We start from the raw sequence: 538,367 nt of genomic DNA on the forward strand, positions 1-538,367 counted from the left end.
AAAAAATCCATTTATTGAAAAGAAACACAACCGCTTGGGAAACAGAAAGGGCAAGGGGGTGGGGTGGGGAACGGTTCAATCACAGATTTGTGTATGTCCTGTTCTCATACTCAGCCTTCCTGCCTGGAGCGCCGTGCAACGAGTGCTGCACTTCGGGCTGGCTCTACCGCCTGGTGACGGGGGTTGAGTGCAGTGGGCAGTTTGCAGGGCTGGGTGGTGAAGCTACAGGTGTTGGAGGCAGCTGGTGGCGGTAAGAACCGAGATGTTGGGGAAAGTGGGTTGGAGGTGACATGGGGGCACAAGGGAAAGAGTTTTGGGACAAGGGCGGCGGGAGTGAGGGGAGTCGGTGCTCCGCCTGCATGGCTACGAGCGCCTGGATCGAGTCTGCTTGGTGCTCCATTATGCTTATCCGCCGATCCGTGCTTTGCTGCCGGAGCACCGCGCTTTTGTGCCGGCGTGCCGCATTCTGCTGGCGGATCCTCCTTTCACTGTCCCGCGACTCCGGGACTTTTCAATTTTCATGACTTGAATGCTGCATTACTTCAAGCAACATGTCTTCCTTGCTTCTACGTGGCCTCTTTCTGATTCTTTGGAGTCTTTCGGCTGGTGATAACACGGAGGGCTGAGATCTCAAGGTTGCGTCTGTAAAGGCAAAAGGCAACACTTGACAGAGGCAGCATTGTTCACACCAGACAGAGCAATGATTCCCCCGTACTTAAGGGCAAGCACAGTCTACACAATAGCATAATTTGCCCATCCCAAAGCGAGCGCACACAACCCACGGGAGCCCCCAAATGGTGAGTAAGCACAGGGGCAAGTGTGACGGACTGTTTCACGGCTGTACTGCCCTCTGGGTTTCTGTGCCTTGGGGAGAGCCCCTACACTGAACACGGTCCCCACATTTTCCACAGGAGTCTGTCCTGGAAGAGATCTCGCTGCTGAGGGTGACCTGGGAAGCAAGGGAGGGTCTTCTACTGCAATGCGGCTTCCGCCCGGGCCCATCTGCAGCTTGCCTGTGTGCAGCAATGGTCCCCCCGCTCCCCCCGGCACGGTGGCGTGGACAAGTTAGCCTGACTGGGACAGGAACACAGTGGCTCTCCCGAGAAATCTGCACAAGCACATTGCCCAAGTGCTGGCTGAGACCTTTGAGGAGATCACTGAGGCCGATTACCGCGATGTGAGAGAGCACGTCAACGCCCTATTCCGCATCTAGGCATGCATGCAGCCCGAACCCTCCTCGCCCCAAGAGCCCACACCGAATAACTTCCTTCCCAAAATAAAAGCCGCTTACCAGGAACCTCCTCTGGTGTTTGTCCTTCCCCAAGCACCGGCCGCCGCGACTGGCTACCCTCCTCCGGGCTTGAGAACAGCTCCTGGCTGCGTGCATCTAGGGATGCCGGGGTGTCTTCCTCTGCCTCAGCACCCTCGCTCCCGCTTTGCTGCTCCTCCTCCTCCTCCTGCCTTGTTGAACTGGGCTCTGAAGAGTCCAGGGTGGTCCCCGGAGTGGAAGTGGGGTCGGCCTCAAGTATCGCGTCCAGCTCTTTGTAGAAACGGCAGGTCGCGGGGCAGCACCGGAGCGGCTGTTTGCCTCGCGGGCTTTGCGGTAGGGATTCCGCAGCTCCTTCACTTTAACCCTGCACTGCAGAGTGTCCCGGTCATGGCCCCTTTCCAGCATGGCCCTTGACATCTGCTCAAAGTTATCGTAATTCCTACGGCTGGAGCGCAGCTGGGACTGGACAGCTTCCTCCCCCCAAACACTGATGAGGTCCAGCACCTCGCCGTGGCTCCATACTGGGGCTCGCCTGGCCCGTGGAGGCACGGTCACCTGGACAGATGCGCAGAGAGCACTCCACGCCTGGCTGAGCAAACAGGAAGGGGATTTTCAAAATTCCCAGAGAATTTAAAGGGCGGGTCTGACGGGTGGTCACCTGAGGCCAGGGCAGTAGAGTTCAAAGTGATGACCAGAGTGGCTAGCACAGGCATTGTGGGACACTTCTGGAGGCCGATCAGAGCGCACTATAGGACCAGGGCGTCCACACTGGCGCCGTGGCGCTCCAGCGGGGGAGCACAAAACGCTATTCCACTCACCGAGGTGGCGTACGAGCAGCGCTGTAGCTGTGGAGACAGAGCGCTCTACGTGCCTTGCCAGTGTGGACGGGGAGTGAGCTAGTGCGCCCGGGGCTCCTTTAATGCGCTGTAACTCGCAAGTGGAGCCAAGCCCCTAGTTTGCAGTCCGTGCTCTGCCTGATTGGGATCAGAGCCTTTAATCCAGGTCTCCTAGCCCCAGGGCATGCCTTGAGCTGCAGGCTGGTGGGTATTCATAGAATCATAGAAACTCAGGGGGTCATCTAGTCCAACCCCCTGCTCAAAGCAGGACCAATCCCCAAAAGGAATTCCTTCCCTGACTGGGAATCAAACCCAGGCCATGGTGGTGAGAGCGCCAAATCCTAACCACTAGACCACCAGGGAGGTGATATCCTGGGGCAGGGCTCCTGCTGAAGTCATTCCACTTTGTACAAATAATTAGTGAATCTTTGGAGCAGAGAGAGCGCAAATGAGGGGCTGTATCACCGGGGCTCAGGGCTGTGGCTGGAATGTGGGTTCCAGTCCCTGCTCCAAATCAGGCAAAGTGGGGTAGCACATGCCTGCTCCCAGCTGCCTTTTGTGGGGGCTGGATGCGCTCAGAGTCAGGCTCCACTGGCGAGATAGCCGGGGGACAGGACACCCAGTGTGAGAACCCTGCTCCCCTGGGGGCTCCAGGCAGCTCCTTCGCTGCGGGGTTGGCCAGCAGCTGAGCTTAAATGTTCGACGTAGGCAACTAAAGAGCGTTGCAGGTCTAGCCCCATGGGAGTTCGCTCTGAGCTGGGGAGGTGGCGGGTTGCGTGAAGCAGAGGGCTCCCAGAAGCGTGCAGGGGCCCTGTACAGCCGCAGGGGTCACCCACTCTGCTGTCGGGGCCTGGGGAGGCTGGTGGAGCCCGAGTGCGTTCCCCTCTGCTGCGGTCGGACCCTGCGCAGGAACCTGGGGCCTTGCGCCTGTTCCACGTCCAGCGGGAGTCTGCTGGGGACAAATATTTGCCGTATTTCCATGGCAACACGCTGGTGGGCCTGTTGCGGAGCACAGCCCCGTGGATTAACGTCCGCTACCTCGGGAACCCCCTTGTCAGCCCCTCCCCCACCCCGCCCCCGCACTGGCCGCCACAGAAGGATCGTCTGAAAAATAAACACCAGATAAGAGCAACAGTGGGAATTTTAGCAAGACAGCGGAGTCAGCTTTGAGGTTCAGGCCAAGGATTAGGCTGAGCGGCCATCGGGCGGTTTAGGCCAAAGGTCCGGTTGTTCTCAGCAGTGTTGTGCAAACCAACCCCGAGTCCTTGGGACATCCTTGCCCCTGCCCCACCGCACTCCCCCACCCCAGTGCAGAGACTCAGGTCTCCTCTCCTCTGAGCTGCTGCGGGGACTTCTCCAGGGTGAAGTGAGACAGGGCACCAGCCTCTAGAGCTCTAGCCGGGGGGGCTGAGTCCACTGGAGACAGATCCGCTACAGGCCCAGTGACAGCGGCTGCCAGCCTGCCCCACACTGGATGATGGAAGGGACCTGCAGATTCCTTTGGGGCTGGGAGGAAGTCAGTCACTCCTCATCCTTTACCAAGCTCCCTTGTCCTCGCACAAGCAACATCTGGGGTCAGGGAGGCAGGGAAGGGCATTCTCCCCTCTGTACAGAGCCGATGCCCAGTAGGGTACCAGTAGGGGGCACTGCAGTGACAGAGGGGCCATCTTTCAGATGAGAAATATGAAGCAAGGTGGTGCCCCCCTGCCATGCACGGGGGGGGAGGGGGGAGGGGTGTTCTGTTCCCAACTCTGTCATTGCCTGGTGAGTGACTTCCCCTCCTTCTAGCACAGGGAGGATGATCCCTATTACTCTCTATTAGGTGTATTAGGGTAGTGCCTTGGAGCCTCAGTCATGAACCGGGGCCCAATTGCGCTAGGTGCTGTACGAACATGGAACAGAACCCCAAAGAGCTTGTTCCCAAAGATGCAATGAAGCTTTGTTGATTCATGGCTCATGGGCCAGAGGCAGACACAGGGTTATTAGCTGCTGTTGTGTTACTCAGAACCCCAGTGGCTCTTTCCCTAATAACATGGGAGACCTGGCCAAATTCAAACAGACAGAATGACATCCTGAGCCCTGAATGCCCCCTACACTGCCATTTGGATAGGGTACTCTCCATTTCTTCATAGAGACAACACTGCTGGTAAGCAGCTGCAGCACCCCACCCCAGAGGAGGCTGCATTTCATTGGTGGGTGATGCAATCTGTATATATAGTGTGTATATCATATTTGCATACTCTGTTCTCCTTGTATGCTCCTGCAGTGCCCTGACACAATGTGAACTGTTTTAAACCAATCCTCATTAATAATGGTGTGGATTCCATTGGGATCCAGGGGAGCTGTAAATGTAAATTACGATGCAGACTGCAAGACTAATCCCATGGCTCAAGGAGGCTTGTGCGTCAAGGAGGCAGCCATGTAGGGTACCTTTATGTGACCACACAGCTCATGGCTGAATCCTGACTGATGCGTGCTGGGTTTGCCCTCCCCTCATCCCAGCCAGGGGTCTGGTCTGAGGCTCTTGCCATGGGGAGGGGGATGGTGAGTGGCAGCCTAGTCATAGAGTTTAAGGCCAGAAGGGAGCCCCAGCTCATCGGCTCCTCTGACGTTCTGTATGTCACAGGTCACCGGCAAACTCAGCAACAACACACACATCCCAACCCCCGAAATAAGACCAAAGTATCACAGTGCTCAGTGAACTAGTGTGTGCCACAGGCAGAGACCAGGAGGGACCAAGGGGCACCAGTGCCCAAGGCCCCCGCAATGGCAGGAAATTGATTAAGTGAGATACACCCAGATAATCCTGGCAAGTGACCCGCGCCCCATGCTGCCGAGGAGGTGGAAACCACCCCCCACCCCCACCGAAGGTTCCTGCCAAACTGACCTGGGAGAAATTCCTTCCGGCCCCCACCCCAACTCTACTCTGGAAAGCAGCGACTCTGAACGAGATTTGGGGGCTGTGGTGGATAATGAGCTGAACACAAGCTCCCAGTGCGACGCTGTGGCCAAAAGGGCTCATGTCATTCGTGGAGGCATAAACAGGGGAATCTCAAGGAGGAGCAGAGAGGTGATTTTACCTCTGGATTGGGCTCTGGTGCAGTCATGGCTGGAATCCTGTGTCCAGTTCTGGTGTCCGCAATTCCAGAAGGATGTTGATAAATTGGAGAGCATTCAGAGAAGAGCCATGAGAAAGATTAAAGGATTAGAAACCAGGTCTTAGTGACAGACTCAAACAGTTCAGTCTATTTAGCTTAACAAAGAGAAGGGTCAGGGTGACTTGAAGCTATACAAATTTAGACAGGAAACAAGGCATACATTTTTAACAGTGAAAGTAATTAACCATTGGGACAACTGACCAATTGTCGTGGGGATTCTCCATCACAGACAATTCATAAATCAAGCTAGGATGTTTTTCTAACAGACCTGCTCTAGGCATTACCTCGCCTGAGACAGGGTCTCATTTGCCTTTTTCACAGCAGCATCACATTGATGGCCATAGTCATCCTGTGATCGACCCACACTCAGGTCTCTCTCCTCTGTTGCTTCTGACTGATGAGTTCCCAGCTTATAACAAACATTTTTATTGTTAGACACTAAGACCTTGCACCTCGTACTGTTACATTTCATCCCATTTCTGTCATTCCAGTCTTCAAGGTCATCCCGATCTTCCGGTGTGATATTCTGATCATCTATGGTCACAGTTGCATGACATGCTGCACCCCCTGCTTCTGAATTCTCTCTCTATGGACCAGAAGGCAGCTCATGGACTGCCATATGGATCAGGGGGCTCTATATGGACCAGGTTAGGATGTGCATACCAGACCCTTCACCTAGCCCTGTGTTCTGCACCTGCCCTTACTTTTCCTTCGGCATCTGGAGTTGGCAATCCGAGCTGAGCTGGGGCAGGCGCTGTGGGTGGAATGGAAGGATTCCATGCCCCAGAGCACACCACAAAGCAGATGTGCAAAGCCCTACCCCAGGGGAAAACTCTCCCAGCAAAGCATCCACCCCAAGGCTGTGATCCAGCTGGGCTATTACTAATGTTGAGTTTATCCTTAGTCAATAAGCCCAGAGTGGGAGGCTCTCAAAGGGTTTGCTGGGTCTATCTCAGGCTGGATGAACCTCGCAGAGAGGAAGGGCAGGAGCAGAAAGGCCCCGCACGGGGAACGATGGCTGTGTTTCAGACAGCACCTCCCTGCCCGAGCCAGAAAAGCTGTTTCCAATTACCCAGGCTGCATGAGGAGCAACAGGAAATTCAGGATGGCGTGTGCCTGGCTGATGGGGACACTGGCCTCGGAATTCACTTCCGTGTGCTAACCAGACTCCCCTCCCAGCAAAACTGGCCGCCAGGCATGGGAGCAGGAGGGCAGGGCCAGGCCCACAGGGGAGGAGCAGAGGGTAGTAATGCAGGACTGGGCATAGGGTGCTTAAAGGGACGCCCTTTATTGTCCTTTGTTATTGTTTCAGTTAGTGAATTTGTGCTCTGTTGTTGCAACCTCTGCATGCAGCAGTTGGTGCCACGGGGAATGGGGCTTGGCTGTGGGGAACTCCCTTCTGGGGGCACTATGGGGAGTGGGGCAGGAGAGCTGGCTGTGGGGGGAGCTCCCAGCTACTCCAGTCCCAGCCTCTCTCGGCAGGGGGCATTGTAGGGATCCCATTCACCCTTAATTCCGCTCTCTTGTGCATATGCATTCTGATACTGATTTAATTACATGATTGCGTACTATTGATCCAGGGGACCCTGTCGCATTCTGTGCTCCGAGGGATGTATGTGCAGGTACTTGTCATTTTACAGCACTTCTATATTCCCACAAGGAGAGAGTTCTTGACAAGCCCACAGTCGTGGTGTGGAATATCATCCTGCAAGCCTGATGTAGAACAGCAGTTTGTGAAATGTTTACCCTAGAGTTAAATATTTGTTTGAAATAGTAAAGGCTGGAACAGCTGGCAAGGAACAGCTCACATGCGAAATCCGAGTGTGTTTGTGATCAACTTCCCCCCAAGCCAACCAAAGCCAGGGAAGTTGGACCTTGCAGATTTGGAAGGTGCACACAAAAGATACAAACAGATTTCACTTGGCAACAAAGAATGTCGAGCGAAGAAGGAAGCTGGCGTTCAAAGCAAATCAAAGGGAAACGGCTCATTAGGGTTGAGAAAAAGTTTTCAGTCCAGCCCCTTCCTTGGAGATTTCAGAGGTTAGGCAGGAGGGATGAAGTGAAGCAGGACTGGGGTGGGAGTGGGAGGAAGAACTGGAGTGCTGGCTTCAGCTTGTAGTCACAGATCCATTTGGAAAGAGACACAAAGAGCAACATCAAAAAATAACCCACGAGACAAGAGAATGGAAAATGCCTGGAATGCATTAAGGAACTCGGATCACAGAGGGGAAGGCAGGCCAAGCCGTTCGGATTGGAGATAGAAGAGGTGAACTGCAAGGGATGGAGGAAGCAGGCCAGGAGCTAGTGGCAGCTGGTGGCAATTACGGAAATAGGGACACACCTGGATTGCCCCTCCTACAGGCAAGAGGGAGGAAATCTCAGAGAGGGCCTCCCTCGTGGTCAACTGGGGAAGTGGAACAAGCCTCACCAACCCCACGGAGCCCAGGGATTCAGACTGCGGCTGGGGCTGCCTGCAATGCTGACTGGAAATAAGACTCATGTTTTCATCAGGGAGGGCAATTAACTACTGGACCAATTTCCCAAGGGTTATGGTGGATTCTCCATCTCTGGCCATTTTTAGGATTGGGTGAAGATCTGCTGTAGTTCCAGCAGAGCTTAATTCAGGGAAATCCTCTGACCTGTGCTGTACAGGAGGCCAGTCGATCACAGCGATTCCTTCTGGCCTTAGGATCTATGAGTCTAGGGAGGCACTGTGTCTCTGCAGCAGTTCAGCCTGCTCCTTGGCACCCTGGCACCAGAGCCATGCTCCCTGGGACTCCCCTGCCTGCACTTGCATCAAAGATCTCCTTTAAAGAGATCTCCACCATGGGGGGCAGGAGGGAGAGGCTCCTCTCTGCAGAGCCAGCAGGGGGCGATGCTTCCCACTTGCCCATCTCCTCTCAGAAGAACCCTCCACAGGGCCTGGTAGAAGTGGGGGATTGTGATGGGGAAGCAGCTGAGCCAAACAGGGAGATTGGGGTGTATGGGGATAGATAGATAGATTAGATAGATGATGGGAGGGGGTGTATGGGGATAGATAGATAGATAGATAGATAGATAGGAGGGGGTGTATGGGGTTAGATAGATAGATAGATAGATAGATAGATAGATAGATAGATAGATAGATAGATAGATGGGAGGGGGTGTATGGAGATAGATAGAGAGATAGATGGGAGGGGGTGTATGGGGATAGATATTACATTTCAACTCATAATTTGAAATCCAATGGGTTTCAAAGCCCCAAGTTTTCAGAACCTTTTTGAACATCTACTGAGGATGCCAAAAGGAGCCTTGGAAATTAAACCCAAATAAGGAAAGACATCTGCCTCCCCTTCCTTCGGGTCCCCCTAGGACTTTGCCTGCAGCACCCTCTGCTGCCCGTTTGGAGTCACAGCAACAGGTTGTAGCTCTAGCAGAAAGGTAAACAAACCCTAAGGCCAAAAGAAAAGTTTCCACAATAATAAAATAAGAATAATCGTAGTGGATGGATGAGGCGTTTCTAGAACAAATAACAGAAGTATTGAAAACAAAAGACCTGATGGTAATGGGGGACTGTAACGACCCAGCCATCTGTTAGAAAAGCGAATATGGTAAAACACAAAATCTCAAACAAGTTATTGGAATGTGTTTGGGACAACTTCTTGTTTCCGATGGTGGAGGCAGTAACCGGTGGGCAGCCATTTTAGATTTGGTTCTGACTTCTTCTTCTTTGTAAGGCTGATGTAGAGAAACAACTACAATTTTACATTCTGACTAAGAGGGAGGAATTAGTTGCAAATCTGAAGGTGGAAGGGAACTTGGGTGAAAGCGATAAGCCACCTATCTTCGATGGTTTAGACACAGTAAATCCTGCATCTTGACAGGCGGTTAGACTAGATGACCCTTGCGGTCCCTTCTTACCCTGTGATTCTATGATTCAGAGGAAAGGAAGGAGTGGGAGCAGAATAAGGACAATGGATTTCGAACAAGCAAAAACAGCGAGGAGTCCGGTGGCACCTTAAAGACTAACAGATTTATTTGGGCATAAGCTTTCAGGGGTAAAAACCCCACTTCTTCAGATGTTTTTTACCCACGAAAGCTTATGCCCCAATAAATCTGTTAGTCTTTAAGGTGCCACCGGACTCCTCGTCGTTTTTGTGGATAAGACTAACACAGCTACCCCCTGATACATTAACAAATTCAGAGACTTTAACAAATTCAGAGAAGTGGTAGGTAAGGTCCCATGGGAAGAAAATCTAAGGGAAAAAGGAGTTCAAAAAAGCTGGCAGTTTCTCAGAGACAGTATTAAAAGGCACAGCAGCAAACTGAAAGTCAAATGAAAACAGGAAGTCAAATCCTAGTGAGGTAAATAGAAAGGAGCATAAAGACTGCCAAATTAAATTTAAAAATGTAATAAGAAAAGCCAAAAAGGAGTTTGAAGAACAGCTAGCCGAAAACTCAAAAGGTAACAACAAAATGTTTTTTAAGGACATCAGAAGCAGGAAGCCTGCTAAACAACCAGTGGGGCCCCTGGACGATCGAGATACCAAAGGAGAACTTAAAGACGATAAAGTCATCGCAGAGAAACGAAATGAATTCTTTGCTTCAGTCTTCAAGGCTGAGGCTGTTAGGGAGATTCCCAAACCTGAGCTGTCTTTTGCAGGTGACAAATCTGAGGGATTGTCACAGATTGAAGTGTCACTAGAGGAGGTTTTGGAATTAATTGAGAAACTTAACAGTAACAAGTCACCAGGACCAGATGGCATTCACCAAGAGTTCTGAAAGAACTCAAATGTGAAATTGCAGAACTATTAACTATGGTTTGTAACCTGTCCTTTAAATCAGCTACTGTACCAAATGACTGGAAGATAGCTAATGTAACACCAATATTTAAGAAGGGCTCTAGAGAGGATCCTGGCAATTACAGACCGGTAAGTCTAGCATCAGTACGGGGCAAATTAGTTGAAACAATAGTAAAGAATAAAATTGTCAGACACATAGAAGAACATAAATTGTTGGGCAAAAGTCAAAAGTCATGGTTTCTGTAAAGGGAGATCATGTCTTACTAATCTATTAGAGTTCTTTGAGGGGGTCAACAAACATGTGGACAAGGGGGATCCAGTGGACATAATGTACTTAGATTTCCAGAAAGCCTTTGACAAGGTCCCTCACCGAAGGCTCTTATGTAAATTAAGTTGTCATGGGATAAGAGGGAATCATAGAATATCAGAGTTGGAAGGGACCGCAGGAGGTCATCTAGTCCAACCCCCTGCTCAAAGCAGGACCAATCCCCAATTAAATCATCCCAGCCAGGGCTTTGTCAAGCCTGACCTTAAAAACTTCTAAGGAAGGAGATTCCACCACCTCCCTAGGTAACGCATTCCAGTGTTTCACCACCCTCCTAGTGAAAAAGTTTTTCCTAATATCCAACCTAAACCTCCCCCACTGCAACTTGAGACCATTACTCCTTGTCCTGTCCTCTTCTACCACTGAGAATAGTCTAGAACCATCCTCTTGGGAACCACCTCTCAGGTAGTTGAAAGCAGCTATCAAATCCCCCCTCATTCTTCTCTTTTGCAGACTAAACAATCCCAGTTCCCTCAGCCTCTCCTCATAAGTCATGTGTTCCAGGCCCTAATCATTTTTGTTGCCCTTTGCTGGACTCTCTCCAATTTATCCACATCCTTCTTGTAGCGTGGGGCCCAAAACTGGACACAGGACTCCAGATGAGGCCTCACAAATGTCAAATAGAGGGGGACGATCACGTCCCTTGATCTGCTCGCTATGCCCCTACTTATACATTCCAAAATGCCATTGGCCTTCATGGCAACAAGGGCACACTGCTGACTCATATCCAGCTTCTCGTCCACTGTCACCCCTAGGTCCTTTTCCGCAGAACTGCTGCCTAGCCATTCGGTCCCTAGTCTGTAGCTGTGCACTGGGTTCTTCCGTCCTAAGTGCAGGACCCTGCACTTATCCTTATTGAACCTCATCAGATTTCTTTTGGCCCAATCCTCCAATTTGTCTAGGTCCCTCTGTATCCTATCCCTCCCCTCCAGCGTATCTACCACTCCTCCCAGTTTAGTATCATCCGCAAATTTGCTGAGAGTGCAATCCACACCATCCTCCAGATCATTTATGAAGATATTGAACAAAACCGGCCCCAGGACCGACCCCTGGGGCACTCCACTTGATACCGGCTGCCAACTAGACATGGAGCCATTGATCACTACCCGTTGAGCCCAACAATCTAGCCAACTTTCTACCCACCTTATAGTACATTCATCCAGCCCATACTACTTTAACTTGCTGACAAGAATACTGTGGGAGACCGTGTCAAAAGCTTTGCTAAAGTCAAGAAACAATACATCCACTGCTTTCCCTTCATCCACAGAACCAGTAATCTCATCATAGAAGGCGATTAGATTAGTCAGGCATGACCTACCCTTGGTGAATCCATGCTGACTGTTCCTGATCACTTTCCTCTCATGTAAGTGCTTCAGGATTGATTCTTTGAGGACCTGCTCCATGACTTTTCCAGGGACTGAGGTGAGGCTGACTGGCCTGTAGTTCCCAGGATCCTCCTTCTTCCCTTTTTTAAAGATTGGCACTACATTAGCCTTTTTCCAGTCATCTGGGACTTCCCCCGTTCGCCACGAGTTTTCAAAGATAATGGCCAATGGCTCTGCAATCACAGCCGCCAATTCCTTCAGCACTCTCGGATGCAACTTGTCCGGCCCCATGGACTTGTGCATGTCCAGCTTTTCTAAATAGTCCCTAACCACCTCTTTCTCCACAGAGGGCTGGCCATCTAGTCCCCATGTTGTGATGCCCAGCGCAGCAGTCTGGGAGCTGTCCTTGTTAGTGAAGACAGAGGCAAAAAAAGCATTGAGCACAAGATCCTTTCATGGATTGACAACTGGTTAAAAGACAGGGAACAAAGGGTAGGAATAAATGGTAAATTTTCAGAATGGAGAGGGGTAACTAGTGGTGTTCCCCAAAGGTCAGTCCTAGGACCAATCCTATTCAACTTATTCATAAATGATCTGGAGAAAGGGGTAAACAGCGAGGTGGCAAAGTCTGCAGATGATACTAAACTGCTCAAGATAGTTAAGACTAAAGCAGACTGTGAAGAACGTCAAAAAAGATCTCACAAAACTAAGTGATTGGGCAACAAAATGACAAATGAAATTTAATGTGGATAAATGTAAAGTAATGCACATTGGAAAAAATAACCTCAACTATACATACAATATGATGGGGGCTAATTTAGCTACGGCTAATCAGGAGAAAGATCTTGGAGTCACCATGGATAGTTCTCTGAAGACGTCCACGCACTGTGCAGCGGCAGTCAGAAAAGCAAACAGGATGTTAGGAATCATTACAAAAGGGATAGAGAATAAGATGGAGAATATCTTATTGCCCTTGTATAAATCCATGGTACGCCCACATCTTGAATACTGCATACAGATGTGGTCCCCTCATCTCAAAACAGATAGCCTGGCATTAGAAAAGGTTCAGAAAAGGGCAACTAAAATGATTAGGGGTTTGGAAAGGGTCCCATTGAGAAGAGATTAAAGAGTCTTGGACTTTTCAGCTTGGAAAAGAGGAGATTAAGGGGGGATATGATAGAGGTCTATAAAATCATGAGTGGTGTGGAGAAAGTGAATAAGGAAAAGTTATTTACTTGTTCCCATAATATAAGAACTAGGGGCCACCAAATAAAATTGATGGGCAGCAGGTTTAAAACAAACAAAAGGAAGTTCTTCTTCACTCAGCGCACAGTCAACCTGTGGAACTCCTTGCCTGAGGAGGTTGTGAAGGCTAGGACTATAACAGGGTTTAAAAGAGAACTGGATAAATTCATGGAGGTTAAGTCCATTCATGGCTATTAGCCAGGATGGGTAAGGAATGGTGTCCCTAGCCTCTGTTTGTCAGAGGGTGGAGATGGATGGCAGGAGGGAGATCATTGGATCATTACCTGTTCGGTTCACTCCCTCTGGGACACCTGGCATTGGCCACTGTCGGCAGACAGGATACTGGGCTGGATGGACCTTTTGTCTGACCCAGTATGGCCGGTCTTATGTTCTTATGTTAAACTACCCCAATATGAAGCAAAGAGAGGAAGAAAAGCAAGAGACCAATATGGCTCCCTCAGGACCTTGCTAATGAAATGAAAATCAAAAAGAAATCCTACAGAAAGCGGAAACACAGATAAGTTGCTAAGGGGGAGTAAAAAACAGCACCACAAGTATGTCGGGACAAAATCAGACAGGCTAAGGCTATGTCTACATTGGCACTGAATGACAAAACTTTCGTCTTTCAGAGGTGTTTAAAAAAAAAACCCTGGAAAGACTAAAGTTTTGCCACAGGTACCAGTGTGAACAGCGCACTGTCGGCAAGAGTGCTTTCCTGCTGACAACGCAAACGCCACTCGTGGGGGTGGAAGTTTTTTGTCGGCAGGAGAGCCGGCAAACAGCGGCTACACTGCGTGACTTTTAGCTGCACGACCGTAGCGACACAGACATGTTGCTAAAAGCTGTGTAGTGTAGACACAGCCTGAGGCTCAAAATGAGTTACACCTGGCAAGGGACGTAAAGGGTAGTAAGAAGAGGATCTATAAATACACTAGGGGCAAGAGTAAGAGAAAGGCATGTGTAGATCCACTGCTTAGCAGGGCAGGAGAGCTAATCACAGAGGACACCAAGAAGGTTGAGATGTTCAATGCCTATTTTGCTTCAGTCTTCTCTAAAAAGGTTAATTGTGACCAGATGCTTAACACAATTAATATTAATCAGGGCAAAAGACCACAAGCCAGACTAGGGGAAAAACAGATTAAAGAATAGTTAGTTAAGTCTGATGTATTCACGTCAGCAGGGCCTGATGAAATTCACCTGAGGGCACTTCAGGAACTAGCTGAAGCAGTATTGGAGCCATTAGCAACTATCTTTGAGCTGGGGAGCCACCTCTTTTCGTCAAGGATGCTCAAATAAATTTGTTAGTCTCTAACAAGGTGCCACAAGTCCTCCTTATCTTTAAAAGGAGGAACAAAAAGGACCTGGAGGGTTACAGACTAGTCAGCCTGACTTTGATACCTGGAAAGATCCTGGAACAAATCATCAATCAGTTTGTCAGCACTTAAAAGATAATAGGGTTATAAGGAATAGCCAGCATGGATTTGTCAGGAACAAATCATGCCAAACCAACCTGCCTTCTCTGACAGGGTTACTGGCTTAGTGGAGAGGGGAAGCAGTAGATGTGATACATCTTGATTTTATTAAAGTTTTGACACAATCCCAACAAGGTCAGCTCCCAGACTGCTGCGCTGGGCATCACAGAATGGGGAAGAGATGGCCAGCCCTCTGTGGAGATAGAGGTGGTTAGGGACTATTTAGAAAAGCTGGACGTGCACAAGTCCATGGGGCCGGACGAGTTGCATCCGAGAGTGCTGAAGGAATTGGCGGCTGTGATTGCAGAGCCCTTGGCCATTATCTTTGAAAACTCGTGGCGAATGGGGGAAGTCCCAGATGACTGGAAAAAGGCTAATGTAGTGCCAATCTTTAAAAAAGGGAAGAAGGAGGATCCTGGGAACTACAGGCCAGTCAGCCTCACCTCAGTCCCTGGAAAAATCATGGAGCAGGTCCTCAAAGAATCAATCCTGAAGCACTTACATGAGAGGAAAGTGATCAGGAACAGTCAGCATGGGTTCACCAAGGGAAGGTCATGCCTGACTAATCTAATCGCCTTTTATGATGAGATTACTGGTTCTGTGGATGAAGGGAAAGCAGTGGATGTATTGTTTCTTGACTTTAGCAAAGCTTTTGACACGGTCTCCCACAGTATTCTTGTCAGCAAGTTAAGGAAGTATGGGCTGGATGAATGCACTATAAGGTGGGTAGAAAGCTGGCTAGATTGTCGGGCTCAACGGGTAGTGATCAATGGCTCCATGTCTAGTTGGCAGCCGGTGTCAAGTGGTGTGCCCCAGGGGTCGGTCCTGGGGCCGGTTTTGTTCAATATCTTCATAAATGATCTGGAGGATGGTGTGGATTGCACTCTCAGCAAATTTGCGGATGATACTAAACTGGGAGGAGTGGTAGATACGCTGGAGGGGAGGGATAGGATACAGAAGGACCTAGACAAATTGGAGGATTGGGCCAAAAGAAATCTGATGAGGTTCAATAAGGATAAGTGCAGGGTCCTGCACTTAGGATGGAAGAATCCAATGCACCGCTACAGACTAGGGACCGAATGGCTAGGCAGCAGTTCTGCAGAAAAGGACCTAGGGGTGACAGTGGACGAGAAGCTGGATATGAGTCAACAGTGTGCCCTTGTTGCCAAGAAGGCCAATGGCATTTTGGGATGTATAAGTAGGGGCATAGCGAGCAGATCGAGGGACGTGATCGTTCCCCTCTATTCGACACTGGTGAGGCCTCATCTGGAGTCCTGTGTCCAGTTTTGGGCCCCACACTACAAGAAGGATGTGGATAAATTGGAGAGAGTCCAGCGAAGGGCAACAAAAATGATTAGGGGTCTAGAGCACATGACTTATGACGAGAGGCTGAGGGAGCTGGGATTGTTTAGTCTGCAGAAGAGAAGAATGAGGGGGGATTTGATAGCTGCTTTCAACTACCTGAAAGGGGGTTCCAAAGAGGATGGCTCTAGACTGTTCTCAATGGTAGCAGATGACAGAACGAGGAGTAATGGTCTCAAGTTGCAATGGGGGAGGTTTAGATTGGATATTAGGAAAAACTTTTTCACTAAGAGGGTGGTGAAACACTGGAATGCGTTACCTAGGGAGGTGGTAGAATCTCCTTCCTTAGAGGTTTTTAAGGTCAGGCTTGACAAAGCCCTGGCTGGGATGATTTAACTGGGAATTGGTCCTGCTTCGAGCAGGGGGTTGGACTAGATGACCTTCTGGGGTCCCTTCCAACCCTGATATTCTATGATTCTATGATTCTATGACATTCTCATGTGAAAACTAGGGAAAGGTGGTCTAGATGAAATTACTGTCAGGGCTTTGTCACAGTTCAGAGAACCACACCTATGTTTCCCCGCTGTGGCTCAGCAAGGGCACCCGCTCTCAAGCTTCTGTCTCCTACACCATCGCCTTTCTTGGGGGTGGAGACCTACATCTCTCTTCCTCCTGAGCGGGGTATCCCCAGGCTGAACAAGTCCCTGCTTCCACTGTCTAGTTACCAGCAAAAGACCGTCTGCCTTAGAGGGCCTGCTTGCTTTCTCTGCCGATCGTAAGAATAGAATAATTGCCAGCTGCTACACGTTACTGCACAGCACACTGATTCTGAAGGTAAACGTATTACGGAGAAAACATATTAAGAACAATAAAAGAATGACCCACATGCTAATAAGTTCACCAGAGATCCCCGCAAATGTCTCCAACCTTCACTCTGGCAGGTGAATCCTTCCATACCCCTGCTCCCCCCAGAGCATTCTCTTGTGTGGTGATGAGTTCACAACAGCCTCAGCTCAGAACTAGCATCCAGTTTTATGGGGCCTCAGCAGGCCAAATGCTTCCAACCCTTCCCTAAGGATCGGGGCCCTCCGTGGACCGGGGTCCTGTCCGTTTGCTGGATCAGGAAGAAGGCCCTGAGTCAGCTTCAACTCAGGCTATTTATCCAAAAGTCCTTTCTTTGTTTGTGAGTCCCTGGGGAATCCAGGCTCGGTCTTTGACCTGTCTGCTTATAACAGGGGAACAGCAGACAAACTGTCCCCACTCAGGGCGAAGCCTCAAAGGCTGAATCTCTAGGTGGGGTGCACAACCCTGTCCCTCAGGACATCCGAGGAATTCCACTTTGCACATATAGTCCCCAAAGGGCAGCCCTGTCTGCTGTAGTGTTCAGCATAGTCTTTCAAAGCTCCCACTGTAAGGATACAAACAGTCTATGATTCTACCAGGTAAACACTGGCTTGTAAACAAATACAACCCCCTGCTGGGTTTGAGCCCCAGTGACATCCAGGGCTGACAGTGAAAGTGACAATAAACGTGAAACTGACATGACTGATACTCTTTGTCTAAGATGAGCGGATAGCTCAGTGGTTTGAGCAGTGGCCTGCTAAACCCAGGGTTCTGAGTTCAATCCTTGAGGGGGCCATTTAGGGATTGGGGCAAAATTTGGGGATTGGTCCTGCTTTGAGCAGGGGGTTGGACTAGATACCTCCTGAAGTCCCTTCCAGCCCTGATATTCTATGAGTCTATGATAGAAACACAACCAGTTAAAAATGGGTCTAGTTAATAACAGGTAAACTGGATTTGTAAGTTTCCCACCTTAGCACTAATCTGAGATATTCTCAGCAGCAGGCATGAAGAAATGTGTTTGTTGATACTGTTTATTAATTCAGTCCCAGTGATCATCCCGGAACGCAGTACAATGGAACCATTACAGCCAGGGCTGTTCCCACGCACAGTGTATAAATCACCCTGGTTATCCCATGGAAGTGGCGAACCGACGCAGAGTTCATGCCCTCCCATATGCTCTTGTCACCCAATACTAACTGATTGGATGGGCACCAGGAGCGGTGCAGTCCCTGCAGGATGGGGCCAGGAATGGCAGTGCTGTGAGAAGTGCAGCCCCCATGCTGGGGTGATGTGAAATCTCCCCACTTCCCCCCGAGGCTTCCGCCCCCACCCCCTCAGATACCATTACATCATGACTGATCACCTGCAAAACATAGACCGGGTGGCCAAACGTACTGACCCTCTGAGCCGCATGCAACAACTCAGAAGTTTGAGAGCGGGGCATGCCTGCCAAGGCTGAAGCCCCGAGCCTCCTCTCCCTGGCAGAGGCGATGTGAGGGGCGGCACATGGGGCACGTGGGGCCGGCAAGCTGGGAGCTGCAGCCATGCGGAGGGACAGTGGTCAGAGCAGCTGCCCCCTCCCTGCAGCTCCCAGCTGTTTGCTGCTGCCTCTCCATGCAGAGCTAGGACCCTGGGAGCTGCAGCGAGGAGCTGCTGAGGGTAAGGGGCGGGGGGGCGAGACTCAAACTGTTGGGGGGCCGAACCTTTAAATTGTATCCCCCCACTCTCAGCAGGCACCAGTCATCTCTGGCAGAAGCTCCTAGCCCCACCACCCCACCACCGGGAAGCCCTGAGCTTGTGGCTCCCAGTCTGGTAGGTGGAGAATGGGGGGGGACATGGGGAGCTCTGCAAGCTGCACTTTAAATGTAAAAGAGCCGCCTGCGGCTCACAAGCCACAGTTTGGTCACCCCAACATAGACCGCATAGACTTACCACCCTGCCTTTCCCCACGCCCAGAGTGCTGACCCACAGCATTGTGCAGCCGTGCCTCAGTTTCCCCACTCCCGGCAGGAATTTTGACCACAGACACAGCCAGCACTGACTTAGTATCCCCAGACAGGGTAGAACTCACCCTTTGGCCACTGGGTCTGGTCTTGGCGTGTTTGCATCTGAGCTCTCTGCAGTTAACCTCCTTCCATCATTCCCCAAGAACACTTCAAACAGAACCCTCCAAGACCCTACCGCCAGCATCCCAGACCACCTTTGGTGTCTATTCTGGCTCAGGTTACAGGCAGACTGATGGGGCTCTGGCAGAAACTTTTACTCACATCTGTTTGCCTCCCAGAACCTGTTTGGGGTCCACCACATGGTCTGGTTGTTCTGGTGTCCTGCCACCCCAGGAAGGTCCTGCCATTGAGTCACAACTCTGGTTTCCAGTGGGGTCTGCTGTATTCGACACTCTAGGATACAGCATGACATATACACAGAGGGCTGGGGTGTGAATTCAGCAGCATGCACATTATAGCTGCCCCCATATACGTACTCATAGGATTAGCCTGCTATGCCTGTGGGGCAGCTTCCCAGCCCCCCTCTGGATGGACTACCACAAAGTTAATCTGCTGTGGGGCAAAGCCAGCCAGCCCTGGCCATGGGGAAGCTCTGTGAGATGAAGCTGCTGGGGACTCCAGGGCCAGGAAGAGCGTGGAGGAAGCAAGCCCTGGTCTCAGGAGACTGTGTGGAGGGCAGAGAACTATCCCTGAACCTTCACTGAGTAAAGTGGCCCGTATTGGAGAACTATCCCTGAACCTTCACTGAGTAAAGTGGCCCGCAGAGCCTCGATGATGGCCCCTGGCCCTGAAGGCTGCAGGGTGAATCTCAAAGCCATGCCAGGGCTCTCAGAGGCAGAATAAGGGGTTTCCCCTTTGCTGGCTGACACAGCAGAGCTGAGGGTGGCTTAGTCACTGAGGGGATGTCCCCAGACCGTTTCCTTGTGATACTTTTAGATGCGGTAACGTCGTATGTTCAGGGGATGGTTCCTGGGGCACTGGGGCCAGGCATGTCCCAAAAGGGAGGTGTGTGCAGCCCTGCCCCACGGCTCAGCAGCAGTGGGTGAATGCTGGAGCCCTGACTGGCATGGGGTGAGCACCTAGGAGAGACTGGTCTCCAGCCCCGTCCCTACCAATTATGGTGCCCTACGTAACCCGAGCACCTGCTCCCCCTACCCCCACCCCGTGGAGGGTCTGGGCTGTGCTCCAGGCCTGTGGGGCCGTGGAGGCAGGAGCTGTGGGTTAGGGTTGGGCCCCAGCCCGCTCCGCTGGGGCTGGGTTGCTGGGTTGCTCTTCCTCCTGCCACCACCACTGAGTGTGGGGGCAGGCCTGACCCCTGCTGCCAGCGCCAGGCCCCCCGGCTAATCCCCTGGGCCGTGTCCGTCGCCGGGGGAGCGGGCTTGGAAGAAGGGGTGGAAAATGGGGGCAGGGTGGGGGCAGGAAGAGGCAGGGCAGGGGCAGAGGGAGTTGTCCCGAGCACCGCGCCCCACTAGGAATGTCCCTGCCAGGGGGCCAGCTGGGGAATGGGGCTGGCCGCCGGCACTGCCACACATGAAGCACACAGCTGTGTAGGGCACTGTGTTGGGGCAGAGTGGCCCCGCACTGGTATCGCGGGGGTTAACCCTTCCTGCCTGGCAGAGGAAGCCCAGCTGGGCATGCGCCAACTGGGGAATCAGTATAAAAGCCTGCAAAGGTGCTCAGTCCGGGCTGGCCGCCGAGGAGAAGGAGGCGCACTGCCGGCTCCGGAGCAGGGACAGCCAAAGCTCCCGGATCCAGGGGCCAGCCAAGCCGGGACGCACCCGACATCCAAGACGGAGGTTTTGGCCAGAGGGGACGGACAGGAGGACCCCCCCCCCGGAGTGGAGAAGGCGACATTGAGGGTAGGAAGTGACCCCGGGGCATCTTAGAGACAGGCAGCGTCAAAGCTCAGGGCTGGCGCACAGGCCCTGGGAGCTGCCTGGACGTGTGGCCCCTGGCAGTGGGCCCCTGCCCTGCGTTGCATGTGAGGATGAGCCAGAGCCCACAAGGAAGGAGGGTGCTGGGGCTGGGTGTTGCTGATCAGGGCTGCTGCTGCTAATGCTGATTGGGCCTGATAACCATGTAGCAGGGACTTCCTCCTGCCCGCCCCGCTCCCCGCCAAGGGTGGAGGAGGGGTCGCCACCCCCAGGTAGAGGTGGCAGTTTGGAACTGAACTCGCTGCCAACCACCTCCCCATGCTGGTTATGAAGGAAGCTGGAGATCTCCTCCAGCAGTGGCTGAAAGACACCTATGGAGGCATCACCAAGCAATGCAGAGACTGTTGAGGGGTGCGCTACCCTCTTGTGAGCATCGGCCATGACCACCTCCGTGCCAGCCAGCCGTATTAGGACTTTTTAGTTAGCAGGGGAAACAAATTGTCCCAGTTCTCCTACTTTGTACCTCAATCCCAGGGCAGAATTAAAGCAGTAAGTTACTGAAGATGGTTTAGGGACATTCTTAATGCTGGTGAGTTTCAGAGTCACGATTTCTAGGCCTTATTTTTGTCCCTAGAATGTGCTCTTCATGTAACTGACGTGTACAAGTTTCTTCTGGTGGGTAGCAAGGGAAATGTTCTTATCCTACACCCTTGCAGAGCTATTTGCTTGGCTTTTATAGAGGCAGGATCCCTCACTGGTTCAGAGTAGCTAACTGCTACATCATTAAAGGAAAGCATCCACAAAAAGGAAGCTTACAAGAAGTGGAATTTTGGACAGAGACTAGGGAAGAGTATAAAGATTCTGGTCGAGCATGCAGGGGTGTAATCAGGAAGGCCAAAGCACAATTGAAGTTGCAATTACCAAGGGATGTGAAGGGTAACAAGAAGGGTTTCTACAGGTATGTTAGCAACAAGAAGGTGGTCAGGGAAAGTGTGGGACCCTTACTGAATGGGGGAGGCAACCTAATGACAGATGTGGAAAAAGCTGAAGTACTCAATGCTTTTTTTGCCTCCGTCTTCCCAGACAAGGCCAGCTCCCAGACTGTAGCACTAGGCAGCACAGCATGGGGAGCAGGTGAGCAGCCCTCAGTGGTGAAAGAACAGGTTAAGGACTATTTAGAAAAGCTGGACATGCACAAGTCCATGGGTCTGGATCTAATGCATCCGAGAGTGCTGAGGGAGTTGGCTGATGTGATTGCAGAGCCATTGGCCATTATCTTTGAAACTCAGGGGAGATCCAGGACAATTGGAAAAAGGCAAATATAGTGCCATCTTTAAAAACGGTAAGGAGGAGAATCTGGAGAACTACAGTCTGGGGAACTACAGCCTCACCTCAGTCCCCAGAAAAATCATGGAGCAGGTCCTCAAGGAATCCATTTTGAAGCACTTGGAGGAGAGGAAGGTGATCAGGAACAGTCCACATGAACTCACCAAGGGCAAGTGATGTTTGACCAACCTGATTGCCTTCTATGATGAGATAACGGACTCTGTGGACGTGGGGAAAGCAGTGGATGTGATATCTTGACTTTAGCAAAGCTTTTGACACGGTCTCCCACAGTATTCTTACCATCAAGTTAAAGACGTATGGATTGGATAAATGGACTATAAGATGGATAGAAAACTGGCTAGATCTTTGGGCTCAATGGGTAGTGATCGACTGCTCGATGTCTAGTTGGCAGCCGATATCAAGTGGAGTGTCCCAGGGGTCGGTCTTGAGGCTGGTTTTGTTCAACATCTTCATTAATGATCTGGATGATGGGATGGATTGCACCCTCAGCAAGTTCGCAGATGACACTTGTTAGGGAGTTTATTCCTTCACCCACTTAGTTCCCTGGTCCTTCTCGCATGAACAGAGAGCAACAATACCCGAAGTCCAAAGGTGCAAACAATTCGATGTTTATTGGGGTGAACTTCCAGCAAACATGATTCCAGTTTCCTTTCTTAGTGTCCCCCTTCCCAGCTCTGACACCACAGAGCCTTACACCTGTGTCCCTGTTCCCATTCCTGCCCTTAGCCAAACATGATTCCAATTTCCCCACCCCCATTCCCCCCCCCCCCACCACCACCACTTCCTGATTGACTGCAGACTATATAGTAAAACTTGAGTTCTGCTTGGCTACACCTTAACCAATCATTTTACTGACATTTAACTAACCAATCCTAATGTTGTAACATGATTATTTAACAAATTATATCCCACCACCTTAGTTTACACCCAGCAAAATTAATTATACAGCAGACAGAAACAATCACAGAACCAGACAGAGATTATACAGACCAACAATAGCAAAGTGGGAACTATAATGACAAAACAACACAGAAGTGAGGATTTCACATCCCAGCTATTAATAAGTGAGTTCTTGCCAGACAGGATGCTATCAAACTAAGTTTCCTTTTACATCTTCTAGGCACTTTCCTTTCTCTGGAGGCGATAGGCGTTATCAGGACAGGATTGTATCCTAACAGCCCAATAGCACCTTCTTTCCGTGCAACTAGTTTGGGATGTGAGGAGGTGACCGGTCGCTTCCCAGCTTATGGCTGCCTCTGCTGCTTAGCCAAAGGCCTTAGCCTAAGCACAGGGCCTCAGACTGTCACAGTAAAAGAAGGATCTTACACCTGCAGACAGTGATTTTGATTCTTTCTTTTATACCTCTATAACTAGCCAAGTGAAAAGAATACACGTAAATTCTTAGAGTATAGGCCTTTACAGACAGGCCTGACTATCTATATCCTAACAACACTAAGCTGTGGGGAGAGGTAGATATGCTGAAGGACAGGGATATGGTCCAGAGTGACCTAGACAAATTGGAGGATTTGGGCAAAATAAATCTGAGGTTCAACAAGGACAAGTGCAGAGACCTGTACCTAGGACAGAAGAACCCCATGCACCGCTACAGGCTGGGGACTGGCTGGCTAAGCGGCAGTTCTGCAGAAAAGGACCTGGGGATTACAGTGGACAAGAAGCTGGATATGAGTCAGCAGTGTGCCCTTATTGCCAAGAAGGCTAATGGCATATTGGGCTGTATTAGTAGGAGCATTGCCAGCAGTTCAAGGGAAGTGATTATTCCCCTCTATTCAGCACTGGTGAGGCCACATCTGGAGTATTGCGTCCAGTTTTGGTCCCTCCACTACGGAAGGGATGTGGATAAATTGGAGAGAGTCCAGCGGAGGGCAATGAAAATGATCAGGGAGCTGGGGCACATGACTTATGAGGAGAGGCTGAGGGAACTGGGCTTGTTTAGTCTGCAGAAGAGAAGAGTGAGGGGGGATTTGATAGCAGCCTTCAACTATCTGAAGGGGGATTCCAAAGAGGATGGAGCTCGGCTGTTCTCAGTGGTGGCAGATGACAGAACAAGGAGCAATGCGCTAGGTTGGATATTAGGAAACACCATTTCACTAGGAGGGTGGTGAAGCACTGGAATGCGTTACCTAGGGAGGTGGTGGAATCTCCTTCCTTAGAGGTTTTCAAGGCCCAGCTTGACAAAGCCCTGGCTGGGATGATTTAGTTGGGGTTGGTCCTGCTTTGAGCAAGGGGTTGGACTAGATGACCTCCTGAGGTCTCTTCCAACGCTGATCTTCTCTGATTCCATGATTAATAACCTGCATGTTCATAAAGTGCAGCTTTTCCACTTTCTTGTTGAATTTGAGCTCATATTGACCTTAGATTTGGTCACCCATTAGTTTAAGAAAAAGTGGTAGTTTAAGAAAAAACGGATTGTTTGGTGCCCCTTGGCTTTCTTTGGAAAAGCAAGAGGGGAGAAGAAAACATCCTTGTATTCTTTTTTTAAAAGAATAATAAACATGAGCTGTATTAAAAGCAAAGCCGACTAACTTCTTAATATCTCCAGCTAGCCCATGTTCTCAGCATAGGGCCAGCCCCCCTCTAGGGCTGACTCCTGGGGCCATCAGTGCAGGTACATGTGGCAGGAATTTGGCCTAGACTGCTTTATACCTACAGGAATCCTCCTCAGTGAATGGCTACGGCTATCCCTTCCCGAACAGTACGTTAGAGGCCTTGTTTTTAGTCTTCCTCCAGCCAGTGAAGAATAAGCACCCAGTGAAAAAGGAGGGCTTGAGTCCCCGGTTCGGCCAGGCCTGGCTAACTCTCTAGTGCAAGGGAGAGTTCAGTCTCTTTGGCCAATGTGGGGCCAGGTTTTCAAGGGCTCAGGATCCAATGTGCATCCAAGGGGCTGAGCAATTCTGATATCCTGGCCAGTAGTATCCAATCCTGTGGCAATGAAGCCAATGCAAGCTTTACTATTGACTGCAGTAGGCACAGGATTAAGCTCTTAATGAGGCCAGTCAGACCCCAGTCCTGCATGGGCACAGAGCTCCACCATGCCAAACCACTTGCAGAGTCGGAGTCCAAGTTAGTACCAACTGGGGTATTGGCTCCTTTTGTGATTGGGCACTTTTCCACTGGGAATTGAGCTGAGACTCCCCAAATTCAGTTCACTAATGCCAGCAGATGCTAACACACTTTGGACAATGTTGGTCTTTTCTGCACTAACTCCAATAGATCCTGCAGTGAAAGTGCCAAAAGGAAAAGTGAGTGTGGGATGAAATAAAATCCTTCTCAAAACTGTATCCCTTGTATAAATACATAAAATGAAAGCACACAGGTGCTTTATTCAGAAATGAAATACAATCCTGTGTCAGCCATATGCCTTATGGATTCTCTGAAATACCAGACTGGTTTCCTCTGACCTCATCAGACTTACAGCCTCAAATGACCTTTTCCAGCTCATATTTTCATGGAGAAAAATAACTATAAACCAGTCACACTCGCTTATTGAAACTGGACTTTGGAAATGGAGCTACTCAGTGGGATTTTTTCGAACATCCCAAGAGAAACATTTTGAGTTTCTTCAGGCCTTCAGCAGATCAACATGTGTTTTATACAAGCACCAGTGTGCTAAGGATGGAAGTCCAATGCTTTGTGCATCAAGCCATGTAGGAGACTTGGAATCATGTACAGCTTCATGTTATTATTAGCAAGATTCCTAGTTGGATAATAACCTGGACTCACAGGGTGAGCCCCAAGGGAGAACAGTCATTTCTTTAAAAGAAGTCTCCTCTGAGTGAAATATTCAATTGGAGTTGTATTTATATCTACTAGGAGAGTCATCTAGGCTAGTGACTCTCAGCCTTTCCAACTGGGGCCTAAAAACTAGCTGTGATGTCTTGCCATGACCTCAAATCCCACAATCTCTGGTGTCTGAAAAGGATTGTGGGATTGAAGTCATGGCAAGAAACTCTGGCGAGTTTGGGGCTGCTGGGAAGGGAGGTGCTGGGTAGGAATGTACTGGGTGGTGATGCTGGGAGAGGCTGGTGAAGTGTGCAGAGTGGAACGGTTGTTGGGTGTGTCTCATACTTCCCCCGACCACTCAGCTCCGGGGCATGAGCTGCTTCAGGGCGCTCTATGCGAGGGACATGGAGTTGAACGTAGGCACAGAGAGAAGTGGTTCCAAGATACTTTACTGAATACCCTATGACCTGGGAAGGCATTCTCATGACCCTTGCTGCAGTCTTGAAAGAAAACCCAGCTCTATTATTTTTATGGGTTTTGTTACAAATTAATAAAAAGCAAATTTAAAATTAAACACATTTCTAACTACTAAAAGTTTGACTAATAAACGAACCACAACTATGTTTTAAAATCCATCGGAAGCAGGAAGCCTGCCAAATAATCCGGGATGTCACTGGATGATCGAGGTGCTAAAGGGGAATTCTAGGAAGACAAGGCCATTACGGAGAAGCTACATGAATTCTTTGCATCGGTCTTCACTGCAGAGGATATGTGTCAATCTCACCCTTTTAGTCTCAAGAGAACAAACCTGCACACACGATACTACAATCCCCAGAGTCCAATTTCCTTACAGTGGTGTTAATACAAATATCTATTTCGTTTAGGAACAACAAGCACAGAATTCATGTCCCCCACAGATTCCCCGCAGAATAATTATTCTGCTGAGGAGGTGCTGCAATTACACCCTTTCCCCACCAGGGGCTGCTGTAGCACCAGAAGACAGGGCAGCTGACTCACTGCTGGAGTAGCCAGCCATGCCCCCACCCACTTGCTCCCAAGTTCCTTAATATACCTTCCTGCTGCCTACTCTGAACCCCTTCCCAAGGGGGGGAATGCTGGACCGTCGCCACCCTTGTCGCCCGCACCACCCAACTATAATGCCTGCCTCAGCCCTGACCTCACGAGGTCTGCAGCCAGGTGAAGAAGATGCTCAGGGATCCCATCGTGCTGTAGCACATCCCACAGATACTCATGCTGCACTCAGTCGATGGTCTTGTTTTGATCCAAGGAATATGCGTACCCTGGCCAGGCCCCTGCTGCCCTGCCTCAGACGTCTCCCAAAGATAGCACAGCAAGTCTGCTAGCAGCCAGCCCTTGCTGGCACTGGCTGGAGCCAGACGGATCAGCATTGGAGCCACCCCCACCAAGCCGCTTTGCCAAGGCCCTACAGTCTGTATTCAGTCGGGGCAGGGGTCTCCAGTTTTCTCACAACAACTGTCCTGCCCTTTACTCAGTAGGGTCAGCAAACCCTCATTAAATAATCTCGCCAACTCCCTCCTTTCCAATGCCTAAGCAAAAACCAGTGGGAAAGTCTGATATAATTCACTCGTCAGCCAGTCTCTACCTGGGAACGCCCCTTTCTTTAAAGCGTGAATTACTTCCAAAGCGTCCGGACATGGAATAGGGGTGCACAAGACTTTCTGCCTGGTCTATCGTGACTTCAGGGCCTACCCCGGAACCCAGAAATGCCTCCCACGCTCTCCTGTCCCTCTGCACTGAAGTCTGCTGTTGTTGCTCTTCTCATAGAATCATAGAATAACAGAGTTGGAAGGGAATCTGGAGGCCATCTAGTCCAACCCCCTGCCCAGAGCAGGACCAATCCCAACTAAATCATCCCAGCCAGGGCTTTGTCAAGCCTGACCTTAAAAACGTCCACCACCTCCCTAGGTAATGCATTCCAGTGTTTCACCACCCTCCTAGTGAAAAAGTTTTTCCTAATATCCAACCTGAATCTCCCCCACTGCAACTTGAGACCATTACTCCTTTTCCTGTCATCTGCTATCACCAAGAATAGTCTAGAGCCATCCTCTTTGGCTCCACCTTTCAGGTAGTTAAAAGCAGCTATCAAATTCCCCCTCATTCTTCTCTTCTGTAGACTAAACAATCCCAGTTCCCTCAGCCTCTCCTCATAAGTCATGTGTTCCAGACCCCTAATCATTTTTGTTGCCCTTTGCTGGACTCTCTCCAATTTCTCCACATCCTTCTTGTAGTGTGGGGTCCAAAACTGGACACAGTACTCCAGATGAGGCCTCACCAATGCCGAATAGAGGGGCACAATCACGTCCCTCGATCTGCTGGCAATGCCCCTACTTATACATCCCAAAATGACATTGGCCTTCTTGGCAACAAGGGCACACTGTTGACTCATATCCAGCTTCTCGTCCACTGTCACCCCTAGGTCCTTCTCTGCAGAACTGCTGCCTAGCCATTCGGTCCCTAGTCTGTAGCTGTGCATTGGATTCTTCCGTCCTAAGTGCAGGACTCTGCACTTGTCCTTGTTGAACCTCATCAGATTTCTTTTGGCCCAATCCTCCAATTTGTCTAGGTCCCTCTGTATCCTATCCCTACCCTCCAGCATATCTGCCACTCCTCCCAGTTTAGTGTCATCCGCAAACTTGCTGAGGGTGCAATCCATACCATCCTCCAGATCATTAATGAAGATATTGAACAAAACCGACCCAAGGACCGACCCTTGGGGCACTCCGCTAGATACCAGCTGCCAACTAGACATGGAGCCATTGATCACTACCCATTGAGCCCGACAATCTAGCCAACTTTCTACCCACCTTGTAGTGCATCCATCCAGCCCATACTTCTTTAACTTGCTGACAAGAATACTGTGGGAGACCGTGTCAAAAGCTTTGCTAAAGTCGAGGAATAACACATCCACTGCTTTCCCTTCATCCACAGAACCAGTTATCTCATCATAGAAGGCAATTAGATTAGTCAGGCATGACTTTCCCTTGGTGAATCCATGCTGACTGTTCCTGATCACTTTCCTGTCCTCTAAGTGCTTCAGAATTGATTCCTTGAGGACCTGCTCCAGGATTTTTCCGGGGACCGAGGTGAGGCTGACCGGCCTGTAGTTCCCAGGATCATCCTTCTTCCCTTTTTTAAAGATGGGCACTATATTAGCCTTTTTCCAGTCTTCCGGGACTTCCCCCGATCGCCATGAGTTTTCAAAGATAATGGCCAATGGCTCTGCAATCACATCCGCCAACTTCTTTAGTACTCTCGGATGCAACGCATCCGGCCCCATGGACTTGTGCATGTCCAGTTTTTCTAAATAGTCCCAAACCCCTTCTTTCTCCACAGAGGGCTGGCTACCTCCTCCCCAAGTTGTGCTGCCTAGTGCAGTAGTCTCGGAGCTGACCTTGTTCGTGAAGACAGAGGCAAAAAAAGCATTGAGTACATTAGCTTTTTCCACATCCTCTGTCACTAGGTTGCCTCCCTCATTTAGTAAGGGGCCCACACTTTCCTTGGTTTTCTTCTTATTGCCAACATACCTGAAGAAACCCTTCTTGTTACTCTTAACATCCCTCGCTAGCTGCAACTCCAGGTGTGATTTAGCCTTCCTGATTTCATTCCTACATGCCCGAGCAATATTTATATACTCATCCCTGGTCATTTGTCCAATCTTCCACTTCTTGTTAGCTTCTTTTTTGTGTTTAAGATCAGCAAGAATTTCACTGTTAAGCCAAGCTGGTCGCCTGCCATATTTACTATTCTTTCTACACATTGGGATGGTTCGTCCCTGTAACCTCAATAAGGCTTCTTTAAAATACAGCCAGCTCTCCTGGACTCCTTTCCCCCTCATGTCATTCTCCCAGGGGATCTTGCCCATCAGTTCCCTGAGGGAGTCAAAGTCTGCTTTTCTGAAGTCCAGGGTCCGTATTCTGCTGCTTTCCTTTCTTCCTTGTGCCAGGATCCTGAACTTGACCATCTCATGGTCACTGCCTCTAAGGTTCCCATCCACTTTTGCTTCCCCTACTAATTCTTCCCAGTTTGTGAGCAGCAGGTCAAGAAGAGCTCCGCCTCTAGTTCTCCCCAAGCAACTGGGCATAATAAACCTGGATCACATCCAGCATCTCCTCAAGGCTTCTGGTGTACCTCCCTTCTCCATTTCTCAAGCCACCGTGTCCCTGGCCTCCTCCCTCTCATTGGGATAGGCAGAAATCTGGTGCCAGTTGGTCTTTACTTTCACTCCGGCAGCGACTGCTTTCCCTTGACTATTAGTCTCCTCCCTCTTCCTGAGATGATCGCTCTTCCTCCCGACAGCTGCATCAGGAGGCTTCTGCTCCTTCCCTGCCATCTCCCACCCCACCCCACCCTGTGTCCCTGGTCAAGGCTGTGGCTCTGAAGGGTTCCCTCTCCTAGAGCATGGCTGCTCGAAGACTCTGCAGCTGCTTTTGATGACACAAGCTCGACACGTCTTTCTAACTCCCTCATTTCCCGCTGTCCCCATTTCCTTCTCCCCGGCCTTCCTGCCTCTTCTGTGCCAAAGCGTTCAGTTGCTGCCTCTCCGTTTTTGGAGTCCGCCTCTTCTTGGCCTGATACTTGAACGCCTGCTTCACTTCCTCTCTGCCTTCCAGCTTGCCACGGAGGGATAAACCCCCGTTACTGACTCTGAATCCTCAAACTGAGCAAGGAAGTGAAAAAACCCAGGCCTCTTTCCCCCGCCCACCCGACTGCCAGCACTCATTACTTCCAAGATCCTCGGATTCTACTTCCAAGCCCCCCACCCCCTTCACACCGAATGGCCATATCCAAATGCAAAGCGACCTGCCCCAATAAGTGACCCAATACCTCGAGCAGGATGGCCTGGAACCTACACACTTCACTCTCTTCTGCATGTACAGCTTGTGAATTCTACTCCTCCTTGCTCCTCTAAAAATATATGTCCACCACTCTTCCCATGCCCCTGCTTCCGAGTCATGCCCTCCAAATCCTCTTCCAAAAACCAGCTTTCAAGTCAGCTTTTCACACTAATGTAAATAGCATTTGAACATCTGCTCCCCTGGTCCATTAATGCCCCTTCCCACCCCCTCCCTGCTCACACGCTCCTGTACCTGACCACAAGAGTTAAAGTCACCTCCAGAAATAACAATCCAAGAGGTAAAAAGAAACGGAACAATTGTTCTCCCAGACACTACCTCCCAAAGCTGAGGCTGAGGGATCTTAAAGGTGTGAAGTAACAGCACCATACCTGGCCACAGGGGGCTCAGCAGGGTGACCTCCATGCCAGCCCTAAGCCCCTCATTGACCGGCCCCACCCCAAAGCCTGCACCCCCAGCCGGAGCCCTCACCCCCATGCATCCCAACCCTCGGCCCCAGCCCTGAGCCCCCTCCCACACTCTGAACGCCTCGGCCCCAGGCCCACCACATGAATTTTGTTATGTGCACCAATATGAAGGTAATGTGTCACACTTCACCTCCATATTGGTGCACATAACAAAATTTATTCCGTGCACGTGTGGAAAAAATTAGAGGGAACACTGGTGGTGGGATCACCTTCTTAACAGCCCGATATTACATTGTTTTAATTTAATATTATGTTGTTGTAATTTAGGTGGAACGTGAAGATGTAACTTTCTGCTTCTTGGATCATGGCTGCTGCTCTCCTAATATGGCCGCAGAAAAAGACCTCAGACATTATAGACCCCGCTATTTACCTCTCTCCACTGTGAAAATTGACCATTTATTCCTATCCTTTGTTTCCTATCTTTTAACCAGTTACTGATCCTTGATAGGCCTTTCCCTCTTATCTCATGACTACCTACTTTGCTTAAGAGTGTTTGGTGAGAGACCTCATCAAAAGCTTTCAAACATCCAAGTATACACGATATCCACATGCTCGTTGACACCCTCAAAGAATTCTACTACATTTCCCTTTACAAAAGGTGTGTTGACTCTTCCACAACTTATTGTATTTACCTATGTGTCTCACAATTCTGTTCTTTACTGTAGATTCAATCAGTTTGCCTGGTATTGAAGTTAGGCTTACAACCTGTAATTGCCAGGATCACCCCTTTTTTAAAAATCGGCATCACATTCGCTCTCTGTCAGTCACCTGGAACAAAGGCTGATTTAAGCACGAAATTAGAAATTCTTCAATTTCATATTTTAGTTCTTTCAGAACTCTTGGGTGAATCCCATCTGGTCCTTGTGACTTACTCGTTTATCAATGTATTCCAAACCCTCCTCTATTGACACCTCACTCTGGGACAGTTCCTCAGATTTGTCACCTAAAAAGAATGGCTCAGCTGTAGTGGGTTCTCCTCTTTTTACTCTGCAGTGAAGATCAATGCAAATAATTCATTTTTGCTTCTCCAAAACGGCCTTGACTTCTTGAGTGCTCTTTTAGTCCCTTGATCATCCAGGGGCCCCGCTGACTGTTTGGCAGGCTTCCTGCTTCTGATGTACTTATTTTTATTTTATTTTTTGTTTGCTGTTAGTTTTTGTTGCCTTAGCTAGCTGCTCTTCAAATTCTTTCTTGGCCTTCCTTATTATACTTTTACACTTGCCAGACTTTATGCTCTTATTTTCCTCACTAGAATTTGACTTCCAATTTTTAAAGGATGCCTTTTTGCCTCTAAATGCCTCTTTTACTCCACTGTTTAGCTACGGTGGCACTTTTTTTTGGTCCTCTTCCTGATTTTTTTTTTTATTTGGGGTATACATTTATAATAGTCTCCAGGCATTTTGCAGACATTTCACCCTTGTGACTGTTCCTTTTAATTTCCATTTACCTAATTTCCTCATTTTGAAAGTTAAATGCTACTGTAGTGGATTTCTTTGCCACTTTTCCCCTTTCAAGAATGTTACATTTAATTACATGATGGTTGCTGTCACCAAGCAGATCGGCTATGCCCAACTCCTAGTCTGGATCCTGTGCTCCATTTAGGACTACATTAAGAATTGCCTCTCCCCTTGTGGGTTCCAGGACAGCACTCAATTATGGTGTCTAGAAATTTTCTCTCTTCATCCCTTCCTGAAGCAATGTAAACCCAGACAACATGAGGATAGTTAAAATCCCATTATTATTGCATTTTCTGCCCTTGCAGCCTCTCTGATCTCCCTGAGCATTTCACAATCACCGTCACCACCCTGGTCAAGTGACTGGTGGCAGGGCGGGACCCAGTGGGGCTCGGGGCTGCTGCCCGGATAGCCCTGCATGGCGGAGTCCGGGGCTGCCCACCTGGACAGCCCCACAGAGGTTCCAGGGTCAGCGTCGGGGTTGCCAGCTGGCCCTAGGGTCAGGGTCCAGGCTGCCACCCAGCTGCCCTGCCAGCTGGCCCAGCGTGGCCAGGTCCAGTATTGGGGCTGCTGCCCAGTTCCATACAGCGGGGTCCAGGGTCCCTGATGCTGGGACCCGACCCAGGGCCCCACTTTGTGGAGCGGTCTCTGGGCAGGAGGCACTGGGCATAGGGGTCTTTGGGGGCATGCTTTGGTTCTCAACCTGTGGCCCAGGTAACCCATTGTGGGCTGATTGGTTGAAAACCACTGACATAGAGTCTTGTCTCATATAATCACAACTCTTCCTTCAAAGCCACCAAACACCTTCCCTTATCCCTTATAGACTCATAGACTTTAAGGCCAGAAGAGACCATCTAGTCTGATCTCCTGCACAACACAGGCCACAGATCCTCACCCATTCCCTCCTTTAACAGGCCCGTAATCTCTGACTGAGTTACTGAAGTCCTCAAATCCTGGTTTAAAGACTTCAAGTTACAGAGAATCCACCATTTATTCTGGTTTTAACCTGCAAGTGATCCATTCCCTATGCTGTAGCGGAAGATGAAAACCCCCCCAGGGTCTCCGCCAATCTGACCTGGGGGAAAATTCCTTCCTGACCCCAAATATGGTGATCAGTAGGATCCTGAGCACGTGGGCAAGACCCAGCAGCAAGACACCTGGGAAAGAATTCCCCATAGTAACTCAGAGGGAATCCACGGGAATTGAAACAATCGCTCAGTGGACCTCCAAAGAGATGGGATTCGTGTGAAGATTTTATCATGAAAAGGACTGGCCACATGTGGAGAAGGAAGGTCAGGATAAGCGAAGACTGGAAGATGTGTGTGATTGGCGCAATCTATACGAGGGCTGAAGGACGGATTGAACAACGTGATCAAACTGAACTCAGAACCCTCCACAACTAGTGCCCCATCTCCAGCTGTCGGAAAGATGGGCTACTAGCAGCCGTACATGGGCCACATGCCATTGCAGGCAGTCTCATCATAGCACCCCTTCATAAATGTATCACGCTCAGTCTTTCCAAGTCCCTCCCATAGCCCCATACCAGTGCCCCACAAAGCCCCTCTCACCCAGCCCCATACCAGTGCCCCACATAGCCCCTCCCCTGCCCCCACACCACCACCCCACGTGGCCCCAGCCCCACACCAGTGCCCCACAAAGCCCCTCCCCTGACCCCATACCACCGCCCCACATGGCCCCGGCCCCATACCAGCGCCCCACATGGCCCGTCTCACCCAGCCCCACACCAGTGCCCCACAAAGCCCCTCCCCTGACTCCATACCTCCGCCCCACACGGCCCCAGCCCCACACGAGCGCCTCACACGGCCCCAGCCCCACACGAGCGCCCCACACGGCCCCAGCCCCACACCAGTGCCCCACAAAGCCCCTCCCCTGACTCCATACCACCGCCCCACACGGTCCCAGCCCCATACGAGCGCCCCACGTGGCCCCTCTCTCCCATCAGACCCCTCCAGGCCGGCCCGCGCGCCCCTTCCGCCCGGCGCGGCCTCTTGGTCCCGGCATGCCCCGCGCGCCCCTTCCGCCCGGCGCGGCCTACAGGTCCCGGCATGCCCCACTACAGGAAGGGGCGGCGCGCCCGGCCGGCTCTTTCCGGCCTCGGCGTGAGGAGCGAGCGGCTAAGATGGCGGCTGCGGCGGTGTTGGAGTTCCAGCGAGCCCAGTCCCTGCTCTCCACCGACCGCGAGGCCTCCATCGGGATCCTGCACTCTATCGGTGAGCGGCCCGGGGCCGGCGGCGGGGCCGGCCCGCGGCCCGCGCTCCTCAGCCCGGCGGCGGCGCGGGGGACCGGCCGTGCCGGCTGCTGACTCACCGTGGGAGCCGGGGGGGGCGCAAGGCCGCAGCCCGCGGCGGGAGTGAGGCCCCCGGCCGCTGCTGACTCACGCTGGGCCCGGGAGGCAGGGCCGGGGCGCCGGCCCCGCTTCGCCCTCCCGGGCAGCGCGTGGAGCTCGGGCCTGGGGTCCCGGCTCGGCGGGGGCTTAAAGAGGCCCCGGTCCCTGCCGTCAGCGGGGGGGCGACCCCCCCCCCCGGGCGCGCTCTCCATGGCGGGCAGGGGCAGCCCCCCTCCGCTGCCGGCCGGGGCTGGCCTTTCTCCGCCCCCGGGCAAGCCAGCGAGGCTCTGGGAAGAGGGGGGGACCCGCTCTTTAGGTGCTTTCCCCCCGCAGCCCGCCGTGGTGTGGAGCCCGCGCAGTGTTTGTCCCGGTCCGGGGGGACTTGGGGGGTGACCCTGCTGTCAGCCCGCTCTCCCCGGGGCACGGCGCCGACCCTCTCCGGCTCCCTTCAGCTGGGGGTCTCTGAACAGCGTCTCCCTGCTGTGGGGCCTGCGGATCCGGTTTCTGCCGCTCTCCCCGTTGCGGGGTCTGGGGTTGAGCGTGACCCGGGGTCTGTTTCTGTCTCGCTTCCACCCACTGCTTGCTCGGGTAAGCGGCTCTGAAGTGCCACGGGCTTCAGAGGCCACGGTTGGTGGCGTGTAGTTGCTCTTGTGCGACAGTCCTGTTAGGGCGGCATGGCCGGATCTCGGGTTACCGTCCAGGCGGGAGGATGACCACCTCAGCTGACGAGTAACCTAGAGATCAGAGGGGTGTGCTTGTGAATGATTCCAAACAGCGCACTTGAACCCAGGGTGGGAAACTGCCCTTGCCTTGGAGTGCTGGCCAGACTTGCAGTTGGTTCTGTGAAGGGGGGAGAGAGAATACAATTTGTGGATTAAGCACTAATGGGTTACAGAGCATTTTTTTCATAGTTGTGCAAATTTAATTTGAGTTTGGGTGGGGGAGCAGATGCTGTTTTGCTGCATCTCTCCATGCTTGAAAGTTTTCTTTAATAGAAAGCGGGTAAGCTATTGCTTACCCCTTGGATGTTACTATTCAGCTCATGCTATGGTGAAATGCTGTAGAACTGGGAAAGCCATACAATTGTCAGATTGGAAAAATCCATGAACACTGCTTCACACTGAGTGTCATGAACAGTGCATCCCAATAGCAATCAGTGAGAGTCCACTTAGGATACGGTCTGTTTAGGGTTTCAGTAGTTTCCATGACTGTAGCATGTGAGTGCTATAGTAAGTTAGGTCAGCAGAGGGAGGTCTGTAGTAGTTGTCTAGTGTTTGCCACCCTTAAGGTCTCAGGAGTTCTGCTGAAAGTGTGTTTTTCTTGTATAGTATAAAACATAATGCTACTTGAATTGCCTTTTAGGGTACATGAATGTTTCGCAGTGCAAAAATAACCTCAGATGAAAGTGTTGGTAATGCTGAGTGCTAAACAAAGCATACATAAAAACAGTTGAACTGGAATCCTAGATTCTGGCTGAAGAAGTCCTACAGAAATCTTCAGTGTAACTTTTTTTGTTTCAGGAATCCACTTTGTTTTTATTTGTGCTACCTTCCTACACTACAAATGTCATGGGGGACTGTCTCAAGGATTTAGCAGTGTCGGGGACATGCAAAAACTACAAAATGGAGCAGTGGCCTAGTTATGTCAGGGGACAACCATGTTTAATTCAGGTCCTCAGAATGTATTTGTAATGTAGATCATGGGATGGGGAGAGAAGAAGCCCTAGAAATGAACAGCCAAATAAATCAGTAATTCTGGATGCTTTGTAATAGGTGACTTATTTCTGAGGATAGGCTTTGAACAAATACTGGTGCTGTGTTTGGCAGTTAAATGTCTCCTTGGCTACTGTATAATCTCAAAATAGACCTCTCAGATGGCTATTCTGCAGGTGGTGAACTACATATTAAAAAAAGAGACACTCTGGAAGGAAACACATGAAAACATAATATGTCTTGCTGTTGCATTGGTGGCCTGGGGCAAACAATGAGGTCCACGCTGTAAACTAAATAATATACACATTTGTGTGGTCTGATTTTTAGGGTTAGGGTTCCTGAGAAGCTTGCTTATCCTGTGATGTTAACTAGAGATGTGACACACTAGCTCAGGGGTCGGCAACCTTTCAGAAGTGGTGTGCTGAGTCTTCATTTATTCACTCTAAGGTTTCGCATGCCAGTAATACATTTCAATGTTTTTAGAAGGTCTCCTTCTATAAGTCTTTAATATATAACTAAACTATTGTATGTAAAGTAAATAAGGTTTTTAAAATGGTTAAGAAGCTTCATTTAAAATTAAATTAAAATGCAGAGCCCCCCGGACTGGTGGCCAGGACCCGGGCAGTGTGAGTGCCACTGAAAATCCGCTCGTGCGCTGCCTTTGGCACGCGTGCGATAGGTTGCCTACCCCTGCACTCGTTAAGGTACTGCTTGGCATCTTCCAGATCTGTTAAACATACCTATTACTTCTTGTCAAGTCAGTCGTAGTCAAAAGTAATAGTTTGTGGTACCATTGGTTATCAGCTGAGAGATGTGACAAGCTATAGTAGACTATTTTTTTTAAGGCAGTGGGTATTTCTTTTACTATAATTAGACCTTCTGTGGTGGGGAAAACAAAATTACTTTGCTTATGATACTGAGCATATTAAGTTACTGGGGCATAAGGTCTTGTTCTGTGGAGTGAGAAGTAGGAACTTCTGAATTATAATCCTAGCTGTAGTGCTGCACAAATAAGCAAGGAATCCCAGCTCTAGTCTCAGTCAAGTAAATTTCTTCATATTTCTGTTCTTCTGTTTCCTCATCTGAAAGATGGGGATACTTGCTTGTCTCACAGTTGTTGATTTAATATTTGTAAAGCACTAAGTAGTAGCAAAAGGTATGAAAACCTTTATGAGGAGAGACAGCTCCAACTTTTGCAGCTGAGAGCCTGTAATGCCTGCAGTATCTGACATGGAAGTGCAAACCGATTAATTTCACCGCTTCATACAGCCTTAGCGATATTTTTTTTGTGGAGCTTTGGCCAAGTGATTGCAACATTACACACAACAGCAGTAAAAACAAGGATCCTAACACCAAGCAATAAGGGAGTATTTTTTTACCCAGCTTGCAGGTTCTACGCTTGATGTCACCATTTAGAAGGTGTCATTTATTAGAGCACTCCTTATGGTGCAACAATAGATGCTTGTTTTAGAACAGTCCTTGTTGAACAGCTGGAAAGGTCTTAGTGATGCTTTATGAATCTGAAATCTGACCTGTTTTCAGGACATGAGAAACTTTGTCCGCTAGATGCAACTGTTTGTAAAGTCCAGATAATTAACTGTTTTTAAGCTTTCTAAACCTAACATTTCTATGTAATAAATATTCCAGCCAGATTGACTGCATTGTTACCTGACACACTAGTTAGTTTCTGGAAAGAAGTGAAAAACTTAACTAATTATGTAGATTCTGTGTTTTGATTGAAATGGTATTGTTCCACTTTCTTCTAGTGAAGCGCGATGTCCAGGAAAATGATGAGGAGGCAGTACAAGTTAAAGAGCAGAGCATCCTGGAACTGGGGGCGCTTCTTGCTAAAACCGGACAGGCAGAAGGTAAGCCCAAATTCTGACTAATTGGAATTCTTGTAACATGCATGTACACACAAGTTCATGGGTCTGTAGGGAGATGCAAACATAAGAGTAGAGCTGGGGTGGAGGGAGCTACTTCCTATCCCGTGAGTCTTTGAAATTTGGAAACTTTTTTTTCCTGTTCTGAAGTTAATCTGAAATTTTTGCAAACCAATAAATCTTTAAAAAAAACCTAGGGGGCCACCCCCCCACACACATACTCCCCTAGCTCCCCCTTTACACTGGGGACTTCAGCCTTTTTAAAAAGAAACCTGCACTTAGCAGAAATTAACCAGTTCAACATTAAAAGTTGATTTGAATAAAAAACCAAAACTTTTCATTGAGGAAAATGTTGAAACGGGACACCTCAAGAATTTAAATTATTTTTCAAAAGCTTTTGAATCGGGCGATTGTTTTGAAAAATTAACATTTACTGATGGAAAAATGTGTTGGGAAATTCCCAACCAGCTCTACATAAGAGAAGATGTGACAGTCTTTCTTTTGGAGATGTATGAAAGGAGAGGAATGGGTGAAACGTCTCTAATCGGTAATTGTTTGGTTCAGTTATATTCCTATCTTCTGTTTCCCTGGAAAGTTCTAAGATAGCATGCTTGTTACAGTGAAAGTTCAGCAGTTTTTTGCTGGAGAATAATGATCTTGCATTTATTGAGCACTTTTCATCCAAAAGGACTTCACAAATTGATGCACCAACTTCAGACAAAGCTCACTCCGTCCGCTGCAGATGTAGCCAGGCAGCAGTTTAGCCGTATGCAACCATAATTCAGGACATAATGTGGAACATGTACTTTTTAAAAACAAACTGAAGTTGTTTGGAAAGTGTAAGAGAACAGAATGTAACTAACCAATGGAGTTTAATTCTGCTGTCCTGGTCAACACCGCAGTCTCTCTTAAAAAGTGCTGAGGGGTCTTAAATAATTGATCAGTTTGAGGTCTGTTCTGAAAGTCAGATGCTTTATTCCCCACTTAACATAAATAAGTACATATTTTAGCTTTTTGGTTTATATGTGGGTACTAAATTAGGTATGTCTGAGTATTCTAGACATTCTGATTTGCAATCGAACATAGCTTGTGGCAGAGTGGATTGTTCCAGTGTTGCCCTAAATGCAAAGAAACTGTTCCTTTCTGAACTGGTAACTTAAGATGACACCAATACAAAATTAGTTCCCTCCTTTAAAAATAAATCAGTTAGTTGTAGAGAAAATGGAATAAACTGTTCTAGGTGGTGTTGATTCATAAAAGTTGAAGACCGGAGACTTTACAAACAACGTAATGCACTTTGGGTGACCTCCTAGGATCGCTGGTTAACAAGAGTACCACCAAACCAAAACACTTCTCAACTGAGACTAGTACAAATTTTATAAATTGGTGCTTGATTGAAAGTCGAGATTTTATGTACCAGATGCCCACTAGTGAGAACTGCAAGGATGCTCTGAAAGATTGGGAAGGAAGAGAGGATTTACTAGCACTCAGAGAAGCTCATTTAATGCATACACTGGATCAGGACAGGCTGAAGGTTTTGGGCTTCCCAGAGCTCTGCTGGGAGGCTGAGGTAGAAAGAAAGAGATGATGCCTCTTTCTACTCCTCAACCTGGTGGAAGTGACGCTGCCACTTTTTCTGTCATCCACTGTGTGAAGATAGCAAAATCGGAAGGGTGCGTGTAAATTACTCTTAGGCTAGATCAGGGGTCTCAAACTCAAATGACCATGAGGACTAGTGTATTGGACTGAGGGCTGCATCACTGACACCCTCCCCTTGCTGACCCTGGCCCTGTCCCCACTCCACCCCTTTCATGAGGCCCCGCCTCTTCCCACCCCTTCCCTGCCCCCATTCCAACCCCTTCCCCAAAGGGGCAGGGAGTTGGGATGTGGGGTGCAGGATGTGTGCGGGGTGCGGCAGGGCGCTCAGGGCAGGGAGTGCAGGAGGTGTGCAGGGTGCGGCAGGGGGCTCAGGGCAGGGAGTTGGGGTGCGGGGTTCAGGAGGGCTTTGGGGTGCGGGCTCCGGCCCAGTGCCGCTTACCTAGAGTGGCTCTGAGGTGGCAGTGGCACGCGCCAGGGCAGGCTCATTGCCTGCCTGCCCTGGCCCCGCACCGCTCTGCTCCGCTCCAGGAAGCAGCTGGAACCATGTCCCGGGGGGCCAAGGGCTCCAGGTGCTGCTCTTGCTGCTCCTCCAGGTACCTCCTCCGAAGCTCCCATTGGCCGTGGTTCCCCGTTCCCGGCCAATGGGAGCTGTGGAGGGCGGTGCCTGGAAGCAAGAGCAACACACGGAGCCCTCTTCCCCCACCTGGGGCCGCAGGGGCATGTTTCCTGCCCCTTCAGGGAGTGGCGCCGGGCTTGCAGCACCACAGGTAGGCAGAGGGGCGGTGGGGACGCGCGGCGGGGGGGTGCGGGGAGCTTGGCGGGCTTCACGAAAGAACCCTGCGGGCTGTGTGTATGAGACCCCTGGGCTAGATCCTAAATTGTCATATTTTGTGCCTTCTTTCAGGTCCTTTGTAAGTGAGTTACGCTCACTTTCACATCAGGCTGGGGTAAAATACTCCCTGCAGTCTAAGGGTCTACGCTTATACCTCTGAATTTGACCTCCACATTTCTGTTCTGCTGCCTAAAAATTGATGCGTTTTTCTTGAAAATTTCACTGTTTCATTGTGTTATAAACAGCAGGAATGAAACTGATTAAACTTATAAATTTTGCTCTGCTACTGGTATTTTCCAGAGGACATTTTCCTCTTGTCACTGGTATTGCTCTTTAGTCCTCCCAAAAGCCTTGGTGAAAAGAGGATTTTAAAAGCAGACAGGGAATTAGTTATAACTACTGCAAAACAAATTGAGTCAAAGATTTATAGCATTTCAGCCACACTGATTGACTCCCCTAAATCCCCTAAGGATCAAAGCTTCCTAGTTTCCGAGTGAGAACCCAACACTGTGCTGTAAAGTTTGTGGAGAGTCGCACTCAAAATGCCTCCAGTACTACAGCTGGGAGTGCTATGCAAAGTTTGCAGTATAGATTCTATCGAGTAGGATGTCTCCTGCAAATTCTGGACAATAATTAAAAATTCTAGGGTTGGAGTGAAGTGATCTTAATTTCCTAGAGAAGAAAGGTTCTGTAGATCAGACACAACAACAGTTTAGGAAAGGAAGATAAAGCCTGATTTGGTAGGGCTTGAAGGTTAAAAGTGTCCCTCATGCCACTAAACTGCTGTTAACATGAAATAAATTGGTAGTCTGTTCCTAATGGACAAATGTTCTTGTTACAAAAAGCAGTGCTGCAATTGATCCATTGTCATCTGTCTTGGCAGAGGCTAAGAAATAAACTGGCAAAGGGGCTAATTTACCCCTTCATCAATCCAGTCTTATACTGTTGCTCATCACCATAGGATTGGCATTGTTCCCTCAGGTCAGGGATTTGGTGAATGGCATTGTAGTGTGTGATTGCCTTTTTCCTGTGATGGAGCAGCAGACTTAATATTTCATGGCTGCTCTTCCAGTTATCTAGGGCTGTCAGTCAGTCCCTCCTTACCAACACTACACTTACTTAAAAAATACTAAAAATAGTTAGCAGTAATTCCAAGGGGAAAGAAATTTCTGTTGGAACTTGCAGTTTGTGGGCATGAATTTATAATCCCTCAGCCACAAATTAGTAAAATATATGGATTTATTGTCTTGCTCCCAGTGACTCAACATTCTAGGCCTCCTTTTGAGTCAGATCTCTAGTGAAATAAAACTCGATGAATTACCTGGCAGGGTTGGGCAAGGCTATTTAAATCAGGTGCAATATTTATGTTCTCTGAATGTTTAACCTGAAAATCCTGTTTTTTTAGGAATTTTGGCCTATTAGCATTCTGCATCTTTGTGCAGAAGACCTATGTTTGAGTTGGTCCTGACCAGCCAGGGGATGCTGCAGAGGCATTGTGCCCAGGAGATGAGGTAGTGCCTTGTGTTACTTGAGAAACTGATGGATTTTGAAAGGGGGGTGGGGGGGGGCTGAAGAAGACAAGAAATTACTAGCTAATTTAGTAATATGACCCAAAGCTAAGTATGCAGGATCATGTCTGGAGGGAAACAAGCCTTGCCCGATATGTTCAGTGGAAAAACAGGCTGCGTCAGGGAGCAAGGAAGAACATAGTGTCTTCATGTCATCATTGCATCTGCTGTGTCACTTCAGCCTATATGCTCCCTTCCTCCTAAGTCCAATGGGCCGATCCAGAGGCAGCCCTTTTAACTGCAGGAGGGAAGGTTGTTAGAGGTTTTATTCTATATTTGGCAAACTTCTTATTTGTTAAAAGAAAGAGTACTTGTGGCACCTTAGAGACTAACAAATTTATTTGAGCATAAGGTTTCGTGAGCTGTCTCTAAGGTGCCACGAGTACTCCTTTTCTTTTTGCGGATACAGACTAACACGGCTGCTACTCTGAAACCTGTTCTTATTTGTTGTGGCACTGGGAGAAAAGGCCATAGTCAGTTTGTTGCTGTCATGATGGGTTGCATTCGTTATGAGACAAGCCATTGAAGAGATGTCTTTGCCTTCTCCCTATAATGACAAGTACTTTTACCTCTCTTAGGTAGCTTATAAAGTTTAGGAGCTTTCAGTGGAATGAGTGTTTTAAGAATGAATGCCACCAAAATCATGGTCCGTTAAAGCTGTAATCTCTTGTTACTTCCACTGCTGGCCTGTGAAGTAGTAGTAACATTATTTGCTTTTATGAAAAGGTCAGGACACTAATGAAAGTTCCTGGTCACTGTACATTCAAACATAGGAGAAATACAGTCAATAATAACTCCTAAATTGGAAGGATCTTGAGCAAAGTGATCTCAGGCAGGGTGCGATTGAGATTAACTGCTGCTTTGTCATGTTTCCCATATAAATCCTAGCAGTGCGTTGTGAACATACTCATGACTTGTGGTGCCCAAGTATTATTACAAGATACAAAACAGCCTGCACTGAACTCAAAGGGACACAAGATTAATAGGTTTCATTTGTGCTAAAATGATTGCTTCCCATGCATGGAAATGGTAACACACCACCTTTACCAAGTGGGATAGAATACTTTTAAATTAAGCATGGGGTAGGATTCAAAATGTTAATCTGGTTTGTGATGTAATTATTGATTAAAGGTTTAAAAATAAACAAATGTGCACTCCTCCAAAAGTATGAGGAAACAATCTGCACATTCTTATAGAGCTGGGAGAATTTTTATGCAATAACACAATATGGTAATACATACAGTATTAAAGAATATTGTTTCTTGACTATCTTTATTGGACTCCCAAAAAAACTGAAATGTATGAGAAGCAACAAGAACTTAATGCATTTTGTATAGTAATTTCAATAAAGAGATTTAAAAAACCAAACCTTCATCCAATTCTTAGATTTCAGTTTTCTCCTTTTTTGGTTTAAAGTAAGAATTGTGAAGTGATTATCAGGTAACTTAAGCAAATTATGCAAACGTAGCATACTATTGATAGTCCATAGCTGTGTCATGTTGTACTGTCATCCTGTCGGATTGGGTAAGCTAAGCAGTGTCGGGTGTAGTCAATACCTGATGGGAGATTGTGCAGGAAATAAGGACACACTTCCTTAAGTGTTGAGCCAGTGCTTTAGCTTTCTGCTAGGGGGTGCTGTGCTGCTGGAAACGTCATCTTTCCGATGGAATGTAATCGGACACCAGGACAACTTGTCACTATAGATCCCATGGTGATTACCACAAGAGCAGTGCTGTTAACTCTGAGTCCTGGCAAAATTCTAATGGCTCTGCCTTCCTAAATCCTCCAGGTAGTTCAGTTGGGTACATCTTCTCTTCTGTTCCTGTGGTGGTGTGGGCAGCATTGAATGCTCTTGCTGCCACATTCCATCACAGTGTAGGATTAAGTGCTCTGTATTGTATAGCCCATAGAATCATAGAATTCATATCTGTTGGGGATTCACTACACTAAGCTGAGATGCACTACATAAGTGTAAATTAAGGTACAAACTAATAAGCAGAGCAGAAAATTAGTTTACTGGAAAATAAGTTAAGATCTAAAATAATGCACATAATGGAAAATGTATGCAAAATTTCATGTTCATAACTATTCTTCCTGTTGAGAATGTATATTATGTTGTGAATCTGACCTATCTCTTGTGAAGGTGGGTGAGGGAGGGTACATTAAAATATTAAACCAGAGCAGACAAAGAATACACGTGCATTACAAACTCCATTGCCCCTCTTATCCAAAAATCTCAAAGCACTTTTCAAACATTAAGAGCCTTAAAACACACTTGAGGTAAGTATTATTATTGTATGCTTTTATAAATAGGCAAATGGAGTGGTTTGCCAGAGGTCCCATAATTGGTCAGCATCAGAGCCACTAATAAAACCCAAAAGTCTTGGCTTCCAGTCTCTAATTTAACTACTATACACTCTTCCTTGGGAGTCATCATTTACTACTGACTTACAGGATATGCTGTTTTTCAAGTATTTGGTATAATAAATATTGCTGTATGTAGACCTAGTGAGTACCCAGATTGCAATATAACATTAGATTATTGTGTGTCTTGTAGTTTGAATGCCCAAATGTTGTTCTTTCATGGCTCATTTGTCCTGAATACAGAACTTGGAGGACTTCTGAAGTATGTTCGACCCTTCTTGAATTCCATCAGCAAAGCAAAGGCAGCCCGTTTAGTCCGATCTCTCCTTGATCTGTTCCTCGATATGGAGGCAGCTACAGGACAGGAGGTGAGACCCCTTGAATTCAGACACGAGCTCATTCCTCAAAGGCTTACAGCTTTGTTCTGCTGTACAGTGAAGAATAATTTGTAATGTGTCACAAGACATGCTCACTATGTAATGCATCTGATTATATTCTGGTAATAAAATATTGGCTACTCTCAATCTAATTCATGCATAACTATGTAAACTGAAAGAAATTACTTGATTTTCTAGAAACCTCAGTATGCTAGGAATGAAGTACTTCTTAGCTTGGACTTTCTAAACTTCTGAGAATCATGTTGCCTGCTATTAAATGTACAGTTTTAGTAATTTTATATAGTGTGATCAGGGTACAGAATGCTAGATGAGGTGCAATATACCTGCTCCAAAGAACTCAGTCTGTAGGTGCAATATGTCACAACACATGACCAGAGTGGTGAGTGTGTTAAGTCTGGAATGGTTCATAGAATAATTGGGTCTTATAAAATTAAGAAGGTGGATGGAACTTGGTGTATATTACTTACCATTTTTCAGCTTATGATCTCAAAGCACCCCGTATTGCAACACCTCTTTCAGGCAAGTATTACTCCATACTACAGATTGCTCAATTGAGGCACCGTGATTTGCCCACAGTGGCAGAGCAAGGAATGGAGCCCTGGAGTCCTGCCTTTGTTTCCTTCTCTAACCAATGGATGACTCCATCAAGCATAGTCAATTCTCTATTTAATGTAGCTTTCATCTTTTCCCTGAGGAGACTACCTCAGCCAAATAGATCTCACCAGTAGGAAAGGTTTCACAACATTCAGTCTAAATTAAGCCTTTGGTTAAGTTTCATCCCGTTTGCCTTAGCTCTGCAGGCTGGGTTTCTTGGGCAAAGTGGCTAACTCAGGCTGTTTTAGGGGGTGTGCACCACCAGCTTATGAGTATCCTCAAACTAGGTGACTGTAGATTTTGGTATAGCTGACACTTTCTGCTGATGTGGGATAGGAAGTGAGGATAAGGGACTCGGGGAAAAATCTGAGCAACTTTTATGGAAAGGCTAGTACATGTTCAAATAGTTGGAAAAATAAGTCCAGAAAGATGGACACACTGAAAGGCAGACATCACCCTGCTGATTAGGCTAGCACAGTACTGTATCCCAGCCATTACTCTGATGCTGGTACATCACCAAGTTCAGTCAAAAGATTCAGCTCCAGACATATTTGGAAGCCAGTGCTTAATTTGTAATGAGAGGTGCCAGAGCATAGGCAGTTAGGTGCCGGGGCTCAAGCGACTTTTTTTTTTTACTTTCATAACTGATGCAGCAAGCCCAGAGGTGCCGGGGCTATGAACTGCTGCACAAGCCACAAAAACTTAGTGAATTATTACTTCAGAGATCTTCAGTGCAACACCAGTAGATACATATGGCACCTTTTAAACACTCAGAGCCAGCACATCACTTCCACAGTATAACCTGTTTTCAGCTGGTGAGCAATGAGGAGAGAAGTTACTCCCGTACCAATTCTTCTGCTATTACAATGAAGTGAACTGCTGCCTCATGCTGACTTTAAATGAACTTTCTACCCTTGATCTGAAGTGACAACCAACTGTTCCTGCTCTTGTAGACGATTCCATTTGTGCAGTGTTGCTGTGCTCTCTTAGGCAGCTTCTCTTTTACTTCAGAGGTAGCTGCAGAGATCCTTGTGCATAGTTTATAAGTTCTGCATCCTTCGGGATAAGATGTGCTCCAATCAGAGATGCTAACTTCCCAATCTGTTCTGATTGGGATGGGACTCTAATGCTGGTGAGGGTGCCTTGGTGTAAACAATTGGTTCTCATGTTATTCCATCTTGAGATTGTAGGTACAATTTTCAAAAGTGCCTAAATGACTTAGGCTGCTAAGTGACCATCTCACTTGAAAATGCGACTTGGGCTTCTACATCTCTTACGCACTTTTGAAAATGTTACCCAGTGTTTAGATGAAGGCCTCACTTTATTATGCATAAACAGTTTGGTTAATGTTTGGGACCTAAAATGTACTTCATTTTCTTTTTTTAGTTCACTGTCTGAATGATCTAAAAGTTTTGGGATTTTTTTTTGCATATGCTTAATGGCAATTGGCGGTGTTAAATCTTATGTAACTCTTTTAAACATATCAAGTACCTTAATCATTATACACAGGATCACTTCACTCCCTTAGGTATAGTCAGTCACTTCTAGAGTGAAACATGCAACTGTTTAACAATGCACCACGACACTTAAGACAGGAAACTTGGGAACCTACAGATGAATTCAAGAGTCATGTCTCTCTACGGCCAAATAGTTCTCTACATCCAGACATTTTCATTTAAAATTAAAATAGCTCTGTATAGGGAAGAATACCACCAGGACTCCAACAATAAAAGTATTTTATTGGTGATTCTTTGCAAGCCAGAAGAACCATACTGTCTGACCCCAGGATGGTAGAGTCTGTGTGATTGGCAGTTAAAAAGTATTTATAAGCCAAATATGCTTGATAGGGAAGCATAGAGAAATGAAACCCTATGATGCCAGTTGCACAGTCATCTTAGAGATCAGGACAAGGAGTCAAGAAACCTAGATTCTGTTCCCAGCACCTCTACATAACTTGTGTGACTGACAAAATGTCACTTTTCTGCCTCTGCTTCCTTTATCTCTGACATAGGGATGTTTGTTTATGAAGTCCTCTTGGATGGAAGGAGCTGGAGCAGTGCAGATAACTGTGAAGCATTTTATTAGTGTGCTGTAGAGATCATTTCAGCACTACAGGAATCCTGCTACCTCTCTGATGGAATATGGTAGCTGCATTGCTGCTCCAGAGCTAATTGGCAGCGATTCTTAGTGGGAAAGTGATTCTTAGTTGAAGTTCTGGCTCTGATACTTTATCCTCCTCTGGTCTTGGGTAACTCCTATAACTAAGGGATTGAAAAACTTCAGACCTCTACAAGCCAGAGGCCCATATCATTTGGGGCACTACCAGAAATGGCCGTGGCAATGTCTCAGTGAGAAACCCAGTGATCCAGATCCCAACTGATAGGAAGGGCAGGGATTGCTGATCTTGGATACTGCTCAGGGGTGCCATCCTTTGTCTCAGCCACTGGCTCTATCTCTGTGTGATTAAACTGGGCTGTTGGAAAAGAGAGCTTGCTTTCTCATGTGCCAGAGCCTCTTGCCTGCTGAGGTGGCTTCTGCCCTCCTTTAGTCTCCATTTGTAATTGATCCTTGCCCCTGAATATCTCCCAGGCCTGTCTCTGCTACTGATCATAGCTTTCTCCAGCAGCAGATATGACACTGTTCTTGTCAGTTTCACAGCTGCTCCTGAGTAGCCGAGCTGAAACTGCCTAGAGTAGCCTTGATTTCATGCTACAGCTTTTTGAGAGAACTAGGAGCAACAGTAATAGCATTGGAGCCAGGAAGATATGTTAACACTTGATTTTCTTCATAACCATAAGATCTAGATGCTTAATTTTCTGCTCTGTCTGTGACAACACAGACCATGGGGAGTTCCTCCTCACTTATCTGACTGACAGGATGACACTTCAGCAGTTGACTGGCTGTTATTTTGTGTTCTCAAATTTTGTTTGAATCAATATAATTAAAGTCTAAAATCAAAGGAAAACCACCTCAACTGTGCCTTTCGCAGCAGTGGGCTTACCTGTGGGAACAAGTGCATGTTGCTCTCACTAGGAGAAACCGCCACTATTGCAGTGGAGTGAGGAGGTTCTGTTTCATTTCTGGTGTAGTCCTGTTGGGTCTACAAGAGACTTACGCTAGAGAGAAACTCTTGCTTATCCTCTGGGTTTTTAAAATACATGTAATATACAGTAACAGACAGTGATTAGCAATCACGACATGAGATTAAATTAGTAATATTAAGTAGTTTATATTCTAAACATAGCCCTTTTATCTCCATTCTTGTAACATTCCCATGAGGTTATAAGGTCAGGCTTAAATACATACCTTCTGCTTGGTACCTGCTGCAGTCCTCATTTTACAGAAGTCTCACAAGTTTGATACAACTTAATGAAAATCCCACCTCAAGGGTATCTAATGTGAGGCTATGTTTTAGCTGTATATGATCCCAAGGTCAAGATTGACTGAAACACAGAGGATAAGTATGTCATAATTGACTGTACTGTGAAATCTCTGCTTCTGAGGCCACTGACTTCAACCTGCGCCTCAGTCAGGTTAATATTTGTCTGTAATTGTTAAGGAAAAGTTAGCACATGTGACTCCATTTTGGTTGGGGCCCACCATTGTCTAAAAGCAAGCACATCATGCACCAGGAGGAGTGTTCCTTAGATACTGCATTCCTGTGAAAATCCTCCTCCTTGTCTCCAGCCTGCCTTGACTCCCGCTATCTGTTCTGTCAGTCCCTAAACTCCCTATCTCCTGGCCTTTGATGTGAGGCCTGCCATCCTGATAATAAAAGTTACTGATGCATGGCTTTAGGACCATGCTGTGTAATTAACATACTAGTTTAGCTGGAGGAATGCACCAAGCAGGGACAGGTGGTAGATAAGAAAAGGGTTTGTTTATTGGCTAAGGTTTCCGATGACGAGGGCAACATGCTTTGCTAAAAAGTATATAACCTTTGTATAGTCTGTATTCGGGGTCCCCTCCTGGCTAGCAGGGGGGCACCACGCTCGAACGTAATAAACTTGGTGTTTTTTGGGAACTCGGCAGTTGTGGACTTTGTTTATGTGCCTCAGCCTAGATTCGAACTGTGTGTGACCTACCAGGTGTAATTCGTAGCATTTGTGTGCGTGTCCTACCAGGTGTAATTCATAACATAATGGATAACTTGGTGTTTAGCACAGGCCTTTGGACCTATGTGGTAAGATTCGCCTTATAGGCCTAAACAGTGCAGTTGAAATCAGCACCACCTTCTCCCCATTTTATTTTGCTTGTCACTGCTGTGTATCGAACAGTGATTTCGTTGTTTGGGTTGGATCATCTTCCTGTAACAAAGAGAATGGAAGACTATTTTCTTTTTGTTCCCCCTAAGGTCGACCTGTGCTTAGAGTGTATTGAATGGGCCAAATCAGAGAAGAGGACTTTCCTACGCCAGGCTCTAGAGGTATGGGGGGGGGAGGGGGGGTGTGTGTGTGTGGTGGGGGAGTGTATTTTCCACTTGACTGTATTCAGTGTTTTGTAAATGCAGAGAGCTTTTTTTTATGTTCCCCAGAACTGCACAAGTGACAGGGCAACATGATAATGCTAAGATTTGTTGCACTTTTTGCGGCAACTTGGCCAGAGATTTTTCTTGGTGGGAGAGTATTTTCCCAGTTGTGTTTAGATCCAGCAGAGCTTCCTGACAGCATTTGGAATTAGACAGTACAAAGCAGAACACTAACATAGCCAATAAGTGCAAATTAATGAGAATACCAAGTTTCATTTTGCAAAATCTGTTACTTTTCTCTGACTTCCCTCTCAGCAATTCCTTTTCTCTTCTCCAGGCAAGGCTGGTGTCTTTGTACTTTGATACAAAGAGGTACCAAGAGGCATTGCAGCTAGGTAAGTTGCCACTTGGTGGCAATAGTTCACTGCTTCCAAATTAAAAATAAGGCTAATATGGGGAACGATGAGTTGCATTATGTACGAGGACACTTTGACCAGCCTAGTAGGGACCCAAAGACTTTACATTCTCAGTGCTGTATCAAGTCTGCCATCTTAATAACTGGTCTCCTGTCTGTAATGCAGAACTGTCCCTAGTTTTTTCATATCCCACTTTGATCCAAGACTACTGTACTCTGGATCCAGACTGAACTATTATGCTTCCCGTCCATTTTTTTTTTTTCTTTTTTCCTTAGAACCACAGAATGTGGGCATGAGCACCCTGGACTCTTCCAGGCACTGAATGCATGTCTGAAAAGCAGCATTACTTTGGGGAAGGAGGTGCTGTCCACAGTGATCTTGATTTGCTCCCACTGACCAAAGAGCGGTTTGGAGCAAGTTACAAATGCTATTGTTCATGTCTCTTGTCAGGATCTCAGCTCCTGCGGGAGTTGAAAAAGATGGATGACAAGGCTCTGTTGGTTGAAGTGCAGCTATTAGAAAGCAAGACATACCATGCCCTGAGCAATCTGCCAAAAGCAAGAGCAGCTTTAACCTCTGCACGAACTACAGCCAATGCAATCTACTGCCCACCCAAACTGCAGGCAGCACTGGACATGCAGTCAGGTAAAGCCCTTCAAGAGAAAGGGAGGGTCGAACATCAGTGGACTGTGATATGGCTCCTCTGTCCGTAGTGACAGATGTGGTACTTCATGTTACCACAATTGTAATGCTGTCAATGTGACCCAGTTTACAAACATTTGAGAGGTGCTCACAACTGATCTAGATAACTATTCCTCAACCCTCTGATCTCCTCAGTTTGTTCATGGAGACTCATGCTTGCTTTCTTTCTTAACCCACTTTCATTGCTGTGATGTTTTTGAGAGCGGCAACACTGCATACACATCAAACACCAAAATGAATGGTTTAAAAATCATTAGATTTTAAAAATTATGGGTTTTTTCTTTGCCTTCTGGCTCTCAAGCCTTCTGGGTGCACTTGGGTCATATTTTCAAGCTTTCCTCTGCAGCCATAAGGCCCAGAAACTCTTTAAAATGAAAGGTTAGAATCTTATGTACTCACTTGATTTCAGGAGGTGGAACTTTAAGTAAAACACAGAATATCATGAGTCATAATAAAATCTCACAAGTTGGCAACAGTGAAAGCACTAGCTCCGCTGCTATTCAGGGAAAAGCAAACAGCCATTTGTTGCAGCTGTAGATTTTCCCTATTTCAATCTGGTGGTAAATTTATGCAGCAGTTCAGTTGCTCACAATCTCTGACCAGGCAAAACTGATTAAGCGATCATTTGTACTAATGAGCTTGGGAAGATGCCTTTAACTTGCAGTTCCAGTGGTCCCATAACTTTTCTTATGTATGTCATTTGGAGAAGCTGGTACTGTAGACATTATCTGAACAGACAGAGGAGGTGCAACGTATGTTTCAGCACTTTATTGCTTTTATCTTGCTAGAGCCACACCTTTTGTGCGGGTTTTTCTGGGTTTACTATCTATCTGTTTTGCTCTACTTGGAAGAGAGAACGAGGGTTTAGAGGACTTCAGGACTAAGTGAGTTTAAAGGGAAAGTATCCCTTGCAGTAAAGTGCAACATACAGCATTAAGCAGCCACACTTTCCATCTGTCTCCAGCTGAATGCAGAACTGAGTTTGACTTCTGCCTGTTTTTCCCTCTCTCGACAGGCATTATCCATGCAGCAGAAGAAAAGGACTGGAAAACAGCCTACTCCTACTTTTATGAGGCATTTGAGGGATACGATTCAATTGACAGCCCAAAAGCCATCACTGCATTGAAATACATGTTGCTGTGCAAAATCATGCTCAACACGTAGGTGGCACGTAGGTTGTGGGACGAACACTTACATTGAAACAGGAATGGAATTGCCTATTCCAGTCTCACAGCTGACCACACTCGGCCAATGCTGTTTTTCTTTTTTTAAACTAATTCCGTGCTTCTATTTCTTTAATATTAGAGCCTTGGTAATCTCATGTCTCCTGGGAATGCCCAGGTTCTTATTAGAAATTAAGTCCAAGACATTTTAGTTTTATAATGGAAAACTTGAGTGAGATGATTTTGTTCAGCACTTATGTGGAGGCATGTGAGAGTCAGGAAGGTTGTGGCTCAGCTGGAAAAGGTAACTGTTAATACCTGTATTTAGAACCACAGTGACACTTGTTTCCTTCCCTTCTCTCTCCAGCCCAGAGGATGTGCAGGCATTAGTGAGTGGGAAGCTTGCTCTGCGGTATGCAGGAAGACAGGTATAGAAAACTCTCTCAGCCTTTCAGTCTTCCTTCATTGTCTCTCTCCATACTTCAGCTGAGGCCTGATCCTGTAATGGAAGCTAAGCACACTCAGCACATTGATGTAGCATCTTGCAGGCTTGGGCCCAGCATGTATGGCTGAATTGTGTCATGCTTTTGCTTGTGTTAGCTCACTTTGAAAGTCCCTCTGCATACAGAGATAGCTGAGCAGTTCTTGAGAGATCCAGAAGAGTGTAAGGTGAAGCCGAGCAACTAATATCTTAGAACAAACAGGATTTTTTTATTGAAATGAAACCGCTTGCAATTTCCATGTAATTCTTTAAATATGGAGGCCCTTTCTTCAAAGCAAATGATCTCCAGGGCGCTGGCTTAGTCTTAAAATAACTAACCTATCCTTGGTACACAGGAGTGATCCTGCAGTAACAAACCAGCTCGTGCTTTTAATGAGGTGTAGGCTGAACATGGGACTAAGCCAGGAAGTCCTAAAGACTGATCGAGGCTTAACCATTTACACCCTCTGTGGTCTTGATTAATCATGTAACTGTTCTGGCTCAGTTTCTCCATCAAAGCACAGGGGATTATGAGGTCTAGCTAATAAGAGGATTGTGGTAAGCACTGATTATTGATAAGATGGAGTACCCATTTCAGGAAGGATGAGTGAACAGTGAATGAATGAATGGTGTCTTGTCTGTACCATATTTCTAAATAAACCCTGGTCTTTCCTACCCAGCTATTGTATTGGGCTGGTCTATGTTCCATTGCGCATGATACTGCTGGATACTTGTATTTGTTGTTCCCTCTCTCTCTCCCCTCCTCCCCCAACAATCATGGTATCTGAGCACTTCAAATATTACTTCCCGACCTCACAGGGGGATGTTATCCCCATTTAATAGATGAGAAAATGAAGTGCCCAACACCGCACACTAAGTTAGCGGCATGTGAGAACACAACCCCATGTCCCCTGACTCCCAACCAGTGCCCTAACCACTAGACCACACTGCCTTTCTAATGCATCTACGCTGTTTGAGTAATGCTGATTAACTTGAAAAGTAGTGTATCCAGCTTTTCCCACAGTATAAAGTATCCATTTGTTTGGGAGAGTCTGCTGCAGTTAAGTGGGATTGGGAGGGAGCAAAGCACATTGTTAATCATGATGGGGTGATTGGAAAGTCTGAATCCTTGCAATATGCCAGGCCTAGCAAATCTTTACCAGAGCCATTTTAGCTCTTTATTAGTACTGATCCTCAACTCTAACATGCAAGGTAATGTTTCAGTCCTTGTTTCTGTGTACAGTTCTCCTTCTCTACAGTTATTAGGAAGATTAGACACAAAATTCTCTTTCATGCAGGAAATGCTTCCTGTAATACAGCCCATGTCACTAGTACATCTAGTGACACCCCTCTTCCCCCCCACCAACCTGAGACAGCGGAACTGAGGTGTGAAATGTGATTTTAATTGGCTAAAAATACCTAAATTTGCAGCTTCTGAAGGCAGTTCTGAAATATGCATGTTGCAGAACTGCAACTGAAGTTACTCCCTACATTCAACCTTGATAGGAACTGCATCCTTTTGCTGCAGCTCTCAAACATTACAGAACTCCAATTCTTTGTCAGCATGAAGCTGTTCTGATACTAGATGACCTGCAACTGTTGGGTTTTCGCCTTCCTTTGTGGTCAGCTGATGTTCTTGTTCTGTGTATATGGAATTAAACAGACATGAGACTTTGTTGCAAAGGGAACATTCCTTCTTTTTGTAGTTAAGAACTTTCTCCGTGCTCCATTCAACTGGCATAACATTTTTCTGGACACCACCAAATACTAACACTAGCTCCATTTTCTCTTTGCAGACAGAAGCTCTAAAGTGTGTGGCACAGGCCAGTAAGAATCGATCGCTGGCAGACTTTGAAAAGGTAAGTGAGCAGGAAGGCTCCAGGTGGGAAGAGGTTGCATTTTAAGTGTCCGGAGGACTGTGTGAAAAGATGGAAGTTTTAGTGCTCGTGATGGAGCCAAGCTATAGCAGAAAGAGTGTTCTTGGGGTATTTGCTTGAGTTTGAAAACTAATACCATTTTGACCAATCTGCTTTCCGTGAACAATTAAGTGGTCTAGTTCTTCTAGCACAGATTTGTGGGGAAAAAATGAAGCTGGAATATATGAATCTTTCACCTTTTACTGAAAGACCGTTTTAAATTGCTTAGTTGATTGTAGCATTTGTGCTGTTCTGGCTCAATACCACATGATTTGCATAACAACACGAAGTTTGAAGCCTGAATACTCTTAACAAACCATTTGCTATTAATATGAAAAGGGAGGAAATTTGGGAACACTTGAGAATTTTGCCACTACATGCATCCGACGAAGTAGGTATTCACCCACGAAAGCTTATGCTCCAATACGTCCGTTAGTCTATAAGGTGCCACAAGATACTCTGCCACTTTTTGAGAATTTTGCGTTATTCAGAATTTACCAACAGAAGTGAAACTTGACAAATTATCACATTAGAGCAGAACAGAGCAAATTCCTGTGCTGAGGGACAGAGCAGTGGCCCTGGTGCTCTGTAAACTTGTCCCCTTCTCCAGCCAAGAGAGGTACATCTTACCTGTGACCTTCAGTACCCTGCTACTATTCATGTAGTTGGCCTTTTTTGAGCAGGGAGCTACTAAATTATGGAAGATGGAACTTGTGTTCACTGCAGATTAGGCTGAAGCCTATAGACTCAAGTCACTAGTACTCTAAAAATGCCACTTTTTACTCTTCAGGGAATTCTGTGCAAAAAATTAAAAATTCTGTGCACAATGTTTTAAAATGCTACAAAATTTTGCATATTTTGTGTCAAAATAACACAATATAATCACACAACTCTTAATTATTTTGGTAATTTATTTCAAAATACCTGTCAGCAAGTATGTGATTAACAAAAAAAGATTTGGGAAATGTGGGTTTTTGTGGTTTTTTGACAAATTCCTTAGTAGACATATTAGCATATTTATATGGCTCCCCAGCAAGTGATAGGGACAGAATCTGCATGCCCAACGCTGCCCTCCTAATCCAAGTGTGGGGCTGGCAGGCTAAGCCCAGCAGGATCCAGGTGTGGAGCGCTCAGTGTGTGGGGATCCAGGTGTGGGGTGAGAAGGTTCTGTGTGGCGCAATCTGGGTGTGGGTGGCTCTGTGGGGAGTCTGGATGTGGGGGAGCAGATTTGGATGCACAGGGCCTTATCGGAGGGTTCGTTGTGGGGACTGGGACTCTGTGAATGGGGGTGGGCAGGCAGTTCAAGTGAAGGTGGCTTGTGCTCAGCAGAGGGCTTTGGGTTGCGGGGCTGGGGAATGGGGCTCAGCATGGGTCTGGGCGCAGGGGACTAAGGAAGGATGTCCATGGGGTGGGATGGTCTGGGTGTAGCTGGTTGGGGCTTGGTGGGGTAGGTGTCCAGGTGTGGGGGGGTTTGATGGGGTGGAGCTTGGCAGGGTGAGGGTTTGAATGCAGGGGGCTCAGCAGGGAGTGGTCTGGTTGCGAGAATGGGGGTTGGCAGGGAAGTCGGGGTCCAGATGCAGAGGCTGTGGCTCAGCAGGGGAGGTCTGGGTGTGGGGGGTTGGGCAGATCCCCCCACAGTGACTCTCCCCCTGCGGCTGGGGAGCGATGGGGGCAGGCAGCAGGGCTGCGGTACGGGTTTCCTGAAACTGGGGGAGCCTCCCGGGGGTGGGTTCCTTGCCCCCGCCTGCCCAGCCGGCCGCACCAGTCAAGGTATCCCCAGCTCCGGATGCACCATGAGAGGGACAGAGTCTTGTTTGCACACCCGCCCTGCCCCCCTGAGGTGGTGATTTACATCTCCCCCGGCTGCTCCTGATGTCCTAACCAGATATTCTCTCTTTTTCCACCTTCCCCCCCCCTAGCCCCCACTGCCTGGGTGGGATGCATGAATCAGTTTTTCTGCATGGAGAAAGTAAAATCTGCAGGGGGCATTAATTCTGCTCTTGCACAGTGGGGCAGAATTCCCCCAGGAGTAAATTCTGTGGCTAGTATCCCCTTCCTTTCTTCACTCTCCTCACTCCTGCATAAAATATTCCTCCTTGTAAGCCTGAAGAAATCCGCTGCCTGCTTAGATTTTCATTCGTTTGAAATGATTTCCCATTTGGAAACTTCCATTGCTTTTTAAACATTTTTATCTTCCTGGACTGAAGCCTTTTAAAAGATTCTTCAGGAAGAAAACGCAAATTGAAGGGAGAAACCCTATTATGCCAAACCTCTCAAAGAGGCGAACAAATGCATTTGCTTACCTAGGCCTCTGGGTCACATCATTATAAAGAATGTGAAGAAAGATACTAATCAGCAAAATCATTAGGCTGAGGTGCTGGACACTGACCTTCTGGCTACGTAATACGTAATAGCAGTTTAACATCTGATGCCATGCTGGGGGCAAGGGAGGCTATAGTCTGCCCTGACAGGAGACCTGCTGGGCCAAGTCCAACTACCTGTCTTCACTACCACCTCCAAGCTTAATTATTTTTTCCCGGCATGTCTTCTGTAGGCTCTGACAGATTATAAGGTGGAGCTCAGGGACGACCCCATCATCAACACTCATTTGGCTAAACTCTACGATAACTTATTGGAACAAAATCTGATCCGAGTCATTGAACCCTTTTCCAGAGTACAGGTAAGTGTTTCTTTACTTCTGGCAGCTTCCTCCCCACCCCCCATCCTTGGCGTGTGAGCTTCCTAGACATAAACAGGAGGCTGGTAGGTGAAGTAATCTGCCGTGGTAGGGAGTGTTTTGACTCCCTCAAATGAGTTCTGCTGACCACTGGGTGGACTGGCACTTGAGTCCATAAGTCGTCATCTTCAGCTCAAAACGACTGGCTGTCAAAGGGCTGATGGGGGAACCTCCAGAACTGTCAAAAGCATGCTCTTTCATTTTTTTCATTATGCTCTAGATAGGCATGTTTGTACCACGTTGATTGACAGTGCTTGGCTCTAAGGGGTCTTCCAAGGCAGGGGTGAGGCTGGACTAATACCAATCTTAAATCTGGACTGAAGCAGTGAAATGATGACTCAGCTGTTCAGTTTGTGGCCTGTCCACCTTTAATTAGAATTTTATTGTGGTCCGAATTCTAAATGAGATGAAGCAAAGGAACCCATCTGGGGTAGATGGCTGGAATATTGAGTTGTCATGTAGAAAGAACCCATACCTTCTTGTTCTCTAGTAAAGGCAAAACTAAAGCTTGACTTCCCGTATCTGTATTGGTTTTTCCTCTCCCTTTATAGATGGAACACATATCCAGCCTCATCAAGCTCTCAAAGGTAAGAACATTGCTAGAAATCTGTGGGTTGGTTTAGTAAAGAGGGCAAAGAAACCAAGCAGTCAGATGGCCACCATGAAATAACTCCGTGCATTGAATCTCCAGGTGTGGGCAGCTCCACGAGTAGAGCAGATCCACTGTTGGCGAATCCCTCCTGTGACGGTTGCACTCACCTCTTAATTTTCTCCTGGTGCCCATTGTAGGCTGCCGACCTCACTAGAACTCAGCCCACTGGCCCAGTCACACAGTCAGTAGGCATGAGTGAACCCCTTCTGGGGTAACAGAGGTCCAGCAAGGACTGTCGTTGTGCCCTTGGTAGTGTCTTCAGCCCCGTCTCTGGGCTCAGTTCTCAGGCTCTTCTGGGCTAACTTTAAGTTCTTCTGTGCTCTGTTATAGAGCACTGCCCCAGGACTTTCTTCCTGGAGACTGTCTTCACTGATTCTCACTGCCCCAGCTGTCCAGCCAGGTCATCTCTCAAGTTCAGCCCCCTTGGGGGGGCATAACAAAGAGCTCACCAGACAGTCAGTCTGCCTTTAGCAGAGCCCTGAGCCCTTTCAATTCCAGCCCTTTGCTTGGACTTCTGAATGAGCCGTATCCCCTTCTCAGGGCTTAGGCCACTTCCCCAGTGGCCGGTGGGGGAACCTGGGCCCATCCACTACTTCGGGTCCCAACCCAGGGACCCTATAGGTATCAGCCATGTACTGCTTCTTTCGCTTGGTTGCTGCTATGTTCCCTGGTTCCCTTCCCAACTGGCCTCTTCACCTCTGTCCGTTACCTTAGGGCTAGAGTCCTCAGGTCCTCCTGCTCCCAGGTTCAACTAATGCAGCCCATCAAGCTCCCATTGGCCAGAGTGGAGCATCCTTCCTTGCACCTTTTGGCCCCAGCCAGGAACTGACTTGCTCAGGCCTTGCAGCTGCATTTATTTGAGACTTCTGGGCTCTAGTTGGCTGCAAGGGGCCTCAAAGGGCCTGGTTCACCCTGTCACACACCCCCTTGAGGGCAAGGGTTCGTGTAAGATGCTTGCAGTGTACGTTTTTTGCTTAGGGAGAGATGGGCTTCCCTACAAAACCCTCCTCCTGTCCCCAGGTCCTGCCCCTGCTACTTCCACCACTTGCTAACTCTTCTACATTTGAAGAGTCTGAAGGAGCCTCCCTATAAAGTGCTGTAGAGTTTTCCATGCTCAGTAACCCCCTCACTGAATCCGTCTTAGCCCTTTTTAATCCAGGTGGGCAGCAAATGGCAGTCCAGGATATAAGTCATGAAACAGCTGGGACAAAGCCTTCTAGAAAGGTCCTTGACTTGACTTGAAAAGCTCTTAAAAGGTAGTGGGCCAAACTAGTTGCTCCCTTGGCTGGAGTTTCACCAGGGATGAACTTGGCACAGTGACTGTACAGACCCCCACTCTATCAACTTCCCGCAGTGCATACAGGAGACTCTCAGCTGGTGTAAGTCTTAATAAAAATACTCCTCTTGCTCTCAGGAGCACCCAGAAATGTCCTTGCCCCAAACTGTCGGAGAGGCTCTAAACCCAGAGCTGCCATGTCAGGTGATGGAGAGTATCTTACTCATGGCCATATGGTTGCTTCTACTATACAACCTCATTTCCAAATGGTGCGCTCTCTAAGTCAGCCCTTGGGCGCTAGCACACACTGGGAGCACAAACATTCCTTAATTGTGAGTTTTACCAACATAGCAGAGAGTGGAGAACAAAGGCCTGACTCCCAGTGGGTCACTTGGTAGCTGTAGCAGGTCATCAAAGACTGAGGCATGGTGAAGCTTAGCTACCTAGATGCTTGCTGAGTCAAGCAGGAATGCTCCAAATCCCCTGCTGATTCCAGTATGTATGAAATGAAGATTGTACTGTATTTCATGACGTGAAAAGACAACAGGTCACTTGAGAACTCTGATCGTTAAAAGCTGGTTCCTGGTCATGGCTGCTCTGACATCCTGCTTTGCCTAAAACTGACTGTAATTGTAAGCTAGTCTGTATGTGAGATCTGGCTTGCAAAGATATTCAATTACAAGTGCTGAAATGTTGCTTGGAAGCAGCTATCTTTATATCCTGTCAGGTCTGTGGGTTGAGGGCGGTAAAATCCACTGCTCTGCAGTTTGCTTCAAGAGATTATTTCAATTTCAGGCTGATGTGGAAAGGAAACTGTCACAGATGATCCTGGACAAGAAATTTCATGGTGAGTCTCTGTACCCTGTTGGATCTTTCCCCACCTTTCTCTCCATTTTCAGATGAACAAGTGAAAGAAGCTTGTGCACGTTCTCCTCTTAACTGCTGTCTCTCCAAGTCTTAAGCATATGCCCTAGAGTGTTGTCACTCTAACTCCAGATGATGCTGACAGGCCTAGAAAGCAAATAGAGGTACATGGGGAAAATACTGAAAGGATTATGGGCTGTACCCTGGAGGACCTGAGCATTTGCTATTTTGGGAGCTATGGCTGTTCAGCCTCTCTCTGACCCCACCTTCCTCTGACTTACCTTGTGACACCAACTGACCAATGGGAGCTTCCACTGGTGCCCTGCATGCTCAGTAACGGCTTCCACTTGAAACCAGAACTTCTTTGCCAGCTCCTAGCAAAGAGCTGAGGGTCATGCTTCCATCCACCTCATGCTGGAGGACTAGTGTCTAGTACAGGGGTGGGCAAACTTTTTGGCCTGAGGGCCACATCTGGGTGGGGAAATTGCATGCAGGGCCAAGAATGTAGGGCTGGGGCAGGAGGTTGGGGTGTGGGAGGGGGTGTGGTGTGCAGGAAGGGGCTCAGGACAAGGGGCAGGGGTGCAGGAAGGGGCTCAGGGCAGGAGGTTGGGCTGCAGGAGGGGTATGGCAGGGGGCTCAGGGCAGGAGGTTGGGCTGCAGGAGGGGTGCAGAGTGTGGGATGGGGCTCAGGGCAGGGAGTTGGGGGCTCAGGCTAGGGTGTCAGGGTGCAGGAGAGGTTTGGGGTGTGGGCTCCAGAAGTCCCTGTGGCTCCTGGGGGAGGGGGAGCAGAGGGTTCCATGCGCTGTTGTCTCCTGCAGGCACCACCCCCTGCAGCTTCCATTGGCCGGGAATGGGGAATTGCAGCCAATGGGAGCTTTGGGGGAGGGCAGCACGTGGAGCCCTCTGGTAAGCAGCTGTGCTCTCCTTTCCTGAGTGCCCAGCACAGAAATCCAGTCCTCCTAGCTTAGCTGGGCAGAATGAACATGAGAGAGGTCAGTGGGACAACCATGTTGATTAGAGAATGATTAAAGCATTGCAGAGACCCAATACAAAAGGGATAGAAAATACCTTTTATTGGTAATGGGATCAAGAAAATGAAAGGTAAATCTCCCAGCTGCTGGACTCGCCATCAGAGAATCCCACCCACTATACAGATGATTGGAGATGGGTTGAAGATCCCCCTGAGTAAGATTCCCCCCACCCCCCTTTTTGAAGGCTGCTCTCGCACAAAGCAGGTTTCCAAAGTGCTGCCTTCTGGCGCCCCTGTTCCACATCCCCTGCAGTGTTGGTTGCAAAGAGCATGTTAGCCAGGTGCCGGGGTTGTACTGGTAAGCCTGGGTCAGAGGAAGTCCTGACACCTTTCCTCCATACACGCTGTGATAGACTTACTGTTCTCTCAAGCATGTGCCTAGCTAAAACGCGGGAAACCATTTTTATAAATAAAATGTTTCCACCAAAGCACTTGTTTTGTGTTGTAGAAACACGCCCCAAACCCTAAAACCCCCCTTCTCTAATATGTGGCTCTAGGGGTGAGAGAGATGCTAGGGGAGCAGTGGTCACAGACCCCGGCTGGAGGGGCAAGGGCCAGATGTTTAATGTAGGGAGATAGCTGGATAAATGCTAATGGAAATGAATTCCACATGGCCAGCACAGCAAAGGCACAAGGTCCGACCTGGAACTTGATGGCTGGATCTGACAGAAGAAGGCCCTCGGAAGTCTGTCTAGCTCACACATGCACTGCTGGGTAACCAGAGCTTTGTGTTTGTAGGGATCCTTGACCAAGGGGAGGGAGTCCTGATTATCTTCGATGAACCGCCAGTAGACAAAACGTACGAAGCTGCCCTTGAGACTATTCAGAATATGAGTAAAGTAGTGGATTCGCTCTACAACAAAGCCAAGAAGCTAACATAGGTGAGTGGGTTTGAGGAACTGAAGCACACGACTGCTTGGATCCATTTCTTTTGGCTCCCAAGCCTAGGTACAGCATGTGCCTATGCTTCTCACTTCCTTCCCCTTGATTGACAGCGGCTCTTGTCTCTTGCAGAGTTGACTTTGGTAGCTGTCATTTGGAGAGTGTGTGTGACAGGAGAGTGAAACCTTTGGGAAAATGCTCGGAGACTTTTTTCTTTGTTCTACTTTTCGCTCGGAAAGTTTTTAAACGTCCTCATCCGGTGCATCTTGTATTCCATACAATGCGTGTTCCAGTTTCCATGTAACGTTTACTGGCCAAACTTTGTATCGGGGGGGGAAATATTGTTTAAAAAAAGAGGGATTCTAAATAAAAGGAAAAAGGCTTACACTACCTAAACATGTGCTTTCCACTTCCTGAGGGATGGCAGAGAGAGTAAAGCAGGGGCAAGGTTTTATCCTCAGTAGCTACCCAGCTGCCGAGGAAACAGTTCCATTTCTTCCCTCTACTCTGAAATCGGAGACTTACTGATAGTGTATAAGAAGCCACATTTTATTCCATTTGTACTGAACCAAAAAACCCTTATGTACAGACTGCTGGTTTATTTTTAAATCTTAACTAACCCCTTTAATACCCCCCCCCCCCCAAAGCAACTCCATATTGACTCCCAGAAGCCCACACATAGGGAACCCACTTCAGAATTGCCACTGTGCTAGATCAGCTCAAAGGATAGAAGTAACGGCGGCAACTGGCTAGATTGTGAGGCCAGTTTCTAGCAAAGGGAACAGCACAGGGCTCCCCGGGAGGCCTGTATTGCATGCTGGTGTTTTGAAATAGACTAGACTCTAAACGTTTTAAACCCCCCGCACCCCGCATTGTTGGGAAGAACAAGTGAGCAGGTGTTAGCTCTAAGTGTTCACCTCCCTGTGAGAGCCAAACGACCAAGTGGGAAGGCAGTCTGCTAGCATAGGCACTGATCCGATTGTTATTCACCTCTGCTGTTTGGTATATTTCCTTAAACATCTGATGTAAGACAAATCGGCCCCTCTGGAATGAGCTTGTGTAGCACTCGCTAGTTACTGTTTCAAAGTGATATACATAGGAGGTGGAGCACTGTGTATTCCAGCATGTTTCATTTTATGGTGAGATTACTAGCAAGGTTTTAATGCAATTTGGGCAGTGTAAGCTTCTGCATCTCTGTCGTGCTGATCTTTATTTTCCTTCCCCTCTGTCTCCCTTTCTCTCTCCTTCTCCATGTTTTCTTACTAAATTTATATTTTATAAAAGGATTCTGTTTTATCAAGAGATTTTGCCTTCACACTAAATCTTAGACTGGCAGATTTTTTTTTTTTCTTTTTTCCTGCTTTCTATCCACATTAACTTTTTCTGGTATTTTTTTAAACTCTCCATCTCATCCAGTCGGTCACTGTTTGGGTTTTTGGCACCATCAATATCAAATGTACAAACGGTTCATGCTAACCAACACCAGGTATATCTGATGTTCAGATGAGTTCCAATAAAGTAATTTTTTTTTTTCAAAACCTGTCTCCTGTCTTCAGCTGTTGAGGCAGAGAACATGCATATTTGGTGGTGGTTCTTTTGGCCAAGGGGAGTACAGCTTACAAAGCAAGCTGCATATCCATCCAAAGTGCACTACATTAGGTGATGGGATATTATTTATTTCTGAACACTAAAGCTTTAGAGAGCATGTTTTAAAAAGCATCACACAGGTCTGCAAAGCAAAATAACTTCGTTTACCTGGAATTGTTTGACCATGACCTTTTAACCTTCCTGGAAAATGTTCCAACACCTTGCAGCTTTAGAGAAATGGAGCCAAACTTTGGAAAGCATAGTTATGCAGTTCACAGGCTTTTTTAGAGCTCAGAAAAGATCTTTATTATGATCTCATGTGATCTGCATAACACAGCATGGATTTACAGGTCAAATACTTGCATCAGGCCCATCACATCTGGTTGAGCTAGAGCATCTCTTTTAGGAGGTGACATCCAGTCTTGATTTAAAGACTTCTGCTGATTGATTGGATCCACCATATCCATAGGTAAGTTGTTTAATTACCCTAATTGTTAAAAATCTGCTGCTTTTGTTTTGGCTGAATTTCAGCTTCCCATCGTTGGCTCCTGTTAGGCCTTTCTCTGCTTGATTAAAGAGTATTCCACTGCCATAACTTCTCATGTATGTATTTCTAGAGTGTGATCAAATATCTCATCTTTTTTTGCATACGCTAAATAGCTTGAGGTTCCCAAGTCTGTCACTGAGGCAAGCTTTCTGGACTTCAGATCGCTCTCGTGGCGCTTTTCTGAACCCTTTCCAATATTCATGCTTTAAAATAGATGTTGGTGCATCCAGAACTAGATACAGCATTCAAGTGATGGGCTAATCAGTGCCCCATAGTTAATACTACCTAGCATTCCCTTGCTTTTATACATCCAGGGATCACATTCGCTCACTTCGCCGTGCATCAGACTAAGAGCTTTGTTCAGGTAGTTTTAAGGCTTGCCAACCCTCCCGGGTTTTCCTGGAGTCTCCAGGTATTAAAGATGAATCTTTAATTAAAGATTAAGATGTGATGAAACCTCCAGGAACACGTCCCATCAAAACTGGCAGCCCTAGTTGGTTCCCCACCATGAGATTTTTAGAGTCCCTGCTTTCCAGAATATAGTTCTCCATGTGGAAGGTCATCCCACCAGCCTGAACTCTTACTTTACACACACACAGGTCTGCTCTACAACATTAGCGTAACTGCACCTCATCTGCAAGGTTTCAGTGGTTTTTTTTGAGTGAAACCTTGAATCTGTATTTCCAGGCTCTCCAAAGGAGTTTGTAGATTGTAACGTTCTCTTAAAGCATTTCCCAAAAAGCCCAGTGACCTGCCATCTACTGCACTGCCAGTTGCATGAAGCTTTTCCCCTGGGAATATTGTAGTTTTGATTTGCCGCAGGACACTCTTAAGCAGATAACCCACAAACTGGGGTGTCTTTGGAAAACTCAAACCTACCAATAGAAATTCATTTGTGAGAGGATCATAGAATATAGGGTTGGAAGGGACCTCAGGAGGTCATCTTGTCCACCCCCCTGCTCAAAGCAGGACTAACCCCAACTAAATCATCCCAGCCAGGGCTTTGTCAAGCCTGACCGTAAAAACCTCTAAGGAAGGAGATTCCACCACCTCCCTAGGTAACCCATTCCAGTGCTTCACCACCCTCCTAGTGAAAAAGTTTTTCCTAATATCCAACCTAAACCTCCCCCACTGCAACTTGAGACCATTACTCCTTGTTCTGTCAGCACCTCTGCTCAGTGTGCAGCAGCAATCAAAAACAACATTCAGATGTGTAAAGAATGGAATAGGAAACACTGAGGTGTTATAAAATCCATGGTCTGCCCTCACCTGGGTTACAGTATTCAATTCTAGTCATCCCATCGACTCATAGGACTGGAAGAGACATTGAGAGGTCATCTAGTCCCATCCTCTGAGTGCCTGGCAGGACTAAGTATTAGCTAGACCAGTGGTTCTCAAACTTTTGTACTGGTGACCCATTTCATAGTGCAACCCCCCCTATAAATTAAAAACACTTTTTAATGTATTTAACACAATTATAACTGCTGGAGGCTAAGCAGGGTTTGGGGTGGAGGTTGACAGCTCATGATCCCCATGTAATAACCTCCTGACCCCCCAACCCCCAGTTTGAGAACCCCTGAGCTAGACCATCCCTGACAGGTGTTTGTCTAACCTGCTCTTAAAAACCTCCAATGATGGAGATTCCACAACCTCCCTAGGCAATTTATTACAGTGCTTAACTTCCTCCCCGTCAGGGTGGTTTTTTCTAATGTCGAACCTAAACCTCCCTTGAAGCAATTAAAGCCCATTGCTTCTTGTCCTACCCTCAGAGGTTAAGAACAATTTTTCTCCCTCCTCCTTGTAACAACCTTATATGTACTTGAAAACTGTTACCATGTCCCCTCTGTCTTCTCTTCTCCAGACTAAACAAACCCAATTTTTTCAATCTTCCCTTATAGCTCATGTTTTCTAGACCTTGAATCAGTTTTGTTGCTCTTGTCCAGACTTTCTCCAGTTTGTCCACATCTTTCCTGAAATGTGGCGCCCAGAACTGGACACAATACTGCAGTTGAGACCTAATTAGTGCGGAGTAGAGCGGAAGAGTTACTTCTCGTGTCTTGCTTACAACGCTCCTGCTAATACATCCCAGAATGATGTTCGCTTTTTTTTTGCAACAGAGTTACACTGTTGACTCTCATTTAGCTTGTGGTCCTCTGTGACCCCCAGATCCATTTCCGCAGTACTTTTTGCTAGACAGTCATTTCCCATTTTGTATGCATACTGTTGGCAGTATTAACAACTGCAATTGATTGTTCCTTCCTAAATGGAGTACTTTGCATTTGTCCTTATTGAATTTCATCCTATTGACTTCAGACCATTTCTCCAGTTTGTCCAGATCCTTTTGAATTTTAATCCTGTCCTCCAAAGCACTTGCAACCCCTCCCAGCTTGATATCATCTGCAAACTTTATAAGTGTATTCTCGATGCCATTATCTAAAGGATAAAAAATAAAAGGGGTCCAGAGTTGACAAGTGATTAGAGGAACAGAAACACATCTGTGTGAAGAGGCTGAAAAAGTCAAGAGTCTCTTTAAGAGACAGAAATTCTGGTAGAGCCAGTGGGATGGCGTCGTTAAAGCGCCGTACTGTTTTGCACACACACAGGGGGAGTTGCTCTGCTGTGAGTGTGTAAAACCCTCACTGCATGTGCACCAATACCTGGGGCAGAATCTGGCGAACTCTTGAATTTTCTGAAGAGTTTCAAGAAGCCTGTTGGCTTCTCAGTTCCAATAAATAAAAATTAACCTCACAACTTAGCTTTCATTTTTCCCCTAGCTTCTTTGGCTAAACTACACACTATAGAAAGTAAAGGGACTGGCCAGCACAAGTGCAGTGCTTGCCTGGATTACATAATTTTGCTACACCGAAGAATCCTTTTTTCATTTATCTAATTTTCTGTGCTCTCATCCAGCCATTGAATGGCTTAAGAATGCTCGAATCAGCTGAAAGGCAGGTGTTTTTGAAAAAACATTTTTCATGTGTGGGGAAAAACTCTCTCCTTCCAAAAAATCCTGTTGCGAACTTGTTCAGAAAGAAGTTCATGTTTAGAGAACAATTTTTGACACCAGCTTTGTTCATCTTCTTCCAAGCCAGCTGCGTTCTGTGGGATCTTGGTCTGGGTGTAAATCGTTACTTAGTATTTTAGTCAATTTAAAAACGCAACAACCACAGTTCCCCAGCAAATGAACATACAAACACGGAGCTATGTCAGGTCCTGTTGCTCTCTCTCATACCTAACACAACTCCTAAAAATTGAGGAAATGAAAAGTTAATACTGCCAACAGTATGTTCCCTTTACTCCCCATCCCTAGATGTGCACTTCAACCTTAGTGTCGGTGCCATACACCACAACCTGGGCTCCCCCCTTCCAGCGCCATTCCTGTGCCCGGGGTGTTGGAGGCGAGAGGTGGAATTTAGGGAAGGGGCCTTTTACTGACGCACAGTGCAGTGTTTGTGTTTTAATTAATAGAGAATAAAGAAGGCACTCCTATTCTTCGAGTGCTTGTTTCATGTCCATTCCAATCAGGTGCGTGCATGTGCACGATGGCCAGAAGATTTTTCCCTTAGCCACATGCGTCGGGTCAGCCTGGGCGCCCCCGGAGTCGTGCCTTCATAGTGCTCTATATAGAGCCCTGCTGACCCGCCACCCCCTCAGTTCCTTCTTACCGCCAGTGACGGTTGGCTGGAACTTCCCGTAGCCCTTGCTTAGCAAGCGCGTTCTGTAGTCATTAGTGTCATCTTAATATTAGAGTTCTTAGAGTTGTTCCCCCCCACATCCAGCCTCCCCAGAGCCATGGTATGCCGCAGTCCCCGGGGTTTAAAAACTGTGGCCTGTGCAAAACACATGCCAAAGAGCGATCCACACTCGTGTTTACGGTGCCTAGAGGAGGGTCATCAAAAGGATTGTTGTAAGATCTGCTGCGAGTTCTGCCCTAGACCTCTTAAAGAAAGGGAACCGCGGCTTAAGGTGATCCTCATGGAGGCAGCAGAACTGACAGGACGGTTCTCGGAGGAGGGATAGGAGTGGCAGGAGGAGGCAACACCCATCCTCAGGCCAGGGCTCTGGCCAGCCCAAGGCGTCCTCTGGCCCTAAACCGGCCTTTTGAAGGTGCGGTCGAGGACGGTGCACCAGATCACAGACTGGATCTAACCAGCCTTACCTTTTCCTCCCACTGTCCCCTTTCTACCACGCATGGTCCCGTATCACTTCGGACCGCTAGGTGCTCCGCACAGTGGAGAGAGGATACTCCATCCAATTCTGTGCCCTTCCCCGTCCCTCTTCAGGGACTCTTCTCACAAGCATCTACTCATCCGGGAGGTGCAGTTGCTCCTATTGCTAGGGGCAGTGGAGGAGTTTCCTCTGGAGCACAGGGGCAAGGGATTCTATTCCTGGTATTTCCTAATACCGAAAGCCAAAGGCGGCCTCAGGTCTATCCTGGACCTGTGAGACCCCAACAAGTTTGTAAAGAAACTCAAGTTCTGCATGGACTCCTTGTTCTCCATCGTCCCCTCACTAGATTCAGCAGACTGGTATGCTGCCTTCGACTTGAAGGGTGCGTACTTTCACATCGCAATGACTCAGTCCCACAGGAAGTACCTCAAGTGTGTGGTCAACGGTACCCACTACCAATTTTCTGTCCTCCTGTTCGCCCTGTCAGCAGCACCTCGAGTATTCACCAAGTGCACAGCAGTCGTGGCTACGCTCGTGCGGAGATAGCAGGTACAGGTGTTCCCGTGCCTCAGTGACTAGCTGATCAAAGGCCGCTCCAGGACCCAAGTGGAATTTCAGGTCACATTTATCAGAGCCACCTTCAAGAGCCTGGGTCTACTCCTAAACGAAGCAAAATCTCCTGTCCAGATGATAGAGTTCATAGGGGCAGTACTGGACTCGACCGAAGCCAGGGCATACCTGCCACAGGCATGGTTTCGGGCCCTCAACATAATCGGGGTGTCATGCAGTTCCCCACCACTACAGCGAGAAACTGCCTGAAACTTCTCAGGCACATGGCTGCCTCTACCTACACACCAGACTCAGGCTTCGACCGCTCCAGTCGTGGCTTGCATCAGTATCGCCCAGCCTGGGACAGCTTGGACAGGATCGGGACCCTGCCTTGCCCGGTCCTCGACTCCCTCTGGTGGTGGATCAACGCTCAGCAGGTCCCCTTTGCTGCCCCACAGCCATCTCTGTCAGTGGTGATGGACGCATCAGACTTGGGCTGGGGAGCTCAGCTGGGAGACCGCGGAACTCAAGGCCTCTGGTCGCAAGGAGATCTATGCCTCCACATCAATGTCAGAGTGTGGAGAGCGGTGCGCCTAGCATGTCACGCATTGCCCGGTTAGATAAGGACGGAATGTCTATCAGTCATGACGGACAATATGACAGCAATGTTCTAAATCAACAAACAGGGGTGCACGCTCCTCTCCCCTGTGCCAAGAAGCCCTCATGGCGTGGGACTTCTGTGTAGAACATTCAATTCACCTGGAGGCTCATACCTCCCCGGGGTTCAGAACGAGTTGGCGGCGGACCACCTCAGCAGATCCTTCCACAGCCACAAGTGGTCCCTTCTCACGGAAGTTGCATTTTCAATCATCCAGAAGTGGGGGGTTTCCCCTGATAGACCTCTTTGCCACGTGATGCAACAGGAAGTGCCTGCCGTTCTGTTCCTTCCAGAATCACAGCCCGGGCTCCAGCGCGAATGCGGGCCGCCTCCGTTGGGGAAGTTCTCTCCTAGACGCCTTTCCACCGATACCGCTTGTTCACAAGGTGCTGTTCAAGTTCTGCAGAGATTGAACTCGGGTCATACTGATAGCACCGGCCTGGCCCCATCAGCACTGGTACACATCCCTCCTAGACATGTCCGTGGGAGCCCCCATTACCTTGCCGCTTTCCCCGGACCTTCTCACAGAAGATCACGAACGTCTCCAACATCCAAACCTCTAGTCACTCCATCTTACGGTGCACCATGGACGCTCCATGGTTAAATCCGTTGGAGCTTTCCTGTTCAGACCCAGTTAGACAGACAGGTTCTCCTGGGCAGTGGGAGAGCCACGTACCTTGCCAAGCGGAAGAGATTTTCAATCTGGTCGGTGCAGTGCCATTCGCCACCGATGCTGGCTTCAGTGCTGCACGTTCCGGACTACCTCCTCCATCTACAGTGCGGGGTCTCTTGTTGTCTTCTATACGGGTGCGCTTAGCTGCCATCTCGGCCTTCCACCTGGGCATGCAGGGCCGTTTGGTATTTACTAACCCCGTGTCAGCTGATTCCTAAAGGGCCTCATCAGGCTATACCCTCACGTCCGTCAGCCGGTCCCTGCGTGGGACCTCAACTTGGTCCTCTCTAGGCTCATGGGGGGGGCCCCCTTTTTGAGCCTCTAGCAACCTGCTCCCTGCTCTACCTCTCTTACAAGGTCACGTTCCTGGTAGCAATAACCTCGGCCAGGAGGGCGTCTGAGCTTAGGGCCTTGACATCAGACCCTCCCTACACTGTGTTCTATAAGGACAAGGTTCAGCTCAGATCTCACCCTGCTTTCCTCCCGAAGGTTGTCTCACAGTTTCACATCAACCAGGACATCTTCCTCCTGGTTTTCTATCCTAAACCTCATTCCAGCGGCAGGGAGCAGAGACTCCACTCTGGATGTCCGCAGGGTGCTGGCCTTTTACATCGAGAGAATGAAACCGTTCAGAAAGTTGGTCCAGTTGTTCATAGCAGGGGCAGACAGGATGAAAGGTCAGCCGGTTTCATCCCAATGCATCTCATCATGGATAGTGTCTGTGAGTGCTATGACCTGGCAGGTGTTCCCACACCTCCGATCACTCCACACTCTGCCACACTCCACACTCTGCCAGGGCACAGGCTTCATCTACAGCATTCCTGGCTCTGGTTCTCACCCAGGAAATCTGCAACGTGGTGATGTGGTCCTCCATACACACTTTTCGCTGCACATGATGTGATTACCCAACAGGCCAGAGACTATGCGTCCTTTGGAAGAGCCGTTCTCCAATCAGTGGACGGCTCCAATCCCACCTCCTGAACTTGGCTTGGTCATCCCCTGATTGGAATGGACATGAGCAAGCACTCGAAGAAAAAACAGTTACTTGTTTCTCGTAACTGTTCTTTGAGATGTGGTGTTCATGTCCATTCCAATGCCTAACCTTCTACCCCTCTGTCAGAGTAGCCGGCAAGAAGGAACTGAGGGGGTGGTGGGTCGGCAGGGCTCTATATTGAGCGCCATGAGGGTGCAACTCCCGAGGGATGCTGCTAAGGGAAAAATCTTCCAGCCACCATGCCCGTGTGCACGCACATACCTGATTGGAATGGACGTGAACAACATACCTCGAAAAACAACAGTTATAAGAAGTGAGTGCGAATACAGACTAACACAGCTGCTACTCTGAAAGAAGTGAGTAACCGTTTTTTTCTTCCTCATCACCTGAGAACAGGACGTTTGTCAGTTGAAAAGCAGCCTGGATAAACTGGCAAAGGAAACATTTTTTCACAATGTCTGACGCAGGGAGCTACTTGCTGTACAATAAGGCCGAGAGTTTATCCTTTCCCTTGATGTCTGCCCATGCTGGCTCGCCTTTTGGAAGTGAGTGGTGTACGCAATTCCTTCAAGTGGGCCCTCTACGCAGCCTACCTGTGCCCAGTTTGGTAGGCAGACCAGTGCCTGGGAGATGGAGCCTGGTATTGGAGGCTGGGGAGAACTGGGCGGCTCCAGGAGGGACTTGCTGCTATGTTGCAACTGAGAGGCTGAGGTGGGAGTCCCAGCCAGGATGAAGTGGTTCTGAGCTGGGAGAGGCTCACTGCACTGCCAGGCAGCACTAGGCACCCCAGTGCATGGTCCGGACCTCTCCTGGGGTGCATCCCCCTCCCCAGGCACACAGTGCTGAAAGTAGGGGACAGCCCCCAGTGAGATGGATGGGGCAGGTCACACCCCTGCAACCCTGGCAAGTGCCCCTTCCTGCACTAGGTCCCCAGGTGCTACCAGCGTCCCTCGTCCCCATGGCCTGCCAGCCTGTCCAGGAGCCAGGAGGGCGGAGTTGGGGGCAAGCTGTGTCCAGGAATTTCTCCAGTGCCACCTGCACACAGACACGTGCCCCACATCTGATGAGTCTTTGAGGGTGGCTGCAGAGGTGACATGATCTGCCTAACATTTACTAAAGCCAAGCTACACTTCTCTCCTAGGCATCACAAGGTCAGTGTGTTCCCCCCACGCTATTCTTGTGACCCTTCTTCTACATGTGTATGAAGGAGACAGGCCATGTCTCTGACAGGGAGGGGTTGGTGCATGGCTCAAAGGGGGCAGAGTTAAGGTGGAGCAGGAGATGTTAGATCAACTCTGTTTCTTGGTTTCAGAGGCTTGTAAGTTTAGCCATCCCCCATGCTCCTGGAAGGGTATAGGGCAGAAGAGGCAACCCTACATGCATATACGAGGGTTCTAAACCCTCCTCCTTCAGGGCCTCAGTCAATCACTATCTTACAGGGTCAGGGAGGAACTTTCGCCTGTGGACATGTTAGTCCATTATAGTGTTTCTTGCACCCTCCTCTGAAGCAGCTGCTGCTGGCTATCAGTGGAGACAAGGAAACGGGGCTAAATGGAGCCCTGGGACCCAGCTGGTATGGCAATTCCTAATTAAGATAGGAGGAAGGATTTAAACCTTCCCCCGCAGTATCTTCAACCTGACGCCAGCATCATTTGTTAGTGCATAAAAACAAGCATGATGCTGCCCAAGCTGAACAAGATACAAAGAGTTCGAATGGTGCAAAGGAAATATTAAAAAAGCGTGGTCTGGCTGGTAACGCACCATCAGGCTGTTCCTGCAGAACACAGAGTAACCTGATGCTTTAGTCTAAATTGAAATGATTACATAAGCTGCAGTGCTGTAACTGGCCTCTCGATGTCACTACAATTCAATGCACACTAGGCGTGGAACAAAATGTCTCCAGACTCTGGCACAGGCTGGACAGAATCAGCTTGTCGGTGCTGTTGCTTGAACTTGGCATTCCCTGCTTCTGGGAGGGACTGAGCCTGGCCATTGAGTGCAGTGAGGGGATAAGCACCACGCTGCTCCGCAAGGCGCTCCTTCCATTCACCGGCTGACAAACGGCAAAGATGTTCTAGGCAGGGAGCCAGACCCTGACTCCCATTGATTATCCTACCCCCCTGCTGTGTAAAGGGTTTGAGCCTCCCCTTGAGTGTTTAAAACTTCTCTCCCTTTTTCAAGTGGGGCTATCAAGTGCTTTAAGCCTAAAACAGACCTCTTGTAAAGCCTGCTAGGTCTCTGGCAAGTGTGTCTCCTAAGGCCTGAAAAGCGGGAGATAAAACTGACCTACTGCAGAGTCCAAGCTGCAAGAACCAGACACAGACGGTCACAGCATGAGCTTTCCGGAAGTGCTGGTGTGATGCACGGGGGCGGTGCCTGCCCTGAGCGGTTTAAATCTCACCTTCTGAAACCCTGTTCGTGTCAGGCACGCCGGCTTCCAGGGCATTAGTGCCAAGAGCCCCTGAAGGCTGTTGCTGGGGGCCTGGTTCAGCCCTTTGCTGCAGCCTGGGCCTGGCACGTGCTCTAGTAAGAACGCTGCAGTAGTAGGTTGTCTTTCGGGGCCTAAAACATTACACGAGCAGCACAATGTCTGTTCAGTGCCCAGCGCCTAACCCAAGCGCCGTGTGCCGCAGGGCTGGCTCCCTCGCGGATGCTTTACTTGCGTGTGCGCTGGTGGCTAGAAATGCCTGTCTGGACTAAGGAACACGCAGGCCCATTGACACACAGCTGCACTGGAAACCCTGCTCGTCTACCTCTAGTTCCACTGGCAGAAAAGTCCTTTGTCCAGTATCGCTTACTTCTCTTGGGCAACTGGTACAGGCGCTACCAGCCCAAGCCCTAGCAGCTCCCTGAGTGACATGAGCAATGCCAGCAAAAGGCCATTTCTGTCCGTCTAACTACATCTAGCCTAGGCCTTGTGCCCCCTATAGAACTGTCACCCAGAAATCCCGCCCCAACTTATGTTACTGCCGCAAGGGTCTAGTGTAGCCCTAGCCCCACCTTGGTAGCACCGTAGGGCAGTGATGGGTAGCCCTGCTCATCTGCAATGAACCCAGAACCAGTAATGTCTGCAAGGAATCAAACCCTGCCCTCAGGGGGGGCTTGCTGGGTAGCAGGAGGAAACGGTGGCTCCAGGCAGTTTGGCCTCAGCAGGGGCTGGAGGAAGCTGCTGTTCGCGTGCCATGTGTTTTGCTTTAGCTGGGGTGGGGCTAAGGATTGGCTGTTGTCTCATCCCAAACTACCCCCCCCTCCACAAGTCTGGGCTCAAAGCAAAGCACAGTGGTCCTGTGTTGACCTCTGCCTTTGTCTCAGGAGAGCCCCGACCACCAGATAGCGCAGGCAGGAAACCTTGTGTCTCAAGGGTTGTTTGTGCAACTCTTGTGTAACGCTCTGGGCCTGTGGTTGAACGACATTTGCAGGAACTTCCCTCATCCCGTTAAATGCCTTGGGTTTGCTCTGGCCTTTACTCGTGGTCGTCGTCTTGTTTTCTGCTGGGCACGTGACCCAGCCTTGTCAGATGTGTAATATGTTATCTGTGGTCACGTGGCACAGGGCTGCAGGAAACCGCCCAGGGAGCGCGACCAAGGCCAGGCGTGTATCCTTTCTAGGTCACGTCTCATGTTCCTGCTACTGGCGGCTGGGCTGGTCAGGGAAGAGGCTGTAATGTACAGCAGCAGTTCAGGCAGCAGCGCCGCTTGCCTGCGGCCCTAGGAAAACGAGGGGCTGTCGGGCTCTGCTTGGGTAGCAGTGGGGGAGGCATTTCAACCATTAGAATTTCCTCCATTCAGCACAGGCCATTGACATGACACAGTTGGGAAAACTCCAGTGGCCTGTCTACACTAGTGACCACTCAGGCCGAGCTCGAGCGCCTACTTCTCCTACTGTAAAGGCCCTGATTTGAAAATCGGGAAGACCCGCTGAGCAGCTCCTCTTGATGCCAGTGGGGCTGGGCTTGTTTCATAGACTCAGAGATATTAAGGTCAGAAGGGACCATTATGATCGTCTAGTCTGACCTCCTGCACAATGCAGGCCCCAGAATCTCACCCACCCACTCCTGCAATAAACATCTCACCTGTGTCTGAGCTATTGAAGTCCTCAAATTGTGGTTGGCTGATTCATCAGCCGATGTGGCGTTGGGCCAGGGTGGCACTAGACACTTCTGCCAGTGTTGTTATGTCAGACTGGGGGGTTGGGTATTTGTTTTGTTTAAATGACATGGCTATCCCGGCACCCACCCTGGCTAGCTGTGGTTATGCTGCCATAAAAGTCCTTCTGCTGGGCTAGCTTATTTAACGGGGGGAGCCAGTATAAACTATGCACCAAAAGCACGTTTTTGCCAGTATAATATACAGCTCCCCTGGGCAGAGTGGCAGGCGTACTACGGGCAAACCGTGGCCAGTGTAGAGATGGTCTTCATCTCTCGTGCTCCTGGTCACCCTACAGAGCCGAAGGAGTTCAACTCCTCTGGGATTCGTCCATGAGCTTTGGCTAACGTTTGACTGGATCAACCCAAGTAATGAAGATTCTGCAATGGCTGCAGGGCGAAGACGTGATTGTAACATTCTGGCTTTTCTTGGGGAAGGTGCAGTTAGAAAAAACAGTTTTTGTGTTGTCGCTGGAGGCCATTTTGATCTGGACTAACTGGGAATGAACTCAGGGCAGCACATTCGCTCTGAGTCACTCCTTGGGCTGTAGTTTCATTTTGGTATTGCACACCTACAAGGAGAGTGATGCCTTAGAAATGGGAGGGGGGTGGTTGTTTTAAAACTTTGCCCGCTGGTGTTTTCTAGGATGGCGAATAGCGATCCCCTCACTTCCCCCACTGCTGGGCTGTCCCTACTGCTGCTTCCCAGAACCAGTTATCACTGACAACATTGTATGAGTCAGCTGCCTGAGGCACGCCAGGCCTCGGGATTTTGCAAGTCACACAAGTGTTTAATCCAGTTCAGATTGGGGCTTTGTTTTCATAATAAACAAGTTTCCTTGTCTGACAGCCTTATGGGTGTAGCTGTAGCCGTGTCCCTCCTGTGATGGGAGCAAGACAAGGTGGGTGAGGGATTAGGGCTGGGCACGTTAACATTAGCGAACGGGGGGCTCCTGCTGTTAGCTAGTCCCCAGTCCCGCTGCAGTTCGGTTCAGTTTGCAGTTCTCGTGCATAAAGTCTATTCAGTGTGTCCTTACCGAAAGGAAGAAAACGGATCACGGGCTAGTATCCTCTCCCTCAGTAAGAGGGCAGGGCAGGGCAGGGGCCTGTGACCATGGGCTGTGTTAATTAAAACTGATGAGGTCATTCCATCAACGCACATTAACTGGGCGGAAAGTTGTAGAAGTAAAACAAGGTGGAGAGAGAGCAAGGGTGAGGTGGTTGGGACAGGAGTTTGGGGGGCAGGATGGAGAGGGCTGTGAATAGTTATGGAAAGAGATTCCAGGTTCCTTTAAAAACCATGCAGCTCTGGTGCTTCAGGGAGAGGCCCACCAGATCCAGTAACAGTCACTGGCGATCGCTGTTAAAAAAAAAAAAAAACCTGGCCTCCTCTGATTATCTGTGGCCTGACTACATGGGTAATTCCATGAAGAGCAGATGTGAATTTAAGGCCCACTGGCCATTCCGGAATAGTGTCCACACGTGTGGCTTTAGCAGAGTTGCTCTGGAATCGCTCCACTTGTAGCCAAACTCTTTGGTACCTGCTCCTCTTGGAAAACCTTGCCTTGGCGGTGGCGGGGGATGAGAAGGGTGGGTTGGGTAGCAGGTGAGCGGCTGAGCTGTTGGAGGTGACTAATGAGGGCAGCCGCTGCATGGCCGCAGGGCTTGGCCCCGCCTGGACTGATTCCAGAACGGTTCCAGACTTTACCTTACTCTGAATTCATTTGCAAGTGTCGTGAAGGCTGCAGGGGCTCCCGCTCACAGGGGTGGAAAGCAGCCGCTCAGCTCCCCCCGGGTGAGAACAGGTGCATGTGAGGATCAGGCTGAGGTGGTGACTGTCCCTTTGCTGAGCACCCGCTGCGCCAGGGATGCAGGAGCCCCCTGCCCGTTGGGTGCAGGTGACGTGGAGCCACCCCAGCAATGAGCCCCCCCCCCCCCCCGCCAGCCCCCATGGTGCAGGCTCAGAGCCTGTTCCGGGGCCGTTTCCAGTGTCCCGCCCTGGGGGGGGGCTAGAGGGGGCGAGCTGGGCCGGGGCTTTCGCCCAAGGGCCCCCTGGCTGCCCAGGGCCTGGCGGGCGCCCTGCGGCCCTTGGGGACACGAACCCCCAGCAGGCCCGCCAGCAGCTAGCTCCCCCCCCCCCCAGCTCCAGAAACCGGCCCCCCAGTGTACAGGAGCAAAGCCAGGGGCTGAACCCAGCACCCCCCGGCCCGCAGCTGGTCACCTCGCCCTGCCGGGCCCTGACCGGCCTCCTCCTACAGCTGCCCCCGCCGGGCCGGCCCGCACCCTCCCCCGCCCGCTCCCTGCCGCCCACGGGCGCTGCTCGGCGGCTCCTCGGGGCAGGGGCCGACCCCCCCCGGCCGGGCTCCGCGCCCGGCTCGGCCCGCGGGCGGGGGGCGGGCGGCGGGCGGGGCCGGGGCGGGGCCAGGCGCCGCGTGGGGCTGGCTCCGGCTCGCAGCCTCGGCCGGCGCGACACCGAGCGCAGCCGCCGCCGCCGGAGCGTCCCGCGGAGACGGAGCCCAGCGGCCGCTGCTGCCGCGGGCGGGGCCGGGCCGGCGCGGGGGCCTGAGCTGCGGCGGGTCCGGCGGGGCCCCTCTGCGGGCGCCCCCGGCCCCGGGGCCCTGCGCCGCCCGCCGGGGCCCGCTCGGCCGGGGCGCGGGGCGGGAGCCGGAGCCGGAGCCGGAGCCGGCCCCGGGGCGGGCCTCGCGCTGCAGAACCTTGGACAGAAGCGGAGCCGCCGCCGCTGCCGGGTCGCGCGGGGCGGAGCTGAGCGCAGCGCCCCGGGCACCGGCCCCCGGTAGGCGGGGGGGCGGCGTGGGGGGGGGTCGGGGGCGAGGGCCCGGGGGGGGCGCTGGGGATGACGGCTGGGGGAAGCCCTGCGGGGGCGGGGGTGAGTGCTCGGGGGGAGCTGGTGGGGGTGAGAGCTGGGGGGTCGGGGCGGGGATGACGGCCGGAGGGGCGCTGGGGATGACGGCTGGGGGGTTCTGGGGGGGCCCTGGGGATGACGGCTGGGGGGGTCCTGGGGGGGTCCTGGGGGGCGCTGGGGATGACGGCCGGGGGGGTTCTGGGGGGGCCCTGGGGATGACGGCCGGGGGGGCGCCGGGGGGGCGCTGGGGATGACGGCTGGGGGGGTCCTGGGGGGGGCGCTGGGGATGACGGCCGGGGGGCGCCGGGGGGGGCGCGGCGGAGCGGGCGGGGAGGCTGCGGCGCCCCGGACCCACCCGGCGTTGTGTCCCCGCTGCAGGGCCGGAGGCGGCGGGCGCCCGGCGGCGCCATGGGCACGGTGCTGTCGCTGTCCCCGAGCTACCGCAAGGCGCCGCTGTGCGAGGACAGCGCGGCCGGGCTGGGGCCCTACAGCGCGGCGCCCGGCGGCCGGAGCGCCAAGGAGCGCGGCCTGCGGCGCCACCCGATCCTGGCCGCGCTGCCCTGGAAGCGCATCGCCGCCGTCTCGGCCAAGAAGAAGAAGCACTCCCAGAAGGTGCAGCCCGGCGGCTGCCCGAGCAGCGTCGCCCACCTCAACAGCGAGAACCTGAAGAAGTCGCTGTCCTGCGCCAACCTCGCCGGCTTCGCGCCGCCCGCGGCGCCGCCCGCGGCCCCGCCGCTCTCCGCGGCCAAGAGCGCAGCGCCCGCCGGGCGCAAGGCGCCGCCCAACCCCGGCGCCGCCGGCACCCCGCGGCGGGTCATCGTCCAGGCCTCCACCGGCGAGCTGCTGCGCTGCCTGGGCGACTTCCTCTGCCGCCGCTGCTACCGCCTGAAGCACCTGTCGCCCACGGACCCCGTGCTGTGGCTGCGCAGCGTGGACCGGGCGCTGCTCCTGCAGGGCTGGCAGGACCAGGGCTTCATCACCCCGGCCAACGTGGTCTTCCTCTACATGCTGTGCAGGGACGTCATCGCCGCCGAGGTGGCCACCGACCACGACCTGCAGGCCAGCTTGCTGACCTGCCTGTACCTCTCCTACTCCTACATGGGCAACGAGATCTCCTACCCGCTCAAGCCCTTCCTGGTGGAGAGCTGCAAGGAGGCCTTTTGGGACCGCTGCCTCTCCATCATCAACCTCATGAGCCCCAAGATGCTGCAGATCAACGCGGACCCGCACTACTTCACCCAGGTGTTTGCTGACCTGAAGAACGAGTGCAGCCAGGAGGAGAAGAGTCGGCTCCTCATCGGGCTGGACCGGTGAGCACCCCCCGCCGCTGGGACTGGGGCACCTTTCTGGTGCTTTGATTTGTCAGACGCAGGTGGAGGTTGGGTGGACCTTGGAAAGGGCAGCGGAGCCCCCAGCGGGCAGCACTGACCTTGGAACACTAGCCGCCTGGCTTGGCCTCCAGCAGTGCTGCAGCCACGGGGGTGGGTTTGAAGCTGTTGTTGTAGCCAGTGTCTGTTCGGTTTCTGTAACTGCCTGGAGATCCATTGCTCCCTCCACTTCCTGGGCCGTCGCACCCAGTGCTCAGTGGGGGCTTGGCTGTCCTTTTGCCCAGACAGTATCTGCCGGAGGGATTATCCACGCAGAAGTCTTCACCCTTGTGAGCAGGCGGCTTCAAGAAATGACTTGAAGGAAATGCTGGCCTTTACTTTCTTGAAGGGCCTGGTGGTGTGGGAATGGGGTAATTCAGTGGAGTCTTGAGCATCTGGCATTTCACAAAGGGATCCAATGCTTTAAAGCTGGCGGGGGTTCAGAGCTGCACAAAACTTAAGAAAATTAACCTTAAAAACAATCAGTATCAAACTCCAAAAGGGACTTATTGCATGTAACATGTAGTTAGCTGGGAAGGCGAGTGGGGGAGAGGTGGAATCGCACACACCTTTGACTCTGCATTGGTGGCTCACATGTTTAATTCTCAAAATTCCCAGATTTGGGAAAGCCCAACTTTGAGCAGGCAAAACAGTTCCTCACAGGCAGAGAAGTATCATTCGTGATCAATGCTGCAGCCTGTGGTCTAAGGCGAGTTTGGAATGCTGTCTCACCAGTCAAGGCACCCAAGAGGTGAGGTGGCCAGGTTGGGATTGGTGTGAGACCACACTGTGGCTACTTGGCTATTGTTTTGGTTTGCGACGGCAAATAATTCTGTGCTAGTCAGTAACATGACTATCTGCAGCCCACCCTGGTCCTGTCACGAGGGGTGGACATTACTCTGTTCATGTTTTCTGAACTGCAGCAGTAGTGGTCTGTACTGATGTGTCTTACTGTAGGGTTTAATGGCACTATCAGTTGCTTTCCCTAGTCTACCGGATTACGCTGTGTGGAATGGGGCCTATTTAGCATTCTGCCCACTGCAGCTGCCGTCATGGCCAACCTCTGGTGTCAGCGTGCGGGTACAGTGTGTTTATTGAAACGTAGGGGGAAAAGAGGTTGTTAAAATAATTTCAGAAAGAAAAAGCTCATTACCAAGTGGGCAGAGGGGACTGGGCCTTACAGCCTACACTAGAAATATTAATGCATCTTTCCTTGGCTTAGCATCCTACTGATTGAGTTTGATGATGTCATTTAAAAGACCAAGGTCCCTGGTTCTAGATGCTAACACGCACGTTAATGCTACTGAAAAGTGAATTCACTTTTGGGTTGACGCTCACAGGTAATATTATCCTCTGACTTTAGAGCTTCCTACAGTGCCAGATGTTGAGGAAAACCAAGACTAGGGTTTCATTGCATGTCATATGGCTGCAGACACAGACTAGTTAGAAATCTCTATCTGCTTCTTCAAATCCAACAGTAGGTTTAAGGATGCTGGCATTCTGGCGAGGGGCGGGGGGGGGGAGAAGAGGGTGGGCTTTGTATTTAACTGGGTTAGAACAGATTGTGTTTGCTTCTCAAATTAGCATCAAGCACATTTTGAAATGCAGAGGAACAAAGCTGTGAAATTAAAGGTCTGGATTTGAGAGGAGCTGGTCTTGCAATAGTGAAGGCTGCTGGACTTGCAAATGAAGGGAGAGCTTGCATCGCCTCTAAAGCTAGGCCGAAATCTGAGCCATTAAGAAACACCGACCACAAGCTAACACTTCTTCAGACAGAGCTGGAAAGAAAGGAAACCTGCAGCCACTTGATCAGTGATGGGTGGGAGGGGAAAGGAAGATCTATTAGCAAAAGCAGGGGGAAAAATAAATTCTCCTCTTGGTCTTTGTACATATTTGTCTCAGCTCCCTCCATTGCAGAGTTGCTGTTCTAAATGGATGGTGTAAAATGTGGCAATGTGATGTCACCTTGTTCCTAAGGTGGACTGAACAGGTCAGATCCTATACGTCTCGAGGCATTGAATAACTGACTGGATTCCAGCTTTGTGTCTGGGAGAGGCGTTTTCTTCTCTCTCCTCCCTCCCCCCATCTATTTATTTTGAAACGAGATTCAAGTTTTGTGAGTGGTTCTGGATTAAGGGAAATAAATGCTACTGTATCATGACATCAATGTGAAATGTATTGTTCCCATTGTGCACTGATCATAAGTATTGTGTTAAGGATCAACTGATATACTTGAGTGTGCAAGCAATGAAATACATTTACATGCTGCTATAAAGAAAACTTTTAGAACAAAAAAATACTAAACTTACAAAAAATCCTTCTTTATTCTTTCATCATTGCTTTGACAGTGATATTGTGCATGCAAACAGAAGCATTGTGTGTCTTCAGCAAACAAAAACAATCTTACAACTGATGGCTGTAAAAATTACACTCATGCACAAAAACAAACAAAAAAACCCCCCACAACACAAAACTAGTTCAGTATTTGAGTTGATTTTCTCATCGGAGCTGGGGATTGATAGGTTCTTCTTACTGTGCACAGTTCTTCGGTTAGTTCTGTTCCAACAGTTGTTAAAATTGCAAATGAAAACAAGGAAACAACGTGCCATTTTTTCACTTGAAATTCTTCATAGGTGTACATTTGAAACTGCTAATGATACATGTATCTGTATGTTGGTTTTTTTAGTGCAATCTCTTCTGTAGATCTTTGTTGACCAAACTGGTGGGTATAGTTACTTATTAATTTATATTTGTCTCATTCTGTATGTATGTGCGCAGTGTGTTTGTAAGTACGTGTGGTTTATAATCTGACAGACTGTCATAAAGCTCAGTGTGCCTGTAATTTAGCCCCCTTCCCTTATTTTTATTTATTTTTGTACTGTGCTGATTAAATAAAATGCACTGACCATCCATTACATGGAAGCCTTTTGTAGCAGAGTCTTTTGTGCAGCAGCCCATGTGTGTAAGACACCTTTCACAAACAATTCATGCTATTGGAAAATAATTGGATTTGCCTTAACGAAAGAGGGCTTAACACATTTGCCGTGCTAGAATCTTAATCACGTTAAAGTCACTGGGTTCATGGCTTTGCTGGTGGTTGTCGCACAATCTCCTGTGAAGTGAGGAGACTAGAGAGCGCTCTCTTTTGAAGGAAATTAGCCAGACAGGCAGAGGAGAGACATGGCCTTCCTGACGCAGCCCATCAGAAGCCGGGCAAGGATGCCTGCCTCCCTGTACACGTGCATAGGGGGAGTAAACAAGGATAAGGACTGTACGGGTCAGAGGCTGAGGAATGTCCTGAATCATACGGCAAGGCTGTCGCGCTCATCCGGCTGTCCTCCTGCAAATGCACTTTGGGTCTCTGGTCTCGGTAGTCGCACAGTATGAGAAAGCAAGAGGCTGAATTTGTTTGGCCTCTCAGATTCAGTTTAATTAGGGCAAGTCACTGATAGAAATCCTCCCGTTTCCTGTTTTGCGTGATGGTCTCAGACAGTGGCAGTTTGTCGAGGGGTGCTCTGGCTGGGTTATTCCCCTCATTTGTCACCTAAATTCAGATAAACCCCAATGAGCAGCAGATGTTGAGAAAGTGGTAAAGAAATGAGCAAGACGGGAAATTAAAACCTCATTTCAGTCCCTAGCTCCACCGAGGCCTGTTTAACAAAACAGCTTCCGTATCATCAAGCCCTATACTAAGGACTCCAGGGCACCCCCCGGAGCAGTGTTCAGCATTTTAACTTAACCAAAGGTCCCACCCAACTGTGCAGGAAACACAGGGAGCTCTGACGGCAGTATGTGAAACATCACTCTTCTTCAATAAACTTTTCAGGGAAAACCCTTCAGAAGAACAAATGCTTATCTCCAGTGTGACTTTTATCTCCACTATAAGAAAGGGAGACCAGAAATATCAGGGTGCAACTAATAGTGTTTTTATTTATTACTTTGAATTATGTAAACAAAAACCCCCAATTTCATAATAGCAGGGCTTTTCCCTTTAATATCTTACAGTATCAACTACTTAAAAAAGGGTCATTGCATTATTGCCCCAGGCTTAAAATCAGAATACAATTTAGAAATAATTAATTTATGGGAAAAACAGGGTTATATATATAAACCAGACCAGGCACAAATAATGTATTTCATTTAATAAAGACACATACTTCATCACATACAATATCCCCACCTTGCACTGTTTGAGATTTCCTAAAAACATCCATCATGATTCTATACAACCATTTCGTCGGAGGGATACTGTACGAAAGTGCTAATTAAAACTCTTCCCACTAACGTGGCTACTACACTAGTGATACTGGGGAGGCACTTGGGCAATTACATAAAAAAGCAAAAAGTGCAAATGGAAAGGCACAGCGGCTGGGGGGCGGGCTCCCCTTTTCTTCTTCTGCTTTATAGGGATTAGAGACAAATCAAATCTTCCTTCCTAGCACAAATTACAAGACAGCTTGAGAACTGGCATTCTCCTGCTGAGGAGCTGCGAAAGCCAGGGAATAAGCAGCATGAGAGGTAAAGGCCCCTTATTGATAACCTATCTGTGCGTGTGTATGCACACCCACCCACCACGTGTAGGAGCAATTGCTTGGCTGGGTAGTCGCTTCCACGCTCCTTATTGGTCTCAGCGTTTTAGGCCCTGGTAAAGCAGCCGCCAACAGTTAACCTGCATTGGCCAACAGCCATAACTGTGTCTTCCCGAAGGATCGGGGGGAATCCGAAAAGGCCATGAGAGTCCCAGGCTGCAGGATCTTTCCTTGCCATCCAGTACAGCAAACAATGAGAGTGAGCAGGTGACAGGGTGGCTTTGGAGACTCCTGCTCCTTAATGACACTGGGCTGCTCTCGGTGGGTCCTGGCTAGAGGCCACGCACTGCAATTGTGCGATGTACATCAGGGGAAGGGACGGAGCAGCCATAGGAAGGGGCTATGCCACACGGACTCTGGCAAACACAAAACGGGAAATTAAGCTTGTCCTAATTAAACACAGCTCTGTAGCTTCTCTCCTCTATTCCAGATACCAATTAACCTCAGAGTCTCCCTAGCAGTGGCTGGGCAGAGACACTGTTGTGACCCACATACCCTCCTCTCTGTCCATAGGGTGGCTTTGTATTCACTATGGAGCTGGATTGCTACCATGCCCTTGAATAGGGGAAGTGCCTCTTCAGGCCCCTCCCCCCTGCTTTTTTTGGGCTGCTAAAACATATAGATCTGAGAGCTAAACAACTGCTACAATGAGGCCAGGGACTGGAGGTCCCTAAGATGGGCTCATTGGGACAGTTCCCCCAGGCAGGCCTTGTACAGCATGGAAGACTGGAATCCTGACCTGACCAGCAGTGCCAGAATTGAAGAGCTATCCTTGCAATAGCCCCATAATGTCCCTGTCTCCCCCATTAAAGTACCACGGTAGAAGCCTGACATACCATCCACTGACATTAAATAAAAAGCTGGTTAGTAATTCTGGAGGGGACAATGGAGAGACGGTAAAGACTGCACTTTATTGAACCCAGTGCCCTATTACCAACCTGGAGCACGGAACACAAGGGTACGGTGGCCAGACACATGCAGGCTACGCACCAGCTGCTAAGTATGATGCTAACAGAAAGGCCAGAGAGAGGAACAGAGGGGGCTCCAGTGGCTTGTGCTGAAGGTGTCCAATGCATGGCTAAGGAGGGTTTCTATTCAGCTGCGGAAGAGGAAGTCTCTCCATTTAAGAACAGGGTTTGTGGATTTCCCTCTATGCTTGGACGGAATTGCCCAGAGTTAGTGTACACACAGTGCAAGACTGGGGAGCTGTGGGCTGAGTCTCCTCAGACTCACCGCTCCAATGTTTCCAGGGCTGCTGCGCAGACTCTGGGAAGGAAACCCAACCTTAACCTTAACCTTAACCCAACCGGGCAGAGCGCTCAGCTGCACTGCACCATGTTGCTGGGGCTGAGAAACCACATGGGTCATGCAAGGAGAATGCAGGGTGGGAATCCGGAGGGTTTAGGAAGCAGTTACCACTTAGGAAAGACAACAGCTATGCTCTATACAGCAAAGGCAGCTTAAAGCCCTCCGCACCTTTCATTCCACCTCCTTGATGCTAGCATAGCTTCCCCATGCCCCCTCCCTCCTCACAGGCCAATAGACTTCTTACAGGAAAAGCAGCAGGCTTATTTTAGAGATGCATTTATAGGTACCCGCAACGGTCACATGAGCTCTGACGGAGAGGGGCTGGGAGGAGTGTGGGATCTGTGCCTTCCCTCAAGGGAATCCAGCCCTTTGCAAATATGGTTCCCTTCTTAAGGGAGATTTGGCCTTTCCAATTCAAGTCATGTTACTGCTGGACTCCTTTTCCGAGCCCCAATCTTTGGTCCCTCCAACAGAGGCTGCACAATATTGTAAAATTGAGACATGGAGATACACGCAGAGGGGATATGGGAGAGGGTTAGAAGAGTGAGGGGGAAGGGAGGAAGCCAGGTCTAGCAGTGCCCATAAGTAAATGCTCTCGGCTGAATAGCTCAGAAGCAGTTTCCTGAGTCCAGGCCTGCTAAGCTGGGCACATCCGATTGGCTATTTTAAACTCTAGTAGATGTGGCAGAGAAACTTTCTCTTGTATTTGGGCTGGATAAACCTCTAGCTTTAGAGATCTGTTTAGGTGCATGACTGCAAGTCACAGCTAAGCATTTCTAAATTAATTCGCTTGGAAAGTTCAAGGCACAGGGAGGGCAACCGAAGCCCGGGTCTGTCTCCTTTCCCATGCTCCTTTCAAGGCTCTCTGCTCTAGTGGAGGGGATGCTAATTTCCTGGCACACAGAGGACGAAACCTGAACGATTCTTGGTGAAATCTGGCTGTGTCTGGTTGATCCTGGTTTCCACAGAGACTGTGCATTTCCTGCCATGCATGCTGCACTGGACTGGATTGGTAACACTGACTTGCAGATGGCGTTTCTCACTGTTGGGCAAAAAGAAAACAAGCGCATTAAGAGATGGAACCAGAAACTGACTAGATTACCTGCTGAAGAGCCTTTGCCGGGACTATCGTGTAGTTACATGATTAGCAACAAGCTTCCTTGACTTGTTAGCTCCTCTGTCACCATGTCCAATGCAGACCTGTGCAGGTCACCTCAGCAGCAGCTTTGAGGCCCCTAATCAGAACAGCCATGGAAAACAACAGCTAGTCACTTCCTTTTCGCTCGATTCTATCAGAGCAGACAGTGGCCTGACCCATTAATCGGAGCACAGAGCTGATCTACACCGTTCTAATCTGAGAACGGCTCCCTTGGGGGTGCAGCAAGTCCCCCTATACCTATCCCATTTTACTTCTAATTTAACTCTCACTCAAATCTCACCTGTTTGCATGGAACACTCCAGATATTTGTATATAGAAAAAAGGAAGAGCTCTCAGGAAAAAACCCTGCCAGGAACATCACAGGGTTCTCCCACCATGTCATGCCTGTTCAGGGGATCATGCTGAGCTGGTCTCAGTCCAGTCCAGACAAGAGTCTGCAGTACAAAAATCACCAGCACTATCAGTATCCCCTTTGTTGCGGGATTTAGCAGAGAGGCCAAGAATGAACCAGAGATAGGAAAATTATGGCATACTGGTTAGAGCACAGGGCAATGACTCAGGCGACTTGGGGTCTATTCCTGGCTTTGTCACTGGCCTGCCAATGACCTTGGACAAGTCACTTCACTGCTCCATGCCTCAGTTTCCCTATCTGTAAAACAGGAATAATGATATGAACCTCATTCATAAAGTGCTTTGAGATCTATGGATAAAGGCACTAGAAAACCAAGGGATTATTACCGCCTGTGAGTTTTCTTTCTGGTACTCTGCATGTCCAACATGTGAGGTGTGCCCCTTCTTCCCGGGGCATGGAGGCAGACCAATAGATTTTGGCTGCATTTAGGCACCAGAACCAGCCCTTCCTGGAATTCGCCAGCATTCTCTGCCCCATAAGCCATGCAGGAGCCCAGACCACCCGCTCCTGGATATCACCAGATCACTAGCTTCCAAAGCTGACAATGTTTTACCCAGAAAGGTGAGCATGCAACCACCGAGTAGAGATACTTGTCACAGAATGTTGGGGATACAAGAACTCTCCCAGCTTTTTAATTCTAAACTCTGCATTGATGTAAAAGACCATTCAGTACAGAAGCAAGTATTAAGACTCCAACGCAAAAAATGCTCCCTGGACAGGGAGGACAGACTGTTGGGCATGAAGACCAAGTTCTCTCTCCCGTCCCCTCTGTGCCGGGTGGTCAGAGCTGTGGGATATACAAAGCAGTCTGTACGTGTGGGAGGAGAATCCCAACCACATCCAAAAGGAGGAGACCCTGCCTGCTGTTAATGCAGCACATTCTGCAACGCCCTGGTGTTGCTCCTCCCATGCTTTGTCCATGTGTGGCTCAAGGCCCACATCGCTGCCTTACAGGAACTCAGTGCTTCTCCCGTGCAAGGTGCCTGATCCCCTTGGAGAGTGGTGGATCTGCCTGAGGTCTCACAGGCCCCTGCAATGCTTTTATCCCCGTTGCTCGATGCACAGACCCACAGGATATGCTGTGCCTCCATTTATTTTTTTGCAGGGGACAGCCCCCATTGGCCTTGCTACTCTGAGACTGGGGCTCTGGCTTCACCACCTCTTTCTCACTGTGCTTCTCCAGTGGGGCCAAATGAGTGTAGAGGCTTCTTGGAGACCATGGGAGCCATACAACCAGCAGAGGTTTGCTGCAACTCAGGCTTGTGCTCTGGGATCTCGTCTCCGCGAAGAACCTTTCAGACGGCTTGTGGGGCAAAAAGCCCAGAATGAGAAAGCTGCATGTTTGGAGGGACGTGGGGGAACAGAGTCTGGATCCCATGACATTTTTCAAAGTGACAGTCTGCTCACCTGCTTCCCTTGAGGTGGGTGGCTCTGCTGCTCCACCCATGTCAGGAGTCACTTCTTTGCGGAGCGTGGGTGCGCTGCCCCCACTGCTGGTTGTCATGCCCTGGCCGTGGCACTGATGGTGGCCTGGCTGGGACATGGTAGTTACAGGCGGCTTGGTGAGAGTGACGAGCTAGCCTGATGGCACACAGCCCCAGCTAAATTTATACATTCTTTGCTTTCTCCCTCCCCCACCCAGACTCTGGGCTAGGTTGGAGCTGGAGTCAGCCCCCAGCCCTGGAGACTGGTGTCCTCTCTGATTCTGACATTAGAGAACCTCACTGGAACTTTGGGGGGCAAGGCCGCCACTTGAGGGAGGTCTGAACCAGTTTTGAGCACTAACCCATATATCCTGGTTGGATGAAATTTCCTTCTGGTGGGAAAGGAGAAGCTTTGGGAGGGACCTCATGGATGTGGGCCCATTGCAGAGTGTCCTGCTTGCCCAGGAGCTGAGTTAAGGCCTGAAGGGAGAATTCCTGATGAATCACCCAAAAAGACTTGTTGCTTTCTGTCCTCTGAAATGAAGTCCTTGACCTGACCAATGTCTAGGATCGCTCCCAGATGGGGAAGGTGCTGATATGGCTAATGATGACTCTTCTCTATGCTGATCAGGACCTACCCTCTTTCACTGTCTTCAATACCCAGTGGTGTGAAGTGGTGAGCTCGCCCACACACCAGAGAATCTTGGAAGCCTCCCTATGTTGGGAGATTGTTTTGGATGTAGGACATCTGATATCAAGTGGGGACCTCTGGCTGGAAAGCCTTCCAGAAGAGCCCTATCTGTAGTTCCAGGGCTTGCTGAAATCAGACCACCTACCTCTTCCAGGTTTGCAATCTCTTTGCTGCTCTCTGTAGGACAGACAGCCTCGAAAGGAGGAGTTAAAACCAAAGGAGGGCTTTTGTAATTCTTCCTGGGCTGATCTTAAGGAAGACATCTCTTCGCTTTCTCCACTCCTGTCCCCAGTACGGAGGGGAGAGTTGTGTGCCTGACCCAGCAGTTCGGCGAGGACCGGGCCCTCTCAGTGGCCAAGGATGCTGCCCTCCTCCTTCGCAGGGCGGCAGGGGGACCGAGCATGCTTGTGCCTCAAGGCTGCCCGGCGCTGTGCCTGAGGAGCTCCAGCCTGTGGAGCCCTCTGTGCCATGGAGCACTGCACCGCATGGCTCTGGCTGGAACGTGCAGGAGCAAGAAGGGCAGCTGCAGCAATTCTTCCTGTCCCCTCAGCCATCGCCCAAGTGGGGGAAGTGGATGAAGGTGTCGGAAGGAGCTGGCCCTAAAAAGACCCCGGAATATCAGCCTTAAAAACCAGTTGCTCCTATTCCCAACCAGGCAAGTTTTCCAATTGATTTGAAGGGTTTAAAAAGACTCCCCGAAGCCCTGACACAAGCAGAGCCCCTTGGTCTGCTCCTGGCAAAGACTGCAGAGGGACAGAATTCCAGGAAGGGGTGGTTCTGGCCCCTGCCCACAGCCAGCATCTAGTTATCAGCCTCCACAGTCTGTGCCAGGAGCACACCAAGGGGCTCTGCTTGAGACAGGGCCTTGGGGAGCCGATACTGAGTGGGTTGCAGGGGAGGTTGCCTGCAAGGATTGTCCATTAGTTCCCCTGAGCGTGTCACTTTTTTATTGAAGTACAGTTTGGGAGAAAATAGAAAAAACAAGTACAAGTTTTTTAAAAAATCAGAGATATTAACATGTCAAATGACTAGAATTGATCATCACTGAATCCTGCCTTTATACACTGAGCACCCACCCATGCACCGGACAAATGATACATCAAACAGGGCACTGCCTGAGATCCTGAAGGATGAGAGATCTGGATTCATTCTGTGTGACATCATTGCACATGTCACTTTTGGCCTTAAAACCTATGAATCTAAGAAACTGATTGGTCTGACCTCCAGTAAACGCAGCCCAGAGAATTTCACCTCGTGATTCCTGCAGTGATTCTGTTTGAGTCAGAGTGTCCAATCTTCATTTAAAGACTTCTAGTGACAGAGAATCCACCAAACCCTTGAGAAGTGGTTTCAATGGTTACTAATCCTCAGTTAAAACCTTCTGCCTTGTTTCTAGCCATTGGCAATTGTTAGGCCTTTGTCTGCTAGACTAAAAAGTCCTAACCTAGGCTATTAACCCCTTTGCTGCCACAACTTCTGTTCAAAGAAGATTTCCCCAGTGCACCTAAAAGAGCACCTTGTCCCAGGAACCGCATGAGTTAGAGCGCACCCATGTGATTAACATGTGAATGACTTTTTAAAAAAATATATAGTCATTCTATTTAGGGGAGTCGCATTAGCAGGACAACTGGAAGCAGCACGCAAACGGGTATTTAATACTTATTTAGTCGTGACTCAGTGAGAAGCAGCTGAAGTCCCTACTTAATCTGCTATTTTTACCATGGCTTAGCAGAACTAGCTGTACACAGGGAAAAGCCAATCAGAGGTTCCAACAGACTCTCGCCAACATGCACGGGGAAGGTGGGTTTAACAGGAAGCAGTTGTAGAAAAGGAGAAGGGCTCCTGACTTTCATTCTCCTCAGCCGTATTCCTCAAACCAGTAGGGTAAGACAGGCTATTAACAGCTATCAGATACCTTGGCCTCTAACTCTGTGGACCCTCATGGAGGAGCAACCCACCCCAAATGGGGTAGAAGGACTCTCATTAGCCCTCCTCTCCATGGGAAAGGAAGGATGATTTTGTGAACAGGTCTCCAGGCCTGAGAGTCAGAAGACCTGGGTTCTATTCCAAGCTCCATCAGAATTCCTGCATGACCTTCAGAAAGAGACTTAGCCGTCCCGTGCCTCAGTTTCCCCTATGGAAAATGGGGATAATGACACCTATCTCAGAGGGGTACCGTGAGGCTAAACTAACAGTTGTTCATACAACATGTTGCTCTGCTTGGATGAGAGAAACCAGAGAAGCATACTCGAGACAGATTCCTGTGGAGCGCTCGAAGCAGCTGGTTTTGGGTTTTTTTTGCAGCCCAGTAAATTTTTCCCTCCCAGGGATCCAATCTGCTCCGCTCCCTACAATAGCAGTCCCCATGAAATAGTGTTTCCAGCCTTTCCAACTGGCTTCATACAAATGCTTTCAGATCAATATAACCTCCTGGTGATGATCACGAATCCTCAGTACTTTGGCTGGTATTGTATGGTCAGAAGAGACTGCAGGCTTTTCCAGGAGACGTGTGTCGGGAGTAGTCAGCCAAAGCACCCGCTTTTGTGAGTCCAAAGAAGGACTGTCCAACCCCATCCTCAGCCTCCCTGCTGGGCAAAGCAGCCCTGAGAATCCCCCTAAAGCAGTACGAACAGGTCAGTGTGCCAATGCACCAAGGCTCTCAGATAATACTCCAGTCGTCTGTCAATATGCTGACGAGGAAGAGGGTGAAAGAAATGTCAACTTGATTTTCATTCCATCAATCAAAGCAGCATCACACCTGTTATGGCAGTGGCAGAAAGGGGAGATGACTTGAAAGGCAGAAAACAGCTGTCTGCTTTAGCCAAAAAACCAAAGCATCTTCCAGAGCCCATTGGTACAACTCGAGTTTATCAGCATGCATGTTATTGACTGATCTAAATACTGCATACTAGGGCACGGGGGAAGGTAAATCCACTATTCCCCAGTCTCCTGCAGGCTCTCAAAAAGAGAGGAGAGACTGAAATGGAGATCCGCTGTAAGACTTTAGTGCGTACGGGTGGACAATGTGATTTCACAGGCTAATGCAACACCTAATGAAAATACCCTTTGCGGTGGCTGGTGTTTGGCAGGTCAGAGTGAGCTAGGACACAGATGTTATCCAGGCTAGAGAAAGTTCTCACTTCCACAGTCATTCTCTGGCTAATGGATTAGTCAGTCCTTCAAATAGGAAAGCCTAACTCTAAGCCCCATGCTTCATTTCTCCCAGCCTTCCATAGTAATAAAATAATTCACACATGAAAAGCTCCAGTAAGACGGAAGAGAACTCACACTAGTAAAGCTCAAATTTACAGTCTGGCAATACAGAGGTGAGGTCATAACCTTTTCTCAAAGTCCATCCTCATTTCAGTTCTTACATGTTGGCAGCATTTTCAGTGATTGAGGAATGCTCCTGAATTTGTTCATTATTTTAAAAAATTATTTAAAAAAATAATTCATCTAGACCATAGACAAGTTTTAGAAACAACTGTGCTTAATAAAATTCCCTTGTGTTCTCTTGTGCTATCCAAGGACTTGGAAGTGCTTGTAACTATCCCACTCCACCGGGGGGAAAACAGATGCAACATAGAGAAGTCAAGCACCCTGCCCAAGCTCACACAAGTCAGTGGCAGTGTCAAAAACTGAACCCGGGCCTCTTGACTCCAGTTGTGTGCCTTAATCACAGGATCCTTCTGTATCTTTGGCCAGTGAGAGAGCACAGAACTCATCTGGGGCTCAAACATTAGTTTACAATTGTAAAGTACTATATGGGTGCTAATGCCATAGTCTCTGTTTCATTTGGTTCAAGTCAGGCCCTGGACTCAAATATATCACATATAATTACTGAAACCTAGTTTCTTAGTGAGAATGACTTCAAAGCTAATATCCTCTGCTCTAGGTAACTGAATTAACCTCTACTTTGTGTTCTCAAGGGGAACTGTAAAGCTGGCGCAACCCAAAAGCCGATTTAAAGCTACGCCTTTCATCAGAACCCACTTTCTGCCTTACATCCATCCTGCAACTGTTCTCCATTTCTACCACTCTCCATCCATGATCAGCTTGTGCCTGCAGAAACCATGTACCCCAGAGGTCAGAGAGCAGGATAAGTGGCAGATTTCACAGCCATGAGTAGGCTGATCATTACTGTGCACTGATCTGCAAGGAAAAGATTGCTCCAAAGCACCTTCCTCTGGGTCACTATCCATTCCACAGGCCTCTTGGACAGTTTCTCCCTCAGATCCTACAATTTCTATACACCAAAAAGAAAAGGAGTACTTGTGGCACCTTAGAGACTAACCAATTTATTAACCTCTAAGGTGCCACAAGTACTCCTTTTCTTTTTGCGAATACAGACTAACACGGCTGTTACTCTGAAACCTTTCTATACACCGTGACTCCCTTACTAGCCCACACACTGTGACAAAAGTCTGTCCTAAAATATCTCCAAACACTGCTAGTAGAATTCTGCTCCACCTTTATGGAATTAGTTCTGGCTTTCAGCCAGCTCCTTGAGTGGCTAGTTAAGGCGGATTTGGCCGTGTACCATGAGGTTTAACTCAAGTGTGGATGGAAGTAATACCATGGCATTTTCTTCGCCATGAGAAGACACTGCTGATGAGGAAGAAGTGAAGGATGCTGCTGCTGTGCATCTTTCACCTTTTGGGGAATAAAAACAATGTGGTTATTGGAGAATGTGAGGGGAATGCAATTCCCTGAAATCTGGGCATGAAGTAATCCTTCAGGAGTGTGAAGGAAGAAAGGGAGCTCTCATGGGCAACAGGGAACAAAACCAGCAACATTCCAGCCTTGGCAAGAAGACCACAAGATAAATTTTATCTTTGGAGTCAGATGAAGGTCTTGGTGTTTTGCGAAAACACTGTATAATGGCAGACAGTATTTTTGGATAGAGACACTCTTTTTCGTCACATCTTGGCAGTACAAGTGACAGCTACTGATCTCGGCTGGTTGTGTGAGGGCTTTCTTATTTCTATTTGGATTTAATGGCTCAGTGAACTCTGCAGGATTCAGTGACTTCTCCTGCATCTGCTCCAAACCATCATGGCATGCAAAGTGCCTTTATCAGATTACTTCCCTTCATCTTTGCACTAGCCTCTATTGCCTTGTGCTCATTAGAGAAACTAATCGCAAAGAGAGTCAATTGCTCTCTGGATGAAAGCACATATGAGTAGTAGCTGTATGTTTATTTAAAGATCAGATTCTAAACTCAATGTGTGGTTGAGACTATAGTGTACAGAAAAGAGGTTTAAACTTCTTAGGCGCCTTGGAATATTTTGGGGAAGAGGGAGCCTACATGGAAGGGATGGGGCTCCATTTTAATGAAAGTGAAACCAGATCGCTGGCATGTGAAATTAAGGTTTTGACTGAGGGTTTAACCTAGGAGCTGGGGAGAAAACAGACATGAGCCAAAGAGCACATAAATCGGACAGAGATATCTGTCAACGATGTTAATAATACAAAGATATCCAATAAATGGTAGGAAACAAAACTGAGCAAGAGGAGGGGTAGGGAAAGATCAGATGAAATTTCTGTGTGAACAGCAGTGTCAGACTGAGTTAAATAAAAAGAGGAACATGATAAAATGAATGTGAGAAGCTTAAAAGCAAAAATAGGTGAACTAGAATGCCTGGCCATGAATGAGGCTCTTGATATAACAGGCATTATGGAAACATGGTGGAATAACAAAAAATAAACGAGCTATTGTAATTCCTGGCTATAAACTATACAGGAAGGACAGACTAGGCCACAGAGACAGGGGAACAGTGTGGTGTCTAAAAGATTCTATAGAATATAGCAAGATAAAAATTCTAAGTGGAGAAGATCACACAGCTGAATCCATATGGATACAAATTCCAAGCTGAAAGAATGTAAATATCCGAGTAGGACCATTCTACTGGCCTCCAGACAGAGAAAGAAATCGAGTGCACAATGCTCAGAGAGATACAAGAAGCAGCAAAGTCTAACAAAATAATAATAATGGGGAAAATTCAACTACCTGCCTTTAAGCTAATCAAAAAGCACAATGGGACAAAGTTTAGAGAAGCAATTCCTTGACACCTATAATTAGGTTCAATGATCTAGAGGAGAGGGAAGGTGTCAGAACATGATAGTGACACTGAACTTCAGAGAAGGAGAGTCCAATATAGTGAGGGAGCTCGTCGAAAAGGGCTCAAAGGCAAAAGTAAAGGAAGTAAAATCCTTAGATGTGGCATGAATGCTGCCTAAGGAACCAGAGTCTTAGAAGGCTGGCAAACCTCTGGACAAAAAGAGAACTTGGAAGGCAAGGAATGAGCCAGTCTGGCTTACTAAATAGCAAGGTTGGGAGGTTATTCAAATCAGAGTTCCTTCAAAATTCAAAAATGTAACCCCAGGGAAGGAGATAAGAGCAGAAATACAGCAGGTGACATGCAAGAGGGAAATTGGGAGAGCCAAGACGGATTTCAAAGAGCAGATAGCTAAAGTATATCAGAAACAGGAAGCCTGCAAAAGAAGCCCTGGGCCTGCTGGATCACCAGCAGGGAGCAATTAAAGGAAGATAAGGACATTGCTGAGAAGCTAAAGGACATCTTTACAAAAGTCTTCACCACAGAGAATGTTGGGAGAGCCCTACACTAGACCTGCTCTTTTCTGGTAATAAAGATAAGCTGCTAGCAGAGTTTGAGAGGTCAGAAGAGGAGGTTCTGGAACAACTGACTATTTAAAAAGCAATAAAAGTCACCAGGCCCAGATGGTCCATCCGAGAGTTCTAAAGAAGATTAAGTATGAGGTCACTGAGCTACTAGCAAAAATATGCACTATAATTAGAAACAGCTACTGTACCAGAGGACTTGAAAATAAAATATCATACCTGTATTTAAAATAGGCTCCAGGGGTGGTCCAAAAAATTACAGACCATGAAGCCTTATATATACACCTGGTAAACTGGTTGAAATCATAGTTAGAAAGTGGCATATTCAGACACCTAGAAGGTCATGATACGATAGGGTCTAATCAGTACAATTTCTGCAAAGGAAAATACTGCCTCACTAAGTAATCGGACTTCTCTGAATGTATTAGCAAAGTAGAGGAAAAGGACAAGGGGATTGACATTTTAGACTTTGAAGAGTCCTTGGACAAGTTTCCACAAAAGAGGCTTGTAGTAATCATGGGAAGAGGGGCAAAGTATTGCCATGCATCAAAATCTGGCTAGGAGATGGGAAACAAAAACTAGGAATAAATGGCCAATTTTAATCATAGCGAATGGTAAACAGTGGGTGTCCCCCTTACAGGGTTCTAAGATAACTGCATCAACTTAGGAAAGAGACCTGGTCAAGGCTGTAGACAGCTCAATTAAGACCTCTGCTCAATGTGCAGCTGCAATTAAAAAGCAAACAAAATGTTAGGAAACAATAGGAATAGGATTGAGAATAATATGGAAAATATTATGCTGTTGTATAAGTCAATAGTGCAGCCTTATCTGCAATATGGCATGCAGTACTGGAGGGGGTTCAGAGAATGGTGATGAGAATGATTCAGGGCATGGAAAAGCTTCCATATGAAGACAGAGTGAAAAGACTGGAATTGCATACCTTAGAAAGAAGTACGTATAAGAGAGGACATGCTGAAGTATATAAATAATAAATGGTCTAGAGAAGGTAGACTGGGAGCTTCTGTTCTCCCTGGCTCATAACACAAAAACAAAGGAACAAATATAAATATAGTGAAACTGAAAGGTGGAAAATTCAAAATTGAAACAAAAATACTTTTTTCAAACAGCATGCGAATAGACGGTGGAACTCTCTGTTATGGGATGTCATTAAGGTCAAAAACTTAGCAAAATTCGAAGGTGGACTGGGCAATTTTATGGATAACAAGAATATCCAGAGTTAATACAGTTAAAGCTAACAAAAAATTTGGAAGGGATATAAAACATCCTGCCTCAGAGCTAAAGTCAATCTCTAGCTATAAGGGTTAAGATGTGATTTTTTTTTAAGGGGGGGGGGAGGGAATAGTCCCACATATGACTCCTGTGGGATTTCTTGCACCTTCAGAGACAGAATATTGGCTAGTCTGGCTAAAAGGAATTCCAGTGACAAAAACAAATTCACAAAGACACTGACTGTGACAATTTAACAGTGTCATACCCATTTGAACAGATACAAGGAACTCATGGGAACTAGTGGTCTTTTGACACTGATTGTGATTTCTTGATGTGCAGTTTGTTATGTATGTATAATGCTGTGTTATTGAGATCAAAATACGTGATGGCTCATCTCTAATGTAACCCGATACTTAAGTGAGAAGAGAAAGGGTAACTCAGGAGAGGCACACTCTGAGCTCACCTCAAATGTACCAAAAATGGCCCAGATACTTAGTTGTTTTTTTCCATGTATCTATAGTACATGGCATCTCCAGCCCCCTCATCTGTTTTAGATGATTATGTAAAATATAGTCCTTTGTGTTGACATTGAGGGGCATGAATAGTCTCACATACACATACCCCTTTATGAATATTAAATTCTGGTGAAAGGTGTGGGATTGACAGCCCTGTAGTCTAAAGGGCTCTTGTGTATTCCCAAAAGAAGTACACAGCTCAGTTAACAATGGTGCAAATTTTTCCCCTCTGTTCTTTCTAGGGACAAGTAGTTAAGAGTAAAATTTTCAAAAGCTACGTGGCTCTGACAGTCAATGAGACTTAGATTATTTTAAAATTTTCCCCACATCTCCATGGCCCATTCAGTCCTTAGTGTCTTTGTTGAGACGGCCAAAGGAGGTAACATTTAGGGGCCAGTGTAATGGTAGATTTTATGACACAGATCCTTGTCCATGTGGAACTGGACTGAGAAATCAACTCATTTCACAATCACAGCCATCAGGTAATTAGCAGTTTTTGGTCACTACCACCTAGACTGGGATTTCAACAGGCACCAAAGAAGTGAAAGGTTATATGTCCCATTAATTTCTCACTTATAGGTAATTTCTCACCAGCTTGGCTCCTGGGGATGCCAGGACTTCCAGGGTCTGCAGCAGCCCACCAGGTGGACTGCCCCAGAGCTGGGGCTACATCCCCCCACAGACATTTCAATTTTTTTGGATTTCATTCCAAATCAGAATGAAACCAAACTTCAGAAGAGTGAAATCCTTGAATACTTTTCTTCACCCAGCTCTAATTAAAATACACTGGGTAGTACAATAAGGCTTACCAGCCCACAGGAGGCTAAAGGATGTGACTGACTGGCAGCCAACTACCTTGATAGATAACTTTATGTCTTCTTTTATGCAAACTTGCCAGTCAGAATAAGGGGAGGATCTCAACCTGTGAAAGCTGTAGTTTCTTGTTTCAATATCATCCAAACCAAGCCACCAACATCCTGTCTGACATTGGGTTTTGTATCATTCTAAACTTCTCCCTTGCTCTGTTTAGTTATAAATATAAGTAGTAAGAAGCCATAGATAAGAGTGGAACAACAGAATTCATTTTTCTGGTCCAAACCACTTCTCTCCACTCACTCTTTAAATGCAACTAGGTGGCCACATTTGTTTTTGACTAATATTGTATACGTAACGTTTTGCCTACTCTGAAAGCACGCACAAGGCTGAATACACGTTCACACACAGGGTTATGGTGACGTCCTAAACCACACAGAGCTTTCAAAATCTGCCTTGTGAAATGCTGCTTTGAGCTTTCACAGAGAGAGAGAGAGAAACAGGATGTTTTAACAAAAAGTTACTGGATTTTAGAGATAAGTACTTGCATTTTAGTGCCTTGCTCCATAAAACAATATTAGCTGACACTTGGTGTTAATGTGAGTGAAAGCTGAGAAATGGATGTGAGAATAATAAAAGGAAACTATATCTGAATAAAGGAAAACTCATACACAGAAACTATATTTCCATTGTGGAAGCGCAGAGTGGGTCCTTTCAGGCATTTTAATGCCAAGTCAGGTCAGCTGGGTTCAAAGTGACCCTAATTGGTCCTTCTGCATGGTGTGAGATTTTCTACCTGGAGCCAAGCAACACCTGAAGCTGTGTAATTCCTTTCTGTCTTTGAAAGCAGCAAAGAAACTGTTTCCAATCTGAGCTTTGCTCCCAAATGTCCCCTGATCAGGCAGGTAATCTCAGCACCATAGGAAGTGGATTTGGAGCGATCTAGAGTTGAACCATCATGCTAAAAGCTGTAATTGCACATTGACTTCCACCATATGAATACGTGGTACAGTATAGCATGATTGTACGCTTTGGACAAATACAGTACCTTCCATCAGAGAATTTCAAAGCAGGCCGCAAATATTAATTAATTCCGTTTCTCATTACAGATAGAGTAGGCACAGAGAGTTTAAGTGGCTTACCCAAAGTCACACAGCAATTCAATAGCAAAGCAAGTAGCAGGAACACCAATCTGCTGGCTCCCAGGCCAATGCCTTTATCACAAGGCTCTTTCCTTTTATTCATGTATAAGCTACAAAAGTCACTTGTTCACTCTGTAGCTTGCTCTTCCTGCTGTCTAAAGAACTGTTAAACTACTTCTGTTTCAGACAGTGGTACTTAGTCTATCATGGTGGCTACAAGAAATATAGAACTCCACCATGCGTTCATCTTAGAGGCATCACAGGATGCCTGCGTCTGAAGACGTTGAAGACAATGCTGCCACAGTGTTGCAATGCTTTTATGTCATGTCGAATCTGTGGTAGAGCCATCAGTTTTATCTGCTTGAACTTAATGTCAGATGGCACCAAAACCAAACGGAACAGACAAGACAACTGTTTTATAAAGTGAGACGTTAAGTGTCATGATGCTAAAGAGAACTAGCCAAAGGATGCTTACCTGGTGCTTAAAGAAAGAGAGGACTTGTGGCACCTTAGAGACTAACCAATTTATTTGAGCATGAGCTTTCGTGAGCTACAGCATCCGATGAAGTGAGCTGTAGCTCACGAAAGCTTATGCTCAAATAAATTGGTTAGTCTCTAAGGTGCCACAAGTCCTCCTTTTCTTTTTGCGAATACAGACTAACACGGCTGCTACTCTGATACCTGGTGCTTGAAAGTCACAGCACTGTTAAATATTTGCAGCTATTCCAAGGAAAACTATGATTCACTTGCTTCTGGGCATAAGATGACCACCACGGGGATCAGGAAGGGGGATGCCCTGTCCTCCCCCTTCCCATTACAGCAGTGGGCAGTTTACCTTTGCCTGAAGCCCCAGGCATTGGTCACAGCCAGAGGCATGCTACTGGACTAGCCATACCAATGGTCTAATCTGGTGAGGAAAGTGACAGAATACTGGAATAAGGCAGACCAACAGTCTAATCTACTATTGACATTTGAATCGGTTGGGAGCAGGGAAGACGACCTCCGAAACAGTAAGGATCCAGTTCCTAATCCAGCTGTGATGGACAGATAGCATGCGCTGCGATCCCCACGTAGTTCTGTAAACCGCTTTGGAGAGCCTCCTTGAGAACAGGGGTATAGATGTTTCAGTAACACAGGGGCAGTCTTTCAAAGCAGGCAAGATCAAGAGAGCACATCTGAAAAAAACTCTTACTATACGTAGCGGAAGCATGGACAAGGCATTTCATTTCAAGGCAGTCCATGGATGGAATACGGGACTGCAAGCATAGGGAATGAGGAATCACATCATTTCTCTTCCCCTACCCCCACTTGTAAACTTTGATATAGAAATCAAAATGGAATATGATCAAACTTTATTGTGTAAAATTCAGGAGGGGGTCACAAAGAGCCTAGATAAGCCTCACTCCGTCATTAAACTGAGTAAAATGCCTCATATGCTAAACTGCCAAAATTTAAGTTGAAGCAAGGACCTATCCTCACCGCTATCTCTAATCTGACTGGCAGCAGAGAGAGGCACAGTCAGATAGGAGAGATTTACTTTGGGAACCTAAGATCAGCTATAAAATATACCCTCATCTCATTACCACACTTTGGTTATTAACAGAAACTGATCGCCTGCCACCCCCCAGGTGCACATATGCTGGGTACAATAGAAGTAAAGGAGGAATTTCAGTCAGTATATTCCACATCTGCAGAACATAAAGGCAGTGTTATGCTGAGACATTTTTAAAATAGTACATGCCTTTTCAGACACTTACTGCTGGCTGCTCCTGTACAACTAAAGATTCAGCTATACACTTAAGATGAAGCATCCTATATAGATTTCCTGTTTCCTGGAATATCTTCAGCACATCAGAACGTGACATAATTTAGTTCCTAACAGATGAGTGTTCAGTGGAGCTGGTCAAACATTTTTCTGTTGGAAAATGTCATTTCATTGAAGTTGACAGGTGCCTCAGCAACACCTTGATTTTGAGGTTTTGTTAAAAAATAAACAAATCCAAACTCAACACTTCAAGAAGGTTGAAATGTTTTATTTTGACCTTATCAGAATGGTAGGTATTGATTTTTCATTTTGAAATTATTTTTATTTTGAAATAAAATTTATAATATAAAGAAAATAAAAAAAAATCAAAAAGTCAAAATTGAAACAAAGTGTTGTCAATTTTTTGGGGAAAAACTCTGTTTTGCAGAAAGTTTCAGCTTTTTGTTCCAATTTGGCATGGGAAAAAAATAAGTGAAAAGTCAGAATTTCCGCAGCTAGCTCTAGTGCTCACACCCAGAACCTGCCAGGTCAATTCACACCCTAGTGCAGTGTTTCTCAAAGGCAGCCACCAGGGGCTTTTCTTGTGGCCATAGCCTCCTGGGCTGTTATTGGGGTGGGGGCAAAGCAGCGGCCCCTCCCCCTCCCTGGTGCTCCTGGATGCACTGCCTTGGTGTTGGTTGCTGGGGCCAACAGCAGGGGCTGGGCCCTGCCCCCCCACTTCCCCAGATACCTGGGGCACAACGCTGGAGGAGCAGGTAGCCAGTGAAATCCCCACCTTCCTGGGGCAGCGGGGCTCAAGCTTTGGACTTCAGGCCTGGGATGGTAGGGCAGCAGGCTCTGGCTGAAGGGCTTTGGGCACCAGCCCCGGGCTCTGGCTGCGTGGCGGCAGGCTCCAGCCACGCAGCTTTGGGCTCTGTTCACCAGCTGCAGAGCTTCAGGCTGCAGCCCCCTGCTGCCTCCCCCAGCCACCCTTCCATCCCCATCACCTCGGCCCCTGCTGCCTCCCCTGACCCCCCATCCAGGGCTTAATTTGTCCACAGCCTTGCCGGGGCTAAGTAAGTCTGCCATGAAAAGTGATACTTGTATATTTGTTAATATCACTTTTCACAACAGACTTACTAGCTAGCAATAAATAAATTACAATGATTTGGACATGTGTATGTGCATATGTATTTGTTTTTCCTAAAGCTAATTAAGTATTTTAGAGAAAAGCGTGAGAGCGGCCAGCAGCAGGAGTTGGTGGCCACACTCTGAGGCCAACAAATAATTTGTCCCGAGAACCCCTGCCCTAGTGGGCAGTAACAGCAAGACCAACAGCAATTGAGTGGGTGTGCCGGTTGCATGCTGGTGCCACCAGAAGTGATACCTGTAAGGATGGCCCCTTGTCCTATGCAGCGCTCTAGTACAGCATAACATGCTAGGGAATCCATAAATAAGCAGAACTGCACCCTTTCCCTGCCACCCCCCACCCAATTCTGATCCCTTGTGTATTTTGTTTGATATTGAAATGAATTTATTTTACTCTCCCCCTAAAGATAAAAGTTGCCAACCTGCTGGAGATTTATGTATTGAAAATGAACAAAGAAATTATGGGCCTTGGTGTGGAGAAGCTGGAGGTTGAGAGAGTTGGGCCACTGCACAATTGAGGCTTCTGGCACCAAACGTGTGGGAAGTAGTTTGAGCATTGATACCAGGAAGAGCGTTTCCTCTGTCTTTCCCTTCATGTTTTGGACAACTGCTACTTATCATATGCCACTACATTTCCAACAACATGGCAAGACTCAGACATCTTGATGCTGTGTTAAAATGTTCAGCAATGAAAAAGTTAATTTTGACATTTAAATCATAATCATTAGGTTCCAGAATCAATGCCACATAGCTTGTTTTGGGACGTCTGCAGATTCACTAAGACAATATTGCATTGTTTACACTTGATTCCATGTGGACTACAGACTAATTCTGGATCACTATTATGAAACAATAAAAAAATTATCCACAGTTATGAGACAATTTAAATGGCTGCATAACCATGTTATATCCAGGGATCTTGTTACCATTAGATCAGTGATTAGGCAGACAAGGGCAGCAGGGGCACAGTTTGCACTGCCTCTGCTCGTACTGTGCTTGTTCTGTGGCTAAAGAGAGGATTTTACTCTGAAGCTGAACGCAAATTTAGGTTACATATTGCAATGGCTCCTACCACATCTTCTTTTCTAGCTAAATTGTCCTAATTCTTAAACCTTCTAACAACTGCCATTGGATGCAGCATAATTCCTAAACTAGTACCTCTTCTGAATTTGCAAGCTAGCATATTTTCTATTATATTTCCTTTGACTCCTAGGGAAGCATTGAGGGTCACTTCTCATCCCTACTTTCTGCTCTTTATTAGAATCAAATGTTGCAATAAGAGGCTTGATAGCAAGCCTGCTCATTCAATAAACCAGCTATACCAGGGATATATGAATCAAGACCCTTCTGTCTAGAAGGATTAAGATCAGAACATCAACTCGTTCAACTAGCATGCCAGGAACCCTGCACTATAAATGCATATACAGATAAATAAAATAAAGCCACCCAGGAAGATGAATGAAGGTGTGTTCCCAGGCTAAGTCATAAGCCCCGATTAATATACAGGCCAGATCTGGAATAACCTTTCAGACACGAGGCTAACAAGAGGATGACTGTGAAATAGACTGCAGCATGGATTTACAACAGGTCCAAGGAATCTATAGCATGAGAAACCCTACGTAGAAATTCTGAAAAACGACTGCAAATACCTGTGCAAATGGGCTTTCCTACCCCACATGGGGAAACAAGAACAGTTTGACTGTACCTGGGAAGTGTCATCCAACCCTTAGATGCATTGGAGGTGCTAGGCTTTACCTTCCAAGAGCACAGGAATACAGGGCTACGCAGCCACTTGTCACCAAAGATTGCGCACGGGCCAATGATTTTCCAGTATTAAACATCCACCACCGACAGTTACTGAATTCTGTGAGGCACACCACATGTGGAAGCCATCCCACATTGAAGTGCTTATATCACTGTACTTACCCAGATGATTTCCCTCTGAAGTGGGAATAATTTATGGCCTTTCTGAATGATAACTGTCACCCCAGCTTTCCCTGTCAGCAGGTGCAGAGCACTCACTGAAATGAATGGAGCCCTTCCCAAAACCTGGCCCATTTTGACGGCCAAAATAAAAGTGATGACAGCGGCCATGCAGCCTCAGTTAAATTCTCCCTTGGAAGGGATTTGGACAGGGGCTCTGTATGACTGTTTTAACTGCATGCTAATATAAACTGGACCATGCTTTTGAAATGGTTTCCTCCCTTCACTGTTTTGTATCACAACTTTTAATCCACTTCTCTGTATAAAATCCAAGGACGACATACGATAGACGGGCAGCTGGCAAACTGCTGAGGCAGAAGCTGCAAGCTGGGTTTCTGCCTATACTGTCTCTTTGGAGAGTTTAGTGTAGCGATGGCCAGGGAGTTATGAAAAACATAGGGTAGGAGTGGGGGCCAAAGCCAACACAACTGCAGTACTGGAGTACTTTTTTGTGTGTGAAAAAATACAATACCAGTAGCCCTTTCTCTCACACAAGCACAAAAAAGGTGGGGGTGGAAGGGAGAGCAGCAGCACTACTCCCCCACACAAGGCTTTGAAAGCTTAAAGACTGCTGGTAAATGATGTGGAGTCTGTAGCTGTTATGCGGTAGGCCCTTCTTCCATGGCCTACAACAGCAGCTTCCGGACATCCTGGCTATGGTCCCAACCTGCAGCCAGTGAAATCTTGAGCTACTGTGTAAGCTAACAGCGTTGCCTCCATTATAGTCTGTACACATCCTGGTGGAGATCGTTAGAGCTGAAGCAGAAAGTTTAATGGGAGAAGATTTGTTGCCAGTTGAGCTTACTCAACAACACAACATCTTTCAGCTCGAAAACGATTCACGTAGCTCCCTTTAAATAGCGCGTGAGTGCGCGCACAGGGGAGGGAGTCAAAATGGAGAAACTACTGCTTTTAGCACTACAGCTCGCTCGGTCACTATAGCAACCTGGATATTAATTATTACATCTGCTGCTTCTTTCTGCCAGCCAACCACAGGCTAGGGCTGACATGCTGGGAAACCACTATAGAGACGGCTACATCGGCTGCCTCTGACTATTGTTTAGTGCATCATTTCACAACCCCACTGCACACTCTAATTCTAAAATTATTCTCCGCCTCCTCCTGGAGGCCCTGCCTACATTAGGCTTTTCTACCCAAAGCTTTTAGTTATTGCTGTCACCAGTTCCGCTCCCCCCCAGCAGCATTAGCCGGAGCGCTAGGAGGCATGCAGCCACAGGAGTTTTAATCACGGTCACACTGACCTGCTTTGAGCTGGGTTAGAGGACACCATGCATAAAACAACAGTTGTCTCCTGGTGCCCTGTCTGCACTAGTTTGCCCAGTGGTGAAGCGGAACCAATGATAGCACTGATGGAAAAATCTTTGGCAAAGAAATCTCAGGTAGACACCCCCTCACCCTCTTGGACAGTCTTTTATCCGCAATGTGATGATTTTTGGTTTGACACCAGCACTGGACTTTCCCAGCAAGACTCTTTTTGGGAGGAGAGGAACTTGTTCTCATAATGTTAAACAGAAATATAGAAAATCTGAATGCATCTCTCTGCTCTCTTCACATAGCAGTACCCCCCAAACAAACTCACCTTCCCCCTATGATGCAAAATTTCATCATCAACAGGAAGTGAACCAGTCACAGTTTAATAGAGACCAAGTAATGTAAGTGTCCATGAAGGTTGCCCCTGATGATGCAGGAAAGCCAGTATCACAACCAGTTGGACACTAGGAGAGTCATTTCTGAAGCCTAAATGTGAAGGTTATCAAAGGCAAGTGCCAGAGGGTGTGGTGTGCCTAAGCTTTTACAGGTTTATCGAATGCATTCATGTGGGACGGGTGCGTGAGAAAGACAGCCCCTCCTTTTCCAGGAGTCTTATTACTGCACAACATTCAGCTTGCGACTGAATCACCCTTATTGGATTTAACCTAATGAGGAGGAGTCGGGATCAAGCCTCACTACTGTAAAAAATACACTCCCCTGTTTGACCAAAGTAACCATCTCTTGAAGACAATGATTTTTCAGCTTATGACCAGGAAGTCAGTGCTGCCCAGGATGACGTTACTGTGATGGTGACCCCCTCAGGGACCGGTCTATTACATCATATAATTCTCTGAGGCGTGGTCTACCCTGGGAACGTATGTCGATATAGCTATGTGCGGACAATCCACACCCCGGAGCGACGTAGCTACATCGACCGAAACCCCGGTGTAGATAGTGCTATGTGAGCGGGAGGGCCTCTAGACTTAAGGGAGGTGCAGACAAGCTCCTCACATCGCTGCAAGTGTAGACCCGTAACGTGCTAGGTGCCTCTCAGAACAAAGGCAGCTTCCATAGCGAGGCAGGGGGAGGGTCAAATGGACAAGGGGATGATGACAGAGGGAGGGGAAGGAGAAGTGACAATAAACATCACGCAGTTACTCAAGGCCTGGACATGGTGACTGTTCCATTACATGTAGGTTTTTGCTTTTTAAACAACTGCCGCTTTCCCTCCCCTTGTACTCTTTGGGTCTGGCCTTCGGAGGAACCTAGCGAGGTGAAGGAAGCGCTCTGGCAGAAGGATTCAGAGGAAGCCCAGGCACGGTTGCAAGGAGAAAGGCTGGTGCACTGATGGAGAAGAAAGGGTGGGAGAGAAACGCAGAGCGAGGCCAGGGCCTTGGAAGGAAGGACAATATACAGCAGCGGGGAAGCCAGTGAAGTGATTCTGTAGGCGTGTCTTCTGTTGAACTGTTTTGCCGCGTTTCCCGCCATTGGCGAGAGTGCTGGAGTAGACGGGGATCCAGCTGGCTGCCAGTGTTTTCAGCACCAAGTTTAACCATGCTCAGAACAGGTTACACCACTTTTTAAAGGGCCATTTGCTGCTAGCACCTTGTCTATACTAAGCTCCACCAGAAGTAGCAATGAATGGAAAGCACATGAGGGGCAGCACGAGCTTTCACATACGGACAGATTTTACAATGTTTGTAGAAAAAAGATGACAGGAAGCACTCTATGTCTACTCCCCTGAACAATCACGGGAAATTGCTGGCCTGAGATGCATTCACCTAACCAGAGTTTCATACGGTCCCCATCACAATGGTACTGGAGTGTTGTGGTGTCGGAGCCTAACGAAGGAAACGTTCTGTAATCCATTGAAATGCAGGTTATGACTATAATGTGTGATAAAGTTATTAGCACTAAAACAGAAAGTGTTAATGTGGACCAGATTCTAAGAAACACAGAAGTAAACCGATTAAATTTTTTGTAGAAGGACAAATGGGTAGGATGGAGACTGTGAAGAAAGGTTCCTCTGCAGAAACCCCGCATTGAAGGAAAATCCAGGAGCAGATAGAGAGTAGTTGTGAAACAAAGTCTTCCACAGTGCAAAACAGTGCCAATGGGGTAAGTAACACAAGCGGAAAATAATATATGTAAAACAGGAATAAAATTTTGAACTCCTATACCGCCTTCCAAGGAATTATCACAGCAAGACAATATTAAAACAAAGTGACAGCTAGCACTCTAGGTGTTTGGTATCAGCTCTAGGCTCTCTAAAAAACAACAAACCAGACCTTTTAAAAAACCCACACAGTCTCATAACTGAATCATTAAAGGCAACCAACTTCCAAGCCAAAGGACATCTAGGAATACTGAACCTGCTTCCGCATATTTCCTAAAACAAATCTCACGAATGTACAGCTCCATACAGGTCACTAATAGTTAGAGACACCATACCTACCTCTCCCCGGAACCTACAATAGCCACCTTTCAGAGGATGATCCCAAAGTATGCTTTTGGGGATTCTACCCACCTACCTTGAAGGAGATACATTAAATACTGATACCATGTAGATTGGTAAACTGATCTTTATGTGTCAGCAAAATTACAGCCAAGAATTTAAATGGTTCCTACGGGGAAAATACCCTCAACATGAAGTGTAGTGGGGAAAAGAATTGGGCAGAGGTATAAAGGGATTGTTTTAATTTGGGGGTCAATCAATCACAAAGATCCAATTACTTCTGCTATTGATGGTTAGTCTTCTAACTGCACTGCTAAATATCTTAAATACTGCACATATAGGAGTAATGGAAAATGAAAAATTAGAGAGAGTCCAGCGAAGGGCAACAAAAATGATTGGGGTCTGTAACACATGACTTATGAGGAAAGGCTGAGGGAACTGGGATTGTTTAGTCTACAGAAGAGAAGAACGAGGGGGGATTTGAAAGCTGCTTTTAACTACCTGAAAGGTGGATCCAAAGAGGATGGATCTAGACTATTCTCAGTGATAGCAGATGACAGGACAAGGAGTAATGGTCTCAAGTTGCAGTGGGGGAGGTTTAGGTTGGATATTAGGAAAAACTTTTTCACTAGGAGGGTGGTGAAACACTGGAATGTGTTACGTAGGGAGGTGGTGGAATCCCCTTCCTTAGAAGTTTTTAAGGTCAGGCTTGACAAAGCCCTGGCTGGGACGATTTAGTTGGGGATTGGTCCTGCTCTGGGCAGGGGGTTGGACTAGATGACCTCCAGAGGTCCCTTCCAACTCTGATATTCTATGATTCTATGAAGGGAGTCTCTAAGCTGTCTAAAGAGATCTGTGCACGAATCCAGAATGGTGGATGAATGAGCCAGTTTTATTTTCAGCTGTGTTTGCTGAGATGCTCCATGGTGATCCCAACATCACTTACACTGAATAAAAAAAGCTGGGAAGCTATAGTCCCAGAATAAAAATCCTGGCATTTCTGCTCCAGTTATTGTTCTCTCTGCCTTCTTCACTGATATATTAGCACAATTCACAAAGGCAGGAGAAAGGCAGCTTGCTGCGAAGAAACAACTATGTCTCATTTAAATAACTGACCTATTTCTGCTCTTGCTCTGCCTAATTTACTCAACAAGAAATTTGGATTTGCAGAAATGGCTGAAAGAAACATGCTGCACTGACTCACATGTAAACACACTCACCAGTGGCAAAGCCAATACAAAGCAGGGTGCACAAGACAGCAAAATGACTTTTCTGAACATGAAAGAACTTTCACTGGTGGGGAAAGTGTCATTTTTCTAAGAATCAAGCTAGTTTTTGTTGTGGGCTTGGCACCTGGTGCTGACTAAGGGATTAACTCCCAGGTTCCATTTGTCCTCCTCAGAGTTCCCCACAGTACACAGGTTTGGTTTGGGCCCATGTGAACAACCAGAATACTAAATAAAAGCAAGATACAGGCAAATCGACAATCTCCCTGAGATTTAAAGATATAAATAGAAGTCTTCTGAGAATTAATGTATCTTTTAAAACAGAAGCCCCCTCCAATCAAATGAGGTAGTTCTAAATTTTGTTGGTTTTGCAGGATTAAAACGAGGTATATTCAATATTTTTGTGCAATAGCATTGAAATGTATGTCTTTTTTATTTCAGTGTTCATGTGAATATACTTAACCATGTTACAATTTATGCATGTGTGAACAGTTGCTATAGTTGGTTAAGTGACTTGGAAACAACATACTCCCTGCTGTCTGCAACTCTACTTCCTGTTTGGCAGGAGAGTTCACACCAAACAAGAAGTAAATATTTATATTGTCTGTGCTACTCCTCTGCTGGTCAAACTTTCAAATGATCTTTAGTGCACATCACATTGCTTTACTGAAAGCAAGGGAGAAAAGACATGTCAAAATTAAATTAAGAGAAAAGTTGTACAGAGGAAAAGGTTACAATTTAGATATCCAGCTTCTAACTAAACTGTGTTGTTGTTGTCTATGTACCCGATTGCAATAGAAGAACAGGCTCCAGGATGCAAGCTTTGGAGGCCAGACACGTTACTAGGTACAGTAAAATGCCTTTAACTACCATCTGGCACAGTTTTTATGCTCAGCTGAAATAACTGATCTTTCCTCCTATCTCCACCTGCACTACAGGGGAGTTTTTAGTTAAATGCTATTTCTGCTGATGAGCCTCCCTCCTCGCCACCCCCGACCTTCTGTTTCATGTAGATTGGAACCAATGCCAAAACCTGTAATTACTGGCAGTGACAGACAGCACCACTGCTGGTTTCTCTGCAGTAAGTCACAGTGCGGCTGCTACACCTGCCTGCCATTGCAAGGTTCATTTGGGCCCACCACTCTTTTGGATTCTACCTAATTCCTATTTCCCAGATATTAACCTCTCCAAACATGGACACCCTTTGGTGGTACCACGTTGATCTAAAAAACTAGACATGTCATTTTGTTCCCCTTCAGAAACCTACAGAATGAAAATATAATATTTCGGATTTGAAGTAATCAGCCTTTCTAATTCTGTACTGCAAAGGTCTGGGATATCTGGGTTTTATTCCTAGGTTTGCTACAGACTTCCAATGTGAGCTGGGGAAATAACCTCCACCGCAAGCGTGTCTCAGCTCCCCTGTCTGTAAAGGGCTTAGCTACCTACCTCACAGGAATATGGCAAGACTTACTTCATTAATATTTGAACTCCTCAAATGGAAGAGTGCCAGACAAGGGCACAGCATTGAAGTTCCATCTATTTAGAGCTGCCAAGCAGTGGCATGTTCACCATTAATATCCATGTTTGAATGGAAGGTGCTATAGAAGTCCAAAACATCAGTGTTGCGGGGTCCATGCAGGGAGGAGGCAGCGAATTTACACAATGGGTGTTGAAGAGTTTGCTACATCAACTAAATGCCAGCAAAAATAAAGCCATTTACAAACCCAGTATCTGTAAGCCTCAAGCATTCGGTATTAATTCTTTTTACAGCAGCCATTCCAGTTGAGGAAAACATTCCCCTCCTCTGTTTCTAATCAGCTTCCACCCTCCTTTGGGCTTACCAGAGTTAAATCTTCCACATTGCTTGCTGTGATAAATGGAAAAATCAAGCCGCGAATTGGAAAAATGAAATGCAATGCAAATGCCTCCACCAATAATAGATTAACTCTTTGTTCCAAGGCTATCACAGCACGTCAAGAGGCTCCCTGAAAAATGCTATGTATTTTGTGAAGAGCCATTGCAGTGACAAGATAAGATGCCACCAATTTGTGAAATAATTGCTGAGAAAAGAAACATCCCCCTCCACCTTTTGAGGCATGGTCTGTATTCATACCGACTGATGAGCTTGACTGTAGACTTACCAAAAGGGCAGTGAATCTGATCTCAATACATTGCTTGAAAAATAACTATCTTATGATATCCAGAAAGTTGTTCAGGGTATTGTTTAAATATTTAAGCAATCTTTCTTTAAAAAAATATGGTATGTATTTCTATGTAGCAGAAAAGACCTTGCTCTTAACAATGGAGATGGGAGCGTGGATGGAGAGGGCCAAGGATTGGAGGTGGCATTGAGCATTCACTCTCTCAGGTTCTTGGCTGGCTGGTTCCTGCTCAGGAGCTCAGGGCCATATACCCCCAGGTCAGATTGGCAGTGACCGTGCAGTTTTTTCACCTTCTTCTGCAGCGTGGGGTGCAGGTCACTCGCCAGGATTATCTGGGTGTATCTCACTTAATCATTTCCCTGCCACTGGTGCACCTCATTCCCTCTTATTCTCTGCCTGTGGCACGTAACAGTCTAATCTGCTGTGGGCTGTAATATTTTGGTTTCATTTTAGTTGTAGGGTTTAGTGCGCAAGTGCTGGGTAGTGTTGGTGACCTGTGCTATACAGAAGGTCAGACCAGATAACCTGGTGGACCCTTCTGGCTTTAAATTATAAAATTTGATGACTCCAAGGTCAGAAAGCTTTTCTTTGCCGTTATGGAGGTAACACCTGGGGGCTTGCTGCAGACTGGCATGGGAATCTTAACTTTTTCATAAAGTTAAATAATCTCTGAGAACTTCCCTTACCATCCACAATTGGGTGCATTGCTGCCTTTCCCTTTTTCAGTCACAACTTTTCTAACTACAGCAATTACTTATATGGAAAAGTAATATATTTGTCGTTTCTTTTAATGCAGTTTAGCAGTGGATGCAAGAAGGAGGTGGCAGAACCATGTGACCAGAAAGCTCTCTTTCCCACAAGCAAGTGCTCCCTGGACCACAGTGGGGAACTTCAACTCTTGCACGAGGACTAACATCCACACCCTGAACACACAGACACACGAAGTTGAAGGATCAAGAGGGTTTGAGTCTACAGAAATGTCCCTTGATGGATTTAATTGTCACAAACCCTTGGGCTTCTCTTCCCTGGTCAGTTCTCTCTTGGTACATGTACTGCACTCGTCACCATGGTATCGATGCACTAAAAGATGCTCACGTTCAACCAGCAGTTATGGGCTTGATGAAGGAATCAGAAGATGAAATTCTATGGCTTGTGCAATGCTGGTGGTCAGATGTCACTAGATGATCATAATGGTCCCTTCTGGCCTTTAAATTTATGACTAACTCTGTAGAATATTTTTTTAAAAGAAAGGATATGCCTTACAGTCCCTCTCTCATTAAAATCCTGGCATCTATACTGATAGACAACAGACCCATTCACACCATTAGCTAAAAAAGAGTTTATAGCTCATACATAAGCTTCCAAGTTTTGTGCAGCTCTGTGCATGGACATTTGATTCAAGTTATTTAGTGAACTAATTTGCAAATCTACATACAACCAGAAACTTTCAGTTTGTAAAAGTGGGGATTTATTACTCCTGAAAGGTGTTGGCTTGATAGTCCTGGGATATGAAGTCCTCCGTTTATCTAAAGGACAGTAGCAGGGCAAGCTTCCTACATACTATCTGCATTCCATGCATCTGAAAATGAAGAATTCTGAAAGCAGTGTCTGTTGGTCTGTGTACATGGCCTTCCTCCCCTCGAGCCTCCAACCGAGGAGATAAAGGGCAGAAGAGATTGACCACCTTCTAGTTCCTTCTCTGCTATGAATCCATGAATGATCTGAAGCAAAGAGGATGGGTAGAGGAATACAGATAGGGACCATACATCTTGAAGAACCTCTACTAATTCTAAGATAAGTAACTCTCTCTTCTTCTTCAAGTACCAGTCCCTATGTATGTTCCATTGTGGGTGACTGACTGACAAGCAATACTCAAGTAGTAGCAAGGTGCAAGAATGCAGGCAGCAGAGATGTTCGAAGGACTGCTGTTCCAAAAGACGCATCAGCAGGTGAGTCCTGTACTAAAACATAATGTCTTGTGAGCATGTGAATGGAACTCTACACATCTGCTTTGCAAATGTCAAGTCAAGGTATTCCTGAAGCGAATTATTGATGACACTTGTGCTTTTGTAGAATGAGTAGGAGGAGGGAGATGAACGAACTGATACAGGCCAAGATTCATTTCGAGCTCCTTAGAGGATATAGGCTGACCACTTTTCTCTATGAGAAACAGTCTAGGAGATTTTCTGACTAGTTTTGTCCTTTGCAGATAAGAGACTAAGTCTCATCACATGTTGAGGGAATGAAGTCTCCTCTCCTCTTCAAAGGTGCATGGTTTCAGAAAAAAGAAACAAACAATAAGTGGAATGACTGATTCCGATGAAACTCCAAAACAACTTTGGGGGTGAAATTAGGAAGTAGGAGTAGGTTTCTTTACTGGTGGAAAGGTTCTAACTAGGCCCTTTCAGAACCTGGTAGTCAATGGGTGAGCGAGAATTGAGTAACTATGTGAGGATGGGTGGGTGGGATGCACACAGTGATTGTTGCCACGTGGACCTGTAAAGAGTTGATGGGAAGACCAGCTGTTTTGAGGGAAAGAAGATTATCCAGAATAAGGGGAATATAAAATTTTTTTGTGCGCCCAGATAAACGCTTTCACTAGGATAAGTAGCATTTCCTTGTGGAATCTTTTTGACTATCAGTAAGTATGTTTTACATGGCTTCAGAGCGTGAAGGATCTAGAATTGATGCTTGCCCAAAAACCATGCCTGAGGTAGGAGCACAAGGAGGGACGGCATAGTTAAGATGAGCTGACTACTGTAGGAGGAGATTGTCACCCTAAGAATGAAGCACTAGGGCTCCTTTGAAGCAGTATATGTTGTACTTCCTGTTCTTTTGGGAGGTGAACAGTTCCCTTGTGAGTGTTCCGCATAGAGCAAAAATACTGCTTAGCACAGAGTCAAGTAGCTCCTACTTGTGGTTGATAGCAAAGTGCCTGCTGAGGGAGGAGTCTGCCAACACATTTTGATTCCCTGGAAAGTAAACTGGTGAAAGGGTGATTCAATTGCTGATACACCAATTCCACAGACTGACTGCTTCTGCCCTTGGGTCTAGATCTCACTCTTCCCTGCCTGTTGATGCAAAAGACAGTCATCATCTGTCTGACATTATGAGGACATGGTGACACTGATGAGTGGGAGAAAGGCTTCATAAATCTCTCAGACTGCCCACAATTCCAGAATATTCATGTCCATCCTGGCCTCTTGGGACATCCAAGTACCCTTTGCTGTGTGGCTGTCCACATGGGCTCCCTAGCCTAAGAGGAAGGCATCTGTAATGACTGTCCTATCTGGTTAGAGGGAAAGAAAGGGAACGCTCAAATACCTATTTGTGATTATTCCACCACGGTAGATATAATGTTACTTTGGTGAGAACTGTTCCTATAACATTCATGGACTGTTTGCTTGGTGAGTACATTGTGTGAAGCCACACTGGTAGGCTATTCCACTACTCCTCGCATGTCAATGTCCAGTGTACACTGTCAAGGCAGGAGTTTACAGAAGAAGTTTCCAACGTTATCTGGGGAAAAAACTGAATATGCAGTTTATAACATAAACAGAGGGAAGAGTCTGGGAGTGGACAATATTTGTCCGGAATATCTCAAAGCAGGGGAAGATACTCTCTTCAAAGCATTGGCGCAATGGTTCACCATCTACCTCAATAGCAAGCATGTTCCAGATGTATGGAAGAAATCGAAAACAATATTATTGATGAAGAAAGGTGATCCAGAAAAACAGAGCAACTGCTGTCTGATCATACTCCTCTCACAAGTGTATAAAGACTTTAACCACATCATACTCAATTGGATTAAGAAGGACCTCAAAATGCACAAAAGCAGAGAACAAACTGGTTTCTGCTCAGGGTATCTGACAACTGATCACATCCCCTCAGTTGGGCGGCTCATTGAAAAAATGCAAGGGATACAAAGTACCATTGTGCATTGCGTTTGTCAACTACAAAAAGGCATTCGACTCGGTGGAGAGTAACATTGTACACAATGTGCTCAATGAAATCAGAATTGACCCGAGGTACACTGACCTCCTGAAAGAAATGAATTGCAATTGCTCGACAGAGATAACATTATTCAATGTCCCCGGCATTATTACTGTACGCAGAGGAGTCAGACAAGGCAACACAATCTCACCGAAGTTGTTTGCAGCAGAACTGGAGTCGCTGTTCAAGAAATTGAACTGGGAAGAAGGAATCAGAATTGACGGGGAAGTTAACGCATCTTCTCTTCGTCGACGACTGCATAATACTGGCAAAGGACACAGCAGAACTGGAGAACAAACTGCAGCAACTGCAAACACCTTCACATGATATCGGGTTGGAAGTGAACACACAGAAGACGAAGTGGATCTGGAATGAGCATTGTGCAGAAGGAATCATCACTATAAATGGGAAAGAAATCGAGGAGTGTAGCGGGGCAGTTACCCCGCTCCAGTGGAAAAAGGCTAGGCTGATTGGGGAAGCAGCCACAGCTGGGGCCATGCCTAATCAGGCCACAGCTGGCCCTAAAAAAGGGCTGTGAGCCAGGAGCTGAGTCAGTCTCTCTCCAGCCTTGGAGGGAGAAGGGCCTAGCTGCCTCGGAGCAGGGTAGTGGAAGCAGAGCAGTGCTGGGGAAAGGCAAGAGGAGCTGGGGAGCTCCAGCCTGGCAACTCCCCAGGCTGAGGCCTTGGGTAAGGCCAAAACAGGTACTGGGGCTACAGAGGTGTAGTATGGGGATAGGCAGAGGCAGCTGGTCCTACCCCCTTGCCAATGATGAGAGGCCTTTACAGACTGCAGTTTGCCCCAGTGAGAGGGGGCTAGATGATGACTGGCAGTAGCCACTGAGGCAAGGTGGGCATAGAGGCTTGAGGGGTTCCCCTGGGAGGGGAGACCCAGAGTGTGGGATATTGCTGGGGGCAGAACCCCAAGGAAAGGGACACCGGGTCCAGGAGCGACACGGGGGCCTGAGGCAGGCGAGACACCGGCCAGCAGAGGGTGCTCCGAAACTGGAAAAGAGCTAATTTCCAGATGACCAGCAGGAGGCACCGCACCGGTGAGTTTGCAGTCTGCTACAAGGAGATTGACAAATATATTTACCTGGGTCAGCAGCTGAGCAGAGAGAACTCATTTGAAGGAGAATGCAGTAGGAGGCGAAAGTCAGGGTGGGCAAGTTTCAAGAAAATAAAGACGTATCATAGAATATCAGGGTTGGAAGGGACCTCAGGAAGTCATCTAGTCCAACCCCCTGCTCAAAGCAGGATCAATCCCCAACTAAATCATCCCAGCCAGGGCTTTGTCAAGCCTGACCTTAAAAAATTCAAAGGAAGGAGATTCCACCACCTCCCTAGGTAACGCATTCCAGTGCTTCATCACCCTCCTAGTGAAAAAGTTTTTCCTAATATCCAACCTAAACCTCCCCCACTGCAACTTGAGACCATTATTCCTCGTTCTGTCATCTGCTACCACTGAGAACAGTCTAGATCCATCCTCTTTGGAACCCCCTTTCAGGTAGTTGAAAGCAGCTATCAAATCCCCCCTCCTTCTTCTCCTCCGCAGACTAAACAATCCCAGTTCCCTCAGCCTTTCCTCATAAGTCATGTGTTCCAGTCCCCTAATCATTTTTGTTGCCCTCCGCTGGACGTTTTCCAATTTTTCCACATCCTCGTTGTAGTGTGGGGCCCAAAACTGGACACAGTACTCCAGATGAGACCTCACCAATGTCGAATAGAGGGGAACGATCACGTCCCTCGATCTGCTGGCAATGCCCCTACTTATACAGCCCAAAATGCCATTGGCCTTCTTGGCAACAAGGGCACGCTGTTGACTCATATCCAGCTTCTCATCCACTGTAACCCCTCGGTCCTTTTCTGCAGAACTGCTGCCTAGCCATTCGGTCCCTAGTCTGTAGCGGTGCATGGGATTCTTCCGTCCTAAGTGCAGGACTCTGCACTTGTCTTTGTTGAACCTCATCAGATTTCTTTTGGCCCAATCCTCTAATTTGTCTAGGTCCCTCTGTATCCTATCCCTACCCTCCAGCGTATCTACCTCTCCTCCCAGTTTAGTGTCATCTGCAAACTTGCAGAGGGTGCAATCCACACCATCCTCCAGATCATTAATGAAGATATTGAACAAAACCAGCCCCAGGACTGACCCTTGGGACACTCCATTGATATCGACTGACAACTAGACATGGAGCCATTGATCACTACCCGTTGCGCCCGACAATCTAGCCAGCTTTCTATCCACCTTATAGTCCATTCATCCAGCCCATACTTCTTTAACTTGTTGGCAAGAATACTGTGGGAGACTGTGTCAAAAACTTTGCTAAAGTCAAGGAATAACACATCCACTGCTTTCCCCTCATCCACAGAGCCAGTTATCTCATCATAGAAGTTATCATAGTTATCTCATAATCAATCATAGATCTTACACGAAAGACAATGCTGGTATCCAATTCTATAGTAAACTAACTAAATGTTTATTAGCTAAGAAAAGGAAATGAAAGCTATTGAGAGGTTGAAGCAGGTAAAATATATGTAGAGGTGAGTCACAGTTTGTAATCCCAAATAGTGGCAGTGATGCAATAAACTGCCAGATTGTCAAAAGTCTTTTCATGAGTCCCAGATTGTCTCTGGGGAGCTCTGCTTTGCATCTGGTACACTTCCCTCTAAGAGTCCAAACAGTTCAGAGATGCTGGATTTTTCCTTGAATCCACACTTCTTCTGGTTCTAGCTTCTTCTGACAGAAAACAAGCTGACAGTGTCACTACCCATGTGGGCTTTTCCTTTGATGATGGAGAGTGAGGAATGCATTTTGGGTCTTTGGCCTCCAATCATCACACACAATGACCACTTGCTTTGAAATTAGCACTTTTCTGTTAAAGTTCTTCATTTGCCTGCAACAAGTCTTCTTTTTCGTTTAATGCTCGTTTGATTGGTTATTTAGTTACAGGGGTATACATAATGTAAATGTTTGTTCCTACATTATAATGGGATGCAGATAAGTGAAAACAACTAGAGCTGTCAAGCGATTAAAAAAATTAATCGCAATTAATCGCACTGTTAAAGAATAATAGAATACCATTTATTTAAATATTTTTGGATGTTTTCTACATTTTAAAATATATTGATTTCAATTACCACACAGAATACAAAGTGTACAGTGCTCACTTTATATTATTTTTATTACAAATATTTGCACTGTAAAAAAGAAAAGAAATAGTATTTTTCAATTCACCTAATACAAATAATGTAGTGCAATCTCTTTATCATGAAAGCTGAACTTCCAAATGTAGAATTATGTACAAAAAACCCCTGCACTCAAAAATAAAACAATGTAAAACTTTAGCGCCTACAAGTCCCACTCAGTCCTACTTCTTGTTCACTCATGGCTCACACAAACAAGTTTGTTTACATTTGCAGGAGATAATGCTGCCTGCTTCTTGTTTACAATGTCACCTGACACTGAGAACAGGCGTTCTCATGGCACTGTTGTAGCTGGTGTCGCAAGATATTTACATAGATATTTGCATTTTTATCAAATCTGCGGTGAAAGTGTTCTTAAAGCGTACAACATGTACTGGCCGAGATGGCTATAACATGAAATAGATGGTAGAATGCGGGTAAACAGAGCAGGAGACATACAATTCTCCCCCAAAGAGTTCAGTCACAAATTTAATTAACACTTTTTTTTTTAACGAGCGTCATCAGCATGGACGCATGTCCTCTAGAATGGTGGCCAAAGCATGAAGGGGCATATGAATGTTTAGCATATCTGGCACGTAAATACCTTCCAACACCGGCTACAAAAGTGCCATGTGAATGCCTGTTCTCACTTTCAGGTGACGGTGTAAATAAGCAAGCAGCAGTATCTCCCATAAATGTAAACAAACTTGTTTGTCTTAGGGATTGGCTGAACAAGTAGTTGGACCGAGTGGACTTTAGAGCCTACAAGTTTTACATTGTTTTGTTTTTGAGTGCAGTTTTGTATTTTTGTACATAATTCTACATTTGTAAGTTGCACTTTCATGATAAAGAGATTGCACTACAGTACTTGTATGAAGTGAATTGAAAAATTCTATTTCTTTTATTTTTTTTAGAGTGCAAATATTTGTAATAAAAATAATATAAAGTGAGCCCTGTACGCTTTGTATTCTGTGTTGTAACTGATCTCAATATATTTGAAAATGTAGAAAAACATCCACAAATTTTTAATACATTTCAATTGGTATTCTATTGTTTAACAGTGTGATTAAAACTGCGATTAATCGCAATGTTTTCAATTGCAATTAATCTTTTTGAGTTAATCGCGTGAGTTAACTGCGATTAATTGACAGCCCTAAAAACAACACAAGTATCAACCGAGTATTTTTCATTAAGTTTAAACACCAAATACACTCTTATACATTTAACAATCACTTTGATCTATACTAATACACAAGTGAATTGGCCTGAGGTACTGGCATGAGCTGGGGCCTGGTCTGCCAGCATCACAAGGATGCTGACTCTATGCAGTGTTTTGAGAAAGTGTGCCTGGAAGAGCAAGTAGTAGCCTTGCAGTTATCATTTGATGAGTGCAATCTCTCCACCCAGCAAATTATTGCTCCTTTCAAGGAGCGAGCAGTAATGAGAGGAATTGTACCTGAGACTCAGTGCCTCTACTTTATACACCTTTACCCCATGAATGACCTGGTCTGCACGCAACTTATGCCCTTCTACTTATCTAAAATGTTTGAATGCAGACAGGATGATGACAATACCATTTCCGTACAGAACAGGCAGGTTATAGTAACCTTGGAAATGAAGGCCTGTCAAAGAATTACTATGTTTGATGAAATAGGTGCAACTGAGGTTCCATAGCCAGCAGGCCAAACTCCAAAATCCCCCTGATCGTGGAGGTGACAAGTAGGCAAGATACTTTTAGTAACAAGGGTGTAGAGCAGGGGTGGGCAAACTTTTTGGCCGAGGGCCACATCTGGGTATGAAAATTGTATGGCGGGCCATGAATGCTCATGAAATTGGGGTTGGTTGCAGGATGCGGTGAAGACTCTGGCTGGGGGTGCGGGCTCTGGGGTGGGGCCAGAAATTAGGAGTTCAGGGTGTGGAAGGGGGCTTCGGCAGGGGGTTGGGAGTCATGAGGGTGCTGGGGTGGGGCTGGGGATGAGGGGTTTGGGGTGTAGGAGGGTGCTCTGGGCTGGGATCGAGGTGTTTGGAGGGCGGGAGGGGGATCAGGGCAGGGGGTGGGGTGCAGTAGGAGGTCAGGGGTGCAGGCTTCGGGCAGCGCTTACCTCATGCAGCTCCTGGAAGCAGCGGCATGTCCCCCCTCCAGCTCCTATGCGGTGGCACGGCCAGGTGGCCCTGCACTCGCTGCCACCCCCCGCAGCTCCCATTGGCCATGGTTACGGCCCAATGGGAGCTGCAGGGGCAGCGCTTGGGGCAGAGTCAGCGTGCGGAGCTCCCTCGCTGTCCCTACGCATAGGAGCCGGAGGGGGGACATGCTGTTGCTTCCAGAAGCCATGCAGAGCGGGGCAGGCCCCAGACCCCACTCCCCGGCAGTAGCTCGAGGGCCGGATTAAAACGTCTGATGGGCTGGATGCAGCCCATAGTTTGCTCACCCCGGTGTAGAGAAATACTGACTGGTTATGCTAGAAAGGCAGTTTTATAAGGGCTTGCAGCACACAGCTCACAATCGTGACAAGAATCTGCATATTACTGGAGGACTGGTGAGAATGATGGTCCTCAGGAATCTTTTATGTGATGGTAATGAGTCTCGTGGATTTCTTACAGTGCAGACAAACTTGTCTTTCCCAACTGTGACTTTGAGCTGAATGGTCAGGCCCTCTGTTCCTTCTCAGCTGGCACTTTTGGCAGCACTGGATTTTTGATTCAGACAGGTCCCTGTTGCACTATAGGGTGGTTGTATTTTGGCACTGGAAGATGTTCTCCAGTTACGTTTCAATCAGGTCTGAGAACTAAAACCTAGGGGTCAATGAAAGAGTGACCAGAATCACCATAGTTTCTTCCTTTGCAATATTCTTTAACTCTCAGTGGTTGAAAGGGTGGGAATGGGGTTAGGATTCATATAGAAGGTTTGGAGAGTACTACTGAGGTAAACTATCCACAGCCTTCACTTGTAGTACCTTTTGATTTTCCCTTGGGACCTGGATGCAAATATGTTCATCAAATCAACCTGACCTGTGCTGTTCTAAAGGATGGGTTTAGTCTAGGCTGCATTCCCTTGGGTCTAAGTGCATCTTGATGAGCTGGGTAATCTTGACTTTCTTCTCCTTTAACATGTGGAATCCTGAAGAACAGAATGAGACCTTCTAACCCAGGGACATGATCAAGGCTGCTGCCCTGAGCAGTGAGGAAGGTTTTCTACCTTCTTAGCAGAACTGACCTGTGAAGAGGACCTAATGAGAAGGTAATCCAGATAAGGATAGACCTATACAGACATGTATCCCTTTTACATGAAGGGAGGAAGGACTACAATCTTTGTGAATACCTGTGTGATTCATAGATGTTAAGGACAGAAGGGACCATTATGATCATCTAGGCTGACAGTCTGCATAATACAAGTCACAGAATTTCACCACATGTTCAAACATGTAACTTCTGGTTGAGCTAGAGTATCTTTTAGAAAGGTATCAAATGCTGATTTAAGAACCTCAAGTGACAGAGGATCCATCACATTCTGAGAAAAGTTGTTCCGATGGTTAATTATTAGTGCCAGCCTGATGATTCTGACTGGAAGGAAGAAAGGACTTTACTCCATTGTCTGTGGCATCAGTGATTGCTTTGTCTGAATCACTTCACTCCAAGTTCCCTGCTGCTTGGTCCTAGTCAAGTGGAGGCTGACTACCCAGCATGAGGAGGGAGCCAGAGATGCTAGAGACAAATAACTTGAACCAACTGGCTTCAGGAGCAGCTGGCACCTTTTATAACAGCTGAGGCAGTGAAGGTAAACAGTTTGGGGGTGGGGGAGAATCTGCAACCTTTAACCGTCTCAGTATGGATCTTGCCAACAAACCAGCTGAGAGCAGAGTTCCCCTGAAGCCTGCTCAATTGCCTTATCCCATACCCTGCCAGTGCACTGGCTGAGCACCTCACCTGTGCCCTGGGAGTTTGCCGTGTGTGTGTGAGAGGGAGAGTGAGAATATTTCTTCTTGCTTCCCCTGGCTGTCTGCTGGCCATTTCTGAGAGCAAAGGGCTACTTTCAAACCTTCCTCAGGAAGCCAAAAAACAATTTGAGTTTTGCAATTCTGAGGAGAAAAATGGCAAAGCCAATCAAGGAATTTAGTTAAGTCTTTACAAATCCTGTGAAAGTTTTGATCCAAAGGGAGAACAGGACACTGCTGCCTGTGAAGTCGTTGAGACAGACAATTCTGGAGAGCTCTTCCACAGGTGGGCCTAAAACCAGGCTCACAGCAAAGATCTGGTCTGTCCCTGTTGCTTTGGAGACAAGGCACAACCACTGGAAAGAATGACTTGGAGAAAGTGCATCTTTTCTCAATGTAAACCCCCCCCTCACTAGAATTAACAACATCCATTTCGATTGGGTTTCATTCCACAGATGCTACTGCCATACAACAATGTCCTAAATATACCAGGCCACTTTGATCAGCTGCAATGGTCAGACACTTCCCAGCACATGGAGATTTGCAGCTTCTGACAAAGTGGTACTTTTTATTTCCAGTTGCTTTATTTTTAAACATGCACAGATCTGCCACAACACCTGCTGTTCCCTTTCTGACTGTAGAACAACAGGTGGGTGGTAGGGTTCAATGAGCAACTATCCGTTGCTTACACTATTTCATTTCCGTTTGTGCACATTCCCTCACCCCCACAAACCATGTGTCAAGGCGTTCAATCATACTAACACATACTTCTATTTTTTCTGAGAGTGGTGGAGGAAAGGAAGGGCAGAAGGAAATGGGAAAACGAGAAATTAATATTAAGTTTTGACATTTGCTGAAAAACAGCAACAGCGAGAAATCATGGAGCCCATCTACCATCAGCTGTTTCTTGCATTCACTCATCTTTTGCTAGAAAGTTTCTTATATTATTGAAGCCTCCTTCATTCTATGGCTGGGGACTGCCTGTTCTGTTTTCTAAAGCAAGAACTTCCCCTTAGAAAGTCTCTCCCCATTTCAGTTCACATTACTAGAAGGTGCCATTTAATTACCTGAATACTTTGCATTTAGAGCAACAGTGCAAAGAGACTGGTTTCCATGGCATGTTTCTTCCGGCATTTTAATCCACTGACATTTATTAGGCACCTCCGTTCTTCTTTGGCTTACACAGATTGTTTTCAGTTCTATACTTTGACGTTCAGCCTTAGTGTTCATTCTATTAAATGCACAAAGCTAGAGGAGGTCCAACGTTGTGCCTGACAGTTCCGACTCTCAGATCAGGAAATGGAAAGAGTCAAGGTTATTGTGGCAACGCTAAATGTCCCACACTGAAAAACCTAGGTATTTAATAGCATAATAAACAGAGAATGATCTGTAAGTGTTACGTTTAACAAGGGAGGAAGAAAAAACCCAAGATACAGGCCCATGCTGAGTTAATGCTGCTAGAGCAACCTTATGTTGCACATCTCACACTCACCCGCGTGCCGCTTGTCTTCATGCATTTTTCTTTTAATTATGGCTGTATACCACAAAGCGTAAAAGATGAGCAATGTGGAACAGATATCATCACAGCACCTTGACTGCTGAACTTTTGTGGTCTGACCTGACTGTTTACATTTCATCTTATTGCATTAACCCTAGTTTTTCACATTTAAGTCTTTCCCCCTTTTAAAGAAAAGAAAATATGGAGCTACTTACCTTGGGTAACTTATAAGATCCTCTGGCTCTACCAGTAGACATTGTAAGTTTATTGAGTCCACAAATGGACACTTAGCCAACTGCACATATTCATGCAGGGCATTGTTAAATGTGCCCCTACGTACCTAATGAAAAATAATCTACTGTGGACGCACTATGTGCATTTAAACAAAAACTCGTTTGTAACCAAGCAAGCATCAGTCATGAACTACTGACATGCAAAGTTTTAGAACTCGAGCTGGTATTGCTCTAGCCTGATGCAAATATATATATATATTTTCCCTCTATCTTAAAAGAGGTCTTCAGGCCGAAACGAAGCATAGAAAATTCAGTCTAAAGTTGAATGTTTCATAAAAGTCCCAAGAAATACTGATGTAAAAATTTGTTGACAGAGCAGAATTAGTGGAAGAAAGATCAATACAGTGTTTCAGACAACCATATTAGGAAGCTTTTTCTTTCAAACAATCTGTACGCAGCACAGGTGCAGTTCTTGCTGAAATGCTTAGCTGAAAATCCGAGGACGGGGATCTCAGCTATGCAAACAGAGTGCTAAGGGAGCAGCGGAAATAAAATAGCCAAGTAGTCCAGAAAGAAGAATTTAGCACAGGCTCAGGCAATGGGACATGTTCACTGCTGGTTGAAAACACCCTCAGTGAAGAGCAAGAACAGCTTCTTGACACAGGTATCTTCAAAAGGCATGTTCATTTATTAGGCCTAATTAGTCCAGCACTATCTGTATCATGCTTTATTGTAATGGCATGCAACATGTTCTAACTTGTAACTCAAAGAGTTTCAAAGAAGAGTTATGATGAAGTAAGGTGCACAACTTCCTTTGTGACAAGCACCCTACCTACTCTCAGTTACAGCATGTTGCTAGCTTTACTCATTAGTCAAATCAAGCATGCTAAGCTAATCTGAAGGCAAAAAGGTTATGTAGTTAAAACACAAATGTATTACCAACATGGAGTGAGCGCACACAAATCATTCACTTGAGGTTAGAATAAGGATGAAAGTAAAGGCCATGCAAAGAGCCAAAAGAGGATAACTAAGGATAATACAATAACAGTATATGGATTAAAAAAAAAAAGGAGTACTTGTGGCACCTTAGAGACTAATAAATTTATAAATGCATCCGATGAGGTGAGCTGTAGCTCATGAAAGCTTATGCTCAAATAAATTGGTTAGTCTCTAAGGTGCCACAAGTCCTCCTTTTCTTTTTGCGGATACAGACTAACACGGCTGCTGCTCTGAAACCTGAGTATATGGATAGTACAAACATGCACATCCTCATTCACAGTATTGAACCCACATTCCCCTGCCCTGCCATTAGGACAACAAAACTGGGCTTAGGAACATGGAGAAATGTATTCACTGAGCTAATGTGAGGAGGCCAGTGAAATCATCTTCTATCTCAGCATGAACATATTACGAAGAACTAGACAGTTATGCAAGTGGATAATGTAGGAGTTTGAAATCACACAGAATAAAATACATAGCACTAAAGTAAAAATTACAATTAGTCACTCCCAGTTTTTCTGTAATTACTGCACAGCTAAGGTGAGTTAGTTTATTTACTTATTTTCAGAAAGGTATTATCTTTTGCGTACATCTCAATAACCGTCTTACAAGACGCACTACAAATAACCTATATGACTGTCATACACGAAGATAAACACATTTGTGCACCCTACTGCAATTCCTCAGAAGAGCCACAGTCAGTAAGGATATTGTTTCTAATTTTTTTATTAAGATGATAGGAAGGGAAGGTTCAGTGCAGAAATTACAGGTGTTCCACAACCGCTTATATATTTATGGCTGTCCCTGAGACTCACCCATAAAATTTGAAAAGAAAAAAAACCTCTGGATTTTAAATCATGGTTATGTTAGGAAAGCAACAACTGAAGCGACTTTATAGCAGTCCTCAGAGATAACCTTTTTTTTTTTTTTTTTTTTTTTGAGTGTTACTTGCTAATTTCTATGCAATCTGGAGATCCTGTCATCTCTCACTGCAGCTGCATGTGCTGAGGGGGAGTTTTTGGAGCACTGAGTAATTTCCATGTTAACAGTTTCTCTTTCATGCAATGTACTGAAGCTCATATTCTAAAAATAAGAAAATAACTGTGCTCCCAACCCACATTAAAACAGACTAGAAACATATACAGCCCTCCCCACCCTTCCGACTGAGCTGCAGTAAATCTGTATCAATGTTTGGAGCCTGGAGACAGGGTGGTGGTTACCCCATCCCTTCACTTCCGCTGAAGCCCTCACCCAAACACGGTCTGATTTCTAAATGGCTCCTTCTGCTCTGACTGCTACCTCGGGGGGAGGGGGGGGCTGCAGCAGCAGCAGCTCACCCACTTTCATGTTTTCCTTTGGAATTCAGTAATTAACTCATTATATTACCCACTTGGGGTGACAGGAAGTCATTCAGATGCTGATGCTGTTGCCATGGAAACCATTCCTCTGCTCAGGAGATCCTTTCTGCCTCAGGAGTGCAATGGTTCCATAATTACTGTCATCCCAAATAATATGTAGATAAGCTGCAGCTCCATGCATGCACCATCCAGAGGCTTGCATACAAAGGAACTCCATTTTTGCTTTCAAATGGACAAACCCTTGTTGTGTCAGTATTTTTAGCTAATACTTTCACTCCAACCCATCCTCCTCCTAATCCTTTTATACTGGCTATTTTCCAGAAGGTTTCCTAGAAAGTCTGAAACAAAAGATGCTCCTTGGATGTATAACAAGGATGCTCTCAAAGGATTAACGTTCCTTCTGCCCTCTGTTTTTAAAAGGCACTGTTCAGGTGCTCCCAAAGGATGCTCAGCTTCTAGTGGCTTTGACCAAAACCTAATTCTTATCCTACTGTCTATCTTGAAAGGTAAACCATTTGCTGTCTGAGGCAATAACTCGAATCTGACCTACTAGAGTGCTGAATGTGACATCTGGAAGATGTGTTCCCTTCCTGAGGTTTCACTAGCACTAATTAACTTGTGCCATATGCATAGACCTCCAGCCCAAAATGGATAAAAGTGGGGATTTAAACAATTACATGTTAAGATTATTAAAATTTAAACTAAAATTTTGGTTCAAACTCTGAAGGCTTAAACTCACTTAGTGTGTGGTAATTGAAATAGAGTCCATTTAATTCACTGATGAATGGGGTGGAATGTATCAAAGACATCTGTCAGTATCAATACAGCTGCTGGTAGAGATACAATGTTTACATATAGAGGATAAATTCTACAATGTTTAGATTAAAAATTGCACTGAGTTAACTTGATACTGGGTAGTTTCATAATCTGATGTCTATCGGCCACATAGTGCTAGTGCTAATCTAATGCTACAAATACAATCCTACAGTCCAAAATACGGACGCAGTCATTTCCTACTGAAGAAGAGTAAATCCTGCATGCCAGTTCTGACCATTAGTTTTAACTGGCTGCATTGGAATGCATATAAAGAGGTAACCAGTGTAATGCTGGCATGCTGCGATACAGATCAGATCTAGTTATGAATGCTAACAACATTCAAGTGAATGCCAGGATTGTAGCTGGAGATGTCCGGATCAATCATGGGGTTATGGGTATAATACAGGAATAGTGTAAACTGGTCCCAGGTACAGCAGGTAAATCAAAAATGTCATGAGAAGGAAGTGAAATATTTGCATGAGCTGAACATTTTAGGGTTTAACTAGTAAGGGCATGAAACTGAACTGAGCCCCCCTCCCCCCCCCTTCTTCTGTACCAATGAAACCTACTCTGCTGGATCATTTCTATTCATGTCCAAAGCCATCTTGGCTAAGTCATGAAAGAAGTGTCCTTTCTTCACAAGGGTCATTTCTGACACATGCCATTACAGAATGTACACCGTGACACAGCTCTCTCAATACATTTAGTGCCACTAAAAGAATCAGGAGGTTAACACAAAGATGCCATGGAGACAGAATTTTAACTTATTTCCTGCACTACTGTCAGTAGTGCACACAAGTACAAGTACTCCTTTTCTTTTTACTGTCAGCCAGTAACTCCAGCCTCTGCAAAGCCTCCAAGGTTCAAATGACAAGGTGCGTAGCAAAGCTAAAGGTTGGGGATGTGGAAATTGTCAGTAGCCTGAAAGGCATACAGGCAATTTGTCAGAGATTTCTATTTAGTGGTACATTTGTAAAATCTGATGGTAACAATTTTAAAATATTTGCTGATAACACCCTTTCCTATACCGAGTGCCTGGATTGAAAGGAAAGCCTCTCAGACACATTGCAGCATGGCTCACATTGACTGACACTGTCTCAGCAGAACCAGTGTTGGCACTGTTTAGGGCATTCCTTCCCCAAGCACATATAGGACCAAATTTATAGAGAAGAACGGCTCACAATGCATGCAACAGTACTACAAAGCACCAGGCAAGCCTCTTTTGCTGCCACTGGCTATTATCCTGGGACTCATCTAGTTTACCCTGATATACTTGCCTCTCATACTCCCTCCCTGCTCGCAGAAGATACTCTTAAGAAACTGTAGGTTTCAGGTGGTGTTAAAATCGGCGGATTCATTCTAAATTCAACCTCGCACCCTATACCTGATGGTATTCCAGAAATAGCTTACTGTTTACTATTCAAAATGCCCATGACATCTTCCATACTTCAAGGTGCAACAGCAGCTGAATGGCAAGAGTTGAGAGATGTTAGTGCTTTTATTCTCAGTTTCTGTAAATTGTATACTACAGAGATTCTCACACCACTTGACTGAATCAGCTATTCAAGATGACAAAGGCACCTCCTGGGTGCTCCAGTTCAGAACCCTGCTCACTGGCATGCAACCTACAGCTGTCAATTACAATTACTTCTGATTTAATTGTCCTTCACATGAGTTCTCCTGAGCCACTGCTCCTCTTTGACAGATTTTATGTCACTAAACTCTCTTCTATACTGCTGAAAGTACCCAAAGGTTTCAGGATGTTACAATCTCTCAGGATCTAGACATGAAGCTTCCCTTAGAACCACTGATTCTGTTTTCTCCGGACAATGATTTTCTACTAATTTGGAAGGAAAGTTTCTTTTCCTCCATCTTCCACTCTGTTTTCTCATACAGTGTTGTCATGCTAAACACCACATTATTACAAGTAAATTACTGAATACAGTTGGTAAATTGATCATATCTAGTGTGTGTATCTTTACTGTACCCAACTGCCTTGGTCACAAGGGTGGGAGAGAGAGAAAAAGGAAGGACTGGGAAATTGGTAGGAAATATAAAAGGAGTACTAGTGGCACCTTAGAGACTAACCAAGGAAATAGACAAATCCAAAAAATAATTTAAAGGCGATATTATGCTCACTGGTTTAAGACATTAACCTATTTCCTTTGAACACTGAGATGCTACATCAATCATTAGATCACAGACAAGTCTCACACGCAGCCTCTAAACGGATGCCACAAGAGATAAAGTCCTGGAAAAGTTCACCTCTGATGGAAAGCTCAGTCACGGGCGAGTTGGTCATTTGTGTGTCAGTCTCCCCAACCTCCAATGGCTAATCAAAGCAAAATTCATATCAAACCCTTTCTTTCATGGTTTCATTCCCTGTCCTTCATATTCATTCACTCTTCTTGCAGATAACAACCCTACAAATTTAACTCATAGAAATCAAAGTTATAATCTTTCTCATCCGATACCAGATGAAAATGAATACCAGATGAAAATACAATTACAGCTCATTCCTAATTATTTCCAACAAACATAAGTGAATCTGACTGCTCATAAAAATTAAAACCAGATATTACTAGCTAAACAAGATACCCCATCAGCAAAGCAGTCAGTCCTATACTGCACCAAGCCTGTGTATCAATCCTGGAAAGAACTGGGGGGGGGGGGGGGAGCTCTTCTAATTGTAGCTGTGCAGTGTGAAAAGGCACCAATAGGAAACAAAGCTGACAACAAAACTCATTTTAATGTATGACCTAAATCCTATCTGAACCCAGAAACCCTTACCACCTTCTAGGACTCTACTTTAGATTTCTTCTTATAGAAAGAAATAGAAGTGACCTATCAGTAGAATTCATCCCCTTGTCTGGGCAAAACAAGGTCGCTCCATTAGAGGAGGGATCAGATATTAAAGCTAATACTGTAACTTAGCCAGAGAAAAGGAAGTGGAAAGTGATCTTTAAGTTGAGCACAGGCACAGTCAGTAACTATATTAGCTCTCTGGCACCAGGTGAAGTGGAAGTTTAACATTCATACATTTTGCATTAGTGCACTGCAGGTTATCAACCTCTGATGTCAAACGGCTAACATGTCAATGAGGCTCTGGGAGCAAGAGGAATGTAGGGAGAATGCGAGCAGAATGACAAGCCTTTTGACCTTTCTACTTGGTTTTCAAGGAAAGCTCTTTTATTTCCTTCTTTTGAAATCATTACATGAGTGCTTCTCCACTGCAGGATAAACATTAAGTCAGCACTTGATACTGTATTGTCATCACATGCCCTCACCTGTGGTTTGAAAATAGCCAACAAACCTCTTCACAGTCAGCTGTACGGCTGAAAGTGATACCACCTGCTGCCATGAAAGAGAAGAAAGATGCTTGCTTAAGCTGATACACGGTTAGCAATCAACCTCTTTCCCATTTACAGCAAGAATGCCCAGGAAGCTGGGGAAAGAAGGCAGCTGCACAATGGTGCCACGCGGGGATGCCGCTTTCACTCTCTTCATTTTTATGCTCCCACTAGTTCCTCCCTAACTATCCTTTTTGTTTAAAGAGGTATCTATTCCCCTCTTAAATACACTCACTGCACATTGCTTAGGGTAATAAATCAACATAATTTGGGACTTTCTGCCTTATTCATATTGTGGGATAGTCCAGCTGAGTAATTACCTTGAAAAAGAACCAACGGGGAGGCAGGAAGAAGGCATTATTAATGGTTGAGACTTATCGTCAAAGTAACTTATTCTTATTCTATAAATTACCTAGAAATTGTTGAATCAAGTGTATAATATGATAAAGTCTTTAAACAAAATATGGGGAGAATGTATAACCACACCCCAAACTTTGTTCAGTTACAGTTACGGATTCTCAAGTGCAATTCCTATCAAAGCAATCACTAAAAATCACAGACATGACCTGTTAGGTAAAAATCCATCTGCACTGAAGCCTTGCCAACATACAAATTTATACCAATTTAATTAAACCCTTTTAGCTAAACCAGTGCAAATACCCAAGTGGCCAGATCTACACTATAAACTTTTGCTGCTATAGGTATTTTAGTCAGGGGTGAGATGAGGTACGATTTGTGACTAAGTTGAGCTGGCAAAAGACCCTAATATAGTGGCAGCTATATTAGTAAGATACATCTACAGTAGGAATGTTTTGCTAGAATAATATACCAGTGTATCTGAGCATAGACCTGTCCTGAGTGTGATTTATTTCAGATGAATTTTACCCTGTTACTGATCAATTTAACTAAACTGAAATAAGCCACTCTTACACTGAAATAAGTGAGGGCACCACAGGTGTTTGAACAGGTTTAACTAAATAGTTTTAAAATCACACCTGTAGTTAAGCTAGTGCAACTCTCCACGTAGACAAACATTTACACTATCTAGGTACTTGGCATGGCCGTCATCACCACAATGCGTGACTACTCAGCTCCACAAACTTCTCTTCATTTCCACTACCATCGACAAAGCATATGCCCAATTCCTCAAAACCGGTCAAAAGCAAAACCTTAGCTCCAACCTCAGTAAGGGTTAGCTACTTTATCAAACACACTTCTAAAATGGAAGTATTTCTACAAAAAAAATATTCTGAGGTCAGAGTTAAGGTTGTGCATTGTGTGATTTTGACTAATTGGATGTGTGCATATGGTGAACTTCAGCAGGTCAACAGAAGGCTGGGTGAATGGGTGAGGAAAAACAAAGCATTAGAGTATATGGGCAGGGAGGTTGGCAAGGGGCTGGATGGAGGTTGGAAGCAAGGCTGGGTAGTGAGGCTGAGTAGCTGAGGTTTGTACCAGGGACTGTCTGGGGAAGGGCTGGAGCAGGCATTGTATAAGGGAAAAGGAGAGCAAAGAATCTGTGTTCTGTCAGCCTCAGTGGCTAAAAATAAAAGTTTTGGCTAAGAAACCCAGTAACTTAAGTATACTTGATTTTTTAACCTGCTCAATTACACTATGCTGGCATTTGATAAAGGCTGAACCACAGAGTGAAATCTAGGGTTTGTCACTTTTGATATTGAGATATCATAGGGACCTGAAAAATATCAGAAGCTTTGAGAAAATTTAAAAAGGAACAATTTAAAATTGTTTAGAATTCTGCACATATGACTAAGGTGACTGACAGTTACCTAGAAAATTCGTGTGCCCTCTGAAACAGCTCATCTTTGAGAAGGGTGTGCAGATGAGAAGGTTACTCACTTTGTGCAGTAACTAAGGTTCTTCGAGATGAGTGTCCCTGTGGGTGCTCCACTGCAGATGTTGGTGTGCCCCTGCACCTTTGCTCGGAGAATTTTACCGTTGGTGGTTGAAGTATCGTGTGTGAGACCCAGACTCCTGAGTTCCTTCTCTATTGCAGAGCCTGAACCAAACTCCGAAGTAGAGGGGAGAGACACTCATCTTGAAGAACCTCAGTTACTGCACAAGATGAGTAACCTTCTCTTCTTTTTCAAGAGAGATGTCCCTGTGGGTGCTCCACTCCAGGTGACTGTAAAGCAGTGCCCTTTAGGGTGGTAGGGGCTTTGGAGTTGATAAGATAACTGTGGATAGTATCGCTCAGCCAAGCCGGGTATCCGCTTTAGGGCCTTGCATAATAGCATAATGTCTCGTGAAGGTGTGTTTGGAGGCCCAGGTGGCAGCCTTGCATATGTCTATCAAGGGAACATTGTTTAGGAATGCTGTAGATGTTGATATAGATCTGGTTGAGTGCACCCCGATTGTTGATGGGGGCTGGGTGCCTTTTAATTGGTAGCATAGGCCAATACACCCAGATATCCATTTAGAGAGTCTCTGAGTGGACATGGATATACCCCTGGATCGTTCTACTATGGATACAAAGAGTTTTGGAGAAGTCTGAAATGGCTTGGTTCTGTTCAGGTAGAAAGCCAGTGCTCTTCTAACATCCAGGGTGTGCATCATAGCTTCAAACAAGTTTGCATGTGGGTTAGGAAAGAAAGGCGGAAGCTGCATTAGTTCATTAATGTGAAATGATGAATGTACCTTGGGTAGAAATTTTGGATGGGTACATAGCATAACTTTATCCTTTAAAAAGATCAAATACGGTGGGTCTGCCATAAGCACCCCTACTTCTCCCACATGTCTGCATGATGTCATAGCTACTAGAAATGACACCTTCATGGACAGGTGCAATAAGGAGCAGGTTGCTAGAGGTTTGAAAGTTTTCTGAGCAAGGATCGTTAGCACCAGATTCAAGTCCCAAGATACAGTGGGTGGTCTGATGTCTGGGTATAGAGCTTGTATGCCCTTGAGGAATCATTCGGTGATTGGGTGGGCAAAGATTGTAGTGTTGTTAATCTTCCCATGAAAAGTGGTGATGGCTTCCAGGTGTACTTTCAGTAAACTGATGGAAAGGCCCGACTGTTTTAGTTCTAAGAGGTAGTCTAGGGAGAGGTGTAGATGTTGCATCAGTTTGTTTGGCAGTGCACCATGTTGTAAATCTCCTCCACTTATAGAAAGAGGTGCTACGAGTACAGGGGGTCCCTGGTATATGCCTCCCACTTATCCATTGTTTCGCATATCTGTTGCTCATCAATAGGGGAACGTGTTCCGATTCACGCTGGTCCCGATCCTCATATCCGTCCTTTGCAACTTACAGTACAGTACTGCAAACATTCCAAGCTGCCGACCCCCACTCCTTGGCTGGAGCGGAGCAAGCCCCCGCACCCCGATGCCTAGCAGGAGCACCAGGTGAAGTGGGGCAAGCCCCAAGTGCTGGGTGGGGCACATATTTTTACGGGGGCCTCCATTTTTCTGGGAGCCCATGGCCAGAGTGTCTATACTCCCCTTCCCCTTTCTTCCCCCGCTGCCGCAAGGCTGGCTGGAGGTGGGGAGAGGCGGCCAGATCACTTGTACCCCTCTGGCCCCCATCACAGCCCACCCACCCAGGGCCCTCCCCTCCTGCCTACATCACTGCTATACCAGCGGGTCCCTGGCATCCGTCATTTTGGTATCTGTCGCCCTTTTCAAGAACACAACCCTGACAAAAACTGGGGACCTGCTATGGAATAACATCCTTTGGACCTGGTCTGAACAGTTTAGTTCATCATGAAAGAGAAGCCATGCCTTGAGATGTAGCATCTGCAAGTTGGGGTGTTGTAACTGTCCCTCCCATTGTATCAGTAGATTTGAATGGAGAGCAAGTGTGATTAGGGGGTGTGCTGACATGTAGGGATACACCAGTTGTCTCAGCCATGTGGGGGCTATTAGGATGACTCTGGCTTTGTTTCAGAGTAGCAGCCATGTTAGTCTGTATTCGCAAAAAGAAAAGGAGTACTTGTGGCACCTTAGAGACTAACAAATCTATTTGAGCATAAGCTTTTGTGAGCTACAGCTCACTTCATTGGATGCATTCAGTGGAAAATACAGTGGGGAGATTTATATACACAGAAAACATGAAACAATGGGTGTTATCATACACACTGTAAGGAGAGTGATCACTTAAGATAAGCTAATACCAGCAGGAGAGCGGGGGAGGAGGGAGAAAACCTTTTGTAGTGATAATCAAGGTGGGCCATTACCAGCAGTTGACAAGAACGTCTGAGGAACAGTGGGGGTGGAGGGGAATAAACATGGGGAAATAGTTTTACTTTGTGTAATGACCCATCCACTCCCAGTCTCTATTCAAGCCTAAGTTAATTGTATCCAGTTTGCAAATTAATTCCAATTCAGCAGTCTCTCGTTGGAGTCTGTTTCTGAAGTCTTTTTGTTGTAATATTGAGACTTTTAGGTCTGTAATGGAGTGACCAGAGAGATTGAAGTGTTCTCCGACTGGTTTATGAATGTTATAATTCTTGACATCTGATTTGTGTCCATTTATTCTTTTACGTAGAGACTGTCCAGTTTGACCAATGTACATGGCAGAGGGGCATTGCTGGCACATGATGGCATATATCACATTGGTAGATGTGCAGGTGAACGAGCCTCTGATAGTGTGGCTGATGTTATTAGGCCCTATGATGGTGTCCCCTGAATAGATATGTGGACACAGTTGGCAACAGGCTTTGTTGCAGGAATAGGTTCCTGGGTTAGTGGTTCTGTTGTGTGGTGTGTGGTTGTTGCTTGTTAGCAATGGTATCGGTGGGAACGCATATAGGAGGTCCATGTTCCAGCTGATTAGAAACGCGTCTCCCATGGATTGCTTCCCCAGACCTGCCCTGGAGCAAAATTTTTCACACTTTGTGTTGCGGGCAGTGGCAAATAGGTCGATGTGTGGGTGACCCCATAGTCGGAATACATGTTGCAGTACTGGATTGCTCAAGTCCCATTCATGGTCACGTGGAAATCATCTGCTGAGTTTGTCTGTTGTTGTGCTCTGGGATCCAGCTAGGTAAGAAGCTAAGATATGGATGTTGTGTCGAATTAACAGAGATTCCAAGTTTGATGGTCTCAGTGCAGAGCGAATGTGATCTGGCTCCCCCTTGCCTGTTTATACGGAACATGAAGGCGATGTTGTTGGTCATGACCCTTATGTGTTGATTTTTTATGAACGGCAGGAAGTGGAAGCAGGCATTGCGGATGGCGTGGAGTTCTAGAAGGTTTATATTAGGCTTGTCTTGGCTGTGGACCATAGAATCATAGAAGATTAAGGTTGGAAGAGACCTCAGGAGGTCATCTAGTCCAATCCCCTGCTCAAAGCAGGACCAACCCCAACTAAATCATCCCAACCAGGGCTTTGTCAAGCCTGACCTTAAAAACCTCAAAGGAAGGAGATTCCACCACCTCCCTAAGTAACCAATTCCAGTGCTTCACCACCCTCCTAGTGAAATAGTTTTTCCTAATATCCAACCTAGACTTCCACCCACTGCAACTTGAGACCATTGCACCTGAGAGCACAATGAGAGCAATTTAATTGGAGGCTGTTTTTTTGCTGGTCTGCTCTCTTTGGGATGAGGAGGACGACCATTTCGTGGCAGGTCTGTTGGATTTTGGGGACCTCAGTGGTGAGGGAACTGGTGACCCGTACCGGAAAGGGGGTTCTTGTCCTGGATCAGAGGCTGGTCTCAAGGACTTCTCCATTAAAATGAGCTTAAGCCTCAGGTCCCTGTCCCTTTGTGCCCTAGCTTTCAATTTGCTGCAATGGGCACTTTTCTGGGGAACATGGGATTCACCAAGACAGCAGACACATTGAGTGTGTCCGTCAGACACCGGCATTGCCTCTCTGCATGTAGTGCACAGCTTAAAGCCTGGTGGACCCAGCATTATCACTGAACTCAACTACGGAGTAAATAAGAATTTTTATTTTTTAACAGGAACTAAGCTAAAAAATGAAACCTAACTACTAGAAAGACTACTAAAGCTAACTATGTAACTTATTTGAATAAAACGACAGGTTTTTACAGGACTGCAGAGCTCCATCTCAGACCAGAGACAGTTGGGAAGGAACTGAGGAGTCCGGGTCGCGCACGCGATACTTCAACCGCCAACGGCGCGTGAGGTCCTGCGTGTGCACGGCCTGTACGGGCACTGCTGTCAAAGTGAGCGAAGGCGCAGGGGCGCACCAGTACCTGGAGTGGAGCACCCACAGGGACACTCATCTCAAAGAAGAATTTCATGTTTAAAGTATTAACCCTGCTTTAAATGGAAATCTCAATGCAACCTTAACTCCGGAGCCACTAGAGCTCCTCCATAACACAGACACTTTGCGTTCAATGACTTACATATAGAGAAACCTAAAGGAAAGAAATTACCTTTTCCTCTAAACATTACAGTTCAGATAGATTTCCTATTAGACATTTATTCTCAAGAATTTATTTGAACTTTGTAGTAAAAATTCTCTCTAAGCTAAAATTTGATTAAGTTCCTAAACCCAGACTAAACCGATTAATTTACTGCTATCATTTTAATTATATGGCCAGGATGGGGTACCCAAGAAACAAGCCAATATGTCAGGGAAAGACTTCCCCTGAACAGAAACATCAATTAGAAACTTGTTTCAGAGGCAGACAGATTTTATATAGATCTCCTCTTTAGGAAGCCATCCAAAAAAAATCTAGGTCAGCGTTTGGCCGCTCCGCTGCCCTAGTTTCACACCCTGTACTTAGCTGTGATTACTAATATGCTACAAAGTAAGTATATTACTATTAGCTACAACATACATGTGAGATTCTAAACTGACACATGAAGCTATATTAGCACAGACTCAAACAGTTCTATATGATACACAGGTGCATTTAATTCGGCCAGCGTCCCAGGGAATTAGATTTTACAAATAGTCAGTGATCTGAAACTGTCCTATGTGCTGCATCTGCTGTACCTTGAGGGACTTAGGTGTGTGCATTAGAATGTAAATTTCCTGATGTCTGTGGGACCAATTAACACCCATAATATTAAAGGAACGTTTGGCAGTCTTGCTATTTTCCTCTTAAATATAATTATGAATAAAAAAATCTACTCTAGCTTGCAACAGATGATTTAGTGGATAGAACACTAAACTGGGGCTCAGAAGACCGGGGTTCAATTCCTGATTCAGCCACAGACTTCCCTACACCTCACAATGTTGTGAAGCTCATGGCTTGTCTACACTTGAAATGCTGTTGCATCTGCACCAGTGTAGACACTACCTACACCAATGGAAGGGGTATTTAGGTTCTTATACCAAACCTGTTGCCATGGCATCTGAGCACCCGGTAAAGTATTGTTCCCATTTCACAGACTGAGAAATGGTGGCAGGGAGAGGGAAAGCCAGTGAACAGTAGCACGTTACTTTACATATGCTCACTAGCACAGCTGCCATGCTGCTACATGGCAGAGTTGTGCTCTTAATTACTGTACATTTCCTGTCCTCTCACAAGACCTTAAATAGACTGCCAGGATTCCCAGCCAATGTTGTGACACTGAGCAGGAGAGTGCTAGCCACAAAATCACAGCTTTGGGACAAGGTTTCATTTTAAAACTCCTTTTTATATTAAGTTAGTCCAATAAAAGATATCCCCTCACCCACCTTGGGCTAGCACAATCTAACACCTTCAAAAGCTCTAGTCACACAAGGCAAACTGGACGTCAGCATGTGCTAAGTTGGATGAATTAAAGCATAAGGGGAAGCCTTGTCTTGACTTTTAGAGTGTGTTAGATCAAGCTAGCTAATGTGACCTAACACCCACCCAATGCCACCAGTGCACATCTCTGTTCTTTCAAAATATGCCAGGTGATCTTTAATTTCTGCAGATCCTATAAGCCCTCTGATTTTAGAAGATCTCATCTGAATGACCTACACATGCAGTACACTGTACGGAGTTCCAAAGCATGTAGGGTTGAATTAATCTTACTGGGACTTGAATCTGTGGTTCCAGGGAGTCTTGGTGTTTCACAACTGATGACTATCATGCACACTCTCACCCTAAAATTGGCACAAGACTAGCACGGCAAAATGGAACATTTCTGCGGCTCTCGGTGAGACAGATTGGTGACTAAATCTTTTGCTGACTGTGACTTTTTCCTTTTCCAGTTGTTAGTGAGAGGAAGTAACATTGCTGAGGCTCAGTGTCAGTAAAGCTCAGTTCCTATTATCAGGGCTGACCACTGCAGCGTCAAACTCACATGTAACTGGAAAGTTTGCACCAATTTAGGGTGGCTGAGTTCATCTGCCCCTCCTAAACTGATATTAAAGGTCTTTTCCTTCCTTTATTGGAGGAGTCAGGTCAACTCTTCCAATATGGTCTTTGCAAAGAAATTCTGGGAAAACACTTGAAAGAACATATCCCCACAGCTTCTCTCTATAACAAAAACAAAGCACAAGGAGGGGCTGGGTGGCTCAGGGAACTGATCTAAGTTAATTGCCTGCAACTGGAGGGTTCAAAACTGGTTCAACTCGATGATGACTGTTGTCGTTACAGGTGATGGCTTTTTGAGGCTATTGCGAAATGAATAGGTGGTGTCAGTCTGGTTCCCAGGGTCAGGTATCCACAGCTCAACACATCATAACTAGCATCTTACTGGCCACCTCAGGAAAAGTTCCAAGATTGAGATTAAGAAGAACATAAGAATGGCCATAATGAGTCAAACCAAAGGTCCATCCAGCCCAGTATCCTGTCTGCTGACAATGGCCAATGCCAGGTGCCCCAGAGGGAGTGAACCTAATAGGTAATGATCCAGTGATCTCTCTCCTGCCATCCATCTCCACCCTCTGACAAACAGAGGCTAGGGACACCATTCCTTACCCGTCCTGGCTAATAGCCATTAATGGACTTAACCTCCATGAATTTATCCAGTTCTCTTTTAAACCCTGTTATAGTCCTAGCCTTCACAACCTCCTCAGGCAAGGAGTTCCACAGGTTGACTGTGCGCTGAGTGAAGAAGAACTTCCTTTTGTTTGTTTTAAACCTGCTGCCCATCAATTTTATTTGGTGGCCCCTAGTTCTTATATTATGGGAACAAGTAAATAACTTTTCCTTATTCACTTTCTCCACACCACTCATGATTTTATAGACCTCTATCATATCCCCCCTTAGTCTCCTCTTTTCCAAGCTGAAAAGTCCTAGCCTCTTTAATCTCTCCTCATATGGGACCCGTTCCAAAATCCTAATCATTTCAGTTGCCCTTTTCTGAACCTTTTCTAATGCCAGTCTATCTTTTTTGAGATGAGGGGACCACATCTGTATGCAGTATTCAAGATGTCATAGAATCATAGAATATCAGGGTTGGAAGGGACCTCAGGAGGTCATCTAGTCCAACCCCCTGCTCAAAGCAGGAGCAATCCCCAATTAAATCATCCCAACCAGAGCTTTGTCAAGCCTGACCTTAAAAACTTCTAAGGAAGGAGATTCTACCACCTCCCTAGGTAACGCATTCCAGTGTTTCACCACCCTCCTAGTGAAAAAGTTTTTCCTAATATCCAACCTAAACCTCCCCCACTGCAACTTGAGACCATTACTCCTTGTCCTGTCATCTTCTACCACTGAGAATAGTCTAGAACCATCCTCTTTGGAACCACCTCTCAGGTAGTTGAAAGCAGCTATCAAATCCCCCCTCATTCTTCTCTTCCACAGACTAAACAATCCCAGTTCCCTCAGCCTCTCCTCATAAGTCATGTGTTCCAGACCCCTAATCATTTTTGTTGCCCTCCGCTGGACTCTCTCCAATTTATCCACATCCTTCTTGTAGTGTGGGGCCCAAAACTGGACACAGTACTCCAGATGAGGCCTCACCAATGTCGAATAGAGGGGAACGATCACGTCCCTCGATCTGCTGGCTATGCCCCTACTTATACAGCCCAAAATGCCATTGGCCTTCTTGGCAACAAGGGCACACTGTTGACTCATATCCAGCTTCTCGTCCACTGTCACCCCTAGGTCCTTTTCCGCAGAACTGCTGCCTAGCCATTCGGTCCCTAGTCTGTAGCGGTGCATGGGATTCTTCCATCCTAAGTGCAGGACCCTGCACTTATCCTTGTTGAACCTCATCAGATTTCTTTTGGCCCAATCCTCCAATTTGTCTAGGTCCCTCTGTATCCTATCCCTACTTGCCACCGTATTTACCACTCCTCCTAGTTTAGTATCATCCGCAAATTTGCTGAGAGTTCAATCCACATCATCCTCCAGATCATTTATGAAGATATTGAACAAAACCGGCCCCAGGACCGACCCTTGGGGCACTCCACTTGATACCGGCTGCCAACTAGACATGGAGCCATTGATCACTACCCGTTGAGCCCGACAATCTAGCCAACTTTCTACCCACCTTATAGTGCATTCATCCAGCCCATACTACTTTAACTTGCTGATAAGAATACTGTGGGAGACCGTGTCAAAAGCTTTGCTAAAGTCAAGAAACAATACATCCACTGCTTTCCCTTCATCCACAGAGCCAGTTATCTTGTCATAGAAGGCAATTAGATTAGTCAGGCATGACTTGCCCTTGGTGAATCCATGCTGACTGTTCCTGATCACTTTCCTCTCGTGTAAGTGCTTCAGGATAGATTCCTTGAGGACCTGCTCCATGATTTTTCCGGGGCGTACCATGGATTTATAGAAGGACAATAAGATATTCTCCGTCTTATTCTCTATCCCTTTTGTTTAACGAACCTCCTCATTTTTGCATAGTTCCCCTTTCTGAAATTAAATGCCATAGTGTTGGGCTGTTGAGGTGTTCTTCCCAGCACAGGAATGTTAAATATCATTATAGTATGGTCACTATTTCCAAGCGGTCCTGTTACAGTTACCTCTTGGACCAGATCCTGCGCTCCACTCAGGACTAGATCGAGAGTCGCCTCTCGCCTTGTGGGTTCCTGTACCAGCTGCTCCAAGAAGCAGTCATTTAAAGTATCGAGAAATTTTGCTTCTGCATTTCGTCCTGACATGACATGTCCCCAGTCAGTATGGGGATAATTGAAATCCCCCACTATTACTGAGTTCTTTATTTTGATAGCCTCTCTAATCTCCTGTAGCATTTCATCATCACTATCACTATCCTGGTCAGGTGGTCGATAATAGATCCCTCCTGTTATATTCTTATGAGAGCCTGGCATTACTATCCATAGAGATTCTATGGAACATGTGGATTCATTTAAGATTTTTATTTCATTTGATTCTAAATTTTCTTTCATATATAGTGCCACTCTTCCCCCACCCGCACAACCTGCTCTGTCCTTCCGATATATTTTGTACTCCGGAATGATTGTGTACCATTGATTGTCCTCACTCCACCAGGTTTCTGTGATGCCTATTATATCAATATCCTCCTTTAACACGAGCCACTCTAGTTCACCCATCTTATTATTTAGACTTCTAGCATTTGTGTACAAGCACTTTAAAAACTTGTCACTCTTTATCTGTCTGCCCTTTTCTGGTGAGTCAGATTCTTTTTTATGTGAATGTTTCTCGTCTGATCTGGCCCATACTTTATCCTCTTCCATCCTCTCCTCTTGACTAAAACCTAGAGAATCTCTATCAATAGACTCTCCTCTAAGAGAAGTCTCTGTCCGTTCCACGTGCGCCTCTGAAGCAATCGGCTTTCCCCCATCTCTTAGCCTTGGTCTACACTAGGAGTTGAGGTCGAATTTAGCAGCGTTAAATTGATTTAACCCTGCACCCGTCCACACGATGAAGCCCTTTTTTCGACATAAAGGGCTCTTAAAATCGATTTCCTTACTCCACCCCCGACAAGGGGATTAGCGCTGAAATCAGCCTTGCCAGGTCGAATTTGGGGTACTGTGGACGCAATTAGACGGTATTGGCCTCCGGGAGCTATGCCAGAGTGCTCCATTGTGACCGCTCTGGACAGCACTCTCAACTCAGAGGCACTGGCCAGGTAGACAGGAAAAGGCCAGCGAACTTTTCAATTTCAATTTCCTGTTTGGCCAGCGTGGCAAGCTGCAGGTGAGTGCAGAGCTCATCAGCAGAGGGGACCATGCAGAGCTCATCAGTAGAGGTGACCATGATGGAGTCCCAGAATCGCAAAAGAGCTCCAGCATGGACCAAACGGGAGGTACGGGATCTGATCGCTGTATGGGGAGAGGAATCCGTGCTATCAGAACTCCGTTCCAGTTTTCGAAATGCCAAAACATTTGTCAAAATCTCCCAGGGCATGATGGACAGCGGCCATAACAGGGACTCAAAGCAGTGCCGCGTGAAACTTAAGGAGCTGAGACAAGCCTACCAGAAAACCAGAGAGGCGAACGGCCGCTCCGGGTCAGAGCCCCAAACATGCCACTGCTATGATGAGCTGCAAGCCATTTTATGGGTTCAGCCACCACTACCCCAGCCGTGTTGTTTGACTCCTTCCATGGAGATAGAGACAACACGGAAGCAGGTTTTGGGGGACGAGGAAGATGATGATGATGATGAAGTTGTAGATAGCAAGCAAGCAGAGAAACCGATTTTCCCGACAGCCAGGAACTGTTTCTCACCCTGGACCTGGAGCCAGTACCCCCTGAACCCACCGAAGGCTGCCTCCTGGACCCGCCAGGCGGAGAAGGGACCTCTGGGTGAGTGTACCTTTTAAAATAGTATACATGGTTTAAAAGCAAGCATGTTTAATGATTAATTTGCCCTGGCATTCGCGGCTCTCCTAGATGAACTCCCAAAGCCTTTGCAAAAGGTTTCTGGAGAGGGCAGCCTTATTCCGTCCACCATGGTAGGACACTTTACCACACCAGGCCAGTAGCACGTACTCGGGAATCACTGTAGAACAAAGCATTGCAGTGTATGTTTGCTGGCGTTCAAACAACATCCGTTCTTTATCTCTCTGTGTTATCCTCAGAAGAGTGATATCATTCATGGTCAATTGGTTGAAATAGGGTGCTTTTCTTAAGGGGACATTCAGAGGTGGCTGTTCCTGCTGGGCTGTTTGCCTGTGGCTGAACAGAAATGTTCCCCGCTGTCAGCCACGGGGAGGGGGGAGGGGCTAGCCACGTGGTGGGGGGAGGCAAAATGCGACCTTGGAACGAAAGCACATGTGCTATGTATGTAATGTTAACAGCAAGGTTTACCCTGAAAGAGTGTAGCCATTGTTCTATAAAATGTGTCTTTTTAAATACCACTGTCCCTTTTTTTTTTCTCCACCAGCTGCATGTGTTTCAAGGATCACAGGATCTTCTTCTTCCCAGAGGCTAGTGAAGATTAGACGGCGAAAAAAACGCACTCGTGATGAAATGTTCTCTGAGCTCATGCTGTCTTCCCACACTGACAGAGCACAGACGAATGCGTGGAGGCAGACAATGTCAGAATGCAGGAAAGCACAGAATGACCGGGAGGAGAGGTGGCAGGCTGAAGACAGTAAGTGGCGGGCTGAAGAGAGGGCTGAAGCTGAAAGGTGGCCGCAGCATGATGAGAGGAGGCAGGATTCAATGCTGAGGCTGCTGGAGGATCAAACTAATATGCTCCAGCATATGGTTGAGCTGCAGGAAAGGCAGCTGGAGCACAGACCGCCACCACAGCCCCTGTGTAACCAACCGCCCTCCTCCCCAAGTTCCATAGCCTCCTCACCCAGACGCCCAAGAACATGGTGGGGGAGGCCTCCGGCCACCCAGCCACTCCACCCCAGAGGATTGCCCAAGCAACAGAAGGCTGGCATTCAATAAGTTTTAAAGTTTTAAACTTTTAAAGTGCTGTGTGGTCTTGTCCTTCCCTCCTCCACCACCCCTCCCGGGCTACCTTGGCAGTTATGCCCCTGTTTGTGTGATGAATTAATAAAGAATGCACGAATGTGAAGCAACAATGACTTTATTGCCTCTGCAAGTGGTGATCGAAGGGAGGAGGGGAGGATGGTTAGCTTACAGGGAAGTAGAGTGAACCAAGGGGCGGGGGGTTTCATCAAGAAGAAACAAACAGAACTTTCACTCCGTAGCCTTGCCAGTCATGAAACTGGTTTTCAAAGCTTCTCTGATGCACACCGTGCCCTCCTGTGCTCTTCTAACCGCCCTGGTGTCTGGCTGCGTGTAACCAGCAGCCAGGTGATTTGCCTCAACCTCCCACCCCACCATAAACTTCTCCCCCTTACTCTCACAGAGATGGTGGAGTGCACAGCAAGCAGTAATAACAGTGGGAATATTGGTTTCGCTGAGGTCTAACCGAGTCAGTAAACTGCGCCAGGGCGCTTTTAAACATCCAAATGCACATTCTATCACCATTCTGCACTTGCTCAGCCTGTAGTTGAACAGCTCCTGACTACTGTCCAGGCTGCCTGCGTACGGCTTCATGAGTCATGGCAGTAAGGGGTAGGCTGGGTCCCCAAGGATAACTATAGGCATTTCAACATCCCCAACAGTTATTTTCTGGTCTGGGAATAAAGTCCCTTCCTGCAGCTTTTGAAACAGACCAGAGTTCCTGAAGATGCGAGCGTCATGTACCTTTCCCGGCTATCCCACGTTGATGGTGAAACATCCCTTGTGATCCACCAGTGCTTGCAGCACTATTGAAAAGTACCCCTTGCGATTTATGTACTCGCCGGCTTGGTGCTCCGGTGCCAAGATAGAGATATGGGTTCCGTCTATGGCCCCACCACAGTTAGGGAATCCCATTGCAGCAAAGCCATCCACTATGACCTGCACATTTCCCAGGATCTCTACCCTTGATATCAGCAGATCTTTGATTGCGTTGGCTACTTGCATCACAGCAGCCCCCACAGTAGATTTGCCCACTCCAAATTGATTCCCGACTGACTGATAGCTGTCTGGCATTGCAAGCTTCCACAGGGCTATTGCCACTTGCTTCTCAACTGTGAGGGCTGCTCTCATCTTGGTATTCTTGTGCCTCAGGGCAGGGGAAAGCAAGTCACAAAATTCCATGAAAGTGCCCTTATGCATGCGAAAGTTTCACAGCCACTGGGAAACGTCCCAGACCTGCAACACGATGCGGTCCCACCAGTCTGTGCTTGTTTCCCGGGCCCAGAATCAGCGTTCCACTGCATGAACCTGCCCCATTAGCACCATGATGCCCACATTGCCAGGGCCCATGCTTTGAGAGAAGTCTGTGTCCATGTCCTCATCACTCTCGTCACCGCGCTGACGTCGCCTACTCACCCGGTTTCGCTTTGCCAGGTTCTGGTGCTGCATATACTGCTGGATAATGCGTGTGGTGTTTAATGGGCTCCTAATTGCCAAAGTGATCTGAGTGGGCTCCATGCTTGCCGTGGTATGGCGTCTGCACAGAAAAAAGGCACGGAACGATTGCCTGCCGTTGCTCTGATGGAGGGAGGGGCGACTGACGACATGGCTTACAGGGAATTAAAATCAACAAAGGGGGTGGCTTTACATCAAGGAGAAACAAAAACAACTGTCACACAGAATGGCCCCCTCAAGGAATGAATTCAAAACCCTGGGTTTAGCAGGCCAATGCTCAACCCACTAAGCTATCCCTCCCTCTGGTATTTCAGGCAGGACTGAATCTCCATTACAGTTTTCAAGGTGCCCCTGACAGACCTCACCAAAACGATTGTCGGCCGTTGATTTCACGGAGGGAAGGAGGGAAGGGGGAGCAAATGAATACAAAACAAATCTGGTCTATTTCTTGTTTTGATCCACTCCATCTATCTTTTACATCTTTGGCTGGCAGCAGATGGTGCAGAAGGACTGCAAGCCATCCACATCTCCTGGCTGCTCGGCAGAAGATGGTACAATAGGACTGCCTGCAGGACTAAAGAGAATGACCTGGTCGAGTCACTCCTAATTTAGTCCCTGCACCCATGTCTGCCCAGGCGCTCCTGACCGACCTTACCGAGGTGGCCAGGAGCACCTCGGACACGATGAGGATGGTTTTCAGGCCTATTGCACCATCTGCTGCCACAAACCAATGGGTTGCTGCTGCTGTGTAGCAATGCAGTACCGTGTCTGCCAGCACCCAGGAGACATACGGTGACAGTGAGCTGAGTGGGCTCCATGCTTGCCGTGGTACGGCGTCTGTACCGGTAACTCAGGAAAAAAGGCGCAAAACGATTGTCTGCCGTTGCTTTCACAGAGGGAGGGCCTGACGACATGTACCCAGAACCACCTGCGACAACATTTTTTGCCCCATCATGCATTGGGATCTCAACCCAGAATTCCAATGGGCAGCGGAGACTGCGGGAACTGTGGGATAGCTACCCACAGTGCAACACTCCTGAAGTCGACGCTAGCCTCGGTACTGTGGAAGAACTCCGCCGAGTTAATGCACTTAATGCACTTAGAGCATTTTGTGTGGGGACACACACAATCGACTATATAAAAACGATTTCTAAAAAACCGACTTCTATAAATTCGACCTAATTTCGTAGTGTAGACATACCCTTAGTTTAAAAACTGCTCTGCAACCTTTTTAATGTTCAGTGCCAGCCGTCTGGATCCACTTTGGTTTAGGTGGAGCCCATCCTTCCTGTATAGGCTCCCCCTATCCCAAAAGTTTCCCCAGTTTCTAATAAATCTAATCTCCTCCTCTCTACACCATTGTCTCATCCACGCATTGCGACTCTGAAGCTCTGCCTGCCTACCTGGCCCTGCGCGTGGAACTGGAAGCATTTCTGAGAATGCCACCATAGAGGCCCTGGATTTCAGTCTCTTTCCTAGCAGCCTAAATTTGGCCTCCACGACGTCTCTCCTACCCTTCCCTATGTCATTGGTACCTATATGTACCACGACCACTGTTCCTGCTAAGCTGTGCGCGTGTGCGCGTCCACTCAGATCCTAAACCCCGCGCACACGGCGAAACACCACGTGCACAAATTTGCACAGAAGCACAATTTGCACAGAAGAAATTTTTTGCACACACGGCCTGTCAAAAATTAGAGGGAACATTGACCACAACCACCGGCTCCTCCCCAGCACTACACGTAAGTCTATCTAGGTGCCTCGAGAGATCCACAACCTTCGCACCAGGCAGGCAGGTCACCATAGGGTTCTCCCGGTCATCACAAACCCAGCTATCTATGTTTCTAATGATCAAAACTCCCATTACTAACACCTGCCTTTTCCTAATGACTGGAGTTACCTCCCCTCAGTGTGAGAGGATACCCCAACATCATCTGGAAGGAGGGTCCCAACTATGGGAAGGTTTCCCTCTGCTCCTGTTGACTGCTCTCCTTCTCTGGGCCTTTCATCCTCCTTAACAGCGCAGGGGCTGTCTGACTGGAGGTGAGACAAATCTACAGTGTCCCGGAAAGCCTCATCAGCATACCTCTCTGTCTCCCTTAGCTCCTCCAGTTCTGTCACCCTGGCCTCCAAAGCCCGCACACCGTCTCTGAGGGCCAGGAGCTCCTTGCACCGAATGCACACATACGCCACCCACCCACAGGGCAGGTAACATACATGCTACACCGAGTGCAATAAACAGGATAGCCCCCATTCTGCTGCTGGGCTTCTGCCTGCATTCTCTCCTACACCTACCTAGGTTAATGATAGGGTTTTTGTTTAAATCAAGAAGTTTTGATTATAGTTTAGTTTAAAGGTTTTAAAGAATGGCAAGTGTACCTCACCCCCTTTCCACTACCCTTCCAAACTCCCTCTCGAAACTCCCTGTTAGTGGTCCCTGGTCACTTGCTCATGCTTTATAAAGCCCTGGCCTTCTTGATAGCCCCACCCCCTGACCAAGGCTCAGCCAATGAACAGGGGCTTCTAGATTTCAAACCTTGTTTAGAAGCTCACAGCTTCCAGCTGCAGGCCACAGCACACAGTCCTTCAAACAAACAAACACAAGCTCAGCAAACAGCAAGTAACCCCCAAACACAAACACACACTATGGACAGCCACTTATCCCAAGGGTCCCATATTTGCTTCGCCTTCATCTGGAGAGCTCCCTCTCGAAAATCCCTGTTAGCATTACCATAGTGACTGAACTAAACTCTTGTTCTAGGGAGAAATCCCCTTAGGTCAGGACTGAAGCACACTGACAATGAGTTGTGTGGGGGAGACTTTCATTGCTTCCGGCGATTCTGTACCAGACACAGTATTTTAATCACCAGGGTTGTCAATCTAACACCTAACACTACATTCACTCAAAATAATCTATACATACACACATTAGCATGTTTTCATTTTTGAGGTACATAGGAAGCAAGTTTATCCTGATGGCCCCACACCCAGAATGAGGTGCAAGGAACTGGAGCCATTTCCAAAAACTCCCCTTACTTGCTTTAGAATCTTAAAAGGTTAGGGTTGGAAGAGACTTCAGGAGGTCATCAAGTCCAACCCCCTGCTCAAAGCAGGACCAACGCCAACTAAATCATCCCAGCCAGGGCTTTGTCAAGCTGGGCCTTAAAAACCTCTAAGGAAGGAGATTCCACCACCTCCCTAGGTAACTCTTTAAGAGAGATCCATAGCAGACAATACACAGCTGTAATGTCATCTGTGTTACCAACAAGATCCATCTCGCTAATGACGACCAGCATAAGTAGTGCCATTCAGCTCTACAAAGAGATTTATGTGGTAAATAAAACTGAAGTGGCTTCCTTTACATAGTATTGATTCCTGTCTGTACTGTATGTTTGTAAAGGATGCTTAATCTAGTCCAGTGCAAATTCACTCACAAGGACATAGGTCTGTGCAGCCTAAATGTCAATACCCTGCACCATAATCTGACAAGATGGTGCAGAACATGCATTTATGTAGAGATTTCCCTTCCTTTGGAAGGAAGGATAATTCATTGCTGTGAAACACTGTGCTGGGATAAAACCTCCAGTTCACCTCCTGTCACACTTTGTAGATGCCACATCAATACCGCTCCAGGGAAATACAATAATATAGTACATGCCAAGCTCCCATGGGACTTGGTAACTCCCATTCGCTCCTGGACTCTACTAACCTGGCGGTGGCACTCTGACGCTAACAACATCTAATGCAATATCTGCATTACAGAGACAACTAATCATGTATAATCTCTTCCCACCCCATTGATTTCCTACAGCATGCAACATCCACAGGCGGGGCACAATGGGAAGCTTTTCCAAAGAGCCACGTCACTCCTCACTGAATAAGCAGGGTGCAACACCAATGGTATTAAATTGTTTTCACATTTGTGCTTTCCCTGCCAACTTCTCCTCAGGGCTTCGTGGGAAACAAATTACCTACAGGAGGTTCCATTTTAAGCTAGTGCCCAAGTCAGAAAGTGAGTATGCTTCCCTAGATGCTACCCAGTGGTTTCACTAGCATATTAAAGCTAATTAGTTGAGTTACAGAATATACAATTTGCCCCCTTCGTTTTGGCCCCATTTTCCTCCATTGTTACTGAAGCTTCCAGCTGGTCAATGAAAGGAACGTCTTGTCATCCAGGGAGCAGTAAACTGCAGCAACGCTGAGATACTTGTGGGAGGGATGGGAAAAGTTGCCCTATTGCAGGGGTGGGCAAACTATGGCCTGCAGGCCGCATCTGGCCCATCAGATATTTTAATCTGGCCCTTGAGCTACCGCTGGGGAGTGGGGTCTGGGGCTTCCCACGCTCCACATGGCTCCTGGAAGCAGCAGCAGCATGTCCCCACTCTGGCTGCTATGCATAGGAACAGCTAGGGGGCTCCGCATGCTGCCCCCGCCCCAAGCACTGCCCCTGCAGCTCCCATTGGCCGGGAACCCCAGCCAATAGGAGCTGCAGGGGTGGCAGAGCACACAGAGCTGCCTGGCTGTGCATCTGCATAGGAGCCAGAGGAGGGACGTGCCGCTGCTTCCAGAAGTTGCTTGAGGTAAGCGCCGTCCAGAGCCTGCACCCCTGACCTCCTCCCACACTCCAACCCCCTCCCACCCTCCAAACCCCTCGATACCAGCCCAGAGCACCCTCCTACACCCCAAACCCCTCATTCCCAGAGCCCGTACCCTCAGCCGGAACCCCCATCTCCCCCCACGCCCCAACCCCTGCCTCAGCCCAGAGCCCCCTCCCACACCCTGAACTCCTCATTTCTGGCCCCACCCCAGAGCCTGCACCCCAGCTGGGTCTTCACCCCCTCCTGCAACCCAACCCCAATTTTGTGAGCATTCATGGACTGCCATACAATTTCCATAAACAGATGTGGCCCTCGGGCCAAAAGGAAATCTCTACCACAGGGCGCTTGGTAAAAAACTAGAAACGATCTGGGTTACACGTTGGTGTTATTTTTATTGCATGCATGTTTAGGCCTCAATCATTGTAGAATTTTTGGTTGCCAAGAGAATTTTTGGTTGCCACTGTAGAATTTTTGGTTGCCAAGAGATGGAAAAGCCAAACTGTGGTGATTTTTCTACTTATTTCATTTTTAAAACATTTGTTTAGAAACTCTATGTTTTGATTACTGCTTTGGGAATTGTGACTGGCATAATAAGAAACAATTTATTCTTTATAGAACTCAATTTATGGAAAGTAAAATTCTACAGTCACTGAAGAAATAGGAATGTTTTATGTATAATTTCTTGATGAGAAATTGCTGTTTTTGTGGTAGGCTAAGTAACTAAACTACCATGAGGAATTTTATGTAGATGTTTATAGTACCCTGTTGATATCTTTTATTTATTTATTTATTTTAAGGCCTCGCCAATTTATTAAAAAATAAGACATTCCATTATTGGTGATGACAATCCAAATGAATGCACTGTTTATCCACTCTGATAACTGTACACATGCCCAGATGGTGGAAACATGTATAGAAATATTTCCTTCACTGCCCCTGTCCACTTTGCCCCTGAATGTGGGCAATCAAATGACAGGAGAATTCTGCTCTCTTCTGAGTGGATTTGCCCAGTGAGAAATTAGTTTTCTTATAGGAGGCAGAAATGGAAAGAAGAAACATATGTGCAGTCTGCATTTCACATGCGTTGATTGCCACAGGGGAGCTGAATTTTTGACCTACCATCCTTGACCGGATCCTTTTATACAGTCCTGTTTTCTTACAAACAGAAGACACCACAGTATCTTTCAAATGTTATTTTAAAAGCAGCTCTTCCTGAAGCATGTTCAGAAAAATTACAATGACCAGAAACCTCCCGGGTCTCAGTCACTGTTGCTCAGACATTCTCTGCTAACTGGTTAGACGCTGGAAGCCTTGAATTCTTCAGCTCAAAACACTGTGAGATTTAGCTGAATCTTCTGAAGCACCAGCATTGTCTGCATTTACAATACAAAGGCTTCTGAGCAGTGAGACAAACAGAACAGAATGAGCTATCACAGCTAAAAAAGCCTAAATGATGTAATCAAAAATAAAACATTTCTGATGTTCATAAACTATTGCTAAACAAATGAGGTCCATGGTTCGTGTTCATTATTCTGCTAACAATCCCTCAGACCGCCAGCCGGTATCATCACACACACATTAAGAGGATGAGGAAAGAGGGTTTTAAGTAGGTCACCAGTATATATGATCACAGCAGCTCTTTTTTGCTGTTTTTGTTTGCTGGCAGCCACTGAATTTCTTATCTGAAAGGAATGCTAGTGCTGGAAAAAAATGCAGGGTGTATATAAAGCAAGGTAGGCAGCAAATTCAAAGAGAGGCCTGCTCTTTAAACCACTACCTTTTATAGCCAAACCTTTTACCCCTGACAGTCATCGCCGCCAACATCAGCTTGCTAATAAGTGTTATCCCAGAAGTGGTATTAGGGTTTTAGAAGCCCACACAGAACACCTAATTTGGCTTTGAATATATGCTGGACCAGCTATTTTGGGATCGTCTTCTTCATATGCCTAATGTAGATGTAGAGCAACTACATTACATAGTTAGCATTGAGAGCTGATGTGGGGGAAAACAGAGGGTGCGTGGGGTTACCCCAGGGTAGTTTAGACACCAATCCCCTGAATAGCTGGTGTAGTGTTTGAATTTAACAAGTCTGGAGCAAAGACCTCTTCCATTTGTAGTTGTTCCCTCCATCCCACCCCTTCACGTTCTTGCCCCCAGGTGCCCCCTTCAATTCAAGGGAAATCATCAGTCATGAGAACATTCTTCCCATACGCCTCCTGCCTAGGTCTCTGCCCACTGGGGTCCTCTCTTGTGGTCTCACCTCTTCCCACTCATTCCCTTTGAAAAACCATCTATCTGCACCCTGCACCCCCCAGGCTTTGATGTTTGCCCTGCCAGCTGTGTGTAAAAAAGGGGGTAGATTCCTGAGGATGTGGAATAGTTGGGGAGCAGTTGAGTTGCCACTGGTTGCCTCCTCCCTATTGCCACCATCTCCCAGCTGCTCTCTCTTCCTGCCACTGTAAGAAACGGAGCCGCTGCCAACAGCAGGGAGAACAGCGAACAGGAATAGGACAGGCAATGGACAGGGAAGGACAAAGATTGAAAGTTGGAAGAATAGCTTCAGTGTGGCCAAAGGACCAATTCACAGCAAAAAAGACAACTCTAGCAGAATCTTTGAAATCTAGAAGTTATCTTTGAATACTCATGGCAATTGGGGGTGGTCCCGGACGACTGGAAAAAGGCTAATGTAGTGCCCGTCTTTAAAAAAGGGAAGAAGGAGGATTCTAGGAACTACAGGCCAGTCAGCCTCACCTCAGTCCTTGGAAAAATCATGGAGCAGGTCCTCAAGGAATCAATTCTGAAGCACTTAGAGGAGAGGCAAGTGATCAGGAACAGTCAGCATGGATTCACCAAGGGCAAGTCATGCCTGACTAATCTAATTGCCTTCTATGACGAGATAACTGGCTCTGTGGATGAGGGGAAAGCAGTGGACATGTTGTTCCTTGACTTTAGCAAAGCTTTTGACACGGTCTCCCACAGTATTCTTGCCAACAAGTTAAAGAAGTATGGGCTGGATGAATGGACTATACGGTGGAGAGAAAGTTGGCTACATTGTTGGGCTCAACGGGTAGTGATCAATGGCTCCATGTCTAGTTGGCAGCCGGTATCAAGTGGAGTGCCCCAAGGGTCGGTCCTGGGGCCAGTTTTCTTCAATATCTTCATAAATGATCTGGAGGATGGTGTGGATTGCACCCTCAGCAAGTTTGCAGATGACACTAAACTGGGAGGAGAGGTAGATACGCTGGAGGGTAGGGATAGGATACAGATGGACCTAAACAAATTAGAGGATTGGGCCAAAAGAAATCAGATGAGGTTCAACAAGGACAAGTGCAGAGTCCTGCACTTAGGACGGAAGAATCCCATGCACCGCTACAGACTAGGGACCGAATGGCTTGGCAGCAGTTCGGCAGAAAAGGACCTAGGGGTTATAGTGGACGAGAAGCTGGATACGAGTCAACAGTGTGCCCTTGTTGCCAAGAAGGCCAATGGCATTTTGGGCTGTATAAGTAGGGGCATTGCCAGCAGATCGAGGGACGTGATCGTTCCCCTCTATTCGACATTGGTGAGGCCTCATCTGGAGTACCGTGTCCAGTTTTGGACCCCACACTACAAGAAGGATGTGGAAAAATTGGAAAGAGTCCAGCGGAGGGCAACAAAAATGATTAGGGGTCTGGAACACATGACTTATGAGGAGAGGCTGAGGGAACTGGGATTGTTTAGTCTGCGGAGGAGAAGGAGGAGGGGGGATTTGATAGCTGCTTTCAGCTACCTGAAAGGGGGTTCCAAAGAAGATGGATCTAGATTATTCTCAATGGTAGCAGATGACAGAACAAGGAGTAATGGTCTCAAGTTGCAGTGGGGGAGGTTTAGGTTGGATATTAGGAAAAACTTTTTCACTAGGAGGGTGGTGAAACACTGGAATGCGTTACCTAGGGAGTTGGTGGAATCTCCTTCCTTTGAGGTTTTTAAGGTCAGGCTTGACAAAGTCCTGGCTGGGATGATTTAGTTGGGGATTGGTCCTACTTTGAGCAGGGGGTTGGACTAGATGACCTCCTGAGGTCCCTTCCAACCCTGATATTCTATGATTCTATGAATGGGGAAGACAGCTAGGCAAGGCTGCATCTGACATGTGCGGTAAAATCTCACTCCTTTCTGGATGGGATTGTTGTTCACACTTTATATAAAATAGGTTTATAGACACAATTTTGCAATGACGTCCATATCTACCAACACTTTTTCCCACTTGCCCCTACAGAATCCATTCAGGAACTCTCTCCAGTATGGAGTCTTGCTATATCCGCGTGGTCTGTAGGAGGGTTTAACAATACACTGTGTACACACAGGAAAGGCATTCATACATTTATTATAGACAGTCCCCTTCCCACCAAAGACAGTGTCAGTACTTTACATTTTCAAGGTTATTACAATAAAGCTGGGGCCACAGATACTCCGTGCATACTGCCACAGGCACAGCTCCACACGGTGGAAAGCGCTGGGAGTACATCATGCTGTGGATCAAGTGCAGCTACAGAACCCGCTTTTTTCCGCCTCACGCTCTCTGTTGTCTAGAAATGTGCCCGATACTAGTGGTGCTTAGCCTTGAGAGTTATCGTTTGGACTGGTGCCAACATTTGACTAAGGAAAGCTCTTGCTCTCCTCATCTCTTGAAAGAAAAAACTTTCAGAGAGCAAGGTCAGGGGAAAATACAAGCAGCCCCTCACTTTGGCTTAAGCCAGCTTCATGTACTTAGCTGTTCATATTCACAGATGTTCAGCACAGGACAGGATTGTGGTCAGACGGACAGAGTGGACTGCTTTAAGTTCTATAATGTTCACTGGTGCTTTACAACATGCTGTCCAGGATGTAAACCAATATTCAAGTCCTCCTTTCCAGAAAGCAGAGAAGGAGGCAAGGTCTAGCGGTGTGAGGACAAGAATGTGAGCCAGAAATCCCAGAGTACTATTTCCAGCTTTCACGTGGACTTTGGACAAGACACTTGGGGTCAGATTTTTGAGTGCACTCTGCTCTCATTTAGGGACTTGATTTAGTTGGGGTTGGTCCTGCTTTGAGCAGGGGGTTGGACCCGATGACCTCCTGAGGTCCCTTCCAACCCTGATATTCTATGATTCTATTACTTAAATAAAAGGTCAGATTTTCAAGAGTGCTCAGCTCTCTGTAGCTCCCATTTGCTGGGCTCTTTTGAAAATCCAGTTCTCACCATGGGTGCTGAGCCATGACTGGCTCCTTGGCTTTGTATACCTCTATTTTCCCTTATGGACTTTACAGGTATAGTAGGGGTTAATACTGATGATGCAATTTGAAGATGGAAAGCACTGTATAACTGCTAAGTGTTACCTGGGTAACATATTTATCTGCATTCAGTTTGGTCATATAGATCAGATTCCTCTGCCAATGCTGGAGTCACACATTGAACTCCTGAAACATATGGTTCAATTCATATTAACTGGCTATAATGAAAGAGCACCATCATTAGCTCACCACTTGTTGGTTCAAGTTTTAGATGCAGAAGAGGTTGAAAAGCTATGGAGGTGAAGCATGTCATGTTGTTTGTAGGTTATATGGGTGCAATGACTACAGAGCGTATGGTGTGTTATACAAACAACTTATTAAAGACAACCGAGGTCGTTTGTTATTCAGACTGGTTACTGAAGAGTGCAGGAATGCCAACTACATTAGGGTTTGCAGACGTCTTGATTGAGCTGCCATGGAAGGGCAGGTAGGTAATAGCTGCCCGAGAGTATTGATAGGCCACGTCAGAACAGCTGGAAAAAACAAACAGCAATGCAATTCATCTTTGGCTAGTTGGCAAGCCAAATGTCTAAGCCACTGACTGGAGCATTACATAAAGGGGCTGTTATGTTAGACACTTCTTGAAAAAGAATTCACCACAGTGCATTTTTGGGTTGTAATAGAAGAAGCCTATGTGTGGTAAGTTGTTTGCCATCTCTCCCTACCCATGTGCCTTTGTACTTGTGATGTGCTGCCTTTATAAATCTGAGTTTTGAAGGTGAAATAGCAGGTCACCTTATTAGATTCTAAGCTCTTGCAGCTTGAAACATGAGCTGCTCCATTAGCTTGATTTCAATAGTGAACAGTGTTTATTCAGAGCTAGATTTACAAAGGAGTGTAGTGAAATTTTGGAAAAACCCTCTTTACATGATAGTACAGTTTGTGTTGCATCATGGCCTTAGTGTAAAAGAAACGGAAAATGGCACCTTCATGATAATTCTGTTCTTTGATGTGCATTTTTTCCAGAGGCATGGTCTAGCAATCAGAATTCAGAACTGAGAGCCAGGGATTCCTGGGTTAAACTTGACGCTGAAAGACCCGTGGAGGAATCTTGCCCCCAATGAATCAACAGGAGTTTTACCAGCGATTTAACACAGCCAGAATTTCACCATGTGTTTTCTTGGACAAATCACGTAATGCCTCAGCACTCCAATTTTAAAAATATGGATAACACTTGCCTACCTCAAAGGGATTATGAAGATTAATGTTTGTAAGGCTGTTTATAAGGGCTAAATACCAGGACCTCAGTAACTCCCAAGATGCCAGCAGAAGGGCTAGAAATATAATTGTACAGGGTATTGAATGTGAGTGAGGGAAGCGTGTCTTAAATACTGCACATCACTCAGGAGGAACTCCCTATAAATATCCAAAAATCTCCACATCACTCTCCCCTGGTATTGGCTTGTCCAGGAACAGTCACATTGTTGGCAGTCAGTGGGGAGTTTGTAAAGCAGGTATTTCCAGTTCTTAATTGAAGAGAAGGTAGGAGAGATGCGTCTAAACAAGACCGTGTCCTGAAATCTACTATATAAAATGTGGGCGTTTACTAACACACACTAAATACAGTAGCAGTTTTGAGGAACCAGCCTTCAGTACTAAGATCATATGCTGTAGACAGTTTTAGTCAAATTGCTGGTTACGAACTGTAAAATGGGGATTTCCACACCACCACCACAATGTTGCTTCCCTTCTCTTGGTTTGCTTTAACCTTCCAAGTTATACAGCCGTGAAACTTCCTATACAGTAGTTCATTACTCATAGGTACTTGTGCTTCAGACAGTGGTAAATAACTCAAATCATACTCTCCCTAAGTAAAATGAAGGGGTTTTCCAAATTACAGAGTAATATCTATAGTAAAGTTTTAAAAAGACCTGCTTAGATGAGAGAACCAAAAGAGGAAAGAAATGAGGGAGCTCCTGTCCATATACTCAGCAACTGCTCTCTAACACTCTGAGTAGTAATGATCAAGGCCTAGCGTAGTTTTCTCTGGGATTAATGACTTGCTTGAAGAATAGAGAGACTCAAATGAAGCCAACAAACATTGACCCATGAGAATGAAACTATGAGACTGAAACACTTTCATTTAATACCAAAAACACTTATCCTAAAACAATGTTACATTATTGTAAAAAGTTATGGTAGGATGAGGATACTGGGATGTGTTGTCTAGAGTTGGCTCTGGGGAGATTGGGGCTTGCCAACAGCAAAAGATTAAATCTGTTTTGCAGAAAAGTGCATTTTGTTTCATTCTTTTATATTTTTTCACAAGCATGAAATAGAATCATCATCTCAAATGAGAAGCTGTTTTACTTGTGTAGGGAGGAATTTTCAAAAGAATCTAAGTGAGCTAGTGAGATTTGCGCTGCTATGTCATTTGTTTTTTGAAAATCCCTCCTGCAAGTGCTTGCAGACTGAACCGCTGGTGGCTCTCCTATGTGACTTCTTGAAGTTCTTCTACTGTGCTCCTCAACACATTATCTGAGCCTGGGGGCAACGTTGTGTCCACTGCTCTAGTATCTCTCCGGTGGAGTGCCTCATCCTACCATAACTTTTTATGTGCCGGTCCACACTGCTTTGAATTGTTATCGAGCAGAACCTGTCATCAGCATGGACGCATGTTCCCTGGAATGGTAGTTGAAGCATGAAGGGATAGATGAATCTTTAGCGCATCTGGCATGTAAATATCTTGCAATGCCAGCTACAACAGTGCCATAAGAACGCCTGTTCTCATTTTCAGGTGCTATTGTAAACAAGAAGCAGGCAGCATTATCTCCTGCAAATGTAAACAAACTTGTTTGTCTGAGCGATCGGCTGAACAAGAAGTAGGACTGAGTGGACTTGCGGGCGCTAAAGCTTTATATTATTTTATTTTTGAATGCAGTTATTTTTTGTACACAATTCTACATTTGTAAGTTCAACTTTCATGATAAAGAGATTGCCCTACAGTACTTGTATTAGGTGAATTGAAAAACACTGTTTCTTTTGGGGTTTTTTTTACAGTGCAAGTACTTGTAATCAAAAATAAATATAAAGTGAGCACTGTACACTTTGTATTCTGTGTTGTAATTGAACTCAATATATTTGAAAATGTAGGAAACATCAAAAATATTTAAATAAATGGTATTCTATTATTGTTTAACAGTGTGATTAATCGCGATTATTTTTTTAATCGCTTGACAGCTCTACTATAAACGAAAGTAGGAAATAGCTGACAGATCAAGCAGAAGGAAAGAAGGAGAAGCAAATTCCTCTGTTTGGCTAGGACATCACTGTAAGTGTCTTTCTTAAGGGTGCTGTCAGAAGTCTTTTACAAAGCTATCACTTGGGTTCAAGCAGGATATAACGAGGAAATAAACTACTTATGATCTAGTTTGTGCCATCACCTTTGAATTCCCATTCACTTACATTTTACAAGCACTTAACTGAAGAAAAAAAAAAGAGTATTAGGAAGCCAATATATTGGGCTCACTCCTCATATATAAACTTTACAGGCTTCTTTTCTAGTAAACATGCTTTTTTAAACACAAGATTAAAAACTTCAGTATAGGTTTTACATAGAATTTAAAGTTTATCTTGCTTAAGAAATAAAAACCAGAAGTGCCAATATTAAAAAAAGCTCATATAAAAATAGGTTCTGTAGCCAATTATTTTAGTTCATTATCCATTTGAGTGACGTTATGATTAATCCATGGTATATTACATATATTTATTGTATGTTAATTAGAATGAATTTGTAGGATTATAAAAGTATAAGATTGATCAGTATTTAGAGGAACCAAGTATTAGACATGAGTAAGACAAGCTGAAACGCAAGAACCCATAGGCTGAGGCCTGCAAGACTTTAGCTTAGCTAGTTTAGGCCTTGGAGACAAGAAATGATGACTTAAGCCAATGACCGAGAAATAACCCAATGCCCTGAGATTATGGGAAAAGAGATACCAAAAAGTAATACTGTGCAAAATTACCCAGATTAATATTAGATCATAAAAATACTCTAAAGGCGCATCGGTCTCAGACATGTGTCTTAACCACAGGGTACAGGTTGTGCGTCAATGCTAATGAGAAGAAAGGGAACTTACACAGCCTATAGAAAATTGGGGTCCCCCTAAGTTTCCAGGGGACAGATCAATAAGAGAAAAGAGGGTTGACACTTATGGACATGCGCAGAATGCAGGTATAGACAGAATCACACTATAAAAAGGGGATGGCCAGAATGGGAAAATTGAGCTTCATTTGGGAGACTCCAGCAGGAACCAACCCTCTACTGATGATCAAGCCATGAGAGACCCATCAGACCCTAACACTACTGTTAAGGATGTGAGTATAACGAAATTTGTAAAACTTGTGCATAGGTTTGTATAGAATTTCTATATTCTTGGGTTATCATAACTTTAACTGTAACTTTAAAAAAAAAGACTAGACTCTGTACTGGTACGTGTATGTGTGGTCACTACCCTTGGTCTTTGTGTGTTCCTAGAGACTCTAACTCTGAAGCAAGTAGCAGAGGTGACTTCATTCGGTTAAACTTGAAACTGTAGCTGTCAGAGCCTACCCCACAGTGGTGTAATGCCACATTACAAAACTCACTTTAAATAAAAGGCTATACTTCCTAAATCCATATTTAGGCATCTAAGTGAGGGACGCGGGGCGGGGGGTGAGGGGATAGCTCAGGAGTTTGAGCATTGGCCTGCTAAACCCAGGGTTGTGAGTTCAGCCCTTGAGGGGCCATTTAGGGATCGGGGCAAAAACTGGGGATTGGTCCTGCTTTGAGCAGAGGGTTGGACTAGATGACCTCCTGAGGGCCCTTCCAACCCTGATATTCTATGATGATTCTATGATAGGATCCCGACTTCAGTGGGAACTGCTGGGTGCTCACTTTTTAGGTATTTAGGTGCCTAACAAAGGTCTTGTGGCTTTAATTTTTCAGAGGTGACTAGTGATCTTTGGGAGATCTTACTGTATTAAGTTTATGTATCATTGTGGGCCAGAGATTGTATGTAATTCCATGGAGGAGGGGGACCACAGCCCTCCAGGAATTATGACCAGTGAGAGGTAATTAGGCAAATTCACTCAGGTTGTAACACCACTAGAGAGGTACCACCGCCTGGTGAGAGGCTCACATCTACTGGAATCTCCAGAGACAAACAGTCAAAGAAAGGACTTTTGAATAAGTAGCCTGAGTTTAAACTGACTCCGGGCTTTCTTTCTGGTGCAGAAAATGGACAGGACCTTCTGTCCAAGGGGAGGGTGTGTGTGTGCAATCCTTTCTGGGAAAGGCTGGAAGGACTTTGCCCTACAGAGTGATGGGTGCCTGTTTTGAGCTGGGGCTGTTATCAACTTGTAAACCCAGAAGAACCCCTTGGTGGGGTCCGAAGGACTTACTCCTGCCAGAGCCCCTGCTGGAGTTGTGTATATGGTTGGGGTGATCTCCTTATTAGCATGCATGCAGATTCTCTTGTTTTTAATAGGTTTTCTCTGTAATGCTTTCACCTTAAGAATAAATATCCTTGCTTATAAAGGGCTGTGTGGCAACTCATAACTGCTGGCAATTAGGTTGTTCATGGCCCTTGAAGAGTAAGCCAAGCACTGATGCTGGTCTGGTTAGACACTCTGGCTTGCTGGGAATAACACAGTGCGGGCAGGGAACTGTGCAGGTTGTGAAGGGAGAGAGATGTGGCTGTCTGCACAAGAGAGGTGACAAGTGAGGAGCTGAGAGCCTAGAATGGGTGAAGTTGGCCTGAACTGTGACACCAAACAAGGAACTTATGGCCTTAATTTTTCAGAGGGTGACTAGTGATTCTAGGGACCCAATCTGAGAAGCTTTAATAGGATTCAATTTTTGTAAGGTGGGCAGTCAGAACGTTTTGAAAATCAGGCCCTTTAGGGTGTCTCAAAGCTAGGCACCCAAAAATCACTTATCAATGTTGAAAAGGGAAGCCTCAGAAGCATAACTTTGGGTAACTATTTTTGAAAAAGTGAAATGAGCTAGCAGCAAAAATTGCACAGGTGTGAACAAGGGGAAAGCAAATGTACAAGATGTATATTAGTTTTATTAAAGCTGAATAAGCTGGAAACCCAAAGAGTTTTATAGTATTTGTACTTTTTTGCTGTTCTCCCATGAGAATCATATAAAGAGTAATAGGAATCCCAAAAAAATAACTCCCAGAAAATTTCAACAGAAAGCTGGAAGCAGTGGAAAAGCATCCAGACTTAGTATGCTGGATCCCCCTATAATTTTATTGTGGACCCTCACCCCATTAAAAAGTCAAGTGAAAATCTTGTGGAGAAGTTTTTGTTGTTGCCTTTTTAAAAAGTGCATCTGGATTCATATTTAACAAATTGCTTGTAAAATAGGAAATGTAGGGTCAGGAGACACCGAAGAGTTGAAACTTGTGTTTGCAAATGGGTTGCTGGTCCATACGCTTCAGGAACAGGGTCCAATTAAGGTCTTTTTGTTGGAAATTATGAGACAGGGTAGGAATCCTATACAATGTGTCTCATTATAAACAAAGAGGTCAACACATCACCTTGTTATACTAATACTTAGCACGACTTAAAGTACTGTTAACCTTCAAAAGCCTTGCAAACGTTAACTCATTAATCCTCAACCACTCAGACCAGTTAGTATCATTTCCATTTTAAAGACAGGTCAATTGCAGCACAGAGATTCAGGGCTAGTCCACACTGGCAACGTTTAAAGCGCTGCTGTGGCAGAGCACTGGGAGGGAGCTCTCCCAGCGCTCTAAAAAACCCACCTCCACGAGGGGCGTAGCTCCCAGCGCTGCTGGTGCACTGTCTACACAGGCGCTTTACAGCGCTGAAACTTGCTGCACTCAGGGGGGTGTTTTTTCACACCTCTGAGGGAGAAAGTTGCAGTGCTGTAAAGTGCTGGTGTAGACAAGTCCCAAATGACTGGCTCAAGGACTTACAATAGACAGGGGAAGAACAATAATTAAAAAAAGACCAAGTTCCTTGCTCCCAGGTTCTGTGCTCATTTCATAACTTGAGTGTCTACCCCCCGCCGTTGCCTACATTTTTTTTTTAAATGCTACAACAAAAATGAATGTTTTGAAAGCCTCAGGTAAGATCTATAAACTAGGTCAGAGTATCTAAAAGTCAATTCTTCTGTCCAATAACTTTCACAGCAAATCTTTAATGTGTAAGATTTCTAATATCTGTTTGATTAAAAACAAGAGCCAGATGGCATCAATTGCAACCCCCCAAATAAAACAGAAATAGACGTTTTATATGTCTGAGATTGGTGAAATGCTGAGGTTCCCAGCACACAGACAGGCAATGCCAGGACAGCTGCTCAGGGCAGATGGGTCTTTTGACAGCTTGATAATGGTGAATCTAAACCATGGTAAGGGCAGCCAACTTAGGACCATCTGTTTGCTAGAGAGGAAATGTTCCTGGAACAGCAGGTAGCCACTGCTCTGGTTGAGAAATAAACCAACAGCAAGATCAGCAGTATTTATAATCTTTGCTTGTAGAGCTACACAAATACAGATGGCAAGACACACAACAGCATTGCATTCTGTTTTCAAATGCAATTTGGGATTTGTACATCAGTGGAATAAACTATACTGTGTGTTTAAAGGATATATAGCAAGATGACTTCGTAGAGGGAAATTGCTGTTTAGTTTCATACCCTCAATATCAAAAAGCACTGAATGGATGCGAATAGCTGTGTTTAGAAAAAGGAACATTAACAATGCACTAAGTTTTCAGCACTACCTCCTCTGTATGTGCTATTCTGTGGCACTGAAGGGCATCCTGAGCAGAAAGCTGTATGCATTAATTGTTGAAATAAGTAACTCCATGTCACTGCTAAACTGCATTAATGCTACTCAAGCTTTTGTTTGAATTTTTAAGGATGCTTTTGAAATGTAAATTCCATAGGACAGTGAATATCTGGGTCCCTGTACAGGCAGAGCACAATGTCAGTGTGTGATGCATTGTCCAACCCACACAAGGCAGAGTAGGTTAAGTTAGGTCAATTAACCTTATTGCTGCACCTGGAGGAGAGCCAGGGATCAATAAAGCCTAATGAAAGATGAAGTTCAGCTGGAAATAGCAGGTTGGGCCTGTATAAAGGAATGAAGGTGAGAAAAGAAGGGGGTTGGTGTCTGTACGGAGAACAAAGCGACATAGTTAAAAGGTTTAAATTATTAGGGGTAATATTTGATACTAAATTACTTTGGAAAGATCATATAAACTATGTTAAAGACAAACATACAGGAAGGGTTAACCTGCATAAAAGTCTTTCTGGGACTAATTTGGGAATGAAGAAGAAAACACTGCAGAGCCTTTGTCAGACCAGTTACTGACTATGGCTCCCAAGCTTTTGGGTCAGCATCAAAATCAAGACTTAAAAAATTAGATTTAATACAAGCCAGGCACTACAAATTGCACACTTATTACAACTCCTATTTGTGTGCTACAGATAGCTTCTAGTGAAATGCTGGTTACACTATGAAGGAAAGCACTGAACCTATCTTTCTAGACCACCGTTAATGGGAACTGCAGTGATGAAAGACCAAATACCCAAGGATTGTTGGGAATTTGATAGGCAAACTATAGCACAGGATGTTAGAACTCAATTTACCATTTGAGTTAGTGTGTGGGGATGAAGGAATTGAAAGACAAGGAAAAGCTGAATGAAGTAAAAACTTTTAGTCATGGGAAAATTAGTTATGGATGGAGAGTTGCATGGTCAAACCTGGCTTTAGATTTGATAAAAGCATAAGGGGAAAAAGAGACAGTAGGTATAAAAGTGAAGCATACCAATACATAGATGAAAAGTGGAGTCGTTTTTGTCAAATATCTACAGATGGGTCCAAAAAAGAAAAAACAGGATGACATATTGTACACCAAAATTGGGAATTAGTACATCTAAAAGAATATCCAATTACTTAGCTGTCAAGACAGCCGAACTAGTAGCAATAATGCTAGCATAAATTGGATCTGGGATGCATGCCCAGCAGTAGTCATGTTTTCAGATTCAGTCTCAGGCCTTATGGCAAGACAAAGGGTGTCTCAGTACACAGAAGTGATCTAATCAATGAAATTATATTTCTAACAACACAGTTTGTACAGATGGGGATACACGTAGCATTAGAACATAAGAACGGCCACACTGGATCAGACCAAAGGTCCATCTCTCCCCGTATCCTGTCTTCAGACTGTGGCCAACGCCAGGTGCCCCAGAGGGAATGAACAGAACAGGGAATCACCAAGTGATCCATCCCGTCGCCCATTCCCAGTTTCTGGCAAACAGAGGCTAGGGACACCATTAGCTTGGATCCCAGCGCATATTGGAACAACAGGGAATGAAATGGTGGACAAAGCAGCTAAAAACACTAAGAAATGGAAAGTGACACAAGTACCCTTTAGTAAACACCGATTCAAAAACCTAGTACAGAAAATTTTAAAAGAGGAATGGCAAAAAATGTGGATTAATGAAAAAAGAGGAAGAAGATTTTTTTGAATTGTGCCCTAAAGTTGAGAACAACAACATACTTCGGGGCTTGGACAGGACTAAGTGCTTTTGTTTACAGTACTAACTGGCAGCTATTTTGGGATACTGCAGAATATGTTAACGAGGCCCTGATATGCACACTGCTGCTTCGCTCCCCATCCCATAACAACAACAAAATAATCTTCCTAATCCCACACATCTGTGACCACTGCATATTACTGGAATGCTTAGATGGCTTTGACCAAAGCATTCAGCAGCTGGAGACAGGAAGTAAACTGGTCCCATTCAGCCCAAATAGCTCCCTTTACGGGAGGCTAACAAAGGAAAGCTTCACCTGGTAGTATTAAGATCATCCTGGTAAGTAGCTGGAATGGCATCTTAGGATACAGGAAAAAAGAAAAGAAGGACTTGTGGCACCTTAGAGACTAACAAATTTATTTGAGCATAAGCTTTCGTGAGCTACAGCTCACTTCATCGGATGCATGCAGTGGAAAATACGGTGGGGAGATTTATATACACAGAGAACATGAAACAATGGGTGTTACCATACACACTGTAAGGAGAGTGATCACTTAAGATGAGCTAATGCCAGCAGGAGAGCGGGGGGGGAAAAAACCTTTTGTAGTGATAATCAAGGTGGGCCATTTCCAGCAGTTGACAAGAACGTCTGAGGAACAGCCTGGGCGGGGGGAGGGGGGAAATTAACATGGGGAAATAATTTTACTTTGTGTAAGTTAATAAGCCTAAGTTAATTGTATCCAGTTTGCAAATTAATTCCAATTCAGCAGTCTCTCATTGGAGTCTATGTGTGATATATGCCATCATGTGCCAGCAATGCCCCTCTGCCATGTACATTGGCCAAACTGGACAGTCTCTACATAAAAAAATAAATGGACACAAATCAGATGTCAAGAATTATAACATTCATAAACCAGTCAGAGAATACTTCAATCTCTCTGGTCACTCGATTACAGACCTAAAAGTCGCAATTCTTCAACAAAAAAAACTTCAAAAACAGACTCCAACGAGAGACTGCTGAATTGGAATTAATTTGCAAACTGGATACAATTAACTTAGGCTTGAATAAAGATTGGGAGTGGATGGGTCATTACACAAAGTAAAACTATTTCCCCATGTTAATTCCCCCCCCCCGGGGCTGTTCCTCAGACGTTCTTGTCAACTGCTGGAAATGGCCCACCTTGATTATCACTACAAAAGGTTTTTTCCCCCCTGCTCTCCTGCTGGTATTAGCTCACCTTACCTGACCACTCTCATTACAGTGTGTATGGTAACACCCATTGTTTCATATTCTCTGTGTATATAAACCTCCCCACTGTATTTTCCACTGCATGCATCCGATGAAGTGAGCTGTAGCTCATGAAAGCTTATGCTCAAATAAATTTGTTAGTCTCTAAGGTGCCCCAAGTCCTCCTTTTCTTTTTGCGGATGCACACTAACACGGCTGCTACTCTGAAACCTGTCATTAGGATACGGGAGTGCTATTTCTGAGGGATTTACACTTGGGGCTGTTGAAAATTACTAAGGACTGAGACGTAGGCCTACATTTTCAAAGTGTTTAGTGATTTTGGGTGCCCATTTGAAACTCCTTACAGGGAGAATATTTTCAGAAAGTGCTGAGCATCTGCCCCCTGAAACATCAGGCCCTGCTAAGGAGTCTCAATTTGGGCCCCCAAAATCACTTTTGACAACCTAGATCTTGAAGTGCATCTGGGATGGAGTCTAACTTTCTGGGAAAGAATGTTACACACTTTTTACACGCACACCCCTTATTGCTTTAGCAGCTAGGTGCTGTTTACAAACATTCATGGAACTACTTAAATAGAGTAGTTTGAAAATCTCATCATCTGGTTTGGGCCAAATCCTGTTCTCACTGAATTCGACAAAAAATTAATGAGTCTGACTGGGAGTAGGACATGGGTCCAGGGCCAGTCTGAGAAAGGAAAAGTCTGATCGGTACAACCTGTTTATAATCAAAAGGATATTACATATCTGACATGGTAATGGGCTGCGATCAATGTTATTAGACATAAGAACTGACTGAACCTACAAGATAACTATCTAAGTAAGTGTTTAAGTTTTGCAGTAATCATCTCAAAAGCACAAAAACTCTAACTTGTTTTAAAAGGGATGTAATAAGGAGAGGCTACACACAGCAGTAAGTTTTTTCCTGAAGATCACAAAAGGGGAGTTACTTACCTGTAACTGGAGATTCTTAAAGATGTGTGGGGCCCTCTTTGTATCCTACTGAGGTTAATGCGCATGTGCCATGTGCCCGGAGCTGGAGCTTTTCAAAGTAATAGCGTTCGTTGGTCCTCGCATGACCTACAGATCTGCAGCAGCTGGGAAGGAGGCTGGGTAACGGAATACAGATAGGGACCACACATCTCAAAGAATCTGCAGTTACATGTAAGTAACCTCCACTTTTTCTTCGAGTGATGGTCCCTACTGTATTCCATTGAGCATGATTGACAAGCAGTACCCAGCTAGGTGGACGGTGCGAGTAAGATGACGGAGCCATGGAGCAGAGGACCGCTGCACAAAACAAGATGTCCATCCACATAATCATGCACTGGAACATAATGAGAAGAAAAGGTGTGTACCGAACTCCACATGGCTGCCTTACATACATCTGCAAGGTGTAGGTCAAGGAGCACGGCAGTAGTTGATGCCTACACTCTTGTGGAATACCACCATATCCTACCTGGTGGGAACCATCCCGACAGTTGATAGAGCATAAAGCATCCTGAGACCCACTTTGAGATTCTCTGGGTGGAAATGGCCTACCCTTTGATTCTCTCCACTATGGCATCAAATGGTCTGGGAGACTTCCAGAATGGCTTTGTCCCTTGTAGGTAAAAGGCCAGGGCCCTACGCACATGGAGGGAGTGAAGCCACCGGTCCTCATTTCGGGCTTTGTCCCTTGTAGGTAAAAGGCCAGGGCCCTACGCACATGGAGGGAGTGAAGCCACCGGTCCTCATTCCTGAGTCTTAAGGCTTCCAAGGCTTTCAGAAACAAGAAAATTACTACAGAAAACTATGGAAATCCTGACTACGGCTGATATCCAGACATGGGTGTTGGGGTATGTGTGTGTTGTAGACTGTTTGGCAGGAAACTGCCGGCGTGGCGTCCCCAGTCTTTAATCCTACAAAACTTGCAGAATCAAGATAACTAGTACACAAAACAACAAAATCCTGAATAAATGAAGAACAACAGTAGTTTTTCGATAAAAAAGTTTGGAAAATGCATCACCAAGGACAAGAGGATAGTTGAAGCTCCAACTAGGACCATGTGGTGTTGAGAATGAACTGAAGACGCGGTTGGTCCATCCTGCCCTTTATCGCCTCAGGCAAAACCATGAGGCAACACAAGGGCACATGGGCGGACCAAGAGATACCGCTATTCTGAAAAGCTCCAGGCACATGCGCATTACCCTCAGTGGAATATAGACAGATACCATCACTCCAAGGAGAACTAGGGCTCTCTGGCGGACAAGAACTGCATAGGTCATATAATTATGAACTCATTTCAGAGAAAATGAACACCACTCTATTAGGGAATCTGGAGACTTGGAAGGATTAGATTTTTATTGGTAAATTACGGTAAACATCTATTTCACTGTAGACACCCAAACTGAGGAACAAATATCTCCAGTGATAACAGAAACAGAGTAGGAAAGTAAGAAAATACTACTTGAGAACTTATTGGGTTGATTTAAGGATATTTAGCCTGATGTGATGTTGACAGTTTGTATTTTAGTGGCTACAAAGCTTTATTTTTTTTTGAATCTCATGTTTAATTCTCTCATTGCCTGACTCCCACCCATAATTTCCTGCAACTATCAAAATGTAAATTGATAAAAATCTAAAAATGTTTAAAACTAGACCAACATTATTCATCAAAATTATAAAAAAATAAAAATCAATTTCTGCCAAGACTGGTAATTTTGTATCTTGCTCACAACACAGCTTCAGCTTCTGATAAAATCTTTCCATTGAAGTAAGTTCAAGAGGTTAGCTCCTTCTGTCCATGAATACTGTGCACTCAAAAGGGTCCTTTGCCTCTATGAAAACTAGCCAAACAACAAATTCCACTACCTTCTCGTGGTGATATCATGATGCTGAGTTTAAAGAGCTGAAATGATCCTCTATCTGATTTTTAACTAGCTTTCATGGGTGGTTTCCTTAGAACAGCAGATAGCATCAGTGGCTGAAACATCCAAGCTACAAACTGAAAGGGATGATAGAAAATAGCATGCTAAGAATTGTCACTTCCTGTGAAAGCTCTAGAACTCCTCCCTGTTCAATTTCCACTCTGAAAGTGACACTCTTTAATCCATGCCCTTCATTTTTCAAGAATCACAAGAAGTATGGAGAACAGAGACTAGGTAAATTTGCACAGGGTTCAACAATCTTTAGAAACATTATTGGTGATAAAGAAAGCTACAATCACATTTTTCTACAATTTTTTTTCCAAGACACTAAGATCTCAACCAGCCTCAAATAATATTAAGCCAATAGTTTGACCAGTTTTGCCAGTTTGTTTATTTGTCCCCCAGACTACTGTACATATACCTAATATGTAATTTATTTTTATTACCTCCCCCCACTCCCAAAAACTTCTGTAGAATAGAAGGTTGGATAACTGGTCTTATGAAGGTTACAGTAAAACCCAAGTAGAGTTCAGGCTCCCAATTTTCTTTTGTTAAAAAGGGAAGGGAAAGAGCTGTACTAACCTAATACTACAAGAAATGTTTTATAAATAAAAATATTGTTTCTCCGTCACCCCCCAAAAAAGCCAGGCTGGGTTTATGATATCATTCATGTGCAGTATTAGAAACCCTAAAACAGCTGCATTATGCAGGGCATCTGAGAACCTGAAAGTGAAACTGATCATCATCAAAACTGAAATTGAGTAGTCTTATTCCACTATCAATACTAAGGGAAATGCACAAAAAAAAAGATTAAGAGTTTTAATAATTTACAGTGTTAACTGATTTAGTAGTAATTTTGTTTTAACTATGGTTTGCTGAAGCACAGCTGAATTCCATATGTCGTTGTCTATGCCACTAAAATTCCCTAGTTCAGATAGGGCCTTCCAGTTAAACAGTAATTAGCCCTGGTTTGGCTGAATGCATCTGACAATCATGGAGCAGGTCCTCAAGGAATCAATTCTGAAGCACTTAGACGAGAGGAAAGTGATCAGGAACAGTCAGCATGGATTCACCAAGGGCAAGTCATGCCTGACTAATCTAATTGCCTTCTGTGACAAGATAACTGGCTCTGTGGATGAGGGGAAAGCAGTGGACGTGTTATTCCTTGACTTTAGCAAAGCTTTTGTACTGTCTCCCACAGTATTCTTGCCAGGAAGTTAAAGAAGTATGGGCTGGATGAATGGACTATAAGGTGGATAGAAAGCTGGCTAGATCGTCGGGCTCAGCGGGTAGTGATCAATGGCTCCATGTCTAGTTGGCAGCTGGTATCAAGCAGAGTGCCCGAAGGGTCGGTCCTGGGGCCGGTTTTGTTCAAAATCTTCATTAATGATCTGGAGGATGGGGTGGACTGCACCCTCTGCAAGTTTGCAGATGACACTAACCTAGGAGGAGTGGTAGATACCCTGGAGGGTAGGGATAGGATACAGAGGGACCTAGACAAATTGGAGGATTGGGCCAAAAGAAATCTGATGAGGTTCAACAAGGACAAGTGCAGAGTCCTGCACTTAGGACGGAAGAACCCAATGCACAGCTACAGACTAGGGACCGAATGGCTAGGCAGCAGTTCTGCGGAAAAGGACCTAGGGGTTACAGTGGATGAGAAGCTGGATATGAGTCAGCAGTGTGCCCTTGTTGCCAAGAAGGCTAACGGCATTTTGGGCTGTATAAGTAGGGACATTGCCAGCAGATCGAGGGACGTGATCGTTCCCCTCTATTCGACATTGGTGAGGTCTCATCTGGAGCGTCCAGTTTGGGGCCCCACACCAGAAGAAGGATGTGGAAAAATTGGAAAGCGTCCAGCGGAGGGCAACAAAAATGATTAGGGGATTGGAACACATGACTTATGAGGAGAGGCTGAGGGAACTGGGGTTGTTTAGTCTGCGGAAAAGAATGAGGGGGGATTTGATAGCTGATTTCAACTACCTGAAGGGGGGTTCCAAAGAGGATGGATCTAGACTGTTCTCAGTGGTAGCAGATGACAGAACAAGGAGTAATGGTCTCAAGTTGCAGTGGGGGACGTTTAGGTTGGATGTTAGGAAAAAGTTTCACTAGGAGGATGGTGAAGCACTGGAATGTGTTACCTAGGGAGGTGGTGGAATCTCTTTCCTTTGAGGTTTTTAAGGTCAGGCTTGACAAAGCCCTGGCTGGGATGATTTAGTTGGGGATTAGTCCTGCTTTGAGCAGGGGATTGGACAAGATGACCTGCTAAGATCCCTTCCAACCCTGATATTCTATGATTCTATGACACTGTCAGTAGTGGGTAATTTTCCTAATGCACACAAAGCTTAAGTGACAGATTAATTCGACACTGCAAGCTCTAAGGCCCTTCCTTTTGTATGGAGATTTTCTGCCATTACACAAGATGGTTATTTCCTTGCAGTGACATCTTCTCATTAACAAGACAACACCACTTTCATTTTTAGACAATGTGGGCTAATGTTTCTTCCTGTCCCAGAGACACAAACATTAATCAATATTACATACAAAAATCTATGTTAGAAGAATATTAAGGCTGCAAAATCAAGTGCTTAAAAGTTGGCCTTAAATCTGGCACTTCCTGTCTGTGCAACCTTAATTCGGCTCCCTTGTGCACATGCAGTATGATATAATCTTTATTTACATGTTCACATGCTATCTTTTCCACAGGACCCTGTGGTATTCAGTGTACGTAATGAAGTTGCTATGGGGATAGTCAGGGTTGTGACTGAAGGAGATTGGTCTGTAGGACCCCTGCCTCATTTGTTGAGGAAGTTGGAAGGAAGATGTGTTTGAACAAGGCATGGGATGGCAGGAAAAGAAAAGATGGTCTCATGGTTAAGGTAGTTGAATGACAACCTAGAGAGCTGGACTCTAACCCTGTCTATACTACAGAGTTCCTATGTGATGTTAGTCAAATCACTTAAGCCAAACTTTTCAGAGGTGGTCACTAATTGTTTTTTCCTCATTTTCTGGCTGCCTAGCCTTGTTCTTAGACTGCTGAACCAATTTGACTGAAATTTTTGGGTTGGGAGGAATCAGACTGAAGCAGACACCCAGGTTAGAAATTTTCAGCCCAAACAGTTAAAGTCTGGCAAAATTATAAGAAACTGAAAACAGGGTCTTATGGGAAGTGTTAGGTCACCTTACCAGGCAACGCTACCAGCCCCACTTACAATTCTCCTTAAATACCATCTTCAGTGGTTCAAGTACAAAGGAAGTGTTGCTGTTTTACCCCTTAAGGGTTTGCATATGTTAATCCATCAGCCTTGTCTACACTAGAAAGTTGCACTATTTTAACAGAAGGGGCAATGTCAAACAGATCAAAAAAATCTGCACATCTTTCTCATGTAGACGAGATGCTGATTCCAAAATGTCATCTCTGAGGCCTGTCTCAACCCTTTACCTAGGCAACGTCTAGAAATTCTGGGGAGCAAGTCATAAAAATGGAAAAAAGAGACATTTAAAAACAGATATCAAACAGAATTAAAAAATAAATTTGGGATCTCCTTGTCAGGGCTAAACTGTGGGCATGATTTTTTAACTGCAGGATACTTGAAATACAAAAATGCTTAAGATTAGAACTGAGTAAATTTTGAGGCTAAACCAAAAAAATCTGGTTCAATTCCACACAAAACTATTAAAAAAAAAAATTCTTTTTGAGTTTACCAAACTGTTTCGGGTCGACTCTAAATTATTTTTGTTTTGTTTCTTTCAATTCGTTTCAAATCAACGAAAATACTTTGGTTCATTCTACAATAATTTTATTTTTTATTTCCAATCAGGTGTTCTCAGATGTTTTTCGCCTTTGAGGCTTTTTTCAATAGGCCAAATCTGAAAATGAAATGCCATTTTGTAAAACAAAATATTTTGAATTTTTAAAAAAATTTCAGCCAAAATTATTCATTGAATTGATCCAAATTTGCAAATAGTTTCGGAGCCCTGAAAAATGCATTTTTCAGCAAAAACTCTATTTGACAGATATTTTTTGCCCTGCTCGAGTTAAAAACCAGTACTGCTGTCTTCTGTTATTGCTAAAATTACTGTGTGAAATTCCCATACAACATTTGGAGGGCAGGCTGAAAATGTGTATCTAGTTATAAAAATGCTGCCTTCCTCTTTCAATCTGGCAAATGCCTAAACAGTTTGAACTTTTAATTAAGAATCATCCAGTACTCCTAGGCTACTTTACTATTCGGACAGCAATATTCACTCTGCTCCAAGGACTGGTTTTAAAATCTCTCACTTAAAATGTGTTCGCAAATCTTTTTCTGCAATAACTTTAATTGTCACCTGTATTGTTATGGACAGCAAAGAACAGAAAGAACATTTGTCAATTCCTTTGTTTACACCAAACATGTTTTATCTCCTGAAACTGCCTGCAATTCTGGTTTTTCTTTGCTTTCAAGTCGCAATTAATGTAGGTTGTTATGGTTAAGCCCGTGCCCCACCCCCACAATGCTTCAAACAATTATAAATTAACAGAGAAAGCCTTTAGAACAGTCAGCATTGCAGACACTTTCATTCTACATTTTATATCATGATGATTTTTACATTACATATGCAGTAGTTTTAAAACACTTTCAGCTAACCATTGTGTCATCACTGTTAATGTTGTTAAAAACCATTCAAGGCTAGGCGATTACCAAATGTATCCCGAAGAATTATTTTCAGAAACCTTTTAACTAGCTTATGCTCTTTTTTACACTGACAGTAGAACCATGCAAGTTGAAGTGGTCTACTTAATATGTACATGAGGCCACCTTAACCAGAATCAGAGCTCGATGGTTTTCTGAATCCTTTAAAGCAGAGATCACAGCAATAGGCATGATGTGGCTAAGAAACTGGACTGAGATCCAGGAGACTGGAGATCAATATCTGGCTCTGTCAAACTTCCTGTGATTTTGGGGAAGCAAAATAAGTCCTGTGCCTTAGATCGCTTGTCTGTTCAGTGACAGAACTTTCTCATCCTTTGTCTTGTCTGTTTAGATTGTAAGCTCTTTGGGTCAGGGATTATCTATGTGTACATACAGTGCCTCGCACAGTGGAGCCCTGAGCTCAGTTAGGACCTCTAGGTGCTATCATAATTCAAACAACTACAGCAGTTTAGGAAAACAGAGAATATTTCCATATTCACTAAGGGTGAAATTCAGCCCATTGCACAGGGCCTGCAAAAGGCTCTCTTCATGTGTTAACCTGGGATGTAAGTGGGGTATAAGGCATTGTCCAGGCTCTCGTCCCAAGGTAACCTCTGAATGGCTGATGGCAGCTACAGATTTTTTCATAAACACTTCAGATATTTAAGATACTGGTAAAAGGAAACTGATTTAATAATTCAACTTGTCCAGTCTTCTCTGCTTTCAGAACCAACTCTAGCTTGCTATGAATCTAAGGCTCTGACTCAAGATTTGACTCACCTGCGACATTCTCTATTGACTCAGCTCATACCGAGAGTGTGTATTTAGAAGTGAATCACATTACCCAACACATCGGGCCTGTACACACTGCCACGTATGTCGGTACAATTTATGTTGCACAGGGGTGTCCATAAGCCACCCCTCGAGCAATATACGTTACACCGATCTAAGTGCCAGTTTGGACAGCGCTGTGTCGGCAGGAGAGCTTCTCCCACAGACATAGCTATTGCCTCTCGCAAAGGTGGTTTTATTATGCCGACAGGAGAGCTCTCCACCGTCGGCACAGAGCATCTTCACCAGATGTGCTACAGTGGTGCAGCTGCATTGGTATGTGTGTGCCGCTGGAGCGCTTCTAGTATACACTACCTCCTCTGTATGAGAAGGCCTAGGAAACCACCTTTTTACTATACGTTTTTAAACAATAAGTTAAATCATTCCTCCAGAAAGGTACCATAAATCAAAATTCTTTTGATATTTACTCAGCCAACAGGTGTACTCACTCTTTGCTAATCATGACAAGCCACAACTGCACTGAATATTTTTAACATCCCAAATGTCTCTTGGCTGCCACACCAGGTTGGTCAAAAACATTAAAAGCTATGCTCACCATGGACAAAGGAACTGCCACTTATAAGAGTAAAATTTAAGTGGGTGGCAGATTTTCTCAATAGAGGTCTCATAGCTCGGGAACTTCTGTCCCTGAGATGTAAGAATGACCACAATATCTCCCCCTCAAGATCAAAAATGGCATAACTTGTCTCAGACTTCAATTGTAAGCTCTCAGGGGCAGGGGCTGTCCTTCTGTTGTGTACAGACAGTACCTGCTGCAGCGAAGCCCTGCCACTGGGCTGCCACACGCTACTGCAATATAACCACCACCGCCACCACTTGCATCTTGGCCTATCCATCGTAAGTAATTACAATTTATTGATTAATATTAATGATTAATAATAAATTACCTGCCCATAACAAAGTTTTCACTGACTTCTTCTGCAAAGCACTTCAATGCCCAGGTGATGAATGCGGTTTAAAATGTCTGGTGGTGGTCTGTCACTGGCATGGACTATGGGCAGAGAATGCTGGGGAATTCCAGGAAGTGGTGATCCTTGCTCCTGCATGCAGCCAAACCTATTGGTCTGCCTCCATACCCCATGAAGGTGGCGCATTTCCCACAGTTCAGTTTGTCGGACGGGGGGAAGATACATGAAAAGGAAGGAGTAAAATGGGGTGGGGGGGAGGAATTATTCTTGGAGATTGGCTGGAATCACTGGAAGCTGTCCCTAGAATAGCAGTTCTTCCCTGGTGAGGTGTGATTCAGGATGGGGTCATGAGAGGTTCCTCAGTGGGTTGCACCCATAAGCTGAAAAATCAGCTAAAATCAGCAGGATTCAACAGCAGTCTGCAGTGAGAGGAAGGAATGACTTCTTCCCCCTGCTTTGATCTCCCATCCCTCATGCGCATCACCCACTCCCACAGCAGCTCCTTAGTCCCTCCTCCCAAGCACACAAAGGGCTCAGATACAGTGCCTGAAGGGGCAGAACAGCCAACTCTGCAGCCTCTCAGAGCAGCACTTCTCCTGCCCTGGAGCAGAGCATTGCACAGGCACAGGATAAGGAGAGGAGAGAGAATCACCGCCCCCCACAACCCACAACCTCTGCCCCAGATGGTCTCCACAGTCCCTTTTTGGATCCACAATCAACAGCAGAAACATTGTTCTATGACTCATACCTCACATTCCTTTGCAGCTGCAAATATGGTGGGATGCGTGAGGATTTTTCAGCCATTTGATGAGTTGAAGGAAGAAAGAGTTAAAAACCACAGCCCTAGAGAACCTCAACTGGCTCCGCCATCACTTCTACTGAGAAACTGAGTAAGTTCACTTAATGGCTGTATTATTTAAAAAAGGAAAAACCTCTCGAGGGTAAAACTAACCATTAACAATTCAGGTCCCTTATCTAGAGTAAACAACTGGCTAACAAGTTAACAAGGTTTCCATTTCAAACTTTATTATTATTTGACCCAGATATTCACCATGCTAGTTTTATGCTACATTCATGTCAAACAATTTGCTGAGTGTGAACTTCAAACAAGAAACCTGAAGATTTGAAAAAAAACTTTATGAAAGCTAAGTTCTCTCTGCTAGATAATGTCATATGCACAGATGAAATCAGACATTAAAACAGAAAAGAAAAAGCAAACTGAAAAAACAAATTCCATCATGTGGCACCATATAAGCACCTACATAGGGTCATCAGCAGGGCTGGAACCTTTAGATCCATTGCACATTTCTGTCATTGGAGGTAAGGAAACAATTGATAGAAGTAGTAGGTTGTCATCCTCTGGAGGCACCAGCACTAGAGGGGGATGGGACATGCTTTGCCTCTGGATTTCAGAGACATTTGCTGATAGCAAAGGAATGGTGAGACTCAGGAATCCTGAGTTTACTTTGGGACTCTGGAGTCTAGCTGTCACAGACTCTTCTGCCTGTTTCCTCTAAGTTTGATGCCTTCTGTCCCATCCCAGTCCTGTCCCTGGTGCCTCATCTTAGGCCCATTCTCCTGGCTACCTAGGGCCCAGTCTCCATTCTCAGGTGTCTCATCCTAATCCCAAAATCACTGCTCAGGCAGTCCTAGTCTCCCCCTCTGGGTTCCCCATCCCAGTCTCTTCCCCTTATAAACAATCTCAGTCTCCTTGCCCAGCCAGTCCTCATTCCTTACCACTGGCTCCCAGTCTTCCCCACTGAGTTCCTCATCCAAACTCAGTCTCCACCTCCTCCCCAGATCACTTCCCAATATCTCCCATTTTGGGTTGTTTGTCCTAGTCTCTTTACCCAGACAGACACAGTTCCCCCCTCCCCACCGTCTCAGAAGGTCTGTCTTCCCTTACCCTCGCTGGATCCCAGTCTGTCTCCTTGTCAAGCAAATCCCAGTCTTCCCTCCCAGCTCCTTGTTCAATCTCCGTGTTCTCACATTCTCCAACTAGCTCTGCCTACAATGGCATGAGGCCCACCTGCGACTGCTAGCAGCAAATATCCCCAAGGGCCGGATATAGGACACTAGATGGGGAGGGCTCTGAGTTACTACAGTGAATTCTTTCCCAGGTGTCTGGCTGGTGGGTCTTGCCCACGTGCTCTGGGTTGAACTGATCACCATGGGGTCATGAAGGAATTTCCCCCGGGCCAAATTGGCAGAGACCACGGGGAGTTTTTGCCTTCCTCTGCAGCATGGGGTTTAAACTAGAGTATATGGTGGATTCTCTGTAACTTGAAGTCTAAGTCATGATTGAGGACTTCAGTAACTCAGCCAGAGGTTAGGGGTCTAATGCAGGAGTGGGTGGGTGAGGTTCTGTGACCTGCAATGTGCAGGAGGTCAGCTAGATGATTACAGTGATCCCTTCTGGCCTCAGACTCCTTCCCGTCTCCTGTTTCCCTCACCCACTCTGTCACAATCTCTTTGCCCAGCTAGTCATAACCTCTCTTTCTCAGGCTCCTCAGTCCCAGCCTGCTCTTTACCACTCCCCCCTCCCCCAGCTGCCAGGAGACTTTTGTGTCCAGTTAGTCCCACCCTCCATTTCTCAAAGTTCCCTTCTCACCAGGCTGCTTGTCCCAGACTACTCCATTCACTGCCCCTCATCAGGTTCTTGTCTCCTCTGCAATAAAAGACAAGAACCAGATGCTGCTTCCTCTTCCACAATGCCTGGGTGCCACAGGCTCCCTGCTCTGAGTTATGGTGCCCAGCCCACCTTGAATTTTTCTGGCAGCCTTTAACAAATTTCCACTGAACAGGTGCAGGATGATTTTCAAAGGCTTGTAATTCAGCCAAATGTATGTGGATTTTTTACAGGGAAAGCAAAAGGCACACTCCCTGACAGAGGCTGCCTCCCCCTGCCAATTTCAAGTCTCTGCGCCTTTAAAGCATTGAGGAATTAAAACTTCTCAACAGAACAGCTGCAAGAATTTAACACTGCAAAACATTTTCCCCAAACCTCATTCTCTGAAACAGCTGAACTGTTTTCACAGACATTTTCCAAAAAATTCAGCCTGAGAAACACCAGCATGTAAAATTTCAGCCCAAATAGTTAAGAGGTTGGCAAAGGTGTGAGAAAATGAAAAAAAATCTTACAGTGAAAAGCACCAGGCAACTTTAACTATAGGGGTTGCTGCCACTATACCTATAATACACATTTGAATACATCTACCATATTAATATAGTGTAGTGTACTGACACATGAACACACCCTGAAAGTTAAATATCCATTGTTCATTTACGTCCACAGACTTGAGCAAGCAGAAGAATTAACACAGTAATTAAGAACTCCAACATATAAACTAAGTGTTAGAAACCTAGTTCAAAGGAACTATCATTAAATTAGCCTTGCTTCTATCCCAAAAAATGATATTTAATCTGGAGTCACTGTGTACACTGATCCTTAAACATAAAAAAAAAAAAAACCTGATTAAAAAAAAAAGACTCCAGCATTCATATCATGGTGGCCATGAAATACTCTGTGTGCCCCATACAGGGTGACAAACAGAGACCCCTTCCACAACTTCCTTTTACAACTAGTGAAAACATATCTTCAGCTGCCACAGGTGTGGAGTGTATCAAGTATGAAGCACTGCTCTGAAGTCACATTACAGGGTCACTATCAAACTGGAGATTTTACTGCTGGATCTACTTTCTTTTCATGGCCACCTCTTGACAGGCACCACAGAGAAACCTAACACTTGCCATCTGCATGCAGTGATTTTCAGCTAATAATAGTTTAACAAGGAACTCTCAAAGTCTCTCTGAAGCAATAGATCAGCTAATCCCTTCCACGGGGAGGATTTTACTTCCAGAAAACTGAAGCCAGCTGAGAAAGAAGGTATTTCCTTTTATTTATTTTGAGTTGTCGGCTTTGCTTTGATAGAGGAAGTCATAGAATCATAGAATATCAGGGTTGGAAGGGACCTCAGGAGATCACCTAGTCCAACCCTCTGCTCAAAGCAGGACCAATCCCCAATTTTTGCCCCAGATCCCTAAATGGCCCCCTCAAGGATTGAACTCGCAACCCTGGGTTTAGCAGGCCAATGCTCAAACCACTGAGCTATCCCTCCCCCCAAAGTCCTGGCTTTGTGATAAATATTTAGGGACAGAAACTTGCACTGTTCCCCTATGAGATGTGATCACTATTAACTAGTTATTTTTACTGGCATGTCAAAAAAGGGATGGCTGGTGACCCAGCTTTCCTATTTAACTGGCAGTACCTATAGGTGCCTTTTGAAACATCAAGTGAGATGGATACGTTGTGTATCCAAGGGAAGACCAAAAGGCAAGTATTTGCCTACCATTCTGAAACATTTGGAGAATTATCTGGGTAACAGCAAGCCAAGACTGGGGTTATTTTTAGATTTAGAAGCTTTCCATTATTACATCAATGAAAAAATGTGAACAAGCGAAAAAAGCTATACCATTATCTGAGGTACATAATATTTTTATATTGTCATCTATGTATAGTATTCTCTTGCTATGAGGAAACATCTACCACACATATAACTATGCTGGATATATGGCAACAACCACAAATTGGGGCACCTGAGCATCTGTCATATGGCATACCTAGCACAAAGAGAAAAACCAAAGAGGATTATTTGAATGCTTTAGTCCATAATGTCACAGGATCTGGAATGTAGTCAATAGATGGAAAATTCACCAACTTCTCAGCTGTTCCCAAGATTAGGGAATTTTAAATAATGTGGATGTTTAACACATTAAACAGGGTTAGGTTTAGTTGGAGATAGATCTATAACAAGCCTTCTGGATTGGGGGGGAGGGGGAGCTGGGGAAGGGAAGGGTATATCTTGACTTTAGTAAGACTTTTGATACGGTCTCACATGACCTTCTCATAAATAAACTAGGGAAATACAACCTAGATGACACTACTAAGGAGGGTAAATAACTAGTTGGAAAACCCGTTCCCAGGGAGTAATTATCAGCTGTTCACAGTCAAGCTGGAAGGGCATAACAAGTGGGATCCCACAGGGATCAGTTCTGAGTCTGGTTCTGTTCAATAGCTCATCAATGATTTAGATAATGGCATACAGAGTACACTTATAAAGTTTGTGGATGATACGAAGCTGGGAGGGGTTGCAAGTGCTTTGGAGGATAGGATTAAAATTCAAAATGATCTGGACAAAGGGGAGAAATGGTCTGAAGTCAACAGGATGAAATTCAATACGGACAAATACGAAGTACTCCACTTCAGAAGGAACAACCAGTTGCACACATACAAAATGGGAAATGACCGCCTAGGAAGGAGTACTGAGGAAAGGAATCTGGGGGTTATAGGGAATCACAAGCTAAATAGGAGTCAACAGTGTAATGCTGTTGCACAAAAAGCAAACATCATTCTGGGATGCATTTGCAGGAGTGTTGTAAGATGCGAGAAGTAATTCTTCCACTCTACTCCATGCTGATTAGGCCTCAACTGGAGTATTGTGTCCAATTCTGGGTGCCACATTTCAGGAAAGATGTGGACAAATTGGAGAAAGTCCACAGAAAAGCAACAAAAATGATTAAATGTCTAGAAAACATGACCTATGAGGGAAGATTGAAAAAACTGGGTTTGTTTAGTCTGGACAAGAGAAGACTGCCGGTGCCAGCCAAGATGACACTTCTTGCTTTGCCTCCAAATCCCTCAACACCCTTGTACCTGAAGAAACAGAGCAGCGGAGGCGCAAGACTCAGCAGCTTGCTTGAATTCTCCTTTCCTCCTCATGGATATTCATGGCAATGGGGAGTTAGGGAGATAGGGTTATGAGCAGAATGCACTAAGGAGGCAATGATGAAGAGAAAGGACATTTTGCACTCTTATTCCTTCCCTGAAAATTGTGAAGGGAAGGGGACACTGTGGATTAGACAGAACAATTTTGGAAGGTCTGTCCCTTTCCTTGTACACTACTCCTGCCAGGGAAAGAGAGACCTTTCTAAAGGCCTTTTGTAATACGTAAGTCAGTGCCAAACAAATCAAGGCATTTATTAGAACAAGAACTGACTGGCTCAGAGGGGAAAGGCCATCAAAACATTGCCCATATTTTATTTTCATATCGTATATTATCTGTTATATTATCTAGCATTTTTATAAAATGCATCCCAAATAGGAGGGTGGTGAAGCACTGGAATGCGTTACCTAGGGAGGTGGTGGAATCTCTTTCCTTTGAAGTTTTTAAGGTCAGGCTTGACAAAGCCATGGCTGGGATGATTTAGTTGGGGACTGGTCCTGCTTTGAGCAGGGGGTTGGACTAGATGACCTCCTGAGGTCCCTTCCAACCCTGATATTCTATGATTCTATGAAGCTGCAAATGTACTAAGTCATTACCACACAGAGGACTAGACCAACCCAATGAAATTTACTAACATTATAAAACAGACATATGAATTTACTGCAGATGTGTCTTTACCTAACAAAGGAATCCTCTAGTCTGGAGACTGACTGATGGGCTAACCATGGCTGTTTGGATGTGGTTAACCCAGTCAGTTCACCTGACTAGATTCTTCTGTGAAAGAGAAAACACTTTCCAAGGAAGCAGCAAGATAACACTTTACATATCAAGCACAAAGTGATCTATACACATGATGAAAGAGAAAGCTGAAAAACTGAAGAGAAATAATACTGAAATACAAATTAAAGGCCTAGTCCTGAGAATTGCAGACCATTTGCAACTCCCATTCTTCTCAATTCATGTTCCGGCCCTGAATATACATCCTTTTGGCAAGCAGAAGCCCAGGGACCTTACAGCTGGCTAATGAAGTATCTTGGATGCTATTTCACTCTTTTAGATACTTTGTTATACAAGAAAAAAAACTGGTTACATACTGTAACTCTGGTTCTTCAAGATGTGGTGCAGATGTGTATTCCACTGAGGTGTGTGTGTACCCAGAGTGTCAGAGCTGGAGATTTTTGCCTAGTAGTAACCTTAGGGAGAAGCATTCATGTCTGTTGCCCCTCCCATAGCTATATAAGGACACCCCAACCGCCCTCAGTTCCATCTCTCCAAACACCCATGAGAGATGACTCCGATGCAGAGGGGACGAAGGGCAGGTCATGGAATACACATCTGAATCACATCTTAAAGAACCACAGTTGCAGTAAGTAACCATTTCTTCTTTGTGTAGATGCAGATGTGTATTCCCCTTAGGTGACTCACAAGCAGTACCCCTCTCAGGAGGCGGGGCTTGAAGTCTACCTAAATTAGGATTGCAGGACCACCCTTCCAAAATTTTTATTGGCTCTGGAAGATGTGGTAATGGCATAATGGTCTGTAAACGTAAGTATGGATGACCCCATGGCAGCCTGGCAAATATCCAATATGGAAATGTCACTGAGGAATACTCTTGACATTGCTTGCATCCTCGTCAAATGAGCTCGTATCCACTGAGGCAACATAGCCGAAGCTATTTCATATGCAGTCTTGATACAGGATAAAACAACAAGGAGTCCCTGTGGCACCTTAGAGACTAAAATTTATTTGGGCACAAGTTGTCATGGGCTAGAACCCAGTTCATCAGATGCATGCACGAAAGCTTGTGCCCAAATAAATGTGTTAGTCTCTAAGGTGCCACAAGGACTCCTCGTTGTTTTTGCTGATACAGACTAACACAGCTACCACTCTGAAACTTGATACAGGATGTTATCCATCTAGTGATGGTCTGTGAAAAGACTACTTGACCCTTCATGCAGTCTGCATGACAGGAACAGATAAGGTGAAGCACAAAATGGTTCAGTCTTATCCAGACAGAAAGCTAGACATCTCCAGACATCCAAGGTATTTAGACAGGGATCCTCCGGAGATGAATGCGGCTTAGGAAAAAACACAGGTAAATATACCGCCTGGTTCAAATGAAACTGAGACCCCTTTGGAGAGCAAGCCTGGACCAAAGTCTCTTCCCCCCCCCCCCCCCGTCCCCTCTGAGAACAGAACAGGTGACATTTCCTGTTTTCCCTGTAGCAGATGGGAACAGCCCACACTGTGAAAACTACCAAGAGAACACTCGTCTTCAGGGACTACTCATGACTCAGGGGAAAATACCTGATGAGATGGTCCATGAGATGATTCTATACCCTGGACAAGTGGACAACTATCATAGCAATGCTCTCCTTGATGCAAAACTGCCACACATTGATCACCTTTAGGCAGAGCACCCTGGAGTGTGCTCTCCCTTATTTGATCACATAGTACCTCCCGGTCATATTTTGGTAAGTATGTGAACCACCGAGTGTCTGATATGGTTCCCAGAAGGCGCAACATGCATTGTGGATGGCCCGAAGTTTCAGCATGTTTATATGGAATGAGTACCTTCAGCAACCTGAGGTGTGCCTCCCAACCCAGCAGGAAGGCATTAGTAACAAATGACTTGGTTGGTGAGGGCCAGGTGAAAAGAATGCCCTGCCGAACATTCTGTGGACACATTCACCACTGCAAGGAGTCTAGGAACAGTGGAAGGAGACAAACCAGTCTGTCCAGAGAAGGTTAGAACATGAGATTGTCCTGAGCCACATCTGAAGGGGGCAAAGGTGCAGCCTTGCAAACCTGGTCACCTGCTTGCAAGTGGACATGTGGCCTAACAGTCTCAGACACATTTGAACTGTTATGGAAGGCTGAGATTGCAGACTGAGGAAAAGACGTTAAATTGTCTGAAAATAGTCAGTCAGAAGGAATACTCTTGACGTTGTGGAATCTAATGGGGCCTCAATGAACTCAATTTTTTGAGTGGGATTCAAGGTTGACTTTCTAGTGTTTAGAATGAGACCCAGAAGCACAGGCAAGGGCAATGTGGTGCTAATGTGAGTGAGAACTTCATCTCTGGATCTGCCCCACAGTAACCAGTCATCGAGGTACAGGAAGATGTGGATTCCCTTTTTCTGAGGTATGCCATAACCACCACAATACATTGGTGAAAACTCAGTGGGTTGAAGAGAGGTCAAATGGGAGGGCCATGTATTGAAAGTGGCAATCTACCATGACGAAGAGAAGGAATTTTCTATGGCTTGGTAAAATCACCACATGAAAGTAGGCACCCTGAATGTCCAGAGCAGCAAACCAGTTGTTCTGAGACAATGCAGGGAGAATAGAGGGATCATTCAGAAAAAATGGTTACCTACCTCTCATAACTGTTGTTCTTCAAGATGTGTTGCTCATGTCCATTCCAAGTAGGTGACTCCTAAGTCTTACCTAGATGGGGCTGGAGTTCATGGAATCGCTGACTTTAGCACTATGCTGCCAAATGCTGCATCATCCCTGGCATGCTGGGTAATGGCATAGTGAGAAGTGAAAGCATGGACCAACAACCATGTCCCCTCCCTGCAGATCTCCTGGGTCAGGACCTGGGCCAGGAGTGACGTCGGCCGAGGAGGCCTGCGCTCTTGTAAAATGTGCTGTCAATGCAGGGGCAGGTATCTTTGCCAAATCATAACAAGCCCAGATACAAGACGTGATCCACAATGAAATTCTTTGAGAAGACACCGGGAGGCTCTTCAGCCTGTCTGCTACCGCGATCAATAGCTGGTTCAATATATGCAACGGCTTTGTGCATTCAGTATAAAAAGCCGAAGCTCACCGAACATCCAAAGAGTGGAGTCTTTGTTCCCAGCTGTTGGTATGAGGCTTAGGGTAAAAGAACGGGAAGAAAATGTCCTGATTGTCATGAAACTGAGACAACCTTTGGGAGAAAGGCTGGGTGGGGCTAAAACTGTACCCTGTCCTTATAAAAAAGAGTGTAAGGAGGGCCGGAAGTTAGAGCCTTAAGATTGGACACCCTCCTAGCTGATGTTATTGAGACCAAGAATGCCACCTTCCATGACAGATAGAGTAATAAGCAAGTCACTAGGGGTTTGAAGGGGGGCCTCATTAGTTTTGAAAGGACCAGATTAAGGTCACAAGCTGGGATCGGCTGCCTAATTTGCGGGTATAATTTGTCAAATCCTTTAAGAAACCGACCAACCACCAGGTTAGCAAAGGCCTATCAGCCAGCCACTCCTGGGTGACTGAAATGGCAGCCAGGTGAACCCTTATTGATGAGACCAACAGGCTCCGCTGCTTTAAGTGTAGCAGATAGTCCAAGATGAGTGGTATTGATGACTGCATCAGAGAGGTACAGCTCTGCGAACACCAGATCGAGAATCTCTTCCACTTGGCCAGGTATGTGGCCCTGGTGGAAGGTTTCCTACAGTCAAGAAGAACCTCCCTAACGTGTTCAGAATACATTAGCATTACCAGGTTTAACCATGAAGCTTCCAAGCAGTGAGGTGGAGAGACTCGAGGTTGGGAGGCTGGAGTCGGCTGTGATCTTGAGTGATTAGGTCCGGAAGCAAGGGCAATGTGACTGGGTTCTCCACCAATAGCCACAGGAGCATGGTATATCAGTGCTGGCAAGGCCAGGCTGGCGCTATCAGTATGACTGCGGCCCGCTCCCTACGGCTCTTGAGCAGAACCTTGTGGACGAGCAGGATAGCTGGGAATGCGTAAAACAGGTGGTCCGTCCAGGGGAGGAGGAACGTGTCCACAAGCGAGCCCAGAATGTGATTCAGGAAGGAACAGAACTGTAGGCACTTCCTGTTGCTTTTTGTGGCAAACAAGTTGATCTGGGGAACTTACCAGCGTTGGAAAATGGTGTTCACCACGTCCAGGCGAATGGACCACACGTGGTTGTGGAAGGATCTGCTGAGATGGTCCACCAACTCGTTTTTGAGAACCCAGAAGGTAGGATGCCTCTAGGTGTATTGTGGGGGCTATGTAAAAGTCCCAGAGCTTGAAGGTTTCCTGACACAGGGGAGAGGAGCGAGCTCCAGCCTTTATATAAAACATTGCAGTGGTATTGTCAGTCACCACTGACACACATCTCCCTTCCAACTGGGCTTGGAAGGTCTGGCATGCCAGATGAATCCCCTCAGCTCCCTGACGTTGATGTGAAGCGAGAACTTGTCTTGAGACCACAGGCCTTGGCAAAAGGACCCCCGTGCACACCGCTTGCAGATCGAGCCACCATTGGAGAGATTCGAGAACTTGTGGTGGGAGTGTGACTACCTTGGCCAGACTGTCGCAGCCTGGTCAATATGTTGATGCCTGCCTGGTTAATATGTTGATGTCAGCCAGGCCTGGCGAAGTCTGAGCCTCAGACTTGCATGTTATACTATATACGTACAAGCCACTGTATGTCCGAGAAGCTTCAAACAATTCCTTGCTCTAGTGGTGGGTTATTGCCTGAAGCCTCCTATGATGTCGTGAATTGTCTGAAAACGAGACTCTGGCAGGAAAGCTCTGACTTGACCCAAATCAAACACTGCTCCTATAAACTCTATTCTCTAGGTAGGGGATAGAGTTGACTTTTGTACATTCAACAGGAGACCCAGCCTGCCAAAGGTAGACCCTATCATGCTGACATGCTGTTCCACTTGCATCTTGGAGTGGCCCGTGACCAACTAGTCGTCGAGGTATGGAAATACCCGCACACGCCTTTTTCTCAGGAAGGCGGCTACGACTGCCATGCGCTTGGTGAAAATTCAAGGGACTGCTGACAGGCCAAAGGGGAGGACTGTAAACTGGTAATGGTTGCGGTTCACTATGAATCTGAGAAAACATGTGTGGGACGGGACCATCGATGTGGAAGTACGTGTCCTTCGGGTCCAAAGTGGCGCACCAGTCCCCCAGATCCAGGGAGGGGATGATGGTGGCCAACGAGACCATGCAGAACTTAAGCTTTTTCATGAATCTTTTGAGGACTCGCAGGTTGAGAATCCCCTTTGCCTTTGGGGATTAGGAAGTATCGGGAGTAAAAACCCTTTCCCCATAGCTCCTGAGGAACCTCCTCCACCGCTCCCACTACCCAAGAGCGTTTGAACCTCCTGCAGGAGGAGTTGCTCGTGAGAAGGCTCCCAGAAGAGGGACAAGAAAGGAGGATGGGAGGGAGGAGAGGAGCAGAACTGGAGAGAATATCCCACTTCTATCGTGTGGAGAATCCAGCGGTCTGAGGTTATCTGGGCCCATGCACGATAGAAGTGGGACAGACGGTTCAGAAAACAAGGTGAAGGATCCTGTGACTGGACTGGTGTGTGGCCCCCGGCACACCCTCAAAAGGCGTGCTTAGAGCCAGAGGACTGCCTCACCAAGCCTTGGCCTTGGTTGGGCGGTGGATGGGGAGGCTTGCGCCTGCCATTCCTGCCCTGCTTCCTGAGAAGTCCTGTCTAGGCTGGGGAGAGCAGAAGCGTGGAGGGGGTAGGGGCTTAAAATGCTTCCTCTGGGTAGCGGGGATATGCAGGCCCAGGGATTTCAATGTTGCCTGTGAGTCCTTTAGGCTATGGAGCTTGGAGTCCATCTGCTCCAAAAACAACCCCATGCCGTCAAAAACCAGGTCCTGTATCGTTTGCTGGACCTTGGGGGGGAGGCCCAACATTTGGAGCCATGAACTCCTCCTCATGGCTATGGCGGAGGACATGGTTTGTGTGGCTGAGTCTGCCATCTCCAGTGAGGCTTGTAAAGAGGTCCATGCCACCGCCTTGCCGTCCTCTACCAGTGCTGCAAACTCTGCTCTAGAGTCTGCCAGGATTAACTCCTTAAATTTCATGATGGTATTCCATGAATTAAAGTTATATATGCTCAGGATTGCTTGCTGGTTAGCAATCTGAAGCTGGAGTCTGCCAGTAGAGTACACCTTCCTGCCAAAGAGGTCTAGCTTCTTTGAGTCCTTAGATTTCAGAGTTGGGCCCTGCTGCCTGTCTTTTCTCTCTTTCGCTGCCACCAACAACCCCAACTGTGGATGAGAGAATAGATATTTGTACCCTTTAGAGGGTACAAAATACTTTCTTTCTACCCCTTAGCTGTGGGGGGGAGGGGGGGAAAGGGAGGAGTAGAAGCGGGAGTTTGCCACAAGGTCTTTGTGATGGTCTTTATGAGGGGTAATGCTACCCTTGAGGGCCCCTCAGGAGCTAAGATGTCCACCATGGCGTCCACTGATTTGACCACCTTCTTGGCATGTAGCCCCATGTTATGAGCCAACCTGCGCAACAGCTCCTGGTGTGCTTTATCATCAATGGGGGGAGGCCCAGAGAAAGAAGATCTCACCACCGCCTCATCAGGCGAAGATGACGAAGACGCCTGAGGCGTTACCAGGCCCTCCTGTCCCTCCAGCTCCCTGGAATTGTCCTGTCCAGTGCCTTGCTGCTTGGTGCTGGTAGTGGCCTCAATGTCAGCCATGGTGCCGGGACCCAGACAGGACTCTGCGCCGTGGTGCAAAACTGTCTCGGTGCCTCATGGTGGGATATGGTCCTGGGGTGATGGAGGGGCATGACTTTCCGAAATTACTGACTGGGAGCCTCTGGAATAAGTGTCCTGGGCCTGATGGTATGCTCACGGGGTCCAGAATGGCCATTGCACAGGCCCTTACCAATGCACGATCGAGGGGCCTTGACCTGCCTCCTGTCTATAGCGGCACCACTCCAATGGGTGCTGGGTGCACCTGCAGTAGTAGGACTCTGCCTCTGAGTCTGATGACTGGGACTCCAAGGACGGAGACCACAATGGTGCCGAGCAGTACGGTGCCGCAGAGATGGTGAGCGGTGCCGCATTATTGCAGGCTTGCCTCACGCCTTGCGGTGCCCAAGGCATATCTCGCCTGACAGGGGACTGTGGTGCCGGTATGGCAATCAGGTCCCTGGCCACTTCAGATGTGTCTGGGGTGGAAGGGAGCTCCAACTCCCCCACCTGGCACTCTCTAGCAGGAGAGTCCAATGGTGCCAGACTCAATGGATCCCTCTGCAGGCCTGAAGTCGACGGTGCCGTTTCCTGTTCGACAGGCGCTGGATGCCCCTGCACGGGATGCACATCACTAGCGCAATGCTCCTTGAGGCGGGCCTCACAGAGACTGATCCCCACATGTGGTGTTGATCTCTATTGGGGATTTCTCCTCCACACGCCCTGGTGAGAGCATCACTGGGGAAAAGAGACTAACACTTACTACTAGCTATATACAATAAGAAACTAGACTAAGACTATCTGCGAGGTGGTGAGGCTACAACCACAGGCTGTAAGGAGGAACTGAGGGGGGTCGGGGCGGCACCGCCTCATATAGCCAGAGAAGGGGCCACAGCCACGTGAGCCACCCCTCTATGGGTACTGCTAGGAAATATCTCTGGCTCTGGCACACTGGGCATGCACACACCTAAGTGGAATACACATCTTCATCTACTTTAATTTCTGCTCATCTATAACATTGGAACATAAGAACAGCCATACTGGGTCAGACCAAAGGTCCATCTAGCTCAGTATCCGGTCTTCCGACAGTGGACAATCCCAGGTGCCTCAGAGGGAATGAGCAGAACAGGTGATCATCAAGTGATCCATCCCCTGTCACTCATTCTTAGCTTCTGGCAAACGGAGACTAGGGACACCATCCCTGCCCATCCTGGCTAATAGCCATTGATGGACCTATCCTCCATGAACTTATCTAATTCTTTTTTGAAGCCTGTTATAGGTTCACCCTTGGCCTTCACAACAATCTCTGGCAAAGAGTTCCACAGGTTGACTGTGCGTTGTGTGAAGAAATGCTTCCTTCTGTTTGTTTTAAACCTGCTGCCTGTTACTTTCATTGGGTGACCCCTAGTTCTTGTGTTATGAGAAGGAGTAAATAACACTTCCTTATTTTCTTTCTCCACACCAGTCATGATTTTTTTGACCTCAATCATATCCCCCCTTAGTCATCTCTTTTCCAAGCTGAAAAGTCCCAGTTTTATTAATCTCTCCTCATACAGAAGCCGTTCTATACCCCTAATCATTTCTGTTGCCCTTTTCTGAACCTTTTCCAATTCCAATAGATCTTTTTTGAGATGGGGTGACCACATGTACATGCAGTATTCAAGATGTGGGTCTACCATGGATTTATATAGAGGCAATATGATATTTGAAAGAATACAGTATAATGAGTCAGCACTGATATAAAGCAAGTTCATCAAACAACTTTAAGGGTCATCGCAGACCTGATGAGCTGGATTCTGAACTTTCACAGAATAACTGACCTCTTGAAATGGTTTGCCAGGACTCCAACCAGCTCTCCAATTCTGCTTTCATTAGTTGGCTGTCTGTTGAAGAGGCAGACAATGAGGTCTTTGTTATCCTTTGTGTGGAAGACCACAAGCTGGTCCTTTCCATTGGAGACACTCAATCCCGTCAACTACAGAGAGAAAGCACAGAATAGTCTTATGGCATATATCTTGGTAACAATCCTCCACTACCAGAGGAAAGGACTAAATCTAATATATCTTTTCCATCTTTAATTTTGATCATTTACTTCAGTATGCTATCCCATCTTTTCAGTTTTTAGCTCTGAAAGGATCACAGAACTAAATATTTCCATGAGAGAGTTTAGCATGCATGGATTTTTCAATGCTCCCCCTGAAAGCCCAGAAAAACTCAAGGGAAACAAGGAAGATTGACACTACACATTATCCTGGAAGCCAGCAGTCGAAACAAAGGACAAGAATAGACTCCCGAGACCTTACTCAGTCTGGCCCAACTTTCTGTGGGATTACTAGTAGTATTTATTATTTGTATTATCATAGCACCTAGGAGCCCAGGTCATTGACCAGGACCCCATTCTTCTCGGCGCTGTGCCCCCCTCTGAAAATGGAGGAACCTGTTTCCAATTGTTTGGAGTGCCTACCACCAAGTATCTTTGGAGGGATACCATTATGCCAGGTGGCAGTAGGCCCACAACCCTGCTTTTCCTTTCCAAAGGAAGCCAGTAGCAGAATGGTAGCACGGCTGAGAGCACGTTTCTTTCTCTCAAGCTAACAATCTAATGTAGCCCTTTGTATTTAACAATGTGCAGATAATATACAAGATATAAGCAAATAGGAAAATCAAGAGACCCCCAGGAAAAAAACACCAACAGTAAACTCCACAAAGATCAGATACAGCAGACATTCTTCTCTGGAAATTTAGCTTCTGTGAGCCTCATCAGGGATTGCAGGGCTCCTCTCCAGAAATGTCTGGAGATACCAGGAACATGCTCATCCTCTAAAAATGAGGTGGAAGAACCTGATAAGCATAATACTGATGGAACCTGAAAGTCCTCAGGCCTTCTTTTCTAAAAGAATTTCCTTCTACAAACTCCCATATCCTGTGATCAAACATTTATGCTAATCCAGTCAGAGACTACTCTGTACCCTGAGAAGCCTGTCTGATTTTCAGAACTGGTCAGGGTGCATCAAGAGTCCTCCCACAAGGCCAGTCAAACGCTTAACATGACTGTGGCATCCCCCAAAAGTATATGTAATGAACACCACAGTAGCCGCCACCAAATTTTGGACAGATCTCTGGCACAGAAGAGCCCTGGACTATTCACCCTCTTCAGAGGTGCTCATGCTGTACTGATCTGAGAGCAGCTCACTGCTTCTGGACTAAGCTTTCAGACAAACTAAACAGACTCATTTTAATATGTCAAATACCCAGCAGTGATCTCCTGCACACAATAGGATTTTACTCTCCACTACCCACAATACTTAAAAAGATTATAAAACAATTTTTAAACAAGTTACACTTCATGCATGGAAATTGTCAGCTGCCTGAGTGTATAGTGTCCCTTAAAATTAATTTGCATGTTTAAATATCATGCCATTGATCACAATAGAACCCCATGGGTTAGTGCTATCTGGGCTTTAAAAGTGCATCTAACGGAGGGAAAAAAAAAGAATGAATTGAAATCAATGAATTTTAAAAGCCTGTTTAAAAATTAATAATTAACTGAGCTGCTTTAGGAGGCCAACAGCCCTTGAACAAAGAATTCTCTTGCTTTTCTATCTCAGGCTTAAAAAATTAACACCAAATCTTGAACATAGCACATAAAAAGGAAAGAAAATTGTCTCACTAAGTACAAAGAATGGTAATCATTCAGTTTCCGGGGTGTTAGTTGTGAAGGTCAGAAAAAACTCAAAACTTTTTAAAAGTCTGTCCTTTTTAAAAATCAGAAATATATGTATATACTGTGAAAAGTAGTCAAAGAAGAAATTCCTTCCACTGCTTTGTCAATCACCTTTAAACTGCCCTCTGCCATCTTGAAAAATCAGTTTCCCCCCCTCTGTAGGGGAGACTAAAATGAATGCCGCATAAAAATTATTACCAGCACACTTACTTTATAGCAGAATCTCAAAATAGAAACACTTTAATCCAGACAAGGCTGTAATAAACTGGGAGTAAGGAAGACATCTCTGAAACAAAAATACCAAAATCCTTTGAATTTTCCCCTTTTCCAGAGAGCTTTAAGGGTTTTTTTCTGCCTAGATTTTATTAAAAAAGTCAAGACGTGTGTTTGTAATAATATATAAGTATGTTTCCAGAGTAATTAATGCCAGATTCCTCAATGTCTAGCATATTCAAACAAATATAGTTTGTAATTCCATACACAAAATCAAAGACTCCTTTGTAAAGAGACAAGGAGAGCATACAAAATCCAGGATCTGAATTGCATTAATCAGTCATTCATTAAGGGAAAGTCTTTGCCATTACATATGAGCAATAAGCAGTTAAAGAAAATGGTAAAGTACAGGATGGCTTCTTGAGCTCAAAACAAGTTCACGGGTAGCACCAGACATCAGCTGACTGTCTCCAATGAGATCGCCATGGAAACACCATCCCTAAGGATGTTGCCATGTTGATAGGGTGCTTTAGAAATGTTGATAGTGAATATTGCTGGCAGGCAGATGAATTTCAGCCGGGTTCACCCTTGTACACATTAGAAGGGCAATCCATCTTCCAGATGAACATATACCTTTCTAGCAAGGAACATCTAATAGAGCAAGCACAGAGGCTGGTGGTAATTATCATCCATTTACTTCTTTAAAACATCCACATCAATCCAAAGAACTGTGTTTTTTCAACAAAGAAAAACACCTGTATTATTAATTGGCTACTTATGCCACCTCCCTCATCAAAATATACACCAATATAAAAACCAGTGCTATTATTGAAGAGACCATATGTGCTGAAAAATGAGAACTACACTAGGCAGCTCAAATGGTAAGGGACAAACTGCAAACATTCAAATCACTAGATAAGGTACGAAACAAATCTACAAATAGAAAGAAATGATGGATGAGCTTGAGCAAAAATCACAGGCACGGGTTTAATTTAGGGGGCCCTGTAAACCAGAAAAATAAAACATTTCACATATTGTGTCTAAATCATCTCAACTCTGCATTCTCTTCTCTTCACTGCCCATTCCTGCAGGATGCCACTAGCTCAACAGTAAATCAGTATGACAAGGATTCAGGCAGCATGCCTCAGCACTATGATGCAATTTCTTTGGTCCTTTTCTAATATTCCCAAGGGTTGTTCCCTGTAATTAAAACATATATGAAGAGGGGCCCAGGATTGCAAAGTAGTTATTTACTATTACAGTGTTTGAAGAAGACATGCTCATATAAAGCATTTCCAATTCAGAACACTAACATTCTGAGGTCTCTATAGTTCACAGAATATTTTCATTTTGCCCCATTACCCCCTTACAAAATACCCCAAGGTCTCTTCACAATTATTTAGATTGAGGAGATTGTTCAATACAGGAGTCCAGATTGGGTCCAGATTGAGTCCAGTGTAGTGAGTGTCCTTAGCTAGCACTTCTGGGAAGTCCTCACTCCATTCATGTGAATGGATGTTCTATGGGAAGGACTGCAACAACAAGCTATTCGCACCCAAAATGTGTTTTCCAGGCAACTTGCACAAGACTGTACATCTGACTTCTTTGTGACCTTCAATTTTTAAAACATTAAGAAGTTTTCTAAGCAAGCCATGCTGTGCTCAGGCTGATAGCTGTCCGTATCAAGGCATAGAACGTTGTTACAGAATAATATAGTCTCCCTCTGCTAGATGAACGCAGAGACAAAGCTCAGCCTTTAAAATTTTCTTTCATATAGGTTTAATGTGAAACACTTCCTTCAAAGATGACAGTGGTCATCTGATAAATGTGGACTTATTTCAATTACCAATGTAGCAAGTTACTTGTATTGATCTAACCATTTGGTTTGAGACAATGGGATAGCAAGCTCACAATTGCTCACTAGAACATAAATCAGAAACCAGATTTTCATTAATTCAGGGATCAAATGAATTTTGATTCCTTAAACAAAAATAAAAGCCAGCAGCTTGCTTCGAAAGTACAGTTTGCTTTTTAGATTCCCTGTATATTTTCATAAGTTGGTTTGGGTTGTCTGGAGTCAGCCATCCAGCAACCAAACCTGCTGACAATTTCATTTTGTACAATTAGGAAATAATGTGAATGGAACAGAACATCAGCCCAGGAAAACACCCCACAGCTGCTACATAAACTCAGAGGCAAGGCCTGTTTTCAAAGAAGGAGGCCCTGATGCCATGACAATGCTCTATTGCAATAGCTATTCTTATTAGAACAAGTGGCTAACACAGGCAGATGTTAACCCATTAGGCAGTGAGCTACGGTGTGTGTTCATGAGCCGCTGGTGCACTTCTTGGCTGGTTGAAGAGCAAAGCATGCAGGAGGGCTGGATGGGGAGTAAAGAACCAGTGCTAACGATGCGGGAGGGAGCTAGTAACTATGGCTACATATGCAGCAAATATTATTCATTCCCCACTCCCCATTTTCACTGTCATTTACAATAAAGGAATACCCAGATTTACTGATGAAATCCTAGCCGTATATTCAGTGGGACTCTGTACAGCTGTGACATTGCCAAAGTAGCCCAACCAGCCCGTGAAGTTTTGTAGTAACTACAGCATAAGAACATAGGAATGGCCAGACTGGGTCAGACCAAAGGTCCCCCCAGCCCAGTATCCTGTCTGCCGACAGTGGCCAATGCCAGGTGCCCCAGAGGGAGTGAACCTGACAGGTAATGATCCAGTGATCTCTCTCCTGCCATCCATCTCCATCCTCTGACAAAGAGAGGCTAGGGACACCATTCCTTATCCATCCTGACTAACTGCCATTAATGGACTTAACCTCCATGGATTTATCCAGTTCTCTTTTAAACCCTGTTATAGTCCTCGCCTTCACAACCTCCTCAGGCAAGGAGTTCCACAGGTTGACTGTGCACTGAGTGAAGAAGAACTTCCTTTTGTTTGTTTTAAACCTGCTGCCCATTAATTTCATTTGGTGGCCCCTAGTTCTTATATTATGGGAACAAGTAAATAACTTTTCCTTATTCACTTTCTCCACACCACTCATGAGTTTATAGACCTCTATCATATCCCCCCTTAGTCTCCTCTTTTCCAAGCTGAAAAGTCCTAGCCTCTTTAATCTCTCCTCATATGGGACCCGTTCCAAACCCCTAATCATTTTAGTTGCCCTTTTCTGAACCTTTTCTAATGCCAGTATATCTGTTTTGAGATGAGGGGACCACATCTGTACGCAGTATTCAAGATGTGGGCGTACCATGGATTTATATAAGGGCAATAAGATATTCTCCGTTTTATTCTCTATCCCTTTTTTAATGATTCCTAGCATCCCGTTTGCTTTTTTGACTGCCGCTGCACACCGCGTGGACGTCTTCAGAGAACTATCCATGATGACTCCAAGATCTTTCTCCTGATTAGCTGTAGCTGAATTAGCCCCCATCATATTGTACATATAGTTGGGGTTATTTTTTCCCATGTGCATTACTTTACATTTATCCACATTAAATTTCATTTGCCATTTTGTTGCCCAATCACTTAGTTTTGTGAGATCTTTTTTGATGTTCTTCACAGTCTGCTTTGGTCTTAACTATCTTGAGCAGTTTAGTATCATCTGTAAACTTTGCCACCTCGCTGTTTACCCCTTTCTCCAGATCATTTATGAATAGGTTGAATAGGATTGGTCCTAGGACTGACCCTTGGGGAACACCACTAGTTACCCCTCTCCATTCTGAAGCAGGTTTAACTCAGGCTGCGAAAATTAAGTAGTAGCAAACCAGCTAAAAGGGACACTGAAGAGCTAAAAGGCCAGCTCTTTCCACCCCTTCTTCATCAGTGATAATCTTCTGCTTTGTCAATATGAGTTAAGTCTCTGCTAGCCTGAGGACCAGATACTCCAATCCAATTCAATATTTGGCTCTGTTTACTATTTAATATACATTTTATCAACACGCGTTCAAATATTAAGGGTTGGAGAAACCCACAAAGGCATGGAAATTCTGAGTTAGAGCTGCTGTGACTTTCTAACCTCATTTTATGGGACCACAATCCTGCAATGTATTGTACACAAACAATAAAACAATTTGAAGAGGAAAACATAATGAGTAGTTTGGTTTCTGGCCTTCATATTACATACTGGAATTAAAAGGAACATTATTTAGCAGCATTTAAATAGTGCTTTACATCTTCAAAGCGCTTTACAAACATTAAACATATACGTGATGCAAATGTAGGTATCATCTCAATTTTACAGGAGGGGAAACTGAGTCAATTAAGTGCCTTGTTCAAGACCAGAGGGAGTGTGTGTGTCAGAGCCTGAGATTAGAACTCTGAAGCCATTGGATTCCAGTCCTCATACTTACATTGTAAAGTGGGATGGTATTCATCACCTTATACTGCTTCATAGGGTCCATTTTATAAAGGTGTCGATCAGTGATAAAAATTGCTCGGTCCTCCACCTTATTAAAGCGATTAACCTGGAAAAAGGCAAATCCCCATAGATGTTAAGTCTCACAAATTACTTCAAGTTGCTTGAAAGGATCAGAATGCATGGTATCAAGTTCCTACATATGTAAGTGCACCTAACAGAAACAACAAGAAACATTACTGTGTGATCTGAAGAGGTTTAACATTTGCTTCAAAATTTCTATGCCAAACCTGGGATGTGGAGCCATAACATGTAAATATCTTCATCAAGGTAGCTCCATATCCTCAGGTTTCTTATGAACCATAAAGCTGGGTAGTATCTGGGGACAATGTGAAATGCATTTCATACTCTATTGTGATAATTTACAAACGAAGTAATTTAATATAATTCAGTGAAAAAAGTCATGTTTTAATGCAGTACTTGTACTCAGTAAATGTTAAGCCAATTATAGAGATTCTTGGAATTCAGTAAAGAACCATTAATTCTCCTGCTGAGACTCATCACTATCATGTCACTTTTCAACCACACTGGCTGCCAACAAGAGTCCAATAGAACCTGAAATTAACTGGATACATGTCAAGGCACTAGAGGGACAATCCTTAGAAATGCACAGGTGGTTCATTCATTTTAAGCTAAACTCATCACAGTTCTATCCTAGTAGGATATTATCTGTATGACTGAACACTCAGAATGAGGGGATCCCTCTGGAAGCTGATCTTAATGCATGGTATATTGAAGGACGGCTTGAGAACAATGATAAAAAGCATTTTTCTGAAGTGGCTACATTAAGTTTCCCTTGTGCTGATCATTGCTGAACCTTACTTCACCTCAGTTACTATACTGAATTTCTCACTACATCAAATCTGATGGAATTAAGAGGGCACCAATCCTCTGACTGAAACAGTCTTCCCAATCTAGTAGTGTATGCCCCTTGGATTATTTTCCAGTACAGAACAACAGTTTAAGTCAGTTAGTATTTTGTCTTAATTCATGCATGTTACTATAATCAGGGGGAACTTACTGTTTCTATGCCATCACAGCAACTGGAAGATAGACATAATAAAAGGGCCAACTCATCTAATACACTAAAAGTAAAAGGTGTAATTTAGCAGCAAGCTATTTAAAACTACCATAAAATGACGTTTTCCCCTAGTTCTCAAGATTCTCTTTTCTGCATTCACTTTTAATCACCAGCAAAGTACCAAATGATCCTAGTACTACACCTCAGTCAGCCAGAGGGCTTGCTATTGCCATACAAATCATCTCTAGTGAGGCGCTCACATATTTTTGCTATCCATTAAAAATCGCGACTGTACTGGAGGGCTGGAGGATAGCAAGCGTGCCTATATATAAAAATGTTCTGGGGTGATCTAGGAAAGTGAAGACCAGTAAGCCAATTAGCCAGTTATAGATATAAGGCTAAAACAATAATTAAAAAAGAATAAAAACACTTGGAAAATCATGATATGATAGGGTCTAACAAGCACGGTTTCTGCAAACAGAAAACAGTATCTCATCGTTAAAATTCTTTGAATGTGTCAGTAAAATAGTGGATAAAAGAGAACGGGTTGACATACAGGGAGTGTCACAGTACACCCATATTCTTCATAGAAATATGCTTATGGTATGAATATGGCATAACTAAGTTGTATTTGATGCAAGATGGGTCTTGTGAAATATCATTGGAAAGGTTATGATTTACTGAATGTGATTATCCTATTTGTATGCATGTATCATTGCTGTATCTGAAGTTAGGAATATAAACTCTATCAATTCCAAAAGTGTTTACACCTGGGAAATGCCCACCAGACAGTAGGCAATCAGCCTGAATGGGCCATTAGGAAAGACAATGGAATGGGTCTTTGAAGATGCTGATCTCCCATCTTCCTGGAGCTCCTTCCTGTGGACATTACAAATAAACCTTGTCTCATGGTTGCTTTGACACTTCAAGGTCATAAGATCATGTCACCTTGTACTAGATCCCCACCTTGGGCTTTCAGTGTTTTTCCATTAAGAGGGAGGGGGTTGGGAGTCAGACTGGGAAACAAAAAATTCATACCATATGGAAATTCTATTTAAGGCTGGAGTGTGATTTAATCATGGTCGCCGGCTCGTCACTGGATCCCTGCCCAGGATGACTGCTGTAAACACCTAAGACTGATCTGGGGAGAAGGACTGGGACCAGGCTGAAAAAGGTCAGCCTGTGAAGGGTATACCTGGAGATTTAAGTTGCAAACAGTGCAGTTTACCTTCAAGAAACTCTGTAACCTGCAAAAAACAACATTTAGGGTGAGAAATTACTATTTGTAGCCAATTTCTTTTATGTATTAAGCCTATTTTACATATTTTGTTTTATTTGCTTAGTAATCTGCTTTAATCTGTTTCCTATCCCTTATAATCACTTAAAATCTGTCCTTTGTAGTTAATAAATTTATCTTTGTTTTCTATAAACCAGTTTGTGCAATTCATATTGCATGGGGAGGAAAGCAAAAAGCTGTGTATATCTCCCTCCACATTGAGGGAGGGGGCAATTTTTATGAGCTTGCGCTCTACAGATCTCTCTATACAGCACAAGACAATATAATTTTGGGTTTACACCCCAAAGGAGGCGTGCACGTGAGTGCTGGGTAAATCCCTTAGCTGAATCCTCCCACACAGAGCTGATTTCAGTCTGTATCTGCAGCTGGGTGTGGCCTTACCTGTGTGTGTGCTAGAGATGGCTTGAGGGCCTGGCACAGCAAGAGTAGGGTGAGAAAGCCCAGGCTGGTGGAACAGGCAGGCTCAGTGGGACCCCAGTATATCAGGTGGCATCCCGGACGGAGGGCCCAACCCATCACAGGGAGGTTACTGACCTATAACTGAAGGTTCTTTGAGATATGTGAACTGTGGGTTATGTATGTGCACCATGCACCCAGAGCCAAAGAATATGAAAGTAGTGTTTGTTGGTCTGCGCATGCACCCTGGTTCATCTTGTGTCTCTGTACAAGGGGATAAAGGGCTGGGCAGATCGTCTGCCTTTCCAGTTCCTTCTGTGCCACGAATCAGATAAGAGTGGAAGCAGAGGGGAAAGAGGGTGGGTAGTGGGTATGGGAATACAGTAGTGGAATACAGATAGGGACCAAACATCTCAAAGAGCCTCCAGTTTCAGGTCAATAACCTCTCCTTCTTTGAGGGATGGTCCCTACTGTACTCCACTGTGCGTGATTGACAAGCAGTACCTAAGTAGGGGGAAGGTGTGAGGATGTACAGGGTAGAAATGAGCAGAGGACCACCATCCCAAAGGAGGCATTAGCAGAGGAATCATGCAGCAGGGCATAATGTCTCACGTGAATGGAGCTTCACATGGCTGCTTTACAGATGTCAAGGGATACCTCCTGAAGTGATGTGATTGCTGTTGCTTGTGCTGTGGTGGAATGAGCAGCTCTTACCCCATGGGGAGGGAAGGGAAGGTTCAATAGCTGAGAGAGTAGAATGAAGCCAGAGATCCATTTGGAGATTCTCTGGGTACATTTCATGTACCTCCTGATTCTTTCTGCTACAGAAATGGATTGTCTTGGGGATTTCCTGATTGGTTTTGTTCTTTGCAGGTACAATAAGGTTTAAGTACCACATTGGGGAGTATGATTGGTGGTTGGGATGATGTGCATAGGCAGTTGGGAAAACCAGAAGTGGGAGATCAGAATGACCTGTGCTCTGTCCTGCCGGATTTATCGTTGAACTCATGGCAGGAGTGATAACGGAGGAAAGGCAGAGTTGAACTGGTCTGATCAAGGAAGAAGCAGAGCATCAACCTGGAAGGGGCAACTGAAGGCTCCTCTGGAGCAATATGTGGTGCATTTCCTGTTTGCTTGAGATGTAAACAGATCCCTGGTTGTAGTTCCCTATGTTTTTTAATTTGGGGTATACATTTAAGTTGAGCCTCTATTATGGTGTCTTTAAAAAGCTTCCATGCAACTTGCAGGGATTTCACTTTTGGCACTGTACCTTTTAATTTCTGTTTAACTAACTTCCTCATTTTTGTGTAGTTCCCCTTTCTGAAATTAAATCCTACCATGTTGGGCTGCTGTGGTGTTTTCCCTGCCACAGGGATATTAAATCTAACTATATAATGGTCACTATTACCAAGCGGTTCAGATATATTCACCTGTTGGACCAGATTCTGTGCTCCACTTAGGCCTAAATCAAGAATGCTTCTCCCCTTGTGGGTTCCAGGACTAGCTGCTCCAAGAAGCAGTCATTTAAGGCATCAAGAAACTTTGTCTCTGCATCCCATCCTGAGGTGACATGTACCCAGTCAATATGGGGATAGTTGAAATCCCCCATTATTATTTTTTATTTTAATAGCTTCTCTAATCTCCCTGAGCATTTCACAGTCACTATCACCATCCTGGTCATGGATGCCATCATGGCAAAAGATAAACAGCAGGATGGATGCCTCAAGATCGTGTATTAGGTTTGGTGTTTAACACATTTAACAAGAATCTGGAAAAGGGCATGGGCAGTGGGATTTCTAGATGACAAAGTTACTTAGGTTAATGAAGTCCAGAGAAGACCGATGAACTTCAAAGGGACACAACCAAGCTAGATGAATGGGAAGCACAATGGCAAACAAAGTTAAATGTTGGTAAATGCAAAGTAATGCATACTGGAGGGAAAAAATGAGAATACTTATACAGTTTACAGGGTTCTAAATTAACTATCTACTCAGAAAAAATTGATCTGAGCTCAATTTCAGACACTCATAGAAGACTTTGGCTCAATGCACAGCTGCATTCTAAAGCAAACAAGGTGTTTGAATATATTTGGAATGAGGTGGAAGACAACCTGAAAAACATGCCATATAAATCACTGGTGCAGCTTCATCTGGTTCCTATGTGTAGTACTGGTCATTCCATCTCAAAAAAGGATGTTGCAGAATATTCAGAGAAGGTAAAAAATTACTAGGTCTGGAAAAACTCTGACATGAAAAGATTTAAAAAATTGGGATTATTTTTTTCAGAAAGGAGATGAATAAAAGGGCATATAAAAAGGATATATAATACTGAATGGTCTAGAAAAGGTAGCTTGGGAGCTTCCGCTCTACGTATCCTGTAACACAAGTTAAGGGGACGATCATAAATATAAAGGGAAGGGTAACCACCTTTCTGTATACAGTGCTATAAAATCCCTCCTGGCCAAAGGCAAAAACCCTTTCACCTGTAAAGGGTTAAGAAGCTACGGTAACCTTGCTGGCACCTGACCCAAAATGACCAATGAGGGGACAAGGTACTTTCAAATCTGGAGGCGGGGGGAACAAAGGGTTTGGCTGTCTGTGTAATGCTTTTGCCGGGAACCGCTCAGAAATGCAGCCTTACAACTCCTGTTAAGTTAGTAAGTAATCTAGCTAGAAATGTGCTAGATTTCCTTTTGTTTAATGGCTGGTAAAATAAGCTGTGCTGAATGGAATGTATATTCCTGCTTTTGTGTCTTTTTGTAATTTAAGGTTTTGCCTAAAGGGATTCTCTATGTTTTGAATCTGATTACCCTGTAAGGTATTTACCATCCTGATTTTACAGAGGTGATTCTTTTACCTTTTCTTTAATTAAAATTCTTCTTTTAAAAACCTGATTGATTTTTCATTGTTCTTAAGATCCAAGGGTTTGGGTCTGTGTTCACCTGTACATATTGGTGAGGATTCTTATCAAGCCCTCCCCAGGAAAGGGGGTGTAGGGCTTGGGGGGATATTTTGGGGGAAGACATCTCCAAGTGGGCTCTTTCCCTGTTCTTTGTTTAAAACGCTTGGTGGTGGCAGCATACGGTTCAAGGACAAGGCAAAGTTTGTACCTTGGGGAAGTTTTTAACCTCAGCTGGTAAGAATAAGCTTAGGGGGTCTTTCATGCAGGTCCCCACATCTGTACCCTAGAGTTCAGAGTGGGGAAGGAACCTTGACAGGGACATTCATTGAAGTTTCACTGAATGGAACTGGGAAATTCAAAGCATAGTTTGTCATGTAATGTATAAACTGTGCAGCTCATTGCCATAGGACATTATTGAGGCAAAGAATTTAGCAAGGTTATACCAGGGATTGGGCACTTATATGGATAACAAGAATATCCAGAATTATAATAGCTAATGCTAACATTAACTTTGGGAGGATATTAAAACTCCATACTTCAGGGTTTAAGACAAACTACTAGGGATTAGGTGGTTTCTTGCATCTGGTGCTGGCCACTGTGGAGTCAGAATACTGAACTACATGGACCATGGGTCTGATCCACTATGGCAATTTCTATGCTCCCTCTGTAACAATTCCAGCAGCTATTAGCTGAGACTGGGAAGTGTGCCCAAGTCTGGCCAGGCTGTACAGAACAGTAACAAATCAAAGAGTACCACAAATTCCACCCCATGTGTGCTGCACATGTAGTTTTTAACATTCCCACTGAACAATAAGCCCAGCTGTAACATGCAGAGATGTCCAGATAGGAAAGTACGCTGGCTTGTCTCACGGGAAGAGCAAGGTTTTGCGTCTCTTAAAATTAACACCCTTTTCTGGATTTAAGCAATCAATACCTTATTTCTTTCCTTAGCTTCAGCATGTTCATGTAGATTAACAGCCTCATGCATACGGTGGGGTTTTCTTGATTTGTTTTAATCAACACTTCCTAAAGGGCATTTTCATTTTGGAAGGTTTTCTTCAAATGTTTAAAAATATTTAAAAATGCCAATGCATTAAAGACAACATTGTTGCTTTGTTGGCTCTGTAATGGAGTAAAGGTAGGTCTATTATGTTCTCAGCTACAATTGTTTATACCCCCATAGTGAGCACTCCTTTCTAGCTTGTGTTCTCTGCACCACACCAAGTAATTTCTTGTATTATTTATATTTTCACTGATTCAAATGAGACTCAAGACTTGCTCTTGTTCACAATTACAATTTTGTAATCTCAAGTTTCAATTCAAGGAGGTGGCTTGGCTTCCTGATTTCTTTTGCTGAAGAAAAGCAAAGATCTAATTTCACAACAGAGAAACCCAAAGAGAGCTCTCTAGTTCTCCACCAGATGTGCCAGAGTCCTACAAGCACTGAGGAGTTTCACTTTCGTGATGGAAAATGATGAAAGAGTGACCTCTGTAGGAGAGTCTCTTGCCTCATTTGGGTGGGAGGGGAAGAGAGCTGCACTTGTATGGGAGGGAGTGGGCTTTACTTCCTAAGTGATCTTACTCTCTGCAGGCGATGAGAAAATCTGATGATTCTTGTCACCTCACAGGCATCTTGTCTTCTATGATGAAGCTCCCACCCTCTCCCTGAATCAACAGATGCAGGTCCCACAAAACCTAGTCTTTCATCTACAGAACAGACTCACTTTTTTCCATATGCAGAAATAAACTGCTTCAGAAATACAAAGCTCACTAGTGCAGCAGTTATTAAACTTCAAAGTACTTCCCTTCACAGGCATTCTAATCAAGGGCTATCAAAACTATAGTCCAGGCAGATTACTCAGGATCATTCATAGTGAGTCGATGAAACGAAGACTACATGCGCACACTGAGAGGAAAAATTCAAAAAGAGCACACCATGTATCATTTACACTACAACCGCACTGAGTCCAAGGGGCAGATCATCAGCTGGTGTAAACTGACATAGCTCCTTTGTTATGACAATTGACACCAGCTGAGGAACTGCCCTAAAGAATTGTAAATAAAGGATTAGATATCCTACAGTAGTACTGTACCTTTGAGACAAATATGCTCAATGTGTAAATCCTGTTTAGTTTTTGAGCTCCCTAGGCTCTATTAATATTTGCTGGAACTGCCTGCTATTGTATGCCAAAAGCCTTTTGAAATCATTATTAATAAAATGAACTGCACTCCTAAAGCACTTTCCATCTCAAAGCATTTGGCACAGGTATAGACTTATTTTACACATGGTGAAACTGAGGTACAAATAAGTTGCCCTAAGCCTCACAGGAAATCTGATGATGAGCCAGGAATCTCCTTCCCACTGTAATGAGGCTAGTAGCCAAGTATTTGATTTCTTAAACTATCTCCAGATATACATTTTTGTTCTGAAATCCCCAAAGAGACTGGTCAAAGTCAAAGTCAGGGAAGTAAACTAAGGATGAATTTGAGCCCTCATGTATTAAGGACTGAAGGCCTGCAAAAGAATACCCTTTAAGAGAAGCAATAAAATCAATTCACATTTATCACACTTTCACTTCTGTAACTCACACCTTCTTTGCTCCCGGCCTGAAATATTGTGTGCCACGTTTCAGGCTGGAGAGAGTTTGCAGACTGTTTATAAACCCCAGTAATCCAGGTTTAACATTAGAGGGCTGACACAAGTTTAACTACTGTAATGCAAACAGAACTCTACTAATGTCTACACTAGATCCTACATCAGCACAGCTACGCTGCTGTCACTGTAGTGTCATAGTTTAGACACTTGCTATAGCAATGGAAGGGATTTTTCCATCACTGTAGTTAATCCATCCCCTCGAGAGGTAGTAGCCAGGTCAACAGAAGAATTCTTCCATCAACCTAGCAGAGTCTATATTGGGGCTTAGGTTAGTTTAACTGATTCTCACGGGGTGTGAATATTTCACACTGCTGAGAAATAGGCTAATCTAAGTCTTACATGTAGACCTCAGGTCCCATAAGAACACTCTGAAGATCATTACAGCATTCAGGGTGCTGACACCAAATGGCAATACACGTGGGAATAATGGGTTTATGGAGAGTTAAAGGAAGGGTAAAACTAGTTAGAAAGAATTTTATAATTCATTTTTATATACAACTGTTCGACAGCAGAAAATGAAAATCTTTTTATCTTTAACAATACAGGAAATTAGTCCTCTGACTGCAATGATGTATCCTGTTCCTTTGGGGGAATATAGAGAATCCTGTAGCTTGCATACTAGATAGGGGAGCCTCCTTGGTTCTGAAATTGTCAGCCTGGACAGGGATCCGTCACTGCAGCTTGAGAAATGGTTTCTTATGCCAGATGTGTGAGAAACAGGAGACATACAACAGTTCTGCACTTATCACTCCTTGCTTATCAACTGGGTAGTTAGGGGAAAGGTGGAACTGACTGGCTCAGGTGATTGCTAATGGGATATGGAGTGCTTTGCCTCTATAATAGGTTGTCTGTTCTAACCCAGTCAATGGGGACTGAAAATGATTACTAGCTGTAGAATGTTCAGTGGTGTATCTAAAATATTTGTGGCACTCTTAGTGCAGTCCCATGTTTCAAAAAATCACAACCAAAGTGATCCCCATTTCAGAAGTGATCCTAAGGATTTAATGGTTTTGGAGGCTGAATTCTATTATTTTGCAAGGTGGTCATGCTAAAACAGTGTTGAGGGAATATGGACAAAGAGTGAGAGAAGCAGGAAATGTCACTGTTGGAAACAGAAATCTTGGACTCTGAAATCTAGCCCCATTCAGTACTAAAAAGGTTTAAGAGATTAATCTAAGATGACTTTTCTACAGTTCATGTTCTGGCAAGAAAGGAAAAAACACCAACAGATGCAGGAACTTTATTTGTTTAATTATCACGTGCAGCTGTTCAAGTTAAAAGTCATATCAAACATACTTCTCTAATAAAATAATCACTTCCATGGGTTTAAAAGGGCCCTTATGATTATAAATCTGGTAATTCTAACCTGGATTCAAACACAAGAATCAAAGTGGTACAGGACCAACACATGGGGTAGGAAAACACACAGGGCAAATTCAGGGATTATCCCAGTCTATGTGATAACGTGGTCAAAATGCTGCTTCCAGTCTCATCTTTCCATGGACTGTGTGACAAACGGAGCCTGCTGTGGAAATGCTGCTTTTAAAAAGCATTATTTGTTTTCCTCTGCTTCCCTTCTTCACCATTCTCCCTGGAACTGGCTCCCTCTCAAACTGTTAACTTAGCTGAATATGTTTTTCTCCCAAACAGCATGTCCAGGGGATATTTTCCAATCTTCTTCTTGGAAGTAGCTATGATGGCTTACAATTAAAAATAGAACAGCTACAGTGTGGTAAAGATCATTAGTATCACTGGCAACTAATTCACATATTAACAGCTCCTGTTATGGCATCAGTCTCCAGGATTGGCATTAACTGGGACTGCAGAGGCAGAATTATAATAATGTGTATTCCATAACATCAGTAAGTCACAAAAACTGAAGAATGAGATTCTGAATCCAAACAACAAACAGGAAGGCAATCTCCCACTGATAGATTCCACTTTATTATTCAATGAGACAAAAGTAGTGACCATCAAGACAGTTAAAACAAGTTAACTAAAAATCCATTTCACATTTCCAGCTGATGTGTTTCTTAGCTAATCCACTGCACTGAGTTCTTAAATTTAACTTTCAATTTACAAGTTAGGCAAGTTACGCAACAGTGAAAACTGCTGTTGATTTCTTTAAATGAACTGACTCTCACAAAATATGTCAGCAGACATGTTTTATCACCATTATAGAAATATAATGGTGTTTAAAACCATTTTATCCCGCCTAGAACTGCTTTCCCACTGAACATTTTGCCATTATACACAATTGAGGTATGGGTAACTTTTACTGTGACAAAAAAGTCTAAAGTCCAGTAAAAACTTCTTGCACTTTGGTTCAATTCCCAGGCTTGTTGCCTGGACAGATATGCCTCATATTAATCAACACTTTTGCCACTAGGAAGCAGCACTGCTGCTTCACCCCAGCTCGCAATGGGTCAATTTCCTGGAAACGGTTATAAGCAAAGGGTTTCCCCCCCCACCACCACCACCACAGCTCAGCTAGTGCTGGAAAGAGCTGAACAGCTTGGCCATGTCTACAACGACGAAAATTTACAAATCACCACTAATTCCAACTAGAGCTGAATGGGAAACCGTTTTCCCTACCTGGGAAAAGTGTGGAGATTCCAAAAATTTTCACTTCTTGAAAATTAAAAAATGGGGGGAGCAGGGGAGATGATGTTTGGGTCAAATGAAACATTTAATTTTTGACCTTTAACTTTTTCCCCCAAAATAGTTTTTGAAACGATACATTTGTGAAAATCTATCCTTTCCCAACAAACAGGTTCAGTTTCAACAACTTGGCATTCTCAAATGTAAAGTGTTTCATCAAAAAAATTCCCAACCAGTTCTAATTACAGTGCTGATACAGCTGACTTGGTAGGAGCCCTAAAATAGATGGGGTAAAGCTGTTTTCAGTACAATTATTAAAAAACATGATTAAAACCTGGTTTGCAGAATATCAGTCATGCTTTCAGTAATGGTGCAGGCAGGACAAATCTGTATTCAACAGAAACATGACAGACTCAGCCTTAGGGGGAGGGATAGCTCAGTGGTTTGAGCACTGGCCTGCTAAACCCAGTGTTCTGAGTTCAATCCTTGAGGGGGCCATTTAGGGATCTGGGGCAAAAATTGGGGATTGGTCCTGCTTTGAGCAGGGGGTTGGACTAGATGATCTCCTGAGGTCTCTTCCAACCCTGAGATTCTGTGAAGCTGCACATGTACTAAGTCATTACCCCAAAGAGGACTAGACCAACCCAATGAGATTTACTAACGTTATAAAACAGACGTGTGTTGTTCAACCTGCGGCCGTCAGTTTCTTTGGCTATGTCTACACTGCAGCGAGAGCATGCCTCCCAGCCAGGGTAGACAGACTCATGCAAGCTTGACTCAAGCTAGTGCAAACATTACAGCACCAACAGAAGCTTGGGGTAGCCACCCGACCTAGAATTCATCCGCTCCCTTAGGTCCAAGCTCAAGTGGCTAGCCAAAGCCTCTGCTGGTGCTTCAACAACCATGCGGCTATTTTTAGCACACTAGCTCAAGCTGAGCTATCACAAGTCTGTTTACCCATGCTAGGAGGCATGCTCCAAGCTGCAGTGTAGACATACTCTTTGGGGCTACAGACTCCTAAAGGTGTACCGATACTCATCAACTAGGTAACCTGGATGGTGTCTGACAGATCCTCAAGAATGGGGACAAGGATATAAGAGGATGTATGGAGCCCTGTGCGGATACAAATTTTGTATCTGCATCCAATTTGCAATCCGTAAAAATGGTCCAGACATATCCGTGGGGCTCTAAGAATGTATTCACAGGACCGTGTATAAATTCCGCTGCAATACAAATCTTCCACCCATGGGCTTTCATTGCTGATAGTTTCAAGAATTGTCATGTGATATTATTCCTTAACTGACCGTTTGCACAGAGAATAAAGTCTGACCTAAACTCCATAAAATTAAGTCACCAACAATTTAACCTTTCAAAAACGATCAAAAAGTCACTGATAGACTATTAAAACTATAAAGTAGAACCAGAGTACTACATTTCTATAATCCCATGCTCCCTCCAATATTTTCCAATTACAGCTTGGGCTTGCTCTCAAAAGCATAGTTGGATAAGCTGCAGTTTTCTCCAGCATCGAAAGCATTGAAATGACCTTCAGCTTCTGGGTAAGGGTGCTGCATTTGCATTCATGATAAGCAACAGCAGTATTATCTTTGGCTACTCCGTCTCCCTGCATTCCAAGGACTGCATTAGCTATTAGTAAAGTGATGAGAGACTGATGCAACAAAACTAAACTAAACTGAGAACAGCCATCTTTTAATACGTGTGGCAGCAGGAACTTAGTGGTGGGGTCTACAGGGATAACAGATCTATTTGTGTTCACTCCTGAGAATTCTAATTGGTCCTGCTTCGAGCAGGGGGTTGGACTAGATGACCTTCTGGGGTCCCTTCCAACCCTGATATTCTATGATTCTATGATTCTTTCCACATACCACAACCAAAAGAAATCTGCCCCTTTATAAAAATCTCAAATGTTATCCTACTGGAATTTTTAAATAGTTCTTTGCCTGCCTGTAATTGAATGAAGTAACAATCTTCACTATTTTAGAAAATCGATTTCCTCTGTCCTTGTATGTTAGATTGTTACCAAAAGCTGAATCAGAGTGAATGAGTGTGTGAGAAAAACATAGGGATTTAAAAGCTTAAAAGTTGCATAATGGTAAGGAAAAGTAAATTCTGAAACCCCCCCACAGTGTCTTATCCCCTTATCACTACAAAAGGTTTTCTCCCCCAGGCTCTCCTGCTGGTAATAGCTCATCTTAAGTGATCACTCTCCTTACACAGTGTGTATGATAACACCCATTTTTTCATGTTCTGTGTGTATATAAATCTCCTCACTGTATTTTCCACTGAATGCATCTAATGAAGTGAGCTGTACCTCACGAAAGCTTATGCTCAAATAAATTGGTTAGTCTCTAAGGTGCCACTAGTACTCCTTTTCTTTTTCCAACAATATAATATTTCTATTCTTTTGTTTTCAACACAATCAGAAAAATAAAAGCCAGGAGCAAAGTGGTCATACAGTGCCCTTGGCATAAGGAAAAGTAGGAAGGACTTCACTGCTACAAGATACTAGAAGGCGGTTCAGAGATTCAGAGAACCCCCAAACAACTGAGCTGGCACACACCACAAAAAATTTCAGCCAATCAGATCACTTAGCTAGCAGAACATCCCAATGATACACATACCCCCCCACCTCAAGATGTGGGGTGGATACAAAACATTTTTAAAATTAAATAGATTTTTAAACTTAAATGAGATGTGACTAGTTTTGTACTTTTCCCCATTTATAGTCTTAAATTACTAATGTGGGTGTTTTGGACTTGTTTAGTTTCCTAATTGTTAGGAGAGTTTCAGATTTTACAGAGATTTTTGTCTATTAGGAAATTTCAGATTTAAAGTGCTCAGCTACGTTCAAGACCCCTCATTTCTGTTTTTATTTTGTTTAAAATTTCCTGGGAATTTATCAGTGTTGTAATTAAGATTAAAAATGGGTGAAAATCAGTGAAAAAATTAAACTTCACAGTTTTCTGGGTAAATATCAGGGTTAATATTATGGAACAGGAAGTACAAAAAATTAACTATACATTAACAGTACGTATACAAATGCACACATGTGTGTGCGCGCACGTATCGTCCACTACATTACTTTGACAGACTTGCATTTACACTTAAACTACTTTATTATTAACAACCACACATCCATTAATGTAGTAGATTGGATTTGCTGAACACACGGAGAATTTTCATATACATGAATGATCCAAAATTCAGGTGAAAATTAGTAAAGCTGGTAAAATTAGCATTAGCTTTTGTAAAGCCTGGGAATTGTTTTGGGTAAAAACCGAAAATAAAGAGTCTTAGCTTTGCTGTAAAAAAACAAGTCCAGGGCCTCATTAACTGCCTTACTGAGAGATCAACACAAATCCAAACACATCATTGATAAATAAATACCCTGCGTTGTATTTGCAACTAATACCATCTGCCAATATACTGAACAAATTTCCACATGCCAGGAAAGCTGAAATGCTTCAACCAGGCTATAATCCTTCATTAGGGTGTGCAGTTGGAACTCAATGGGAGTTGAGCTACTTTTTAAAATCCCATCCTTAGGAGCCTAACTATAGGCACCCCCATACGTGCTGACTTTGGGTTTTGTTGGTGGGTGCCCCATCCCAGCTCCGCCCTCTTCCCCAAGGCCCCTGTGTGACGATAGGGGAAATGGAGATACCAATGTGGGTAGATTTGGACTGAATTCCTCCACAGCCTGAGTGAGAAAGCTAGCTCCGCACAGGGGGGACAGGAGAGAGAGGGGCTCAGGCCAGCTCTGCACAGAGTGGGGTCGGGGCTTCAGCCCTGCAGCTTCTGCCACTTGGGTGGCTGGGGCTCCCAAGCTGGGGACTTCAGCCCCACATCTTCTGCCAGGGTCCGGGGCTTCTCCTCCCCCCACCCCCAGGCGGCTCCTGCCGGGGTCTGGAGCTTCTCCTCCCCCCATGCCTGCCCAGCGTGGCTCCTGCCGGGGTCTGGGGCTTCTCCTCTCAACCCACCTCCAGCGCAGCTCCTGCCAGGGTCCAGGGCTTCTCCTCCCCCTAATCCTTCACTACACCCAGCCCCAGCCTGGCTGGGCTCCCTTGGGTCACCTGATGCCTGCTGTGGCCGGAGTCGAGCTTGGCTGGCAGGGAGCAACCATACACGTGGCCATCAGTCCAAGAGGTGTGGCGCAGCCCTAAGTGAGCAGGGCTGGCTGTGCTGCTGCTGATAGCCCAGCACTCCCGCCCACGCCAACCCTAAGGCTTTTTTTTTTTTTGGTGAGACTCACTCAGCCCCTGCTGGAGCAAGGAGGCAGGAAACAGTTGATCTGAGCCTACCCAGCAAACAGGTGATCGCAGCTGCGTACAGGCTACCCATAGGAAACAGCTCGTCTGCCGAGGCTCCCGCAAAACAGTTGATCCCTGGCTGCCAACAGCTGGTCATCGCAGTGGGTGCTGAGCACCCCCTATTTTTTTTCCGTGGGTGCGCCAGCCCCAGAGCACCCACGGAGTCGGCGCCTATAGGCACCTCTGTTTTTGAAAATTTTGATCTATGTGTATAAGAAAGATCACAATAACTATTACTGAATTGAAAGTCTAAATAACTTTCATGGCTAGCACTGAAGAAATGTTGTTTTGAAGTGACATTTTATATCACTAAAGTTTTAAATAAAAATACAAGTTTAGCATTTGATGCTGCAAACATTTATATGTAAGCTTAACTTCAAGAACATAAGTAGTCCCATTGATTAGTCTTCTGAGTAAACTTACATAACTGCTTAAGTTAAATGGATTAAAAAATGGCTGATAGGTCTCAAAATGTAATTGTAAACAGGGAATCGCCACCGAGTGGGTGTGTTTCTAGTGGGTTCAGTTCTTGGCTTGAAATAGCATAGGGCAGGGTTCAGTTCTTGGCCCTATGCTATTTCACATTTCTATCAATGATCAGAAAGAACACAAAATCATCATTGACAAAGTTTGCAGATGAAAAAAGTTGGGGGAAGTGGTAAATAATGAAGAGGACAAGAGCGATCTGGATCACCTGGTAAACTGGGTTCCCGCAAACAATATGCATTTTAATATGGGTAAATGTGAATGTATACATCTAGGAATAAAGAACGTAGGCCATACTTCAACGATGGGGACTCTATCCTAGGAAGTGGTGACGCTAAAAAGATTTGGGGGTCATGGTGGATAATGATGTTCCAGTGCGACCCTGTGGCCTAAGGGGCTAATGCAATCCTTAGATACATAAACAGGGGAACCTCCAGTAGGAACAGAGAGGTTATTTTACCTCTGTATTTGGCAGTAGTGTGACCACTGCTGGAATACTACCTCCAGTTCTGCTGTCCACAATTCGAGAAGGATGATGATAAACTGGAAAGGGTTCAGAGAAGAGCCATAAGAACGATTAAGAATTTGAAAACATGCCTTAATTGTGACAAACTCCAGGAGCTCAATCTATTTAGCTTAACAAAGAGAAGGTTATGGGGCTCCTGAATCTAGCAGACAAAGGTATAACATGGTCTAACGGCTGGAAGTTGAAGCTGGACAAATTCAGACTGGAAATAAGGAGTAAATTTTTCATCGTGAGAGTAATTAACCATTGGAACAACTTATGAAGGGGTCATGGTAGATTCTCTCACTGACAGTTTTTAAATTAAGATTGGATGTTTTTCTTAAAGATCTGCTCTAGAAATTATATTGGGGAACTTCTCGGCCCTGTGTTATACTGAAGGTCAGACTAGAAGACCACAGTGATTCCTCTGGCCTTGGAATCTATGAATCTAAGTGTTTGCTGGACTGGGACCTTCATCTACTTAATATGATTTCAAGATTGTTATTCTGAAGCCTAGAATGACTGCTGAGTCAGCATGATGTGATGGAAACAGCTACTAGCATGGCTGGGGACTCTGTGTTCAGTATACCACTAGGTTCAATCATCACTGGGTTTTGTGGTCTGTTACTACCAAATTTTTAAGTTCAGCCATTTTGACTTTATCAATTACATGTGCAGTGTACGGCTACAGTAAAGCATGTACCTCTGCCATTCGAAGAGTCCTAGACCATTATATCAGAGATAATAACAAATCACCACTCTTACTCTACACCTAATTTGCATGCAACAATTTAATTGATTATATAAGGGAGACTACACAGATGATGGATTAATTGGCCCGTCACCTACACAAAACAACAATCCCCCAGCACAACCCCGCAGGCGCACACACAAAATGATCCAAACACCACAACCAACATACACAATAACCCCAAACACACACAGCCCCTGACTTCAGCTCACACTTATTTGCTATCTAGACAACTCTTCCACCACAATTCCCTAGACACAGATCAACACAACCATCCTTTGGGTGAAAGTGATCATGAAATGGTAGAATTCATGATTTTAAGGAATGGTAGGAGGGAGAACAGCAAAATAAAGACAATAGATTTCAAGATGGCAGACTTCAGCAAACTCGGAGTTGGTAAGTAAGAACTCATGGGAAGCAAGTCTAAGGGGAAAAACAATTGAAGACAGTCGGCAGTTTTTCAAAGAGACATTATTAAGGGTGCAAGAACAAAGGAAGTATGGCAAGCGACCACCCTGGTTTAACCAGGAGATCTTCAATGATCTGAAACTCAAAAAAGAGTCCTACAAAAATTAGAAACTAGGTCAAATTACAAAGGATGAATATAAACTAGGGCTGTTGATTAACTGCAGTTAACTCAAGCGATTAATAAAAATCACGATTAAAAAAAGTAATTGCAATTAATTGCATTGTTAAACAACAGAATACCAATTGAAATGTATTAAATATTTTTGGATGTTTTTCTACATTTTCAAATATATTGATTTCTATTACAACACAGAATACAAAGTGTATAGTAGCAGCCGTGTTAGTCTGTATCCGCAAAAAGAAAAGGAGGACTTGTGGCACCTTGGAGACTAACAAATTTATTTTGAGCATAAGCTTTCGTGTGCATCCAATGAAGTGAGCTGTAGCTCACGAAAGTGTATAGTGCTCACTTTATATTATTTTTTATTACAAATATTTGCACTGTAAAAATTATAAAGAAATAGTATTTTTCAGTTCACCTCATACAAGTACTGTAGTGCAATCTCTTTATCATGAAAATGTAACTTATAAATGTAGAATTATGTACAAAAATACATAACTACACTCAAAAACAAAACAATGTAAAACTTGTAGGCTCTAAAGTGCACTCGGTCCAACTACTTGTTCAGCCAATCCCTAAGACAAACAAGTTTGTTTACATTTATGGGAGATACTGCTGCTTGCTTATTTACACCGTCACCTGAAAGTGAGAACAGGCATTCACATGGCACTTTTGTAGCCGGTGTTGCAAGATATTTACGTGCCAGATATGCTAAACATTCATATGCCCCTTCATGCTTCGGTCACCATTCTAGAGGACATGCTTCCATGCTGATGACGCTTGTTTAAAAAAAAAAAAAAAAGTGTTAATTAAATTTCAGGGGGTAGCCGTGTTAGTCTGTATCCACAAAAACAACAAGGAGTCCGGTGGCACCTTAAAGACTAACAGATTTATTTGGGCATAAGCTTTCGTGGGCTTGAACCCACTTCATCGGATGCATGGAGTGAAAATTACAGATGCAGGCATTATTATACTAACACCTGAAGAGAAGGGAGGAGTACCACTGAGGAGTACCAAAAGAATCTACACCAGCTGCTCAAGAAACTCCCTGCTACAGCATGGGAACAAATCTACACAGACACACCCCCAGAGCCCCGACCAGGGGTATTCTATCTGCTACCCAAGATCCATAAACCTGGAAACTCTGGATGCCCCACCATCTCAGGCATCAGCACTCTTACAGCAGGATTATCTGGCTGTTTGGACTCTCTCCTCAGACCCTACGCTACCAGCACTCCTAGTTATCTTCGATACACCACCGACTTCCTGAGGAAGCTACAATGCATTGGTGATGCATTGAAAACACCATCCTGGCCACCATGAATGTAGAAGCTCTTTACACCAATATTCCACATGAGGATGGACTATAAGCTGTCAGGAACAGTATCCCTGATGAGGCCACGGCACACCTGGTGGCTGAGCTTTGTGACTTTGTCCTCACCCACAACCATTTCAGATTTGGGGACAACTTATACCTTCAAGTCAGTGGCACTGCTATGGGTACCCGCATGGCCCCACAGTATGCCAACATTTTTATGGCTGACTTAGAACGCTTCCTCAGCTCTCGTCCCCTAGCACCCCTCCTCTACTTGCATTACACTGATGACATCTTCATCGTATGGACCCACAGGAAGGAGGCCCTCGAAGAATTCCACCTGGATTTCAACAACTTCCACCCCACTGTTGCAAAAAAAGCGAACATCATTCTGGGATGTATTAGCAGGAACGTTGTAAGCAAGACACGAGAAGTAGTTCTTCCGCTCTACTCCACGCTGATTAGGCCTCAACTGGGAGTCTTGTGTCCAGTTCTGAGCACCACATTTCAGGAAAGATGTGGACAAATTGGAGAAAGTCCAGAGAAGAGCAACAAAAATGATTAAAGGTCTAGAAAGCATGACCTATGAGGGAAGATTGAAAAAAATGGGTTTGTTTAGTCTGGAGAAGAGAAGACAGAGGGGACACAGTTTTCAAGTACCTAAAAAGTTGCAACAAGGAGGAGGGTGAAAAATTGTTCTCCTTAACTTCTGAGGACAGGACAAGAAGCAATGGGCTTAAATTGCAGCAATGGAGGTTTCAGTTGGACATTAGGAAAAAACCTCCTGACTGTCAGGGTGGTTAAGCACTGAAATAAATTGCCTAGAGAGGTTGTGAAATCTCCATCATTGGAGATTTTTTAAGAGCAGGTTAGACAAACCCCTGTCAGGGATGGTCTAGAACAGGGGTGGCCAACCGGAGTCTGAGAAGGAGCCAGAATTTACCAATGTACATTGCCAAAAAGCCACAGAAATACATCAGCAGCCCCCCATCAGCTTCTCCCCGCCACTCCCAGTACCTCCCACCCACCTGCAGCCCTGCCGATCAGCACCTCCCCCTCTCTCCCCGCACCTCCCAATCAACTGTTTCGTGGCGTGCACGAGGCTCTGGGGGGGAGGTGGAGTGAGGGCACGGCAGGCTCAGGGGAGGGAGTGGAGGCAGGGCCTGTGGCAGAGCCAGGGGTTGAGCAGTGAGCATCCCCCAGCACATTGGAAAGTTGGCACCTGTAGCTCCAGCTCCAGAGTCAGTGCCTAGACAAGGAGCCACATATTAACTTCTGAAGAGCCGCATATGGCTCCGGAGCCACAGGTTGGCCACCCCTGGTCTAGACAATAGTCCTGCCATGAGTGCAGGGGACTGGACTAGATGACCTCTCGAGGTGCCTTCCAGTCCTATGATTCTGTGATCCACCCAACAACATAACCAGCACACACACCACCAAACATCACTCTGAAGCCTAGAATGTCTGTTGAGTCAGTGTGAAGCAATTGTAACAGCTACAAGCATGGTTGAGAGCTCTTTGTTTAGAATATCACCAGGTTCAAACACCACTGGGATTCACAGTCTGTTACTCTCAAATTTTTAAGTTCTCAGCCATTTTCAGCTGTTTTAAATTTTTACACATTACTTTACAAATTACACCTGTGCAACAGCACAAGCTTTCAGATACTAGTTTTAAATATTTTGTTTTTTGTCTATAGCAGTTTCATAATATTCAAATAAGATACTCGATCAGCATTTAAAAACAGCATAATTTACTTCATTACAAATGTTATTCTCAATTTGCAATAGCACAAACTTTCAAGTTAGTTACAAACCTTCAACCTGACTTAAATCAATAATTTGAAATTGCCTTGATTTAAGTGTCTCCACCCTGGAAAGAGACTTCCAATCAGACCAAAATCAGCTACACTTAATCCAGCCTGGGTTCATCTCCCAGGTCCTAAGTGGTCAGAGGTGTCCCTTAAAGTGAAGGGTTCCTTGTTAGCTTGGGCTCAATATTAAGAAAGCAGTGGTCCAAAATACGAATGTTGATACTTGAAACATAACAAGGATAGGATGTGACCCTCCTGGCACCATTTCTTCAGACAAACTAAATCCTAAAGTTTTCGTTTTCTTGGTCAAAATCCTTGTTAAAAGTAGCCTATATACTTGCACTATGATCTAGCCTCCCTGGTTTCACTGGTTGCTGAGTAGTATTTTAAACCTTCAGGGATCTTACAAACACTAAGGAAAAGAATTATTACACCACAATACATCACAAAGGAATTTAGAGAATAGTTTGTTATCCAGTGCCTGTGAGCTTTAGTGGAAAGCAAAGTTCAATGCCATGCCTTCTGTTTGGGCTGCTGCTTTGAACTCCACCTGATATATTACAGAAGATAAAATATCTACTCCAAACTCAATCTCCCTAAAGCAACAAATGGTCAGATGATAGGGCTGCTCAGAACTTAAATATTTTCTCCTCATCCTTAGCATCAGAAAACTTCACTTCAGCCACAAGAAAATCAGTATGTGGCATTTCTGTTCCCAGCTTAGCTTTTGACTTTCTGTAGATTTCTCTCCTCCTCCTCCAACCACTCATTCTGTTTACCTTGCGGACGTGACATGAGAAGAGCACATTCATGTACTTGTCCTTCCTCTTCAACTCATTGGCAATAAGGATGAAAGAGCCTGTGGTCTGAGGGTTATCTGGTTTCTGGAAGAGCAAACAAAGACGGGCACATAATTTTTCTTAATTACCAAACAGAGCAATCATGCTTTATCGTCAACCTAGGCCTGATGGAATGGCAAGCTCACCAAGAAGTCTGTAATACACTCCCTTATCAGGAGACTTTATCAGACATTTCCTTGCAGTACAGAAAAACAGCATCCGGAGTTTTGCATGCTTTTCTAAAGGACGTTTTAGAAACAAAGGCTTAAGGGAAAAGGAAGGCTCTAATAAGCAGGAGCTACCTTTGAGGAAGACACATAAGGAGATTTCCACTATGCTCTCAGAGGCAGTTAAGCATTTTCCTCTGCCTAGTTCTTCCATTTATGCTATTTTCTAACTTCCACCCTAACGACTGCAATTTTATTCTCATGTTGCATTTTCCATCCTATCTCTGGCCACTGGAAGAGTCAACTGATGATGTTAATTGGTATCTTGATTAACAGTGGCCCCAAGAATAATGAGAATAAGGTTTGGTATTTACAAAATTATAGTTCTTAGCATAGTAAAAGTTGGAACCTTTTTGAAATGGTTTACAGACTACCTCTTAATGGAGGAGTTGGAATGCATTTAATTTTTAGAACACACACAGTTTTCAGACTCTCCCCTCCTGATTCCCTTAGGCCTCACCAGGGAAGCTCTTCCCTATTCATCTGCACTGATGGAAGATTGAACATTTCTATCACAGCACTCACCGATGCAATATAGTTACCCTCCCAGGCTCTTTGTAGCCCAATATCTGCTCTGTGACCCTTCAACAATTCCATGGCAGCAACCTTAGCCCTGAGCTGAGGCAGATCTTCTGGTGGGATGCTCTTGATAAGCACATTTGCTCTCCACCTGAAAAAAGAAAATCTAATCAACTCCGAAGTTTATCTGTGCCCCATAGCAAGACCAGACTAATCTGGAGCCTTACCTGATTTACACTGGGAGAGTTGGGGTAAACAGACTTTTCTAGCTGCCATTATTCAACTGAAGTCATTTTTCAAACAACACACTTAGTGACTTTGTAAGAGATGGCATCACAAAGTTCCATGTTTGTCGTCTCCAATTCCAGAATAAAATGTTTTCCTACCTGCTAGTCCTGTAAACATGCCCTGGCATCCAAGAATCATGCTGGGCTGTTAGCACATCACCAATAATAAAGGTTCTGCAAGCCAAATTCTTGGCTCAGCTACCCCATTTCCCTTTAATGACAGAATTGACCCAGCAACTGGAACACGGTTAACTGTTGATGTGAAAACAGGAACACAGTCTACTTCACTCTTACTATTTGTATTACAGGAACGCTCCAAAGCTTTAACTAAATTTGGGACCCGATTGGGTTAGACAGCCCCAGCACTGAAGAGTTTACAATCTAACTGGACAAGCCAAACTAGTGCAGAAAGGGAAACAGAGGTGATCTATCTAAGGTCACTTAGCAGGTCAATGGCAGAATTAGGATTAGATCCAGGTCTCCTAACTCTCTGTGCAGTGCCCTATCCACTAGGCCACACTGTCTCCCATTCTTCTGTAGTAGTATTGGCTTTACGAGGCTAACGCTATTAAAAACCTTTTAGCCAAAGTCCGCTCTGACTCTGAACATATACAGGGAGCAGAGCTGTTCAATAAAGAGGCACCATTTTTACAGTCACTCTTCAAAATGCAGCCATGCTAATTTCTCTACTCTGTTGGACTAGCACCAGATGTTGATATTGCACCACTGAGTTTGAAAGCACCGATTTCTGATGCCTCTAAATAGTGGGAGACAGTACTAAATATAGATTATAGATATTGTGGCAAGGCACCTCCTTCATCTCACCAGACTTAGCACTGCCCCCTCTGGCAATGGTGGGCCTGGGGTAGATCAGCCCTACCCTGGGGAGTGTTTGCCTTCCTCCTTCTGTGCTCCTTCAGCTGTGTTTTCAGGGTACGCCCCAGGGTGGCCTAAGGAGTGATTCTTCACCGAACGAAAAAGAAACAGTCTTGTAAATACAAAAACAAAGAGGGATTCCTTTCCCTGTCTCCTCGCTGGGTCAGGGTGTCATCCTGTTGCTTGCCAGGGGGTGTCATTCCTTCCCCTAGCAGGCACTCAGGTTTGGTTGTTCCTCTATGGGAAGGAGCACAGCCTCTCACCCTGGAGAAGCTTATTTCCCTGCTGCCACTAGCTTGTCTCTCTCTCACCCCTTTTCTCCTCTCCACCAGAGGAGGGGTTTTTAAAGGCCTCAGGCAGCCCTTAATTGGATCCAGATATCCCTGATTGACCTGAGGTAACCCCTTCTCAGCTTGTATGAAAAAGGGCCTTTAACATTCTAGGGCTAACGTATCGGCCTTCCAGGACCCTCTTGCGCAGGTCCATGTCTTCTGTCCCAGGCCCTGCAGAGACCTCTTTACGGTGCAGGTAGTCAGGCGTAGAGCATGTTGGCGCATGCCTTCCTGCGCCACTTCCGAGGGCTCCGATACGACTGGCAGCTCCTTTATCAGCTGCTCAGGGTTCAGCTGATCGCCATATTTGGGGTCGGGAAGGAATTATCCTCCAGGGCAGATTGGAAGAGGCCCTGGGGGTTTTTCGCCTTCCTCTGTAGCATGGGGCACAGGTCACTTGCTGGAAGATCCTCTGCACCTTGAAGTCTTTAAACCATGATTTGAGGACTTCAATAGCTCAGACACAGGTGAGAGGTTTATCGCAGGAGTGGGTGGATGAGATTCTGTGGCCTGCATTGTGCAGGAGGTTGGACTAGATGATCATAATGGTCCCTTCTGACCTTAGTATCTATGAATCTATGACTATCTCCATCCGAGAGGTCTTCCGTGAGACATCTCTGAGCTGCCGGTCTTCCACCAGGACGTGCTCCAGACCTGGAAGCTGGTTTTGCCAACCAGGTCTGTGGCAGCTGCCAATGGGGTAGATCTCCTTGCGGAGTCCCTGCTACACAATTCCCAACTTGGTGTACAGGTGGCGGAGTCCCCCTAGGTGCACCAGAGGCTGGTCCTGGTAGGAGACACCAGGATCAGAGACCTCCTGGACTATGACCAGGGAAATTGCATGGATCCCCTGACACTTGCTCAGCGCATGGGGCTCTCCACGCTTCGTATTTCAGGAGATGAGGGCAGCCTTGTCGCCCGCCTCTCGGGCTCACCTCGAGCAGGTCCTGCGGAAGGGTGTTCCCTGCCCACCCCCATAACCTAGGCCCTCTGGATCTATTCATCAGGCCCCTGTCCCATGAGCCTCCCTGGCTGCCCCACCCGTATACCTTGTGTGACCTGCAGCCAGTTTGCTTTCAAACTGCGCGACGGGCATATCTGTACACACTCGTGCTCCATACTCTCCATTTCCTCACCCTCATGTTCCGCACTGACACTAAATGGTAGGACCTAATGCCACCTGTTGAGGGTGAGGCACCCCGGTGGGTCAGCTTATACTCCACCTTGGCCCCATGGCACGCTGGGTAAGTTCCTCTCTCCACTCACATATCCAGGCAGAGTTCCTCTGGGCAGCATCCGCTGGCTCCCTTGGCACCTTAGAGGAGCAGTGGGCGCTGTCCAGGGTTCTCTGCTCAGTGTCCCCCTCAGGTTCCCTACTTTTGACCCACACACCCATTCTTGTTAGTTTTTCAGTTGCCCCCCCCCATAATTATTTGAGTCCCAGGCTCAGTGGATCCTCCCCATAGGCTGGGGGAGGGTCCTTTAACAGTGGGCAGGCTTGTACCTAGCGCGGTTCACCTGTTCCCAATGCCTGTCCCTTTTGCAGCATGAGGGAGACCCTGGCGCACACCTATCTTGAGCTGTGGGCGGGCTTGTGCCCGCTCACCTCCCAGAACCCAATATGAAGACCCTCTTGCAGCTGTCCAGTCTGTCTTTGTCACAATATACATAATATGTTTTCTACAGAATACGGTAGATCTACTATATGAAAAATATATTCACATAGGAATCAATGGCCATTGTTAATTCTTATGTTTTAGTTTGTGACCAACGATGCCTCATTTCGAATGAAATAAAGGATCTTCCTTGTACCTGTGATAAATTGCCTGCAGTGCTTCTTCGAAACGGAGCAGCACTTTTGGAGGGCTGGGCCACTTCACATGCTTTCCATAATCCCGCATGGACCTCACGCGTTGGAAGAGCCGGGTGACCTCACGGATGTAGGACTTCACTTTGTAGTGGCGGTAGCACTTAATTATTGCGAGGGCAGCCTTTGTCCTCTTATACCGAAGGCGGGCTAGTGTGCCCCTCCAGACCTAGAGGAGGAGAAGAGTTGAGATTTTTAACAATACACAGCTATGAAATCATTTAACTTCTAATTTACTTTCACATTCTGTTCCTACCCAAGTTCTACAGCTTTTGTGCAGAAGGCAAAAAAGAAAGTTAGTGATGCAGTTCTGGGAGATTCGCTTTTCTGTAAAACTTAAATTGAGTCAAAAAAACCCTGTTATACAGATGCTAATCCCAGAGCTGCTTCCATTCCTATGTACTTAGGGAGCAGAATTTTAGCGCAGTATCAGCTAGAAATGAATAAAATAAATTCAGCAAGAGATTAATTGATTTCAACCATCATCCTTCTATGGAATTAAGCAAATCTTTGGTTTGAGTTACATTCCCAAACACTTCATCCCTCATATCCTACTGTGCCACCTCCCTGCATTACAGGACTGAAGGAAAGGGAGAGGAAGAATGACAGGACAATAAGTATGGTGACCTCTGCTCAGCCAGATTCATCAGCACTCCCAGGATTCCCTGCTACATATATCCTAGAGTGTACCACAAAACTCCAACAAGAAGCCCTAAAGCAGAAAATCTTGTATGCTCTCAGACTTCCTTTTAGATACACCATGCAAATAAAAAGGTAAGCCCCAGAGAGCCTGATTTCAAGGAGAGAGAAGATGGGTTAGGTAATATCTTTTAGTGGACCAACTTCTTTTGATAAAAGAGAGAAGCTCTGTGTAGCCTGAAAGCTTGTCTCTCTCACTGACAGCAGTTGGTCCAATAAAATATATTACCTCTTCCCCTTGCTGCTCTAATATCCTGGGACCAACACGGCTGCAACAACACTGTTTTCAAGTAGTCTTCCCACAGCAAGCGCTGACCTGTCTGCAGTTCTACCTCTATCAACACTAGTTTTTTGATTTCATTACAATGTATAAGAATCAACACTAGATTCTTGATTTCATTACAATGTACAAAAGAAAAAATTACCTTCACATGGGGGAAAATGCATTGCCCTAGCTGAGCAGGTAGCATTGTTCCTATCTTGTAACCAGGTAATTTTAATGTGTTCATTTGAGTGCTCTCCAGCTAACATGCACATTCCTGAGAAATCAGCAAACAGCTGCCCTTCCACTTTAGTATCATCTACCAAGGTGAAGGCTTATATTTTTGTTTTCTCATAGGGTCACACTTGAAAGATAATGAACATCCTACCCATGAAAAGACTGCTTTATAACTCATTCAGGGCTCTGATAGAGAATTTATTTATCGCCTGAGATGCATCCTACAGCCCCACAGATGCACATCAAGCCTTCTATTTACACAAGGATTAATTACCTAACGCGATTTCCAGTGTGGCATTTATTTGTTGCATGAAGAGGTGTCAGAAGTTTTCTCTTGCAAGGTTTACTAAACATTTTCCTATATGTGTGAGAAGATTCTGGAGTACTGACAGAGGAAAAACAGATATACAGATGCTCTTCACTAAAGAACTAGAATATTTAATGTTACTCTGAAACCAGAATATTTAAAGAGACACTAAGGTTCATGGGGCCTAAAAGGTACAGTAATATTTTCTCAGAATGACCCTCTCCTCATTTTCCCTTTTAACTCAAAGCCCTTGTATAGTATTAAACATCTCCAACCAATGGCTAGAACTTCAACCTCAAGAGACTAGGCTTATTCCTGAAACAGACAGTAGGCTGCTCCCTTAAGTGCTAGAACATTCTGTCTCTGTAGTAATGTTCTCACCTTTAGCATGCCAAGAACTAAGGAGGACTCTGATCCCCTATGTAACATTGTCTAAGCCAGTGACTTCCAGGACAAAACAATTCTCCCACTACTTATTCCCTAGTATTTGCATTTTTTGTTAGCTGGTAACCACAACACAACACGATTGTGAGTCAATCTCCTCACCAGACACGTCCCGGGGTGAAGACAGTCCTTAGAGTACACAATGTTAGACCATTCTCTACACCTTTCTGCAGAAAATCCAGGCTTTAAACACTTGCAAACTTCAACCTTTTAAGGAAGCATTTACAGAATATGCACTATGGCCTATACCATGGCCAGAGGGGATTATGTTCCAGGTAGTTGGAAGCATATTGTTACATATTGGCTAAGACCTTCCCTTTCATGAACCAAGCCATCAGAAATACAATTCCTATATTCCAAGGCTGGAAGGGACCATTGTGATTATCCAGTCTGATCTCCTCTACAACAGGCCATAGAAATTCCCCCAAAATAATCTGTAGAGCAGATCTTTTAGAAAAAACATCCAGTCAAAAACTGTCAATGATGGAGAATCCACCACAACCTTTGGTACATTGTTCCAATGGCTAATCACCCTATCAAAAATGTATGCCTTATTTGCAGTCTGAATTTCTCCTGCTTCAATTTCCAGCCACTGGATCATGTTATACCTTTCTCTTCTGGATTGAGGAGCCCATTATCACATATCTGTTCCCCATGTAGACTTACAGACTAATCAACTCACTCCTTAACCTTCTCTCTGTTAGACTAAATAGATTGAGCTCCTTGAATCAATCACTATAAGAAATGGTTTCTAATCCCTTAATCATTCTCTTGGCCCTTCTCTGAACCCTCTCCAATTTATCAACATCCTTGTGGAATTGTGGACACCGGAACTGGACACAGTACTCCAGCAGTGCCAATGAGCAACAATTGTGTCTCCTGACAACATAGCGCTGTTCACACCAGTGCTTTCGTCCGTGTAGCTTGTCTGTGTGTCTCTGGGTGTTTTTTTCACACCCCTGATCAACAAAAGTGCTAGTGTAGACATAGCCTCAGTCTCAAAAACAGCTACGCCATTTTGGCGGAAACTTTCCAAAACAATTCAGCCTTAACCAGACATCTGGCATGAAAAATTTCAACCCACACTGTTAAAGTATGGCAATGTTACACACAACTGAAAACAGGATCTTGTAGTGAGAAGTGTCAGGCAACTTTAATAGTCAGAGCTACCAGCCCCATCTATAATTAACCCCCCAAAGAATGTAAACTCCTGGGGGCCCTTTGACTTTATTTGGCTGTCTTATACCACAGTGAGCATATAGTTAACACTTAAAATAACAGACTACCCAATAGCCATCAGAGAGCAATAGCATTAAATTATTGACCCAGACTGGATCTGAACTGGTGATCTGGAGGTGGAAGACTCTATATCATTAGCAGTCTTTTGATCCATACAGTGTTTCATTCATTCTCTCTCTCTCTCTCTCTCTCTCACACACACACACACACACACACTTATACAACACAGGAGAAAAATACATTTCAGTATCTAACCAACCATTAAAATGAGGTAAAGCATTTAGACACAGAGGGAAAATAAGCCTTAAGGGACCACCTTGAAAATATTCTAACTTTTTCCAAGGCTGTCTCCACTATTTCTTATGTGCAGCCTAACAGTAAGTACAACAGCAACCTTGAGAATGAATTTATATAAACACTATCATAGTCAGAGTAAAAACCATTAATCTAATTTTTAAAACTGTTCTTAACCCCTAGAACATAATAAAATTACTGATGATAATCTACAGACACACACTGAAGCAGAACAAAAACAAACAGTTTTAAGGTACAGCACAATCCAGTTTATTAGACTTCCAGTTAAGTGCAAGTTGGTCACATCCCAAGAGCGTACATGCAGTCTCTCTGAAATCTTTGGAAATAAGGTGGTATTGGAGAAAAGTCCTAGTGAAGCACCAGTTGTCTGAGGCTTCTTTTACAGATGACGTATCATATACTGCTTCAACTCTTGCTCTTATGATGCAGCTGGAAACCTTTAATGGATCTCCCAGGTTATACCACAAAAGGGAAACTCACAGGCTTGTCAAACTTAAAACAGGGGGCCTGGGATTGCAATTCAGGCTTTCCAAGAGAATGCAGAGTAAACAGATTAGTCTAATAGAGGCTTTTTGGCAGCATGCCTTTAAGATGGACCTTATGGTAAATGAACTCCTTTGCACAGTACAGAAAGAACTGGAGTGCATATTGATCTATAAGAACCAAACCTGGAAAATAAAAGTGGATAATATAGAAAAAGCCCTTCTGACTGGATAACAAAATCTGGTAGACAGAAAGCTTAGTTACAAGTCAAATGTAAAGATATGAGAATCATCTCTCTGGGATTTCACATATATCTGTCACTCCAAATGATGACACCTGTAGGTTGTGAGAGAATAAAAACAAGCACTATCTCCCCCTCAAGTCCACTCTCCAGAGCTTACCAGCCAAGATAGGGGATGTCTGGTTTTAAAAAGTGGCCAACCTATGAGAAAAGAATGCTATTCATAAGAACCCTTGTCAATATTTTCAATTTTTATTGTAAACTTATTTATATAATATATATGTAATCTGTATTAACACAAAGCAAATGAAACAGTACTGCTATTTGACAAATTTTCTCAGCTATAGTATGAGTATATATAGCCCTAGCAAATTCAAGTAAGATCCATAGTTAACCACAATTGCTCGGAATAGTAAAATCAGATTTCTGGGGTGAAATCCTAGCCCCTCTGAAACCAAAAGAACTGCCATTGACTTTGCAGGGCCAAGAGTTCACCCCAGATGTCTGAGTCAGCTTGGAGCACTGCCCTGAAGACCACTACTTCTATGGCTGATTCCACATCAGACTGAGAAATAGTATAAAATTTAATAAAATTGACAGCTAGCTGGAAATCCATGGATCTGCATAACTAAAGAGTATGAATTTAATTTGCATTTTCCTTCCGCTAATAAAGAAGAGTGGCAGAAAGCCTGTTGCTCAAGACATACATTTAAATCTAGACTGAACAGTACATGTACAACAGAGAACAATCTTGCGCTGGCCAAAGGAGGAACTAGACAACTTAATACTGAAACAGCATGTCTGTCTTTTGCAAGGAACACCAGGGAATTAGAGAGATAAAAATATAAGAAAGAAAAACTGAGCACAATTCTACTATCAACTTCCTATCTTCCTGTGTAACAAGAAGGGAGTAGAAATTAAGAACAAACACTACTGTGCACGCTACAGAGGGATTTTACAGTGCTATTTGTGTAGGCTTCAAATGTATTTTACACAATGATATCAATTGTATTCTTGTTAGTATTCCTCATTTTTACATTAAATTCTTAAAATTAGATGGTTAGATTTTAGCTTCTCAGCCTTGAAATATGGATAAGTTAGAAAAGAGTCTTGTTTGCTGTGTTTATAATTTTTATCTGTCAAATCCATGGGATGTCAAGAAAAAATTGAATGGATTGCCCTTGATGTTGTATGGAGGCTGCATCACTGCAGAGGTTGGCTTCATAGCAAGCAGTATCACAAAGTGGCTACAAACATCAGCCTTCCTAATCTAATTACCCAGTTGTGGCACTTCCCTGCGCAATACCCTCAGCCAACTATCAATGAAGAGCATGTCTGTCAAGGTTCCTTCCCCACTCTGAACTCTAGGGTACAGATGTGGGGACCTGCATGAAAGACCCCCTACGCTTATTCTTACCAGCTTAGGTTAAAAACTTCCCCAAGGTACAAACTTTGCCTTGTCCTTGAACCATATGCTGCCATCACCAAGCATTTTAAACAAAGAACAGGGAAAGAGCCCACTTGGAGACATCTTCCCCCAAAATATCCCCCCAAGCCCTACACCCCTTTTCCTGGGGAAAGCTTGATAAGAATCCTCACCAATTTGTACAGGTGAACACAGACCCAAACCCTTGGATTTTAGGAACAATGAAAAATCAATCAGGTTCTTAAAAGAAGAATTTTAATTAAAGAAAAGGTAAAAGAATCACCTCTATAAAATCAGGATGGTAAATACCTTACAGGGTAATCAGATTCAAAACATAGAGAATCCCTTTAGGCAAAAACCTTAAGTTACAAAAAGACACAAAAGCAGGAATGTACATTCCATTCAGCACAGCTTATTTTACCAGCCATTAAACAAAAGGAAATCTAACACATTTCTAGCTTACTAACTTAACAGGAGTTGTAAGGCTGCATTCCCGATCCGTTCCTGGCAAAAGCATCACAAAGACAGACAAACTCTTTGTTCCCCCCGCCTCCAGATTTGAAAGTATCTTGTCCCCTCATTGGTCATTTTGGGTCAGGTGCCAGCGAGGTTACCTTAGCTTCTTAACCCTTTACAGGTGAAAGGGTTTTTGCCTTTGGCCAGGAGGGATTTTATAGCACTGTATACAGAAAGGTGGTTACTCTTCTCTTTATATTTATGACAATGTCCTTAAGTCAAGTTGTAAAGACTACAAGAATTCACCCCTATATGCCATTGTAGGCAGTCTCCTCACACCATACCCTCCATAAACTTAACAAGCTCAGTCTTGAAGCCAGTTACGGTTTTTTGCCCTCACTTCTCCCCTTCAAAGGCAACTGTTCCAGAACTTCACTCCTCTGATGGTTAGAAACCTTCATCTAATTTCAAGCCTCAATTTGTTGATGGCCAGTTTATAGCCATTTGTTCTTATGTGCATATTGGCACTTAAATAACTCCTCTCCCTCCCTCGTATTTATCCTTCTGATGTATTTAGAGATCAATCAGCTCTCCCCTCAGCCTTCTTTTGGTTAGACTCAAGACAAGGTCTTTGAGTCTCCTCTCATAATGTAGGTTTTTCATTCTTTGGATCACCCTAGTAGCCCTTCTCTGTACCTCAGCAGTTCTCAAACTGTGGGTCGCGACGCCGTTTTAATGGAGTTGCCAAGGCTGGTGTTAGACTTGCTTCAGTCCTGGGCAACGGAGCTCAGGCTTTGGTTTCAGCCCTGGATGCCGCGGCTCAAGTTACAGCCCCCCTGCCCATGGCAGAAGTCCTCAAGCTTTGGTTTCCCCACCCCCAGACCCCCCCGGGCAGTCGGGCTTGGGCCCTCCCACTTGGGGCGGCAGGGTTTGAGCTTCTGTCCCGCTTCCTGGGATCGTGTAGTAACATTTATTGCCAGAAGGGGGTGGTAGTGCAATGAAGTTTGAGAAAAGCTGCTGTACCTGTTCCAGTTTGAATTCATCCTCCCTAAACATGAGAGACCAGAACTGCCTACAGTGCTCCAGATGAGGCCTCACCAGTGCCGTGCATAATGGTACTAACACTTCCCTCTCTCTACTGGAAATATCTTGCCTGATACATCCTAGGACTGCATTAATCTTTTCCATAGCCGCATCACATTGGTGCTCATTGTCATCCTGTGATCAACCAATAGACACAGATTTTTCTCCTCCTCTGTCACTTCCAACTGATATGTCCCCAGCTTATAGCAAAAATTCTGGTTAGTCCCTAAATGCATGACCTTGCACTTTGCACTATTACATTTCATCCCATTTCTATTACTCCAGTTTACAAGGTTGTGCAGATCTAGTATGATATTCCGGACCTCCTGAATAATGGCAATACCTCCCAACTTTGTGTCATCTGCTAATTTTATTAGCACACTCCTGCTTTTTGTGACAAGGTCATTAACAAAAATATTAAATAAGATTGGCCCCAAAACCGATCCCTGAGGAACTCCACTAGTAACCTCCCTCCAGCCTGACTGTTCACCTTTCAGTAGGACCCACTGTTGTCTCCCCTTTAACCAGTTCCTTATCCACCTTTCAGTTCTCATATTAATCCCCATCTTCTCCAATTTAACTAATAATTTCCCATGTGGAACTGTATCTAATGCTTTGCTGAAATCCAGGTAGATTAAGCACTGCAGTGCAAAACAATATTCAGAATCAGGGTCAGCTTTGCTGCAACACCCACAGGATGTTCAGAAGATGCATTAGTGAGTTAAGAAAGCTCAGTTTGGCTTTCTTCAAAGTAAAACACCACATGATCCTCAGTACAGGGAGAAAGTGAGTGAAAAAGGAACCTTCCTCTAAACCTTGTTTGCTCTCTCCCTCCAACCCCACACTTTGACAGTCATTTATTGCTCTGTTATGTCTACTTTAGACTGAAATCCTCCAGGCAAGTGCTTTCTGTATCCACCATGGCCAGATCCCAAATTTGTGGCCAAAGCAAGTTATGCTTCTCCTGCATCCTGGAGGAGCTTTAACTTGTGGGAGGGTTGTATTTAAGAACTACACAGAGATGTGGAAAGATCAATAGATCAAAAAACAAAGGAGGAGGATTCATAATTTCTTTTTCCTTTCTAGTCATCTTTCCCCAGGTTATTGTCTGAGTGAAGTCACCAAGGGTGGGATTTGTGCTTTTTGATTTCTTGGGAAAGATCAAAATAAAAGGCAGATATCCAATCCTCTTATCCTGAATCAAAACGTGCTATAATTGACACACTCAAGCCATGTGGTCAATGAAGGGTATATTCCAATTAAAATGCAAACCACCATAATGGCACTGGTGAGCTCCAATCTCTATATTTAGCAAGTGTCTGGCTCACTTTCCATCTAGGTTCCATAATTAACTAGACCCAAGGCTTGTGCATCCTTCCTAACTGCAGAATACGATTAGGAGCAAAGTCTTAATGCATTCATTTTCACCACTCAAACAACTGGTCTCTCCTAAAACTTTTGTTTATTAGGGCAAAGAAAGAGTTCCAGTTAAATACACATACTTACAACTAGCACCAGTGGAAAATTAGAGGGAAGAGACTTGACCTGAAATTGAGGTTTCTTCCCAGTTTTTGTTTTTTCATAAGAACCAATGCTTGTTCTCTTCTGGACTGATTTCACTTTTCCTTTAATCCCCACATAACAGCAAGGTGATATGTGCTTTATGAGTGTCCATAGACAGATGGACCCAAATTTCCCCATACTACATTAGACTTTTAGCTACGTTTCAAGATGCTTCCAGCTAAGCCAATCTATACCATCACATGGACAGCTAATGTGGATTGGACTTCACCAAAAACTGTGTTAAGAATTTTTCATGACACAGCCCATTATGGGTATCAATGCAATATTAACTTCAAAGCCTAGCCAGAACCACTTAAAAACTAAGGGAGTTTTAAAGCAGCGCCACATACAATATTCAACTGAATTTAAAAAATATGAATCCCCACCTATGTTCTTCTCCATTATTTAGTTTGCCCTGGATAGTCTCCCCAGTCTTTGGAAATCTGTTTCCCCAACCAGCTGTGGTGGTTAAATGGATAATGGGAAGCAGATGAGGAGTGTTCTTTAAAAGGGCCAATTTCACAAAGCTGAAAACATTTATGAGCCAAATCAGCTGGGAGGAAGAGTTTAATCGGAAAAATGTGAATGATAATTGGGAATTGCCTAAGAACACTTTACTAGATGCCCAAAAAGCCACAATCAAGGAATAAGGCTGTAAACCTAGTTTAGATAAGTGAAAGCGCTATAAAATTAAAAAATATACAACAAACGGAAGGAAGGAGAAGATGACAGTAATGAATATAAATTATAAACTAGGAATTACAAAAAATTGCTTCCTTTACCAAAGGGACACAGAGAAATATATGGTCAGCAAAGTTAAGGACAATAAGGAGGAATTTAACTATACTAGGAACAAAAAGAATAGTAATACTGGTAATGGCCCATTACTAGATGCAATGGTAGAATTATTAATTATTATTAGTATTAATAGTAATGCAAAAAAGGCAGAAGTGTTCAATAAATATTTCTGTTCTGTAGCTGGAAAAATCAAATGATATGGTCATATGATGATGAAGAAATATCTACCATTCCAACAGTAAATTAGGAGGATGTTAAACAACAGCTACTATAGCTAGGCATTTTAAAATCAACTGGTCCAGGAGCCCAAGAGTTTTAAAATAGCTTGTTGAGGAGATCACTGGACTATTAATGTTGATTTTCAGTAAGTCTTGGAACACTGGAGAAGCGCCAGAAGACTGGAAGAAAGCTAATGTTGTGATAATATTTTAAAAGGGTAAACAAGATGACTCAAGTAATTATAGGCTTGTCAGTCTGACATCAATCTCAAGCAAGATAATGGAGTGGCTGATATGAGACTCAACTAATACATTAAAGGAAGGTACTATAATTAATACCAAACAACATGGGTTTATGAAAAATAGATTTTGTCAAAGTAACCTGATTTCCTTTTATTAGATTACAAGTTGGGTTGATAAAGTAATAGTGTTGACATAATATACTTAGACTTCTGTAAGGCATTTGACTGGTACAGCATGAAGTTTTGATTAAAAAACTAGAATAAAAAATTCACATGGTACACATTAAAATGGATTAAAAGCTGGCTAACTGATAGGTCTCAAAACGTAATTGTAAATGGGGAATCCTCATTGATTGGCTGTTTCTCTAATGGGGTCCCACAGGTCCTACGTTCATTATTTAACATTTTTATCAATGACCTGGAAGGGTGGGGTGGGGTGGGAGAGGTCATCACTGAAAGTTTGACAATGACACAAAAACTGGGAGAATGATAAATAATGAAGAACAGATCACGGATACAGAGCATTCTGGATCTCTTAGTAAGCTGGGTACCAGCAAACAATTTGCACCTGAATGACTAAATGTAAATATATACATATAGGAACATAGAATGTAGGCCATACTTACAGAATGGAGGACTCTACCCTACGAAGCAGTGACTGAACAGGATTTGGGGGGTTGTGGTGGATAATCAGCTGAACACATGAGATTCCAGTGCAATAATGTAGCCAAAAGGGCTAATGAGACCCTTGGATACATAAACAGGGGAATCTCAAGTAGGTTATTTTATCTTTGAATTTGGTGCTGGTGCGACTGCTGCTGGAATCTTGTTTCCAGTTCTGGTGTCCACAATTTAAGAAGGATGTTGATAAGTTGGAGAGGGTACAGAGAAGAGCCATGAGAATGATTAAAGGATTAGATACCATGCCTTATAGTGATAGATTCTAGGAGCTCAATTTATGTAGCTTAACAAAGAGAAGGTTATCTGGTGAGCTGATTACACTAAGTACCTGCAAGGGGGAACAAATTAATAATGGGCTCTTCAATCTAGCAGACAAAGGTATAACAGGATCCAAAAGTTCAAGCAGAAGGTAGACAGATTCAGACTACAAATAAGGCATAAATTTTTAAAACAGGGTAATTAACGCCTGAAACTACCTACCACAGTTGTGCTAGCTTCTTCATCACTGACCAAGATTTGATGTTTTTCTAAAAGATCTGCTCTAGGAATTATTCTGGGGGAGTTCTCTGCCCTGTGTTGTGCATAAGGTCAGGCTAGATGGTCCCTTCTGGCCTTGGAATCTGTCAATCTAAGGTACATTGGCTATGACTTGGAATACGAATCATTTTCCTTCTATGAGATAGTGGGCAGGAGTCCTCCAAAAGTGTATTGAATCATACAGTTGTTTTTTACCCATGTATATTCAGCACTAAATCTAAGAATACATCAAGGTCATGTTGTACAGACAGTTATGCTGTGCAGAAAAGGGATAATCTAATATGCATGGTACTCCACATTCATATTCCAACTGTATGTTGCCAGCATAATCAAGAGAAAAATGCAACTCCAAAGCCACAACAGCTGCTGTAATTCATTCTGTGTGTATGGTTTAGAAAGGATTCAGTAATGCAACTTCTTTCTGAAACGGCTATGATTTATTGAGCAGCTTTTATCTTGTACAGGGTCCAGGCTTCTGCCTGACCAAGCTGGAATTTCAACACCTGAGTCTGGCACAACTTGAGGACGTAGAGCATATACGTCTGAAAAATCAAGATATGTGCTACAGTTCTTACTAGCAGCCATTACTAGGTATTCTCCCGGTCACATTTTTGATGATTCTAAAGTAGTTATCACCTTCTGGTTTTCCTTTCTCAAAGCAAATATTTTTAGGTAAATGTAATTATACTTTCTTAGATTTTTTAAATTAAAGAGCTTGTCCACAAGCTTTGTACACAAATTAAAATGTACAATTCACACAAAACTACAAGAATTTTTTGTACTCTACCTTCTGAAGTGTTCACCTTTAAGTATAAAGTACAGTATAATTCATGTGTTTTACTTTAATGCACAATCTACATCATATTTCTGTGCAAGATATGGACACGTGTTAAAATACATGCCAGTAGGCATGGTGATCTTCTCAGTTCTAGCCAGCAGGTTAACAAAAGGGGTGTGCAGGTACATCTTCAAAGTTTGAACTGAAATTCAGCCAAACTCTACCAAAATTCACACAACTAAAATAAACCTAATCCAGATTAACCTAACCTTCACAATCACCAACAAACCAGGCAAAAACCAAAATTAAATATTCTGTTCTAGGGACTCCAATCTTCCCATTTCTCTCAATCTTCCCCACAAAGCCCAAGAAAATAGCTGGCCTTGCAAAGTGCCTGTAAGGCCATAAATTTGGGCTATTTTGGACGTGGGGTGGTAACAGCATCTCAGTCATGGACCTTTAATAGAAAACCAAGATCTGGATTTGTACAGACCGTGCATAATTTCAGACAATATAAAATGACTCATTAAGACCATGAGATGATGCTATCCAAACATACAAACAAGCACAAAGTGCAGTTTAAATTCAAAAAACAAACCAAGCCTTTATAAATTAAATAGCAGTTTCATGCTGCTGAAGGTACATGAACCTTGGAAAAACAGTTCATGCTTGCTATAACCTAACACATTTCTTCCCACTAGGCCTCCTTCACACTTGCCTGAAGTGTTTCATGATCAATATTTCATGCTGCCCTAGTATAGTTGCCCTCAAGGCATCCAAACTAAGAAGAAGAAAAAAAACCACCCTAGCTAGAGAATTCACATAGATGTGAACCTTGCTACACAGCTTCTGAAAGGTCTCAAAATGGCAGATGTTATTAAACATTTAAGTCAAAAGTGCAGCACATAAATAGCATGCAGGGCTGCATTTAACTCCTCTGAACACCAGGTGTTAGAGAACAAATGCTCAAACCTGAAGCCAGGTTTTAATTATGTGATTTCCAATTGTTCTTCAAAGACATCATCTTCTTGCGGACATGGGATATGGGGGAGTGGACAGTACTCCAATACTGAGTCTACTGAGCCACTTGCATGCACGATTTGTGACAAATTCCTTCAGTTCAAGTTTATAAGAAAAGCAGGTACAATATGGTATTTAATTTTTTATATATGTATTTCAATGTCCACAATTCCAATAGCTCATCTCAATTAGATGAGGACCTATAAGCAACGAGTGGAAAACCACCTGCTTTACACATGTACCATCTTCAACTGACATCAAGAAGTGTGCATTGTACATTCTATATTTATTTCTACTGAAAAGAAAGAATTTCACTAGAGAAACAACTGTGAATGGAAGGGTCACACACTGAAGATTAATTTAGTTATAGTCAGATACTGCTTTCTATGATAAATCTGTTCCCTCCTACAAGTACTCCACATAGAGCAAATCATTTGGTTTGGTTTCATGTACAATAGCCATCATGCTGTGTGTGAAATATGGAGTTGAGAGCATTAAAATCCATGGCAACATGAATGTTCTGCTTCTCAGCTAATATATCTAGCAAACAAGCCAAGGTTTCAATGAATGGCACAGGGGCATGCATGCATATATCTTCAAGGTTCAAACTGGTCCTTCACTGTAATATTTAATCAAAAGAGGTCTTTCCATTCCACCCCAAGGAGTTTACTGCATTCATGCTGGTGCTCTTAGGATCACCCTGTCAATGTGGGCACTGATGTGAAAAAAGGGTCCTACCTATTACTGCCTCTTGCACTGTTTCTGCAAAATATTTTGCCCCTGCTACTCAGGAAAGACAAGCCCCAGGAGAAGAGAGCATACCAAAGTCTCCTACATTAAGTGACCACAGCATTTTCAATCTTCAGAACATGTCAATTAACAATTTCCCATCCTGTCAAAATTTCCATGATAGCAAAAAATTCCCAAATTGAGACAAAAGTCAAAATCTTAATTTTATTAATCAAAAATTCGAAAAGAGGGTCAGGTCAGTCAAAATGTTTGGTTTCAATTTTGACCATTTTATTTACTATAATTACCTTTAGTTTCTCAACAAAAAGTCATTTCAAACTGAAAACTGGAATTGTTAGTTATCATCATCAACAATTTTCAAGTTGAAAAATTTGTCAAAACTGACCCTTTACCACAAAAAGTTTTGTTTTGATGAATCTGCATTTTCCAGTGAAATACATTTTGACAAGTAGTTCCTGACCACCTGTAGTTCAAATAGTCATGACGTCTAATGCATATTATTCAGCAAGCGGTTGTAAAAAGGCATCGCTCTGCATATGCAAGACTGCTCCCCCGTAACTCCTCTCCCCACTCCACCAAAAGAATCAATATATATGATATCTTGTATTGACTCCATGCCAAGACTGAATAAAATCCATCGCAAATATCTCTGAACAGTTTCTGGTGGAGTTTGTCTTCATTAAGTAATCTTAGTGGAATTAAGCAATAAGGTAAGCAGTCAAATATGATTATCAATAATCATGTTTGTTAGAATAGGGTCTAAGGCCCAACCGACAATGGTACCCCACTATGCTGCTTGGTGTACAAACACAGACTATACTGCTCCTGCCACAAAGAACTTACAGTCTAAACCAGTGGTTCGCAACCTATCGTTGTGGGCCACAGGTTGAGAACCACAACCCCCCCCCCCCCCAAATGCTCTACATTCCCCTATGGCAAGTTCCCCCCCACCCAGAGACCCCTCCACAGAGGGGGCCAGGAGGGGAGCCCTGGGCGCGGGGCAGGCAGCTGGAACCCAGGACCCCGCCTTGCAGGGCCAGGCAGCTGGAACCCACCGCACTGAGCCAGGCAGGGAGCCGGGCTGCCGGCAGCCAGACCAGGACCCAGCTGTGTGGGGCCAGGCAGCCAGGACCTCTGCACTGGGCCAGGAGCAGAGCGCCAGGTGCAGGCTGGCAGCCAAGATCCTAGGCGCGGAACCCCACCTAAAACCTATCACCCTGGGAACCCCCAGTTCCCAGCGCCCCTCCCCCATAAACCTGCCCAGAGACACACACTCCTGCCCCCTGGCTGCACTCACAAGCCCCCTGCTGGCATTAGCCCTCCTGCAGGCTGCCAGACACTATCTCCCCCTCAGCCAGCCCCATCCCCTATCACACCAGAGAGGCAAATTTTGACTTTTTTTTATTACACAGCTGAGCCACAGTTGTGTGCTAATTGGGCCACATGCAGCCCGCAGGCTGAGAACTGCTGATCTAAACAGAGAGGAGACAGAGTGGGGGAAGGGGCACAACACAAGTAGAGTGAATGATGGCAATACGTCAGGTTCATCTCAAAAGTTAGAAGGGGATCAGCTAAATGGAACGAAAAGCCAAGGAATGAGGAGGAAACAGGCCAGGGGAGAAGACGATAAGGAGGCAGATGTGGAGTGATGCTGCGGTGAAGAGACTGTGAAGCAGTGGAAGGGAAAGGGTTGGAACAAACAGCTCAGCACAAAGAAAGTCCAGTCATCGAATCATAGAATATCAGGGTTGGAAGGGACCTCAGGAGGTCATCTAGTCCAGCCCCCTGCTCAAAGCAGGGCCAATCCCCAACTAAATCATCCCAGCCAGGGCTTTGTCAAGCCGGACCTTAAAAACCTCAAAGGAAGGAGATTCCACCATCTCCTTAGGTTAACACATTACACCACCCTCCTAGTGAAAAAGTTTTTCCTAATATCCAAATTAAACCTCCCCCACTGCAACTTGAGACCATTACCCCTTGTTCTGTCATCTGCTTCCACTAAGAACAGTCTAGATCCATCCTCTTTGGAACCTCCTTTCAGGTAGTTGAAAGCAGCTATCAAATCCCCCATCACTATTCTCTTATGCAGACTAAACAATCCCAGTTCCCTCAGCCTCTCCTCATAAGACGTGTCAAGGTTCCCTCCCCACTCTGAACTCTAGGGTACAGATGTGGGGACCTGCATGAAAGACCCCCTAAGCTTATTCTTACTAGCTTAGGTTAAACGCTGCCACCACCAAAGTGTTACACAAAGAACAGGGGAAGTGCCCACTTAGAAAAGTCTCCCCCCCCAAAATATTCCCCCAAGCACTACACCCCCTTTCCTGGGGAACGCTTGATAAAAATCCTCACCAATTTGCATTGTTGAACACAGAGCCAAACCCTTGGATCTTAAGAACAATGAAAAAGCAAGCAGGTTCTTAAAAGAAGAATTTTAATTAAAGAAAAAGTAAAAGAATCACCTCTGTAAAATCAGGATGGTAAATATCTTACAGGGTAATCAGATTCAAAACATAGAGAATCCCTTTACTGCAAAACATTAAGTTACAAAAAGATACAAAAAGATAAAAAAACAGGAATATACATCCCATTCGGGACAACTTATTTTATCAGCCATTTAAACAAAACAGAATCTAACGCATATTTAACTAGATTGCTTACTAACTCTTTACAGGAGTTCTGACCTGCATTCCTGCTCTGGTCCCGGCAAAAGCATCACACAGACAGAGAGGACCCTTTGTTTCCCCCCGCTCCAGCTTTGAAAGTATCTTGTCTCCTCATTGGTCATTTTGGTCAGGTGCCAGCGAGGTTATCTTAGCTTAACCCTTTACAGGTGAAAGGGTTTTCCCTCTGGCCAGGAGGGATTTAAAGGTGTTTACCCTTCCCTTTATATTTATGACAACATGTGTTCCAGTCCCCTAATAATTTTTGTTGCCCTCCGCTGGACTCTTTCCAGTTTTTCCACATCCTTCTTGTGGTGTGGGGCCCAAAAATGGGCACAGGACTCCAGATGAGGCCTCACCAATGTCAAATAGAGGGGAATGATCACGTCCCTCGATCTGCTTGCAATGCCCCTACTTATACATCCCAAAATGCCATTAGCCTTCTTGCCAACAAGGACACACTGTTGACTCATATCCAGCTTCTCATCCACTGTCACCCCTAGGTCCTTTTCTGCAGAACTGCTGCATAGCCATTCGGTCCCTAGTGTGTAGCAATGCATTGGATTCTTCTGTCCTAAGTGCAGGACTCTGCACTTGTCCTTGTTGAACCTCACCAGATTTCTTTTGGCCCAAACCTCTAATTTGTCTAGGTCCCTCTGTATCCTATCCCTACCCTCCAGCGTATCTACCACTCCTCCCAGTTTAATGTCATCTGCAAACTTGCTGAGGGTGCAATCCACGCCATTCTCCAGATCATTAATGAAGATATTGAACAAAACTGGCCCCAGGACCGACCCCTGGGGAACTCCGCTTGATACCGCCTGCCAACTAGCCATGGAGCCATTGATCACTACCTGTTGAGCCCGAAGATCTAGCCAGCTTTCTATCCACCTTATAGTCCATTCATCCAGCCAAAACTGTAGGAAGTTCTTTGACTGTCCAGCGGTCCTTACTTTGGCTACTTCTGCTCCTATCAGCTGGAGTCTCTGGCTGCCTCTTATCTACAGTTTTCCCTCAAGGCCACATGGAGGGAGCAAAGCGACCATATGGGTTCTAATGTCTCCATAATGGGGCATGGTTTCTCCTGCACAGTTCTGAATCCAGGGGACATTGGCGGGGGGGGGGGGGGGGGGGAGGGGGGAGAGGGAAAGAGATGGTCATGGTTGGGCCTCTTTTACACACACCCCCAACCCCACAGTGCAGCAGTCCCTGTTTTGACTGCTTCTGCACTTCCAGCTGAAGTCTCTGGCTGGCTCAACTGATCAGTACAGACAAGAGGTAAAAGTTTTAAGAATGTCTTAGTGACTTAGGAACCTAACGCCCATTATCAGAAGTGACAGACCTAGGCCAGACCTACACTAGAAAAGGTTTGTCAGTGTAGCTATAGCTGCAAACCCTCCTAATGTAAATGCGGCTTATACTGGCAATAAAATGCTTTTGCTGACATAGTTTATGCTGGTTCCCTGAGCAAAATAAGCTCTAAAGACAAAAGGACTTATGCCAGTATAACAGCATCTGATCTTGGGCTTTTGATAGTGTAGAAATGTTGAAAAATGTCACACTCCTACCATTATTATTATTTGTGGAAAAGTGTTTAGGGTAGACCTGGCCTAAGTCACTTAGGCACTTTTGATAATTTTAACAAGGACAAAGGTCAGCATGGTCAGGTGGTTATGGTTATACCCTGGTCCCAGCAACACTCAATCCTGGTTCACTGGTCATGATCAATACTAAGCGTCCTCGTTTACACTGACCAGTAAATAGTGGCCAGCAGAGCTTGTCAGAACATGTTTTTTCCCCCCCCCATGGAAAACTGAGTTTTTGGCAAAATATTTTGGAAAACCGTATTGTTTTGATTCAGAAATACTGCCACAGTGCAGTTCTGTGTTTTGTGTTTCTATTCTCCTCTATAGGCTAGAAGCCCTGGTCAGAATACGTCTCCGACGACGCACCATGGTCTCTCCTCTTGGAGAGGGGAGGTAGGGCAACATGGGAAATGTAGCCCAGCTTGGAAGCCCAATCCATGAAGGAAAATGGGGACATGAAGCAACCAAACTACAACTCCCATGGAGAATGGTAGCAACATATCTAAATCAAAGTATTTTGGGTTTTGGCTATTTTTTTTATTAAAAAATTGAAGTTTTCTGCAGAAGTCAGACTATTCTCGAAAAATGTTTAGTCGCAAATGCAATTTTCCATCAGAACAGCTTTGATAGAAAATTTTTGACCAGACCTAGTGGCCAGTATCAAAGCAGCTAACTCAGTTTCTTAAATTTTGTTGAAATGTAATGTCTCCTACTACAAGGGTATGTCTACACTACCCGCCGGATCGGTGGGCAGCGATCGATCGGGGGGGGGTCGATTTATCGCATCTAGTCTAGGCGCGATAAATCGACCCCCGAGCGCTCCCCGTTGACTCCTATACTCCACCACCATGAGAGGCACAGGCGGAGTCCACGGGGAAGCAGCAGCAGCTGACTCACCGCGGTGAAGACAACACTGTAAGTCAATCTAAGTAAGTCTTAGATCTGAAGTTGCATAACTTAGATTGATTCCCAACCTGCTCCTCCCCCCAGTGTAGACCAGGACTAAGACATGCCTATGGGTAGAATGGACAGGGGTGGAGGGAGGGAGAATCAAACATGGTGCCCGAGTTATGCTGCCCATCCAGAGAGGCTGTTAGGCATGGTTGGCATTTTAATGTTCAGATATCCCTTTGACTATCTTATAATGTGGGCTTCCTATGTCCGACAACTGAATGACTAATTACTTTCGTTTCATCTCATCAGAAATGGGTCCAGGTCATTTTAAGGAATCCTTGACACACATGCGTAGTGTTACCCATGGAATAACCTGTGTAAAACTGGAAAACCAAGAAGAGACAGGATGAACAGACGAATGACAAATCTGTTTCATGACAACTTAGAAATCAGTGCCTGGATCTTATCCTACCATTTCTGCATCAGGAAAATAATGTTATCTCAAATCCTACATGGATTTTGAGTGAGAAACAAGGAGCAATACATTTATCACAAATTCAAAGCCTGAAGCATGGAGCATGTTCACTGGATACCGTCTGCTGATGCTCTGATGACTGTGTTTTCTAACTAGTGCCCCAACTCCTCACTCAAGCTGTTATCACTATTGATACCATGAAAACCCTGGGAGTGGAGGATTGATCAAAGGGTGATGTATTTTGTATTGCTCGTGGCGGTCTCACGAAAGCTTATGCTCAAATAAATTTGTTAGTCTCTAAGGTGCCACAAGTACTCCTTTTCTTTCTGGGCACTGAGGAAGACTGCTGTCTTCAGTGAAGACAATGGAGATGCACGGATGTAACAGAGCAGAATTTAGCCTTTAGAATCTATTTCTGATCCAAATGAATCATAAAGAGCCTAGTTTAGTTGTTGGACACCAGGTTAAGATCAAAGAGGTAGGACTTCAAAAAAATCTATTTTAAAAAGTGAGCAAATCTAGTAAACCCTACTACAAGGTTCTAATACAAGCCTTCAGCACTGGGGTAACATGCTCTCCAGGGTTGTGGTTTCTAAAGTGCACTAACATGTTGCACATTAATTGATAAGTGCAGACCCAGCTGGTGCGCTTCAATGTAGTTCTGTTTGAAACAGTTCACTGAAGTGCACTAGGGAGCCTTTAGTGGAGGACTGTGTATAAGCGTAGCTGGGCAGATGACATACAGAAGATCCCAATCCTGCATTATTGAGCATGCTGCTGTGGACCCTCAAGTTACTCTGGCCTACCAGCAAAAGGGAGGCCTGGTAAGGTAGCTGAGGACCACATTAGCATGAGGAGGATGGTTCTTAAGCCCATGTCTCCTCAGATATGCCCATTCTCTGCCAACATTCCATCACATTTTACCCTGTGCCACTGAGAGGAAACAGCTACAGAGGAGCTTGAGACTAGTTCCCTTCTCAGTACCCAGGATACTCTTTGTGTTTATCCTTATTTGGTCCCACAGACCGCATCTGCATGCACTTGCGCTGAAGCAAGACCGCCCTGATCATCTGCTCCTCACTGCCTAAGAGGTCACAGTATCAAGGCCTAGACATATGCTATAAATCTAGGAAATACGTACATAATTATTCAATTTATACCCAGTCTTCAAGAACACACATTCTCTCTCATAAGATGGTAATTGTGTTGAGACTGTAGATGGTAAACCCGTTACATCACCTTTTATTTGGGTCACTGAGCAGAAGCCCTTGTCAGATTACCACGGCAGATCCATAATCTGACATGAAAATGCCTCCTTTGTTAGAATGGAAGCTTCCCTATGTGGTTAATGTTTCCTAGCACGCTTTGCTTTAAGGACTCATGGGGACTGAAGAAAGGGAAGGTGAAGCATTAAATTATGACAAGTCAGCCATGGCTCTCTTTCCTACTCTTCCCCACTGAGCCCAGGGAATGTTGCTATGGTAACAACAGCTGCAGGGTTGTGAGTGACAGATCTCCTGAGAGGACTGTCTGGGAACTAGAATGCCTCAAGTGAAAACAAATGCTGCCAGTACAAGCTGTTAGAATATACAAAGGCAAGGATAATTTAAGACTGCAGTTCTGTGCATTAGGAAGAAGTGTTAGCACACACCTCTGCTTCTAAGGCATGCAACAGAGGAAATTCTTTCCCAAAGTACTGGGGCTTCCTTTAGCAAAGGTTAAGTGCAGGTGTCTTGGACCTGGGACCATTTCATTTTAGCAATGGCTGTCATATTGATGTATCAAATTTACTGCCTCGGTAATCACATATCACCAGGGCAACTAACCAAGAGCTGCTTCCAAGAGCATAAATCACAAGCCTCCCAGCTTGATCTGGGAGTGGAGAGAAATGAGAGAGTTTGATCTGCTTTTAAGAGGAAAAAATAAAAATGAAGACAAGCAGACAGAGAGCACAAGTATACAAGCTGTCAGTAGTGAGATAGGATATGGGATGAGCAGGAAAGCAGATTGAGGGTTAAGATAATTTATCATCTTGGCATTATCCCAGCCTTGCTCAATTCTACTTGCCTACCCTGGTTTTTTTGTTGTTGTTTTTTTTTTTTTTTAATGGGCAAGTAACACATAGTTCTTTCCCATCACATCAAAGGCAGTGTAAGTAGGTTTTATACCTAGGCTGGTACATTTTCCTGACAATTTTGCAAGGTTACCTTATGCATAAGAATTTTAAAGAACTGACCGGGAAGAGTAGTTGCTGGGTTATAATGCAAGACCAACCCCTGCTTCCCCTGCATTAAACTGGAAAGATATACTGAAGTGATAACTGCAGGTGTAATACTCTGACAGAATTACACAGAAATAGTGCACTAAATTTTACTGATCTATGAATATTATGCATTTTGATTAAAAACTAGAATGATATAAAATTAACATGGCGCACATTAAATGGATTAAAAATGGCTAACTGATAGGTCTCAACATGTAATTGTAAATGGGAATCACTGAACAGGTGTGTTTTTAGTAGGGTGCCGCAGGGATGGGTTCTTGGTCCTATACTATTTAAACATTTTTATCCATGACCTGGAAGAATACATAAGATCACTGATAAAGTTTGCAGATGACATAAAAATTGGAGAAGTGACAATTAATGAAGAAGAATCAATCACTGATACAGAATGATTTGGATCACTTGGCAACCTGGGCACAAGCAAACAATAGACATTTTAATATGGTTAAATGTAAATGTATACATCTAGGAACATAGGCCATACTTCCACGATGGGGGACTTTACCCTGGGAAGCAGCGACACTGAAAAAGATTTGGGATGGAAATCTTGGTGGAAAAACAGCTGAACATGAGCTCCCGGTGTGACGCTGTGGCCACAACAAATGCGATCCCTGAATGCATGAACGGGATCTTGAGGAGAAGCAGAGAGGTGATTTTCCCTCTGGATTGGGCACTGGTGTGACTGCTGCTGGAATCCTGTGTCCAGTTCTGGTGTCCGCAATTCCAGAAGGATGTTGATAAATTGGAGATGGTTCAGAGTAGAGCCCCAAGAATGATCAAAGGATTAGAAAACATGCCTTATAGTCATAGACTCAAAGAGCTCAATCTATTTGCAAGATTGGCTAATGTAGTGCCCATCTTTAAAAAAGGGAAGGAGGATCCTGGGAACTACAGACCAGTCAGCCTCACCTCAGTCCCTGGAAAAATCATGGAGCATGTCCTCAAGGAATCAATTCTGAAGCATTTCAAGGAGAGGAAAGTGATCAGGAACAGTCAGCAGGGATTCACCAAGGGCAAGTCATGCCTGACAAGTCTAAGTGCCTTCTATGACGAGATAACTGGCTCTGTGGATGAGGGGAAAGCAGTGGACATGTTCTTCCTTGACTTTAGCAAAGCTTATGACACAGTCTCCCACAGTATTCTTGTCAGCAAGTTAAAGAAGTATGGGCTAGATGAATGGACGATAAGGTGGACAGAAAGCTGGCTAGATTGTCGGGCTCAACGGGTAATGATCAATGGCTCCATGTCTAGTTGGCAGCCGGTATCAAGTGGAGTGCCCCAAGGGCCGGTTTTGTTCAATATTTTCATAAATGATCTGGAGGATGGGGAGGATTGCACCCTCAGCAAGTTTGCAGATGACACTAAACTGGGAGGAGTGGTAGATACGCTGGAGGGTAGGGATAGGATACAGAGGGACCTAGACAAATTAGAGGATTGGGCCAAAAGAAATCAGATGAGGTTCAACAAGGACAAGTGCAGAGTCCTGCACTTAGGAAGGAAGAATCCCATGCACCGCTACAAACTACGGACCGAATGGCTCGGCAGCAGTTCTGCAGAAAAGGACCTAGGGGTTACAGTGGATGAGAAGCTGGATATGAGTCAACAGTGTGCTCTTATTGCCAAGAAGGCCAATAGCATTTTGCGATGTATAAGTAGGGGCATTGCCAGCAGATCGAGGGACGTGATCGTTCCCCTCTATTCGACATTGGTGAGGCCTCATCTGGAGTACTGTGTCCAGTTTTGGGCCCCACACTACAAGAAGGATGTGGAAAAATTGGAAAGAGTCCAGCGGAGGGCAACAAAAATGATTAGGGGACTGGAACACATGACTTATGAGGAGAGGCTGAGGGCACTGGGATTGTTTAGTCTGCGGAAGAGAAGAGTGAGGGGGGGATTTGATAGCTGCTTTCAACTACCTGAAAGGGGGTTCCAAAGAGGATGGATCTAGACTGTTCTCAGTCATAGCAGATGACAGAACGAGGAGTAATGGTCTCAAGTTGCAGTGGGGGAGGTTTCGGTTGGATATTAGGAAAAACTTTTTCACTAGGAGGGTGGTGAAACACTGGAATCCGTTACCTAGGGAGGTGGTAGAATCTCCTTCCTTAGAAGTTTTTTAGGTCAGGCTTGACAAAGCCCTGGCTGGGATGATTTAGTTGGGGATTGGTCCTGCTTTGAGCAGAGGTTGGACTAGATGACCTCCAGAGGTCCCTTCCAACCCTGATATTCTATGATTCTATGAACACAATATCCCCTAGTCATAAGTGATCTTACCTAGTTACATCTCAGTAAAAACTATGGGTATCATGCCTCCACTACGATTTTACAATGTGATAGTTAATCTGCGTTAGTTATCCCACGTTAAACACACTTTTTTTAAGCAATGAAGACAAAAATAAAGGTTTCTCAAGGGAAGAAGACACAAGATGGTGACAATGAAAGCAAAATATTCCATTCATCATACTGTTGGTCACATTGTCTTCATTATCCAATTTAAGTGAATTCATAACTAGCACATTCTTAATCATTTATTAAATGCAAAAATTAGTATTGTTATGTTAAGTGAGAAGTCATGCACTTCAGAGGTTTCTCTCCTAATGACAACCATCCTGTTGCGCATCCTGTTTATTGTACCATAACACCATTTAGCATAAATGATAAGAGACTATGATGTACATTTAAAGGAAACAGGAAGCAAAAATATGAGTTGCAATGTGGGATTTGTTTTTGCAAATATTCCCCTTCCTTTTAAAAAGATAAAGCATCACAAACAGACCACAACTTGCGGTAGCCTTAAAACCAGAATTAAAAGTTTTACTACAAGTGCATGAGTGTGCACATTAAAATTTCCAGACTAATTGTTTGGCTCATTTAAAATCAACTTTGGCTTTTTCGGTTATTCACAACTGCCTATAATAATGGCAAGGTTAAAGTTTCTATCTTCAGTTTGAGTTTTGCTCTTGTGTAATTTGAATAATTGAATAATTTGAATAAAGGTGGAACATTTTTACTTACATAATTCAAACTTTTGAAAGTGTCTTGTATAATAAAAGAGGTTGTTTAAATAACAAAATTCTATTTAGAAACAATTTAGTTCCTATATGCTCCCCTTCAACTTTGTTTCCTCCCTCACCCAATGAAAACACAATCAGTTTGTGTTCACTGGCTCTTGCTGGTTACTCTTTCCCTAATGAGTCAAAAATAGAGATTATGATTTCAGGTAAGGAATATGCAGCAAGAAGCAAGTTTTCATGAAAGTATCCTTTCCAATGAAAAGCTGGAGGAGAAATACAAGAATTGTGACATAGAAGCACAACTGCCTCATTATTTTTCCGAGCTGTCAATGAGACTTCAGTGCATCTTTAAGTCTGTTTGTTATGCTGATTATTCCTCCTTCTCCTCTGCCAACCTGCAAGTGCCCCATCTGCTGGTGAATACAGGACTGGCACATGAAGAGGACAGCTGTTTGAACTGTAAACATAAGAGGATGAGGTTGAAGACCAAAATAAGGGGAAACAGAAAGGAAACATGTTATATGAAACAAGGACTTTCTAGACAGATTTCACGTTGTACAAAGTATTTTGTTATACTAATACTATATATAATTTTACTTATAATAAACTTCAAGACAACATCTGTTCTTTTACTGATTGCGTTGACAGTAGACATTATTGATTCATTAGCATTTCTTGCCGTTAGCTGTAAGAAGCAGGATTCTAAAACAGCTTCTCCTTAGCACTCTGCAAGCAAAAAATCTCCTCTCTTCCGGAGGCAATTTGAACAACAAGTAAAAGAGGGGTGAATCAGCAAGGGATATGAGTTACAGACATGGAACTTGGATCACACACAACTACACTGATTCCTTTTACGACTTTTAAGGATAACCTGACAGCTTGTAGAGTACTCTGGTAATTAAAAGAAGCTTGTATTTTCCCCAGATCTCAGGTAAATGTTTGTAACTTATCAGGCAAATTAAAATTACACACCGCAATTTTTTCATGGGGTTGTGGAGTAAACTAAGAAAAAATACCCCACTCTTAGTCCTGTCTGTTTCAGGAGCATGCTCCAGAGGTAAAAACATTACTGTACTAGGGTGTTTATAATGGATGTCGTTTTATATCTTAATACACAGCCAGTCCCAAACCCAGCTGAAAAAGGAGGAGATTTGGCATCAGGTTGGCATTTGGCCACAGAAGTCTGCCAGAAACTGACATTATGGGTATGTCTACACTGCAGTTGAACACCTCAGGCTGGCTGGTCTTGTGGAGATTGGGCCGCAGGGCCATAAAACTGCAGTGTAGATCCCCATCATGGGGTCCCTGAGCCCAGACGTCTGCACTGCAGTTTTACAAACCCACAGCCTGAGCCCCACAAGCCCAAGTTAGCTCACATGGGCCAGCCGCAGACACTTAGCTGCACTGTAGACATACACTCCGAGTCCTCATATTAATCAAGAAAATAAATGGGTATTCTAGAAACAACACACAGTGCCTCCACCTGAGTGTTGTGGAATATAGGTGAGGGCTATGGCACAGCTTTTGACATGTATAATTAAAGAAGTTAGCCCAGAAAACTAAGATCATCCTGGCAATTTGAAATACTGGCATACTTACTGGCCATAGCATGGAGCTGGCAGAGACACTGAAAGAGGAAGAAGGTTTGGATAGCATGCACCCAGGAAACAAAAAATGGAAAGGGGAGACTGTGAATGTACTACTTGTATCCATTTTAAAAAGGCCTCCATTGACGCATGCCACTCTACCTAACCTCTTAAATCTCACTCAGATGGAGAGGTAATTTCATAGAATATCAGGGTTGGAAGGGATCTCAGGAGGTCATCTTGTCCAACGCCCTTCTCAAAGCAGGACCAATCCCCAACTAAATCATCCCAGCCAGGGCTTTGTCAAGCCTGACCTTCAAAACCTCGAAGGAAAGAGATACCACCACCTCCCTAGGTAACGCATTCCAGTGCTTCACCACCCTCCTAGTGAAAGTTTTTCCTAATATCCAACCTAAACCTCCCCCACTACAACTTGAGACCATTACTCCTCATTCTGTCATCTGCTACCACTGAGAATAGTCTAGATCCATGCTCTTTGGAACCCCCTTTCAGGTAGCTGAAAGCAACTGTCAAATCCCCCCTCATTCTTCTCTTCTGCAGACTAAATAATCCCAGTTCCCTCAGCTACTCCTCATAAATCATGTGCTCCAGCCCCCTAATCATTTTTGTTGCCCTCCGCTGGACTCTTTCCAATTTTTCCACATCCTTAGAATCATAGAATCATAGAATATCAGGGCTGGAAGGGACCTCAGGAGGCCATCTAGTCCAACCCCCTGCTCAAAGTAGGACCAATCCCCAATTAAATCATCCCAACCAGGGCTTTGTCAAGCCTGACCTTAAAAACTTCTAAGGAAGGAGATTCTACCACCTCCCTAGGTAACGCATTCCAGTGTTTCACCACCCTCCTAGTGAAAAAGTTTTTCCTAATATCCAACCTAAACCTCCCCCATTGCAACTTGAGACCATTACTCCTTGTCCTGTCCTCTTCTACCACTGAGAATTGTCTAGAACCATCCTCTCTGGAACCACCTCTCAGGTAGTTGAAAGCAGCTATCAAATCCCCCCTCATTCTTCTCTTCTGCAGACTAAACAATCCCAGTGCCCTCAGCCTCTCCTCATAAGTCATGTGTTCCAGACCCCTAATCATTTTTGTTGCCCTTCGCTGGACTCTCTCCAATTTATCCACATCCTTCTTGTAGTGTGGGCCCAAAACTGGACACAGTACTCCAGATGAGGCCTCACCAGTGTCGAATAGAGGGGAACGATCACGTCCCTCGATCTGCTCGCTATGCCCCTACTTATACATCCCAAAATGCCATTGGCCTTCTTGGCAACAAGGGCACACTGTTGACTCATATCCAGCTTCTCGTCCACTGTCACCCCTAGGTCCTTTTCTGCAGAACTGCTGCCTAGCCATTCGGTCCCTAGTCTGTAGCGGTGCATTGGGTTCTTCCGTCCTAAGTGCAGGACCCTGCACTTATCCTTATTGAACCTCATCAGATTTCTTTTGGCCCAATCCTACAATTTGTCTAGGTCCCTCTGTATCCTATCCCTGCCCTCCAGCGTATCTACCACTCCTCCTAGTTTAGTATCATCCGCAAATTTGCTGAGAGTGCAATCCACACCATCCTCCAGATCATTTATGAAGATATTGAACAAAACCGGCCCCAGGACCGACTCCTGGGGCACTCCACTTGACACCGGCTGCCAACTAGACATGGAGCCATTGATCACTACCCGTTGAGCCCGACAATCTAGACAGCTTTCTATCCACCTTGTAGTCCATTCATCCAACCCATACTTCTTTAACTTGCTGGCAAGAATACTGTGGGAGACCGTATCAAAAGCTTTGCTAAAGTCAAGGAATTACATGTCCACTGCTTTCCCCTTTCACAAACCCAGATGAATACAGAGGTTTTCCAGGGATTACTCATTTATTATATTTTATTAAAGGAGAATTAATGAACAGCATGCATTGTACATGCTAATGATTTGAAGAGACTATAATGACAATACCGTCTGCTCATACAGCACTTTTCATTCTTAAAGTGCTGTATATAATAAAAAGCCCTATGCAGGTACACAAACAAGTATTAGCCCCATTTTATAGATGAGGAGATAGAGATATTAAGTGACTTGCTCATCACACCTCAGTAAATCAGCAGCAGAAAGGATTAGAAATCAGGACATCCGGACTCCAATCCCATGCTCAAGGCTATGTTGCTTTTCTGTACACAGCCTACTACAGAGTCCCCCTCATACCAGGCTACTCTCAGGAGGTTCATATGCTACTCCTGGGGGGAATTTTGTGCCATTGAGCACGTGCAGAATTCATATCCCTGCAGATTTATTTTCTCCACAGAAAATATATTCCACCGGAGAGGTGCTGCAGTTATGTCTTTAACCCACGAGGGGCTGCTATGGCACCAGAAGAGAGGGCAGCCAGCTCACCATCCATAGCAGTGAGCTACAGAGGAAGGAAGGAAGAGGAGGCTGCATTACTCACAGCGCCCTGCCTATGTGGCCAGGAGAGGAACATCAGAGCGGCCATACTAGGTCAGACCAATGGTCCATCTAGCCCAATATCCTGTCTTCCAACACTGGCCAACGCCAGATGCTTTAGAGGGAATGAACAGAACAGATAATCATCAAGTGATCAAGGAGGCATGGGGATGAAGAGGGGGGAGAAACAGGTAGAGTGGGGCACACGGGGCTGCTAGCTTCAGAAAGGCTAGTGCGGGGGACAGACTGGGATGGGGGCTGAATGGAGGTACAGGACCACATGGGGACTGGCAGAGGGGTAACTGAGTGGGGGTGCAGGGACACATGGTCCCTTCCAGTCCTATGAATCTATGGGGACAGGGGCAGATGTGCTGGGGTCAGCCAGGGTCTGTATCAGGGAGGCTCCCTAATGATACCTCCCCCCCCACCCACAGGGAAAAAACTATATTTCTATATTTCTCTCACCCACACCCAACAACCCTCCAGGTTCACTCCCATGCGTTTTGGCCCATTCTTTTTAACAGGCTTTAATTGACACACCTGCGTAAGGATTTTTATTACCTTTCAATACCTGTAATCTTTAAATCCAGACCAGCAGTCCCCAAACTTTTCAGCGTCTCACCCCCACTTACCCCTGTCTGTGCCCCACCCCCAAGATGGGAGTGAAGGCTAAGAGGATTAAAAAAAGAATTAGACAACTTCGTGGAGGATAGGTCCATCAAGGGGCAGGGATAGTGTCCCTAGCCTCTGTTTTCCAGAAGCTGGGAATGGGTGACAGGGGGATGGATCACTTGATGATTCCCTGTTCTGTTCATTCCCTCTGGGGCACCTGACATTGGCCACTGTCGGAAGACAGGATACTGGGCTAGATGAACCTTTGGTCTGACCCAGTATGGCCGTTCTTATGTGATGTGGACATGGGTGAGGGGGCCGAGGCTGGAACTGCAGCTGGGGGTGGGTCTGGGGCCAGAGCCGGAGCCACAGCCAGGCTGCAGTGGGGGCTGGCAGCTGGGCCCTGTTCAGCTCCCTTCCCAGCCCCGCCCCCAACCTTGGCGCCAGGCCAAGAACAAAACTGCAGCCAAGGCTGGGGATGGGACCGGGAGGAGGGGCAGGGGCAGGGCCACAGCTGGGTTGCAGCGGGGGCCGGGGCCAGCAGCCAGGCCCGCAGCCTGCTGCAGCTCTGCCTCCGCCCCCAGCCCAGGAACAGAGCCACAGCCAGGGGCAGGGCCTGGAACAGAGACGGGGCCGATGCTGGAGACAGAGCCAGGCAGAGGGGCTGAGTGGCACTCCCTTCTCACCCCACCATGTGGGCTGGCCCAGGCATGCCCCACAGTTTGGGGACCTCTGATCCAGACCTCTGATCCAGCTCACCTCCCATTTCCTTCAGCCATTTAATCAGAAATGGAAATTTATACATCAACATTTGTCAATAATGTGTTCTCCCAGTAATTTGTTAACTACAGGGAAACCCAAATTGCTCAACCTCCAATGATAAGGAGAAACAGTAACTGGACATAGTGGCCTTGGATTTGCAAGAATGTTAGAGGTTATTCATTCAAAGAAGTGTCATGAACCTAAAAGGTTTAATTTAGTCTGACTGTCTTGCAAACCTATATAAGATATCAATAGAGAAATACAATTTTCAATTCATTGGGCCATTTAATAAAAATGGTGTGATCCATCTACATGGTTTACAAAGCTTTTGCAGTCTTTCTAATAAATGCGTACCATTCCATGGGGCTTTACACACCTCTATTGTAACTTCTAACACCCAAATGTCAGCGGCTACTATCCTCAATTAGACAAGTAAGGATCAAAGGCCCTGTTTATATCTCCCCAGCTCCAACCATGGGGATGTCTCACTTTCAAGACCTACTTCTTTCAAAATCTTGCCTTTTAGGCAAACTTCTTAACAACTCTTTTAGATTAGCATAAGAAATTTCAAGAAATTCTTTCCTTTAGCTTCTCTACAGTTGCAGAAGACAGAGGATGCTTCACTTACATAGAACTCAGTGGTATAAAATAAACAGGTGGCACCTGGACAGGCTCTCCCAAAATAATAAAGGCCAGCTAGGAACTAAACAACACAATGCAGGGAAGCTCAAATAATTTTATCAGTCCCTGATTTTTCAGATTAACAAGACATTGAGATAGAGACATGGAACTTTCAAGCAGGAAGAAATTTTTTCCCCACTAAAACGGAATGGCCCTGCTAGCCATGGGAGAATACCATATACATGCCAGCACATGCTCATCTGGGATGCAGGAAACCAGGAATGTGACTGAAACCCAGATCTTCCATAAAGCACTGGAGCTCTTTTTCGTAATTCACATTGCCTATGTTACAAAGCCAGATTGCTCCAACAGAAACTGTCCCAAAAACTCCTGAAAAGAATTCAGTAGACAGGTAAGTCTTAAGTAAAAAGATTACAAATTTCTATTGCTTAGAGGAACATCTTCCATAAGCAAGAGTATCATATCTCTGGCTGTTCCTCCTTGGTTAGACCAAGTCAGTGTAGCGCCCTGATATATCCAGAGCCATTCTGCTTCGACTTAGTAGTAACAGAATGTCAAAACTATTTACCCTAAGGATAAACACACAGGCCCCCGAGTCAAACCACATGTTCTATGTGAACCTCTGGGCAAAGTGTGTTAATTTACTCATAAATATTCTCTCGGTCTCAAAAAGACCTACTTTTGTTGGAGATCTTACATTTTGCAAGGATATACAGCATGTTTATAGGTTCAACAGAGCACACATTATAACATATCAGGTCTCATTGGACTCTAGTTCATCATTTTATGTAGAAAAGTATAGAAAGAGCTGAATACAGCTTTTCAAAAATCAAATAAACTGCAATTCTGTTAAAGCTTTGTGCAGACTCATCACCTTTGTGAGATTACCTTGAGAAGGCTTGGTAAGGAGAGATGGTATTTTATGAACACTAAAATGAGGTTTATCAGTGCACTAAAGCTAACTTTACCTTCTGTAGGAAGAGGACAATTCTAACAAGCATCTTGGCATGCAGATCCTCCAAGGTGAAGAGCGTCCGTGGAGTCCGTATGAAAATCTTGGTCTTCCCATAGGCTACATCATGCTGAAACCCACAGCACTCAATCAATTTCTTCACAGCTTCTTTGTCTGAAGAGAGGTCATGGTTTGGCCAAGTAAATTCTGAGACCATCTTGTACCTGGATTAACACAAAAAAATTAAATCCATCATCAACTTCCCATCTGTGCTCCCAAGCCAACCCATAAACACATTTTAGAGTTTATCTTTTAGATTAAGATTTCAGTTCGCTGATGGCTGTAGGAACTTAAGATATTCTGTGGATGCGATGGGATTCCATGAGAAGTACAAAAAGGAATGCGAGAAGCAGAGCTGAGGATGGATGATTTGTGGAATACCAGTAAGAACTACCACAGTCACCCCAATAAGAACAGATGCAACATGGCAGAGCCCATCCATAGATCCTTGCAGGATAAGCAGATGCGCTACTCAACTCAAGTTATTTCTAGACTTTCCATTTCAACAGTTTTTAAACATTTGCTAAGAACAAAACCTTTATTTAAACTTATTTCTTTGCAGAAGTCAACTGAAATTGAGCTATGTACTTAATGTTTATTCAGAAAAACTGGACCTTTTTAAAATCCTGCACTCATCTCCTGCCCACCATTTCTGTACCACTCCCAGATTAGTTTCATTATGCTAGAAAGTGGCAAGCAGTTGTGTGGCACTCTGCACTCCAAAGCAGTACCCTGGCACCTCTATATTTACCATGGTGATATAATTATGATATGTTTGGAACAAAGTATGCCCCTTGTGAGGTATCATTTTAAAAGGCTTGATCTGTTGAACATTAATATCCTATTGGATTGTATGTGCTATCATTGTATGGGAAGTTATGAAGTCCTGCTGTGTGTTTGTTACTGAAATATGGTGTAAGATTGGGAACACCCATAACCAGCCTTTCAGGTACAACAATGGAGTAGCTGATGTTGGTCTAATAAAGGGAGTCCACACTCACAACAACTATCCTAGAAACTGTATACAATGGAGACTTCTCAGAGATAGCACGTAGACAATAGAGACTGCTTTCAACAGGTATGTTAGCAACAAGAAGGCAGTCAGGGAAAGTGTGGGACCCATACTGAATGTGGGAGGCAAGCTACTGACAGACTATGTGGAAAAAGCTGAAGTACTCAATGCTATTTTTGCCTCTGTCTTCACGAACAAGGTCAGCTCCCAGACTGCTACACTGCGCAGCACAGTATGGGGAGGAGGTGAGCAGCCTTCAATGGTGAAAGAACACGTTAAGGACTATTTAGAAAAGCTGGACATGCACAAGCTGGACATGCACAACTGTTCAGGAAGGACAGGCAGGGCAGAAAAGGTGGGGGAGTTGCACTGTATGTAAGGGAGCAGTATGACTGTTCAGAGCTCAAGTATGAAACTGCAGAAAAACCTGAGTGTCTCTGGATTAAGTTTAGAAGTGTGAGCAACAAGGGTGATGTCGTGGTGGGAGTCTACTATAGACCACCGGACTAGGGGGATGAGGTGGACGGGGTTTTCTTCCGGCAACTCACAGAAGTTACTAGATCGCAGGCCCTGGTTCTCATGGGAGACTTCAATCATCCTGATATCTGCTGGGAGAGCAATACAGCGGTGCACAGACAATCCAGGAAGTTTTTGGAAAGCGTAGGGGACAATTTCCTGGTGCAAGTGCTGGAGGAACCAACTAGGGGCAGAGCTCTTCTTGACCTGCTGCTAACAAACCGGGAAGAATTAGTAGGGGAAGCTAAAGTGGATGGGAACCTTAGAGGCAGTGACCATGAGATGGTCGAGTTCAGGATCCTGACACAGGGAAGAAAGGAGAGCAGCAGAATACGGACCCTGGACTTCAGAAAAGCAGACTTTGACTCCCTCAGGGAACTGATGGGTAGGATCCCCTGGCAGAATAACATGAGGGGGAAAGGAGTCCAGGACAGCTGGCTGTATTTTAAAGAATCCCTATTGAGGTTACAGGGACAAACCATCCCGATGTGTAGAAAGAATAGTAAATATGGCAGGCGGCCAGCTTAGCTCAACAGTGAAATCCTTGCTGATCTTAAACACAAAAAAGAAGCTTACAAGAAGTGGAAGATTGGACAAATGACCAGGGAAGAGTATAAAAATATTGCTCGGGCATGCAGGAGTGAAATCAGGAAGGCCAAATCACACCTGGAGGTGCAGCTAGCAAGGGATGTTAAGAGTAACAAGAAGGGTTTCTTCAGGTATGTTAGCAACAAGAAGAAAGTCAAGGAAAGTGTGGGCCCCTTACTGAATGAGAGAGGCAACCTAGTGACCGAGGATGTGGAAAAAGCTAATGTACTCAATGCTTTTTTTGCCTCTGTCTTCACGAACAAGGTCAGCTCCCAGACTACTGCACTGGGCAGCGCAGCATGGGGAGGAGGTGACCAGCCCTCTGTGGAGAAAGAAGTGGTTCAGGACTATTTAGAAAAGCTGGAGGAGCACAAGTCCATGGGGCGGGATGCGCTGCATCCAAGAGTGCTAAAGGAGTTGGCGGATGCGATTGCAGAGCCACCGGCCATTACCTCTGAAAACTCATGGCGATCGGGAGAGGTCCCGGACGTCTGGAAAAAGGCTAATGTAGTGCCCATCCTTAAAAAAGGGAAGGAGGAGGATCCTGGGAACTACAGGCCAGTCAGCCTCACCTCAGTCCCCGGAAAAATCATGGAGCACGTCCTCAAGGAATCAATTCTGAAGCACACAGAGGACAGGAAAGTGATCAGGAACAGTCTGCATGGATTCACCAAGGGCAAGTCAGGTCTGACTAATCTAATTGCCTTCTATGACGAGATAACTGGCTCTGTGGATGAGGGGAAAGCAGTGGACATGTTCTTCCTTGACTTTAGCAAAGCTTTTGACACAGTCTCCCACAGTATTCTTGCCAGCAAGTTAAAGAAGTATGGGCTGGATGAATGGACCATAAGGTAGAGAGAAAGTCAGCTAGATTGTCGGGCTCAACGGGTAGTGATCAATGGCTCCATGTCTAGTTGGCAGCCGGTATCAAGTGGAGTGCCCCAAGGGTCGGTCCTGGGGCCGGTTTTGTTCAATATCTTCATAAATGATCTGGAGGATGGTGTGGATTGCACTCTCAGCAAGTTTGTGGATGACACTAAACTGGGAGGAGAGGTAGATACGCTGAGGGTAGGGATAGGATACAGAGGGACCTAGACAAATTGGAGGATTGGGCCAAAAGAAATCTGATGAGGTTCAACAAGGACAAGTGCAGAGTCCTGCACTTAAGATAGAAGAATCCCATGCACCACTACAGACTAGAGACCGAATGGCTAGGCAGCAGTTCTGTAGAAAAGGACCGAGGGATTACAGTGGACGAGAAGCTGGATATGAGTCAACAGTGTGCCCCTATTGCCAAGAAGGCCAATGGCATTTTGGGATGTATAGGTAGGGGCATTGCCAGCAGATCGAAGGACGTGATTGTTCCCCTCTATTCAACATTGGTGAGGCCTCATCTGGAGTACTGTGTCCAGTTTTGGGCCCCACACTACAAGAAGGATGTGGATAAATTGGAGAGAGTCCAGCGAAGGGCAACAAAAATGATTAGGGGTCTAGAGCACATGACTTATGAAGAGAGGCTGAGGGAGCTGGGATTGTTTAGTCTGCAGAAGAGAAGAATGAGGGGGGATTTGATAGCTGCTTTCAACTACCTGAAAGGGGGTTCCAAAGAGGATGGCTCTAGACTGTTCTCAATGGTAGCAGATGACAGAACGAGGAGTAATGGTCTCAAGTTGCAATGGGGGAGGTTTAGATTGGATATTAGGAAAAACTTTTTCACTAAGAGGGTGGTGAAACACTGGAATGCGTTACCTAGGGAGGTGGTGGAATCTCCTTCCTTAGATATTTTTAAGGTCAGGCTTGACAAAGCCCTGGCTGGGATGATTTAGTTTGGGATTAGTCCTGCTTTGAGCTGGGCGTTGGACTAGATGACCTCCTGAGGTCCCTTCCAACCCTGATATTCTATGATTCTATAAGTCCATGGATCCAGATCTAATGCATCCAAGGATGCTGAGGGAGTTGGCTGATGTGATTGCAGAGTCATTGGCCATTATCTTTGAAAACTCGTGGCGATCGGGGGAGGTCCCGGACAACTGGAAAAAGGCTAATGTAGTGCCCACCTTTAAAAAAAGGGAAGGAGGAGGATCCTGGGAACTACAGGCCAGTCAGCCTCACCTCAGTCCCTGGAAAAATCATGGAGCAGGTCCTCAAGGAATCAATTCTGAAGCACTTAGAGGAGAGAAAAGTGATCAGGAACAGTCAACATGGATTCACCAAGGGCAAGTCATGCCTGACCAACCTGATTGCCTTCTGTGATGAGATAACTGTCTCTGTGGATATGGGGAAGCAGTGGACGTGATATATCTTGACTTTAGCAAAGCTTTTGATATGGTCTCCCACAGTATTCTTGCCAGCAAGTTAAAGAAGTATGGGCTGTATGAATGGACTATAAGGTGGATAGAAAGCTGGCTAGATCACTGGGCTCAACAGGTTGTGATCATCGGCTTGATGTCTTGTTGGCAGCCTGTATCAAGCAGAGTGCCACAGGGGTTGGTCTTGAGAACAGTTATGTTCAACATCTTTATTAATTATCTGGATGATGGGATCGATTACACCCTCAGCAAGTTCGTGGATGACACTAAGCTCGGGGGAGAGGTAGATACACTGGAGGGTAGGGATAGGGTCCAGAGGGACCTAGACAAATTGGAGGATTGGGCCAAAAGAAATCTGATGAGGCTCACCAAGGACAAGTGTAGAGTCCTGCACTTAGGATGGAAGAATCCCTTGCACTGCTACAGGCTAGAGACCGACTGGTTAAGAGGCGGTTCTGCAGAAAAGGACCTGGGGATTACAGCAGACAAGAAGCTGAATATGAGTCAACAATGTGCCCTTGTTGCCAAGAAGACTAACAGCATACTGGGCTGCATTAGTAGGAGCACTGCCAGCAGATCGAGGGAAGTGATTATTCCCCTCTATTCAGCACTGGTGAGGCCACATCTGGACTATTGCATCCAATTTTGGGGTCCCCACATCAGAAAGTATGTGGACAAATTGGAGAGCGTCCAGAAGAGGGCAACCAAAATGATCAGGGAGCTGGGGCACATGACTTATGAGGAGAGGCTGAGGGAACTGGGATTATTTAGTCTGCAGAAGAGAAGAGTGAGGGGGTATTTGATAGCAGTCTTCAACTACATAAAGGGAGATTCCAAAGAGGATGGAGCTAGGCTGTTCTCAGTGGTGGCAGATGACAGTGGGGGAAGCCTAGGTTGGATATTAGGAAAAACTATTTCACTAGGAGGGTGGCGAAGCACTGGAATGGATTACCTAGGGAGGTGATGGAATCTCCATCCTTAGGGTTTTTACGGACCTCCTGAGGTCCCTTCCAACCCTGATATTCTATGATTCTACGCTTGACTCATATCATAGCAAAGGTTCTTTCCAGGAAGCTGAAAGAAACTACAAAAGAGGGGAAGTGACATCATCACTTGGCCTCTCCCTTCCCCCACAACTCAACACCTACAAACACATCTGGAGAACAAAGATTGAACAGGGGAGGTGGTCCCAGGCTAGAAAGGAGAGGCCTGTTTATTCAGGAACTATACCATCTACCAGGGTGAGATATTGTTTGATTCAAATCCTGTCTAGTTAAAAGAACTCAGATTGCAATTTTATTTTTATTTCTTAGGTAACTAACTTTGATCTGTATGCTTATTACTTATAATCACTTAAAATCTATCTTTTTGCAGTTAATAAATCTATTTTATATTTTACCTAAAACAGTGCATATTTGTTGAAATGCTTGAGGAATCTACTCAGTGAACAAAAGCTGGTGCATATCCTCTTTCTTTTGAAGAAGTGGCAGACTGGGTAATAAAACTTACACTGGTCAGGCTTCTGACCAGGGCAAGATGGTACTGCTCTATGGTCCTAGGCTGGGGAGCTGAGGGAATTGGCTGGAGCCTCTCGATTGTTGGTTCATGAGCGGCTGGCAAAAGCATTCATGTAACTCAGTTGGGTGTGTCCCTGACTGTGGATGTCTGTGTAAGTGCAGTACCTGGAGAGGTTTGTGGCTTAGCAACAGCATCACAGTGTGAGAGAGCCCAGGTTGGTAAGCCAGAGGGCTCAGAGGTACCCCAGTTTCAGGCTGCATCCCATCACAAGCTGATCATCAAGTAGGTGGGTGCAAGAACTATTCTCCTTTATCAGGCATTTAATTACTCACTTTTCCAAACTCCCCACACACAAACAAAGAAGCAGAAAACAGTTCAGCATTAAACAACTATGAATCAAACGGGAAAATAATCAGATCTGACTCTGCTCTGCCATAATGTATGCTATATTTGAGAAGTGCTGATTGGATAAACAGGCTTTTGCAAGGGAGCAACGATGAATTTTCTGCATATGATTTACAGACCTAATCAATAATGCAATAGGCAATTTCACCATAACAACATTATCTCTATTCATGTTCTAAAGGAAACACATTCAACATAGTTTTAACTATTTGCCCATTTAAAAACCCATGAACCGAGAAGTCAAAATTCAATCCCAATTTTCTAGGCATGGATTTTTTTCAGTTGGCAAGCTAATTCAGAAATAAATGTTAGATGGACAACCACAAATCTGGTGTCACAACCTTAGAAAACCTTTTTATAGGAAATAGGGTCTAACATAAAGTTGCTGGGGTTCATTCTATAACAAAAAAGAGAGTATTAAACTGACTAAAATATATACAATACTGTCACTGTTCTATTAAAATTAACCTCTGAACAAACTTGACAGCAAAAAACCTGCTCTAGCACATGGTTCGAAGCAGGCCCCAGTATATCAGTGACAGACGGTAATGGAAGGCACAACATGATTGTTTATTAAGAGTATGCTAAAGTGTATAGAATCATAGAATCATAGAATATCAGGGTTGGAAGGGACCCCAGGTGGTCATCTAGTCCAACCCCCTGCTCGAAGCAGGACCAATTCCCAGTTAAATCATCCCAGCCAGGGCTTTGTCAAGCCTGACCTTAAAAACCTCTAAGGAAGGAGATTCTACCACCTCCCTAGGTAACGCATTCCAGTGTTTCACCACCCTCTTAGTGAAAAAGTTTTTCCTAATATCCAATCTAAACCTCCCCCATTGCAACTTGAGACCATTACTCCTCGTTCTGTCATCTGCTACCATTGAGAACAGTCTAGAGCCATCCTCTTTGGAACCCCCTTTCAGGTAGTTGAAAGCAGCTATCAAATCCCCCCTCATTCTTCTCTTCTGCAGACTAAACAATCCCAGCTCCCTCAGCCTCTCTTCATAAGTCATGTGCTCTAGACCCCTAATCATTTTTGTTGCCCTTCGCTGGACTCTCTCCAATTTATCCACATCCTTCTTGTAGTGTGGGGCCCAAAACTGGACACAGTACTCCAGATGAGGCCTCACCAGTGTCGAATAGAGGGGAACGATCACGTCCCTCGATCTGCTGGCAATGCCCCTACTTATACATCCCAAAATGCCATTGGCCTTCTTGGCAACAAGGGCACACTGTTGACTCATATCCAGCTTCTCGTCCACTGTCACCCCTAGGTCCTTTTCCGCAGAACTGCTGCCTAGCCATTTGGTCCCTAGTCTGTAGCGGTGCATTGGATTCTTCCATCCTAAGTGCAGGACCCTGCACTTATCCTTATTGAACCTCATCAGATTTCTTTTGGCCCAATCCTCCAATTTGTCTAGGTCCTTCTGTATCCTATCCCTCCCCTCCAGCGTATCTACCACTCCTCCCAGTTTAGTATCATCTGCAAATTTGCTGAGAGTGCAATCCACACCATCCTCCAGATCATTTATGAAGATATTGAACAAAACCGGCCCCAGGACTGACCCCTGGGGCACTCCACTTGACACCGGCTGCCAACTAGACATGGAGCCATTGATCACTACCCGTTGAGCCCGACAATCTAGCCAGCTTTCTACCCACCTTATAGTGCATTCATCCAGCCCATACTTCCTTAACTTGCTGACAAGAATACTGTGGGAGACCGTGTCAAAAGCTTTGCTAAAGTCAAGAAACAATACATCCACTGCTTTCCCTTCATCCACAGAACCAGTAATCTCATCATAAAAGGCGATTAGATTAGTCAGGCATGACCTTCCCTTGGTGAATCCATGCTGACTGTTCCTGATCACTTTCCTCTCATGTAAGTGCTTCAGGATTGATTCTTTGAGGACCTGCTCCATGATTTTTCCAGGGACTGAGGTGAGGCTGACTGGCCTGTAGTTCCCAGGATCCTGGGAAAAGCTGTATTTTTGCATATAAATACAAATATAAATATACATATAAATATCAGCTGTAAAAGCTGATATTTTTAAAATATCCCTCATCGTCTCAAGATGAAAAGTTTTTGCATTTATATTTGGAAGGGCTCAGAGCTCTCACTCTCAAATATTATGCAGTACATAAATATTTTACACACACATACCAAAAAACTTTCGTTTGGTTTCAGATCTCTGCTCTCTATTCCCAGTGGAAAAATGTTTCTGCTATAATTAATTCACTGGGACATGAAATGGAAAAATCTTTCACCTTAGACATTTCACATTAGATGAAAGAGACAATCAGGGTGACAGAACAAATCCGCTTTTTATTAAGCAGACCTGATGGGGTCAGACAAGAGGAATAAAATGTCAGATCTAAAACCTGTACAACAAGGTGGAGGAACATTTTATGAAAGAGGTGGAGAGAAATTAAAATCCCCAGAAGAGACAAGGCTGCATCAACAAAAGAGATCCAACATTTAGACAACATTACAGGTATCAATTTAATGCAGGGCAGTTTTATGCTCATTTTCTCTTAATACAACAACTGGTAGTATTAATATTGCCAGAATACTGCTGCAGGCTTTCCATTTCTCCAGCAGCATGTGCAATGCAAGCTCACTAATTCCTTCTCTGAGGCAAAGAGCATGACCCCGATCCCCTCCCAAGTCAAAATCCCCAAACTTTACTGCTAAATATAATGAAGCAGGACCCAGAATAAATCTGCTGCCTGACAGAATAGCTCTTCCCCTCCCCCATGCCTAAAGATCTCAACAGCCTTCAAGGTCATCCATACATTAAACATCCTCGTCTGCACTCCTTTGTTTTTCTCTCCCCTTCATTTTTAAACTACAGAAGGAAACTGTACAGAAAGAAGAAAGGTTGCTTTCTAAAACCTACAATCCTCAATGAAAGTCTCCTGAAATTCAGACATAATATTTGCTGATAAACTCGGGGTTGAACATGAAGTGCAATATTTCTATCACAACAATTCAGCTGGTTGGGTTTCCAGTGTTATTTTCATGCCACACTTAATGTTACTTTAGAAGAGGCATTAGAACTGGGAATGTCAACAATGAAAAGTGTTCGATTATATCCTCAAGAAACCAAGCTTCCCGGCCACCACCGTCCCCCCAAAATACCAAGCCATAAGATTTTTGGCAATTTAGATGTTAAAACCAATAATGCAACACACAAGCATTTAATAACAATGTATTGATTTCAAGATGCATTTTACCCGAAGGATGCCAGTGAAAACAGATTGACTGTGGGCTGGATCTAAATATGCTTGATCTTACTTTACTGAAAGGGATATTTGGCCAGGTTCTAGGATCTCTACTCAGTTCTTAAATAACCAGACTCACTGTGACTGCAGTGGGAGCTTTCCTGAATATAAGTTCTAACTAAAGAGAGTGAGGAGGTCAGAATACAGTATGTTAATTATTGTTTCTCTCACTTCTGCTAATAAAGTGAGATATCGAGTGTGTTAGGGCTAAGCAATGCAACAAAGGTTTAAAAGGTCATACCAATTGCTATACATGAATCTAATTTTCCAGCTATTAGCTTCGTTTTGCTCTCAGACATACAAGAGCTTATCATATATCCACTAAACAGTAGCTTCTTGTGCAATCATAAGAGCAGATTTTAATGGATTCCTGATAATGTGCATGTGTGACTGAGGGCAGAATCAAGCCCTAAACTTGTATGATGCTGAAAAGTGACAGTTCATGACAAAAATGAAGTACAATAAATACTATTTGTTGAACCATACTCTTCTGTTACTCTTCAGCTACTGGAAAAATCCCATCAAAGCCATATCAGTCATTAAGAACAGCAGTTCTTCCAATTCTTTCTCTCCAACACTTGCTTATTCTTCCCACACTCAGGGTCAGTTTCTCACTTGCTCAAATGAGTGAAAAACCAAAACCGATTCAATGATCCACTAGCAAGATGATATGTTTCAGAATGGCAGCCGTGTTAGTCTGTATCAGCAGAAACGAGGAGTACTTGTGGCATCTTAGAGACTAAAATTTATTTGAGCAGAAGCTTTCATGGGCTAAAGCCCACTTCATCAGATAAATGTAGTGGAAAATACAGTAGGAAGATTGTGTGTGTGTGTGTGTTTTAGTTAGTGTAATGACTCATCCACTCCCAGTTTTTATTCAAGCCTAATTTAATGGTGTTCAGTTGCAGATTAATTCTACTGTTTCTTGGTGGAGTCTGCTTTTGAAGTTTTTTTGTTGAATAATTGAGACTTTTAGATCTGCAGTTGAGTGTCCAGGGAGGTTGAAGTGTTCTCCAACTGGTTTTTGAATGTAATAATTCTTGACATCTGATTTGTGTCCATTTATTCTTTTGCGTAGAGACTGTCCGGTTTGGCCAGTGTACATGGCAGAGGTGCATTGCTGGCACATGATGGCATACATCACATTGGTAGATGTGCAGGTGAACAAGCCTCTGATAGTGTGGCTGATGTGATTAGATCCTGTGATGGCGTCCCTTGAATAGATATGTGGACAGAGTTGGCAACAGGCTTTGTTGCAAGGATTGGTTCCTGGGTTAGTGTTTTTGTTGTGTGGTGTGTGGTTGCTGGCGAGTATTTGCTTCAGGTTTATTATGCTCAAATAAATTTGTTCATCTCTAAGGTGCCACAAGTACTCCTCGTTCTTTCTAGCAAGATGATGAAATTTTAGATATGCACAGTACTTTACATATGTGGTAAGAAACCTTAGGGCTTGTCTTCACTACCAGGGTAAGCCGACCTAAATTACACTACTCCAGCTACGTTATTCACCCCAGCTACTTTATTCATCTTCACTGCACTGCGTCGATGGGGGATGCTCTCCCGTTGACTTACCTTACTCTTCTTGGAGAGCTCTCTCCCATCGATTGCATCAATTGCAGCAGTGTCTATCTCCCCGGTAGTGAAGACAAGCCCTTAGCTTAAGCAACATTTCTACCTAATAAATACAGAGTGCAGCATGCATCAAAAATCATGTTTTCATGGCGTCATGTCATATCATCTCATTCCTATCCTCCCACCTTCTATTTATAAATTCACTGAGTCCAAAGGTTTCCTTTCTGACCCATGTAATGTCACTCCATATTTGAAAAGTGTTTTTCTCCCCCAGGAAAGGAAACTTTCCATACTTCTCCAAAAATATAAGACAATATTTAGAAAAGAAAACAAAAGACACTATTTAATTCTGTGTCTAGAGTTAATTTTTGTGGGGAGGATCCTCATTGTCCATTAATTCTAACGATACTAAGACAGTAACAGAACACTGGTTCAGTCTAATTGGGGTCATGGGGTTTTCATCCCTGCTGTTTATAAAGGGTGGAAAATGGTAGGCCATAAAGAATGCACTCCTCAAGTCTGTGCATCTGCTGCCATATCAGGCTGAGACAGCCAGCACCCTTCTGTGACCCACAGTGTTTTATCCAAACCACTAGTGTGCGCTCAAAAAAGAAACAATATATGTGTACCATTCATGACTAAAGATCACCAGACTAAAGGATTCTATATTTACAGATCATAGTGAAGGCAGATCATTAGATTGTGCAGCTCAACCAATAGCCTAGAAAGCCGGCAAACATCTCAAAAAAAAGCATGCACTAATTCCCTTCTCACCTGTGAAGAAACTTTTCATATGTTTGGCGGTAGGCAAATCCTGCCCGTCGGACCCTCACATTCTCCAGAAGTCCAAGGTATTCCACTTGATGCCTGCAACGTTCTTCATCAAACAGCTGTGATGATTTTTTTTCATTGGGCTTAATGCATCGGACATAATATGGCTCCTACAGGGACAAATCAAACAATGACTTACACAGAGCTAAGAACTTTGTGAAGGATACAATTTACTAAATAAAACACACAAATGCACAATTAAAGTAAGTATGCATTCTCCTAAACAGTTTGCCTTTGAATATGAACATGATATAACATATTAACTAAAATTTTCTCTTCAGTTACAGAAAGGAAACAAGACAAAGCTACTGTCATTAAGGAGCATTTGGGGTAATAAGGTGACCCGGAGGGACATGTTTGCAAGGCATAAATATAGACAAATTAAGGGGTCCCAGTACAATAATGAGTCACTGGCACAAAAATGACATGCATCCTTGAAAAGTATAGAGTCAGATTCCCCCAACTGGTCCAAAGAGGTGCAAATCGACCACTTGCACTCCAGAGGACTTTATCCCAAGGGGGGGAGAGAGCTGTGTTTCACCACTCACATTTAAAGATTCCACCAGGGGAGCACAACGGTAGTTGCCACCATGAGCCCCACCAAGTGAGGCTGCTTCACCACTCACTTTTCACGGGGTCACCTTGCACATCCATAACTTTTCTATAGCAGGCCCTGAGCCTGGCTTACCCATAACCTGATTGAACCACATCTCAAGCACCCTTGGTCAATTCTAGCTCAGGCCCATATATGCCATTCAAGCAGCATAGAGAGACCATATAGGTTCCACAACTGGCTAGGGAAGAATTCTTCTAGAACAGAAAATACAGAGAGTCAACTTATGCTGCCCCACCTGGTGCTTGGTAGAGGGCATACTGGAAGGGGAGCCTCTGTAGGGGTGAGTGCCATAGAAACTCTGAACTACATTGGGCTATAGCATAGCCCATGGGCTTCTTCAAATAAGGTTGCAGCCAATTAGAGAAGCCTCTGGTAGCTGCATCGGTCTCCAGAATGCCAAGAACTGAAGCAGCACGAAGGTGGCTTTAAACTACTTTTGCCACGCCCTCCCCAAGCAGTTGTCCTGTATTGCTTCACCTGCAAGGCACAACACAGAAACCATTTCCCCTGACTCAGAATCCCTCCACTGACTCCTTCTAAGCAACCTAAGACACTGATGACTGTTCCTCCCAGCACATTCCCATTTGATCTCTTTGCTTTGCAAACAATGAGTTTTGATTTTTCATTAGTTCCTTTCTGCCACCCCAATCTGTGCCTTTTTTCTCATGCTGCCCCCTACTCACAGAATGCAATCCCCATCCCAGTACGTCAAGCCACAATTCTCCCTGTTAAAAACCCATTTCTGCAAGTCCCAAAAGAAGCAAGTTTATAATTAAACACAAAAACTAAGTTATCTCAATCTCTGGATAGAGTCTTGTATTCCTCTAGCATAACTTTAAATCTGCGAAGTAGGCAGGGCAAGGATTATCTTCATATTACGTATGTGCAGCACCAAGCATATTACTGGTGCTAAACAAACAAGAAGCAGCCAGGATGAACAAGATGTAAGAGCTTCATTAAGGAAATTTAGATAATCCATATATATGATGTGAGATTGAAGAGAATTGTTAACAAAAGGTTAAATGTTTGCCCATTCATTCATTCACTGGATCAACATTAAGTCTGAACTATGATATGTATTTTCCTCTCTCAGTAGAAGAACAAGAAGTGTTCTCCCTGTGGAAATGAAGAGACAGTACTATGAACAGTTCATACATTTTACATCATACTTCTGTAAGATTTTCTTGTTTGGAATGTCTTAGCAAAATGAATGTACACTTTGAACATTGTACTTCTTCAAAAGGATAAAACATTCATATTTTTAACATGAGTCAAGTAGCCAAGAGTAACTGTCGAAAAAATCCTTGCCTGAAAACAAATGGCTGGCAAATGCCCAGTCTTCGTAATATGTAGCTCACATGTCGTCAACAAAATATTCAGATAATAAATAACTGGATTTAATTTTTTTTAAATTACAAGTCAATGTAATCTTTATTCATGTTTAGAGCAGGTTTAGGAAACCTCAGCCCAGATAATGTCCGAAAAAAGCTATTTTATATTTGTTCTGTGAATTATGAAAATAGGAAAGTTTAATCCATGCTTACATGAAAGTTACCTTTCCTTAAGAAATAAGGTCCACAGATTCATTACAATGGGTACTTCAGCCTGCATGAAGCCTGGGGGCAGAACCAGCCCTGTGTGACCTGACCCTTTCTGGACTGTAATCTCTCATGCCTTGTACACTTCCATAATATATTGTCTACTCCACCTAGCACCAGAGGACTTGGAATCTCTGAGTCCTTGACATTTCAGGTGGAGGATACAAAAAGGCACCCAATCTCCTCATGGACTCTATGTTTGAGGTAAATTTTCAGAGCCCTTCTAACATTTAAGATGTGCCACCTCTCCTCAGTGGGATGCTGTGGCCTTGGACACAATGGAGGGAGAATCACTTCTTGGGAGGCACGGAAGGAAGAGTTCACCTTTGGGTGAAAAGATTCCGGAGTTCTGAGTACTACCTTGTCTTCATGAAATATGCAGTAGGGCTCCTGCATAGAAAGCTCTGCCAACTCAAACATTCATCTGGAGGACGTGATGGCTATCAGAAAAAAAGCCTTGATGGACAAATACTGACATCCGTAGTTCACAGGGGGTTTTTTTGGTCAGGGCCCACATCACAAGTGGCAGGTCTCATTAGGGAAACAGAGGCCTGCCTGCCTGCTTGGCTAACCGGACTGCTTAAGGAATCTGGCTACCCTGGGTTTGTGTGTCAGAGAATCCAGAGACTCGGCAGACATCTGACTAGCAATAGGGCCGCACTGGAGACCTTTAAAGCCTTCTTCAATACAAAATAGTTGGAATTCCTGAATTACTACAATTTGCTTCACATTCCATGCACCAGCCACAGAACTTGGTCCAGACAGAAGTATACTTTCTAGAAGAAAGAAGTGGCCTGACTTTGGAGGACAAACCCAATGACATTAGCACTTTTCTTTCAATAGCCAGGCTGTTAGGTGCAGCCAGCTGGGGACAGATGAAAAAGAGGACCTTGTGAGAAGATGTCCTGTCTCACCGGGGCTGTAGTGGCAGTCCTAATTTCAGCTCTCTCAGGTCTGAACACCAGGCTCTCCTTGACCGATCTGGGAATACCAATATTATTGTCACCAGCTCATTTTATCTTCTGGACCACTTTCCCTAATAATGGAAAAGCAAAGAGGAGGCCATCTGTAAGGTAGGCCATCTGTCCCCATGCACCTGGAGTCTACCTGCCTGGTGCAGTCTTTTGGTAGTTTCAAGTTCATGTGGTTTGCAGATAGGTTTGTGAAGGCAGGCTCAACAAGGGACAATTAACTCTGACTTCCTTATTCAGACACCACTCAAGAGTTTTTCACCTCATGCCTACTGAGCCAGTCTCTCTTTACATGAACTGCCCTGAGGGAGAGGAGAGAATGCTCTGCCCAGAAGCTGCGAATGGACAACAGGGGATGGATCACTTGGTTAATTGCCCTGTTCTGTTCATTCCCTCTGAAGCACCTGGCACTGGCCACAGTTGGAAGACAAGATCCTGGGCTAGATGGATCATAGTCTGACCCACCATAGCCGTTATTATGCCCACTGCATGATTTCCATCGCTTCAGCAGGTAGTACTGGGCTTCTTGTTCACTACTGATTGTTCACTTATGCAACTACAATCATGTTGTCTGACTGATTGAGGATGTGGTTCCCCTCTAGGCTGGACTGGAACCTTTGCAGCATCAGCTTGACTGCTCTTAGTTATAGGAAGTTTACACTGTGGGCTCTTTCCTCCAGATTCCAGATGTCTTGAGCTGCATGAGTTCCCAAATGTGCTCCCCATTCCTTGAAGCTGGCATTGGTTGTGAAGATAAGGAGATCTAGAAGGCATATGGGTATCCTTTTATGGACATGGCCTTGGGCTGACCACCATTTAAAAGAGTTGATTATCTGTGCCAGAACCTTCACTTGATATGTTCCCAGGAATGGACCTTAAAGATGAAGCCGTGAAGGTGCCTGTTGTCTGACTGCACCCATGGAGTGATCCCTTTGCACAGTACTAGGAGGCCAAATACTCGAAGGCTCCATGCTATAGTGGGCTTCTTGCAGTTCCAAAACAATGCAAGGAGGTCCCGAATCTTCTGGAACCGCTCTAGAACTGGATATATCCTTGCTATCGAGGTGTTCATGGAAATGGGTAAGGAGACTGTCTGCCCAGAAGAGCCTGCCTCTCCAATCCTGCCTACATCCCTTCCTGCACAAGAGAGTGAGGTGAAATGACCCTGAAGTGACTGGGCTACATCCTCCCCCAGAGCCAGCCAAGGTCCCCAGCAGGACACAGACCCCTCCTTTTACCTCTGGCTTTTCTCACCTAGCTTTCCCTGAAGACTGCTGGGATATTAACCACAGCAAACACCCCTAAAGGGGGAGCAGTGATGAGGGGACAACTCCCTTTGAAAGTTCAAACACAGCCATAGGACCCAGATGGGAACTGGAAAGAGACGTTACTGAATTGTTCGCCTGAAAACTTGAAATAAAGTTTGGAATTTCCCTCAAGGCAGCTCTGCAGCAGGGAAGCTTGGCCAAGCCACCAGCAGGCAGAAAAAACTGGACGGATTTTCAGGAGGCAGGCATTCTCCTGCTGCCAGTCATTGCCAGGGCTGGGTTGGCTCCCAAACTGCATACAGGCTGAAATACTCATTGTGATGGATCTGTGGACCTGAGCACAATGAAGAATGAGTTGGTTTAAATCCAGTTCCAACATCATAGGTTTCCACAACACAAAAGTCAAAACTGGCAGTAACTAACATCCTTGTTATGAGAGTCATCAAGGATGGAATGGGCCATGGAGACCAATAGTGGCTCTTCCAGGTCCAAGTTGAAGCACGTTGGCAGGTTACTGCTGGTAAACATGCCCTGTTTTACCAAGTGTGTGAACAAAGGACACTGGTCTCCAGTGCTGTCAAGTACATCCTTCACACAATTGGAGTTTAACTCGCTTAAACTTAAATTTATTTAAATGTTCTACATCTTACATAATCTTACATTTATCTAAATGTTCTACAGTGGAGAAATCCAGAAAGGTCAACATGAGAGAGACTCCTAAACCTGTCTTGTGATCTCTTGCATCAGGATAATGCCTTCATTTTGAATTTTTTGGATTTCATTTTGTTTTAAAGCTTAATGCTTTTTCAAAGTAGTTTTTGTACCTCATAATGGCCCGCAATTAACATCCCAGTAAACTTTGCAATGGATGCTTCAACATTAACATTACTGCCAACTTGATTTTTATAGAGGTACACATCTGGTTGGCACTGCTGTGGTATCTAAGCCCCTCACACTCTCTTTAGTGCATTTATCCTCTGTGAAGTAGGGAGGAACTATTCTCTCTGTTTTACAGATGGGAAACTGAGGCACAAAGACACTAAGTGATTTGCCCAGTTTGCACAGGTAGTCTGCATCAGAGCAGGGAATTGAAACAACCTCAAGTCCTAGCACTCTAACCAGTGGTTCAGCCTTTCTCTGTATGAAAGTTTCTTCATTTTTCTTCACCTCTAGTTTTGAAAGTGTCTCCTCTATGGTTTGCAGCTAATTACCTGAGACATGCTTAGACCCTCCGAAAAAGATGCAGAAGGGAAACATTTGTGCTAGATTAGTCACAGTGATGGAATTATGAACACACTAGAGAGGATGCCTGCCAAAGTGAATTTGAGGGAAAGCTAGGAGTGGAGTGGAGGAAAAAAATTCAGAGGGAGAGATGGAGAGGTTGGAATAAAGGAAGGGTCTCAAAAGAGCAGTCAGCCCCAGAATAGCTCATCATTCATCGTAATGTCAGCCAGAGCAATACAAGCTCTAGTGTTTTTTAAAGGAAAGGAAGAACCCAAGTGATCAGTCAAACAAGACCAAATACTCAAGAGGAAAACATGGGAAGATAACAACATCTGTCAAGCACACAGCTTTATGTGGCAGCTACATAAATCAGCCTATAGACATTTTAAAAAGATGCATTTGAAGACACCTCTTCAGATCTTTCATCTCCCTTTTTCCAGTGCAATAAAAGTATGTTTAACAATCCTAGGTTTCTGTCCCTGGACTCTCTTAGTACAAGTTTGGAAGGGGACAGTAGATTAAGTATTTAACCTGCCATAATAAGAGGAGCCATCACTTAGATTCAGTGTGCTCCAAAAATATGTTTAATTGAATCTCAACTAACAAGGCAAACATGCAGAACTGAACACCCTTTTGAATTAGGAGTCTTAGCTATCCAACCAGTAGACTTTTAGCAAAGGTAGGCGTGAGGTTTTAAAGATACGTTTTACAATTGGGAAAAACGAAATTGATTGTGTGTCTATGTATCATGGCAGCTTTGACAGAATTTTCTGTTAAAATTAATTCAGTGTTTACAGATAGCTCTTGCATAGTACATGATAAACACTTCTAAAATACTTATTCCTATAGCAACTGCCATCTGATACTCAAAAAGCATGTTATAAACAATGAATTAAACCCCATTGCCACTGAGCAGTCTGCCACCCCCATTTTACAAACAGGTAAACTAAGCCACAGAGAAATTAATTGACTTGCAAAGCCACTAATAGAACTCAAATTGTCTATTCTTCCCATGCTCACTCTATTGTCTGAACACCTGACTTCAAGCCCTGTGTTTAAGCCACAAGTCCTTCCCTTTCCTCCCAAAAATTTCAGAATTCCAGTTTTTAAGAAGAAAAAAAGACAGGATTCAACTAGAATGTCTGGGGAACAATTAAACTCATCTTTGAAAAAGTGTGTCCATTTAAGCATATTAGAAAGTTCTAGTATCTATTAGAGTTTTGCTTGAATTGATACAGGTTTTGTCTCTAAAATGACCATATTAAAAAAAAAAAAATCACACAAGGTTAGTAATTACTAACAAGCGTAATTTATTTGAACACACTTTTGCCCATTCGGTTATGTTCTCTTATTTTTCTCTTGGCAGTAGCTAATTTCTTATATGACACCAGCATCAAGGCTGCAAGAAAACTGTCCATGTTATTTGTCACATTAATTAGCAATTACTCTTTGGGTGAAGAGTTAAATGCGTTCTAAAAGTTTCCCTGGTCTTTTGTTCATTGTTGTTGTTCAGGTTGTTGGTTTTTTTCTTCCTTTCTTTTTTGTCCTCTAGTCACTATCAGTCTAGTTTCAGTGAACAGAGTGCCACGTAGTCAGCAAGCCATGTGATGGAGTGCACCAAGGTGCTTTTCTCACGAAGCCCACAACTGTTTCAACCACAACAGTGCCTGCAGACCTTTCAAACCATAGCACTGGAAGAAGCATCTTTAAGTCAGAAAAGTGGAAATTTATGAACTGAAGCCAAGGTTTAAAGCTTTAAGTTCTTCTAGAGAGTCAATGGCTCATGGAATCAAGCCTTTTCCCAGATCAGAACTGGTCCTGCCAGCCTCTAGTGGCAGTTCCCCTTACGTCCACAGTGTTACCCGAAATTGGGCCAGCTAGTAAGCTTAGGGAGGACTAATGACCCACCAGAGTTTGGAAGAAAGCAACACGTTTATTATACTGATAGCTAAGCTCAAAAGAAGGGGGGAGAGGGGTCACACACACACTCGCATACTCATGCTCCCAGGACAGGCAAGGCACGGGAGATGTCAGGATCCTTCAAGGAAAGTGTTCCACAGCACAGCAATGGACAGTGCAATGAAAGTAAGTCTTCCCGAGGCACGATGGAATGCAACACGGCGAACCACTGGCCAGGCGGTCCAGGCAAAGGGCCTTCACGGAAGTTACAATCTTGTGAGTGCACTCCTGAGCACATGGCCCCTTCCCCTTTTAAGGACCTGCTCCGCATGGCCTGCGACTAAAGGTGACTTGGCCGCGTCTGGTTGGTCACACTCCACCTCAGCCAGTGTCCATGCAGTGTCCATGCACTGGGCATGTGAACGCTGCCTAATCAGAGTCCCAGACACTTTGTCTACCTGGGAGCTCTTCTGATCTTCCAGGTGCTCAAGCAGCCCATTCATCCCACAAGCATTCCAGGAGGGAGGGGGAGGGGGAAAGCCACTTCACAGGTATTCCAGGAGGGAGAGGAGACAGAAGGTGGGGTGGGACGGTGCAACAGGCCTTCTGAACATACAGATTATACAGATCACACAGATCACAGCTGCTCTGACAACACACAGGTGTCCTGGCTGGAGCTGAATCCTACACACCACCAATATATGAACCATACAGTTCAAGTACCTCTAAGGTCAGAGTGCTCTAGCAGTGTATTACTGCACAGAATCCATTCTGCATTCAGATCAAAGTAATCTCATATCTTCTGTGCCAACAATAACCCGACTACTAATCAGAGAACACAAACAGAAGCAGCAGAAGATTTCGTAAAATTGTCAACTGATGTTATCAACCGATGTGTTACTATGTTTAATGATCATCTTGTTTGAAACCCTGAATCAAGAGACATGTCCCTTCTGCACCTGCAGAGCCAGAGTTTCATAGAACCATAGAAATGTAGGGCTCAAAAGGTCCTCACATCAGTGACCAAGACATGGGCAGTCATGCCTCAGAGCCAGAATCAGAGACCAGCTGCCAGAACCAAGGGTCACGGAACCAGAGTCAGAAGTAAGGAATCCAAGCCGAGGGTTCGGACTGGGTTACCTGAAGTGAGGGGCCAGGGGAGGGAACATGCAGGAGCCATCAGGAATGCTTCAGCAGCTGTTGAACTGCTTCTACTGCTAGGCCAAAGAGCCAGTCTGCTAACTTTTCCAGCCAATCAGGCAGGCAAAGCCAATCAGGCCACCTATTACAGGCCAGCTGTACTCATTAGGGTGCTGGGAGACTGGCTCTGATGCAGGACCTGATTTCTGACACCCCAAGAAGTCATCAAGTCCAGCCTCCTGCACTGAGCCAGGACCAAGTAAACAAAACAGTTACCTACCTTTCATAACTATTGTTCTTCAAGATGACAGGTTTCAGAGTAGCAGCCGTGTTAGAGTGTATCCGCAAAAAGAAAAGGAGTACTTGGGGCACCTTAGAGACTAACCAATTTATTTGAGCATAAGCTTTCGTGAGCTACAGCTCACTTCATCGGATGCATACTGTGGAAAGCGTAGAAGATCTTTTTATACACACAAAGCATGAAAAAATACCTCCCCCCACCCCTCTCTCCTGCTGGTAATAGCTTATCTAAAGTGATCACTCTCCTTACAATACACAATGTGTATTGTAAGGAGAGTGATCACTTTAGATAAGCTATTACCAGCAGGAGAGAGGGGTGGGGGGAGGTATTTTTTCATGCTTTGTGTGTATAAAAAGATCTTCTACGCTTTCCACAGTATGCATCCGATGAAGTGAGCTGTAGCTCACGAAAGCTTATGCTCAAATAAATTGGTTAGTCTCTAAGGTGCAACAAGTACTCCTTTTCTTTCTTCAAGATGAATTGCTTATGTCCATTCCATTGTAGGTGTGCACGCGCCCCCATACACGACTGGAGACTTTTGCCTTAGTGGTACCCATAGGGCCGGATGTGGTGCCCTTTGGATCTCCACACTCATGGCACAGTATATAAGGCGCCACCGGCCCCGCGCCTCTCAGTTCCTTCTTGCCAACAAGTCAGACAGAGGGGCAAGAGGGTGGGTAATGGAATGGACACGAGCAACGCATCTCAAAGAACAACAGTTACAAAAGCTAGGTAACCGTTTTTTCTTCTTCGAGTGCTTGCTCGTGTCAATTCCACTGTAGGTAACTCACAAGCAGTATCCTCAGAGGTGGGCTCGGAGTTCACAGTCTTGCAGTTTGGAGGACTGCTCTGCTGAAACCAGCACCTGAGCGAGGAAGGCCATCGATGATGCCTGCTCCCTAGTCGAGTGAGCTGTCACGATCGCTGGCGGGGTTACCTTCATCAGCTCATAGCAGTAGCGGATGCACGCCATGATCCAGGACGATATTCTCTGGGTAGACACTGGGCAACCCTTCATCCGGTCTGCAACAGCAACGAATAGTTGCATAGACTTATGGAACAGCTTCATCCTCTCTGTGTAGAAGACCAGTGCCCGCCAGACCTCCAGAGTATGCAGCCTGCATTCCTCATCCATAGTATGAGGCTTCGGGCAGAAGACCAGTAGGTATATGTCCTGAGCAGTATGGAACTGGGAGATGGCCTTGCGCAGAAAAGCTGGGTGCGGACGCAGCTGGACTTTGTCCTTATAGAAGATCATATAAGACGGCTCTGACATGAGTGCCCTGATCTCACACACCCTACAGGCCAAAGTTATAGCAACCAAAAAGGAGACCTTCCAGGAGAGAAGCAGAAGGGAGCAGGAAGCCAGAGGCTCAAAGGGGGGCCCTGAGAGCCTGGACAGCACAAGCTTCAGGTCCCAAGCAGGAACCGGGTCCCTGACATGCGGGTAGACGTGTTCCAGACCTTTCAGGAACCGCATTGTCATGGGATGTGCAAAGACTGACCTGCAGTGAAACAGAGGATGGAAAGTCGAAATGGCTGCCAGGTGCACCCTGACGGAGGACACTGACAGGCTCTGAAGCTTACGGTGCAGCAAACAGTCCAGGATGTCCTGCAGGGGGGCCTCTTCCACCCAGATGCGGCAATCCGAGGCCCAACACGTGAACCGCTCCCACTTAGCCACGTACGTAGCCCTTGTGGAGGGTTTCCTGCTGCCCAGCAGAACCTGCTGGACACCGGCAGAACCCTGCTGTTCTTCCCTACTCAGCCATGCAGAAACCAAGCTGTCAAGTGCAGCACTGACAGGTTCAGACGCAGCGGATTCCCGTGGTTCTGAGACAGCAGATCCGTCCAAAGAGGCAGCTGCAACGGGGTGGCTGCTGAAAGACTCAGGAGCATGGCGAACGAGTGCTGCCGAGGTCATGCCAGGCCCATGAGAATGACCGTCACTCTGTCTTGCTTCACCTTGAGCAGGACTCTGTAGATTAACAGCACGGGTGGGAAGTGTAGTCAGCACTCCTGAGCACAGAATCTGGAAGGTTTCCGACTGGGAGCCCTTGTCCCTGCCCAGCAGAGAACAGAACATGTGGCACTTCCTGTTCTGTCTGGACGCAAACAGGTCCACCCGGGGAGTCCACCACCTGTAGAAAACTAGGCTGACCATCTCCGAGTGGAGCGACCATTCATGGCGAGACAAGAAGGTTCTGCTGAGGCAATCCGCCAGGACTTTCTTGGCTCCGGGCAGGTGGGTGGCCACCAAACAAATGGTGTGCTGCACACAAAAGACCCAGAGGCGGAGCACTTCCCGACAGAGGGCCAAAGAGCTGGCGCCGCCCTGCCTGTTGATGTAGTACATTGCGGCAGTATTGTCCATAAGGACCTGCATCTTCCTGCACCTGCCTTCCAGGTGGGGCAAGAAAGCCCGGCACACCAGCCAAACCGCCCTGAGCTCCCTGACATTGATATGGAGGGCTAGGTCAGGTTGCAGCCAACAACCCTGGGTGTTGAGCTCACCCAGATGGGCCCTCCAGCCCAGGTCCAAACACATCCGAGACCAAGGTGAGCAAGGGTGACGGGATCACGAAGGGGACTTGGAATCCCGCCACCAGTCCAGGGAGGAGAGGACGTGGTTCAGCACCGTGACCATTCGATCCAGGGGGTGCCTGCTTGGAACTTAGACCAAGGCCAGCCACGCTTGCAGGGGCCTTAGATGAAGGCGGGCGTGACTTACCACATAGGTGCACATGGCCATGTGGCCCATCAGATTTATGTGGCTGATCAAGTATGACAGCTTGAAAGCGCTCTTCCGGTAGGAAGGCTCTAGCCCCTGTGGAGTCGAGAACTCTATGTGTTGAACAGGTGTTAATGTGGATTTTTCTGTTTATTAGGAGACCCAGATCACTGGAGGTGGAGGACACCAGATTGAGGCTCCTCTGGACATGCTCCGGAGACCTGACCTTGATAAGCCAATCGTCGAGATAGGGGAAGATCTGGACCCTTCGACACCTCAGGTAAGCCGTCACCAGTGCCACGCATTTCGTGAACACACTGGGGGCAGAGGATGGACAAGCCAAAGAGTAGGGCCATAAACTGGAAGTGGTGCCCCGCCACTATGAAACACAGGAAACATCCATGTCCCAGGAATATGGAGACATGAAAGTAAGGAGTCCTTCAAATTTAGAACAGCATACCAGTCCCCCGGATCCAGGGAAGGGAAGATGGAGGCCAGGGATACCATGCGGAATTTCAACTTTGTGAGCGACTTGTTGAGTCTCCGCAAGTCCAGAATGCGTCTGAGTCCCCCTTTTGCCTTCAGGAGTAGGAAGTAGCGGGAGTAGAATCCTCTTCCTTGCATAGCCCAACAAACCTCCTCCACGGCCCCTAGACATAGGAGGCTCTCGATCTCTTGAATGAGGAGTTGCTCATGAAAAGGGTCCCTGAAGAGGGACAGGGAACTTGGGGCGAGGGGGTGGGAAGGAGAGGCAGCCAAAAATTGCAGGGTGTATCCCCGAGCCACTGTGTCCAGGACCCAATGGTCTGACATAACCCACGACCAGGCCAAGCAGTAGGGAAAAGGCAGTCGAGGAAAGGGTGGGAAGGATTCGGGCAGTTGGCTGGTGCATCACTCCCAAGCGCACCCTCAAAATAAGCACTTCTGGCCCCCAGTGCTTAGCTGGGCCAGGCTGTGCAAGAGACTGGGACGACAAAGAGCGGCAGCAGTTAAACCAGGTGTCCCTTTTTCTCGCAGGCCCGAGCTGAGGCTGCCACTGTTTAGGTGGCGGAGGAGGCTGGAACGGCTGCTTGGGTGTCTGAAGAGTGGCACCCCCAGGGAGCAAAAGGTTGCCCTCGTACCCTTCAGGACATGCAAATGCACATCTGTTTGGTGGGAAAACATGCCAACACCGTCAAACGGGAGGTCCTGAATAGATGCCTGCATCTCCTGAGACAGGCCGGTGGTCTGGAGCCAGGAACTGCCCCGCAAGACCACCGCTGAGGCGACCACTCAAGCAGCTGAATCTGCTGCAACGCAGGCCATCTGGAGAGAGCACCGAACCACTGCGGTCCCCTCTTCCACCAGGGTTGCAAACTCCTGGGCTGCCTCCTGGGACATGGAGTCCTTGAATTTGAGGAGACAGTCCCACAAGTTAAAACTGTAGCAAGCCAAGATGGCCTGGTGGTTCGCCACCCGAAACTGGAGGCTGACCGTAGAATTAATTTTTTGAACCAACAAATCCAGTCTTATCCTATTTACTCTTAGGGGTGGAACTGGTGAGTCCTTGCTTGTCCCTTTTGTTGGTCGCTAACACGACCAACGACCCCGGTGGCGGATTAGTGCACAAGTACTCAAACCCTTTTTCAGGAAAGTAGTACTTCTTTTCTGCCCTTTTAGAGGTGGGCAGGATGGAGGATGGGGTCTGCCGGATGGTTTGGGAAATGTTCAGGACCCCCTCCGTTAAGGCTGTGAGTTTGTCACGGAGGTCGGAAGTCACAGATTCCATGACTTCCCATGACTTCTGCAGCAGCTGCTGCACCTGGCCAAGTAGCAGCTAGGCAGCCCCTGCCCCAGTCGCACTGGCTGCTGCGGGGAGGAGAGAGGCACGGAGCAAGGTAGGGAGCCTTCCGGCTCCACCAAGCCCCCTTGCCACCAGCACCAGTGGGGTCCCTGGCCATGAGGCTCCCCCTCCCCCACCCAGCACCCAGGCCGCCCCCTCCCCCAGCACCCATGGGCAGCCCCACAGCCCCAGTTTTAGTCAAGGGGTTCTAGTAAAAGTCATGAACAGGTCACGGGCTGTGAATTTCTTTACTGCCTGTGACCTGTCCGTGATTTTACTAAAAATACCCGTGACTAAAATGTAGCCTTACCCCTCAGGTTTCAGAGTAGCAGCCATGTTAGTCTGTATTTGCAAAAAGAAAAGGAGTACTTGTGGCACCTTAGAGACTAACATTTATTTGAGCATAAGCTTTCGTGAGCTAGAGCTCACTTCATTGGATGCATTCAGTGGAAAACACAGTCGGGAGATTTATATACACAGAGAACATGAAACAGTGAGTGTTATCATACACACTGTAAGGAGAGTGATCACTTAAGATAAGCTAATACCAGAAAGGAGAGCCGGGGGGGGGGGGGGGGCTTTTGTAGTGATAATCAAGGTGGGCCATTTCCAGCAGTTGACAAGAACGTCTGAGGAACAGTGGGGGGAATAAACAAAGCCCGCTGCCAACTGTGTCCACATATCTATTCAGGGGACACCATCATAGGGCCTAATCACATCAGCCACACTATCAGAGGCTTGTTCACCTGCACATCTACCAATGTGATATATGCCATCATGTGCCAGCAATACTCCTCTGACATGTACATTGGTCAAACTGGACAGTCTCTACGTAAAAGAATAAATGGACACAAATCAGACGTCAAGAATTATAACATTCATAAACCAGTCAGAGAACACTTCAATCTCTCTGGTCACTCCATTACAGACCTAAAAGTCGCAATATTACAACAAAAAGACTTCAAAAACAGACTCCAATGAGAGACTGCTGAATTGGAATTAATTTGCAAACTGGATACAATTAACTTAGGCTTGAATAGAGACTGGGAGTGGATGGGTCATTACACAAAGTAAAACTATTACCCCATGTTTATCTCCCCCCCCACACTGTTCCTCAGACGTTCTTGTAACTGCTGGAAATGGCCCACCTTGATTATCACTACAAAAGGTTTTCTCCCTCCTCCCCCGCTCTCCTGCTGGTATTAGCTTATCTTAAGTGATCACTCTCCTTACAGTGTGTATGATAACACCCATTGTTTCATGTTCTCTGTGTATATAAATCTCCCCACTGTATTTTCCACTGAATGCATCCAATGAAGTGAGCTGTAGCTCACAAAAGCTTACGCTCAAATAAATTACTACAAACTACAAAAGGTTTTCTCCCCCCACCCCCACCCTGCTCTCCTGCTGGTATTAGCTCATCTTAAGTGATCACTCTCCTTACAGTGTGTATGATAACACCCATTGTTTCATGTTCACTGTGTATATAAACCTTACCGCTCGCGTACCAAGAGCGCAATCCGGGCTGGGAGAGCACATTAAATAATGTGTCCATCTGCTCCTCCATCTCCTCCGCCTTGAGGCCCAAGCTGGACGCCACCCTGTGGAGCAGTGCCTGATGCTCGTGGAAATCGTCTCATGGGCTAGTTCTGGAAGGCTCTGCCACTTCCTCATCTGGAGGGACGACGACGACAGGACAACCAGGGGAGGTCCAGCAGCATCCTCACCCGTCAGGGAGGGCAGCTCCTCAATCGCAGCGGCCACCTCAATTGCAGCATAGTGGGGGCCCTGCCTTCGACGTGTCTGACACAGCAACCAAGGGCTGGAGGGAGTGGGGCACTGGCATGACAGGAACGCCCCATCCATTCCAATAAGGCCATTGGGTCGGCCACTGGCTCTGCTGCCAGGTTGGCACTGATGCCACGGACGCACCCTCCAGAGCCCAATCACGTTGCCTGGGTGAGGGGCTTAATTGTGCCTTTGAGCCTGAGAAGTCGTCACCCTCCAGCGACCAGGGCAGGACTGTAGAGGCTTGAGTGATGGCTCACTGTCGCTGCCGGAGACTGGTGTGAGGAACAGTCCGACCAGTGCCAGGGGTAGGGGGAGCAGTGCCGTGTCGGGGAACGCCCTCGAGCGCTCAGCAACGGCGACTGAAGGCACGATAAAGACTGGTGCCAGGAAGATCGACGATGCTTCAGCACCACGATGGGGATCGGAAGCACGGTGCCAATGACTTGTAGCGGCGAGCTGGAGACCTGGGTGGATGCAGAGAACAAGAACGTACCGACCTAGGGCTTTGTCCTGGCTCCGGAGGCCAGTGGTGCTCGCCTGTTTTGTGCGAGGCCTTGCCGGTGGGCTTGCCCTCACAGGGAGCCTTATCCGGGTCCACAGCCACACGCAGTGTCAGCTGCAGCAGAGGTACTCTCAGCTCTCCAGGTGCTGGGGCCTTGGAGGGGGTCGACTTCCAATCCAGGAAGTTTTTGGAAAGTGTAGGGGACAATTTCCTGGTGCAAGTGCTGGAGGAACCAACTAGGGGCAGAGCTCTTCTTGACCTGCTGCTCACAAATCAGGAAGAATTAGTAGGGGAAGCTAAAGTGGATGGGAACCTCAGAGGCAGTGACCATGAGATGGTTGAGTTCAGGATCCTGACACAGGGAAGAAAGGAGAGCAGCAGAATATGGACCCTGGACTTCAGAAAAGCAGACTTTGACTCCCTCAGGGAACTGATGGGCAGGATCCCCTGGGAGAACAACATGAAGGGGAAAGAAGTCCAGGAGAGCTGGCTGTATTTTAAAGAATCCCTTAATGGAGGTTAGAGGGATAAACCATCCCGATGTGTAGAAAGAATAGTAAATATGGCAGGCGGCCAGCTTGGCTCAACAGTGAAATCCTTGCTGATCTTAAACACAAAAAAGAAGCTAACAAGAAGTGGAAGATTGGACAAATGACCAGGGAAGAGTATAAAAATATTGCTCAGGTGTGCAGGAGTGAAATCAGGAAGGCCAAATCACACTTGGAGTTGCAGCTAGCAAAAGATGTGAGGAGTAACAAGAAGGGTTTCTTCAGGTATGTTAGCAACAAGAAGAAAGTCAAGGAAAGTGTGGGCCCCTTACTGAATGAGGGAGGCAACCTAGTGGCAGAGGATGTGGAAAAAGCTAATGTACTCAATGCGTTTTTTGCCTCTGTCTTCACGAACAAGGTCAGCTCCCAGACTGCTGCACTGGGCAGCACAGCATGGGGAGGAGGTGACCAGCCCTCTGTGGAGAAAGAAGTGGTTCAGGACTATTTAGAAAAGCTGGAGGAGCACAAGTCCATGGGGCTGGATCCGCTGCATCCGAGAGTGCTAAAGGAGTTGGCGGATGTAATTGCAGAGCCATTGGCCATTATCTTTGAAAACTCATGGCGATCCGGGGAAGTCCCGGACGACTGGAAAAAGGCTAATGTAGTGCCCTTCTTTAAAAAAGGGGAGGAGGAGGATCCTGGGAACTATAGGCCAGTCAGCCTCACCTCAATCCCTGGAAAAATCATGGAGCAGGTCCTCAAGGAATCCATTTTGAAGCACTTAGAGGAGAGGAAAGTGATCAGGAACAGTCAGCATTGATTCACCACGGGCAAGTCATGCCTGACTAATCTAATTGCCTTCTATGACGAGATAACTGGCTCTGTGGATGAGGGGAAAGCAGTGGACATGTTGTTCCTTGACTTTAGCAAAGCTTTCGACATGGTCTCCCACAGTATTCTTGCCAGCAAATTAAAGTAGTATGGGCTGGATGAATGGACCATAAGGTAGAGAGAAAGTCAGCTAGACTGTCAGCCTCGATGGGTAGTGATCAATGGCTCCATTTCTAGTTGGCAGCCAGTATCAAGTGGAGTGCCCCAGGGGTCGGTGCTGGGGCCGGTTTAGTTCAATATCTTCATTAATGATCTGGAGGATGGCGTGGATTGCACCCTCAGCAAGTTTGCAAATGACACTAAACTGGGAGGAGTGGTAGACATGCTGGAGGGTAGGGATAGGATACAGAGGGACCTAGACAAATTAGAGGATTGGGCCAAAAGAAATCTGATGAGGTTCAACAAGGACAAGTGCAGAGTCCTGCACTTAGGACGGAAGAATCCCATGCACCGCTACAGACTAGGGACCGAATGGCTAGGCAGCAGTTCTGCAGAAAAGGACCTAGGGGTTACAGTGGATGAGAAGCTGGATATGACTCAACAGTGTGCCCTTGTTGCCAAGAAGGCTAACAACATTTTGGGCTGTATAAGTAGGGGCACTGCCAGCAGATCGAGGGACATGATCGTTCCCCTCTATTCGACCTTGGTGAGGCCTCATCTGGAGTACTGTGTCCACTTTTGGGCCCCACACTACAAGAAGGGTGTGGAAAAATTGGAAAGAGTCCAGCGGAAGGCAACAAAAATGATTAGGGGACTGGAACACATGACTTATGAGGAGAGGCTGAGGGAACTGGGATTGTGTGCTAATGAAGTATGAGGTTGAAAGGGATCCTAAAGGGAGTGGGAAAGAATCCCCTAATTATCCTTCATGTGGGAACAAATGATACCGGTAGATTCCCGCTGGAACATATCAAGGGAGATTATGCTAGGCTGGGGAAGACGCTTAAGGAAATTGAGGCTTAGGTGATCTTTAGTTGGATTCTGCCTGTTCCTAGAGAAGGTCAACAAAGGTGTGACAAGATTATGACTATCAATAGATGGCTTAGGCAGTGGTGCTATAAGGAGGGCTTTGGGGTTTATGGCCACTGGGAGGCGTTCATGGACAGGCGTTCTCTCGGGATAAACTTCATCTGAGTAGGGAAGGAAATAGACTTCTAGGATGGAAGCTGGCACAACTGATTACGAGAGCTTTAAACTAGGAATTTGGGGGAGATGGTTGGGAGATGTCCAGGTAATCCCCACGCTAGATTTTAGCATTGAGAGGGAAGAAAAAGCAAGAAAGGATACAGCCGTGGGTAGGAGAATGGACATAAGGAGGAAGGGCAGTATGGATACAAGTCTAATAGGTCATGCTGGCTGTAGAATGATCGTGCCTAATCGGGTACAGAACGTGAGCAAGGCCAAACAGCAAAAATTAAGATGTTTATACACCAATGCGACGAGCCTAGGTAACAAAATGGAAGAACTAGAGCTACTGGTGCAGGAAGTGAAACCAGATATTATAGAGAGAACAGAAACATGGTGGAATAGTAGTCATGACTGGACTACAGGTATTGAAGGTATGTGCTGTTTAGGAAAGACAGAAATAAAGGTAAAGGTGGTGGAGTAGCATTGTACATCAATGATGAGGTAGAATGTAAAGAAATAAGAAGTGATGGAATGGATAAGACAGAGTCCATCTGGGCAAAAATCACATTGGGGAAAAAAATTACTAGAGCCTCCCCTGTGATAGTGCTTGGAGTGTGCTATAGACCGCCGGAATCTAATTTGGATATGGACAGAGACCTCTTTAATGTTTTTAATGAAGTAAATACTAATAGAAACTGCATGATCATGGGAGACTAACTTCCCAGATACAGACTGGAGGACGAGTGCTAGTAATAATAATGACAGGTTTCAGAGTAGCAGCCATGTTAGTCTGTATTCGTAAAAAGAAAAAGGAGTATTTGTGGCACCTTAGAGACTAACAAATTTATTTGAGCATAAGCTTTCATGAGCTACAGCTCACTTCATTGGATGCATTAATAATAATTAATAATAATAATAGGGCTCAGATTTTCCTAGATGTGACAGCTGATGGATTCCTTCATCAAGTAGTTGCTGAACCGACTAGAGGGGATGCCACTTTAGATTTGGTTTTGGTGAGTAGTGAGGACCTCATAGAAGAAATGGCTGTAGGGGACAATCTTGGTTCAAGTGATCATGAGCCAATTCAGTTCAAACTGAACGGAAAGACAAACAAAAATAAATCTGTGACTAAGGTTTTTGATTTCAAAAGGCCTGACTTTCAAAAATTAAGGAAATTAGTTAGGGAAGTGGATTGGACTGAAGAACTGATAGATCTAAAGGCAGAGGAGGCCTGGGATTACTTCAAGTCAAAGCTGCAGAAGCTATCGGAAGCCTGCATCCCAAGAAAGGGGAAAAAATTCATAGGCAGGAGTTGTAGACCAAGCTGGATGAGCAAGCATCTCAGAGAGATGATTAAGAAAAAGCAGAAACCCTACAATGAGTGGAAGATGGGAGGGATCAGCAAGGAAAGCTACCTTATTGAGGTCAGAACATGTAGGGATAAAGTGAGAAAGGCTAAAAGTCAAGTAGAGTTGGACCTTGCAAAGGGAATTAAAAGCAATAGTAAAAGGTTCTATAGCCATATCAATAAGAAGAAAACAAAGAAAGAAGAAGTGGGACCGCTAAACACTGAGGATGGAGTGGAGATTAAGGATAATCTAGGCATGGCCCAATATCTAAACAAATACTTTGCCTCAATCTTTAATAAGGCTAATGAGGATCTTCAGGATAATGGTAGCATGACAAATGGGAAGGAGGATATGGAGGTAGATATTACCATATCTGAGGTAGAAGCGAAACTCGAACAGATTAATGGGGCTAAATCGGGGGCCCAGATAATCTTCATCCAAGAATATTAAAGGTATTGGCACATGAAATTGCAAGCCCATTAGCAAAAATTTTTAATGAATCTATAAACTCAGGGGTTGTACCATATGATTGGAGAATTGCTAACATAGTTCCTATTTTTAAGAAAGGAAAAAAAAGTGATCCTGGTAACTACAGGCCTGTTAGTTTGACATCTGTAGTATGCAAGGTCTTGGAAAAAATTTTGAAGTAGAAAGTAGTTAAGGACATTGAGGTCAATGGTAAATGGGACAAAATACAACATGGTTTTACAAAAGGTATATCGTGCAAACTAACCTGATCTCCTTCTTTGAGAAGGTAACAGATTCTTTAGACAAAGGAAATGCAGTGGATCTAATTTACCTCAATTTCAGTAAGGTGTTTGATACTGTGCCACATGGGGAATTATTAGTTAAATTGGAAAAGATGGGGATCAATATGAAAATTGAAAGGTGGATAAGGAATTGGTTAACAGGGAGACTACAGCGGGTCCTACTGAAAGGTGAACTGTCAGGCTGGAGGGAGGTTACCAGTGGAGTTCCTCAGGGATCCGTTTTGGGACCAATCTTATTTAATCTTTTTATTACTGACCTTGGCACAAAAAGTGAGAGCATGCTAATAAAGTTTGCGGATGATACAAAGCTGTGAGGTATTGCCAATTTAGAGAGAGACCAGGATATCATACAGGGAGATCTGGATGACCTTGTAAACTGGAGTAATAGTAATAGCACAAAATTTAATAGTGAGAAGTGTAAGGTCATGCATTTAGGGATGAACAACAAGAATTTTAGTTATAAGCTGGGGACGCATCAGTTAGAAGTAACGGAGGAGGAGAAGGACTTTGGAGTATTGGTTGATCACAGGATGACTATGAGCCGCCAATGTGATATGGCGGTGAAAAAAGCTAATGCGGTCTTGGGATGCATTAGGTGAGGTATTTCCAGTAGAGATAAGGAGGTTTTAGTACCGGTTATACAAGGCACTGGTGAGACCTCACCTGGAATACTGTGTGCAGTTCTGGACTCCCATGTTTAAGAAGGATGAATTCGAACTGGAACAGGTACAGAGAAGGGCTACTAGGATGACCTGAGGAATGGAAAACCTGTCTTATGAAAGGAGACTCAAGGAGCTTGGATTGTTTAGCCTAACCAAAAAAAGGTTGAGAAGAGATCTGATTGCTCTCTATAAATATATTAGAGGGATAAATACCAGAAAGGGAGAGGAATTATTTAAGCTCAGTAACACTGTGGACACAAGAACTAATGGATATAAAATGGTCATCGGGAAGTTTAGACTAGAAATTAGACGAAGGTTTCTAACCATCAGAGGAGTGAAGTTTTGGAATAGCCTTCCAAGTGAAGCAGTGGGGGCAAAAGACCTACCTGGCTTTAAGATTAAACTCGATAAGTTTATGGAGGAGATGGTATGATGGGATAATATGATTTTGGCAATTAATTGATCTTTAAATATTCATGGTAAATAGGCCCAATGGCCTGTGATGGGATGTTAGATGGGATGGGATCTGAGTTACTACAGAGAATTCTTTCCTGGGTATCTGGCTGGTGAATCTTGCCCATATGCTCAGGGTTCAGCTGATCATCATATTTGGGGTCAGGAAGGAATTTTCCTCCAGGGCAGATTGGAAGAGGCCCTGGAGATTAGTCGTCTTCCTCTGTAGCATGGGGCACGGGTCGCTTGCTGGAGGATTCTCTGCTCCTTGAAGTCTTTAAACCATGATTTGAGGACTTCAATAGCTCAGACATAGGTGAGAGGTTTATCGCAGGAGTGGGTGGGTGAGACTCTGTGGCATGCATTGTGCAGGAAGTCAGACTAGCTGATCATAATGGTCCCTTCTGACCTTAATATCTATGAATCTACGTTTAGTCTATGGAAGAGAAGAATGAGGGGGGATTTGATAGCTGCTTTCAACTACGTGGGGGTGAGGGATAGTTCAGTGGTTTGAGCATTAGCCTGCTAAACCCAGGGTTGTGAGTTCAATCCTTGAGGGGGCCATTTAGGAAATTGGGGATTGGTCCTCTTTTTGGGGGGGGAGGGATAGCTCAGTGGTTTGAGCATTGGCCTGCTAAACCCAGAGTTGTGAGTTCAATCCTTGAGGGGGCCATTTAGGGATCTGGGGCAAAAATTGGGGATTGGCCCTGCTTTGAGCAGGGGGTTGGACTAGATGACCTCCTGAGCTCCCTTCCAACCCTGATATTCTATGATTCTACCTGAAAGGGGGTTCCAAAGAGGATGGATCTAGACTATTCTCAGTGGTAGCAGATGACAGAATGAGGAGTAATGGTCTCAAGTTGCAGTGGGGGAGGTTTAGGTTGGATATTAGGAAAAACTTTTTCACTAGGAGGGTGGTGAAGCACTGGAATGGGTTACCTAGGGAGGTGGTGGAATCTCCTTCCTTAGAAGTTTTTAAGGTCAGGCTTGACAAAGCCCTGGCTGGGATGATTTAGTTGGGGACTGGTCCTGCTTTGGGCAGGGGGTTGGACTAGATGACCTCCTGAGGTCCCTTCCAACCCTGATATCCTATGATTCTACGACTGCACCACTGGCCTAGGCCCTTTACTGCTCCCCGGAGCCAGTGGCAGGTCCTTTCGGGGGGAGAAACTCCCCAAGGTCAAATTCTTTAGCGGGTCCGGAGTGGGCATAAGGCCTGAGCAGGGTCCTTTGCCCAGAGCCCCTTGGTCGGGCTTATTCGGTGCCGCCTTCTTAGCCTTTTTCTTTGGACCAGTGATGGGGATCAGTGCCAGGAGGATCCCGGTGCCAGGGGTGCGCTACGCACCAAAGTTGAAGCACTGGGTGCCGGCTCAGGCTGCGCTGCTGTAGTAGGAAGAGAACCTGAGACGTAAGCCCTTGTATCAGAGGCCTGGCATGAGGCAGGACCTGCTCACAGAATCTGGCAAGAACAGGACTGATACTGCAAACATACACATTCCTAAGAAGTGCTAGTCACAGAATACTCAAGCAAACACATCCCAATATCAAGGACAGTACAAAAACATTCCCCAAGGATAACAGGAACACACTGAACCCTCCTAAAAGATAAGGTCAGGATGACAGTATGTAATAAGGATGTTCTGATTGAACCACAAGGTGATAACTAGCCACATCAGAGGGCAGTGATTAACTATGTAAGAGGCAGTACTAACTTGTTTGTATCAGGGTATAAAGATGCATTTCAGAGGGAGTATCTTTGTCCAGCCGAGGAGGAAATGGAAGGTCCTGCCATTCACTGAGCTGCGTCCATTGTCATGGGCATACATGTCTTTGTATCTTCAGAGTCTGCCAGGTGCTATTACATGCTTTGTCAACAATAAACCTGGCCTGGCGCCTTCGTACCTTAACAGATCTTGTGGTCACTGGGTGGTTTGCTCAAGGTTGCTGTGATGACTGACTGTGCAGAGCTGGGGCAGCACACAGAGAGAACACACATACACAGCCGAACATCTAACCACAGCCAGCTCTGAAGCAGGGCACAGAACAGCCTGCATCACAACAGCATTCTCTTTGTGTCCGCAGACAAAAGTTCTGGCAGATGCGATAGCGCTCCTTGATATGGGTTTCCCCGAGGCACTGCAGAAAACTCTCTTATGGGTCACTAACAGGCATAGGTCTGTTACACGAAGAGCAGGGCTTGAAACCCGGAGACCAGGGCATGCCCTGCTGGGGACAAAGTCCCCTCTGGGACTTTATCTAACTAACACTTAACGGGTACTTAAGAACAAACTAACGACGATTAAACTATTTACAGGTAAAGCACAAGACTAAGCTAGATGAGAAACCGCCGACCATTTGCCAAGCAAGGGACAGAGGCGCTCCGACTGACCACCACAGGTGGTGAGAAGGAACTGAGAGGGTGCAGGGCCGGCGTTGCCTGATACACTGCACCATGAGTGCGGCACTCCAGAGGGTGCCACAGCCGGCCCTACGGGTACCGCTAAGGCAAAAGTCTCCGACAGCCATGCACGTGGGCGCGCGCACACCTACAATGGAATAGACATGAGCAAGCACTCAAAGAAGAACCAGACCATCCCTGACAGCTGTTTGTCCAACCTATTCTTAAAAACCTCCAGTGATGGCAATTCCACAACTTCTCTTACAAGCCCATTCCAGAGCTTAACTACCCTTATAATAGTTAGAAAGGGTTTCCTAATATCTAAACTAAGTCTTCCTTGCTGCAGATTAAGTCCATCACAGTACTTCTTGTCCTACCTCCAGGGGGCATGCAATACAATTGATCACAATCTTCTATAACAATGCGTTACATTTTCGCAAGACTAAACATGCCCTGTGTTTAGAAATCACACCCCTGGAGAGGATATTATACCACTGTGGACAAGCCCTTAGATGGCTGAGCTAAATCTATGCAAAGCTCTCCATACAAATCCGCTTGGGACTAATAAACGGTACACAGGCTACTCCTAACAAACAAACAACGTTAATGTTTGCACAAGACAGGTATAATATAGAATCCAAAGCTGTTTAAAAAGAAAGGTCTGGAACAAAGACTCTTGAATATTTAATTAAGGTATAGTACAACAGCACTTAGATATGGTATTGTATTCTATAATTCTTTCAGTTTCAGTCTTCATCAAACAAAGGTAAATAGAGAAGGCAAAAAAAAATTTAAACTGAAATATAGTGCAGCAAATAAATCCAAGTAGGTGATAAAACTGAAAACCACTAGTCAGTCCCAAGAGGGCTGCTTGCTGTGCCACATGGAGCAAAGATTATCTTGATCCTGCAAAGTTTTATGACCAGCCCTTTCCGTAATGAGGTAGGACTAAAGTGATGGAGTAAACTCTGGCAGCAGCAACTTGGACTGTTAATAGGTTCCTGAGGGTCAGACTCATTGGTACTTTACAGTTCTCAAACTGACTTGTTAAGGAATTGTATTTTAATTGCTGTATTCAAGTTGTGTAACTAATCATCTTTATTGGTGGGGAGCAGGGCTATCATGCATCTCAAGGCTAATAAAGCCACAGAGACACTCCTAAAAACTAGCCTAATGTGATCTTAGTAGGATTAAAATGAAAGGTTTGCAAACCTCATTTTAGTAAGGCCCATGACATTCTCATAAACAAACCAGTGAAATGTGGTCTAGATCAGTGGTTCTCAAACTAGGGCCGCCGCTTGTTCAGGGAAAGCCCCTGGCGGGCCAGGCCAGTTTGTTTACCTGCCGCGTCCGCAGGTTTGGCCAATCGCAGCTCCCACTGCCCACGGTTCACCGCCCTGGGCCAATGGGGGCTGTGGGAAGTGGCGCGGGCCAAGGGATGTGCTGGTCACTCTTCCTGCAGCCCCCATTGGGCTGGAGCGGCGAACCGCAGCCAGTGGGAGAGCAATTGTCCAAACCTGCGGACGTGGCAGGTAAACAAACCGGCCCGGCCTGCCAGGGACTTTCCTTGAACAAACGGCGGCGCTAGTTTGAGAACCACTGGTCTAGATAAAAAGAAAAGGAGGACTTGTGTCACCTTAGAGACTAAAATTTATTTGAGCACAAGCTTTCGTGAGCTACAGCTGACTTCATCGGATGCATTCTGAATGCATCCGATGAAGTGAGCTGTAGCTCACGAAAGCTTATGCTCAAATTTGTTAGTCTCTAAGGTGCCACAAGTTCTCCTTTTCTTTTTGTGGATACAGACTAACACGGCTGCTACTCTGAAAACTGGTCTAGATTACATTACTATAAATTACAACTGGTTGAAAATCCACACTCAAAAAGTAGTGTTTCACTGTCAAACTGGGAAAGGGTATCTAGTGGGGTCCCACAGAGGTCAGTCCTGGGTCCAGTACTATTCAATATTTTTATTAATGACCTGGATAATGGAGTGGAGAGTGTGCTTATAAAATTTACAGATAACACCAAGCTGGGAGGGGTTGTAAGCACTTTGGAGGACAGGATTAGAATTTAAAACAACCTTGACAAATTAGAGAATGGGTCTGAATGCAACAAGATGAAATTCAATAAAATGAAAAGTATTTCACTTAGGAAGGAAAAGTCAAATGCATAACTACAAAATGAGAATAACTAGATAGGTGGAAGTACTGCTGAAAAGGATCTGGGGGTTACAGTGGATCACAAATTGAATATGAGTGAACCATGTGATACAGTTGAAAAAAAAGGCTAATAATTCTGGGGTATATTAACAGGAGTGTCGTACATAAGACGCAGGAGGTAACTGCTCTATTCAATACTGGTGAGGCCTCGGCTGAGTACTGTGTCAAATTCTGGGTACCATACTTTAGCCTTCAAAAGCTAATGAATTTTGACTTGGGATGGATTTCAAAGGATAACCTAAAAGTTAGATCCATCTTCCATTATCCTAAGTGTGTGAATATATTTTAGCAGCTTCCAAGGTCGCTTGTCCCCTTATTTGAGAACAGTCACCCTTCACTATTCCCGTCAACATACTATAAATCTCCCTGGTATCAATCATTGCCAGACGCCGATACATTCTAAATGCTCTCTCAACCACACATCGCAACAGTATCCTGATACTCAAGTGCTGCACTGCAGTATCCACATTCTGACTTCCGCCACTAGCCTGAATGTCTCAACCTAGGGCTGCATTTTCCAAGCCAACTACATTTCAGGTGAGAACCACCTCCCCTTTCCCCACTTTGCTTCCACACACGTCACGCCTTGTATTGGAAGACAAATAAAAAAAAAGAGGATACTTCTCAGCATTACACTCCATAAACGTCAAGAGTTTGCTAAAGGCAAGGAGTATTTGCTTAGTGTAATAAGAACTACTTATGACTGGTGTCCTCTACAACGGGACTTCAACTGGAGGCAAAAATAATATGACAGATAAACTTGGAACTCTAAACCAGGAAAGGCACAGACACACTGCAGAGAGGATCCACACATCTCTATAATCCAAAGTCAGAACTTATTTTGAGACAGTCAGATCATTACCTTAGATGCCAGGTTGTCTACTAGTGCAATCATGGAGTTCTTAAAAAGGGTAGCAGCAGTCAAGGGTCGCTTGGTCACTTCTGTGATACTCAATTTACCTTCAGGCCACATCATCTTCAACACAGGATTGGAGCTAGAAGGCCAGAGTTAGAGGAAGCAGTTTGTTTACTTATGAAGATTCTAACAAGGTGTCAGTGGCAGTAACTAATTTTACAGTGCTCTAAATTAGACAATTAACTTCTGGGTCAGAGACTGATGGCAATCCCAGTTCTTTTGACAGATTGGCTAAGACAATACATCAGTTTGGTGCTGCAAAACTCTACTGTTTATTAGTTAATTAATTTACAGTACAAGGTTATTACTGAATACACTGGTAGTATGGCAAGCACACATTCTCCTAGCTAGATAATAGTAGACTGGAAAGTGGTTTTGAGAGATTTCCTCTTTATAGTCATTAGTCTAGCCAGCATAAATATGTGCACAAAAGAGGGCCCAAAATTAAGATCAGTAACCTAAGAAATTAATATGAAACACTGCATAATCCACCCCTTCCTTTAAGATGCATAGTATTTTATTCCAAACTAATATATCCTGCAGAAGTGATTCTTTTATTGAAAATAAAGCCAAACACATTCCAAACCAATTTTAAACTTTAACCTACGTTACTCAATCAGAAATACAGGGTAAAAATAAACAAAGTCACAGTTAAATTCATGCCTTTAACAAGACTGATCCATAGCTGATCCATCGGGGGCATTATAAAAGGGAGCTGTGGGAGAGGAAAGTACAGGTGGTTGTCTTGGAGAGATCTTTTCTGCCTCACAAGCAAGACAAGATAAACAGAAGATAATGGTTGTTTGCTGCTGGGTAAGTGGAGTAAAGTAGAAGGTTTGGGTTCATGGAACATTGGGCCCCCTTCTTTGGGGAGATGAGGCTGTTTGGTTTGGAAAGCCTCCACCTCAGCAGCAGGAGAAGCAACACTCCTGGTGACAGATTAGCTTGACTAGTTGGCTGAGCATTAAACTAGCAACAAAAAGGAGAAGCTATTAAAGAGTAACAATTACAAATATAAACAAGTCATACTCAAGGCATCATGAATATAAAGAATCAAGAAGTTAAGGGACACAGAAAAAAAATTTTAACCGCCTATATATGGATGCGAGGAGAAATCAGAAATGCTGGTTTATGAAAAAATTTGACATAATTGGTATTACTGAAATCTCAGAGGAGTCACATGATCAGTAAGTTAAAAACCATAACAGACAACCTATTTACGCAGAACAGAGTGGGCAGAAAAGGGGTGCCATTACCATCTTCAGAGATAGACACTTCAGAAGACCTGGAATGCTTATGAATCAATGTACAGTATCAACTGATAAGTCACAACATGGAGTATTGGTCTGGGGTCTATAATAGATGAATAGGACAGAAAACAGGATGAACAATTCCTTAAAATATAGATCTATAATGTGTAGAAAGAAAAGCAGCATTATCCTGGGGGATTTCAGTCAGAGGGACACATGCTGCAGTCTCATGCTGCCATTAGTAAAGCATCCTATGAGTTTCTAAGAATTATAGATAATTTTCTAGCACAGGAAGTATTACACCCATCTAAAGGTAACTTTATATTATAACCTCTTTCTGATGGATAAAGATGACTGATACATAAAAATTAGTTGTTGCTTATATGGAATGATTGGCTACATTCATGTGCCAACAGAATACAGCCCAAACCAGTGATATATATTTGACACTATAAAAAGGGCCACTCTCTCAAAGCTTGAAAACAAGAAAAACTGTGGGTAGAAAAACAAACAAAAACACAGTTGTGCAAAAAATAAAGTATTCTTAGACAACTGCTGACTTAGGTGCCAAAAACACTCAATTCCAGACGCTAAAGGCTTCTTCAGTTAAAAATCCTATAAAATATTCATAAAAACAGAAAAGGAGAAGCTGAGAGCAATGATTATAAATAATTAATTATAAAATGCAGACAATTAGTAAAGGTAGAAAAGGTACCAATGAAAAAATCTGTGGCTAGTAGGGCCAGAACAGTAAAAAATTATATTTAAAAAATCAGGAACAACAAAAAATCCAAGCAGTAGTATAGGTCCATTATTAGACAGGAATGACACAGTTGTTAAAAATGAGGTAGAAAAAACAGAAGTGCTCATTAATATTTCTCTCCTGTGTTTGGAAACAAGCTAGAAGGTGGAGTCACATCTTACAGTGAAAATGAAATGCTTTCTATTCTAACAGTAAATGGGCAAGGTGTTAAACAGCATCTACCAAAGTTAAACATTTTAAATCTGTACGGCCAGATAACTTAGAACATAAGAATGGCCCTAGTAGGTCAGACCAAAGGTCCATCTAGCTCAGTATCCTGTCTTCCGACAGTGGCCCCAGAGGGAATGAACAGAACAGGGAATCATCAAGTGATCCATCCCGTCACCCATTCCCAACTTCTGGCAAACAGAGGCTAGGGACACCATTCCTGCCCATCCTGGCTTATAGCCATTGATGGATTTATCCTCCATGACTTTATCTAGTTCTTTTTTCAACCCTGTTATAGTCTTGGCCTTCACAACATCCTCTGGCAAAGAGTTCCACAGGTTGACTGTGCGTTGTGTGAAGAAATACTTCCTTTCGTTTGTTTTAAACCTGCTGCCTATTCATTTCATTTGGTGACCCCTAGTTCTTGTGTTAAGGAAGTGTTGTTTACTCCTCCTCATATCTACTTTCTCTACACCAGTCATGATTTTATAGACCTCAATCATCTTTCTCCTTAGCTGTCTCTTTTCCAAGCTGAAAAGTCCCAGTTTTATTAATCTCTCCTCATACGGAAGCCATTCCATACTCCTAATCGTTTTTGCTGCCCTTTTCTGAACCTTTTCCAATATATCTTTTTTGAGATGGGGCGATCACATCTGCACACAGTATTCAAGATGTGGGCGTACCATGGATTTATATAGAGGCAACATGATATTTTCTGTCCTATTATCGATCCCTTTCTTAATTATTCCCAGCATTCTGTTCGCTTTTTTGACTGCCGCTGCACATTGAGTGGATGTTTTCAGAGAACGATCCACATTGACTTCAAGATCTCTTTCTAGAGTGGTAACAGCTAAGTTAGACCCCCATCATTTTATATGCATAGTTGGGATTATTCTTTCCAATGTGCATTACTTTGCATTTATCAACATTAAATTTCATCTGCCATTTTGTTGCCCAGTCACCCAGTTTTGAGAGACCCTTTTGTAGCTCTTCGCAGTCTGCCTAGGTCTTAACTATCTTTAGCAATTTTGTATCATCTGCAAATTTTGCCACCTCACTGTTTACCCTTTTTTCCAGATCATTTATGAATATGTTGAATAGGACTGGGCCCAGAACAGACCCCTGGGGGACACCACCATTTACCTCTCTCCATTCTGAAAACTGACCATTTATACCTACCCTTTGTTTCTTATCTTTAACCAGTTACCAATCCATGAGAGCACCTTCCCTCTTATCCCGTGGCAGCTTACTTTGTGTAAGAGCCTTTGGTGAGGGACCTTGTCAAAGGCTTTCTGAAAATCTAAGTATACTATATTCACTGGATCCCCTTGGTCCACATGCTTGTTGACCCCCTCAAAGAATTCTAGTAGATTGGTGAGGCATGATTTCCTTTTACTAAAACCATGTTGACTCTTCCTCAACAGATTATGTTCATCTATATGTCTGACAATATTATTCATCACATCTTTAAGGAATTGGCAGATGAGCTCTCTGAGAGACTTTTGTTATTTGACAAATCTTGGAATATTGGGGAAATTGCAGACGACTGGAAAAAAGCTAATGTATCAGTATTTAAAACAGGCAAATAGGATGACCCAGGTAACCACAGGTTGGTTAGCCTGACTTTGACTGTGGGCAAAATCACGGGAAGGCAGATGATATGGGATGCACTCAGTAAGAATGGCAGAATAACTGATGCACATCAACATGGTTTTATGGAAAACGTGTCTTGTGAAACTAACTTGGTACCACGGTTTGATAAGATTACAACTTTGGCTGACAGAGGTAACTGTGTTGAAATATATATGACATTCTGATTAAAAACTGACATTATACAGAATCAATGTAGCACATTTAATGAATTAAAACTAACTGGCAGATGCCAGAAAAATTATAAATGGAGACTCCATCAATGGGGCTGCTTCCAGTAGAGTCCCACCGGAGTTGTTTTGGGGCTAAATGCTATTCAATAGTTATCAGTGATTCAAAAGAAAATATTAAATCATTTCTGGCAAGTTAGCAAAGGACATACATACTGGGGGAATGGTAAATGATGAGAATGTGTCCGCTGTACAGAGTGACCTGGATCACCTGGTAAGTTGGGTTCAAGCATGCATTTTAATACAGCCGAATAGATGGGATGGGGGACTGGATCCTGGAAAGCAGCACCTCTGGAAGGGGCTTAGAATCATGGTGGATAATCAACTGAACACGAACTTCTACTGTAGCTTGGCAGTTGAGGTAGCTAATGTGATGCTTTGATGTATAAGCAGGGGGGATACTGACAAGTAAGGAGAAGCTATTATTGCTGTAGAAAACATTAGTGAGACCATTACTGGCATACTTATTCTCTGTTGGTGCCCACACGTCAAAATGGATGCTGACAAATTGGAAAGGGTTCAGAAAAGAGCTACAAGAATGATGTGAGGTCTAGAAAACCTGCAAGAGACTAAAGAAACTCAATATAGACAGTTCATCCAAGAGATGGTTAAGAGGTAATTTGATCAAGGTCTACATGGGGGAAAGATTTCCTATTGTAAAAGGGCTCCTTAATCCAACAGACATAGGCATAAGAAGATCTAATGGCTAGATGCTGAAATTAGACAAATTCAGACTAGAGAGGAGGTGCAATTTGTTTACAGTGAGGGTAATTAATCACTGAAACAGTTTACCTGGCAATCTGGTGGATTTTCAATCACTTGAAACCTTTAAATTATGATTGGATGTCATCCTACAAAAGTTATGTTCTAGCTCATCCAGAAATTATGGGCTTTATGCAGAAGTTACTGGGTGAAATTCTCTAGCCTGGGTATTCATGATGTCATACTAGATGATCATAAAGGTCCTTCTAGTCTTAAAAATCTATGAACTAGACTATACCAAAATATTTTGGCATAATATAAAATAGTGTACAAAACAGGTTGGCTGATCAAAGCTTTGTTCCTACCTGTTATACATTAGGCGTTTGAAGTCTTGGAATAAAGTGTCCTTGTTTTTGTCAATAAATCCTGTGACTGAATATCTGTGAAAGAGAAAAATAGTCAGTTGCACAGAGGTCAAATATTTGGGTATTTGGAAGAAAAAGCCTATGTGCACCAACGTGGAATCACATACAAGGGAAGAAATGTGGTCGATGGGTGGGACTGGGAGACAAGGGACAAGCTCATTCTCAGATCTGTCACTAACTTGCTGTATAACCTTTTGGGTTAAATCACTTCCTTTATGTGCCTAAATTTCTCCTTCTTTAGAATGGGAATAATGCTTCCCTAATTTGAGAATGCATTTTTAAATCTACAGATGAGAAGCAATAAGAATTATTTCATCCAGCAAACTATGGGCTCTAGTACTGCCTGCAGGTGCTTTCACAATTCACTTCTGTCCTCTTAGATTTGCAAGCCACTAGCAGTGCACAAGTTTCAACCACAGAGGTATCACCTCATTCTTTCTCCCTAAACTACCAGAGAAATTTGGCTGTTTCAGAATCATAGAAGCTTAGGGTTGGGAAGAGAACTCAGGAGGTCATCTACTCCAACCCTCTGTTCAAAGCAGGACCAACCCCTGTCAGCTGTGTCTATCAATAACACTATATTCAACAGAGACTTCACAAGAAATCCACCTTCACTTAGTGGATTCCATAAAGCCTGGATTGGTCACCAAATTGTTCCATCATTAACAAGCTTCGGGTATTGTCTATAAAAGAAAGTTGGACTGATTTAATGATTCTTTTAGGGTTTGTCTACACCAAGAAATATGCCAGAATAATTATTCTGGAGTAACTTTCCATGTCAACACTCTTATTCTGGAATAAGAGTGCTTTTGTCCAATTTAACTTAATCCACATCCAAAAATAATTATTCGAAAATAGCTACTTTGGGTAAAAAATTTTAAGTGTAGAAAAACCCCTATGGAGATTTAGTTAGACTGATGCACACTCGTTGTGTGAACACTCTTGTTTCAGTGTAAGGGTGCCCTATTTTAATTCAATTAATCTTAAACTGATTCTTTATCCATTTAAGCTAAATTGGTATGGCACTAAACAGATTTCTTAGGTCAGTACAACTTTCTTGTGTAGACAAGACCTAAGCTTCTCTTGGGAAACTTCATTTTTCCTCCTCCACCCTTCATATTCCCTAACTTCCAAGAAGACCGTATATGTAGCAAGAACAAGTGTGACACTGAATTTTATTTTAAATCTGTTGCATTTATCACATAGAAATGAGAACACAATGTAGGTTAAAGCTGGACAAGAAAAAGTAGAAGGTGCACCTTCTAATACAGAAAAAAAACACTCACATAACGTCTCCTGCGTAGTGCTTAATCCGAAAGTCTCTATCAAACTCCAGGATCTTGTCTGTCGCACAAAGCTAAAATAAATCACACATTTATTAAAAAGGAGGGCATTACGTGTAAGCATTGAAATTCCACAAATTTCAGGGCACAGCAGCTTTTAGATTTCACCTTGTATTACAACAAATTGGAATTGTAAAATTACTCTATTTTCTACAGACACAAGTCATCATGTACTCTATCCAGATTTTTTTGGATAAATAAAAACACAGGGACATAAAAATAAACCATGTTTTAAGATCCAGATTTTTTTAAAATTAAATAGTCACTGACACCTCCAAAAACTGTTCCTTTTTTATTAATAAGAATATGTGCATGGAACCAGAACTGCTTAGTCTTGTGTTCCCCCATCTGCTCATATTTATTCCTTCATGACATCATAATCACCTCCAACTCAGGATGACTGAATGAAGTGTAAGGTATTTACAAAGCATCAGTCAATCTGTCCCACCAATATTTAGAGAGACAAGGTGGGTGATATAATATCTTTTATTGGACTAACTTCTGTCAGTGAAAGAGACTACCTTTCGAGCTTACACAGAGCTCTTCTTCTGGTCTGGGAAACATACTCAGAACATCACAGCTAAATACAAGGTGGAACAGATTGTTTAGTATAAGCAGTTAAACATTTAAAGGGACCATTCAAGGTGAAGTGGCCCGTTAACACCCCTCCAATCATAGGTGGAAAGGAAGGGAGGGGAGAAAAAGAAACTGGGGGCGGGGGGTGTAAGTGGGTTATAGATTATTGTAATAAGTCATAAACCCAGTGTCTATTCAGTCCATGATTTTCAAAGTGTCTAGCAAAGTTATGAATTTAAGTCTCAGGCTCATCTTTTGAAAGTGTTGTGCAGGTTTCCTTTGAGGATGAGGTCCCACCAATACCTGGCAGCCAATAAACACACAAGCTAGAACTTTCACAGCTCTGCTAGTCAGTGATTAACCCCAGGGTGCTCAATAGCGACTAAAGCTATTGCTCTATCCCTGTTGCCATAGAACACTCTTAATATGCTGTTAGACTACTGTGCTGCAAAGAAGATACATAAACAGCCCACAACATAGGAGTCACTAGCATCTAAAAGAAAATGCAAATAGTTTTAGCCCAGTTTTCCTCAAAAAGCTGGAACTAGCAAAGAAATGAAAATGACTGCACACTAGTTACAAGCACAAGACCACAAGGCTGGACCATCCAGTAGCCATGCTGCACACATGAAGAATAATCCAATCTGACTACAATTTTTAAGATGGTGCACTGGCTTCATTTTTAAGGGTGTTCTTTTTAGTTTTGTTTGGTCCCTTGTGGAAGGGCCTAATAAGGTCCATCTCAAACCCTTAGTTGGTTTTATATCTTTTCTTCCTATGTATTTAAGAAGCACTAGCCTGGCTTTTTGCATCCTGTCAACCTAATAGTGCTTGCCAGCAGAAATATTTAGGAAGCCAAGTCTGGCCAAGAAAACCTGAGAACTGACTGACAGTACAGGATTACAGAAAAGCAGTTTCCTTCTTTTTAAAGCCTCTCTCAGTTCACATCTTATCCTTTTCTGCTGGCTATTTGGCCTTCAAAATACATACCAAGTTCAAAAGTAAACTGCTACCTCTCTCAGAACGGGTCTACACTACAGAGTTAGGCTGATGCAAGGCAACTTACATGGACCTAACTCTGTAAGCCTCTACACTAAAACATCGCTCCTGCCGATGTAACTCGCCCACTATGCTGACTTAACTCCACTTCCATGAGAGGCATAGTGCTCAGGTCAATGCAGTTTCAGCACAGACACTTATTGCTGACATTGACTGTTGCTGCCTTTCAGAAGACGTTGCACAATACCCCATACTGAGAGTTAAACTGGTGCAAGTGCTTCTGGAAAGGATGCACGCCGCCGACACAAGGAGCGTAGTGTGGACGTGTAAAAGCGATTTAATTACTGCAGTAGCTGTACGTCAACGTAACTTAGGTCAACATAGTTTTGTAATGTAGACATACCCTCAGACAAGTAGTGCTAATGTTACTTCATGGTTTGACAGATGTCAAACAGCACCCATCCTCCTAGGAAACGAAATACATCAGCTATGTGAAAGTCACAGCCTTGAATTGGCATAGTTGTGGTAGCACCATAAATTGCTCAACTATGGGAACTTCTTCTTGCGTCCTCATACTGTTTTCTGCCACATCCAGGCACATGCAATTGCCTGATCATTGCACTCTGCCAGCTCACTGGAAGAGCAGTCATGGTCAAGGAACGGGCCTGCAGGAGATGCTTCATCATATTTTGAGTCTTTCAGTCACAGGTATTGGGGCCAGTAACATAGCCCCACTTCATCATTGCATCTCTAGACTGGCAGACTCCAGTGTGGAGTTGATTAACACAATGCCATATACCCCAGGGCTGAGCTGCATTGGGTGGCAGGTGCTCCACTGATGGGAGCCAGAGCACAGAGGCTACAGGGTCATTCTCTACTCATTTGCCATAACTGAAACCTTGTCTGTTTGGGCAACAATGTTAGGGGTTTAATGGTGGCAAGAAAACTTTGTTGTGACTTCAGTCAACTCAGCATCAGTGTTATATCATATAGCGGATGTCTTGGATCTGTGCATTGCCTTCCGCACTCTTAGCAATTTCCCAATGTACATTAGGAGGAGCAATACCTGCAAGGGCGTAGAGGCTGTTGACGTGAGTAGGCTTAAGGCATCCTGTAGTATAGTGACAGGTAGCATTAAGTACAGGGTCCAGTTTCTTTGCGTGAGGGAATCCTGACCACACTGCATAGGCAGATACAGCAAAAGAATAGCAAAATGCCAATGCTGTTGATTATGGAATGGACAGGTCTCCACCACATTCTGATGTAACCAGTTCACTAAGAATGTTGATTGATATGCTAACCTTGGCTTTAGTTTACTCAATGTGGACTCTAACGAGCATGAGTTCGAGAACAACGCCGATGTATATAGGATTTATGCAATGAGTAAATTTCATCCCAAATCAGCTATAGGACTGTGGCATTAGTCACGTATTGTTAATATTAATGCTGAGAATCACTGCATTCAGTGATTCATGGCGGAAGTACGTCTGAATGAATTAATGGCATGTGTATGTATTTAAGTTTTACTGCCTTAGCATATGAGCTGATAGATGTAAATAGGGAATGTTCACATCTGATCATACTAAACCTCGCTAGTTCTAAACACAAACTACAATTGAAATGAATAAAAGGCACCATGGTCAAAGAGTGAGCATGGTACTAAGTTGTAACAGCACCTCTGCCACACACTCACTGTGAGTTTTAGTAAGTCACTTTACCTGCCCTCTGAGAATCTCCAGACATTTAAAGTTTATTTAGGAATTCACTGATGGTTACCCATCAGTGCACCTGACCCTCTTACACCCACAAGATGAATCAATTACAAAACTGAATGTAAGACAAACCCTTGCTCATTGATAATACTTTGCTACGTACATCACAAGTGTTGTGAGCCATAGTTAATTTTCATACAGAACTATGTTATTAGGTGATTCTGAGAAGAAAGTCTCAAAGATCTACATTTTTTGCTCTATGGATAATACATTTTTGCTGTTTATTTATTGCCACAGTGAAAATCTTGTATTTATTCTAGTCTATCTAGGTTTCACCAGAATAACCAGGACAACCAAGCAGAAAGCAATAGATTAGATATGCAGTACATAAACTAGGACACGACTATTTAGGGCACAGCAGCCCCTTAGAGCTTATTCACACTGATGTGGAGTGCAACATACTGTAGAGGGGGGCAGTGAAGCATTAACCGTGAGGCAGGAAAACAGGAGCTATTCCCAGAACAAATCAGCACATGTATTTTAACTCTTTAAGAACATCTTCCTCAATATCTTTAATTTACACAGTAATTATGTTAAGACTTTACCTGACAGACACCACAGTATTTTAACTGCAGTCCACAAAGCCAAGTAAATAAGTGGAAGCAAAATGAAACCAGGTCTTTATTTGTAACTTAAAATATGAAGGTGGAAACAACTCAGACTTTTATTGGGTGGTAACTGGAGGAAGCAACAGCCAGTAAACAAGATATTTTAGGTATTAGTGAGAAGAATGTTATTTGTAGGGGTACAAGAGGTCAGAAGAAGAAGAAACAAGATGCTGAGGATTTTATGGGTCAAAACCTTCAAGGTAATATTGATTTACGCTATCTGATATGATTGTTTTTCCATCAGTAATTCGTATAACTGCCTACACTTGAGGAAGTGCTCATTTATTTTTGTATTCCTTGTTTTCTCCTTCAGTCTGTGCTAATATAGAATTTCCTGACGATACCGCTCCCTGCTGAGGAATACTGGTATTAGCACTACATCATAGTGTTGAATGTTCCTACACAAGGAAGAAACTTCTGAAGCCAGTGGTTCAGTCAGTTGTGGCTTTTCCATTTATAGCCCCTCACTCATTGTCAAATTCACTTCGCCTCACAGCAGCACACTACACCAACAGCGCTCGCCTCCATGCATAGCCACTTGCTGGTGGTCTCAGCATAGAAGAGACCTAGGAACGAACAGGTCACAGAGAATGATCTTCCCTTGGGTTTAAGTATATTGGTAGGGTAGCACTGGAAATCTGGACTATTGTTGTCCTTGCTATACCTGTTCTGAAAATATAAGACTTCATTCGCAAAGCCCCTGAGACTGGCACCATTCAAAAGCATTATTAACAACAAAGGAAAGAATTTGCATCCAAATTCACTAGCCTCAATTATGCATGACAGACATAACACTTCAATATACTGAGTAAATTCACTGCCATTTACTCATAAGATTTGAAGTACTCATAACATATGCCCCTACCTTAACTACACAGCAATCCCGCAGCTTAGTGCTGACAGTGAAAATATTGTTCGTTGTTTACCAAAAAATTGTATATGGCAGTTTAGCTGACAGGTTACACTCCAAGTGAAGTGTACGTAAGAATAAGCCATAGCTGAATGAAAATCTTTTTATTTTACTTCCATTTCTATTCTTCACTAAAACAAGCCAGATCCAGCTCTTTCTACTGTTTGAATTCAGAGTCTCTGGAGATAGTCTTTAGCACATTTCTTAGACAAGTATGCTACGGAGATATTCCTACCTTATATACAAAGCTGTGCAGTGGTGAAGACAGTATTCTAATGAACAGATTTCAAATACTATTTCTCAATGAAAAGACATTAATAAATTAAAGGACATTATTGGACTATTCAACGTGAGTGGTTCTCAAATTTATCAGGCCAGTGCCCATATTTTTAAAATATTACCAGGTGACAAAATCTTTTAACTGGTTGTCATACCAAAACAAAGCAAATCAAAGGGTCTGGAGGACTATGGATACAATTTAAATGAGCATGTTTTTAGCCACTGAGGGTGAAGATTACATAGCTGTAATAAAGCAGAAATGTGAGCCATTTTCACTGCCACAGCATATTAAAGCTGGTTTTATGGGGAACAGTCACATGAACTGGAACCGGGCACTTATTGGTTATAAATGACATCATATGTCAAGACAAGTTCATGCTTTCCCGTTTTTCCCTTGCAATAAAATCTATAGCATTGATCATACTTTAGCTCCCTCTTCTGGATACAAACCATTATAACATTCATTCATTAACTAATTCTAAGCTAGAGAACTTGATTGGCCACATAAGTATAGAAATACCATGTGCAGCAGACATTTAAGTTCTATTCTAGAAAAGGGCCTTCCTCTATTCCAGTCACTGCGTGAGTCCTTTTCCTTATCCCACTTAGAATGATACAGCGTGAGCTGCATGTGGAGAGAGGTAGGTTCTGATTACACAGACGAACAGGTTACCTTTCTGCTGGAGAAATGAGCATGTTTCCCCAGTTTGTTATTCAGTGCTTCAAGGAACATCTCATCGGTGACTTTTCCAACATTCATGCAGGCATCATCCAGAATGGCAATGATCCCTTTGTGCTGCTGTTCCACCAGATCCACAATGATTTGGTTGTTGAAATAATCAATCTGCAGAACACAAAACAGGTATTTGCAGGTCTTCTCTCACTATTGAGTGAGAAGGAAGCGGATGAACTCTATGCACACACCAGTAACCTCACAGGGAGAATGATATGCAATACAGCATTATTAACTGTAATAAAGAAACTAAACTGAGAAGTACTAGGCTCATTATGCAGTGCTCAACAGTTTCATTCTGAAGACCACTTTGAGCATTTTTTTCTCCTAGGCCTCTACGTCCCCAAAATATCCCACTGCTTACTTTGCAAAACATGCCATTCTGTGGTCAACTGATACTCCATAGACCATAATTTGAGATCCACTGAGATAGTGGAAATAAAATATACATACAAATTGTAATGAAAATTACTGCTTCCCAGACAGACCATCTGAAAATATGCTGGACTGCAGATCATATATTCAGACTTCCTACCCTAAGAGAAGTGTACTCGTAACAGGTGTTTAGTGCTCATGTCCAAACTTCATCCCTTACTTGGAGTCTAGTGACTAAAAGCAAAGTTGTTGTATCAGGATTAGATTTTACTGAAGCAAGCAAAAAACCCTAGTCATTAGCACTAAAAAGTAAGTTTCACTTTGTTCAGTTACGCCAGTGGAAAACCCATTGATTCCAGTAGGGAGACAAACATAACAGAGGAGAATCTGGCCCAGTATTGGCTCTTCCTCTTCGGGCACAGGAGTTCTGTAAACATTACTTTCATCACCAACATTCAAATCTAAAAACGAAAGACTCTAGTGGAAGAGGCTCACCTGATGTCTATTTGGCTAGGCAGCTTTAACATGATCCACATGATACACCCATATGCATGTCTATAGTTGCCCCTTTTCATTCCTATACAGCACTGAAGAGTTATTTGTCAAGAAGTGCATAGCTATAGCAGAAACATTTTCAGCATTAAGAGGCACAGCAGAGAAGGGTCTCCTTTCACACGTTTCAGATTACCACTGCACTGATCCCACAATCAACTACACTACCTTTCAATAGTCACCTTAGTGAGACATTCCCATACACACTTATGGCAGTGGAAGTTGTGACAGCAAGATAGTGGTATACATGACATTGTGCAATTTTACTGGATACTCGCAGGCTGCAGTCATATTGTAAGGCACACAAAGGCAAAATGCTTTCCAACAATGTAAGAAAGTGGGTAATAAATGTAACTGCTCTTCCCCTGAAATGTATTCCTATAATAGATTTCCCCATTACATTTTCATAACTGGCTCATAAAGCCTGGTTTATGCTATTATAAGGCCAGATTGTTCACCAATGCAATCAATGAGGTTTGCCACTGATTTTCTACAGTAGAGGATTAGGATTGTAATGTCTATACAATGCGAACCAGCATCTTCTAATCAAAATCCTACCAGTTAGAAAGGATCAATTTCAAAAAAAAAATCTTTCTATTTGAACACCTGTTTAACTAAACAAAATACATATACCCAGTTTACAATGGTAGTCAGAAAGAGGCCACAAAAGGTATAGAAAGGGTGTCATATATTTTCAATTTGCTTTTTCCAGAGTCTGATTTATGGATAACAAGCCTGATGCTGCATCTGCTCTGGATACAGAGCTCCCACTGACTTTGATGGGAGTCTACAAGTGAAGCAACTTCAGGACCATGCCCTGTAATGGCACACTGGATTCAACCAGACCCCCACTGCCAATTCACTCACATGATTCCAGGGAATCCCCTCTCGCTGGTACTCCTCCTGTTCTTGCTTTAGAACTAGCTGAATAAAAAGCTGCTGCAGCTTTTCATTGCAGTAATTAATGCAGAACTGTTCAAAACTGCAAAAATAAAGTTGAGAAAGAATTGATTAGTTTTTCATTTGAGGAAAGATGAAGCATCTCCTTCTCTAGCAATGCAGCTTACCTGTTGTTGTCGAAGATCTCAAAGCCATAGATATCCAGGACTCCAATGACTGTGTTTTTCCCATGGATTGTGGTGTCATAGTTCTTCACCTCAATGATGTCATTGATGTGTGTGACAATCCAACAGAAAAGGCGCTCATATATAGCCTACAAGGAGAACAAACATTGGGCTTAATTTCTGATCTCTCTCATAACTGATTTAGCTGTATTTCTATCAGGTCTCTATGCTAGTGTCTGTAGTAGTTTAGTTCAAGCTGGTTTTCAGATTAAACCCATATTCACTGGTAAAACTCCTGCTAAAATTAAACAGACTTCTTGATCTGAGAAACCTTCTTTTCTTTCCATATAACATTGCTGTATTACTTTCTAAATTCATTTATATGAGAACAGAATCTTAAACAGCTCTACCAATTCTGCTACCTACTTCCTACCTAATTATCTCCACATCAGAGAATTGTATGAATATGGAAAATATAGGTGAGCAGATGAATGCAGGATTAAGATTTTTATACAGTGCTCACACCCATCAGAACTGAGCACTTAACACCACAAAATATAGTACGATGAAATATTATCATTGTTCACTTTTCAAGAAGTAGTCACAAGCAAGAGCATTTTCTGTCTTCAAAATCTAATCATTCAAATTAGTGACACCTGTACTAAGCAGCTCCGGCAAGCATTACAACCTTAAAACGACATTCAAGGTGACAGGCCCAAATGTGAACCCTTACCCAATACCACCATTTAACTCCCTCCATTCCTCCTTCCCACAATTAAAATAAATGTGAGTAGTTAAGTGTCCTCCCAATAGTCCCTCACTATCACCCTTCCAAATGAGGCTGCTGTCGTTGCCAAACAACCAAAGGTGTAGCATTTGTCATGACCTTTAATGTGTGTTTAAGGATGTCATGCCATTCCACTGCTCTCTTCTTGACAGCAAGCAGGCAGCTAGAACTGTCAATCTGTTCTCTCAATCTCATTTCATTGCATTTCCATTGTATCAAGATATGAACTAACAGAGCAGAGACTTCCAACGTCCTGGCAAACCCTGCAGCCAAAATTGTTTTGTGGGTTGCCCTAGCTCCCAGATAAAATTTTAACTCTGCTGAACCCATTAATTTAGAAGAATAAGTCTTTCATTAAGTGAATATTCTAAAAATACATATTGAAGAAGCAACATCCAGACTAACAGCCCCCAAAACCTTGTGACCTTCTCTAACAACTTCATTAAGCATCTGCACTCTTTGCTGTAACTTTTGCTACACAGATTTCAGACTCTGCAATACAGTAACTCCTCACTTAAAGTCGTCCTGGTTAACGTTATGTTGCTGATCAATTAGGGAACATGCTCATTTAAAGTTGTGCAGTGCTCTTTTATAAGATCATTTGGCAGCTGCCTGCTTTGTCCACTGCTTGCAGGAAGAGCAGCCCATTGCAGCTAGCTAGTGGGGGCTTGGAACCAGGGTAGACCGGCAGCCCCACTAATAGCTCCCAGCTCCCCTAAGTTCCCTGTGCAGCAGCCACCCAGCAGGCTATCAATTACCAGCAGTTCAGCTGTCCAGTTCAGCTCCCCCCACTGCCATGTGCTGCTCCTGCCCTCTGCCTTGGAGCTGCTCTCCAGAGCCTCCTGCTTGCTGTGCCGGGGGAGAGGGGTGGGAAGAGGGGGGCTAATGTCAGGGTGTCCCCCGCACCCCGCTTACCCCATCTTCCATAGAGCAGGGGGGACACACAACAGGGCTCAGGACAGAGGGAGCTTCCTGGCAGCAGTTGCCATCTCAGCTTGCTGATTAACTTAAAAAGGCAATGTACTTAAGAGTGGGGTCAGCGTACTTAAAGGAGCAATGCGCATCTCTCTCTCACACACAGGGTGTGTGCGGTCTCCCTTCCCTCCATTCCTGTTGCCTTGTAGAGTATGAGGTTACATTAACAACGAGTTAATCCTTGAGGGCTCAGCCAATTGCTAGTTCATCATTTAGCAGTAAGGCATTCCCTGGGAAATATCCCACCCTCTGACTTCACCACCTCAACCAAGCTTCACAATCATCATTGCTGTGTACCAGTATTAAATTGTTTGTTTAAAACTTAAACTGTGTGTATATATATAATATAGCCTTTTGTCTGGTGAAAAAAAATTGCCTGGAACCTAACCCTGCCCTATTTACATTAATTCTTATGAGGAAATTGGATTTGCTTAACATCGTTTCACTTAAAGTCGCATTTTTCAGGAACATAACTACACCATTAAGTGAGGAATTACTGTACTTTCATTCATCCATAAGCTCCTATCATTTGTGAAATTAAAGAGCAAAAACTGCAAATTAGAAATTCTGGTTTTGGAAATTGTTGCATGACAAACTAGCACAGACTTGTAGAAAGAGAATTCAGACTCACCTTTGCAAAAGCATCTCTGCCATAGGTGGCTTCCTGCTCTGTGTGCTGCTTGTCAATGACATCCCGGCCTGTAGCTACAGTTCGAAAAAGCAGGGCCTTCTCCACCATGTCAGACTTTGTTGACAGCAAGTCTGCAATGACCGACACAACCTTGCCATTTTCAATCACAGGCGTGTCGCCATCCACTGAAAACTTCAAATTCCCCTGTAGCAAGTAGTGAAAGACAAGATTGCTCAATGTACTCAATGCTTTTTTTTTGCCTCTGTCTTCACGAACAAGGTCTAGACTGTTCTCAGTGGTAGCTGATGACAGAACAAGGAGTAATGGTCTCAAGTTGAGGTAGGGGAGGTTTAGGTTGGATATTAGGAAAAACTTTTTCACTAGGAGGGTGGTGAAACACTGGAATGCGTTACCTAGGGAGGTGGTGGAATCTCCTTCCTTAGATATTTTTAAGGTCAGGCTTGACAAAGCCCTGGCTGGGATGATTTAGTTGGGGATTGGTCCTGCTTTGAGCAGGGGGTTGGACTAGATGACCTCCTGAGGTCCCTTCCAACCCTGGTATTCTATGATTCTAAGGTCAGCTCCCAGACTGCTGCACTGGGCAAAACAGAGTGGGGAGGAGATGAGCAGCCCTCCGTGAAGAAAGAAGTGATTGAGGGCTATTTAGAAAAGCTGGATGAGCACAAGTCCATGGGGCTGGATGCGCTGCATCTGAGGATGCTAAAGGAGTTGGCAGAAGTGATTGCAGAGCCATTGGCCATTATCTTTGAAAACTCATGGCGATCAGGGGAGGTCCCAGACGTCTGGAAAAAGGCTAATGTAGTGCCCATCTTTAAAAAAGGGAAGGAGGAGAATCCGGGAAACTACAGGTCAGTCAGCCTCAACTAAGTCCCTGGAAAAATCACAGAGCAGGTCCTCAAGGAATCAATTCTGACGCATTTCAAGGAGAGGAAAGTGATCAGGAACAGTCAGCATGGATTCACCAAGGGCAAGTCATGCCTGACAAATCTAATTGCCTTCTATGATGAGACAACTGGCTCTGTGGATGAGGGGAAAGCAGTAGATGTGTTACTTCTTGACTTTAGCAAAGCTTTTGACACGGTCTCCCACAGTATTCTTGCCAGCAAGTTAAAGAAGTATGGGCTAGATGAATGGACGATAAGGTGGACAGAAAGCTGGCTAGATTGTCGGGCTCAACGGGTAATGATCAATGGCTCCATGTCTAGTTGGCAGCCGGTATCAAGTGGAGTGCCCCAAGGGCCAGTTTTGTTCAATATCTTCATTAATGATCTGGAGGATGGCATGGACTGCACCCTCAGCAAGTTTGCAGATGACACAAAACTAGGAGGAGTGGTAGCTATGCTGGAGGGTAGGGATAGGATACAGACGGACCTAGACAAATTAGAGGACTGGACCAAAAGAAATCCGATGAGGTTCAACAAGGACAAGTGCAGAGTCCTGCACTTACGACGGAAGAATCCCATGCACTGCTACAGACCAGGGACCGAATGGCTAAGCAGCAGTTCTGCAAAAAAACACCTAGGGGTTACAGTGGACGAGAAGCTAGACATGCATCAACAGTGTGCCCTTGTTGCCAAGAAGGCTAAAGGCACTTTGGGCTGTATAAGTAGGGACATTGCCAGCAGATCAAGGGACGTGATCGTTCCCCTCTATTTGACATTGGTGAGGCCTCATCTGGAGTATTATGTCCAGTTTTGGGCCCCACACTACAAGGAGGATGTGGAAAAATTGGAAGGAGTCCAGTGGAGGGCAACAAAAATGATTAGGGGGCTGGAGTACATGACTTATGAGGAGAGGCTGAGGGAACTGGGATTATTTAGTCTGCAAAAGAGAAGAATGAGGGGGGATTTGATAGCTGCTTTCAACTACCTGAAAAGGGGTTCCAAAGAGGATGGATCTAGACTATTCTCAGTGGTAGCAGATGAGAGAACAAGGAGTAATGGTCTCAAGTTGCAGTGGGGGAGGTTTAGGTTGGATGTTAGGAAAAACTTTTTCACTAGAAGGCTGGTGAAGCACTGGACTGGGTTACCTACGGAGGTGATGGAATCTCCTTCCTTAGAGATTTTCAAGGTCAGGCTTGACAAAGCCCTGGCTGGGATGATTTAGTTGGAGTTGAGCAGGGGGTTGGACTAGATGACCTCCTGAGGTCCCTTCCAACCCTGATATTCTATGTGCCTCTGCTGAGAATACTGTCAGCAAAGCTGAAGTAAGCACTTCATTTCCAGGGAGTGATTTGCTGTTCAGTTCATCAACAAATGAAACACCATTAGCACATTTCTAAATTCAGGCTAAACTGTCCTCAGTACTGTATGCTCCCCTCATAGGCAACTCACGCGAGGGACACAAAGGGGGGCACCAGCTAAGGGGGGCATGTGGCTTCCCCCCGCCGACTCCTCCCTGCCCTGCCCCCAGCCTGGGCCCCCCGCTCTACCCTGGGTCCCCGGTTCTCTCTCTCGACGTTACCTGGGGTGGGGCTCTGTCCTTCGCAGCGCAAGGAAGGAGGCCCCACACCGGCAGCTCCTCTGGCCTGGCTGTCTCAGTACCACCCCCAGACCGCAACCCTGTCCTCCACTGGGGCTGTACAGACCCCAGGAGTCGAAGCTGTGTGGAAGGGCTGGGGCAGGACTGGGGGCAGTACAGCCATGCTGGAGGAGCTGCCAGCATGTGGCCACCCGGCAGCCGCACATTCTGCTCCTTTCGCTACTGTGGTTCCCTGCTAAACGTGCCTCCCCCTAGGGCAGTTGTTCTTAAACTTTTGTACTGGTGACCCCTTTCACATAGCAAGCCTTTGAGTGTGACCGCCCTTATAAATTAAAAACACTTTTAAATATATTTAATACCATTATAAATGCTGGAGGCAAGCGGGGTTTGGGGTGGAGGCTGACAGCTCACAACCCCCACATGTAATACCCTTGCGACCCACTGCGGGGTCCCGACCCCCAGTTTGAGAACCCCCTGCCCTAGGGTGTCTGGGGAGGGGCATGTGACCCTTCTTGACCACTCCCCCAACCCATGCTTTACCTTTGCCTGTGACCAAAAGAAGGATTTGGCCTTTAGTATTTAGCAGGATTGAAGGAACAAAGTTATGACAAACTAATTCAAATAAAGTTTAATCAGGCAAAGACTGTTACAAGCCAGGGGTCTAGAGAGGAGTTGGAATTAAAAGACACTAAGCAGAACCCACAGATTTATTATATTTATCATTTCCATCTTCACTACAGCTCACCACAACGTCCTAGAATATAGCTTCCAGTTTAATGACATCACCAGAAAAACTGACATGAAGATTGATGAGCTATTAGTCTGAATTATTGTGGGGAAATTCTAAGTCTTGTGTTATACAGAAGGTCAGACTAGATGATCACAATGGTCCCACAGGGAAATTTGACCCACTACTGGCAGGCAGGAATAGTGTTGACTTTTCACTTCCAACTGCATCTGATAGAACAACTTGTCTATTGAAGTAACACAAGTAACACAGCCTGGCTGCCCTGCCATTGCAATCCTGGAAGAACAGCTTGCACAAACCCACATGCAGGGAACTCACCAAGTGAAGAATGGAAGCCAAAATTTTGTAGACAGTTTGAACCTCCTCTGGTTTGAAGCCTATCACTTTCATAGCATCTGCCACTGCTTTGAACTCTGCACCATCATTGATGGAACACTAAGGAAAATAGAGATTTATTTAAGTTAGTACCTTTCACGGTCTAGACAAACATTCGTGAATATAAAGCATCACCATGGTACAGCTTTAAGGACATAACGTGGCAGCCATTATGCAACCACCACAGACGTCATGGACGTGTTACTAAAAAAAAAAAGTGAATGTTGCCCAGAACAGTAGGTCACAGCCACTATCTATTCTATTTATCACATACCAAAAAACCCTTCAGTTATTTAGATTGCAAAATCAACCACTCAAAAGTTAAGAAATGCCAGTTTTACAGTTACCAATGCAATTTAATTCTGCCTCCTTTGTACATCAATCCTATAATCTGCAAGAAGCTGGAAATAGTATGTGATCACATAATTAAAGACCATCACAATGCATACGCACAAGAGAGCCAAATTATGGTTGTGCAGGTTCCTAGATTCCAACTTCTTGACTTTGCAACCTAAAAACACTCTCAAGACAGGAAGTTACCTACAAAAAGCTGTTTTTTTTTCTTCTTTTTAAAGAAAAACGGTAGGTACAATTCTCCCATCAAGCACCAGAGACAGGGTTTAATCTCAACTTTCAGCACTGGACCATAGTCTGCTATCACTTGAGCTACAAAACTAGCTGACAGCAGCAAAACACTTATCCAGAAAGCAATATGAACTGTTGGATGCTGATGCTGAGGTCCCAAGGTTTTATTCAATGACCTTGTGGGGCAGTGACACACAGGAAGCATTTGATGTCAGGATTTACCCTGAACTTTATGTTCCTGAACGTAATGTGTACATCATAATGCGGAGACTTGACCTATAGCGTGGAAGTTTTTATACAACCACATTAAGGCCCTCCTGGAGGAACCTGAGACTGTTCAAAACTGTTTTTCCATCCTTACACCATGAATTCTGCACCAGCTAATAGAATAAGTTCTGGTCATTGACTTCTTTCTGGGTTCATGAGGGTGTTAATCACCTCATATGAGTAACCATTTTGAATTTGTCTTGTCCTAAAGATGTATGACTGATCTTTGTCATAGCAGACCTCCTATACAATGCAGAAAGATCAGGAGATTTAACACTGAGTTAATCAGCCTGAAAACCATAGCCTCTTCAGCCAGAAAGGCATAAACGATATCATTGCCACACTATGCAGGTTGTGCATGGTCCCAAGAAGCAGTGGAATGGTAGGAAAGCATATAACAAAGATCTTGGCCTGCTTGATATGAAATCGTTCATCTACTTGAATTACAAGTCCTGACATTTGGAGAGGCCATGGGGCACTTGATTTTTGGTTTCCAGATGCAGAGCGATCAATCACTGATCCAAACTAAGTGAATAACAATGAATGAAGACACATTGCTTAGTTTAACTTCTGCCTAGTAAACTAGTCTGCCTTGGTGTGTAGTAGCATGCAGAAACATGAATCACTTTGCTTTTGCTTTCTCTCGACAGACCCCTGTGCAACATTCTATATCTTGGGGGAGTGTCCTGTAATCCCCACATTCCTCATTTATATATCATTGCGATATTGCATATAAAGCAGGTCATGTGAGGTATCAGGGGGAAGGTTATGATCTGCTGAAACCCACGGTTCTATATAAATAGGTATATCATTACATAAGAACATAAGAATGGCCATACTGGGTCAGACCAAAGGTCCATCCAGCCCAGTATCCTGTCTACCAACAGTGGCCAATGCCAGGTGCCCCAGAGTGAGTGAACTGAACAGGTAATGATCGAGTGATCTCTCTCCTGTCACCCATCTCCATATTAAGGCATGTGAAGTTATGAGAATGTATTGTATGGTTTTCACTAAAATACGCTGTGGGTTTGGGAGGCACCCAGATACAAGCCCTCCAGAGACAATGACACGGGAGCTAACCAACGCCCAGGTGGGTGCTGAACAGACATCACCAGCCATCGTCCAGCAGAGGAGTTACAATTCAATGACTCACTCACAGGACACACACCAGGGTATCGCTTCACCTTGTGACTCAGCAACACCTACCAGACATGCCCTGGACTTGTGTTCTCCAAGCACATGGCATTAACGGTATAAAACAGAACACAAGGGCCCCATGCATGGCTTTTCTCCTTCCCCCTCATACCCTGCAAGCAACAAGGACACTCTAAAGACTCCAACAGAGGGGACCGGCCCAGGTTTCAAGGGTGAAATCTGTGTACTACGAATTGCAATATCCAGTGAGGTGAGAAAAACTGCTTAAATCTAGATCGGCGTGGGCAAACTTTTTTGGCCCGAGGGCCACATCTGGGTATGGAAATTGTATGGCGGGCCATGAATGCTCATGAAATTGGGGGCTGGTGTGCGGGAGGGGCTGAGGGCTCTGGCTGGGGGTGTGGGCTCTGGGGTGGACCCAGAAATGAGGAGTTCAGGGTGCAGGAGGGGGCTCTGGGCTGGGGCAGAGGGTTGGAGTGTGGAGGGGGGTGAGGGCTCCGGCTGGGGGTACAAGAGGGTGCTCCAGGCTGGGACTAAGGGGTTTGGAGGGCGGGAGAGAGATCAGGGCAGGGGATGGGGTCAGGGGTGCAGGCTCCAGATGGCGCTTACCTCAAGCAGCTCCGGGAAGCAGTGGCATGTCCCCCCTCCAGTTCCTATGCGAGGCACAGCCAGGTGGCTCGGCACACTGCCCCATCCACAGACACCGTCCTGCAGCTCCCATTGGCCATAGTTCCCAGCCAATGGAAGCTGCGGAGCCCCATTGGCTGACGCTATGCATAGGAGCTGGAAGGGGCACATGCCGCTGCTTCTGGGAGCTCTGCAGAGCCACAGCACGCGCAGATCGGGGCAAGCCCCGGACCCCACTCCCCAGCAAGAGCTCAAGGTCTGAATTAAAATGTCTGAAGGGCCAGATGTGGCCTCCGGGCCGAGTTTGCCCACCCCGATCTAGATGTTGCCCAGTCTAATAGGGTTGAGAGTTTAGATTCCGTGCTTATATATATTAGTTTATTTTGGTAACCACTTTGACTTTTTGCCCGTCGCTTATAATCACTTAAAATCTATCTTTTGTAGTCAAACTTCTTTTACTGTTTATCTTTACCCTTGAGTTTGCCTGAAGTGTTTGGTAAGAGTGTTTGTCAGATTTACAAAGGTGGGTGTATATTCACTTTTCACTGATGAAGTAGTGAACCAATAATTAAATTGAGCAGTGCATCTTGAGCAGTGCAAGACGATATATTCCTGAGGTATGCAGCTAGGAGGATTTGGCTGGTGTCTTTCTCTGTGTGATTCATGAGTAGCTCTGGGAGCATTCATGCAATTTAGCTAGGTGTGGGGCTCCACATGCGGTTGTGCTGAGTAACAGCAGCACCTGCAGGGGATTGCTGCTTGTCACTAGCAAAGCATTGTGAGAGACAGCACAGGCTGGAGAGTTAAGGGGGCACAGCAGTCCCGCAGTCTCAGACTGCACTCCTGGGATCCCACCACACCGAACAGAGTTGTCCATAAAGACCAAGAAGTGAATTTCCTCCTTTAAAGCCAATACTGATACTACCATAATCCTGGAAAAGACCTTTGGAGTACATTGCCGATTAAATGGTAAGGATCAGAGTTGAAAAAGCTGCCCACTACAGGCAAAACAGGAGAATTATTTCTGGGATGATAAAATGGGACTGTGAAGATGTCTCTCCTTCAGGTACTTGTTCAAATGTTTCAGATAGAGCCCAGCTCTGTTTGCTCCACGTTACTGAGGCTAGACGTAAGTGACGTACAGCCTTTGATGAGACAGAAAGGGTTATTAACCGGTTCCATAATTGGTCTTCGAGACATACACGTGTTCATTCCACTTCAGGTGCGTGCACAGCCGGTGCACTGTTATTGGAGATTTCTCCCTCAGCATACCCATCAGGGTGGCGTATGTGTCATTTGGTGCTTCACATTGCTGCGCCTCCCACTCCCACCCTCCTCGTTTCTTCTTACTAGACAGACTTTGATATAGAGGGGAAGGAGGGTAGGTCCTGAAATGGACACATGCAACACCTCACAAAGAACAGTTACAGAACAGGTTAGGAACAGTTTGCACACATCCATTCCTCTTCAGGTGACTCACAAGCAAATGCAAGCACGTTGTTTGGAAAAGTTACATTGGCTATATTAAATCTTTCCTCGTCCTTATGAGCATGAGGCTTCAGGAAGGAAGTTGGCAAATATATTGCCTAATTGATGTGGAAGTGAGACACAACTTTGGTGAGAAACTTCAGATGAAGGAGCAGGTATAATTTGTCCTTGTAGAAGACTGTATACAGAGGACCAGACACTAAGGCTCATAATTAACCCACTCCCCTGCCCAAGGCGATTGCCACCAAAAAGGCTACCTTCATCGGGACATGGAGTAATGAGCAGGTGGATAACAGTTCAAAGGAAAGACCCATTAGCTTTGTCAATACCAGGTTTAAGTCCTAAGCGGGAAATAGGATCCTCTACCTGGGGATATAGAAGAAGAAGGTGTGGAGACAACTTTGAGGCAGGTAGAAACCTCCAAGAGTTCCAAAATGGCCACTGGTATGGTGCAGAGCTCAATTCCTTCCCGGACAGCCAAGACAGAGCTTCTGCTGGGTATCAGGGTGGTGACTATGTGACACAGTCGTGACACGTACAAGCCAACTTCCAACTCAGAGGATGAACTGGATTCATCCAACTAAAGAGGAGCTACTCCTGTCAGTGCCAGGAATTGGTGTCAGTAGTCTGGAGAAAAGGGCATTAGCGAGATCACTGCAGTTTGCCTCTCGACAGCAGTGTACAAGGAGGTGCTGCAGTGCCCACAGTATCGAGAGACTCCAAAGGTCGCATTCCACAACATATGTTTCAAATGGTACCGCCTCTTGCTACTGCTAAGCCAACGAAGACCGCACCAGTGACACAATCTATCCTCCTCCCCAGCACAATTGCTGGACTTTGGTGTCAGGGACCTTGATCTCCCAGATACCAAGTCCTTCGATGCCATCTTCTGGTGTGTCTTCCTCGGTACCGGAGAAAGACTGGCATCAAGAGTCTGCCAAAACAGGAGGAGCACTCTTAACTGAAGCGGATATGCTTGGTACACACTCCGAATGGGGAAGCTCTGAGTGTGGGTGCAGGGCTGCTTCCATCAGAAGGTGTTTTAGTGTGACCTCCCTTCCTTTTTAGTTCTGGGTTTAAAGTCCCTGTAGATCTGGCACCATCTCTATCATAAGCTTCTCCTAGGCACTTCAGGCACTTGAAGTGTAGGTCACTAACCAGCACTGGTTTCTTGCAGGCATCACAGGGCTTGAAGCCTGGGGACCGAGGCACACCCCCAACACCAAGTACCAGTACCCACACAGCAGGAATCAAAGAGTACCAAAAAAGTACACCAATAAAGGAAACCTAATGCTACATTATCCTAACAAAAACTATTAACGAGTATCAACTATATACAAATGCAAAATGAAGAAAATTTGCAGCAGCAGCACCATAGCATGCTACCGTCGCGGGCGGTAAGAAGGAACTGAAGGGGACTGGGTGGTGGCTCTACCCTTTATAACATAGTGCAGCAGCACAGAGCAGCAGATGGTGCAAGCACGGCCCTAATGGGTACTGCTGAGGGAAAAATCTCCAACAGTGCACTGGGCATGTACAAACCTGAAGTGGAATGGACACGTGCATTTGAAGAAGACTGGATTGTATCACTGATCTAAAGGAGATTCCATGAAAGGCATGAGATAGAAAAGAGGTCATAATGGTGCCTGCATCAGGAACCAATTTGTTTGGGGGTCTGCTATCAATAACCGAAGTCCCACATGCCTACACGAAACCAATTTATATGAAGCCACTTAGACCATGAGCTGTTGAGGTTGATTCTTAGACTTTACTGCCTGCCTGTACTCCACACCCAGGCTGTTTGCCCTCTCATCATACTGGCAGTTGCTGCAGGGAGGAAGCAGCAACAAGGCACAGCAATCCACCACAGCAGCTGGGGGTGACAGCCTGGTAGTTGCCCAGTCTTTTAGATTGTGGCTGGAATTCTTCATTTCTCTTACGATATCTTCCCATAACTGTGAGCAAGGATGTACAGCTAAAGTCAACATACCACTTCCAGATGCATTTACAACTTTAGAACAAGTTACCTGAAACTAATTGACTGCATCCTCACCTTTAACTGCCCTCCGGCCCGGATATAGTTGTATGCAGAGAAATTTTTCTGAAGATGTAGGGAGCGTAGTATCTGATCAGAACCTCCCTGGAGAAGCTGTCAAATAGTATTTTAAAAAAAGATCAATCAAAAAAACAAACACCATCCAGTATGTTCATAGTTGGTGTAACATCATAAGTTACTCATTTATTGCTACATTGAATAAATTCCTTCTTCCTCATGCATGGTTAGGCATGACCAAAACTTTCTATTTCCATTACTAATATGCAAACAGCCTTGGCACCTGAAGCCAGTAAGCATCATGCAGTGAATTTTCCAGTCACAGGGAAAGGCTGTGTAGGCATTGTGGCTATCATATACACAGTCTCCACCATTACAGAGCCAAAAACACCTTCCAGGTGGTTGCCTTTAAGGCTGTTAAAGCAACAATCTTGAAAAGAAGTCAAAACCTCTGCACAGGGGCATCATCATACAGATGTTTTCAGGCAACCATGCAGGACCAAACACATGTAATTTCCCCAATGGAAACATCTTCAAATTGCCACATGTTGGAAATAAAGTGCCGTATACACCATGGTGGCAAATATCAGAAACTGTGCTGAACAAAGTAAGGCAGGTATGTTGATCATTTTCTTCACAAAGAGGTATGATGAGGGGCATCTTCTTCCCCAGAAGAGCCTACACAGAGGCATCAGCCTACCACAAACAATACTGAAGGCACTTAAGTAAAAATATTAAGTTAAGATATGAATGTACCCAATGCCATGAAATTAGCTCAATCCAAATTACAGAAGCCTCATGAGAAAAGAGGACATTAGTTGTACTGCTAATGAAGTACTAATCCAAAGTCCAGGTATAGTACCATATGCTCAGAAGTACTACTAAGTTTACAAAATGTGTTAATAAATAGGAGGATGAGGAGGAATATTCCACCTTTCCATGGCCCCCTCTCCAAAATTAGGCATCTTCAGCCAACCTAGAAATGGTTGAAAAAACAGAAAACTGGCCCCGAGTGTGATAACACAAAGCACCCCTTTACAAAAAGCATGCAAGAGGGACTGTGTTAATTGCTTTGCCTCGCCTCTATGTCCCCTGAGCAGAGGAATGAGCCAACTAATTTCCATGTGTTTGAGTAGGCAAACACTAACCTGATAAAAAGAGTGAAAGCTTCGTTCTCCTGGCTGCTGCACAATCACTCGGGACTGGGGGGGGGGGGGGAGGGGAGAGATACAAAGACATATATTTTTAGACACTAGTAGTGTGCTTAAATATTTTACTTAAGTCTGCCAATGCAATAATTCACTATCATTACCAAAATTCTTCTTGCACTTTTTACCCTACAAATGTATTACTGATCACTACTAGCTGTGTATGACACAAGGCAGTCCCTGTCCCATGGAGTATACAGCCCAGTCATACACAGATTATTCAGTTATACAAACAATAGGATATTTTTAAAGATGACTCCCCCTGTGGTGACCATGGTAATTGCTTACATGCAAAACTCACATAAGAAACTATTTTGAGCATCTAATAGGAAATAGGGAACAGCACCACCTGATCACCAGCAAGTGCTCCAGGGTCCACAGTTAGGAAACTCTTGTGGTAAACTCTTCTGCTAACATACCAGAACAGAAAAGGAGTACTTGTGGCACCTTAGAGACTAACCCATTTATTTGAGCCTAAGCTTTCGTGAGCTACAGCTCAGTTCATCGGATGCATACCAGAACAGGTAAAGCAGTGGCAAGTTATGCTTCACTTTTAACCCATGACCAATGTTGGCAGGAGCAAGAGGCATTCAGATCTTCACTGAATCTTAGTCCCACAGTGTAAGATTTAGGGGAATTCTTGTTAACTACAGTGGAACTTCACATTCACAATAGTGACTCAGAACCATTGCCAACTACAGAATTTTGCAAAATAATGAGTAAGTTAAGCCAGGAGTCACTGATACCACATGACAAAACGTATAATTTGGCCTTGTCTACACTTACCGGGGGCTCGACGCACAGTGATCGATGCATCAGCATTTGATTTAGCGAGTCTAGTGAAGACCCGCTAAATCGACTGCAGATCACTCTCCCATCGACTCCTGTACTCCACCTAAATGAGAAGCGCAAGGGGAGTCGACAGGAGAGCATCTCCAGTCGACATCGCATAGTGTGGACCCCGTGGTAAGTAGATCTAAGTACGTCGACTTCAGCTACGTTATTCACGTAGCTGAAGTTGCGTAACTTAGATCCATCTCTCCCTGTAGTATAGACCAGGCCTTTGAATAGCATAATGTAGTTTTGTTTAAATCCTTAACTAGCTGGTGAAGCGCAGAATATTTTGTAACAATAATGTCTTAGTAATAAAAGCTCACTACAGAGCCATCTTTTGCTATTAAATCCTTGCTGAGAAGTAGAGTGAAACAACTAGGTTTCCTGTGAGAATTACCAGGTTAGTGGATTAGCAAAAAGTCAGTGAGAATTAGTGAGGTGGTTGTTGTAAATATGACGATTTGTATGATCATGCAAGGTTAGCTGACTTAAGATCAGACCTCTATATGCAGCAATGGAAAATCATTGCCTGCCCTCATCACCCAATTGGGCTAACATTAAAGCCTCAGAATTTTTTTTTTTTTTTTTTTTTTTTTAAAACAGAAACAGGAACTTAGCATAGTGCAGTCAAACACATTTTATAAAAAGCCTTATGAGTTCAAGCCATTGCAGTTGCAAACAATATTTTCCCTTAGTGTGTCACTAGGGTCAAAGCAGTACATATTAAACACTAAACACAACAAAATGTTTATTCTGGAACTAGGTTTCAGAGAAATAAAGACAGAAGTTTAAAAATGTTGCCAGATGCTGTCAAATCTGTACAGTCTAAAATGACATGAAAGATATTGTTTCCATCACTCTCCTGGAATATGTAATAAAAGTTAACAGATGATCATGTAAAGCTATGGCATCAGTTCAATGCAATATTTCTAAAACCACACCACCACTACTTGCAAACACACAGAAATCTTCATAACTTTTGCTTGACCAGTGAGACTTCAGTGCAAGAATGTCTGTGGGAAGCAATTTTACACATGGTAAATTAATATCAGATTTTACTCTGGGTACAAAGCACAGACAAAACATTCTGAAACCTTTCTATTTATCCCCCGAGTTCTATGATGGAATGAGCTCTGAAAACAATGGTTTCAAGGTGTTTGTGCTGCAACAAATTGGTTGCGGTGCTTTGACAGTTTCTTAATTTTAGCAACCATACCTTTATTGACTCTGGGGGGGAAAATTACGGTCTAGTTCTGAAGTGACAGTCATTCTATGATGGATATTCAATAAACTATTTGAAGTGAGTTCAGGAGACATTTAAAATGGCAAATACTATGTTTTACAAATAATCATACATGGGAAGACAGCCTAGCACGTTACAGTCAAACTCAGCTTACCTTTTCAAGCAAGTAGTTATTGATATGTCCACCTATCGGGTCTCCTTTGAAATCAAAGTTGATATCCATGTATTTTCCAAATCTGCTGGAGTTGTCGTTACGGTTGGTTTTGGCATTGCCAAAGGCCTCTAACACACAGTTGGATTTCAACAACATGTTCTTCACTCTAGTACAGATAAGCAGAAAAGGCAAGAGAACAGCACAAGTGTAGGTAGTGTGTTCCTAGATATCTAGTGCAATCTTTTTCCAGACATAAATCATGCTTTTCAGAGGGCTTTAGTAACAGCAGGGTTATATTCTACAAGAAGATTCAAATGTGTCCTGATTCATAGATTCCCAGGGAGCACTGTGATCATCTAGTCTGACCTCCCATATAACACAGGCCAGAAAACTTTTCCAAAATAATTCTTAAAGCAGATCTTTACAAAAAAAGATCCAATCTTGATTAAAAATTGTCAAGGATGGAGAACAGACCAGGACCCTTGATAAATTTTTTCCAATGGTTAATTACTTTCACCGTTAACAATTTACATCTTATTTCCACTCTGAATTTACCTAGCTTCAACTTCCAGCCATTGGATCTTGCTATACCTCTCTCTGATAGATTGAATAGCCCATTATTAAATATTTGTTCCCTAGGTAGATACTTACACACTGTAATCAAGTTGCCCCTTAGCCTTCTTTTTGTTAAGCTAAATAAATTCAAGAATCATAGAATAGAATATTAGGGTTGGAAGAGACCTCAGGAGGTCATCTACTCCAATCCCCTGCTCAAAGCACAATCAACACCAACTAAATCATCCCAGCTAAGGCTGTGTCGAGCCAGGCCTTAAAAAGCCCTAAGGAAGGAGATTCCACCACCTCCCTAAGTAACGCATTCCAGTGCTTCACCACCCTCCCAGTGAAACAGTGTTTTCTAATATCCAACCTAGAACTCCCCCACTGCAACTTGAGACCATTGCTTCTTGTTCTGTCATCTGCCACCACTGAGAACAGCCTAGCTCCATCCTCCTTGGAACCTTCAGGTAGTTGAAGGCTGCTATCAAATCCCCCCTCACTCTTCTCTTCTACAGACTAAATAACCCCAGTTCCCTTAGCCTCTCCTCGTAAGTCATGTGTCCCAGCCCCCTGATCGTTTTCGTTGTCCTCCGCTGGACTCTCTCCAGTTTGTCCACATCCCTTCTGTAGTGGGGGGACAAAAACTGGACACAATACTCCAGGTGTGGCCTCACCAGTGCCGAATAGAGGGGAATAATCACTTCCCTTGATCTGCTGGCAATGCTCCTACTAATACAGCCCAATATGCCGTTAGCCTTCTTGGCAACAAATGCACACTCCTGAGTCATATCCACCTTCTCGTCCACTGTAATCCCCAGGTCCTTTTCTGTAGAACTGCCTCTTAGCCAGTCGGTCCTCAGCCTGTAGTTGTGCATGGAATTCTTCCTTACTAAGTGCAGAACTCTGCACTTGTCCTTGATGAACCTCGTCAGATTTCTTTTGGCCCAATCCTCCAATTTCTCTGGACCCTATCCATACTCTCCAGCATATCTACCTCTTCCCCCAGCTTCGTGTCATCTGCAAACTTGCTGAGGGTGCAATCCATCCCATCATCCAGATCATTAATAAAGATGTTGAACAAAATCGGCCCCAGGACCAACCCCTGGGGCACTCTGCTTGATAGCAGCTGCCAACTAGACATCAAGCCGTTGATCACTAACCTTTGAGCCCGACAATCTAGCCAGCTTTCTATCCACCCTATAGTCCATTCATCCAATCCATACTTTTTTAACTTGCTGGCAAGAATACCGTGGAAGACCATATCAAAAGCTTTGCTAAAGTCAAATTACATCCACAGCTTTCCCCATATCCACAGAGCCAGTTATCTCATCATAGAAGACAATCAGGTTGGTCAGGCATGACTTGCCCTTGGTGAACCCATGTGGACTGTTCCTGATCACCTTCCTCTCCTCCACGTGCTTCAAAACGGATTCCCTGAGGACCTGCTCCAGGATTTTGCTGGGGAGTGAAGTGAGGCTGTAGTTCCCTGGGTTCTCTTTCTTCCCTTTTTAAAATATGGGCACTATATTTGCCTTTTTCCAATCATCCAGGACCTCCCCCAAACACCACAAATTTTCAAAGATAATGGCCAATGGCTTAGCAATCACATCAGCCAACTCCCTCAGTATCCTTGGATGCATTAGAGCTGGACCCATGGACTTGTGCATGGCCAGCTTTTCTGAACAGTCCTTTCACCACTGAGGGCTGATCACCTCCTCCCCATGCTGTGTTGCCCAGTGCAGCAGTCTGGGAGCTGACCTCGTCTGGGAAGACTGAGGCAAAGAAAAGCATTGAGTACTTCAGCTTTTTCCACATCATCTGCCACTTTGTTACCTCCGCATTCAGTAAGGGTCCCACACTTTCCCTGAACAACAACTTTTTGCTAGCATACCTGTAGAAATCCTTCTTGTCACCCTTCACATACCTTGCTAGCTGCAACTCCAATTGTGCCTTGGCTTTCCTGATTACACCCCTGCATGCTCTAGCAATATTTTTCTAGTCATCTGTCCAAATTTCTACTTCTCGTAAGCTTCCTTTTTTAATTTAAGCTTACCAAAGATTTCACTGTTAAGCCAAGCTGGTCGCCTGCCATATTTGCTATTCTTTCTGCACTTTGGGATGGTTTGTTCCTGAGCCCTCAATAAGGCTTCTTTAAAATACAGCCAGTTGTATTTTACAAAGAGCTCAATATATCTCTCTAAGGCAGGTTTTCTAACCCTTCAGTCATTCTTGTAACTCTTCTCTGAACCCTCTCCAATTTTTCCAACATCCTTGAATTGTGGACACCAGAACTGAACACAGTATTCCAGCAGTGGTCACATCAGCACCCAGTAAAATAACCTCTCCACTCCTACTTGAGATTTCCATATTTATGCACCCCAGGACTGTTATCTGTTTTGGCCACAGCATTACACTCAGATCTCATGTTCAGTTGATTATCCAGTATGACCCCGAAATCTTTTCCAGAGTCATTGCTTACCAGGGTAGAGTTCCCCATCCTGTAAGAATGGCCCAAATTCTTTGATCCTAGATGTATACATTTAAATTTAGCTGCATTCAAACACATTGTATTACATAACTTATTCCCTGTAACCAGGAATCTACTTTAGACAGATAATATGCATAGGTGGTACACTGGAAAATCAGCTGGGAACTTTTGCTAACAATCCCTAGACATGAATGGGAAGCTGGAGAGTGAGCATTTTCATTGGAAAGCCTTTGGCTGTAGAATTTACTTCCTTGGTTAGTCTGTCTAAATTTGAGTCTGCACCCCTGAAATACTCATCTAGTTTCTCTCTCAGTTTCTTGTACGGTGGGCAAGTTGTTCGAGAGTTAGTTCCAAGGTGGGAGTTTAATTTTCTTTGTCAGTATGCCATGTTCATTTATTTAAAGACTTTTATACTTTTACTCAGTATGCCTGATAGGCATGAACATGAAATGCTGGACTAAAATTAGAGTGTATTGCTTCTGTTCAACATCCCATTTGTCATGAATTGAATGTACAAGTACATTTAGTTCCACGAAGTCTGTCTGATACCTCAGCAGAAACTTAATTTCAGGGCATTGTTTACAATTTAGAAGTGCAAAGGCTTGAGTTATACTCCCAACACTTCTAGCCAATTATCTGTTAGCAATTTATCTATGTTTCAAAATTTTCCCTAAGTCCAAAACTTTACCTGCAGGAAAGGATGAATTGATATGAAAATTTCATGCAATTATAAAGTAGAAGAAAAGAAGATAGGTATATCAAGAGTGCCCAGTATCATGGTATCAGGATACAAAGCTATTTTCCCCCACAAGTTTCTGTAAAGCCCTTACCTTTCAACCTCTGCTCTCTGACTAGGATTGGTGATGGCTGCTATGTACTGCATAATGTATTTACTGGCCTCAGTTTTCCCAGCCCCACTCTCACCTGAGGACACAAACAGCAAAGTAGTACCATAAGCAAAGAAGAGATTTAAAAAAATCAAGATACTGTAAGTCATTGATCATTGCAATCATGTCATTCTGCTTTGATGGCTTCTCTATGTTTTCTTATTTATTTGAGATATGAAGTGTTTTTGATACCAATGTAACCTTGCCTGACTGCCATTACTATGCTAACTTAAACCAGTAACGAATAAAAGATTTCACAGGTTTGTAAGGCCAAGCAGGCAGAGGATCAGAAGGGATATTGTTAGAGGGAAAAGGTTGGCATGCAGTGGCTTGCTGGCAGCAATGCTGTGAACTGTAATACAAGAGACTACTGTTCAGCAGCTATCTTGGGTCTCTTGCTCCGCAGGCTGCTAGAGCATAGGGATACCATGGAAACTACGTGCCAGGATCTGAATGGCAATAGTTCCCTCTATGAGCATCTCCCCCACTGTTTAGAGTCATGGCAAGCAATTAGCTTTGGCCATCAAAACAGAAGACAAAACACTAACCGAAGTCATCTAAGGTGGAAGGGAGTCCTCAAAGAAAGGACAGGACTGAATGCTACAGGCTTTTTCCGGAAACCATTCTTCAACCAGACTGCGGGTGTTATAAGGAAGGGACTCATATTCAAGTTATCACCACACAACAACATTACTCCTGGGGGAATTCTGCGGCACTGTGCATGTGCAAAATTCACAGATTACTTTGCTTCCCCTGCATCCAGACCCTCACCCCTGCACCCAGATCAGCTCCGCTGAGACCCCCACACCCAGATCCCCCCTGTGGAGCCCTAAACCTTAACCTGAACCCCCCTGCAGAGTACATTGCCCCTGCACTCAGAACCCTCCCAACAAGCTCCTATGCATCCAGATCCCTCCTGCACTCGGACCCCACACTGAGCCGCTCACATCCAGATTGCTCCAGACACAACCCTCTCACCCCACACATGGATTCCCTCCACACTTGGATCCTGCCAGGCTGAGCCTGTCTGCCCACACCTGGTGCGCATGTGGGAGAGGGTCAGGGTCCTGGGGTGTTTCTGGGACAGACCCAGCCCTTGGGCTGTATCAGGGTCTGGTGCAGCCTCACCCCACCTCCAGGCAGCCAGTGGCCTGTTCTCCCCACTGCCATGCCAGAACCTCTACATACCATTCACTGACAAATAAAATTTGCAGAATTTTAAAATAGTGTGTGCAGAATTTTTCTTTTTGGCACAGAACTTTTAATTTTTTGGAGCAGAATTCCCTCATGGAGTATAATATGGATCAATAATTAGTTTAATCTACAAGTTCTTGAATTAGACAATTGTATTTGAATGACAGATGCAGGCTCATACGCAAATTAAAGTTTTGAACATAGTGAAATTCTCCCTTTAGCAAATGTAACAGACAAATTGTTCTGCTTCCTTCCTTGAGTTTCACAAGGAGGGTCAACTAGTCCTCAGGTAGTGAGGAGAGGCTTTTCCACCTTACCTGATATTACAATGCAGGTATCTTTTGATCGTCTCTTCATGGCCTTGTAAGCAGCGTCAGCAATTGCAAAGAGATGAGGGGGCCTCTCATATAACTCCCGTCCTTTGTACTGCTCAATCATGTCACGACCATAAATGTTCAAGTTTTTGTAAGGGTTCACAGAAACCACCACTTCACCAATAAATGTGTAGATCCGTCCCTTATCAAACCTGCCCAGAGAGAGCCGAAGGGGAAGGTTAGTCAAATATAAATCAGAATTTGTATTCTGCATCCAAGTTGTCCATTTGATTATACCAGTCATTTGATACAAATATTTTTCACTTTTTTACAATATAATAAAATACTACTAAGGAAAAGCTTTCTATTCAGCATACGTGGTACGTCAATGTGTCATTTTAAGTATTCAGGTAACAGGACTATGAATCAAGACTGATTTTGAATCAAATGCTACTTACAGAAATTACCACCACTGGTGTTTCACCTGAAAAATGTTTGATACAGATTTGCCTGCTGAGTATTACTGCAAAACTTTATGACAAGGTAGGTGAGGCAATATCTTTCACTGGACCCACTTCTGTTTGTGAAATGGACAAGCTTTCAAACTTAATAGGTGACCTGAAGAAGAGTTCTGTGAAGCTCAAAAGCTAGTCCCTTCTGCCAACAGAAGTGGGTCCAACAAAAGATATTACTTAACCTACCTTGTCTCTCTCATATTCTGGGACCAACGTGGTTACAGCAATACTGCAAACATAGGCTTAGGACCACAGATTACATTACAATGCATCCAATGAAGTGAGCTGTAGCTCACGAAAGCTTATGCTCAAATAAATTTGTTAGTCTCTAAGGTGCCATAAGTACTCCTTTTCTTTTTGCAAATACAGGCTAACACAGCTGCTACTCTGAAACCAAAGATTACACTTTGTTCCACATACATACCCAACCAGCCTTTCAACATGCATTTCAGACATTTCTATTACAGTTCGTGATCTACAAAGGCACAGAATTTGCTGTAGACATTATTTTACTCAGGCTGGAGTAAATTTTAAATCACTGCTTGAATTCAATAGGGCAAAGATGTATTAAAAAACACTGGAGTTTCTAATCCACCTGCCTCAATAAACCAGATTTAGGAGGAGAGGTTTGCTTTCAGATGTTAAGTTCTGAGGATCTTAGACACTGCATGGCCCAGCAAGATGCACAGAAATCTGGGAGCCAGAACTAGAGCTCTGGTGACATTTACAGGGGGGAAAGTTGTAAGACAGTGAATTAACCTACAATTCAGGGGGGAAAAATCCAACTTTCAACCCTAGTGATTGTTTCCATTCAAAAGGAGCTCTTCACAGTAAGGAGCCCAGAGTGGAACTACAGCCCCAATGTTTAAGTGAAGTTTGAAAACTATCGAGTCCCAGACGAGTATACAAAAGGAGATAGCTACGACTAACATTAACCAATCAACCCTCAGCGTCACCAGTCCTCCTTGTGGAGAGATGAATAAAAGTAGTCTGGAGTTTCTACACAGCCATTTTTAAGAAGGGGGTCTCAACCTTTTTCTTTCTGAGCCCCCCCCCAACACACTCTAACAACTCCATGGCCCACCTGTGTCACAACAACTGGTTTTCCGCATATAAAAGGGGTAGAAAGCAGGGCAATTGTGCCTGGGGCCCATGCCATAGGGGCCCCTGCAAAGCTACATTGCTCAGGCTTCGGCTGTAGCCCCGGGTAGCGGGGGTCAGAGCCCCAGACTGCAGCCCCGTGCAGTGGGGCTTTGGCTTTCTGCCCTGGCCCCAGGAAGTCTAATGCTGGCTGCTTGGAGGACTCCCTGAAACCTGCCCCCAGCCCCTGATGGAGAACCACTGCATTGTGTAGCAGTATGCAATTTGTATTATGACTAACATTAGATGGCATCATAACACTTTTATAAGAAGCAAAGCAAGAGATTTCACGATTGTCCATTAACTAAAGCACAGCTCTGAGATTTCCCTCTTAAAATGCATTGTCATATCTTTACCACAAAGCAGAAATCTGACTGTTTTTCCACTGCTTATGAATGGAATATAGTAGCTATTACAGTGCACACACTGCGTCAGTCCTTGAGCTGGAGTCTTGGTGGGTTTACAGTCTTCAATTTTGCTGCACATCCATTAAAGTATGTGATTCAGCAGATTGGTTTCTAAAAAGCTCAGCTTGCATCACTAAATGTATGGTCTTGGTCATGCCAGAACAACTGAGTTAGAATCACAGAATCATAGAATATCAGGGTTGGAAGGGACCTCAGGAGGTCATTAGTCCAACCCCCTGCTCAAAGCAGGACCAATCCCCAACTAAATCAACCCAGCCAGGGCTTTGTCAAGCCTGACCTTAAAAACTTCAAAGGAACAAGATTCCACCACCTCCCTATGTAACCCATTCCAGTGCTTCACCACCCTCCTAGTGAAATAGTTTTTCCTAATATCCACCCTAGACCTCCCCCACTGCAACTTGAGACCATTACTCCTCGTTCTGTCATCTGCTACCACGGAGAACAGTCTAGATCCATCCTCTTTGGAACCCCTTTTCAGGTAGTTGAAAGCAGCTATCAAATGCCCCCTCACTCTTCTCTTCTGCAGATTAAATAATCCCAGTTCCCTCAGCCTCTCCCCATAAGTCATGTTATCCAGCCCCCTAATCATTTTTGTTGCCCTCCGCTGGACTCTTTCCAATTTTTCCACATCCTTCTTGTAGTGTGGAGCCCAAAACTGGACACAGTACTCCAGATGAGGCCTCACCAATGTCGAACAGAGGGGAATGATCACGTCCCTCGATCTGCTGGCAATGCTCCCACTTATACAGCCCAAAATGCCGTCAGCCTTCTTGGCAACAAGGGCACACTGTTGACGCATATCCAGCTTCTGGTCCACTGTAACCCCTAGGTCCTTTTCTGCAGAATTGCTGCCTAGCCGCTCGGTCCCTAGTGTGTAGTAGTGCATGGGATTCTTCCGTCGTAAGTGCAGGACTCTGCACTTGTCCTTGTTGAACCTCATCGGATTTCTTTTAGCCCAATTCTCTAATTTGTCTAGGTCCCTCTGTATCCTATCCCTACCCTCCACATATCTACCACTCCTCCCAGTTTAGTGTCATCTGCAAACTTGCTGAGGGTGCAGTCCACGCTATCCCCCAGATCATTAATGAAAATATTGAACAAAAACGGCCCCAGGGCTGACCCCTGAAGATGGTTGAACATGTTCCCAATCAGTATCCTCCTCATTAGGGAGCTGAAAATCCAAAGCAATGTTTTTCAGCTCATACCTACATTTAATTTTTTTTTCTTTGGTGGAGGAACAGAGAGAACTTTGAAGGCAACTCAAAATTAAGGATTTTCTTGAAAAATGAATACTTTTAAATTAGCAGTAAGACGGAAATATATTGGCTTCCACACAATTATTGTGACAGAAACAACTGATTACACACAAAAAAGAAACTTGGAGGGCAGCTATGATACTAAACAACAGTTTCAAGTGTGGTATAAAATATAGGGGCCCATCACCAACTCTTAAAATGCCAATTTACCTGCAAAGAACCAAGAAGGAAGCATCGCTTCTCCCCACCCCCCACGGTAATTGTAATCGGACTCAATCCTGGCGGTTTCCAATTCCTAACTTTACTTTGTACAAATACATGAAGTTTGGAGGGATGATTTTGGGCAGAAACCCAAACACTTTTGAAGCTAATAATTGTCAGCAGGGGTGTTTCAGATTTGTTTTATCAAAACTTCCAGTTGAAAAGCAAGCTTCTGAAGCAGATCAGTAGATTTTGTTTAGAAGGGGGACAGAGACATTAAAATGTCAAGGAATGTAACTTAAACTCTCTGTCCAGCTACTGAAAGTTACATAATTCATAACTTGAAGATGAGGTCAAAGTATTGGGTGTTGTGGAGATAAAAAAACTCAGGACGTTGGTCAACAGGGATGGCTCTTTTGCTTTTGAAAAGACCCTGGTAGTTCTTCCCGGAATCTTATGGCTGCCCCTCTCAGAGCATGTGCACACGGGCTAAGTTAAAGAATCTTCTAGCATTTTTTTTTCCATTCAATAGTTCCTTCCATACTTACACAGTCGTGACTTTTTGGAAGCAGGGAATCCATGGGAAGCAGAGTATATTCTCTATTACCCTGCTGATCTTTTCTGGGAGGTATACCAACTGGATCCGTGTCTTTCTAGAGCCATTACTCTGGGATTTTGCAGCAGTTCCTTTCTCTCATCCTCACTCTCCCAAAATAATTTGATTTCCTTCTTCACAGCAGTTGAGGATTTTGTACTTTGCCCGGTGTCTACGAAGCCCAGAGGCAGTGGCAGATTAATGCACGGCACCATGGGGCCACAGCTAATTTGGGGGTCCCAGAAGCACTGGAATCTGTGTAGAATTACGGAGGGCCATTAGCACCAGAACTGTGGCCCCAACCCTGCTCCTCCTCTTTCCCCTGGGGCCCCACCCCCTGCTCCTCCTTCCCTGCCCCCCCGAGGCCCCACCCTATCCCCACTGTGGGGGGGCCCAGGCCCCCAGGCTCCCTGAGCGGCTCTTAGGGGTCTCGGGGAAGAGAGCAGGAGCAGGACCCTGTGGTGGGTGAGGCCTAAGGCCCACCTTAGCCTCCCCACACTGGGAAGAGGCTGGTACCACCAGCAGGGGCTGCACTTTACAGGAGAGAAGATGATCATCTTATCAGCTTCCCTGCCGCCACCGCTCCGCACCTGCCCGAGGCCGAGGGGGGGCGGCATGCAGAGTCACAATGCCCCCTTCCCTCCCCAATTTCTCAGGATGCCTCCGCTGCAGATGCCCAGCAGTGAGGAGACAGCACTCCTTCAGCAGCAGCACTCTCCCTGTGTCCCTGCAGCCCAGGGGAGGAAGGAAGCAGCTGGCGACCAGCTGAACTCCTTCCCCCACCACATGGGGCTGCTTCGTCTTCCCCGCTGTTGGAGTCCCAGTGCTGCTGCCTGCTTTGCATACCATCCCTCCGGGGGAGTCAGGGAGCGGAGGCAGAGGCAATGCATGGGACTCCAGCAGCAGGGAAGGCGAAAAAGCAGCTTGATATGGCAGAGGAGCAGCTCAGCCAGCAGCCAGTGCCTAGCACAATGGGGTCCTGGTCCACGACTGAGATACCAGGGGCTATGATAATACAGACAGCCGCCCAGCTGCTTCCTCCCTCCCCAGACTGCACAGACAGACACGGTGGGAGCACCGTTGCCAAGGGGAGTGCTGTCTCCTCACTACTAGGTGTCTGCAACAGAAATGTCCTGAAAATTGGGGGGAGGGCATGTGACCCACCAGAACCTCTCATTTGTGTCCCCCACTAGCCACAGCTACATATCACCTCTGACAACGCCCATGTTAAAAAGTGGGCAGGCATGGCCCTCCTAGTTTTAAAACTGCGGGGGCATGCCCCCCACCAATTCTGGGGCCCCTAGGCCCGCTGGGTGTAGGGGGCCCAAATGTTCTTTGTGCCCAGGACCCCAATAAATCTTCATCCGCCTCTGCCTAGAGGTATTCTCCATGTGCTCCAGTGAAGGGGCAGAAAATCAAAACAGTCAGCTACAAGGGAGCAGCTTGGTACAGGCAGATGACAGCCAACAATCTACTGATCTGCTTCAGAAGCCTCCCTCTCAGCTGGAAATTTAAACAGATCTGAAACACCCCTGCTGATAAAGCAGTTGTCAATTTTTAAATTGTTAACATTGTAATACTTTCTCATAAAACAAATTCACACATTTATTATTTCCCAGGTGCTCCCAGGACTGGAAAAGCTCCCAGGGTACTGGATCAGATAGGTGGGGGTGGCACAGGAGGTGGACCTCCCTCAGGGCTCTAACAAGGAAATGCATGTCTCACCATAACAGATTTTACTTTAAGGGTATCTGAATTCATGGACCATGGATGTTTCTGTCCAAAGTTTAAGTTCTTAATACTTGTGTTAAAATTATATTAAGTACTGCACATAGTTGTGTTTAGATGTTCCTAAACTATGAGCTTCCCTTCCGCACCCCTCCTTGTTGATAAAGCTTCTTTTCAGACGACAGTGGAGTACTGCACTGCTGCAGGCCAAGAACAGCTATGGCTGTTTTTCTAGCTGCATTTCTTTGGTTGTGACTCTTCTTGGGTAAAGAAAAATAAGAACTTATGAAAGAGTAAAAAGTAGCCTAATGACTGCAGTCCAAACTGGAAGGTTCAAGCAACATGAGATTCCCTAATCCACTTTACTGCAAGGTTGCACAAAATACAGGTTCCAGATCCATTCAAAACTTTATTACAAAGCTCGCAATGGGAAAGATACTCTGCCAACTGGATGCACGTCAACACGTACATTATCTTAAATAATTCAATGCTGTATGTATAACACAGTAGTGGATTTTTCATTATTAAAAGCCAGCAGAATGGCATTTTTGTGAAGACAAACCACCGTCCATACTGCATATAATGACACTCCCACAGGCATACCTTTTCCTGTAGATTTATATTACTTCCAGTAACAATAAGCTCCATTCTCACCTAAAAGATGTAGCATTTTTCTGCAGAGGTTATGTTTCCCATAAAGATTAACTGCATCTATTATCTGCTTCACTATTTTCTAGGTCTAATATCCTGGGACCAACACAACTACAAGTACACTGCATATTTCCTGGGTTCTCAGTTTGCTACTTTGAGGTTTAAGATCCAGTAGCTATTAAGGGAAGTCATAATATTTAACTCTTGTGTAAATATTTTGCATAAGGATCAGGAATGCTGGGTCTGTTTTTTAAATTAAATTTTTATACCATTAAGAATTTGTACAAAGTAACAAAAAGAAAGATAGGAAGTGAATACAAACAGGTAAGCCAGAAAAACACTACCTAAATGGACAGAAACAAAAGTGTAGGAGAGAAGAGTGACAGGGAGGGGGGAGAGAAACCCTGTATACAGGATTCTATTACTACTCAGGATAAACATGCCTCTTCCCCATTAGTTTGACTATTTTGGTTCAAGTTCACCAAAACATTCAATGGTGTCCTTAATACAATGAAGAGAGTCCCGTAATACCAGACACACAGAGTACATGTATGGCTATTTTCACAGTCAGTATTCTGTGAGGTCCTTAGTCAGTACTTGAAAGGAAGGAAACGTTACAGGTTAGTGCATGGCAACTTTTTTATAAGTCAAAGTAACTTCCTTTCCCAAAGAACAGTGAAACCCATTACAAACCCAAGAGACTAGCTGCACAGAAAGAGGCACTACAGAAATCAGAAAACTGCTGAGGTTCTTGATAATGGACCCACCACCAGAGTGCGCTAATGTTTAGCTCTCAGTAGTTGAAAGCTAGAATTCCTCCCACCTGACAAATGCTACAGTCAAAAATAAAACACTGTTCTTATTGAGGAAATGATGCAACTTCAAACACACTCAGTACAAACAAAGAAAAAGTTAGTTGGCAAGAGTTGGAACCCATATTTCAAAACATTTGCAGAATATAGGCTGTTAAAGAAAAGCATGCTACCATGCAACCCCCACTCCAAATGTGCCAGTTAAAACAGTAGTTATAAAGGGAATTTACAACACTGCTCCCCTGCACTGAAAGTGAGTTGTCCATTCATGCTTAGCTGGGACCTCAAGTGATAACCTCACTCTGTAAGATCACAGTTTATAAAATCAGTTTACTTTCTGAGATAGTTAACATGAAGAATAACATGAACTTACTGATTTTTCAGAGCTAGATTGTTTTCTAGCTATTACACAAGAATTAAAATTTTCATTTATCAAAGATACGTTTTGTTAGCCTCTAAGAAAAGCATTCCAGAATAAAGTCACCTGACCACATCTTAAAAGAACTAGTAGGTGTAGACATTACTATCAGTTTCTATTTTGTCTGTGGGAGAAGGCTGTCTGCTGTGGGATCCATTCACTACTTATCTGGGCACTGAGTGTCTTATACAATGTTTTGTTTTATACACACACACACACACACACACTTAAAAGTTAAACTGCTATTCCAAAAGTGCAGGACCCAATGCATCTATTCAATCTTGTCCTTTCCTCCACCACACCAGAGACCACTTCAGAAATAGAGCAATTATCACTATATGAAGCTCCTCTTAAACCACCAGTGAAGATTTAATTTCAGTTTAATCTTAACAGTGCTTAAATGCTTTATAGTAAGGTTCCACAAATCAATGGTTTATAAAAGGCTAATAAATTATAGATGTTATAAGCACATTACAGATATGAGTAGTGTGTGTGCTAGAGATTGTTATCAGCTGAGACGGGGTGCACTTGCCCCACACTGGACGAGGAAGGGTTAACCTCACATTGTGGGCTGAGGAAGCCATGCCCACTCAACTCTACTGGGCATGCTCCAAATGCACTAGTATAAAAAGGAGCAGCTCAGCTCAGTTGGGGCTGACTGCTGGTGAAGAAGGATGCAAGTTACAGGTTCCAGCTGAGGAGCAGCTGAAGCCAAAAGCCATGGGAGCTGGAGACACCACAACCCAGGCAGATGCCAGGAGGCCCCACAGAGTCCATAGTCACTGGGGACAGCACATACTGGGGAACCTGGAGATGCCCAGACCACAGCAGCGGAAACCATGGTAGGAAGCAGTCCAGGGGAATTAGATAGTTGCCCAGTTAGTGACCCAGAACTTTGAGTCAGAGTGTTTTGGTCGGACCCCCACTGATGCAGTGGCAAGTGCTCTTGCCACTACCAGGGCTCTGGACTGGGGCCTGGTGGAGAGGAAGGGCCTGGGCCCCCTATCTGGGCTGCCAGCACCCCTTTTTGTGTGTGGCAGCTCCCTTCCTCGAGTGAGGCCACTTGGCCCCTAGGCCTCACTGCCCTGCTGACTAGGGCAAATCCATTGACTTTGGCTGCTAGGCCTTACAGCCCTGCTGACTGGAGCAAAGCTATTTACTTTGACCACTAGGCTTTACTGCCCTCCTAACAAGGATGAAGCCATTGACTCTGGCCACTAGGCCTTGCTACCTGGCACAAATACATTGACTTTGGCTAAAGAGGCATAAACATGAGCTGCTTACACCCTGCCCCTACACCCTAAGGGAGACAGGGTGCACTCACCCCACACTGGATGGGGTCCCCCCCCAAACCTGTCACATAAGCATATCCGTATAAGATCTTATAGGTTGTTAAAAAGACTGAGCTGTTGTACTCTCATTTGACTTATTAAAAGATTAATCATTAACCCTTTATCAACAATAAATGGAACATTTAATATTAGTGTGATCAATTTATTTCCCCCTTTTTCCTTATCATCCATATGCATAGGAGGAAAGACAGCCCCGAGATTAGGGTGCTAGTATGGGACTCAGGAGATCCAGGTTCAATTCCTTGGTCTGCCATAGACTTTCTGCGTGACCTTGGGCTTGGACACAAAGTCTCTGTGTCTCATGTTTCAATCTATACAAACGGGATAACAGTACCTTCATACCTCACATGAGGGGATTATGAAAATAAATACATTTAAAAGATTGTGAGATAGTCAGACCTCATGATAATGGGGACAGATAACCGTAGATACAGATATGCACATTCCAGAGACCATTACTTTCACCACAGCAATCAGAGTAATCCCCACTAAACATCATACTTGGCTTGCAAAGGGAAAAATGCAAAAAAAAACCAACCCCAAAAAACACTTTAAACCATCAGGACCTTGCATTTTAGAAGCATGCACTAACACAGCAGTCATCTTACAGCACACACATGTAGTTTGACAGAAGTTCACTGAAAATAAGGGATTTTCTCTTTGCTGGGACAACTCAAACCAAGCTAGAAAATTTAGTTTTCATACAGAGTTTGAACACATCAAGTACTCTTAAGTGCTATGTATGGTTAGAGGAAGGATGTCTGTCGATGACTCTTAAAATTATTTTTCAAATACTTAAGCTCAAACTGAATCTGTGCAGTTTAGTGTATTTTTTAAAACATGTTAGCTAAAACATTAAGTTTAAAACTCTGCTGTAGATTGGGCAAGCTGTATGTTAACACAGGACAGATTAGGATGTTATCAGTAGAGAAACCTGATTTATTAAACTCCACTTTGACAGTGAAATAGCATATACACACTATTTTTAATAAGTTAGACATGTATAGCTTCCTATCTGGACACAAAATCAGCAACAGATGGTCCCCTCATACTTTTGAAGAAATTTAACTGGACTGGTTAAATGGCCTTCTCCTGTATACCTCTAAGGTACAAGTGCAATTTTCCATATGCAACTCCAGTCGTCTTTCATCAATATTAAGCACTATTTCAAGGTTTACCTAAAAAAAGTACCCTTGTCTCTCAAACAGGCACAGAGGAATTAAGTTAGTCTTACAGTAAATTGTTCGTAACTCATTATAATGCAAATAATCCCTAAACCAGGAGAATTGAGATTGAAATAAGGAGGGGGAAATGTGTAGCCAATACTTTCTCCTTACTATAGTTAGAAAAAAGAACATCCAGTCAAGTCATTATTACCACCTTTGCTGCTAGAAAAAACAGTCCAAGTCCTGATAGGATTCTTAATATGCCCCAGATGTTTTAATTCATGCCATAAATCAATTTCAAATCTAGGTTTTGCTGGTGGACTGTGCTCTAGAAAAACTAAGTCTTCCTTTGCATGGTTCTGAACTGTTTCAGTTAAGTTAAAATGTTGCCAATTTAATAAAATAGGAAATGCCATTCACGGTGCATTCTGCACCACTCCTTTCCTGTACGGGATGGAATAGAAAGGGCAGGGCAAGGAATAAGTAATTCATTCATCAGCAACTTTCACAATGACTTGCTTAGAAACAGGGTAAAGTCTCCTTTGAAGGGCACCCACCAGAAGGCTACAAAGGAGCATAGTAAACGATAACGATGATTCCCATAGGAAATAAACTAAACTGCAGTGCCACAACCTTACCATCATCAATCCAGTCATATTACAGCAAGGACTCCTTTTACAAGGCTGACTCAGTTCTTACACACCACCAACTCTTGATTTATATAGCCGACTTTGCATGCTATACAAATGTTAAGAAGGTTAGCAGTAGAGAAGAGAAAGTATCAAACTGTTGAGCCTCTTATCTCTAATTACCATTTTCACACTGGTTGAATAGAAAGTGAAGTTCTGAAACCTATATAGTAATCATCACGGATTACAGACAGATTCCCTTTCAAAGACAGTCAAACTGAAAGCTGGAATATTTACTGAAGCCCTTTCTTTAAAAATAAGCTACAAACTACTAACCTTGTTGGGGAGGGGAGGGGGGACAGCTAAACCACTAAACACAGGAGACAAAGAATACTTTCATTTCTGTTCGCTTCAAAGGGCAGCACAAGCTGTCCCTCCCCAACGTTTAGGCAGCGCTAGAAATCTTTTTGATACAAATTAGGTTTTTTTGTTTTTAACACTTATTTAGCTATGGATGCTACGTAGGCACAACACCTGGGCAATAGAAAGTATGAGAGAGGGCATGCTGTGTAACTTCCTCAGACAGGGAGGGAGCCCACACCACCTGGAAGATGTTCTACCCACTCCACTACAGAGAAACTCCTGCAGGTTTTGTTCCCTGGGGCAGGGAGACACCTTTACAATTTCCTGTGGTAAAACGGCTTGATGTCTAGTTGGCAGCTGGTATCAAGCGGAGTGCCCCAGTGGTCAGTCCTGGGGTCAGTTTTGTTCAACATCTTTATTCATGATCTGGATGATGGGATGGATTGCACCCTCAGCAAGTTCGCAGATGACACTAACCTGGGGGGAGAGGTAGACACACTGAACGGTAGGGATAGGGTCCAGAGACCTAGAAAAATTGGAGGATTAGGCCAAAAGAAATCTGAGGTTCAACAAGGACAAGTGCAGAGTCCTGCATTTAGAACAGAAGAATCCCATGCACCGATACAGGCTGGGCACTGACTAGCTAAGAAGCGGTTCTGCAGAAAAGGACCTGGGGATTACAGTGGATAAAAAACTGGATATAAGTCAGCAGCGTACCCTTGTTGCCAAGAAAGCTAATGGCATATTGGGCTGTATTAGTAGGAGCATTGCCAACAGATCAAGGGAAGTGATTATTCCCCTCTATTCAGCACTGGTGAGGCCACATCTGGACTATTACGTCCAGTTTTGGGGCCCCCAATACAGAAAAGACGTGGACAAATTGGAGAGAGTCCAGCAGAGGGCAATGAAAATGATCAGGGAGCTGAGGCACACAACTTACGAGGAGAAGCTGAGGGAACTGAGCTTGTTTATGTTTAGTCTGCAGAACTGAAGAATGAAGGAGGATTTGATAGCAACCTTCAACTACCTGAAAGGGGGAGGTTCCAAAGACTATGGAGCTCAGCTCTTCTCAGTGGTGGCAGATGACAGAACAAGGAGCAATGGTCTCAAATTGCAGTGGGGAAGGTCTAGCTGGATATTAGGAAACACTATTTCACTAGGAGGGTGGTAAAGCACTGGAATGGGTTCCCTAGAGAGGTGGTGGAATCTCCATCCTTAGAGGTTTGACAAAGCCCTGGCAGGGATGATTTCGTTGGTGGTGGTCCTGCTTTGAGCAGGAGGTTGGACTAGATGACTTCCTGAGGTCTCTTCCAATCCCAATCTTCTATGATTGGCTGTTTTAAAAAAAAATCTCAAATCATAATGAAACTATCACATCTCTCAAAGTGCAGGGAGTGGTGACAGAGGAGAAGGGGGTATGTAGGTAATACTGAGAAAGCTCTACAGCAATGGTCTCCAACTTTTTATGCCCAAGGTCACTTTTTGAATCTCAGGGTAACCCAGGAACTACCCCACCCCTTCCCCAAAGCCCCACCCCTTCCCCAAAGACCCACCCTGCTCACTCCATCCCCCCTCTCTCCATTGCTCGCTCTCCCCCACCCTAAGAACATAAGAATGGCCAGACTGGGTCAGACCAAAGGTCCATCCAACCCAGTATCCTGTCTACTGACAGTGGCCAATGCCAGGTGCCCCAGAGGGAGTGAACCTACAGGTAATGATCCAGTGATCTCTCTCCTGCCATCCATCTCCACCCTCTGACAAACAGAGGCTAGGGACACCATTCCTTACCCATCCTGGCTAATAGCCATTAATGGACTTAACCTCCATGAATTTATCCAGTTCTCTTTTAAACCCTGTTATAGTCCTAGCCTTCACAACCTCCTCAGGAAGAAGTTCCACAGGTTGACTGTGCACTGAGTGAAGAAGAACTTCCTTTTGTTTGCTTTAAACCTGCTGCCCATTAATTTCATTTGGTGGCCTCTCGTTCTTATATTATGGGAAACAAGTAAATAACTTTTCCTTATTCACTTTCTCCACGCCACTCATGAGTTTATAGACCTCTATCATATCCCCCCTTAGTCTCCTCTTTTCCAAGCTGAAAAGTCCTAGCCTCTTTAATTTCTCCTCATATGGGACCCGTTCCAAACCCCTAATCATTTTAGTTGCCCTTTTCTGAACCTTTTCTAATGCCAGGCTATCTGTTTTGAGATGAGGGGACCACATCTGTACGCAGTATTCAAAATGTGGGCACACCATGGATTTATAGAAGGGCAATAAGATATTCTCCATCTTATTCTCTATCCCTTTTGTAATGATTCCTAACATCCTGTTTGCTTTTTTGACTGCCGCTGCACACTGCATGGACGTCTTCAGAGAACTATCCATGGTGACTCCAAGATCTTTCTCCTGATTAGCTGTAGCTGAATTAGCCCCCATCATATTGTATGTGTAGTTGGGGTTATTTTTTCCAATGTGCATTACTTTACATTTATCCACATTAAATTTCATTTGCCATTTTGTTGCCCAATCACTTAGTTTTGTGAGATCTTTTTGACATTCTTCACAGTCTGCTTTGGTCTTAACTATCTTGAGCAGTTCAGTATCTTCGGCAAACTTTGCCACCTCACTGTTTACCCCTTTCTCCAGATCACTTATGAATAAATTGAATAGAATTGGTCCTAGGACTGACCCTTGGGAAACACCACTAGTTATCCCTCTCCTTTCTGAAAATTACCATTTATTCCTACCCTTTGTTCCCTGTCTTTTTAACCAGTTCTCAATCCATGAAAGGCTCTTCCCTCTTATCCCATGACAACTTAATTTACGTAAGAGCCTTTGGTGAGGCACCTTGTCAAAGGCTTTCTGGAAATCTAAGTACACTATGTCCACTGGACCCCCCTGGTCCACATGTCTGTTGACCCCCTCAAAGAACTCTAATAGATTAGTAAGACATGATCTCCCTTTACAGAAACCATGTTGACTTTTGCCCAACAATTTCTGTTCTTCTACGTGTCTGACAATTTTATTCTTTACTATTGTTTCAACTAATTTGCCCAGTACTAACGTTAGACTTACCGGTCTGTAATTGCCAGGATCACCTCTACAGCCCTTCTTAAATATTGGCTTTACATTAAATCAGCTTCTGTACCCAATGACTGGAAGATAGCTAAAGAACAGGTTACAAACCATAGTTCACATTTGAGTTCTTTCAGAACTCTTGGGTGAATGCCATCTGGTCCCAGTGACTTGTTACTGTTAAGTTTCTCAATTAAATTCCAAAACCACCTCTAGTGACACTTCAATCTGTGACAATTCCTCAGATTTGTCACCTACAAAAGACTGCTCAGGTTCGAGAATCTCCCTAACAGCCTCAGCTGTGAAGACTGAAGCAAATAATTCAGTTAGTTTCTCCTCAATGACTTTATTGTCTTTAAGTGCTCCTTTTGAATCTCGATCATCCAGGGGCCTCACTGGTTGTTTAGCAGGCTTCCTGCTTCTGATGTACTTAAACATTTTGTTGTTACCTTTTGATTTTTTGGCTAGCTGTTCTTCAAACTCCTTTTTGGCTTTTCTTATTACATTTTTACACTTAATTTGGCAATGTTTATGCGCCTTTCTATTAACCTCACTAGGATTTGACTTCCACTTTTTATTTCACTGCTTCTTTTACATGGTTGTTAAGCCGCGGTGGCTCTTTTTTAGTACTTTTACTGTGTTTTTTAATGTGGGGTATACATTTAAGGTGGGCCTCTATTATGGTGTGTCCATGCAGCCTGCAAGAATTTCACTCTAGTCACTGTACCTTTTAATTTCTGTTTAACGAACCTCCTCATTTTTGCATAGTTCCCCTTTCTGAAATTAAATGCCATATATTGGGCTGTTGAGGTGATCTTCCCACCACAGGAATGTTAAATGTCATTATATTATGGGCACTATTTCCAAACGGTCCTGTTACAGTTACCTCTTGGACCAGATCCTGCGCTCCACTCAGGACTAAATCGAGAGTTGCCTTGCCCCTTGTAGGTTCCTGTACCAGCTGCTCCAAGAAGTAGTCATTTAATGTATCGAGAAATTTTGTCTCTGCATTTCATTCTGAGGTGACATGTACCCAGTCAATATGGGGATAACTGAAATCCCCCACTATTACTGAGTTCTTTATTTTGATAGCCTCTCTAATCTCCCGTAGCATTTCATCGTCACTATCACTGTCCTGGTCAGGAGGTCGATAATAGATCCCTCCTGTTATATTCTGATTAGAGCATGGAATTACTATCCATAGAGATTCTATGGAACATGTGGATTCATTTAAGATTTTTACTTTTTCTTTCACATATAGTGCCACTCTTCTCCCACCCGCACAACCTGCTCTGTCCTTCCAATATATTTTGTACCCCGGAATGATTGTGTCCCATTGATTGTCCTCACTCCACCAGGTTTCTGTGATGCCTATTATATCAATATCCTCCTTTAACACGAGCCACTCTAGTTCACCCATCTTATTATTTAGACTTCTAGCATGTGTACAAAAAAGCATGTTTAAAAACTTGTCACTCTTTATCTGTCTGCCCTTTTCTGATGAGTCATTCTTTTTTATGTGAATGTTTCTCGTCTGATCTGGCCCATACTTTATCCTCTTCCATCCTCTCCTCCTGACTAAAACAGAGAATCTCTATCAATAGACTCTCCTCTAAGAGACGTCTCTGTCCGGTCCACGTGCTCCTCTGCAGCAATCTGCTCCCCCCCCCCCGCCACATCTCTTAGTTTAAAAACTGCTCTGCAACCTTTTTAATGTGAAGTGCCAGCAGTCTGGATCCACTTTGGGTTAGGTGGAGCCCATCCTTCCTGTATAAGCTCCCCCTATCCCAAAAGTTTCCCCAGTGCCTAATAAATCGAAACCTCTCCTCTCTACACCACTATCTCATCCACGCATTGAGACTCTGAAGCTCTGCCTGCCACCTGGCCCTGCGCATGGAACTGGAAGCATTTCTGAGAATGCCACCAGAGAAGTCCTGGATTTCAGTCTTTCCTAGCAGCCTAAATTTGGCCCCCAGGACGTCTCTCCTACCCTTCCCTATGTCATTGGTACCTACATGTACCACGACCACCGGCTCCTCCCCAGCACTACACATAAGTTATCTAGATGCTTTGAGAGATCCGCAACCTTCGCACCAGGCAGGCAAGTCACCATATGGTTCTCCCGGTCATCACAAACCCAGCTGTCTATGTTTCTAATGATTGAATCTCCCATTACTAACACCTGCCTTTTCCTAATGACTGGAGTTACCTCCCCTAGAGAGAGAACCTCAGTGCGAGAGGATACCCCAACATCATCTGGAAGGAGGGTCCCAACTGTAGGAAGGTTTCCCTCTGCTCCCGTTGACTGCTCTCCTTCCCTGGGCCTTTCATCCTCAACAGGGCAGGGGCTGTCTGACCAAAGGCGGGACAAATCTTCAGTGTCCCCTCACTCACTTTCACTGGGCTGGGGCAGGGATTCAGGAGGAGGTGCGGGCTCTGGGCTGGGGCCAAGGGGTTGGCACTGTGGGAGGCGGCTCTCGTCTGAGCCTGGGGCAGGGAGTTGGGGTTCAGTAGGGGGTGAGGGGTGCAAGCTCTAGAAGAAAGTCTGGGTGCAGGAGGGGGCTCCAGGCTGGGGCAGAGTGTTGGGTCCAGGAGGGGGGGCAGGGGTGCAGAAGGGGTATGGAGTGCTGGCTCCAGGAGGGGGCTCAGGGCTGAGGTATGGGGTGCTGGCTCTGGGAGGGGACTCGGGGTAGGGCTTGGGGTGCAGGAGGGAGATGTGGTGCTGGCTCCAGGAGGGGGCTCAGGGATGGGGGTTGGGGTGTGGCCTCCCTGCGGGGTAGCATTTACCTCCGGTGGCTCCCAGTCGGTGGCAGGCGCAGCGAGGCTAAGGCAGGCTCCCTGCCTACCCTGGCCCCACACCACTCCCAGAAGGGACCAATGCACCCCTGCAGCCCCTGGGGGGGACGGGGGGGGGACACGACATGGCTCCGCACACTGCCCCGCTCTGCAAGCACCACCCCCACAGCTTTCCCAGCCAATGGGAGCTGCGGGGGGTGGCGCTTGCAGGCAGAGGCAGCATGCGGAGAGAGACCCCTGCCTCTTGGGGCTGCAGGGCCCTGCTGGCCACTTCCAGGAGCAGCGTGGAGCCATAGTAGGCAGGGAGCCCATCTTATCAGCAGCCCCGCTGCTGTGTCAGAGATCCCGATTGACTGGGAGATCCTCTAGGATTGACCAGTCGATCGTGATCGACCGGTTGGTGACCACTGCTCTACAGGGAGGGAAAACTGGGTTCTTACATGTCTAAAGCAACTAAGTACGCTTCTGGGCACTACATAAATCAATCATGATTTAAGGCTACGATTTTGTCATGGAGGTTCTGGAAGTCACGGAAACTGTGACTTCCAGAGACCTCCATGACTTCAGTCCACAGGCGGCACCCCACTTCAGCCCATGGGCGGTGTGGGGGCAGCTCCCCATTTTGTCACTAATAGTTTTACTAAAAGTCATGGACAGGCTTCCGTGAATTTTTCTTTATTGCCTGGGTCATGTCCATGACTTTTAGTAAAAATATGCATGACAAAATCGTAGCCTTAATCATGATATGATTATGAGTAGCCATACCTTTAAAGGTTTCTCTACCACTCAGAAAAAACTGTAATAAGAACTAAGGGCCTGAATCTTAGACATCCTGAGCAACAAAATGCAAAGGCTGGAAGCTAGAGACCGACAAATACATACTAGAATTGAAGCACATTGGAACAAAGATGTGGTAGATTCCCTATCACTTTAAATCAAGACAATGTCTTTCTAAATTATATGCTCTAGCTCAGTCTGAAATTATAGGCTTGATTGCAAGAGCCACTTGATGAAATTCTCTACCCTGTGTTATACAAGTCAGATTAGATTATCATAATGGCACCTCCTTGTCTTAAAAAGTAGTCTATGAACCACAACTATTGTTGTCAGCACTTCTGAAAGGCAGATTCTCCGTGACTACACTGAGCATGGAATGGATAGGGCATGGGTTTAGATAAGAACTCCAGACCATGACTCACGTCCATGTAATGCCTCCAAAAGCAGTCAAAATGCGTTCATAAGAACAAGATACCTTATCTAGCTATAAGGGAACTGGGCCATAGAAAGTGCCTCAGGAAGTAGTAATGCAAAGTAATGCACATTGGAAAATATAATCCCAACTATACATATAAAATGAGGTCTAAATTAGTTTTTACCACTTAAGAGAGAGATCTTGGAGCCATTGTGGATAGTCATAGGTGCTGACTCCATAGGTTCTCTGCAGCTGGAGCACCCGCAGGAAAAAATTATGGGTGCTGAAAACCCACCAGCAGCCATCGCACGCCTCCCAGTGGCCCTGCCAACCAGCACCTCTCCCTCTCCCTCCCTCCCAGCGGCTCCAGCCCACTGCAGATCAGCTGTTCTGTGGCATGCAGGAGGCGCGGGGGGGGGGGGCAAGGAAGGAGAGGAGAGGGGACAGGGTGCACTCAGGACCGTGGTGGGGTGGGGATTTGGGGGAAGGGGTGGAGAAGGGGCAGGGTCTGGGGCAGAGCCAGAGGGGGGTCGAGCACCCCGCGGCACATTAGAAAGTTGGTGCCACTGTGGATAGTTCTCTGTAAACATCCATTCAACATGCAACAACAATTTAAAAAAAAAAAAGCTAACAATGTCGGGAATCATTAGGAAAGGGATAGATAAGACAGAAAATATACGGCCTCTATATAAATCCATGATATAAACACATCTTGAACACTGCATGCAGATCTGGTCACCCCATCTCAAACAGATCTATGGGAACTGGAAAAGGTACAGAAAGGGACAAAAAAAAATTAGGAGCATGAAACAGCTTCCATATTAGGAAAGATTATTAAGACTGGGACTTTTCAGCTTGGAAAAGTGACGACGAAGAGGGGATATGTTTGAAGTCTATAAAATTATGACCGGTGTGGAGAAAGTAAAGGAAGTGTTATTTACTTCTCATAACACAAGAACTAGGGGTCACCAAACAAAAATAATAGGCAGCAAGTTTAAAACAAACAGAAGGAAGTGTTTCCTCACACAATGCACAGTCAGCCTGTGGAACTCTTTGCCAGAGGATGTTGTGAAGGCCAAAACTGTTACAAGGTTCAGAAAAGAACTAGATAAATTCATGGAGGAGAGGTCCAAAAATGGCTGTTATCCAGTGTGGGTAGGGATGCAAAACCATTCTCCAAATTGTCCTTAGCCCCTGTTTGCCAGAAGCTGGGAATAGGTGACAGGGGATGGATCACTTGATGATTCCCTGTTCTGTTCATTCCCTCTGAAGCCCCTGCCATTGACCACTGCTGGAAGACAGGATACTGGGCTAGATGGACCATTGATCTGACCCAGTATGGCTGTTCTTATGTAATTCAGTGGCTCTTCTGTTGGCAGCCACAGCACTTTTATTTTGATACCTATAGATCTGAAAACAGGCCGAGATTCCATAAATCCATTTTACCAATACCCTGCATGCGCACACCCAAATAAGTCAGTATATGTCCATCAGCAGCTTCACCTTCCACACCAATTTTTATCGGACCTTCCATTTTTGTAGTTCACACTGCACTAACAGTATATCAGAATGGCACAGACTCATTGGGATGGAAAGCCAAGTAAGTACGCAGCATGTTTACCAAGGAATGCGGCTACATGGCTGGCAGTCAAAAGCTTTGGTGGCAAGAAGATCACCAATCACTACGGCTAAGATTTTTGTTATGGTTATTTTTAGTGAAAGTCACAGAAAGGTCACTGACAACAAACAATGTCATGGAAGCCCTTGACCCATCTGTGACTTTTATAAAAAATAACGGGGGACTCCCTGCTGCAGTCAACAGCTTCGGGGATATCACTGCCCCATGCCTCAGAGCTGACGCTGAAACAGAAAATGTCACAGAGGTCTCAAATTCAGGGAATCCGTGACCCTACTGACAATCTTATCCTTACCAATGACAGACTGAAAATCTAGACAGACAGTCTTAAGGACCCTAACTAAAGACCAATTTAGGTGGTGTTCAATCTACAAGGAGGCTACATCCCTTTGGTATTTGCCTGGATGACTATGATTACTACATTAACAGTGGCAATATACCACACAATGCACTGTATTTTAAATTTTAATCCTCAAGTTTACAGGTAGGCAAGCAGCAGCATAAAAGTCAGCCCAGCCCAGCGGTTGGTCTTTGGCAGGAAATATAGGTGTTGATCTCTAGTCGCTGGCTCACCAAAGAGCAAGTTCTGCAATAGTAGGTCTATCCACAGCCCATGGTAGGCAATTACTGGCTTGCACTACTCGGTAGCAAGTCCTTTCAATTAAGATGCAGTTTTGAAAGGTTCTTCTCCTAGTCCAGTAGCCAAATGCAAGTTTTTCCACAGTACTTTGGTTTTAGTGTCCATATAAATTTTTTTTTTTTTTGGTGGACTCTGAATTTCTAGACCCTAAATTAAAAGAAACTGTGTGATGTCACCTGGTCACTGTTGAGGTTTCTGGAATAGGAGTACTTATTACCACCATCCTTCTGGTTCACAAGCCAAGTGACAGTGAAGCCGCTTTTACAGAATTTCAATTTTTGAGGAAAACATATTAATATTTTAGTTATTAGCTAGGAGGTACATATGTGGTGTCTATTAGTAGTATACCTTGCTTGAATGATATAAAATTAGCATGGCATACATTAAATGGATTAAAACTTGCTCACTGATAGGTCTAAAACATAACTGTAAATGGGAAATCATCACAGAATGAATGCGTTTCCAGAGGGGTCCCTCAGGGATCAGCTAAATGTATACTTCTAGGAATAAAGAATGTAGACCACAATTCCAGGATGGGGGACTCTGAAAAAGATTTAAGGGTCATGATGGATAATCAGCTGAACATGAGCTTCCAATGTAACACTGTGGCCAAAAGAGCTAATGCGATCCTGGGATGCATAAACAGGGGAACCTTCAGTATGAGTAGAGGTTATTTTACCTCTGGATTTGGCACTGGTGTGACTGCTGCTGGAATACTCTGTCCAGCTCTGATATCCACAACTCCAAAAGATGTCGATAAATTGGAGACAGTTCACAGAAATGCCACGAGAATGATTAAACGACTAGAAAACATGCCTTATAGCAAGGGTAGTCTATTTTTTTGTCAATTAATTTCTTGGTTAAGTTATAATCAAGGTCCAGACTCCAGAGAAACACTTTTCACACCACAGGTGCCCTGTTCAACAAACAGATACAATGCTGTGCATCAGTAATGTACCTTATTGCTTATATTTTTAGTGCATTAAATGAAAAAAAAAATCAAACCAAGAAAAAGGATAGCTCAAATGAAGCAAATAAGGAATTAAGGAGAATCATTAATTCACAGTACAATGTATTGGAGACTGCAGTGTGAGGGAATGAGAGGGTAAAAATAAAAACGATTAAGTAAATAAAAAGATTTTGTGGCCCATTCAAACACGTCTGGCGGTCCAGATTTGGACCACTGTCCACCTAGTGACTGCCCCTGCCTTACAGAGAGAGATTCAAGGAGCTCAACCTAGTGAGCATAATCAAAAAAAGGTTATGGGGTGACTACTACAGTCTGTAAGGAACTATATGGAGAACGAATATTTGATAACCGTCTCTTCAATCTGGCAGACAAAGGTGTAACACAATCCAAAGGCTGGAAGTTGAAACTTGACAAATCCAGACTGGAAATATGGTACAAGTTTTTAACAGTGAGTAATTAATCATTGGAACAACTTACCAAGGGTCATGGTGGATTTTCAATCCTTGAAAATTTTTAAATCAAGATTGGATGTTTTTCTAAAATATATGATCTAGAAATTATTTTGGGGAAATTCTCTGGCCTCTGTTATACAGGTGGTCAGACTATGTGATCACAATGGTCCCTTCTGGCTTTGGAATCTAATGAATCACTTGCCCATTTCTCCTCCTGAACAGAGAGACAAAGCACATTCCTTTTGAACTCTCACAGCATGGTGTGATGAAGTGCGGTTTTCCCCCTTGTTATGTTGTATGTGAGCCTATATGAGTCAAATGTTTTGCATGAACACTGTGTGTCCCTCAGTTCCCCTGTTTATTACACCAATGCCTAGGTGGTAGGGATAAGGATATGTGACTTTTGATGATACCCTCGGGGATAGATGACGCTATTCCAGCTGCCTGCCCTTCGTAACCTGAGAACCAGGAGGGAGAGGTAACCAGGTGACACTTTCCCCAGGAAGCAAGACAAAGATCGGAGGAGGGGCAACGGGCTTGTTAGAGGTTGGGCCACTGGAAGTGAGTCAGTCTCCTGTTCGGGACTCGGAGGGGGGAAGAGTCCAGGGCACCAGGCCCTGGATCCCCCCAAGATGGACTTTACTGAATTGGTCCTACTTGCTGTGCTAACAAGCTCTGTTCGATGCTATTTTACTGTCTACTAATAAACCCTTCTGTTTTACAATGCTGGCTGAGAGTCACTGCAGAGTTGGGGTGCAGGGCCCCCCTGACTTCTCCAGGGGTCCATTCCAGGTGGACCCACTGCAGGAAGTGCAGTGAGAACAGGGGTGCCGAATGCTCAGAGGTCAGACCCAGGAAAGCCATAGCAGAAAAGGTTCCTTGCCCTGAAAACAGTGCCAAGGAGGTATGGTGTGTTACAATGACCTGACAAAACCAGCTTCAATATTAGCAGATGAAAACAGTGTTAAGTAAGTGACCTGTATTACTCATACCAAGACAAAACTGTAGTTTGAATGAGAGAGGATACTTAATGATTCTTAATGATTCCAAATGATGTAGGTGATTAAAGTTATTATATAAATATATATTCAACAAAATTAATGTGTAGAATATTTTTCACATTAAAAAGAGTAGTCGCTGTACCAAATGAAAAGTGAAGTTCATACTATAACCCAATCCCCACTCCTCATGTACGCCTATTATTCAAATATGTATGGTTTCTGACTGATATCGCAAATGTTAAATACACATATTTCACATATTAGAACGCTTCTGCCTTGATTCCATATACCCCAAATCATGGAAGTTCTGATTACAGGCGGTGGTGGTGAGTGAGATGAAATGTCAATATTTCAAAGTACTCAACAGTCAGAGTGTCCTCAGGCAGATTCTTAAAACGTATGGCCTTGAAATATACACAAAGAAATCTGTATCATCCCTAAAGCCAGGCTGACCAGAATGGCTGCCAGATTATCAATGCACATTAGCAAAGACAGTACCTACAACATGCAACCACTAAGGCAGGGCTGTCAAGTGAGCAGAAAAATAGAAGTAATCCTCATTATGTGTAAGAAACTGAGGTCATGGCCTTTATTCATAAATCTCTCACCCCACTCCCAAATATGGTCAGGGCAATATGAAAAAAATTTCTTCATTTCACTGCTGTTGATATCTATTCACTAGTACCCTTGTTCAAATGAACAGGAGCATAAGGACTGCTGTATTAACAAAAGCATTGAAGACCAACAGCATTTTCTATAATATGTATAAAATATGGTAGTATATCACCCTCCCAATTTAAAAACATTTATACTGCAGGAGCATTAAAACTACAGGTTGGTATGTTTCTGTTAAAATAAAACCTCTGTTTACCAATGTTACCCTCAAAGGCCAGGATATAATCACAGTATTAGGAAAAAAAACTCTGTAGATATTTAGAGACTCCTTTTGCTTTCAGCTGGGCACTAGCTACTGATACTCTAATGCTTTGTTGTTGTTCTGTTATAAAGAAATATTCTGCCTGTGTTAAACTCAGGCCCAGTGCTGATCTGTGGATATTGCTGGAAACTCCTGAATACAGCATTGTTTTGAGTCAGGGCTTTTGGATGCAAGATCTAGTTTAGTTCAAAAAACACACAAGAATCATCTTCCAGGGTGAAATATTCTATGAATTTCCTGTGACTACTCCAAAGGGCTTACTTAGACTTTTAGTAACTTGTACTACAAAAATGAAATTTGCAGAGGTGTCCTATAAACTGCTGCAGGTCAGTCAGAAGCAGTGCAACATGACCATTTTAATGTTGTATATTTTATTTTTTTTAATCAGGCAGATGAATTACTTATTATCAACTGCATTGGTGATCAACTGTAGCAGCTCACTTGAGCATGAATGTCTGCAGCATAATGTCCTCCTTTTAAGGGGGGCGAGGGGGAGAGAGGGGATAATTTACAGCCCTGTTTTTAGTCATGATATTAAACATTACATTATAGCTTTAAAAATTGCAGTTGTATGGGGGGTTGGTTTTTGTGGGTGGGTGTATTTGTTTCTGTAAATACACAGTATGTGGGGACCTACAAGCTAAAACCACAAGATCTCAGTGTTAATTAGCCTAGCAAACACATTAGGCTACCAATGGAGAGACCTCATTTAAGACCCCAATTCCAGGTCCAAATCACCAGGTGATCACCAAGTGCTCTATCGGGAGCAGCAAGCTGCATTGAGGGAGGAGAAGAGGCTGCATTCCTCACAGCACCCTGCCAGTGGGGTCAGGTGAAGAGGTGCAGGATATGGGGGGACAGACCGCATGGGGCACATGAGGCTACAAGGGAGCACATGGGGACAGTAGGGAGGGGGTACAGGAGCACATGGAGACAGGGAGGGGGGAGTGAGTGAGGGTGCAGGGACACATGGGGACAGAGGAGGAGGGGTGGCTGAGTAGGGGTGCAGGGACACAGAGGGACTGGGAGTGACTGATGGAGGTGCAGGGACACATGGGGACAGGGGTAGATGTGCCTGACTGAATGAGAGGGACTAGAGGTCAGCCAGGGTCTGCATGGGGAAGGCACCTCAACTCCCTAACAATCCCTCTCTCCCCACCCCAAAAAGCTACCGTTCCATATTTCTCACCCACACCCAACAATCTTCCAGGTTCACTCCCAGGCTTCTTCCCTCTCCCTCAGCTCCTCCATTACCCCTGATTCCCCCAAGCCTTTGCACTGCTTCTGAGGGGTAAGGGAAATATGTTTTTGTATTGTAGTTTAAATGAATTATTATTCAAAGTTCCGTATTAATATGCCTACCAAGGAATCTATTTGTCAAAAAACATTTCCGGAATCTTTTTTGTTGTCTGCATTGTTACAGATATACTTGCTGACAGGTATTTTGAAATAAATTACCAAAATAACTGAAACTGGCATGAATATATTGTTTTATTTTGACAAATAAAAAATGCAGAATTTTAAAATGTTGTACATAGAATTTTTAATGTTTTGGCACAGAATTCCCCCAGGAGTAGAGCTTCATGATATTTGTTAAAGGCAAACCAAACTGGTAGTGCGATGAAACTGTCTCAAGATTTCACCACCTATTTCATTTACCATCTCCAGCATTAACAGGAATTTAGAAGCAGCAATCAGAATCAGAACCCTCTGACTGAAGAAACGGGTAGCAAACTTCAAGTACAAAGATTATAGGAGTAAAACACTGGAACCAGTGCTAAAAAGGCCTAGTAAATACTCAACCTGCTCAAATCAAGATTTAGTTTTCCAGTTAAAGATCTGCTAATACCTCATGGGAAGCCTTGGTTTAGAAACAGAGTATCATTTTCCTTAATTCATTTTGTTTTCATTCAAAGTAATAAACCTGACCTTACAGACTGCTGCTGTGAAAGAGATTATAATGTTCAAAGAGGATTACGACTCCTAGAAGGGAATAAAGAGCCAAAGAAAAGAACTCAAAGCTAAACATTTTTGCATACAAACATACATGACATCAGGAAACCACTGCTTGTTTATCTGAATTGTGGGAAATAAGTGATGGGCAGTTGTCTAGTACAGTCCACACTCAAATATCCATTCCAATTTCCAATACCTGCACTGGTTTTCAGGACAATAATTGTATACCATATTTTCCACTTATCCTTTTTATAATTAATGTAGTGATATTAATGTCTCAAAGTAAGGTCTAAAAATGGAATAACTGGAGAAAAAACAAATTAGAAAATGTTACTGTATTCAAAACACTTTGTATTTGGAGCACTTCACCTCAAACTCTATGAAGGAAAATGATTATCAGATGGAAGAGGTGACCGTCACCTTAATCTGTGCTTCTGATTTATCCATCATTCACAGATGGGCCAAGAGCGATGCATCTTCAAATCCCAACTGTATTAAGTGCTCAAACAATAGTTTAACAGAATTTACCTAGCAGCAGATTAAAAAAAATCTTCAATTTTTAAAAAAATATTTAAATAAATTGAATTTAATTTTAAAATGTTAGAGATTATTTACATGTTGCTAGTTTTGTGCTTCCCTTTGTGCTTTGTCTTGAATTGCTAACATGGGTGTTTTGTACTTGTCTCTTTTCCTAATTATTAGGAGAATTTCAGATTTTAGAAAGATTTTTCTATTAAGACTTTTCACATTTAAAAGTGCTTATCTGTGTTGAAAAAGACAAGTTCAGGGCCTCATTAATAACCTTACTATGAACACCATAAATTCAAATGCAAAATTGATAATCTGCAACCAATACCACCTTCTACTATACTAAACGTCCTCAAGCCAAGAAAGCTGAAATGCCTTGACCAGGCTACATACTTCATCAGGATTTGCAGTCACTTAGATGTTTTTGAAAATCCTCCTCTCAGGTGTATAAATATAGATTTAAGAGCTCAGATGAGCTATTTTTGAAAAGTGTGACTCGTGTAATACACAGTTCACATAAAGTCAATGTACTGAAAGTCTAAATAACTTTTCATTGTTAACAGTGGTTTCATGCCACTAAGAAGTTAATAAAATTACAATTTGAGCACTAGATGCTGCAAACTCTTATGCACATCTTTAACTTCAATAGGACTGTTTGTATGCTTGAATTCAATGGGATTATTCATGTGAGCAAAATTACATATCTGCTTCAGTGTCCCAGGATTAGGGCCCTCACTTTCATTCCTAGATTTACTTGTAGTAGTTTTATAAAATTCAAATAAGATACCTACCAGTAGTGGTATTTAAAAAAAAAAAATATTTATAATTTAGTTAATTATTTGTTTTAAACTTGTAACAGTACAAATTTTCAAATTAGTTGTACAAACCCTCAATCTTAATAGGCTTTTTGAGATTTTATTTTTTTAATCAATGATTTAACACCTAGCAGGGTTGATTTTTTTCTAAAGGCTTATTAGTTCAGACTAATCAAATAACCTGTCTTTACCTTCTGATTTACCATAACCTGTAACAGGGTGGATAAAAATCAATTATTTTAAAGAACAAAAATTTAAAACAGATTTTTTTTATTTAAATCAGGTTTTTTCCTCAAAAAAATCTAAAGATAAAGATGCATTATAGCTCAAAGATATTTCATCATGGAATAGGGATTATAAATTCTAATTCTATAGTATGAGACAATATTTTCATATAAAGTTTAAAAAAAGTTTTGTAAATGAGTTCCAATAATTCATGGATTAGGGACCCTATTTTATGGGGTTCCAGGGGCTTCTGTATAGATTATTTAGGTTAATCTTTCTATCTACCCAATGGGACTCAGTGCTCAGTCTAGAAGATACCATCAGAGATGCTTAGTTTTGCAGTTCTCAAACTGTGGATTTTTGTCTCCAGAGGTAACATGCTTGTTAATAGCAAAAATGTTTTTAAATAAGTATATAGAAGTGAGAAATAACAGACCTCAACCCTACTGTCCCTCTGCAAATTTGTGTACACAGAGTCAATCCCTTATCTCTCTCTAAAAGTGCGAAGTTTCAAAAAGTTCAATGAATAGAAGATTGTTGGGGGCAGAATAGATCTGGACAAGGAGAAGTAGTATGGAGATAAATGTGAGAAGGGAGGGACAGGCAGTAGAAACAAAAGTGAAACTGTTTAAGCAGCATATTTCAGAAGTCTTGAGGTCTTTCGGAGTTTAGCTTTCATTGATTTGAGATCTACCATACCATTCTCTCACCCGAAGGGAAAACCTATAATGGCAGCAGGCCATAAAAGAGACCCAGTTTGGGAATACGAACCATTCAAGAAATATATGTTTGCTGATGATGTTTTAAAGAAAGTCACACCAGTGAACTCGTGGAAGTCACTTAAGCACTTAGATTCAGAGACTGTTGAAGCAGTAGCTTCTTCTAACAGTGTAGAAAGAATATTTTCTTTCTTTGGACTTATTCATTCCAAATTGAGAAATTGTTTGGGACCTGAAAAAGTAGGAAAGCTTGTTTTTCTTTTCCAGATTATGAACAAACAGGAAATGAAGGTGAAGAAGACTGAGTTAGCTGCAGAAGTCAATATTTTAAGTTTCTCACCGTGACCTTGCTGACACAGTCTATTTAATTTTGGGTTGTTTTTTTTTTTAAATATTTCATTTAACTATTTTAGTTAAGAACAATTTTAACAAAAAAACCCTGACTTTAAAAAACTTGAATGTTTAACTAAATTCAAAATGCTTGTTTTGTGAAAATGTTACATGTTTGCTGTTGAAGAAAGAAATCCAGAATACATAACGCTGTTGTTTTATCTATTCAAGTGACACCATCATAGGACCTAATCACATCAGCCACACCATCAGGGGCTCATTCACCTGCACATCTACCAGTGGGATATATGCCATCATGTGCCATCAATGCCCCTCTGCCATGTACATTGGCCAAACCAGACAGTCTCTACACAAAAGAATAAATGGACACAAACCTGACATCAGGAATCATAATGTTCAAAAACCAGTAGGAGAACACTTCAACCTCTCTGGTCACTCAGCAACAGACTTAAAGGTGGCAATTTTGCAACAGAAAAACTTCAAAAACAGACTCCAATGAGAAACTGCTGAACTTGAATTGATTTGCAAACTAGATACCATTAACTCAGGCTTGAATAGAGATTGGGAGTGGCTGGGTCATTACACAAATTGAATCTATTTCCCCATGTTAAGCATCTTCACACCTCTTGTCAACTGTCTGAAATGGGCCATCTTGATTATCACTACAAAAGTTTTTTTCTCCTGCTGATAATAGCTTATCTTAATTAATTAGCCTCTTAGAGATGATCTGGCAACTTCCACCTTTTCGTATTCTCTGTATGTATATATATCCTCTGTGTTCCATTCTATGCATCTGATGAAGTGGGCTGTAGCCCACGAAAGCTTATGCTCAAATAAATTGTTAGTCTCTAAGGTGCCACAAGTACGCCTGTTCTTACTCCATTTTGTCTTTTAGATTGTATGGGGGCAGGGATCTCTTATCTACATTTCACAATGGGCCCCAATCCCAACTGGGGCCTTTGGTCACTACCATAATATAAAATACTTACTAATGAAAACAGCACAGTAATTCTGTACATATTCTTCACAGTTTGTTCCCAACCATTAAGCTGCCATCCATCACATGCCTTTGGTTGGGTGATTTCATCAAACCTGTAGTTTAGAACTAAAACCCTTCTTTCATCCACAGTAGTAAATATTTACTGCAGGCTTCACTAAAAGCATGACAGAGGAAAAATGTAATGTTTCCTGCTAAGCAAAACTGATGCAATGCTAATCGGGAAAATACGTCTTTGTAAAAACAAACATTACCAAATTTCTTACAAGTCCTGAAAGCAAACCCTTCTTTTTAAAACAACCACTATTTCAGTAAAACATAACTTCGATTTTGACGACAGTACAGCAAAGCAGAAAAGAAAAGAGTCACATCGAGCTCTATCAGCATGAAGTTTAAATGATCACAGCACACAAAACAGTCAGTGAAAGCATACAAATGAGTTTTCATGCCAAAGTGGAAAGGAACTTGCCCCACTAGGCTAACTCAGCTCAAAGTAGAAAAATGTTTAAAAATTGTGTAAGTGTATGCATAAGCTATGTCAAAAATAGAAGTTTTGGTGAGGGATATTTAGAAGCGTTATTGGCACAGTACTGAGTTTTCAAAATTGATATAATCACAATAATTTACATTCTGTGCCAATGCTGTAAGACATAGCCAAAGCACAGATCACCTGCCACTGGGATTCAGCAAGACAGATCATGTTTTTGCTGAAAGTGGTGGGGAGGGAAAGGATGGTAACTTATTAAAAAGATGCCAGGTTAATATAAAAACAGATAATTCTATTCAATCCCACTGATTATGACATGTAAATAACCCAGAAAGCCTTAAATGTGAGGCCTGACTACCTCAGAGCTCATCTAGTCTCAGATTCCTACAAATGGTAACATTGGAGAGGGTAATGAACAGACTATCCCTCCTCCTCTCACCCAAAGCCCTAACCCATACAGTCTATGTAGAGTTACAAAATTGAAATCACATTGTACGCACATATACACAGTTAGAGTTTTTTCTCTTGTATGTTACAGGGGAAGCTTGTAGCACCCTATATAAATATATAAATAGGTTGCCTAATACCTTCCATTATAAAAAATTCTTGTGACTTTTTAAATAATCTGTTACACCTCCATTGTTTGCAGCAGGGGTATTTGAAATCTGACGGGGAGGAAGCCCTGAAAGCAGAGAAGTGCCTTGGCATTATCATATGAAATTGTTCAGTTTTGGCTCAGACATAAGCCCATCTCCCACTCTTGCTGACAAAACATTTGTCCCACATCATCATGTATCACCCCAATGCAGAGAGGCTAGACACTTACTATATTCAAATGTACTATTAATTGTTCTGCTGAAATAAAAAGGCTTTTCCCTGCCTAGAGTGGTAAAAGAAGATCTATTAATATTTACATATATACAGGCATCTCGTAACAGTTATTGTATGCGTTGCATTAGACTGCTTCTTTTTCAGAAAATCTGATGAATACTTCGATGATCAGTCATATAACTACTGAGAAAGTGTGTCTACTGCCTCTTGATATAAAGGAATACAGATTTACAAATGAAGAGGATTTAAGTGCTTCATTCACAGTACTTTCATAGAATGCCAACCCAATCATTAGAAATCTTGGCTTTGTCAGAAGGAGAATGGAATATGCTTACCAAATGACTCCTTTCCTCCCCTAAATATTCAATAGCTACTTACAGGAAGAGACACAAAATTTAGTTATTTCCGGTTTGCTTCTTTATCTTTTGTTCTCCCTTTCAAAGAAGTTTGACGCTTAAGAATGGCTATAGCCATCTTGAGCAACCACATATTGGTCTTATTAGGCGAACTGGAGGTTGGCATAGGTGGTTCATTGAAATATTCCCACACAAAGCACTTCAGTAATTTTGGTCTAATGTTGCTACAATCTATAGCTCACCAATGCAAACCAACAAATGCAAAGAAATAAGCAGTTAGATTATTTAATACCCTATCTCCGACCATTCCACCCATTAGTTCCCATTCTCAACCTCAATTTAGGCCTAATCTACATTACAGAGTTAGCTTGATGTAAGGCAGCTTACGTTGACCTAACTCTGTAAGCGTCTACACTAAAATGTAGCTCCCACCAACATAACTCGCCCACTATACCAGCTTAATATCTCCACCTCCACAAGAGGCGTAGTGCTTAGGTTGATCATAGAATATCAGGGTTGGAAGGGATCTCAGGAGGTCATCTAGTCCAACATGTAACACCCATTGTTTCATGTTCTCTATGAATATAAATCTCCCCACTGTATTTTCCACTGAATGCATCCGATGAAGTGAGCTGCAGCTCACGAAAGCTTATGCTCAAATAAATGTTAGTCTCTAAGGTGCCACAAGTACTCCTTTTCTTTTTGCAAATACAGACTAACACGGCTGCTACTCTGAAACCTAAATAATCCCAGTTCCCTCAGCCTCTCCTCATAAATCATGTGCTCCAGCCCCCTAATCATTTTTATTGCCCTCCGCTGGACTCTTTCCAGTTTGTCCCCATCCTTCTTGTAGTGTGGGGCCCAAAACTGGACACAGTACTCCAGATGAGGCCTCACCAATGTCGAATAGAGGGAAATAAATACGTCCCTCAATCTGTTGGCAATGCTCCTACTTATACAGCCCAAAATGCCATTGGCCTTCTTGGCAATAAGGGCACACTGTTGACTCATATCCAGCTTCTCATCCACTGTAACCCCTAGGTCCTTTTCTGCAGAACTGCTGCCTAGCCATTCGGTCCCTAGTCTGTAGCAATGCACGGGGTTCTTCCGTCCTAAGTGCAGGACTCTGCACTTGTCCTTGTTGAACCTCATCAGATTTCTTTTGGCCCAATCCTCTAATTTGTCTAGGTCCCTCTGGATCCTCCTATCCCTACCCTCCAGCATATCTACCACTCCTCCCAGTCTAATGCAAACTTGCTGAGGGTGCAATCCACGCCATCCTCCAGATCATTTATGAAGTTATTGAATAAAACCGGCCCCAGGACTGACCACTGGGGCACTCCGCTTGATACCAGCTGCCAACTACACACCGAGCCATTGATCACCACTGATGTAGTTAGGTCAACACAGTGTCAGTGTAGACACTGCATTGTTTACATCAACTCCTGCTGCCTTTCAGAAGCTGTCCCACAATGCCCGACACTGACACTTAAATCGGTGCAAGTGCTCCTGGTAAGGATGCGCACCATCAACACAAGGAGCATAGTGTGGACATGCAAAACTGATTTAATTATTGCAGGTTTCAGAGTAGCAGCCATGTTAGTCTGTATTCGCAAAAAGAAAAGGAATACTTGTGGCACCTTAGAGACTAACATTTATTTGAGCATAAGCTTTCGTGAGCTACAGCTCACTTCATCGGATACATTCAGTGGAATATACAGTGGGGAGATTTATATACACAGAGAACATGAAACAATGGGTGTTACCATACACACTGTAAGGAGAGTGATCACTTAAGATGAGCTAATACCAGCAGGAGAGCGGGGGTGGGGGGGGAGAAAAATCAAGGTGGGCCATTTCCAGCAGTTGACAAGAATGTCTGAGGAACAGCCCGGGGGGGGGGGGGGGGGGGAATAAACATGGGGAAATAGTTTTACTTTGTGTAATGACCCATCCACTCCCAGTCTCTATTCAAGCCTAAGTTAATTGTATCCAGTTTGCAAATTAATTCCTATTCAGCAGTCTCTCATTGGAGTCTGTTTTTGAAGTTTTTTTTATTGAAGAATTGCATATTTTAGGTCTCTAATCGAGTGACCAGAGAGATTGACGTGTTCTCCAACTGGTTTTTGAATGTTATAATTCTTGACGTCTGATTTGTGTCCATTTATTCTTTTACGTAGAGACTGTCCAGTCTGACCAATGTACAAGTCAGCCCACCAAAAAGCGTTAGCTGGGCCAACTGAAGAATTCTTCCACCAACCAAGCAGTGTTTCCTGTGAGGGTTAGGTCGACCTAATTAGACACACAGGGTGTGAAATTTTTCACAGCCCTGAGCAATGTAGATAGGTCAGCCTAAGGCAATGGCTATACTACAGAGCTTGCAGCTGCACCACTGTAAACCTAAATTCCCTGTAAGCTGTGCGGCCATGCAGCAGACTATTTATCACAGTGCAGGCGCTCAAGGAATCCACCCGGGGATCTGCCGCGGCTGGAGGAGGAGCGCCCTTCCCCTGGCCCCAACCTAGCCCAGCCCCCAACCTGCTGCCCCAACTATGCTGCGGCCCGGCCCCAGCCGCAGGTGGGGCAGCCTGGATCTGCGGTGGCCAGGGGCGCTCGTCCCCGAACCAGCCCTGGCTGGACCTGCAGGGGCCAGAGGAGGGACGCCTATCCTGCGGCCCCAGCCTTGGAGCTGCCCTGGTGGGGAGAGGCGCCTCTGCCCCAGCCCAGGTGCTGCTGCTGCTGCTGCAGGGAAGTCCTCTCTCCTTGCCATAGCCTTCACCCCCTGCCCCAGCCCCTGCCTCGGACCCTTCACCCCCTGCCCCAGCCCTGAGCCCCTCATCCTGGCCCCATCCCAGAGCCCGCACCCCCAGCTGAAGCCCTTACATACCTGCACCCCAACCCTCTGCCCCAGTCCTGAGCCCCCTCCCACACTCCAAACCCCTCGGCCCTGGCCCCACCACATGAATTTTGTTATGTGGACTGGTATGAAGGTGATGTGTCACACAGCACCCCCATATTGGTGCACATAACAAAATTCATTCCACACATGGGTGGGAAAAATTAGAGCAACACTGCTGTAAGCTCGCTAGTGTAGCCCGCTCTAAGATGTAGGGAGAGAGCTCTCCCATTGACTTAATTAATCCACCCCCAAAGAGCGGCAGGAGCGCTGTCCACACCGGCACTTAGGTTGGTGTAACTTATGTTACTCGGGGGATGGCTTATTCAGACCCCCGAGCAACATAATTTATACCGACATAAATGGTACTGTAGCATAAGCCTAAGTGTTAGATGTAGACCTACAGTTTGCCAGAAAGATCATTCTCCGTGCTGCTGCTTCTCCTTCAAGCTATTAAGCTCTGTGCTTTAAAGCAACTTCACCCTTCGGTGAAATTCTTGTGGTTTGCCAAAAGGGAGTTACAGTCCAACAGCTCTGAACATGTCTGTCATACCACGACTACCACTGAGTATGGCAAAAAAAAGGGAAGTGTAGCGAAACATTCATGGTGGCCTCAATCCCTAAACTCACCCCACTCCATGCTCTCAAACCTATGTCTCTCTTCCCTTTGGAGACGCATATAGGAGTGTATGAAGCTAGACTATCTTAGAAAGGAGTGAGTGAGATTGTTGTAATAAGCCATAAATCCAGTCTCTGTTCAGCAATTTTCAGTGTCTAGCAAGGTTATGAATTTAAGCTCCCAGGCTTGTCTTTTGAAAGTTTTGTGCACGTTTCCTTTGAAGATGAGCACTGACAGGTCAGATACAGATTGATTGCTTTGTGAAAAGGGTGTTCACCCAGAGGTGATAGGGTGGTTTTTGTCTTTAATTGTTTTCCCGTGAGTTCTTTCGAGAGCACAGTGATTGTCCGATTTCACCACATAGTTATTAGGGCATTTAGTGCACTGGATGAGGTACAGTACATTGTGAGGGCTAGTCTACAGTGGCAGCGCTTTAACGTGGCTTGTGTAGTCATGGCAGAGCACGGGGAGAGAGCTCTCAGTGCTCTAAAAAACCCACCTCCACGAGAGGCGTATCTCCCAGTGCTGGTGCACTGTCTACACTGGTGCTTTACAGCGCCGAAACTTGCTCCGCTAACGGGGGTGTTTTCACACCCCTGAGCGAGAAAGCTGCAGCACTGTAAATTGCCAGTGTAGACAAGCCCTGAGAGGTATGTGTAGGATCCATGGATTTTGAAAGGAATGTTTGCGGGGAGGGGTTGTTGATCATTGTAGCAGTGGAGATATGGCCACAGGTTTTGCATATGTTGTTCTGGCGCCGCTTTCAGTTGGTGTTTCTTGGTCTGTTGGGAGCTTGCTTCTGATGATGAGCTTGGAGAGGTTACAGGTTTGTTTGAAGGCCAGAAGAGGGGGTTCAAAAAATATTCTTTTCAGGATGGGGTTCCCATCAAACAACTATAATCCATATTCCATGATACTCCATACGGGTTCCAGTCTGGAGTGGTAGGTAACAAATAGGGTATGTGGTCAGAGGGGGATTTATTTCTGTACAGAAGCAGGTTCTCTCGTGGCATTTGGGTGGCCCATTGCATGATGCGATCTACTTCTCTAGTGGGCTTCTTACAACAACTGTAACCCACTAACCCCTCTTTTGTCCTATGACTGCAGAGGTGTCAACAGGTCACTCTACCTTGAATGGTCCCTTACAATATGCACTAACTTGTTATGCTGAACAACCTGTTCCACACCTTGCACTTAACTGTGACGCTAGGAGTACCTTTCCAAGACCTGAAGAAGAATTCTGTGTGGTTCAAAAGCCTGTCTCTCTCATCAACGGTTGGTGGTGTAATAAAAGATAGTACCTTACCCATCCTGTTTTTGTAATATGCTGGAACTAACATAGCTACAACCATACAGCATACATGGTCATATCATGTTTATAGTTACCATGAAATTACCATTCAGCTGCACAAGTGGGCATACTGCGGTTTGTACGTGATTTTTCCAAGCCACCAAGATAGCCCAAAAAACAAGAAAATTGCTGAATTTCATAAATACTTCTAAGTTCCCCCCATCCTGAAGCTACAATTCAACTTCGATTACTATCAAAGAACCTATTGAACTGGAGGATGTTTACCTAACAAGGTTATCAGTGAATTAACCTATTTTATTTCTCCTTTACTAACAATCCACTGCTCTTAGAATTTTTGTTTTTGTTTGGTTTGGGGTTTTTGTTAGGTCACGTTTACACTACCACTTATATCGGCAAAACATATGTGGCTCAGAGGTGTGAGAACAAACATCCCCAAGCGACTAAATTTTACTTGCATAAGTGATAGCATGCACAGCACTATGTTTGCGGGAGAGCTTCTCCCACCAACATAATTAAACCACCCTCTGACGCTCTGAACCTCAGGGGAACACCCTACCCCCCCATGTTCATCTTTATAAAATGATTGTGTGGTATCCAATGCAGAGTTTGTCATGTCGGGTGTCTTTGGAAGGCTCATGATGCACTGAGCATTGTTGTTACAGCAATGTTATAGTAATATTATAGGTTATAATTTCATATATGTAGTTATGAGGCTGAAAATGTATCCTCATGGCTCAAAATAAGTCCAGGAAAAAACTCTCCAAGAGTAGAGAGGCAGTTCACACCTCATCAGGGCAGGAATGGGACAAACCCAGCCCAGCCTTACAGGAACAAAGGATGCTGGCCTAGGTAGCAATAAAAAAAAAATCTGCCTTTTGGCAACAAAACAGCAAGAGCATACACACTACAATGGGACTTTTGTCACGAAAAACGCCCAGTTTTGGCAACAAAAAACATCCACCCCTACAAGAGCCAGTGTAGACACTGATTGTTTTGTCGACAGAACTGGCTTCCGCCAGTATCCCACAATGCCTGCCCTGATTGCTCTGCTCAGTGTTTTGATCTCTGCTGCCCTGCAGGCATGCACCCCTCCCCTTTCAAAGCTCTGGGAAGTATCTGTGTGCTGCTCCATGTGGGGAACAAACAAAGAGCAGATCATTGGAATGCTCCTGTTCTGCCCTGCGCTAGGAACACAGCAGAAGGCAGTGCTGTGCTGCTTTGCCATTCCTCAGCACAGAGAGCTCACGGAGCTACTCATGATGCTGCTCTCAGCAGCTGAGGTGGCTGTGGGAGTACTCAGAGAATCCCAAGATGCGCAATGATCAACCCTTCCTTCCCACAACACTGCACTGTGAGATACATACCCACAGTGCACTGCTCACCCCGTCGATGATGGCGTTCCCAACATGGGCATGATCTGTCGACAGAGGGAGCAAGTGCGAACACCCTTGGGCGATTTTTGTTTTGTCGACTTTTGGGTGTCGACATAAATTTTGTCAATAAAACTTGGTAGTGTAGACAAGGCCTTAGACTCTCGAGGGAGTCACACACACACACACACACACACCTTCATTTGGTCAGTTTGGAACTCACCTGACTAAAGTTGGGGGGGGGGCCCACCAAAGTCAAGAGGGAAGAAAGGAAATGATAAAAGGGACAGATGTTTTTCATGCACTCTCCCTCTTCCACCTACATCTACAGACACCACACTAAGCGACTGAAGCAGTGATCAAAGGGAAGAGCCTGGCTGAACAGCAACCACTCAGCCTGTGGTGAGAAACATCTAAGTTAGTTAGGACACTGAAAGTGTCCAGATCAGCTTAGAATGCATTTTGCTTTTATTTCATTTGACCAAATCTGACTTGTTATGTTTTGACTTATAATCGCTTAAAATCTCTTATAGTTAATAAATCTGTTTATTCTACCTGAAGCAGTGCCTTTGGTTTGAAGCATGTCAGAGACTCCCCTTGGGATAACAAGCCTGGTACATATCAATTACTTTGTTAAATTAACAAACTCAGAGAAGCTTGCAGCGTCTAACAGGCATAACTGGACACTGCAAGACGAAGGTTCCCAGGGTTGTGTCTGGGACCGGAGATATTGGCTAGTGTCATTCGGTTGCAAGTAAGCTGGGAACAGCTGACATGCCAGAGGCTGTGCGTGACCAGCCCAGGAGTGGGGGTTCTCACAGCAGAGCAGGGGAAGGCTGGCTCCCAAAGTCAAGGATTGGAGTGACCTAGCAGATCACCGGTCCAGATAAGACCAGAGAGGAATGTCACACCCCCCCCAATGAATGTCTCCCATCAGTCCCATCAGTATATAGACGATCATGAGAGATCTTACAGCAGCACAGCTGCCATAGATACAACTGTGCCGCTTAAGGTCTCTAGGGTAGACATAGCCTCAGGTTGGTGGTTTTAACTTTTTCACATGTTATGGGAGGGGCAACTCTTGGTCCCCACACACCTTTAGAAACAGCAGCAGAAGAATGCCATTAACAGGGTCTAGTAGCAATTTTCAGGACCTCTGACTCTTGTACTCTACCCTTGCTAGCAATGATGGCTAGTGCAAACAGTGCTTAGATATTTAAGTACTTGTGATCTAGATCTCCTTGGTGCAGTGGAAGGCAGCGGTGAGACTACTAAGAGGTAAGGAGTACTTGTGGCACCTTAGAGACTAACCAATTTATTTGAGCATAAGCTTTCGTGAGCTACAGCTCACTTCATCGGATGCATACTGTGGAAAGTGTAGAAAATCTTTTATACACACAAAGCATGAAAAAATACCCCACTCTCCTGCTAGCAATAGCTTATGCTCAAATAAACTGGTTAGTCTCTAAGGTGTCACAAGTACTCCTTTTCTTTTTGCGAATACAGACTAACACGGCTGTTACTCTGAAACCTGTTACTAAGAGGTAGTCTATGCTAGTATTCCCCATGGTTGCTACCACCAGTGGGGCTGAACAGGTATAAAAGCAATGTTGAAAGATGAGAAAATCTTGAGTGCACTGAACAAAACAGCAAAGCATATGTTGATTTAATATTGTTTGTATGTAGTACACAAAATGCTCAACCAATAGTATTTGGCTAACAAATTCATGTTTACATTAGAGAAGATATTCAGAGGAGCAAAATGGCCGGCATACCGCACTGGCAGAGTGAGAAGCGGCAACACTGGACGTTTATTAGCTGTGACTGTGAAACTAAACAGCTAAGGAAGCAGGATTTTTGGCATCACAGTTTGGTACCAAAGTATGGTACCAAGGTATTTCAACTGTTGTAAAATTATTGAACAAGGCATCCAAACTCACTGTTACATTTCAATAGACAGTCTGAAGTCTAAAGAGATGTGTGCGCCAGATAGCACTCATATACAGAGGTGCAGTGGATTACTAGGTATTTCCTGCTGCACAGCTGGCATTGGGAAGTAAATAATAAATAATAATAATAATAATAAAGTAGGAATTGAAAAGAACAACTGTCCTTTGTAGTTCTCTGAAGGAAATAAGCCAAGTGCAGTAAAAATAGCTGCAAACTAATAGCTTTCCAGTGAACTGGTTCCAATGACTGATGATCACAAAAACAGAAAAGCCTGTACAGAATGGTATACCAAAACAGAGCTGAACTTAAATAAGATCTCCTATAACACTTGCACAATTCTGAAAGTCAGAATCTTGACAAACTGGTCCAAAGTTTATACAGCCAGTACCACAAGACTGTGCTGTCCCCTCTGTTACTCTGATGTGCTGATAAATGAGAAATGCAGATATATCAAACATTTTGATCTCCAATACTAATCTGACTTTTGTGAATGAAGACTGTTTGAGAAGAAAGTTAATTAAAGCAAGTTTAGGACCATAAAAACCCCTAAACAGGAAAAGCATTTGGCAAATTAATTCATGCCCTGTGGCTAGAAAGTCCCTTTCTACACAGTTATGTGATTTGAATTTTTAGTACTAGAGGTGTTCATTGCTTTATTGAAAGGGATGTTGGAATTCAGGGTTTTATATACCTGCTGCTACTTTACAGGTCACAGTACTTACTTTTTTGTTCAAAGGTCCAATCCTGTCACCATTCCACATGAAACACTCCCGTTGGTATGAAGAGCTTTATGCAAATGAATGGCAGGAATGGGCACAATAATAATTTATAATTCAAGGTGATCATTGTATTGTGATGATCTAAAGTGGTTTTATCATAATATACATTCAGTCTGGAGGTATATCTAAGCAGTGGTCTCCAACCGTTTTACGCCCAAGATCACTTTTTGAATTTAAGGGCAACCCAGGATCTGCCCCACCCCACTCATTCCATCCTTCCCTCTCTCTGTCGCTCGCTCTCCCCCACCCTCTGCGGCTGGGGATGAAGTAGGGGGAGAGGGGTGCAAACTCTGGGAGGGTGTTTGAGTGCAGGAGGAGGTTCCGGGGGTCAGGGCTGGAACAGGGGGTTGGGATACAAGAGGGGATCTGGGGTGCTGGCTCCGGGATGGGGCTCAGGGCTGGGGTGTGGCCTCCCACCAGGCAGCACTTACCGCAGTCGGCTCCCAGTCTGCAGCACAGAGAGGCTAAGGCCGGCTCCCTGCCTTCCCCGGCCCCACGCCACTCCCAAAAGGGGCCAACTTGCCTCTGTGGCTCCTGGGAGTGGGGGGGAACGTGGCTCTGCGCACTACCCTTCTCTGCAGGGACCACCCACAAAGCTCCCATAGACCACAGTTCCCTGTTCCCAGCCAATGGGAGCTGCGCAGCCAGTGCTTGCAGGCAGGAGCAGCGTGCGGAGATCCCTGTCCTCCCGCCCCCCCGGGCCCACGCTGGCTGCTTCCAGGAGCAGCATAGGGCTGCTGCAGGCAGGGAGCCTGCCTTAGCGGCAGCCCCGCTACACCACCGGAGATCGCAATCAACTGGGAGAGTCCCCAGGATCGACCAGCTGATCATGATTGACAGGTTGGTGACCACTGATCTAAGGCAAGTCATAGATGTCACTTTGGAGCTAGCTGAACATCCCTCAAAACGTCCATAGATGTTGACTTTCCTTTAACATTTAATACAAAGTCTGATCCATTTGGACAGACATTGTCTAGTGATAGCTTTACCTTGGTTATCTCCATACCCTACAAATGGATTAGGAGCTTACCTAAATAGATTAAAAGAATGTAGGAAAGACTTTTTTTTTTTTTTTTAAAGCGCCAAACATATGAAATCTCACCTCTCCAGAATGGGAGTGAGGTCTGGGAATAAAGACTGATAGAGTAACTGGGTAAGGTGCAAATCAGTCCCTACTTTAGACAAAATGTTAGGGTGAGAGCATAAGAAAAACAACCTTTGCTAGAGATTACATAGGGAGGGTCAGCCATAATGGCTTGTAGCTCACTTCACTAGCCAATGTTATAGCTATAATAAATGAAGTCTTAATGGAGAGAGAATATAAAAAACATTTGCCCATGAACCAACATGAGTGGTCTCTGAAAGAAGCTGTAACAGATTGCACCTTTGGTTTTGGGTACTGGAGGGACTTTTTCCAATTGATGAGTCCCCCAAGAGTAATAATAAGCAGGGGTCACCTGAAGAAAAATATGATGTATGTAATGTACTTTTTCAGAGGATGCTTGGCATTGGAAGTTTATCCTAACATCTCCTTCAACGCTCCATGCTACTCTTGTCCTCTATCTCGGCCAACAGGGGGCACAAGCTGGCTAGTCCTTTCTTAGCCCACATATCAGTCAGCTGTCTCCTTCCTGAAAGCTTAATATGTCACGACTTTTGCCTTATGAAGACTAGACCACTGCTGTTCAGAGACTGACAATCTGTTCTGCTAAGGCAACAGGGTGAGGAAAAACAGTTTACACATTACTTCATTGTCAAACGCAGTGGTCACCAACTGGCAGATTGTGACTGACTGGTCGACCCTGGAGCCTCTGACAGTTGATTGCAATTTCTGTCCGCTAAAAGTCTGGTAACACAGCAGGGCTAAGGCAGGCTCCCTGCCTGCCCCGGCCCCATGCCGCTTCCGGAAGTGGCCAGCAAGCCCCGAGGCCCCTAGGGGCTGGGGGGGCAGGGGTCTCCACGCACTTCTCCTTCCTGCAAGCACTGCCCCCGCAGCTCCCATTGGCCGGGAACTGGGAACTGCAGCCAATGGGAGCTGTGGGGGCAGTGTTTGCAGGCAGGAGCAGCGTGCAGAGCCATGTGCTCCACCCCACAGGGGCCGCAGGATCGTGCTGGCGGAGTGGCATGGGGCCGGGGCAGGCAGGGAGCCTGCCTCAACCCTGCTGCAATGCCAACTGGGAGTCAAGTCAACAGAGGCAAGTGCTGCCTGGCAGGAGCCCGCACCCCTCCCACACCCCAACCCTGAGCCCCCTCTAGGAGCCAGCACCCTGAACCCCCTCCTGCACCCCAACCCCCTACCCCAGCCATGAGCCCCCCCCTCCCCGGAGCCAGCACCCCATACCGCTCCTGCACTTCAACACTCTTCCCCAGCCCAGAGTCCCCTCCTGCACCCAAGCTCCCTCCCAGAGCTTGCACCCCCTCACCCCCTCCTACACCCCAACCCCAGGGATTTAGGTTTGTTTTTTTAAGTGACATTGAAAGCTACATAAATTAACAGGCAATTAACCTTCTACAAATCAATCTTTTGACCCCTAATTCTGTCCTCCTGTAACATTAAGTAGCGCAAGCATTTCCTAAATGGAAACTTAACAAAAGGCCCCACAGTCCTCTTGAAGGAAAAAATAATTAGCAAATAATCTGAACATTCTACACCCACTAACCCATCACTTTGTCCTGACTCCTAATTAGCAGAACAAATAAATAAAAGAAAAATAGGATGGCAAGGTGGGTGCAAGTTAATGGAGATATACACCTCTACCCCGATATAACGAAGTCCTCGGGAACCAAAAAATTTTAACGTCTTATAGGTGAGACCGCATTATATTGGGGTAGGGAGAGGAACCTCTCCCCGCCCCAGGTCACCTCCGCTCTGCCTCTGCCTCCTCCCCTGAGCGCGCTGCCGCCGCTCTGCTTCTCCCCCCTCCCTTTCTCCCTCCAAGGCTTGCTGCGAACCAGCTGTTTGACGCAGCAAGCCTGGGAAGGAGCAAGGAGGAGCGGAGCAGCGGCGCGCTCGTGGGAGGGGGCGGAGGCGGAGCGGAGATTAGCTGAGGTGGGGTGGGGGGGGGCGCGCAGCAAATAAGGGAGGGGACACAGAGGAACCGCTTGTGGTAACACGAATTTGGATATAACGAGGTAAGCAGCCCCGCCCCCCGGAGCACTGCTTTACCGCATTCTATCCGAATTCGTGTTATATCGGACAGCATTATATTGGGGTAGAGGTGTACTGTCAAAAAAAACTGGGGGGGGGAGGAGGGAAGGAAATCAGAGACCGGTGAGTTCAGTGGCTATTAGATAAAATCCTAAATAACCTAAATAAATTAAAATACTTCATAATGGCTGTGTCCCAACAATGTCTTATTCTTTTTATGCATGGACATAAGCCTGGCAAATATGAGTCAAATCACTGGAAGGCAAACCATGCCAAAATTCCAAACTGTTTCACTGGCACAGTTGCATCTGCCCATGGAGGAGACTGAAGTTGATACCACAAAGCTACCTTTGCGTAATATGGGCTTTGTCCATAATAACAAAAGACTTTTTTTTCAAAAAGTTTAACTTAAGATGGTTTAAATGGAACAACTGTGTTAGATAACCTCTCTTCACAACAATACTAAACTCTGGAAATTCGTTCAGAAATGTTTTGCAGTAAATGTGGAATTATGGACCAAAGTAAACAAAATTCCTACCTGCTAACTGGCTTTCTACATCAGAAACATGCCAGTTTAGCTCATCATGCTCAGGGGGAAAAATCTAAATATGGAATTATATGAAGGCTGATCTAGACTCCTCTTTGATAGATACAGACTACCAACATCTAAAAAGATATTGGTACAGTAACTCCTCATTAAACATTCTGGTTATGTTCCTGAAAAATGCTACTTTAAGCGAAACGATGTTAAGCAAATCCAATTTCCCCATAAGAAGTAATGTAAATAGGGGGGTTAGGTTCCAGGGAAATTTTTTTCGCCAGACAAAAGACTATAATTTTATATACATACACACACTTATACATAGTATAAGTTTTAAACAATTTAATACTGTTCACAGCAATGATGATTGTGAAGCTTGGTTGAGGTGGTGGAGTCAGAGGGTGGGATATTTCCCAGGGAATGCCTTACTGTTAAATGATGAACTAGCACTCAGCTGAGCCCTCAAGGGTTAACAAACTGTTAATGTAGCCTCACACTCTACAAGGCAGCACAAATGGAGGGACACAATATGGCAGAGAGAGACAGACAGAGAGAGAGAGACACACACACACCACTGTGTGTCAGACAGAGAGACGTGCATTGCCCCTTTAAGTATGCTGACCGCACTCTATGCACACTGCCTTTTTAAGTAGATTAGCAAATTGAGACAGCAGCTGCTGCTAGCAAGCTCCCTCCATCCTGAGCCCTGTCACGTGTCTCCCCCCGCTCTGTGGAGATGGGGTAAAGGAGCAGGGGGGGGGCAGGAGCAGGGGGACACCCTGACATAAGCACCCTTCCTCCCCCCTGCACAGCAAGCAAGAGGCTCCCAGGAGCAGCTCCAAGGCAGAGGGAAGGAGCAGCACACAGCAGTGGGGGGAGGGACAGCTGAACTGCCCGGCAACTGATCACCTGCTGGGTGGCTGCCGCACAGGGAACTTGGGGAAGCTGACAGGGGGGCTGCCGGTCCACCCTGGTTCCAATCCCCCACCAGCTCCAACACGCTGCTCTTTCTGCAAGCAGTGGACAAAGCAGGCGGCTGCCAAACAATGTTATAAGGGAGCATTCATAGAATCATAGAATATCAGGGTTGGAAGGGACCTCAGGAGGTCATCTAGTCCAACCCCCTGCTCAAAGCAGGACCAATCCCCAATTAAATCATCCCAGCCAGGGCTTTGTCAAGCCTGACCTTAAAAACTTCTAAGGAAGGAGATTCTACCACCTCCCTAGGTAACGCATTCCAGTGTTTCACCACCCTCCTAGTGAAAAAGTTTTTCCTAATATCCAATCTAAACCTCCCCCACTGCAACTTGAGACCATTACTCCTTGTCCTGTCATCTTCTACCACTGAGAATAGTCTAGAACCATCCTCTTTGGAACCACCTCTCAGGTAGTTGAAAGCAGCTATCAAATCCCCCCTTATTCTTCTCTTCTGAAGACTAAACAATCCCAGTGCCCTCAGCCTCTCCTCATAAGTCATGTGTTCCAGACCCCTAATCATTTTTGTTGCCCTTCGCTGGACTCTCTCCAATTTATCCACATCCTTCTTGTAGTGTGGGGCCCAAAACTGGACACAGTACTCCAGATGAGGCCTCACCAATGTCAAATAGAGGGGAACGATCACGTCCCTCGATCTGCTCGCTATGCCCCTACTTATACATCCCAAAATGACATTGGCCTTCTTGGCAACAAGGGCACACTGCTGACTCATATCCAGCTTCTCGTCCACTGTAACCCCTAGGTCCTTTTCCGCAGAACTGCTGCCTAGCCATTCGGTCCCTAGTCTGTAGCTGTGCATTGGGTTCTTCCGTCCTAAGTGCAGGACCCTGCACTTATCCTTATTAAACCTCATCAGGTTTCTTTTGGCCCAATCCTCCAATTTGTCTAGGTCCCTCTGTATCCTATCTCTGCCCTCCAACGTATCTACCACTCCTCCCAGTTTAGTATCATCCGCAAATTTGCTAAGAGTGCAATCCACACCATCCTACAGATCATTTATGAAGATATTGAACAAAACCGGCCCCACGACCGACCCCTGGGGCACTCCACTTGACACCGGCTGCCAACTAGACATGGAGCCATTGATCACTACCGTTGAGCCCGACAATCTAGCCAACTTTCTACCCACCTTATAGTACATTCATCCAGCCCATACTACTTTAACTTGCTGACAAGAATACTGTGGGAGACAGTGTCAAAAGCTTTGCTAAAGTCAAGAAACAATACATCCACTGCTTTCCCTTCATCCACAGAATCAGTAATCTCATCATAGAAGGCGATTAGATTAGTCAGGCATGACCTACCCTTGGTGAATCCATGCTGACTGTTCCTGATCACTTTACTCTCGTGTAAGTGCTTCAGGATTGATTCCTTGAGGACCTGCTCCATGATTTTTCCGGGACCTGAGGTGAGGCTGACCGGCCTGTAGTTCCCAGGATCCTCCTTCTTCCCTTTTTTTAAAGATTGGCACTACATTAGCCTTTTTCCAGTCATCTGGGACTTCCCCCGTTCGCCACGAGTTTTCAAAGATAATGGCCAATGACTCTGCAATCACATCCGCCAATTCCTTTAGCACTCTCGGATGCAACTCGTCCGGCCCCATGGACTTGTGCACATCCAGCTTTTCTAAATAGTCCCTAACCACCTCTTTCTCCACAGAGGGCTGGCCATCTACTCCCCATGTTGCGATGCCCAGCGCAGCAGTCTGGGAGCTGTCCTTGTTAGTGAAAACAGAGGCAAAAAAAGCATTGAGTACATTAGCTTTTTCCACATCCTCTGTCACTAGGTTGCCTCCCTCATTCAGTAAGGGGCCCACACTTTCCTTGGCTTTCTTCTTGTTGCCAACATACCTGAAGAAACCCTTCTTGTTACTCTTGACATCTCTTGCTAGCTGCAGCTCCAGGTGCAATTTGGCCCTCCTGATTTCATTCCTACATGCCCGAGCAATATTTTTATACTCTTCCCTGGTCATATGTCTAACCTTCCACTTCTTGTAAGCTTCTTTTTTATGTTTAAGATCCGCTAGGATTGCGCAACTTTAAACGAGCATATTCTATAATTGATCAGCAACGTAACATTAACTGGGACGACGTTAAGTGAGGAGCTAGTGTAGTAATTCTGAATTGAAGGTGAAGCCCAAGCCCCACTACCTGGGGCCAAAACCAAAACCAGAGGGCTTCAGCCCTGGGTGGCAGGCTCAGGTTACAGGCCCCCCACCTGGGGCTGAAGCCCTTGGATTTTGGCTTTCCTGCCCTGGGGTGGTGGGGCTTGTGCTTTGCTCCCCCACCTCACCTGAGCTGGCGGGACTCGGGTGGGCTCAAGCTTTGGTTCCCCCCTCTGGGGGTCATGTAGTAATTTTCATTGTTAGAAGAGGATCGTGGTGCAATGAAATTTGAGAACCCTGGCCCTATATCATATCAATAACTGCTGTTTAAGAAATGATGGCCCAAGTGGGATGAAATTAAAACCACACTATCAGAGGCTAGTTCACCTGCACATCTACCAATGTGATATATGCCATCATGTGCCAGCAATGCCCCTCTGCTATGTACATTGGTCAAACTGGACAGTCTCTACGTAATAGAATAAATGGACACAAATCAGACTTCAAGAATTATAACATTCAAAAACCAGTCGGAGAACACTTCAATCTCTTTGGCCACTCCATTACAGACCTAAAATGTGCAATTCTTCAACAAAAAAACTTCAAAAACAGACTCCAACGAGAAACTGCTAAATTGGAATTAATTTCCAAACTAGATACAATTAACTTAGGCTTGAATAAACACTGGGAGTGGATGGGTCATTACACAAAGTAAAACTATTTCCCCATGTTTATTCCCCCACCCCCCACTGTTCCTCAGACGTTCTTGTCAACTGCTGAAAATGGCCCACCTTGATTATCACTACAAAAGGATCCCCCCCTCCCGCTCTCCTGCTGGTAATATCTCACCTTAAGTGATCACTCTCATCATAGTGTGTATGGTAACACCCATTGTTTCATGTTCTCTATGTATATAAATCTCCCCACTGTATTTTCCACTGAATGCATCGGATGAAGGGAGCTGTAGCTCACAAAAGCTTATGCTCAAATTTGTTAGTCTCTAAGGTGCCACAAGTCCTCCTTTTCTTTTTGCGGATACAGACTCACACGGCTGCCACTCTGAAAACTGATATAACTATTACAATATATATTTACTGTAACTCAACCTACACTGCTTGCATTCTACTTTATCCCCCATCTGCTTTCTCTTTTAGATGGTATGTAAGAAAATAATCTTTGTAGTAAGAGTACAAAAAAATCGCAAAGTAAGAGTACAAATTGAGCACTAGAGTTCTGACAAGACAAATCCATAACAATGAACAGCATTTCACCAGCACAGATTCATAGATTAGAAGGCCAGAAGGGAACACTGTGAGCATGTAGTCTGACCTCCTGTATAACAAAGGCCACAGGACTTCTCCATACTAATTCCTCTTTGAACTAGAGCATCATCCAACCATTTCAACTTTTCCTCTTCTTAAATTTTTAACTAGTCGTTTAAATGTTTCTAAAAACTTATTTAAATCCATTTCTCCACATTTAATTTTATTTAAAAAGACATAAAAATCTAGGCCATGATGCTGCAATGAGCTCCGTGCGAGTAAATTCATGTACCCAGTTGAAGCACCAGTGAAGTCAATAGGATTATGTCATGTGAAGGTTCAGGGAGATCAACCCCACATAGAGCTCACTGCAGGCTGGGGACCTAGGTTTGTAATTACACTATATTTATATGAAGTTAGCTTGCTCAGAGTCCTGTTATGTAGAGAAGATGCATATCAGTAAACTAATCTCCTTTTGACCATCAAGTACAGAATATGAAGAAATACAAGGAATGAATATTAACTGCTTCCTTCTAAAATCAAGACTTAACTTGTACCCATATTCAACTTGAAGTACCACTATGGGGTTCTTAAAGATTTCGATTTCTTTAATCTGCAGAAACTATGGAAAACCTCTCAGATGTTACTTATTTACTCTAATTGTCAGTTACTAGGCAAACTGCACTTCTAACCCCTCGTTCTCTCCCAGCACACGCTCTCTACAGTCTCAAACCATCACCTCTTCCTTGGCATAGAATTACGTAAGTCGTCTACTCTTAGGCCAGTTGCTGGGCTGCAACCCTCTACGTTTCAGCTGTGCTCACCTCAGCAGGTGTGACTTAGCTCAGACCCTGTAGTTCCATTTCCTTCCTCCAGGGCAATGGCAGCGCAACCAGAGACCAAACAGCCTCCTCAAAGCAAAGGATCATTTGTTTTAGAACAAAATTGTTGTTTCTGAGAAAACATCTTAAAAACAAAACATCCTACATGCAAGCCTGCTTACCCAGTGTCTAACCATTTTTCTCATGGGGTCCCTGGAAGAAATAACACCCTATAGACACTTCTGCAGAGCCTCCCACTGTGGCACCTTCTCACCATGTCAGAGCTCTGACACTCTGAGTAACCTCTGGGCAACCCACCCCCCTTTCACAGGAATCAAGACACTTTGCCCTTTGATTGATCAGGCAAAACCAAGTTTTACAACTACTCTGAGACAAGATACAGTATTTCTGATGCTGCCCCATCGTCTTTCAGTTCATACAAGTTCTTATCTGGGAAGCTGTTATGTTTTCTTCCTTGTTTCTTCTTCCCACAGTCCCTACATGAGTAGAGGCAGCCAATACATCCATACAGGAAATTTTCATAACCAACGTAAACTTCCCCGCACTGCCCAGCTCTCCTACAGGGTTCATAAAATTGCGACGCTTCATTATTTGTAACTATTACACATCAGCGCTACATCGGTCACAAAAATTTACCTCAAAGCAGACTTTGCAAGGAAACATCAGATAACAGCCACTTGATGAGGTGTTGCCAGGTATCACTACATTTTATAATTTTTTGGTCAGAGTTTTATCTTCAAAAAGACACTTCTTACATTCTAATTTTCCCATTGTGTGTGTGATAGCACAGTGCACCTCAGGTTACCCTGACCTCCTGCATAGCTCCATTAGCATCAGTGGTATAGGTGGCGGGTGAAGCTTCACCTGGGGGAGGCTAGCTCCCTGTCCCGCCTCTTTGCCCCTGGCCCCGGCCCCCACTTCCCACATCCCTCCTCACCTCACCCCCTCCACCCCAAGACACAGCCCCACCTGTCGCTGGCCACGTCCCTCCTCACCCTCCTGCCCACCACATTCCTCACCTCCCCCACCAGACCCCCCCCCAAGACACCTTTCTGCCCGCCCCCTCACTCCCCCGCCACCCGCTGCTCGCCTCCTCATTCCCCCCCCCGCCAGCCCCTTGCTTCCTCACTCACCTCCCACACACACGGCTGCCTCCTCACTCCCCTGCCATACCCCCCACCCACTATCAGACCCCACCCATTCTTCCCGCCCGCCACACGCCTCCTCACCCCCCGCCAGACCACCGCTCAACACCCACCCCCTGCCAGCTCACTGCATCCCTCCTCACCCCCCCACTCCCGCGAGAGAGGGGGAGTGAGAAAGGACATGGCAAGGACCTCCAGGAGGGGGTGGGAGGTGAAGTGGAAGAGAGAAGGAAGATTCACTAGGCAACAGCAGCAGGCGTTGGGGGCCTCAGGGAGGGGAAGAGGCGGGGCCACCACAGCCCAGGTGTCCAGCGGCAGCACCTGCGCCAAGGAAGGCTTAGCCTCACCAGCCTATTATACCCACTGCCCATGCAGTGGGGCTACAGGAGTTACTGAGAACAGGCTGTAGCTCATTGAGTGTCATATGCACTCACATTGAAGGAGGAGGACACTGAAGGCCAGGAGAGCACACCAGCAACATTTCTGTTAAAAAAAATAACATTCACGCATCTTACCCCTTGTCCACAGACCTATGCACTGCATTCCTGAGAGCAGGCAGAATGCCCTCTCCAGTGCTCTGATATTTATCAGACCCTCACTTTCTATCTCCTGCATGCCTAAGTGGACAAAGCACAATACACACACACACAGAGAAATGACAATTTTGTATAAAAGGAATTTTGAATGCTGCAGCACATATTTTGGGAAAAGTTTCTTAAATGATAAGACAGTATATAAAAATATTATGGGAAGTAAAACTTTATTCCTATGACTCTTCAGAGTGTTTATGCATTAAACAGTAGCAATGACTTGTACATAGTTTCTCCATCTGCTAACATGGATTTACTGCCATTTAAGGTTGTTAAAATTCTTCCCTAGTTAATCATTGCTCTTTACTGAAACATCTGCCCAAGATGACTGCTTTGCTGAAGCTGGTTAGCCCACTGCATTATGCTGTTACGCAACCACAGGCCATTCAGTTAGATGAGCACATGCCAACCATGCAGGGTAAAGCAGCAGTGGTAGAAAAAGTTGGACCTTTTAAGGGCGGAGCATAGCTAGTAATAATAGGGCTAAAAGGCAGCACCCATCCCCATGACATACCCATTGTGAAACCATCCACATGACCTATCATTTAGCAAGCGACATAATGCTGAAAACATTGCTCTACCCAAAAACTACTCCCATTCCAACAAAAGAAAGTTAAGATGTACTCATTCCCCCTGTCTTAAGGTGGTGTCTACTACTGGGCACCCTGTCATAGAAGCCTCTGGATAGCACCAATAGGTTTTTATAGAGAACCCCTTCTAGGAGACTATAGGCTTATCTACACAGGGACTTATTCCTGATTAACTTCATGGGTGTACATTTTTATTCCAGAGTAAGAGTGTCTTATTCCAAATGAGTTAATTCATGTGTAGCGACGCTTATTCTGAAGTTAATCAGGAACAGTTAATCCACTTTAAACGAGGCCTAAATTGTGCCTATAGTCTTTATGGTAGTTTCTTTAGGGAGCAACCTTTTAATAGAACCATTGGAGCCCCTAAGATGCTAACCTAGGTTGTGGACACTCCTGCCTAAAAGTGCAGTTTTCAAAGTCACTTCCTCAGTCCCTGATTCCTCAGCATCATCACCAATTTAGTTTATATGGTGACCTCACAGGTAAATAGCCTTCTGTTCAATGCTGCAGCAACATCAAGGGAGACAGTGACTTAAAGCACAATATATAAATGTTAATAATGTTGAGCAAATGAGACATGGCTACAATCTACGTTCAGCAAGAAAAGCTGCAGGGGGGGAAAAAAGACATTTGCAACAAAGTTAGGAGAAAGGGAGGGAGATAGGAAGGAATACTTCACATTTACTGGCAGGGCAAGCAACAGGAATCCTACTTACAAATCTTTAGAACTTCTGTTTTAGGATTTTATACTGCCACAGAGAGTATCAGAGCACCTTCCACCTAAAATAAACAGTGATAACAAAATCCTTAGTGGATTTAGTGGAGACTCTGGCACCCCTCCCTTTTGGGGACCAAAACTCTGCTTAGGGTAGAACCTTTTCTAGTGCCCTTGTTGCCAAAAAGGCCAATGGCATTTTGGGCTGTATAAGTAGGGGCATTGCCAGCAGACAGAGGGACGTATTCGTTCCCCTCTATTCGACATTGGTGAGGCCTCATCTGGAGTACTGTGTCCAGTTTGGGGCCCCACACTACAAGACAGATATGGACAAATTGGAAAGAGTCCAGCGGAGGGCAGTAGAAATGATTAGGGGGCTGGAGCATATGATTTATGAGGAGAGGCTGAGGGAACTGGGATTGTTTAGTCTGCAGAAGAGAAGAATGAGGAGGGATTTGATAGCTGCTTTCAACTACTTGAAAGGGGGTTCCAAAGAGGATGGATCTAGACTGTTCTCAGTGGTAGCAGATGACAGAACAAGGAGTAATGGTCTCAAGTTGCAGTGGGGGAGGTTTAGGTTGGATATTAGGAAAAACTTTTTCACTCGGAGGGTGGTGACGCACTGGAATGCGTTACCTAGGGAGGTGGTAGAATCTCCTTCCTTAGAAGTTTTTAAGGTCAGGCTTGACAAAGCCCTGGTTGGGATGATTTAGTTGGGGATTGGTCCGGCTTGAGCGGGGGTTGCACTAGATGACCTCCTGAGGTCCCTTCCAACCCTGATATTCTATGATTCTATGAAGAGTCATATCACTGGAATTTGCCTTTAAAATTGAATAAAGAGAGAGATAAGTTACTTGAAGCAAAATTTCAAGTTAAATTTTCTAGAGATGGGTGTAGCAGAGGAAGGGCAGAGATCAAGAGCAAATATTACATTCACTGATGTTTCAAGTGATAAAAGAGTTCAAACAAATATTCTAGGACCCTAATTCAACAGCTCCCACACACTCTTATCTTTTTTGCTCTGCAATATAATTTTACAGCTCCTTAGTTACAGCTCTTATAATAAAAGAAGTGAAAATAGCGACAGACCATGGTGCAGTTGGGATAGTCTTAGCAGAAATGCTTTCGGAAGAGCTGCTGGATTACCAGTGTTTTATGTAAACCCATTTAGAAAAAGCTTCACCCAATGTTTACACCTAAAGATGTAAGCTATCAAGATCTGAGCCATGAACATTTCCCAACATATAGCAGCAGTTCAAAAAAATATGAGCAACTGCCATTACTAAAACTAGTCACTGGCCATAGTTTGGCTACATTATTGAAAGGAGAAAATGTAAATAGATCAAGGAAATTGTAAAAAAAGTGGTGCTTTAGTGCCACTGCTACTAACATAGCACTAAGATAAGTCTCACCTTAGTTGCTTTGTACTACAGGCTGCTGGTGCTAAGTCAGATACTAGGTTAAAGAACTACAGGTCCAAGACACTGGAAGGAGAGTGGAAAATATATGCTGTTTATGCTATTTAAAAACTTGAGTCCCCGCCCATTCTTTCTCAGCAACAGTTAGTTTCCTTCTCTTCTGCCTTGGTGACTATGAAGTTACACAAGTATTGGAGACATAAGGATCCCCACACCTTTGTCCTAGTTTTTATAACCCCACCTAGGAAATGGTATGTTGCAGGCACCACTCTCTTGTCCACGGAAAACATACAGCAACATTCTCTTTGAAGCATCTGAACCCATTGTCTTTATCCATCACAAAGAGTGGCTGATAAATGAAGTAAGCAACTTCTCTCCTCTCCCAGGTGACTGTATTGGTTTTGCAGCACCTACTCCAGGAATGAAATGCTACAACAAAAAATGGACAGTTCTGTCTACACTGTCTAGAGCTGTTTGTAATTTTTTGTTAAAAAAAAACTGACAATTTTTACTGACAATTTCAGTAAAAATTTGAGTTTTTTCAATGCTTTCTAAACATTTTCATGGTAAATACTTATTTTCCCAACCAATTTTAATCTGTACATAAGTTTTAGAAAGGTAACAAATCTACAGTACTCCTTGGCATTTCTTCAGAGGGGTTTCCATCTAGTACAGCTGATTAGATGAGAAGATTACTCACCTTGTGTAGTAACTGAGGTTCTTCAAGAGATTTACCTGTGGGTGCTCCATTCCAGGTGACTGTAAAGCAATGCCCTTTAGGATGGCTGGGGCTTCGGAGTAGGAAATAAAGCAGCAGAAAGTACCGCTCAGCCAAGTTGAGTATCTGTTTTAGGGCCTTGCATGATGGCATAATGTTTGGCAAAAGTGTGATCGGATGCCCAGGTAGCAGCCTTGCAAATGTCTGTCAATGGGACATTGTTTATAAATGCCGTGGAAGTGGAGATGGACCTCGTAGAATGCGCCCTGATGGTCGTTGGAGGGTGAACGCCCTCTAGCTGATGGCATAGTTGAATACAGCCAGATATCCATTTAGAGATCGTGTGTGTAGATATGGATGCTCCCTTGGACTGGTCCGCTATGGATACAAAGAGTTTAGGAGTAGCCCAACATGGTTTTGTTCTGCCCAGATAAAATGCCAGAGCCCTTCTAACGTCCAGCGTGTGCATGGTCGCCTCAAACGAGTTCGCATGTCACTTGCGGAAAACAGTTGGGAGCTACAATGGTTCACTAATGTGGAAGGACGAGTGCACCTTGGGTAAGAATTTGGGATGGATGCATAATGTAACTTTGTCCATAAGAAAGATGGTATATGGGGTTCGGCCATAAGAACCCCTATCTCCCCACACATCTCGTGGATGTAATGGCAACGAGGAAGGATACTTTCATGGACAGGTGTAACAAAGAGCAAGTTGCCAAGGATTCGAACAGTTGACAAGTTAGGATGGGGAGTACGAGATTTAAGTCCCACGGTATAGTAGGTGGCCTCACTTTAGTATAGAGGGTTTGGATGCCTTTCAGAAATTGTTTGATGATATGATGAGTGAAGATTGAGGTGTCATCAATCTTTTGATGGAAAGCAGTGATTGCCACTAGGTGGACCTTGAGTGAGCTAATAGAAAGGCCCGACTGTCTGAGTTCTAGGAGACAGCCTAGTTTCATTGGGAGAGGAGCAGAAGCAGCGTATGCTTGCTTTGTGGTGCACCATATCGTGAATCTCTTCCACTTGTGTATGTAAGTGGAGTGTTTGGATAGCTTCCTACTCTGGAGTACCACCTGTTGCACCTATTCTGAGCAGATTAGCTCTTCATGACAGAGCCATAAAGCAGCCACGCCTTGAGCTGTAGCATTTGCAGGTTGGGGTGTTGTAGTTGTCCCTCCCATTGTGTACGTAAGTCTGGGTGAAGGGGAAGAGTGATCGGGGGCCATGCTGACATGCACGTCAAGAAGGGGTACCACTGTTGACTCAGCCATGTAGGGGCTATTAGGATGATGCTGGCTCTGTCACTCCTTATTTTCTGTATCAGTGGGGAGCAGTGGTATCGGTGGAAACACATATAGAAGGTCTGCGCTCCAGTTGATTAGGAACGCAGCTCCCTGAGAGTGTTTCCCCAGGGCCGCTCTGGAACAGAATAGGGGACATTTGATATTGCAGGCCGTGGCAAAAAGGTCTATGCGTGGGTGACCCCACTGTTGAAATACATGTTGAAGTACTGGGTTGCTCAGTTCCCATTCATGATTCTGAGGAAACCTTCTGCTGAGTTCGTCTGCCATGGTGTTCTGGCAGCAAGGTAGATATGCAGCTGAAATGTGGATGTTGTGATGGATGCATAGATTCCAGAGCTTGATAGCCTTGGTGCAGAGTGAATGGGATCTGGCTCCCCCTTGCCTGTTTATATAAAACATGCAAACGATGTTGTCGGTCACAACTCATATGTGTTGGTTTTGTATGAACGGTAGGAAGCGGAGGCAGGCATTGCACACAATGGGAAGTTCCAGGAGGCATGTGTGTAGCCTGGTCTCTGTTGTGGATCACACCCCTAAGCTATGCGATGTTGCATGTGTGCTCCCCACCCCACAAGGGAGGCATCTATTGTGAGTAATTGTGATGGGGCTTCCTGTGTGAACGGGATTCCTGAGCACAGGTTGTGCAGGTGAGTCCACTTGGTTAATGAGTCGTTGATCTTGTGGGGCATTGTTAAGCCGATGTTCATGTTGTGTTCGTTTGGTTTGTACACTGTTGATAGCCATCCCTGCAGGCAGCGCATGTGCAAACATGCATGTCTGACCACAAATGTGCACGCTGCCATGTGGCCCAAAAGTTGTAGGCATTCATGGGCCGTGGTTCATAGGTTGCTGCACACTGTGGCTATGATTGTTTGTATGGAGTCGAATCTGTCCCGTGGGAGGGATGCTCTCGCTGTCGTGCAGTCGAGACAGGTGCCAATGAATACCAGCTGTTGGGCAGGTTCTATCATTGATTTCCTTGTGCCTATTTGTAGGCCGAGGAAGCAGTTTATTGCCATTTGCGTGGAGTGAACGGCTTCGGATCAAGTGTGAGCCTTTAGGAGACAATCGTCCAGATAAGGGAATATAATTACTCCTTGCTTCCTCAGATGTGCCGTTGCCACTGCGAGGATCTTGGAAAAGACACGGGGTGCTGCTGACAGGCCGAAGGGTAGCACCTTGTATTAATAGTGGTCCATGCCTAACGTAAAACTGAGAAACTTCCTGTGAGCAGGGTATATCGTCACATGAAAATAGGCATCTTGGAGGTCAAGGGCTGAAAACCAGTCCCCCCAGAGAATCGCGATGGAATTGGAGACAGATGCTGATGTGGAGCCAAAGGTCTCGGGGAAACATCAGTACCGAAGAGAGGAGACTGTAGGGTGGGTGAGACAAGCAAATCCCTATGGCGCAGGAAAGGATGCAGCACCAATGGTGTGGGTGCTGTGGGAAGCGGGGTTGTCATAAATATAAAGGGAAGGGTAAACCCCTTTAAAATCCCTCCTGGCCAGAGGAAAAATCCTCTCACCTGTAAAGGGTTAAGAAGCTTAAGGTAACCTCGCTGGCACCTGACCAAAATGACCAATGAGGAGACAAGATACTTTCAAAAGCTGGGAGGAGGGAGAGAAACAAAGGGTCTGTGTCTGTCTGTATGCTGCTTTTGCCGGGGACAGAACAGAAATGGAGTCTTAGAACTTTTAGTAAGTAATCTAGCTAGGAATGTGTTAAATTATGATTTCTTTAAATGGCTGAGAAAAGAACTGTGCTGAATAGAATGACTATTCCTGTCTGTGTACCTTTTTTGTAACTTAAGGTTTTGCCTAGAGGGATTCTCTATGTTTTGAATCTAATTACCCTGTAAGGTATCTACCATCTTGATTTTACAGAGGTGATTCCTTTACTTCTATTAAAAGTCTTCTTGTAAGGAAACTGAATGCTTTTTCATTGTTCTCAGATCCAAGGGTTTGGGTCTGTGGTCACCTATGCAAATTGGTGAGGATTTTTACCAAACCTTCCCCAGGAAGTGGGGTACAAGGGTTGGGAGGATTTTGGGGGGAAAGATGTATCCAAACTACGTTTCCCAGTAAACCCAGTTAAAGTTTGGTGGTGGCAGTGGAAATCCAGGGTCAAAGGATAAAATTAATTTGTGCCTTGGGGAAGTTTTAACCTCAGCTGGTGAAAGTAAGCTTAGGAGGTTTTCATGCAGGTCCCCACATCTGTACCCTAGAGTTCAGAGTGGGGGAGGAACCTTGACAGGGGTTATCTCCGCTGTCAGTGCAGAGGGCTGTGAGGGTGCCAATGCCACTGGTGTTGGCACTGTGGTTCCAGAGGTCTTTGGAAGCGGCACCGAGGCAGGAGCGGTCACTGGTGCAGTCTCCATCGGAGGCACCGGCAGTATTGTGGTGGAGGCCAGCAACTTCGAGCCATTTGCCTCGGTACCAGGGTGGTGGGTGCTGGTGGCGGCAGTCTTGTGGACAGTGCCAGAAGTGGCCAGGGTATCATACGTGCTGAGGCACAGTGCCGTCAGCACCAGAGAGAGCGATCTCGGTGGCAACCGTTTTTTATTGGTCTGCACTCTCTGAGACAACATAGAAGGTCTGGGGTTTTTTTGCTGGTCCTGTCGATTTTGGAGACCTAAGTGGTGAAAGAGCCGGTGATCCAGGGGGCTGTTGTCCTGGGTCGGAGGTCGGTCTCAGGGACTTCTCCATGAGAATGAGTTTGAGCCTCAGGTCCCTGCCTCTTTGTGCCCTCGTTTTAAGTTTGCTGCAATGGGCACACTTCTCGGAAACATGTGATTCACCCAGACAGTGGACACATTGTGAGTGTCCGTCAGACACTGGCATTGCCTTTCTACATGAGGTGTGCCATTTGAAACCCAGTGAGCCCGGCATAACAGGGCTAGTATCTAACTACGGATTAAAAGAAAAAACTCATTTCTTTCTTTCTTTAAAAAAAAAAAGAAAAAAAAACCACCACTTAGTTCTAAAAAGAACTAATTGTCTAAGCTGGCTAACACTAAATAACTTAACTAATCTGACTGAAAAACTAGGTTTGAACGGGACTGCGGAGCTCCGTCTCAGGCTGGGGACAGTTGAAAAGGAACTGAGGGGTCCAGGTTGCACATGCAACACTTCAGCAGATAACAGTATGCACGACCCATACGGACACCGCTGTAAAACTCTCCAAGCGAAGGTGCAGGGGCACACCAACACCTGGAGTGGAGCACCCACACAGACATCTCTTGAAGAAGAATCAAAGAATTACCTATCAACAGTCAAGAGATGCCTGAAATGTCTCTTACTTACAAGGAGAATGTTTCCTTGAAAGAAATTCCATATTACCACACTAAAAAACTCACAGAATAAATGGAGTAAAGATCCCTAATATTTACATATGGCTAGAGGTCATCATGCTATGAGTGGGGGGACGTGGAAGAGAAGAGAGGACTTATACCCTCTACACACTTATACATACACACATACACATGGACATACTTCAATAATTTGCTCATTTGTAAAACATCTGTGCACAGACTGCATTAAACACTGTTGCTATCTTGATGCAATGCAGATCAAACTAAAAGAGAAAAACACTTTACTGCTAAGGCCTATTGTCCACAAATTATATGTCTAACACTTGGATCTTATTTTAGAAAGTCTCCCTGCTAATTTGCCTGTGCTTTGGAAAAGCAAGTAACATGTTTTGAATTACGAGAGGTTACAAGGACATTTTTGTGGTGAATTTGGACTTTCATTTGCAAAGAAAAACCTCAGTGCTAAGAAACCCTTTTAGAAAGAACATTTTTTCATCATTGCTGAACAATTTTCAGTGAAGGTTAATAGCTTCTGTCCCACTGAGCTGTTTACATCCAGCTTTAGGAGAATACCAGTGCTATTTCTGCCTTTGCGGGCAACAGGAAAATAAGTGTTAGTTGATCTTGACAGAACAAAGCACTTTTCTCTTCTCAATATTTTTTAAAGTAAACTGAGACGAGTGAGCCTTCCACACAAGTCAGTGAAGACAATAAGATTTTTCTAAGTAAGCTGGGCCAAAACTGTGTGTGTGTTCATGCTACAATGTTCTAGGACCCTAACAAAATAAATTGTATCTAAAACTGCTTCATATCTTTTTGGTGGGTTCCTTCAGTCTTTACATCTAGATTCAAGAAGGAACAAATCTCAAACAAGCTAATGCAGACATTAGCTTTAAGATACTGTTTCCTAGCTTCAGAGGCTCATAACCTATCCATAAACTATTCATAATCTAGAAAGCCCAGTTAAAGTGTGTTTTGCTACGCATGAGGGACAAAGGTTGTCAGATCTAATCTGTCTCTGTAGAAAGAGATGACAAACAATCTTTTGTTTTTATTTCTTGTAAAAAAATGGTTTTATTTAATCAAACACAAAAACGTATTTTCACTTTATTTATATCACTGTAGTATCTAAAAGTGAAAAATCCAGATCCAAGCCCCATTTTTATTGAGATAAGGATAGCCACTATCAGCATTTCCATAAGCCAGATTTCACTGCGTCAGTATAGTACAGAGGAGTTCTCCAGTGAAGGAGGCTGTGGTGACTGTACAATGGGAAGGGAAAGTGATTTATTAGTTACTGGAAGAGTGAAAGACTCCGCAGCTCCTATGTTTACAGGTTGTTACGGCATTATTCCTGGAGGAATTGTGTGTCACTGTGCGTGTGCAGAATTCATAACCCCGCAGATTTCTTTGTTTCCCCGCAGAAAAATAACTTCTAACAGGGAAGCCAAGGGAAGCCACAAGAGCGGTCACTAGCCCTGCCATGGCAGCACAGGTAGGTCTGTTCAGGCACCTGGAGCAGCCAGTAGAGACATAAATCACTGCTGGGGCGGGGAGGGGGGAGGTCTGGAGTTGGGCAATCGTACGTGAGAGAGAGAGAGAGAGATTCCGTCCCTGTCGTACGAGAGAGAGAGACTGTCCCCTCGCTCGCTATTGTGGCAGGCTCAACATGGAGGGGCAAGGCTTCGGGATGTTTCTGAGGAGGTAGGTATGGAGCAGGCTCTGTCTCCTCAGGCAGAGCAGAATGTAACAGCCTACCCTGCTTAGTGAATTGTTCCCATTGTCTTTTTGAATTCCCCCAGGAGTATAAAACAGGTGTACAAGTTTTATGGCTCCTTTACATTGCCAGTGGTGTAAAGGACACTATGGCCTTATAAATGCTTGTGGTGCTTTAGTGATTAGAACTGGTCTAAATTTTTGGACTGAAAAAATTTCTTATCAAAATATGCTCCATGAACTGTTTGCTACTGACCTTTCTGGAGAAGGTCAGTAGCCAATATAAATTGTACATCTGATTCCCCAGCCCTCACTTGCTCTTCAGTTCCTATGGTATAACACTGAGCATATGGCTGCATATATTTGTTTAATAACTAGAAATAAAGGTCAGAACTAGCTACATTACAATTAGGCAAGAGGGTTTGGGGATTTCCTCCAATGCTCCTCACTCCCATTCTCCATTTTTGTATTATAGTTTAAATAAATTACCTAAATAATTGAAATCAGCATGATTATATTGCGTTATTTTGACAAATAAAATATGCAGAATTTTAAAATATTGTGCGCAGAATTCCCCCAGCAGTAAGACATGTAATTTCTCTCAACTGGTTAACAAACGGTTTTGTCCTACTACTCAGAAATGTCACAGTAAATTGGATTGCTCAAGTTCTTTTAAAACCTCCAGGTTTTGAGTTCATTCTAACGGCTACAGATAGAACAGAAGAGTTACTGGTAAAGGCAATGCTAGCTTAGTGGCCAGAATAAGGCATGTTTACAGTATGAGACAGGTATTAGAAATAAATCTTTGGGAAAACAGCTGAAACTTTATGCAAAACAAACCAACCATCCATCTCAGTTCACTGAAGATTAGCAATATCACCTTCAATATATCTACGGTATATAACTGAAGACAATTTTATCATCAGAAATCTCAAAAATCCATCAAATAAGGGTGCTGAAATTTTAAAGCATTCAACAATTAATCCTGTATCTTTATGCACACTTTCTACATGCAAATTTAAAACATTTCGTATGCATGTATGTGGCGACAAAGAGACAGAGATCATTTTTAAGACTCTTAGTTTAGGTGCACTCATCCAATATTATAAACTAATCACTTGTATTATGGAAGCCACTGAGCCATATTATAATGCTTTGACCCAAACATTTTATTTTGCAGTAAGATACAGCTACGCTTGCAGAGACATCCACATAGGTAATCATAGTAACAAAAATATTTCAAATGGGGTGGGGGCAGAAAATGTATTACTATATGAAGCTATTATTCTTTATTTGTATTGCAGTAGTGCTTAGAATCATAGAATATCAGGGTTGGAAGGGACCTCAGGAGGTCCAACCCCCTGCTCAAAGCAGGACTGATCCCCAATTAAATCATCCCAGCCAGGGCTTTGTCAAGCCTGACCTTAAAAACTTTTAAGGAAGGAGATTCCACCACGTCCCTAGGTAACGCATTCCAGTGCTTCACCACCCTCCTAATGAAAAAGTTTTTCCTAATATCCAACCTAAATCTCCCCCACTGCAACTTGAGACCATTACTCCTTGTCCTGTCATCCGCTACCACTGAGAATAGTCTAGATCCATCCTCTTTGAAACCACCTTTCAGGTAGTTGAAAGCAGCCATCAAATCTCCCCTCATTCTTCTGTAGACTAAACAATCCCAGTTCCCTCAGCCTCTCCTCGTAAGTCATGTGTTCCAGTCCCCTAATCATTTGTGTTGCCCTCCACTGGACTCTCTCCAATTTTTCCACATCCTTCTTGTAGTGTGGGGCCCAAAACTGGACACAGTACTCCAGATGAGGCCTCACCAATGTCGAATAGAAGGGAACGATCACGTCCCTCGATCTGCTGGCAATGCCCCTACTTATACAGCCCAAAATGACATTGGCCTTCTTGGCAACAAGGGCACACTGTTGACTCATATCCAGCTTCTCGTCCACTGTAACCCCTAGGTCCTTCTCTGCGGAACTGCTGCCTAGCCATTCGGTCCCTAGTCTGTAGCGATGCATGGGATTCTTCCGTCCTAAGTGCAGGACTCTGCACTTGTCCTTGTTCAACCTCATCAGATTTCTTTTGGCCCAATCCTCCAATTTGTCTAGGTCCCTCTGTATCCTATCCCTACCCTCCAGCGTATCTACCACTCCTCCCAATTTAGTGTCACCTGCAAACTTGCTGAGGGTGCAATCCACCCCATCCTCCAGATCATTAATGAAGATATTGAAGAAAACCGGCCCCAGGACTGACCCTTGGGGCACTCCGCTTGAAACTGGCTGCCAACTAGACATGGAGCCATTGATCACTACCCGTTGAGCCCGACAATCTAGCCAACTTTCTATCCACCTTATAGTCCATTCATCCAGCCCATACTACTTTAACTTGCTGGCAAGAATACTGTGGGAGACTGTGTCAAAAGCTTTGCTAAAGTCAAGGAACAACACGTCCACTGCTTTCCCTTCATCCACAGAACCAGTTATCTCGTCATAGAAGGCAATTAGATTAGTCAGGCATGACTTGCCCTTGGTGAATCCATGCTGACTGTTCCTGATCACTTTCTTCTCATCTAAGTGCTTCAGAATCGATTCCTTGAGGACCTGCTCCATGATTTTTCCAGGGACTGAGGTGAGGCTGACCGGCCTGTAGTTCCCAGGATCCTCCTTCTCTTTTTTAAAGATGGGCACTACATTAGCCTTTTTCCAGTCGTCCGGGACTTCCCCCGATCGCCATGAGTTTGTCCATTATCTTTGAAATGGCTCTGCAATCACATCCGCCAATTCCTTTAGCACTCTTGGATGCAACGCATCCCACCCCATGGACTTGTGCACATCCACCTTTTCTAAATAGTCCCGAACCACTTCTTTCTCCACAGAGGGCTGGTCACCTCCTCCCCATGCTATGCTGCCCAGTGCAGTAGTCTGGGAGCTGACCTTGTTCGTGAAGACAGAGACAAAAAACGCATTGAGTACATTAGCTTTTTCCACATCCTCGGTCACTAGGTTGCCTCCCTCATTCAGTAAGGGGCCCACACTTTCCTTGACTTTCTTCTTGTTGCCAACATACTTGAAGAAACCCTTCTTGTTACTCTTAACATCTCTTGCTAGCTGCAACTCCAGGTGTGATTTGGCCTTCCTGATTTCACTCCTGCATGCCCGAGCAATATTTTTATACTCATCCCTGGTCATTTGTCCAATCTTCCACTTCTTGTAAGCTTCTTTTTTGTGTTTAAGATCAGCAAGCATTTCACTGTTAAGCCAAGCTGGCCACCTGCCATATTTACTATTCTTTCTACACATTGGGATGGTTTGTCCCTGTAACCTCAATAAGGATTCCTTATAATACAGCCAGCTCTCCTGGCCTCCTTTCCCCCTCATGCTGTTCTCCCAGGGGATCTTGCCCATCAGTTCCCTGAGGGAGTCAAAGTCTGCTTTTCTGAAGTCCAGGGTCCGTATTCTGCTGCTCTCCTTTCCTCCTTGTGTCAGGATGCTGAACTCGACCATCTCATGGTCACTGCCTCCCAGGTTCCCATCCACTTTTGCTTCCCCTACTAATTCTTCCCGGTTTGTGAGCAGCAGGTAAAAAAGAGCTCTGCCCCTAGTTGGTTCCTCCAGCACTTGCACCAGGAAATTGTCCCCTACATTTTCCAATAACTTCCTGGACTGTCTGTGCACCGCTGTATTGCTCTCCCAGCAGATATCAGGGTGATTGAAGTCTCCCATGAGAACCAGGGCATGCGATCTAGTAGCTTCTGAGAATCTAAGGTCCCACTGTGCTAGGCACTGAACGAAAGATATAAAGTTCTTCTGGGCATAGGCTAAGTGTAAAATGAGAGACAACAGGTGAATACAGACAGATGGGGAGCACAAGGAAGCAATGAAAATACTGATCAGCACGATAAGGAGTAGTCACCGTACACTAACCGCCTAACCACTGTCAAGTTTTTGTAACCCTCAGATGAGGAGAGGTTTAAAGTTGGATTTAAAGGAGGACGGTGCAGTTGCTTTGTTGATGTTTATGGGGAGCCCCTTCCATGCGAGAGGGACAGCACTGGAGAAAGTGCAAAAGTGCTTGTTAGAAAGTTAAAAATGGACAATCAAGATGGACATTTTTCAGAAGAGAGGAAGTATTTTACATCAACGAACTTAGAAGAAGGGAAAGGAGGAGAGGCAGGGGAGTTAAGGATGGGCGTTTTAGTACGGAAGAGACTAAGGCATCCTTGTATTGGGAGGGAAAGGTACCTGATGGGAGGGAAGGAGATGGGATGGCGTCACTGGGATGGCAAAGGAAGAGCAGGAGAGAGTCTGTGACAGGAGGAAGGGGAGGGAGGATGGAAGGGGGAGGTCACACTGGATCTTGTCTGTTATCTCTTTGTGAAAGTCAGTAACATTTCTGTGAAGAGGGGGTGGGAAAGCTGAAGCTGGCAATACGTGTCTGCGGTGGGTACGGGATTCAATCTGTCTGGAAAAGTAAAGCCACTTAGCTAGAGAAATGGTAGAACTGGAAAAGAGAACGAACTTGTAATGGAAGTCAGCGTGGTCTGAATTTCCAGAGATGCTCCGCTGCACAAGAGCAGGAAGTGGATTTTGAGGGTGAACCAGGGTTGAAGACTGACAAGGCAGACCATGTGATGGGAGAGGAGCAGAGACATCAAGGGTGGAGGACACTGAAGCATGGAGAGAATCAGCCACTCTGGTCAATGGAAAAAAGGGAAAAGATGTCAGGGAGGAGAGGGCTGAGCGCAGAAGAGAAGTTTTCAGCATTGATGGACTAAGTCACAGAAGGGCCAGGTGACTGGGTGTAACGGAGTCACTGGACGATGCTCTGGAACTACTCCATACGCAGCAAGGACATCAGGAAAGCCTCTTCTCTGCGAGCAGACTGTCTGCAGGGCAAGAAGCTTACACAGCTTCAACCTTCCTGGGTCTGACCTCGGAGCATACAGCACCCCCTTCTCGCTGTGGGAAGCACACGGCGTGAGTCCGCACAGGCAAGGCTCCAGGGGAAGCCAGTGGGCCCTGCACCCCAATTCCGCAGTCAGACATGACTCTCAGCCAGCCAGTAAAACAGAAAATTTATTAGATGACAGGAACACAGTCCAAAACAGAGCTAGGAGTCCAGTTTCTGTACCTACAAAGTCAGGTCCACCTTGAGGCCAGGAAGGTCTGGGCCTCCCTCTCTTTCCCCAGCCAGCTCCAAACTGTAACTGTAGCCCCTCCTCTCGCCTTTGTTCTCTTTCCCAGGCCAGGAGGTCACCTGATCTCTTTGTTCCCCAACACCCTCAGTTGGCACCTTTGCAGAGGAGGGGCCCAAGCCATCAGTTGCCAGGAGACAGGGCGCTGACCATTCTCTGTGCAGACTGCATCACACTGGCCCTCTAGGACTCTGCGACAATCACACACCCTTATCCCATCACCTAGATACTGAAGAACTGTATAGGGGAAACTAAGGCACCCACACAGTATTCAGAGAAAACATTAAGAACATTCCCACTTTGTCACACTGGGCATTGGGGAAGGAGCAGATAGGCAACGCTAAAAGATGAGCGGATGATCAGAAAGGGGAACTTAGCGACAGAGAAATCAGTGCTTGGTAAAGACCAGGTCACATAAACAGCCTTTTGCTGAGTAGAAAAATTGATCCAGGGTTGCAAGTTAAATTAATAGATTTCAAGGCCAGAAGGGACAACTGTTGCCATCATCTAGCCTGATCTCCTATATAACATAGGCCACACACTTATAATTCCTAGGGCACATCTTTTAGAAAAAACACTCAATCTTGATTTAAAATGTGTCACAGGTGGAGAATCCACTATAACTAAGGCTACATTTTAGTCATGGGTATTTTTAGTAAAAGTCATGGACAGTAAACAAAAATTCACATGGACAGGTCATGAGCTGACTTGTACTATATCTTGTGTGATCAGGGCTCAGGGGTACTGCGGGTGCTCAGAATGGCGGCCTGGGACCCCGCTGGTTCTGGGGGGGTTGGCGGGCTCATTATCCAGCTCCGCATGGCTCCCCGGAAGCGGCAACATGTCCCTCCCTCAGCTCCTACGCGGAGGTGCAGCCAGGTGGCTCTGTGTGCTGCCTCCACCCACAGGCTCCTGCTGGCTTCTGCGGTTCCCGGCCAATGGAAGCTGCCAAGCCGGTGTTCGGGGTGGAAGCAATGCATGGAGCCCCACTGGCTGCGCCTCCGCCTAGGAGCTGAGGGAGGGACATGTCACCGCTTCCGGGGAGCCCCCCCCGAAGTAAGTGCTGCCTGGAGCCCTCACCCCCACCCATGAGCCCCCTCTCACACCCAAACTCCTGCTACTGGGGGGTGAAGGTGGGGGGAAGCGGGCGATGGCCCAAGACTTCTCCAGCAGCAGCTGGTGCAGCTGGCTCGGGGCTGCCCGAGCTACTCAGGCGGCCCCCGGACCAGCTGCTGCAGAAATCACTGAGGCCCCAGAAAGCCACAGAATCCGTGACTTCAGTGACCTCCATGACAAGCTCACAGCTTTAACCACAGCCCTTGTTAAGTTGTTCCAATGGTTAATTACTCACTGTTAAAAATGTACATCTTGTTTCCAGTCTGAATAACCAATGGATTGTGTTATACTTTTCTCTACTAGATTAAAAAGCTCTCTATCAAATATTTATTCCCCATGTAGGTAATTACAGACTAATCAAGTCACCCATTAACCTTCTCTGTTAAACAGAGACACTCAAGGAATTCAATTATAAGGCATATTTTTTAATCCCTTACTCATTCTCATGGCTCTTCTCTGAATGCTCTCCAATTTATCAACATCCTTCTGGAATTGCGGACACCAGAACTGGACACAGGATTCCAGCCGTGGTCGCAACAGTGCCAAATACAGAGGTAAAAATAACTTCTCTACTCCTATTTGAGATTCCCCTATTTATACATCCATGGATTAAGCCCTTTCAGCCACAGCCAAACATGGGTGCTCTCGTTCAACTATTTATCCAACACGATCCCAAATCTTTTTCAGAGTTACTGCTTCCCAGAATAGAGTCTCCCATTTTATAAGTATGAGGATGTGAAGGACAGACAAGGATTAGAGCAATGAGATTCCAAGTTTACTCACGTTTCCATCTCAGTGATTGAATATAAAAAAGGACTTACTTGTAGGTATAGCAGAAGAAATGAGCCTTAAGAAAGGATGTATAGGGGGAGGCTACCATACTGGATTAGCACAAAATAACCCTGTGATTACAGAAATATTTTTCTGCGTGGGATTTATCTTTCATGTCTCATTGAACAATTTACAGAAGAGTCACTCCCTAATTTGTTGCTTGCTGTCTACTATTTAGTTTTGTTCTTTGCCCTCTCTTGAAAGTAGACATCACATACATGGCTATGCATCAGCTACCAGGAGGCTTGAGATGGGGGACAGTTAGCACTAATATGTTAAGAATTTAAAACTACAAGCTATTCCTTAAGTGACAGTGTAATTTAGAAAATAACCTTTATGTTATACAACTCCCTCATGTTACAAGCATTAGAACACATCAATCACCACCTCACTCATGCGTCTATAAACAAACTACTGCAAAATTTTACGCTAAGAAAAAAAGAGGTATTCATGAAATGGAGAGGCAAGACAGATGTGTGGAAGATTCAGTGAGGTTCCCCTTAAGCTAAGCATGCACTCACTCAGGCAAGTTTTACTTTAAACATCTTCTCATCTAATGGTTTGTTCATGCTGATTTTGCAGAGAGATGCTCAAAACCCACCTGTCACAGCTATCAATTTCCAAAAACTAAGCTAAAATAAACTTCCCAAGAAGATTTTAAAAAGTCAGACTTTAATACTCCTATTTGCTACTTGTCCAATAGACATTTCCTTTTAAAGTGAGATTTATGCCCCTTTCCACTAGCACAGATCCAGTTGGAACCTGCCCAAGCTCATAAGCCACATTTTGACTGACTGGAAGGAGTTTTCATTCCATTCATTCCAAATGCTGACACAAGACAGTTCTTCAGAAACTGGATTATTCTAAGGAAGCTAAAAGATACTGATAAAACTTAATCACTAGGAGCCTGAGGAGGGAAAAGGAGGAGTGGCAGCAGGCATACCTCTCCAGGAGGAAGAAATGCCTATACCAGCACCCTTTCAGCCCTTCAAAATTGTATATAAGCAACACACCATTCCACATTGCAAGCAAACAAGCATTCAAATCCCCACTTACAATTAGATTATAATAGTCTATAGGTAAGAAAAGAAAAGCTTGTTCTTAAAGTATGAATATTTGTTACTGAATGCACAAATAAATGCAGTTGTAGCTTGTGTATTATGTCGTCCTCTATAGGGGTAGAAAAAGGATATTTTAATGTCTCCTGAAGGCCAGAGGATCTCATTTTTCCCCACTTTACCCCTTCAACATGGAAGTCAGAGCCATCATTCTTTTAAGAACATAAGAAGAGCCATACTGAGTCAGACCAAAGGTCCATCTAGCCCAGTATCCAGTCTTCTGACAGTGGACAATGCCAGGTGCCCCAGAGGGAATGAACAGAACAGGTAATCATCAAGTGATCCATCCCCTATCGCCCATTCCCAGCTTCCTAGCCTCTGGAACACTAGGAACACCATCCCTGCCCATCCTGGCTAATAGCCATTGATGGACCTATACGCCATGAATTTATCTAGTTCTTTTTTGAACCCTGTTATAGTCTTCACCTTCGCAACATCCTCTGGCAAGGAGTTCCAAAGGTTGACTGTATGTTGTGTGTTTTTGGCTAAAAAGAAGATGGGCGCTAAAAAGAGACCTACCACTCAGTATAAAATACAATATGTGCACTCACTATAAAGAAGGTTTATTCTAGAGAAGTCAACAGGAGAACAAGTTTCCAGTATGTCAAGTGTAAGGATAAAGAATGTCACGTACACATTTTAAACTTTAAAAAGTACGAGGGCCCAAACTACTGCTAAGGCTGTTTTTCTAACACAGCGTGAATAAATAAGCATCCAATTCTCTGAAGGCAGGAAGGGACAAGATCATTGAAATCAGATTCTTGGTTTCATTCAGGCCCATAGAAGGCAGAAGAGCTAAGGGCATCACCCTCCGGATCTAGAGGACACCAAATTGAAGGGAACAACAGCGCAGTTCTTCAGATCTAACTGATCACTCTGCACTGATATCTGCTTGGATCCCTGGCTCCAACAGTATTTTCAGGACATCATCTCCAACCTCTGGAAACGATGCTTATTCCTTCCTTTCAGGGTAGCCAGTTGTGGAATGCAAGCATCTTCTAAACCCTCCATTCTTACAGCTTGTTGGATCCAAGAGTGCTTCAACAAGGATCTTGGGCTTGATAGACCAGCAGTTTGAAACCTTTTTTCATTTGCAGACCCCTACAGAATTTTGAATGGAAGTGTGTGTGACGTTGCACTCTATATGATTTTATGGAAATATGCGAATGAGTGTGAATATAATGTAACCGAAATATGCTTCATGCAAAAGCTCTCTTGTAAGGTATCATTACAAAGCTTATAATCTACAGAGTATGGTCATCCCATTTGTATAAATGTATCACTCTTCTATCTGAAACTAGAAATATGAAATATAACTCTGAAGTCCTATTGTAGTTATGCAAAGTGTGGGCCATTAATGGTGGTTTGTATTCTTGATGGCTCCCATCAACCAGGACAATTCACTGTCGATGGCTCTGTTTGCTTGCAGGCCTTCTTGTGAGTCAGGCTGGGAGGAATGAGGGCTTGGAGTCTTACAGTGCCATGTGATCATGTCACCTGATCTGGAATCCATCTTTAACCTGCTGCTTTTCCATTTAGAAGGAGGGGTGGGAACCCAGAGAGAAAAAAAGGATTCCCGCCTTGTGCAAAGGATATATAAGGGAGTGGAACAGAACAAAGGGGGCTGCAATCATGAGAAATCCCCTAGCTGCCACCTGAGCTGGAACAAGGGCTGTACCGGGGCAAGGATTGTGCCCGGACTAGGAAGGTGTCCGGACTGTGATAGAAGCTTATTGGAACATCTCTGAGGGTGAGATTTCATCTGTAATCACTTTCTTACTGTATTAGATTTAGACTTGCGTGTTTTATTTTGCTTGGTAATTCACTTTGTTCTGTTATTACTTGGAACCACTTAAATCCTACTTTCTGTATTTAATAAAATAGTGTTTTACTTATTAATTATCCCAAAACATGTATTAATACCGGGGGGGGGGGCAAACAGCTGTGCATATCTCTATGAGTGTTATAGAGGGCAAACAATTTATGAGTTTACGCTGTATAAGCTTTATACAGGATAAAACTGATTTGGGGTTTGGACCCCATTGGAAGCTGGGTACCTGAGTGTTGGAGACAGGAACACTTCTTAAGTTGTTTTCAGTTAAGCCTGCAGCTTTTGGGGGACGTTGTTCAGACCTGGGTCTGGGTTTGTAGCAGTCTAGTGTGTCTGGCTCAAACAGGCAAGGTTCTGGAGTCCCAAGCTGGCAGGGAAAACGGGTTAGAAGTAGTCTCAGCACATCAGTTGGCAGTGCCCAAGGGGTTTCTGTGATCCAACCCGTCACAGTGTGGATCGCTTTGGAAATCTTAGACATAGTCTGCAGAGTCCCATGGGTCCACGGACCACAGGTTGAAAACTACTATTCTCTGGTAACAAAAGGCTTTTTTGGACCCCTTAGTCTGCAGACCAGAGATTGAAAACCACTGTGATAGACTCTTTAGGCTTAGAGTCCCTCAGCTCCAATACAGCCTAGATGCAGAGTGGGTCAGTTTGAAGTACTCTGCACCAAGAAGGAGAAAACATCCTTGGCCTGAGCCTTCAACGCTTCATCCAGGAGGAGAAGCAAGAGTGTGTTCTCACTGGAGACAGGCCCAAGTAGTATAGCATATATACAGACCACCTCCTCAAGCAGTGCCCTTCAGACATCTTATTTCTGCATTCGAAGCCCAATATTGGTCTTGATCAGCCACAACCTCAACCTACATCACACGGACACAGTCAAAATAGCAATATAGTCTGTCTCCCCTGCACAGACAAGCTTTACCCTTAGGGCAGTAAGTTCAACAGTGCCTGAGAAGCAAATTGTTGATCACAGTCTTTATCCTGGCACTGTAGGTGATCTTTTAGATATGCTGGGCCCAGGTCACTGAGCACCCTGAAGACGAAAAACAAAACCTTGAACTTGATTCAATAATCTACGGGAAGCCAGTATAGAGAGCAGATAAGTCTGATGTACTCGTGGTGATCCATGTTGACAAAGAAGTAGCGCTACAAATTCTGCACTACTTGGAGTTTCATAAGGGCTGGTGGCTTCATGCCCAGATCATGCTCATGCTTCACTCTCAGGATCAACATTAATTACTATATTGCTGATCACTTCTGCAGATTGAATGAAACAGACCAGATAGGAATTGAGAGTTGCTGCAAGGAGACAGGCAGGAAAGAGGGAGAGAAAAAGGAAAGGAGAATGAGGTAGAAAGACAATGTAACAATAATGACTGGTTTCCGAGTAGCAGCCGTGTAAGTCTGTATTCGCAAAAAGAAAAGAAGTACTTGTGGCACCTTAGAGACTAACCAATTTATTTGAGCATAAGCTTTCATGAGCTACAGTTGGCACTGAAGTGAGCTGTAGCTCACGAAAGCTTATGCTCAAATAAATTGGTTAGTCTCTAAGGTGCCACAAGTACTCCTTTTCTTTTTAATGTAACAATAAGGTACTGAATAAACAATATCTAAAAGTTTATTTACTACATAACAGGCAGGTTCTCACCCTTGATTTCTCTGGGAATCTCCTGGCAATATCAGTGGGCGATCACTGTGGATTGAGGGAATATCTGGTCCCAAAATGTAAAACCAGGCCCACAGGGCATGAACATAGAATTTGGCCCTCTGCACAAAATGATTTGGACACCCCTGCCACAGACACTTGGATATAAATAAAATGATTGTATGATGGGTCCAAGGCAGGCTAGCCAAACCAATAATTGTTTATTCTAGTTTTAACTAAGTTTCTAAAATACACTATTAAAACGATAAACTAAAAATAAACAAAGCACAAAGCTGGCTCTGACCTATTGCCTTCAGCAGAGGAAAGGAACCAAAAACAGGCAGAGTAGCAATCCTTTATATACTTTTACACCAGTGTTTGTGTCTGCAAGGAATCCTATACATAGGCCAAGAGACCACTGCTTTTAGATCATTCCAATCCCTATTGGAAGTACACACACACACACACCCCCATCAAGAGCAAGAATGCATAGAGAGAGTACTCAAAGGGCAAGCCAGATTTTTTTCTGGACTCCAGTAACAGAGACAAATTAATTTTAACCAATTTTACCAGTCTTTCAGAAACAAGCAAAATCAACATCAGTTCAGAACCAGTGCCTTAATTTAGCACATCTTTGTAACAGTGATGTCCTTGCACTACTACAAGTTGCTAGCACTCAGTAAAAAAACAACCACCCTGTGTATAGCTAGTAGACTCTGCCCTGGCCTACACTAGAAAACTACTACATCGCTCAGGGGTGTGAATAATCCATACCCCTGAGCGATGTAATTTTACTGACCTAACCAGTGTGGACAGTGCTATGTCAGCAGGAGAGCTTCTCCCACCAACACAGCTACCATGGAGCTATGCCGACAGGAGAGCTCTCCCCGATCAGCATAGAACGTCTTCACCAGACATGGTGCAGCTGCACTGATGTAGGGCTTCTAGTATAGACTAGCCCTGAGTGTTGCTTTAAGAAATTAGAAATTAGCATTTGAGCAGACAACTTACAAAAAATCACAGTAATTGCAAACTAAACTGAAGAGCTTGAAAGCAGCCCTGTTGTCCTTCCTTTTAGTATACTAAAAGTGTCAGACATCAATACAACTGAACAGCAGCTAAACTGGATCTCAAATACCAATTTACTATTAAGGTGATTTTATGAATCAGGTGAATCAGATTTTATGAATAAGGTGATTTTATGAAGTATGAATTTACTATTTTTATACCAAAAAAGGATAATGCTAGCTCAAAGTTTGCCTGTAATTGAAATAACCCAAAGGGTTTTAAGCTGATCCTTTCAGCCAACAGTGGCAAATTACACCCCATGTGCCCTACAAGAAAACACTTAAAACACAGAATTGTATTACAGATACATCACTGAGCAACTGGAAACGCCCTTTGCAAACAAGGTCTGTGAACTAAAGTACCTGGCTAGGAGCAACAAAACAAATGTAAATTAGCACTCTGTGAAGAGCACCATCCCCCGATTCCTGGACATCACTTTATTCAGATCTTTCACCTCTCTGAAGCTAATGTATGCTATCACCGTGAGAGACATGAGGTGCACTGACTACTTTCTTTCTGACAAAGGGGAAAATAGTAGTCCATCACAACAGGACAAGTAGTTCATCAGTGAGTAGTAGGTAGTATAGTTGTAAACATGCCAGTCCCAGGATATTAGAGAGACAAGGTGGGTGAAGTAATATCTGCTGTCATAGGACAAGAGGAGTTTAGTGTTACAGATTATTGTAAATAAACCATAAATCCAGTCTCTCTCTTCAGTCCATGCTTTTTGGTGTCTAGCACAGTAATGAAATTAAGCCCCCATCCAGGGCCATCCCTAGCTATTGGGGTGGGAGGGGGAGAAGGCCTCCGTGGGGGGCGGGCTTGGGGGGCAGGGGGGAACCGCCCCCCAGCACTCACCAGCAGCACGCACGTCCCGCCGCTGGTGAGTGCAGGCCCAGCCCTGCTGCAGTCCTCAGGGGAGTGAGTGGGGGTGGGGCAGAGGCTTTGGGGAAGGGGTGGAGTGGGAACGGAGCAGGGGTGAGAAGAGGTGAGTCTGGGGTGGAGCAGGGGCGGGGGCCATGAGGAAGAGGTGGGGCGGGGGCTGGAGTAGCACGCAGCTGCACAGGGCACCAGGAAATTTGATGCCCCAAATTTCCTGGTGCCCTATGCAGCTGCGTACTTTGGTATGGGTAGGGACGGCCCTGCTCCCAGCTCATCTCTTGCAAGTGTTGTACAGGTCTCCATTCCTCAAAGAAGACCTGCACAACTGTAGAAGTGTTAAACGGGCCACTCTACCTTGAATAGTCCCATACAATATGTGCTAACTCTGTATGCTAAACTATCTGTTCCACCTTACATTTTGCTGTGACATTGGGAGTACCTTTCCCAGACCTGAAGAGCTCTGTGAAGCTCAAAAGCTTGTCTGTCTCGCCAACAGAAGTTGGTCCAATAAAACATATTACCTCACCCACCTTGCATCACGGAGGCCATGTCTACACTAGCAAGCTTACAGTGTCACATCTGTACTGATGTAGCTGCTCTGTGCCGACAGGAAGAGAGCTCTCCTGTTGACATAATAAAACCATCTCAAAGAGCAACGGTAGTTATGTTGGTGGGAGAAGCTCTCCTGCCGACAGAGCAGTGTGCACACTACCACTTATGCCAGCGAAATTTGTGTCACTCAGGGAGGTGTTTTTTTTCACATGTGATCCGGTTGGAGAGCCGCTGAGTGGAGGTCAACCGACTTCTCATGCACTCAGCTGAGGCGATGAACAGTTGCGAGGACTTTCTGAACAGCTTGGTCCACTCGAGGTAGAAACCCAGAGCCCATCACACATCGAGCGTGTGGAGACGGCGCTCTTCACTGGATGAGTGGGGCTTGAGGCAGAGAACCGGCAGAAAAATGTCCTAATCCATGTGATATGCGGAGACCACCTTCAGGAGGAGCGCAGGGTGTGGGTGTACTTATGAAAAAACTGTGTATGGAGGCTCGGAGGTCAGGGCCCTGAGCTCTGAGACCCACCTGGCCAACATGATCGCGACCAGGAAGGCCACCTTCCATGAGAGGTGGGACCAGGAGCACATGGCTAGTGGTTCAAACGGGGGCCCCGTGAGACAGGCCAATACCAGGTTCAGGTCCCATTGTGGGACTGAGGGCCTAGCATATGGAAAAAGACAGTCCAACCCCTTGAGGAACTGCCCAGTCATAGCATGGGAGAATACCGTGAGACCCTGCACCAAAGGATGGAAGGCTGATATAGCCGCCAGGTGCACCTTGACTGATGGGGGCGCCAGGCCCTGAGCTCTAAGGTGGAGAAGGTAGTCAAGGATAAGCTGGATCGGGACAGCCACTGGGGAAACACCCCGTTCATCCGCCCATCTGGAGAACCAGGACCACTTTGCCAAGTAGGCACAGAGAGTGGAGGGCCGCCTACTTTCTAGGAGGATGCGCTGAACCCCTTCTGAACACGTCCTTTCCTCCCTACCTAACCATTGAGCAACCACGCCGTGAGGTGGAGAGCCACTAGGTTGGGGTGGAGAAGGCGGCCCCGGTCCTGGGAGAGCAGGTCTGCGCAGAACAGCAACAGCCATGGCGGAGCAACCGCCAGGCCCATGAGGGTCCCATACCAATATTGCCTGGGCCATGCCAGGGCAATCAGTAGGACCCGGGCCTTTCCCGTCTTTACTTTTTCCACAACCTTGCTGATCAGTGGGAATGGGGGGAAGGCATAGAGAAACTGGCCTGACCAGGACAGGAGGAAAGCACAGAGATAGCACCCCTTCCCAGTACCCCCTGGAGCAGAACCGGGAACAGCGCCGGTTCTGCCGAGTCACAAACAGGTCCACCTGGGGAGTCCCCCACACTTGGAAAAGACTGTGAGCCACTTCCGGGTGGAGAGACCACTCGTGCTGAGAGAAGTCCCTGCTCAAGCAATCCGCCCGCGCATTCCAGGCACCCGGTAGATGGAAGGCCTTTAGGCAGATGTCGTGGGCTATACAGAAATCCCACAGCTTGAGGGCTTCGCTGCAGAGGGCAGAGGAGTGGGCTCCGCCTTGCCTGTTGATACAGAACATCAAGGCCATGTTGTCCGTGAGGACCCTGACCACCCTGTCCTCCAGATGCGAGCAGAAGGCCACGCATGCCAGCCATACCGTCCGGAGTTCCTTGACTTTTTTGTGTAGGGTAAGATCTTGAGCCAACCACAGACCTTGGGTCTGAATGTTCCCCACATGGGCCCCCCAACCCAGGTTCGATGTATTGGACACCAGTTCCAGCGACAAGGCCCTGTCCCTGAATGGGACCCCTTGGAGCATGTTGCTTGGGGCAGACCACCACTGTACGGAGGCAATCACCAAGTCGGCTATGGTGAGGACTTTGTCCATCCTGTCCCTGGCCTGGGAGAACTTCAAGGCCAACCAGAGGTGGAGGGGCCTCATCTGGAGTCTGGCGTGACGGACCACATACGTGCACGCCGACATGTGACCCAAGAGCTGGAGGCACACACTGGCTGTTGTCACCGGGAACCTTGTGACTGTGTCAATGAGCCCCTTCAGGGTCTCGAACCTCTCTGGTGGGAGGGAGGCTCTGGCCAACGAGGCATCCAGGAGCACCCCGATAAACTCTAAGCATTGAACCGGAACTAACGTGGACTTGGTGTTCATAGAATATCAGGGTTGTAAGGGACTTCAGGAGGTCATCTAGTCCAACCCCCTGCTCAAAGCAGGGCCAATCCCCAATTTCTGCCCCAGATCCCTAAATGGCCCCCTCAAGGATTGAACTCACAACCCTGGGTTTAGCAGGCCAATGCTCAAACCACTGAGCTATTCCTCCCCCTTCATCCACTTCATAGTCCATTATAGTCCACCTTACAGTCCATTCATCCACCCTAACTTGCTGGCAAGAATACTGTGGGAGACCATATCCAAAACTTTGCTAAAGTCAAGGAACAACACGTCCACTGCTTTCCCCTCATCCACAGAGCCAGTTATCTTGTCATTGAAGGCAATCAGGTTAGTCAGGCATGACTTGCCCTTGGTGAATCCATGCAGACTGTTCCTGATCACTTTCCTCTCCTCTAAGCGCTTCAGAATTGATTCCTTGAGGACCTGCTCCATGATTTTTCCAGGGACTGAGGTGAGGCTGACTGGCCTGTAGTTCCCCAGAGCCTCCTCCTTCCCTTTTTTAAAGATGGGCACTACATTAGCTTTTTTCCAGTCGTCCGGGACTTCCCCCAATCGCCATGAGTTTTCAAAGATAATGGCCAATGGCTCTGCAATCACATTCGCCAACTCCTTTAGCACTCTCGGATGCAGTGCATCCGGTCCCATGGACTTGTGCTCATCCAGCTTTTCTAAATAGTCCTGAACTACTACTTTCTCTACAGTGGGCTGGTCACCTCCTTCCCATGCTGTGCTGCCCAGTGCAGTAGCCTGGGAGCTGACCTTGTTCGTGAAGACAGAGGCAAAAAAAGCATTGAGTACATTAGCTTTTTCCACATCCTCTGTCACTAGTTTACCTCCCTCATTCAGTAAGGGGCCCACACTTTCCTTGACTTTCTTCAGGTATGTTAGCAACAAGAAGAAACCTTTCTTGTTACTCTTAACATCTGTTGCTAGCTGCAACTCCAAGTGTGATTTGGCCTTCCTGATTTCACTCCTGCATGCCTGAGCAATACTTTTATACTCCTCCCTGGTCATTTGTCCAATCTTCCACTTCTTGTAATCTTCTTTTTTGTGTTTAAGATCAGCAAGGATTTCACTGTTAAGCCAAGCTGGTCGCCTGCCATATTTACTATTCTTTCTACACATTGGGATGGTTTGTCCCTGTAACCTCAATAAGGATTCTTTAAAATACAGCCAGCTCTCCTGGACTCTTTTCCTCCTCATGTTATTCTCCCAGAGGATCCTGCCCATCCGTTCCTGGAGGGAGTCAAAGTCTGCTTTTCTGAAGTCCAGGGTCCGTATTCTCCTTCCTTGTGTCAGGATCCTGAACTCGACCATCTCATGGTCACTGCCTCCCAGGTTCCCATCCACTTTTGCTTCCCCTATTAATTCTTCCCAGTTTGTGAGCACAGGTCAAGAAGAGCTCTGCCCCTAGTTGGTTCCTCCAGCACTTGCACCAGGAAATATTTACCAACAGGCCCAAAGCCATGCATGTGGATAGGAGGAGCGTCACATGATCCCTCACCTGCAACCAGGAGCTGCCCTTGACCAGCCAATCATCCAGATAGGGACAAATCCGGACACCCCCCCCCCCCCCCAGCGCCTGAGGTAGGCCGCTACCACCGACATACATTTTGTAAATACTCTGGGGGCAGTGGATAGGCCAAACAGGAGGATCATAAACTGGTAGTGATTCTGCCCCACCACAAAATGAAGGAAGCGTCTGTGCCCCTCAAATATATGAATGTGGAAGTACACGTCCTGCAGATCGAGGGCAGCATACCAGTCCCCAGGATCCAGGGAGGGGATAATGGAGGCCAGGGAGACCATGCAGAACTTGAGCTGCATCATGTACTGGTTCAGACCTCGCAGGTCCAGGACAGCCCTGAGCCCGCCTTTGGGATAAGGAAATGGTAGGAGCAGAACCCCTTGCCTTTGAACTTCCCAGGCACCACTTCCACGGCTCCTAGGCTCAGGAGCCGCCCCACCTCCTGCTTGAGCAGAGCTTCGTGAGAGGGTTCCCTCAGGAGGGACGGGGGATGGTTGGGTGGGGGGGGAAGTAAACTGGAGGGTGTAGCCCTAGTAGATTGTGTTGAGGACCCATTGGTCCGAGGTCAGCCGCGACCACTCCGGGAGGAATGCACTCAACTGTTTGGAGAAGGGGAGCTTTATTGAAGGTGGATCCCTGATGAGGACTGGCAGGGCGCCCCCGAGCATTCCGTCAAAAACGCCTTGGATACCCATGTTGGGAAGCAGAGCGAGACTGCCTCTGAGGGCGCCTTTTATAGTCCCGTGACTTCTTATAGGCGGCCTCATATTTCAGGTGGGTGGCCTGAGCAGGAGTCTGCTGTGGCTTGAACTTAGATTTAGCCAGAGCATAGAGACCCAGAGTCTGGAGGGTAACGCGGGAGTCCTTCATGCCATGCAGCTTTGTATCCATTTGTTCCGCAAAGAGAGCTTTGGCATCAAACGGGATATCCTGCATGGCAGTCTGCACCTCACTGGATAGCCCGGAGACCTGGAGCCATGACGCCCTTCTCATGGGCACCACGGAGGAGCTTCCAGCACCGGTGCACATGGCAAGCACGCACACCTATTGTGGAATACACATGAGCAATCACTCGAAGAAGTACAGTTTTCTCTTATTTACGCGCTTTCAAGTTTTTGGACTGGTGGACCGTGTCCTGATGCAACATTTTCTGTTACTAAACAAGTTTTTTGTCTGTTAACTTCCTAGTCTTTTTATACAGGTTTGGTGTACCTAGGTGGGTAGCTAGAGGAGTTGCACCTACCTGAGAAGTAGAGGAAGAAACTGGCTGCTGAGGCTGCTCCTGGGTGGACTGACCAGCTGAATGTTATATTGTCACTGCAAAATACAGCAGGTTACCCACTTGATGCATTTTTTTTTTCATCTAGTCTGACAGTGTTGCCTAGTGCAGAGAGCACTGGACTGGGACTCAGGAGACGCAGCTTCTATTCCCAGCTTGGCCACTAGCTTGCCGGGGGACTTTGGGCAAGTCACTTCACCTCCTTTTATCTCAGTTTCTCCTTCTTCAAGAGGTTACTCGTGCGGGAATTCTGCACCCAAAATAATAAAAATTCTGCGTACATTTTAAAATTCTGCAAATATTATTTATCAAAATAACACTATATAATCATGCCAGTTTCAATTATTTTGGTACTTTATTTCAAAATGTCTGTTAGCAAGTATGTCTAACAATATAGAGACACAAAATTTCCCCCAGGAGTTAAAGAAATACCTATGACAACCCAGTTCCTCTTTCTCTGCCCCCTCCCAGAGCCCAGTTGGGTGGTGAGAGGAGGGCAGACACCCACAATCCCTCCCCCAGACCCCAGTCACGGACCCCCCAAGCCAATACACCCAAACCTGCTACCCCTCAGAGCCTAGCCGTGGCGCCCTCCCTAACCCAGATACCTGTGCCCCCTCCCCGAGCCCAGCCATGCCCCCCTGCCGAGACAGCAGCCCATCTACCCCTCTGAGCCCAGGAATCCAGAGGGAGAAACAGCCTGTTGCTGGGTCCCAGGATTGTGTGGAGTTTCCTGCATGCTACCATCTCTTTCCCTCAGGGCATGCGGGGAACTGCAGCTCCCAGGAACTCTCCCCATCCCCCTGGCAGTGTCATCTATATGCAAGCTGGGCTCTGCTGGGTCCAGCGGCCCCTAGTGGCAGCAAGAAGCCCATTTCTGTGGGGGAAAAGGACATTCTGCGCCTAAAACATTGATTTCTACAAAATTCTGCATTGCACAGTGGTGCAGAATTCCCCCAGGAGTAAAGATGTGGATAGAGATGCTTACCTTCTTTGTGAAGCACTTTAAGATCTACTGATGAAAAGCACTGTATAAGAGCTAGGTATTACTTATAAAAATGAATCATTAACCAGACAAATGCTAACTATGTATAAATGACATTGCAGCAGCTGTCACATACAGTAGAACCTCAGAGTTACACACACCAGATTTATGACCTGACCAGTCAACCACTGTATGCAATCCACTGGAAACCAAAGTATGCAATCATGCAGCAGCAGAGCCAAAAAAACCAAATACAGTACAACACTGTGTTAAACATAAACTACTAAAAAAAGAAAGATAAGAAAACTTTTTCTGTGCTTGTTTCATTTAAATTAATTTGGTAAAAGCAGCATTTTTCTTCTGCCCAGCTGTATTCAAAGCTGTATTAAGTCACTGTTCAGTTGTAAACTTTTGAAAGAACCATAACGTTTTGTTCAGCGTTACGGACAACCTCCATTCCCGAGATGTTCATAACTCTAAGGTTCTATTGTACAGGGCAATGAATGAAACACACACACACACACACACTCTATTTCAGATTTATTGCAAAAGGAGTCCAAAAAAAGTGAGATGCTACAGTGAATTATAAAAATGGCATTGTTATTCTCTGTATCAACCAATTTTTCACCAAACCACCAAAACCTGCCACTTAAAAAATGAACCCTAGAACAAATTTTCTTTTGCCATTTTTGTATGACTTTTGCAAAATAAAGGTTTTAAACTCCTGTTAAACCGAGCTCTTTTCCCCAGCCTTAACTATGCTGTCATGACCAGCTCCATCATGTGACCTCTAATATCTGTTAAGTCTGTCCACTGACTGATGTCATAGTCCAATATTCAGGCAATTAGTCACCTTCAACCACTGAAGTTAATGAAAATATGTCTTCACCGTCAATGCAGGGTCAGGTATTTGCCTGTGTAGCTTATCCAGGTATTTATCTAAACACAGCAAAGTACCAGTATTAATATAGAAGAGGGTCTGAAAAGGTTCTATTATTTGACATTTTTAAAAAAAGAATCACTGTTTTAAAAAGTCCTTTTAATTCAATCTATTGCAAGCCCCTCTGAAAGAGCATTAGTTGGTATATCAATCTCTATGAAGCCTGACAATACTTAAGCCTAAAATGTCTACTAAAGAATTTACTAACAAAGTAATGAGACAATCTCTGCTAAAGTGAAATTCATTTGAATTAAGGTGGCTGTGATTATGTTGGTTTCTTTGCAGTTGTTTAGAGTACAAAAATCTACCAAAGAATTTTAAAAGAAACATGCAAATATACCCGATCAAGAGACTGAACTGCACATGTGAACTCTCTGGAATAAGTATTAATCTAAAATGTTGGAGAAATCAATAACTGATGGATTGTAGGTAGTACATAGAAACATTCAGTATTAAGGGGTTCAAACACAGCCTAAGTTAGAAGTAACTAAAAGTGAACATCCAGTAGCTGCTTGATGGCTTAAGTGAAATTACTGTTTCAATACCTAACGGAGAGATGTCCACATCACAAAAATATCACGCATTGGAATTCTGATTAGACGCTGTCATTTCACTTCTTGGTTATTCTGTTGTGAGACAAACTAATTACTAGAAACAGTCCCACCAGGTCAGAAATAAAGCACACTGGCACGCTTACATTGCAGCTACCCAGGCTAGTACCAGTTTTACACATACAGCTAATTCACATATTAAAAAGCTGAACAGTGCAGTGCATTTGTCTTTCACTCACTGAAGACATCCTTTGGGAAATGTCCTTGTATGCACTGAAGCTGATATGGTTTCCATTCCACCCACATCTGGCTTTCTTGGGAACTAAATTGAGCACAACCTGCCTGCGTTAAACAGTGACCCTGAACAGAAATAGTCCCGGCAGAAGCCAGAATTACGACACAGAGTGGAACCAGTCCAAATATAAGCTCAGAACAAACCCACCATTTCAAGTTAGTGAGAGTGTAACCAGACGGAATGGAAAAACTATTCCCAGTTTGAGATAAGCATATGCCACAAGCACAAAGACAACTCTACTGCCATCTAAATACCCTTCTGCAAAGACTACAAGGAGCTCTACACAGCAGCTGGAAGGATACTGCAACTTCCAAAACTTGCCACTGGATCATCCTGAGATCATACCATAAAGTTAGCTATATGGCTGTTGATATCACTACTGGAGGAATCAGACAAAGGATAAAAGCCAGAGAAGAAGCTATCAGTCCTTAGTTTATGATAAAGGATATTTACAGGACCAAAGGGAAAAATTGTGTTTAATGTATAAAATATACAAACTAAATATTTAATACAGATTTTCTCGATGTTCAGTATTACCTAAAGTAGTGTTTCTACTGTGGCTATACTAAATACAGACCACAAAATACTTGTCAGTCTGAGACACTTATCTAATTTTTATAATGAATATGTTACTTGTTTTGTACATTGAGAAAATTAAGCACTTTCAATGTAATAGACAAAATGGGTACTCTTCAGCCTATAGCAGGAGTCCAGGGCTGGCCTTACCATGAGGCGAACTGAGGTGGCCGCCTCAGGTGCCAGACTTTGGGGGGGGGGGGGGGGGGCACGCGCCACTAGGACGCAGAGTGTAGTAAATTGTGTCTGCTGCTGATGCCTCTGTATTCTCTCTGCTCTAGATGCACAGAGATGGTGGAGTGTTGTGCTGGAGGAAGGAGGGCACAAGAGACATAAGAGGCAGGCAAGAGAAAAGGTGAGGGAACAGAAAGCAGCAGGAGCTGCAGGGGGAGAGAGGAGGAAGAGCCTCTTATGTACCTCTCTAGCACCCCCAGGACCCTGGACTGATTAACATCAGCTGCTCAGGGAGCTTCGTTTCCTGCTGCTTCCTTGAACCCAATTGAGGAGAACAGGCAGTCAACTGAAGGAGTAGGACCCAGGTAGGCCCTTAAGATGCTGATATCTTCCCTCACTCAGGCCCTGCTACCAGCCTACTTATTTGTCCCCTTCAACTGAGTGTTGAGAGCCACTATAGCTGGCACAGAACAGCAGTCATGAGTGAAAGAAGAAAACGCCCCTCTGGGGCAGCATTCAGAAGAAAGAAAGAAAGAAAGAAAGAAAGAAAGGAAGAAAGAAAGAAAGAAAGAAAGAAAGAAAGAAAGAAAGAAAGAAAGAAAGAAAGAAAGAAAGAAAGAAAGAAAGAAAGAAAGAAAGAAAGAAAGAAAGAAAGAAAGAAAGAAAGAAAGAAAGAAAGAAAGAAAGAAAGAAAGAAAGAAAGAAAGAAAGAAAGAAAGAAAGAAAGAAAGAAAGAAAGAAAGAAAGAAAGAAAGAAAGAAAGAAAGAAAGAAAGAAAGAAAGAAAGAAAGAAAGAAAGAAAGAAAGAAAGAAAGGCTTTTCTATCTAAGCAGGAAGGAGCTCTCCTGAGATACATAGACACAAATGTTCACGGTGAACCTTCCGGCCCCAGGGAGGATGTGAGTGGTGAGGAGATGCCTGATCTTCCAGTTAGTCAGAGTGCAGGTGACCTGGCAGCTACTGCAGCATCCATATCTCCATCTCAAATGGATGTAACCATGCACATTCCTGAAGAAAAGTGTAGATCAGAGAAGAGTGGGGTGGAGGTGCAAGAAACAGCTGCTGCTGAGTTTAGTTCCTTAAGTCTAGATGATCCAGGACTGTGGACCCACTTGAGCAGTAGCCTGAGGGACTTCCTTGTTCTGCATGGGCCATAGCAAATGAAAAACTTTGTGTTGCCCAAAGACAATGAAAATAGAAGTTTCCATCCAACACATTACTGGCGTGAAATCCCCAGTGGTGACAAAGTGGAGAGGCCATGGCTTATGTACTCAAAAACCCAGAATGCTACATACTGTTTTTGTTGCAAACTCTTCCAGTCTAATGTTCCAGCCACATTGGGTTCTACAAGAACAAAGGACTAGAAAAATCTGGCTAGAAATCCGGCAAGCCATGTGAAGGACGCAAATCACCAGAGAGCATTCCATAGGTGGAAAGATGAGACTAAGGTTAAAGGCCACCATAGATGATCAGCATCAAGAGAAGATTGCATCAGAGTCTCTTTACTGGCAAAATGTTCTGAAAAGGCTCATTGCCATTGTGAGAATGCTTGCTACCCAAAGCCTAGCACTGTGTGGCTCTTCAGATCAGCTGTATGTACCAAACAATGGAAAATTCCTTAAAATTGTGGAGCTGATGGCTGAGTTTGATGCTGTATTCCAGGAGCATCTAAGAAGAGTCACTACCCAAGAAATGTACATGCACCGCTACCTTGGAAAAACAATTCAAAATGAGATCATACAGTTTCTGGAAACAAATATCAAACAGAAGATTGTGGCAGATTTGAAGTCAGCAAATTAATACTCTGCTATTCTGGACTGCACACCTGACATCAGCCCTACGGAACAAATGACTTTAATGGTGCGTTTTGTAACAGAACCTAGTGAAAATATCCCTGCAATTGGTGACTGTCAGAGAGCATTTTCTAGAATTTATTGACATTGATGATACTACAGGAGCTGGTATGACAAATGTGCTTCTTAAAAAGCTGGAAGATATAGGAATTGCGATAGCTGACATGCGAGGTCAGGGCTACGATAATGGTACCAACATGAGGGGAAAGAACAGAGGAGCACAGACACGGATCCGAGAGTTAAACCCTCAAGCTTTTTTTGTCCCATGCAGTTCTCATTCATTGAACTCGGTAGTCAGTGATGCAGCATCACCTTCTAGTGAGGCTGCTGAATTTTTTTTAATGTAATTCAAAGCATCTATGTATTTTTCTCTGCATCAACTCATTGATGGCAAATTTTGAAGCAACATCTGTGAACATCACCTGATACCGAAACCACTGAGTGCCACACAATGGGAATGTCGAGTGGAGACAATAACGCCTATCAAACACCAAATTGGGAAGATAGATAATGCCACAGTTGCCATTATGGAGGATAACGCTATGACAGGAATAGTTCGTGGGAGAACAGTGGCAGAGGGAAATGGAATCACCAGAAACATACATAACTTCAAATTTCTGCCTGGCTTAGTGTTGTGGCATGACATACTGTTTGAAATAAATGTTGTAAGCAAGAGACTCCAAGGTGTTGACCTTGATATATCTGGAGCAATAAAACAACTGGACAAAGCAAAGTCATACAGTCTTACCAGTCAGAAGAGGGATTTCAAAACGTTCTGAAGAATGCACAGAAGTTGGCAGAGGAACTTCACACTGAAGCTATTTTCCCACCCATTCAAGAATACAAGAGGCACCGAAGACTATGACATTTTGGTTACGAGGCACGGGATAATCCCATAAGAGACCCCAAACAACAATTCAAAGCTGAATTCTTTAACCAGGTGCTAGATTGTGCAATACAGTCAGTTGAAGAACGTTTCATGCAGCTCAAGGAACACAGCAGTATATTTGGGATGTTGTATGATATTCCAAAACTCCTCACTATACTTGAAGACCTACACCAGCAATGCAGGGCACTAGAAACAGTGTTGACACATGACGACATGCGCGATATTAATGCGAGTGATTTAGGTGATGAACTGAAAGCCCTTTCAAGACACATTTCAGCAGGATCAACTCCAAAAACTGTTCTGGAATATATGTGCACAAATAAGATGACCACCCTCTTTCCAAATGCTTTTGTTGTTCTGCACATACTTCTAACACTTCCTGTAACAGTTGCCAGTGGAGAACGCAACTTCTCCAAGCTAAAGTTAATAAAAACACATCTACACTCCACAATGACACAAGAGAGGCGTGTTGGCCTTGCAACCATCTCAATAGAGCATAAGCTGGCCCAGACTGTGGACCTTCAGCAGGAAGCAGTTCAAATCTTTGCAACCAAGAAGGCAAGGAAGGCACCACTTTGATTATTCAAACAGATAAAAGTGCCAGTGTTTACTATGCAGATAAGAAAAGTTACATTTGCTGTTCAGGAGTTTGAAAGTTAAGTGTTAGTTAACATTTTTGAACAAGGCATTTTAAGTTGTGAGTTCTCCTTTATTGGGGTACATAGCAGAGCAGTACCATGCGAAGAGTAGAACAGGAAGAAGGCAGAATTGAGACCTTTCAAAGTTTTGGTCCAAGTGAGGGGGCATGGAGGCGTCATTTGAGCTCCCCACCTCAGGTGCCAAAATGTTGTGGGCCGGCCCTGCAGGAGTCTATGTTAGTATTACATACAAAAAACTACATAAAATATGTAGATTGCAAAGTCAAGCACTAAAAATTAGCAAATGCCAGATTTAAGGCTGCCTGTGCAATACTGTATATATTAATTGTACCTCCACATCCATCCATCCTCTCAAACTTTTGAGAAGTGTGATGAAGTTAATGCCTATCTTTTTGTGTTATATGCTTTATGCTTATAAGTTCAAAATACTTATGCTTCCAGGTGGAAGTTTTCATTGCAAGTGCTCTAAACGCAAATAATAGAGCATGTGATCCACTACCTATGGTGATTTGCAGGTCCCTCAACCATGGTTTCCCGAACATGCCAGTGGTTTGGGTGATAGGTGTTGGCATTGACCTCAGAATCTGCAAGCCCAGGGCAACTACTACCAGCAGCAGTAAGGTAAGGGAGGGGTGGGCTTCTTGTGTTTTCTCGTGGCTGCAAACACCCCTCTTCCTGGAGCCGCCTCGGCCAAAGACCACAATTTGGGAGGCCTAACACTGGTCCCTGGTCTCAAAGCACCATCCATATTGCTGAGGGGAAGAGACATTGTCCACCTGCGCTCCCGACACTGATTTCCCACGAGTTCCAGCCTAAGTTCCCTGCAAGCTGCATGGCCACGCAGCAATCTATTTAGTGGCATGCAGGCACTCAGGGAACCCATCCGGGGACCTGCTGCGGCCGGGGGAGGGGCACCCTCCCCAGGCTTCAACCTAGCCCGGCCCCTAACCTGCCACAGCCAGGGCAGCTCCCCGGCCCTAACTATGCTGCAGCCCAGATCCAGTCGCAACTGGGGCAGCCGCAGGTGGCCAGACCCAGCCAGCCTGGACCCAGATGCAGTGCCCCTCCCTGGACCCAGCTCCAGCCCGGATCTGCTGGGACCAGGGAAGGAGCGCCTATTCTGCGGCCCCAGCCCCGGAGCTGCCGCAGCAGGGAGAGGCACCTCTCCCCCACAGCCAAGGTGCTGATGCAGGCAGAGAGAGCTGGAGGGAGTCCTCTCTCTCCCCGTCATAGCCCCGGAGCACCCTCCTGCACCCCAAACCCCATCCCTGGCCCGACCCCAGAGCCCACACTTCCAGCCGAAGCCCTCCCCTCCCCCCCACCCCAACCCTCATCCCCAGCCCTACCCCAGAGCCCGCATCCCCACCACATTAATTTTGTTATGTGCACTGATATGAAGGTGAGGCGTCACACATCACCTCCACCTTGGTGCACATAACAAAATTCATTCCACACATGGGTGGGAAAAATTAGAGGGAACACTGGCTGCAGCACAATGCCTGTTGCCCATGCCTCCGGGCCATACTCACCATAGTTGGAACAGCAAACCGGTTCATTGAATGGCTAGGGATTCTGATTATGTTCTGGCTTGCACTTGAGTGTAATAACGGGAGGAATTTTTAAATAGCAACCTTGTACTAGACCCCGGGTATGCACTGACAACGGTTGCCTTGTGCTTGCATCCTTCAGCACATCCTCCACACTGGCAGACAGGCTGCCGCAGATTAGAAGATGGAAAAAGAGACTCCGGGATGACATGTTCAGCGAGATAATGAACACCTCCAGGACAGCTGATATGGAGTTCAGAGCCTGGAGGATTTAATTGTCTGAAAAACTGGACACAGAGAGCAAGAGAGCATCCCAAGAGCACAAGTGTACCATGCAGGATGAGATGCTGCAGATTATGAAGGACCAGACAGACATGTTGAGGCATCTCGTTGAACTTCAAGAAAAACAGCTTGCTAGACTCCCTCTGCAGCCCCCGCAGAACAGCCTGCAAACATCGCCCTATTCCCAATCATTCCCGGAGGTGTGGGGGAGGATGCCGTATCCCTTCCACTCAACACCAGAGGAGGGTACTAAGAACAAAGCTATTTGAAGAGCTTTGATGGACAAGTCTTCTGTGCTTTCCCAGAAAAGCTGGCTTGGTTTTTCCCCTCCCAATTTTATCATATCATTTGCCCCAGGTTAAATTATTTTCTTGTTCTTTCAGTTTCTTCATGTTTGTGCAATAAAAGTCAATGTTTTGAGAATGAAATACTCTATTTATTCCAAGCATGAGGTTTTTGGTGGGAGCGGGAGGTACAGGGAAACTGATGCAACAGAGGGGATGGTATGGGAAGGCACAATGCAAACAAGTGGTGCACATTACTGTGGCTCATTACTGAACTGGGTTTTCAAAGCCTCCCGGAAACACAGAGCTCCTCACTGGGCTCAAAGTTTTATTGCCCTGGTATCTGGCTGCTCAAAATTAGCTGCTACCTCCATGGCCCACCCTTACGGAAATTTCTCTCCCTTTGACTCACAGATAGGAGCACACAGCAGGCTGAGAGAAAAATGGGGATATTGCTTTCACTGAGGTCTAACCTAGTAAGCAGTTTGCCTGCTGTGTGCTCTCTGCCTGCAGTTTGCTTACTAGGTTAGACCTGGTAAATGTCCAGAGAACATTCCACCACCATTCTGCACTTGCTCAGCCTATTGTTGAACCACTCCTTACTGCTGTCCGGGTGGCCAGTGTATGGCTTCATGAGCCATGGGAGCAAGGGGCAGGCTGGGTCTCCCAGGATCACTATAGGCATTTCAACATCATCAGTGGTTATTCTGTGATCTAGAAAGAAAGTCCCTGATTGTAGCTTTCTTAACAGACCTGTGTTCCTAAAGATGTGCGCATCATGCACCTTTCCTGATCATCCCAAACTGATGTCAGTGAAACGCTCCCTGTGATCCACCAGTGCTTGCAACACCTGTGAAAAGTATTCCTTTTGGTATAGTACTCTTTGGCAAGGTGGTCTGGTGCCAAGATAGGAATGTGTATGATATCTATCGCCCCACTGCAGTTAGGGAACCCCATCGCAGCAAAACCATCCACTATGTTCTGCACGTTGCCTAGAGACACTACCCTTCTTAGCAAAAGTAAATTAATGGCCCTGCACACTTGGATCACAACAGCTCCCATGATGGATTTACCAACTCCAAATTGATTCCCCACTGACTGCTAGCAGTCTGGCATTTCAAGCTTCCACAGAGCAATCACCAATCGCATCTCCACTGTCAGAGCAAGTCTCATTTTAGTGTTGCTGTGCTTCAGGTCTGGGGAAAGCTCTGCACACAGTTCCTGGAAAGCGGCATTCCACATCTGAAAGTTCTGCAGCCACTGCTCATCATCCCATAGCTGCATAACGATGAAATCCCACCGGTCAGTGCTTGTTTCCCAGGACCAGAAATGGCACTCCACTGTGTTCAGCTGCTGCACAACTACCAGCAGCAACCAGGACCTGTTTCATTCTATGGCTTGCAACAGGACTGCTTGAATGACATCGCAAAGTTCCGCGGGGTCCAGGGCTATCAGGCACTGGCATACACACAGCTAAGCCAGGCTTTCGAAAAAAGGCATGAAAAAGTATGGGTTGTTTGCCATTGATATCAGAGTAAGGAGGGAGGGGAGGGAGGAAACTGCATCATGGGAGTTCTAAGCCATGTTCCCATTTCCCCGCCCCCAGACAATGTTTTGGACCCATGAGGCATTGCAAGCCTTTCCCAAAACCCCTTGTGACTAGTTGCACTGTGGGATAGCTATCCAAGGTACACTGCTCTATGCATCAATGCAAGTGCTGCTAGTAAAGATGCATTCCACCAACACAATGAGTGCGGTGTGAACATGCCCGACCAACTTAACTACTGCAGCAACTGGATGCCAACTTAAATTAAGCTGACCTAACTTTGTAGTGAAGACATGCCCATAGTCTCTGCCAATCTTACCCTGAGAAAAATTCCTTCCCGACCCCAAACATGACAATCAGTTAGACCGTGAGCATGTGGGCAAGACCCAGCAGCCAGATATCTGGAAAAGAATTCTCTGTAGAAACTCAGATCCCTCCCCATCTAGCACGCCATCACTGGTATTATTTGATACCATATTATAACATATAATTTTATTAATGGATAAATAGAGATAAGAGGCATTGATTAAATTTTAAGAAACTATGTGGAAAATTAAAAGTTATCTATAGTAGTATATAACAGACTCCAACAATCTGAGGAATTGTCATTGCCAAGCGACCATAAATAGTACTGCAAATATTTCAGACATTGTCTATTTTAAATAGAAATGTAATCAGTGAAAAATATATGTACTCATCAATAAAGTTAAGGTCTTTGTTCTATATTAAATAAAGTGACACATTACATTTGCTTAACATACCAACTGAAAGTGAAAATGTTTAAGGTGAAGCCTAACAAAATATTGAAAGGCCCAAATGACCAATGGGCTTGATCCACTCTTTATTTGTATTTGCAGACAGCCAGTGTAACACACAAAGCAATCTACAACTAAGGGGAAGGGAATGACCAAGTTCTGATACAGAAGGATGTACAACTGTTTTGTGTTTTACTAATGGTTACTAAAACTACTGGCATTGAACCAAACAGTAAAATGGCCTAGCAGACAGAGCACTGGACTGGGCCTCAGGATACCTGGGTTTCTATTCCCAGCTCTGCTACTGACTTTCTGGATGATCTTCAGCAAATCACTTCACCTCTCCTTTACCTCCTTTGTGAAGTGCTTTGAAATACTATTATCTAACCACCTTTATTTTGTCATCTTTGGCCTCTTATTTGCTTTAAATTCTATTTTTTTCTAATAAAAGTTATAAATTAAATTTTTTTCTCCAGTTTGTACTTTAGCTAAGGAACAGAGATTTCATCTCAAGAATTGTGAGTAATTTAGCAGAGATAATAGCTTAACTAAAATTACTTAACCTCAATGTGTTTTATAATGTTTCTTTCTCCGGGATCATGTATTAAAGACTATAATACATAAGGATTTATGGTTGCAAGGGCAAACTCAAATCTGACATTTCCTAACTTGTGTGTGCTGGATTTTGCAATTTAAATAAAGTTCTTGTAATATAGTTTTTGTATGTAAATTCTAGGTTTTTTTTAAAGTAAAAAATAAATATTATGTATAATTGTAACCACCACTACATCAGGTGTTCACAAGGTTGGAACACTGAACCTTCAGCAGGACATCACAGACAGCTACCACTTGTGCTCCAGCACTTACTATGTTAGCTGATGGAGCAGGTGGGCTGCAGGGTGGTAGGTGCATATGGAGCACTACCATGTCCCAGGGTCCAGAAGGGAGGGCTAAGGCGGTCCCATGAGTCTCACTGGCAAATTCCAGAGACAACAACCAGGTCAGAAGCAAATCTCCCTCAAACTGATGGGAAGGGGTAAAGTGCATTCCTACCGAGATGCTGTCTCTGGACTCCATTCAGGGGCTCTTTTTCATATCATCTTCTGGTGAGGTGTGACAAATCTGAAATGTCTCCCACTATTCCCCTTGGTGCTAAAAGGAGCTCTCTCTAACTTCCACATATTCTCTTCCTGACAGTCCTAGAGGGTCTTTGCTACTCTGCTCCTCCCACAGTCTAATTTTGGGTCCTCCTCCAATAAACCCAGTGCTTCTTCAGTTACTTAGTTTAATTCTGTTATTGCTTGGGAAAGCTGACATTGATCAGGTTCACTGCTGCCAGCAGGATTCTTACCAGCTGTATTAACATCAAAGGTCCCGTCAATTCATTCTGCTGCTGCTTGAGGAAAGTTTCAGAGTAGCAGCCGTGTTAGTCTGTATTCGCAAAAAGAAAAGGAGTACTTGTGGCACCTCAGAGACTAACCAACGAAAGCTTATGCTCAAATAAACTGGTTAGTCTCTAAGGTCCCACAAGCCCTCCTTTTCTTTTTGAGGAAAGTTGTGAGCAGCAGCAGCAAACGTGAGTTTAATGCCAGCAAGCAGAGGACTTCAGTTTGATACGATTTACCCACAGAAAGGCAGTGGTGTGTAACAGATGGGAGCAGTAGCTCAGGAGTCAGGAATTTCCTTGTTTTCATCCTGGCTCTGACACAAGCTTGCTGTGACTCTGAGCAAGTCATAACTGCTCTCAGCTCCTGCCATCTGCGGCATGGGCTCATCTCTACCTCCCATCCAGGATGACCAAACAGCAGGTTGCATTTGTAAACGCTGAGGAAAACCAACATGAAGCTCAACTCACAAACCCAGAGGAAAAACACACTTCGAGTCAAGGCATTTGCCAGGACAGTCGAGCACAATGACACACTGTCTACGCGGTCCAGACCGCGCACTTGCCCAGACAGGCTCAAGGGGACACCAGAAGCGACGGAAATGGGCGCTGCTCGTGGGCCACAAGCGGCGGGAACGAGGTGGGACTTGGCCCGACCAAGCCCGCGCCGCCGCGGCGAAGTGACCTGCGAGGCGGGGCGCTGCCGGGACCCGGGACCCCGCGCCGCCGCCGGAGACCGAGGGGCCGCCCGGAACGGCGCGCGGGAGGAGGGAGGCGGCGGGGCCGGCCCGGGGGGGGCCTGTCCCCCCGCCCAGAGGCGCCCCGGCCGGCGGCTGCCGGGGCGTGCGGTGATGCGCGGGGCAGCCCGGCCTCAGCGCACGGCGGGGTCCGCCCGGCTCCGCTCCCCTGCGCGGGGCAACGCAGCGCGGGCGGGAGACCCGCGGCCGGGCCGGGGCCCCCCACGGCGGCCCGCCCCACTCACCGCAGCCGCAGGTTGGCCATGAACTCAGGCATGGAGACCGAGTCCAGCAGCACGAAGTCCGCCTTGCCGAACTCCGGGCTCTCCAGCTCCGCCATGGCGCCGGGCTCGCGGCGCGACTCCCGAGCCTCGCCTCAGCCCCGCCGAGCGCCCGCCCCGCCTCACCTGGGGCGCGCGGAGCCGCCAGGAGCGGGCGGGGCCTGCCCGGGGTGGAGCCGGGCGCGCGGCCCCGCCCCGCCTTCCCCGCCAAGAGCCGGCAGCGCCCCCTGCCGGCCGCGGCTCCGCCCGGCTCCTGCGCGCCCGGGCCGCTCACCGCGACCCACACTGGACTCCGGGGGACCCCATCCCCAGGGCTCACACTGGGGGGCTGCATCCCGCAACCCCGGGGGGACCCCATTCCCAGGGCTCACACTGGGGGGCTGGATCCCGCAACCCCGGGGGGACCCCATCCCCAGGGCTCACTTTGGGGGGGCTGCATCCCGCAGCCCCGGGAGACCCCATCCCCAGGGCTCACACTGGGGGGCTGGATCCCGCAACCCTGGGGGGACCCCATCCCCAGGGCTCACACTGGGGGGCTGCATCCCGCAACCCCGGGAGACCCCATCCCCAGGGCTCACACTGGGGGGCTGCATCCCGCAATCCCGGGGGGACCCCATCCCCAGGGCTCACTTTGGGGGGGCTGCATCCCGCAGCCCCGGGAGACCCCATCCCCAGGGCTCACACTGGGGGGCTGGATCCTGCAGCCCCGGGAGACCCCATCCCCAGGGCTCACACTGGGGGGCTGGATCCCGCAACCCTGGGGGGACCCCATCCCCAGGTCTCACACTGGGGGGCTGGATCCCGCAGCCCCAGGGAACCCCATCCCCAGGGCCCCACACTGGGGGGCTGGATGTCACAGCCCTGGGGGACCCCATCCCCAACACCCTGCATTGGGAGGCTGGATTCCACAGCCCCGGGGAAACCCCATTGCTGGGTCCCACATTGGGACCCTGGATTCCACAGCCACAGGGGACCCCATCCCCAGTACCCTGCATTGGGGGCTGGATCCCACAGCCTTGGAGGACCCCATCCCCAGCATTTTGCGGGGACATGGTTTTCTATGCTTGGAAACTCTCCCAAGCCTGCAAAAACTTATTTACCTACTTAAGATTATTCATGAGTAGCCCCATTGACTTCACTGTGTCTACTCATGTGAAAAGTTAAATGTGTGTAAATCTGATATTGGAGCTACCGTCTCTTTAATTGAAATCAGGGTCTTTAGGATGGAATGTAATCTGCAGGTGACGTCAATGAGTCAAGAAAACAAGCTAACCTCTCTCATTGGTGTCTGTAGATGTATTTGCTCGCTGCAGCTTTATTATAAGTAGTGCCGTTTCAGCAGTGATCTGGTTGTGCTGCTGGTGATACTAGCTGTACTTGCCTTCCGGGTAAGGAGGGGTAGTTGTGCACAAGGTCCTATTTGCAATTATTTTATGGTTATTTGATGGCTCTTATAGGTAGTATCTGAGTGTCTTCCCCGAGTGCAGTCAGTAACAGGACTAGCATTTGTTGGTTTGCTAAATATCTTAATTTGTGGGATGAATTATAAAAAAATCTATTAACTAGACACTGAAATATGTAAAAATGCTAAATCTAGAACTAAATTACTTGATTTAAGCTAGCCTTCCTTCTAAGCAGTGCTCTCCTCCCCTTTCCCAGCTGTACAATCTGCACTCTGAGGAGGATAGAGATGTTTTGAGCTATTCTGTCTATATGTAACAAGCTTGTAAATTCCATTCTTTTTTGTGTTGATCTCTGCCTTGGTAGCAGAGATGCAGCTTTCTTCAGTTCCCTTTCTAAGGAAGAAGATGGACTATGCCAGGGGAGATCCCCTGTGTCTCAGGCTCTACAGTAGTAAGAGAAAGGAGGGCTATGCTACCTACATATATAAAGTCCTAAAGCAAGTAAGTCCTGGTTCTACAAGTGCTACAATAAGAGCTTAAATATGAACATTTTATCTTTGAGCTTTGGTAGCTGAAGGAGGAGGGAGAGCTTTGCCTGCCCCACATTTCTCACAAAGTATTGCTGGTCTACGTGCACCACTCTTAATGCTGTGTGGAGGAGGTTGCTTCAGAGCAGGCTTAGCTAACATTTTTCTCTCTCCTTTCACAAGCTGCAGGAGCCTTGTCTTCACTAGGGCTCCAAAGGCGGCTTACGGTGAAAGTCTTAAATTGCTGTGGTATAAGCAAGGTTTTTTGGCTAGAAATTCTTCTGACTTAAATAAATCTGTTAATATAAATTTATGCCCCTGACTATGGTTGGTTAGGAAGAGAGCCTCTTAAAGGCTAAGTAGCAGCCAGCTGGAGAAATGTAGAAGTGACTTCCATGTTTGCCTGGCTGTGTTAATCATTCTACCTATGACACACCCGAGTCCCTCTTGCTATAGGAGCAGGAGGCTATTACCAGGCACTTGGCTGCTGCTTTCCCTTAAAGATCTTAACCCTTGTGTCTGGGCCATATGCCACTGGCTTGTGTCTGTGGATTTGATGTTGCTGAGCAGTGCCTACCTACTTCTGGAGGCACACAATCAACACGTGGCAGTGGAGAGGACACTTTCTTGCTTAGCCTCTTTTTACTTGGCTGCTCAGAAGGCAGGGAGGCTCTGAAAATGCCTTCTGCTCTAGATGGTAAAACAGCTGGGACCAGCCCTGTTAATGACTCCTGCTCAGTATAAAGCACCTACCGTCTCCCTTGTAGTGAGTCCTGTACAACCTTGTTGCAGCCTGCTGTCCTGATAGACCACTCTAAGAGCAGGTTTGTACTTGCACATCTAGACTCTGCTTCTCCCCATTTGCTAAGCAACTTAAGCTGGGATTTGGCAAAATACTACCAGGCTTCTGGAGCAGTAACTTAAGCTTTAATGTATTACTACAGTGAGTACTCTACCCACAGCTGCACTTTTCTAACAAGCCTGGGTTAGAAGTGTCATTGCCTGCACAGCTGTTAGCCAGACAGATCTAATGGCATCCCCTGCTTTGGGGAGTGGGAGGAGTTGAGAGGTTTGACTGACTTCAAGTTGAGAACTCTAGTTTTGGTGGGTCACCTGAACTACTTGACTAATCTGTGACTTGCTTTTCGGCTCCTTCAAGAGCTGCTTTTCTAAAGGTGAATAGAGGTTGCTGAACTTTGCCTCTTACCCTTCCAGTACAAGGAAATCAAACTTAAACCTCACACCTTAACTTTCCGTTTCCAGGTCTAACTCCTCCCATGCAACCCTAACTCTGCCCATGTGGAGATGGCAACAGGCATGGGGAAATGCAACAAACCCATAGCTTAGGAAACTTTCCACTTTCTGTGTGCACAGCATGGCAGGCTGGGAGACTTGCAACTACAATGCCCCAAGATCCCTGCTTATGGGTCCTGTTATGTGGGAGGTCTGACTGTGACTGCAGTGGTCCCCCGTGGCTACTAAAAGCTATGAACTTTCTTGAAACTTGTTTCCCTGACAACTCTCCAAGACACATCAGCATTATAGTGCTATGCTGATCTTGAGGGCAGTGACAGGAGGTGGGGCAATGGCAGCGTGTGGTGTAGGCTTTCATGCACTTAAGTCTTGGTTTTGCACTCTGGAAGGGTATAAGCCAGTGGTAAGCAATCTTAACTCACCTGTATGGAAGCTGTTTGAACTCCTGGCTTCTATGCATTAAGAGTCCCTGGTTCCTAATCTAACTAGATAACATAGGCTTTTTTAGGACTAGTGGTGTGTTGCTGAACTTGCCACTAAATTAGTGTACTTCTAAGCAAGTGACCTGACATTAATGCTCCTTCTCTGGCAGGCTCATCAAGTCTCAGGGGTCTCCTGCTGGGTTGCTGATGTCATAAATTCTCTGGATAAACCACAATTGTTTGGGAAAGTTGCATTAGAAGCTGCCAGGTTGTCTCTCCACAACAAGAGAAGCCTCATTACCTGCAGGGAGGTCCATGCTGCAATGAAGTTAGTGCTTCTGCATGAGCTCTCCAAGCAAGATAGGTGTGAGACCATCAAAGCTGTGATGAAGTCCACTGGCTGTAAATGAACTCTTATTAATATGTAATGGTTTTAATGCTTGTGATCGTTTAATATATAATAAAGGATTTGTAACTATTGCTGCATTGTGAGGATCCGTTACTGAAATGCCTCTTTAGTTGAGGCAGAAAGCATCCTAGTCCACTGCATCTATAGCCCTATACATATCCGCAGGCTCCCAGAAAAACACACCTCTGGGTTGGTACTCTGGTTGTAAAGTACAGGAGGCTCTCTAAATCATACACGTCTTAGGGCTCCTTCTCTCCTGAACCAGAAGAGGCAGCAGAGGTGCCATGTATACCTTCCATCTCTTTGCAGGTATCTGTGGTTGGTATGCTAACCAAATCAGTGCAGCTCCTGAGAGGCCACTTGTGCTCCCTTAGCCAGGAGGAAGTGGCTTTGATAGTGGGGTGCTGGGGATGGGCCAGCCCCTTGCCATTCAAGCAATCTAAATAGTGAGGCAGTATCTTCAACAACCACAGTTTGACAGTGGCTCTAAACAGGGTGTAGGACCTGGAAGGAGTGAGTCAGCAGAGGGAAGGGGAAACTTGAGTCCCACTCAATGTCTTGCAGCTGGCTTTCCAAGCATTTTTGGGAAAAATCAGTCTGAATAGCTGAGTCACCACTAAAAGGAGACAGGCGTTGCCTAGTTCCTAATGTGGTCTAGTGCTTAGAGTAGGGGATTTGCAGTTTGGACTTCTGCTCTCCCACTGAGTTGCTTTGGGCAAGGTTAGACTGCTATTTAACCCCTTATGCTGCCATTCTCCCATACATGGGCAGAATTATACTGGCATGCATTGCTAATTGGCTAAGAAGTGCAAAAGTGCATTTATTTTTTTTTTAAATTGCTTCAGGAGGCTTGCCCGCAGCAGGAAGCCTTTCCAGAATAAGGTGTGTGTGAATTTAAAGTGTTCAGGCTATATTGGAATAACTGCCTCTGGACGCTTCTTCCGGAATAAAAGTATCTGCACATGGCATTAATCTGCAGTAGCTATTCTGGACAATTAAGCTCTATAGACAAGATCTTAGAGCATGTGATTCTGCCCCCTAATACAAAGACTCAGGGAGTCAGTCCTGCAAGAGCTGCTGCTGCAAATACCCAGAGGGGTATGTCAACCTATACTTAGTCCCTGCTCCAGAGAGCTTCCAATGTGCCTTATTCTGTTTGTACAGTACCTAGCACCCAAGTCCTAAGCCTGAGTACACTCAAATACTACAGGTTTCAGAGTAGCAGCTGTGTTAGTCTGTATCTGCAAAAAGAAAAGGAGGACTTGTGGCACTTTAGAGACTAACAAATTTATCTGAGCATAAGCTTTCGTGAGCTACAGCTCGCTTCATCGGACGCATGCAGTGGAAAATACAGTAGGATGATTTTATATACACAGAGAAAATGAAACAATGGGTGTTACCATGCACAATATAACAAGAGTGATCAGGCAAGGTGAGCTATTACCAGCAGGAGAGCAGGGGGGAAAAAACCTTTTTGTAGTGATAATCAAGATGGGCCATTTCCAGCAGTTGACAAGAATGTCTGAGGAACAGTGGGGGGAAGAATAAACATGGGGAAATAGTTTTACTTTGTGTAATGACACATCCACTCCCAGTCTCTATTCAAGCCTAAGTTAATGGTGTCCAGTTTGCAAATTAATTCCAATTCAGCAGTCGCTTGTTGGAGTCTGTTGTTGTTGTTATATTGCGACTTTTAGGTCTGTAATCAAGTGACCAGAGAGATTGAAGTGTTCTCCAACTGGTTTTTGAATGTTATAATTCTTGATGTCTGATTTGTGTCCATTTATTCTTTTATGTAGACTGGCCGGTTGGCCAATGTACATGGCAGAGGGGCATTGCTGGCACATGATGGCATATATCACATTGTTAGATGTGCAGGTGAACGAGCCTCTGATAGTGTGGCTGATGTGCTACAGTAATACAAATTTAATAAACTTGACCTTCAAAGTCTGGATTTCTGGGCAGAGCCATTAGTAGTGATGAATGGGGCTAGCTTTCGGTTACACAACCTGCTTCCTATCTGATGCCTTTTCAATCCAGAGAGGCTGTGGCCAGCTTGAGGGATGAGGAGAGATCAGTTCCTGGAGCACATCCAATATTGGACTGCTAGTACTAATGGTAGCTTTATGGTGTGGCTACTGGAAACCAGCCTGAGACTTGTAACTTTCATTTCACTGTCCACTGAAGAGTAAGATAACTAGGTCACTACTGACTGAAGAACCCTAACTTCATCCAACTTGCTTTGCATTGCAGAACCTTGCTCAAATCTCCTAATCTGACAGGTAGATGTGTCAACACACATGCCCATTCAGTGGGAAGTTCCTCTGCCTTAATGTTGTTGAGATCTCCTGTCAAGGCTTTGCGGTGAAGCTGTGATAAGCGTTGCTTTTCAGTATGGGTTGGAAATGGAAGTGAAAGTCTTATGTAGTATTATCTACAATGTTGTAGACACAGCATGAGGGAGGCTTCCCTAAACTTCCTTCTGTTCCTTGAGGGATTTGATGGGATGTCGAGGGAGGGATAGCTCAGTGGTTTGAGCATTGGCCTGCTAAAGCGAGGGTTGAGTTCAATCCTTGAGGGGGCCGTTTGGGATCTGGGGCCAAACTTGGGGATTGGTCCTTCTTTGAGCAGGGGGTTGGACTAGATGACCTCCTGAGGTCCCTTCCAACCCTGATATTCTGAGTCTGTCCACGTGCAGCCTTAGCTGCTAATAAACAAATCTGTTGGTGGCTGAGCTTGAAGTTGCTGTATTAAAAACCCTAACTCCCCGGGGGCTGGGATGGGGGAGATTCCAGAGGGAGAAACTGTGCTGCTGAAACGGCTCCTAATTCTACCAACCCTCCTGAAGGCTGTTGAGAGCTCTCTGTCTTTCCAACACTTTCAGTGGTGAAGTTCCTGAAAGTAACTCTGCCAAGAGCCGCTTGCTGTATTTAGGAGTGATGAGAACCTGTCAGTTGGAGGGAGCTTCCACCACTGAATCTGTCATCACTGGGCTCCTGGAATGAGCCAGAGCCTTGGGTGGAAATTGGATACACCAGGAGTGGCTGCACCAGCAGCTGTGCCTCCCTTCCTGCTAACAGGGATCAGAGAGGCAAGGAGCAGAGACACCCTCTCTGCCTCCAAACTTGCCTGTGGATGACAGATGCCTGAGAGATAATATTTTTCACCGGTTTGAGTGGCAGCCGTGTTAGTCTGTATCTGCAAAAAGAAAAGGAGGACTTGTGGCACCTTAGAGACTAATAAATTTATTTGAGCATAAGCTTTCAGTATGCATCTGATGAAGTGAGCTGTAGCTCATGAAAGCTTATGCTCTAATAAATTTGTTAGTCTCTAGAGCATAAGCTTTCATGAGCTACAGCTCACTTCATCAGATGCATACTGAAAGCTTATGCTCAAATAAATTTGTTAGTCTCTAAGATGCCACAAGTCCCTTTTTCTTTTTGCAAATATTTGTCACTGTTTAGACAGCCTAACACCTGCTTGTGGCCTCAATGTGCTACTATTTTTTTATCCTTGACAGTCCGAATTCTACCCCCTTCTCCCACCACCACATTCCAGCTGATGTCCTTGCCTTGGATCACTACCCTATCCTAGGAGCAGAGGTGGGTGACAAGGTTCAGATGAGCAGCTTATTTGCTGAAAATGCAGTTTGGGGTTGACCGAAACTAAACTTGAAGGTGTCAAAAGGAATAATTTTGGGGGGCTAGATTCACAGTGGGATTTAAGTGCTGCTCACAAAACTACAAGAGATGGAGCTTCCCCGCCTCCTTATGACCAATATTTCAGTGGTTAGGGCACTCAGCTGGGATGTGGGAAACCAGGTTCAAATGACTGCTGTGGAGCAAGGACTGGAACGTAGGTCTCAGCTTTCATAGCTTGGTGGTTAGGGTCCTCCCCCTAGCTGCTCTCTGGGGTGGGGTCTTTAAATCCCTCCTAGGGAAGCTATTCCACTTTGTATAAATAATTAAATATTAATGCAATGGGAGCAGAGACTGGAAGCCAGGTTCCCACAGCTGAGGGCACTAACCACTGGACTAGAATCATTTTCAGTCTCTTTGGCTCAGTGAATATTTGAGTATTTTACACAAAATGGAACTGCTTCAACAGGAGAAACCCACCCCAGAATCTGCCCTAGGCTGGTACTTAGGGCACTCTGAGGAAGACTAGGTCCCCCACATCCCAGGGGAGTGCCCTAACCACTGGTCTGTTCAGTGTAAGGGGGCATTGCTTCCTTCTCCTCTTTTTTTGTGAATGTAACCCTTAATTTCCTTTGCTTTTATCAAAATACCCAAACTGAAACGTTGTTTGACCTAATATGGAAGTTTTGATTTGCCAAAAATTCCAGAGAATTTAATTCAGGTCAAACTAAAGTTTTTTTTCCCCAGAACTGTCAAACTGAAACATCAGTTATTCATCCAGCAATCATTATGTGTTTAATGAAACTTCCAGTCTGCTGCAAGATGCAATGGTTGGGGCAAAAGGGACCAGAACTGGAGTTTGTGGGAGAGTTAATGGGGCTGGAGAGGGAGTACCTTTACCATCTGCCACCGATCAGGGCTACCCCTTAATTATGACAACTGTTAATGCTGATGTTTAATACATTAACCTCCCTATTGTACTCCACCGTTGTACAATATGGTGATTCCAACATGCCCTGGACCATCATCTCTATTGTACACATGGTGTGACCTACACTAGCCTGGTGTAGCTCTTTGGCCACATACTGAGGTTCTGGAGTCTGTTCCTGCCATTGCCCCATGTTCCTCTTCTAGCTCAAACAGGAGCAGCTCGTGCTTTTAAAGCCAGAGGTCCAGGGTTCACTTCCCTCTGGATGACCTATAACATGCACTACAAAAGATGCTGAAGCTCATTTAGAAGTTATGAGCCTGATGTAGAAATTCATCACTGAGATTCTGTGGTCTGTTTCATTCAAAATTATAATAGTCCCTCCTGGCCTTAAAATCTATTAATCAGCTAGCCCCTAGCTGAGCACACTGCCAGCCTCAAGCCAGGGCTGCTCACCCTAAACTGCAGAGATCCAGAGCAGTTCAAATTTCCATGTGCCTCTGCAGGGACTGAACCCCAGGCTGCTGGCTCTAAAAGCAGGAGTCACTACTGCCTGAGCTCAATAACCACATCAAAGGCAGGAACAGATTTATAAATTATCATCTATGGTCTGTCCCTTCAAGGGACAGAGATCCCCAGGAGGATAAAAGGTGGAGTACAGTGGCATCTTCTGAAGTCCTCCTGTCAAGGCAGCAAGCAGCATGTCTGATAGATAATTAAACCCTCAGTCACTATGTCAAGGTAACTTAAATGCTCTCATTATAGCCTGTGTCTTCAGCTACATCATTACCATAAATTGGAAGCTGCTATTGTCCCTTCTTGTCATCAGTAACAGCGTTGCCTGAGCAGTAACAGTGCATTCCTGTCCGCATTCCAAACAGGAAGCCCTGAAACCTTAAATAGCTACTTAGACATGGTGCCCTTTTAACAAACCTTTTTCCAATCTACTCTAAACACAGAATCGCACGTGTTGAATTTCATACATCAGACTTCACTGGTACACTTTTAAAAGGGAGTTGAAATAAAAAGACGATAGAAAAAATTTAATCACATGGCACTTTTTAAAGAGTCATAATTAATGTTTTTTACCACAAACTGCTATAGAAAATTCAAGCAATTCAGAACAATCATTTGGAATTGATCCTCTGACACAAAACAGACTTTTTATGGCTTTTTCCTACTCCTCTTAAAATGGAAATTCTAGCACAATTTTAAGTATAGCTTATAGCTAAGCTATCATCTCTAGAATTGGGTGAATAACTGATTGATTTTTAAATCTGAGCTAAAAAGTAAAACAAATAAAATTGCTTCAGGTCAAATAAAATATTTTATTTTGATTTTTGGCTTTTTTTTTAATATTTAAGCAAACCAATACAGTTGAAAGAAACTTTGAAACAGTCATTTTGAATTGAAATACTGAATTTTTTTTTGTAGGCAGTGTTTGTGTTTGGTTCCAGGATATTAGAGAGAAGGTGGGTCAGGTAGTATCTTCTATTGGACCAACTTCTTCTAGTGAGAGAGACCAGCTTTGGAGCTTACACAGAGCTCTTCAGGTCTGGAAAAGGGACTCCCAGTGTCACAGCTACATACAAGGTGGAGTGGATTGTTTACATAAGTAGTATTTGAAGGGAGGGGAGAAAGGCATGAGGGGTAGTATTAGTGTGGTATGGATTGTTGTAAGAAGCTAGGGTTACCATACATCTGGGTTTTCCTGGACAATGCTTCTTTTTTGAGGCTCCATCTGGGTGGATTTTTCAAATAACAGGCAATGTCAGGATTTTTGCAGAGCAGACATTGCAGTTCAGAAAGAGCCCCCATTGGTCTGCCGCTTGATCCCTCCTCTGCACCCACAGCTGATTGGTGCATTCCCCTGCAGCCCCAGCTGCTGGATCCTGCTCACCTAGGCCTCCCAGCCCTGGGGAGGGAGTCCCGCCTGGAGGTGCTGATTGATGGCTGTTGCTGAGTCCTGGGCTTGAGCCAGCCACCTTGACACCATGATAGGGAGCCCCCCACCCGCTCCACTGTGTCCCTTTTGCATCACCCAGCTCCCCCCTCTTTTTGGGGACCTGAAGTACAGTAATCCTAAATAAGACACAGATCTAGTATCTATTCAGTCTGTGATTTTTTTCATATCCAGAAAAATTATGACATTAAGTTTGTCTTTCAGATATGTCACAAAACAGTCACTCCATATCTGACCTGTTTGCCTACAGGTGATGGGGTATTTTTTGTCTTTTATCATTTTTCTGAGTTCATTCCAGAGTGTAGTAATTGTCTGGTTTCACCCACATCGTTGTTGTTGTTGTGATTGACACATGTGGGACCCATGGATCCTGAAAGGTGTGTTGTGGGAGGTGTTGATCATTAATAGAATCATAGAAGATTAGGGTTGGAAGGGACCTCAGGCGGTCATCTAGTCCAACCCCCTGCTCAAAGCAGGACCAACACCAACTAAATCATCCCAGCCAGGGCTTTGTCAAGCCAGGCCTTAAAAACCTCTCAGGATGGAGATTCCACCACCTCCCTAGGGAACCCATTCCAGTGCTTCACCACCTTCCTAGTGATATAGTGTTTCCCAATATCCAACCTAGACCTCCCCCACTGCAACTTGAGACCATTGTCCTTGTTCTGTCATCTGCCACCACTGAGAAGAGCTGAGCTCCATCCCCTTTGGAACCCCCCTTCAGGTAGTTGAAGGCTGCTAGCAAATCCCTCCTCATTCTTCTCTTCTGCAGACTAAATAACCCCAGTTCCCTCAGCCTCTCCTCATAAGTCATGTGCCCCAGCCCCCTAATTATTTTTGTTGTCCTCTGCTGGACTCTCTCCAATTTGTCCACATCCTTTCTGTAGTGGGGGGGCCCAAACTGGATGCAGTACTCCAGATGTGGCCTTACTAGTGCCGAATAAAGGGGAATAATCACTTCCCTCGATCTGCTGGCAATGCTCCTACTAATGCAGCCCAATATGCCGTTAGACTTCTTGGCAACAAGGGCACGCTGCTGACTCATATCCAGCTTCTCGTCCGCTGTAACCCCTACGTCCTTTTCTGCAGAACTGCTGCTTAGCCAGTCAGTCCCTAGCCTGTAGCAGTGCATGGGATTCTTCCTAAGTGCAGGACTCTGCACTTGTCCTTGTTGAACCTCATCAGATTTCTTTTGGCCCAATCCTCTAATTTGTCTAGGTCACTCTGGACCCTTTCTAAACCCTCCAGCGTATCTACCTCTCCCCCCAGCTTAGTGAACTTGCTGAGTGCAATCCATCCCATCATCCAGATCATTGATAAAGATAGGTTTCAGAGTAACAGCCGTGTTAGTCTGTATTCGCAAAAAGAAAAGGAGGACTTGTAGCACCTTAGAGACTAACCAATTTATTTGAGCATAAGCTTTCATGAGCTACAGCTGTATGCATCAGATGAAGTGAGCTGTAGCTCACGAAAGCTTATGTTCAAATAAATTGCTTAGTCTCTAAGGTGCCACAAGTCCTCCTTTTCTTATTGATAAAGATGTTGAACAAAACCAGCCCCAGCATTGACCGCTGGGGCTCTCTGCTTGATACCAGCTGCCAACTAGACATCAAGCCATTGATCACTGTAGCAGTGGAGATACCCTTGCAAGTCCCCTTCTCTGGGATTCATTTACACAGGGCCCAGTGCTGCGACCTGGTGGAGTAGGAGGTCCTGGGTACCTCTTCCACTCTCTGCCTTAAAGACTGAGGCGCCTTTACCAAGCAGGGGGCTGGAGGTCAAGCGCTCCAACCAGTAGGCCTCCTGGCCCTCCAAGCCCCCTGTTACAAGCCTTTTTTATCAAATCCAGAATCAGTCTCACATTTGCAGAATGCAAAGAGACACAGTTTACAGCTCAGATTGGAGAACTTCCCAAGAGATTATCCAAGGTTAGTTAGCAAAGATATTTTTAAAAATTAGAAATTGATACGTCCCATGGCATTGTAGTGCAGCAGGTGCATTGAAAATTCCAGAGAGATGCCTCTAAGTTTCTAGCTTCCTCTGGCCCCAGAGGTAACACGGGACATTGATGGGCTACTGTGATGGGGTATAAAAACCCTGCACTAGCGTGGAAGGAGTTAAGGAGCTGCTTTGGCCTGGAGTGGCCCCATAGGTCTGGAGGAGGAGTTAAAAAGAGGGAATTCCGCTCAGATGGGGGCAGGCCTGGGCAGGGGACAGGCTGGTGAGCTCCCCCCGGCTGTGGAGAAAGGACTGACAGTCGGCGGAGCCCCTCCCATAGCGGAAGCAGAGTGCACAACATAAGAAAGGTTTGACTCAGTATGGCCTTTCTGATCTGTTAAAATATTGGGCAGCTGCCACAGGCAACCTTAATGCACCATTGTCTGACAACCATCTCTGCTAGAGGGGTGCCACTTTTTAGTAGAGATGGGCTCAAGCCATGAACATAAGAACGGCCATACTGGGTCAGACCAAAGGCCCATCTAGCCCAGTGTCCTGTCTTCCGACAGTGGCCAATGCCAGGTGCCCCAGAGGGAATGAACAGAACAGGGAATCATCAAGTGATCCATCCCCCTGTCACCCATTCCCAGCTTCTGACAAACAGTGACTAGGGACACCATCCTTGCCCATTCTGGCTAACAGCCATTGGTGGACATATCCTCCATGAACTTACCTAGTCCTTGTTTGAACCCTGTGATATGTACCCAGTCAATATGGGGATAGCTGAAATCCCCCATTAGAGAGGCTATTAAAATAAAAAACTCAGTAATAATCTCCCTGAGCATTTCAATCACTATCACCATCTTGGTCAGGTGGTTAGTAATATATCCCTACTGCTCTAAGTTAGAAGGGAAAAGAACTGAGGCTCTCACTGGTGCCAGTGAACTCTGATGCTCGCAGGATCCCCTGGAGTCAGAGAGGCCTGGAGGGAGCTGCCTACAGGCTTTGCTTTACCTTTCTGTTGTTTAACCCCTTGTTCCAGGGACACAGAAAGGGGATGAGACAGTCGAGAGGCCCTGTAAGGTGAGCTTATAAAATTTGCGGATCACCCCAAGATGGGAGGAGTTGCAAACATTTTGGAGGACAGGTTTATAATTCAAAACAACCTTGACAAATTAGAGAATTGGGCTGCAATCAAAAAAATTAAATCCAATAAAGACAAGTGCGAAGGACTTCACTTAGGAATGAAAAATCAAATGCACAACTACAAAATGGGGGGGAACTGGCTTGGTGGCAGAAATGCTGAAAAGGATCTGGGAGTTATAGTAGTATCACAATTAAATCTCAATCAACAACATGGTGCAGTTGCAAGAAAGGCTAATATGAGTCTGGGGAGTATTAACCGGAGTATTTTATGTAAGACAAGGAAGGTACTCGTTCTGCTCTACTTGGCACTGGTGAGACCTCAGCTGGATCCTGTGTCCAATTCTGGGCACCACACTTCAGGAACTATGTGGATAAATTGGAGTGTGTCCAGAGGAACCAATAAAGATGATAAAAAGTTAAAAAATCTGACACATGAGGAAAGGTTTAAAAAAAATGGGCATATTTAGACTTGAGAAGAGAAGGCTGAGAAGGGATCTGATAAGTCTTAAAGTATGTTAAGGGCTGTTAGAAAGAGGATGGTGATCAATTGTTCCCCATGTCCACTGAAGGTAGGACAAGGAGTAATGGGCTTAATCTGCAGTAAGGGAGATTTAGGTTAGATATTAGGAAAAATGTTCTAACTCTAAGGGTAGTTACGTTCTGGAATAGGCTTTCACGAGAGGTTCTGGAATACTCATCATTGGAGGTCTTTAAGAACCGGTTGGACAAGCACCTGTTAGGGATGGTCTAGGTTTACTTGGTCCTGCCTTGATGCAGGTGGCTGGTCTTGATGACCTCTTGAGGTCCCTTCCAGCCATATTTCTATGATTCTAAACCATCCCTGCCAGAAATGATTTATTTCTGGGACTCATACAAATACAGCTGAAGATCACATTTTTTGTCTTTGGATTTCTGACTGCAATGGAACTACTCATATGAGCAAAGTTAAGCAGGATTTGGGCTTTAGATTCCTTTGTATTAGGTGGGCTAACTTTAAAGAGATCCGGAAAGGATGTGGTGTGGAAGGTAAGCACTTGGATACCGGGCTGAGGAGCATGGTACGGAAAGAAAGCAGGATAAGCTGCACATTGGTACTTGGTGGGAATCTAGAGAGCCTCTAAACTGGTGTAACATACAGTGTGAAGAAGCTGTAAGGTGTGAGCTGCACCAACTTAGACTTCCCCTAAAGTTAGACTTCCCTCTGAAATCGGACCATTGAATCCAGACCAATTACGTCATTTAACCTGCCTTGCAAGATTGTTCTACTGCACGTTCATGAGTATTCTGTACAGTCTAGTTTTAAGTATGTGAGTTGACGGGTCTTCCAAGATAGCTCTTGGGCAATGACTACTGTTAGGTAGTTTTCCCTGAGAGCCTGAAAGATTGTTTTCTTAATTCCAACTATCCCCCCCCCCCCCCCGCTTTTTTTATTATACTAATCAATTCATCATCTGTGCATTGTTTAACTATTTTTTTACTTGTGATCCACATCCTCCCTTAATTGTTGCTTAGCTATGCTACATACATACATTACACATCCCACTGAAATTTACCCTTCGTCATAGACACCTGATCCTGTTATGATCTGTGGTCAATAAGGCGGATATTAGACTTAAACAAAACTGAATTGTGGATTCCCAAATTTTAAGTAGCTTTGGATAAAACTGATACTGATTTTTCTTTTTCAGATGCTGTCCGGTTCTGTGTGGACTATCGGAATCTCAATGCCGTCACTGTATCTGATGCCTACCCCATACCCAGGCCTGACGAGCTCCTAGACAAATTGGGAGGAGCTCGATACCTTACCACCATGGGTCTTACAAAGGGCTACTGGCAAGTGTCGCTGGATGCAGATGCCCGGCTGAAATCGGCCTTTATCACCCCTCTGGGGCTCTATGTGTTCCTGACCCTGCCTTTCGGCCTCAAGGGAGCGCTGGCCACCTTCCAGCGCCCGGTGGATCAGCTTCTGAGGGGGATGGAGAGTTTCACCATGGTGTATATCGATGATATCTGTCTCTTTAGCCAGACCTGGGAGGACCACATGTCCCAGGTTAGACAAGTGCTGGACCGACTCCAGGGGGCTGGGCTGACTGTAAAAGTGGAGAAGTGCAAGGTGGGGATGGCTGAAGTATCTTACCTGGGCCATCGGGTGGGGAGCGGCTGCTTAAAGCCAGAACCAGCCAAAGTGGAGGTGATCAGAGATTGGCCCGCTCCCCAAAAAGCAGGTCCAAGCCTTTATTGGGGTGGTGGGGTACTATTGAAGATTCGTGCCCCACTTTAGCGCCATAGCCGCCCCCATCACTAGGCTATGCAAGAAGGGGAAGCCAGACAAGGTGGTCTGGACCAAGCAGTGCCAAGGAGGCTTTCCGGGTGCTGAAGGAGGCTCTGGTCAGTGGCCCAGTTCTGGCAAACCCAGACTTTGACAAGCCCTTTGTGGTGTTCACCGACGCCTCAGACACGGGACTGGGGGCAGTGTTAATGCAGGAGGATGAAAAGGGGGAGAGACACCCCATCATGTACCTGAGCAAGAAGTTGCTACCCCGGGAACAACACTACGCGGCCATCGAGAAGGAGTGCCTGGCCATGGTGTGGGCCCTTAAGAAACTAGAGCCATATCTATTTGGGCGACACTTCACCGTGTACACCGACCACTCTCCCCGATCTGGCTACACCAGATGAAAGGAACCAACGCCAAGCTCCTGAGGTGGAGCTTGCTCCTGCAAGATTATGATATGGACGTGGTCCATGTGAAGGGAAGTGCCAACATGATAGCGGATACGTTGTCCCAGAGAGGGGGCCCTGTACTTCCCCAGGTCACTGGTCAGAGTGACCCCGCTCAGTTCAGTCTCGAAGGGGGGAGAGATGTGACGCAGTAGGGAGTGTGCCAGATTGACTTGGGAATGTCGCAGGGAAGTTTTATTGGGACTGTCTGAATTGGGAATGGGATAGCAGGGGATGACTTTACTTGAGGGATGATACCTGAGTCTGTAACCTGAGCCAGGAGGAGGGTTGGAGCCAGGTGACACCTTTGCCCTGGGAAACTGGACAAAGGCTGGAGGAGGAGCCAGGGGGGGAGGCTGGGTGAGACTACGGGGGGCAGTTTCAGTTTGGAGCGGTCTGGGGAAAGGGAGGGAGCTGCAGGGCTGGGGTCTAAGCTCCCTGTCCCCCAGAGGGACCTGACTGAGGGGTCCTGTTTGTACCTACAAGCTCTGTTTGGGACTGTGTTCCTGTCGTCTAATAAACCTTTCATTTTACTGGCTGGCTGAGAGTCACAGGAAATCGCAGGAAGAGGTGGGGTGCAGGGCCCTGACTCCCGCACACTCTGTGACACCCCATTATTATTAATTTGTATTACTGTAGCACCTCACCTCTGACCATGCTCCTAACCTCACATGCCTGCTTATCACCCTCACACAGCTGCCACCATGTGTGGTCCAAGACTGCGAGCTCAACCACAAAGCCCACACCCTTGGGAAGGCCCACTTCTGCCATGCTGCCTGTAGTGATTCTAACCGAGGTGCGTATAACCTGTACTCAGATTACCCTTGATTCTATGACCTAGTTATTTGGCCGTAGACTGTGAGCTCGCCAGAGCAGAACCATCCTTAAGAGTTTGGAAAGGACCCAGCACATAATGGGACCTACTACAAAGAACAGTCTTCATCCCACCTCACTTTCCCTCCCATCATTAATTACACTCCCTTGTCTATAAGCCTCTAAGCTCTTTGCACCAGAAAAGACTCCGGGGCCCAGAGTCATTCTGCATTTCCTGGTTCCCCCATGTCGGAGTGTAGCGAATGACACCCTCCCTATAGGAGAGGCATGAGGCGAACAGGGTGCTGCTGAGTGCCTGTAGCCTTAACTCCACTTTAACAGCTCAGAGGTTTAACGCGGCAATTTCCTGGCTGTTGGGTATCAGATCAAAGATCTCTCACATTAACTTGCTCTTTTGAAGATATAACACTCGAATTGGTTTGACAGTTAGCTCCAATCCTAGATTAAGAATCACAGGGCTAGATCCTCAGCTGGTGTAAATCAGCATGGCATCATTGGCTTCAGTGGAGCTACACTGGCTTAACCGGCTGAGTATTTGGCCCATAGTTTGTGCTCCATTGTGTCTGAGGATTGTCATGACTTGTTGCTGCAGTAGCTGAGAACCACCACTAGGTGGGTCCATTCAATCACAAATTTAGGGCCAAATTCTTCTCAGTTACAGTTTCAGTGGGGTGGCCGGCACTGGTGGAACTGGAGAATTTGGCCAAGTGTCTGTAATTAAAGGTCTCTGAAATGTGGTGCTCTTGTAGATGCTGTAGACTGAAATCCCTTCCCCACATGGGACAATATGGGCCGTGACAGTGCAGGCTTCTCCCTCACTCTGTCCTGCCAAGTGTACTGCACCCATAATTTAACAGGACACTTCCTACGGCTGACTCCCAGGGTGTGTTCTCTCATAGGCTCGTTCCTGATCATAAGGGACCCAGCATGCCCTTTATTAGGGCTGTTTTCTGGTGCAGACATACAGGGCCAGACTTTTAAAGATATTTCAGTGCCTAAAGATGCAGATAAGTGCCCGAGACACAGCTCTGCCTGTCAGTGCCCCAGCCCTTGTCTTTGCTGGAAAACCTTTGGGACACATGGCTCAGCATCTACTCAACCCTTACTGAGGGCCTGTGTTTTGGGCGGTGGCTCCTGTGGTTTTATCTGTCTGGTTCCATAAAGGAGCTTGATTGGGTCTTACATTTATCCTAAATGAAGGGCAGTGGCTTCACCTATCAGCTTCAATCAGGTTTCACCCAGCTCCCCAGCATAACACCTCTAACAGATCTGGCCCCTAGTTGCCAGCAATTGGACTGATGCTCATTTTACACGACACAGCTGCCTAATACAGTATGGCTGGAGCTGGATTAGAGACTCACACTTACAAACTAGTTCATTTTCCTCCAAGATTATATTTTCATCAGCTTCCAGTGTGGGTCTCACTGCTTTTGCTCTCTGACCTCCAGCAATGAACGAGCTTTGTGCAGGAGTGTGCCAGCAGAAAAGATAAGTGACCCACTGCCCATGCCAGCTAAGAGTGAGTGGTGGTAGGAGCTTGAGTTTCAAGAGACAAAGGTTCTTGTCCTGGATTTCCAGGTGTGTGAGAGAGGATTTCTGCAGTAATTGCATCTGCTGAACATGGATTCCTCCTAACTTTGTGTTTTAAATTAAACTTATCTGTAGGAAAACAACAAAACTGCCATTAGGAGAAGCAAACTGTAGCTTCCTTAACAGCCTACCCACTGTGCAGACTGGCTTTGCCTTGCCCGGTGTTTACAGTAAGTGTTGGCAGTGGGCTGTGACTTACACAAAATCACTAATCCTTGGAATGGAGTTTTCAGGAAATCCTGTTCTGAAGTGTCTGCAAGTTACAAACTCTCTGATCTTGGCCTTACTGCATGTCCCTGCACCATATGGGATGAATGCTTTTCTCTGGGGATGAAGGATCCCATTAAATATCAGGATTCAGAATCATTAGACCCTTGGGGCAGATCTCTGGTCATAAACCAGCATGCACACCTAGGTGCCTACATGCTGCCCTTGGACCCTCTGCTGTGTGCAGCCAACAGCACAAGGTGGTGGTGGTTCTGCTGGACAGGTGTGAGAGTCACAAGCTCCCTGCCCACCCATTCCCTTACAAAGGTGCAGGAGAATGGGGCAGGATGGCATGGACTCACGTGAGATCCTTTCAGGCTAAGGAGGCACTTAACTACACCCTCCCCTCACAGGCCTCCCTCCTGACATTAGACTGGTGTAAGATGGGACTACACAGCAGTGCTCTTGGTAACACAGGACTGGACCCCCCACCACCACCACTCCCCTTCCTGCATGCACTCTGCACTGCTCAGGCTCAAGCCTGCTCTGGTAACTGGCACCTTAGAAACGTATTAATTACAATCTATGGTGCAGCCAGAATTGAACCAATTCCTCGGGAGCCACATGGTAAGTCTGCAGAAGGGGCTGCAGTCTTGAGTTTTCCTTGTCAAGGGGCTGAGATTTGCCCCTTCCAAGTGTTCCCAGAGGGGAACACATTGCATTCCTGTCCCTTTCAGGAAGGAATCACTGAACTTTCTGCCAGCTCCTGGCCTGGCAGCACACCAGTGTGTCTGCCAGGAGAAGGTGCAGACCAGAGGGTCCCCCTTGGACAGATGCCTTTGCAGAAGCAATTAAAAGCCTTTTCCCTTGAATCCAAGCAGCCGACTCACTGCCCTCCTCCTCCCCCACCTAGAACACACACCACTTTCATTTTCAGGGGCTGGGAAATCACATGCTTGCCAGCTCAAAGACTGATGTAACTTCAGCTTCAAAAAGGCAATTACAGAGAGGTTGACTTTAAAACTAAACTAACCCCCCTCCACATACACAGACCCTGAGAGAGATTTGCAGATGACCTTAGCCAATGGGCATCCCTGCCCCCGCCCCCATGCACACCTGCTTCCTGGCAGTGCCAGGTGAGCCCTCTACGGTTGGAGATGCCAGGGAGAGGAGGCCTGCTGGGAATTAATGGAGCATGAAAACATGCACACTTGCTCTTTGGTGTGAGTCAAGGAGACTTTCCCAAGTACCTTTTATTTCTTGTGGAGCTTGTTTTAAATTTCTAATGTCTACACTATGAAATTAGGTTGAATTTATAGAAGTCGATTTTTAGAAAGCGATTTTATACAATCGACTGTGTGTGTCCCCACTAAGCGCATTAAGTCGGCGGAGTGTGTCCGCAGTACCGAGGCTAGTGTCAACTTTCGGAGCGTTGCACTGTGGGTAGCTAGCCCACAGTTCCCGCAGTCTCCACTGCCCATTGGAATTCTGGGTTGAGCTCCCAATGCCTGATGGGGCAAAAACATTGTCGCGGGTGGTTATGGGTACATGTCGTCAGTCGCCCCTCCCTCCGTGAAAGCAACGGCAGACACTCGTTTTGCGCCTTTTTTCTGTGCGGGCGCCATACTGCTTTCAGCAGACGGTGCAGTAGGACTGCTCACCGTCATCATCGAACCACCGCTTCCGCTGCCACTCTGCTCTCTTGCTCTTGTCTCGATAGCGAATTTCTACATGTTGGCTGTCATGGGCTTCCGCTTCCGCTGCCACTCTGCTCTCTTGATGCTATGAATCCACCTCGCAGGTCCTCTATATGACTGTCGTCATCCACCGCTTCCGCTGCCACTCTGCTCGGCTGCTCTCCGGCAGACGCCATACCACGGCAAGCTTGGCGCCCGCTCAGACCACCGTGGCAGTTATGAGCATTGTAAACACCTCGTGCATTATCCTGCAGTAGGTGCAGAACCAGAACCTGCAAAAGCAGGTGAGGAGGCAATGGCAGCGCAGTGACGAGAGTGATGAGGACATGAGACTTCTCTCAAAGAACGGGCCCCGGCAATTTGGCCATCCTGGTGGCAACGGGGCAGGCTCATGTCGTGGAACGCTGATTCTGGGCCCGGGAAACAAGCACAGACTGGTGGGACCGCATAGTGTTGCAGGTCTGGGACGATTCCCAGTGGCTGCGAAACTTTCACATGTGTAAGGGCACTTTCATGGAATTTTGTGACTTGCTTTCCCCTGCCCTGAAGCGCAAGAATACCAAGATGAGAGCAGCCCTCACAGTTCACAAGCGAGTGGCGATAGCCCTCTGGAAGCTTCCAAGACCAGACAGCTACCGGTCAGGCGGGAATCAATTTGGAGTGGGCAGATCTACTGTGAGGGCTGCTGTGATCCAAGTAGCCAGCGTAATCACTGAGCTGCTGCTATGAAGGGTAGTGACTCTGGGAAATGTGCAGGTCATAGTGGATGGTTTTGCTGCAAATGGGATCCCTAACTGTGGTGGGGTGATAGACGGAACCCATATCTCTATCTTGGCACCAGACCACCAAGGCAGCAAGTACATAAACCGCAAGGGGTACTTTTCAATGGTTCTGCAAGCACTGGTGGATCACAAGGGATGTTTCACCAACATCAACGTGGGATGGCCGGGAAAGGTACATGACACTCGCATCTTCAGGAACTCTGGTCTGTTTCAACAGCTGCAGCAAGGGACTTACTTCCCAGAGCAGAAAATAACTGTTGGGGATGTTGAAATGCCTATAGTTATCCTTGGGGACCCAGCCAACCCCTTAATGCCCTGGCTCATGAAGCCGTACACAGGCACCCTGGACAGTAGTCAGGAGCTGTTCAACTATAGGCTGAGGAAGTGCAGAATGGTGGTAGAATGTGCATTTGGACGTTTAAAAGTGCGCTGGTGCAGTTTACTGACTTGGTTAGACCTCAGCGAAACCAATATTCCCATTGTTATTACTGCTTGCTGTGTGCTCCACAATATCTGTGAGAGTAAGGGGAGACGTTTATGGTGGGGTGGAAAGCTGAGGCAAATCACCTAGCTGCTGATTACGCGCAGCCAGACACCAGGGCAGTTAGAAGAGCACCGCAGGGCGCGCAGCGCATCAGAGAAGCTTTGAAAACCAGTTTCATTGCTGATCAGGCTACGGTGTGACAGTTCTGTTTGTTTCTCCTTGATGAAAACCCACCCCCTTACAGGTTCACGCGAATTCCCTGTAAGCCAACTGCCCTCCCCTCCCCACTTCGATCACCATTTGCAGAGGCAATAAAGTCATTGTTGTTTCAAATTCATGCATTCTTTATTAATTCGTCACACAAATAGGGGGATAACTGCCAGGATAGCCCGGAGGGGTGGGGGAGGAGGGAAGCACCGGGTGGGGTGGGGAAGGAGGGGAGGAGGGAAGGACACTGCACTTCAAAACTTATTGAATGCCAGCCTTCTGTTGCTTGGGCAGTCCTCTTGGGTGAGGTGGTTGGGTGCCTGGAGGCTCCCCCCTCCCGCCGTGTTCTTGGGAGTCTGGGTGAGGGGGTTATGGAACTTGGGGAGGACGGCAGTTGATTACACTGGGGCTGCAGTGGCGATCTGTGCCTTTCCTGCACCTCAACCATACGCCGGAGCATATCAGTTTGATCCTCCAGTAGCCTCAGCATTGCATCCTGCCTCCTCTCATCATGCTGCCACCACCTCTCTTGTTGCTCCAGCCATCTATCCTCTCGCGCGTCCCTCCTGGCCTCGCGTTCATTTTGTTTTTTCCTGGACTCTGCCATTGCTTGCCTCCATGCATTCTGCTGAGCTCTTTCAGTTTGGAAGACTGCATGAGCTCCGAGAACATTTCATCGCGAGTGCATTTTTTTGCCTTCTTATCTGCGCTAGCCTCTGGGACGGAGATGCTAGTCGCAGCATAGAAACATTTGCAGCTGTGGGAGGAAAAAAAGGGAGAGTAAAATTGAAAAAGACACATTGTCTATTTAAAAGGAGGGGCTGATGTTTTCAGGTTAACGTGCAGCACAAACCCAACTAACCCCCCCCCCCCCGACACACACACCCAATTCTCTGGGATAATCGCTTCACCCCTCCCCCCCACTGCGTGACTAACAGTGGGGATGATTTCTTTTCAGCCACAGGCAAACAGCCCAGCAGGAACAGCCACCTCTGAATGTCCCCTGAATAAAGTTCCCTTATTTCAACCAGATGACCATGAATGATATCACTCTCCTGAGGATAACATAGAGAGATAAAGAATGGATGTTGCTTGAATGCCAGCAAACACTGGGACTACACGCTGCCAGGCTTTGTCATGCAATCATACCAGATTACTTGCTACTAGCATGGCATGGTAAAGTGTCCTACCATGGAGGATGCAATAAGGCTGCCCTCCCCAGAAACCTTTTGCAAAGGCTTTGGGAGTACCTCCAGGACAGCTTCATTGAGATGTCCCTGGAGGATTTCCGCCCCATCCCCAGACACATTAATAGACTTTTCCAGTAGCTGTACTGGCTGCAAATGCATCCCAAGTCTTCAGGGCAAATTAATCATTAAACATGCTTGCTTTTAAACTGTGTATTATATTTACAAAGGTACACTCACCAGAGCTGCCTTCTCCGCCTTCAAGGTCCGGGAGCCCAGGTAGGGAGGGTATTGGATCCAGGGTGATAAACAGTTCCTGGCTGTCGGGGAGAACAGTTTCTCTGCTTGCCTGGTGTGCGCTTTCATCTTCCTCGTCCCCAAAATCCTCATCCCTGTTGCGTGAGACTCCCCCCTTGCAGGAGTCCACATACGGGGAGGGGCAGTGGTAGTGGCACCCTCTAGAACTGCATGCAGCTCATCACAGAAGCGGCATGTCTCGGGCTCTGATCCCGAGCGGATGTTTGCCTCTTGGGTTTTTTGGTAGCCTTGCCTAAGCTCCTTAAGTTTCACACAGTACTGCTGCGGGTCCCTGTGATAGCCTCTGTCCTTCATGCCCTTGGAGATTTTTTCAAATATTTTTGTCTTTTGGAACGAAGTTCTGATAGCATGGATTTGTCTCCCCACACAGCGATCAGATCCAGTACCTCCCATTCGGTCCATGCTGGAACTCTTTTGTGATACTGGGATTCCATGGTCACCTGTGCTGATCAGCTTGCCACACTGGCCAAACAGGAAATGAAATTCAAAAGTTCGCAGGGCTTTTCCTGTCTACCTGGCCAGTGCATCCGAGTTCAGAGTGCTGTCCAGAGTGATCACAATGGAGCACTGTGGGATAGCTCCTGGAGGCCAATACCATCAAACTGCGTCCACACTAACCCAAATTCGACCCAGCAATGTCGATTTCAGCGCTAATCTCCTCGTCGGGGAAGAGTACAGAAATCGATTTTAAGAGCCCATTAAGTCAACAAAAATGGCTTCATTGTGTGGACAGGTGCAGGGTTAAATCGATCTAATGCTGCTAAATTTGACCTGAACTCATAATGTAGACCAGAGCTAAGGGACCTGCGCTGGATGCTGTACACAGTCTGAGTACATGTACTGGGCACAGGAGCGCTCCTAGCAATGGAGTCAGGAGAAGAGATCATCCCAGCCACCTCTGACTGCTGCTGTTACTTTCTGCCTGCAATAAACCCCACAGCAGCTCCCCACCCCTGCTTTGGAAATAGGCTGTGGATCCACTCAGTCACCGACCTGGCCACTCCTCTCATGGCCCACCCTTCGATCCCACTGGGGGGCCATCATTGTTGTGTTCAGAACTTTCCCCATCCAAGGGGAGCTGAATGTGTCCCTAGGTGATTGTAATGCTGGTGCAAGGTGCTGGCTTTGTTCTGGGGACTGACAGCTTCTATGTATCAAGAACACAGGTACAGCTGTTCCACTAGGCTGCACTGCCAATGTGCTTCAGGGCCTCTCTTCGCTGCAAGTTCACTGGAGTTATAACTAAGGTGGTGCTGATAACCTGAGTCCTGTCCACACACAAAACCCCTTAGCGTGAGTGTGGTGCTGCTTCTAACTGTAGTCAGCTGGACTGTTGGGGTATTGGCTGACGTTCAAGTGAGCACAATTCGTCAGCTGTTAACATGTCCACTCTGTAGCACAGATGCAAGCTAGTACCAGTTGCTCGCCACAAGTCCTCCAAGTGCCTTTCCACAATTCCCATCGTGTGCCCAGAAAGGACAGGCAAATTTTCCCATAATTCACTAGGAAAGAATTCATAGGGCAGAGATGCTCACTGCAGCGCAAAGAACCATGGGATGGGCCCCCAGAAGCCTTCCTGCCACACACATGTGAGTGCAGCACCAGAGGGGGTGCAGTGCCAATGCCTTACTTGCAGGGTGGCGGCTCTCCCTGAAGCTGGGCTAACTCAAGAGGTGTCACTTGAGTGCAGATCCCACGAGCTCACTCTGCAGTGAAGACAGACCCTGCCTCGGGGTACTGCCTCCGGAGGGAAGGGGGGAACGGAGTCCTTATCAGTCCTTGGATGTTCTGGCACAGGCTACCAACAAGGGGGCCAATTAGTGTCAATTGTCAGGCAACCTGAACACCTGCATGCTAAGAAAAGAGATGTGACCACATGTGGTGCAGGCCAGATGGTAATAAATGGTGCTATAAATGGTGTCGGTCATTAACAACCTGTGCCAAACTCCTGTCGTTAACACAGAGGTGAAAGACTCCATGTCCCATACCCACACAGAGGTCAAGTTTTAGGGAGATCTGTTTATTCAAATCCTAACACACACACACAGCCTGTGTGTTCGTACCATCTGGGCGAAAAAGATGCAACATGCCTGGTACCGACACTACACAGCTTTGTCCTAGCTTAGAGATTAGCTCTTATTCCCTAAGCAAGTCTCGTGGTGCGTGCATGGGGCAGACATTTGGGAATATGCACCTTTGCGGTTTCTGTTCTAGATTTTCCCTCAAGCTATCTTTGTTGTGATGAGAAATGCTTGTATGTTGTTTAAAAAATAAAGTGACATGCTGGAGTCTGTCTGTTGGTGTCCTGGAGGGGAAATTTGTTTCTAGGCTTCACAATGGAAACTGCCTCCTTGCTATCCGAAATGCCTGTTGCTGTTCTCTACAGCTGATCCCCAACCGCTACAGACACCACAGCCACTGGCTAACCCTGCACATGTGAAGAATAGAACGAGGGCTGCCACCTAAGTTTGGCCACAGGACAAACTTCCCTTTCGCTACTATTTGTATTGCGGTAGCGCTGGACCCAGGCCCCTTTGCACTAGGTGCTGTACAAACACAGAACAAAGGTGGTCCCTGCCCCAAAGAGATTACAATCAAAGCATAAGACAAGAGGCAACAACCAGGGGTGTACAAAGTAACAAGGAGTTTGCCTTTAAGTGCAATGTCATGTTTTGTGTGAAAGCTTCATCATGCCATGAGCCATTTCAGCCAATGATTCCTGCATCAACTCCATAATTCCTGGTTGAACAATAGAATCATAGAAGATTAGGGTTGGAAGAGACCTCAGGAGGTCATCTAGTCCAAACCCCTGCTCAAAGCAGGACCAACCCCAACTAAATCATCCCAGTCTGGACTTTGTCAAGCTGGGCCTTAAAAACCTCTAAGGATGAGAAAAGAAAAGGAGCACTTTTGGCACCTTAGAGACTAACAAATTTATTTGAGCATAAGCTTTCATGAGCTACAGCTCACTTCATCGGATGCATTCCATCGATGAAGTGAGCTGTAGCTCACGAAAGCTTATGCTCAGATAAATTTGTTAGTCTCTAAGGTGCCACAAGTACTCCTTTTCTTTTTGTGAATACAGACTAACACGGCTGCTACTCTGAAACCTGTCTCTAAGGATGGAGATTCCACCACCTCCCTAGGTAACCCATTCCAGTGCTTCACCACCCTCCTAGTGAAACAGTGTTGTCTAATATCCAGCCTAGACCTCCCCCACTGCAACTTGAGACCATTGCTCCTTGTTCTGTCATCTGCCACCACTGAGAAGAGCTGAGCTCCATCCCCTTTGGAACCTCCCTTCAGGTAGTTGAAGGCTGCTATCAAATCCCTCCTCACTCATCTCTTCTGCAGACGAAACAAGCCCAGTTCCCTCAGCCTCTCCTCATAAATCATGTGCCCCAGCCCCTAATTATTTTCATTGCCCTCCTCTGGACTCTCTCCAATTTGTCCACATCCTTTCTGTAGTGGGGGGACCAAAACTGGACGCAATACTCCAGATGTGGCTTCACCAGTGCTGAATAGAGGGGAATAATCACTTCCCTCGATCTGCTGGCAATGCTCCCACTAATGCAGCCCAATATGCCTTTGGCCTTCTTGGCAACTAGGGCACACTGCTGACTCATATCCAGCTTCTCGTCCACTGTAATCCCCAGATCCTTTTCTGCAGAACCGTTTCTTAGCCAGTCAGTCCCCAGCCTGGAGACAGAGTGTATCTTTTAGATGTTTAATCTTGAGTTAAAGACGTCAAGTGACAGAGAATCCAGCACAACCCCAGGGAGGTTGTTCCAATGGTTAACTGGCCTCACTTAGGCCTTGTCTACACTACGAAACTACTCCGATTTTACAAAAGTCGATTTTTGGGAACAGATTGCATAAAGTCGAGTGCATGCATCCAGACTAAGCACGTTAATTCAGCGGTGTGCGTCCACAATACTGTGGCAAGTGTCGACATTCTGAGCGGTGCACTGTGGGTAGCTATCCCGCAGTCCCCGCTGCCCACTGGGCTGAGCTCCCAATGCCTGATGGGGCCAAAAATTTGTCACGGCTGGTTATGGGTAAATGTCGTCAGTCAACTCTCCCTCTGTGAAAGCAACGGCAGACAATCATTTCGCTCCCTTTTCCCTGTATTGCCTGAGCAGACGCCATAGCACAGCAAGCATGGAGCCCATTCAGCTCACCGCAACAGTTATGACCATTGTACACACCTCGCACATTATGGTGCAGTTTATGCAGAACCAGCACCTGAAAAACCAGGCGAGGAGGCGACGGCAGCGCGGTGACGAGAGTGATGAGGGACATGGACACAGATTTCTCTAAAACCGCGGTACCTGGCAATTTGAAGATCATGGTGTTACTGGGGCAGGCTCATGCTGTGGAATGCCGATTCTGGGCATGGGAAACAAGCACAGACTGGTGGGACCACATAGTGTTGCAGGTCTGGGATGATTCCCAGTGGTGGTGAAACTTTCGCATGCGTAAGGGCACTTTCATGGAACTTTGTGACTTACTTTCCCCTGCCCTGAAGTGCAAGAATACCAAGATGAGAGCAGCCCTCACAGTTGAGAAGCGAGTGGCAATAGCCCTCTGGAAGCTTGCAATGCCAGACAGCTACCAGTCAGGCGGGAATCAATTTGGAGAGGGCAAATCTACTGTGCGGGGTTGCTGTGATGCAAGTAGCCAACGCAATCACTGAGCTGCTGCTATCAAAGGTAGTGATTCTGGGAATTGTGCAGGTCATAGTGGATGGCTTTGCTGCAATGGGATTTCCTAACTGTGGTGGGGCTATAGACGGAACGCATATCCCTATCTTGGCACCGGACCACCAGGGCAGCCAGTACATAAACCACAAGGGGTACTTTTCAATGGTGCTGCAAGCATTGGTGGATCACATGGGACATTTCACCAACAGCAACGTGGGATGGCCGGGAAAGATTCATGATGATCGCGTCTTCAGGAACTCTGGTCTGTTTAAACGGCTGCAGGAAGAGATTTACTTCCCAGACCAGACCAGAAAATAACTGCTGAGGATGTTGAAATGCTTATAGTTATTCTTGGGGACCTAGCCTACCCCTTAATGCCCTGGCTCATGAAGCCATCCACAGGCACCCTGGAGAGTAGTAAGGAGCTGTTCAACTATAGGCTGAGCAAGCACAGAATGGTGGTAGAGTGTGCATTTGGACGTTTAAAGGGTCGCTGGTGCAGTTTACTGAATCGCTCAGACCTCAGCGAACCCAATATTCCCATTGTTATTATTGCTTGCTGTGTGCTCCACAATATCTGTGAGAGTAAGGGGAGACGTTTATGGCGGGGTGGGAAGCTGAGGCAAATCACCTGGCCACTGAATACACGCAGCCAGACACCAGGGCAATTAGAAGCGCAGGAAGCACTGAGCATCAGAGAAGCTTTGAAAACCAGTTTCATGACTGGCCAGGGTACTGTGTGACACTTCTGTTTGTTTCTCCTTAATGAAAATCTGCCCACTTGGTTGACTCTAATTCCTTGTAAGCCACCCGCCCTCCCGCCTTCGATCACAGCTTGCTTGGAAAGGAAATAAAGTCACTATCGTTTAAAAACCATATATTCTTTATTAATTGATTATAAAAATAGGGAGATAACTCACAAGGTAGCCTGGGTGGGGTGTGGGAGGAGGGTAGGAGGGAAGGAAAAGGCCACTTCAAAACTTGTTGAATGACAGCCTTCGGTTGCTTGGGCTGCCCACTGGGCTGTCCACTGGAGGGTGGTTAAACACCTGTGATCCTGCTGCTGTTCATAAACCTCCACCAGACGCCGGAGCATGTCCCTTTGATCCGCAGTAGCCCCAGCATTGCATCCTGCCTCCTCTGATCTTCCTGCCGCCACCTCTCATCTCCATCATCCCTCCTATCCTCACGTTCATCAGCCACTTTCCTGTACTGTGCTACTGTGTTCTTCCACACATTCTGCTGAGCTCTGTCAGTGCCAGACAACTGCATGAGCTCAGAGAACATTTCATCACGTGTGCGTTTTTTTCGCCACCTTATCTGAGATAGCCTTTGGGACGGAGGAAGGAGGCTTGAAACATTTGCAGCTGCGGGAGGAAAAAAAGGGAGTGAAGTAGTTAAAAAGATACTCTTTACAAAACAATGGCTATACCCTTTCATGGTGAACAACACTATTCACATCACATAGCACATGTGATTTTGGTACAAGGTCGCATTTTGCATCTTATATTGAGTGCCTGCGGCTTTGGTGTTAGAGATCACACACGCAGTGCCGGGCAACAAAATTCGGCTTGCAGGCAGCCATGGTAAGTCATAGTCTTTTGGCTTCTGCAACCTTCATAACAGCAGCGTCTTCCTTTCCCATACCAAGCAAAGCCTGTTGAGTTGGCCATTTAGTGCTGCAGTTTTCATGTTAACATGCAGCAGCAGAAACCAAACTAACTCCCACCCCAATCCAATCCCCTGGGATGATCTCTTTACCCCTCCCCTCACTGCGTGGCTGGTATCAGGGAAGATCCCTGCTAGCCAAACATGAACAGCTCAGGGCCAATTTTCCTCCCCCCCCCCCCCACCGCGTGGCTAACTGTGGGGAGGATTTCTTTTCAGCCACAGGCAAACAGCCCAGTAGGAATGGCCACCTCTGAATGTCCCCTTAATTAAATTCCCGTATTTCAACCAGGTTACCATGAACAATATCACTCTCCTGAGGATAACATAGAGAGATAAAGAACGGATGTTGCTTAAATGCCAGCAAACACCGGGACCATACGCTGCCAGGCTTTGTCATGCAGTGATACCAGATTACTTGCTACTAGCTTGGCGTGGTAAAGTGTCCTACCATGGAGGACGGAATAAGGCTGCTCTCCCCAGAAACCTTCTGCAAAGGCTTTTAGAGTACCTCCAGGAGAGCTTCATGGAGATGTACCCTGGAGGATTTCTGCTCCATCCCCAGACATATTAACAGACTTTTCTAGTAGCTGTACTGACCACGAATGAATCCCAAGTCCTTAGGGCAAATTAATCATTAAAAAATGCTTGCTTTTAAAACATGTATTATATTTAAAAAGGTACACTCACCAGAGGTCCCTTCTCTGGTTGGGTTGGGAGGATATTTCAGTCAGGATGATAAAAAGATCCTGGCTGTCGGGGAGAACGGTGTGCTGTGTGCTCTCCTCAAGCTCATCCTCCTCCTCCTCATCTTCCCCATCTGCAAAATCCTCAAGCATGGCGGAGGATACCCCATCATCGGAGTCCATGGACAGGGGTGGGGTAGGTCGCGGCCCCCCCCTAGAATTGCATGCAGCTCAGTGTAGAAGAGGCATGTCTGGGGCTCTGGCCTGGAGCATCCGTTTGATTCTTTGGTTTTCTGGTACGCGTGTCTGAGCTCCTTAAGTTTCACGCGGCACTGTGTTGCGTCCCTGCTGTAGCCTCTGTCCCGCATGGCCTCGGAGATTTTTTGAAATGTTTTGGCATTTCATCTTTCGGAACGGAGTTCTGATAGCACGGATTCCTCTCCCCATACAGCGATCAGATCCAGCACCTCCCGTTCGGTCCATGCTGGAGCTCTTTTTCGATTCTGGGACTGCATGGTCACCTGTGCTGATGAGCTCGCCTGGCCAAACAGGAAATGAGATTCAAAAGTTCCTGGGGCTTTTCCTGTACACCTGGCCAGTGCATCTGAATTCAGAGTGCTGTCCAGAGCGGTCACAATGGTGCACTGTGGGATAGCTCCCGGAGGCCAATACCGTCGAATTGAGTCCACAGTAACCCTAATTTGAAACGGCGATGTCAATTTCAGTGCTAATCCCCTCCTCAAGGAGGAGTACAGAAATAGATTTTAAGAACCCTTTATATCGACAAAAATGGCTTCGTTGTGTGGACGGGTGCAGGGTTAATTTGATTTAATGATGCTAAATTTGACATAAACTCGTAGTGTAGACCAGGCCTTTGAAACCTGTTCCTTATTTCTAGTCTGAATTTGTCCAGGTTCCAGCCATTGAATCTGTTTTCCCTTTGTCTGCTAGGCTAAAGAGCCTTTTAGCATCAGACACCTTCTGCCCAGGTTGCTACTTACAGACCATGATCAAGATACCCCTTAACTTTCTCTTGAATATACAAAACAGACTGAGCTTCTTCAGACTTTCACTGTAAGGCAGATTTTCCAGACCTTGAATTATTCTTGTAGCTCTTTTCTGAACCCTTTCCAAGTTGTCCACATCCTTCTTGAAGTGTGAACACCAGTGCTGGACACAGTATTTCAGTGACAGTTTCACTAATTCTGTACAGAGAATGAAATAGCTCTTTCCTACTCAACATTCCTCTGCTTATGCATCCAAGGATCACATTAACCCTCTGCCACTCTATGGCACTGGCAGCTCGTGTTCAGCTGATTATCCATCATGGTCTGTAAGTCCCTTTCAGACTAGCTGCTTTTTGGGATACAGTCCCCCATCTCGTAAGTGCGACCGACATTCTTTGGCCCAGATCCATAAAAGTATTTAGGCTCCTAACTTCTCTGGACATCAATGGAAATTAGGAGCTGTTGTGACAATTGGTCTATAACTTTTGCCTGCTTGGGAATTTACCATGGAAAGCTGGTCAAGTTATTTTCAGCAAAGAATGTTATAAACAGGTGCAAAAGAACCAGCCAGAGAAACTGGATTACTCTGAACCAAATAAGGCCACACTGATATAATTCAAGAAATGTTGAAATTATGCTTGTTAAAAACAGATGATGTGGCACTGGACGTTAATGAACCAAAATTGGTGTGTCAGATATTAGGCCTAATTGGTGGATAAAATAAGGATTCTTTGTGGGTCCTTTAAAAAGAGACTTTAGGTGGAAAAGAACAGACTGGTTAAGAAAAGGAAGAACAGATGGAGGCTACCTGAGTGAGCTTTGTCATCATGGCTGCCACCCCACTATCTCCAGGGACCCCTGGACCTACATTGTCCTGACCCTGAAGGCTGTCCTGACCCGACCAGGCCAGAGAGAGGGACCGAGACTAGATCGTCATCTCTCCCGGTGCCAGCTGAACCCCAGACACCACCTGGGATGAAACAGGATTGGACTTTAACAGCAGCAGCAACAACAGCTCCAGTTTATACTAACCAACTTCTTTTACCCACGAGGACACATTACCATTTTAATACCATCAAAGAGGCTGTCGAACACGGAGTTTTGCCTTCTGAAAACTAGCTCTAGCTAAAGGGAGAGGGAGTGAGGCATGCTGTTATAATGAAGACCTCACTTCAGCCTTTACATTTCAAACACTAGCTGCGTTTCCTTCTTTTCTGTATCTGTAATAAAAGGTTAAAGGCTCTTTAATGGGGTATTTGCCATGGTACAAAGCAGGCTGAGGTCACACCCATTCTAGCTTTAATCTAGCTAGTGCAGGTAACAACAGGATCATAGATACAGCAGCATGGGCTTCAGCACATTAGCCGCCTGAAAACATGCCTGCTGGAGTCCCTGGGGTAGTGGTGAGCCCACCCTGAAACCTGTGCCACCGCGTCTACACTGCGATTGTCACCTGTGCTAGCTACCTGAAAGCAAGTGCACATATGCTTACCCATGCTACAAACACACCTTCCCTTGCAGTGTAGACATATCCTAAGTTAACTGGCATGGCACAGACTGGCAGTGCTTACCTGATGCACTCCCCGCTTTCTCAGGAGGATTAACACTGGATAAGAGGAAGGATGAAGGGCTGATTCACTGAGGCAGATGGCTTGTTACTTAGCCATATGGGAGGTGGCAGTGGCTCTCTGGGAAACGCAGCTATAAGGGGTTGGTGAACAGACCTGCAGGAGACCCCTAGATGGTAGCATGCTAGTGATAGTAATGGCTTAAAGTATGTCTACACTGCAGCTGGGAGTGAACCTCCCAGCCCAGGGAGACAGACTCACGTGACTCATGAGACGAGTGCTGACGGGGCTCAAGCTGGCATGCAAAAAATACCGATGTGATGTTCTGGTTCAGGCAGGAGCTCCGGCTCTGATGCACAGGGGGGCAGGGGGGCTTGAGAGCCTGAGCTTCCGCTAACACCCATGATCTACTAGCACAAGTCTGTCCCTGCAGGCTGAAAGGCTTGCTCCTCGCTGCAGAGTAGACATACTCTGAGTGGTCTTTTATTTGAGCCATCTGAGCTTCGAGCCTTTTAAGTGGTGCACGGCAAGGGTCAAGCAGCCTTCCTGAGATGATGGGTGGCCATATGGGGAAACTTTTAGAGTGTGCAGGTAGGGGTTAGGGCTAACCCCTGATTTTAAAATGAGGATTCAAGCTAAATGGAAACAATTTTTTTCAGTTTACCCCGGAGCCCTCATTTCTATGGGATCCCTGGGGAATACAAATGGTGAATGCGTGAAGCAAACAGCTTGATCATTGCTGTGTTTTGCTGCTGTTGTCTCTGTTTTCGCTCTCATGTGAACGGGGACAGCTCTGCTACACAAAACCAAATGAATGACAGTAATGTGAGATTTTATCTGAGTATGTGTATTACGAGAACCAGCAACTGTTACTTTGGTTTCAGTTTAGGGGATGGGTGTGTTTTGTGTGGGTAGAGATGTAATTTTTCATCTCTTTGGAGCTTGATTTTTTTTACTTCTCTCACGACTTGCCCTGTATTTTCCTTTGAAAAAGTGAGAGTTTGGTGGAACCACTTATTCAGAGAAATACGGTAGCAAGAGTGTATTGGTTTCACTAAGGGCTCAATCCTGCACCACTGAAGACAGTGGAAGCAAGGCTAGCCAACGAGTGCTGAAGCAAAAGCTCTAGGCAGTGCTTCAGCCGTCACCCTGAGTGAAGGGAACAAGTGTCTTGTAACAGGTGGCAGGGTTTGCCTGAAACACCCGACCGTGTCAGCAGCTGCTAAGCCTGCTAAGAAGGGTCAGGTGGGTTCTGCTGACTCATTGATGCAGGTGGCTCATTATCACATCTGGACAAAGAGGTCAGAGTGGCGCTGGGGAATTAAAGGCTAGAACATGGGCTGAGCAGTGCTAAGGGTGATCTTAGGAACAGCTGAGCCTATGGAAAAGTTTCGAGCTGGTCTTTGATATCTTATTGGATTGAGTTTTCACTTTACAAAATGTATGGGCTGTGTTTGGAGGAAATCCTGGGAAAGACGCCTGCTTACACCTCGCTGAAAGCACCATATGAACACACAAGCCTGCTGAGAGGGAAACCCGGATTCTTGGTTGTCATTTCCTGCCCACAGGCCAGTGAGATATTGTAGCTGAATATGTTTGGGTCAGTGGGGAATTCTGCTGGGTCACTTCCATGCTGTCTAATGCTTGGATGCATTTAGAAGCTTGGATGATAAATGCTCCTAAGCAATTAGAGTCACTCACCTATTTCAAGCTTTTTATGTTTTTTAAACATACTTTTCTCTTCCTTCTTCATTTAAAGCTTTTCTCTTGGTTAAAAATAACCAGGGAGTCTCATTTTGGGGACCTGCATTTCTTTCTCCCATCCAGGACCTGATCCTGCAAAGCCCACCATCGCTGAGGACAATTAGAGTCAATGGAGTACCAGCGTGTGGGTGTCTGTCCCTCTCTTGTGGCACCTTAGAGACTAACCAATTTATTTGAGCATAAGCTTTCGTGAGCTACAGCTCACTTCATCGGATGCATACTGTGGAAAGTGTAGAAGATCTTTTTATACACACAAAGCATGAAAAAATACCTCCCCCGACCCCACTCTCCTGCTGGTAATAGCTTATCTAAAGTGACCACTCTCCTTACAATGTGTATGATAATCAAGGTGGGCCATTTCCAGCACAAATCCAGGGTTTAACAAGAACGTCTGGGGGGGGGGGGTAGGAAAAAACAAGGGGAAATAGGTTACCTTGCATAATGACTTAGCCACTCCCAGTCTCTATTCAAGCCTAAGTTAAATTGTATCCAATTTGCAAATGAATTCCAATTCAACAGTCTCTCGCTGGAGTCTGGATTTGAAGTTTTTTTGTTGTAATATTGCAACTTTCATGTCTGTAATCGCTTGACCAGAGAGACTGAAGTGTTCTCCAACTGGTTTATGAATGTTATAATTCTTGACATCTGATTTGTGTCCATTTATTTTTTTACGTAGAGACTGTCCAGTTTGACCAATGTACATGGCAGAGGGGCATTGCTGGCACATGATGGCATATATCACATTGGTGGATGTGCAGGTGATCATACACATTGTAAGGAGAGTGATCACTTTAGATAAGCTATTACCAGCAGGAGAGTGGGGTGGGGGGAGGTATTTTTTCATGCTTTGTGTGTATAAAAAGATCTTCTACACTTTCCACAGTATGCATCCGATGAAGTGAGCTGTAGCTCACGAAAGCTTATGCTCAAATAAATTGGTTAGTCTCTAAGGTGCCACAAGTACTCCTTTTCTTTTTGCGAATACAGACTAACATGGCTGTTACTCTGAAACCTGTCCCTCTCTTGGGACTAGTCCACATAAGGGTGTACTGTAGCTGCAATTTAATAAACTTACAATTTTTAGCTTTAGTAGTAAAAGCTTTTAGTGCTGAAGAATGTATGTTCAACCCTGCTTTTAGCCCAAGCAAGGTCCATTGTATAAGTGGTATCCAATGTTGGGCTTGAACTCGGAGGTGAGTGCTTGGGGTGAGCATTCCCACGTGAGGGAAGCATGTGAACCACACTGTATTAGTGGGAGTCTCTGTCTCTCTTTAGTGGTTGGGTCTTCAGCAGCAGCTAAGAGCCTACTATGGGTGCCAGCTAGAGGAGTTACTCCTTTTGACTTAAGCTCATACTTAAGGCTGAAGGTCCCAGGTTCAAACCCCACAATCAACCCAGGCAAAGTAATTAGCAGTTTCCTTCATATACAGCTACATCCCTTGGGAATGTTGCATATGCTGACCTTTCAGATGTCTGTTTGGCAGGCATTTGTATTATGGGTAGTGCCTAGGAATCCCCCCTATAGGAACAGAATGAAACGATCCCTGCCCTGAAGAGTTAAGGGGTGAAGGGAGACATCACACAGGCAGAAGGATGGTCGGAAACAGCACTTGTGGTGCCATTCTTGTGGTGGATTTTGTTTCTGTTTTGCTTTATTTTATGGGTGGGGCGATGAGTGCTCAGCAGAGACACAGGCGGGGGGGGGAAGAAAGGAGAAGAGTCGGGAGAGCAGGGGGAGTGAGGCTGAAATGAAAGAGACTGTGAAAGAGGAGATGGGAGAGGGGGACTGGAGCTAACAGCCAGTTAGAAGAGAGGAGAATATTGAGGATAAAACTGAATCTAGACTGGTTTCAGAGTAGCAGCCGTGTTAGTCTGTATCCGCAAAAAGAAAAGGAGGACTTGTGGCACCTTAGAGACTAACAAATTTATTTGAGCTCCGATGAAGTGAGGTGTAGCTCATGAAAGCTTACACTTAAATAAATTTGTTAGTCTCTAAGGTGCCACAAGTCCTCCTTTTCTTGAATCTAGACTGTGGCTCTAATGATGACATCTGTGTCTGGAAATCCCAGCTGAAGTTGCTAGTTCCTGGTGGGCTGGCTCTGTTTCTGGGTGACACCTCCCGTCGTTCAAAGTGTTTTAGCCAAGTCTGTCTTGTGCTATAAGAGGAGACGGGCAATGTGCAATAGTAAGATGCCTAGCCCCCATGCTGCTTTTTGGATGATCTTTGAGTTGTTATTTATGTTATGGTACCACCAAAAGGCCCTGCTCAGGATGGGGCCCTGTTGTGCTGGGTTTGTACAGCCACAGAAAAGGTAAACAGTGTCTTCCTTGGTGGGTTTGCAATCTAATGAAATCCACAAATGAAGGGGATGGGGATGGGAGGCAACATACAAGTGGATGGATCTGGTGAAGAAGAGACAAATGTCGTGCAGTGTCATTGAAGCTGCCGAAGTTCCTGTGGGGGAAGGGTAGGAGGTGTGAGCGTGTTCCTCTAGGCCAAGCACGCCCAGCATGTCCCTTTGCAAAAGTCCAGAGGAAGGTGCAGCACCAGAGGAGGCAGCTGCCTGGGTTTCAGTTCAAACCACATGAATGTCTGTAAGAGGAGAGTGCTCATCAACTGCTCACCGTTTCTGAAGACAGAAGCAGAGGACAGTGGCCTAGGATAAAACAGGACACTCCCTAGAGCTAGAGGCCACACAACAACCAACAGCTGAGCCTCTTGCTGCTGCAGAGGTGTTTCGCATTTGCCAGACACTGAGCAGATTTCCTCTCTGCTATCCTACCACACGTTGGTTCTCTCTTGTTCAGGTTCCCACAGGAAATGAGGGAGAGTCCATGTTTCTTCATGTTGATTCCTAATCTCTTTAAAATGATTCTGAAGGCTTCAGTCTTCCATAGTACGTTGGAGCAGATCTTTCTGATCTGTTAAAATATCGGGCAGCTGCCACAGGCGACCTTAATGCACCATTGTCTGACAACCATCTCTGCTAGAGGGGTGCCACTTTTTAGTAGAGATGGGCTCAACCCATGAACATAAGAATGGCCACACTGGGTCAGACCAAAGGTCCATCTAGTCCAGTATCCTGTCTTCCAATGCCAGGTGCCCCATAGGGAATGAACAGAACAGGGAATCATCCATTTTCTGTGATCCATTTCCTGTCACCCATTCCCAGCTTCTGGCAAACAGAAGCTAGGGACACCATCCCCGCCCATCCTGGCTAATAGCCATTGATGGACCTATGCTCCATGAACTTATCTAGTACTTTTTTGAACCCTGTTATAATCTTGGCTGTCAAACCATCCTCTGGCAAGGCATTCCACAGGTTAACTGTGCATTGTGGGAAGAAATACTTCCTTTTGTCTGTTTTAAACCTGCTGCCTATTAATTTCATTTAGTGACCCCTAGGTCTTGTGTTTTGAGAAGGAGTAAAGAACACTTCCTATTTACTTTCTCCACATCAGTCATGATTTTATAGACTTTTATCATATCCCCCCTTAGTCGTTTCTTTTCCAAGCTGAAAAGTACCAGTCTTATTAATCTCTCATCATACAGAATCCATTTCATACCCCTAATCATTTTTGTTGCCCTTTTCTGAACCTTTTCCAATATATCTTTTTTGAGATGGGGTGACCACATCTACACGCAGTACTCATGGATTTATATAGAGGCAATATGATATTTTCTGACTTATTAGCTCTCCCTTTCTTAATGATTCCCAACATTCTGTTTGCTTTTTTGACTGCCACTACACATTGAGTGGATGTTTTCAGAGAACTATCCACAATGACTCCAAGATCTCTTTCTTGAGTGGTAACAGCTAATTTAGACTCCATCATTTTATATGTATAGTTGGGATTATGTTTTCCAATGTGCATTATTTTGCATTTATCAACATTGAATTTCATCTGCCATTTTGATGCCCAGTCACCCAGTTTTGAGAGACCCTTTTGAAGCTCTTTGCAGTCTGCCTGGGACTTAACTATCTTGGGTAGTTTTGTATCATCTGCAAATTTTGCCATCTCACTTTACCTCTTTTTCTAGATCATTTATGAATATGTTGAATAGGACTGGTCCCAGTACACACCCCTGGGGGACACCACTATTTACCTCTCTCCATTCTGAAAACTGACCATTTATTCCTATCCTATCTTTTAACTAGGACCTTTCCTCTTATCTCATGACTGTTTACTTTGCTTAAGAACCTTTGGTGAGGGACCTTGTCAAAGGCTTTCTGAAAATCTAAGTACACTATATCCACTGGATCCCCCTTGTCCACATGCTTGTTCACCCCCTCAAAGAATTCCAGTAGATTGGTGAGGCATGATTTCCCTTTACAAAAACCATGTTGACTCTTCCCCAACAAATTATGTTCATTTATGTCTGACAATTTTGTTCTTTACTATAGTTTCAACCAGTTTGCCTGGTAATTGCCAGGCCTGTAATTGCCGGAATCACCTCTGGAGCCCCTTTTTAAAAATTGGTGTCACATTAGCTATCCTCCAGTCATTTGGTACAGAAGCTGATTTAAATGATAGGTTACAGACTACAGTAGTTCTGAAATTTCACATAAGAGTTCCTTCAGAACTCTTGGGTGAATATCATCTAGTCATAGAATATCAGGGTTGGAAGGGACCTCAGGAGATCATCTAGTCCAACCTCCTGCTCAAAGCAGGATCAATCCCCAATTTTTACCCCAGATCCCTAAATGGCCCCCTCAAGGATTGAACTCACAACCCTGGGTTCAGCAGGCCAATGCTCAAACCACTGAGCTATCCGTCCCCCACTATAATAATAGTCCTGGTGACTTATTACTGTTTAGTTTATCAATTTGTTCCAAAACCTTCTCTAATGACACCTCAATCTGGGACAGTTCCTCAGATTTGTCACTTAAAAAGAATGGCTCAGGTTTGGGAATCTCCCTCACATCCTCAGCCCTGAAGACCGATGAAAAGAATTCATTTAATTTCTCTGCAATGGCCTTATTGTCCTTGAGTGCTCCTTCAGCATCTCGATTGTTCAGTGGCCCCACTGGTTGTTTAGCAGGCTTCCTGCTTCTGGTGTACTTAAAAATTTTTTTGCTATTACTGTTTGAGTCCTTGGCTAGCTGTTCTTCAAATTCTTTTTTGGCCTTCCTAATTATATTTTTACACTTCATTTGCCAGTTTATGCTCCTTTCTATTTTCCTCACCAGGATTTAACTTCCACTTTTTACAGGATGCCTTTTTGCCTCTCACTGCTTCTTTTACTTTGTTGTTTAGCCATGGTGGCACCTTTTTGGTTCACTTACTATGTTTTTTAATTTGGGGTATACATTTAAGTTGAGCCTCTATTATGGTGTCTTTAAAAAGTTTCCATGCAGCTTGCAGGGATTTCACTTTTTGCACTGTACCTTTTAACTTCTGTTTCACTAACCTCCTCATTTTTGTGTAGTCCCCCTTTCAGAAGTTAAATGCTACCATGTTGGGCTGCTGTAGTGTTTTGCCCACCACAGGGATGTTAAATTTAATTATATCATGGTCACTATTACCAAGTAGTCCAGCTATATTCACCTCTTGGACCAGATCCTGTGCTCCACTTAGGACTAAATCAAGAATTGCCTCTCCTCTTGTGGGTTCCAGGACTAGCTGCTCCAAGCAGTCATTTAAGGTGTCAAGAAATTTTATCTCTGCATCCCATAAGGTGACATGTACCCAGTCAATATGGGGATAGTTGAAATCCCCCATTATTATTATTGAGTTTTTTATTTTAATAGCCTCTCTAATCTCCCTGAGCATTTCCCAGTCACTATCACCATCCTGGTCAGGTGGTCGGTAATATATCCCTACTGCTATATTCTTATTGTTAGAGCATGGAATTACTATCCATGGAGATTCTGTGGTACAGTTTGGTTCATTTAAGATTTTTACTTCGTTTGATTCTATGCTTTCTTTGACATATAGTGCCACTCCCCCACCAGCACGACCTGTTCTGTCCTTCCGATATACTTTGTACCCTGGTATTACTGTGTCCCATTGATTATGGCATGTCAATCTGGATTTCAGATTCCCCCAAAGTTCAGGTCTTTGGAGCTGGAGTTTGCTCAGGTCCGTCTTACCTAGTTTAATAGTTTGGTTCCAAAACCACTGTCCTCTAAAGTCCCAAGTTTGGAGCCTGTTGTATCTCTTTGTTGTGCCTGAGGTTCTCCCCAGGTGGTTCTGCATAAGTGAGGTTTTAATCCACAAGTAACTTCCCAATCTCAATCCTCAGGTGATTCTTACCAGGAGCCTTAGTGAAGAGCATTGTTCCCTGGTTTGGTGACAAAAGCTTCCCTCTCTAGCGTATGGGGGTATCAAGACTTGGTCTTGGACCTTCCAGCCTTTCCTAGGCTGTTGGGGACAGATCATGGGAAGGGGAGAGGGTTAAAGGTGACAGCCAGGGAATCAGAGGGAAGGGCATGAGAAAAGGCCTTTTACAAACTGCTGTGATTTGGGGCAATTCTGACCCCCTTCAAAACACAGGAAAACAAATCTTTCCATCCCATTTCTGTGGGCCATTCCCAGCCATTAGTTTAACAGATTAGCTTTTCCAGATGGATGCTCCAGCACCCCAGACTATATAGTGCACATTTGACGGAGGTTCCAAAGGACCAGTGGGAGGATTTGAATAAGCAGCCAGTAGCTGCATCAGGGTAATGGGAGTATTTTCAAAACTGAGGATCATTGTAACTATGGGAAGCTACAGTGTGTCCTAGTGGAAATCCTGGCCTCCAGCTGCCACTGTCTGTACTTAATGAAGCGCAAAGATTCTGCCAGCCCCTCACTTCTTGACTTAACTAGCTGTGGAGCAATAATCCCCATGTATCAAAAATGGTTAAAAGCTCATCAGTGTTGCATAATGACATGCAGTTACTGAGGAAAGAAGCTAGACTGACAGTCTGAGGGAGATCAGGGTCTTTATCTGCAAAGCAGAACTAGCATGGGCAATAGCAGTTCCAACTCCTCCCCATGCCTCAACCTCGCCCTGCAAACTCACTTTGAGAGGAGAGAACAAGAACTTGGTCTGCTTGGACTCTTCAGTTCTTGGCCTCTTTGTGGCACTTTCAGTAGAGAAGTCAGGAGTTACGGTGGATTTGCAAGGACCATTCTTTCCAGGATCTGGACTAAGGTCCAATTGCTTTTCCCAGAGGAGCTGTGAAAATGTACTGACCAAACCTGACAAAACAGGTGGAAGTTTCATCTTAGCTGTACAGTCACAAGCATCTGACAGCCACAAGCAGCTGGTGTGACAGCAAACTCTCTCTGGGGAACTCACATCTCGGCCTCAGGAGATATTGCTACGAATAGGCAAGGCAAAGTCCAAATGCACTGTCACCACCCCCAGGAGTTCAAAATCCTGGGCTAGGTCCCCCAAAATAAGGAAATTTCAAATATATTCCTTAGTTATTTATTTGCATTTTGGTTTTAAGGTATACATTCTCATACTTTTATCTGCAGCTATGAGGGCTTGACATTTTTTACAAGAATCACCAAATATTATGAGACTCTGGAGGAAACTTTTTAGGAGTTATTTTTTACCATAGTCTTAAATCACATTTGGCATTGTGGAAAGGTTTAGATGAGAAGCATCTTGCTATGGATATGTTTGTGTGTATACAGTGGCAAGGCACCTCCTTTGCCTCATCAGTGTTTCTCCCGCAGGCGGTGGGGGCCTGGAGTAAATCAGTCCTATTCCAGCGGGTTTTTATTTTCACTCTCGGTTATTTTTCAATATTACACAGCAGGCCTAGGGCAGGCCCAACTAGTTCTCGTAAGCAAAACAAAATGAACCAAACTCACAATACACAGAAATACCTTTCCCTGCCCCACTCCGGGGTGTTGCCTTACTGTGCTGACTCCTGGTCTCCTGTCCACCCCAAAGAGCAACTAACTTGGTTGTTTTCCCTGTAGGGAGGATAGACAGTCTTCCACCCAGGAGAAGTCTTTTCTCACTCCTGCACCTTTTGTCTCATCTATTCTCCCTCTGTCTCACCAGAAGAGGGGCCTTTAAAGGTCACTGGCAGCTTTTCATTAGCCTCAGATGTCTCTAGTTGACCTAAGGTAGTGTTTTGGCCCGGTTTCCTATGAACTGACTTCACCATTCTAGGGCTGATAGACCGGCCTTCCATCACTCTCTCTTAGATCTGACTTTGTCACATATATAGAAGTACTAGGTACAGGGAGGATATGTAGGGTAGGGGATTAGCGGTCTTGGGTTCTATTTTTTGGTTCTACTTCTGACGTCCTGAATGGCTTTGGACAACTCGCTAAGGAGGACACGTTAGAGATCACTACTGATTTTTACAGACAGTCTCAGTATTTGGGTGCCCAACTTGAACAGCCTTTGGCCTGATTTTCAGAACTGCTGAGTATGCACAACTCCAACTGAAGTAATGGGATCCACGAGTGAATATCGGGCCCAATGGGTCTCAGACTGGGCACCCAAAATCAGAGGCCATTTTTAGAAATACTGGCTTTAACAACTTCATGCCTCAGTCTCCTTCTGTATATCAGGGATAAGGACACTTCCCTCAAAAGGCAAAGGGGAGGTGTCAGCTTTACTAAGGTTGGTTTGCAAAACACTGACATGCTCAGATGTACTCTGCAACAAAAAGGCAGAGTGTAGTTTATGTTTACGTGGGACTACTAACCAGAAATGAAAGCTTGTACCACTCCTTGCCCTGTCCCACACCCAACTCAGACTGAGAGTTCACTTTGAACAGGACACACAGCTGTTAAAATGATTACATATGTTTCCTGACAATAAACTAGAGACAAAAGCAGAACTTGTACAGAAAGACAACTAATTTGATCATAATTTGGCAAAAATAAGAGGAAGCCTTACAGAAGCATATTCCCTGCAGGGCAAAACTCTGATTAACTGCATTCTCTTTAGTATTTAAAAAGCCAATGTAAAGCTTAGAAACACAATGAGCCTGACTCTGATTTCATACTAATGTGAATCAGGAGTAACTCCAGTGAAAAATCAAAAGATTTACACTTGTGTAAAGCTGGTCTAAGTTAGATCAGAATCAGGCCCATGCTACTTTGATCCAGTTCTGCTTAATTCTAATACATTTTTTCCTTCCCTCTTTTTTTAATTCCTAAGTAAGGGTGGATGGAACACTGTATTTCTTATGTCATAAAAAGCCCACAAAACCTAGTCTTGGATATTCCTGTTATTCATGAGAAGGGTGGTCTTGAGCAGCGTTTTTCCCAGGAATTGAAATTGGGGGAGGAGTGTTAGGATATTCAGGGGGGTGAGGGCCGACAAGGGTTGAGACCAAGAGGGCAAAGGTGGGCTTTATGGCACCATAGTAAAAACTGAAAAATGTTTCACGACCATTTTATTAGATTTAACTCATATTTTAAAATCAGCACAAAAATTAAAGTTGGCTACTCAAGGCTACTATGAAGCACTACATCCATCTTGGTTTCTTGTTGTAATTTTGCATTCTTTGGTGTCTTGTGTGTCCGTTACTTCCAGTCCTTCATGATAAGCTCCTGATCAGGCAGAAGGCGACTTCTTTCAGAACACAAAATTCTATTCAATGAGGAAAAAGAACGCTCAACTGTAGCTTTTGTGACTGGGTGTAGCAAGAGATGAATTCCTACTTCTTTCATCCCAGGAAACATAGCGCAAAGATTGGGTCAAACCACTAGTGATGATAAAGAAGTTGAAGTTAAATCTTCATTTTTTCGTCGTCTGATATTCCACTCTGTGTTCAAAATTCTCTATTCCGTCATGATCACATAGCAACCCTGTTGCTGTTAGCGTCTCACTCCACTTAACTATAGGTGTTTTATAAGACAGGCATCTGTAGAAGCTACATGGAAGTTGAATAGAATCCAGAAATCGCTATTGTAGATTTGTAAGAATCAAGTCTGTGTACTTTTCCGCTGGCTTAACACACACTTCTTGTCCTCTTCACTTAAGAAGTCAATATAAAGTACCTTCATTAGTCAACTTCTGGACTCAAGTATTTGCTTCTTCCAGTACATTTTCAATGGATCTCTCTGATAGACGCTACCCTTGGATCAATTGCTGGACAAAGATCTACCACTGTTGTAACAGATGCCTGGATGACATTGTTTAATGATCCAAGTGGTTTCAACAGTAGACTTACAAGAGAGAGAAGGGTGATAGTCTTCTCTGAACTTAGTAACAAAAGTAGTCCACCAGCCTCACTACTTAGATCTGTCCTATCTTGGTGGATACTTTCCAAAGCCAGTAATAACGGTTGCAGTAATTTTAAGACAACAGCCAAGAATCGCTCATGAGAAAGGTAGCAGGTTTTCCCAGGTTGGACTAATTTGAATTTCAATCCCAGTGTATCTTCTATTTGTTTCCAAGACATTCAGTCCTTTTGGACTCTTGCTGAAAAAAGAGAGTATAAAAAAAGCCATTCAATGTGTGGCTTTTTAATGTCTCTTTAAGATTCTGCAGCTTGTACTGGTGCTAGCTGGAGTAGATGGATTCTGCAGTGTGTATAGGAGAGATTAGGGTTACACTTTTTCTCTGAGCAAAGCTTGTACTCCACTATGTCTTCCAGAGAAGTTTATAGCTCCATCAAATGCACAAGCAGCCATCTGTTTGGGTTCAATTTACAAGCATTTAACTCTAAGATGTCACAGATGGAGCTGATGTGTCTTCTATAACCTGAGCATCTAGAATGCATCTACTGGCCTACCACGGACATCAAGATAGTGTACACAATGACTTAATACTTGATGCCTGTTTGCATTGGTGCTTCATCAGCCACGTATGTACATATTTTGAATATGGTGAGAGAGTTCTTCACTTTTCCAACTGTGGAGTCTTTCACTCTTGCAGCACATGCTTCTAGAGAGTCAGCTGAGTTTTTTCAGAAAGATAGCGAGCATTTGCCAGCCTTGTTCAAAACCAGTGTCCAACTTCCACTTAACATTGGCCTCCAGTTTGCAGTGTGTGGTATCTCTTGCTTAAATAGAAAGTATAATGCAACAGCCATGTTGGTTCACATAAACTGAGTTGTGTCTCCAGCATTCTTAACAGCCTCATTACGTTCTTCTAAAATTGGCTTTGACAGTGACAAGCTTATAAGGCTTTCTGCACGTTGATGGAGTCCAGAGGCATGGTGTTTTGCAGCCTTTTCATATAGGTTGCCAGTATTGGCTTAGCTGATCAGCTTAGCTTGAATTGGCTTAGCTTGAATACTGCATGCAGTTCTGGTCACCCCATCTCAAAAAAAGATATATTGGAATTGGAAATGGTACAGAGAAGGGCAACAAAAATTATTAGAGGTATGGAACAGATTCCATAGGAGGAGAGATTAAAAAGACTGGGACTTTTCAGCTGGGAAAAGAGACGACTAAGGGGGGATATGATAGAGGCTTATAAAATCGTGACTGGTGTGGAGAAAATGAATAAGGAAGTGTTATTTACCCCTTCACTTAACACAAGAACCAGGGGTCACCCAATGAAATTAATAGGCAGCAAGTTTAAAACAAACAAAAGGAAGTATTTCTTCACACAACACACGGTTACCCATGGAACTTTTTGCCAGGGAAGTTGTGAAGGCCAAAATTATAACAGGGCTCAAAAAAAAAAACAAAAAAACAAAAAAACAACGAACTAGATAACTTCACGGAGGATAGGTCCATCAATGGCTATTAGCCAGGATGGCCCGGGATGGAACACAATGCTCTGAGTATCCCTAGCTTCTGTTTGCCAGAAGCTGGGAATGGGTGACAGGGGATGGATCAATTGATGATTCTCTGTTCTGTTCATTCCCTCTGAAGCATCTGGAATAGTCACTGTCGGAAGACAGGATACTGGGATAGATGGACCATTGATAAGACCCAATATGGCCGTTCTCACATAAAAATATGTATAATAATAAAAAAGTTTAGTACAAAAACTCCAAGATAATGACCTCTTGAGATAGCGATGATGTGAGATAACGACCTTGGCAAATAATACATTTTTAAAATCTTGGCCTACTAGGAAACATATATTTATATAAATTTCCCAGTCACAAATCTAGCATTCTGTAGCAAAGCCACTAAAACATGGTCCAATGCTCTGGCCGAGGTTTGTTATGCCACCGTTCACTCTACCACTCCATCCCCCATGGCCCTGCACTGTCACGTTCTCCTGCCACTGTGACCTCTGCGAGTTGGTCTCTCATGGTTCCACCCAGCTCTCAGTGAGTTCAGCTCGCAGTTGGGCAAGCTCGCTGCTACTGCAGGCTGGGCTGTCTCGTCCACAGAAACACTGTCCTGCAGCAGGTCTGAGCACTTAGACCTGATTCTCAGTGATTTCAGCTCTAGTGGTCACTTAAACCAAAAGACTCTCTATGGAGCCTAATCCGCTCTCTCTCTAAACAGGAGAGAGGGGCAGGTCAACTAGTGCCTGTGACTCTTAGGCAGAGCCCACGTCACCAAGCAAACCACCTGTCCCCATCCTCTCTCTCTTCACTCGGATCTGGCATCCAAACCTCCTGCTTAGCAAGTGCAGTTCAGTTGCGGGTGACCAGGGCTTAATCTGTAAGGAAAGAGGTGCCGGGGCTCAAGCAAGTTAGTTACTTTCATAACTGACGTGACAAGCCCAGAGGTCCCAGGGCTCTGAACGGCCAAGCCTAGAGGTGCCGGGGTTCAGCCCTGGCAAGCCCTGGCACAAATTAAGCATGGAGGGAGACCCCCTCATTCAGTCAGGCTAAGCCCAGGTCTGCTGCCCTTTACTCCTGCAATCAGGAGAACAACAGTTCATGACCCCATGTTGAATGCTACAGGGATTTGTAACCCAACACCAGCCAAAACTGATCCCTTGGGCAGCAGAGCTGTGTCCGCTGACACCTAGGCAGAGTAGGTGTGTTCATGTAAATACGGTCTGGTCCTGAAGCCTTTCCACCCTCCACTGGCTCATCACCGGCTGTCATGGGAGAGCTGATTCAGACCTTGCTTACAAATCATAATGTGAAATTATTAGGTAGGCCAATATAGCCAAAACAAGTGTGCCGACATTGTCATAAATAACAGCTGTGTGAGGAAGCCAGTCTTTGTTCACACTTTTCAAACCCATTCTGCTTTCTCAGGTACAAATATTTTCTCATACACTGTATCTGCTTTCAAAGTGTGGATTAATGTTTCAATTTCAATTCAAATTTCCAAACAACAACTAAACTGGCAACACTGCATGTAACTGGGGAGGGTGTTGGGGAAATTCGGGGGTGGGGGGGGGCAGGTCTAGGGAAATCCCTGGTCTTATGTCTAAATCACAGGACTGGGAGCTTTGACTTCTGGGTTCTGCTTCCAACTCTTCTGCTTTCTTGCCACTTCCCTATTCAGGGTCAGTGACTTTTGTAGCCTACGTCCAAAACTTATGATTGTCTGCCTGGCTGTTGTGCAAATTGCTCTCCCTAAGGTCTGCTGCTATTCAGTCCATGTACTGAGTCTTTGGCCTCCCTCTTGGTCATCTTCCATTCATGATTACAAGAGCCATCTCATCAATATAACTCTCAGGTCTTGGCTAGACAAGTCCATACCAATATAGCCTAGTCTCCCTCAACTCGTCTTCAATTGGAGCAACATGCATTAGACCCCTCATAACCTTATTTCATTTCCTTTCATGGATCATCCAACCATTTCATCATCTCAACATCTTTATTTCTGTGTGGAAGAGTATATTGATTTCTTTTCTTATTGCTGGCCTAGTCTCTGTTCTGTACATTAGGATGGGTTGATTTACAGTTTTCTACACTCTACCTTTTAACTTTGGCATCCTTATCACAGAGGACAGGAGTCAGTTCCTGCCCTTTGCACCAAGCAGTTGTGTTACAATGCCCGGCAGGAATCAGGAGGGCACCATTGTCAGCAACCATTGACCCTAGGGTATTTCAATTCTTTCACTATAAGGTCTGTGCCTGTGATATGCTTTATGGTGGGTCCTCCGTCAGTTTTCATAGCCTAAGTCTTACCAATGTTCAGACTAAGCCCCTCCTGCTCAAAACTGTGTTGCCACTTGCAGGGTCTTCTGCACCTATCACTAAGTCATCAGTGAAGAGCATGTTCCAAGGGGGCTCCTTTCGTATATTCTCACAAATCACATCCAGGACAATGCTCAACAAAAAAGAGCTCAACACTGACCCCTGGTGCAGACCAGCATTTATTGGAAATTCTCTGTTGTAGCCCCATTTGGTTATGGCTAGAGTAGTCAGTCTATCAATACATATCCTAGATAAGACAGACGCATCCTGCTGACACACCACTACATTGCAAACCCCACTAAATTCTCTTTGTACATGATTGTGGACTTGGAGAAAGTGTACAAAGTCCATGCCCATCTCTTTTCTCTGAATTTCTCCATGAGGATTCATAGACCATATATAGCTACAGTTGTACTTCCCAGCATAAATCTGTGCTGACCCTTCCAAATTTCAACTTTTCCATGCAGACGCTTTTCAATAATCTTCTCCCATATTTTAATACCTTGTGACATCAGCTTCATTGCGTGATAATCAGCCCACAGTGTAATATTTCCTTCATGTTTAAGGTGCCTCAAAGCTTTTACTCTCTTGTAGAAGAATATAATTGAGCAGGTTTGTAAAATAATTTGATATCTTGGGCCCTTCTTTTGGCTTCCTTTTTTGTCTCCATAGAAGCCATGTTATCTCTGCTTAATCCACTGGCTTGCCATTTTTTAAAAGTTATTTTTTTTCTTCTCAGTGGATTCTTTAACTTGAGGATTCCACTACCAAGTCTCCCTTTTGACACTGGTGTCATCACTCCTTGGACTTCATGTGCCGTTTATCAGCAATATTAGCTTTAGTTTGCACCAATTATCCTCCAACATCCGTGAGTGTAGTCAGGAAATCAACACATTACTTCTTATTTAAAGATTTAAAGAAGAGATGGCCAGCCCTCTGTGGAGATAGAGGTGGTTAGGGACTATTTAGAAAAGCTGGACGTGCACAAGTCCATGGGGCCGGACGAGTTGCATCCGAGAGTGCTGAAGGAATTGGCGGCTGTGATTGCAGAGCCCTTGGCCATTATCTTTGAAAACTCGTGGCGAACGGGGGAAGTCCCGGATGACTGGAAAAAGGCTAATGTAGTGCCAATCTTTAAAAAAGGGAAGAAGGAGGATCCTGGGAACTACAGGCCAGTCAGCCTCACCTCAGTCCCCGGAAAAATCATGGAGCAGGTCCTCAAAGAATCAATCCTGAAGCACTTACATGAGAGGAAAGTGATCAGGAACAGTCAGCATGGATTCACCAAGGGAAGGTCATGCCTGACTAATCTAATCGCCTTTTATGATGAGATTACTGGTTCTGTGGATGAAGGGAAAGCAGTGGATGTATTGTTTCTTGACTTTAGCAAAGCTTTTGACACGGTCTCCCACAGTATTCTTGTCAGCAAGTTAAGGAAGTATGGGCTGGATGAATGCACTGTGAGGTGGGTGGAAAGCTGGCTAGATTGTCGGGCTCAACGGGTGGTGATCAATGGCTCCATGTCTAGTTGGCAGCCGGTGTCAAGTGGAGTGCCCCAGGGGTCAGTCCTGGGGCCGGTTTTGTTCAATATCTTCATAAATGATCTGGAGGATGGTGTGGATTGCACTCTCAGCAAATTTGCGGATGATACTAAACTGGGAGGAGTGGTAGATACGCTGGAGGGGAGGGATAGGATACAGAAGGACCTAGACAAATTGGAGGATTGGGCCAAAAGAAATCTGATGAGGTTCAATAAGGATAAGTGCAGGGTCCTACACTTAGGATGGAAGAATCCAATGCACCGCTACAGACTAGGGACCGAATGGCTAGGCAGCAGTTCTGCAGAAAAGGACCTAGGGGTGACAGTGGACGAGAAGCTGGATATGAGTCAACAGTGTGCCCTTGTTGCCAAGAAGGCCAATGGCATTTTGGGATGTATAAGTAGGGGCATAGTGAGCAGATCGAGGGACGTGATCGTTCCCCTCTATTCGACACTGGTGAGGCCTCATCTGGAGTACTGTGTCCAGTTTTGGGCCCCACACTACAAGAAGGATGTGGATAAATTGGAGAGAGTCCAGCGAAGGGCAACAAAAATGATTAGGGGTCTAGAGCACATGACTTATGAAGAGAGGCTGAGGGAGCTGGGATTGTTTAGTCTGCAGAAGAGAAGAATGAGGGGGGATTTGATAGCTGCTTTCAACTACCTGAAAGGGGGTTCCAAAGAGGATGGCTCTAGACTGTTCTCAATGGTAGCAGATGACAGAACGAGGAGTAATGGTCTCAAGTTGCAATGGGGGAGGTTTAGATTGGATATTAGGAAAAACTTTTTCACTAAGAGGGTGGTGAAACACTGGAATGCGTTACCTAGGGAGGTGGTAGAATCTCCTTCCTTAGAGGTTTTTAAGGTCAGGCTTGACAAAGCCCTGGCTGGGATGATTTAACTGGGAATTGGTCCTGCTTCGAGCAGGGGGTTGGACTAGATGACCTTCTGGGGTCCCTTCCAACCCTAATATTCTATGATTCTATTATTCTATGATTTTTTCATTCCTCTCTTTTAAGTTTCCACCACTTAGGCGTTTCCTGTGCCCAGGAGTCAGACGTTGCTGAGGTCTCTGCATTCTGAAGTCCATAAGAAGATGTCTGTGTTGCTGCACAATGCACTTGCGTATAATTACCCTATAATTCATTAATCATGATCTATTAATTTTTATTAAAAATAAATCAATTTGAGGCTTGTACCCTCCACTGGGAAAAATTATGAGGTGGCTTTCCCTCTTGTGAAAGTGTGTGCAATGCCGGACAAGTCTGTACTATCATTCCCCCTCAGAGTTTCTGGTTCCAGTGCTGTGCCCTCCTTGAACTGTTTCATATCCAGCCTTTGCCATTCCAACGTGCGCCTTTAGATCTGCTCCAGTAATTATCTTCTTGTTGGGTGGCATGTCTGGAATAAGGCACAACAACTTATTGAAAAGCTCTTTTTACCTTTTGTAAAAATTGGTTGTTTGCAGCTGATTTGCTGCGTAACTATAGGCAAATTGCTTCCCTTATCCTTCCAAAAGATGTGCTCTAGTTCAACTGGAAGATATAGGCTTGATACAGGAATCATTGGGTGAAATTCTCTGACCTGTGCTAGACAAGAGCTCATATTAGATAATTATAATGGTCCCTTCTGGCCTTAAAAATCTATGAATCTCTATGCCTCAGTTTCTCCATTCCTAAAAAATAGGGATAATACAGATTTATTCCATGGGGATTTTGTGATGTGATGCCTATAAAATTATTTAGCATACTAGTACCTGAAGATCTCACCTGAGATGCAGGCCCCCAATGCAGTAGGCCCTGTATAAAGACACAATAAGAGACATTCCTTTCCCAAAGAGCTTACAATGGTAGTAGACAAAAAAGGCAAAGGATGTATTATTATCCCTATTTCACAGATGGGGAATGGAGGCAGAGGGATTGTGAGATGCCTACGGTCACATGTGCAGTTTGCAGCAGTGCCAGAATTTTAATCAAGTTTTCCTGAGTTCCACTGGCTGCATTGCTTTAATCAGCCTTGATCTCTTTGTAGTAAAGTGCTTTGAGATCCTCAGATGGAAGCTACTATGGAAGTGAGAAGCAAAGGAAGATCACCCTGCATGGGGAGCAGGTGGGAGTCAGGGCAATGGGGCAGAGCGGGGAAGTTGGGGTGTCAGGGATAGGAAGGGACATGGGGTAGGTGCTCTGCGTGGGGAGTGAGGGAAGCAACTGAGACTTGTTGGGGTGAGGTGCTGACCTGCTCCCTGGCTGGATCCTGAGTCTTGCTCTCGCCTTCACCTCCTCACATGTGCATGCAATTCACAAAGAATGATGCACATGGGTGGCAAAGTAGGTCCACTGCCCCTGATAGAAGTGCAAAGTATAGTAAGTCCTGAGGCAGAAGCCTTTAGCTACATGAAATGTTCTGACAGTTTGAAATGACAATGGAAGAGTTTTCCTGTGCATAGATGCAGTAAACCTGGGTCCAATTCTGTCCTGACCTCACCAGCGCAACCCCCACTGACTTGAGAGCAGTTTCACAGGTCTAGCTGAGGGAAGTGGTGGGCTCCTTGCCCTATTTTTCTGTCAGGTAACTCATGGGTTTAGGCCCATAATATACAGGTTATAAAGAATACTGTCTGTCTCATGTGTGGGAGTAAATGTCATATCCCATTGCACACACTATTTATAGCACAGCATATTTGGGAAGTGAAACTTCTTAATGGTGAAGTTTTCAACCAGTTGCTTCAGGTTTCAATTCAGCTGCTTCAGCCTCCAGAGCAGCTCAGACCTCATTGCACAGGGCACTGAGAAAGACAGCTTCCTGGCTGAGACTTTCAGGCTGCAGGGAGCAGTCCAGAGAGTGCTATTGGAATGAGTGGCCGTGGGAGATGAAGATAGAGAAAATAGTTAAAGCTACAAGACTTGGTTTCTCTCAATGAAAACAGTAACAGATGGAATTGCTGTATATAATGAACTAAGAGACAAATTCTGATCTTAGTAAAACTGACGTACGTCTGGCCCAACCCCATTGAAATCAATGGGATTACTCAAGTATTAGATAGATAGATTTATTTATCTGAACCAAGAAATTTATAAAAAACAATCAAACGGGGTCAGGGGAAGAGGAAGTATGGACCTGTGATACTTCCTGGGCATACCCAGAGTTGTGAGACACATTGCTCCCATCTTCCCTTAGCATAAGGAAACCTCGTCTGTGCCAGCCAGTGGTCAGCTCCCCAACTCCATCGGCAACACAAGCTCTCCCACTAGGCCTTGAAGGCTCTGCTGTCTCTCTACAGATTAGCAATAGGCACACTCTGCTCTAGGGTTGCTAGGCATCCAGTTTTCAACCGGAATGCCCGGTCACAAAGGGACCGTGGCGGCACCAGTCGGCACCGTCAACCGAGCCATTAAAAGTCCAGTCGGCGGCACAGCGGGGGCCCGGGGATAAGGCAGACCCCCTTAGCCAGGTCCTTGTGGCCCCTAGGTGCATGGGTGGCCAGGGATGCTCTGCATGCTGTCCCCGCCCCTAGTGCCAGCCCTGCAGCTCCCATCGGCTGGGAACTGCATGTGGTGTTCCGTTTTCCCTTTGGGAAATATGGTCACCCTACTTTGCTGGCATAAAAACTGAACAGGCAACCTGGCCTGCGGGCGCGAGGGCAGTGCGTAGAGCCACCCTGGATGCCCATGCACCTAGGGGCTGCAGGGACCTGGGAGCCGCGGTAAGCGCTGCCGGGACCTCACACCTCCTCCCGCACCCCAACCCCCTGCCCCAGCCTGGAGTCCCCTCCCGTACCCAAACTCCCTCCCAGAGCCCGGACCCCTCCAACACCCTGCCCCAGCCCTGAGCCCCCTCCTGCACCCCAAGCCCCTCATCCCTGGCCCAACCCCATAGCCCACACCCTGAGCCAGAGCCTGCACCCTCTCCTGCACTCTGAACCCCTCAGCCCCAGCCCAGAGCCCCCTCCTGCACCCCAAACTCCTCATCCCTGGCCCCACCCCAGAGCCTACACCCCCAGCTGGAGTCTTCCCCAGCTTCCCACACCCCAATCCCCTGCCCCAGCCTGGTGAAAGTGAGTGAGGGTGGGGGAGAATGAGCAACAGAGGGAGGGGAGATGGAGCGAGCGGAGGCGGGGCCTTGGAGAAGGGGAAATGCAGGGCCTTGGGGTGGGGCAGGGGTGTTTGGTTTTGTGCGATTAGAAAGTTGGCAACCCTACTGCTGCCCCTGTGCCCTCCCTGGAGTATCCAGCCCCTGGTCCACTGGACACTCACAGTATTAACATATTTGCTGCTTGCAGAGAAACAAACAACTTACCAATTCCACTCCAGATCACCACTCTGCTTAACATACAGCACTTAGATATGTTTATAGTGAAACCAAGTATACATTTATTTAAAAAAGCATAGAGATTCAAGTAATAGGAAGTAGAAGTATTGTAAACCTATGGTTATATATAAAACAGAATCATAACACACATTATAGGGCCTAGATTTAATTAACAAGATACTCTCATGTCTTGTAGAATATTGCTCACCCAATATCCTCACAGCGTTTTACAGCCAAGCTGGCTGTGATTCTCCTTTCATGAGACAGACATGGTGCCAGGTTGGCTTCTAGGTGAAGAAGTGCCATCCAACACTGGAATCCAAGATATATCTAAACATGCCTTTGTTTTTAATTCAAAAGCTGGACATTCCCCTGCTGTTTGTTTTGTACTGTAAACTTCCTCTCCTGTAGATTCACTTTCTTATTTATCTTATGACTCAGTATGCAAATAGGCATGCATTCTGAGACATACAATAAATTACCAGACAGGGAGACGGGTGCCTGCTACCTGAAGGTGTTCTCCTGTCTGAAAGGAACATTTCCAAGGTATGTCATTGCCAGGTGATCTGCCGTAACTCCAAGACTGTAAGAACATAAATTTTAGTATAGATACATAACTCCTTAAATATTATCCATGCATATATTTTGCAATGATGAAAATGGCCAGTGGGCTACTGGTTCTTGGCAGAGACCTCACATGCCACCCTTCAGTGAACTGTTATGCACATATCTGAACCAGAGGATCCCTGTAAAACCCTATGCACCCCTTATGCCCTCTGTCAGTTAGCACTAAGAGGTCCCTGGATCACAGCAACTCATTTTAGAAAGTGCTTCTGATCTTTCAATCATTTTTTAATGTAACACGATGTACCTGGATGGGGAAGGGATTGAACCCAGGAACTCTACATTTAAAAACATGAGATATTACTGCCTGAGCTAAAAGACTTAACTTGAATGGTGCAGCCAACTCATAAATCTCTGTGATCCTGCCACTGAAGGGGACAGAGAACGACACTTTAAATATTGCTTATGCCTCCGGGCTGGGGGCATATATCCCAAGCTTTGGAGGTCCTGCACAGCTGAAATCCTGGTATAAGTCACCACTTGAAACATGACATCCCTGGATCAGTCATAAGCGGCAGGCACTGGACCTGAAACTCTAGATCTAAAAGGTAGTAAAGACTGCTTTTAGATGAGTGGTCCCAGGTTCAGTTGCCACCATCAACCCATCCAGGGGGACGGCATTCCATGAAGTTGTTGTTCTAGATTTGTAGCCATAGCTACTGGATATATTCAGAGAAGCAGGTCTTGGCATCAGTTGCATCAATGAGAGGCAGGACTCTGCCTAGACCAAGGCTGTCCATACTTCATGACACTAGTGGCTACACTGGTGATATGCAGCATCCGGGTACCAGCAACAAATGTATATAGGCGTTTTACTCCTAGGGGAATTCTGTGCCAAAAAATTCAGCACCAAAAAATTCAAAATTCTGCATATTTTATTTGTCAAAATACATTACAGAACATCCAAAAAAAAAAAAGTAGAATGTCATTTTAAAGGAAGTCACACACATGAAAGTCATACAATTTTGCTAATCATTATCCTGGACCTGGCTGGGTACTTTGGGAAGTGCTTGGTTCTGATTGTCCTGACATGTTTTATTTGCCCTCAAAGTATTTTTTTTAATGGGTAAAATAAATCCTGAGCTGTCATCGAACCCCACTGTGCCACTTTGGCACAGGAAAAAAGTGAGAAATCACTTAGATCTTCCTAGGCTGAGGATTCCCTTACTGTCATTTACTATAAGGCTTCTTTACATCACTCTGGCAATGTAGGGGCCTTAAAACTTTCCCAGGTTTTATGCTTCTGGGGAATTTGCTGAGAATGGGAAGAGTTAATTAACAACAGGAACAATAACAATGTTACTATGAAGGCAGGCTGCTACATTTCTGCCCCTAGCCTGCCTCGTGCATAATAAAAAGCCCTACCCTTCCATGCCAAGGAGCTGCAGGAGTCTGTCCCTCTCGCTCGCTTATTGGCACACACGCGCATACGCCCAGTCCTGCCCCACCACCATGATCAACCATGCAGGCACGCATGCCCAGCCCACTTTCCCCCATCTGAGGCTGCTCCAGGCACGCTGAGCTGCCGAGGAAGAGGCGCATGTCCCCCGGCAGATGTTTTTTGGTTTTTCTGCACAGGAGGCACAGAAAAATGCAGGCCATATGAATTCTGCGCCCCTGCAGGGGCACAGAATTCTCTCAGGAGTAATGTTTACATACATTTGAACACCTGGCTATTTTTGTATGTACTGTACTTGTACCTGTCTTGGTAGCTGCTTGTTTGAATTTTTCTTCAGCAATATAATCCTGTATTTGTTCACACTTGGCCTGTCCCTATAACTGCAAGGTGAGGCCAAGCAGGGGTAGCAGCAAGCAGTCCCGACAATTTACTCCAGGCCACCAACACCACCCTGAACCCCCACACTAAACCCAACAACTGAAATTAAACCCACAGTATTACAGCCCACAGGAGACTAGACCATTATGTGCCGCAGGCAGAGAATAGGAGGGACCAAGGTGCACCAGTGCCTGAGGCCCCCAGTGTGACCAAAAGAACCCCTGTATTCACACCCTACACATTTCTGTAATAATCTTTGTACAAAATATGCCTTGTGAGGTATCATTTGAAAACTAACCCCTCACTGGTCAATAATATAATGGTGAAATGTATGTAGCAACATTATGTGTAAAGTTATGAAATCCCTCTGTATGATGTTTTTAGCATATGTTCAAAACCCCACACCCCTGCCCAGCCAGAATTATCCTGAATGAGGAAATGTGTGTTTATCTCAATTTATATATACACAGTAAACAAGGTCCTTGAGACTGCAGGGAGAGGAGATGGCAGGAGACAAAGCAGATTTGCATTGCAGCAAACACAGGTGAGAAGAAAGAGCATGGAGTCTCCTTCGCCAACAGACTCCATATCACCTTCTTTACTGTTTGAATAATCTTTACTTTGAAGGGTAACCCTTAAAAAGAATCCATATCAATGGTTAACTGGATTATGAAAGAAAGGGAGAGAAAACCCCAAGCACGCTCTCTCTCTCTTTCACCTAAGACGACAACGGAATGAGTCCTTCAACTTTAGGGGGAGATCCTGACCCAAGAATTTGGTCAGTCATGTTGCTAGGAACATGTGGTAATGATTTTACCTTGAACTAAGTCTAGCTTGTTAACTTTTAGCTACTAGAAAGCATTTTATCTTTATTTCCCTTGTAGTCATTTCTGACTTTAATACCTGATACTTAAATTCACTTAAAACCTCTCTGTGGCGGGTTTTGTACCTCGTCAACCCCTTTGATGGGGGGGGGGACGACCCCCAAGGGGTAACCCCACCTCTCTGCGTCTATGCCGGTTCTACTACCCCTCTGGTAGTCAGTACTGTGGGGCCTAATAGCCAGAGTCCATATAACTCCTCTTCCCCTAGTGGGATAGCACAGCCTAGCAGCCGGAGTCCATATACTATGCACCTACAGCAGTGTGGACCAATGGCCAGAGTCCCTCTATGTCCTTTGGGATAAGGGGGGAGGGGTCGAGTGACTATGTCATCAAAGGGGGGGCGGTTAGTGACCCCCGGTGGGGGAGCTCAGGCCCACCCGCCTTCACCAGGCTCCGACCCACGGCCCTGCCAGTGGTGGGGTGATCTGCCATGGGGTCAGCAGGGAATCTGACCGAAACACGCTGACCTCACAGTGGTGGGAGGTACCACTCCCTTACCTTCCCTGGGACACTTCCCACCAGTTCTCCAACAGCAGTAGTCCCTGTGGCATCGGGGCCTCCAGGTTCCTCAGCACCCAATACTCCCTGGGGTTCCAATAGCTGCGAGCCTCTGGTCCCAGTTCCTGGCTCCTCAGCTCTTCCCGGTAAGGGTTGTAACTGATCCTGGGCTGCAACCTCCACGGAGCATCCTTCCTCCTCAGCCGCCTGCTCCAACTGAGCAGCTCTGCAGGCTTTTATACCTGACTTCCGGTTGGAGCATGCCCAGCAGAGCCTCAGGGGCATGGCTTTCTCTGCTAGGAGGGAAGGGTTAACCCTCTCAGTCCCAGTGTGGGTCCGGTCCGCCCTGTTACACTCTCTTTATAGTTAAATAAACTTGTTTTATTTTTTAATCTCAGAGAATCCAATGGTGTGTTCAAACTGGATTGTTTGGCAACACCAGTTAAAGTAGCAAAGTGTTGAATATTGACCCTTTACAGGGGCAATGGATCTTTAATATCTGATCTGTTCAAGAGTGGGCTGGACAGCACAGAGCACACATATTGGGGAAAATTTGGGACTGGGAGTGTGTTGGGATCACCCTGAAAGTAGTAACCCAGGCTGGTGGAAGTCAGCGTGTGACTGGTGTGTTGCTGACAAGCTGATTGGGTCAGAGTTGCTGGACCAGGCTACAGCTATACACAGACACTCAGGGTACGACCTGCATGCTGGTAGGCTGTTTATGGGCAACCAACATTGGGAGCTACAATAGCAAAGTATTGTGAGGCACCCAAGGTTGCAGGGCAGGCAGTGGCACAACCGCCACTGATCTGGATTGCATTCTAGAAGGTGACACCTACAATGGCAGGGGAATGGCTGTCTCAACTTTTTTGGCAAAAGTGGGCATTTGTCCCATTTGCTGTTGCCGACTTGATCAGTTGGCAAGAGCAAATGGAACAAATGCCGACTTTTGTAAAAAAAAAAGTGGAGTGCGGTGAGGAGGAACATGCGGGGGTGGGGGGGAGGAGCAGCAATGTCAACCCTGTGCAGGGATCATGTGGGGGGGGGGGAGGAGGGGGCAGGTAGGGCTCCAGTAAGCAGTGACCCCAGCCTCGTGCAGGGGTGGAGAGCAGGCTTGGGGTGAGCAGTGACCCCAGGCATGTGCAGGGGGTGGGGGAGGGGAAGGGAGGGCTCAGGCAAGCAGCGACACAAGACCAATCCTTGCTCAGGGGGCAGGTACGGCTCGGGCGAGCGGCTCCAGCCAGCCCTGCAGGGAGTAGGGGGGGACTCCGGCAAGAAGCTCAGGCCAGCCCCATGCAGGGGGGAAGAGGAGGGCTTGGGCCAGCCCTGTGTGGTGTCCCGTTTTCCCTTTGGGAAATATGGTCACCCTACTTTGCTGGCATAAGAACTGAGCAGGCAGCAACCTGATGCTGCTGCCACCAAGCTTACAAGCCGGCCAGCTGCTCCCTTCAGCAATTGGGTGGGCCAGCCAATCAGGCAGTCCTACCACAACCCAGCTCAGCTCATTAATCTGCCAGGAGGGTAGGCTAGTTAGTCCTCAGGCTCAGCTGAAGGAGTTCACTCCTGACATCCAGAATCTCACCCTTCTAATGGACAGAAACCTTCTTCTAATTTCCAGCCTGAATTTGTTCATGACTAGTTTATATCCATTTATTCTTGTGCCAACAGTGTCTTTTAGCTTAAATAGCTCTTCATCCTCCCTGATGTATTTATAGAGAGCAATCATATCCTCTCTTTTGCTAGACTACTTTTTTTTTTGCTAGACTAAACAAGCCTTCTTTTGCTAGACTAAGCCAAGCTCTTCTGGACATATGACCAGGGAAGAGTATAAAAATATTGCTCGGGCATGTAGGAATGGAATCAGGAGGGCCAAATCGCACCTGGAGCTGCAGCTAGCAAGAGATGTCAAGAGTAACAAGAAGGGTTTCTTCAGGTATGTTGGCAACAAGAAGAAAGCCAAGGAAAGTGTGGGCCCCTTACTGAATGAGGGAGGCAACCTAGTGACAGAGGATGTGGAAAAAGCTAATGTGCTCAATGCTTTTTTTGCCTCTGTCTTCACTAACAAGGACAGCTCTCAGACTGCTGCGCTGGGCATCGCAACATGGGGAGTAGATGGCCAGCCCTCTGTGGAGAAAGAGGTGGTTAGGGACTATTTAGAAAAGCTGGACGTGCACAAGTCCATGGGGCCGGACGAGTTGCATCCGAGAGTGCTAAAGGAATTGGCGGATGTGATTGCAGAGCCATTGGCCATTATCTTTGAAAACTCGTGGCGAACGGGGGAAGTCCCAGATGACTGGAAAAAGGCTAATGTAGTGCCAATCTTTAAAAAAGGGAAGAAGGAGGATCCTGGGAACTACAGGCCAGTCAGCCTCACCTCAGTCCCCGGAAAAATCATGGAGCAGGTCCTCAAGGAATCAATCCTGAAGCACTTACATGAGAGGAAAGTGATCAGGAACAGTCAGCATGGATTCACCAAGGGAAGGTCATGCCTGACTAATCTAATCACCTTCTATGATGAGATTACTGATTCTGTGGATGAAGGGAAAGCAGTGGATGTATTGTTTCTTGACTTTAGCAAAGCTTTTGACACGGTCTCCCACAGTATTCTTGTCAGCAAGTTAGGGAAGTATGGGCTGGATGAATGTACTATAAGGTGGGTAGAAAGTTGGCTAGATTGTCGGGCTCAACGGGTAGTGATCAATGGCTCCATGTCTAGTTGGCAGCCGGTGTCAAGTGGAGTGCCCCAGGGGTCGGTCCTGGGGCCAGTTTTCTTCAATATCTTCATAAATGACCTGGAGGATGGTGTGGATTGCACTCTTAGGAAATTTGCGGACGATACTAAACTGGGAGGAGTGGTAGATACGTTGGAGGGCAGAGATAGGATACAGAGGGACCTAGACAAATTGGAGGATTGGGCCAAAAGAAACCTGATGAGGTTCAATAAGGATAAGTGCAGGGTCCTGCACTTAGGACGGAAGAACCCAATGCACAGCTACAGACTAGGGACCGAATGGCTAGGCAGCAGTTCTGCGGAAAAGGACCTAGGGGTTACAGTGGACGAGAAGCTGGATATGAGTCAGCAGTATGCCCTTGTTGCCAAGAAGGCCAATGGCATTTTGGGATGTATAAGTAGGGGCATAGCGAGCAGATCGAGGGACGTGATCGTTGCCCTCTATTCGACATTGGTGAGGCCTCATCTGGAGTGCTGTGTCCAGTTTTGGGCCCCACACTACAAGAAGGATGTGGATAAATTGGAGAGAGTCCAGCGAAGGGCAACAAAAATGATTAGGGGACTGGAACACATGACTTATGAGGAGAGGCTGAGGGAACTGGGATTGTTTAGTCTTCAGAAGAGAAGAATGAGGGGGGATTTGATAGCTGCTTTCAACTACCTGAAAGGTGGTTCCAAAGAGGATGGTTCTAGACTATTCTCAGTGGTAGAAGATGACAGGACAAGGAGTAATGGTCTCAAGTTGCAGTGGGGGAGGTTTAGGTTGGATATTAGGAAAAACTTTTTCACTAGGAGGGTGGTTAAACACTGGAATGCGTTACCTAGGGAGGTGGTGGAATCTCCTTCCTTAGAGGTTTTTAAGGTCAGGCTTGACAAAGCCCTGGCTGGGATGATTTAATTGGGGATTGGTCCTGCTTTGAGCAGGGGGTTGGACTAGATGACCTCCTGAGGTCCCTTCCAACCCTGATATTCTATGATTCTATGATTCTTCCAGTTTCCTTTTATAAGATTCTCCATTCCCCTGATCATCCTAGGAGCTCTTCTCTGCATCTTTTACAGTTAAAATTCATCTTTCTTGAAATATGGGTGACCAGAATTGTCCACAGTATTCCAAATTAGTTTGTATCAGTGCCTTGTACAGCCACCTGGTGGCTGACGTTTGTGACTTTGTCCGCACCCACAACTATTTCACATTTGGGGACAATGTATACCTTCAAACCAGCGGCACTGCTATGGGTACCACCATGGCCCCACAGCATGCCAACATTTTTATGGTTGACTTAGAACAACAGTTCCTCAGCTCTCGTCCCCTAACACCCCTACCCTACTTGTGCTACACTGATGACATCTTCATCATGGAAAAGAAGCCCTTGAGGAATTTCACCATGATTTCAACAATTTCCATCCCACCATCAACCTCAGCCTAGACCAATCCACACAAGTGGTCCATTTCCTGGACACTACTGTGCTAATAAGCAATGGTCACATAAACACCACCCTATACCAGAAAACTACTGACCACTATACTTACCTACATGCCTCCAGCTTCATCCAGGACACACCACACAATCCATTGTCTACAGCCAAGCTCTAAGATACAACCGCATTTGCTCCAATCCCTCTGACAGAGACAAACACCTACAAGATCTCTATCAAGCATTCTTAAAACTACAGTACCCACCTGCTGAAGTGAAAAAACAGATTGACAGAGCCAGAAGAGTACCCAGAAGTCACCTACTACAGGACAGGCCCAACAAAGAAAATAACAGAATGCCACTAGCTGTCACCTTCAGCCCCCAACTAAAACCTCTCCAGTGCATCATCAAAGATTTACAACCTATCCTGAAAAATGATCCCTCACTCTCACAGATCTTGGGAGACAGACCAGTCCTCGCTTACAGACAGCCCCCCAACCTGAAGCAAATACTCACCAGCAACCACACACCACACAACAAAAACACTAACCCAAAGCCCGATGCTGACTCTGTCCACATATTTATTCAAGTGACACCATCATAGGACCTAATCACATTAGCCACGCCATCAGGGGCTCATTCACCTGCACATCTACCAATGTGATATATGCCATCATGTGCCAGCAATGCCCCTCTGCCATGTACATTGGCCAAACCAGACAGTCTCTATGCAAAAGAATAAATGGACACAAATCTGACATCAGGAATCATAACATTCAAAAACCGGTAGGAGAACACCTCAACCACTCTGGCCACTCAGTAAAAGATTTAAGGGTGGCAATTTTGCAACAGAAAAGCTTCAAAAACAGACTCCAACGAGAAACTGCTGAGCTTGAATTAATATGCAAACTAGATACCATTAACTTGGGTTTGAATAGAGACTGGGAGTGGCTGGGTCATTACACATATTGAATCTATTTCCCTAAGTTAAGTATCCTCACACCTGCTTGTCAACTGTCTAAATGGGCCATCTTGATTATCACTACAAAAGTTTTTTTTCCCTCCGGCTGATAATAGCGCATCTTAACTAATTATCCTCTCACAGTTTGTATGGTAACTTCCAACTTATCTGTATGTGTATATATATATTGATAGATATATCTTACTATATGTTCCATTCTATGCATCCGATGAAGTGGGCTGTAGCCCACGAAAACTTATACTCTAATAAATTTGTTAGTCTCTAAGCTGCCACAAGTACTCCTGTTCTTTTAGTGGCCTGAATGTTTCTCTCTCTCTACTGGAAATGCCTCGCCTGATACATCCTAGATTGCATTTGCCTTTTTCATACTGCATCACATTCATGGCTCATAGTCATCCTGTGATCAACCCACACACGCAGGTCTCTCTCCTCTGTCACTTCCAACAGATGCTTGTAGTGTAGCAGAAATTCTTATTGTTACACCCTAGGTGCATGACCTTGTACTTTGTACCATTGAATTTGTACCATTTCTGTCACTCCAGTCTTCAAGGTCATCCAAATTGTCCTGTATAATTTTCTGGTCCTCTGTACTGATGATGCCTCCCAACTTTTAATTATCAGCAAATTTCATTAACACTCTCCTACTTTTTGTGCCAATGTCATTAATAAAAATATTAAATAAGATTGGTCCCCAAACCAATCTTTGAGGAACTCCTCTAATTACCTCCCTGCAGCCCAATAATTCACCTTTCAGAACAACCTGTTGCCTTCTCCTCTTTAGCCAGTTTCTTATCCACCTTACAATTCTTGTACTGATCTCCATCTCCCTAATTTAGCTAATAATTTCCCATATGATACCATGGCAAGTATCATGGGTCCAAGTCCAAGTATATCAGATCTACTGCACTTCCCTTACCTAAAATATCAGTTACTCTGGCATGATCCACCTTTCAAGAACCCATATTGCATTACATCCCCTTTACCACTTACCCTCCATTAATTTAATTATTCTTTCCTTCACAATTTGTTCTATCGCCTTGCATACTACTGAGGTCAGACTAACAGGTTTTTAATTGTCCAGATCACTTTTTCCCCCCTTTCTTAAATATAGGTACAACATTAGCTATTCTCCAGCCATATGATACTATCCCTGAATATATAAATGTATTAAAAATCCTTGCTACTGGACTAGTAATCTCAAATGCCAATTCTTTCAGTATTCTGGGCTGGAAATTATCTGGTCCTCCTCCAATTTGAGCTCATTAATATCTTTAAGTTTTTCTTCCACCTCAGACATGTTAATTTCCATTTCTAGACACTCATTTCCATTAGCCATACTGCCTCCATGCACATGTTCCATGTTATCATCCTTACTGAAAATCAAGGCAAAGTATTTATTTAGTTTCTGGGCAACATTTTGGAAGGGTGCATGGTTATAGTAGGGTCGGGTATGGAGGATTGTGAATCATGATGAAACACTTAAGGGACTGTAGAGGAAAAGAACGTGGCTTGAATAGCTAGCAGCTCACTTCCAGATTCTGTTGTGTTTTGTTAAAGGTTAGGCTTAGTGTCCTCTTTCCATAGTTCTAACCATGCTTAATCCCAGTGAGCTGGGGGCATAAAAGAACCAGTAAGGTCTTTTCTGCATGGTGCGAACATCTCTACTAATCTAGCAAATATAATTTGGTGAAGAAACAATCAAAGGTTCCAAGACAGAACTTTATTAAAATCTTTGAACATTCAGAAACTTTTTTTATGGTTGTGGCATTTTTCAACCTTCCTCCCCCCTGTGCCAGTTATACTTCCACATTCATCATTGGAGGGTAGGATATCATAGACCTAAGAGGTGGAAGAGACTTGACTGATCATTAGTCCAAAGAATTGCAACACTATCTCAACTGAGCATTCCTAGGGCCTGTATACCAGATCCTGTGGTTCTCAAGCTCTCAGACTGACCAACACAACCAGTGACGCCTGGTGTCACCTGTGTCCTGGCTTGGACTAAGTAGTCATGGAAAGGCCTGCTAACTGCAAAGTATAATATTCTCTGGTGATTATAACACAATATCACCACATTATTATGCAACTTGCATGTTATGATGGGATTATTTTGTGGCTTTGTGCAGCTCCATTCCTTTATGAAGGAACCTTACTCCAGCTAAAGGCTGAGGAACTCTACCCTAAGGGGATAATGGCCCAGTGACAAGACTGCATGTAGAAAAGGGAAGTCTGGGCACATGGCAGCATTCAGACAGTGTGCGCTTGAGGTGGAGGGAACTGACTGTGTACCTTTAACCAGAAAAACAGGATCCTGCTGCAGCTGAAGTTTCAAGATTGCTCAGAGCATCCTCCATGGTGGTTTTTGTTCGAAGCTTGCTTGCTGCAGGCTGTTAGTCATCCTCCCGCAAGGCACAGCATGTCACTTACAAAGGCCACAAGAAGTCTGCTGCCCACACTCAGTCCAAAGGGAGTGAGTGGGTGGCCAGATGCTGCATAAATGCATAGGGAACATCAGGCCACAATTGCTAAACAAACTCCTTTCCCTCAGAATTCCTTACAAGTTATGGTCTCTTGTTTGTGTTTAACTTTTATCTGTCCCAGGGAGAAGACCTGAAATCACATGGGAAATCCTTATCCATGTAAAACAGAAGCTGAAAACTAAATAAGCTGACAACAGTTAAGGGTAGGATGACCAGATGTCCTGATTTTATAGGGACAGTCCTGATATTCGGGGCTTTGTCTTACATAGGCTCCTATTACCTCCCTACCCCCGTCCTGATTTTTCACACTTGCTGTCTGGTCACCAGGGGAAATATACAATGTTTAAAGACTTTTGAACAGCAGGAGCAAAGTGCAGAAAGAGAGAGGAGGTCCTTCTCAGAAGGGAAGAGGCTAAACTAAAAAGGGGAAAGGCTATCGATCTGATCTGCTGAAAACTTCATTGTTCCCCATTGCAGTGTGGTCACACCTGGGGCTAGTTCTAATTCTTGAAAAGATTTAATTTGGTCTGCCTTCTTGCAGAAGACTTAAAAACTGGATGGGACTCAATGAGACACCACAAAAGCTTTCCTATACCCCACTCAGTAAAAGACTAATTCAGAGAGAGCCTTTTAAATGTTAGGTTTCAGAGTAACAGCCGTGTTAGTCTGTATTCGCAAAAAGAAAAGGAGGACTTGTGGCACCTTAGAGACTAACCAATTTATTTGAGCATGAGCTTTCGTGAGCTACAGCTCACTTCATCGGATGCATACTGTGGAAATTGCAGAAGACATTATATACACAGACACCATGAAACAATACCTCCTCCCACCCCACTCTCCTGCTGGTAATAGCTTATCTAAAGTGATCATCAAGTTGGGCCATTTCCAGCACAAATCCAGGTTTTCTCACCCTCCGCCCCCCCCACAGACAAACTCACTCTCTTGCTGGTAATAGCCCATCAAAAGTGACCACTGTCTTCACAATGTGTATGATAATCAAGGTGGGCCATTTCCTGCAGAAATCCAGGTTCTCTCACCCCCCTCCAAAAACCACACACACAAACTCACTCTCCTGCTGGTAATAGCCTATCCAAAGTGACCACTCTCCTTACAACCTGCATGAAAATCAAAGTGGGCCATTTCCAGCACAAATCCAGGTTTTCTCACTCCCCCACCCCCATACACACACAAACTCACTCTCCTGCTGGTAATAGCTCATCCGAAGTGACCACTCCCCCTACAATGTGCATGATAATCAAGGTGGGCCATTTCCAGCACAAATCTAGGTTTTCTCACCCCCCCCCCCCAAACTCACTCTTGCTGGAGAGTGAGTTTGTGGGGGGGGGGGGGGTTGAGAAAACCTAGATTTGTGCTGGAAATGGCCCACCTTATCATGCACATGCACCAGCAGGAGAGTGGGGTGGGAGGAGGTATTGTTTCATGGTGTCTGTGTATATAATGTCTTCTGCAATTTCCACAGTATGCATCCGATGAAGTGAGCTGTAGCTCACGAAAGCTCATGCTCAAATAAATTGGTTAGTCTCTAAGGTGCCACAAGTCCTCCTTTTCTTTTTAAATGTTACTATTTCATATTGCTCAGAGGCTCACTACTCTTGGTGAGTGCATGACTATCCAACTGAGCATCCAGCGTAGCTGCAGTATCTAGGTGCTATTACACTTCTTGTCCTCTCCTTTTCCGCCTTATTTTATATAATTATAGATAAACACTGGCTGATACTTTAGGAAATGCACAAGTTGGCGGAATATTTTACATTAAACATAGCTCTCCCTTCTCATCTTTTTTTCACGTTTTGTCCACGTGCTGCTGCTGTATGAACAGCCAATGGTTGAGTGATGGGATTGTGAGAGATAAATGGTCACAAAGGACTTTGCAATTTATGAAGGGAGAGAACTTGGTTTCTGCTGCTCCAATCCCCCAAATCCTCATCACCTGAGTTAAAGGAGAATTTCCTTTTATCATCTGTAATGGTATTAAGGCTTATGACACTCACATTTGAACAAGTGCGGCATCACTTCCAATAGCTGACAGTGGTGCACACACAACAACCTTACACAAAAGGGAATACTGTTGTCCAATGGTATATTTGGCAATGAATTCTGAAACGAATTCAAAAAGAATTTCAAAAAGATCTTATGCAGCTACAGCTTGCTATCTTTAAAACGAGACATCATCTACATCAAAACTGGTGGAGGAACGGCAAAGCCGTAAAGCAGAAATCCCATAAAGTCAATCACAGTTTGCAGGACTAAGGACCTTACATTTTGGCCCATAGAATAGTTGAATATGTAATCCAAAAAAGCCTTAGGATGAATAATAGTTTATGTACCCATTGTAACTTTAACAGCTCCCACAACCACTTTTCCTTTGCGCTTACGGGCAAATTTCAGTGATTTAAGCATTGTAGAAAAACTTAATTTAAATGCCTTAAATTTTAATTACAAGATTGAACAATAGCAAGCCGGTAGGAACTGTAGGGAGTCATAAGAATCACAATGATATGGCTCACTGGCTATAAATAAAAGAGACCAGACCAAATACTTAGGGCATGCATAGCAATTAATGGTCAAAGCTTTAGTGTTCCCCGATACGCAAAGTGTTCTGTACAAAATGCTAGCACTGAACATTCACAGGATTTGCTAAGGAAACCTAAAAGTGAGCAGAAAAGATTGTCCTAAATACAGCCCTTTTTATGCTCCTTTTCACTGGGCTTGGCCTCCAAGGCAGAAACTTGCAGCACAGCATTAGGAAGATACTTCTGCCAAACCCTCGGACTTGGTAAACAGCCAACAATCTAGCATCACAGCCCTGGAAGTCAGCGGCAGAGTGGGAGGCGAGCAGTGGCGTTCCTGTCATTCCAAAGTGCCTTGTGGGGAAAAAGGCTGAGATTAGCTTGTGGCTCTTAAACAAGGAAAAGGGGAAGGGGACACGGATGTGGACCAGTGGTGCTGGTTTGCAAGCCCGGAACAGCATCCACAGGAGGCAGGAGCTGGTAGATGTGTCGCTTTAGTTCCCTAGCTGTGGATTTCTTTCGTCCCTTCAGTGCTTCACTGAGGTGAAAAAAAATATTTTTGGAAACGCCGCTCATAGCGGCACCCTCCTGTAAACGTACAACTAAGTGTGCTGGCGTGGGAAGGAAAAGCAAACGTCACGTGGCTGGTGGCTGCCAGGGGATGCTGGGAAGGCCAAAGCACAACTGGGCTCAAACCGGAGTTAGCGAAGTTCCCGGAGGCCAGGTCCATCAGCGGCGGCTAGCCAGGGCGGGCAGGGAGGCAAGCCCGTGCACCGGGCGCCCCGTAACCCCCGAGTGCCGGAGGCTGGGCCTGGGCCACTGGCCGCGCTACTCCTCCGAAGCGCCAGGCCCCGGCCCCTCGCGCAGCGGAGACTAGGCTCGAGGGACCCTGGGTCCGACCCAGCCTGGCCGCTCGCCCGCGAGCAGCTGAGCCGGGCCAGAGCGACTGGGGCCGTGAGCAGCCATCGCCGGCGGCCGCGGCACACTGCGGACCCCCCTGAGGAGACAAAGGCGGGAAGACGGAGCCGGCCACTCGTCACCAGCCGCTTAACAGCCTCGCGCTCCCGCGCACGCGCAGCTCCACTTCCCTCCTCAGTTCAGCGGCTGGTAAACAAACAGCCGGCGGCCCTCAACCTGCGCATGCGCCCGCGCACCGGAACGCAGTCATTTCCCTCCTCCCACGCTCTCGCGGGCGGCGCAGGCGCTGTTGAGCGATTCGTGCCGCGCCCGGAGGGGGAAGGGAAATGGTTTGCAAGAAGCCCCGCCCACTTCTGGGAAACCACAGGCCCCCTCCGCCCAATGAAAGCCGAGAGCTGGGGCGGCGGACCAAGTAAATCTCTCGTAGCGCCAGGGGGCGGGAGCGGTTATCGCTTCCGAACCGGCGGCGTGGGGCTGGAAGGAGTGTGCGCGCTGATTGGCTCGTGGGCTGGAGGGGGCGGGCCTAGAATGCGGGGCAGGGCGGCTGGGCGGGGCCGCAGCACCGTGGGGGCGTGGGCAGCGGGCTATAGTCTGCGGCTATTGGGCGGCGGGCCCCGGGGCGTGGCCAGGCAGGTGCCGTGGCAGATGCGGCCCCCAGCCCCGAACTTCTCAGGCGCCGTGGAGGGACCCTGAGGGGTCGCGCCCGGTTCGAGGCCCCCGTACGGACCGGAGCGGGTAGGTGAGCGCGCTCTCGGGGGGCGCGGAGCGTGCCGGCTGCTGGCCCCTCCCCCGCTGCGGGGCCGTGGGGCGCGTCCCCGTTCCTCCCCCGGCTGGGGGCCCTGCCGCTCCCCCCCCCCAGCACCCTGCGGCCCTGCCCCGCGCGGGGCGCTGCCCTCGGGCCGTGCCCCGCGCCCCGCCCTGGCGGCAGCAGCGGGCAGGGCCCCTTCTCGGGGGCGCCCCGCGCTGGCTGCCCACAGCGGGACCGGGTGTCGCCGCCCGCCCCCGGCTGACGTGAGGGGCCGCGGAGCTCCCCGAGCGGCTCCTGCCGGGCGGGCGGGCTCGGGAGCGGGCCGGCTCCTGCAGGGGGCGCTGGTTCCCCACGCGGCTTGCGGGGCCGCCGAGGGGGCCATGCGGGCGGGCGGCGGCGGCGAGGGGGCTCGGAGCAGGCCCCCCAGCCAGAGCCCGGTCACGGCGGGGCTGGGGCAAGCGGCGTCTTCACCGCGCCGGGGCAGCCGCGGCCTGGCTGGAGACGAAGCCCCGGAAACGTGGCTCCCGTCGGGCAGCGTTAGAAATCGGTCTTGTGGCGTCGTGCTGCTGGCTTCGGTCGGTTTTGTAAGCGCGTTAAACCGACCGACCGCTGCTAAAGCAACGAGCCTCTGTCAGGACAAGTTCCTGTGCCAGAAATCCGAGCTGTTTCTCGTACTAAATGGACTTCCTCAGTCTGGACCTTTGCATCAGCAAGGGTGTTTGTTTGAACTTGTTAAATTAAACTCCCTTCTCTTAAGGAGGACTTGCGGCACCTTAAAGGCTAACACAGTTATTTGAGCGTAAGCTTTCGTGGGCTACAGCCCACTTCATCGGATGCATCCATTTGCACTGCATGCAGCCGATGAAGTGAGCTGTAGCCCAGGAAAGCTCATGCTCAAATAAATGTGTTAGTTTCTAAGGTGCCGCAAGTCCTCCTTTTCTTTTTGCAGATACAGACTAACACAGCTGCTACTCTGAAACCTGTCTCTTATTTTAGTCTATTACAGTTTGACATGAATGGCTTTGCCAGCAATATCTGATATCCAGAATGTTTTGAGAGTAACCGTGACGTATGGTATTAGCAAAACATCAACTTCATTCATTCAGGGGAGTGTTGAAAGAGTGGCAGATTTCTAATAGCTCTGAAATTTGTGTGTATGTATTATACCTTAAGTAAATACTTAACGTTGTTATCGCTGAACTCTGTTCTGTTCCTCTGGATTCTACCTGTGTGTTGTCCAACCCAAACATCTTCACATCTATTGTCAACTTTATGTGAAATATTTTAGCAAATTAACAATTGTTTCATGAAACATTATTGAAAAACATAGTATTCCTAAGTGATCTCATTATTGACTAATATGCATTTTCAGTCTAGAATAAAGGAGTCTTGAATTCAATTGAACCTGCTCGTTCTTTTCCATGTGCTCTGGTGAGAGCTTCAGAGGAGGCCTAAAGAGACATTTTAAGCTTAGATGGTATTTTTCTACTAGTGAGCAGACTTTCCCTTTTGATTTTTTGAAGTAACTTGCTTCCTGCCTGCTCTGCTTTTCACAGCAAAGAAGCACTCCTAATACGTTAGGAGATTAAATTGCAGACTTTGATGTTTTGATTGGGAGTTGCTAGGTGCAGAGCTACAAAAGCTATCCTTTACAATGGGGAGGAGAGAATGAGGCAGAGACCTTGAGATCAGCCAATCAAAATATACAATGAATAAGATCTGAAGTTCAGTTTAACTGCCTGTTTACTCACCACTCATTATCTGACCATACCACTTCTCTTTAAAACAATTTTTTTTTTTGGCAAAAGGTTAAAATACTACTTTGCTGATTAATAAGTCACTGCTGCGGTTGATTTCAGATGCTTCCTGTCTGTTTCATCTTAATATCAGTTAAGCTGGAAACATACATGCACTACCATGCATGAGTTGAAAGTGGCAGCAAGAAATTTATGTCCATAAACAACTTGCAAATTGCTTTTTAAACCGGATTTCCGAGCCCTCATACAAGTGATTTCTTTTGTCTGTGCACAGTGTGAGTCTGCATATGGATGTCTCCAAATCCTAATTTCAAACTAATCTGATCATCAAAAGTGCTATACATTTTTATATTAACATTTAACTATCTTAAATCTAATGGCTGTGCAATTATCATAACTGACAACTCATTTGAAAAAATTGGGCTACTAAGTGATAGCTTTCACGAGAAGCTGAGTCTCTCTGAATAGCATACTGTTACTTTAACCTTTTAGTAGCAACAGCTGTGTGGAAGGAGAGGCCAGGTTTTTTTGTACAAAATTGTTGGGATTCTTCATTTTTGTATTTGGCATCTTGATACCATGGTGATGATGGGTGCCCTAGAAAGACCTAAATGGCTCTCGATTATAGAATCTCAGGTTGGAAGGGACCTCAGGAGGTCATCTAGTCCAACCCCCTGCTCAAAGCAGGACCAATCCCCAATTTTTGCCCCAGATCCCTAAATGGCACCCTCAAGGATTGAACTCACAACCCTGGGTTTAGCAGGCCATTGCTCAAACCACTGAGCTATCCCTCCCCTATACATCCTTAAAATATTACTGTTTGACTAATAGTATTTTTCTCAGATTGGACAGTGAAACTAAATGAGTCAGTTTGACTTTCTGGGTCTCATTCACCATTACGATGTTGTTTGGGTTCACAAGATTAAAGGGAAATATTTAAATGAAGCTTATATGGAAATGCTTCGATCTCTACTAAGCTTAGTAAAACCGTTTAAGTGAAAGCTGATTTCCTGTTGATATTACAAAATATATCATGTAAGGGCCTGGGAGGGAAGTAGCATGGTTGGTGTAGATGGGACCAAACCATTTTACTGTGTCTTCTGGTATTGGATTGTACAATATTTATAATATTTGGTGACTGTTTAGTCCTGTCTACACAGAAAATATTGAATTATTGTAACATAGGACATAGATGGGAATGTCTCTTTTTTAAATACCATCTTATTTTAAGTTGGGGATATAATAGCAAATAAGTTTGCTTGAGAAATGGCTTTTTAAAAAATGAGGTCAGGATGTTGGACTACTGGATCATGAACATTGATGGAGATGTACAAACAACTAAACTTCACTGAAAATCTTGTCTAGATTGATGCTTACTAACTTGCAGCTTCTATGAGAGTTATTTACAAAATGCTTTGCAAACATTAACTCAGCTAACTTGAACGAAATGGGTAAATATGAAGATATGTCATATATTGGCAAATAGTTTTAGCAAATCTCATCCCATTTCAGTAATATGAAAAGAACATCATTAGGAGGTAGTTTGGGCCCTAGACATAGGTAAGTGTGTGGCCAGGGGAATTAAAGATAGACATGTTTAAGCATTTTTTAAAAAATGCTTAAACAAGTTTTAAATCCAAACAAATGTTTCCCCACAGCATTGCATTACATTGCAGCATTGTAGTGGTGCATGACACTATTATTTCGAATTACTATTACTATTCTAGTTCATTAATCACTCTGAAGTGTAAAAAGTAAGCAGAATAAATGATACTTTTTGAAAACTTTTGGGGCTTAATTGAAGATATTAACATGAGGAAAGCTGTTTTAATATGACTTTTTTAGCTTGATAATGATTCATTAAAATAGTAGACTGTTTTGCATAGGAGCACTTGCCAATCCATTATGGACCAATTAACCTTCTCTAGTCTGTATAGATATTCTTGTCTGTGGAAGGAAAAGTGTAGTGCAAGAGGTGGGGGAACCCTTCTCTAGAAGGATAACAAGTTATTTAACTCACGCTGCTTTCTCTCATCAAACAGCAAGTTTCTGTACAAAGCCTACATTTAACTCCAGCACGTACCCAAGATTTCCAGAAATCATCTTTTTGCTGATACTGACCTTAAAGTTGCAAGTAAATTGTTGGGGGAATGTTCTCTGTATTCTAAATATTTTTTTTTAATCCATTCTGGGACAAACTGAAACTTCCCCATGCTGACTCTGCTAGTTAAGAACCAACCACAGAGCTATGCTGCCATAATATGGCTCAAACTGACAAGGAAATAAACAGAACTATCTTAATTTCAATTCCATTGAAACGTGGGCAGTGAAGGAAGTCTATGTATACCAACCAAACGAAGGAAGGAAAAGATGGCAGAAAGTCATTTATAAGCTTTAATGGAGGCATAATACATTTTTAAGAACTGTGTCAGAGTTGATAATGCACTTTTTGCATGATGGAATTGGCATCTTGTAGTTCTGTAAGAAATTCTCAGCTCCCCAGAGCATTCTCTATTCTAACGTTTTTCTGTTGGACCTATAACTTTCCACAAGTGCTGTTCTCCTTGTGGAAGCTGTGATGTAGGTAAGGGATTATACAGGCTCAAGTATTTTTTACCATCTTGTTGTCTAACGTCTCAGACATTTGGGCTTTGGACTACTCTTTGCTTCCTCAGTTGCTGTCTGTGGTGGGCGTGCACTTGTTGGGAATTACAGGTCCCAAAACAACCTCAGCATAGGCAAAGTCTAGGGGATGGGAATGTAGCGTTCCCTGTTGGTGTGATGTGTAAATTCCTGGCTCCATCCTGCAGTTGTGAAGCTTCATTTTTGGTGGCCAGGTATAGGTCAGCAAAGTAATATTGCTAAGACTTTTTAATTGCATGTTCTAATAAACCAAAAGCAGCTTTTGGGTGACCTGAGTTGAACGCATTGCTCATAAAACTCATCTCCCAGAGGCAGTTATTTATTTAAAACAATGTCAGTCTGAAACAGTTGTTGAACATTATAGCTATACATTTCTTCTAATAGCCTTAGATTTTTTTTTTTTAAAGTAGTCCTCTTAAATGTATAAATTGACTTAGGCCAGAACTCCCAAATGGCAAAATATAGGTTGCCTGACTGCCCTGACAAAGTGCTGACTAGAACCCTTCCAAAATAGCAATTGGCAGGGGAGATTTGGCCTTCACAGCAACTGATTAAGAGCAGGTTTAATGTGCTATAGACCTTTCAGACTTTGAAATGCTTTGATCTGGTTCTCCCTTGCCCAGCTATAAATCTAGCTCTTACATTAAGTTTTTTAAATTTAAAATCACAATAAGTGTGTTTGTCTGAAGTGACAAAGTCCCTGCCCCAAAGAGCTTCCAGTCTAAGTAGACAATGTTCAGATGAAGAACTGGAGTGGATGAGTGGTGCATCAAAAAAGCAAAGTGATCAAAGCTGGGGTTTTAACAGAGCTGAAGGGATTTGAGCACTCTGTTCCCTTTTGCACTTCAGTGGCATTTGGGTGCCTAATTCCTTTAGGCTCCTCTGAAAAATTCCACCCTGTGAGTTTGTATGGCAGGTGTCCTGGTCCAGTATGGCAACTGTTTCTGTGTCTGAGGTTATTTGGGGAAAGAGTCTCTGAAGCCATCAGACCAATGGCTGTACATCTTCAGTAGTGCTGTACGATAACTTTCAATTTGCTGTTCATATGAGGGAAGGTAGACTATGGCTAAGTCTTTGCTGCCAAAAAAGGTGTGGTTTTTTACAGTGAGATAGCTAACATGCATCAGTTATCTTGCTGTAAAATCTTAGTGGAGACAAGGTGCAATTAGTTTTTAACTATGATGGAGTTAAGTGAGGTCAACTGCAGGTAGGTGGTATAGTGTTCGCATCTCCTAGCTCTGTTTCTACGTGGCTGCCCCCCTGTGATTTCTTCATTTTCATGGGCCTGTTTTTTCAGAGCAAGTCTTCGTGGTCAGGCAGGGAAGAAATCTGGAAGTGTTTAAATTTAGCTTACTCCTTGAGTTTGACTTTTGGGAGGGGGTGGTGGGGGAGATGCAGTTTTGAAATTAAAGAAGCAATTTCATTAATGAAACTGGGAACCCCTGTCTTAACTGCAGAATATAGTCCTAATAAATGTTGCATTTCTGTCTCACTTTTCTTTCTCACCAGCTAGAGTATGTAGTGACAACCTCGGGGGAATGTGATTGCCGCCGCAGTGGTAGGGTATCACCCTGATGGACAACCAGCAACGCTGCCCCATTATGGGGAGCCCTGGAGCAAACTTCTCTTTAATGTCTGTTCAGAGCCCACAGGACCTTGGCCCAGATCCTCAAAGGTATTTAGACACCTAACTCCCTAATTGATTTCAATTAGTTAGGTGCCAAAATACCTTTCAGGATCTAGGCCTTTTTCTCTAAAAATCTAACTGAAAAAAGCTGTGTGCCAAGAGGTGGTAAGTGCCTGCAACCAAATCAATAAGAGTTGTGGATACTTGGCACCTTTCGGGATTAACACCTCCAACTGTGCATAGAACAGAGTTTACATATGTGGGAAGGGTTGAATCTGCTGGGATTGGAACCTGTGGTTCCAGGGAATGTTGTGGTTATAAACATGATGGCCAGTCCTTTTTATTCAGTCTCCCATTTCCAACTAATATCTGTGAGAATTCCCACAACTTAGTTGTCCTTAGTTGGAAACTGAGATTAGCATTATAATTTGAGGTAACAAACTCATCCAGATTTTTGATTTTTACTCCTTCACAGCCCTGTTGACTTGAATCATGTATTAAGTTGACTCTACAGTGAATTTAATAAAGAGTCTTGTTTACACTAGCTACATGGGATTTCTATTAAGACTGGTATTTCTCCTTTTTAATTTACACACAAAATAAGTCTTCCTTGCACTGACCTGAATGTCAGTATATCTGTGTGATTCCCTTCCATTTCAAGGGAACCAAGAGGTTGTGATGGTTCAGTCTCCCTAAATGTATTTAACAAAACTGAGGTGCAGTTTTTGGGAATGATACTGATGTTTTAGCTTGTATTTTTTTTTTTTGGGGAGGTAGGGTTCAAAGATCTCTCTGGGTCTTGTGGGGGTGAGGGGAAGGCAAGGAGAGAGTCTGAGGTAAGTTTATTGCAAATTAGGAGAGTGTGAATTCAAGAATAGCTCTGAACTTGTCTACTAGGTCACTGGTGGTTTGAGTCAGTCATTTGGCAGGCTGACTCTGCTGCTCCGGGAGATTAGTTCACAGCACTTGGACTTGAAATAATTTCTGTAGGGAAGAGGCAGAGGGGAGTTAGTGTAGTGAGAAGGATTCTGTCACCAGCACATCTTTCTCACAGCAGCTGTTCTGTGTTCAATTAGCCTCTAAATGTGGTCGTTGTTGACTTATCTTGTCTACCTGCCAGGCTGTGAGGTGGCTTATTTGCTAACCACACAAGCATGTGCACTTGAGTCCAAACAATTCATTTCTTTCTTAAGGTGGCCCTGTAGGCACTGATCCTGAGAGGTGCTAAGCACCCTCAGTGCTCCTTCGAAGATCATACCTGTAGTCGCCAGGGGCATGTTTAGATTAAGTTCTGTTACCCCAGGCAGTGACCAGCAAAATCAGAGTCTGAGCACTGTGATACTCAATAAGCTGATGAACATGCGCTTGGAATAGTCCTGTTTCTGCTTTTACTGGTTTTATTCAAACATCACTTTTTCCTGTCTTACATTTTGTGGAGGGGGGGAGCATGGGACTTACAATATTCATCTGTCTACACTTACTATAAGAATCTGAATTTTCACAAGCTGTTTAATAAAAGAAGCAGTTGCTTTAAGATCTCGCTTTTACTGGTGGATGGATTGGAATGAGGAAATGACTCATGACAGGCAAGGAATAGCTAGAGCATACTTTCCTCTTTTTAACACACACAACCCAACAAACTCAAACTCCCTCCACCTCTCAAACAAACAAACCAACCACCCTTAACACACAAACTGTAACAAAAAAATTCGAAGATGGTAGCCAGTGCAGGGGAGAGAACAGCCAGGAATACTACTTGACCATTTCAAAGGTACAGGTTGTAAGGGAATGTGCGGAGAATATGGAAGCTGCAGATCCACCTGATAAATCATTCAGGAAACAGAGTGGATTTGAGTGACCATTCCCTCTTTAAAAGGATGGGGCTTTTAAATAATTATGCTTGATTACTTTTTGTAGTTAGGCCACATGAATATGAGATGAAGGAAAAATCTTCAGTCTTAACCTAGATTTTAGATCTCATCTTGTGTCTCTGACCTAGTGGTAAGAGCAGGGAAGTGGGACCCAGGATGCCAGAGTTCTGTTCACAGCTCCCAGGTAGTTCTGTGTGACCTGGGGGAACATATGGTGCCACCAAAATCTAAGCTATCCCTTGCTTCATGTGGATGTTCAAACTTAATTGTTGAGACTCTTGAATAAAAAAATCTACAGAAGGATAAAATATTATAACAAGGGTTTTTTTTATGCAGTGTCTTTGTGAACCTATGAAATGGCCGTGATGGAAATTGCATGCCAAGGAGCTCCTGACCCCACCATCGGGCACCAGAAGGAGCTTTCTGCTAATAAAGGGCTGAGTGAAACAGTGAGTGAGAAGCAGAGCAGTGTTTGCAAAGTAGAAGATTCAGAGAAAGTTGCCTTCCACAGTCAATGGAAGATCCTGAAAGATGTGATCACCAAAGGAACAGCAAAAGAAGAGACAGAAGGGGGTTCTGCATCCATTTCTATCATCGCCCAGGCTGAATGTGAGTTGCACAGCTTTTTGTTGAGGGGAGTAGGTAGTGCAGTGGGGTATTTCACTAGCTTTGCATCTCTGGAGAGCTGGGTTCACATCTGTCTTTGTGATTGTAGGCAAGGTGAATTTGGTGATCGTTTTCCAGTTCCCATTTAGCCAGGTCACCAGACCTTTGACTATTTTGGCAGTCTCTGCTGAATAAAGACCAAGTAATGGAATAGCAGGGTGGTTACAGGCCATGACTAAGGGGTATTCTCAGAGCTGCATAAGGTTGCTCCTGCAGCAGCACCTACCCACATTGTCGTCCCAAGCCAGGGTCATTGGTCCCTGATTTTATGACCAGCAATGAACATTCTATGGCAGTAAGTTCTGAGTTTCTTGAAAATTCCAGAAGATGCAAGGGGAGGAAAGAACTGGAGGGAAGATTCCTAGTGTTTGGGGAGTGTTTGATCTCAGAAAAAATACTATAGCTCTTCATGATATGTCATAACTAGGGATCCTAGTGTTCCATGATGAACCCACCCCCCAAATTCTTCAATTTAAAAAAAACAAATCTGTGTGGGGGTGGGTTTTTTGCGATTTAAAACGAAATCTGTCAGCAGGAACCCTGATGCCCAGGGCTGTCAGCATTAATTCCCCATATTCCTGTGTGCACACTGGTGGCACAGAGTTCTACTATAATGTTTTTATTTTTTTCACAAAATGTAAAAATACAAATTGTTTTCCTGTGGTAAACTGATTTATAAGATCCCTGGTCATGACCAATATGGTGACTTTCCTGGATTACGGTTTGATTCAGCAAGATGTTGCCACTGTCTCCTTGTTCAGACACTTGCTGCCATCAGTGGAAACTATGTAATATTTAAGCTTTATGATGATCTTGTTTTCTCTCATACAGGTGAGAACAGTCAGGAGTTCAGCCCCACCTTTTCAGAAAGGCCTTTCATAGCTGATAGTAAACGTTACAGGTGAGAGGCCTTTAAAAATAGTTATATATCCATGTAGTATTTACTGGTCTCACATCACTCTACTTCAGTGGTGCCCCTTTGTATACTGCTACAGTTTATTTAAAGAAACTCTGTTTAGAATTGATGAACTCTTTTTTTTCCTAAGGAGTGTGGGGAACTTGCAACACTTTTTAACCCAGGTAACTTTCCCAGGTAACTTTCTCTCTTTACGTTTGCATCACATCCTGTCCTGTGACATGCTGCCCCACAAAGCATGTTGAGGGCTATGTGTTTAGCTGTCTTGCAGTCATCCTTGTTCATCCCTAGGATCTTGATTCTTTCCCAGTGAACATTTACACACAATCACTCTGAGGGTGGCAGCTGAAAGTCCCTTTTAGTTTAGGTCCATGGGTTGGAGGAAGAAAGTTCATGCTAAGGGACATATCTTTTCAGTCTTCTCTAACTGAAGAATGTCTCTTCAGCCAGGTTCATGCATTCTTCCCCATGTCTTCCTCTGGAAAGCAGTGGGAGGCTGGATTGGCTGGTGGGGGCAATGATAACACAAGGAGCAGGTCTGTGTCCTGTTCCGTGGAAACAGCAGGAAGAGCAAGGTGGGCGGAGAAGGACCCACACCTATAAGTCTGGTGTTGCAGGACTCTGTAGCAGTGCCAGTAATCCAGAGGGGAAAAGAAAAGAGGAAGGGTGGCAGAGAAAGGCAGGGGAGAGTAATAGAAGGGCAGGGAGCAGCAGCCACAGGAGGGGGAAGTGGAACTTTGGGGCCCTTCTGCCTTGGCTGGGATGAGGAGCAGCAGTGGCTTGATGGGGAGCTTGGAAGCCGAGTTCAGTGCTGATGGCGTCGGCGAAAGGGGTTGTTGCTCTGGAGTAAGATGGTGGGGCTTAGTTACCTGTGGCCAATCAGGCATAAGCTTCCTCATTTTCAGCAAGTGCCCAGCTTCCTCTTAGTCCTGCAAAACAAGTTCCAGTCTGGATTGCTTTGATGTGGGCTTAAGGGCACCACAGACCAGATGAAAGCTTCCAGGGGAGTGGATCTGATTCATAGAATATCAGGGTTGGAAGGGACCTCAGGAGGTCATCCAGTCCAACCCCCTGCTCAAAGCAGGACCAATCCCCAACTCAATCATCCCAGCCAGGGCTTTGTCAAGCCTAACCTTAAAAATATACAGGGCTGTATGCTTGACACTTCTGTTTTATACCCACTGCTGCCTTACCTTCCGCTAGAACGGTAAATGTTTTCCTCTATGCCAGCAACCTTTGAAAAAGTGCAAATTGTGCTGTCACATAATTTAATCCCTTAAGTGTGTAAGAAGTACAATGAAACATGTACAATGCTTAGTGCTACCATCTTGTCATGAGCTTAGCACCCACAACTCGGCTGCTAAACCAGCTAAATGTGCAGTGATAGAGACTTCTGGGAATGATTGAAAAAGCTGTGAAAAACTCGACAGGTACTGCATAAAGAGTAATAAGGGCAGGTGGCTACACTGCTTGGACCAATACATAGTACTTAACATCTAAAACTGGAAATTCTTTGTGAGGAGCAGTCTCACATCTTCTCCTGGCACTGCTGTTTCTAGGGAACAGGACAAAGACCTGTTAGATGAAAACAAACAACTTCTGATGGCCAGTGACTAATGAATGACTAATAAAGTAAATATTTGTCTTCTGAAAGATAAATCTATGGGTGGTGCTGGTTTGCATAGCTATGCTTTCCTAGTAAAACTATCTTAGTTTTACAGTAGCAGTCATCACAGACTAGAGGTTTTTGGCTTAGATTTTGACTACTCTGTTAAATAATTGGTCCAGATCCTTTCTTTAACTCTAAATTTGCTTTTTAAAATGTAAGTAAAGATCTTTGTTCTAAGCACACTGACAGGTTTCTTTTAATTGATTAAATAAGAGAAATTGTGAACTTAATTAAACATTCATGCAATACACAGCTAGTCTGTGCCAATAACGCAACTTGGCAATGATTTTTACTGCCAGTGGCTCCAATAGTCTCCCCTCCAGGGCCTTGCCAATCTGTACCTTCCAAAATACATTGACAATGTCTTCTAGTGGGCCCAGTGCTGTCTACCTTCTTTCATGATATCTTTTTCCTGTGTAATGCCAAATATGCTGCTGCATTTGTAACTTTTCCTACTGAGAAAGCAATACTGGTAATGTCCATTCCTGTCTGGTTTTGTTTTATTGGCAGTGATCAGCCCGGGAAGATTTGCGCCTGTTGTTTGTCATATTAAAATGTGTCCTTTGCTTTTCTTGTTGGTAGCCGGTCAGACAGTCTTGATCAAATCCCCAACAATGTGGCCCATGCTACAGAAGGGAAAATGGCACCAGCCTTCTGGAGGTCAAGGCATCATGGTAAAGGCAGGAAGAAACGTCGCAAGAAAAGATCCAGGGTCAGAATACAAACACTGGCCTCTGCTAAGCAAGGGCCCAGAACTCCAGAACAGGAAAGTTGTACACCGATCCCAGTCCAGGTGAGACACAAAAGCTCAGCCCCATGGTTTGGGAGGGAAAATCATAGGAGTAATATAATTCTTTGATGGTGATTGGTTTGAATTTTGAGACTGGATTTTATTGTTAGAGTTCCTGTCTAACTCTCTTCCTCTTGTGTTCCAGGAGGATGAAACTCACCAAAACACACTCTTCAGTAACAGCTCCTGTTTTTCAGAACCTTGCAAGGACTCAATTTGTGATCAGATACCATTTGAGAAACCTAGAAAAGTTCTGCTCGCAGGCAAACTCCATTCGCTAAGGAACCTGCACAGACCAGAACTGCACAAGTTGATAAGCCCAGTACAGTGCCTGAACCATGTTTGGAAGCTACACTGTCAGGGTGACTTTGTGCCTCAGCCAGAGACCCTCCATCCCTTCCCTTACAACAGATTGCCCCCTTGCTTCCCTGTTCTGGACAGTCCTCTTTGTGCCATGAAACACAATCCTCTGGAGACTTATCTCCTTGATGATCGGGCCTGTGCGAATGGTGAGCGTCACTTGTCTGGCCTAAGCTTAGAACACAGCTTCCCAAAATGTGTCAGCCAGTCCATGGAAACCAACTTGGACAAACTTTCTGTGGAAGAATATTTGGTGGATGCTCTTAAGGGGAGTGTGAGTCTCGGTGAGCCGCAGAATTTAGCCAGCCTGGCCAAGACGTGGAGAGGAGGTGGTCTGGATTTGAAGGAGCCATTTCGAGAGACAGATGACAATGAGGGGGTGCTGCTTACTGAGGTGATACTTATGGCCTAGTACTTGGGCTGACATGGTGGCAGGCAGTGTGTCCGTCTCTGTTTTAGTAGGACTGTGAATTTACATATCTAAATGCCTCTTAGTGATGTAGGGAAAAGACTCCCGTAGAGTTAACTCATAAAGATTGAGTCATATCTGTAGTGGTGTAAATTCTCCTATAGTGTGCGCGTGAATTTAAGCAGTACTCTAACTCGTGCAGTCTGCAATGTCCTTCATAGTTCACGTGGCTTAAAATGCCTCAGTGAGAGCCATCAAGAGCTCAGTTTAGTGGGTGTTTATAGTAGGAAGAGGTTTGGCGCATAGCCAGTCTTCAAAGATTTCCTTTGTTTAATTTTTCAGTGGTAAAAGGGCCATATGGGTGAATAGGTCATAAGCTTTTATTTTCCATATGCAATTTGCAATTTATTTTGAATCCAGTGGTCAGAGGGTTGATAAGCTGCACCTGCGAGACTTTTTCCCTTGCACCTGCAAACCCCGCTTTTGTTCCATGTACCAACAAGCTGGGTGATTACACAGCTAAATACCCATTGCATAGGCAGGGCTTCCTGGGGCAACGGAAGCACATGTAAATCGTGCAGACACAAAATATCGACCTGTTTCTACTTCTGGATCTTGTCGCACTAGCTGTTACAGCAATGTCCAGTGCGTGCATTGCATTGCTCAGCCTGTGGAAAGAACAGCCTTTTAAAGATGGGCTAGTTATTTAGAAATCTTTAGGCATCCAGGGGATAGCTCATTTTCTCTTTAGGATGGAGGGATAGTCATTTGGATCCCAGAGACCCAACCAGTGACCCAAGAAATCTAGATGGAGCAGGAGGGGAGGGCTTGTTAAAGGCAAGAATTGAAAATCCCAGCCCAGAGTTACTTCTGAGTGATTCTGGGACCCTTAACTCTTCTAGTTTCTTTTGAAAATCCCAGCTCTTTGCTCTGTCTTAGACTTGACACAGCTGATTGGCAGCCATGTTCCTGCATACTTGCTTCATCTTGTCTTTACTTCTAATCCTTAGAAACTAAAGCCGGTGGACTATGAATACCGAGAAGAGGTTCACTGGACCAAGTGCCATGACTCTCTGGGCGTTGGCTCTTTTGGGGAAGTGTACAAAATAGAGGACAAACAGACTGGATTTCAGTGTGCTGCCAAAAAGGTAACTTAAGAAAACAAAGGAAAGCTTGATATGTCCAATAAAAGAAGGCACAAAGAAAGTAAAAGCTGGGTCTGTTTTCATTCCAACTCCCAAGGACTATAGGTATCTTACTCTTATGAGAGTCCGTGCTATTGAGGCTGTGCATCCAAGGGCAAACTGCAAAGCATTGGTATGGAAACACCAAACTTTTGTCTGTGTGATAAGGTAGGGAGCCTGTATTTCAGTGATCAGTTCTAGTCCTTCTTTATCGAGTGAGGCACACTTGTTATTGTGAGCTGAGAGATTACTGTGGACTCTGGGTAATCTTTAAGACCAGAAGTATGTTTTTAGCTGCTGCATGAATCTAACTGTATTCTTAAAATGTGTCCAAAAGCAAAGAGCAAAAGGTTAGGTGCACCTTCCTATATTGGATGCGTGTATACTGGAAAAAAAATTGTGGCTGCATATACCCTAATATGGGGTTAATTTTAAGGCTTTTTCTTGGCATTATCATTTGCATATTACGTTTGAACAATGCTTGTAAAGTGTAGTGAATTTGTATTATAGGCTCTGCAAAGGAACTACACTTTTCCAGGATCCTACATGGTCCAGCTTGTTTTAGATATTGTACAGTAAACAAAGTCAGATGTTTTCATGAAATGATGCATATAGAACTTGGGAATTTCTTTGAAGATTTGTCTTAGCTATGCCCCCACCTTTGTAGGTAATTATATTAATACAAATTACATTCTCTCATAATCTCACTACATAGTCCTCTGGGTATCAGAGTGCATGTGCTTTCTGGTGGCTGTTAATACTTTTCCCCTTATATTACTCTAGTCAAGAGTGTGGGAGGTAACTGACTTTTAGAAAGTTTGGGTTCAGAATCCTTTTGAGTAATAAGGGCAGGTTTAGATTTTTTTAAAAGCTATAAATAAATCCATCTCAACTTGACTGATTACCAGGTGGAAACAAACAAGCAAAAATATAATTAACCAAGTTGGGAAAAAAAATACATCTGATCTCTTCTCACATTTTTCACTTGTGAGCTGTGCAGGAGAGAGAGTTAAAACAAACCAGAAAATGTTGCAATACTAAAATTTCCTGTGATTCCTAAAAAAGAAAAGGAGGACTTGTGGCACCTTAGAGACTAACAAATTTATTTGAGCTTAAGCTTTTGTGAGCTACAGCTCACTTCATCCGATGAAGCTCACGAAAGCTTATGCTCAAATAAATTTGTTAGTCTCTAAGGTGCCACAAGTACTTCTTTTCTTTTTGCAGATACAGACTAACACGGCTGCTACTCTGAAACCCGTGATACCTCGTACATCTAAAAAATACACACAATGACATATGGCCACTATGTGAGCAAGTTATGCTAATGTCATAATGTACAAAATCTCTTCATTTGGGTTAATTATCCACCTGGCAAACACATGCACTCAGATAATTTTGCAATAGGATTGTCCAGTACAGGGTAAATTTTGAAAAAGCCTGTCACCTTTGAAATTGTTACTCGCAGGCTTCAGAAGGCAGCTGTGTACATGAAAGGATGGATTTCTGACAGGTTGCATTTCTTCATCATCAAAAACAGGTGGATTTTAACCAGCAATTAAGAAATATGAAGATCCAAGTTTTGACACTTTAAAGTCACTAATATGGAAATGAGGTGCAATGCCTGGCTTGCCTGAAATTAATGCCACCTCTGTTTTTACGGGACTTGAGCTACCTACCCATGTTTTATCAAACTTGATATCGGCAGCTGGCTTTTAAATTCTTGAGATTAAACCAAACTAGCTATGGCTGGACCATTGACAACAATGAAACATGATGCATCCTTTTCCCACCAGTGTCCAAATGAGTCATGGTTTCCTTCTAGTCTTCAGCAGTGTCTAGTTTTGTGTTTTTTTTGGCCTACTGATGTGAATCAACTTTCTGCTTAGTTTTTCTTGTGTAGCATAGCTACTGCCTAAAGAGGTGACAGATAGAGCAGATTACTGTACATGGACATATAAAGAGAACTTGAAATCTAATCTCTTTCAAAAAAATTGCTTACAAGTTATTCTGGGTGCTATACCTCCCCTGGTTTTTCCCATCCTTTGTGGCTTTTACAATCACATTTTCCTGGCATTTATAAAAATGTTTTCTTCCTGTTGTATGAAAGACAAGCACAAACAGGGACACTGACTACACTGTGTGCTATCAAATGTACAGAGCAAATTGAAAAGTGAGATTAGAAGAAAATTTCCTGTCCGTTTTGAGCAATGTTGTGGGCTAGATAAATGTTCAGACCGAAGTGTGTGTGAAGTTGCCAGTTTCCTTTTTAAACCAAATCTGCTCTAGTTATGTCTTGTCTTCCTTCCAAAATGTTATTCACTCAGCTATAATCTGGAGACCAAGGGGAGGAGGCATTCTGGGGAGAGGGCACTGAAGCCTGAGCTGTGTTCTGGCCATTTTTCAAATGCTGTGTAGCTTTGAGTGTTACGGATTCTGTAGTGCACTTCTTGTTCAAAAGTGTCTGCTCCAAAACACCAAGTACTGTCTCTTGTACTCTGTTGCTAAAGTCCAGTTGGCTCTGACTGTGGAACAGAAAGGTAATCTGTTCTAGTGCACAGAGAGTACGTATGCTCAGAATTTTGAGTGGTGCTGTCCCACGTATGGAGGGAAGAGCTGCATTTCCAAAGGAATCCTTTAAGGGGAGGGTGTTGTACAGACCTAACTAAGCTGTTGGAATCAGTCATCGTGACTCCAGTTTTTCTTCTTTGCTTCTCCAGGTGCAAGTCGAACACTTTCGTGCAGAGGAGTTGACGACATGTGCTGGAGTGACAAGTCCCAAAGTTGTCCCTTTGTATGGAGCCGTGAAGGAAGGTCCTTGGGTTACTATCTTCATGGAGCTAATGGAGGGTAAGGAAGATGGAAGCACCTTTGTAACCATCAAACGAAGTAGGCATTGATGTCCTCGTCTCTCTCTCTCTCCTCCTCTCTTCCCCCCCCTCCCCCACCCAGGCCACAATTTTAAATGTTTTTATCCCTTTGGTGGTATTCTGGATTTTCATTGGAGTTAATTTCTTGTGGGAGGGGTGGTGGCAGGTCAACACCACTAGTGCATAGAAATGGACATCTATTTTGAGTGATCCTCTCACTTCTGGATTTATATTTTTAAAACTAGAAAGCCAACAAAATTCCTCTAAGCCTCAAACTAAAGCAAGCACCTGTCTGCTTTGATGCTACAGTGTTTTCTATTGAGACCGAAGTTGTGAAATGAATCTCTGATCTCATGTAATATACTTGTGTGGAGCGAGGAGTATGTGTTGAACCTGGTACTCCCTTGCACACAGCTCCTCTTCTCAACCAGGGGCAACAGAAAGCGCAGCCTCTTCAGGGATCAGTGGATGACCAGCAGGGGCTGGATGGGGTTGGTCCTGTCAGATTGATGATTGGTTGCTATGAGGCCATTGAGTTATGTGAGACCAAAGTAAGGGACTTTGAAAAATGGAGGTTACTTGGACAGCAAGAACTCTGGGAATAAATAACAGGAACTTTTCCATTCGTGGGAGACAAATGTCACCCCTCTGATCTTATGGCTATCTCTGGCCCTAGCAGAAGGGGAGGAATGTTGATGCTCCTGAGGAATACTGGACAGATATAAGACTGAAATGTGTGCACTCTGAATTCTCTCATAGGTGGCTCACTAGGCCAACTGATTAAACAAAGTGGCTACTTGCCAGAGGATAGAGCCCTCCATTACCTGGGTCAAGCATTAGAGGGTCTGGAGTATCTTCATGCTCACCACATTCTGCATGGAGATGTCAAAGGTAGGGTTCCATGTAAAACACCCTATTACTCTTCTTCCTCTTAACATCTGACAGAACAGGCTCTTACTAATTCCAGATGGCTGCTGGGTGGCTCAGTGGGTTAGTGCACTAGCTTTTCAGGCTCTACATTCAGTCATAAGTGGTGAGTATAGTAAGCTCCACTTATTCCTCTGTACCACTCAGTTTGGCATGACTTTGCTTGGGGAGGCCCAACTCTGGAGTAGAGGGGACTCTGCAGGTCAGAATTGGCAGACTCATGCATGGCATTATGTCTTCCTCTAGCTGCTGGTATTTGCTTACTTTTGTCAGCATGAGAAGTGTCCTAGGTTTGCGCTCAACAAGGACTTTGGCTCCTGGCTTTGGCTTCTTTTGCATAGGGCAGACTTCAATGAATAGGACATTGATTTTAAGCCTTTTCACTGGCAGCGGACAACGTGCTCTTATCCAGTGATGGAAGCCGGGCTCTCCTCTGTGACTTCGGTCACTCTGCTCGCCTTCATCCCGATGGCTTGGGGAAGTGCTTGGTGACAGGTAAGGTTCTGCCATGGTTCCGTATTGTCCCTTTTGGGGCCAAGTTGCCTTATAAGCTGTAGCGCTGTATGAAAGTTTTGGGCACCTGTGGGCTGCATTTGGCTCCTGGGATCACCTTTTGACTACTCCTTACTGCAGGGGTCAGCAACCTTTCAGAAGTGGTGTGCTGAGTCTTCATTTATTCACTTTAAGGTTTCGCATGCCCGTGATACATTTTAACGTTTTTTAGAAGGTCTCTCTCTAAGTCTGTATATTGTATAACTAAACTATTATTGTATGTAAAGTAAACAAGGTTTTCAAAATGTTTAAGAAGCTTCATTTAAAATTAAATTAAAATGCTGATCTTACGCTGCCAGCCTGGGGTTCCGTTCACCTAGGCCAGCAGCCAGGACCCCAGCTGGTGAGGGGCTGACAGCCAGAACCCCAGACCAGCAGCGGGCTGAGCAGGGCTGGCGGCTGGGACCCCAGACTGGCAGTGGGCTGAGCAGCTCAGCCCACTGCCGGTCTGGGGTTCCATCTGCCGGCTCCTGCTGGCCAGGGCCCCTGTCAGCCTGCTGCCGGTCTGGGATCCCGGCCCTGTCCACAGAGTGTCTACCTTCCTTCTCCCTGGTTCTAGCCCATTTTTTTTTCTCTGTCTCTCTCTGCATTGAGCTGAGGGTGGGAGTTCACTGAGCACAGGGCGGGGGGTGAAGGAACAGGCTGGGGGTTGGGGTGTAGGGTCTGGCCAGGAGCTAGAATGAGGAAGGGGGCTCAGGGTTGGGGCAGGAGGTTTTGGTGTGGAGTGCTTACTTGAGCAGCTCCCATTTGGTGCAAGGGGTGCAGGTGGGAATGTGGGGGGAGGGGCATGCAGGAGCTCCCATTTGGTGCTCAGGGTGGGGGTGGGAATGTGAGGGGTGCAAGAGTCAGGGCATGGGGTGTGGGGGGGCTGGGTATGTGGGGGGCGGCGCAGGGGTCAGGGCATGGGGTGTGGGCATGGGGGTGTTACAGCCTCCTGCCCAGAGCGGCTCACGGCAGGGGGCTGGAGGGGATATGCCCTGATTCCACTCCCCCCTTCCCCAAGGCCCTGTCCCCACCTCTTCTCCGTCTCCTCCCTGGAGCAGCTCCGCTTCTCCCCCCTCCCTCGCTGATTGATCAGCGGCAGGGAGGGAGAGGAGGAGGAGGAACCCAGCATGCTGGGAGAAGAGGCGGGGGGAGCTCTCCTGCCCTGCAGCAGCAGCCGGCAGGACCAAGCTTCTTCACCCTGCCCCGGCAGGGGAGGGGCCATTGGTGGAGAAGAGCGGAGCAGGGCGGGCAGGTATTTTAATGGTACACTGCTGCCTGCCGGGGTCCCGACCTGGGTTCGGCAGCAGGCTGAGCTGGGCCGGTGGCTGAGACCCGGCAGGCAGCAGTGTGCTGCTAAAAATGGGCTCGCGTGCCGTCTTTGGCACACGTGCCATAGGTTGCCAACCCCGCCTTAGAGTTTGCCATCAGACCTGCTCAGTATGCACTGAGTTTCACTTGTGTCCCTAGGGTGCTACATGCCTGGCACAGAGACGCACATGGCTCCAGAGGTAGTAATGGGAAAACGCTGTGACTCAAAGGTGGATGTCTGGAGCAGCTGCTGCATGATGCTGCACATGCTCAATGGGTGTCATCCTTGGACCCGGTATTACAACCACCCTCTTTGCTTAAAGGTGAGTGATCCACAGTACACCATGCCAGAAATCCAGAGTGACAAACTAACTCTGATTATATCCAGCAAGCTGGTGTGAGCTACAGGGAAGAAGTCTGAAAGGTGCAAATAGGGGACTAGCAGGTGGTAGGGATCTTAATTTGGGAGCAGCTTACTTGTTGGCCCTATTTTGTTCATGCACACTAGTTGCTTCCTGTTTCTCCTCTGCTCATCACTGAGGTGCACGTTCTTAACTACTTGTAGAATGAATTGTTACCAGGCCTCTGATCCTGATTCCACACTTCTTAAGCCAAGAGACAGTTAAGTGGTGGATGTGGCCAACTTAGGGGAGAACTTGTCTCTTTTGGAAGCAGACTGGAATGTTCGTTCATTCAGTTTAACCTCTTTCCCTTCCTGTTTTATGTGATACAGATAGTCAAAGAGCCACCTCCTTTGAGGGAAATCCCACCTTCCTGTAACCGTTCCACTGTCGAGATCATTAAAGCCGGGCTAGAGAAGGAGCCACTTAAAAGAGCTTCTGCAGCTGAGTTGAAGACTAAGGCTGACATAGCTCTGCAGGAGGGTAAGAATGTCCTGCTTCTAAGGTCCTGCTCATTTATTACTAACTACAATGGGTAAGAAACCAGCCACATCTGAAACATGCTGCTTGTGATGCAAAGACTTTCCCAGATGCAAGTACTGTACAAAATGACCCCTGTTGGTGCTGTAATGTATGTGTTGCCTTGCTGCTCCTCATGTATACACAAAACACTTACATCCCCTGGGGTTGGATGGGGCCTGCAGATGACCCTGTTCATATAAATCACCAGGAAAGGAGCCCTGATGAGTTCAAAGTCCAGATAGCAATATTTTAAGGACTAGCATGCACTCTTGCATCCCTCTTCATTGTTGGAAGCAGATGTTGTGCTCTCTGTGAGGCTAATGTTAGCATGAGCCAAGGCTGTGGTAGGCAACCCGAGAGCCCCATGTCTCTCCCACTATCCAACGGCAAACAGCTGGTGTTTAGTATATAGCAAATCTGAAAATAGTGTCCCATCCCTAAATAAAACCTATCCATATGCTATTGTTCCTTCTTTGAGACTATCTCATAGATTCCCCCAGAGAGTTTGTAATATGCGAGGAACTGATTTACAGGGAAGTTATAGGCTTCATCTTTTGAAGCCCTTGGGTATTCCACAGCAAGATACAGTGCTGCCTGCTGTAGAAGCGTGCGACATCTCTCTGTATAACAGTCCTATATGTGTCTTTGTTTTTTAGTGGGAGATGTGAAGAACCCCTGGAAAGAATACAGAGAACCTAGACACTTATCTTTGGATGAAAAAAACAATCTGCACACCTCCCTGTCCCCAACAGTCAGCCTGATTTCTGAGACTTTGGCTAGCCCTGGGTCCGCATTCAAAGCTCCTTGCCTATCCCAAAGCCTGCAGCCACCATCTCTGGAGCTGACAGAGAAGACTGAGGTAACCCCTTGGAATCTGTGCAAGGAGTTACCTAGGATCTGTGATCCACTCTCCCCCTCCTCCCTGGCTCCTGTCCCCACCAAGAGCAGCAGCTCCTCAGAACGGGCAACAACTATCTCGGAACAGGAGCTTCAGCAGCTGGAAATAGGTAACATGGAGACTAGCTCTCTACTCTGTTAACAGAGCTTGGTGTGTGATAATGCAGCTGCTGTTTTCTGGCTTTTTCTCTTTGGTGCCCAGAAATGGTTTTGTTTTTCACTTTTCCAAGAAAAGGGAAAACGCCTCATGTCTTAACCTCCCCTCCCCCCAAATTATCAAGATGAGTGGTTTTCAATCACTAGGATGTGCATCAGAACCAGTGGTGTGGGATTCTGAGACTGATGCTTCTAGGTTCCCCTGCCCTTCCTTAATGAAGGGCTGTAGTGCCTTGCCCCTTTTCAGCCCCATTCAGTTGCAGAGCCTAAACTCTATAGAAAATTTGCATATGCTGCAGATAGTGTGGGCTCTAACTTGTGGGAGACCTTTTGGCTGCATCAAACCATCTTGTTATGCTGGATGAAGCATAATTGATAGGAGCTGTGAAAAACTGACTAGTGCAGCTAAGATCTGTCTGGTAAGCTTCCTGGAGAAGTAAATGTGGGAAGTATATCTCCTGTGTCTAGCAGCCAAGCAGGTTGATTTCCAGTGTCTTGGAAAGTGCAGCAGGAGCACTGGTCAAGTTTTAGTCCTTTCCATTGGCCAGAATAACACTAATATGCTCTCTCCTGATGTAGACAGGCATCTTCTTTCACTTAATGAATGATGTGGAAAGCTGCAGGAATAGTATTTGAATGAATAATCTGAAGTCCTTAAATATAACACAATCTTGGCAAATTCCTGTCAGATGCAGCAGGGCAGTATTACTGCAGAATGCTCCTCTAGTAGATAAGGAAATTCTGTTTTGAGATTTGCTTGATACCACAAAATGGGGATTAGCATTTGCGGGTCCCTGTGCTCAGATCATTAGCCCAGTCTTCCTGCAACTTCGAGCTCTGGATACTCTCCAGGCAGGAGATTACAGGGACTAGGGCCTGTTTTAAATTCTAGCTTGGCTAAGAGTTCTCTAGAGACACAGCCGCCCACTCTGGGTCCTCCTGTTATCTTGTGATCAGAGTACTGAGTTGGGACTGCTGGGTGCCATTCCTGCCTCTTGGCTTGGCAAGTGATGTGTAAATCACTTTCCTGCTCTGTGCCTCAGTCTCCCCCCCGCCCTTTACAGTGGGCACAATAGTACCTACCTCACAGGGAAGTTGAGGGTAATGTGATATTTGTAAAGAGCTTTGCGTTTCTTTAGTATCCTTCATTCAGGGTTTAAAGTATTAATTACAGCAAAAGGGAGAGGGGTTGGGGAGGTGTGGGATCAGAACAATTGCAAATCTCTCTCCATTTCCTCTCCCTTTTGCTTTTAGAGTTGTTTTTGAACAGCCTGTCACAGCCGTACTCTCTGGAGGAGCAGGAGCAAATGCTCTCGTGTCTCAGCATTGACAGCCCGCTCATGTCTGATGCCAGCGAGAAGGTGAACAAACAGATCCCAGCAGTGGTTGCTGTGTGGTTATGAGAGGCATCTGCCTTCTGATGTAAAATGGGAGGTCCAGCGTCACCAGCAGTGGAGACGTGGCAGTACGGCCCCTGGCAGATGTGCTGCCTTTCCCATTATCTCTGGGTCAATCTGTGGGTGGCCTAGGGACTGTTCTGTGGAGGGGATTCTCCCTTCTTTGGACACAGGAAGGTGGGTGCTAGTGAAATGTTCTTCAGCGCGCTCACACTGTGGTTTAATAGTGACAATCCTGCGGTGCTGTACTGACGGATCGCATGGCCCTTGTATATGCAGCATCGGGAAGTGAGCTGTATGCATGGTTACTTTTTCAGAACTCTCTGAAGGCCTCTCAGAGCCTGAGGGACACCATGAGCTCTGGGGTTCACTCCTGGAACAGTCAGACCGATGGACAGAGCTTCAGCTGGAACAACCTGCTGTATCGCAGTCGGCACACAGACACCCCCAGCTATTTTAATGGTGAGTCGATTTGGGTCTCCAAATCTGGACACAGCTACCCCATATCTTGGGGCAGGGGTGGGGGTGGGGGTGGTTCAGTAGCCACTGTGCATGGGAGTAGCTGTTTTGTTTTTTTTCCCCAAGTTTTCTCTCCCCATTGGTACAAAGGAACCATCTCTGGGAGGTGGGAGAGGGTCTTGTTAAGTCTGTGACCCTTCATCTGGTGAAAAGCCCATGAGCTTCAGAGAGGCTGTGCCCGCAGCTCCTGGTGAGTTCATGGGGTGCTCAGGCCCTTGAAGAGTAAGGCAGCCAGAGGAAAACTGCTGACTGCATGGCTTCAAGGGGTGCAGCTCTGTGCCTCGTACGCATTTGCAGTGCCTCTGGGCTCTTGGACCAGCGCACATGAGCCCCTTAGTGGCAAACCCTGTACCTCAGGCTCCTACCAGGGCATTGGACGCTGACTGATCTCCGTTGGAACAAGAGACTGTAACTCCACCAAGCCTGCAGGAGGAGTAAATGACTCTCTCTGTTTCAGGAGTGAAAATCCAGATCCAGTTGCTAAGTGGAGAAAATCTTCATATCCGAGAGTTCCACAGGACCAAGGTGGGGGACATTGCTACTGGGATAAGCCGCCAGGTGAGGAGCCAGCCAAGTGCTGTGACTCAGATGGTGGCGGCTGGGCCGTCACGTGCTGGTCAAAGGTGGGCTACTGATGGAGGGCAGGTGGTGGTGGCTTGGGGGTTAATGGGCTAGTCCACTTACACACCCTCTTGACTGACTTGTTGTACTTTTTAGACAATGTTGAGAGATGGTTGAGTTGTTCAGACTTCTGGGGTTCCTTCTTTCTGACTAGAAACGTTACTGGTTTTCTAGGGAAATTAGAATACTGCTTGCATAGAAGAGGCATGTAGTGAATGTCAGCTAGAGAAAACGGCTGTGCATCGGTTTATAATGGCCCTGAGGGCGTGTTGTCAGCTTCCAGTGTAAATACTGGGCTGCCTTGGCTGGAGACTGCAAGGTGTAAGGGAAGGGCAGTTACCAGTGTCGCAGGATTGTGAGGCTCAGTTGATCTTAAAATGCTTTGACCTTCTCAGAATGAAGGGGCTGTAGAAGTGTAAAGGATTTGTATTATTGGAGTATACTCCTTTGGGATAAGCCATTCACTTAAGAATCACGAAGCAAAGAGGTCCAGCTAAAGAGAGAAGGGCACAGGAGCCTAAACTAACCCAGCCATTCCAGTTAATGAACAGCCAGCAGTAGGCACTAAACGTCTGTGGGAATCCAGCTGCAGGAGAAATACCATCTCGATTTGGCTTCTGAAATAGTCAATCACCAGGGGAGAATTAGGACATGATCCTTGCCAAGCATGAACCTCCTTTCTCCTTGCACTTTTCGTTAATCAGAACGCTGTTAGCCAGCTAGAGTATTCCTGTCATGCACTGAATTAGACTTTGATTGCCAAGTGCCACAAAGCTTTGTTTGCTCTGGTTCACAGATACCGGCCTCTGCTTTCAGCCTTGTTACAAAGGAAGGTCAACCTGTTCGCTATGACATGGAGGTTCCTGACTCTGGTATAGAACTGCAGTGCACCCTTGCTCCTGACTGCAGTTTCGGTTGGACCTGGAGAGTCAAGCATGGTCAGCTGGAGAATAGACCATAAGGCTTTTGGTCTTGGAGGTCACTTGCTTATGTTGAAGCATGGAATTACAGAAGCCCACAACCAACTTTGCTTGATAAGCATCCAATGCAGCTATTGATGTTTCCTACTGAACTAGGATTCAGGGTTCAGCTATTCCCTGCTTTAGTGCATCAATTCCTTGCCTTGCAGAGACTGAATCCAGACCAAGCAGCAGTCTCTTGCGCGAGGGCTGTGAACAGGCTGAGATTGAATGCAGCAGAGAGGAACAGGATTGTAGTGCTGCACATCGGCACTTTCCAGGAGAATGCTGGGGAAGGGGCTGGCCACCCCGATTGCTCAGAACTCCGACATGAAGTCCGTAGAATTCGAACTCTAGAGGAAGGAAGATGGGGATCTTGAGTATAGTAGGATGGTGGATGAGGAGGTGGCAAACTCCTTTCTTGGTGGAAAAAAAAATTCTGTTTCTGTAGGTTTTGAATAGCATCACTGCCTTAAGATTAGAGCAGTGAGGAAAATAGAAGCTGTAACTGACTGGGTTTAAGGGTTATAATCAAATCATTGTATTCCCTGTTTCCCTTCCCAGCAGCACTCTGTTTTTTGAGGTTGCAGCTTCTGATCAGAAAAGGATTAGGGCCACTCTCCAGAAGGGCTTTCCTTTCACCTCTGATTTCAACAACCCCTCTTTTTAGTTCTGGTCCACAGAGATCTTGCATTATCCCACTCTTTCATTATTGTAAACAATATATATCAAAGAAGGGAATACATGGTCAGGAGGCTTGAGAGTTGAACTCCTGGGTTCTGTTCCCAGCTTTGCCATTTATGTGCTGTGCCTTGACTAACCTTTTTGAGAGTCAGTTTGTCCATACGATGGATAGAATACAGGTGGGAGGAATGGCAACTAGATTTAACACCTATGGAGCATGTCAAGGTCAATGAACTATGTAAGTCCTCTGTTAGAGCCATGACTAAGAGTACTGTAAGGAAGCAACTATCATTATCCCCATTTTACAGATCAGAAATCTGAGGCAAGATCAAAGTGACTTGGCCAAAACCATACTCTGAATGCATGGCAGAGCTGGGACTAGAACCCATGGTTCCTGACTAGCGAGTGGTTTGTCCACAGAACATGTTGCAAATTATAGTGAAACTTGCAAGTGATGCTGGGCTAAAGTACAGTTCTCCTCTGCCTTTATTAGAAGATGCAAGCACATTAAGCCTCTAATCTTCAATGGTCCCTTGCATGGTTAATGTTTCCGGCTGTATTATATGATCAAAAATCCTGAATCAGAAAATCAAAGCTCTTGCAAACGTGAATTCCAAGATAAGAGTGGAACTTTACAAGCAAAGAGGTTATTCTTCAGCAGCAGTGTAGTGATATTTCTATACTTGTTTAATCTCAAAATACTTCAACTATACAGCGTATATCTACTGTAGCTGAAATGCAGCCAGCTCTGGCATCTAGCAGTAACCGGCTAGAAAATAAAACCTGGCATTCCTACCAAGAGGGGAGACTTGAGTTCCATTACACTTAAGAAAAGTGTCATGGGAATTCAACTTTTTAAATTTTGATGGAGAGCCTCCATGACTTCTGTTTTCAGAAGCCATAAAGTACATTGAACTGTTCTGCTACCTTGGAGTGAGAGGCTGAATTAGCATTGCCGGGGTTGGAATCTCTTTCCACGGAGCTGAGGAATTCCAAACCCTAATGCTTTGTCAACTGCAGCAAATTCATTGGCAGTGGGGACTTTGGTTCCTGTCTCTGCTCCTGGGGCGCAGGATTTTCTTTGTCCTCTATCAAGAAAACCGTGGCATTATAGTCAACAGCTGATGGTGTGTTGCTGTGACATAACTACTGGATATCCCCAGTATATGTCTCCCCCTTATCCATTGTTTCGCATATCCGTCGCTCCTCAATAGGGGAACGTGTTCCAATTCACGTCGGTCCTGATCTGAATATCCGTCATTTGCAACTTACAGTACAGTAAGATATGTGGATTGGGATATGTGGATTGGGACCGATGTAAAGGGAACGTGTTCCCCTATTGATGAGTGCCGGATATGGGACAGAGATGAGTAGCCATGGGTGGGCCACCACCCACCCATTTAACATCCAGGCCCATCCTGCCAGTCCCAGCTCTGCTCCCACCCCAGCACTTGAGCCAAGCCCCCAACCCAGGTGGGTGTGCACATTTTTCCAGGAGCCCCTGGCCAGAGCATCTGTTGTGCCTTCCCCTTCCCCCCCCGGGCTGGCTGGAGAGGGGAGAGAAGCAGACAGATCGCTCCTACCCCTCTGTCCCCAGTCATTGCCCGCCCACCCAAGCGTCCCCTCCTGCCTATGCCAGTGCAGTACCAGTAGGTCCCCAGTATCCGCCATCTTGGGATCCGCTGCCCTTTTCAAGAACGCAACCCCAACATAAACCAGCGACCCGCTGTATTGCCTGTCACCCCAAGGGTTGCTCATGCTGAAGTCTCCATTTTTGTCACGGAAGCCACTGATTCCGTGACCTCCATGACTTCTGCATGGCTGGTGCGCCTGGCCCGGGAGCTGCCTGAGCAGCTTGGGTAGCCCCTGGGCCAGGCACACCGGCCGCTGCTGGGGCAATCTCAGGCCCCCGGTCCCCCAGCAGCAGGAGTTTGGGGGAGGGGCTCTCCGGAAGGGCGACAGCAACTCCCCTCCCTCATCTCCACATGCTGCCTCCACCCGCAGACCCATGGGAGCTGCAGAACCCGGGCCTTGGGGCAGAGCAGGGTCAGCATGTGGAGCCAAGAGCTGGGGTCACCACTTCCCAGGAACTGGTTAGGGAGCCTGCCCCCCCCCCCCTCCCCGCAGTGCCCTCCTGAGCCATGCTTCCCTTCATCCACACCCATTTTAATCAAGGGTATATAGTAAAAGTCATGGACAGGTTATGGGTTGTGAATTTTTGTTTACTGCCCATGACCTGCCCATGAGTTTTAATAAAAATATCCATGACTCAAACATAGCGTTACTCATGCCCTCTGTTCCGTCACTTAGTCCTGGTCTACACTAGGGAGGGATCGATCTAAGTTATGCAACTTCAGCTATGTGAATAGCGTAGCTGAAGTCGATTTACTTAGATCTACTTACCACGGTGTCTTCGCTGCAGTAAGTCAACGGCTGACGCTCTTCTGTCGACTCCACCCGTGCCTCTTGCCCTGGTGGGGTACGGGAGTTGACGGGAGAGCACTCGGCGGTTGATTTATTGCATCTAGACTAGACGTGATAGATCAACCCCTGCTGGATCAATCACTGCCCATCGATCCAGTGGGTAATGTAGACAAGCCCTTAGAGTCTCATTCTGGTATCTGAGGGGACACTACATAATTTTACCAGTTTCTCCTTAGTAACTTCCACCTTTTTAACCTTTTGGTGTCGAACTCTGCTAAACACTAGAGCAAAATGCAGCAGCCCTCAGTGTTAGGAGAGTGAGCTCTACATTTTACTTATAGCATTAATGCTGCCCTTTTTATGCTGGGAACTTATCTGAATGATGAGTAAAAGCGTAAACATTTGTGAATCCAGGTAGGCAGGATGTGTATATCCTCCTGTGCTTTGGCACACCAGCATTAGCCAGTATCTCTGCCCCATGTATCTCGTCCTCCTTAAATCCGACGCTGTCCTCTTCATTGTAGCTTCATATCACTGTGATCCAGCTTCCATGTGACAGATGCCCATTGTCAGCTGAGCAGGCCCTCGTGTCCACTATCTCCAGCTGACAGGGACAAGGCTGACTTTCATTACTGGTACCACAAGCCAATCGCTTTTCCTTACTGTCCTTGAAGTGTGGATCTGCTCTGTAAACTGACTTCATAAGGTGCCTCAGGGCACCATGTTTCAACAATTCCAGATCAAATTTACCTTGCAAATAAGAGACGGCTTTCCAGCTCAGACGCCACCGGCCCTGACTCTTGTTGCCAATGACAATCTGCTGGTGCAACTTGGTGAAATAGTCCGTTGCTGCTGGAGCCAGATGAGATTCCAGGTCCCTCCCCTGCAGCTGGATGGCTCTGCAGTGCTAATAGGAGTAAAACGTGGGGGACAGCTCTTGTCGCTGGAATCAGCAGATCTGGCTGAACATGCCCGAGTACGAAGGTGCTGCTTGCTATTACCTGCGCACTGTCCCGTGGAGAACCCCAGTTTAGGGAAATAGAGGAGGAAGGAAAAGCAAGAGTGGTGGCATGCACCGCTCCCTCCTGGAAGGGTCAGGGCAAAACTATGCCACTGAAAACAAAACAAGAAGCAGCTGTTAGGGTGCGATGGGTGCTACTTCTAGGGGTGGAAGCTGCCCTATTTTCCATAGGCTTGAACAATTTGTACACGGATGACACTTTACAAAACTGACTTCTTAAAAAAATATAAATTTAGATGCAGGTTGACCTGTCCATGAAAAGAATAAAGCTTTGTTCCAGTGGCTGTGCCCAAGTGGCATTGTCTGTGGTTTTGTGTCTGTGTTGTGATACTGTGTAACTGGATTTGTCGGGTTCCTTTAGCTCTGCTGCTGCAGTGTCAGTGGGTTCTTGTGGGACATCACCTGATTGGGTTATAGAGAAGTGGCTTTCAAACAGCTCCACCCTCTTCCCCATTCCACCAGTTGCCCTGCAAAGACAGGGATATGCTAATCCATTTCAGGAAGGGAAGTTCTTGGGAGGGGGAAAATGGGCCTCTAATTGCAAACCTATCCATTTAATTAGTCCTAAGCTTAAAACTAGCCCAAAGACCCTAGCACCTGTTTGGTTCATCTCTGCTACAGCCCTAGCCTAGATTCCAGGTTAGTCAAGCATTCTAGTATTCCTTGGTGAGTAACATCTTCCAGTGGGAGGTGTCTGCTGAGAGGGCTCTGGAGGGGAGTGATGGGAGGAGGAGGAGGGGAAACCTAGGCTGGGAATCTTGAAAAATGCCCTGGCAGGGAGGTGGAATCTAGGTGTGGAATTGGGGAAAGCCCTGTGCTTGAGATGTCTGAAAGTAACCATACTGTGGGGATGGCCCTCCTCTGACATGGAGGGGCAAGGTGAGCCTTGGGAGGTGGTCTGATTTGGTCACCTGCAGCAGCCTTCCCAGGGCTGAGAAACTGCATCACTTAGAGCCTCTCCCTGACCCGAGCCAGCCCTTGAAACCCAGGTTATTTGTTCTGCTCCAGCCTGGCCTTTCCCCTTCAAGAGCCATGCTCTAGGCTGCAGGACAGCAGCAGGCCGAGGCACCAAAGCAAAGACTCCGACCATCAGGGTATGAGGCTTTTTAAAATACACAGGGATAACCTGGGCTGTCTGAATATTACCTCAATATGGGATATCTGCACATGGAGTGAATGGGGCAGGAGTGGGAATGTTTGCAAGAGCTCCAGATAGAGATTTCTCTCTCCTCTTCCCCCCCTCCGCCCCCACTGTTTTTCTCACAAAAATAACTCTCATGGTGCCATAACTCCAGCTGACGTAGAATGGCCAGTAATGCTGACAGAGTGTCACCCTGCAGTGTGACTGGGGGGAGGGGGAGGTGCGCAGCATGTAGAGAGGTACCTGGGCTAGTAGCGTGTGTAACAATCGCGATGAAGCAGCAGTGGCTGTGTAATATGTGTGCAGGGTCTTGGGCTGCTGGGGCTTGCCCCGGTGCCAGGGCTTCATTGCTATTGTTACTCTAGCTAACTGGATCAAAGCTGACTTGGGGAACATCTGTACACGCTCCAATCCCACTTCCTGCTTGCAGTGTAGACATACTCCTTGGTGGTGAAGGTGTGTCAGCAGTGCAGAATACTCTACAGCAGGCTGCCTGGTGGCACCAAACCAGCTCTGCAATCCCACCTCCTGATTACAGTGCAGACCTACCCTTAGAGCGCCGAAGTGGAGGAGGACTTGTGGCACCTTAGAGACTAACCAATTTATTTGAGCATAAGCTTTCGTGAGCTACAGCTCACTTCATCGGATGCATGAAGTGGCAGCTGAGAACTTCACTGCTGGTTTGCATCACAGGATCACTTAGGGAGAAGTGCTTAGTCATGTCAGCCTCCAGCTAGTGGAGGTGCCAAGAGCTGGCAGAAAAACTCCTACCGAGGCAACTTCTATCAATCACTTCAGGGCACAAATTGGCTGTCACAAGACTGCACTGAAAGCAACTTCCAGGCATTGAAAACTAGGCTCATAAACTACCTGTCCAACTAAGCAACCTCCGAGGCCAATTCTTCAAGTGAGCCTGTACATGCATTGCACTGCAGGACTCTACGTGCACCCAATACTCTTGAGCTCTTTGGGTGCACAGACCCCGCCTGGTGAGCGTGTACGTGCCCCACACGGCTCAAAGAACAGGTACTGCACAGGGAAGTAACCACTTTCATCAATGGCTGAGATGAGAGAAAATGGATTGCTCCTACCAAACTGCGCATTGGACTTTGAGACCGTTTCCAGTCAGCACACATGCTAATCCCTAAACAAACTGGTTTGGGCTTGAAATTTAGCTCTGAGCACTCAGCAACCTGCTGGTTCAGTTCACTAGTTCTGCCTGTTGACTTTCACTGAGAGTGCGTCTAGGAGCACGTTGTGTTCCTTGCTCAGGCCAGTAGAGGAAGCCTGAAGGGGCTAGAAAGCTATTTCCTAGTTCCTGACCCTGAGTGGAGTGTGCTCAGCTGAATGTAAGGTTGGGAGTGGTGTGTTAAAAACACGTTCTACCACAGCGTTACTACGTGGTTTCTCGTACTAGCCACAGAGCCTGGAAGAAAGGCCCCCTGCTCTATAAAAGCTCTGGGTGCCTGAGCACCGGCACTGTGGAGCTGATGGTATTTAAGTGGAAGGTTAAAGGCAACCAGTGACCTAGAATGCAGCTTAGCCCTGGTCTACACTAGGACTTTAGGTCGAATTTAGCAGCATTAAATCGATGTAAACCTGCACCCGTCCACACGATGAAGCCCTTTATTTCGACTTAAAGGGCTCTTAAAATCGATTTCCTTACTCCACCCCTGACAAGTGGATTAGCGCTTAAATCGGCCTTGCCGGGTCAAATTTGGGGTACTGTGGACACAATTCGATGGTATTGGCCTCCGGGAGCTATCCCAGAGTGCTCCATTTTGACCGCTCTGGACAGCACTCTCAACTCAGATGCACTGGCCAGGTAGACAGGAAAAGAACCGCGAACTTTTGAATCTCATTTCCTGTTTGGCCAGCGTGGCAAGCTGCAGGTGACCATGCAGAGCTCATCAGCAGAGGTGACCATGATGGAGTCTCAGAATCGCAAAAGAGCTCCAGCATGGACCGAACGGGAGGTACGGGATCTGATCGCTGTATGGGGAGAGGAATCCATGCTATCAGAACTCCGTTCCAGTTTTCGAAATGCCAAAACCTTTGTCAAGATCTCCCAGGGCATGAAGGACAGAGGCCATAACAGGGACCCGAAGCAGTGCCGCGTGAAACTGAAGGAGCTGAGGCAAGCCTACCAGAAAACCAGAGAGGCGAATGGCCGCTCCGGGTCAGAGCCCCAAACATGCCGCGTCTATGATGAGCTGCATGCCATTTTAGGGGGTTCAGCCACCACTACCCCAGCCGTGTTGTTTGACTCCTTCAATGGAGATGGAGGCAATACGGAAGCAGGTTTTGGGGACGAAGAAGATGATGATGAGGAGGAGGTTGTAGATAGCTCACAGCAAGCAAGCGGAGAAACCGGTTTTCCCGACAGCCAGGAACTGTTTCTCACCCTGGACCTGGAGCCAGTACCCCCTGAACCCACCCAAGGCTGCCTCCTGGACCCAGCAGGCGGAGAAGGGACCTCCGGTGAGTGTACCTTTTAAAATACTATACATGGTTTAAAAGCAAGCATGTGAAAGGATTACTTTGCCCTGGCATTCGCGGCTCTCCTGGATATACTCCCAAAGCCTTTGCAAAAGGTTTCTGGGGAGGGCAGACTTATTGCGTCCTTCATGGTAGGACACTATACCACTCCAGGCCAGTAACACGTACTCGGGAATCATTGTACAACAAAGCATTGCAGTGTATGTTTGCTGGCGTTCAAGCAACATCCGTTCGTGTGTTATCCTCAGGAGAGTGAGATATAATCCATGGTCACCTGGTTGAAATAGGGTGCTTTTCTTCAGGGGACACTCAGAGGAGCCCATTCCTGCTGGGCTGTTTGCCTGCGGCTGAACAGAAATGTTCCCCGCTGTTAGCCACAGGGAGGGGGGAGGGTTGAGGGGGTAGCCACGCGGTGGGGGGAGGCAAAATGCGACCTTGTAACGAAAGCACATGTGCTATGTATGTAATGTTAACAGCAAGGTTTACCCTGAAAGAGTGTAGCCAGTGTTTTATAAAATGTGTCTTTTTAAATACCGCTGTCCCTTTTTTTTTCTCCACCAGCTGCATGTGTTTCAATGATCACAGGATCTTCTCCTTCCCAGAGGCTAGTGAAGATTAGAAAGAAAAAAAAAAAACGCACTCGAGATGAAATGTTCTCCGAGCTCATGCTGTCCTCCCACACTGACAGAGCACAGACGAATGCGTGGAGGCAAATAATGTCAGACTGCAGGAAAGCACAAAATGACCAGGAGGAGAGGTGGCGGGCTGAAGAGAGTAAGTGGCGGGCTGAAGAGAGGGCTGAAGCTCGAATGTGGCGGCAGCATGATGAGAGGAGGCAGGATTCAATGCTGAGGCTGCTGGAGGACCAAACCAGTATGCTCCAGTGTATGGTTGAGCTGCAGCAAAGGCAGCTGGAGCACAGACTGCCGCTACAGCCCCTGTGTAACCAACCGCCCTCCTCCCCAAGTTCCATAGCCTCCTCACCCAGACGCCCAAGAACGCGGTGGGGGGGCCTCCGGCCAACCAGCCACTCCACCACAGAGGATTGCCCAAAAAAAAGAAGGCTGTCATTCAATAAATTTTAAAGTTGTAAACTTTTAAAGTGCTGTGTGGCATTTTCCTTCCCTCCTCCACCACGCCTCCTGGGCTACCTTGGTAGTCATCCCCCTATTTGTGTGATGAATGAATAAAGAATGCATGAATGTGAAGCAACAATGACTTTATTGCCTCTGCAAGCGGTGATCGAAGGGAGGAGGGGAGGGTGGTTAGCTTACAGGGAAGTAGAGTGAACCAAGGGGCGGGGGGTTTCATCAAGGAGAAACAAACAGAACTTTCACACCGTAGCCTGGCCAGTCATGAAACTGGTTTTCAAAGCCTCTCTGATGCGTACCGCGCTCTCCTGTGCTCTTCTAACCGCCCTGGTGTCTGGCTGCGCGTAACCAGCAGCCAGGCGATTTGCCTCAACCTCCCACCCCGCCATAAATGTCTCCCCCTTACTCTCACAGATATTGTGGAGCACACAGCAAGCAGTAATAACAGTGGGAATATTGGTTTCGCTGAGGTCTAAGCGAGTCAGTAAACTGCGCCAGCGCGCCTTTAAACGTCCAAATGCACATTCTGCACTTGCTCAGCCTGTAGTTGAACAGCTCCTGACTACTGTCCAGGCTGCCTGTGTATGGCTTCATGAGCCATGGCGTTAAGGGGTAGGCTGGGTCCCCAAGGATACATATAGGCATTTCAACATCCCCAACAGTTATTTTCTGGTCTGGGAATAAAGTCCCTTCTTGAAGCTTTTGAAACAGACCAGAGTTCCTGAAGATGCGAGCGTCATGTACCTTTCCCGGCCATCCCACGTTGATGCTGGTGAAACGTCCCTTGTGATCCACCAGAGCTTGCAGCACTATTGAAAAGTACCCCTTGCGGTTTATGTACTCGCTGGCTTGGTGCTCCGGTGCCAAGATAGGGATATGGGTTCCGTCTATGGCCCCACCACAGTTAGGGAATCCCATTGCAGCAAAGTCATCCACTATGACCTGCACATTTCCCAGGGTCACTACCCTTGATATCAGCAGATCTTTGATTGCGTTGGCTACTTGCATCACAGCAGCCCCCACAGTAGATTTGCCCACTCCAAATTGATTCCCAACTGACCGGTAGCTGTCTGGCGTTGCAAGCTTCCACAGGGCTATCGCCACTCGCTTCTCAACTGTGAGGGCTGCTCTCATCTTGGTATTCATGCGCTTAAGGGCAGGGGAAAGCAAGTCACAAAGTTCCATGAAAGTGCCCTTACGCATGCGAAAGTTTCGCAGCCACTGGGAATCGTCCCAGACCTGCAACACTATGCGGTCCCACCAGTCTGTGCTTGTTTCCCGAGCCCAGAATCGGCGTTCCACAGCATGAACCTGCCCCATTAGCACCATTATGCATGCATTGGCAGGGCCCATGCTTTCAGAGAAATCTGTGTCCATGTCCTGATCACTCACGTGACCGCGCTGACGTCGCCTCCTCGCCCGGTAGCGCTTTGCCAGGTTCTGGTGCTGCATATACTGCTGGATAATGCGTGTGGTGTTTAATGTGCTCCTAATTGCCAAAGTGAGCTGAGCGGACTCCATGCTTGCCTTGGTATGGCGTCCGCACAGAAAAAAGGCGCGGAATGATTGTCTGCCGTTGCTCTGACGGAGGGAGGGGCGACTGACGACACGGCTTACAGGGTTGGCTTCAGGGGGCTAAAATCCACAAAGGGGGTGTCTTTACATCAAGGAGTAGTTCAGGCAGGACTTCACGGAGGGTTCCAATAAGAAATGGTGCACCTAAGTTATTGTTCTTATTGGAACAAGGAGGTTAGCCTGGCCTCTGATTGATACATGGCTAGATCTACCTCGCTGCACCTTCTCTGTGCGTGACTGCAGTGTGACCTAGAGGAATGAGTCCCCTAGACAGGGGAGAAGGCAAATGAGTACAAAACAAATCTGGTCTATTTCTTGTTTTGATCCACTCCATCTATCTTTTACATCTTTGGCTAGCAGCAGACGGTGCAGAAGGACTGCATGCCATCCACATCTCATGGCTGCTCGGCAGAAGACGGTGCAATAGGACTGCTAGCAATCCATATTGCCTGCCTGCTCACCATAAGACGGTTCAATAGGACTGACTGCTGGACTAAAAAAAATGACCTGGTCAAGTCACTAAAAATTTAGTCCCTGCGCCCATGTCTGCCTAGGCGCTCCTGATCGACCTCACACAGGCGACCAGGAACACCTCGGACATGACGAGGACGGCTACCAGTCGTACCGTACCGTCTGCTGCCAGAAGGCAATGGGTTGCTGCTACTGTGTAGCAATGCCGTACCACGTCTGCCAGCACCCAGGAGACATACGGTGACGGTTACCTGAGCGGGCTCAATGCTTGCGGTGGTATGGCGTCCGCACAGGTAACTCAGGAAAAAAGGCACGAAACGATTGTCTGCCCTTGCCTTCACGGAGGGAGGGAGGGAACGGGGGCCGGACAATATGTACCCAGAACCACCCGCGACAATGTTTTAGCCCAATCGGAGTGCTCCATTGTGACTGCTCTGGACAGCACTCTCAACTCAGATGCACGATTGTTTGCCGTTGCTCTGACGCAGGGAGGGGCGACTGAGGACACGGCTTACAGGGTTGACTTCACGGAGGGTTCCAATAAGAAATGGTGCACCTAAGTTATTGTTCTTATTGGAACAAGGAGGTTAGCCTGGCCTCTGATTGATACATGGCTAGATCTACCTCGCTGCACCTTCTCTGTGCGTGACTGCAGTGTGACCTAGAGGAATGAGTCCCCTAGACAGGGGAGGAGGCAAATGAGTACAAAACAAATCTGGTCTATTTCTTGTTTTGATCCACTCCATCTATCTTTTACATCTTTGACTGGCAGCAGACGGTGCAGAAGGACTGCATGCCATCCACATCTCATGGCTGCTCGGCAGAAGACGGTGCAATAGGACTGCTAGCAATCCATATTGCCTGCCTGCTCACCATAAGACGGTTCAATAGGACTGACTGCCGGACTTAAGAGAATGACCTGGTCAAGTCACTAAAAATTTAGTCCCTGCGCCCATGTCTGCCCAGGCGCTCCTGATCGACCTCACACAGGCGACCAGGAGTACCTCAGACATGACGAGGACGGCTACCAGTCATATTGTACCATCTGCTGCCACAAGGCAATGGGTTGCTGCTACTGTATAGCAATGCCGTGCCACGTCTGCCAGCACCCAGGAGACATACGGTGACGGTTACCTGAGCGGGCTCCATGATTGCCGTGGTATGGCGTCCGCACAGGTAACTCAGGAAAAAAGGCGCGAAACGATTGTCTGCCCTTGCTTTCACGGAGGGAGGGAGGGAGGGAAGGGGGGACTGACGATATGTACCCAGAACCACCCGCGACAATGTTTCAGCCCCATCAGGCATTGGGATCTCAACCCAGAATTCCAATGGGCAGCGGAGACTGCGGGAACTGTGGGATAGCTACCCACAGTGCAACGCTCTGGAAGTCGACTCTAGCCTCGGTACTGTGGAAGCACTCCGCCGAGTTAATGCACTTAATGCACTTCTGTGGGGACACACACACTTGAATATATAAAACCGATTTCTAAAACACCGACTTCTATAAATTCGACCTTATTCCGTAGTGTAGACATACCCTTAGAGATGGTACCTGAAACCAAAAGGGTGCCATCCCATGTACCCTGGAAGTTGCTTTTCATCTCCCTTGGGCATGGGCCCATGGGTGGAAGCTGCAGCTGTGCTGGCATTTCCCACTTGCAGTGTAGATTTTGTACAACTCTTTGATCACTTTGGTTGAAGCTTAAACTGTGGGTTTTGGGGTTTGTTTGGTTTTTAAATGTCCTTTTTACTATAACGCCTCCTGCTAGGTGGAAGATGTAGCCAGAGCCTCTACTGGCACCTTACAGCGCTGCAACTTTCTTGCTCATAGGTGTGAAAAACCACCCCCCTGAGCACAGCAAGTTGCAGCGCCGTAAAGCGCCGGTGTAAACGGTGCCTGGAGGTGGCGTACCAGCAGAGCGATCTCCCAGCACTGGCGTGCAACCACACTCGCACTTCGAAGCTTCCAGTGTAGCCATGCCCAAAGAGAGGTATCAGGCGAGCAGTCACAGCCCTGCCTTCTACCAGCTTCCAGTGGAAATATCTAGCGTGGGTCTGGCTCTGCAGTGAAAACAGTTTAACTGTAGTGACTGGCTCATGAGTGAGGGGTCAGCATATCTGAGACCGTGCGTAGGCCACAAACTTCAGCCAAAACCAAGTAATTGGGCGTTGGAAATAGGTTCCACATCTTCCTCTCATGAGTGCAGGGCCCGTCCCCACCTGGTTATGCTGTTTGGACAGTAAACTGAGCACCTCCCCCACATCCCCATACAAATTCAGGCTTCTGTTTGTCCTACACGTGGCAATCGGCGGGGAGGGGAGCACTGTCCTTCTGGGGGTTTGGAGGGGGGGGCTCTGCTGCACCAGGAGAAACTGGTACATAGGACTAGAAGGGACCTCCAGGATCACTGTGTGTAGATCCCTATTACAAGCAACTGTCATAAGCTTACCAAGCTTCATCTTCAATTAAGCAGCTGGAGCTTTTAGGCACAGAATGTACCTGATAAAGGGAAAAGCTGAGGGTTGAGTCCTTTGGATGCATGCAGGGCTTTTCAAAGGATTTCTTTTGACTCAGTGCTACTGCTTAGCGCTAGGGCTAGTGTGACATGCCCCCCATAAGGCTTTATGGAAATATGCTTATGAATATATGTTCTGGAGTATGTTCTATGCTACATCTGCCATGTAACATATCTATGTAAAGGTTATGATCCACTGACTCTATTAATCCTATTTGTATGCATGTATCATTTTTGTATTTGAAGTAACAAATATTGACCATGTACTGGCTTGACTTCTAAATAACCTTAGTTGGTCAGTTCCTGGAGTAAGGAATTCACAAAGTTAAGGGCCCAGTCAAGAAGCACTTAAGGAACAATAAGAACAGGAGGACTTGTGGCACCTTAGAGACTAACCCATTTATTTGAGCATGAGCTTTCGTGAGCTACAGCTCACTGCATCGGCTGCATGCTGTGGAAACAAGGAACAATGCATCTTGGAAGGCTCCAGTCCACATAAGTCTTCCTGGAGACATTCAAGACACCATGTGGGCAATGGCTTCCGCCTGTAAAAACTGTGAAAAGAACAGGAGGACTTGTGGCACCGTGACAAAGTTCCTGCTCTCCCTTGGTGGGTCTTGCGCTTACTGGCGGATTTGCTCGCCTTGGAGCTTCACGGCAGCCCTCAGCATGGCTGTTTTTCTGAACCCACAATCCAGGTCGATGACTCCTGTGTCTGACCAGGAGTTGGGAGGATTTGGGGGGAACCCGTAGGTTACTTTCCCCAAGGGTTCAACCACCTCATAGGGCCCCTGCCATTGGGCCAAAAGCTTGCTTTCTGCTGTGGGTACCAACACCATCACCCGATCCCCCGGTTGGAACTGTCGGACTTTTGCCTGGCGATTGTAATGGGTTCGCTGGGCCTCCTGCGCCTTTTCCAAATGTTCCCGTACCATAGGGGTGACCCGGGCTATCCATTCTCGCATCTGCAACACATGGTCAATTATATTTCTCCCCTCATTGGGTTCCTCTTCCCAGATGTCCTTTGCAATATCTAGTATGCCACGGGGTGGCGCCCATATAATAATTCAAAGGGGGAAAACCCAGTTGAGGCCTGAGGTACCTCCCGGATTGCAAACATAAGGTAGGGTAGTAGGGTGTCCCAATCCTTCCAGTCTCAACTTACCACTTCCCTTATCATTGCCTTGAGGGTTCGGTTAAACCTTTCTACCAGCCCATCAGTCTGCGGATGATAGACTGAAGTTCTCAGGGTATGTATATGGAGCAGCGTACAGAGGTCCTTCATTAGCTTCGACATAAATGGGGTACCTTGGTCTGTTAATATCTCCTTTGGTAGCCCCACGCCGGCAAAGATCCCCACCAACTCTTTAGCTATCGTTTTAGAGGCTGTGTTCCGCAGGGGGATGGCTTCTGGGTAGCAAGTAGCATAATCCAGAACGACAAGTATATATTGGTGGCCCCGGGCTGTCTTCTCCAGGGGTCCCACTAGATCTATGGCTATTCGCTCGAAGGGGACCTCTATGATGGGAAGGGATATTAAAGGTGCCCTCAAGTGGGGACGGGGACTGTAGAGCTGACACTCCGGGCAGGACGCACAGTACCTCCGCCCTTCTTCATGTACTCCAGGCCAGAAGAATCGTCACAGGACCCGTGCCAGGGTCTTCTCTACCCCCAAATGCCCCCCAAAAAGATGACTATGGGCCAAACTTAATACAGCATTCTGGTGTTTTTGAGGTACTAGGATCTGCTGTACCTTCTGCCCCTGTACTGGTGCAACCCCGTATAAGAGATTCTTCTTCATTATGAAGTAGGGTCCTGGTCCCTGGGTTTTCTCTTCCACGGGGATCCCATCTATTTCGGTCACCTCCTTCCTAATGTTGTCGTACCTTGGGTCTTCAGCCTGGTCCCGTCCAAAATTTCCTATCCCGGGGCTAATCTGCCCGAGATCTAGGGGGCCAGTCTCTGTTGCCTCTACTGGTTCAGAGGCATTAGGGTGTGGGTCAGACTCGGGTGCTTCTCCCTCCTGGGTGGCCTCCTTTTCAGCTGCTCGGGTCTGCCTACCTATGAGAGCGACCCTCTGGCTTTGGGCCAGTATTCAGGTTCCCAAGGCCTTAACTGCCCTTCTTTCCCTTTTCGTCTTTCTACGCTGTCTGGGAGTGGAGAACAAATCTGGGGATATTTCAAAGAAGGTTGGGGGTTGACAGTCTACTGTGGATGCCTCACTACTTTCAGGGCTTCCCCCTTTCTCCAATTCCCCTACCGGGAGTAAGTCTCCAAACCCTGGGAAGTCCCTCCCTATAAGCACTGGATGTGGGAGTTTAGGGACTACACCTGCTGCTACCTCAGTAGTGTTCCCCTGAATCTCAATTTTTACTGGGATGGTGGAGTAATAACCTACTGTCCCATGGACGCATGTTATCCCCGTACCTTAGCCCACAGCAGCTGACTACGCTTCACGAGCTTCCCCGAGACAAGTGCAATAACACTCCCCGAATCAACCAGTACTGTGGTCTCTACCCCATTTAGCTTCACTGGTCTAGTGTACATATGTGGGGTTAGTGAGACCCCCACAAAGTGGATTAGGGAGCATGGGTCTGCCCAGTTCCCCAGGTTACACTGCATAGGCTCCTCGGCATTGGGACACTGTGCAGCTATGTGTCCCCACTCCCTGCAGGCATAACATCTGTATGGAGCCCTAGGCGTTCCCCGGTCTCTTGGTTTGGGCAGTCTAACATCACGATCCTCTTCCCCCTCAGTGCTCCGACTCTTTGTGGCTTCTGGTGGCCTTCAGCCCCTCTCTTTTTCCACCTGGGCTCTCCTGGTGGCCCAGTTACCCGAGCTCTAGGGCTTGGTGCTGTGAGTGTAACCCGGGGTGCTTCTTCCTTAACTGGTCGGGTCAGCTCCCTCGCCGTCCTTCGCCTCTCTACCAGCGCGACAACCTCGTCGAAGGTGGAGGGTTCATTCTGGCTTACCTGGGCGCGAAGGTCTGGCGGTTGTCCTCTCATGTACTGGTCGATGACAAGAACCTCTAGTATCTCCTCCGGACTCCGGGACTCAGTTCGTAACCACTTTCGTGCGAGATGGAGGAGGTCATATAATTGGGATGCGGGGTTTTGTTTTCCTGGTACCTCCACTCATGATATCGCTGGGCCCTCACTGCGGTCGTTAGCAGAGATCCTGGCCAGGATCTCTGCTTTCAGCTGGGGGTAGTCTGCCGCAGCCTCTTCAGGCAAATCATAGGAGGCCTTCTGGGCCTCCCCGCACAGGAATGGAGTGAGGATGCCAGACCACTGTTCTCGGGGCCAAGCCTCCCGCGGGGCTGTCCTCTCAAAGGCCAGGAGGTATGCCTCTACATCATCCTCCCGCGTCATTGTCTGTGGCCAATTGCTGGCCCGCATGATCTGCGTCCCCTCATGGCCGCGGTTCAGCTCTGTAAGGGCCTTTCCCTGGTTTACCAGTTCCTGCAACATAGCCCGGTTTGAGCAGCCCGGTCCGTCAGCAGGCGATTAGTCTCTTGCTGCAGCCGCTCTGCCTCCTGTTGGGCGGCTGCCTGGACACGGGGAGCCTCCTGCTGGGCAGCCGTGGCTTGTGTCAGTGCCCGCACTCCCTCCTCCATCGTGGTGAGAAAAAATAAAAATAGATCCTCTTCCTTTTTTTTTTTTCCCCCTTCCAAACACTCTCCTTCTTCTGCCGCGCTGTGGACACCAGATCCTGCTTCCGACACCAGTTGTGACAAAGTTCCTGCTCTACCTTGGTGGGTCTTGCGCTTACTGGCGGATTTGCTTGCCTTGGAGCTTCACGGCAGCCCTCAGTTTGGCCGTTTTTCTGAACCCACAGTCCAGGTCGACTCCTCCTGTGTCTGACCAGGAGTTGGGAGGATTTGGGGGGAACCCAGGCCCACCCTCTACTCCGGGTTCCAGCCCAGGGCCCTGTGGAATGCAGCTGTCTAGAGTGCCTCCTGGAACAGCTGTGCGACAGCTACAACTCCCTGGGCTACTTCCCCATGGCCTCCTCCCAACACCTTCTTTATCCTCACCACAGGACCTTCCTCCTGCTGTCTGATAATGCTTGTACCCCTCAGTCCTCCAACAGTCCACGTTCTCACTCTCAGCTCCTCGTGCCTCTTGCTCCCAGCTCCTCACACGCACACCACAAACTGAGGTGAGCTCCTTTTTAAAGCCCAGGTGTGCTGATTAGCCTGTCTTAATTGTCTCCAGAAGGTTCCTGATTGTTCTGGAACCTTCCCTGTTAGGAGACGGAATCGTTTTTTCGCTCGCTCCTGAGCTATCTGCTTTCCTTTCTTTCCTGAAGCCCCCTGGCCCAGATTTTTCACACTTTTCCTTTCGCTTAGTTTCCCCCCCCGCGTTTGGGCCGGACGCTTTGTTTGTTTGGTTTTGTTTTTTCCCGTTTTTCTGAGCTGCGTCAGTGTGCTGGCCGGTCGCCAGCACCCCCCCCAGACGCCTGCTTTTGGACTTTGCTTTTTGCTTAATTGAAACCCCCGGAGGAGGGGGGGAGGACTGCCGACCCGCTGTCCAGAGAGGGGAGTGGACGCCCCCAGACCCAGCCGTTTTGTTTTTTGCCTGGACTTTTTTCTTATCATCACAACATTCCTAGCTGCCGAGAGCCTTGGGACAGAGCCAACAGCTGCAACAGATGCCAGAGGCCGGAGAACTCGCCCGAGCAGCTATGAATCATCGTGGAGAGAGGCCGTAAGACTGAGGGATTTCCTTTGAATTATACCCTCGGGGGGGGGGAGTTGACTGCGTTCCAGCTGCGTCTGTGGCGGCACAGGGGTGTAGCAGGGAGCTACCCCCAGATCCACCGGTGCCCCCAACCCCCCCACCACTACTACGACTATCACGGCCCCCGCTGCCTCGTCCCTGCTGGCAATCTGCCATCTGCCTTCGGATCCAGCTGTTTGCTTTGGACTTTGCCTTTCGGACCGGGCATAGCAACCAACCAAACGAGACTCTTTGGACAATTGTGGTGGGTTGTCCTCCCTCCACCCCCACCCCCCGGATTGTTTATCCCATAGTTTACCCCTACTACCGGACCCCGATTTTTGCCCTCCCCCCTCCTTCCGGTGTCTCCCTGTCTCTCCCTGCTTACAATGGCAGAGATGGAGAGACGCAAGGCCCCTCCAATGAAATTGGTTGTCCCTTCCCCATCTACCCCCCTGCCCACCCCTCAGGATTTCCCCACCGCCTCCATTGTTAGTACCCCTGCCCCCGCCCCCGCTGGGGCCTCGGCAGTGGGAGGCACCGGGGCAATTACTACTGCTGCTTTGGTTCTTGCCCCATTAGATTCTAGGAACCCCCCCCCCAGTTCGACGGAAAGGTCGGGGCGGGCCGAAAGGAAAGGGCCCCGCTAAAGCCACTGGGCCCTCCATGGCAGAGGCCGCCCCCACCACTGTGGCCCCATCATCGATCGTGGCACCCCTCCCAGCTGTTCCCTCCACCAGCTCTGCAACCGTCCCTCCCCCGGCCCCCAGGACGTATGCCCGGGCGGCGGCAGGCTCCCCCTCGCCTGCCGCCTCCTCATCTCGCCCACCCACTACCTCCGCTACCATCACTAGCGCCCGGGGCCCTCTTCCCGCCCTGACCAGGAAGCACGGTGTCCGTTGCCTCCTGGTGCCCGCCTCGCCCCACGTGGAGGCATACGTGCAGGCGTTATCGAAGGTGGTAGGACCCATGGCCATTGTGGCGGCCTCCAAGATGTATGGGAAGGTCGTTTTCTTTCTGGCTTCGGAGACCGCTGCCCAGGAGGCGGTGGAGAAGGGCCTAGTGGTAGGAGGGGTGTTTATCCCCCTAGAACCGCTAGAAGATCTGGGCGTTCGCCTCGTCCTCACCTCCGTTCCTCCCTTTTTACCTAACGTTGCCCTGTTACCCGCTCTTTCTGCCCTGGGAAAGCTCGTCTCTGCTATCAGCCCTCTCCCGTTAGGCTGCAAGGACCCCGCCCTCCGTCACGTCCTTTCCTTCCGCCGGCAAGTGCAGATTTCACTGCCGGCGGGGGTGCGTGACGGAGAGGCGCTTGAGG

General features: G+C 45.5%; 6 protein-coding genes, 1 long non-coding RNA gene and 1 other non-coding gene across 10 annotated transcripts; 6 read left to right on the plus strand and 2 right to left on the minus strand.

Annotated features, from left to right (window-relative positions):
• Positions 1 to 2,397: 2,397 nt before the first annotated feature.
• Positions 2,398 to 2,469, minus strand: TRNAE-CUC (transfer RNA glutamic acid (anticodon CUC)). Its single transcript has one exon. It is a non-coding gene; the product is annotated as a tRNA-Glu (tRNA).
• A 31,951-nt stretch (positions 2,470 to 34,420) lies between these two features.
• On the plus strand, positions 34,421 to 63,724 carry PSMD11 (proteasome 26S subunit, non-ATPase 11). The gene is made up of 14 exons (XM_074940647.1): positions 34,421 to 34,572; positions 38,167 to 38,268; positions 44,890 to 45,014; positions 49,993 to 50,064; positions 50,444 to 50,501; positions 50,973 to 51,167; positions 52,240 to 52,384; positions 52,755 to 52,815; positions 54,665 to 54,727; positions 57,339 to 57,464; positions 58,073 to 58,108; positions 60,245 to 60,296; positions 62,082 to 62,224; positions 62,358 to 63,724. Exons 1-13 carry the CDS (start codon positions 34,482 to 34,484, stop codon positions 62,222 to 62,224), a joined length of 1,269 nt encoding a protein of 422 aa, XP_074796748.1. The 5' UTR covers positions 34,421 to 34,481; the 3' UTR covers positions 62,358 to 63,724.
• Positions 63,725 to 78,818: 15,094 nt separating this feature from the next.
• Positions 78,819 to 82,699, plus strand: CDK5R1 (cyclin dependent kinase 5 regulatory subunit 1). The gene has a single exon (XM_074940631.1). It carries the CDS (start codon positions 78,819 to 78,821, stop codon positions 79,722 to 79,724), a length of 906 nt encoding a protein of 301 aa, XP_074796732.1. The 3' UTR covers positions 79,725 to 82,699.
• A 1,009-nt stretch (positions 82,700 to 83,708) lies between these two features.
• On the minus strand, positions 83,709 to 423,564 carry MYO1D (myosin ID). Of its 2 annotated transcripts, XM_074940974.1 has the most exons (22): positions 423,402 to 423,564; positions 329,905 to 330,113; positions 328,337 to 328,430; positions 324,461 to 324,626; positions 322,170 to 322,223; positions 321,022 to 321,117; positions 314,790 to 314,906; positions 311,222 to 311,425; positions 308,832 to 308,977; positions 308,632 to 308,746; positions 306,778 to 306,948; positions 300,904 to 300,974; positions 299,558 to 299,632; positions 294,337 to 294,469; positions 267,194 to 267,360; positions 255,171 to 255,378; positions 223,391 to 223,614; positions 220,090 to 220,234; positions 219,278 to 219,382; positions 197,772 to 197,885; positions 191,286 to 191,440; positions 83,709 to 86,716 (listed from the first exon to the last, which is right to left on the minus strand). In XM_074940974.1, exons 1-22 carry the CDS (start codon positions 423,494 to 423,496, stop codon positions 86,560 to 86,562), a joined length of 3,021 nt encoding a protein of 1,006 aa, XP_074797075.1. In that variant the 5' UTR covers positions 423,497 to 423,564; the 3' UTR covers positions 83,709 to 86,559. The 2 variants fall into 2 exon arrangements, with proteins under 2 accessions (XP_074797075.1, XP_074797076.1); XM_074940975.1 differs by lacking the exons at positions 83,709 to 86,716; positions 191,286 to 191,440; positions 197,772 to 197,885 and adding an exon at positions 215,808 to 217,268.
• On the plus strand, positions 116,501 to 144,862 carry LOC141978669 (uncharacterized). 2 transcript variants are annotated; one of them, XR_012636414.1, is made up of 3 exons: positions 116,501 to 116,738; positions 121,994 to 122,107; positions 137,060 to 137,913. XR_012636414.1 is itself a non-coding variant. In XM_074940976.1 (3 exons), the coding sequence occupies exons 2-3, from the start codon at positions 143,251 to 143,253 to the stop codon at positions 144,743 to 144,745; spliced, it is 915 nt and encodes a 304-aa protein (XP_074797077.1). In that variant the 5' UTR covers positions 116,501 to 116,738; positions 143,248 to 143,250; the 3' UTR covers positions 144,746 to 144,862. The 2 variants fall into 2 exon arrangements, 1 of the variants encoding a protein (XP_074797077.1); XM_074940976.1 differs by lacking the exons at positions 121,994 to 122,107; positions 137,060 to 137,913 and adding exons at positions 143,248 to 143,650; positions 144,231 to 144,862.
• On the plus strand, positions 422,507 to 427,481 carry LOC141978670 (uncharacterized). Its single transcript, XR_012636415.1, has 3 exons — positions 422,507 to 423,059; positions 425,205 to 425,341; positions 427,214 to 427,481. It is a non-coding gene; the product is annotated as an uncharacterized LOC141978670 (long non-coding RNA).
• A 72,351-nt stretch (positions 427,482 to 499,832) lies between these two features.
• On the plus strand, positions 499,833 to 521,676 carry MAP3K14 (mitogen-activated protein kinase kinase kinase 14). The gene is made up of 16 exons (XM_074940481.1): positions 499,833 to 499,981; positions 502,141 to 502,413; positions 503,302 to 503,371; positions 505,638 to 505,848; positions 505,991 to 506,599; positions 507,625 to 507,762; positions 510,516 to 510,645; positions 511,425 to 511,556; positions 511,983 to 512,087; positions 513,597 to 513,760; positions 514,171 to 514,321; positions 515,017 to 515,367; positions 516,668 to 516,774; positions 517,128 to 517,272; positions 517,787 to 517,887; positions 518,747 to 521,676. Exons 2-16 carry the CDS (start codon positions 502,161 to 502,163, stop codon positions 518,909 to 518,911), a joined length of 2,832 nt encoding a protein of 943 aa, XP_074796582.1. The 5' UTR covers positions 499,833 to 499,981; positions 502,141 to 502,160; the 3' UTR covers positions 518,912 to 521,676.
• Positions 521,677 to 525,874: 4,198 nt separating this feature from the next.
• LOC141978355 (uncharacterized) lies at positions 525,875 to 527,763 on the plus strand. Its single transcript, XM_074940389.1, has 2 exons — positions 525,875 to 526,660; positions 527,240 to 527,763. Exons 1-2 carry the CDS (start codon positions 526,078 to 526,080, stop codon positions 527,761 to 527,763), a joined length of 1,107 nt encoding a protein of 368 aa, XP_074796490.1. The 5' UTR covers positions 525,875 to 526,077.
• Positions 527,764 to 538,367: the final 10,604 nt, after the last annotated feature.

Source organism: Natator depressus, chromosome 27, assembly GCF_965152275.1.
Source record: "Natator depressus isolate rNatDep1 chromosome 27, rNatDep2.hap1, whole genome shotgun sequence".
In the NCBI taxonomy this organism is placed as follows: domain Eukaryota; kingdom Metazoa; phylum Chordata; order Testudines; family Cheloniidae; genus Natator; species Natator depressus.

Excerpts from the sequence above, each read along its gene's own strand:
- MYO1D (XM_074940974.1), bottom strand. The coding sequence starts at position 423,496 with ATGGCGGAGCTGGAGAGCCCGGAGTTCGGCAAGGCGGACTTCGTGCTG. Across the intron at positions 314,907-321,021 it reads GGGCCGGAGGGCAGTTAAAG|TGTTCCATCAATGATGGTGC; the intron begins GTGAGGATGCAG and ends TATTTTCCTTAG. Across the intron at positions 294,470-299,557 it reads AAACGCCTAATGTATAACAG|CTCCAATCCTGTGTTGAAGA; the intron begins GTAGGAACAAAG and ends CTGGCCTTCTAG.
- CDK5R1 (XM_074940631.1), top strand. The coding sequence starts at position 78,819 with ATGGGCACGGTGCTGTCGCTGTCCCCGAGCTACCGCAAGGCGCCGCTG.
- PSMD11 (XM_074940647.1), top strand. The coding sequence starts at position 34,482 with ATGGCGGCTGCGGCGGTGTTGGAGTTCCAGCGAGCCCAGTCCCTGCTC. Across the intron at positions 50,502-50,972 it reads CCAAGAGGCATTGCAGCTAG|GATCTCAGCTCCTGCGGGAG; the intron begins GTAAGTTGCCAC and ends GTCTCTTGTCAG. Across the intron at positions 58,109-60,244 it reads GCCTCATCAAGCTCTCAAAG|GCTGATGTGGAAAGGAAACT; the intron begins GTAAGAACATTG and ends TTTCAATTTCAG.
- LOC141978355 (XM_074940389.1), top strand. The coding sequence starts at position 526,078 with ATGCAGAGCTCATCAGCAGAGGTGACCATGATGGAGTCTCAGAATCGC. Across the intron at positions 526,661-527,239 it reads AGGCGGAGAAGGGACCTCCG|CTGCATGTGTTTCAATGATC; the intron begins GTGAGTGTACCT and ends TTTCTCCACCAG.
- LOC141978669 (XM_074940976.1), top strand. The coding sequence starts at position 143,251 with ATGATGGACAGCGGCCATAACAGGGACTCAAAGCAGTGCCGCGTGAAA. Across the intron at positions 143,651-144,230 it reads GGCGGAGAAGGGACCTCTGG|CTGCATGTGTTTCAAGGATC; the intron begins GTGAGTGTACCT and ends TTTCTCCACCAG.
- MAP3K14 (XM_074940481.1), top strand. The coding sequence starts at position 502,161 with ATGGCCGTGATGGAAATTGCATGCCAAGGAGCTCCTGACCCCACCATC. Across the intron at positions 503,372-505,637 it reads GCTGATAGTAAACGTTACAG|CCGGTCAGACAGTCTTGATC; the intron begins GTGAGAGGCCTT and ends TCTTGTTGGTAG. Across the intron at positions 507,763-510,515 it reads TTCAGTGTGCTGCCAAAAAG|GTGCAAGTCGAACACTTTCG; the intron begins GTAACTTAAGAA and ends TTGCTTCTCCAG.